The following is a 463,907-nucleotide window of genomic DNA, read 5'->3' as shown; positions in this document are numbered from 1 at the left end:
AAGTTTAAGGCAAGGGTCCTGGTTTCACCTTCCGGCTAAAGTTACATCAAAATATAAAAACAATTTTTCTAATCGGGGTTGCCCCTCGGAAAACACTCGGAGTGTATTTCTGCTATGTACGCAGGCCCGACAAGAAGAGAGGGGGGGGGGGGGGGATTCCCCCGGGCCCGGGGTTTCTCAGGAGGCCCGCGATTTAGAGGTGCTAAGACATTTTTTTCTTAATTCAGGAAAGTCTTTAGTTGTTCCATGTGCAAATTTTAAGCCGAATTTCAAAAGCACGGTATAGTGATAACGATTTTTTGCCTGGGCCTGAGGAGACAATAAAAACATCAAACAAAAATGTATCTTTACATGAATCCGAATTCGTTAAGTTTTCGTGGTGACACTGATGAAGGTTCATCTTCAAAAAGTCTTCCAACAATACCACCAACTCTGTACCAAAGTTCAGATTATTTAAACGACTTCGACATCGTACCGTGAATAATGAGTTTTTGCGATCTGAAGAAGTCAATGAAATAATTCGTCGAGGTCACCAAAAGTGTCCTGTTATTTTTCCACGTGATCATCTTGACGAGGCATTTCCTACCTCGTTGTTAAACAGAATTTTGTCAAATGGAGAGAAAGTGGAGCGTGACTGGTTGATGTGGAGTGCCAGTAGCAATGCTTTTTATTGCCTACCATGTCGTCTGTTAAGCACCAATACTTTAAATCGACCTAAAATTTGTTGTGATATTCGAAATTCCAGGTATGGAAGAAGCTATACGATAAACTGCCATCACACGAAAATACTCAAGATCACATTAAATGTTATATTCAAATCTAATTCAAAAGAAGGCTACAATTGATACACTTATCAATGAACAGCTAATCACTGAAACTCAAAAGTGGAAAGAAGTTTTATATAGAATTTTGGACACTATTTTATTTTTGGGTGAAAGGGGCCTAGCTTCCAAAGGCGAAAATATATATCTTGGTGAACGAAACGATGGACATTTTTTGGGCATCTAAGATCTCATAAGCCATTATGATCCGATACTTAGAGATCATTTGGAGAAAGTTAGGATTTCGCAACAGCAGCACAAACGTTTCTAAGTTCACTATCTTTCCCCATACATTCAGAATGAGTTTAGAGAAATTTGTGCAAAGCACGTGAGGGAAACTATATTATATCAAGGCAAGAAAGCCAAGCATTTTGCTATTTTCGTTGATGCTATGCCGTGATGCTAGTCACGTTGACTACGTTCATTTTGCGCTAACTCCATTTCAATTCGAAAGCAACAAATTTTTGCAATTCAAGAACGGTTTTTATCTTTCGTGAATAGTAACCAAAAAAACTGGTCAGAAAAGCGCTGATCTAATTTGCCATACTCTAGGTAAACATGACATCCTATTAAGAGATTGTCGTGCACAAGGGTACGATAACGACGCCAATATGAAAGGAGCATTCACCGGAGCACTACGTCACATTCACACGGCGATGTTACCGGCATTCTCAAGTACATCAACAAGTTCGAATGTATCTTTCTGTCCTCAATATGGTTCAAAATATTGACTACCATTAACGAAAGAACGTGGTCCTCCAAGCTAGAGACGCCACCATAGATGTTGGGGTCCGACATCTAGATGCCTTATTAGCTGATTTGAAGTTGATCAGGAACCAATGGGAAACAATTTTAAACGAAGGCAAAACAGTTGCTATTCAATTGAACATCTCGCCAAAGTTTCCGGACATTCGAAATAAAAAACCCAAAAGGCGTTTAGAAGATAATTTAAATGAGATGATTACATATAATTAAGAGTACGATTTTAAAAACAATACATTCCTGGTGATCGTTGATTCGGCAATTACTGGCATTACTGAACGATTTGCAGCTATGAGAAATTTGAACGAGACGTTTTCCTTTTTGTCGCAATTTGAAAAATACAATTTGAAAAATACATGTCGGACATTCCTCAAAGCTTAGAATGCGAAATAATTCACTTAAAACACATTTACGAAGCAAATTTTGATAAATGTCTGTCACCATTGGAATTGTTCAAAGTCTGTATACAATTTTCCCCAACATTTGTGTCACTTTACGTATCTTTTGCACTATACCTGTCACTGTAGCTAGTGCAGAATGTTCCTTCAGCGCCCTTTCAAGAATCAAAAACTTTCATAGATCGTGTTCATCTAAAGGGCGAGTTTTAGGACTTGCCATGCTTTGTGTTGAATCCGTTTTGGCAAGACAGTTAAATTTTGATATTATTATAAAACAAGTAAAGAAGGTTCAGTTCGGGTGTAACCGAACATTACATACTCAGTTGAGAGCTATGGTGACAACATAAGGGAAAATAACTATGTAGGAAAATGAACCGAGGATAATCCTGGAATGTGTTTGTATGACATGTGTATCAAATGAAAGGTATTAAAGAGTATTTTATGAGGTAGTCAGCCATAGTTCTATAGGTGGACGCCATTTAGGGATATCGCCATAACGGTGGATCAAGGTTGACTCTAGAATTTGTTTGTACGATATGGGTATCAAATGAAAGGTGTTAATGAGTATTTTAAAAGGGAGTGATCCTTAGTTCCATAGGTGGACGCCGTTTCGAGATATCGTCATAAAGGTGGACCAGGGGTGACTCTAGAATGCGTTTGTACAATATGGGTATCAAACGAAAGGTGTTAATGAGTATTTTAAAAGGGCGTGGGGCTTAGTTCTATAGGTGGACGCCTTTTCGAGATATCGCCATAAAGGTGGACCAGTGGTGACTGTAGAATTTGTTTGTACGATATGGGTATCAAATTAAAGGTATTAATGAGGGTTTTAAAAGGGAGTGGTGGTATTTGTATTGGTGGTCGCCTTTTCGAGATATCGGCATAAAGGTGGACAAGGGGTGACTCTAGAATGCGTTTGTACAATATGGGTATCAAACGAAAGGTGTTAATGAGTATTTTAAAAGGGCGTGGGGCTTAGTTCTATAGGTGGACGCCTTTTCGAGATATCGCCATAAAGGTGGACCAGGGGTGACTCTAGAATGCGTTCGTACAATATGGGTATCAATCGAAAGGTGTTAATGAGTATTTCAAAAGGGCGTGGGGCTTAGTTCTATAGGTGGACGCCTTTTCGAGATATCGCCATAAAGGTGGACTAGGGATGACTCTAGGATGTTTTTGTACGATATGGGTATCAAATTAAAGGTATTAATGAGGCTTTTAAAATGGAGTGGTGGTAGTTGTATATGTGAAGGCGTTTTCCAGATCGACCAAAATGATGACCAGGGTGACCCAGAACATCATCCGTTGGATACCGCTAATTTATTTATATATATATAATACCACGAACAGTATTCCTGCCAAGATTTTAAGGGTTTTCTATTTCGCCCTGCAGAACTTTTTCATTTCATTCTACTTAATATGGTAGGTGTCACACCCATTTTACAAAGTTGTTTTCTAAAGTTATATTTTGCGCCAATAAACCAATCCAAACGTGGTACGTTTCATCCCTTTTTTCGTATTTGGTATAGAATTATGGCATAATTTCGTTTTTGGTAATTTTCGATATCGAAAAAGTGGGCGTGGTCATAGTCGGATTTCGGCCATTTTTATACCAATACAAAGTTAGTTCAGATAAGTACGTGAACTGATTTTAGTAAAGATATATCGATTTTTGCTCAAGTTATCGTGTTAACGGCCGAGCAGAAGGACAGCCGGTCGACTGTGTATAAAAACTGGGCGTGGCTTCGACCGATTTCGCCCTTTTTCACACAAATAAGTTATTGTCCCAGAATCTAAGCCCCTACCAAATTTCACAAGGATTGGAAAATTTTTGTTCGACTTATGGCATTAAAAGTATCCTAGACAAATTAAATGAAAAAGGGCAGAGCCACGCCCATTTTGAAATTTTCTTTTATTTTTGCACTTTGTTGCACCATATCATTACTGGAGTTGAATGTTGACATAATTTACTTATATAATACTGTAAAGATATTAATTTTTTTGTTAAAATTTGACTTAAAAAAAATTTTTTTTTAAAAGTGGGCGTGGTCGTTCTCCGATTTCGCTAATTTTTATTAAGCATACATATAGTAATAGGAGTAACGTTCCTGCCAAATTTCATCATGATATCTTCAACGACTGCCAAATTACAGCTTGCAAAATTTTAAATTACCTTCTTTTAAAAGTGGGCGTTGCCACGCCCAAAATTTTACTAACTTTCCATTCTGCGTCATCAGTTTAACTCACCTACCATGTTTCATCGCTTTATTCGTCTTTGGTAATGAGTTATCGCACTTTTTCGGTTTTTCGAAATTTTCGATATCGAAAAAGTGGGCGTGGTTATAGTCCGATATTGTTCATTTTAAATAGCGATCTGAGATGAGTGCTCAGGAACCTACATACCAAATTTCATCAAGATACCTCAAAATTTACTGAAGTTATCGTGTTAACGGACAGACGGACGGACGGACGGACATGGCTCAATCAAATTTTTTTTCGATCCTGATGATTTTGATATATGGAAGTCTATATCTATCTCGATTCCTTTATACCTGTACAACCAACCGTTATCCAATCAAAGTTAATATACTCTGTGAGCTCTGCTCAAATGAGTATACAAAAATTGGAGCGAAAAAAGCAAGAAAAGCCACACTTTGGTATCCGAACCTTCTATATTGAATAATTAAAATTTATAATCATCATTAAATTTATCAAAAATGTATTAAAATGTTACCAAATAATTGTTTTAAACAATATGTGGCTCTTAAAAGAGAATTTTATTTCTACGTTACAATAAAGTAGTATAAATAGTAAATATTCTTTGTTAATTTTATTTTCAGCTCTTAGTCCAAAAATAATTTAGTTGATGTGGCAAAAATTTGGTTTGATGTAATCCATCTATAAAGATTCATGAATGAGACGTCATTAATTAAAATTAATCAAATGAATTAGTGTATTTTTTATAGGGGCCCGTAAATTGTTTAGTCCCGGCCCGGATTTTCTCTCTACGGCCCTGTGTGTCGCTACAGCTACTCATCACCTAGCTGTGGGGCAGATATTTTCTTAAGAAGAAGTTCATGCCTCATTTAATTTAGCAAAATTTGAATGTATTCCTCACATTTCTACTGGGAAAGAAAATGCATTTACTGATTGTTTATGCCCATATTTGAACTTAATAAACTTTGCTTCAGAGTTATGACTTTTTATGAAAGACGGTCCATTTAAAGTTTTTTTTTAATTAATCATTAAGCAGAATCGCGCGAAAGCCAACTCTCGCGAAAGTTAATCGCTCGGCTTAAAAAATAGTATTTCGGAAAAGTTAATGTTTCAGTTAAATACCTTTGGGGCATTTTGGCTAATCTTTTTCGAGGTGGTGCTCTATTTCATTTTAAGTCTAATACAAATATTTTTTGGTTCTAGCTGAGTTATCAAGCCGTCAACTAAGCTATCCAGCAAGATTAATTTTATAAATAACAACTGCAATACGAATGCTAGATGTATAAAATACAGAGTTATCGTAATGGTAGCTGATTATCACACATGTGAAGCAACCTTAAGAACATTACTGAAAATACAATACGCAACAATCGACAATCTGGCAACCATCGTATTTACATTCCCTATTTTGGTTTTTCTTGCCTCCTTTACTTCAGCTATTACTCATGTTTTGTTTTGCTTTACTATAAAATTTGTATGTGACAATGAAATGAAATAAATGAGATTAGAACACTGCATTTTTGAACGTCAACGGGTGTGTATTATTTTGGAGGCGTAATTTGTTCTCTTCCTTGGCAAGTTCTAGCTTGATCAATCATCCAACATTTTTGGTGCCGAAACCCGGGAATTACTACTGTTCCCATATCTACAAGGAAAAGCAGACACACAAACAAATAAGGTTATGCATTTTTTACAATCCGTGCCTTTTAACATGTTATTTTCTTCTCTCTCTCAGTGTTTTACGTGTAATGTTGGAGTTGGTTGACCTGGGGATGGACTCTGGCTCTGCGCCACGTTTTGCATTGCGCTATGATTATTAATTTGCAGGTTCCTGCACTTAAATAGGATCTTAACTCCCTTCTGTTGCGACAGGGTTAGAAATTATGACGCATATCGAGAATCAAAAGTTGTGGGCACCAAATGCCCATACCTTGAACGTTACGTTGGCGCAGAGCTGGAAGTGAATCCCTCGAGGTGAGGATTTGGCTGGGTCTCAAGGACCGACATGGCCAAACGGGGCTGCTGATGATAGGTTCCTTGTACAGGTTCGGTTGATGTTCCCATTTGACTGGCTATTGTAAACTCATTGCGCTAACGTGTCCGTGTGGCGACGTGGTGGCGTCGAATAAGATACATCACTCACACGATTCATATAATCAGCCGTGTGGCGATGTGGTGGCGTCAAATAAGATACATCACTCACACGAATCATAATCAGCCGTGTGGCGACGTGGTGGCGTCGAATGAGATACATCACTCACACGACTCACATAACCAGCCTTGTGGTGTCGTCGCATAAGATACACCACTCACCCGACCTATATGACTATCATAGCGCTGACGCTTCAGTGGGGTGACTTGCTACCGTCAAATGAGGTGCATCACTCCTGCAATGACTATGAGTACCAGCCAGTGGCGTGGTTTTTCGGTGACGTCGCACGAGATACACCGGTCTCCCATTTTATGTTATGACCAAAGAGTAATGATGCGCACTGTGACGCGACGGTACAGTTCAATGAGGTTAGCTGTGGCACCTAGCAAATACATTCCTTGCATGGTCATTGGCCCGGATCTCTTACTGTCCGCAAACACGCGCTCTATGGCACTCTATGATCTTATCTTGTAGATATTATCATTCGGCAGCGTGCGAACGGGTGCCTCGTCCTGCGTCCTTCCATGAGCAGATAGGCGGCACTATGTTCCACGGCCATGGAAATCTCTTCCTTTGAATTGTAGCAATATTTAAGCATGTACAGTAGATGAATTCACAGTAACTGTAGTTTATATTGCAGGATTGTACGGTGTCAAGGGACGGCAAATCTCAGCATTTTTTCTTTATGCGAAAGCAATCGAAGCAATATCCAACTACACCGGCCATAATTTCAGTCATATCATATTATCAGACGGACAATATAACATTACGAAATGGCAGATTCATATGCGGAATTGGTGAAGGGTAGGAAACTTGCATCCAAGCTTATCAAACGACTACAATCTAAGTGCCAGGCGGCTGAGGCTGGGGCCTGGAACGAAGCAGTCGTCAACATGCAAAAATCAGCTCTTGAGAGGCACTGGACCTCATTCCAAACCAAGCAGCTGTCCATCGCTGAACTCGTCAGAATCGGTGAGAGTGCGCGTGACCGAAATGAGTCAGTGGCCATTAAAGTGCCGAATTTGTACCATGAAACTAAACAACGCTTGGCTGCGCTCATGGTTTAGCTAACCCTAATCATAATCGCCCATTGCCCAAAATATCGGAAATTAAACTGGGTAAATTTGATGGAGACTATACTAAGTGGGTTTCCTGGAGGGCGCAATTCCTAAACAAGGTGCTTGAAACGGAGCTGCCTCCAGGCTCTAAGATTGACCTTTTACAATCTGCGTTAGAAGGTGAGGCGCGCAAATGTGCAGGCGAAGCTGATCATCGTGACGTGCATGATCTGGACAGAATTTGGAAGAAATTGGGAGAAACATACAATATAAGATAGTTACTGCGCATGTTAATCAGCTGATCGATATTCCCACTATGGAGTACGGGCAAGCGAATAAGTTGCGTTCGATCATCGATACAGTCAAGCAGGAATGTAGATCGCTTAACCGATTCGACTGCAACACAGACTCCTGGAGTCCATTCTTGGCCGTGTACATACTGCGCAAGTTAAATAACTCTATTAGGGCTGCGTGGGAAATGGACAGGAATCCCACTGCTCCCCCATCGCTAACAGAGCTATTGCCATTTTTAGAAAGGCGCATTTTCGCAATGCGCAATTTAAGGGAAATAAGCATGACCATGGCGGCCACCGTGGTGTGATGGTAGCGTGCTCCGCCTACCACACCGTATGCCCTGGGTTCGCACCCCGGGCAAAGCAACATCAAAATTTTAGAAATAAGGTTTTTAAATTAGAAGAAAATTTTTCTAAGCGGGGTCGCCCCTCGGCAGTGTTTGGCAAGCGCCCCGGGTGTATTTCTGCCATGAAAAGCTCTCAGTGAAAACTCATCTGCCTTGCAGATGCCGTTCGGAGTCGGCATAAAACATGTAGGTCCCGTCCGGCCAATTTGTAGGGAAAATCAAGAGGAGCACGACGCAAATTGGAAGAGAAGCTCGGCCTTAGATCTCCTCGGAGGTTATCGCGCCTTACATTTATTTTTTATTTTATAAGCATGACCATGCAGGGGCTCAGGAGAATCAGGAATCAGGCGATCCACGAGGTAAGAGACATAGAGAGAGAGGGGTGATCATAACACCAAGCGGCCAAGGCCCACCAACGAGTCTGCGGGTGGCAAGGCAGTTGCAAATCCACTACCGAACGGTAAGACTGCAAATGTCTGTTCAAATTGTAATGGAATTGCGAGAAACTGGCCATAATGGAGTACAATGACCGGCTAAAGTGGATCAAAGAGCTAAATGTTTGTGGGTCTTGCCTGTCAGGTCAGCATCCTACCCATAGCTGTGATTATGCAAAGGCTTGTGATTATGCAAAGCACAACCGGATGAATTGTCCCAAGTATCCGGTGATGAGTGTTAACCATACAAATCGTTCCTTAGGTCATAGGTCCAGCAAAGGGAGAAACCAACGACGATCACTTCGTACACCGCGCTGCCACAGTTACGTCGGGAAATGAGCAGACAGCTAGTGAGGCGATCGAATCATCAGATGAGGGACTACCAATCATCGGAACGGTCTTGTGCCGTCTTCATCAAGACAATGGGACATTAACCGGAAATATTCGTATCTTGTGCGATAGCGGATCACAGGTTAACTTCATTACGCAGGAATGTGTGCAGAAATGGAATCTTGTGCGGAAACCATGTAAGATATCAGTAGCGGGAATAGGCGATACGGAACCTATACGATCATATGGGTATATCGATTGTCTCCTATGCCACAGAGATAATTTGACAGCTGCGGAAACAGTGCGTTTTGTTATTGTCAAAACAATATCCGGTACAAACCCGCAAGCAGCATTTAGATGCCAGCTCAAGAACCAGTTGCACCAGGATGAGCTTGCTGATCCAAAATTTATTCAGCCCGCTCATATTGAAGGTCTCATCGGCATCTCGACTTGGGCTGCTGTGATACGCGAAGGCATCATCCGTGCAGGCACAGCTATGAACCGTTTTATTGTGCAAGACTCCATGCTGGGCTGGGTCATTGCTGGTCATGCGGGAAACACTAGTCTGTTACGGCATCTGACATTTCATGTTGCTGAGTCGAACGATACTTTAGATATGCAAATGGAACGATTCTAGGTAGTCAATGACAAGGATGATCAAGTACCTCTGTCATTGGAGGAACAGCGTACGGAAGACATTGTCACTTCAACACACTCTAGGGATGAGAACGGACGATACATCGTAACCATACCACTAAGGGAAGATACAATTAAGCTTGGGCGCTCAAGAGAAACGGCGTTCAAAAGATTTGTTGGGTTGGAGAATAGACTTAAGAGGAATCCGGACATGGCAGCCGCATACAAGGATTTTATGCTTGACTATATTAAAGAGGACCATATGGTAACGGCTCCTCCCGCTCCAGAGGATCCAAGCCTATCATACTCTATACCTTACCACATCATATCCAAAAAGAAGTTTCAGGTGGTTTTTGATGCGTCCTGCAAAACGTCATCAGGAATATCGTTTAACGAACAGCAGTTGCCTGGAGGCAAGCTTCAGGCCGATCTGTATCAAACCCTTTTATTGTTTCGTACGTACAGATTTGCATTAACAGCCGACATCGTTAAGAGGTTACGGCAAGTCAAGATACACACTGACCATTGGAATTTCCAGCGGATTTTCTTTCGCCCTGAAATCGACCAGCCTATCGGTGAATACTTTATCACTCGGGTAATTTGGGGTTTCACATCATCGTGATTTAATGCGGTCAGAGCACTACAGCAATGCGCGGTTGACGAATCCGAGAAATTTCCTATTGCCTCGAAGGCCACGCTACAAAACTTTTATGTGGACGATTTCCTGGGCGGTGCAGAGTCTGTTGAGGAGTTGAAAATCTTGCACGAGCAGATGACAGGCATGCTGAAGGCGGGCGGTTTTCGGCTCTCAAAGTGAGCAACCAACAACATGAAATTTGCTGAGACCCTCACAGGTGACGAACCAGTCGAAGTTCAACTCCAAGGCGGCTCAGGAATTTTGGGCATGATTTGGGAGCCGATATCAGACAATATGTATATCAAGGTGTATGAGTATCCGGTGGATAGCACCAGGCCACTTACCAACCGACAAATCATCAGCAATATTGACCAGGTATACGAGCCAACCGGACTGTATACCCCGGTTATAGTTGGTGGGAAAATTATCATACAGGAGATCTGGAAACTGAACCTGGGCTGGGATGATGTGGTACCGAACACCATCATGGAGCTGTGGTCATCGTTTCAGAAGAGCGTGATTGGGTTGGCTAACATCCCTGTGCATAGATGGACGTCATTCTCTAAAACATCAACGATGCAGCTCCACATATTTTCGGACGCATCGAAGTTGGCATATGGAGCTTGTGCTTACCTCCGATCAACGCAGCCAGATGGGACAGTAATGGTACGTCTGATCACGTCTCGAAATAAAGTCGCCCCAATTAAGGCGCAGACCATCCCTCGACTGGAGTTAATGGCTGCAGTAATGAGCACAAATTTAGGCAAACTTGTCACAAAGGCGTTTATGTTAAGAGAGATTGACACATTCTATTGGTGCGACTCCAGCATTGTGCTCTACTGGCTAGGAAAGAATCCTCAAGCGCTCAAACCATTTGTGGCACACCGAGTTGCAGCCATCCTAGCCTCTTCCTCCATCAACGAGTGGCGGCACGTGCCGGGGGACCAGAATACTGCTGACCTATTATCCCAACTAAGGTGTTCGACGACATGGTGGAACGGACCATTGTGGCTTCAAGGGGAGCTTGATTCCTGGCCATCTCGCACGCAATGCAGCCTCTCCGCTGACGATATAACAACTGACGGAACTGAGTCCAAGGTAATAACTCTTTGTGCTTCTACTGATAGGGGCTTTGTACCTTCACAGACAAATCCAGACATCGGGGGCAGTCCACCCCTAATCCAGAGATGTTCTTCGTTAAATAAGCTACTTCGGACAACAGCCTTCGTGTTTCGCTTCATCGATGGCGCAAGGAATAAGAGCCGTAATGTTGCTGAACATCATGCACATTTTCAAGAAGTAACACCGGTGTCGCCCACGGAGCGCGATCGGGCGGCGAAGTATTGGGCACGCCAGGCACAGACAGAGTTCTTTTCGGGGGAAGGCCCTTCAGGAGAAGAATGGAGTTCCTCCTAATTCAAAGTTGTTGCAACTCTGTCCATTTGTAGATCCGGACGGCGTAATACGAGTTTGAGGACGACTGGGTAAATCAAATCTGCCTGCAGAAACCAAGCACCCAATTATAATCCATGCGGCATCAGCATTCGCAAAGCTCATCATGTGGGATGCTCATAATCGGGCCATGCACGGGGGCACACAATTGACAATCTCCATCATTAGACAGAAGTTTTGTATTCGGAATCTTAGGGCTGCTGTGAAAAAGTTGATCAGAAGCTGCGTCATATATGCACGATTCAGAAAGGATATTGTTCAGCAATTGATGGGTCTGCTGCCGGCCTCCAGAACGGAGCTAACATTTCGCTGCCGTAGGAGTTGACTTTGCAGGACCCTTCGAGGTTCGAAAAGCTCCAGCTGCATCAATGAACCTGCGACTAGCCGCCTCAAGGACTTACAAACCCCCTACGACAATCAAATGCTGGGTGGTGGTTTTCGTGTGCATGACCACACGAGCGGTACACTTGGACCTTTCACATGGTCTTTCCGTTGAAGCATTTCTCGAGGTGTTTACCAGATTTGTTAGTCGACGTGGGCATTGTTCTAAGCTCCGCAGTGATAATGGAACTAACTTTGTTGGATCAAACAATGAACTACAAAGGATTCGTCAAGAATGGAAGAATAAGATGCCCATAGCGGAACTGGCCAATCTCGGGACAACCTGGCAATTTAATTCTCCCGCTGCACCTCATCAAGGTGGGTTATGGGAGGCTTGTGTAAAATCAATGAAGTACCACCTCCGAAGGGTGATGGGTACGCCGAATACTGTCAGCAAATCAGCTATAAACAATCCTTACGCAAATTGAATGCTGTTTAAACTCGCGGCCATTGTCACCCCTGAACGCCGATCATAACGACCTGGAGATTTTGACGCCCGGCCATTTTCTGATTGGTAGACCCTTGATGCATCATCCTCCAGCAGAAGATCTTATAAAATGCAATGATAACCGTCTCACCTTATGGGGTCAACAGCAGAAACCAACCCAAGCGTTTTGGCATCGCTGGAAGAACGACTACCTTATATCGCTGCAAAAGCGCACAAAATGGTACCGTCCTCGTGAGAATATCAAGCCTGGTGACATGGTAGTGGTCTTAGAGGAAAATCGTCCCCCCGCTATTTGGCCAGTAGGGCGAGTCGAGCACGTTTATCCTGGCATGGATGGATTGGTAAGAAATGTAAGCGTCAGAACCTCCACAGGTATTAAAGACCGTCCGATCCAGAAACTTTGTGTACTACCAGTCGAACACCAGTAAGTTATCGGGCCCCCCCTGATCCGGGAGGGGTTTTTTCGTCTGCCTCTTCTAGGAAGGTTTTTCCCTCTCTCCCGTGCGCGAATGTGGGTTCAGCTTTGCGAGCCTTTTCAATTGTTGGAGGGGGGAGGATGTATAAAATACAGAATTATCGTAATGCTAGCTGATTATCACACATGTGAAGCAACCTTAAAAACGTTACTGAAAATACAATACGAGACAATCGACAATCTGGCAACCATCGTATTTACATTCTCTATTTTGGTGTTTCTTGCCTCCTTTACTTCAGCTATTACTCATGTTTTGTTTTGCTTTACTATAAAATTTGTATGTGACAATGAAATGAAATAAATGATATTAGAACACTGCATTTTTGAACGTCAACGGCTGTGTATTATTTTGGAGGCGTAATTTGTTCTCTGCGGCCACCGTGGTGTGATGGTAGCGTGCTCCGCCTATCACACCGTATGCCCTGGGTTCAACTCCCGGGCAAAGCAACATCAAAATTTTAGAAATAAGGTTTTTCAATTAGAAGAAAATTTTTCTAAGCGGGGTCGCTCCTCGGCAGTGTCTGGCAAGCGCACCGAGTGTATTTCTGCCATGAAAAGCTCTCAGCGAAAACTCATCTGCCTTGCAGATGCCGTTCGGATTCGGCATAAAACATGTAGGTCCCGTCCGGCCAATTTGTAGGGAAAAATCAAGAGGAGCACGACGCAAATTGGAAGAGAAGCTCGGCCTTAGATCTCTTCGGAGGTTATCGCGCCTTACATTTATTTATTTTTTTTTTTAATTTGTTCTCTTCCTTGGCAAGTTCTAGCTTGATCAATCATCCAACACTAGAGCTGATTTAAAAAAGAGTAGTATTTAACCAGACCGGTCTATTGGCATTTATTTCGACTTGCTTTATCGGTATCTGCACTATTTAAAAAGCTTTGCTAAATGACTTTGACCAAGACCAACCGTTCCGTAAGGTTTGAAAAGGACCTCTCCGATCCATATAAAACCAAACGAGGTTTCAGACAATACGACTAAAGTAATTTTTCTAACATGATGCGGAAGATGATAAATCTAGCAGTAGATTTAAAACCCGATGGCACAAGCTATCTGATGATATCCCTGATAATCCATATAAGCCATTGAAAAGTAAATTCTTCTCTCGAAAAAAAAAAATCACACCCTTTCAACACGGTCGCTCTTTGTGTTGAATCCGTTTTGGCAAGACAGTTAAATTTTGATATTATTATAAAAAAATGTGGAGAGAAAAAAGAAAGAAAAGCCACACTTTGATATCCGAACCTTCTGTATTGAATAATTAAAATTTATAATCATTATATTTATCAGAAAAATACTAAAATGTTACCAAATAACTAGAAAAGCTTATTTGAAGCAATATGTGGCTGTTAAAAGAGAATTTTATTTCTACGTTACAATAAAATAGTATAAATAGTAAATATTCTATGTTAATTTTATTGTCAGCTCTTAGTCCAAAAATAATTTAGTTGATGTGGCAAAAATTTTTTTTGATGTAATCCATCAATAATGATTCATGAATGAGACGTCATTAATTCAAATTAATCAAATGTATTAGTGGATTTTTTATAGGGGGCCGTAAATTGTTTAGTCCCGGGCCCGGATTTTCTCTCTACGGCCCTGCATGTATCACATTTTGTGTGGTGGTAAGTCTAAAACACCCTTCGGAAAGAAAGTTATCAAAAATCAGTGCGTATGTCGAGAGACACATGACTTGCACTTTGTTAGAATAAAACTGATTAGGCTACAAAACTTACGAAAAAATTCAGAGAACTCAAAATTAAAAGTTCGAAATTTTCTCGAATTTTCGAAGTTTCCAAAACATTTTTAAAATTGGCCTGCATAGTCTCATTTACAAAATTCATAGACGTTTTTTTCTTAAAATACCGGATATAAAAAAGTGTGAATTGTTATATAGCTAGGGTGATGAAGAAACCGACACCGCATACCCCTGATAACGGAATATGCGCTACGTCACTGGACTATGACGAGATGAGAATTGAAATTTCCCGCCTTAAGTGTAACAAGGCGCCGAGTAATTATGGACTACCCGCCAAGCTATTCAAAGACGTATCCCGCGAACGGTAATTACCACGGAATAGTCTGCATTATATCGCGTATAAGTCTCTATCTACCATGTTGTGTAAAAAACCGATGCTCAAAATCAAAAACCTTCTTCGACTTTGTCAGTACGGCTTCATAATTTTAAATTTATTATGCAACATATCGCATGTTTTATTGTACAGATGCATATCAAAAGTTTCATATTTCGAAATTTAATGATACCGCTCAATAGCCGTTTAGTGAGATTATGATCACATATACAGAATACTTAGGGGGCAAAAATTGACCGCCATAGATGTCATTGATTGTCTTTTTTTAGAAATGTAGAATCGATTTTTTTTAAATCGTTCGATTCTTTAGGCATCGAAATTTTCATCACTATCTACTTTACGGGCGCTTGAAGAAATACATATTCTGTAATTTTTGTTTTTATAAATTTAGGTTTATTGTGTTGGTGGCTTCGGGAGAAAGGAGAAAGATGAAGATATTTCTTCGCACTTCTGGCAAGCAATATATTGAGCATGTGTTTATCTATTTTGTGGTATGATATTGTGTTCAGTACGAAATGAAAACTAATGCATGGAAATGTCTTCATCAACAGTTCCTGTAGGATCCTTTTTTGAACCTAATAACAAGAACATAAGGAAGTCTCAGTCTGTAGATGAGCGAAAAAAAGCTGGATTGTGCTTTCATTAGAATGATTGCCACAGATATGCATCCCTTTAGGATTGTCGAAGATAACGGATTCAGATATTTTACACAATATTGGATCCTCGGTACGTTTTGCCTTCACGAGTAACATTAAGAAACACACTTTTAACAATACATATATAAAATCAATAGTTTTTATGACATAGCAGCAAACACGAAAACAGAAGTGGCAATTTTTATGAAATTTCGTCAATTAAATTCCTTATTTCTTTTTATTTTCAATAAGCTAAGAAAATACTTCCATAAAGTTTTTAACTGAAACTACGAAAACCATGACACAATTTGCCGTATGTTGTCAATTGAAAGTTCCGTATACCTCATTGATTAAAAATCTGCAAAATGTATACTTACTTCCTTTTTATATGATGCTGAGCATAGATCGTTTCTAATGCCGTAAACGAAGCAAGAACATTATACATATTGTAATAATAAGTATTAAAGAAGAAAGTGTATTGGTTAATGTTCCCAAGGTTGGTTTGCCTACATTTTGAAAAAAAAAAGATTTAAAAAACGCAAAGAGTATGACATTTCGGTAAAGACTATACTAATTATCTCACTCCGATGAAAGGATCAAGTGAAGACCCATGTGGCATTCCTTGATGCTTCTAATTTTGTCGGCAGGCAACGAAACGAGATAGAAACTGTCCAGCTTTATTTATCGGGAAAAATCGTGTAAATGGTTAAGTACGTAAGCAAGTACACTGTTGCAAAGAATAAGCAAAATTTAAATAAAGTTTGTTTGGCTCGATTTAATCGACTAAATCGATTTTTTCCTAGAATCGAATCGAAAAAATCTATTCTTAAAAAAATCGAATCGAATCCAGCCAGCTCTAAATGAAACTATATGAAAAAATAAATCTTAAAATTATTTAGAGAGTCTTTGGTCTAGATCAAAATCTGTATACGAAATAGTTTCAAACAAATGGCATCATATATAAGATTTTGTAGAATGAATCGCTCCATGTCCCGCTTCTCCGAAAAAGTATTAAAAATTATCATCGACATACAAAATTCTAATCAAATCGCATCCACAAGCCATACTCGTGTATGTGAGAATATCAAGGTTCGTAGATATAATGCATAGGTCGAAAACCTTTCATATGAACCTAATGAATTAAAAACTCAAATAAATAAATCAATAAAAAAAATTTTTAACAGTTTTTTGAGTTTTCGTGCAAGATTTGATTAATCTACTCTCTTTGGTTCTAGCCCAAATGGAGAAAGGAAAAATGGGAAAGGAAATGTATATACACACCGACACACATATATATACAACAAAACAATTTCGTTGCCTACCTTTAGGCGCACACGTTCTTAAGCTTAGAGCTTTCAGCTTCTGTTCTGACTGATCTTCCAGTTCCGGTTTGTGTTCTGGCTAACTTCCGCAAGGTGGCGCATAAGAAAAAGCTTAGTGGTGTATAAGAAAAATCTTAGAGCTTTTTACCTTTAGCAGAGCTTTGCCGTAAACATGACAGCATATAAATTATATATATATATATATTAGGGCGCGTTGATTTAAAATCGCTCATTGAAAATCGCTCTGTGAAAATCGTATTCTAGGGATCAAAATAAGAAACTTTGCCGAAGGAACCATACCTCTAAAACGAATTCTGATGTCCCCCCCCCCCCCCTTTGGGTCGAACTTTTGGGTAGGGGCAATTTCAATTCTTCCTGCTGTGTCTTGTGGTGGCTTAAAAAAAACAACACAAGCAATTTTACGATCTGCAATTGTGTCACAGTGATACCTTCATTTTTTAAAACGGTTGAATAAAAAACCCACACAACTATGTTTACGACATGCAAATGCATCACAGTGATGCCTTGGTTTTAAAAGGGGGTTGTAAAAACGCTAATTTCTAATAATTTTTTTTAATTTCTTTTCTATTACTAAGTTAAATTCATTTTTACATATGTTCTGACTAAAAAATTTCTAAAGAGAAAAATAAACTCCAAAAAGAAAAACATAGGCATTTTAAAGTGGAATTTTTCAAAATTTGCCCCTACGATCCAAAGGGGGGGCATCAGAATTCGTTTTAGAGGTATGGTTTTTTCGGCAAAGTTTCTTGTTTTGATCCCTAGAATATGATTCATAGAGCAATGGGCGATTTTTTTGCCTCTCCACAAATCGACCCGGCCTAATATATATATACCAACAAACCGCAAAATACATACCGACACAGACATACCCATCCATATACATACATTTAGATAAGGGCTACTTGTCTCAATGTATATAAGTTGGACATCTTTTGAGTAAAAAAAAAAATGAGGATCGTTAAATGGGGGGCCCTACATTTTTAAAGGGCCGCAAATTTTTAAATGTCCCCTCATATTTCTAGGGCCGCAAATTTTTAAATGTCTCCTCATATTTCTAATGAGTCCTAGAGTTCACCCCAGCCGTTTTAAAGAGTCCCAAAGATTTCTAATCGAGCGACTGCTCCCAAATCCCCCCACCACCCCACACCAATATGTATCGGTTTATTGTACAGAGTTGACACTTGTTTCAATTGAATCGCTATTAAATTATTAGAAAGTTTGCTTAGACTATGGAAATTTGGTTTTGCTATTAAGACCCTAGTACCTAGTTTTTTCCTATCTCTTCCCCCAATACAAGTATTTTCCCAATCTTGTACTAATAATGAAGGAATTTATTGGTTTGAAAGCAAAAATGTATTCTATTCACATCGATCAAGAAGAAAAAGATATTAAGAAATTAAGGGTGTTAAACAATGTGTTACTATCAAACTTTCAGCAAATGATTTTAAAAGATGTTTATTCGAAAAGAAATTGTACTTTGACTCAATGTATATTTTTAGATCAAGATCTCATGAATTGTATACACAAGAAATAAATAAAGTAACGCTAATTTTTTAGATGATAAGAGATTTGTAAAAAATAGTGGAATTAATACCTACGCTTGGGAAATGTTTGTACAAGAGAAAAAATCAAAATATGCTGATAAGAAACCTTAACTGTTCAACATTGCATATGTATATATATATGCATGTGATAATTTCACAAAACCGCAAATAAATATGAAGACTAAACATTTTGTTTATCTTCTTATTAGTTTGTAAGTTTGTGTACCTGCATTTAAACGCATACGTTCTAGCTGATCTATAAGAAAAAGCTTCGAATTGTTTGTTTTGTATTCTGACTGCAAGAAAAAAAGAGCTTAGAAGTTCATCAGTGCAGCAGAATATCGAGCTCAGATTTTAAAGGGGGGGGGGGGGGGCGGTAGGGGGCTCCAAATTGTTAAAGGGTCCATATTTCTAAAGTATATAAGTGTGGGCAAAATATAAAAATTCTATTTTATACCCAACTATGCTTCACCTGTCTGTGCTTAACGTATAAAAAGCCTACCATTACAAAGATATTTCTTTATTAATTTTCATAATGTTTGCGACAGTAGATGTTCAAGGCTTTATTGTAAAGGAAATAGCTGTGGTCCTCAACATTAAAGAATTCCATTGTTTCCACATAAAAGCTCCATTTGAATTTTTGGATCTGAGGGATAATCAACGACAAGCTAATTGGTTAATATTACACCACCATAATTTATTATGGTCCTATGGAAGCGATAGTTTTAAATCTGTAAAAAACTATTTGATGTCAACATTAAAGAACACAAAAGTTTATGTTAAGGGGCAAGAAAAAGTGTATGGATAGCAGAGTTCCTCCAAAAGCCGGTGTTTAACATTGAAGAGGAGAGTACAGGATGTGATAGAATGAATCTCTTTAGATTATATAGTTTACACCCAGATGTTGTGCGTTGTCAATATAATTTCCATACTGATTGTAATGTGAAAATCAACCAACGACAAATTCGTTGTATTTTAAAATCAGCATATATTTTGTTCAAATACATATCGGCTAGTAATTAAAATTTATAATGAAATAAAATAGAATTAGAAATCTTAATTTTAATGTTTTTTTATTTTAAAAGGGTGAGAATAAGAAGAAGAAGAAGAAAAGTAAGTATATAAATACATTGTTTTTCAATATCAACCTCATTTTAAATTGACGTAAACAAAGGGATATATCACAATGAAGTTTAAATTTTATATCTCATTATCATTATTATTATTTATTTTCAAATCTACCTACGGAGCACAATTTCGGGAAAACCTAGATAGTAATGCGCTTGCGATAAACCAAAACTCGAAAAGTATTCAATTTAATTTAACATTACCCAATAGTAATGATATTTTATCAATCAATATTTCATTATTATTACTAAAACAAAGTGAACCTCTTTTAACTAATGACAAAGAAGAAATTGAAGTGTTGTGAACGATACCATTATTTTCACCATCCACAACAATCGCACCATCGTCTAAAGATGATTTTTCAACGGCAGGGAAACCTATGAGAACTTTTACTATAGATGAAGCTATAGAGGCATTTCGTAGAGAGCTCATTGAAAAGGAATCTGATATTGGAGGAATCATTGAGGCAAAACAAGCATTTTATCGACATTTTAAATTGGAATATGATAATTTTGATCTACCAATTCGTTGTACTTATGATAGTAGATACGTGGAAAAAATGTTGAGTATCAAGTGCTTTGAATATCGTGAAATTGAAACTGAACGAATTCTTAGTAATGGTGATATTGAAAATATTATAGCCCAGGATACTTCATTTAAAAGACCACATATAGAAATAATTGATGTGAAAAACTATAGACAAACATATAACATGATCATTGTATAATGTGACTCAGACGTGTATAGATAAAAATAAAAAAACTGATATGAAATTAGCTAATTTAATAAAATTTTTACTTATTTACCTGTTTCACTTAAGTTATGGAACAATTTATCCATATAATCAATTTATGAATCAAGAACAAAATATAAACAGCTTTAGACATTTTGAAAATAGTAAACAGACTAGTTTTGAATACAATATTCCAAACACTTCATTACGTTTATAAATAAATGTAACAATTCAATTGTTAGATCAGAGTTTTCCTGAGCTCAACCCCTCATTATTAAAAAAAACATCAACAACAACAACAACGCAGAGCCCTGGGGGATATTTTATACCAACGATCCGCGATCAAAGGAGTGAGTCACAAGGTGTGAAAAAAAGTGAATACACCATTCTAGAGGCTATTGACAATTTTAAAGAATTATTAGTTGAAAAGGAAAAGAGAATAGGGGGCATTCTTGAAAGCCCAGAGGTTTTTTATAGATTTTTCAATTTAGTTTACGATAATTGTGAAATACGAATTATATGCTCTTATTACAGCAATTATATACAGCGTACTTAAAATATCTATTGCTTTGAATTTCCGGAAGACAATGCGGAGACATTACATTTACAAGAAGATTTATATGAGCATACTTCGTACGATATAAATCCAACAATAATTCATGTTGATCGTTATTATCAAACATTGCATATGAAGTATTTAAGAATTTATGAGCTTAACACCGGCTTATAATAATAGAATTTCAATTATTATGTTTTCTAAGAAAAACTGAAAAGAAAGAAACATTTACTGGCATATTGCGATGCACCCATTTCGAAAACCGCCAACGTAATCATCATCAGGCAATTTTGTAATGTTATCAAAGATTTCACCGGGATTTGAACCGTGAATCACATGGTGAAACTGCAGTAGCCTTTAACCACTAGGCCATCCTGCTGGTATTTGTTTTCATGCTGAATTCAGTTTTTCTCATTTCTACACTAACAACACAATTGAGACATTTTGTCTCTATATTGATTTGTGTGCCATGTAGATTTGTTTTTGTAAAGTTCTTCTTCGTTGCGAATGAGAAGCTTTGTAAACTCGGGCTCAGTTGTACATATTTATGTATGTTTGTTTAATGGTGTGTTCAGTTTATACTTATATTTAAGAATTCATGAGCTTAACACCGGCTTATAATAATTGAATTTCAATTATTATGTTTTCTAAGAGAAACTGAAAAGAAAGAAACAATTACTGGCATATTGCGATGGACCCATCTCGAAAACCGCCAACGTAATTATCATCAGGCAATTTTGTAATGTTATGAAAGGTTTCACCGGGATTCGAACCGTGAAGCACATGGTGAAACTGCAGTAGCCTTTAACCACTAGGCCATCTTGCTGGTATTTGTTTTCGTGCTTAATTGAGTTTTTCTCATTTCTACACTAACAACACAATTGAGACATTTTTTCTTAATTTGTGTGCCATGTAGATTTGTTTTTGTAAAGATCTTCGTTGCAAATGAGAAGCTTTGTAAACTCGGGCTCAGTTGTACATATTTATGTATGTTTGTTTAATGGTGTGTTCAGTTTATACTTATATTTAAGAATTCATGAGCTTAACACCGGCTTATAATAATTGAATTTCAATTATTATGTTTTCTAAGAGAAACTGAAAAGAAAGAAACATTTACTGGCATATTGCGATGGACCCATTTCGAAAACCGCCAACGTAATCATCATCAGGCAATTTTGTAATGTTATCAAAGGTTCCACCGGGATTCGAAACGTGAATCACATGGTGAAACTGCATTAGCCTTTAACCACTAGGCCATCCTGCTGGTATTTGTTTTCATGCTTAATTCAGTTTTTCTCATTTCTACACTAACAACACAATTGAGACATTTTGTCTCTATATTGATTTGTGTGCCATGTAGATTTGTTTTTGTAAAGTTCTTCTTCGTTGCGAATGAGAAGCTTTGTAAACTTGGGCTCAGTTGTACATATTTATGTATGTTTGTTTAATGGTGTGTTCAGTTTATACTTATATTTAAGAATTCATGAGCTCAACACCGGCTTATAATAATTAAATTTCAATTATTATGTTTTCTAAGAGAAACTGAAAAGAAAGAAACAATTACTGGCATATTGCGATGGACCCATTTCGAAAACCGCCAACGTAATCATGATCAGGCAATTTTGTAATGTTACGAAAGGTTTCACCGGGATTCGAACCGTGAATCACATGGTGAAACTGCAGTAGCCTTTAACCACTAGCCCATCTTGCTGGTATTTGTTTTCATGCTTAACTCAGTTTTTCTCATTTCTACACTAACAACACAATTGAGACATTTTGTATCTATATTGATTTGTGTGCCATGTAGATTTGTTTTTGTAAAGTTATTCTGAGAAGCTTTGTAAACTCGGGCTCAGTTGTACATATTTATGTATGTTTGTTTAATGGTGTGTTCAGTTTATACTTATATTTAAGAATTCATGAGCTTAACACCGGCTTATAATAATTGAATTTCAATTTTATGTTTTTAAGAGAAACTGAAAAGAAAGAAACATTTACTGGCATATTGCGATTGACCCATTTCGAAAACCGCCAACGTAATCATCATCAGGCAATTTTGTAATGTTATCAAAGGTTTAACCGGGATTCGAACCGTGAATCACATGGTGAAATTGCAGTAGCCTTTAACCACAACCGATCAGCTCCGATCAGTATCAGTCCCTCGATTTCTTACTGCGTTTACAAAGTTCAAACGCACACACACATGCACATATTTACGGTTTTGAACGGATGCGCCTAAATGTAGGCAACGAAATTGTTTTGTTGTTTTACGGTGTCATACGTATGCACCTAAATGATATAGATCGATCAGAACACAAAACGAAAGAATGGATGCGCCTAAGTGTAGGCAACGAAATTGTTCTGCTGTATATATTTGTGTCTGTGTGTATATACTTAATCAACTTGTGGATTAATATACACATAAAAACCTACCATCTGCAAAAACAAAATCGATTCATAATTAGAAGAGATCTTCACAACAAATATGTACAAGGAAATTAAAAAAAAAAAAAATAAATGTAAGGCGCAATAACCTCCGAAGAGATCTAAGGCCGAGCTTCTCTTCCAATTTGCGTCGTGCTCCTCTTGATTTTCCCTACAAATTGGCCGGACGGGACCTACATGTTTTATGCCGACTCCGAACGGCATCTGCAAGGCAGATGAGTTTTCACTGAGAGCTTTTCATGGCAGAAATACACCCGGAGCGCTTGCCAAACACTGCCGAGGGGCGACCCCGCTTAGAAAAATTTTCTTATAATTGAAAAACATTATTTCTAAAATTTTGATGTTGCTTTGCCCGGGAGTTGAACCCAGGGCATACGGTGTGATAGGCGGAGCACGCTACCATCACACCACGGTGGCCGCAGTACAAGGAAATTACCGGTAACATTATTAAAGGTTACAGTGACCTTGTTAGCAAACCCCGAGACAAGTTTAATATATAACAGTTCAAAATAAGTAAAATTGATATAAGACAAGATTCTTATCAGATACACAACTGATAGGTAACAGATTTAGCAGATTCTTATGAGATACACAGCTGATAGATTTCTTCGATCGCTTGTTTAAAATCATGTCAAATAATCATATGACTGTGTTAGCAAATCTCGATAAGATCACGAAAGTATTAAGAAAAACTAAAAAGAATATTTTGATAGTTTTGGAAATGTACAGCCACCGATTGAACTGATTAATTATCTGAAGTCACCGATACATTACAATTATGAGCAGAACGAAAAATACAACACAGTAATATGTGATCAATTATGTTTAAAATTTTTATTTAAAAAAAATAAATTATATAAAATATAAATTGTTTATTATTTTTTCCTTAAATGTATTACAGTAAAGTACTACTATAAGATTTCGAAATGACCATAAGCATAAGTATCAATATGATTTTCTCGCACAATTCGCTTATCATCCATATTGCTTGGAGCTACTTTATATATATTTTGTGTAAGTGTTCATAATTTTGTAGGCATCCTCCTCTAGGTGTGAGCAATTGCAAGTGTCTGGGCCATCTGTGCTATTAGAATTAGACCAAACACAGTTTTCATAGTGTTCACCGAAATGATTTTTTATTTTACTTAATTTATCTCTATACTCAATTTTTGAATGAATTTCGTCTTTTCTCTGCTCTTCAGGTAAAATATGTTTAAATTGTTTCAGAAAATTAAATATGTATACTGCTGCTGACGACGACGACGACGATGACATGTTTGTGATTACTGAACCTTCATATGCAATGTTTGATAATAACGATCAACATGAATTATTGTTGGATTTATATCGTACGAAGTGTGCTCATATAATGCTTCTCGTTTGTGTAATGTCTCCGTATTGTCTTCCGGAAATTCAAAGCATTCTCTTTTCCTTTTCAACTAATAATTCTTTAAAATTGTCAATAGCCTCTAGAATGGTGTATTCACTTTTTTTCACACCATGTGACTCACTCCTTTGATCGCGGATCGTTGGTATAAAAGATCCCCCAGGGCTCTGCGTTGTTGTTGCTGTTGTTTTTAATAATGAGGGGTTGAGCTCAGGAAAACTCTGATCTAACAATTGAATTGTTACATTTATTTATAAACGTAATGAAGTGTTTGGAATATTGTATTCAAAACTAGTCTGTTTACTATTTTCAAAATGTCTAAAGCTGTTTATATTTTGTTCTTGATTCATAAATTGATTATATGGATAAATTGTTCCATAACTTAAGTGAAACAGGTAAATAAGTAAAAATTTTATTAAATTAGCTAATTTCATATCAGTTTTTTTATTTTTATCTATACACGTCTGAGTCACATTATACAATGATCTTGTTATATGTTTGTCTATAGTTTTTCACATCAATTATTTCTATATGTGGTCTTTTAAATGAAGTATCCTGGGCTATAATATTTTCAATATCACCATTACTAAGAATTCGTTCAGTTTCAATTTCACGATATTCAAAGCACTTGATACTCAACATTTTTTCCACGTATCTACTATCATAAGAACAACGAATCGGTTGATCAAAATTATCATATTCCAATTTAAAATGTCGATAAAATGCTTGTTTTGCCTCAATGATTCCTCCAATATCAGATTCCTTTTCAATGAGCTCTCTACGAAATGTCTCTATAGCTTTATCTATAGTAAAAGTTCTCATAGACTTCCTTTCCGTTGAGAAATCATCTTTAGACGATGGTGCGATTGTTGTGGGTGGTGAAAATAATGGTATCGTTGACAGCACTTCAATTTCTTCTTCGTCATTAGTTAAAAGAGACTCACTTTGTTTTAGTAATAATAATGAAATATTTATTGATAAAATATCATTACTATTGGGCAATGTTAAATTAAATTAAATACTTTTCCAGTTTTGGTTTATCGCAAGCGCATTACTGTCTAGGTTTTCCCAAAATTGTGCTCCGTAGGTAGATTTGAAAATAAATAATAATAATGATAATGAGATATAAAATTTAAACTTCATTGTGATATATCCCTTTGTTTACGTCAATTTAAAATGAGGTTGATATTGAAAAACAATGTATTTATATACTTACTTTTCTTCTTCTTCTTATTCTCACCGTTTTAAAATAAAAAAAACACTAAAGTTAAGATTTCTAATTCTATTTTATTTTATTATAAATTTAAATTACTAGCCGATATGTATTTGAACAAAATATATGCTGATTTTAAAGCACAACGAATTTGTCGTTGGTTGATTTTTTTCACATTACAATCAGAATGGAAATCATCTCTCACATCTGGGTGTAATCTTAAGAGATTCATTCCATCACATCCTGTACTCTCCTCTTCAATGTTAAACACCGGATTTTGGAGGAACTCTGCTATCCATACACTTTTTCTTGCCCCTTAACATAAACTTTTATGTTCTTCAATGTTGACATCAAATAGTTTTTTACAGATTTAAAACTATCGCTTCCATAGGACCATAATAAATTATGGTGGTGTAATATTAACCAATTAGCTTGTCGTTGATTATCCTTACTCAGATCCAAACATTCAAATGGAGCTTTTATGTGGAAACAATGGAATTCTTTAATGTTGAGGACCACAGCTATTTCCTTTACAATAAAGCCTTGAACATCTACTGTCGCAAACATTATGAAAATTAATAAAGAAATATCTTTGTAATGGTAGGCTTTTTATACGTTAAGCACAGACAGGTGAATCATAGTTGGGTATAAAATAGAATTTATATATTTTGCCCACACTTATATACTTTAGAAATATGGACCCTTTAACAATTTGGAGCCCCCTACCGCCCCCCCCCCCCCCCCCCCCATTTAAAATCTGAGCTCGATATCTTCTAAGATATGAACTTCTAAGCTCTTTTTTTCTTGCAGTCAGAATACAAAACAAACAATTCGAAGCTTTTTCTTATAGACCAGCTAGAACGTATGCGTCTAAATGCAGGTACACAAACTTACAAACTAATAAGAAGATAAACAAAATGTTTAGTCTTCTTATTTATTTGCGGTTTTGTGAAATTCTCACATGCATATATATATTCATATGCAATGTTGAACAGTTAAGGTTTCTTATCAGCATATTTTGATTTTTTCTCTTGTACAAACATTTCCCAAGCGTAGGTATTAATTCCATTATTTTTTACAAATCTCTTATCATCTAAAAACTTAACGTTGCTTTATTTATTTCTTGTGTATACAATTCATGAGATTTTGATCTAAAAATATACATTGAGTCAAAGTACAATTTCTTTTCGAATAAACATCTTTTAAAATCATTTGCTGAAAGTTTGCTAGTAACACATTGTTTAACACCCTTAATTTTATTATTTATAAGCTTTTATTTAGTTTCACTTTTGTTGTCTGTAATGGAATTTTGCAAGTTAAATTTGATACACTTCCCGGTGTCCGATTGAGCTGAAATTTTGCACACATGTATAACTCCGATGACAATGCAATATTACTTTGTTAGAATTCGATAAATTAATCGATAACACAGTTATCGGTAAAGATTTGTATTTACTTTGGAATAACAGCCTAAGTCCCATACAAACCCGTCGGTACCTATCCGTGGATTGTGATATTTGGACGTGGTGAATCACGCGTGTCACGCGTGGTGAATCTCAACGCTTGCGAAAAGCGGAGACACAACCCTCTGTTGTATTTCTGTGTATAACCAACATAGCTGAATGTTTAACTCTGTAATCTTTTCTGTAATTTATTTTGCTTTTGGAAAAATTACCTATTTGAAAAAAGCTGGCTAAAAAATATTGGCATAACAGCTCAAGTTAAATCAAGAATGGAAAAACTTGGAAATTTTGAGCAGATGTGGCAATTTCGCGTGTCCGTTGAACGAAATATTGACAATATATTGATCATCGCTAGGAAATTAGCGACATTCCATCAACTTAGCAGCACTTTAGCAATACTAGTGTTATTATTTGGCCGCTCAAACACACCCATATTAATTGTGCATTAAATTTAAAATATACAACTCAAAAATGACTCCGGTTGTTATGTCCGCAGCATTTATTTGGTGCAAATACAACATAATAATTTACACGGCCAAAGCCATAATAATTTGCACGGGTCATCAATTCTTTCTCTGATTCAAAAGCTGAACTACCAGCGCTACCGCCATCAGCTCAGTGTCATCATTGCCAGTAGCGCCAATAACACCAAACTCGTGCCTGACACACAAAAGTCGTTTCACTCAATAGCGCAAGTGTTTTCCAAAAGGATTTTTGTTAAAATGAAAGTGTGTGTGGAATTGTGCGATGCGATTTTTCGAGATTTTAATTAACGATTTTGTCGCTTGCCTTATCGATTGTAATATTCACTAACTTACTTTTAACGAAATAAATAACATTTAAATTTCGTTTTAATAGTAGAAAGGTGAAAGGTGGCAGCATAGCTTAACGTAACCTAAAAAATGCGAAAAGCGTAAAAGGAATGCCAAAAATAAATAAATTCCGTATACTAACTGCTTTTAAAAGTATTGTTGTGCAAGTTTTTACCTATTTTAACAAAAAGTAAGTACATAAATGCGGTATTAATTAATTGACCATCAAGTTGAGAAATAATATCATGAGCCAAGTCTGGGGTTAGCCGGTACAGCTTTCGAAACTCCGTTGCATTCACGTGGAATAGGTTATCTACTTCTCTAAGAAGGTGTCTAACCACTGGCGATGGACTTAGTAATTCTTCATCTTGGGATAAAACGTAGGTACGCCAAGTACTCAAGTGCCATTTGATATATAAATAAAGCAACTTTTCGTGTTGGAAAAAATTTAATTAAATTTCCGAATTTTCTTTTTTAGCTAAAATTGCCAGAAATGTTAATTTCGTGATTTTTAACGCAGCCAATTTACTTAAGAATGTACTACGCACTCACTACTAAGTAGCGCCAAAAATTCGATTGGAGTCATTTCTTCAATGAGCTACCATTGAGCTGGCACCGCATTGGCGCTGGCGCCATGCAATTTACATCACTAAAATTGCACGAATGTCCAGGCTCATGACTTTGTTAATCCAGATGGTGAAAACGAAGACTCAAAGGAATGCAACCTTGCAAACAACAGCCGCCATTTTCAAAGTGTAAAAATTCTGTGATACAACGAACGCTAACGCCGTTAGGCTGTTATCGGTAAGTGTTGCATACTTTTCTGCGCACTTGATTTTGTTTTACAGATTTTTGGCGATGGAATTTTAGCTAAGCGAAAGTAGTTTATTTTAAAACAGATTTAACCTACAGATGAGAGATCTGCAATAAGTAGTTGTAAACTGAACGCGGCATAGGCAAAGTTAAGTTATTTAACACTGTTTGACATAATTTTATATGTGCTCTCTGTCAAAAATGCTTCAACTAACTTAGTCACATTTTATTTCGATTATGAATATGCCCCAATATATTCGGATTATGATATAATAAAATTAAAGAAAAAAATAAAATTAAAGGAAAAAAACTTTTTTAAAAATAAGCTTTTATTATTGGCTAATAAAATTAACTATAAAGTAAGTTGATGCATTAAAAGAAATGGATAGAATGAGAAACGTTACAAATAACTAAGTAAAGATTACGTAACTAATTTAAACAATATTTTACCCTACTAAAAATTTAAAAAAATTCCTATTTAAATTAAATTTAAGAAAAAGGCTTTTCTAAGAACAAGCTTCTATTACTTGTTAATAAAACGAACTAAAAAGTAAAAAATAAAATTAAAGAAAAAAAAAACTTTTTTAAAAATAAGCTTTTATTATTGGTTAATAAAATTAACTAAAAAGTAAACAATAAATTGACTCTAAAGAAATATAACACTTTATAAGTTCATTGTAAGCTTTAACGATAATTAGGCTTTTCGTCTGCGACAAAAGAATTCTATATTGTAAATAATTATATATTTTTAACATTAAAACTTTACACCTAAATTATTAAACCTTACAGTTTATATCACAGTCCTAATTGTTCTAATAAAAGCGTGTTACATTGCGATAGCAAGAAAAAGAGATCTTAAATGTTCTTAATTATACCATCAAAATTCAACACGTTTTTTATTAGAACTGTGATATAAACTGTAAGGTTTAATAATTTAGGTGTCAAGTTTTAATGTTAAAAATATATAATTATGTACAATATAGAATTCTTTTGTCGCAGACGAAAAAGCCTAATTATCGTTAAAGCTTACAATGAACTTATAAAGTGGATTGGCTAATAAAATTAACTAAAAAGTAAGGTGATGCATTAAAAGAAATGGATAGATTGAGAAACGTTACAAATAACTAAGTAAAGATTACGTAACTAATTTAAACAATATTTTACCCTACTAAAAATTTAAAAAAATTCCTATTTAAATTAAATTTAAGAAAAAGGCTTTTCTGAGAACAAGCTTCTATTACTTGTTAATAAAACGAACTAAAAAGTAAAAAATAAAATTAAAGAAAAAAAAACTTTTTTAAAAATAAGCTTTTATTATTGGTTAATAAAATTAACTAAAAAGTAAACAATAAATTGACTCTAAAGAAATATAAAACTTTATAAGTTCATTGTAAGCTTTAACGATAATTAGGCTTTTTCGTCTGCGACAAAAGAATTCTATATTGTAAATAATTATATATTTTTAACATTAAAACTTTACACCTAAATTATTAAACCTTACAGTTTATATCACAGTCCTAATTGTTCTAATAAAAGCGTGTTACATTGCGATAGCAAGAAAAGGAGATCCTAAATGTTCTTAATTATACCATCAAAATTCAACACGTTTTTTATTAGAACAATTAGAACTGTGATATAAACTGTAAGGTTTAATAATTTAGGTGTAAAGTTTTAATGTTAAAAATATATAATTATGTACAATATAGAATTCTTTTGTCGCAGACGAAAAAGCCTAATTATCGTTAAAGCTTACAATGAACTTATAAAGTGTTATATTTCTTTAGAGTCAATTTATTGTTTACTTTTTAGTTAATTTTATTAACCAATAATAAAAGCTTATTTTTAAAAAAGTTTTTTTTCTTTAATTTTATTTTAAATTTGACTTAAAAAATTTTTTTTTTTAAAAGTGGGCGTGGTCGTTCTCCGATTTTGCTAATTTTTATTAAGCATACATATAGTAATAAGAGTAACGTTCCTGCCAAATTTCATCATGATATCTTCAACGACTGCCAAATTACAGCTTGCAAATTACCTTCTTTTAAAAGTGAGCGGTGCCACGCCCATTGCCAAAAATTTTACTAGTTTTCTATTCTGCGTCATAAGTTCAACTCAACTACCAAGTTTCATCGGTAATGAATAATCGCACTTTTTCGATTTTTCGAAATTTTTGAAAGTGGGTGTGGTTATAGTCCGATATCGTTCATTTTAAATAGCGATCTGAGATGAGTGCCCAGGAACCTACATACCAAATTTCATCAAGATACCTCAAAATTTACTCAAGTTATCGTGTTAACGGACGGACGGACAAGGCTTAATCAAATTTTTTTTCGATACTGATGATTTTGATGTATGGAAGTCTATATCTATCTCGATTCCTTTATACCTGTACAACCAACCGTTTTCCAATCAAAGTTAATATACTCTGCGAGCTCTGCTCAACTCAGTATAAAAACACCCATACTTACAACTTGTGAAATAATTTATGATAATTTACGACTTGCCGTTCTACACATTATTCAAATTATTTTCGCCTTTTCTTGCTACCGTATTCGAAACATGTAAATATATGTGTATGTACCATACTTACATTTTTTTGTTAACCGATTTTACTCATAGCTCTAGGTTTTATGTGAATTTTTGTATTTATCACCTTATCTCCTGCCACTAATAATTGATTTTATGGATATTACAATTTTATTTTAGTATTTTGTAAAATATTAAGTAATAAATTTGAGTTTTTAATATTGCAAGCTGTCTCTATAAAAAACATACATATATGGTTTTCACTGGCACTGTAAGAGTCAGTTGCAGCTGGAACTAGATAAGAGAAGTGCTAAAGTAAAACAGTAAAGATAAGCTGTTTTTTATAAGGACGATCTTCTCGATTTTATAAACCGTTGTAATTGTTGTTGTTTTAACAGCAACAAAAGCTCAACGAAGGCTTAGGAGACTGTTGCTGACTTGGGCAGTCCATTCGTACTAGCACCTTTTTGACACCCGGACTTTAGATTTGCCACCAAAAAAATTTACTTATCAATACTCTCTCGTCTGCCTCCCTTTATCCATACTCTTCACGTCCATCCTCTAAAACCATATACATACATATATGATTTTTTCGAACAGATCGGTTTAAGGTATATTTCATGGAAAAAATCGCTAAAGTAAATCTAGGCAAAATCTATCCACGTATCATTTTTCGAATAGGTCGACCGATGGTTCAGTTCCCGAAAAAATAATCCTATTCTGTGGCCAAAATAACGTACAAAATTTCAGGCGAACCGATTATTAGATTCGGAGTCCAGGATTATACATAAAAAAAATAAAATATGGAGCCTAGTATGTTGACTGACCTAAACTTGAAAATAAATAAATAAATAAAAAATAAATGTAAAGCGCGATAACCTCCGAAGAGATCCAAGGCCGAGCTTCTCTTCCAATTTGCGTCGTGCTCCTCTTCATTTTCCCTACAAATTGGCCGGACGGGACCTACATGTTTTATGCCGACTCCGAAAGGCATCTGCATCTGAGTTTTCACTGAGAGCTTTTCATGGCAGAAATACACTCGGAGCGCTTGCCAAACACTGCCGAGGGGCGACCCCGCTTAGAAAAATTTTCTTCTATTTGAAAAACTTTATTTCTAAAATTTTGATGTTGCTTTGTCCGGGGTGCGAACCCAGGGCTGTAATAGACCGCATAGATAAACTCCGACTCGTGCGTACTGAGTTCGCCAAGAACATACAAAACGCTTTTGAGAAATCAGCTCAACGCTACAACCTCCGAAGCAGAGTAAAACCATTTAGTGTAGGTGAAAATGTATATCGGCGCAATTTCGTTCTGAGCGACAAAGCGAATAAGTTTAACGCCAAGCTAGCACCCGTTTTTGTTAAAGCTACAGTTCTCGCCACAAAAGGAAACTCCATGTATCAATTGCAAGACATACATGGTAAGATAGGGTGGTACCACGGAAAAGATATTAAGGAGTGCAAGGGTTAAAATACAATTTACCGTCCGATAATGTCCTATAAAACAACTAAAAAAGGACAAATGTATATAAATATCGATCTCCATCCCTATTTAATTATCTCTGTTTCGCATCACGCGACCTTTTTGACTTGTTTTTCCGTGCCTATAAAAGCTTCGGATTGAGACATAGTGGGGTCTTTTGCTGGATAAAGTTTACCTTAAATGTATATTCGCGCGATGAAACTAATACCGGCCAAAAAGGTAAAAAAATCGTGCAGAATTAAATTCCGCAAGTAAAGCGGAAAGTTAAATGTGCGCTAACCCTCCCTAGAGGAACAATAATTCGGGTTTTCGGAAATTTAAACGCGCAAAACGGTCATCTAAATAAAACAATAAAAGTTTAAAAGTGAATCAATGTCCGGATTGGGACTTGTAATGACACGGATTGGGGCTACATCATCATCAACTTCACAATGGAAAACTTGCAGGCTTGGTTGCAGTCACAAAATTTGGAGTAATAAAATAGTTGTATAAGTGTATTGTTCATATGTAATAGTGAACTATCCAAGTTTGTGAACTGTATAATAAAAAATATGAATTGCACGATTCAAATCTCGGTTGAAGACTGTCTAGACAAGCCAAATTTTATTAGTTTCTTTCTCCTTGTTTACATAGTTGTATTTAACAGGGTTGTATTTATTATGCACATTTACAGGATTATAATTTTATGTAGTACCTAAAGCTTAGGTATAAAAATGGATACAAACTAGTGAATTAAATAGAACAATTACAGACCATCAAATTTTGTGAATACTTCGTATATCGATAGACAAAGGACGCAAACATACCGCCCCTCTTGAAAGTATCCACTTTCAACAGTCCATAAAGAACGGGCATAACTTAACGATGGGACGTTTAAATATTCCCCTTGATGTTTTGACTGAAACAACTCTTACAAGTTCATCTTTGCCTGGATATGATTCTACAACTTTACCTATACTCCATTTGCTTGGTGGCAATGTATCATCTTTGAGGAGTACAATGTCACCACATTGGATATTTTTGAGTTTTTGGCTCCATTTTGGGCGTTGTTGTAATTGACTTATATATTCTAACGACCATTTTTTCCAAAATTGTTGAACTAATTTTTGTAAATACTGCCAACGGTTTAAACTATTTACCTTGGATTGAGTGTAATCAGTTTCTGGGATAGTTGGCATTGATCTAAGAATTAAAAAATGTCCTGGTGTAAGGGGATCTGGATCACCTTCGAATTTTGTGCAGAGTGGCCGTGAATTCAAACAACACTCTATTTGGCATACGACCGTGCACGTCTCTTCGAATGTTGTATTAGCATCTTCGAGAACTCTCTTCAAATGGTATTTTATACTTTTGACCCCTGCTTCCCACATTCATCCAAAGTGAGGACCAGTTGGGGGAATGAAATGCCACTGAATTTCTTGTTCTGCCATACTCTTAACAATTTTCTCCTGATTATGCCTTTCATGTAAAAAATGCCACAATTCCTTCAATTTTTGATTACAGCCTACAAAATTGGTACCGTTATCTGAGTATATGTTCGACGGTTTTCCTCGTCTAGCCACAAATCTACGAAGGGTTGCCAGAAACAATGCAGTTGATAGTTCTGATACCAACTCTAAATGTACTGCCTTTGTCACTAAACAAACAAATATTGCTATCCAACATTTGTAAGTTTTACTTCCCCTACCCTTCCACGACTTTACGTGTATAGGTCCTGCAAAATCTATGCCTGTATTTGCGAAAGCTAATGCTGGTTCCACCGGATATCGAGGTAAGCTACTCATCTGCTGAGAAAATGGTTTATTTCTGAAGCGCATACATGTGGTACACTTGTATATACATTGCTTGATTATTCGGACCACTCCTGGAATCCAGTACCTTAATCCGAGTACATATTGCAATTGTCGATTACCTGCATGTAAATATTTCTTATGATGATATCTCACTAATATGTGTGTCAACGAACTATCCTTGTTAAGAATTATCGGGTGTTTTTGATCAAACTTTATAACTGCGTTCTCAACCCTTCCACCTACTCGCAACAATTGCTTTTGATCGATAAATGGTGTTAATGCAGATAGACTGCGTTTTACAGGCAGAGATTTTCCAGCTAATAACATCTGAATTTCTGAATGGAACGAATCCTTCTGAGCCTGCCTAACTAAGACATCATGAGCATTATCCAGCTCGTGCACACTTAAAAAGCCTGTTGCTCTGGCTACTTTATTTGTTCTACAGTTTGTTATGAATCTTAACATGTATGCTGCCACTGACAATAACTTGAAAAACGTCCAAATAAATCATCTGTTGGATTTTCAACGACATGGCATATGACCATATGTTGCCTTTCTTCTAGATGCATTCCCTCTGGTGGCTCTGGTGCCACTTCTTCCCACTGATGACGTGTTCTCAGTATGTTAGGTCCGTGCCACCAAAGCTCGTCATTTATTAAGTTACAAGCGGTAATATCTCTTGGTGATAAATCTGCAGGATTATTATGTGAAGAAATATGTAGCCAGCTTTCTCGTGGTAATATATTCAAAATGTATGAAGTTCGGTTAGCAATGAATGTTTTCCATCGACGTGGATAATCGCTTAGCCAAGCTAAGACAATAGTTGAATCAGAATACCCGAATATGGGAACCTGATCAACGTCAAGTGCTTCCTTTACTTTTACAACCAGTTTGGTCATGAGCTGTGTAGCGCATAACTCAAGTCCTGGCAATGTTATTTGTTTAATAGGTGCTACCCGGCTTTTGGAGGCAATAAGATTTGTTGAAACTAACCCATCTAAATGGCGAACCTTAATATAAACTGCGGCAGCATACGCTACCTCTGACGCATCTGCAAAGCAATGAAGTTCTAACAACTCACCGTTTGTAAATCTAATCCATCTTGGAATTCTCATTTTTGAAATGTCATTGATGGCACTCCTCAACTCGTACCATCGTGTGACCACATCATTAAGCAACGGCTCATCCCAATCAATGCCCCTCAACCATAACTGCTGCATTAAAAGTTTCAAAGAAATAACCACTGGTGCTAACCATCCTAATGGATCAAATACTTTCGAAATATCTGATAAAACTGTTCGTTTGGTAATTTGCGGTTGTACTTCGTTTAGAGTTACCTTATATTTGAAGGAATCACACGTTGTGTCCCATAACAATCCTAAAGTTTTGACTGTCTGCGTATCATCGATAATCGTTTCCGCTGACATTTCTGTATCATTTGCATCGATCGTGGACATAAATTCTGATGAGTTCGAACACCACTTGCGTAAATGGATGCCTGCTTGAGTAAGTAAATCACATACCTCGATTTTTAACTGCACAGCCGACTCTACATCTTCGAAGCACCACATGAAATCATCTACATAAAACCCGTCTAGAATTGCTTTACTTGCTCTGGGAAATAAGGCCGAATTTTCAATTCCTATTTGCTTGAGTGTCCATGTTGCTAAAAAGGGTGCACATGCAGTGCCGTACGTGACTGTTTTTAGCTCATATGCCTTTACTTCATCTTCACTGGTTTCCCTCCATAAAACTCGTTGATAGCTTCTGTCGCTCTTGTTGACCAAAATCTGTCTGTACATTTTTTCTATATCACCTGTCAACCCTACCTTAAACTTGCGAAATTGAATCAATAAGGAAAATAAATCTTTTTGAACCGTAGGTCCTATGAGTAGTTGATCATTTAGTGACTTCCCATTTGATGACTTACAAGATGCATCAAAGACTACTCTGAGTTTTGTAGTTGTACTTTTTGGTTTCAACACGGCGTCATGTGGGAGATAATACTCGACCTGTGCCCTTTTATCTACCACTTCCTTCATATCATCATTTTGTACTCTTGCATAAATTGTTTATAGCTATGTGCTAATATTTCATCTTTATTAAATCTCCTTTCCATTAAGCATAATCGATTCCATGCTGCTAACCTTGAATCGCCAAATTCTAACTTTTCTTCCCTGAGAGGCAGCCTAACTACATATCTACCATCTTTTGCGCGTGTAACATACTTTATATAATGATCTTCTGCTTGTTGTTCCTCAACTGTCAGAACCTGTGTCAGTGGCTGTATTTCTTCGACTTCCCAAAACCTTTGTAATTGATTAGTTGCATCAAGGGATGCAGTACCCACAAAAATATGAAATGATTGACTCGACTCTATTTTGCCAAGTATCACCCAACCAAATATTGTTTCAACCGCTGAAGGTGAACCACTTGGATGAACTAGTTTTTCCGACAGTACACATGCTGTAAACACATCCGCACCTAAAATTATGTCTATACCGTTTGGTGTGTCATAATTGTTATCGGCGAGTTCGAGATGGCGAAAATAGTTTAGTTTCTTATTTTGTACTTCTTTTCCTGGTTAATTTTGAGTCAAATTTGAGAGACACAGTGCGCTAGTCTCAATATTGTGATTCCCATTTGCAAAACTTATGCTTAGTTTTACTTCACCCTTACAACGGCTATTAACCTCTCTACCTATACCATGAATCGTTGTATTATTGAATCTTCTCTTCAACCCCAACCGCTGCATGCAAGCTTCTCGTATGAGCGACACCTGTGCTCCTGAATCAAGTAACGCTCGACAAGTTTGATAATGACCATTGATATCTAATACCCTTATGATGGCCCTAGGTAGAAGTGCTATATATTCGTTTTGTACATTTGATAAATTTATTGATACTGACTCCGTTTGTCTTTGCGGATAATTGCTTTCATTCGACTTATCTTGTATTGCATGCAATAATGAATTATGTTTCTTGTTGCAAACTTTACACAACGATGATGTGCAATTAACGGCTCGGTGATTGTCCTTGAGACAATTAAAGCATAGCCCCACATCACGCACTACATGAATCCTCTCTCCTCCTCTAAATTGGTCGCACTGATATATTGAATGATTTTCTGCGCATACTGGACATTGTTTTACTTGATAAACGTATATTTTCGATGCCTGCGGCTGGCAATTAAACTAGCTTAGAGGGGTTAACGATTTAACTGAACCTTTATTTGACTGTATATTTTCTAATTCGGTAACACGTTGCTCTAAAAATGTCATTAAATGTACAAACTTACTTTCCTTTTCTGTGCTTCTGCTCCTATACCACAGCATTGATGTTTCAGAATCTAATTTTTTTTCAAACAAAAACAACAAAAGTGTGTCCCACTGATCTACTGCTTCACCTAATTCTTTTAACGCATTGATACTCTCGTTAGAATCATTGTACAGACGCCTAATCTCATTCAATGTTGGTGCTTTAATTGGTTGCTGATCAAGTAACAAACCTACATACGCTTTCTTCACCTTATCACCCTCATTATATTTTTTATATAGCAACCCCCATGCTACCGAGTAATTCTCATTTGTGGGCTTGAAATGCCTCACTATTGATAATGCCTCCCCTTTCAACTTTGTCAACAAATACTCGAACTTTTCTATGTTTGCTAAACTTGATTTGGTATGAACCATTACCTCAAACATATCGCGAAAGTGTACCCAGTTTAGATACGTTCCATCAAATTCTGGAATTTGTATACGGGGAAGCCGGACTTCTTGTTGGCTGGTGTTTGTATGCAACGTCGGCGAGGGTGCATTTGTGTCACCGTATGGAGACGCCAACCGCTCAACCAAAGTATTCTGATGATCAATCAGTGTTTGAATTGCACTGGATACACTAGCGACCTGCTCCGTTTGATTTTGATTGTCTATTACTGTGCTATCAAGCTGCTCTTCACGTGTTCGAGCCAACCAGCCTGCCTTAATTGCAAAATACTTATTTTCGATGTCACTACGATAGTTTTCCTCTACATCCATGTTCTCTGAACTTGCAAGAGTGTCTATACTGCCTTGTAGATTCTCATATTCCCGAAATATTGACTCCAACTTCTCTACTCTTACCTTAATCTCGTCAACGGAATTATTAGCATTTTGACAAAAGGAAAATATACGCGTGATTGACCCCCTTATGGTTTGACGTTTTTGTTTCAATTCATCCATTGTCTATAGATAACTCGTAGCCTTTTTGTTTATTTAAATTCTAGTCCCTTTTAGTGCTTGACTTATTATTGTTTATATTTATTGTCGTATAATTTCATATACGCTATACTACACTTTGTCACTCTTATGCCACAGATACATATATAGTGTTTGACAAAGAAAATGGTTCAAATACTTAGAAACATACATACATGTTGCGATTCTAACTTGAAATGTACTGATGTCCCAAATCAATGTAATGAATGATACTACACCCTCAATATGTTTTTTTCTCTTAACTCTCAATGTTAAGATTACAGACTTTTGTGCGTTACTTTTTCAATTTAAAAATGCTTCTGTTTACTTCTGATTATTGCATATGTTATATTACTCAACTCAACTGTTAACGCTGTCTCATGGAAGGTTTATGTTATGCTTTTGTTTCAAATGTAGTTTCTGTGATAGCTTACAGACAGGTGTTCGTTACGTTTTTGATTTGCAATGCTTACCTTGAACTTCAACTCTACTGAATATGTTATTGTCTGAATACGACTGTTAAATATGTTTATGTACTATGAATATTATGTGCTATAATAATTAATTGAAGTTTTTCTTTTCGGTACAATGTTTTATGCTGCTAATTGAATAACGTATTTTGAACTACATCCAAGAAATGCTTATTGTATACTACTTACATACATGAATGTTATAATTTAACCAATTCTGATTTGAAATGTACTGATGTACCGAATATGTTATGCTTCTCTCTCAACTGTTGTCTCTCTGTTTTCAATTTTGAAATGTTGCTATTGGCTCCTGACTCTACTGACTGTGTTATGTTACTTAACTCAACTGTTAACTATGTTTCATGAACTATATGTTATGCTTCTATCTCAAAATGTTGTCTCTCTGACTCTCAATGTTAAGTTTAAAGACTTTTGTGCGTTCCGTTTTCAATTTTTAAATGTTTCTATTGATTCCTGACTCTACTGAATATGTTATGTTACTCAACTCAGCTGTTAACTATGTTTCATGAAATATTTATGTTATGCTTCTGTCTCAAATATCGTTTCTCTGAATGCTTTATAGCTATACGTACGTTACGTTTTTGATTTGAAGTGTTTACATCGAATCTTAACTCTAGCGACTGTTATGTACCGAACCTATTTATGTTAAGTTCTGAATACGACTGTCAAAATATGTATTTCTTTTCTTTTTGGTACAATATTCTAAATTCCTCATGCAATGACATTTAAATTAATTTCCAGAATTACTTATTGTATACTACTTACATACATTAATGTTATAACTCAACAAGCCTCTGTATGATAAGACGACCCTTTGTGTATGTATGTATCATCCGTTCATTGCTGGGGTACTCTGCTGGCATGTTCCGACTTGTTCATTGATGCTGCTTCCTCTTTACGTGACGACTAGGCCTTTATTTAGAACAACAACTTATTGAATTATATCCACTGCTGCAGTTGGTATTTCAAATTTTTCGAGGCACGTAAATCTTTATGCACTATCCACTTTCGCTTCACGTGTATGTACCTATGTATGTCCCTGCATAACATATATGCTCGCTTTATATATATATATATGTATGTGTCATGTACGATTGTACGAACACCTTTCTGTTTATGCACGTTTAATTTCGCTTCAACGCTGTTTCTGCCGCAAATTTGCTTTTTTATTTCAAGTTATATGTATTTACCACCAATATGTAGATATGTATATTAAATCACTTAGATAGGACTGTACATATGTACATGCATTTTTATGCACTCAATATATTATTCATATGCACGTATAATCTTGCTTAAACAATGTATTTTCTGCAAAATTTCTTGCAAATTACACTCGATGCTTTGAATATGTTTGTAAATTTACTGCACTAAATTGTTGTACAATAATTGGCACTGATTTTGCTGAATTTTCGACGACATTCGGCTCGATGGACCAAATTTTATGAACTATCAAAGTTTGTGGACTGGATAATAAACAAGTAAGGAAGGTTAATTTCGGGTGTAACCGAACATTACATACTCAGTTGAGAGCTATGGAGACAGAATAAGGGAAAATCACCATGTAGGAAATGAACCTAGGGTAACCCTGGAATGTGTTTGTATGACATGTGTATCAAATGAAAGGTATTAAAGAGTATTTTAAGAGGGAGTGGGCCATAGTTCTATAGGTGGCCGCCATTTAGGGATATCGCCATAAAGGTGGAACAGGGTTGACTCTAGAATTTGTTTGTACGATATGGGTATCAAATGAAAGGTGTTAATGAGTATTTTAAAAGGGAGTGGGCCTTAGTTCTTTAGGTGGATGCCTTTTCGAGATATCGCCATAAATGTGGACCAGGGGTGACCCTAGAATTTGTTTGTACGATATGGGTATCAAATGAAAGGGGTTAATGAACATTTGAAAAGGGAGTGGGCCTTAGTTCTTTAGGTGGATGCCTTTTCGAGATATCGCCATAAAGGTGGACCAGGGGTGACTCTAGAATGCGTTTGTACAATATGGGTATCAAACGAAAGGTGTTAATGAGTATTTCAAAAGGGCGTGGGGTTTAGTTCTACAGGTGGACGCCTTTTCGAGATGGCGTCATAAAGGTGGACCAGGGCTGACTCTAGAATGTGTTTGTACGATATGGGTATACAATTAAAGGTATTAATGAAGGTTTTAAAAGGGAGTGGTGGTAGTTGTATAGGTGGTCGCCTTTTCGAGATATCGCCATAAAGGTGGACCAGGGGTGACTCTAGAATGCGTTTGTACAATATGGGTATCAAACGAAAGGTGTTAATGAGTATTTTAAAAGGGCGTGGGGCTTAGTTCTATAGATGGACGCCTTTTCGAGATATCGCCATAAAGGTGGACCAGGGGTGACTCTAGAATGTGTTTGTACGATATGGGTATCAAATTAAAGGTATTAATGAGTATTTTAAAAGGGAGTGGACCTTAGTCCTATAGGTGGTCGCCTTTTCGAAATATCGCCATAAAGATGGACCAGGGGTGACTCTAGAATATGTTTGTACAATATGGGTATTAAATGAAAGGTGTTAATGAGTATTTTGAAAGGGCGTGGGGCTTAGTTCTATAGGTGGACGCCTTTTCGAGATATCGCCATAAAGGTGGACCAGGGGTGACTCTAGAATGTGTTTGTACGATATGGGTATCAAATTAAAGGTATTAATGAGGCTTTTAAAAAAAAGTAGTGGTAGTTGTATATGTGAAGGCGTTTTCCAGATATCGACCAAAATGTGGACCAGGGTGGCCCAGAACATCATCTGTTGGATACCGCTAATTTATTTATATATATAATACCACGAACAGTATTCCTGCCAAGATTTCAAGGGTTTTTTATTTCGCCCTGCAGAACTTTTTCATTTTATTCTACTTAATATGGTAGGTCACACCCATTTTACAAAGTTTTTTTCTAAAGTTATATTTTGCGTCAACAAACTAATCCAAATACCACGTTCCATCCCTTTTTTCGTATTTGGTATAGAATTATAGCACTTTTTCGTTTTTCGTAATTTTCGATATCGAAAAAGTGGGCGTGGTCATAGTCCGATTTCGGCCATTTTTTATACCACTACAAAGTGAGTTCAGATAAGTACGTGAACTGAGTTTAGTAAAGATATATCGATTTTTGCTCAAGTTATCGTGTTAACGGCCCAGCGGAAGGACAGACGGCCGACTGTGTATAAAAACTGGGCGTGGCTTCAACCGATTTTGCCCTTTTTCACAGAAATAAGTTATCGTCCCAGAATCTCATCCCCTATCAAATTTGAAAAGGATTGGTAAATTTTTGTTCGACTTATGGCATTAAAAGTATCCTAGACAAATTAAATGAAAAAAGGGGGAGGCACGCCCATTTTGAAATTTTCTTTTATTTTTGCATTTTGTTTCACCATATCATTACTGGAGTTGAATGTTGACATAATTTACTTATATACTGTAAAGATATAAAATTTTTTGTTAAAATTTGACTTTAAAAAAAGTTTTTTTTAAAAGTGGGCGTGGTCGTTCCCCGATTTTGCTAATTTTTATTAAGCATACATATAGTAATAGGAGTAACGTTCCTGCCAAATTTCATCATGATATCTTCAACGACTGCCAAATTACAGCTTGTAAAACTTTTAAATTACCTTCTTTTAAAAGTGGGCGGTGCCACGCCCATTGTCCAAAATTTCACTAATTTTCTATTCTGCGTCATAAGTTCAACTCACCTACCAAGTTTCGTCGCTTTATTCGTCTTTGGTAATGAATTATCGCACTTTTTCGGTTTTTCGAAATTTTCGATATCGAAAAAGTGGGCGTGGTTATAGTCCGATATTGTTCATTTTAAATAGCGATCTGAGTGCTCAGGAACCTACATATCAAATTTCATCAAGATACCTCAAAATTTACTCAAGTTATCGTGTTAACGCATAGACGGACGGACGGACGGAAGGACGGACGGACATGGCTCAATAAAATTTTTTTTCGATCCTGATGATTTTGATATATGGAAGTCTATATCTATCTCGATTCTTTTATACCTGTACAACCAACCGTTATCCAATCAAAGTTAATATACTCTGTGAGCTCTGCTCAACTGAGTATAAAAATATGAATTGCACGATTCAATTGTCGGTTGAAGACCATAGTGTACAAGTACAAGTGTGTTGACTTATCTGTCAAGCATTCTGACAGGAACTCGCTGGATTCCGAATGACAGCGAATTCAAAATGGATACCATTACCGAGTGCGCCGAATGATTGAAAAATTGAAAAAGTCGATACGATTGGTAGTCAAAAATGTTATCGTTGAGACCAAAAATGCGACTCTAGACCTGAGATTTCCATCAGGTGAGCGAGGCTGTTTGTAGTTTTGACGTTTATCACTTAGTGAACACACTTGTATAGGTACACTATGTTGAAGACTGTCTAGACAAGCCAAATTTTATTAGTTTCATTCTCCTTGCTTACATAGTTGCATTTTACAGGGTTGTATTTATTATGCACATTTACAGGATTATAATTTTATGTAGTATCTAAAGCTTAGGTATAAAAATGGATACAAATTAGTGAATTAAATAGAACAATTACAGACCATCAAATTTTGTGAATACTTCGTATATCGATAGACAACGGACGCAAATATGGATTATATTTAAACTTTTGAAAAAAAAAATAAATCTTTTTGTTAAAAAAAAGGCATATACGTAAGTAAATGCAGTAAAGAGTCGTGAGAAATCGAGAAATTCTAAGTTCCTCTTAACTTCCAGTGCACACTTAGTTTTGTCGCGAAAGGAACGGAGTAAAGTCAAAGTAGTCTGAAAATTATATAGTTGTCTAGATGAAAATCAAGAAAAAAGAAAATTAGAAAAATTGAAGAAAACCAAGTTTCACAATATAGAACGTCCGAAAAAAAAGAAAACACGAAAAAAGCAAATATTAACATAAGAAAAAAATTTTTAAATTAAATATTTCAAATAAAAGTAAAAATATTCGAATATGTATACTAACATCTGTAAAATAACTTAAAGACACAAGTATATACATACTAAATATGAAAGAGAGAGAAAAATATAGTGTAGGTGACATAATTTTATTAAATTAAATATGTGCGAAAGTTTTCAATGAATTAATTTCCTTTGAATTTAACAAAGAAAATTATAATTTTTTGAGTTTCTTGGTTCATGATAATTAAAGTAAAATCAGAATAATAATATAGGTTAAATTTGTTTAAGTTATTGGAGAGAGAGTTTGCAATGTCTTATTGGCTTTCCAATAAGAACCAGAAAACAAAAATCTGATTGCAACTCGAAGCAATCACAATATTGAATTCTAATTAGAATATTTACATATGTGCTAAAGTACCATTTTACAGCAAAGCAGAAGTATCGTAGAAGGCCTTCATCGAGTTCCTGCAACATCAATGCACGTAAGTTTATAATAAAATTTTTATATTTGGGACATCTCATTAACATCTGAGAAGTTATGGTTGGGTGGGTTAAGAGCGGTAAGTAATTGGTAGAAGAACCGCTAGGCAAAAGATAAAGTGTTGTGTCGCTTTCTAAAAAGGTTAATCAACGATCATATTGAGTGATGAGGTAAGAAATTCCTTAACCCTTACGTGTGCGTAATTTTTTTCTTGTTAGGCCTTGGGTTTGTCGTAACTGGTGGTTTGGTCGGTCGTTTGGTCAACGAACCCACATAAGTGGCTGAATCTCCGGGACAGCTAGACGCACACGGGCAGACGCCGATCATCTTCTTCGTGCCACCAGGTAAACTTGGTACAACTGCGAAACAATTGTCAACCCAGAGTAAGTATGCTTGTCAAAGGTTACATAACAGAAAATGGCGCCCAACAGTGTGGGGCCCCAGCGTAGAAGAAAGTCAAAAATAATTTTTAACTTTAATTAGGGGTTTCACAAACCATTATCCTATACGAATTTTATTTCTCTTCATTCATTTTTATACTCAGTTGAGCAGAGCTCACAGAGTATATTAACTTTGATTGGATAACGGTTGGTTGTACAGGTATAAAGGAATCGAGATAGATATAGACTTCCATATATCAAAATCATCAGTACCGAAAAAAATGTGATTGAGCCATGTCCGTCCGTCCGTCCGTCCGTTAACACGATAACTTGAGTAAACTTTGAGGTATCTTGACGAAATTTGGTATGTAGGTTCCTCGGCACTCATCTCAGATCGCTATTTAAAATGAACGATATCGGACTATAACCACGCCCACTTTTTCGATATCGAAAATTTCGAAGAATAGAAAAAGTGCGATAATTTATTACCAAAGACGGATAAAGCGATGAAACTTATTAGGTGGGTTGAACTTATGACGCAGAATAGAAAATAAGTAAAATTTTGGACAATGGGCGTGGCACCGACCACTTTTAAAAGAAGGTAATTTAGAAGTTTTGCAAGCTGTAATTTGGCAGTCGTTGAAGATATCATGATGAAATTTGGCAGGAACGTTACTTGTATTACTGTATGTATGCTTTATAAAAATTAGCAAAATCGGAGAACGACCACGCCCACTTTAAAAAAAAAATTTTTTTTAAGTTAAATTTTTACATAAAATTTAATATCTTTACAGTATATAAGTAAATTATGTCAACATTCAACTCCAGTAATGATATGGTGCAACAAAATACAAAAACAAAAGAAAATTTCAAAATGGGTGTGGCTCCGCCCTTTTTCATTTGATTTGTCTAGGATACATTTAATGCCATAGGTCGAACAACTATTTACCAATCCTTGTGAAATTTGGTAGGCGCTTAGATTCTAGGACGATAACTGTTTTCTGTGAAAAAGGGCGAAATCGGTTGAAGCCACTCCCAGTTTTTATACACAGTAAATCGTCTGTCCTTCCGCTCGGCCGTTAACACGATAACTTGAGCAAAAATCGATATATCTTTACTAAACTCAGTTCACATAATTATCTGAACACACTTTGTATTGGTATAAAAAATTGCCGAAATCCGACTATGACTACGCCCACCTTTTTGATTTCGAAAATTACGAAAAATGAAAAAAATGCCATAATTCTATACCAAATACGAAAAAAGGGATGAAACATGGTAATTTCATTGGTTTATTGACGCAAAATATAACTTTAGAAAAAACTTTGTAAAATGGGTGTCACACCTACCATATTAAGTAGAAGAAAATGAAAAAGTTCTGCAGGGCGAAATCAAAAGCCCTTTGAATCTTGGCAGGAATACTGTTCGTGGTATTACATATATAAATAAATTAGCGGTACCCGACAGATGATGTTGTGGGTCCACATTTTTGTCGAAATCTCGAAAACGCTTTCACATATACAACTACCACCACTCCCTTTTAAAATTGTTATTAATACCTTTAATTTGACACCCATATTGTACAAACACATTATAGAGTCACCACTGGTCCACCTTTATAACGATATCCCGAAAAGGCGTCCACCTATAGAACTAAGGCCCACTCCCTTTTAAAATATTCATTAACACCTTTCATTTGATACTTATATCGTACAAACAAATTCTAGAGTCACCCCTGGTCCACCTTTATATCGATATTTCGAAAAGGCGTCCACCCATAGAACTAAGGCCCACTCCCTTTTAAAATACTCATTAACACCTTTCGTTTGATACCCATGTTGTATAAACGCATTTTAGAGTCATCCCTGGTCCACCTCTATAGCGATATCTCGAAAAGGCGTCCACATATAGAACTAAGGCCCACTCCCTTTTAAAATACTCATTAACACCTTTCATTTGATACCCATATCGTACAAACAATTTCTAGAGTCACCCCTGGTCCACCTTTAAATCGATATTTCGAAAAGGCGTCCACCCATAGAACTAAGGCCCACTCCCTTTTAAAATACTCATTAACACCTTTCGTTTGATACCCATATTGTATAAACGCATTTTAGAGTCATCACTGGTCCACCTCTATGGTGATATCTCGAAAAGGCGTCCACCTATAGAACTAAGGCCCACTCCCTTTTAAAATACTCATTAACACCTTTCATTTGATACCCATATCGTACAAACAAATTCTAGAGTCACTCCTGGTCCAACTTTATATCGATATTTCGAAAAGGCGTCCACCCATAGAACTAAGGCCCACTCCCTTTTAAAATACTCATTAACACCTTTCATTTGATACCCATATCGTACAAACAAATTCTAGAGTCACCCCTGGTCCACCTTTATGGCAATATCTCGAAAAGGCGTCCACCCATAGAACTAAGGCCCACTCCCTTTTAAAATACTCATTAACACCTTTCATTTGATACCCATATCGTACAAACAATTTCTAGAGTCACCCCTGGTCCACCTTTATGGCGATATCTCGAAAAGGCGTCCACCCATAGAACTAAGGCCCACTCCCTTTTAAAACACTCATTAACACCTTTCGTTTGACACCCATATTGTACAAACGCATTCTAGAGTCACCCCTGGTCCACCTTTATAACGATATCCCGAAAAGGCGTCCACCTATAGAGCTAAGGCCCACTCCCTTTTAAAATAGTCATTAACAGCTTTCAGTTGATACCCATATCGTACAAACAACACATTCCAGGGTTACCAGAGGTTCATTTCCTACATGGTGATTTTCCCTTATGTTGTCTCCATAGCTCTCAACTGAGTATGTAATGTTCGGTTACACCCGAACTTAGCCTTCCTTACTTGTTATTTTTGTAGTACCGGTTTCATAGCCATTGGTATTTGGAATTTAGTTTGAAACGATGAGATAAATTCACGTCGTACTAACCATACCAGTAGCTTTGACCACATAATTGCAAATAAAACTGACGTATATTTCGTTATTTCTTTTTATACTAAGTTGAGCAGAGCTCACAGAGTATATTAAGTTTGATTGGATAACGGTTGGTTGTACATATATAAAGGAATCGAGATAGATATAGACTTCCATATATCAAAATCATCAGTACCGAAAAAAAATGTGATTGAGCCATGTCCGTCCGTCCGTCCGTCCGTCCGTTAACACGATAACTTGAGTAAATTTTGAGGTATCTTGATGAAATTTGGTATGTAGGTTCCTGAGCACTCATCTCAGATCGCTATTTAAAATGAACGATATCGGACTATAACCAGGCCCACTTTTTCGATATCGAAAATTTCGAAAAACCGAAAAAGTGCGATAATTCATTACAAAAGACAGATAAAGCGACGAAACTTGGTAGATGAGTTGAACTTATAACGCAGAATATAAAATTAGTAAAATTTTGGACAATGGGCGTGGCATCGCCCACTTTTAAAATAAGGTAATTTAAAACTTTTGCAAGCTGTAATTTGGCAGTCGTTGAAGATATCATGATGAAATTTGGCAGGAACGTTACTCCTATTACTATATGTACGCTTAATAAAAATTAGCAAAATCGGAGAAGGACCACGCCCACTTTTAAAAAAAAATTTTTTTAAAGTAAAAATTTAACAAAAAATTTAATATCGTTACAGTATATAAGTAAATTATATCAACATTCAACTCCAGTAATGATATGACGCAACAAAATACAAAAATAAAAGAAAATTTCAAAATGGGCGTGGCTACGCCCTTTTTCATTTAATTTGTCTAGGATACTTTTAACGCCATAAGTCGAACAAAAATTAACAAATCCTTTTGAAATTTGGTAGGGGCATAGATTTTATGACGTTAACTGTTTTCTATGAAAATGGGCGAAATCGGTTGATGCCACGCCCAGTTTTTATACACAGTCGTCCGTCTGTCCTTCCGCATGGCCGTTAACACGATAACTTGAGCAAAAATCGACATATCTTTAATGAACTTAGTTCACGTGCTTACTTGAACTCACTTTATCTTGGTATGAAAAATGAACGAAATCCGACTATGACCACGCCCACTTTTTCGATATCGAAAATTACGAAAAATGAAAAAAATGCCATAATTCTATACCAAATACGAAAAAAGGGATGAAACATGGTAATTTCATTGGTTTATTGACGCAAAATATAACTTTAGAAAAAACTTTATAAAATGGTTGTGACACCTACCATATTAAGTAGAAGAAAATGAAAAAGTTCTATAGGGCGAAATAAAAAACCCTTAAAATGTTGGCAGGTATTACATATATAAATAAATTAGCGGTATCCAACAGATGATGTTCTGGGTCACCCTGGTCCACATTTTGGTCGATATCTGGAAAACGCCTTCACATATACAACTACCACCACTCCCTTTTAAAACTCTCATTAATACCTTTAATTTGATACCCATATCGTACAAACTCAATCTAGAGCCACCCCTGGTCCACCTTTATGGCGATATCTCGAAAAGGCGTCCACCTATAGAACGAAGGCCCACTCCCTTTTAAAAATACTCATTAACTCCTTTCGTTTGATACCCATATTGCACAAACGAATTCTTGAGTAACCCCTGGCGATATCTCGAAACGGCGTCCACCTATAGAACTAAGGATTACTCCCTTTTAAAATACTCATTAACACCTTTCTTTTGACTCCCTTTTAAAATACTCAATAGCACCTTTTTTTTTGATACCCATATTGTACAAACAAATTCTAGGCTCACCCCTGGTCCACCTTTATGGAGATATCTCGAAACGGTGTCCACCTATGGAACTAAGGATTACTCCCTTTTAAAATACTCATTAACACCTTTCATTTGATTCCCATATCGTACAAACAAATTCTAGAGTCAACCCTGATCCACCTTTATGGCGATATCCCTAAATGGCGTCCACCTATAGAACTATAGCCCACTCCCTCATAAAATACTCTTTAATGCCTTTCATTTGATACACATGTCATACAAACACATTCCAGGGTTTCCCTCGGTTCATTTTCCTACATGGTTATTTTCCCTTATGTTGTCACCATAGCTTTCAACTGAGTATGTAGTGTTCGGTTACACCCGAACTTAACCTTCCTTACTTGTTTCATCTTGGATTTATTTTGAATTTGGCTATATGCGTATTTTAAATACCATTTGAATGTAGAATCTCGTTATTGTATGTTTAAAGGATCAAGATTTAGTTCCATCAAATTTTTGTTGCAAGTTGGAATGCGTGTGTTGCACGTACCGCAACAACAAAAATTCTCACACCACATGAAATTGAAAAAGCACACAAATGTCTTTGGCCGTATAACAACAAAACGAACAACAATAATTGAAAAGTAAGACCATATTTGATTTGAGTTTGCTTTAACAATATTTTTTTTTAATTTTTTTTCTGTATTTTGAATAAATACACACTCATATAAATTTTTAATATCTTTACATATATACATATATATATATATATATATATATATATATATATATATATATATACCTTTTTGAAATTTGTTTAATATACGCACAATGCCGGTACGTCGCAGTGATGAGTATGCATCCCCGCCACTAACCCCAAGCCGGTTGTGCACAATTTGCCGCGAAAACTTCACCTTGACTTCTGATGCTGTGCGTACTGCATGCAATCACAAATTCCATCGGTCTTGTCTTTTGAATTGGCTAAGGAACAATACAACTTGTCCTCAGTGTAGAGCACAATGCAATCCCAATAACTTTCGACCAAATCTATACCCTCTTTGTTCACAAGCTAGATCGATAAGTAGTCCCACTGTTCAAGAGCGACAGTCTACCTCACAGGCCGCACAACAGCAGCAGCAACCGGCAGAAACTAGTGTTGAAATACAAGCTGAAGCACAAGCAGCCGCAGAAAATTTGGGTCTTCAACAATCCCAACAGTCCCAACAATCACCAGCAAGAGCCATGGAACAAAACAACAGCAACAACATATCCGTTACGCCACCGGAAGACACTAGAATCCGAAATATTGTCAGCGCCGTTATCTCCGTGCGACAAACTAATTTATTACAAGATTTCGAAACCCGATTTGCTCAATTAGAGCAGCGGTTAGATCAATCCGTTAATAATATTGTCTCTAGATTGAAAAACTTAAACTTGCAACCTCCACAAAATAATGATTGACCACCAAATTTGATGGCTCCAATCGTCTATCGGTAGAAAATTTTATTAATAGAGTCGAGTCACAGGTGGTCGATACCCTCGGAGGAAATTTCACTTTGTTCTGCGAACATGTCCAAAGCGTGTTTACGAAGGAGGCCAAAGATTGGTACTGGCGTTACAGACGCTCAGTAGATCGTGTTGTTTGGCCTAATCTTTGTCAAGCTCTCCGTACCGATTTTGCCGCACACCGTAGTGATAGGGATATTAAAGAGGCAATACGTATGCGCAAGCAAAATATGTCCGAAACCTTTGATTAATACCGCAATGCTATTTTTAAAATCGCAGAAAACTTGAGCATTCCTATCCCAGAGGCAGAAATTGTAGAAATACTACAGAGAGGGTTAAGACCTCGCTTGAGGCAACAACTTTTATATGTTTCCATTCCTTCGGTAGCTAAATTGCGCGAGTTATGCACTAAACACGAAAGCTTACTTCAAGAAATCGCTAGACAGTCGTCTTCAAGTAATACTGCTTTGTCCACCCCTTATCGAAATACGTCTGGTCGTAAACAAGTTAACGAAGTTGACATTGTAGACGAAATAGAAGAAGATAGCGTCGAAGACGCTATTGAAGTTGACGAGGTGACACGGCGTAGGAGCAACAATCAGCTGATGTGCTGGAATTGCCGCAAAGAAGGGCATCGTTACTTCGACTGCTTGGCAGAGCGAACGATATTTTGCTATGGTTGTGGTAGTGTAGGCGTGTACAAACCTACGTGTGCAAAGTGTAAGTGGGGAAACTTGCAAGCGAGCGAGGACTCGAAAACGGTTCCTCGCCAGAAGTAATTAAGCCCAATATTGAAACTAAGAATTTTTATAAACCAGAATTAAGACATTAAGTAACGTACCAAGACCCTTTAAAATTTTACCATGAAAAACGAAAAGAAATTTTTAATAATATCGAAAAGGGCGCACCACCTAAATCACGTTCGGCAATACGGGAAAGTAAATTTTGGAGAAAAGTTAAAGCAGGTAGAAAAGGGCTAACCAATTTAATATGTTCTTTGCAAAAGCATTCGTCAGACCTTCGACCATATGCCGAAATAAAGATTATTAACGAAACTCATCTAGCTTTGCTCGATAGTGGAGCGCAAGTTTCTTGTGTGGGCAGCAACTTGGCTGAAAAGATCTGCGCGGATAAAAATATTAAAACCAGCCATTGTTCATCGATACGAACTGCTGATGGCCATGACCAATTTGTATTTGGTACCTTTTTATTTGACATTACCTATAAAGGCAAAACATCAAAACTACTTTTTTATATAGTCCCTAGCTTGAAGCAAAATTTGATTTTGGGCGTAGATTTCCGGATCGCATTCCAAATAGCTCCCCATCTGATAAGCCAAATCGATTGTGTAAGCACCGATAATAATAATACTGATGTTTTAAATAATATGCACACCCTGACAACTGAGCACCAAAAACGTTTACAAATTAAAAACGATTTATTTACGTCATATGCTAGGGAAGGTCTTGACAAAACCAATCTTATTGAGCACGTAATTGAGTTAGAGCCAAATGTCCGTCCGTTGAAACAACGATATTTTCCTATTTCTCCTGCCATCGAAAAGTTAGTTCACAGGGAAATAGATGAAATGCTGGAGTTGGGAATAATTGAGGAGTCACCCAACAGTTCCGTGTTTTAGTCCGCAAAGGTGAAAAAGTTCGTCTATGTTTAGATTCACGTAAAGTAAACAGCGTAACTATTAAAGATGCTTACCCTTTACCCCACATAGATGGGATACTCAGTCGCTTACCAAAAGCTGAGTTTATATCTTCGCTCGATTTAAGGCGAGCATTTTGGCAAATTCTATTATCGGAAAAATGCAGAGATTTGACTTGTTTTACGGTACCAAACCGTCCTTTGTATAGATACCGCGTAATGCCTTTTGGCTTATGCAATGCCCCTCAGGCCCTATGTAGATTAATGGATCGCGTGAATCCATCGAATTTAAGAGAGAGTGTATTCGTATATCTTGACGATTTACTCATCGTATCAGAAAGTTTTGATGCTCACATGAAGACGATGTCGGAAGTTGCATATCATTTAAGAAATGCAGGCTTAACAATCAATATTGAGAAAAGCAAATTTTGTCTGCGAGAAGTGAAGTACCTAGGGTATATTGTAGGGAATGGTACACTCCGTACTGACCCGGATTAGATATCTGCGGTTACACAATATCCTCAACCAACCACTATCAAGCAATTACGCCGATTTCTTGGCATGGCTGGTTGGTATAGACGATTTGTACCGAACTTCGCTGCAGTTACTGCACCAATAACAAATTTGCTGAAAAAGGCGAAAGTTTTTAAATGGACTGAAGATGCCCAAACCGCATTTGAGTTGCTCAAAACCTTCTTATCGTCAGCACCAATACTGGCTAATGCTAACTATAGTAAACCTTTTCTTATTCAATGTGACGCTAGCAAACTAGGTGTAGGAGCTGTTTTGGCCCAAGTTAATGACGACGGTGTAGAAGTTCCCGTCGCGTATTTTTCGCAAACACTAAATCGCACACAAAACAATTACAGCGTAACTGAGTGCCTAGCAGCTATTCTTAGCTTGAAAAAATTCCGTGCTTACGTCGAAGGCCAAGATTTTACGATAGTGACAGACCATGCCAGTTTGCAGTGGCTAATGAAGCAAAACGATTTAAGTAATAGATTAGCACGCTGGTCACTCAAACTAAATGGTTATCGGTTTAAAATTGAGCACCGACGTGGTTCTCAGAATATCGTTCCCGATGCGTTGTCGAGACAAAACTTTGATGAGCTAGGAGAAATTTCTGTCTGTCCAGTAGTCAATTTAGATTCGGAAGCTTTCAACTCCGACGAGTACAATAAATTAAAACAGAAAATTCAAGAAGCTCAGAGTAGTTTACCAGATCTGCAGGTCAAAGCCGATAAAGTGTATAAGCGAACAGAATACGCGAATGGAAATGAAGAAAGAGAAGTTTTATGTTGGAAACTGTGGATTCCAAAGGAACTAGTCCAGGACACTATCGAAAAGGCCCATTGTCCTCCAAACAAATGCCATGGTGGTATGGCAAAAACGTTAGAACGCTTTCGCTTAAATTTCTACTGGCCATCGATGGTAAATGATGTTAAAAGTTTCATTTCTCGCTGTGATATCTGCCAGCAGAGTAAATCTACAAATATAATTCTTCGTCCACCTATGAAAGCAAACTTAAATTCTGTATGTCCATGCCAAAGGTTATACGTAGATCTTTTAGGTCATTATCCGCGCTCTAAGCAGGGTAATATTGGCATTTTTATAGTTCTCGACCATTTGAAGAAATTTCCATTTATCGAAGCTGTCAAAAAGTTTACTGCCACTCCAATTTGCGACTTTTTAGAAAAACAAATTTTCCCAATTTTTGGTGCACCTGAATGCATTGTCTCTGACAACGGCAGTCAGTTCAAGTCTGTCCAATTTAAAAATTGTTTATCTTCCAGGGGTATTAAACATTCGTTTACGGCCCTATATAGTCCCCAAGCTAACGCGAGCGAAAGGGTCAATCGCCCCGTTATCGCTGGTATCAGGTCATATCTCCAATCTGATCAAACCAATTGGGACAAAAATCTTAAAATGATAGCTGAAGCACTTCGGTCTTCATTCCACCAAACTATTTTCTGCACGCCATACTATGCTATGTTCGGTCAGCAGATGGTAAGTCATGCAGATGATTATATTCTGCTGCGTACGCTCGAGTCTTTGGGAGGGGATGTTGTAATAGACCGCATAGACAAACTCCGACTCGTGCGTACTGAGTTGGCCAAGAATATACAAAACGCTTTTGAGAAATCAGCTCAACGCTACAATTTCCGAAGCAGAGTAAAACCATTTAGTGTAGGTGAAAATGTATATCGGCGCAATTACGTTCTGAGCGACAAAGCGAATAAGTTTAACGCCAAGCTAGCACCCGTTTTTGTTAAAGTTACAGTTCTCGCCACAAAAGGAAACTCCATGTATCAATTGCAAGACATACATGGTAAGATAGGGTGGTACCACGGAAAAGATATTAAGGAATGCAAGGGTTAAAATACAATTTACCGTCAGATAATGTCCTATAAAACAACTAAAAAAGGACAAATGTATATAAATATCGATCTCCATCCCTATTTAATTATCTCTGTTTCGCATCACGCCACCTTTTTGACTTGTTTCTCCGTGCCTATAAAAGCTTCGGATTGAGACATAGCGGTGTCTTTTGCTGGATAAAGTTTACGTTAAATGTATATTCGCGCGATGAAACTAATACCGCCCAAAAAGGTAAACAAATCGTGCAGAATTAAATTCCGCAAGTAAAGCGGAAAGTTAAATGTGCGCTAACCCTCCCTAGAGGAACAATAATTCGGGTTTTCGGAAACTCAAACGCGCAAAACGGTCATCTAAATAAAACCATAAAAGTTTAAAAGTGAATCAATGTCCGGATTGGGACTTGTAATGACACGGATTGGGGCTACATGATCATCAACTTCACCATGGAAAACTTGCAGGCTTGGTTGCAGTGACAAAATTTGGAGTGATAAAATAGGTGTATAAGTGTATTATATTTAAACCTTTGAAAAAAAAAATAAATATTTTTGTTACAAAAAAAAAAGGCATATACATAAGTAAATGCAGTCAAGAGTCGTGAGAAATCGAGAAATTCCAAGTTCCTCGTAACTTCCAGTGCACACTTAGTTTTGTCGCGAAAGGAACGGAGTAAAGTCAAAGTAGTCTGAAAATTATATAGTTGTCTAGATGAAAATCAAGAAAAAGAAAATTAGAAAAATTGAAGAAAACCAAGTTTCAGAATATAGAACGTCCGAAAAAAAAGAAAACACGAAAAAAGCAATTATTAACATAAGAAAACAAGTAAGGAAGGCTAAGTTCGGGTGTAACCGAACATTACATACTCAGTTGAGAGCTATGGAGACAAAATAAGAGAAAATCACCATGTAGGAAAATGAACCTCGTGTAACCCTGGAATGTGTTTGTATGACATGCGTATCAAATGGCAGGTATTAAAGAGTATTTTAAGAGGGAGTGGGCCAAAGTTCTATAGGTGGACACCTTTTCGAGATATCGCCATAAAGGTGGACCAGGGCTGACTCTAGAATTTGTTTGTACGATATGGGTATCAAATGAAATGTGTTAATGAGTATTTTAAAACGGAGTGGGCCTTAGTTCTATAGGTGGACGCCTTTTCGGGATATCGTTATAAAGGTGGACCAGGGGTGACTCTAGTGCGTTTGTACAATAAGGGTATCAAACGAAAGGTGTTAATGAGTGTTTTAAAAGGGAGTGGGCCTTAGTTCTATGGGTTGACGCCTTTTCGAGATATTGCCATAAAGGTGGACCAGGGGTGACTCTAGAATTTGTTTGTACGATGTGGGTATCAAATGAAAGGTGTTAATGAGTATTTTAAAAGGGAGTGGGCCTTAGTTCTATAGGTGAACGCCTTTTCGGGATATGGTTATAAAGGTGGACCAGGGGTGACTCTAGAATTAGTTTGTACGATATGGGTACCAAATAAAAGGTGTTAATGAGTATTTTAAAAGAGAGTGGGCCTTAGTTCTATGGGTGGACGCCTTTTCGAGATATCGCCATAAAGGTGGACCAGGGATGACTCTAGAATGCGTTTGTACAATATGGGTATCAAAGGAAAGGTGTTAATGAGTATTTTAAAAGGGAGTGGGCCTTAGTTCTATGCGTGGACGCCTTTTCGAGATATCGCCATAAAGGTGGACCAGGGGTGACTCTAGAAATTGTTTGTACGATATGGGCATCAAATGAAAGGTGTTAATGAGTATTTTAAAAGGGAGTGGGCCTTAGTTCTATGGGTGAACGCCTTTTCGAGATATTGCCATAAAGGTGGACCAGGGGTGACTCTAGAATTTGTTTGTACGATATGGGTATCAAATTAAAGGTATTAATGAGTATTTTAAAAGGGAGTGGGCCTTAGTTTTATAGGTGGACGCCTTTTCGAAATATCGCCATAAAGGTGGACCAGGAGTGACTCTAGAATTTGTTTGTACGATATGGGTATCAAATGAAAAGTGTTAATGAGTATTTTAAAAGGGAGTGCGCCGTAGTTCTATGGTTGGACGCCTTTTCGAGATATCGCCATAAACGTGGACCAGGGGTGACTCTAGAATGCGTTTGTACAATATGGGTATCAAACGAAAGGTATTAATGAGTATTTTAAAAGGGAGTGGGCCTTAGTTCTATGGGTGGACGCCTTTTCGAGAAATCGCCATAAAGGTGGACCAGAGGTGACTATAGAATTTGTTTGTGCGATATGGGTATCAAATGAAAAGTGTTAGTGAGTATTTTAAAAGGGAGTGGGCCTTAGTTCTATAGGTGGACGCCTTTTCGGAATATCGTTATAAGGGTGGACCAGGGTTGACTCTAGAATGCGTTTGTACATTATGGGTATCAAACGAAAGGTGATAATGAGTATTTTCAAAGGGTGTGGGCCTTAGTTCTATAGGTGGACGCCTTTTCGATATATCGCCATAAAGGTGGAGCAGGGGTGACTCTATAATGTGTTTGTACAATATGAGTGTCAAATTAAAGGTATTAATAAGAATTTTAAAAGGGAGTGGTGGTAGTTGTATATGTGAAGGCGTTTTCCAGATATTGACCAAAATGTGGACCAGGGTGACCCAGAAAATCATCTGTCGGGTACCGCTAATTTATTTATATATGTAATACCACGAACATTATTCCTGCCATGATTCCAAGGGCTTTTGATTTCGCCCTGCAGAACTTTTTCATATTCTTTTACTTAATATGGTAGGTGTCACAACTATTTTACAAAGTTTTTTTCTAAAGTTATATTTTGTGTCAATAAACCAATACAATTACCATGTTTAACCCTTTTTTCGTATTTGGTATAGAATTATGGCACTTTTTTCATTTTTCGTAATTTTCGATATCGAAAAAGTGGGCGTGGCCATAGTCAGATTTCGGCCATTTTTTATACCAATAGAATGTGAGTTCAGATAATTATGTGAACTGAGTTTAGTAAAGATATATCGATTTTTGCTCAAGTTATCGTGTTAATGGCCGAGCGGAAGGACAAACGGTAGACTGTGTATAAAAACTGGGCGTGGCTTCAACGACTTCGCCCTTTTGCACAGAAAATAGTTATCGTCCTAGGATCTAAGCCGCTACCAAATTTCACAAGGATTGGTCAATTTTTGTTCGACTTATGGCAATAAATGTATCCTAGACAAATCAAATGAAAAAGGGCGGAGCCATGCCCATTTTGAAATTTTCTTTTATTTTTGTATTTTGTTGCACCATATCATTACTGGAGTTGAATGTTAACATAATTTACTTATATACTGTAAAGATATTAAATTTTTTGTAAAAATTTCACTTAAAAAAAAATAAATTTTTTAAAAGTGGTCGTGGTCGTTCTCCGATTTTGCTAATTTTTGTTAAGCATATATATAGTAATAGGAGTAACGTTGCTGCCAAATTTCATCATGATATCTTCAACGACTGCCAAATTACAGCTTGCAAAACTTCTAAATTACCTTCTTTTAAAAGTGGGCGGTGCCACGCCCATTGTCCAAAATTTTATTTATTTTCTATTCTGCGTCATAAGTTCAACCCACCTACCAAGTTTCATCGCTTTATCCGTCTTTGGTAATGAATTATCGTACTTTTTCGATTTTTCGAAATTTTCGATATCGAAAAAGTGGGCGTGGTTATAGTCCGATATCGTTCATTTTAAATAGCGATCTGAGATGAGCACCCAGGAATCTACATACCAAATTTCGTCAAGATATCTCAAAATTTACTCAAGTTATCGTGTTAACGGACAGACGGACGGACGGACGGACGGACATGGCTTAATCAAATTTTTTTTCGATCCTGATGATTTTGATATATGTCTATATCTATCTCGATTCCTTTATACCTGTACAACCAACCGTTATCCAATCAAAGTTAATATACTCTGTGGGCTCTGCTCAACTGAGTATAAAAATGTAAAAATTAAATCTTTCGAATAAAAGTAAAAATATTCGAATATGTATACTAACATCTGTAAAATAACTTAAAGACACAAGTACATACATACTAAATATGAAAGAGAGAGAAAAATATAGTGTAGGTGACATAATTTTATTAACTTAAATGTGTGTGAAAGTTTTCAATGAATTTCCTTTGAATTTAACAAAGAAAATTATAATATTTTTGAGTTTCATGGTTCATGATAATTAAAGTAAAATCAGAATAATAATATAGGTAAATTAATTAAATGTTCAAGTTAGAAAAGGAGAGAGTGATATTTTTTTAAGTGATTGCAGAGAGAGTTTCCAATGTCTTATTGGCGTTCCAATAAGAACCAGAAAACAAAATCGGATTGCAACTCGAAGCAATCACAATATCGAATTCTAATTAGAATATTTACATATGTCATAAAGTACCATTTTACAGCAAAGCAGAAGCATCGTAGAAGGCCTTCATCGAGTTCCTGCAACATCAATGCACGTAAGTTTATAATAAAATTTTTATATTTTCATACCATTTGGTTTTTTTGTCTTGCATATGTACATATATTTTTTTATTTAACTACCGTGTTAATGATCATTAAGTATGATCAGTGAATCGTGGGAGAAGCGAGAGAATCGACGAAACGAGTTGGTATTAGAAATGTCTTTAGATTCTTTGAGATTAATATTTACTAATACTGAATTCGTAACATAAATTCAAAACCGCGGAAATTTCAATCAAATACCTTATATTTGATTTAATATGATTCGTTTCTCTGTCTTAATAATATTTCACCTTTTTAAATATCACGCACTCTTTAGTAAGTTTGTAAGATTCCTTTTTGCATATAGTTCCGATTTCATGCCGTTCCTATAGGTGTTCGGACTTAAGCCTAATAGTAAAGATTGTTACTTTTTTTTTGCTTTAGTACTAAATTTAGTATGAAATTAAATTCTGATCTTTTTCTTTTTAGTTGATTAGTCTTATTATTAAATAAAACATGAATTGTTAAGTTTGTAATAATGGTATGAAATTCGTTATTGTTGTTGCTTTACTTTGGGACATCTCATTAACATCTGAGAAGTCATGGTTGGGTGGGTTAAGAGCGGTAAGTAATTGGTAGAAGAACCGCTAGGCAAAAGACAAAGTGTTGTGTCGCTTTCTAAAAAGTTTAATCAACGATCATATTGAGTGATGAGGTAAGAAATTCCTTAACCCTTACGTATGCGTAAATTTTTTCTTGTTAGGCCTTGGGTTTCTCGTAACTGGTGGTTTGGACGGTCGTTTGGTCAACGTACCCACATAAGTGGATGAAGCTCCGGGACAGCTAGACGCACACGGGCAGACGCCGATCATCTTCTTCGTGCCACCAGGTAAACTTGGTACAACTGCGAAACAATTGTCAACCCAGAGTAAGTATGCTTGTCAAAGGTTACATAACAGGGCATACGGTGTGGTAGGCGGAGCACGCTACCATCACACCACGGTGGCCGCCACATTTTGAAAACATCTCGACCAAAAAGATGCTTTGTTCATTTGCACCAGGCTGTATTGTAGGCGTACAATGGGGACTGAGGGTACGCCTAGAATGTGTTTGCGCGATACGGGTACCATACGGACAGTGAGAGAAAGGAGTTTTATTACAATGTGGTTTTCATAACCATATTTGAAACGGTTTTGGAAATATCGAGGAAAGTAGAAAACAACGCAATTATAAAATACACGACTATATGAATGATTCCAAAAATAGGCCTGAAGCACTCACTGTCCAAAAATTATTCCGAAACAATTTTGAAATAGCTTTGAAGTTTTCCCGAAATTTTACCTAAAATAATTCCGGAGTCTCATGAAATTGTTCCGAATTGGTATCGAAATATTCTCGAAATAATTCTGAAGGGATCTTGTAACTGTCCGGAAAAATTCTTGAAACTATCCTGAAGTTGTCCCGGAATGGTACAAGAAATAATCCGGAAGCGATCTCGAAACTGTTCGAAATTGGTTCCGATATATTCCCGAAATGACACTGAAGTCATCCCGAAATGTTCACGAAACGGTGCCGAAGTGCCCCAAGAATATACGATACAGTTCCATCCTCTTGAACATTTTATCAAAATTCATCAATCCATTTCGCATGGACAAAAGTGGCACTAAGGTCTATATTAGTTAATAGGTACGCGCAGAATGGAGAGGAAGGTAGAGTAGAAGAGGAATAGGTTCACAAAAAGCGATATGTAGGCCATTGGGCGAAGAAAAGCTTGCAAAAAACGTACGTATAGTGTAGAATCACCATCTACCAGACTCAACAGTTTAACAATTAAACATCATCAGGTGCAGGTCGACCAGCAGTAATTGAAACGCGATCGATTGTCCTGCCGTTCGTTTGATTGTGTGACATACCGGCACCAACGCAATTCAAAATTTTAGTTTCAAAGCATTCCATGATTATTTTATGCGTTATTCTACCGAAATCGATTTAGTTGTTGTTGTGAGTCAGCTAGAGCCAAAGTGATGCCGCTGGGAGCCATAGGGAGCGAAAAGAAAAACCATTGCTATAAAACATGGAAAGAGATCAAGAAGGCAACGTTTTATGGGCAAGATATTTCTCGTAGATCTGACTGATATAGCTGAGGTTAATACACGACGCTTAGTTAGCTTCATAAACTCAACGAAGTTGTTTGATTAGGAGAGTAGGAACAAATCCTTGTGGGCCTATAAAGGCCTAGGTATGTCGCTCCGATGCGGACGACAGCCACTTAAACCTAACCTGACCTATCCTCTTATGAACGACCTATCACTTAAAATGAATACGCCCTTAGCTTCCTCCGCCCCAGTAGAGCGTTTATTTTCCTTAGCAGGCCTTGTTTATAGTCCTAGAAGGCAATCAATGACGGCCTTTTCGCTTGAAAAGCTAGTACTAATGAAGGCAAACACAAACTACTTTAATATTGTTAGGTGTTGTACAATTTAGAATTATTTAATATATTGTTTTACTTCTTGTTGCTGTCTAATATGAATTTTAATCATATTCAATAAAAATTGTATAACAGATGTTGTACATTTTGATTTTCCATTTATAAAATCAAACTGACATATTTTATCAGAAAAAGTACTTTCATGTACTTGCAAGTATTTCGTAAGTATATCTACTTGTACTTTCGGATTCGAAGTACAAGTACCGAATACTTATACTTTGTACGTAGATTTGAAGTGCTTGAGTACATGTACTTATTTGGTACTAGTACAAGTATATACTCAGTACTTAACAGGTCTGGTATTCGCCACACTTCAGACGCACGTAGAGAATTTATTAAACACATCCTTAATGATTGCCCCAAGACGGTGCTTCGGGGCTTGAGTATGACGTTCAGTTTTTGAAAATCTATAAACCAATCATTAACAATAAAATCCATTTGCTTCGAAACAACAAAACATACATCAATAATTTTGTTTTTTTTTTTTAAATGATAATTTTATTAGACAACAATACCGCAACGACAAGATCCTTCGTAATTAGGAGCTGTTTTTGCACGACCATAATAAATTAGCGAATTGATTTGAAAAATATAAATGCAAAAGAAAAAACGAAATGGTGCAAAACCAAATTATATAATACAAAATCAAGTTCATTCTAATCAACTCAATACACAGTCTGTCAGTGGCCCAAACGCGAGCCGGTAGCGCAACTGACCCCACAACAGTTCATACCGCCTGCGTCATTCAGTACTCCATACTTTTCATAGATGCATAAAACTTACAAAGTAAGCAATCAACACTGTGACCGTCAAGTCAGCGAAAAAGGTGACGACTTGAACTTCAACCGCTACAATAAATGTCAATTGTTGCCTATGTTTCTCACTTGGGATGTATTTTTTCCTATTTTTTCTGGCAACTGCAATTGCGGCCATTGATGGCAACCGTAATTGCCACTATTTGTGGCAAACCGTCAGTCAATCGCACGCTATATCGAACAAGCAAAGCTCCCAATCACATGCCGTTTGTAATATCATGCTTCCCGCTGAGGTGATTATAATTTGATTTAATCTTTACGCGTATTGTTGTTGCCACATGCTGTAAATTAGCTGCTACTTACGGGCCGATTCTGAGCGTTACCGGTAAAATAGTCTCCAGAACATTATGTAACCGAAAATCGTTTCCAGTTCTTTTATTCGCGATTCTGGCCAAAGTGGTAACGCTGTCATCATCGAAAAACTCACCAATGTCTGTGGTGAAATTTAAAAGTTGGTTTTCTTCGCTTTATCCATGGCGGAACGATACAAAGTGGCAGCATGCGACAGCTGAATATAAACTTTTTTATTTGATTTGATACATCAACTTCCGGCGCAGTTCGATTTTGACATTCGTCCATCGAATTTTCAAAAACAAAGTACATGGAATTTTTATTTATGTTTGTAGGTATGTCACCATGCAGCCACCTTGTATGGTTCCGCCATGGCTTTACCGAAAATGTGTCACTCGTAGATACGAGGTTAACAAATAAACGAAACGATGTGTATATATGTACATACATGCATAAGATTTTACATAGTTATATTGTAATTTATTCTGTGAAAGTACATTATGTAAACAAATATATAATATATAGCAAGAAACAATACTATTTTACTATTACCTTTACTTATTTGCGCTTACAATTCTTTATTTTTCAGTTTTGCCTTTTTCTAAACAACAGCTGTTGTTTGGTTATTTCGATGTAACCACCTACTTTTGTGGGTAAAAAATTATCCGGCTACTTTCGCGGATAGAATACCAAAAGTGTGTAAAAGTTTCCACATGATTTCGTTACCGTGGTAAAGAATGTTGTTACCACACTAGAATCGGGGCGTTACTGCCGCATTCTAATTGCATATTCGTGGCAATTCGTTTAAACAGCAACAAAAACAAAGCATAGGAACTATCCGCACCTCATTAAAATACTAAAAAAAACTTTTGTTGGCTGTCACGTTTGAATTGATGTAAATTAGCATAAAATAACTTTTTTTTAATATGCAAAAACATTAAGAAAATAATGGGAAAATAGACGTACTTTAGCACCTATTATTGATTAATTGTTGGGAGACTAATATACTTTAGCAATGTTGACCTCAACTAACTTCTTATTTTGCTAATATGAGTCATGCGCGTGCACAAAATATGGTGTTGAGGAATATCGGAATTAGTAAAGCAAGAGTTGAACTGGCCGGTCCGTGAGAACGTCTCATAGACCGGATGAGTCCATAGTGTTAGTAGAAGTTTGCTCAAAGACCAACCTGAATGCCCATATCAAAAACCAGGACATATGTGATAAAATAGCTCCATCCTCTAGCTACTTCTAGATCCCATAGCTGTGTCACTCCTAATAGCTGGAGGCTTATCTGGCGAGTGCAGGACACGAGCAGAGTACGTTCTTGATCGTTTCCTCGTGCTAACCGCACTTTCTACATCTGCTTTTACTGACTATTGTACAAATTGACGCGTCCGCAGTTTAATTTATTTCATCCAGTGTTTCTATTACTTTGGTCACAGCTATTACTTCCGCCTGGGGTTTTCGGGTAATCTTTAGGAAGTTTACTCAAATATAACAACAGTTCTTTAGTAATCTAAACAATTGTGTATTCCCCCCACATTCCTCCTATTTCACTTCATCACTTCCCTCCATTTTACCATTTCTTCGTCTTTTCAAAATCCTTTCTCTTCGTATTGGCTGCCCTTTTCTCTCTCGCTCTCTACCTCCTGCCGCTTCCCACCTCTATTCCCTTTTTTCCAACAATCGCCCTCCCTTTCCCTTTGCCCTAATCTCTCCTTTTCGATTTCTCCTCGACTCCTTAATCTTTTTTCTTGTTTTTTAGTGTTGCTCTTCTTCTTGCTCGCTGTCTTCCTCTTACTTCCTTTCGTTTTCTTAAACCCAACCTCTTTTTGCCTACCATCCTTACCCTTATTTTGTTCTCATCGTTCTCTTACTCCGGATACAAAGAATCATCTCCCTCACTATTTAGGTTGGCATAGGTTAGGTGTTAGCTACCAGGGCAGCTCACTTGGACGGGATGAATGTCCCATTTGATACCACACAAAATAACGGCGACGTAGCTATAGCTACTGAGAAAATCCTTGCTTTGCAATGATATACATAGTTCCAAATAAGACCGATCCCAACCTTGGATAAATCCCCCGGAGGTAGACCGAAATACTTTCGTCTAGTTCTGGCCTAAGCTGGGCAATCAAGTATTAAGTGAATCGATGATTCAACCTCATCATCCGCCAAAAAGCTTCAGCAGGATAAGGTTTCCAGGATATTGAGATGTTGGACGGTGCACTGTCAAAACCCCCATAACCATTGATAGATGAGCCTTACCGAACCCAATCGTTTCGCCAGACTTCCTGCCTTCCACTTCCGATCTGAAGTAATGATGAAAAGTATGAAATTCACAATGTAAGTACACACGCAAGTATATCGGTTACCTGGTGCCCAGTATTGTTCATACTTTTCAAACATAAAACCGTCCGTTAGTTGCCATAATTTCGTTCAGATCTTTCAGATTCACCCAGCTTCTCCCTTTAACGCCTTTCCGCTTTATGTAACTAGGCGCTTTTCTTATCTTCTATCTTGAGCCCTTTCGCAACTTAGCCCCTTAAGCAGAGTTCGTCCTTACTTGGCCGGGTACCTTCTTATTACCATATTTAAAGCTGGTGTGACATCATTGAGTTTGGATTTTCTAACTGAAAGTTCCTTCCTACCCTCACTATCGTTAAAATCACATGCTCGATTTTGTGGTTATGGGCATGGCGATGAATGGTACCTCGTTTAATAGAATTGGAATTTTTGAACAAGTGGTAAACCAGTTTAAGAAAAATTTCGAATAATTGAACACCCTACCGCGAGCTCAATATAAATTCCTTGCAATGATTCTCTCACATCAATTATTCATACATATATGGATCCAATACGGTCAATAAACTCGTAAATGTCAGTATAAGCCTAATAGATATATAAATCATAACGTTTTATATACATACCTACATACTTGTCTCAATTACAGCTACAATTTGAACGCAATCAATTTAAATCGGTTTTAAGCAATTTGTGGAACAAAATTGTTAATTATGATTTTTTAATGTCGATAACAACTCATAAACTCACCAAAAACCTAATGCATATAACACAAAATAAACATACAGACATACATACAAAAAAGGTACCACTCCAATGGCTTTTTAATGTGAAGGGCAAGAGAGGAATGCTATTCAAATTGAATAACGAGCAGTTTATTTCGAAACGTGACTTAAATTAAATTGCATAAGATAATCTTTCTCTGATGTCATAAGATAAAATTTCAAAAATTCTCTTAATTTGCTTTTACCCTGCAAGCATTTGATATTTGGATGTTTTGATTTGGATTCCTCAAAAATAGCGTACATAAAAGCAGAGTTCTTCGCTTTATGTTTTAATTGACGTTAGTCATTTTCTACTGGTCACTGGTATGGCGTTTTCATAACTTAGCAGGTGCTTTAAGGGCGAATTAATGGTGACTTATAACCATAAAGCCATAACCAGATAAAACAGCTGATCGAACCTACCTTATGGAAATTAGTGTAATCGATTAATGGTGCCATACAATAACGCTAACTCGATTACATTGATTTCCTTATGGTAGGTGTGATCAGCTGTTTTATCTGGTTATGGCTTTATGGTTATAAGTCACCATTAATTCGCCCTTTACAAACCCATATTGAAGAACTTAATCCAGTTGCTTTAGTAAGTAGTCCAACGATTATGTTTGAACAGGTGTTCGCACATTTAAAAACTAAAACCTAAAGTACACCAAAAGCTAAAGTTTAAGAATATAATAACATAACTTGAAAACAAAATACGGAATTTTCTTTTTCCAGAAGCGTTTTGGTTGTGAATCATAAACTTCAAGGAAAAAGGCTTAAGAATACATCCCAAAAGAAACTTTGCTTAGGCATTTTTGCCATGCAGGCGGAATGTGCAGAATAGCATGAAATGCTGTGGTCGGGGTAGCTTTTAGGGCTCCCGTTATCCAATCATTAATATTGTGGGCTAGACAATTGCAGCAAAGACCCAATGAAAAAGAGTGGGCGATAGGACCTACGTGCATACAGTATAGCGGATGCTTTCTTCGAGTATACACCACAATTTACTTTCGAGTATAATTCCCCAGTTATATTGTGCTGTAATTTTCTTGTAGAGCAATCCCTCTCAACTAAGACCTAGTGCAATTCGGGATCTTATCTTTCGTAGTAAATAATACTAGATTTCTTTTCCGCACTGTCGCACCGCTTAAACAATTGGTTGATGACCAGTGTCTGCTGCATTCGTGATAGTAATCCACACCCTGCGGTGTTTCACTGTTAACAGATTCTGTGGCCACGCATATACTTCATTGCGACGTAGTCTTTCTGCAGCGTAACATAGAACCGATCCAGCTTGTTAAGGCCTTGATTGATCGTTTCGAGACATTATTGAAAGCCCCGGCAATTCCAGAAAACACATAGGGTATATTCTTGTTGTACCGGGGTTCGGAGCAGAAAGTGTTTCTCCTGAAGTTTGAATATAGTCAAAATAAAGTGCATGCACAACTTTTATTAATGTTGCACTTACCAAATATGTGACTATTTTTTTAAAAAGCCATTTTACTCGTATCTTTTGCTGCAATTGTTTCACCTGTCACCTGCAACATAGCTTGGAATATCCCATTAAATATTGGTATTTTTCACCCGTCCTGGTACAGCTCGCTCCGTATTGGGAGTCTAGACCCAATTACACAACTCTTCCGCATCATCTCCTAATGGGAAGTGTGTGTTAAGAAGAACCTCAAGCGACCTCTTCACTACTAACTGATTATTCCCCGTTGTCATTTTTTTATCAGTCCCTGGACTGTATCTCCCATGAAACCCTCTTCGGTCTCTTTATTTCACGTATATAGATCGTGAACAGATCTTTATATTCGTCCAACCACTTCTCGCTTTCCGCAATTTTTGCCTCCTTAAAAATCGTTTTAACCTGCCCTCCAAGAAGACTCAACGCTTTACTCCATCATGGTGGTTTCGATTTTTTGTTGAATCTTCTTCTACTATTACCGCTCTCTTATACCCAGTTGTCAGCGCATTTGATAAAAAGTTGTTACACCCCCAAGCTCCTCTACGGTGGTAAACTCTATAGACTTTCCTGTTACACATTTCTGTAATTTGAACATTCCATTGTTCTAGGTTCCTTTCTCTACCCTCTTTAGAGGGACGCTGAAGCTGATATATGCATGATCTGAGAAAGATGGCCTGTGTAGGATCCTCCATTCATACCTTCAAACACATTTCTTGAAGTTGGCCCCATACACTGTGATGCGCATTCGCAACCACACCCATGACAAGCCGTCCCCTACATGTATCCTGATCCACCAGCCATTTTAGCTCTTTTGGTGCATCTTTCACGTTACGGGCCATGTACATAGTAAAGTTCAAATCATTTGAGCGACGACATTACGTCAAAATGTACTAAATATATGAAGCCCTCAAAGTTTAAGCTAATTTAATTAGTTAAGCGTGTGTTTGTTAATGATGTGTGTTTGTTAGTTATAAACTTTGATATGTCATTTGATCTTGTTTACTTGTTTAAGCACTCCCTCCTTAAACGTGCTGTTTCCGCCACTATTCAAATCTGATACGCAGTTTAAAAAAATCCTGAACGTTTTATGAATAACAAGCAGATTCCGAAGCCCTAACTTTAGTTTACTTATATAATTGGGGGAAACTTTCAAGAAGATTTTATCTGTTACTCCACTTTTTCCTCTACTTCTTTCTCACCCTCTCCCGCTTAACACGAATCCTACAGATTTGTGAAAACAGCATATATTTTCCTCAAAACATAAAAAGGGGAGCGATTTTTCACCATAGACATTTTTTCCTCAATTTGGTGTACGAATTTTTGGATAATAAAAAATTCTCATATATATATAAAACAGCTTTCCATCATAAGAAATGTTCTTGCTTTGAGGAAGAAATTCCTTTGGAGAAAAGTCACTCCCATTTTGGAATACATTTTTTTGAGCCTAGATCAAAATCTGTATACGAAATAGTTTCAAACAAATGGCATCATATATAAGATTTTGTAGAATGAATCGTTCCATGTCCCGCTTCTCCGAAAAAGTATTAAAAATTATCATCGACATACAAAATTCTAATCAAATCGCATCCACAAACCATACTCGTGTATGTGAGAATATCAAGGTTCGTAGATATAATGCATAGGTCGAAAACCTTTCATATGAACCTAATGAATTAAAAACTCAAATAAATAATTCAATAAAAAAAAAAATTTAACAGTTTTTTGAGTTTTCGTGCAAGATTTGTTTCAGTGCGGATCACTAAGGCGTTTGTTTGACGTTTTAGCGCGTCTGCTTTAATTTCGATTAACCTTGTTTCTTTATGATTTTAATGTATGCTAGACAATTGGCAAAATTTAAATTAAAACATAAATTATAATTGCATTCAAAACGTTGCTGGTAAAATTTTTTTATTTTGTTCATTGGTTTCTTTCATAACCCCCATTCTCGATATTGAAGCATTTTGGGAAGCTCTTAAGTAAGCGACTTTTGATTATATAATCATCAATAATGTGGCGCTTGTTCTACATATTTATTAAAACATCAACTAACTACTTGTACCATTAACCATAATAAACCATCATTAAAAATTAGAAAGTGAGGGCTTCCTACGAAGAGTAGTAGTATTAGTCACATGGCATCACTAATTAAATAAAAAAAACTGATTACAAAATTTTTAATATCTCACTTGAAGCTCCTACATATCTTCTACATTGTCGCTGTTTTATCTATTGTACATACCTTCTTTCGATTGAAAAAAAGAAAATAAAATAAACAAACCAAAACAATATTTGCGCTCTTTAGTAAATTCATGTCAACCTCTCAGCATGCAGTTGATGTAAACGTAGGGGCTCGGTAAGATTACGTTTTATTTAACTAGAGTATCTTTCTTTAGATATCTAAGCTCCTTTATCTCATGCCATCGTTCTTATTTATGCGTACCTATCGACATTGATATTTTATACTCAACTGCGCTTCACAGAGTAAATTGATTACCTTCCCCTAAAGGTAGAATGTATTGGCACTCACTCTACTTGGCCCCATGTTTCTTTCTTCTAAGTAGGCGTCTTCTTCTTAGCGTCACCGAAGCTCTTTCAAATAAAACGAGTTGCTGAGTCCTTCGCAGCGTAGCCACAAAGGCAGCATCCTTTTTTTCCAAGGCAGTACGAGATTGCTCTTCATATCATTTCTTTCTCCGGTCTCGCTGGAAGCGTGTGGTGTCCGCAGCCGCGGTAGATAGTTAGTGTAAAATTTGCTCCCACTGCTCCCTTGCATCGGCAGGTCGAAGATTTCTCTCATTGAGCAGATGTTAGAAAAAAAAATACTTGACGCGGTATAGGCAGAGGAGATTAAGGCCGAGCTTATCTTTCAGTTAGCGTCGTGGTCCGTTTAAGTTTTCCTACAATCCCATAAATTGACGGGATAGGACCTACATGTTTCACGCCGACTTCAAACAGTAGACACAAGGCGGCTGAATTTTTACTTACAAGCTTTTTTTAACCGAAATACGTCCAAAGTGTTTGCTAAGCCCCTGCCGAGGGGCGACCACGCTTGAAAAAATCGAAAAATCGTGTGCAGCTTCTCGACGGACAATTTTATTTGGGTAGCTGCGTGTACTCTTCACTGCACAGAGACGGATATATGGACTACGTAGAGTGCGCACATTCAGGAAACTGGTGCTATGCTTGGTTTGAAGCCAAGAAACCTTAACCCAGTGGGAGATGTTGTATTGTGAAGGCAGAATTTTCAGCTGCAGAACCTGCGTTGAAGTCGCCAAACATGGAATTTATGTAATGCTGCAGGAAGTCGTGCCACGGATGTAGTCATCATAGGAGTCCTTATAGTTATCAACGACGGCATCTGTTGTTGCGTGTGTGCAAATAAACGTTATATTAAAAATTCCCTCTTTATGATTAACGCTTATTATCAGTCCATCGGTTCCTCCTCCTAAAAGAGTCTGGACGTTTGAGGTTTATGCTCTTAGACGTGATCCTTTATATCATAGTCTGCTTAAGGTTTTACGTGCTCATCATCAGAGGATTTGCTACGAAGTTTTTGCATTGGTAGGATCTGGATTTTAGTCGCCTCTCAATACAGTGCATATATTCTAAGCCCACTTGCCCGCAGGGACAACTACTACCAATACGAAAATAACAACAAAATTATTAAAACATTACTGCCAATTTGCTGTCAAAATTCAGAACTTAGCATATAACTTTTCTAGATGGCATAGATTTCGTTTTCTTTACAATGATTGTAATATTGTGTGGTTTTCTAGTTTAGCGATTTTTGAATATGTCAATCACGTGAATCAGGTGTGCCCTTTCGCGCTCAGCACAATCATAGCCACAGCCCTAAGCGCCACAACCCTAACGCCAACTCCACCTGCAATAGTGTGACGACATTAAACATTTTACAGTTAATGCCACTCCCACCCAAAAAAAAGCGATCACATATTTGCTTTATACTTCAGTTCAAAACTCGACTAGCAAGCAAGCACACTTGTCGCCTACGATCGGCTTAACACAACGGGTATTATAGAACTAATTAAAACGTTAGAACCAAAATAGTAAAGAAAGTGTTTAGTGTGAAATGTTTCACCTTATTTGCTATTTAATTTTGCGCCAAGCATAAATAAGCAATTTTCTAAGCTTAATTTACAATCTCGCCAGTGTTATTGTTTTTGTCTTTAAATAGAAAATTATTGCAAACAATTAAAAAAAATTAATTTTTATAAATATTTTTTGTTTTTATTATTTGCTCACTTGTATTTTATTTTTCTAGCACTTCTGTAATTATTATTGTTAATTTTTTTTTTTTTTTTGTAATTGTTGTCGAGTGGTGCTCATTGTCAAAAGCGCGTCTGATACTTACCGAGTAAGTTTGAATAGCTCGAAAATAGCGGAAAAGGCTCATCGCATAATTTTTAATAACGTGCAAATAAAGTCATTACTAATGCGATCAGCGTAAATAAATACAACAATTGTATTACCGTGTGTAGTTTTTACAACAAATGTTATCGATTAATTAATTTCAATATTATTTTTTAACAAATCACTTAACGTGCGGTGCGAATCGTTAGTTTTTTTTTTTTTTCGTAGGCAAACAATTTGTAAAGTGTTGAGTTGTAAAGTTTGCTTTAAGTGATCTCAGCTAAGTGATCGTTCATATTAAATTTAGTTGCATGGCGTCCCCAAAACCACAGGTTTCTCCCGAAGACACTTCAACTCAAGTGCAAGTCTCATACGAACAACGTGAAAGAAAAGTTTTTCACGAAAATACAGAAATGACGTATTCAGCGGACAGCATATCAACGGGTAATTTTCGATTTTATTTTTTATTTTATAAGATAGTAATAAAATAAATAATTATATAATCAAAAGCAGAAGTACAGTGCATTTCAAGATAACTAGCAGCAAGTTGAGAACATTGAGAGAACTATTCATACTAGTGAATTTAATTTTTTTTTTTTAAGTGCAAAGTTTTTCTATCTTTTTTCACTATTACCAGTAAAAGTTTGTAATTTTCTGCAAATGTGGATCACGAATCCTAGTGGGCGATCTTTCTCGAAAGAGGCAGATAATTTACCTGCAATCAATTTTTTTTGAAATAATTGTATATAAAACGATGCATGCAACAGTGTTACCCAATTCAATACCAACGGCCTTGTACATGCAAGTCCACTAAATTCCACGAGACTAGAGATATACGCCGCAAGTAAACGCCGTTTTTCCACCCCGCCGCCGAATGACAAAAATATCGGCGCGGCGGCGTTATATTGTACTTTTTTAAGACTGTCTAGGCCATTTATTGTTCATTTCGAAAATTGGTCCGATACGGTCGAAAGAGGCATCAGGGGATGCGCATCACTGCCAGTTATAAAAATCCAATTGCGAAATTTAACACTTTCTAACCGTTCAAAAGAAAAGCAAGCGCTTTCAATGCCAGGTTAACACGGGCTTTGTTGCATCACCAAATTCACCAAGTTATTAAAATTATATAAAAAATTTAAATGCTCACTTCGAATAATTTTTTCAAAAAATTAGTAAAGAACAATGAATTTAAATAAAATAACCCAAGTCGAACATGTTTTCAAAGTTGTTAAAAAAGCAAGTTATCCGAAAAAGGTGCCGAAATTCTATATCCCGATTGGCTGTTATTCTTTCAGCGAAATCAGTGATGCAAAATCCTTTAGTAGGCTTCAGGCGTCTAAGAACCCCTTTGAAATGATTCTCACCTCATACTTAAGTTGAAGATATATGCACGTGTGACAAGGGTTTGAAAAATCACTTTATTTGCTTAACTATAAAATAAGGTCTGAAATGTTAATTTCGATTTCCACACTTCATCATTCAACACCCAAGTCTCCCGGTTTCACATTTCATAAAGTTGGCGGCCCTACCCCAACTAATTCCTTGGAGGGAATCACATTGATTATACGCTATCAACCGTGTTTAAATATCACCTACACGTTACGGCTCCTGTTACAAATATGTATACGTAAGCACATATTTTAACCAGGTTAGGCCTTGCCCTTCGTAAGAACACTCAAAGTGGTAAAGCAAAAGCTTTCCCAACACATTTTTAAAATTTTATCCACGGTCTTCACCCATGAGTAACGCAGGGATATACACTAAGATTGCTTATGATTTTGAGGCGGCATAATTGGCCGATTAGTTACTCCCTAATGTTTCAAGGTGTTTTTTTGGTGTAGAATCGGCGTCAAAAATATCCGTCAGAAAGTCTTCGGAGCTACACCTAGAGCTTCTAGTGACGTCGACGAAGATATGAGTCTAAAGTCGCAGTCTTAGAAACAGTCGTAAGTCTTAGAAAGTGTAAGCGCCCTTTTGCGCGATCAACAATAAGCCAGCATTGATGCTAATCGTTAAAACTGTGCCACGAGAGTCATGACTATCTAATATCTAATCTAATCTAATCTAATCTAATATATATTATAAATGGGAAAGTTTGGATGTTAAGATGTTTGGATGTTTGGATGTTTAGATGTTTGGATGTTTGGATGTTTGGATGTTTGGATGTTTGTCCAGACGTTTGTCTTTGTGACTCAATAACGCAAGAACGGCTGGACCGATTTGGATGAAATTTTGCACACATATAGCCAATAGTCTAGAAGGATCTACTAGCTATATATTTTTCAAAAGGGGCGTGGTCCCCGCCCCCTAGGAACAGTTATAATTTAATTATTATATTTTTTCGTCTTTGCGACTGAATCACGCCAGAATGGCTACACGGATTTTGATGAAATTTGGGACACAGACAGTAGTCTACTAGCGAAATTTTTTTCGAACATGGAAAGAGGGGTGGGGGTCCCACGACCCTTCGAGAAATTATTTTTCATAATTTTTACACATTATAACTTTACGTATACTGGCCTTCACCAATATCACAGACTCAAGGGGTCAAATAAGTCGAGGGCTTACAAAGTAAGCAGTGACACCCTCCGCCCGCCCCCCTTTATCTCCCCCTCTGGTGTAAAATCCATAAATTGTTATAACTCAATCTAAATTTTCTCCTAAATCAATAGTTTTTGGTATCTGGTACATACAGAACGAGATCTAGACAATTTTGGAGGAACGATCAGTGGTCCTCTCCTCTACTCCCGCCATCCGCCCTCCATTAATTGTTTTTATTAGCACGCTTTTATTAGCTTTACCTGTATGTTTCTATCTAACTTTTTATTCGCTCCAATGCGCCTGCTGCCTTATTAACATGGTTTTATAATTAGCTTCACCTTATTTGTAATCCCGTAAGGGTCATATCGAGACCCTTCCGGGATCATTTCTGGATGGTTTTCGGGATCGGTCCGGGATTACGCCGGGGTAATTTCGGGACTTTTTCGGGACTATTTCGGGATCATTTTGGGACCCTTCCGGGATCATTTCTGTATAGTTTACGGGATCCGTCCGGGATCCCGTCGGGGTTATTTTGGAACATTTTCGGGACTATTTCGGAATCATTTCGGGACTATTTCGCGATCATTTGGGGACCCTTCCGGCATCATTTCTGGATGGTTTTCGGGATCCGTGCGGGATCTCGTCGGGGTCATATGGGCACTTTTTCGGGATCATTTGAGGGCTCTTCCGGCATCATTTCTGGATGGTTTTCGGGATCCGTCCGGGATATCGTCGGGTTCATTTGGGGACTTTTTCGGGATCATTTGGGGGCTCTTCAGGCATCATTTCTGGATGGTTTTCGGGATCCGTCCGGGATCTCGTCGGGGTCATTTGGGGACTTTTTCGGGATCATTTTGGGGCTCATCCGGCATCATTTCTGGATGGTTTTCGGGATCCGTCCGGGATCCCGTCGGGGTCATTTCGGGACTTTTTCGCGACTAATACGGGATCATTTGGGAACCCTTTCGGCATCATTTCTGGATGGTTTTCGGGATCCGTCCGGGATCCCGTCGGGGTCATTTCGGGACTTTTTCGCGACTAATACGGGATAATTTGGGAACCCTTTCGGCATCATTTCTGGATGGTTTTCGGGATCCGTCCGGGATCCCATTAGGGTAATTTCGGGACTATTAGGGGATCATTTGGGAACCTTTCCGGCATCATTTCTGCATAATTTTCGGGATCCGTCCGGGATGCCGACGAGGTCATTTCGGGACTATTTCGGGATCATTTGGGATACCTACCGGCATCATTTCTGGATGGTTTTTGGGATTCGTCCGGGATCCCGTCGCGGTCCTTTCGGGACTTTTTTTCGACTAATACGGGATCATTTGCGGACCCTTTCGGCATCATTTCTGGATAGTTGTCGGGATCCCGTCACAGTCATTTCGGGACTATTAGGGGGTCATTTGAGGACCTTTCCGGCATCATTTCTGTATTGTTTTCGGAATCCTTTAGGGATCCCCTCAGGGTCATTTTGGGACTTTTTCGGGGCTAATACGGGATCATTTGGGGATCCTCTAGGGGTCGTTTCGTGACTTTTTCTGTTTTATTTCGGGATCATTTGGGGACCCTTCCGGCATAATTTCTTGATGGTTTGCCGGATCCATCAGGGTCATTTCGGGACCATTTTGGGATCATTTTGGGACCCTTCCGAGATCATTTCTGGATCCGTCCGGGATGCCGTAGGAGCCATTTCGGGATTTTTTGTTACTTTTCCGGGATAGTTTTTGGACCCTTCCGGGATCATTTCTGGATCTGTGCGGGATCCCATCTGGGTTATTTCCGGACTATTTCGGGATCATTTTGGGATCCTTCCGGAATCATTTCTGTATGGTTTTCGCGATCCGTCGTTGATTCCCTCGGAGCCATTTCGAAACCTTTTCTGGAGTATGTCGGGGTCATTTGGAGACTTTTTCGGGATCATTTGGGGCTCTTCCGGCATCATTTCTGGATGGTTTTCGGGATCCGTGCGGGATCTCGTCGGGGTCATTTGGGGACTTTTTCGGGATCATTTGGGGGCTCTTCCGGCATCATTTCTGGATGGTTTTCGGGATCCGTCCGGGATATCGTCGGGGTCATTTGGGGACTTTTTCGTGATCATTTGGGGGCTCTTCCGGCATCATTTCTGGATGGTTTTCGGGATCCGTCCGGGATCCCATCAGGGTAATTTCGGGACTATTAGGGGATCATTTGTGGACCTTTCCGGCATCATTTCTGGATAAATTTCGGTATCCGTCCGGGATGCCGACGAGGTCATTTCGGGATTATTTCGGGATCATTTGGGATACCTACCGGCATCATTTCTGGATGGTTTTTGGGATTCGTCCGGGATCCCGTCGGGGTAATTTCGGGACTTTTTCTCGACTAATATGGGATCATTTGCGGACCCTTTCGGCATAATTTCTGGATAGTTGTCGGGATCCGTTCGGGATTCCGTCACGGTCATTTCGGAACTATTAGGGGATCATTTGAGGACCTTTCCGGCATCATTTCTGGATAGTTTTTGGAATCCTTTCGGGATCTCGTCAGGGTCATTTCGGGGCTTTTTCGGGATCATTTAAGGATGGCTTTCAGGATTCGTCCGGGAACCCGTCAGGGTAATTTCTGGACTTTTCCGAGACTATTTCGGGATCATTTTGGGACCTTCCCAAGATCATTTCTGGATGGATTTCGGGATTTGTCCGGAATGCCCTCAGGGTCATTTTGGGACTATTAGGTGAGCATTTGAGGACCGTTCCGGCATCACTTCTGGATGGTTTTCGGTATCCGTTCAGATTCCCGTCGGAATAATTGCGGGACTTTTTCGGGATCATTGGGGTCCCTTCCGACATCATTTCTGGATGGTTTTTGGGATTCGTCCGGCATCCCGTCGGGGTCATTTCGGGACTTTTTCTCGACTAATACGGGATCATTTGCGGGCCCTTTCGGTATCATTTCTGGATAGTTGTCGGGATTCGTTCAGGATCCCATCAGGGTCTTTTTGGAACTATTGGCAGATCATTTGAGGATCTTTCCGGCATCATTTCTGGTTAGTTTTCGGGATCCTTTCCGGGTCCCATCAGGGTCATTTCGGGACTTTTTCGGCATCATTTAAGATTGGTTTTCAGGATTCGTCCGGGTTCCGTCAGGGTAATTTCTGGACTTTTCCCAGACTATTTCGGGATAATTTTGGGACCCTCCCAAGATCATTTCTGGATGGATTTCGGGATCTGTCCGGGATGCCGTCAGGGTCATTTTGGGACTATTAGGTGATCATTTGAGGACCTTTTCGGCATCACTTCTGGATGGTTTTCGGTACCCGCTCAGGATCCCGTCGGAATTATTGCGGGACCTTTTCGGGATCATTTGGTGTCCCTTCCGGCATCATTTCTGTATGGTTTTTGGGATTCGTCCGGCATCCCGTAGGGTTCATTTCGGGACTTTTTCTCGACTGATACGGGATCATTTGCGGGCCCTTTCGGCATCATTTCTAGATAGTTGTCGGGATCCGTTCGGGATCCCGTCAGGGTCTTTTCGGAACTACTAGGTGATCATTTGAGGACATTTCCGGCATCATTTCTGGATAGTTTTCGGGATCCTTTCGGGTTCCAGTCAGGGTCATTTCGGGACTTTTTCGGGATCTTTTAGAGATGGCTTTCAGGATTCGTTCGGGAACCCGTTAGGGTAATTTCTGAACTTTTCCGAGACTATTTCGGGATAATTTTGGGACCTTCCCAAGATCATTTCTGGATGGATTTTGGGATCAGTCCGGGATGCCGTCAGGGTCATTTTGCTATTAGGTGATCATTTGAGGACCCTTCCGGCATCACTTCTGGATGGTTTTCGGTATCCGATCAGGATCCCCTCGGAATCATTGCGGAACTTTTTCGGGATCATTTGGGGTCCCTCCCAAGATCATTTCTGGATGGATTTCGGGATCTGTCCGGGATCCCGTCAGGGTCATTTAGGGGTGCGTTCGAGATCCCGTCAGGGTCATTTCGGGACTTCTTCGGGACTATATCGGGATCATTTCTGGATGGTTTATGGGATCCGTCCATGACCCCTTAAGGGTCATTTCGGGACTATTAGGTGATCATTTGAGGACCTTTCCGGCATCACTTCTGGATAATTTTCGGTATCCGTTCGTGATCCCGTCGGAATCAATGCGGGACTTTTACGGAATCATTTGGGATTCCTTCCGGCATCATTTCTGGATGGTTTTCGGGATTTGTCCGGGATCCCGTCGGGGTTATTTCGGGACCTTTTCGGGGCTAATACGGGATCATTTGGGGATCCTCTAGGGGTCGTTTCGTGACTTTTTCTGTATTATTTCGGGATCATTTTGGGACCCTTTCGGCATAATTTCTTGATGGTTTGCCGGATCCATCAGGGTCATTTCGGGACCATTTTGGGATCATTTGGGGACCCTTCCGAGATCATTTCTGGTTCCGTCCGGGATGCCGTAGGAGCCATTTCGGGATTTTTTGTTACTTTTCCGGGATAGTTTTTGCACCCTTCCGGATCATTTCTGGATCAGTGCGGGATCCCATCTGGGTCAATTCCGGACTATTTCGGGTTCATTTTGGAATCCTTCCGGGAATCATTTCTGTATGGTTTTCGCGATCCATTGTGGATCCCCTCGGAGCCATTTCGGAACTTTTTCTGGAGTTAGTCGGGATAATTTAGGCACCCTTCCTGTATATTTTCTGGATGGTTTTTGAGATCCGCCCGGGAGCCCGTCGGGGTCATTTCGGAACCTTTTCGGGATCATTTTGGAACACCTTCAGGGATCATTTCTGTGTGGTTCTCTGGATACGTCTAGAATCGTGTCGCTCTCATTTCGGGTTTTTTTGGGACTATTCGGGGAACTTTTGGAGACCCTTTCGGGGCATTTCTGGATGGTTTTCGGGAACCGTCCGCGATAGCGTTGGCGTCATTTCGTAGCTTTTTCCGGATAATTTCGGGATCATTTGGGATCCTATCTGGTTATCAGCTCATTTAGTCCTTTTTTTACTCAATTACAAAAATAAAATGCATTAGACAGAAAACAAAATTTTAAACAGATAATAAGCAGGCTAACGCGAATAGCCCATATATTTAATATTTTTCTTGCGGACGGGGCCGCGGGTAAAGGCTAGTATCTAATCTAATATATATTATAAATGGGAAAGTTTGGATGTTTGGATGTTTGGATGTTTGTCCAGACGTTTGTCTTTGTGACTCAATAACGCAAGAACGGCTGGACCGATTTGGATGAAATTTTGCACACATATAGCCAATAGTCTAGAAGGATCTACTAGCTATATATTTTTCAAAAGGGGCGTGGTCCCCGCCCCCTAGGAACAGTTATAATTTAATTATTATATTTTTTCGTCTTTGCGACTGAATCACGCCAGAATGGCTACACGGATTTTGATGAAATTTGGGACACAGACTGTAGTCTACTAGCGAAACTTTTTTCGAACATGGCAAGAGGGGAGGAGGTCCCACGACCCCTTCGAGAAATTATTTTTCATAATTTGTACACATTATAACTTTACGTATACTGGCCTTCACCAATATCACACACTCAAGGGGTCAAATAAGTCGAGGGCTTACAAAGTAAGCAGTGACACCCTCCGCCCACCCCCCTTTATCTCCCCCTCTGGTGTAAAATCCATAAATTGTTATAACTCAATATAAATTTTCTCCTAAATCAATAGTTTTTGTTATCTGGCACATACAGATCGAGATCTAGACAATTTTGGAGGAACGATCAGTGGTCCTCTCCTCTACTCCCGCCATCCACCCTCCATCAATTGTTTTTATTAGCACGCTTTTATTAGCTTTACCTGTATGTTTCTATGTAACTTTTTATTCGCTCCAATGCGCCTGCTGCCTTATTAACATGGTTTTATAATTAGCTTCACCTTATTTGTAATCCCGTAAGGGTCATATCGAGACCCTCCGGGATCATTTCTGGATGGTTTTCGGGATCGGTCCGGGATTACGCCGGGGTAATTTCGGGACTTTTTCGGGACTATTTCGGGATCATTTTGGGACCCTTCCGGGATCATTTCTGTATAGTTTACGGGATCCGTCCGGGATCCCGTCGGGGTTATTTTGGAACTATTCCGGAATCATTTCGGGACTATTTCGCGATCATTTGGGGACCCTTCCGGCATCATTTCTGGATGGTTTTCGGGATCCGTGCGGGATCTCGTCGGGGTCATATGGGGACTTTTTCGGGATCATTTGGGGGGCTCTTCCGGCATCATTTCTGGATGGGTTTCGGGATCCGTCCGGGATATCGCCGGGGTCATTTGGGGACTTTTTCGGGATCATTTGGGGGCTCTTCCGACATCATTTCTGGATGGTTTTCGGGATCCGTCCGGGATCTCGTCGGGGTCATTTGGGGACTTTTTCGGGATCATTTTGGGGCTCATCCGGCATCATTTCTGGATGGTTTTCGGGATCCGTCCGGGATCCCGTCGGGGTCAATTCGGGACTTTTTCGCGACTAATACGGGATCATTTGGGAACCCTTTCGGCATCATTTCTGGATGGTTTTCGGGATCCGTCCGGGATCCCGTCGGGGTCATTTCGGGACTTTTTCGCGACTAATACGGGATCATTTGGGAACCCTTTCGGCATCATTTCTGGATGGTTTTCGGGATCCGTCCGGGATCCCATTAGGGTCATTTCGGGACTATTAAGGGATCATTTGGGAACCTTTCCGGCATCATTTCTGGATAATTTTCGGGATCCGTCCGGGATGCCGACGAGGTCATTTCGGGACTATTTCGGGATCATTTGGAATACCTACCGGCATCATTTCTGGATGGTTTTTGGGATTCGTCCGGGATCCCGTCGTGGTCCTTTCGGGACTTTTTTTCGACTAATACGGGATAATTTGCGGACCCTTTGGGCATCATTTCTGGATAGTTGTCGGGATCCTGTCACGGTCATTTCGGGACTATTAGGGGATCATTTGAGGACCTTTCCGGCATCATTTCTGTATTGTTTTCGGAATCCTTTCGGGATCCCGCCAGGGTCATTTTGGGACTTTTTCGGGGCTAATACGGGATCATTTGGGGATCCTCTAGGGGTCGTTTCGTAACTTTTTCTGTTTTATTTCGGGATCATTTGGGGACCCTTCCGGCATAATTTCTTGATGGTTTGCCGGATCCATCAGGGTCATTTCGGGACCATTTTCGGATCATTTGGGGACCCTTCCGAGATCATTTCTGGATCCGTCCGGAATGCCGTAGGAGCCATTTCGGGATTTTTTGTTACTTTTCCAGGATAGTTTTTGGACCCTTCCGGGATCATTTCTGGATCTGTGCGGGATCCCATCTGGGTCATTTCCGGACTATTTCGGGATCATTTTGGGATCCTTCCGGAATCATTTCTGTATGGTTTTCGTGATCCGTCGTTGATTCCCTCGGAGCCATTTCGGAACCTTTTCTGGAGTATGTCGGGGTCATTTGGGGACTTTTTCGGGATCATTTGGGGCTCTTCCGGCATCATTTCTGGATGGTTTTCGGGATCCGTGCGGGATCTCGTCGGGGTCATTTGGGGACTTTTTCGGGATCATTTGGGGGCTCTTCCGGCATCATTTCTGGATGGTTTTCGGGATCCGTCCGGGATATCGTCGGGGTCATTTGGGGATTTTTTCGGGATCATTTGGGGGCTCTTCCGGCATCATTTCTGGATGGTTTTCGGGATCCGTCCGGGATCCCATCAGGGTAATTTCGGGACTATTAGGGGATCATTTGTGGACCCTTCCGGCATCATTTCTGGATAATTTTCGGTATCCGTCCGGGATGCCGACGAGGTCATTTCGGGATTATTTCGGGATCATTTGGGATACCTACCGGCATCAATTCTGGATAGTTTTTGGAATCCTTTCGGGATCCCGTCAGGGTCATTTCGGGGCTTTTTCGGGATCATTTAAGGATGGCTTTCAGGATTCGTCCGGGAACCCGTCAGGGTAATTTCTGGACTTTTCCGAGACTATTTCGGGATCATTTTGGGACCTTCCCAAAATCATTTCTGGATGGATTTCGGGATTTGTCCGGGATGCCCTCAGGGTCATTTTGGGACTATTAGGTGAGCATTTCAGGACCGTTCCGGCATCACTTCTGGATGGTTTTCGGTATCTGTTCAGATTCCCGTCGGAATAATTGCGGGACTTTTTCGGGATCATTGGGGTCCCTTCCGACATCATTTCTGGATGGTTTTTGGGATTCGTTCGGCATCCCGTCGGGGTCATTTCGGGACTTTTTCTCGACTAATACGGGATTATTTGCGGGCCCTTTCGGTATCATTTCTGGATAGTTGTCGGGATCCGTTCGGGATCCCGTCAGGGTCTTTTCGGAACTATTGGGTGATCATTTGGGGACATTTCCGGCATCATTTCTGGATAGTTTTCGGGATCCTTTCGGGGTCCAGTCGGGGTCATTTCGGGACTTTTTCGGGATCATTTAGAGATGGCTTTCAGGATTCGTTCGGGAACCCGTCAGGGTAATTTCTGAACTTTTCCGAGGCTATTTCGGGATAATTTTGGAACCTTCCCAAGATCATTTCTGGATGGATTTTGGGATCAGTCCGGGATGCCGTCAGGGTCATTTTGGTATTAGGTGATCATTTGAGGACCTTGCCGGCATCACTTCTGGATGGTTTTCGGTATCCGATCAGGATCCCCTCGGAATCATTGCGGGACTTTTTCGGGATCATTTGGGGTCCCTCCCAAGATCATTTCTGGATGGATTTCGGGATCTGTCCGGGATCCCGTCAGGGCCATTTAGGGGTGCGTTCGAGATCCCGTCAGGGTCATTTCGGGACTTCTTCGGGACTATATCGGGATCATTTCTGGATGGTTTTTGGGATCCGTCCATGACCCCTTAAGGGTCATTTCGGGACTATTAGGTGATCATTTAAGGACCTTTCCGGCATCACTTCCGGATGATTTTCGGTATCCGTTCGGGATCCCGTCGGAATCAATGCGGGACTTTTACGGAATCATTTGGGATTCCTTCCGGCATCATTTCTGGATGGTTTTCGGGATTTGTCCGGGATCCCGTCGGGGTTATTTCGGGACCTTTTCGGGCTAATAAGGGATCATTTGGGGATCCTCTAGGGGTCGTTTCGTGACTTTTTCTGTATTATTTCGGGATCATTTTGGGACCCTTTCGGCATAATTTCTTGATGGTTTGCCGGATCCATCAGGGTCATTTCGGGACCATTTTGGGATCATTTGGGGAGCCTTCCGAGATCATTTCTGGATCCGTCCGGGATGCCGTAGGAGCCATTTCGGGATTTTTTGTTACTTTTACGGGATAGTTTTTGCACCCTTCCGGGATCATTTCTGGATCTGTGCGGGATCCCATCTGGGTCAATTCCGGACTATTTCGGGATCATTTTGGAATCCTTCCGGAATCATTTCTGTATGGTTTTCGCGATCCATCGTGGATCCCCTCGGAGCCATTTCGGAACTTTTTCTGGAGTTAGTCGGGATAATTTAGGGACCCTTCCTGGATATTTTCTGGATAGTTTTTGAGATCCGCCCGGGAGCCCGTCAGGGTCATTTCGGAACCTTTTCGGGAACACGTTCAAGGATCATTCCTGTGTGGTTCTCTGGATACGTCTAGAATCGTGTCGCTCTCATTTCGGGTTTTTTGGGACTATTCGGGGAACTTTTGGAGACCCTTTCGGGGCATTTCTGGATGGTTTTCGGGATCCGTCCGCGATAGCGTTGGGGTCATTTCGTAGCTTTTTCTGAATAATTTCGGGATCATTTGGGATCCTATCAGGTTATCAGCTCATTTAGTTCTTTTTTTTACTCAATTACAAAAATAAAATGCATTAGACAGAAAACAAAATTTTAAACAGATAATAAGCAGGCTAACGCGAATAGCCCATATATTTAAAATTTTCCTTGCGGACGGGGCCGCGGGTAAAGGCTAGTTTGTAGATAATTGATAGCAACCATAAGACGCCTTTGTGTGTGGCCAGCATGGAGCCACAAATGATTTAAAGAAATCGTGCCGACAACGAGTACTAGAGTCAACAAAAGTGTGACCATATTAAGTATTTCTCCCTCTCTTCGCAAAGAGCACCTCCTGGAATTTTTTGAACGACCCGTGAAATTTTGAGGCAAAAACCCCGGATCTTTTCGAACGACCGAAACGTCGATTTCATTAAATACATATAAGCAAAACCTTTCCAAATACTTTTTTTTTTAATTTTCGTATTACAAGCCTCCCAGATGCTCATACGCAACTTTAGGATATTGCTGCAGATGGCCAAACATACGATTGACGTCAGCAGTATGTTTCCGTATTCATTAGTTGTGGACGGCGCGCCGACAATACACTACTCTGCAAAAAATGAAAACTATATTGGCGCATATCGACTTTTTTCACATTGCACTTTTTTGAGCTGATCGTTTTTAGACGTATGTGTGCGATATATTCCGTATTATTATAGTTTGTTGCTGTTTTGGGTTTTATGATCATCATTGATAGGTCAACCAAAAGTTCCGATGTGTACATACCCTGCGAGCAGGGACCCATTTTAATGGTTTTTTTTTTTGAGCCGAAAAGTGCTGGTGGAAAAATTTTCTTAGATGAAAGTATATGGGATCCCGGGGTTACCCATAGCATTCTCATAACGAGTCATGCATGCCTGTTACGTGGCTGGCTTGTTGGGGTGGTGAGGAGCGGCGGCAAGCAGGTATGCTTGCGGGCCCAGGCTAGCTCGTCGTCTTGGGCGGGGTATTGCACCACCGACCTCACCCGCAGCCACATGAACAAAAAAGGGTTCATACCTGCATGTGTTTAGGAAGGAGATAAAAGGCTGAAAAAGATAGAAATAAACGTGAGGGGCAGAGTTAAGAGGGGAAAAAGATGGAGGCCTGTCCGGTCAGGTGGAGTCTACCCTCCCTCTGCAGTGCAACTTGCACTGCACCGTGGGCACTGTGCTGACTCCTATCTACTTACAGTGCCCCCAAGCCTGACACTAGTCTGTCCCCTGTCAATTGGTCATTTTTCTCTACCACTCACCTTCACCTTACCTTGCCACGCACAAGCGCAGCACCAACACCAAGATTTGACTTAGCCCTGCATTATTGAAACTATTAAAATTTCATCCAAACATACTTCTTAAGATTTATTTACAAACATTTTTTTTTTTTTTTGCTTCCAAATTACTAACTAATACCCTACTACCAGTTCAATAATTTCAACAAAACTTTAAAATCAAAATGTACTACAAAATAATTTGCCAAGACTTCCAAAAGGCTAACTAGTATCAATTTGTAAAGCTTCTATTTACTCAAAGTAAAAAAAAAATGCTCAAATATAATACTGAATCTTATTACTAGCTAACTTTATAAATTCAAGGGAATACAGGAAGAAGTAGATGAATTTCAGATTCCATACAATACAAGATACTTATGGCTAATAGACAAGGTGTCCGAAAAATTAAACTTTTAGGGCCACCCTAATGCCATATTATTACTAGGACCTAATTCTAAACCCTAAAATTACAAATTCAAATAAAATAAAATAAGAGGGCGAATAAGTAAAAAAATCCAAGTACCCTAATCTCTGACCTACCGCAACCGCTCAAGTAAACATATGATCAAATATGTACAATGCAAAAGTAGGTCATCAAGGCAAAAGAATTCATATGTTTATGAAAACAAAAGGTATGTATGTAAGTGCAAATGTACGTTTGTGACGTTTTTCATGCATGTACATATGTTCGATGCAGTCTGTTTTTTTTTTCTTTCTGATTTGCTAATTCCTGTTCTATTTTTGCAAGAGCAGGAATCTGTGCTAACACATGTACATACAACTAAACAGGTGTATTAGGAAAAATATTATGCTCAATTTTCTCTCACCCATATACTCGTACTCCAACGGCGCCGGTGTAGTTGAGTGGATGTGCTGAATTCGCTGAAATAGCAGAGTCGAAAACATACATGCTGACTCCTGTTTACCTTACAGTGCCCCCAGGTGCAGTGCAAGTTGCACTGCAGAGGGAGGGTAGACTCCACCTGACAGGACAGGCCTCCAGCTTTTTCTGTCCCTTATGCTTTCCCCTTCTAACTTTGCCCCTCACGTCTATTTCTATCTTTTTCAGCTTTTTCTCTCCTTTCTTTACACATGCAGGTATGAACCCTCTTTTTGTTCATGTGGCTGCGGGTGAGGTCGGTGGTGCAATACCCCGCCCAAGACGACGAGCTAGCCTGGGCCCGCAAGCATACCTGCTTGCCGCCGCTCCTCACCACCCCAACAAGCCAGCCACGTAACATGTCTTATATTTTGCTGACCTTTAAAAAAAAAATCTGCAGATAAAAGTGAATTCCTCTAAATGTGTATATTTGAAACCTTGTAGTATATGTTCATTTGAAAGTTTTTGTTACTAATACCAGAAATTTGTCATAGAAAAACTAAAACCAACCCTCATAGTACTATATTCATACTTTGCCATAGTAAATTTGCACCTGTTTTTTTTCTGTTAAAGTTTGATCCAATTGAGATATTGTCTTGAAATTTGTTACACCGCTTTCTGCTGAGATGAATTCTGTATGAAAAAAAAAATTGGTATCATTTGAATGAGCAGCTCTATACATATAGGGCCGGACTGTTATTCTGTCCTTAAAAACCAAAAGTCCGGATTTGACTTTTTTTTTACTTATAAAATAAAAGTCCCGGTTTTATAATTTCTTTCTAACTAAAGAGATTCAAGTCCGGAAATAATTTTTTCTGAAGTACCTTTATTATAAAAGAAATAACAGTTTAGCTCCCTGCATGCGGATACTGTGAAGAATTGTGAGCCGGCTAGTTTGGGTAATGCCCAAGTTTTTGATTATAAAGTTCAAGGGACGCAAATATTTAGTGTCTTTTCAAATATATCATTATCAATATAAATATATATTGATAACCTAGGGAAGGTATTTACCGACTCATTGTAGATTAGGCTTAGAGACTCCTTGTGCATAGCTTGATCAAAAGGCTGAGTTAGTAGGTGCCGGATCTCATCGTAGTGGTTACAGAGATGTTTCATTTTCCCTCGTGGAGTCGGGGCTAGATCAAGCAATTGTTTGCTGGGATGCCACTGTTTGTGACAATTCGGCAAAAACTCTCCATTCAGCATTTCATTATGCTCTTTTATGTTGAAACTTTCTAGTGCACTATTAATCTACACCCCTATGATCATACCAACCTTAAAGCTCTCAATCTGTGGTTTATTGGAGCAGAGTCTCTATCATTGGTGTAGGATATCGGATTGAGAAGTTATTTGATAACCCATTCTGCTCTTTTTCTCTTGAGGAGAATGAGACGGCTTAGAATTTTTCTTGCACCTTCCCCGTCTTCGCTCGGATCAAGTATGAAGCTTTGAGGCTACATATATTAGGAGGCGAATATCTGAGCTATTTCACAACCAAAAATCTGTTTTCATTCATTCGTAAGCCAGTTAAACTCGAAATAAATATTGCAAATGCATTTTTTTACTAGACTGGTGTTTCACTATTGGAATGTAATTCGATAATAGTATAAAACAAGTAAGAAAGTCTAATTTCGGGTGAAATCGAACATTACATACTCAGCTGTACACTTGAAATGCTGTTGTTGTTTGTTTTGTGTGCTTAATTGTGTTACAAGTCTGCGCAATAATACATATACATTGGGTTCTATTCTGAACTAATTTTTCTTCGAGTTATGGCTCCCAAACATAGAAAATAGCTTAGTCATAAAAGGGGCGGTGCCACGCCCATTTTTTAAAATTTGAAGTTTTTCCTATTTATTGTAACAAATCCACTTGGAAAATGAAATACCATTGATATAAAGCTCTTTTTGCAAAGATATATCTTATTTTATTCGTCCACTGCCCTTTTAAAATCTTTTATACAAAAGTGGGCGTGGTCCTTAACCGATTTCGTTAATTTTCAAAGCATTCCTTATAGTAAAGGCAACCTCTCTGCAGAATTTTGTTACGATAGGTTTAACGATTTTTGATTTATGATTAATAATATTTGTAAAATTGATTTTATTCCACACGTCAAATTTCAACATTCTACGTCTATTATTTACTAAATAATCAGGTTTTTTGTGTTTTCCAAAATGTTATATATATAAAAAGTGGGAGTGGTTATCATCCGATTTCGCTCATTTTCAACGCCAATCTATTCTGGGTCTAGATAAGCTCGTGTACCAAATTTGGTGAAGATATCTCAATATTTACTCAAGTTATCATGTTAACGGACAGACGGACGGACATGGCTCAATCAAATTTTTTTCCGATACTGATTTTGATGTATGGAAGTCTATATCTATCTCCTTTATACCTGTACAACCAACCGTTATCCAATCAAAGTTATAATACCCAGTTTACAAGTACAGCTGGGTATAAAAAAACATATTAGGTAGAAAAACTGCCTAATACCGAATAACGAGTTAATATGCTAGATGTGACTCCGGCATAGATTTTCGTTAATTTTATAAAAAGGTTGTAAGTAATATTATTCCAAAAAGTTTCAGAATTTTGACTTCAAGTATTTAGAAACTTTTTCAAGTTTCACAAAAGTTAATGTTCTACATGTTTCGAAATAATTTTTGGCAATTTTAAGTCCGAATGTTGTCTTAGTTTTTGAGTTACTTTATTTTTTGAATGAAACAAAACCTGCAACACCTCTTCGACAAAATTTGACAAGACTTGAAACTTGTACTTTGCTAGACTATAATTGGCTTTACTTTATAAGTTTCTAAAAATTTTAAGCAAAAATTTCAAAAATTTCATGAAGGCCTTCATGTTTTTTAAACGGTTTTATTTAGCTTGTCTTGACAGGCCGGCCGCACGGCCGTTGTGAACGAATTTTGTAATTAAAATTTAACTAACTTCCCGATAAGCTACAAGCTTGAAACTTGGAATAAAGTTCAGAACCCGATGACAATGCAATAATAAGAAAAAACTCCGATAGGTGACGCATGGATCGAAATATTTCAAAAAATCGTATTTGTGGTCCGACTTCGTTCATATTTGGAACACATAATACATACATACATGAATAGAAAACGGCCTGTGGAAGAAATCGCTCCTAGGTGGCGCAAGGATCGAGATATTAAAAAAATCGTATTTGTGGTCCGATTTGGGCCATATTTGGAACACATAATACATACATGAATAGAAAGCGACCTATGATGTCCGATTTTGCTCGTATTTGGAACAAATATTACATACAGTCCGGTAGAAGTGACATCAAACTATTTTTGAGTTCGAGGAGGGACAAGCATACTTGGCGCAGAGTCGAATAAAGTCTTTAGAAGGATTATGTATTGAGGACTTAGATTGTAACAAATTGTCAGGAAAGAGTCCTTGTAATAATGAGTCACTAAATGAACTAAATAGAATGAGAAATAATAGGCAATTAAATAAAGACTATAAAGTTGAAAATAAAACAAGTAAGGAAGGCTAGGGGTGGACTAGGGGTGACTCTAGAATGTGTTTGTACGATATGGGTATCAATTTAAAAGTATTAATGAGGGTTTTAAAAGGGAGTAGCCCTTAGTTGTATATGTGAAGGCGTTTTCGAGATATCGACCAAAATGTGCACCAGGGTGACACAGAACATCTTCTGTCCGGTACCGCTAATTTATTTATATATGTCATAACACGAACAGTATTCCTGCCAAGATTTTAAGGGTTTTTTATTTCGCCCTGCAGAACTTTTTCATTTTCTTCTACTTAATATGGTAGATGTCACACCCATTTTACAAAGTTATATTTTGCATCAATAAATCAATCCAATTACCCCGTTTCATCTCTTTTTTCATATTTGGTACAGAATTATGTAATTTTTTTAATTTTTCGTAATTTTCGATATAGGAAAAGTGGGCGTGGTCATAGTCGGATTTTGGCCATATTTTATACCAAGATAAAGTGACTTCAGATAAGTACGTGAACTAAGTTTAGTTAAGATGTATCGTTTTTTGCGCAAGTTATCGTGTTAACGGCCGAGCGCAAGGACAGACGGTCGATTGTGTATAAAAACAGGGCGTGGCTTCAACCGATTTCGCCCATTTTCACAGAAAACAATTATCGTCATAGAATCTATGCCCCTACCAAATTTCACAAATATTGGTAAATTTTTGTTCGACTTATGGCATTAAAAGTATTCTAGACGAATTAAATGAAAAAGGGCGGAGTTACGCCCATTTTGAAATTACCTTTTATCTTTGTATTTTTTTGCACCATATCATTACTGGAGTCGAATGTTGACATAATTTACTTTTATACTGTAAAGATCTTAAATTGTTTGTTAAAATTTGACTTAAAAAAAAAAAATTTTTTTTTAAGTGGGCGTGTTCGTCATCCGATTTCGTTAATTTTTATGATTTTTAATAATCGGGGATTGCCCATATTGCTTTTTTTAAATGTATGAAAACATTTATTTGAAGCAATTTTTTAATTTTATAATTTATTTAATAATTTGGGAAAAATTTAAACAACGTGACATCAGGACGGACAAGGCGACAGCTGTTTCGATTATACCTTGTAAATCTCTTCAAAGCCTTTTCTCCCGGGAGTGGGAGTCGAACTCGCACCCCTACGATAGTTGAAATGGTTGTAAACGCATTCAGCTACGTCATGCCTGTTGTGAAGTCTTTCCCAATTGCCTTCTTTTTGCATATTTTAATCTTTTACACATTGCATACTTCGTATGCAATTATGTGTTAAAGCTATGCTTGGTACGGCGGTTTTCAAAGAAACTTTGGTTTTGTTGCTTTTTTTCGTTCTATTTATAGAACTACAACGAATTAACCAATTTTGTCTGTTTTTATGATTTTTAATAATCGGGGATTGCCCATATTGCTTTTTTTAAATGTATGAAAACATTTATTTGAAGCAATTTTTTAATTTTATAATTTATTTAATAATTTGGGAAAAATTTAAACAACGTGACATCAGGACGGACAAGGCGACAGCTGTTTCGATTATACCTTGTAAATCTCTTCAAAGCCTTTTCTCCCGGGAGTGGGAGTCGAACTCGCACCCCTACGATAGTTGAAATGGTTGTAAACGCATTCAGCTACGTCATGCCTGTTGTGAAGTCTTTCCCAATTGCCTTCTTTTTGCATATTTTAATCTTTTACACATTGCATACTTCGTATGCAATTATGTGTTAAAGCTATGCTTGGTACGGCGGTTTTCAAAGAAACTTTGGTTTTGTTGCTGTTTTTCGTTCTATTTATAGAACTACAACGAATTAACCAATTTTGTCTGTTTGTAAGATTTTTAATAATCGGGGATTGCCCATATTGCTTTTTTTAAATGTATGAAAACATTTATTTGAAGCAATTTTTTAATTTTATAATTTATTTAATAATTTGGGAAAAATTTAAACAACGTGACATCAGGACGGACAAGGCGACAGCTGTTTCGATTATACCTTGTAAATCTCTTCAAAGCCTTTTCTCCCGGGAAAGGGAGTCGAACTCGCACCCCTACGATAGTTGAAATGGTTGTAAACGCATTCAGCTACGTCATGCCTGTTGTGAAGTCTTTCCCAATTGCCTTCTTTTTGCATATTTTAATCTTTTACACATTGCATACTTCGTATGCAATTATGTGTTAAAGCTATGCTTGGTACGGCGGTTTTCAAAGAAACTTTGGTTTTGTTGCTGTTTTTCGTTCTATTTATAGAACTACAACGAATTAACCAATTTTGTCTGTTTGTATGATTTTTAATAATCGGGGATTGCCCATATTGCTTTTTTTAAATGTATGAAAACATTTATTTGAAGCAATTTTTTAATTTTATAATTTATTTAATAATTTGGGAAAAATTTAAACAACGTGACATCAGGACGGACAAGGCGACAGCTGTTTCGATTATACCTTGTAAATCTCTTCAAAGCCTTTTCTCCCGGGAGTGGGAGTCGAACTCGCACCCCTACGATAGTTGAAATGGTTGTAAACGCATTCAGCTACGTCATGCCTGTTGTGAAGTCTTTCCCAATTGCCTTCTTTTTGCATATTTTAATCTTTTACACATTGCATACTTCGTATGCAATTATGTGTTAAAGCTATGCTTGGTACGGCGGTTTTCAAAGAAACTTTGGTTTTGTTGCTGTTTTTCGTTCTATTTATAGAACTACAACGAATTAACCAATTTTGTCTGTTTGTATGATTTTTAATAATCGGGGATTGCCCATATTGCTTTTTTTAAATGTATGAAAACATTTATTTGAAGCAATTTTTTAATTTTATAATTTATTTAATAATTTGGGAAAAATTTAAACAACGTGACATCAGGACGGACAAGGCGACAGCTGTTTCGATTATACCTTGTAAATCTCTTCAAAGCCTTTTCTCCCGGGAAAGGGAGTCGAACTCGCACCCCTACGATAGTTGAAATGGTTGTAAACGCATTCAGCTACGTCATGCCTGTTGTGAAGTCTTTCCCAATTGCCTTCTTTTTGCATATTTTAATCTTTTACACATTGCATACTTCGTATGCAATTATGTGTTAAAGCTATGCTTGGTACGGCGGTTTTCAAAGAAACTTTGGTTTTGTTGCTGTTTTTCGTTCTATTTATAGAACTACAACGAATTAACCAATTTTGTCTGTTTGTATGATTTTTAATAATCGGGGATTGCCCATATTGCTTTTTTTAAATGTATGAAAACATTTATTTGAAGCAATTTTTTAATTTTATAATTTATTTAATAATTTGGGAAAAATTTAAACAACGTGACATCAGGACGGACAAGGCGACAGCTGTTTCGATTATACCTTGTAAATCTCTTCAAAGCCTTTTCTCCCGGGAGTGGGAGTCGAACTCGCACCCCTACGATAGTTTATTATTAAATAAATTATAAAATTAAAAAATTGCTTCAAATAAATGTTTTTGTTCGGCCTGGGTGCGTCTGGAACCGGCAGTGGGTAGGCGCACACGGGTCGATCTTGGAGTGGATGGTTCGCTCAAAAGAAATAAATAAAAACACAGGAGGAATTCCTCGTTATAAAATAATACTTTAATTTAGAGTGATGCAATATAAGATATACAGTGTTGATACAATATTACCTTGGCGCTTTAAGTGACGATGGTGATCCTTGAGATGTGTGCTGGTTGGCGGTCGATCGAAAAAGAGACCGGTTATCCCGTTGAGGACAACCGCTAAGCCGCGAAAAAGTCCTCTGGTATTAAGGAGGGGAAAAAAAGCCACACACACAACAGCCCCCACATATACGTGCATGGGTGCTGACAACCCGCACACACACGTGCATGCGTATGAAACGCATGCATGTGCATGCATGCACACAAATGCGGCGTGAGTGTGGGTGGCTGGAAATATTATTAAAACGTTAGGGAGGGGCGCCGTCAATCAGATAAAAGTTAGGCATTGGGCCTAAACATGCCGCCCCCCTTGCGGTACGCAACATCACAGTCCGTCAAGGATCACCGACCGTGAAGAAGAGAAAAAAAATAAAAAACTTATAATTAATTATATCTAACTTAACATAATGCCGGACAGTCCGCCGGCTTGGCGGCACGCAAAATGGTGGGAGCTTGGTTGCTGCTGCCTCGGTCATTCACCAATTTTCCCGTTATGGTGTAAGGCGTGAGCCAGGTTTGCCTAGAGCTAGGGATTGCGAAAAGAAGTAAGAAGATATACGTGTTCATATTTCTTGCCGTTTATTACCAATTCATTGGAAATTCTATGCTTGTGAATTTTGTATGAAGAAAATTCAAAAAAAAAGAACTTATTGTAATGATACAAGATTTTAAACGCACACCTCCATTGTGAATTCAATAAAAAATAAAAAAAGTGTAAAAATTCATGGATTTCGGTCGTTACCGAACATTTTCATGTTAGGCCTTGGTTGTGCCCGAGAGTACCCAACCGAAGATGGTACTCTGAGCCAGCAAAGGGCCAAACGTGGTGGGCAGAATCCCTGGTAGCATTATTTCGGCATATACGTCTGTCCCTAGTACGAGGCGGATCGGGGCAGATGAATAAAACTGTAGATCCGCCAGACGGAGATGTGCGTACGGGGATGCGATGGCGCTGTCGACGCTGGTCGTGGGGGCCATTCGCCGAAAATTGGACACGACCGCCGCATGGGTTGCAATTCGTTTATTTTGGCCGTGTCTTCCTCGTATGCGTAGTAGGCATCCTGCTTGTCCGCCAATGGTGCTGGTAGGGAGTTGGAGCTCCCGGGCTAGCTCATCTGCGATAACGGTGGTGGGGGAGCATCCGTCAATCAAGGCACGGACGAGGTGTAGCCGCCCCCCAGCTTCTATCTTCACGACCGCGGTGGGTGTGATCGCTACCGTTGGTATCATGGTGGCGGTGGCTGCTGAATGCTGGGCTACAAGCCCTGACCGGAAGGCGGACACGGTGGTGAGCTGCAGCGTGTTGCCTCCGTGGCTGCGATCTTGTGGCTGATGTCGTTGATGCAGGCGAAGAGGCCTTGTCTCCGCTCTGCGGTCGCGCGGATGTCGTCTCCGTTGGGGGTTCCTGGGTTGCCGGCGAAGAGACCGGGTCTCCGCTCGGCCGTTATATGTATGGCGCTGTGCTGTCGCTGTCCCTTGTTGGAGCCGCTTCCTCTCGTGCTGCAGAAGTGGTCGAAATGATTTGGCTGTAGATGGTATGGTCGGGCGAAGAGACCGCGTCTCCGCTCCGGTTCGGCTGGCATCTCGGTTTTGGTGTGGACGAAGAGGTCCAGTCTCCGTTCCAGCGTCCGACGCATATAACGATATGGAGTCGTCTATCCGCTCTCGGGGTGAATCTAGCTCCTCTTCCACTTGGACGCTCCATGGCTTGGAGCGGGCTTCTTGTAATAGCTGCTCCTCTTCGTCGATCGAGGCGATGTGCAGCATCGTGTGGTGCTTCTCGCCGCACCGTTTGCATCGCCCTTGGCTCGGGCACGCGTTAGAGCGGTGATCAGGTGCCAGACAATTTCCGCAGTAGCTTTCGCGAATGGTTACGTAGAGGCGCTCTTCTGGTCTTTTCGCCCGAAAGGCTGGGCACAAGCGGATAGGGTGTCGCTCAAGACACACTCGGCATTCCGACGAATAACGCGCTGCGTTCGTGGCAGCATTACGTTTTAAAGCGGCAAAACGACCCATTTTTCTGAAAGGAGTGAAATAGGTTTCAATGGGTCGGGTCATTGTCAAAGTGCAGGGGCGAGTGGTCCCTAATTGTATTGTTGAGATTTGGGATATTTTAGTAGCGCTTGCGTAGGGGGCAAACATCTGTAGCAGTATAAAAATATTTGTATTTGGCGCACATCATGTGCATGGCCTCTTTCAACCCACGTTATGTGCCTGGGTCTTTAGTGCCTTACTTTGTTTATTTTGTGTCACCCGGCAGCGTTTTAGTTGGCCACGTGCACACTAGTGCTGCAGAAAATGAGCATTTACGATTTTCGGTTCACACATTCTGGTGCCGAACCGGGTAGAAAGTGTATAGCGTGGGTTCTTTTGAGTCGCTGTTATTTGTGTTGTTGGTGCTAAAACCCAACAACTTCCCTGCCCGCCACAAAAAAAATGTTTGGACAGCAAAATTGTATGCGATGTAAAGAAAAAAATAAAAAAATGTTCGTTTTGGATGAGGAGAATCATTTGTAGAATGTGTCATTTTTCTCTTTTTGTATTACCTTTCGGTAATTTATGAGAGTTGTTTATTCAATTTTTTCCCAAGTACGCTTCTAGTCCGGTTTAATTGATGGCCTTTAGCAAATGGCACGGTTCCCGAAGGGTATTTGGCTCCGGTACCGATTTTTCGAAAACGGGTTCTTCGGTACCCGTTTGCATCATTTTATGCATCCCTAATATAATGTAGATTTAAAACTCGGCATGTATGTACATACGTTGGTATAAGTATATGGGCAGTCAGTGCCCATACTTTACCGCATTGGTAGTTTGACATACCTTTTTGGCCCATTTTTCATTTTCTACTACTACCGCTACCAAAACCTAGATTCTACCAATATTTCAGTATTTTCGCACTGAAAACGTATACTGTATACTGCGATAATTTTAAAGTATTGAATTGCAGAGCCCACCCAACTACCATTAGGGGGCGATACTGATCAAATCAATAAATTTTGAAAAAATTTGTGAAGAACTTAAACAGGAAATAAATTTTTGAGTGGAGAAATATAATGACTGAGTACGCGAATATTTTCTGCGCTATTTTTCTCAGTTTTTTTTTTTTTGTTTTTTTTTGTGAATAATTTGAAGGAAAATAAAAAGTTTTACGTAAACGATAGCAAGCTGACCTTGGTTATTTGGCGGCAGTAATTTTGGTACCTTGGAAAATGGTTGTGGTAGGTAGACGTTTTGGGATGTGATTTATTTGTGATTTGTTGGTTTTACGATAAATTGGGAATTTTTTGGTACCAATATAAACCGTAGTTATCGTTTTCACGAAACTTCTACTACCATTTTCAGTGCCCCAACATTTTGCCTTTACAAAAGTCCATGCACTGGTAGATATTTACCAGCCGCAAAGACAAAAAAAATTGTGCACATTCATACACACCCGTGTATAGAATGTAAATTTCTCAGAATTGAAACAAACGGGACTAATCGAAAGAATTTTTCCGTTGTTTCATTATTTTTACTACGGCGCGTGGCCGTAGTACAATCGCTTGCTAATTTTTTAATTGAGTAGACGTGTTCCTGCTGTGGTGTAAATTTATCTCGCTTTCCGATCACACCAGTGTGATATTTGCGATATCTTTCAAGGTAAAACCTTTTGACAAGAGATTTCTTCGTTTATTTAATCACAGATCCGAAATTTGAAGATGCCTGAGCTACCGTGTTGGGTTGCTCCAAGTCGATACGCTGTAAAAATGGGCCAAAAACATGGCATAAGAAAACCAATTGTGGTTCAGTGCGTGCGCAAGGTTTCAGCTTCTCAGCGATATATTTTGTCATTGACGCTAACTTAAAGCCACCCATGTGATGGAAAATAGAATGCCCTACAGCCAATATTAGCGCATAAGTTTTGTCAATCATTGATTCGCATACAGTCTTAAAATTGAATAATTCGAAAGCCGAAAAACGGTAAGTCCATTTAATCATTTTGGGCGCATTTAGCGCTTCTTGTGTAAGATTTATTGGGGCTTTCCAAGCGGCCATCAAATGTGGTACCAACGGATAATCGATCCTAAATGGTGCAGCTAACGAATATTGCTGATACTTCTGATTTTCATATTGCGACATTCCACTCAGATTACCAATGCAAATATCTGCCAACCAAACTGCATTTACAATCGGTATATTCCACTCTTTGGCAGCGGTGTATTTATCACCTTCGGGTTTTTTTTACAAATCAAAAACTGTATTATGCTTCGATAAGTATGATGTGTATATGGCACCACATTCTTCTACCATTTGCTGTATGCGAAAGCTTTCTTCACCTTCAAATCCATGTGTTGAAATTATGTGTTTATCTAGAGGCTTCTGATATCCAAATTGACTGGGAAACGGTAGATGAAGTGCTTGCCATGGCGGCAGTAATTGTTTCTTAAAGCAAATATCACTCAACCAATATGCTGTTATGCAACGTTTGGAGTCGCGCAATGCTTGCATCACCACCCCATGACGTTGCGTACGACAGAGCACATGTGTAACGCGTTGACAATAAACGCGTTCAATATCACCACCAAATTGCCGTATCGTCTCCATCCAAATTGGCAATTCATTTGCATCGGTTTCATCATACTCCACAATATAAATGTACAGCCAACAAGGAAAAGGTCAGGTGGTAATTTTAAATTCGGATTGTGTCCGTAGAATTGCGGACGCGGTGGCAGCGGCATATTGGGGCGGCCTTGTATGAATCCAGCCTGTGTCATGACACCTTGAGGCGATTGTGTAGATTGAGGCTGGGGAACTTGTGCCACCGCAATTTGCCGCCGATCAGAGAGTTTATTTTATAGTAATTACATGGGTGAGATAGGATAACAAGTCTGCGTCATTACAGAACATTCGTCGCAAAACTTGGATATACCTGTTTATATATGTATATGTATGTATGATGGGATTTTACTTGTGCGTTAATCTAGCAATTTTAATGTTAATCGCACTGACTGTTTTATTTTAATTTTATATTCAAAATAATATTATTCGGTTAAATTAATTTCATAATGAATTCAGTAATTAAGGATATATTAAAGATATAGTATATGTCTGTATTTATACATATTTGACACCTCCTTCAAATTTCTCAATTGCTCGCTAAATAAATTTTTATGCATCTGAAGATGTGTGTATCATTCGTTATGCCAATTATAAGCACTTAGTTCTTTTTAATAAATTTTGTTGCTATACATTGCAATATTTATGATAAATGGAACGACATGCTGCCTTCATTCGCGGCAACTTTAAGCTTTTCTCGCATCACTTCCTGACTTGAATAATCAGGCAATTTTAAATAATTTACACATGTCATCACTGATGGTAAATATTCGTTTGGATTTTGATTACCATCAAGTGTTTTGCGCACAATTGTTAGCTGTGGTGTTAAAGACTTAAAACCTCCAGTCGGTAGTCGGGGTGAGCCGGTCACAAATTGTAAAAAAAGACGCTGCTCGTCACGATTATATGAAGAGAGGATATCATATAGATATTGTATCGCCTGGGAATCTTGGGTAAACCCATGGTCAGTACGGCAACAGTCTTGAAGCATTTTAACGTCCCATCGTTGGTAGTTGCAAGCACCAGAACCACAAAAAACATTTTCCAACTCTTCAGGATAAAACATACGCAGACGTTGTGTCGGGAAAACCGAGTCAAATCCTTCTCGTAGCGCCTCAAATTGTTTCTGCACGCCTTCAACAAGGAACCACTACGTCACCAATGAGATGTACTGATGTAGATTGTGAATTGTTACTGGCGTATCACGACCACCACGGCATAGTTCTATATTTGCATAGCCTGGTAAAACGAAATCCAATCCAAGATCAGCTATGGGGCATCCATCCAAATCCAGCGATTCAATCTTTTCAGTCTTTTCCATTGCATCAAGTTTCGATTCGTTTAATATTTGATCGCGTTCAAGTACCACGTCCTGTAATCTTACCAATGTACTTTGCACTTCGGGTGCGACACGTGCCAAATCGGCTAAACCAACTGAATATTCTTCATTCAATAGCCAGCGGTAGAACGGTATTGAGAATGGTAGATCCAACATTCGACTATCCATAACAGCCTTAGCCATAAATTTTCCAAGGAATTTGAATTTTGCTTTGGCTTTTGATACTTGCGGCAATTTGGATGACTTGCCCAATGGCATGGGAAAGAGTCCGTGTGGAGTATTTACATATGCCATGGATGTGCTGGTCGTTATTGTCGCCACAGATGATACAATATCGCTAATTTCAGGTGGTGATCTATCACCTCTTTCGCGTGGCAGCTGTTGTGATAGTTGGGACTGATTTTGCTGGGTCTCGTGTTCCATTATCATGTTTAAAGCACTATCATTAGGAGATGAAGTGATACCCACTTGATCCATATTTAATTGGCGCTGCTGATATTGCAGCTGTTGCTGATGATTGTGATGCAATATCATACCAGACTGTGGGGCATTACCAGCGACTACAACTTGATGTTGTATTATTTGCTGGGGATGCTGTTGTTGTTGAAGCGACTGTTCTGGTACTGGGGTGCCACCTGCTGCTACGACCATCGTCTGTTGCTGTTGTTGTATTTGTATTGCCCCACCATTGCTGTTACCCAAGCGACTATTCAACATGTTGGCCAGTGCAGTTTTTGTTTTCATATTCATTTGCTGTTGTTGAGTTTGTTGCAATACGCCCTGTTGTTGTGGATTATTGATTTGCTGCTGTGGCAGCTGTTGCTGCTGTTGTGGTGTTGGTTTGTCACCTTCAACAGAACCTTCTTTACCATCTTTAATTACTTTCGGCTTGTCTAAGTCAAGCAAAGTTTTGGCTGCAGATGGCTGTTGCGTCTTTTGGGGATTCAACGATTGCAAACCAGATGGTGTATCTGATAATATATGAAAATGTGAAGTGGGAGGTGGACCCATTGGTGTTGGACGTAATTCTGCATCGATTTGGTAATTTATAAGACCCCATTGTTCCAGGAATGCATGTACACGCATTATAGCGCATACATCACCAGCTAGGTTTCTGCGACAGGCGGTGCTGGTTAAGTATTCAGTTGGATTTAATCTGTAAGTATCAATCATAAAATTACGATAAGCCATATAAATTTCAGGAGGTTTTGATTTATTTTTGCCATTAAAAAATTCCGACATGGCACGTTTTTCAATAATATGGATAGAGTTGTAGTCAAACCAAGCCGAATATGAGGGTACAATAATGTGATGGGTTTGCTCGGTAACATTGTCTTCCATATCCTCTTGGGCAGAGGAAGAGAACTCTTGAGTATTACTGTTGTCACTAGTTTTACCAGTTTGTGAATTTTCACCATCGCCAGTGGAAAGCGCCGGAGCCGCGCTACCGCCTGTCATTTCATCATCTAAATCTGTCATAGTGCCACTTTTAATGGGTATCATATCATTGTCAGCACGTGATTTTCCTCCTGGTGCTGGACTAGCAGTTGACTGCATGGGCGCTGATTTTACAACCTCTTGAACATTCGGTTCTGCTGGTGGATCATCCATGTCACGTGTCAAATCTTCATCGTCATCTTCGTTACGCAATTTTTTATGCAATACGGCTGGCGAACGCTTACGTTTGCCAGGTTTCGAAGTGTTTGGTGATGGTGAACGACGTCGCTTTTGTTTACCTGTCGTAGTACCACTTACACCAGAAGAAACGCGTTTCTTTTCATCCGTTCCAAATGACATCATATCATCAACAGACATACGATGTTTATGTGTTTTCTTTTTGCCCATTTCATCGACTTCGTAATCCTCTTCGACCATCCATTCATTATATTGCTCCAAATCCAAAACCCAAGATGCCGAAACAAGCCAACGTTCTCCAGTTGAGTCTGGATTTTCGGGGACGAATTCGGGTAAATCAAAAGTATTTACTGCCCAAGAGTCGTATGATTCAGGAAAATAATACCAATGCAACATTACATGATTTCCGCGCTTAAAAACTGGTCGTGCATATTCATCTGGATGAGGATCAACCACCGGATATATAATGTGAGTAGCTTCATCCTCATCGAATACGATTTCTACACGTCTGGTAATTAGTATATCACGTAATCGTTGTGCTAAATCTTTGCTTACTTCTGGTCTGATGTAAATATAATGTATACGATAAAGATTTGCCTCAACCAACGCTTGTTCAATGTCAATCACCAATTGGATATTTGGATCTTTACGTGGTGGATTTTTACCAACGGAAAAATCAAATTTTTTTTCGCGTTGCTCGGCACGAAATCTAAACATTGTGCTGAAGATGATACATAGGCCACCGCCAGGCTTGAAATCCATAAATAAACGCATCGGGATTCGCGTTGCCGGCGGCTCCTGAGCATTTTTGCCCAACTTAGCCTCCACATATTGCAAAAATTGTATTAATAATTGTGCCAACGATTCTTTGGTTAAGTGCATCTGCGTTCTGTGGCAGACCCTGAGTCTGCGTTAGGGTTCTGGTGTCCTCGCTCGGGGTGAGTGAGTGAAATGGGGTTTGGTTGTGAAAATTAAAAATAAGTGTTTTGTGGCAGATGGGGATCTGCATTAGGGTGGTTGATTGGCCTCGGTGGGCGAGCGCTGGGTTTTGAAATTTTGAAAATTTTAAAAGGATTATGGGCCGAGTGCCTTTGCTTTCTGTGGCAGACCGAGGGTCTGCGTAAAGGCTTTTCTGGTATACTCGTTCTGGAATAACGAGTAAGTGGGATGGTTTTTTTTTTTTAAATGAAAAAATAGAATTTTTTTTTTTTTTTTTTTTTGAACGGAGGGATGTGGAGGAACGGGGGGGATTGTTAAGCGAAGCTTTTGGTCCTCGCACAATCTATCTCCGTGGGAAGAAGGATCAGTTTGACCAAAGGTCGTCTGACTTGACCCTTCTCGGTTATGAGGTCGACTACACGTACTCGGTTATCTTCGCCGGGGTGTACGTTGACGACTCTGCCTAACCTCCATTCGTTGGGAGATAAGTTGTCCTCTTTGATGACAACTAGATCATCCACTTTAAGATTTTGCTTTGACTGTTTCCACTTCACTCGTTTTTGAAGTTCGGAAAGGTATTCAGTTTTCCAACGAAGGCAGAAGGTTTGATGGAGGGCCTTGAGCTTCTGCCATCTGTTTATTATGGAGGCCGGGCTTTCGTTCACATCCGGTTCTGGCGGCGCCAGAAGATGGCTGCCCGTTAGGAAATGTCCTGGGGTTAGTGGTTCCAGGTCCGTTGGGTCATTCGACCCCGGACTGAGAGGGCGCGAGTTGAGGCACGCCTCAATCCGGCACAAAAGTGTTTGGAACTCCTCCATAGTATATTTGTGGGGAGAAGCGATCTTTTTGAAGTGGCTTTTGAAGCTCTTCACTCCCGCTTCCCACAAGCCGCCCATATGTGGAGCGCCAGCGGGAATAAAATGCCAAGTTAATGCTTGATGGCTATACTTGGAGACTGTTTTGTCTCGGCTTTCTGCCAGGAAGGCTTTGAATTCCGATCGTAGAGATCTGGAAGCTCCGACAAAGTTCGTACCATTGTCGGAGTAGATGTTCTTCGGACATCCTCTTCTCGCGATAAAACGCGAAAAGGCCGCGAGGAAGCCTGGGGTACTAAGGTCACTAGTGGCTTCTAAATGGATGGCCTTAGTGGAAAAGCAGACAAAAAGGCATACGTAGCCTTTTGACAGTCGACATCCCCTACCGCGGTAGCTTTTGATGTCGAAAGGCCCTACAAAGTCTACCCCGGTATTGGTGAACGCGCGGGTAAAAGTAGTCCGTTCGCAGGGAAGGGTCCCCATAAGTTGGGACTGTACCTGCTTTCGGTGAATAATGCAGGTTTTGCACTTGTGGATGATGGCTCTGATCATTGTCTTGACATTCGGTATCCAGTATTGGGTTCGGATAAGACGGAGCATGAGCTGGTTCTCGCCATGAAGGGAGTCATGATGAGCCATCATAACTGTAAGGCGAGACAGCCTACAATTGTACGGCAAGATGATCGGATGACGCTCATTGTATGACATGTCCTTTGAAGCCCCTAGCCGCCCCCCTGTTCTAATAATATCATCTTTGTCGATATATGGGTTGAGTGACAGTATTTCACTCTTTCGATCGATAGGTTCCCTATTTTTCAATTTTAAATATTCTGTCCCGTAAAATTGTTTCTGGCAGACTCGTATTAATGCTTGAGTCGTTGCCTTAATCTCATCGGCTGAGATTATGCACGACCTTTCGTGGAACATTGCTTTAGTTTTTGGGTGAGTTCGTTTATAAAATCTCCTAACATAGGAAAGAACCTTTAAAGCCCTGGGTAAATTTGAAAAACGGTCGAGAATATCTACATGATCTACCCTTGTCGTGGCATATGTTTGTGCCCTCTTCTCCTCAACGGACGTTTTGTATTCGGTCTCTTGTGCTGGCCAGTGGGAATTGTCTTCTTGCAGCCAAGAAGGTCCCTGCCACCACAACGAATTGTTGGTCAACTCTGATGCAAGTAGTCCTCTGCTTCCTAGATCCGCTGGATTAGATTCCGAGTCCACGTGAAGCCAGTCCTTGCTACCGACCATATCGATGATCTTAGTGATTCGGTGTGCGACGAAGGTTGACCAGGAACAGGGCGGCTTTCTTATCCATGCGAGTACGATGGTTGAGTCCGTCCAGAGGTGAACTTTTACGGGTCCCAAATGAATATTTCGGAATATTGATTCCATCATTTCTGCGAGAAGCACGGCGCCGCAGAGTTCTAAACGTGGTAGCGAGATGGTTTTCACGGGAGCTACTCTGGTTTTTGCTAAGAGTAAGTGAATGAAAAACTGATCGTCTCTTTTTACGCGCATGTATACCGCTGCCGCATATGCTTTCTCGGAAGCGTCACAGAAGCCGTGGATTTCTATGTCGTCTTCCGGTGAAAAATTTACCCACCGCGGTATCCTAATGTTATCTATTTCGCTATAGTGTTGGGTGAAATTTTCCCACCGTTCTAAGGTAGTTGGGGAGACAGGTTCATCCCACCCGGTGCCCTCTAACCAGATGTTCTGCATTAGTATTTTTGCTACTATGACCATTGGTGCAAGCCAGCCTAAAGGGTCGAAAAGTTTGGCTATAGCGGATAGGATTGCGCGTTTGGTGATGATCTCGCCATTCCTTAAAACTCCTGCGGTGAAGTAAAACATGTCTGAATGCGCGTTCCATCGTATTCCGAGTGCCTTCACCGAGCTAGCCTCTTCGAACGCTAGGAAGTCCTCGCTGAGTAGATCCGTTTTGGGGATGTCCTGAAGGATTTCCTCACAATTTGATGTCCACTTGCGCAATGGAAAGCCAGCTGAGTGTAATGCATCGCGAATCTCGTTTCTTGCTTTGATAGTTGACGCTATTGTATGCCCTCCCGATAAAACGTCGTCGACATACATACTTTCGCGTAGTATACCCGATGCTATTGGGTGGGTATTTTCTACATCATCAGCCAATTGTAGAAGTGACCGTATCGCGAGGTAGGGGGCGCAGTTTACACCAAAGGTGACAGTCTTTAGTTCGTAAAGACTGATGGGTTCGTTGGGGGATGTTCGATGGACAATCCGTTGAAATTTGGTGTGATTTTCGTTTACCCAAATTTGCCTATACATCTTTTCGATGTCGCTATTAAAGACGAAGCGATACAGTCGCCAACGTAAAATTAAAATAGGCAAGTCTGCTTGGAGCACTGGACCTGGGTGGAGTATGTCGTTTAGACTAATTCCATTTGCCGTCGGACTTGACGCGTTGAAGACGACGCGCACCTTGGTAGTGGTACTTTCCGCCTTTACAACGGCGTGGTGGGGCAGGAAATAATTATCCGAATCGTCGGATGGTATATTATTCTTAATTTTTCTCATATGTCCAAGTGTTTCGTATTCTGACAACACCCGAACATACTCTTTTCCTAAATCTTGGTTTTTCAGTAATCGCCCCTCATTTCTGAAGAATTGTGAACATGCACGCTTTAGGGACGGTCCTAATTTAATATTCTCAGGGTAATCCTGCCTGAATGGTAGCGAAACTGTATATCTTCCACTTTCATCACGTTTTGTTGTGTCCTTAAATAACTGTTCACAATACCTTTCTTCTTCATTCAGCATTTTGTTTTTGGGAACATTTTCTACCTCCCAGAAAGCTTTTAATTGGTTGTCCAACGCAACCTCGTTGTAGAATGACATGATGCTCTTCGTTGGACTCGGTGCTTCGATGCGACCGGTTAGTATCCAACCGAACACTGTCTCTTGGGCCAAAAGTGTATTTAGTACATTCTTTTTCAGACCGCTCAGTATAATTTGGGGATATATGTCTCCTCCAAGTATGAGGTCTACGTCTTCGTTGATGTAGAACCTTTTATCTGCCAAAACCAAGTCTGGGAATGCCTGCATAGTCATGGCGTTGATATGGCAGGATGGAAGATTCCCAGTGAGTTTGGCTAGGACTAGAACGGGTGTAGTCAGGCTGAAGCAGGCATCCACTGGTGAACGTAATTCAATTTTGGATGCCTCTTTCACCTGAGCTGACACCGCATTTGTGATGCCTGAAACTTGGGCATGCATTTTTCTCGCTGGCAAATTGATTCTGCGTTTCAGTCTTTCAGTTATAAAGGAACATTCAGACCCTGAATCAATTAATGCCCGTGCGGAGAAGTCGGTACCATTATGGCGAATGTGTACGCGAGCAGTTCCTAATAGCACACCTGTGCTGGAATTCGTATGACAGGATGTCACATTTTTGTTCCCGTTTGAACCTGGTTTTTCTGATTCCTGTCTCGCTAATGCCTGTCTAGAAGTAGAGGGCCTATTATCGTAGGAGTGTTGGGGCGGGTTGTAGGTGGTGTTTTTCTGTAGGGTATCCGCATGCAGGAGCGTGTGGTGACGAGAGTGGCATTTGGAACAGTTGTAGGAACTGGTGCACTTCGTCACGGTGTGTCCTGGGGATAAGCAATTCAGGCAGCCACTTGTGGATTTTATAAATTTAATCCTTTCTATTGGGGTTAAGTCGCAGAAGCGTGAACAGTTGCGTAATCTGTGTTCAGGGGATTTACACATTTTACAAATTGATTTTATTGTTTGCTTGGATACTTTCGTTTGAAAAGCACCAAGTCTTTTCGTAGGGGTTTCCGTTGATTGTCGCGACGCGTTTGGTTTTTGCACTTTCGCAGGGGCATGCCCTGTAAAACCAGACACTGTTTCAAGTGTCTGAAACCGATTAGACAGGAATTTATCCATATCCTCCCACTTGGATATGTCCATTTTATGGTCTATACTTTGCTCCCAAAGAGCCAGCGTGCTCTCTGGTAACTTGGTTGAGCATAGATAGGTCAGGATTGCGTCCCAATTGGAAGTGTCAATTTTGTGGCATTTGAGGGACGAAATACAATTATTTATATCATTTTGCAGCTTTTTTATTGAACTGCCACACTCACTTTCTACCTTTTTTAAGTTAAATAAAATTTGTAGTTGTGTGTTAACTAAGATACGTTTGTTTTCGTATCTTTCACACAAGTTTTTCCAGGCCATCTCGAAACCTTCATTTGTGAGAGGGCATTTTTTTACGATATCTTTTGCTTCGCCCTGCGTTTTGTTGTTGAGATGGAATAACTTTTCCACCCCTTTCAAACTAGAATTGTTTATATATATTGCCGTGAAAAGGTCGCGAAAAGTTGGCCAAGACAGATAATCCCCTTTAAAAACTTCCGTATCGCAAGCAGGGAGGCGAATTTTATGCCCATGAGGTTCTTGCTCAGGGTTGACGTTCTTTTCATCCTTCTTATATTTTTCTGCCTCAGCAGATATAGACGCTGAACATCGCACGTAGATTGCGTATGCTGCCTTTTGCTTCTTTCTGATCGCCATAACGTCATCCGCTGACACCTCATCAGATCCCAATAGCGAATCAAACGCAGACTTTACCTTCTTCCACAAGAGCCGCAACTCTTCCTGCTGTATTGCAAGGGTGTGTTTGCTATGGTCGCTCTCCGGAATAAGGCTGTAATCTTTATCAAACTCTGCGATTGATTCTGCTAAACGGATGTAGGTTTCCATTGTTTTATTTACGTTTATTAACGAGAAAATTTCCGATTAGATCCGGCTCGAAGGACCAATGTTCGGCCTGGGTGCGTCTGGAACCGGCAGTGGGTAGGCGCACACGGGTCGATCTTGGAGTGGATGGTTCGCTCAAAAGAAATAAATAAAAACACAGGAGGAATTCCTCGTTATAAAATAATACTTTAATTTAGAGTGATGCAATATAAGATATACAGTGTTGATACAATATTACCTTGGCGCTTTAAGTGACGATGGTGATCCTTGAGATGTGTGCTGGTTGGCGGTCGATCGAAAAAGAGACCGGTTATCCCGTTGAGGACAACCGCTAAGCCGCGAAAAAGTCCTCTGGTATTAAGGAGGGGAAAAAAAGCCACACACACAACAGCCCCCACATATACGTGCATGGGTGCTGACAACCCGCACACACACGTGCATGCGTATGAAACGCATGCATGTGCATGCATGCACACAAATGCGGCGTGAGTGTGGGTGGCTGGAAATATTATTAAAACGTTAGGGAGGGGCGCCGTCAATCAGATAAAAGTTAGGCATTGGGCCTAAACAGTTTTCATACATTTAAAAAAAGCAATATGGGCAATCCCCGATTATTAAAAATCATACAAACAGACAAAATTGGTTAATTCGTTGTAGTTCTATAAATAGAACGAAAAACTGCAACAAAACCAAAGTTTCTTTGAAAACCGCCGTTCCAAGCATAGCTTTAACACATAATTGCATACGAAGTATGCAATGTGTAAAAGATTAAAATATGCAAAAAGAAGGCAATTGGGAAAGACTTCACAACAGGCATGACGTAGCTGAATGCGTTTACAACCATTTCAACTATCGTAGGGGTGCGAGTTCGACTCCCTTTCCCGGGAGAAAAGGCTTTGAAGAGATTTACAAGGTATAATCGAAACAGCTGTCGCCTTGTCCGTCCTGATGTCACGTTGTTTAAATTTTTCCCAAATTATTAAATAAATTATAAAATTAAAAAATTGCTTCAAATAAATGTTTTCATACATTTAAAAAAAGCAATATGGGCAATCCCCGATTATTAAAAATCATACAAACAGACAAAATTGGTTAATTCGTTGTAGTTCTATAAATAGAACGAAAAACAGCAACAAAACCAAAGTTTCTTTGAAAACCGCCGTACCAAGCATAGCTTTAACACATAATTGCATACGAAGTATGCAATGTGTAAAAGATTAAAATATGCAAAAAGAAGGCAATTGGGAAAGACTTCACAACAGGCATGACGTAGCTGAATGCGTTTACAACCATTTCAACTATCGTAGGGGTGCGAGTTCGACTCCCACTCCCGGGAGAAAAGGCTTTGAAGAGATTTACAAGGTATAATCGAAACAGCTGTCGCCTTGTCCGTCCTGATGTCACGTTGTTTAAATTTTTCCCAAATTATTAAATAAATCGTTAATTTTTATTTAGCACACATATAGTAATAGGAGTAACGTGCCTACCAAATTTCATCATGATATCTTCAACGACTGCCAAATTACAGCTTGCAAAACTTTTAAATTACCTTCTTTTAAAAGTGTGCGGTGCCACGCCCATTGTCCCAAATATTTCTAATTTTCTATTTTGCGTCATAAGGTCAACGCACCTACCAAGTTTCATCGGGTTATCCGTCTTTGGTAATGAATTATCGCACTTTTTCGGTTTTTCGAAATTTTCGATATCGAAAAAGTGGGCGTGGTTGTATTCCGATTTCGTTCATTTTAATAGCGATCTGAGATGAGCGCCCAGGAACATACGTACCAAATTTTATCAAGATACCTCAAAATTTACGCAAGTTATCGTGTTTACAGACGGACGGACATGGCTAAATGAATTTCTTTTTTCACCCAGATCATTTTGATATATAGAAGTCTATGTATATCTATCTCGATTAGTTTATGCCATTACGGATTACCGCTATGCGAAGAAAGTTAATATGCTCTGTGAGCTCTGCTCAGCTGAGTATAACAATACTTACATGAAGTAATAATAATACTAAAAGCTAGAAAATAATTAGGTAGGTCCTAGGTACTAGTCATCGCACTCCTCATCAATATAGGGCGTTGATTAGACAATTAAATAAAAGCGTTGGACGCGTAAAATTTATATTGATAGTCATAAGTAAGACCAACTGAACCTTAATCAGGTTATGCTACGCCTCACACATCGTGACAATGCAATAAAAGGAAGAACAAAATCCGTTAGGTTGCGCATTGATCGAAATTATTAGATAAAAATTTTTGCTTTTAAGTAACTTCTCGATGAGCTAGAGACTTGAAATTTCAAACTTAATTCATAGATCGATGACAGCCGGTGACACGATACAAAAAGGTTCGCTAGGGGGCGCACGGGATGAGATATTTAGAAAAATCGGAGGGAATTTCGGGATTGATTTTTATGTAAGTTCTCATTGAGCTACATCTGTAAAACTTCACAGATAGGATAAGACGTCGAGAAAATGTAAGAAAAGGAGAAAAAAGTGCGTTTGATGGCGCACGGAATCGAATTATTTAGATAAGAATTTGTAACTTTGGAGTTTTGAGATCGACTTTTAAGTAACTTCTCATTGAGCTACAAACATGAAACTTCACAGCTAGGTTAAGACGCCGTGACGAAGGAAAAAACAGAGAAAATAAAAATAAAATAAAAAAATTTTAAGCACTTCCTTTATATAAATGGACAAAAATCAGCGAAAAATGTCTCCTTATATAAAGACATATTCTTGCCAAACTTTGATTTTTAAATTTAAAAAAAAATTGCAAAAATATTTATGAGAAGTAAAAATATAAATGTGGAGCGCAATTGATTGACTAATAATATCTCCTTTCCTACCAACTTTTCAATCCAAGTAATGTGCGCTCCATTTTTATATTTTTACTACTCATAAATATTTTTGCTATTTCTATGTCAAAATTTAAAAATCAAAATTTAGCAAGAATATGTGTTTATATAAGGAGAAATTTTTCGCTGATTTTTGTCCATTTATATAAAGGAAGTGCTTAAAATTTTTTTATTTTATTTTTATTTTTCATCAAGAACACTTGATTGCATATTTCTTATAATATTTACATGTACGAGTTAGCTCAGTGAATACGAATGTAGTGTTGAGCGCCTCGACTGAAAATCCATTGCCGTGGCAGTGAAAAAATTTAATTTTTAATTTTTCTGACACAATTTTTTAAACTTTTAGGAAAACTATTCCCATAAATAAGGAAAAAAGTTTTAGTTTTTAAGAAAAATAATTTCTATGGCGAGATATCATTAGCTATTTTTCTAGTTTTAAGGAATTTTTTTTAGTGTAGAAAAAAGGCTGTAAACTTTACATAATGCCTTTGAATAATATTGGCTCCAATAAATTTCTACGATTAAAATTTACTCATTAGCTAACCAATTTTTAATTGAAAATTTTATTCAAAGAAAAGACAAGGTTTTAAATTTGTCGTTTACTTCAAACATCTAAAATTTTGTAATCCGAATTCAATTTTCTCTTATTTTTCTTTTTGCACTTTACTGCTTTAGCTTTGAACGGCAGTATAGAATATGTATGTATGTAATCGAGCTTCTGCTTCAGAACATAATTATGATACCTTTCATGAAAATGAAATGGTAAATTAACTTCGTCGCGAATTTCAAAATTGTAAGTCCTTAAAGGAAAATAGATAGACCCACCAATAAGTATACCGCAATGATCAGGATGAAGAGCTAAGTTGATTTAGCCATGTCCGTCTGTCCGTCTGTCTGTTTGTATGCAAAGCACTCCCTCCTTTTTTGAGATATTTTGATAAAATTTGGTGAGCGGGTATATTTAGGTGCCCGATTAGACATCTCTCTAATACTATATGTAGTATAGCATATGGAAAAGAGGATTTTTGTCATATCTTTCTCAATTTATCAGATTGAAGCTTCAAACTTCACCATATGCTTTCGTATATTTCACATATTATCGTCTGAACAAATGGATGCGATCGGTCGTATATATGTGGCAACCCTTTCACATATTGGAAATTATTTTATGTATATAATTACCACTGACGACGTGATACGAAACATTCATTCTCTCTCAATTCGTTTCCAGGAATGGGTCTTGAATATTTGGTGGTAGATATGTACATAAGTGAAAAAATATGAAATAATATATTTCGATCGCGTTGCTTTGCTTTGTTGCTCTGGCACCGCCATAAGATAACAATGAACGGATATTCCCGTTCTTGGCTTTGATGGCGCGGCAGCGGCGGCGTCCGGCGCGTTACTATATTTTCTACTCATTTAAGACTGTTTAAACCATTTATTGTTCATGTCGAAAATTGGTCGGATATGGTCGAAAGTGGTATCAACGGATGCGCAGCACTGCCAGCTATAAGAAACTAATTGCGAAATTTAACTCTTTCCAACTGTTCAAAAGTTATTTAAAAAACAGGCGCTTTCGATGTCAACTTAACACCACTGATGACCTGATACGAAACATTCATTCTCTCTCAATTCGTTTCCAGAAATGGGTCTTGAAGTTCACTCGATTGTAAACAATGGTTCATTCGATTGTAAACAAAAGTACATTCGTTTCCAAGAATGGGTCTTGAACATCAGATGGCTATGGAGTTGCCTAAAATACGCCAAAAAAACACTCCAAGAAATCCGTTCGGTTTCATTATTTTCAAATAAATCAGCAAGTAAGCTGATAAAAACTTATTAAAATTTATAAAAAAGGCGCTTTGTAGAAATATTTTGTGGTAGATAAGAGAAAAATATGAAATAATATATTTTTATTGCGTTGCTTTGCTTTGTAGCTCTGGCACCGCCATAAGATAATGTCAAAGTCAGATGGCAAGCCTGGAAAATAAAGAGATGAGAGAGAGCGAAATCACGACGACAGCTAAGAGGTGAGACGAAGAGCAGCTAGTCAGTTGGTAGATAAACGACCATCACGACAAACGTACTTAATTTTGTTATATTAAATAATTCAACTTTGTATTGTACTTTTTCTAAATTCTTTTATTAAATTAAATTCCATATTACATATTAAACAATTGTCGGTCTTTAAACATTTCTTAACAATAACAACGAACGGATAGCCCCTTTTTTCACTTTGATGTGACCAAAACGTTTATGTACATACATATGTATATCCACATATAATAAAAAACGCAAAAAATTTATAAGAAATTACGAAATTAGATCACTTGGTGAAGTATCTGCGTTGTCGCCCGCAAAAAGCTATTAATTAAACATGTTGCGTTAACCTATACGTATACCTACAATTTATCTCAGCTCTCAAAAATGGGATGTCGCAACGCTCCACAAAAACATGGCCTTTATGCACCCATTTACATCAATGCGAAGACTAGGAATCTGACTTTTTTACCAATCGAAAGTTGCTACTAAAACCCGTTTCGTGTGCAGCCCTTCGATGAAAGGTGTTGTCACTGATAAATTTTCCACGGGTGAAAAAGAGTTATTTTTTTCCAAAGAGGGAGAAGTTTCATATCAGGTCATCAGTGATAATTGCGGCCACTGAGCGGGAGCAGAAATCATAATGTACAATTTATGTATGTAAATGTGTTATAACCAAGCAACGACCAGTGCTTATGCCTATATCATACTTGCTTTTTTCCTGTATTTTAAGCTTCAAATACTGAGGAAACTTTACCGATACGTCTCATTACAACAACAATTTTCCAATGTACCAGTATTTTTCTGCCACAAAATAACCGGCTTTGGCATGTTATCGTTTACTTAAAACTTTTTTTATTTTCGTTCAAAATTATTCATAAAAATCTGATGAAAATATCGCAGGAAAATATTTGCGAGCTCATTTACTACATTTCTTTCATAAACAAATTTATTTCTTGTTTGAATTTGTGCACAAATTTTTCAAAATAAAAACCGAATTTTCAACAAAAAAAAATTGTCAGAAAAAAACAAAAGAAAAATTTAGTTCCATATGGGTGTTGTTAAATACATGGAACAAAATCACTTTCTACAAAGTAAAATTTTTTTTTAAATCTTATTAATTTAATTGGAGGCTGAAATGAAGTCCGTCCGATACAATACTCTTTTAAAATATTTGATTGGAAATGCATGCAATTTTTAATCCATTACGCTTGGCGGTTTTTATACCGTTCATTATAGAGAACTACCTTTCTGCGGCTGCACTACTGTGAGGTAATATTGCTAAGGAGCACATTTATACACTCAAATTTTCTTTTAGAAGATTCTTTTCAGTTCCCAATTTTATCCATTCTTTACGAATATCGTCGGAAAATATCTTTTCTCTTATTTCCTTATCATATAACATTAATGATCGCCATTCGTTGTTAAGAATTTCCATGGAAGTCTTGTGAAATGGAAAAGCTTTAAGTAAGGGAACAATCATTGTCATTTGACTAAAAGGTGTAACTTTTCGTCTTCGAAATTGAATCGTTTCTTAATTTCCTTACAAAGCAAATGTTGGTAGAAGCATTAGAAAATGAAAATGGGCTAAAAAGTTGGTATATCTACCCATAAAGTGGTAAAGTCCATGCACTGGCAATGATAGAAATTATACGATTTTATTTACCGCTATGTCGCTCAGTGACAGTTTTTGCATTGCTACTGAAATGTATTGGAATACCAATGTTAGCAATAAATAAATTGAGTTTTGGCTCTGGATCATTCGCTAGATTGGTGACCACGAGTTAAGTTGTACACATTCACAACTCCGTGTTAAAAGTTAAATAAAATCGTTATATAAAATTTTATAAGTATCGGCGATCATTTTGCGCGTTTCAATAATAGTTAAATAAAATCGTTATCGTCACACATAATGGCGAACGAGAACGAGTCTCCTGTCACATCTGCTCCACCACAAACACCAACATCTTGACACATTTCTGGAAGTACTATCGTGCGCACACCTCCATTTTCATCGGAGCACCCAGCATTGTGGTTCGCACAACTAGAATCCCAATTTCGAATCCGATCTATAACTAACGAAGATGACCAATTTCATCATGCGGTTTCGCTTATTGACACACACTCGGCAACAGAGGTTGAAGACATCATTGTTCGTCCACCACCGTGCCATACACAACTTTACAACAAAATCTCATCGAACGTTTAAGAAAGTCCAAAGACGCCAAGCTACTCCAACTTTTGAATGGTGAAGAAATCGGAGATCGCACTCCCTCGCAATTTCTACGCCATTTGCGTAGCCTGTGTCCGGACGTTGCCGACAACATGCTTAAAGCAATGTGGCAGTCACAGCTCCCCACTCAAACGCGCGCATGTCTGGCAGCGCAGCGCAACGCCTCATTGGAAGATCTCAGCCGACTAGCTGACAAAATAAATGAGGTGATGCCGAATGTCAACCACACTATTGCTAACATATCCGAAGAACAATCATTGCGGACAGAAATCGACGAATTACGTAAACAGATCGAACCACTAAGTGTCCGAAGACCACGCAGCAACATGCGGCAAAATACATATTTTAACAACAAACGTGATTCATCGCGTAGCTGTATGCGCTGCGTAGTCGTCGGAATCTGCAGATACCACAAAAGTTTGGAAACGAAGCACAGCGCTGCATACCAAGATGTAAGTATTCGGGAAACGCTAAGGGGAGTCATTAGAGGCGGTAAAAGACTCTCCGGCATAGATGAATGGATTTGCAACTCTTTGTTTCGAGAGAGCGTTTGTCAAAATGTACATTTTTTATAACATTTGTCAATGATGCCACTCCAAACAAAAATGAATAGATCTGAATATAGGTATTTTTGACATACATTTCGGCGATTATAGTTTCAATCATTTAATAAAATTATAGTCGTAAAATATTCATTTCTTTAAAATTATTTTACAAAAATACGACTAGTTAGGGTCAAATATAAACAAATCTAAGTAAAATTCACATTTTGATTAAATTAATTAGTCAAATATTGTAACGCATTTAACTCACAGTGAAAACCATATATTCTTTTGAAATTTCAGTAAATCTGACCTATGATATAATAGTTAACATCACTTAATGGATAGGGCTTATCCTACATGTCTGACGTTCCAGGTTCTATGATCAAAATGGACTGGTTGCATTGGGACTTCATATTTACAAAACCTGTTTTTAGTGATAACTTTTGAATGGGAAATAATATTTACCCTCCGCCTTCGAACTAATAATATTTACACTAAAACAAGTATTTTTATTTTTCCCATAATTTTTGAGCGCATTTCTACAGTTGTAGGTCAAACTAAAGTTCACCGAAATTTTCTACCCGTTTTTCATTTTACCTGGCACATTTTTTGCTCTGGCAGCCGCTTCAGCTAGCGCGGGGGATTTATCTGTCATTGTTGCCAGCTCAAATTTGAGATAAATCCCTCACGAGAGCGCAAAAAATGAGAGAGTTGCGTATCAAGTCATCTTTGCTCTCCGGCCATAAAATCGCGCCGCCTTTTTATCCTAGATCGTACCTCCGCGACACAATCTCTCATATGTCGTCTTCCAGTGAGTTTTACAGCTCCGGCTCTTGCTCAATTCTCACGGGAATGCTCTGGATCATTGAGAGATTGAGAAGCAGATGTCGTGAAATTTTCACATTTCATTTATTTTTGAAAGAGTACGTTTATTAAAGGCAGCGTTGCCAAACTAAAAAGAAGTAATTAACAAATTATCTGGCTACATGCTCACGCTCGATTTTGGTTTTCGCCACTATTTCATCTGGCGTTATATTATCGCTGACGTTTCAAAGCCCATTATCGGGGCCAATTTCATTAGGCATTTCGGCATAGTAGTTGACTTGAAACATAGTCGAATTAGTGACGAAAAATCGGGAATCATTTCCACTGGTCAAATGAAGTGCGCCCCGCAGAGCACTTCTCTTAAAGCGATTTGTGGCGAATCACCATACCTGTCACTCCTACAATAATCCCCTTCTATAACCAAGCCAGACGAAGCTTTTAAATTAGCGAAGCATAATACATCATATCAGGATACAAATGGTCCTCCGGTGTCGAGCAAAGCGCGACGACTCGCGCCGCATAAGCCAAAGATTGCTAATGAAGGGTTCGCCAAGATGGCGCAAATATGTATCGCGCGTCCCTCAGACAGCCCTTGGTCCTCACCACTGCACTTAGCCCCAAAAAAGTCGGGAGAGTCACGACCTTGCGGAGACTATCGTCGTCTCAACGACTGCGCAATCCCCGATCGATATCCCGTAAGATATCTCGAGGACTTCGCAGCCAATCTGTGTGATACAAAATTTTTTCCACTATAGAATTAGTGCAAGCATTTAACCAAATACCTGTCGCTAGCGATGACATTAAGAAAACAGCTATAATCACTACGTTTGTATTATACGAATTTCCTTTTATGACAATTGGCCTAAGAAACGCTGCTCAAACTTTCCAGCTTTTCATTGGCGAAGTCACTCGTGATCTTCCATTCGTGTTTGCGTACATCGACGACCTTTTAATCGCTTCAGTAGACGAACTTTAGCACTTTGAGCACTTAAAGTGCTATTTCAACGTCTTCAAGATTACGGTTTGGTAATTAACACCTCAAAGTCAGTATTCGGTGCAAACGAAGTAAAGTTTCTCGGTCACTATATAACAAGTCGGGGAATTAAGCCATTGCCTGAAAAAGTCAGCGCAATAAGGGACCTTTCGCCACAGGTAACGGTTAAGAAACTTCGAGGTTATATCGGTATGGTAAATTTTTACCGAAAAATTATAAAGAACGCCGCTGAGCTTCTTGATCCACTTAATAAATTACTTTCCGGTTCGAAGTACACACCAAATCCAATGGACAAAAGAGCTCGTAGATGCCTTCGAACGTTCCAAGCAAGCCTTAGCGACGTGCGCTGAACTAGCTCACCCTAATATGGAAGCAGATTTAGCCATTTTCACAGACGCGTCCAACTTCCCAATAGGGTCAGTTTTACAGAAGCGTATTAATAATTGTTGCAGCCTCTTGCATTTTTTAGTCGAATGCTGCCCGAATCCATATGCAAGCTTTCCACCTACGATAGAGAGCCTCACGCGATATACGAAGCAGTGAAGTATTTTAGACATATGTTTGAAGGTAGGCATATTACCATCTACACGGACCACAAGCCACTTCAGTATGTCTCCAAACGGCGACCAGAACGTGCGTCGCCCTGACAGTTTCGAAGAATAGAGTTTACAACAGAAATAAAACACGTAAGTGGACAAGGTAACAATGTGGCAGATGCCGTCTTACGCGTTGATGGCATTTCAACACCAGTTACGCCTCAGCAACTAGCAGCAGCTCAAGTCAGAAATAATTGTGCGCGCCTTATTTTACCAATGGATTGCGAGGTATGGAGTTCCTCTTCGAATCACCTCAGATCGTGGAGGCCAATTTGAATCAGCTTAGTTCAAACAACTTGCTCAGTTTTTCGGAATCCATCACCTCAGGACCGCACCCTACCACCCACAAGCCAATGGGCTCGTTGAGCGCTTGCACAGGCAGATTCTTGGTATGATTCGCTTCCAGTAGTTCTCATGGAACTAAGAGCCTCATGGAAATATGATATTTCAGCAACGCTGGCCGAATTAGTGCATGGTGAATCAATTAGAATTCCAGGAGAACTTCTGAAAACTGGGAGAAATCAATCAATACATGGTTTACTTCGTAATTTACAACAACATTTTCGTAATTTAACCCCGACGGAAATGTCGCACCACGGCAAGAGGTCAATTTTTCGTTTCAGAGAGCTAAATACCTGCACACATGTTCTGGTACGTCAAGGACAAATAGGTCCATCATTAAGCCCACCATATAACGGCCCTTATCGTGTCTTATCACGGCACGATAAACATTTTTATATTGAAGTGCAAGGGCAGCGAACCCCAGTCTCAATGGACTTAAGCCCGTATTTGAGGTATCGAAGCCAGACACATCAAGAAAAAAAGTTCAACCCACGAAACGTGTGCATTTCGCTGAAAATGCATAATTTTTCAAAATAATGATATCTTATTTCCTAAGCATGAATTGTAATTTTTAGACTTAAAGAAAGGGAGACATTTGGCAACCTTTTCACTTATTGGAAATGATTTTATGTATATAATTACGGCTACTGAGCGGGAGCAGAAATCATATATCCCCCACAACCGATTGTTCAGATAAGAAACTTTTCGTAATTACTGCCCCATTTTAACAGCTAGAGGCTTCAAATTTCACCGAATGCTCTATAATTCATTGTTGTCTGAAAAAGCGTAGTGATCGGTGGTACTTACTTACTTGTTATACCTTTCATGAACGTGAATTGGTATATTAACTTTGGTCCGATATTTGTAACGTTGAGAAATATAGAATATAGACTCACCATTAAGTATACCGAATTGATCAGGGCGGCGAACTGAGTTGATATAGCCATGTCCGTCTGTCCGTCCGTCCGTGTGTCTGTTTGAACGGAAACTAGTCCCTCAAATTTTGAGATATCTTAATGAAATTTGGCACAAGGATGTATTTTTGTATTATATTAGACATTTGTCGGATCCGGTAGGAACGGACTACTATAACATATATCTCCCATACAACCCATCGTTCAGATAAGACGATTTTGGTCATTCCTGCCGCAATTTAGAAAGTACAAACGTGAAACTCGGTGATATATATTTTAGTATATCATAGAAGATTTTCTGAAAAAATCACTTTGATCGGAGCTATATATAGTATATATCCCATACAACCGATCGTTCAGATAGAGATTTTTGGCATTTTCTCCCTTAATTTCCAATACAAAAACGTTAACCGTGGTGATATTTATTCTAATATATCGTAGAAGATTTCATGAAAAAATAATTTCGATCGGAGCTATATATAATATATATCCCATACAACCGATCGTTCAGATAGAAAGGTTTTTAGCCATTTCTCCCTTAATTTCCAATATAAAAACGTTAAACTTGGTGATATTTATTCTAATATATCATAGAAGATTTCCTGAAAAAATCACTTTGATCGGAGCTATATGTATATAGTATATACCTATCCCATACAACCGATCGTTCAGATAGAAAGATTTTTGGGCATTTCTCCCTTAGTTTTCAAAATAAAAACGTGGAACTTGGTGATATATATTCTAATATATCATAGAAGATTTCCTGTAAAAATCATTTCGATCGGAGCTATATATAATGTATATCCCATACAACCGATCGTTCAGATAAGGGGGTTGTTTGCCACTTTTTATTTTATATTTATCTTAAAAGTCGTTTAGGTATGTACATCTCTTCACTATATATTTCTTATCTTATACATCCGATTATTTGGATATTACGAACGCGATAAGATTATTGTTCAGCCCCATTCATGAAAGGTATGAAGTCTTCGGCACAGCCGAAGACAGTCCCGTCCTTACTTGTTTTTAATTGCTTCCTGTGTTGAAATGCTAAGCTTTGTGGTTCAATTTAAGAACCCATTGCTATTTAAAAATAATTGTAAAATATAAAAAAACATCTATCTATCTATCTATAAATCTTATAAAATAAAGTCGCTAAATGCCATGTATGCACATAACTTCACACAGAATGCTCCGATTTTAAAACGGTTTTTTGCATTTGAAAGCTTAGCTACGTGATATGGTACAGTTAATATAATTTGAAGATATATATTATAGGGGCGTGGCAAATTGCCAAAATGTAGCAAAAAATCATAAAAATTTTGTTTACACAGCTATAACTCTTAAACGGATGGATGGATTTAAAAAATTCTACTTTTCAGTAAAACTTTGAAATATTTACCTTCGATCTGCATCAAAAAAAAAAACTTGATTCCTTTCTTATATCAGCCAAATTGTTTAAACAAAAGTAACATTTTTATCAAAAAAGCGTATGTGTGTTTGTTAGTTGTGTACTGTCCGCGCTAATTGCTTTTGAGTGAGGCTTGAAGCGACACATACATACGTACATATATAGCATTCGCTGCGTTATTTAACTTCGGGCGTAGGTTTATAGGTATGTATTAGAGGTTTACGCCGATTACTTTATCGGCGGCGGCGGCGTAGACTTGGTAAAATATCGGCGGCGGCGTCGAAATTTTATGGTACTCAAAAAAAAAAAATTATGGTACTCAAATTTATATCCAGCAAATTTCTCCCAAAGGCTTAGATTTAACACTTCCTGAATTTAAAGATTAAAATGAATATATTTATTGTATAATGACGTTTTTAGTCAGATACATCTTGTAAGAACAGCTATTTTATGTCTATATTTTAGGCCACTAAAAATATACTTCCAGTATTCATATAAAAAATACCTATTTGAAATTTTCTTTGCAAGATTCATAGTTATTGTGAATAAAAATAATTTTGTTTACGTTGTGCGGACTGAGCTGTGACCGTTTATTTGTAACAGTAAGGCCAGCAAAAAAAAACCCGCTCACTGGGTGTACTCGTTGCCGGAATACACAAAACTTTTTGTGGCAACTTAGATAATAGTGGCATTGCAGCAGCCTTTTCCCTCCAGAAATTTAAAACATTTTGGTTTGATGACAAACTCAACAGCAAGTGGCATTCTGCTGATAAATTCTTATTTTTTGAATTTGTGGAATACCTCTGTACAAGCTTCAATATTTTAGAGGAAGGTGGAGAAATATCTTTATCATTATTACCTTCGGTATTTTTTGAGTCACCAATAAGGGATTTATACATTTTAATTAAAAAATTTACTTTCGTAATATTTCTGTCGTTGCAGTAGTCCGTGACACAATCCAGTGTGCTGAAGCGCGGATCCAGCAGCGCTGCGCACACTAATATATCATTTATTGGAAATCTATAGTCTAGTTTGCTTCTTATATTATTTTTAATTTTTTTAATTAAATGCAACTGTGAAGTTTGCATTATTCTCATCCAAATCAATGTCGACGTTCTCAGATAATATTGTTCTCAGAATAATTAATGCAAGAGAAATAGATGGATATGAGTCGCCAGACAAAATGTTCACAGTATCTATGAATTTTTGTAAAAAGTCCTTCAACTTGTACATAAGCTTTGCTTCAGCTTCTAGTAAAATCAAGTCAGTTTTATTACAGTTTTTCAGCAATTTATTTATTGCGGCTCTTTGAGACCCAAGACTATCAAGCATTGACAGAACGCTGTGCCATCTTGTTGCGACCACGTTTTTTAGAGTGAAATTTCTTTTGCCCATCAAACTACCATGTAAGTCATTAGGGTTGTTGATGTGCTTATACGTTTCTAACGGAACATCGTCTAGTGGACCAAATCCGTCATCGTAGTCGACCCAACACAAGTCTTCGGAAGCAAGGAGTTCCTCCAAGTTGTCAATATTTGCTAAAATTTCGTTTTGTATTGTATCAGCTTGGCATCTTAAAACATCTGTTTTAAAACGAAGGGCCCTTGCAATACTTTTGCACTTCGCAATTAAGTTGCTTACTTCAGGGACGGAATTATAGCCATCTATAGTAAGCAAATTATGTAGCCCATGCCCAAGGCAGAAATGGTTGTTGATGCACCCTAAATCAATGGCTTTTTTAATGTTACTACCTTGATCAGTGACAACAAAATTGGTTCCCAGCTTTAATTTGAAAAAATCTGTTACATGTTCAAGTTCTTTTAAAATGTTATTGCCAGTGTGAGACTGAAATGTATTTTGTTTCCAAGGTGAGATTTTCCAACAGGAAATTTTTGTCGAGATAATGAAAAGTAAATGTAATATAATTTCTTCTTCGAAAATTATCAGCCCACAAATCAAATGTTAGAGCAAAATGTTCCTGGCCAGAGATTTTTTGTCGAACTGTGTTTAAAACGCATTCATAAACATCATCTAACGCTGTTGTTGAAATGGTTTTGAAATGTGGTATATCACCATCAGCTAATACAACTTTGTATTTTTTTAGGAAGTCTTTTATTCCATTATTGGAAATTGTATGGAACGGTACTAAATCTCGTGCCATCCACAATGCCAATAGCCATTTGGAATTCGTTGAAGATTTTTTAAGACATTTTTTAAAAAAGTTTGATATGTTAGAACTACTTTCAGCATCGAAATCACGAATATTGTTTTCATTTTTTAAGTGCCTCGTTAGATTCCCTCTAGAAACGTTTTTGCTATATGACTGGATCTTGGAACTAAAATATTTGTTACTTGTGAAATAGAAAAAGTACTAGGCTCAAAACTTACCATGAAAAAATTATGGATGAATCCTCATTTTTCTGTTTTGTTAGACAAAGGTTGCAAAAAACTTTTTTTTTTTCAATAGTTTTTCCAACATAAGCCTCTTCTAACGTGCCGAAAAATTGCCAAACACCGCTTTTATTTGTAGTTTGCAATTTGTAGTTTGATTATGTAATCCTTCACTGCCTTTTCCCTCTGTAAGTTACAGGCCGATAAAGCAGAACGAAAATGCATAAAATTTAAGAACAAATTAGTTAGCTTTTATGCATTTTCACATAATAAACGCTTTCTTACATAACATATTTTTATTATAAGTCTTCATTAATTAAAGATGTTGGTACATCAAACAAAAGCTACTTGCACTATCTACTAATAATAAAATGGGTAATTCTATACGACAGCATGACACTGCTAATACGCGTCCAAAAATATCGAAAGAGGTGTCGAAAGACGCGTATTAATCTCGAGAACAATAATCCGAAACCGGAAAATAAAAATTGTATCTCTGTCCGGAGATATTTGCAGTTGAAGTTGGCGATTTTCATGTGGTACCCACAAAAAAAAATGTGAACGCAGGACTTCACCGTGGCGGTAGCCACGGTTATACCACACACCCGGACTTGGCATGACGTAGCCCAGGGTTATTTTTTATAAGCGCGGCCGAAGACCGCCAACGCAAAAAAGATGTTCTGCTCAAAAATACTATGGATCTCCCGGTTTGGGAGGGACCCGCGGGTCTTTTTTCGGTTTTTCGTTAATATCTTTTGAACGAGTTAAAATTTTTATTTTCCGGTTTCGGATTATTAATACTGAATTCAAGGCGCGTCGTTTGACACCTCTCTCGATATTTTTGGACGCGTATTAGCAGCTACCGCCACGGTGATGTCCTTCTGCGTTCACAATTTTTTTTGTGGGTACATTTGCAACAATCACATGAAAATCGCCAACTTCAACTGCAAATATCTCCGGACAGAGATAACATTTTTCTTTTCCGCCTTCGGATTATTCTTCTCGAGATTAATACGCGTATTTTGATACCTCACTCGAAACTCTTGGCCCAACTTTAGAGTGGGGCTCCTAAACTGCACTACTACCATATCTCCGGACAGAGATACAATTTTTCTTTTTCGCCTTCGGATTATTGTTCTCGAGATTAATACGCGTCTTTTGACACTTCTCTCGATATTTTTAACGCGTATTAGCAGTCGACCCCTCAACAAGTCTCTTACCGAAAACTTTCTTTTATTATTATATTAAATTATATTTGTAGGGATGTGATAGCTCTCAGATAATCGATAAATCTCACTGAAATCTATGCCCCTATTACGGTATACAACTCAACTCTCATTGGGTTCAAATTTCGCAATTTGGTATTACAGATGATTACAACTCACCTGTCAAAAAAAAAAAATGTCGGTTGAGTTGTCTATTCTAACAACTTTTTGTGGCATTACCGTTTACTTCCTTGTGTTGGTGTAGTTGTCAAAGGCATCAAAATCTGACAACTGATTTCTGATTGTCTCAGAAAATTTTGAAGTTGTTTGGAAAGAATATTATAAAAAATGGAAAGCGGGTTTTTAGGCCTTTTAAAGTTAATTTAAACAAATTTTATAATCAGCAGTTCTGTGCACATTTATAGTAAAAACAAAGTTTCAACGAAAGATTGCATTGAAAATCTTATTGACCTTATGGAGCAACATCCCGAAGTCGGACGAGGCCAGCCGCAGTACGGATGCAGCAAAAATAGGTGAAATTATGCGAACGTGAGTCCCATCGATACAACCAACTACTCCTGGGGATCCTGTTTTAGAGGAAAACGCGATTTTTGAACCGCTTTGCTACTCTGCAGTCATTTGGGTTTTAATCCACTTCGCACAAATATGCTCCTCAATAATATCTAATACATCTTTAATAACTTTAGATGTTGTAGGTTGTGCCAGTCCAACACTAAAATCATTTCCACAGAATTTTTGATAGCTGCCGTCAGCAAGGAATCGGAGTGTAGTGCATAACGCGATTGCAGAAATGGCCATTCATTTCGTTTAGTAAGGAGCAAAATGATTCCTTACTTAACCGAAAATAACTACATTAGAAGCTCATCAATTGCCACTTAAACGTTTTCTTACTTGGTACTTGGTAATTCCAAGGGATTGCAGTGATCACGTAAATTTTTTCGTAATCGCAACCTGTCACCAACATTTTCGTCACAAAAAAATTCTATGCTAATATCCATTTTGCTATTAATAAAAAATCACTTGCAAATGCTTACATTTCAGCCACAAATTGATCAGCTTTTCATTTATCTGTCAAATCATCACTTTTTCAGGTTGACAACATCAATTCAACTTCAACTGAAATAAGTTGAAATTCGTAATACCAAACAGGAGTTGAGTTGTCTTAAAGTTGGGTTGTTTTAGTTACAATAGGGGCATTATATGACTGTTCTTTAGTAAGTGGATGCCGCCAGATATTCAACGTAAAGGCGCCCTTTAAATGTAAGGGCTCCTTTACATTACTGGAATTTGTAGAGGCTGCTTTTCGACGCTGAGCCATCCAACAGGTGTAACCCCATCAATGGCGTTGTAATTTTGGTTGGTGTCAAAATATCGACCATAATGTATAATAGCACGGGGTGCCTGAACTATGTTTTTTTATATTTTGTAAAAGGTATTTATGGAAGGGAAATTAAATGCGAATTCATCAAAAGTTTAAATTTGCTTCGACTTTTATTTCGCTTGGAAGTTGAATCATTCATGATGGATTTATATTGAATCCTTTGCCTCAACAGATGTGTTAAATGTATTGTTTAGACCCGGTCTGGCTGTTTGTGGAATATGAAGCGTTGAAGCGCGCTTATCTGTCAAAGTCGCCGCAATACTTTACGACCGGTTGGCCTGCAATTCTACAAGAACAACAACCGGTTGGCCTGCTACAATACGTCTAAAAATGTCGAAAATGTGCACTGTGACCTTTATATGCATAATGCGAAGTCGGGAAATTGAAGTTTCGCTTCTGTCAAGAATTGACACCCATTGGTTAAACGGTAAAAATTTGATTCGTGTACTAGAGATCATATTTTCAAAAACCGATTGAAAGTTTTGATGGGCTTGTTGTAAATTTTTGCTGTGTTTTAGCAGGCGACTTCTGTTGTAAAATATTATCAAGTTTAGAAAAAATTTAGATAATAAAACTAAACACTTTTCACGCTTTCTTTCGAGAAAAAGGATTTTATTTAATTGATAATTCCAATATATAGAAAATTAAAGTCTTCAACTTAACAAACAAAGGCCCGAACACATTTGCATTTTGCTTTGTTTTGGCGCTTACGCTGCGTATACAGCAGTCTTTGACAACACACGTCTTAAGCTGGAGACATTGGTGCTCTATCGGTAACCGTATCGGTGACCTTATAACAGCTGATTCGACCAACCTTATGAGAATCAATGCAATCGATTATTGGTGCCGCTAAGGTCGTAACCGTATCGTAGCCAACCAATTTGGTTTTGGTTTACCGTCGTAACGATAAACAGCTGATTACGTTAGGGATACGGATACAGCGATACGACATACGGCACCAATGACTCCGGCTTTAAGCTGCAGACATTTGTGCTTTATCGGTAACCTTATACCAACTGATTCGACCAACCTTATAGGAATCAATGCTTTCGGTTATTGGTGCCTCCAAGGTCGTAACCGTATCGTAGCCAACCAATTGATTTTTGGTTTACCATCGTAACGATAAACAGCTGATTACGTTAGGGATACGACTACAGAGATACCATATACGGCACCAATGACTCCCGCTTTAATTGCTATAAGCAACACACAAAAATTAAAAAAACTTACAGTTTGTCCTGCGATGTCATTCAAAATTTCAAATTTCTGGAAGCCATGAAAAATTTTATAATTTTTACCTCCATCTGCTTTATTCTAAAAAATATTTTAATTTGCATATCATGTTTATTTTCGCCAATTAACGATAATTACAGAAACGCAAAAGTCAAATATAAATGGGCCCTATCTGAAGTGAGCTTTTGGTGTAAATTCTAGGTCCATATTTTAGGTAATTTTTTCAAAACAAAAATCTTGCTTAATACACTTTATTAAAATATTCCCGACATTTAGCAATTGTCTCGAACTTGATAATTACCCAAAACCCAGCGGAAAGAACAGAGGAAAATGCTTCGGGCAACATTGGTTTGCTTGTGGTTCAAAAAGAACACGCCTGATTTTTGTAAACAAGGCGCCAAAATTGATGTCTAAAAGCCAAAAGTTTCTGTTTTTTGCCAAATTCATCTAATTTATGTGAGAAAATAGCTACATCCGAATAAAAACTACCGCGGTTTCCTCCACTTCAATTCGTTATTTGGTGGTACAAAGAAGTTGGTGAACTAGGAAAATGGCTGCATTCATGGTTTGCGAAAAGTAAAGTATTCAGATTCATTTTGATTTATTCACTGTCCAGCGGTATATATACATACATAAATAAGTTTCTAAAATATTTGAAATCGGTGCTTACTCTTTCATACATACTAACTTGTGTATTTATGTAAAAACGTCTAGTTGAATAGTTCGTTCAAAAAAGAAAACTGATGTTATTTACATAGTAACTATCGGAACAAATTGCTAATACATTATTTATAACTGGTCAAGGTAAAAGTCTAGTTGAGGGGTCGACTGCTAATACGCTACCAAAAATATTGAGAGAGGTGTCAAAAGACGCGTATTAATATCGAGAACAATAATCCGAAGGCGGAAAAGAAAAATTGTATCTCTGTCCGGAGATATTTGCAGTGGAAGTTGGCGATTTTCATGTGGGTTTTGTTGTGTTGTACCCACAAAAAAAATTGTGCATCACCGTGGCCGAAGGCCGCCAACGCAGAAAGATGTTCTGCGCAAAAATACTATGGATTTCACCCCCCGGTTTCGGAGGGACCCGTGGGTCTTTTTTCGGGTTTTCGTTAATATCTTTTGAACGAGTCTCGATGCTTTTAGCATTAGCGTATTAGCAGTGTCATGCTGTCGTAAAAAATTACCAATATTTGGTAGAGAAACCCTCCCAGATGACAAAATCAAATGCTTCACCTTCCGGATGCTTCTAGTTCTTGTAAAATGAAATTTTATTTATTTGGTAATGTCTAGAACAGCGGTTTACTCCTATCTCTTGACAGAGTTGAAGTTTTTCTTTTCCAACTTCGGATTGTTGTTGACGAGTTCAAGACGCGCACCCCTCCCGATATTTTCGGACGCGATTTTGCAGTCGACCGCTGTTGTATACTTTTACCTTACCTTTAACAATTTACTTAAGTACTATAATAAAAAATGTAAGAAAGTGACAAGAAATTGTTCACTTATTTTTCCACTAAATTCCACTTAAAAGAGATCTTATATTTTATATTTTTATTCAAACCTCTGGGGTTTGAAATGCATACCTAATATATGTTGTTTTTAGCAAAATAACTTTAAGCGGATCTAAAAAAATTTATTTTGGTATTAGTATACTTAATGCTGATAGCAAAACGAGTCATTTGATACCCATTTTTATAACATCGAACCCATTTTCGATGTAGATAATCAGCATTATATAGCCTAAAATAAGTACAAAATATAGTACCGCGCCGACGCACTGATATTTTTGACATTCGGCGGCGGCGTGCGAAAAAGGACCAAAATCGGCGGCGGCGGCGGCGTTTATCGGCGGCGTATATCTCTAGTATGTATGGATGTACATCACTACATAGTATAAAACAAAGTCGCTTTTTCTGTCCCTATGTCCCTTTGAATACTTAAACCTTTAAAAATACGCAACGGATTTTGATGCGCTTTGTTTAACCCTAGAATATCATACTTCGTCGAAACGACGACGCATGTTTTTGTTTTTGGTTTTTCTCCTTAAATTATATGTTTTTGTGTAGATTTTTTGTATAGATAATATTAAAAAGCTAAACTGTTTTTGTCTTATTTCATTAAAATACATTAAAAATAATTTATTAATACAAATTTAAACATCTTTTTTAAACAGACATCCTTTGTACCCTTTTAAATATTACCGTAATCAATTCGACGAAGTATGATGTTTACGTATTTAAAATAAGTATGATATTCTAGGCTTAATAGATAAAGAGTGATTGAAGAGGAAGTAACGGATGAACATATTTGGCTGAAAATTGGTGGAGGGGTAGCTTAGAACCAGGAGACAGACATAGGCTAATTTTTATCCCGTTCTGGATAGGGTCTTGAGATCAAAACGTGGACCATTACCCAGGGATATGTTTGTACAATATGGGTATCGAATGTAAGCTGTTTATGAGTACTTTGATACGGGGTATTTTTCGTACCCGCGGGTAACTAGAGATTTAAGCGAAAACGTGGACGCGGGTACCCCTAGAATGTGTTTATACAATATGGATAACGAATGAAAGATGTTGATGAGTGCTTTAGTACAGGGTAGTTTTCATACCTATTTCAATTAATTCAATTAATTCAATTTATTTATTTATAAGACTCGTTGGTTGAGCGTAAGACTAATGTCTTTTAAGCCCATCATCATTAATTAATTTACAATAGTTTCATATATAATTAATAATAATAATATCTAATAACAATAATAATTACTGTATATGCATATCATAAAAAATTGCATCAATTTAAATCATAATTAACAACTTATAACAAATATTTTAGGTTTAGAAAGATTTATTCCTTAAAATATGAAAAACAGAAATTAAAGTCATAAGAATGAAAAAGTAAAAGAAAATAGGAAGAAATATTTAGATATTTAAAAACTTAAACACTTCCAATTTAAAGCGCCTGGGATTTGTTATCGATTTAATTTTGTTTGGTAAAGAGTTCCAGAGTTTGACAACACTGACAAAAAACGTTCGTGATGAAGTATTATAATGATGTTTTGGTACGATGAGGTTTCGTGTTCTAATCGAATGCGCAAAAGCCAACTTTTCAAAAAGGTACTTTGGATTTCTCTTATTAATGAGTTTATGCATATATATAAGATTACGGTACTTCAAGTAGCAAGTCAGATTGCAGTCGAGTATCTTGTAACTAAATTGTGAGATGTGGTCATACTTACGCCTACAAAACACATACCTTGCACAGCTGTTTATGGCCATTGCAAGTTTTCGCTCAGACGGGCTATCTAGGTGCCCGTAGATGAGTTCGCCATAAGAAATGAGTGGAACTATAAAGGTTTTCACCAAACGTAATTTTGTGTCCTGCGGGACGAAGTTAGCTGTGTACCACAGCTTTCTTAGAATGAAATAAATTCTAGATATGATTTGGTTTATATAATCGGAGCACCCAAGGTATGAATTAACTTTGTAACCAAGGCTAGTTACAACTGACTCGAAATTTATAGACGAGTCCTCTAAAATTATTGGGGGAAAGAATTCCTCACAATTCGACTTGTGTGAAATACATATGGCTTTGGTTTTTTTTGCGTTAAGACTCAAATTATTACATTTGGCCCAAATAGAGATTGATTGCAAATCATCATTGATTCTAGCTATCAAATCTTCACATAGTCCTGTTGGACGGGATAGATATACTTGTGCATCATCCGCATACAGTTGTATGGACACATTTTTACAGCAGTAGACCACATCATTAATAAAAACACTGAACAAAATCGGGCCCAAAATGGATCCCTGAGGTACCCCCGAATGCAATCTTCTTAGCTCAGAAGCCATATTTTTAGTCACAACCTTTTGCCAACGATTACTAAGGTAGTTTTTGAGCAGATTTACCGCGCTTTCAGAAAACCCAAAATACTTTTCAAGCTTGTGCAAAAGTATTGTATGGTCAACTTTGTCAAAAGCCTTGAAGAAGTCCAATAGAGTTAAAACAGTTAAATCACCTTTATCGAAGGACGGTCTAATATCATCAATTACTTTAAGCATAGCAGTTGCACAGCTGTGACCCTTTTTATATCCTGACTGGTTTTCGGCAAGAAGATTATTGTTGTATAGATAATTAACTATTTGCGTGACCATTAGCCTTTCCAAAACCTTTGACAAAGAAGGAAGTATGCTAATTGGCCGAAAATCTGATGGAATGGCACCCGAACGATTTTTATACTCAGTTGAGCAGAGCTCACAGAGTATATTAAGTTTGATTGGATAACGGTTGGTTGTACATATATAAAGGAATCGAGATAGATATAGACTTCCATATATCAAAATAATCAGGATCGAAAAAAAATTTGATTGAGCCATGTCCGTCCGTCCGTCCGTCCGTCCGTTAACACGATAACTTGAGTAAATTTTGAGGTATCTTGATGAAATTTGGTATGTAGGTTCCTGAGCACTCATCTCAGATCGCTATTTAAAATGAACGATATCGGACTATAACCACGCCCACTTTTTCGATATCGAAAATTTCGAAAAACCGAAAAAGTGCGATAATTCATTACAAAAGACCGATAAAGCGACGAAACTTGGTAGATGAGTTGAACTTATGACGCGAAATAGAAAATTAGTAAAATTTTGGACAATGGGCGTGGCACCGCCCACTTTTAAAAGAAGGTAATTTAAAACTTTTGCAAGCTGTAATTTGGCAGTCGTTGAAGATATCATGATGAAATTTAGCAGGAACGTTACTCTTATTACCGTATGTACGCTTAATAAAAATTAGCAAAATCGGAGAAGGACCACGCCCACTTTTAAAAAAAAATTTTTTTCAAAGTAAAATTTTAACAAAAAATTTAATATCTTTACAGTATATAAGTAAATTATGGCAAGATTCAACTCCAGTAATGATATGGTGCAACAAAATACAAAAATAAAAGAAAATTTAAAAATGGGCGTGGCTCCGCCCTTTTTCATTTAATTTGTCTAGGATACTTTTAACGCCATAAGTCGAACAAAAATTAACCAACCCTTTTGAAATTTGGTAGGGGCATAGATTTTATGGCGTTAACTGTTTTCTGTGAAAATGGGCGAAATCGGTTGATGTCACGCCCAGTTTTTATACACAGTCGTCCGTCTGTCCTTCCGCATGGCCGTTAACACGATAACTTGAGCAAAAATCGATATATCTTTACTAAACTCAGTTCACGTACTTATCTGAACTCACTTTATCTTGGTATGAAAAATGAACGAAATCCGACTATGACCACGCCCACTTTTTCGATATCGAAAATTACGAAAAATGAAAAAAATGCCATAATTCTATACCAAATACGAAAAAAGGGATGAAATATGTTAAGGTAATTGGATTGTTTTATTGACGCGAAATATAACTTTAGAAAAAACTTTATAAAATGGTTGTGACACCTACCATATTAAGTAGAAGAAAATGAAAAAGTTCTGCAGGCGAAATAAAAAACCCTTAAAATCTTGGCAGGTATTACATATATAAATAAATTATTGGTATCCAACAGATGACGTTCTGGGTCACCCTGGTCCACAATTTGGTCGATATTTGGAAAACGCCTTCACATATACAACTACCACCACTCCCTTTTAAAACTCTCATTAATACCTTTAATTTGATACCCATATCGTACAAACTCATTCTAGAGTCACCCCTGGTCCACCTTTATGGCGATATTTCGAAAAGGCGAAGACCTATAGAATAAGGCCCACTCCCTTTTAAAAATACTCATTAACACCTTTCATTTGATACCCATATCGTACAAACAAAATCTAGAGTCACCCCTGGTCCAGAAAGGCCCACTCCCTCTTAAAATACTCATTAACTCCTTTCGTTTGATACCCATATTGCACAAACGAATTCTAGAGTCACCCCTGGCCCACCTTTATGGCGATATCTCGAAACGGCGTCCACCTATTGAACTAAGGATTACTCCCTTTTAAAATACTCATTAACACCTTTCATTTGATACCCATATCGTACAAACGCATTCTAGAGTCACACCTGGTCCATCTTTATGGCGATATCTCGAAAAGGCGTCCACCTATAGAACTAAGGCTCACTCCCTCTTAAAATACTCATTAACTCCTTTCGTTTGATACCCATATTGCACAAACGAATTCTAGAGTCACCCCTGGTCCACCTTTATGGCGATATCTCGAAAAGGGGTCCACCTATAGAACTAAGCCCCACGCCCTTTTAAAATAATCATTAACACCTTTCATTTGATACCCATATCGTACAAACGCATTCTAGAGTCAACCCTGATCCACCTTTATGGCTATATCCCTAAATGGCGTCCACCTATAGAACTATGGCCCACTCCCTCATAAAATACTCTTTAATGCCTTTCATTTGATACACATGTCATACAAACACATTCCAGGGTTTCCCTCGGTTCATTTTCCTACATGGTTATTTTCCCTTATGTTGTCACCATAACTCTCAACTGAGTATGTAATGTTCGGTTACACCCGAACTTAACCTTCCTTACTTGTTAGAGATTGGATTAACTTTAGCTATTTTCCAGGAGTCCGGAAACGTCGAGGTAGTGATGGAAAAATTCAAAATGTGTGTCAGGGTTGAAAGTATGAATGGAATTATCAGCTTTATACATTTTAAGCTTACGTTGTCCTCTCCAATGGCATTCGATTTAATTGAAAAAATACTTTTTAGAATATCATACTCAGTCACGGTTGAGAAGTTAAATGTTTTTTCTGTTGCAAGTAGTAAGCTTTCATTCAGTTTAAAATCTCTGCTGCTTTGGATAATGTTAGATTCTAAGAAGTAATCATTCATAGAGTTGGCGTCTAAATTGCATTCTATACTAGTTTTACTCCCAATTCCAACAGACTTTAGATGGTTCCACAATACTTTGCCAGATAAGTTTACATCTAACTTGGTACGGTAGTGCTGCCTTTTAGAGTTTTTCGTGGTCATATTAGCTTTGTTACGGGCAACGCGGTATGCTCCCCAGTTTTCGCGCGTTGGTGTACGTTTCCAACGTATGTATAGCTGGTTTCTCATTTTTGTACTTTGTAATACCACTCTTGTAAACCATGGAGGTATTTTATTGGAGACTTTGGCCATTCTTACAGAGATATATTTATCATAAAGATAATTTAAGCATGAAGTGAAAAAGTCTAGTTTTTGGTTTATATCTGGAAAGAACCAAGCTGTGTTCCAATCAAGGATGCCAGCCTCATATCTTAATGCATCAATATCAACAGATTTAAAATCCCTGTAATAAAATTGTTTGTGTACATCAGTATTAAACTGTAAATCATACGCTAAAAACATCATATCGTGATCTGATACTCCTGGAATGGAAAACTGATCACAATGAAGTACGTTTGAACGATCAGACACACATATAATGTCAAGCAGACTTGATTTACAATTATGACCAAAGTGGGTGGGAAATTTATTTATTACCTCCAAACCAGCAGAAATCAGCCTATCTGTTAAATCAATGGAACTGCTATCACTATTGAGAAGATCAATATTGAAATCCCCACATAACAAGACATGCTCATATTTGGCAGCTAACTCAGCAACTTCATAGAAAAAGCGACTAATGTCAAATCTTCTACTAGGATTGTAAACACATACGATCAAACACTTCCTGCAACCGTCTCCAATTTCTACCAACTCAACCGGATCATCACAACTTGATTTAAATATAATTTTTCGATTAATCCCGGATTTGCAGTAGATGCCGATTCCACCACCTTTCGCCCCCGTTTGCCTATCATTTCTTAATAGTTTATAGTCACGCGGTACACAAGTATTATCACATACGGACTCACTAAACCATGTTTCCGTTATGCATACTATATCAATATCAAGGCCCTGCAAAATATAATTAATGTAATCAACTTTTTGATTATTAAAGCTTCTAGCATTAAAGTAGCATAATTGCAACCCGGTATACTTCCTACTAACAAGCTTCAAGAGAAAATTTAAACATCTTTTGTCAGCAGTAAAACTCGTATCTGCGTTAAACGTGCTGAGATCCAAACTCGGCGCAATTAATTTGGAAGTTTACAGTGGCAGTAATTGAGTAATAGAGAAAAATACACAATATAAAAACAAAAGAAGAAATATATAGGGAAAAATGAAGAGAATATAATAAATATGTCAACATTTTTTGTCTTGATTTTTATGTAATGTGACTTGGCTGGCTGACAAGTGCATCAACGCTCTCTTTGCTGTCCATAAAAACTGCCTCTTTTCCGTGATGTACTCTCACATAGACTCTACCTCTAATGCTAAATGCCGACGAAATGAGTTTTTGACGTTTCAGTTGAGTTGCGTAATGCATTAGAGCTCTATTTGCTTTTGTCAAACTTTTATTGGTGACTAGGGTCTCGAGATTGAGGCCAAAACGTGGACCCGGGTACCCCTAGAAAGTGTTTATACAATATGGATAACAAATGAAAGCTGTGGATGAGTGATTTAGTACAGGGTAGTTTTCAGACCTATTTGTGAAGGGTCTCGATATATAGGCCAAAACGTGCATCAGGGTAACTAACACTAGGCTGTGTTTTTACATTATGGGTATCAAATTGAAGCTGTTGATGAGTGCTTTAGTGAGTCATTTTTATACCGCTGGGTGACTAAGGTCTCAAGATATGGGCAAAACCTGGACCCGGATACCCCTAGAATGTGTGTGTAATATGGATATCAAATGAAAGTTGTTGCTGAGAGCTTTAAAGTAATTTTCATTGTGATATTCGATTTAGTTGCATTAACCTGGCAAAACTGATAAATGTGCATGCGAATCCGAAATAAAGACATGAATTAATAATACCCACATAACTATTTACATACGTCCTATTCGATTTGCCTGGCAATAAGGGATGAAGAAGAATGGGAAAAACTTTAGAGAAGAAAAAAAAGGGAAGGAGAAGGAGACTGAGAAAGAGATAGAGTGAGAAGAAAATAGAGATAGATGAAGCGAAAAGAGGGATGGAGGAGTGAATAAAAGGATTAAGAAAAAGTTAGACGAAAAAAGCTTATTAAAATGTATGGAGATAGACCAAATTTATAACAGAACAACGTCTGACGGGTCTGCTAGTAGTTATATAAAATATGTTTGCTAAAATGTTCTTATCTAGCATATTATAACAGAAGCTATAAATGGATTATATAAATCAATTTGATGTATGACTATTATTCGGCTTTAAAACAGTCATTATTTGATTAGAGTATGACTCATAAAAGTTAAATAATAAAATATATCAAATAGGCTACCTCATAAAGTATGCCAAAAAAAGCTATGAAATATATACATAATGCTTAGAGCTTTTGAAGCAAATTTCTTATTAATCTTAGCCTGAATTCTGCTAGTGTTGGATTAATAGAATTTGTTTGACGACCGTCCTCTTGGCATTAACTAAAAGATTTCAAGGACATAGCTTCAAAGCTGTCCCGAGATCTGGCAAAACTGCGTCCCCTATTAGCTGCAGCCTTGACTTCGCGAACTCAGGACACGGGCACAGAACGTGCTCAACCGTTTCTTACCAATGGTGCTCACGGATCATTTTACTATTTGTCAAAACCCTGCTGATCCATCCCGACATTGTAGCAATGACATTGTAGCGTGCTTTGCATACAGAGTATATTAACTTTGATTGGATAACGGTTCGTTGTACAGGTATAAAGGAATCGAGATAGATATAGACTTCCATATATCATAATCATCAGTATCGAAAAAAAAAAAATTTATTGAGCCATGTCCAGACGTCTGCCTGTCCGTTAACACGATAATTGAGTAAATATTGAGATATCTTCACCAAATTTGGTACACGAGCTTATCTGGACCCAGGATAGATTGGTATTGAAAATGAGCGAAATCGGATGATAACCACGCCCACTTTTTATAATTATAAAATTTTGGAAAACACAAAAAACCTGGTTATTTAGTAAATAATACACCTAGAATGTTGAAATTTGACGTGTGGACTGATACTGAGACTCTGGATAAATATTTGAAAAAAATTTTAAAATGGGCGTGGCATCGCTCACTTGTGATAAAATCAATTATACAAATATTATTAATCATAAATCAAAAATCGTTAAACATGTGGTAACAAAATTCGGAAGAGAGGTTGCCTTTACTATAAGGAATGCTTTAAAGAAAAATTAACGAAACGGTTAAGGACCACGCCCACTTTTATATAAAAGATTTTTAAAAGGGTCGTGGACGAATAAAATAAGCTATATCTTTGCAAAAAGGAGCTTTATATCAATGGTATTTCATTTCCCAAGTGGATTTATAACAACAAATAGGAAAAACTTAAAATTTAAAAAAATGGGCGTGGCACTGCCTCTTTTATAACTAAGCAATTTTCTATGTTTCGAGAGCCATAACTCGAAGAAAAATTAACGGATCGTAATAAAATTGGGTACACAAGTTTTCCCTATAGCACGAAATATTACTAGAAAAAATGGACGAGATGGGTTAAAGACCTCGGCAACTTAGATATAAAACAAATTTAAAAGGGTCTTATACTAAAATAATAAGCTATAACTTAGCAAAAAATAGTTTTGAATCAATGATATTTCATTTATCAAGTTTTATTGTAAGAGAAAATTGTGAGACATTTTATTTTAAACGGGCGGTGCCACGTGTTATGTATAAAAGTATTTTATCTGAAATGAAATGTGCAATTGAAGTTTACGCTGAGTATACAATGTTCGGTTACACCCGAACTTAGACACCTTTACTTGTGATTATTTTTTTCACTCATACAAACTTTTATTGCATAGTCTGTTTGTGAATTTGTTTTGACGCCAAGAAGAGACTATAAAAATTAATTCATTCATTTGAGCTCCAAATATTTAATGAAGAAGTACATATTTATGTAATATATTAATTTGATTTCTTTTTCTCATTTCTCTCCAATAACAGATATTCCTAAAATCATCGGAGTCAGTGACATCACAGAAAATAAAAGAATATGGCGTGCATTGATTGGCGAATTTTTGGGTACATTCTTCTTGGTCGCCATTGGTGTGGGCAGTTGTACCGGCTTTGGAACGTATAGCCCCTCGGTGCTGCAAATTGCTTTCTGCTTCGGATTGGTTGTGGCTACTATGGCATTGGTAAGTAAATAGGCGTTATAAATTAAATTAATTCAATTTCTGATTATAAAAATTTGTTTACTGAAATATTTCAGAAAGTTTTCTAGGCATTTTTCAGTTAAATTAGATTTAAATTGATCTTTTGGCTCTTTTGACCCATTTTTAAACTCCATAAAACAAGCAAGTGACAGACAACGTCCCTTATTAATTAATATCAAAAATGTAATGATCGAAACACTGTACAAGGCAGCGTTGAAGTAAACTTTCATTTCCGCTATAACTTAATAAAGTAATTTTTAATCTAAGTTGTTAATAAATTAAGAGCTTGTCAAAAATTTCAAAATCAAATTACAACTCTAGAGAAATCGTCAGTATTTGTTAGTCAACAAACCACTGTTAACTTTCTTTTTATTAATCGGTGTTACAAAAGCCTAAAAAATGGAAAATCTTTATATGAACTTAGTGTGCCACTTTTTATACTTCTTTTACAGACTTAAAGCAGTCAAGGAATGGAAGGAACTAAACTTTTTCTACTAAAAAGGCCTAATAGACATCTTAGCTGAAAAAAAGCTATTATATTTGATTTCCATTTGCTTGGCGTAAATATAGCAGTAAATAAGCAACTCATTATTATGAACTAGATGACATAAGTTAGCTGTATTCAGCTAAAACTTCTAAAAATCTTGATACTTTCAAAACTCTGAACTCTTCTAGTATTTGACGCACGTTTATATCACATACAAAATCAAGGTGCATTCCTCTGCCTTTATGTTAGAACATTTTCATATTTGTCCACAAATTTCAGCATGAAATTTGGGAATCTCACTATCGAATTTTTAGTAACTTCTGGTGAGCCAGAGACGTGAAACTTTGAACATAGTTTAGATTTCTATTAAGATGAAATACCAACAAATAAATTCTACAAGAAGAGGGCTGATATTGAGATATTTCTGTCGACTTTTAAGTAACTCCTCATTGAGCTAGAAACTAAAAAAAATCAGCCAGTTAAAAAACTCATACGAGAGTTGCTATCTTGGGATGGGGTTTCAAGTAGAGACTTGAAATCTGAAATGTGTTTCAAAGGTCAGTGGCAGCTTAACAAATGAGACAAAAAGTTTCGCTAGGTGTCGCACTGATCTAGATGTTTAAAAAACTATACTGACCGTATGGAATCTTGAGATCAATTTTGTGGTCATACGCGATAATCGGATAAGCCCTATCTTTCAAAATTAAAATCAATCACATTATCTCCGTGTTTAAGGATTCGTTTTCTGCTGCGTATTGATCAATTTACTACATAAGGAAAGTGCTTAAAAACTGTTTACCTCCTTTTTAATATATAATATATAGTTTTATTGTTTTTTTTTTAAGACGAAAAAGCCTGGTTGGGTTACAGATCCAAAAAGTAAACAGATTCCAAAGAAGTAAGTGGTTGAAAAAAGTAATCGGTTACAAAAAAGTAAGCGGTTCACAAAGAGTAATCGGTTTCAAAAGAGTAAAAGCAATTGAAAGGTTGAAAAGTCAAAAATGCAAAATGTGAATCGAAACACTCTCGAAATGCTTGATATTAAGATTACTCGATTTGTACAAAACTTATTGTAGGATTTGTTCAAAAATTTCAGCAAGCCTTTTTGCTTTCGATAAAAAAATATTTAGCTTGGTTTAACCGATAATATCTGAGTGAAAATATAAAAGTCAACGATTTCAAAATGAGATCTGCTTTGGTGTTTTCATTTTCGATTACATTTTATATTCCGAACTAGTGATGTCGTACGATGATGATGATGCGAGGTCGAATGGGAGAAACTTGATTTTTTTCTGAGAGTGTCTACTTATGCGTTATCCCATTACAGAACCACTACAAAACTGCCAAAGTCTAAACGCTTTCACAACTGGGTATAAAACTAACTATTGTTTATGGCTTGCAATAATACAATTTTATTGCATAATACATATATAAATTGTTGTAATACCTTTTATTAACTTGCTTTTCAATTAAGTCTAATACATTTATGGGTTTATAGAAAAACAAAATTTAATTACTTTCGAAACATACGCAATTTTTTGCAATAAAATTTCTGTGAATGTTTTTAAACGCATTCAATTAAAATTGAGAAATCAGAAGTTGCAAAAAATGTGCCATTAAATAGATAAATTTCAAAATACAGACAAGATTGAAGTAGCTTCAAACAAATCAATCACACAGAATTTCATTCATACTGGAACTACAGAACAGTGATTACGTCGAATATTTATCACGATTTAAAAAATGTAATCGCTATAAAAGTGATAATAAATGTTCAAGTATGAGATAGAAAATAAATAAAATGAAAATGATAGAATGATCAAAAAAATATAACTGTTTACAACTAAGCAAGTGGTCAGTTTGGAGCTAAGTTTTTTATCTAAACTGCGTGGTTCAACTATATGGTTGGCTCATCTGTACAAAAACAAAATATGTTAGTTCAGATTGTCAAAATCTGCGTGTTGGTGTTGGTGCGAATGGTATGGAATGGAATGATAAAACTTAGCAATTTTTGTATGTTGTAAGAAAATGTTGCCAATGTGTTGGTTTCATTTTGAGTTTGCCACCTCCTTTTGACAATCCCATCGACCACGCAATAAAACAAATAAAATCAGCTGATGAGATGAGCCAACCATATAATTGAGCCATGTCTAAACTGTTTGGGAACAAAATCTTCGAAGCTTTTTTTTCTCTGAAGTGTTATTATTTTTACTTCGTGCACAACAACATATATACACAAACATATGGAATGCCTATGGGCAATCCCCTCTCCCCAACCATTGCCGATATAATAATGGATGACGCGCTTTCACACACTTTTATTGAATTACAAAAACAACACAATATACAAATAAAGTTCCTAGTCAAATATGTAGATGATATTTTCGCCATCATCCCAAGAAAAGACAAAAATACAATATTAGATGTTTTAAATAAATACCATAATCGACTAAAGTTTACGATCGAAAAAGAAGAAAACAACAACATCCCCTTTCTAGACACACGTATACACAGGCTCAATAATAAACTAATATTGGATTGGTTTTCGAAACCAACCTCTTCTGGGCACCTCATAAACTTTATATCTTCACAGCCTTTCAAATACAAAATAAATACGGCGAAGAACTTTATAGACAAAATATTATCTATCAGCCATCAAAGTTTTCATGACGCAAATATTAGGAAAATTAAATTGACGCTTAAAAAGAATAATTATCCGGACCACATCATAACAAATTTAATAAATCAGAAACAAATGGAAATAGAAAATATAACCCAAAAAACACAGTCTTCAGATACAAATAACCAGACAAAGCGATACTTCAGTGTTACTTACATTCCTAGGCTCACAGAAAATTTCACACATGACTTGACAAAAACATCAAACACAAACACTACACTAAAAAAACAAAAAAAAAAATTGTTTATAGTTTTATTCGTCTGGGCCTGAAGAATACCGCCTGTCGCTCGAAAGTTCTGCCACTTAGAAATCTGGTGAACTTAATTACACGCGATTCGACTTCCAGTGCCTTTCAACGACCGCTGGTGGGATATTGTTGAAGGGTTCTTCGTTGTCAAGCAAGGCGCATAGCACAACTTCTTTGTTCTGAAGTGTACCCGTTTCTATAGTCCTGGTCTTACAATGGGCGTAATGATAATGCGACTGATGTCACAGCATTTGAAAATTGTTGCAGAGACAAAATATTTTTAGCACCATGGACGTTATAATCTTTGATTGTATTTTCTTAAATTTTCTACAAACTTTTCAAGTGTAATTATAAGTTTTGATATGGAGCTCCTTAAAAAAAATATAACAAATATGTAAAATCAAATGAAATTTACATATAATTGTGGTGAAATTACTTGAAATTGAATTGAAAATTTGCTTTTTCCACACCACCCGGGAGATACGCCGTTGGCGCGCTACCGAAGTTAGTTTTGGGTGCTCGGTTCCCCAGTAGGCCTACATCACCAATATAAACTACATATACATATATCGCCCATTTACTTCAATTGCGTCATAATTCAAAAAACTCGAATTTTTAGTTAATAACGAAGAAATGTGCTAAAGGAATTTAACCTATTTCACACCACCGGTTAGGTATGCAATCGGCGCTTTACTATTACATATGCATTTATAATTAATTAAATAAAATTATAATTAATTAAATTAATTAAATTAATTATAAATACATATATAATATGTAAACGAAAACGAAAATTTCGAATAGAATAGAGGATACCTTCATAAAAAATAAAATTAAAATATAAAAAATAAAGACCTATGCTTTTACGTGTAAGTAAAATTTGTCCAAAAAAATAGGCCGGCTAAGTTATCACTTCTCTTTAAAGTTTTTTTGTGCGCTAAAAATTATTTTAGAACAATTTTTTAAGGATTTGGGTACAGACCAATATAGGTAATTGGCAACAATGGGAAACAATATTTTATTTCAACAGAAAATGAGCGAAGCAGTAGTTCTGTGTGTTAATGAGTATTTTAAAAGGGAATGGGCCTTAGTTCTATAGGTGGACGCCCTTTTCGAGATATCGCCATAAAGGTGGACCAGGGTTGACTCTAGAATATGTTTGTACGATATGGGTATCAAATGAAAGGTGTTAATGAGTATTTTAAAAGGGAGTGATCCTTAGTTCCATAGGTGGACGCCGTTTCCAGATATCGCCATAAAGGTGGACCAGGGGTGACTCTATAATGTGTTTGTACGATATGGGAATCAAATGAAAGGTGTTAATGAACATTTTAAAAGCGAGTGGGCCTTCGGTGTATAGGTGAACGCCTTTTCGAGATATCGCCATAAAGGTGGAACAGGGGTGACTCTAGAATGTGTTTGTACGATATGGGCATCAAATGAAAGGTGTTAATGAGTATTTTAAAAGGGAACGGGCTTTAGTTCTATAGGTGAACGCCTTTTCGAGATATCGCCATAAAGGTGGACCAGGGCTGACTCTAGAATTTGTTTGTACGATATATGTATTAAAATGAAAGTTGTTAATGATTATTTTAAAAATGTGTGTGCCGTAGTTGTATATGTGAAGGCGTTTTCGAGATATCGCCATAAAGGTGGACCAAGGGTGACTCTAGAATGTTTGTACGATATGGGTATCAAACGAAAGGTGTTACTGAGCATTTTAAGAGGGAGTGGGCCTTAGGTCTATAGGTGGACGCCTTTTCGAGATATCGCCATTAAGGTGGGCCAGGGGTGACTCTAGAATGTGTTTGTGCGTTATGGGTATCAAATTAAAGGTATTAATGAAGGTTTTAAAAGCGAGTGGCCCTTAGATGTATATGTGAAGGAGTTTTCGCGATATCGACCAAAATGTGGACCAGGGTGATCCAGAAAATCATCTGTCGGGCACTTCTAATTTATTTATATATGCAATACCACGAACAGTATTCTTGCCAAGATTCCAAGGGCTGTTGATTTCGCCCTGCTGAACTTTTTCATTTTCTTCTACTTACGAGATATCGCCATAAAGGTGGACCAAGGGTGACTCTAGAATGTTTGTACGATATGGGTATCAAACGAAAGGTGTTACTGAGCATTTTAAGAGGGAGTGGGCCTTAGGTCTATAGGTGGACGCCTTTTCGAGATATCGCCATTAAGGTGGGCCAGGGGTGACTCTAGAATGTGTTTGTGCGTTATGGGTATCAAATTAAAGGTATTAATGAAGGTTTTAAAAGCGAGTGGCCCTTAGATGTATATGTGAAGGAGTTTTCGCGATATCGACCAAAATGTGGACCAGGGTGATCCAGAAAATCATCTGTCGGGCACTGCTAATTTATTTATATATGCAATACCACGAACAGTATTCCTGCCAAGATTCCAAGGGCTGTTGATTTCGCCCTGCTGAACTTTTTCATTTTCTTCTACTTAATATGGTAGGTGTCACACCCATTTTACAAAGTTTTTTTTTAAGTTATATTTTGCGTCAATAAAACAATCAAATTACCATGTTTCATCCTTTTTTTCGTATTTGGTATAGAATTATGACATTTTTTTAATTTTTCGTAATATTCGATATCGAAAAACTGGGTGTGGTTATAGTCGGATTTGGGCCATTTTTTATACCAAGATAAAGTGAGTTCAGGTAAGTACGTGGACTAAGTTTAGTAAAGATATATCGGTTTTTGCTCAAGTTATCGTGTTAACGGCCGAGCGGAAGGACAGACGGTGGACTGTGTTTAAAAAATGAGCGTGGCTTGAACCGAGTTCGCCCATTTTCACAGAAAACAGTTACCGTCATAGAATCTATTCCCCTACCAAATTTCAGAAGGATTGGTAAATTTTTGTTCGACTTATGGCATTAAAAGTATTCTAGACAAACTAAATGAAAATGGGCGGAGCCACGCCTATTTTGAAATTTTCTTTTATTTTTGTATTTTGTTGCACCACATCAATACTGGAGTTGAATGTTGACATAATTTACTTATATACAGTAAAGGTATTAAATTTTTTGTAAAAATTTGACTTTAAAAAAAAAATTTTTAAAAAGTGGGCGTGTTCTTCAACATATTTTGCTCATTTTTATTTAGCACATATATAGTAATATTAGTAACGTTCCTGCCAAACTTCATCATGATATCTTAAACGACTGCCAAATTACAGCTCGCAACACTTTTAAATTGCCTTCTTTTAAAAGTGGGCGGTGCCACGCCCATTGTTCAAAAGCTTACTAATTTTCTATTCTGCGTCATAAGGTAAACCAACCTACCAAGTTTCATCGCTTTATCCGTCTTTGACAATGCATTATCGCATTTTTTCGGTTTTTCGAAATTTTCGATATCGAAAAAGTGGGCGTGGTTGCAGTCCGATTTCGTTCATTTTAAATAGCGATCTGAGATGAGGAACCAGGAACCCACATACCAAATTCCATCAAGATACCTCAAAATTTACTCAAGTTATCGTGTTTACGGACGGACGGACGGACGGACGGACGGACATGGCTAAATGAATTTCTTTTTTCGCCCAGATCATTTTGATATATAGAAGTTTATATCTATCTCGATTAGTTTATGCCGTTACGGATTGTCGTTATGCGTAAAGAGTTAATATACTCTGTGAGCTCTGCTCAGCTGAGTATAAAAATAGTAGCATGATATCATATCATACCAGACTAATAGCACTTATTTAGAGGGAATAGCATTTATGCAGAGTGTAAAATATTCTTACTTTGTTGTTGTACTTTCAGTATTACTTTGCTGACTTTAGCTGGGTTTGCCACACAATTAAGTCACTTATCACAATTAGTGCATGCCAATTTATGAAGCAATAATAGGGTCACTCAACAGACACAGAAGGCGCTTATATAGTGTTAACAGCTCTTTAATGAAGATATCATTACATATTGCATGAACTGTTTTTAAGATAACATGAGTTATACAAATATATTACTGTTATTTATTATCAGTGCGTTGTTTCATGAAGGACTTAAAAAGTGTTGAAGGTCGTATTTTATATTGCGTGGCTATGTGGGATTAGCAAGTGCAGCTGGTCACTCAGTTTACTTCAATTATTCGAAAATTTATCTTGAAAGTTTTTTAATACATACTATAATTACAATAATTCTATACTCGTTAAAAATGAACCTCAAGAGGGGCATCTTTCCCCGGGCGCTACTCACAGGGGGCGCCAAATGGTCCGCAAAGCAGAGCCTCTTGGATAATTTGCATTTTTATTATAACTGATTTCTGGAAAAAGTTTTCTATACTAAAAATTGCATGCATATATCCGGAACACTTGCGACAGGTTGTGGAATAATTGAAAGCATATATCTTTTTTCTCACGTTCAACGTTACGATGGGAATTATTAAAAAATGCTTCAACAAAAACTGGTTATAGACCGGTCAAACGTGAATCGATGGAGCGCCAGAATACAAGCGGTTAGCGTTATCGTCAATGGGCTAGAGAATGTAGTAGAACACTTAGAACAACTAGCAGAGGCCACTAAAACCACAAGTAACACCAGAAGCGAGGCTACTATTCTGTTGCAAAATATACTAAATTTGAGTTTCATAACATTAATTTCTGGTATGAAATCTTAAGAGGATTGATCGTGTCGAAAATTTTCTATAAAAAATCTATAGTTTTTGATAATAGATCGATAGCTTTCCGACAACAACTTGGTAACACACAAATAACAAATTGATAACTTTTACCGACAGCAAATTGATAAGTTTTTGGTGTATGGTCGATAACTTTTCGACAATATATTGACAATGTTTCGCATAAAAATCGATAAATTTCCGATTACAAACCGATAAAAAATCGGTAAAATGGGGACAACAAACCGATAGCAGCCGATGACCAATCAACGACGAAAAATTTTCGATAAAAAATCCAAAACACGCCAGTAAAAAATTGGTAATACATCACCAACAAGTCGATAACTTTTCGATAAAAAACGATAGATTGTTGATAATATATCGATGACTTTCGATAAATGACTGGCAACTTTCAGAGAATATATCGATATCGTTTTGATAATATATCGATAATTTTTCATTTCCTCTGTGATAAAAACCTTAGCAAACATAGTCTATCACACATCGAGAACTAAACGAAACTTTTCCGTTCCTTGCTTTTAACTATTCCCACATTACGTTACGTTACAGTTCAATGACCACACTTAAGCTTACATTCTTTACTTTCCCCTATAGTATACTAATCCCACTAATTACGCCTGCATTAACATTCTACATACATATATATCCCTTATGACGTAGCACTTTCAAATACTGCGCTTACGCTTACATTCAGGACTCCCCTATAACGTACGCGATAAGAGGAGTAACGATAATCTTTGTCTCCAATTTGTGTTGGATTACTTATTATATTTCCTCCAACAAGACGGACAATAATCACCTGCCGAAAGGCAAACCATATTTTCAAAATTATTCTCATGTGTTTTGATATGAGGCTGCGCAATGGAGCTTTTTCGACACAGTTAATATAAAGCCATCGCCATGGCCGGTATCAACTCAGTGATATATCGACAAAAAATGTTGTCAAACGCGTGTGAATCGAAATATTTCAAAAAATCGTATTTGTGGTCCGATTTGGCTCATATTTGGAACACATTATATACAGTGCGGTAGAAGTTACATCAAAATTCTTTGGAGTTCGAGGAGGGACAAGCATAGGTGGCGCTGAGTCGAGTAAAGTGTTTAGAAGGATTATGAATTGAGGAGTTAGATTGTAACAATTTGTCAGGAAAGAGTCCTAGACGAGGCTCTGGCGACCTCAAGCTCCTCAAGGAACTTGGGGGTGGGGAGGGAGGGAATGGCCTGAAAGTTTAATGTGGCCATATAAATCGTTCCCGATATGGTCGGCCTAGCACCTTAATAGTGCTGTGGTACCGGAGCGTACCGGATCTGTATTCGGCAAAGGACCATCACATCGATAACACTCCCCAAAGCCTTCGGGGAGCAACCTTATCGCTACAACAACAACAACAAGTCCTTGTAATAATGAGACGCTAAATGAAATAAATAAAATGAGAAATAATAAGCAATTAAACAAAGACTAAAAACTGGAAAATAACATAAATCAAACAAAATTTTGAAGTTAAACGGCTTTATTGAAAAGAATACTTACATGAAGTAATAATAATACTAAAAGCTAGATAATAATTAGGTACGTCCTAATGGAACAAGCTTTCATTATGGCAACAATTTTATTTGTTTACATATTTGATTTTAATCAAGTGCAATGCTCGTGTCATGAATATTAGGAATGCGATTAGTTTTCGAGACACTTTTGAAAATTAAGTTGGAACAGATAGAAATAGTATTATTAACTTATAATAAAACCAATAATAGGTAACAGTTTGTTTTGGGGTTATTAATGTCAAGTCGTACAAACTCTATTCTGGACATTACATTCTATTACAAATGGTATGTTCTTAAAGACGAAATATGAACCTAAACGGCAGTGGATCGCAGCACAAATCACGGCTTTATTAATTTATATTTTAGCAGCTTATTGGTGTGATTACTATTTATTCGGGTGGGGTGATATAAGGTCAAAAGTCAAAAGGTCAACTGGCGTTATGACCCCTTCACATGGAAATAAGATCACTTTATGACTACTTCGAATTATCATCAGCTCAATTGACTTTATGACCTTCTTTAATTTGACTTTATTGTCATTTAAGAAATTTCCGTTTGATCTTATCGCCATTTCAGGAAAAAGTTCACAACCATATACAATAGTTTAAAGTCTTTAAAGTACGTCCGAGACAAAAGCAAACATTTTCCGCAGGATGGTTTAGACGCTTAATTGAATAAAAAAAATAAATGTAAGGCGCGATAACCTCCGAAGAGATCTAAGGCCGAGCTTCTCTTCCAATTTGCGTCGTGCTCCTCTTGATTTTTCCCTACAAATTGGCCGGACGGGACCTACATGTTTTATGCCGACTCCGAACGGCGTCTGCAAGGCAGATGAGTTTTCACTGAGAGCTTTTCATGGCAGAAATACAATCGGAGCGCTTGCCAGACACTGCCGAAGGGCGACCCCGCTTAGAAAAATTTTCTTCTAATTGAAAAATCTTATTTCTAAAATTTTGATGTTGCTTTGCCCGGGAGTTGAACCCAGGGCATACGGTGTGATAGGCGGAGCACGCTACCATCACACCATGGTGGCCGCTTAATTGAATATGTTCTTCTTATTTCGAAAGAATCCTTATAAGACCAGCTTTCAAACCGATTTTGTACCGTATTGAAAATAGAACTTCTATCTAAACTTTCATTTAAATGGGTTCTTCTTATTTTAAAGAAATCCCATTTTTTTCTAAAATGAAACCGGAATATAGAAAAAGAAGCGACTTAGTTTTTAAAAAACAAGCGTACATTAAAAATCATAAATCGCGCATTTTCGTACTCCAAATTTTCTTTAAACTTTTAGTTGAATAAGTTCTTCCTATCTCAGCGAGGACTTCATTGAGCCATTTTTTATACGATTGTTGACTAGAATGGCACCATAATAGAGGAAAAGGAGCACCGTACCCAAACATTTTAAAACAAAATTTCTCTTTTCATTCGACTTTATTTACTTAGCTAAAACAATAAAACGTAACTATTATTCAACAGTTGTTAACATTTTAATACGTGGTAGTACGAAACAAAAAATACTTGACTTTATTACCATTTCGGTAAAGCAGGATGGTCATAATGTCAATATCGTTGACTTTGACCATTCAGTGCAATCATAAGGTCAATTGACGGTATGACCATTGACCGTATAGAACTACACACATAGAGTGCGGTAAAGTTAATCAGTCGTACAAGTCGGTCTCTGTGTATGACTCGCTTACCAAATATTGCTGCACGAACAAATTCAGAGTTATAAAGATAGCTACAAAAACAGGGAGCTGAAATTCATAAATAGTCCCGAAATATAATAGTCCCGATATAACCCTCAAAATATTTCTGAAGCAACCCGGAGACAATTTGGAAATAGTCCCCAAAAAAAGCTCTAAATAGTCACAAACTGACAAGAAAAGTATTCCCGCAGTAAATTTTAAACAATTTCGAAGTTATTCCTTTACCAATTCCGCAAAACGAGTGGTACCGAAATAGTTCCATTATAATCCCCAAAACACCTTCGAAATGCATCTTAAATTATTTTGAAAACCATCGCAGTTGTACTGAAACAGGTCCGAACTCATCCTTAAAAGACTTTCGAGGTTATTATGATTTCTAAAACAAATTTCGACACTATTCTGAAATAACCGAAAAGTATTCTAAAATTTTCCAAAGGTCATCTTTCCATAGTTCAGAAATGGTCTCAAAATTATCTAGCATCAGTGCCGAAATAATCCCGAAAAAGTTTTGAAATGATCCCAAATACAATCCCGAAATGGTTCGAAATATTCCCAAACAAAATCCCAAATACATCCTAATAACAAAAATTACATAACTGTTCCAAAGAGCCTCAAAATGATTCCAAACACAATACGGAAAGGATCCCCATGAAATAATGACGAAATAACATCGGAAATAACCCCAAAATGGCTGTTGAAACGATCTCGAAAACAATCCTAAATCTTTTAATTCTAGTTATTCACAGCAGCAATGACGGCCATGTTGTGGCATCGTAAGATAAAAACTATTCTAAAAACGGTGTTGAGAATTTCCTACTTCGAGGGGGTAGAAGATGGCACAACGCCGAAACCGGATGAAGAACAAGTCGTTCTGACATACACTAATTATTCCCTCTGTCGGAAGATCAACAAAACAAATCGAAAATTAGATCGGTTCCCGCCTGAAACTTCCTTCCAATGCAGCATCTAAAAAACAGTACAGGCCCCTTTCAGTACCTAGGTATAATTTATTATCAAGCCCGTATAAGGAATAGCCTGGAATAATCCAGACAAATCCCATAACCCCATACGGTACAATACAGAATTACCTGTATAATAATAATCTAACCAGGCCCTCTACACAATTTCCATTCTAGAGCCTGTCTAGATCTAGGCAGAGTTATCTATCATATGGCATACCTAGCAAGGGCTCAGTTTATGCATAGATTTAAAAAAAAAAATTCCAACCAGTAATCTTGCGTTTCTCAAAGTTTATGATACGTCCAAAAATATTTATAAAAACTTTATCTTACAATAAAAAGTTCATGTTGCTGTTGTTGTTGTAGCGATAAGGACACTCCCCGAAGACCCTGGGGAGTGTTATCGATGTTGATGGTCCTTTGCCGGATGCAGATCCGGTACGTTCCGGTACCAAGCCCGACCATCTCGGGAACGATTTGTTATGACTTCATGCGACCTTCTTGGCCATACCGCCCTCCCACCCCCTAGATCCATGAGGAGTTCGGGGTCGCCAGAGCCTCGGCTGTTAATGAAACAGGATTCGCCACGGATAGGTGATGTTGACAATTGGGTTTGGAGAAGCTATATATTGCGCTGGCAACCTGCAAAGGGTTGCGCTACACAACCCACCCGCACTCAGTACAAAGTTAAGCACCATGAAATTTATCGGAAGTCCAGCCTATTAGATTAGTGGCAAATGAAGCGAACTTTCCCAAATTTAGTTTTTGGGCCAACATTGCGGTCAGCAACAACCGAGACTAAAAATTTAAAAAAAATAGGCTTATCACTGCCTCCTTTGAATACTTACTTTTTTCACAACATTTCGAAAGATGTACAGACCAATTCTAAATATTCTCGCAGAATTTTGTTCTCGCGGATTTTTTTATTCCCGCGGAAAAATTCCTCCAATTCTTTTCTCCTAGGGAGAAGAATAATTGGGGAATAGGAATTTCGAATTTTCGAAGTCAGCTGTTTTATCAATTGAAATTTCGTGGGGCATTTCTTATTTTGTTTAAAAAATTGAAAAGTTTATTGTTGCGAATTTGTTTGAAATTAAGAAATAAGGTATAAACAATGCACATTATTGCATTTCATGTGGTATTCACTGAAATGAGTAATGAATTGGTCCCACAGCAACATCAAGAGAGGAGCATAAGAAGAAGACGGGATAACATAAATCCGCCGGAGTTGCCTTCTTTCATTCTGCAAAGCAATTTTCTGGCGGCCAAGTCGAGTTGAGTTCGCCTTTCGCCATATGTCAAAATCTAATTCAGCCTTCTTAAAAAATCCTTGCACAGTTTCTGGATGGCTGCAATTAATATACGAAGAGCTCTTCCGTTTCTTATTGATATACTTTTCGACTTAAAATAAAGAATATTGTGGTTGTTGTTGTTGTATTAACAGTGAGAATATTGTGGTAGAATGTACATACATATTTTAGCACACATTTGTATAAATAAGTGTTCTTTCTTAAAAGAACCAATTTCCTTTAACTATTTTAATGCATTCCCTTTAATTTAACTAGTGAAAAAACTCCTATGAAATGGCAGAGAAATCTCCCTCTCCCTACACATTCATAATACCTACTTTTCTCCCATAACCGGTTTCCGCTTTTTCGAACATTGTTGAGAATAGGAGGAAAGGGAGGGGAGAAGTGAAAAAACTCACAAGGAATTTTTATTTAGAATACGAGGAATGGGAGAAGGGAAAAAACTCGCACGGAATTTTCGTTTAGAATTGGGCTGGTAACTTCGTTAATAATATACCCATCGAAAACAGATTTGGTTGTGAACCCATTTGGTCCGTTTATGGCAGTTCATGATCGCCGTTGCTATAGTTAAAGTTTCTAACACAGCATATTCTCATTAAAAAAAAAGTTGTTATTTTAACAATTTCTTTTTTTTTATGCCCACATTAAGTGCATTAATCCATGAACGACAAAGTAAAAGTCAAAGTCAGCAGCTAATGACAAACAGACAAGTGCATTGAGTTGAATGAGCATTGAATTTGACGTACATAGTGTGATTGTTGCTGTTAAGAGCAAGCAACTAATTTTGATGCTGACAAGTAAACCACTTTAGTGACCACAGCAGTTTGTCTGCTGCGTAAATAAATAAGTGCATTTGCTTCAACCGGCCAGTCAACGAAAATCAATGGCAAGACATCGATCGTCGTTCGTCACTATCATTTTAACGATCTTAATCAGATAAACCAAAATTATGAGTTACGGTTGTGGCAACGATGTTTGGCATTGATTTTAGTGATTTGCGATTGGTCGGTAGCGATTACCGATTGTTGTATTTGTGTTGGAGGCACTACTGAAATGGGTTTGGAACGATATGATAAGGGCAACGACAACTCTCGCTTTGGTTATAGGCAGTGTTCGGACCGAAAATTTTTTATAACTGGTAAGAAAAAAGTGAGTGATTTCGACGTATGCATACGTCGATTTTAGTTGCATCTATTGGTTGCATTTTAGGCGTAAAAAACAGCAAATATCGGATTTTGAGATAAGAAGCTGGAAAATTAAATGGGCCTTTATTTTGTAAAGCTAGCCTTAAAAGTCATAAAAAATCGGGAGTGAATAGCTCAAGAAATTAAATTGTTCGCAAATATTTCGCTTACTCAGTACAAAGTTATACACCATGAAATTTATCGCAAGTCCAGCCTATATGTACTATATTTTCGTGGACTCAACCATTTCTGAGTTACACCATGGAAGGCGCGAGCAGTTGTTCAAACTTTGAATCTCTTTGATTAGTGACAAATGTAGCGAACTTTCCCAAATTTAGTTTTTGGCTAACATTGGGGTCGGCCACAACCGAGATTAAATTTTTTAAAAAATAGGGGTATCACTGCCCCTTTGAAGACTTAGTTTTTCCACTACATTTCGAAAGATGTAACTTCGGTAATAATATACCCATCGAAAAAAGATTTGGTTGTTTATGGCAGGCGTTAGTATTATTATCAGTAATGCAATGCCTTAGGCGATCCCTTTGATATTGTTTCGAGACTAGTCGTGGCCCGTTTGCTGGGTTATCTGCTCTAACAATTGGTGGCACTTCGAAGCTAGTGTACGGTTAATGCGAGAGGAAACCAACTAAATTTTTTGAGGGTTGATTATTGCTAAAGATCACGATTTCATTTCCAAAAAGCTGAAGTCTTAAAAACTAACTGAATTTCTAAAAGTTCTTATTGAAATAGAAGGGTAGTTTCGATTCTTTTGATAATATCCCCAGTTACCCCTACATGCAGTCAGTAAGTTGACAATACATCCTGTGAAAAGGTAGTAACCTTCAACATCTTCCAGTTCTCACTGATTTATGATATAGAGCTTTCGGATAAGGTCACCGAGCTACAGAGACCTATATTTCTGTGATAAAAACTATAATCACTGAACGTTTCAGAGGGTCATATTGCATCCGTTCACGTAAAAAGGACTTCCGTGAACGCAGGCATGAAAAGAAAAATTTTCATTTTCCAATAATGGCAAAAGTGGGCAAATATTCCTTCTCCGGTTATTTTATCACAGCAACTGAAAGATCACAGTAAAACACAGCGACAGGAAGATCACAGTAATTCGCAGTTACAGCTTCAAAGAAATCGCCGTAACTGGATAACTGTGACAGTATCCGCATATCATTCGTAATCATGCTAACAAACACAATCACAGCTCTCATCACGGAACAATTCGCAGCAATTATATCAACATATGACCCTGTGATTTATGCTGTGACTAAATAGCAGGATATGTCCAAATAAAATGTTATTCCAACGCTCAATTAGCTACGAACGTGAATGTTTGTAAAGCCAATTATGTAGCAGTTCACTGGGACATCTAGAAATAGATAGCGACACAAAACAAGAATTCATGGAATCATATTGTTTATTTTGATGTGATTTGGCCTTTGATTGCGATTATTGGAGAGCGTGATTATGCGATAAGTTTAATCGTATTGCTCTACTTTGACTCCTTAGCCACAGTCACGGATAAAAAGTGCCAATTCGAACACTGACAGATGGGACGGAAAACCCGTCCAACAATGTGGATAACTTTTCTACCCAATTTAAGACAACGTATGTTAATCTTTCTATAATTGGGCGTGCCATATCATCTAATGGGAAATTAATAAAAGGTTTGTATTATCACTAAAGCTAAAAATTTAATGACCCAAATGTAGTATAATCTCAAATTAAAGAAAAAATGTGGTGTATCTAAAATTTAGATTCTAAATAAATCTAGTGGTGGAAATCCGAGCACTGATTATACATAGCTGCCAACAATGTGTAACGCATGCACACTAAAAGCCCCGTCACATAAGCAGTTTGTCATATAGATGCGTCCATGAATATGGATAACTTTTCTACCCAATTTTAGACAAAGTATGTTAATCTTTCTATAATTTGGCGTGCCGTGTCATCTTATGGGAAATTAATAAAAGGTTTGTATTATCACTAAAGTCAAATATTTAATGACCCAAAATTAGTATAATCTCTAATTTAAGAAAAATGTGGTTTATCTAAAATTTAGATTATAAATAAATCTAGTGGTGGAAATCCGAGCACTGATTATACATAGCTGCCAACAATGTGTGACGCATGCACACTAAAAGCCCCGTCACATAAGCAGTATGTCACTTCGTTTTGTGACGTCGTCGCGTCAAGTTCGGTTTTCCCCACAACTCAACCAGGTGTTATTAAGAGACTCTACTCACGCGGTTTGAGAATAAAATGGCGGATAGTGCGGGAGTCGAAATGACAAAAATTTAATTAAAAATACTTACGAATTGTGCGCGTTATCAGTTCTTCGTAAAAATATGCAAATTGTGCAAAGAAAGATTCATTTGCTATCGGGAAAAAATCCTAAAAAACATTAAAATAAAAATATGGACTTTGTGCAAAAATATACATATAATTGCTATCGGGCATAATCAGATTTAACATTAATATGCTAATAAATTTAGGCAACACATAAACAAATTTAAAAGAAATAAAAGCATATAAATAAATCTTTCGTTTTACACATTTATATAACTTTTATGATACCATCATCAAAGTGCAATAAACGGAACATGTAACGGGATAGAGAATACCGTATATAAAAATTACAAAAATACATATAACTGCACCGAGGACAAATAACGGGATAGAAAATATCCTCATATTTTAATGTACAGTCATGTAAACATGACTAGAGTGAATATAATTTCTATAAAATTTAACATTAAATACGAAGGAAATCCTTTTACAAAAATAAAAAAATAGAAAAATAATTACCATAATTTAATGGATAATTAACAACTAAAGACAAATTGAATATAACCTGGCGTGGTGCCATGAAAAAACCAAACCAAATTGAAAATAAATTGAAAATAACCGGGCGTGGGACATTTTAAATACCATTTTACAAAGCACGGATAGTTGAAATTGGAATAGACATACACATGGAAAAAATATTAAATATATGAAATGGGAAAATAAGACACCACATGGCAATATCGGGAGGACTTTAGGGCTTCAATTATTAAAAATCTACATAAATAAACATGTTACCACAACTTGCACTAGCTGGATGATTTAGCACAACAATTTGTCACATTAATATTTCTATAACAATTGGAGCATGTTGGGGGTACCACTTGGCATGTTTGTTATTGTAGGAAATGAACATTAGAAATTTACGTAAATAAAACAAATCATCACATTTGGAACTAATTGGATTAATTAACACATATGGTGGCATGACATACGGAGCTACAGGACTTGACTAAAATTAAATCTATTTCAACATAATTTTTGGATACATGAGTACATGAGTAACCACAAATAAGAGATGCTATAGACATTGAAATCATGGAGACATACACATGGATTATTCACATGGTGAAAACGTAAAGCAAACACAGTAATACTGACACAAAAATATAATTCAGGAGGAATTACAAATCTTGAAAAAACACATGGCAATACGCCATATATTAAAACCTAACATTTACAAGAAAACATCTTTGTATCTTTGTGCTACGGGTTTTTACTTTGTGACATGTGTTAGTTGCTTAGGCACGTCTAAATGTCGCAAGTATATTACCCTTATACGTTTGTTAACCTGGCGATTTAAGAGGCAAATTAAGGGTCCTCTTGCCATCTTTTGGAATTGAAAGATTCAATTCCTATAACCAAAAAAAAAAAAAAAAATAAGCAGTTTGTCATATGGATGCGCTTAACTCAATCTTATGCATTATGAGAAGATTGCACGTATTTTTATGGAGAACGGTCGATTGAGTGACACTGGCGCCATCTGACATAAAAAAGCAGCCAACTTGCAACTTTTGTTGCAAGAAAAGCATAAGACGAAGAATTTTACATTTGTTTTGGCTAAGGGTGCTGGCACACTTTGCAAGTGAAATTATTTTTCCCACTCGTTGGTAGCTTTTCTGCAAAACAACAAATGAATACGGCACAAAAAATGTTAGCAAATATTTTTGTTGTATAGGGACAATGTTTATAACAGTGCTTCAAGAAATTTTGTATGTAAATGGGGAAGGCGAAATAAACTTCAATTGCTAAATTTGAAGTTCCTTCATTTTTATAAACGCAATATCTTGGTTGATTGTGGCGATGTTATTGGAATGCATAAGCTTGTGTTAAACGCGTCTATATGAAACAATTCATTGTGCCGCAACCTTAAAGTTTATGTGCATTAATGTGTGCGTATGCGTGCGAAATCGAATGAGCGCGTAATTATTTGTTTACACGGCATTTTGTGGCATTTAAAAATTCGTTTAAATGTGTTAAATGCTGTCGATTGCCACTGTCGTACAGCCTTTTTAATCCGCATGCGCCAAACCGGCCATTAACAGCATAAATAGCTTGGACAACATATTAGGGGGACTCATGTAACCGTATAAATGCCTTATAAAGTGTGTAAACGTATAAATTTATCTAGTGCGTAAACGAGCTGTCAAATTTTGTATGAAAAATCATTTACACAGTTTGTATAAATTTACGCGCACATTTCATTGTGTAAACGCGGTAAACTCAAAGGAATGCAACCTTGCAGACATTACAGCAGGCATTTTCATCAGAAATATCCAACGTCAGCATGTAAATGCGTTTTAGTTTTGATTTTTCACTTAATCTTGGCAATTTTTAATCTGTATAACATCAAAAAAATTTTGTTCGGCAATAATACAGCTGATAAACAATCAAGTTTATCAAGAGTATTACTAGGTGCGTTCATATAACAGCGTGTGTAAATGGATATAATTTTACACCTTATAAGTTTATATGCTTTCATGATTCCCCCTATTATATACATATATGTTGTTACAAATGAACTGGCGCAGTTGCGCTATTGCATTGAACATTTCATTGCATGCAACAATTTGTGGCGTTCGCTTGTCTAATAACATTTTCTGCTTCAACTCCTCTTGGTGCAAAAATGTAACCCCCTGCATATGATGAATATATTTACTTATTTTATGAAATTTTATTATCCAAAATGTGTACCGTGAAATGATTCGATGCATATTATTTATTAACTGCATTTATGACTACTGAATTCGCTGACCGTATGACTACATAAATGAATGTTCGACTATTTGTTGGTAATTTAATCATTTAGGCCATTCACGCGACTGCTGTCGTATACGCAGCGCCGTTTAACATGTTCCGAATTGGTTGTTGCGTTATGTGGTTTGGTATTTTATTTTATTTTTTTGTTCGTTGAACGGATGTGGACAACATTTTTTTAATATTTATTTCTCTATTTTAGTTAAACATGATTTTTCGTTTCAAATTTTTATTACATATTAGATTGATTGCGTAAGTTTTTTTTTTAATGAACGCACTTATGTTTTGTATACAAAAAAATGTTGCAGAATTTCATGATTGTAAAAAGAACTTTTGATTACTTGCATAATTAAAATTTTCATTTAATTTGTTTTAGTGTTTATTTTTTTCTTGTGCATACTGCAATCGATTTTAGTAAAAATTCTGTGCGGTTTTATAATTCGATGTAACCGAAGCTAGCACGAGCTTATATTAAATGTACGTATGTAGTAACGATTTCATAAGCTTTTAATGAAGTAGCTAAGATAAGATTTTGTGTTCCGAAAGACCCAAAAAATTTGCTTCTAGTAAAGCAGCATTTTCTGAAGGCTCTTTCTGCCAAATAATTAGTTTTCAGTAGATTACAGTTGGCTAGTCCCGCTTCTCGGAGGAACAACGTGATCTGTATCTTCTCAGTCTCAGCACTTTTCACCTGTGACTGTAACTGACCAGTGATAAAAGTGAAATTGATTTAAAGCGCAGGTCACAATCATGCTTCTCTATAATCGCGGTCACAGCTCTCCTCACTGCAGTACAATCACCTGCTATAATATTGTGGCGAATATTAGCATTTCTAACATAACTATGCTGTTAGTAAATAAACACAACAACAGTAAGCCATTTACAAACATGCATAGAAGCAGGGGTGGGCATGAGCTTAGCACCTGCTAAGCGACCATATACGTATACAACCAGCCAAAGAAAAATGACTACTTCGTCACAATTAACGACCAAACACATTTAATTTGATTTCGACGTCCGTACAGTAAAGAAGTGTCACACGCACTGTTACCACACTGAACGGTCGAAAAATACGCACATATGAATTGAAAATTTTTCAAGTTGGGTTGAGGTCAATTTTGTTAAAAACAGCAAACTAATGAAGACAATGCTTGATTTGTGTAAACATATTGAAACAGTTTTGAAAATAAAGGAGTGGCCCCACTAAAGCTCCCTCTCTTTCAGCCGCGTATGAAGATTTAACACCGGGTTATGTACCGCGTATCGAAAAGAAAAACTACGAGAAATGTATTTAATTAAATTAAAACTAAATTTGAAATATTTATTCTGAGCAGATATTCCAAGTGCTCGTCAGTGAGTTTGCTTCTGTTCGAGATAAAATTTCAGCTAAAGCAAAGCTAACCACGAAAGCTTTAAATTTTGCTTGATAAAAATTTTCTTAAATTTCATTAATTTTTAAAGTTTCCAAAAAAGCAAACTTACATTCGAAGAACTTTATCATTTTTTTCACAGGGGTAAGAGTATTTACGCTCCTGTGGAGTGAAATAAAATGTCGACTTAAGCTTTGCATGCAAATTTAATTTATATTTTTTCCGCAAATTAATACTAGATTCAAACAGAAAAATAAATTGAGGCAATTTCGATTTAATACCAGGTTCAAACACACACCAAATTGGAAATTTATACTATTTGGGCAACTTATTACGCAATTTGGCATATAATAAATTGTAATAATAAATTGCCAATTTAAAAAAATTGCGCACTAAATTGTTTCAAACTGCAAATGCAACATTGTAAAGTGTGTTTATTGAGTATATTAAAAGTCAGTTCCGCGTGGCTGAACTATATGGCAATTTGTTATTACAATTTATTATATGATAAATGGCGTAATAAATTGCCCAAATGGTATAAATTGCCAATTTGGTGTGTGTTTGTACATAGTATAAGTCATGTGGCATATTGGCACTATTAAAAACAAAAGACAAGATTATTTCACATACACATATGTAGTCAGCAGATAAGTGCGAAAAAGAAAGAGAAACAATCACACATAAAGTTATCATCAGCTTAGAGCAGAAGCTGTTAAAAATAAATAAATGTAAGGCGCGATAACCTTCGAAGAGATCTAAGGCCGAGCTTCTCTTCCAATTTGCGTCGTGCTCCTCTTGATTTTTCCCTACAAATTGGCCGGACGGGACCTACATGTTTTATGCCGACTCCGAACGGCATCTGCAAGGCAGATGAGTTTTCACTGAGAGCTTTTCATGGCAGAAATACAATCGGAGCGCTTGCCAGACACTGCCGAGAAGCTGTTACTCACACATATACATGTATATAGCCAAATAACCAAGTATGAGATACAACTGTTCCTGAAGGCATGTTCGTGAAATGTCTAGATCTTAGAAGAAATAGGTGAGCGAGGCTAAATAAGAATATAAAAGCAGCTCGGTGCAAGCGAGACTAAATCAGTTTGATTTAAACACGCTATTGGTGAAGTACGCGATAATTGTAATTGTGAAGTACTACTCCCAAAGTAGTCTAAATAAAGAACGTTTTGCTATACTAAATATTTGAGTTATTTATTCGACAGTTGAGAGATTCGAACGTTAACCGAAGCTGCAAAATAGTCAGGAATTTCCCGAAATTCGTTACAATATGAATCACTGAATCCGTGATTTATGCTGCTATCTACCGGTATATATCGCTGTAAACTGCTACATAAGTAGCTACGCAAATGCCTTCGCTCACAAGTTACTGTGACATCTAGCAATAGATTGCAGCACAAATGACGAGTTCATTGATTAATATTGTTGTACCAGAGAGGATAGATATAATGAGGGACGTCAGTTCATACATTTGGCGAAATTTATTTGTAATGTCCCATTTGACGGGTAATTTTAAATTGCTTCTACACATTTTCCTGAGGCATTTTTGATTGTTTTAAAGAGTCGTATTAATTAAGCAATTCATCCTCTTTCCAACAATCACAATATATATTAATATAAACTTCTTAAAAATGTGTAGAACGCAATTTTCTAATACCCGCCAATCAGGTACATTACAAAAAAAATTTAAATGACGTCTCTTATTCTATCTGTCCTCTCTGGTTGTACCCAAGCTACTCCTTAGTCGCAGCTAAACAACAGACTTACTGTTTCGTAATAATGCAGCTAATATGTAAGTCTTGTGACGAGTGCAAGAATTTGTTTTGTAATTTTCAGTAAGCTTGATTGCAAACAGGATACATCCACCCTGGGAAAAGTTATTTTTAAATAATTTTAATAGTTATAACTTTAAATATATTACCCTATCAGCTAGGGAATCTTTTTTTATATCTGTCAAATTCTGAGCTTTTTTGTGCTGGCGCAATAATCAAAAACATATGGTATCAGCGGCACACAAAGAATACAGTAATTTTAGAAAAGTATATTACAACCTTTTCGGAATTATTTCAGGGCCTTTTCGAGAAAATTTCCGAATTAGTTGCAGGAACACAACAGAATTGTTTCCGAACCATTTCGGAGTTAACTCTGGATCAGTTGCAGATTGTTTTCAGGACAATGTCGGAACTATTTCGTAATCGTCTCGAAACCATTTTGGGTTCATTTCTTCAGGACTACTTCCAGATTGTATTCGCGATCTTTTCTAGACTATTTCAAAGCAATTTGTAAATGTTTTCGGGAACTTGTCGGAATAATTTTCGGAATATTTCGATACTAATCTGGCTCCATTTCTATATTTGTTCAGACCGGGACCATTTCGAGAGGATTTCAAAACAGTTTCCTTTTCAGGAAACTTGGGTTCAGTTTTTCAGAACTATTTTGGGATCATGTTCAGGATCTGAACTATTTCAGAGCTGTTTTCTAATTGTTTCGGGGTAATTTCGGAACAATTTTGATGGTATCTCGAAATTTCTTTTGGATCATATCGAGATTGTGCTTTGGATAATTGCGATACTTTGCATGGACTAATTTCGGAACTATTCTTAGGATAATTTCTTGTGTGGCTCGTAATTATTGTAGGACTGTAATTTTAGACCATTTCACGACTGCTTCAAAATCATTTGGGACTATTTCGGTATAATTTTCAGTATTATATCCGTGCTTGTGGGGGAATCATTTTCGAATGATGTCAGAATCATTTTTTGACTTTGTCGTCATTTTTTGGAGCAGTTTACGGATAATTTTTAGAACTATTGCGAAACTATTTACGGAACCACTTCGGGACTGTTATTAGGATTATATAGCGTTTATTTATGGATTGTTGTTTCCCCTTGGAAACAGTTTTTTAAATCGTTATAACTCTGAGTATGTTCGACCTAAATACCCCAATGATCCAGTAATATCGAGTTTAGTCAAGAACTTTATTGGGTTATTATCATTATTTTGGATAAGCTTTTTTGAAATACTGTTAAAAAAGGCTTAGAATTACATGGTATGAAAATGTATGTAAGTCGGGTGAGGAGGCACTGTGACAGCACGCATATACCCACACATATGGCAGCGCAAACGTAAAACACTCAAGGCGAATAAAGAGCGCGCAGCCTGAGTAAAGTAGCTCGGAGAAAAACTAATAGCGAGCGGACAAGTCAGTCGTAATCAGACGTCGATCAAAGCAGCCGTCGTTACTATAATTATTCGCTGTACCAACCTACTTTAATTGTAATCCACTTTAAACCATAACTTTAATTGTACTTATTTTTGAATACTCAACTTTGAATTGAATAATAAACGTTATTAATTGCATAACTTTACATTTGGGGGCTCAACCTGCCGAACCTTAATACAAATTGAATCAAACTTATGTAAGTTGCAGCCGAATTGAAGAACAATAGGCAAGCAGTGCAATAAAGTGAAGTTGACAAAACAGTACTTCTACAGTTGCAGTGCAGTCGCAAAAAAAAAAAGGTCGTTGATCGGTAAAAAAAAAAAATTCCGTTCAACGCATATGACTCGTGCTAGTCGCCAAAGCGCAGGCAATTCAAAAAACACCACCAAAGTCAAAAAGCAGACAAAGCAGGTAGAGGAAGTGAGACGGCGTTACAACACACGCTCAACAAAGCAGGCAACGAGGTGGAGAGAATACGCTCAGGCAGCTTCCAAGAAAGTCATGGCCGAAGCAGAGCAGCAGAAAGCAGTAAAAGAAGCAGCGGCAATGGCAGAACAAAACAAAACAGTGGAATGTAAGAATAATGAATTGCTACAACAGCTGGTGCAATTGCTTACATTGAAAATCCAAGCAGACGAAACAAAGCAGGCCGAAACCAAAATTACGGCAGAAAGTTTTGGCAAAATTATACCCGAATTTGATGGAGGAAATATGCCAGTGAAACACTGGGTTACTAACTTTGAATTAAACGCAGCTGCATACGGTTTGAACAATGTACAGAAGTACGTGCAAGCAAGGGCGAAAATGACGAAAACTGCGAAACTTTTTCTTGAATCGGTAGCTGTTTACAAATATGGTGCAATGCGCACAATGTTGGAAGACGAATTTGACAAGTCAAAAATGTGTAGTGCTGATGTTCACGCAGAGCTACGAGAACGGAAAAAACAAAAGAATGAGAGTTTCCACAATATGTGCTGCATATGAAGAAATTGGCTACACGTAGTAATATAGACACGCAGTCGGTGATTCGGTATATAGTTGGTGGACTGCAATTAAAAGACGAATTTAAATACAACCTTTGGAGCTGTAAGTCATATAAGGAATTGCAAGTTCAATACGAAGTTTACGAGAAAATAGTTTTGCGGAAAAAAAGCAACAAAGAGCATAAAGGGCAAGTACACGTAAACGAGAAGCGTTCGCACATTTCAAGCGAAAAGAAAACACATTGCTTTAACTGTGGCGCTACGGATCATATGCGGAAAAATTGCCAAGCAGAAACAAAGTGTTTTCGTTGCAATAAAAGTGGGCATATGTCGAAAGACTTTCCAACTGTAGCTGCTGCTGTAAACCTGGTTCATAATTCGAAACGCTGTAAAAACATAAAGATTAACAACGTCGAAGTAAGCGGGTTAGTAGACACGGGCGCAGATATAACTATTATGAAAAAAAGTACATTCGACAAAGTTGGTGGAGGTGTGCTGAAAACATATGTATATGCAACAGCTTCGCGGCCTCGGTACTAAATCTACAAAACCAATTGGGTGTTTCGTTGCTGAAGTTGGTGTTGACGACTTACTGACGCAGCAAAAATTCATTGTAGTATCCGACAAAGACGTTATGTATGATGCGCTACTGGATTACGATTTTATTTCGAAGTTCAACTTGGCGGCGACGGCAGATGGATATAAGTTTTCTCCGCTAAACGTGGGGGAAACTTATGAGGATCTTAATCAGATAAGTATTTATAATGTAACCGACCCAAATTCTCATGTTGATGTTCCTCCGCAGTACGAAGCCGAAATTCGCTCCTTGATTGCCAACTACAAGCCAGTCGATTATGTTGAGGAATGTCCAGTTGTATTGAAGATCATTCCGGATGGTAACGTTGTCCCGTTCAGGCACGCTCCAAGTCGCATACCATTCCACGAAGTTGAAGCAGTCAACAAGCAAATTGATGAGTGGCTTAGAGCTGGAATCATAAGACAGTCAACGTCCAACTTCGCCAGCCGCATGGTTATCGTGAAGAAAAAGGACGAAACAGCTGATGATTGTCTTCGTAAAACAAAGCTGGTTTTTGCAACGGCAGCAGAACACGGTTTGAAAATCAAATGGCCAAAATGCCGTTTTATGCAGGCATCTGTAAGTTTCCTGGGCCACTTTGTTAAAGATGGATGCGTGTGGCCAGGCAAAGAGAAAACGGATGCGGTTAACAAGTTTGCAATCCCAAAAAATGTTAAGGCCGTGCAGTCGTTTTTTGGCCTAACGGGATTTTTTCGAAAGTTCATTAAGGGATACTCACACATCGCCAGACCATTAACAAATCTACTACGTAAAGATTCTGTGTTTGCTATCGGTCCAGCTGAAGTCGAAGCTGTACAAACGCTGAAAAATTGTTTGACTAAAGAGCCAGTACTAAGGTTGTACAACAGAAATGCAAAGACTGAGGTACATACAGATGCGTCGAAGGATGGGTTCGGTGCAACACTATTGCAATGGTATAGCGGCCAGCTATACCCAGTGTACTTCTGGAGCAAAAAGTCGACGGGGGCAGAGGCGCGACAGCACAGTTATGTTTTGGAAGCGAAGGCGGTATACCTCGCTTTTAAAAAGTTTCGTCACTACCTGTTGGGCATTAATTTTAAGCTGGTGACTGATTGCGCGGCGTTCAAACAAACGTTAAGTAAAAAGGATGTACCCCGAGAAGTTGCTTCGTGGGTGGTTTATTTACAAGACTTCGACTTTAGTGTAGAACACCGAGCAGGCGAAAGGTTAAAGCATGTTGATTGCCTCAGTCGATACCCACAGCAGGTTATGATAATAGCGTCGGAGTTGGCGGCTCGTATTAAAAAAGCACAGCAAGAGGATACAATGACTAAAGCAATCGCAGATCTACTGGATAGCCGACCATACGGAGCTTTTAAAATAAAAGGTGGGCTATTATATAAAAATATTGAGGGTAACGATCTTTTGGTGGTTCCAAAGCAGATGGAAAAAGAAATTATTGTCGATGCTCATAATGTTGGTCACTTTGCGGTGCAAAAAACTATGCATGCTATACAACAAAATTATTGGATACCACACCTGGAACAAAAAGTTACGCAGGTAATCAACAATTGTGTGAAATGTATCATTTATAATAAGAAGTTGGGTAAAAAAGAGGGTTATCTGCACGTAATTGATAAAGGTGACCAACCATTGCATACGTTGCATATTGACCATCTGGGAACAATGGACGCTAGGTAGGTAGGTTGAACTGGCCGGTCCATGAGGACCTCACATAGACTGATTGAGTCCGTAGTGTTACCAGAAGTTTGTTTTAACGACCAAACTGAAAAACCCTATCAAAAACCAGGACCTATGTTATAAAATAACTCCGTCCTCTTGGCAAATACTAGAAGCTTCCTAGGACTTAAGCCACTTGCTGATTCTAGATCTGACAGCTGTATCACTCCTAATAGCTGGAGTCTTAGCCTGGCAAGTGCAGGGCACGAGCACAGAACGTGCTCGATCGTTTCCTCCTCCAACCCGCACTTCCTACACCTGCTATCACTGACCAAGCCTAATTTAAAGGCATGTGACGCCAGAAGGCAGTGTCCAGTCAGAATACCCGTCATGAGTCTACAGTCCTCTCTTTTTAATGATAGAAGCAACTGTGTTAGTCTAAGGTTGTAAGACCTACACATAATCTTCGACACTTTACAGCCCCGCGCTTGAACCCACGCCTTCTCTGCTTGGTCGATCATGTGCACCTCTCGCCTTCGCTTAATCTCGCCCAATCTAATTGGGACGTCTACGGAGCAAGCTTCAAGGGATGCGCCCTTTTTAGCTAATTCGTCCGCTTTTTCATTCCCATCTATTTCCATATGCCCTGGGACCCAATATAGATGTATGCTTCTCCCTGTCCCGATTCTCTCCAGAGACTGCTTACACTCTAACACGCATTTAGATGCTGTGCTATGCGAGATTATTGCCTTAATTGCTGCTTGACTGTCAATATAGAAGTTAACACGGTTGCAGCTTAAGCTATTCTCTTCCAGGGTTTCTACTGCTTTGGTTACGGCTAATATTTCCGCTTGGAAAACGCTACAGTAATCCGGCAGCCTGTAGGATCTGCTTAATTCCGGATCAGCGCAGTATACCGCAGACCCTACTCCTTCCACTATTTTGGAACCATCGGTGTACACATGTATCGCCTCGTCCGCCATTTGCGCACCCTTGCGCCAACCGTCCACCTCTATTGTGGCCTTAAGATCTCCCTCAAAGTGCAGGTAGGGAATCATGTAGTCTGTTCGTCTTGTGACTGAGGACGCTATACTACTATGGCCATATGGTCGGCGCTCAAGCTGCCCCGAAGCACCGAGCCTGGTTGCGGTCGTTAATGCTTTGTTCTTTGCTACCAGGTCTACAGGTGGAATGTGCAGAATGGCATACAGTGCAGCCGTCGGGGTTGTTTTCAGGGCTCCCGTAATGCAAAGCATCGATAGTCTGCATACCCCCTCTAATTTTTTGAGGTATGTTGTTTTTTGTGTGGCTTTCCACCAAACAAGAACTCCATAGTATAGAATAGGGCTTACAATCGCTGTAAAAACCCAATGAGAAAGAGAGGGCGATAGGCCCCACGTACACCCCAGCATTCTTTTACATGCATAGAGTGCCGTTGAGGCCTTCTTGACCCTCTCCTCCACGTTGAGCTTCCATGACAGCTTACTGTCTAGGATGATTCCTAGATATTTTGTGCAAGGTTTCTCCTGTAAGGTCACCGCTCCTAACTTAGGCCTGGTCCAATTTGGGACCTTGTACCTCTTTGTAAACAAGACCATATCCGTCTTCTCCGCATTGACTTTCAGCCCGACATTAGATGCCCAGGTATGAATATCCCGAAGCGCCCGATCCATCAAAGAACTAATCGTTGGAAGGCATTTTCCACTTATGACAATTGCAACGTCATCTGCGTAAGCCGTAAGTTTTACGGGTCCCTCATCGAATTGCCTGAGCAGTTGGTTGATGACCAGTGTCCACAGCAGAGGTGATAACACCCCTCCCTGCGGCGTGCCCCTGTCCACTGATTTCGTGGCCTCGTACAATCCCCATTGTGATGTAATCTTTCTGCAATTTAACATGCAGCCGATCCATCTGATTAAGGCAGGATGTACTTTAATGTAATTAAGACCATCCATAATCGCCCATTTTGCAACATTATTGAAAGCCCCGGCAATGTCCAAGAATACTCCTAGAGCATACTCCTTATATTCCAGGGATTTCTCTATGCTTATTACCACCCTATGCAATGCGGTGTCTACCGACTTGCCTTTGGTGTACGCATGCTGTGTTGTGGAGAGCAGCTTTCCATCCACGTTGGACTTTATGTACACATCTATCAGCCTCTCAAAAGTTTTGAGCAGAAATGATGTTAAGCTAATGGGTCTATAGTCTTTGGGATACACGTGACCGATCTTCCCCGCCTTTGGTAGAAAAGCTACACGAGCAGTTCTCCAAGAGTGCGGAACATGATTCAGTCTTATGCACCCATCGAATATTATTTTAAGCCATTCCACGACCGCCCTGCTTGAGAATTGTAGCATGGCCGGGAATATACCATCTGGGCCCGGCGATTTAAACTTAGAAAACGTCTTCACTGCCCACTCGATCTTGGTATCGGTCACCAAGCCCGGCACCACTAGCTCCGTGATCGAAGTGTGAGTGATGTCTGCTGGTTCTTCTAAACCGTCTCCCGATGGGAAATGTGTATCGAGAAGCACCTCAAGGGATTCCTCACTATCACGTGACCATTCCCCGTTCTCTTTCTTTATTAGTCCCTGGACTATGTTTCCCTTTGCTAGGACTTTTTTCAACCGTGCTGTTTCACTGGAGCACTCTATGTCCGTACAGAAACTTTTCCATGAGTTTCTCTTCGCCCTGGTAATTTCACGCTTGTAGATCCTCAGTAGATCCCTGTACTCGTCCCGACACGCTTCGCTTTCCGCGGTCTTTGCGAGTTTAAACATTTCTTTTACCTGTCTTCTTAGAAGACTCAGCTCATTGCTCCACAATGGCGGCTTTGCTTTTCCTCTGAATCTTCTTAGAGGGCAAGCTTTGTTATACGCAGTCATAAGCGTCCTTGTTAGGAATTCATTCGACTCCTCCAGTTCCTCTACATTAGCAACCTCTTTGGGTTGTCCCAGTTTCGTTTCTACATGTTTCTGGAATTTAGTCCAATTCGTTGCCCTAGGGTTTCTAAAGGTTCCTCCCTTCTCTACCCTCTTTAGTGGGATGCTGAAGCTTATATACGCATGGTCGGAGAAGGATGGTCTATCGAGAACCATCCAATCATACCTTGATATATCACGCTCGGAGCTCAATGTAATATCCAGAACATTGCTGGATGTTGGACCAATGTATGTAGGAACATTTCCCCTGTTGGCTATCTGCAAATTGGTTTGCAGGATGTAACAAAATAGAGATTCGCCTCTCTCGTTCGTATCTGCTCCTCCCCACGCATTGTGGTGCGCATTTGCATCTGCGCCTATGACCAACCGCCCTTTGCGCCCTTCCTCCTGTACTAGCCTTTTGCACTCCATCGGTGGAACCTCCGCAGCATGGGCCATGTAGCAGGACGCCAGGATAAATGCCTGCTTATTCTTTTGCTCAACGGCCACCGCTACGAGATCCTCGGTGGTGTAATTAGGCAGCATATATGAATGCAGCTGTTTCCTTACCATTACTACAGCTCGCACCCGTCCTTCCGTTTGTGCGTAGTAAACGCCAAACCCGCGCGCGCTAAGTCCAGAAACCTTTCCTCCCGATGAGAGCCACGGCTCCTGGATCAGCGCCACGTCAAACGAACCCTCCTCAAGGGTTAGGAGGAGTTCGCTCGACGCCACTTTACTGTGTTGGAGGTTTATCTGTAGGACTCGCAGCACCATTGGGCTGTTTGTCCCCCTCCAGCACCTTCGTCTTGACGTCGTCGTCCTCCTCTTGCCCTTTTGGTTTAGAGTATTGGAGGCCCCCTTCAGCCCCTCGTGAATGTTGTGCCGTGTGTTCCTCTGTGCGAGTCACAGCACCATTTAGCGGTTGGTCCTCTTCTAGCACGTTCGTGGTGACGTCGGGGACCTCCACCTGTCTTTTTTCCCTTAGGCTTCTGAGGTCCTTTTCGACTTCGCCCACTTCCAGCGTGTTAGGATTTTTATCCTCGGGACTTCTTTTCCTGAGTCGCATGTAAATTTTGCCAGTGCCAAAGGACATTTTGCCAAGCTGCGTGTACAAAATATCCTCCGCCTGCTTGTTTATTTGGAAGATGTAGAACTGACCATCCTCGGTAGGCCGAGATACAGTAAGTACCTTCCAATCCTGTGTCGGTATGTTCGGATTCTGATTCTGCAGAAGTCGCAGTGTATCCTCCGACTTCATCACGCATGGTATCCATACCTTAACTTTTGGTACCGTGGGGATTTGCGCTTTATCCACCACCTCAAACCGCGCGTTCGTGCCTTGCCTTTGGAGGTTTGGAACGACTTCCTCCAGCCACCGCAAGCTCGCGATGTTGTCGCACGCTATCATCTTCACACCATTATACCATCCCCCCGAATCAAAGGTTGGAAGGGGCTTACTTGGTTGTTCCCGCATCATCTTAAGCATTAAGCTAATAAGCTCCCTTTCCACAGATCTCCACCTTTCAGTAGTCATTTGTCCGAACGGACTGCTACGATCAACCAGCGCCACAGTCAGTGACTGCTTTGCCAAATCACTCATCTTCTCGGGAAAAGCAGGAGTCTTAGTGTTATCTCCCTTTAGAACCTCCGAGAACACCGGAGTCTTCGCGTTAACTCCCTTTAGCGCCTCCGAGAAAGCCGGAGTCTTAGCGTTATCTCCCTTTGGCTTATCTCCTACTTCCGTAGTTGGAACTTCCCTCTGACTGGCAGCTTTCGAGGTAGTTGCTACCTCGCTATTGGAACCCATCTGTCTTACAGCTTTGGGCCTACTTGTCTTGTCTATGCGACTGCCCTGCCTCGCGGCTCTAGGACTGGGTCCTTTCTGCCTCTTGAAAGCAGGCTTGTCGCCTTCTGCCGAACGTTGCCTCTTCATTCTGCCGTTCGACGCTTCTTCCTCCTCGTACCGGTTGCAGAACCGAGGGTTTCTCGCAGCAAACCTTTTGAACTGCCTTCGACCTACTTCTACCGCTTCATGGGCCCATTCCAAGCGCTCGATCTCCACTTCTGTTGGGTCGACCACTGCTCCCAAGCGTTGTACAATTCTTAGTGCTGCACGGTACTGCGAGAGAGCTCTTTTACTTCCTCTGCTCCGTACCCTTCTCCACTCTTCTACTCCGTTTTCATTTGTGTGCTTCTCCAACACGGAGTTCATTGAATCAGCACTACTCTCGCTCCCCGAGTCCGACGCATCGCTTAATTCGTATTTGTCGTCCTTGGATTGCGACTCAGTCCTCCTCTTTACATCCTCCTTATTACATTCAGGTAATGAGTTGTTCATCTTGGTCGTACGACCACCTGCCCGACAAGGCGGGCTCAGCGGTCCAGTATTATATACGGGGAAAGAACCGTCCGCCACAGCAGCGCCCCTTACTGCGGTAAGGCCATAAATACTTCCCGAGATGGCCCGGTATCGGGAAGGCTCCGTTCGAATACAGCCGAATTTATCCCCTGGCTGCAAATCGTCCAATAGGCACGGTCCGCATAACACCCTGGATTAGGGGGTTGGCAGTTCTTGGTCACCGACATCCCGCCGCCCTCCTATGAGGCGAAACGGCGTAGATGTCAGTCCTAAACAGCTCCGCCTCATAGTCGGGCGCTATGGAGTTCGGCTAAGCCCTCACACCAACGACAAGGTGCCTACCATAGTGAGGGGGACGCTACCTCAAAGCAGTATAAATATATCTTGGTAATCGTCGACGCGTTTACCAAATTTGTGTGGCTGTACCCCACAAAGAGCACAGGTTGCGAAGAAGCGGTTCAGAAGCTGGAGTCATGGTCTGCGATTTTGGGAACCCCGCACGCATAGTTACCGATAGAGGTGCTGCGTTCACGGCACATATGTTTTCCGAGCACGTAAAGGAGAGGGGTATTGATCACATCTGGAGCACTACCGGGGTCCCACGTGGAAACGGACAGATCGAAAGAGTGAATCGAACGGTTATGTCGATTATTGCAAAGCTCTCAGCAGAAGAACCTGCAAAATGGTTCAAGTTAGTTCCAAAAGTACAGCAAGCTATTAACTCACATACTCATGCGTCTACAAAGCGGCCGCCGTTTGAACTTATGGTTGGTGTCAAAATGAACCACACATGCAGTGATCAGACACAACTTTTACTCGAGCAGGAGCTATATGATGCATACGACGAAGGGCAGCACAATTTGCGGCAAGAGGCGAGGCACGAAATCGAGCGCGCTCAGAAGCAATACAAAAAGCAGTTTGATAGCAAACGAAAGAAGGAATACGGGTACAAGATCGGCGATTTAGTAGCAATACGACGCACGCAGTTTGTAGCCGGACGAAAGCTGGCTAGCGAATACCTCGGCCCGTACGAAATCACACAAGTTAAACGAAATGGCCGATTCAACGTTAGAAAGGCGGCAGATGTAGAGGGGCCCTGTAATACGTCCACGAGTTGCGATAATATGAAACTTTGGAAGTATACAGTCAACAACGAAGAGCTTTTGTCATCTGAGGCAGATGACTAATCAGGATGGCCGAATGTAAGTCGGGTGAGGAGGCACTGTAACAGCACGCATATACCAACACATATGGCAGCGCAAACGTAAAACACTCAAGGCGAATAAAGAGCGCGCAGCCTGAGTAAAGTAGCTCGGAGAAAAACTAATAGCGAGCGGACAAGTCAGTCGTAATCAGCCGTCGACCAAAGCAGCCGTCGTTACTATAATTATTCGCTGTACCAACCTACTTTAATTGTAATCCACTTTAAACCATAACTTTAATTGTACTTATTTTTGAATACTCAACTTTGAATTGAATAATAAACGTTATTAATTGCATAACTTTACATTTATTGTCCTTCAAAGTAACATAATCAAAGAATTTAACATCAGTGAGTCATATCCAAAGCAAATCGCAAAACTTTGAAACCTCAGTAAATAATTTGCGTTAAACGATTTAAAAATACTATTTTACAAGCGGGACTAAAGCATTTGAAATAAGTAAAATACGCATTGCTAAGTAAATTAAGCACCTATTATTAATTATGCATATCTGAACATATGTGTGTATGTATGTGCATATATTACATACAATAACCATTGTGCTACTGGCTAAAATAATGTGCGATTCAACGCGTTGACGAACCATTGAATCAGAACGCCAAAAGCCCGTTTAAGCTGTATAATAAAATGCAGGCCTAACAGCTGCGGGTATACAGTAAGACATTGATACTGAATGATACTATTACACACAAACAAACATATTTATTTAGTGCTTTATTTTGTGTTTTTATATAAACTTGCCATAGACCTACAATTTATCGTATCAACAATCATTAGCGCAACCAAAACCGTGCCAAATATGTTATGCCATAGTCATGGTTAGTGCGGTCATTTGGCCAGCAGCAGCAGTAACAACAATGTGTACGGAGTGTGCAAGAACATTGACAATCGCAACACCCCTGCAAAAATCGCGAGTACTCCATGCATGCATGTATGGAGTACTCGCTATGGACCAACCGAGTACTCCAAAATTAACCACAATTCATACAAAAAATATGGTCCAATTAACATTGCGATGTCCTAGGACTGGACCATATACTCCAGCTTCGCATTACATCAGAGTAATCCATGGAGTACCCACAGTCGAATAAACATCGTGTAGTGATTACAATCGTTAAAAACGAGCAATGATCGGCTTACAATGTGTTCGTGTAGAAACAGGAGTTGGTCCATTGCTGCATTACAGTGGAGTATAATGGTAAGTACTCCAGTGGACCACATGATCCAACGATTTTTGCAGGGACCAAGCTGTCTGCGACAAACACTTAAAGGCTTACAACAATAAAACAAGAAGAAATACATACGCATTTACATTCACACACACTTCGAATCGTTTATTATACTCAGCTGTACTTTTAAACTGGGCATTCAAATTTAAAACTAAAACTAGCCCTGCAAAAATCGCGAGTACTGCATGCATGCATGTATGGAGTACTCGCTATGGACCAAGCGAGTGCTTCAAAATTAACCACAATTCATACAAAAAATATGGTCCAATTAACATTGCGATGTCCTAGGACCGGACCATATACTCCAGCTCCGCATTACATCAGAGTAATCCATGGAGTACCCACAGTCCAATAAACATCGTGTATTTGTTGTTGTTGTTGTAGAAACATCGTGTGTTGTGAGTAGAAACATCGTGTAGTGATTACAATCGTTAAAAACGAGCAATGATCGGCTTACAACATGTTCGTGTAGAAACATGAGTTGGTCCATTGCTGCATTACAGTGGAGTAGAATGGTAAGTACTCCAGTGGACCACATGGTCCAACGATTTTTGCAGGGAGATAGATGTCGAATGAGCACGTCCGTCCATCCGTCTGTCCGTTAACACAGACAACTTGAGCGAAATAGAAATATTTCGAACAAATTTAATGCATGATGTATTTTGGAACCAGAATATATTTATATTGACGATATTCAAAATCGGATGATAAGTGCGCTCCAAAATTTCGGAAATGGAACAAAATCATTATCTAAATACTGATACAGTGATGGAACGTTATTTGGGAATTTGAGCACAGATCGCTTTTAGGACTTTTTTTAATCCTCTATTGAATTTACCAAGTTTGGAAAATGCGTCAATATTCGGATTTTTTCAACATATTGACTCTAGAGCAAAACGCAGTAATGGATTTGAAGAGTATTATAGTACTTTTAGGTACAAAAACGATCTTAAAAAGAATTTTTTTGACATAGCCCCAAATATATTTAAGAATCGTGTTTCTTTGAACTTTTAGGTCCCAATATCGTAAAAATTAGTTTGATAAAACTGGTAAAATTGATTTCAACCAGACTTTGCATTGTTATACTTATGCGTTTGTAACACTGTTTGGATAAAACAGCTGATTTTATGGTCAACGAAAAATTTTATTTGAAAATGCGGTATCCAAATCCCGTATCGTGTTATTCGATCCGTGATCGAATTAAATTTTTTAACTCGCAAAAGCACTGTACAGGTACTTGGGATTAAGGTGATACGTGAAATAGTGGCTCAAAATGCTTATTAGATCTATAATGTGTTATAAGTTTTACGAAAAGCTTAACAGATTCATATTTATCGTTTGACTGAAATTATTTTCCGATATGTATACGATTCAGGCCCAGATCACAAGAAAAGGCTCAAGTAAGTTTTTTTATTTTACACTTGTTAGCCAAACCTAAAGTGCTTTTGTTTCAAAACTTGTATTTTCCCTTTTTACAATACATTTTCCTTAAAAAATTTCTTCCGAGATCTGTGCTGCAACGATAAATTTAAAACTGTGAGTATTTCTTAGGTCCGAACTTTCAGTACAAGTTCAACTCAGTTTGTCGTCAAACTAGGCTTAAACTTATTCTACAGTTTCTCAGTCTACTTAAACTGAAGTATAAGCTGAGCTTAAGCGACCGATCTGGCAGGGTTGAATTATACTTAACCTATCAGTTATTTGCGTTCGTTCACAATGGCGTCGAATATACCCAATAAGTATTTGGGCTTGAGTACCATTACAGCTCATGTTGATAACTAAGCATACTTCTAAAATCTCAAGATTTTTTCCGAAACAGTGCCTCAACTTGAGAATAATAAAGTAAAATAAAATAAAAATAAATACTGTTACTTAAGTATAAAAGAAATCAGTTCCCAACTTGTACTCAAATGTGGTTCCCTAATTGTACTCAAATGTAAAATTCCAATACCACCGCTACCAATCAGGTGTAGCATTGCTATTATACATTTATAAATAAAAATAAAAACTAGGCGCGATAACATTCGAAGATATTTTAGGCCGAGCTTCTCTTCCAATCTGCGTCTTGCCACTTTAATTTTTTCCTAAGACTCCTAACGGCATCTGCAAGGCAGATGACTTTGCACTAAGAAGCTTTTCACGGCAGAAGTACACTCGGAGTATTTGCCAAATCACTGTCAAGGGCGACCAAGCTTAGAAAACTTTCTTCTAATTCTGAGTATATATTGTTCCGTTTAACCCAAGCTTAGACTTCCTTGCGTGTTGTTTTACTACATACATATTAAGCTGGCAATTTTTATGCATTTTCAATCAAAACACTTTCAATCTCACACAGTCATAACAACAACAACATATTGTTGCAGATCCGTTTTAACAGCAATTTAAATATTTTTTTTGTACATGTTGTTGCATTTTTGCGCATGCGTAACGTTCTTGCGTTTGTGTTTTGTTTTGTATTTGTCTCATTCATGTGCGTAATGGCCTTGAATGCTTAAGTTGAGGCCAAGAACCAACTCGTATTTTATTTATGTAGTTAAGGCATAAAAGTCAAAAATCATGTGACTTTGTGATTGTTTAGTGCTTAGCGCGCACAGCATGACATGTTCAGATCACATCTTCACATTGTTTATGATTATGGGCAAATGTGATTTTTTTGTTTTTAAGCTATTGCATAGATTTTATCGCGGGCTTGGCGACTATATCAAAAAAACCGTAACGGATATTTGTCAAAAAAGGTTCGAAAAAGGTTCGGTGTTAGCAACAGGCCAAATACATAAAATTGGATCTCTATCATAAAGTTAAAGTTAAAGTTAAAGTTAAATCTGAAGTTAAAGTTAAGTCATTTATTCAATAAAAGTAAAAAATTTGTTTTCTTATCGGTCACCACGCTTAAAAAGTGTAACTTGAATTAATATCAAAGACAAAACTTGAATTAATATCAAAGAATACAAAATGTTGCATAAATATTATAATTGCATAAGTTGATAATATGCAATAGCTTTACCGCGGCAGTCCCCGAGTGCCACACGGCCTTTTTTTTTTAAATGTTATATTGTGGTGTTCAATTGAAATGGTTAGGCTCATACGCGCCCATTTATATGTGATGTTGTTGGTTTCTTTGTATTTACAATTCTATTCTAATTTTTGTATGGAATTTTGTAGACAACATTCGCTGCACACTCGAACATTAGACTTACATAAATGAGCCAGTGAAGTTGAAATGATGTCGAACATTTTCAAAGTTGCATTGTAATTATGATAATAAAACAGATACAAGTTTACAAATCTCTTACTAGGTGGATCAATAGTACATTAAAATCAATAAAAAAGTATTTCAACAGAGTGCATTTGATTATTATAGTATTAGTGTGCAATTTTGAAATGTGAAACATTAATTACTAAAGCTGTCCATGATGGTACTGTGCCTTCCAAGATACTTTTGAAATATTATCGCATAATATTTTAGTTCTTAAAGAATGTCTACTGGCTCGCAACAACACTTCAGAATGATTTGTAGTGTTTTAAGTCAAAAACTTTTGACTTTACCAAATACCAAATACAATACAGCATCATCTGTGGCGATACATTTACATCTTTACCTATTTGTATTGTTGTAAAGGTAATGAAATTAAACATCATTAGAAAACGTTTTAAAAGGGGCGAATTCCGACATGCCTCTAAGAACAGTTACATTTCAATAATTTTTCAGCAGTCATAAGTCTAAGTATATTGACGTTGACCAGGAAAGTTTATAAGATAAATTTATGGTCTGAGCAACTTTTAAAAGCAGGCGTTGCAACTTACCCTTCACACATGGCGCAATGATACAAGGTGGCAGCATGGTGACATACCTACAAACATAAATAAAAGTTCCATGTAGTTTAGTTTTTGTAAATTCGATGGACAAATGTCAAAATCGTTCTACGCCGGAAGTTGATGTATCAAATCAAATAAAAACAAGTAAGGAAGGTTAAGTTCGGGTGTAACCGAACATTACATACTCAGTTGAGAGGTGGAGACAAAGTAACGGAAAATCACCATGTTGTAAAAAGAACCTAGGGTAACCCAGGAATGTGTTTGTATGACATGTATATCAAATGGAAGGTATTAAAGAGTATGTTTTGAGGGAGTGGGCCATATTTCTATAGGTGGACGCCATTTAGGAATATCGCCATAAAGGTGGACCAGGGCTGATTCTAGAATTTGTTTGTACGATATCGGTATCAAATGAAAGATGTTAATGAGAAACTTAAATGGCGTGGGCTTAGTTCTATAGGTGGACGCTTTTTCGAGATATCGCCATAAAGTTGGATCTGGGTTGACTCTAGAATTTGTTTGTACGATATGGGTATCAAATGAAAGGTTTTAATGAGTATTTTAAAATGGAGTGGGCCTTAGTTCTATAGGTGGTCGCCTTTTCAAGATATCGCCATAAAGGTGGACCAGGGGTGACCCTAGAATTTGTTTGTACGATATGGGCATCAAATGAAAGGGGTTAATGAGTATTTTAAAATGGAGTGGGCCTTAGTTCTATAGGTGGTCGCCTTTTCGAGATATCGCCATAAAGGTGGACCAGGGGTGACTCTAGAATGCGTTTGTACAATATGGGTATCAAACGAAAGGTGTTAATGAGTATTTTAAAAGGGAGTCGGCCTTAGTTCTATAGGTGGTCGCCTTTTCGAGATATCGCCATAAAGGCGGACCAGGGGTGACTCTAGAATATGTTTGTACGATATGGGTATCAAATGAAAGGTGTTAATGAGTATTTTAAAAGGGCTCGTGGCTTAATTCTATAGGTGGACGCCTTTTCGAGATATCGCCATAAAGGTGGGCCAGGGGTGACTCTAGAATGTGTGTACGATATGGGTATCAAATTAAAGGTATTAATGAGGGTTTTAATAGGGAGTGGTGGTAGTTGTATATGTGAAGGCGTTTTCCAGATATCGACCAAAATGTGGGCCAGGGTGACCCAGAACATCATCTGTTGGATATCGCTAATTTATTTATATATGTAACACCACGAACAGTATTCCTGCCAAGATTTCAAGGGTTTTTTATTTCGCTCTGCAGAACTTTTTCATTTTCTTCTACTTAATATGGTAGGTGTCACACCCATTTTACAAAGTTTTTTTCTAAAGTTATATTTTGCGTCAATAAACCAATCCAATTACCATGTTTCATCCATTTTTTCGTATTTGGTATAGAATTATGGCATTTTTTTCATTTTTCGTAATTTTCGATATCGAAAAAGTGGGCGTGGTCATAGTTTGATTTCGGCCATTTTTATACCAATACGAAGTGAGTTCAGGTAAGTACGTGAACTGAGTTTAGTAAAGATATATCGATTTTTGCTCAAGTTATCGTGTTAACGGCCGAGCGGAAGGACGGACGGTCGACTGTGTACAGTTTGCAGAAATTTTAAATTACCTTCTTTTAAAAGTGGGCGGTGCCACACCCATTGTCCAAAATTTTACTAATTTTCTATTCTGCGTCATAAGTTCAACTCACCTACCAAATTTCATCGCTTTATCCATCTTTGGTAATGAATTATCGCACTTTTTCGGTTTTTCGAAATTTTCGATATCGAAAAAGTGGGCGTGGTTATAGTCCGATATCGTTCATTTTAAATAGCGATCTGAGATGAGTGCTCAGGAACCTACGTACCAAATTTCATCAAGATACCTCAAAATTTACTCAAGTTATCGTGTTAACGGACGGACGGACGGACATGGCTCAATCAAATTTTTTTTCGATCCTGATGATTTTGATATCTATCTCGATTCCTTTATACCTGTACAATAGGCCAGGTCGATTTTTGGGGAGGCAAAAAAATCGCCCATTGCTCTGTGAAAATCATATTCTAGGGATCAAAATAAGAAACTTTGCCGAAGGAACCGTACCTCTAAAACGAATTCTGATGTCCCCCCTTTGGGTCGTAGGGGCAAATTTTGAAAAATCCCACTTTGAATGCCTATGTTTTTTCTTTTTGGAGTTTTAGTCAGAACATATGTAAATGAAAAATGAATTTAACTTAGTAATAGAAAAGAAATTGAAAAAAATTATTTGAAATTAGCGTTTTTACAAAAATTCCTTGTGTTGTTTTCTTCAAGCCATCACAAGACACAGCAGGTAGAATTGAAATTGCGCCTACCCAAAAGTTCGACCCATAGGGGGGGACATCAGAATTCATTTTAGAGGTATCGTTCCTTCGGCAAAGTTTCTTACTTTGATCCCTAGAATACGATTTTCACAGAGCAATGAGCGATTTTTAAATCGATTCGCCCTACTGTACAACCAACCTTTATCCAATCAAAGTTAATATACTCTGTGAGCTCTGCTCAACTGAGTATAAAAAGTTTATAATCAGCTGTCAGTTATTTATTTTTATGTACATAAATATTTTGATAGATTTTATATATGGGTCATATGGAGCGAAGTCTAAGCAATTTTGGAAAACTGTGCGGAAGGATTACGTCAGAATCATTTCAGAACAATTTCAAGATTGTTTAAAAGATCCTACCGGGGCTACTTCGTTGTCGTTTTGGGATAACCTTGAGACTATCTCTATGTCGTTTTGGGATAATTTCGGATGATTCTGCAGCTATCACCAGATCATATCTGAGCTATTTCGGAGTATTTTCGAGTATTTTTATACTCAGTTGAGCAGAGCTCACAGAGTATATTAAGTTTGATTGGATAAAGGTTGGTTGTACATATATAAAGGAATCGAGATAGATATAGACTTCCATATATCAAAATAATCAGGATCGAAAAAAAATTTGATTGAGCCATGTCCGTCCGTCCGTCCGCCCGTTAACACGATAACTTGAGTAAATTTTGAGGTATCTTGATGAAATTTGGTATGTAGGTTCCTGAGCACTCATCTCAGATCGCTATTTAAAATGAACGATATCGGACTATAACCACGCCCACTTTTTCGATATCGAAAATTTCGAAAAACCGAAAAAGTGCCGTAATTCATTACAAAAGACAGATAAAGCGACGAAACTTGGTATATGAGTTGAACTTATGACGCAGAATAGAAAATTAGTAAGATTTTGGACAATAGGCGTGGCACCGCCCACTTTTACAAGAAGGTAATTTAAAAGTTTTGCAAGCTGTAATTTGGCAGTCGTTGAAGATATCATGATGAAATTTGGTAGGAACGTTACTACTATTACTATATATGTGCTAAATAAAAAATAGCAAAATTGGATGAAGAACACGCCCACTTTTTAAAAAAAAATTTTTTTAAATTCAAATTTTAACAAAAAATTTAATATCTTTACTGTATATAAGTAAATTAAGTCAAAATTCAACTCCAGTAATGATATGATGCAACAAAATATAAAAATAAAAGAAAATTTCAAAATGAGCGTGGCTCCGCCCATTTTCATTTAGTTTGTCTAGAATACTTTTATTGCCATAAGTCGAACAAAAATTTACCAATCCTTCTCAAATTTGGTAGGAGCATAGATTCTATTACGGTAACTGTTCTCTGTGAAAATGGGCGAAATCGGTGGAAGCCACGCCCAGTTTTTATACACAGTCCACCGTCTGTCCTTCCGCTCGGCCGTTAACACAATAACTTGAGCAAAAACCGATATATCTTTACTAAACTTAGCCCACGTACTTATCTGGACTCACTTTATCTTGGTATAAAAAATGGCCGAAATCCAACCATAACCACGCCCACTTTATCGATATCGAAAATTACGAAAAATGAAAAAAATGCCATAATTCTATACCAAATACGAAAAAAGGGGTGAAACATGGTAACTGGATTGGTTTATTGACGCAAAATATAACTCTGGAAAAAACTTTGTAAAATGGGTGTGACACCTACCATATTAAGTAGAAGAAAATGAAAAAGTTCTACAAGGCGAAATCAACAGCCCTTGGAATCTTGGCAGGAATACTGTTAGTGGTATTGCATATATAAATAAATTAGCAGTACCCGACAGATGATTTTCTGGATCACCTGGTCCACATTTTGGTCGATATCGCGAGAACGCCTTCACATATACATCTAAGGGCCACTCGCTTTTAAAACCCTCATTAATACCTTTAATTTGATATCCATATCGTACAAACACATACTAGAGTCACCCCTGTCCCACCCTAATGGCGATATCTCGAAAAGGCGTCCACCTATAGACCTAATGCCCACTCCCTCTTAAAATGCTCAGTAACACCTTTCGTTTGATACCCATATCGTACAAACATTCTAGAGTCACCCCTGGCCCACCCTAATGGCGATATCTCGAAAAGGCGTGCACCTATAGACCTAATGTCCACTCCCTCTTAAAATGCTCAGTAACACCTTTCGTTTGATACCCATATCGTACAAACATTCTAGAGTCACCCCTGGCCCAACCTAATGGCGATATCTCGAAAAGGCGTCCACCTATAGACCTAATGCCCACTCCCTCTTAAAATGCTCAGTAACACCTTTCGTTTGATACCCATATCGTACAAACATTCTAGAGTCACACCTGGCCCACCCTAATGGCGATATCTCGAAAAGGCGTCCACCTATAGACCTAATTCCCACTCCCTCTTAAAATGCTCAGTAACACCTTTCGTTTGATACCCATATCGTACAAACATTCTAGAGTCACCCTTGGTCCACCTTTATGGCGATATCTCGAAAAGGCGTCCACCTATAGAACTAAGGATTACTCCCTTTTAAAATACTCCTTACCACCTTTCATTTGATACCCATATCGTACAAACACATTCTAGAGTCACCCTGGCCCACCCTAATGGCGATATCTCGAAAAGGCGTCCACCTATAGACCTAATGCCCACTCCCTCTTAAAATGCTCAGTAACACTTTTCGTTTGATACCCATATCGTACAAACATTCTAGAGTCACCCTTGGTCCACCTTTATGGCGATATCTCGAAAATGCGTCCACCTATAGAACTAAGGATTACTCCCTTTTAAAATACTCATTATCACCTTTCATTTGATACCCATATCGTACAAACACATTCTAGAGTCACCCCTGGCCCACCCTAATGGCGATATCTTGAAAAGGCGTCCACCTATAGACCTAATGCCCACTCCCTCTTAAAATGCTCAGTAACACCTTTCGTTTGATACCCATATCGTACAAACATTCTAGAGTCACCCCTGGCCCACCCTAATGGCGATATCTCGAAAAGGCGTCCACCTATAGACCTAATGCCCACTCCCTCTTAAAATGCTCAGTAACACCTTTCGTTTGATGCCCATATCGTACAAACACATTCTAGAGTCACCCCTGGCCCACCCTAATGACGATATCTCGAAAAGGCGTCCACCTATAGACCTCATGCCCACTCCCTCTTAAAATGCTCAGTAACACCTTTCGTTTGATACCCATATCGTACAAACATTCTAGAGTCACCCTTGGTCCACCTTTATGGCGATATCTCGAAAAGGCGTCCACCTATAGAACTAAGGATTACTCCCTTTTAAAATACTCATTACCATCTTTCAGTTGATACCCATATCATACAAACACATTCTAGAGTCACCCCTGGCCCGCCCTAATGGCGACATTTCGAAAAGGCGTCCACCTATAGACCTAATGCCCACTCCCTCTTAAAATGTTCAGTAACACTTTTCGTTTGATACCCATATCGTACAAACATTCTAGAGTCACCCCTGGCCCACCCTAATGGCGATATCTCGAAAAGGCGTCCACCTATAGACCTAATGCCCACTCCCTCTTAAAATGCTCAGTAAGACCTTTCATTTGATTCCCATATCGTACAAACACATTCTAGAGACACCCCTGGTCCATCTTTATGGCGATATCTCGAAACGGCGTCCACCTATGGAACTAAGGATCACTCCTTTTCAAAATACTCATTAACAGCTTTCATTTGATACCCATATCGTACAAACATATTCTAGAGTCACCCCTGGTCCACCTTTATGGCGATTTCTCGAAAAGGCGTTCACCTATACAACTAAAGCCCATTCCCTTTTAAAGTACTCATTACCGCCTTTCATTTGATACCCATATCGTACAAACACATTCTAGAGTCACCCCTGGTCCACCTTAATGGGGACATCGCGAAAAGGCGTCCACCGATAGACCTAAGGCCCACTCCCTCTTAAAATGCTCAGTAACACCTTTCATTTGATACCCATATCGTACAAACAAATTTTAGAGTCAGCCCTGGTCCACCTTTATGGCGATATCCTTAAATGGCGTCCATCCGTAGAACTATGGCCTACTCTCTCTTAAAATACTCTTTAATACCTTCCATTTGATACACATGTCATACATGTCATTCCAGGGTTACCCCAGGTTCATTTTCCTTATTTTGTCTCCATAGCTCTCAACTGAGTATGTAATGTTTGGTTACACCCGAACTTAGCCTTCCTTACTTGTTATAGTTCATATTGGTACGCTTTCCAGGTCCTATTGGAAACGTTTTCAAAATCATTTCCTGACTATTTCAAAACACTTTTGGGACTAGATTGATATCATTCCAGAAAATTTATACACTTTTTTGACATCCTTTCTTAATTATCTGCCTCTAATTTCAGGACAATTTCCGAATTATTTCGACTGTTTTCGTGATCAGTTCGTTACTATTTCGGGACCTTCTCAGAATTGTGTTCGGGATCATTTCGGGACTATTTCGGATAAGTTTTGTGACTTTCGTAATTGTTCGGTATAATTTCAGTCCGTACTTGGAATTGTGTTCGGGATAATTTAGGGAATATTTCAGGACTTTTACGTTTGTGTTCGGGATCATTTCATACTTTTTCAAGATTTTTTGGGGCTATCTGCGTATAGTTTCGGTAGTACTACGAGACTGTTTTCGGGATTATCACAAATTGGTGTTCGAAATCATTTAGAAGTTCGGAACTGCTGGTCGATTGCTTCCGATATCATTACGGGTCCATTTTGGAATTGTTTTAGGTATAATTAAGAATATATTTCAGGACTTTTACGGATTTGTGTTCGGGGCTATCTCTGAAGTATTCTAGAAATCCTTTCGGAATGTTTTACTCGAACGAGGCGTTTTGTGGATTTCGGGACTGTTTCTAAACCATCCCTGGAGCATTGCGGCATGATTTTAAAAAGCATATCGGGACTAACTCGAAGTCAGTTTTAGATCTTTTCGAGGCCAATTCGTCATAATTGCGGTGTTACTCTCGGGATGAGTTCGGAGCTATTTAGGGATCATTTCAGATTTTTTATTGGTGTCATTTTTGGACCCACTTCGAATAAATAGGCATTGTTAGCAGGACGTTTTAAAACGTTTGGGATTGGTTTCAGGATCATTTCGGAGGTACTTAGGGATCAATAATTTCAAATAGTACTTCAACAAGAAGTGTCCTATAATGCATTGGAGGAACTTCACTTAGGCTCGACCATATATCTATAATGGGTTCTTGGTCATAAAGGAATAGAGGGTAACGAAAAGGTCGATGTGTTAGCAAAGGAAGAGGCAGCACCCGATGAATCGACGATAGACTTCCCCATCCACTTGGGGGAATTCAAAAGGAGGCAGAAGTTGCATATGGTCCATCGCAGGAAAGTCGTGGAGAGGAGCGCATGACTACTAAATTTCTAAGATCATGTGCAAATCCTACGACGTTGTACTCACAAAATTTTTCATAGGCATACTAACTGGACATATCTTTCCTCTCAGATAGTTGCCAATGGAATGATTGTAACATTCAATATCAAGCACCCCACGCTTTTTACAGTGAATTAAATTATTCTGTTAATAACTTAAATTTTATTATAATTTTATTTTGAGGTGATTAACTATAAATGATTGTTTGACCTTCTACTACTGTTATATAAACTCTTTTTAATTGAAAATTATTTTCTATTTTTTAGTTCGGTTAGCTATAAAAGCGTGTTTTTTTTAGTTTTTTTAAACTATTATTTATTTTTAATTTTTTAGTTCAAGTAATTTTAAAAGTTTTAGCCGAGAGTGATGAAACCTCGAAACGCCAGCGGTCCATGGATGAATCCAACCCCACGGCACCGAAAAGGGCCAAGACGCAGGGGGCTGGACGTGGTCTTTCGCCGAAATTGCCAAGGGTTGGCAGATCATTGGCATTATAGACGAGAGCAGCGAAGATGGCAGGATCCCGAAACAACAGTGGAAGTGGGTTGAGGCCGCGCTCGCTACTGTGGCCCTTAAGATTAAGAAAGACAACCCTGGTCCACCGCCATCTTACACCGATGCAGGGTAGTTCCTGAGCAAGGTCAAGCTAATTGCCTGTGATGACGCCAGGTCGGTAAACCTCTATAGGGCCGCCGTCACGCTGATAGGGGTGGTATATCCGGGCGCGCGCCTCAAGGTTGTGGAGGCGCGTGATATCCCCTCACGACCAAGGGCTAGCGCCTGGGTTCCAGTGACGCCAACGAACTCAGCTGACATCCTGGAGCTGCTCCAGGATTACAACCCGCCACAGGTTTGGAAGTCAACCCGGATAAAACCGAGCTTGTCCTCTTCACGAGGAGGTACAAAGTACCAAATCTTACACCGCCCAGAATTGGGGGTACGTTCTTAGCGTTTAGCGATCAAGTCAAGTATTTGGGAGTCATTCTGGATAGGAAGCTATTATGGAGTGCCCATATAGTGGAGCGATCCAAGAAGGCAGCAGCAGAGCTGTTCACCTGCAAGAGGGCAATTGGCACCTCCTGGGGATTCTCCCCTAAGGTGACCTACTGGATTTACACAGCCATTGTGCGCCCGATCCTTCTTTATGGGTCCTTGCTCTGGTGGCCTGCACTAGCTAAACGTACCTATCTTAAAATGCCTCAAAAGTTGCAACGGAGTTCGGAGCTCTGCATTACCGGGGCTCTCGGCTCCACTCCAGATTCCGTTACATACATACATGTACACATAGATACATAGATAGATACAGGCCAAGCTAATAAAAGCGTGTTAAAAAGGGCTCCAGTATGCTCTTTCGTAGATGTGCCATGCATCCACTTCTATCATTAATAAAGGAATGCGTTTTTCGCATTATGTGCAGAGTTTCAAATCTATGGCCATTTGGGGTGGTCACAAGTTCAACTGACCATATGTCCGTTAACCTCATGTCACCCCACCATCACATTATTACATTGTCATCGAGCATTGATACGTGTGCAAAGTTTCAATCAGACTTATGGCCATTCAAAGTGGTAATAGGGCCAATTGACCTTTTGGCCGTTGACCTTATGTCACCACGCCATCGCATTAACCCAGCAAACACAGTTTCTAACGTTAGAGAAATATTGTAATTTTACATTAGAATTTTACATGTATTTCGATTCGAAAACTAGGTTAGAGAACAAGGTTAGAATTCGACTGTGAAACGATTCGAATAACTCTAGAAATGCGATGTTATGATCATTGTCACAGTTAGCGATTATTTGAACGACATAATCACTCATCCTTAGTGTTATACAAACAAAATAAAAATAGTGAAAAAATGTGTGGAAATAATATAAGCTGCGAAATAATTTTTTTTCTTTATAATAACAATCACTACTAAGTGAAAAAAAGTTAAAAAACGAAAGCGAGCAGATTATTGAAGTGGCTATTTGAATGGCATGAAGAAAACGCTTCCTCATCCGTACCTCAAACCAACGCTGAGCTCAATCTTTAAGTACGGTTTTAATTTAGTATAATAGAAAAAGTCTTTAAAATATGTTCATTCTTAATACATAAGCTTGTAACCAAATAAAAGTACTTGATATAATGAAACAATGAAAATTGCGCTGATTTTAAATAATTGAACTTAATTGCGCATCACTTCAAAATTCTCATTAGAAACTCATTAGAAATTGACGTTAGAATTCGACTAGAATTCTAACCCTTTTCTCGATATCGAGACCGAAGTCCCCTTTTTGTCGAGAATGCTTTAATTCGCGACAGTTTGGCAAATCGTCCTAGAACCTTCTACCTTAGAGAAATACTTTAGAATTCGATTCGCCTTCTAATCGTTTTCTAACCTAAATGTTTGTTGGGAATGCATTGTCATCGAGCCTTGATACATGTGCAAAGTTTTAATCAAACTTATGGCCATTCAAATTGGTAATAAGGCCAATTGACCTTATGGCCGTTTACCTTATGTCACCACACCATCACAATAATGCATTGTCATCGAGCCTGGATACGTGTGCAAAGTTTCAATCAAACTTATGGCCATTCAAATTTGTAATAAGGCCAATTGACCTTATGGCCGTTGACCTTATGTCACCACACCATCACAATAATGCATTGTCATCGAGCCCTGATACGTCCGCAAAGTTTCAATCAAACTTGTGGCCATTCAAAGTGGTAATAAGGCCAATTGACCTTATGGCCGTCGACCTTATGTCACCGCACCATCACATCAATGCATTGCCATCGGTCCTTGATACGTATGAAAAGTTTAAAATTAATCAGACTTCGAGAAACCGGTGAAAATTAGCTCAAAGATTCCGTTACATAGATACAGGCCAAACTAATAAAAGCATGTTAAAAAAGGGCTCCAGTATGCTCTTTCGTAGACGTGCCATGCATCCACTTCTATCATTAATAAAGGAATGCGTTTTTCGCATTATGTGCAAGGTTTCAAATCTATGGCCATTTGGGTTCAATTTACCTTATGTCCGTTTACCTCATGTCACCCCACCATCACATTATTGCATTGTCATCGACCCTTGATATGTTTGCAAAGTTTCAATCAAACATATGACCATTCAAAGTGGTAATAAGGCCAATTGACCTTATGACCGTTGACCTTATGTCACCCCACCATCACATTAATGCATTGTCATTGACCCTTGATACGTTTGCAAAGTTTCATTCAAACTTATGGCCATTCAAAGTGGTAATAAGGCCAATTTACCTTATGGCCGTTGACCTTATGTCACCACACCATCACACTAATGCATTGTCATCTAGCCTTGATATGTGTGAACAGTTTCAATCAAACTTATGGTCATTCAAAGTGGTAATAAGGCCAATTGACCTTATGGCCGTTGACCTTATGTCACCACACCATCACATTAATGCATTGTCATCGGTCCTTGATACGTATGCATAGTTTCAAATTAATCAGACTTCTAGAAACTTGTGAAAATTAAGCTCAAATATTCCGTTACATACAGGCCAAGCTAATAAAAGCGTGTTAAAAAAGCAGGTTCTCTCCTCGGCAGTGTTCGGCAAACACTTCGAGTATATTTCTGCCACAAAAAGTTTCTCAGCGAAAATTAGTCTGCTTGCAGATGGCGTTCGGAGTCGGCATAAAACATGTATGTAGGTTCCATCCCGCCAATTTGTAGAAAAAATTTAAAATTATTTTTTTTTACAAATCGTTGATATAAATGAGCCCTTGAGTGCCCACAAAACTTGGCTTAAAGCGTGCTATGAACGCTTGGTCAGAAGAATCTTGCAACTTCTGTAACTAAGAAGTTGGCAAGTACAGTTCACTAGTATTCACTCGAGCCAAGATATCCCCGTGATAGTTTTCGAGGATGTCGTTATTTCCAGCTGGTGACCCTTCGTGGCGATCGCGAGTCAAGGTTAAGCCTTCAAAATCAGATTTTCCACCTGTTAAAGCAGTCTTAAACATTCTTGATATCGTCTTCATCAGGTCGGATGCTTAAATTATTATCCCATTCAACTTTTAGTTTTGTTGGCTAATCAAATACAAACTTTGAGAGCATTTATGTTAGGGTACGTACTATTTCAAAACCAAACAGCATTACGTAAGGTCACAAAATAAAATTATTTTGCAAATGAATGGAATTAAGCCGTAAACAAAGTCATAAAGACCAATTACTGCACATGCTGTCATTATCTTCAATCATCACTTATCAAATAAATTTCTCTGTTAACTCAAATATTCTCATTTAAGCGATGATCTGCATTTTTTCAAATTTTTGCAAAATAATCACTTTCAATTTCAACAAGACAGAATCGTTAAACGTTTGAAGTTAAAAGTCATTGCAATTTATTTAGGCGAGTACTTACAGATTATAAGAGTGAATATGTAAATATTTATGTATGCATATGCGTATGGGATGCCTGAATGCGCAAAAAAAACATACTTTTTACTCACACGTGTAATTATTTTTAAACCGAATTTTGTAAAACATGGACTAAACTTCTAAGAAGAAATATCTGCCAACTGTTCTATATTTATCTAGGATTTGAGGCTCATACAGGTTGCTGTGAATATTCATATTAAAGTATTGTACTATTTACAGCAGCAAAAGTTATTTCTCACCGCACTTAATACGATTAAAATTCACTATAGGCAAACCCCACATATGCTATTTGCATATCACTTGTAACTGTCAGCTTTTTATTTAAATTTCTGACAAATTTTGCCATTTAAACGATGAACTCAAAACAAGCAAATAATGGCACGCATGTGAAATGACTTTCAATCATATATGTAATACTTCTATATCACTACTACTGAACTGTGCAGCCTGTCAAACATTACAGTACAGATATACAACGAGAGAAGGAGACAAAATCTCAAGGCTGTCGTTAAATTTTTGTAAAAAAGGGACTTAAATATATGATGTATATTGGAACGATTTTCCCTCATCCCTTGTCAAATTTGGTTTTGAGACAAACCGGTTTCGGCGTTGTGCCATCAAAGTTGCTATAAAAAATGCAACAAATATAGTAGATTCTAACATGGCACATAGATTGGTCCAAATGAACCCTTCGGCTCCTCCACTGGTTGCGCTACCAAAAATCCACAAGCCGGACACGCCAATGAGGCCCATCATTAATTTCAAATCGGCACCATGTTACAAACTGTCCAAATATTTAAAAACGATATTGATAGATACTCTGGAGCTAAGGAACGAATATGCTATAGCTAACACAACAGAACTAATAGAGAGACTCGAGACCGTAGAGCTAACAAGAAGCAGCAAATTGGTATCTTTTGACATAAAAGATTTATACCCATCTATACCACTATCGGAGACTTTGGACATAGTTAGCTCAACAATAGTTCATAACACAAAAAACAAAGTGAAAAGTATGCAAATCACAAATACGCTAAGAACCACTTTACGTCAAAACTATTTTAAATTCAACAATAAAATATATAGACAAACAAACGGTCTTGGAATGGGAAGCCCCACATCAGCAATTCTTATGGAAGTGTTCATGCAAAATCTGGAAGAAAAGTACATACAGGAGCTGAAGTCCAAATTAGGCGTGTCATTTTATGCTAGATACGTGGATGACATAATATGCGTTTTAACTACTAATAACGAAGAGCTCGTACTGGAGTACCTCAACAAACAGCACGGCAATATAAAATTTACAATGGAAACCGAAAAAGACGGAGGAATCAACTATCTAGACCTCACGATAAATATTGATAAAGAAGCCAAAAGATTTAACTATGACATATATAGAAAGTCAACGGCCACCGACACAATAATACACAATACCTCAAATCACCCTCAACATCATAAAAATGCAGCATTAAGGCACTTGGTACATAGACTTGAAAGAACACCTCTTACACAAGAGGCATATAAGAAAGAACTTGAGGTCATATATAATATCGCTGCAAACAACGGATATAAAAAAGCACTAGTAGATAAGCTCAGAAGGACAAATGGAGAACCAAAAAGAAATAATGAAAAGGAAAATAATAGCTGGACGACTATGACATATACTGGAAAAGCAACATATAAATTGGCAAACTTCTTTAAAAAATACAACATTAACACAGCATTCAAAACATCGAACAATCTAGGGCGAAAACTAAGAACTAACATTAACTCAGAGGATCCGTTTAGCAGCCACGGCGTATACAAGCTTACCTGCGGATGCCAGCATGGTTACATAGGACAAACAGGACGGCAAATAAGAATGAGGTTCAGAGAACATATTAGAGATTACAACAAAAAAATACGGAATTCAAACATTATACCCGAGTCTAACTTCGCGAATCACATGGTCGAGAATGAATGTTCCCCAGCAAACATCAATAAAACAGTTAGGGTTCTTCACATACAAGAAAAGGGCCGACGTCTCAACGTACTCGAAAACATGGAAATCTACAAACAGAAAACATTCGACGGCAGAATAATAAACGAACAGATAAACACAATTTCTGACACAATATTCGAGCCTTTAAAACTTGTTTACAGGAAACGGCTTAATAACACAGGTACATCAGACAAACACACAACAACAAATAAACACAAAACAATTAACACACCAAAACAAAAAACCGACAAAGAAGGTCAAACGACTAAAATCACAGATTTCTACCTACCCCAGTCAGCCACACAAATCGATTAGTAAAACCACCCTCGGTTCTGAACAAACACACAGCACATACACATAACTAAATATACACAAGCATCAATTTGACAATACCTGCTCATATACCTACGAACTATAAATACAGGACAAATGACAACAACAGATCAGAACGAAAATCGACACTGATGATGGCACAACGCCGAAACCGGTTTGTCTCAAAACCAAATTTGACAAGGGATGACGGAAAATCGTTCCAATATACATCATTTATCCACCCAGTCGGAAAATCAACCAAACAAGATAAGTCATTTAAATATATGTATATTTCAATGAGCCGTCTTGCCTCTATCAATATTGTACATTAGGCTTTTTCGATATCCAAATGAAAAAGTAAGCTTTTGTTTTCCATTAGTATTATAAAATTTTCAAATCATATTGCAATTTAAAGACGCACGCGCAGGGATTCGAGGAATATATCCCTTCATTGCGAGATGCTAATGGCACCCTTCTGGTTCAATCTGGCTGGAAAACAGGATTTGTTGGTATGATCGTTGCTTTAAGAAATATTTTTCCACTATTTGAGAAGTTAAAAATTTTGGCATGACATACTTTTTAACTTATAAGCTTTCACAAGACTTCCTGGAAATCTTTTTTGGTGCAGTTAGGGCAAGAGGGGGTTTAAACAACAATCCCAACGAAGTTCAATTTAAAAGTGCATATAGACGTCTCTTAGTAAGGCCCGAGTTAAGTGCGACTGAAAGTGGGAATTGTACCTTCGACGGCGAATCCATTTTAGAGGCATCATCAGCGTCTACTAGTAGCCTTAAAAAAATAGCGAGGTAATAGATTTCGAATTAGCAAATGTTTATGTTAATACGATGTGGGGATTGTATATGTGGACAATGTTGTTCGTTATATTGCTGGCTATGCTGCTTGGAAGGTACAAACGAAAATAAAATGTTCCACATGTTAAGGGCAATTGATAGGTGAAGAAATGCCTTTACTTTCAGCGCACAAAAATAAAGGTCCGTTTGTCGCACCATCTGTGGACGTATGTAATATTTGTATAGTGTCAGAGAAAGGTTTAAGACAAGTTCTCAAGGCACGCCCAATTGGAAATGCAAAATTAAGTTTAATAAATAAAAAATTCTCCAATAGTATCATGGACGATCACACAGCCATCGAGAATTTATTCAGCAATGACACCTTTAATAATCACCGGATACAGCTGTGTAATAAGTTTTTATTTGGATATTCGTTTGTTTTTTGAAACGAAAAAAAGCACGGACGAAAAAGAGTATGTTAGAAAAAAATTTACAAAATTGATACTATTTCATCACCAATAGCAGGGCTGGCTGCTCATATTTTGTTTACTTCATCAAAAATTTACTTCATTAAAAAACTCAAAATAAGTAAAATTTTGAAAACGTTTATATATCGCTTATTCAAGCTAATTCACTTTAAATTATTTTTAAAAATATTTAAAGAAATGCTCGTTGGGATGTATGTATAAGTATATTTTTATACATGTATATTTAAATTTTTTTCATCTCAAAAAAATGAATTATTCGCCTTGTTTTTTTTTTACTATGTAATTAATATACTATGTATGGCTGCAGCCATGTTTAAATAATAAATACATCAAGCTTTGTATTCTATTTGTTGGCCTTTTCGTTGTTTAATCGACTAAACTGAGATTTTATAACAATTAGTATGCAGAAGTTGGGTAAAGGGGATAGTTACCCGTTGTAACCCCTTTAATACTTTTTTTACACACGCTACTACAATTCACTAACACTAACAAAGCCCGCGCATGCGCAGAACATACATTTGGACAGTTTCAGCAAATAATCATTGACAGAAAATTTGCACCTTAGGAAGATAGGAAGGAAGTATTATACATATGGGGTATTCCATCCCATTTCGACCAATTTTGAACCCGACCACTTTAGAATTGGCTGAAAGTTTTTCTTCTTTTTCTAGCTTACGAAAGACTTTTTTCAGAATTTTTTCAAACTTTTTCATCCAACTCAAAAAAAGTTATGAATTTAAAAAAAAAACACCGTTTTTTTTTCAAACTGCTTTCAAAAATAAAAATTTTTTTTATCAATTTTATTTATATAACAAAAAAATGTAAGAAAATAATTTTTAAGTATTCTTTTCTTTATATATTATGGTAATCTATGTGTATACCGGCCTAATCCAGTTGCTGGACAACGAAAGCGAGTCATTTTAATCGTAGATTACCATAATATATAAAGAAAAGAATACTTAAAAATCATTTTCTTACATTTTTTTGTTATATAAATAAAATTGATAAAAAAAATTTTTATTTTTGAAAATTTTTTTTTTTCAATTAAATAAAAAAAAAATATAAAAAAAAAATCGGCCTACTCCGAGATTAGTGGTGATGATTGCAGAGTTGATTGAAGTTTTTTATGAGAAAAAAAAAAATGGCGAAATTCGAAAAATCTCGAAAAACTGAAAAACTAAAAAAACAAAAACTTAACATTTTTTTTGTATTTTTTCCGAAAAGTACATTTAAAAACAAATTTAAAAAAAAAAGATCCCAAACTGTAAATTTTTGAAAAAGGTGAAACGGTGTTTTTTTTTAAATTCATAACTTTTTTTGAGTTGGATGAAAAAATTTGAAAAAATTCTGAAAAAGGTCTTTCGTAAGCTAGAAAAAGAAGAAAAACTGTCAGCCACTTCTAAAGGGGTCGGGTTCAAAATTGGTCGAAATGGGATGGAATACCCCATATGCTTTCAATAAATTTTCACAAACTTTATTCCCACCTTGTATGTGACTCATTCCATGCTAAATCGATCCATTCCGTTTGGAAGAACTTGTTTTTCGTCAAACGTCTAGTCAAATTAGGATTTTTGATAAACTAATTGCGATGTTTGGCCTTCATCAGTTTAATTTTTCCGTTTTGTACTGAAATTAGGGTGGCATTTTTAACTTCTATGTCCTATACATTCTGACCCTTTTCCATTTAACTTTTCAGTTGCAATCATATTTTTTCGCCTCAAATCATTGGCGGAACTGACATGGAACTAACCATATGTGAATAGCTATCTGCTATGGTTTTAAAAGCATTTACAGATATCAGAGGTGTGTACCGAAGGTATAAATTTAATGTTATCAAAATTACAGCGCATGCGCACGCACCTAAATCACAATTTAGCAATGCAAATTCACCACAATTGTATTTAAGAACTATTATGTACAATCTTTTAACTTTTGAAACTTGGCACATTAGCGTGCAGTTAATTTCGAAATTTCGTGCACAAAGCAAAACACTGCCGACAAATCTTATCATAGTTTTAGTTTTTTCAATATGTGAAAATTAAACAATCGATTCATGGTCTATTGTACATACATATATATGTACATACTTGGACATCCCGTTGACCGCCAACGAACCTGGTTTTATTAACTAAGAGGTATAATGTACCCAAGCTAGAAGGGTTCAGGAGAGGCGAAGTGCTGCAAAGTGTCGAAAATAATGTTCAGATCTCACGACATCAGATTAACAAAGTAATCTTATGTAATAAGTGGTGATCTTGGGCTCATGATGGGCTTACTTACTGGACACTGCCTCCTGGCGTCACATGTTTATAAGTCAGTACTCGTCAGCGATATCAGGAAGAGCGGGCTGCTGGTGGAAATGATTAACCACGTTCGGTGTTCATACCTTGCAGGTTAAGACTCCAGATATTAGGTGCCTCTCACAGCTATCATATCTAAAAGCTACAAGTCGCATTTGTCTTAGAAAGCTTTTAGTATTTGAATTAACTTTTATAGCGCTTTTCAGGGTGAGGTCCTTATGGACCGGTCACCTAATTTTTTATCAAATACGTTATTACATTGAGTATTACTTAGCTTCATATTTAAAATCCGTGTGTAACATATTTCAATCCTTTTCTTCTCATTTTAGGGTCTCGGGCACATCAGCGGTTGTCACATCAATCCTGCCGTCACAATTGGCTTTCTGGTTGTTGGTGAAATGAGCATTTTGAAGAGTTTGTTCTACATCATCGTACAATTAGTTGGAGCCATAGCGGGAGCAGCAGTTATAAATGTAAATTTGAATAAGCTAAAAAGGAACAAGTAAGGAAGGTTAAGTTCGGGTGTAACCGAACATTACATACTCAGTTGAGAGCTATGGTGACAACATAAGGGAAAATAACCATGTAGGAAAATGAACCGAGGGAAACCCTGGAATGTGTTTGTATGACATGTGTATCAAACGAAAGGCATTAAAGAGTATTTTATGAGGGAGTGGGCCATAGTTCTATAGGTGGACGCCATTTAGGGATATAGCCATAAAGGTGATCAGGGTTGACTCTAGAATGCGTTTGTACGATATGGGTATCAAATTAAAGGTGTTAATGAGTATTTTAAAAGGGAGTAATCCTTAGTCCCATAGGTGGACGCCGTTTCGAGATATCGCCATAAAGGTGGACCAGGGGTGACCTTAGAATTTGTTTGTACAATATGGGCATCAAACGAAAGGTGTTAATGAGTATTTTATAAGGGAGTGGGCCTTAATTCTATAGGTGGACGCCGTTTCGAAATATCGCCATAAAGGTGGACCAGGGGTGACTCTAGAATGTGTTTTTACGATATGGGTATCAAATTAGAGGTATTAATGAGGGTTTTAAAAGGGAGTGGTGGTTGTTGTATAGTTGGTCGCCTTTTCGAAATATCGCCATAAAGGTGGACCAGGTGTGACTCTAGAATTTGTTTGTGCGATATGGGTATCAAATGAAAGGTGTTAATGAGTATTTTTAAAAGGGAGTGGGCCTTCGTTCTATAGGTGTTCGCCTTTTCGAGATATCGCCATAAAGGTGGACCAGGGGTGACTTTAGAATATGTATGTACGATATGGGTATCAAAAGAAAGGTGTTAATGAGAATTTTAAAAGGGAGTGGGCCTTAGTTCTATAGGCGGACGCCTTTTCGAGGTATCGCAATAAAGGTGGACCAGGGGTGACTCTAGACTTTGTTAGTGCGATATGGGTATCAAATGAAAGGTGTTAATGAGTATTTTTAAAAGGGAGTGGGCCTTCGTTCTATAGGTGTTCGCCTTTTCGAGATATCGCCATAAAGGTGGACCAGGGGTGACTTTAGAATATGTATGTACGATATGGGTATCAAACGAAAGGATTTAATGAGTATTTTAAAAGGGAGTGGGCCTTAGTTCTATAGGTGGACACCTTTTCGATATATCGCCATAAAGGTGAACCAAGGGTGACTCTATAATGAGTTTGTACGATATGGGTATCAAATTAAAGGTATTAATGAGAGTTTTAAAAGGGAGTGGTGGTAGTTGTATATGTGAAGGCGTTTTCCAGATATCGACCAAAATGTGGACCAGGGTGACCCAGAACATCATCTGTTGGATGCCGCTAATTTATTTATATATGTAATACCTGCCCAGATTTTAAGGGTTTTTTATTTCGCCCTGCAGAACTTTTTCATTTTCTTCTACTTAATATGGTAGGTGTCACAACCATTTTATAAAGTTTTTCTAAAGTTATATTTCGCTTTAATAAAACAATCCAATTACCTTACCATGTTTCATCCCTTTTTTCGTATTTTGTATATAATTATGGCATTTTTTTTTCATTTTTCGTAATTTTCGATATCGAAAAAGTGGGTGTGGTCATAATCGGATTTCTTTCATTTTTCATACCAAGATAAAGTGAGTTCAAGTAAGCACGTGAACTAAGTTCATTAAAGATATGTCGATTTTTGCTCAAGTTATCGTGTTAACGGCCATGCGGAAGGACAGACGGACGACTGTGTATAAAAACTGGGCGTGACATCAACCGATTTCGCCCATTTTCACAGAAAAGAGTTAACGTCATAAAGTCTATGCCCCTACCAAATTTCGAAAGGATTGGTTAATTTTTGTTCGACTTATGGCGTTAAAAGTATCCTAGACAAATTAAATGAAAAAGGGCGGAGCCACGCCCATTTTGAAATTTTCTTTTATTTTTGTATTTTGTTGCACTATATCATTACTGGAGTTGAATGTTGACATAATTTACTAATATACTGTAAAGATATTAAATTTTTTGTTAAAATTTTACTTTAAAAAATTTTTTTTTTTAAAAGTGGGTGTGGTCCTTCTCCGATTATGCTAATTTTTATTAAGCGTACATATAGTAATAGGAGTAACGTTCCTGCCAAATTTCATCATGATATCTTCAACGACTGCCAAATTACAGCTTGCAAAATTTTTAAATTACCTTCTTTTAAAAGTGGGCGGCGCCACGCCCGTTGTCCAAAATTTTACTAATTTTCTATTCTGCGTCATAAGTTCAACTCATCTACCAAGTTTCATCGCTTTATCTCTCTTTTGTAATGAATTATCGCAATTTTTCGATTTTTCGAAATTTTCGATATCGAAAAAGTGGGCGTGGTTATAGTCCGATATCGTTCATTTTAAATAGCGATCTGAGATGGGTGCTCAGGAACCTACATACCAAATTTCATCAAGATACCTCAAAATTTACTCAAGTTATCGTGTTAACGGACGGACGGACGGACATGGCTCAATCAAATTTTTTTTCGATCCTGATTATTTTGATATATGGAAGTCTATATCTATCTCGATTCCTTTATATATGTACAACCAACCGTTATCCAATCAAACTTAATATACTCTGTGAGCTCTGCTCAACTAAGTATAAAAATAATTCATAACTTCCAAAAAATATATACATATATATTTCTATAGGCCGCCGTAACCGCTGACGTTGCTGGTAAGGACTTGGGTGTTTCTGGTTCTGCTTTTGGACTCAGCGCTGGAAATATTGTGCTCATCGAAGCTGTAATTATGTTCATATTGGTGTTTGTTGTTAAAGCCGTTTCCGACCCTGGCCGTATGGATATCAAAGGTTCAGCGCCACTTGCTATTGGACTCTCGACTGTTGCTGGCAATTTGTGCGCTGTGAGTGGCTATTGCTTTTTTAAATTAATTAGAAAAACAATGTTTAAACTTTTTTGTATTATATATTAGATAAAATTAACTGGCTCTAGCATGAATCCAGCTCGTTCTTTCGGCCCTGCTGTTATACAAAATATCTGGACGGATCATTGGGCTTATTGGATTGGACCAATTGCTGGTGGTATTGTTGCCGCAATTATTTATCGACTTGTCTTTAAGGTACGCAAAGGCGATGATGAAGATCATTCTTATGATTTCTAAACAAATGCAACGTATGCATGTTTGAAAAAGTTTAAAAGCAACAACAACAAATTTTGTAAAAGTCAACTTGCGCACGCCGCATAGAAACTTAAATTTAGCACTGGCGTTTTAGCTAAAGTTTGTATGCGCGTATTGAGAGAAATTTGTTTTTATTTTGTGTTTATACTTGCATGCATTATACCTTTTATATCTTAAAGTATGTATGTGGAATTTTAAAACGAGCTGAGTAATACTATGTTCAAACAGAAAAATAAATTGAGGCAATTTCGATTTAAATTGAGTGGTGTTCATACAACTTTATTTAGCTTATACAATAGTAATTTGATAGCTGGTTGGCTCATCTCTACAGTAACAACATATCTTTATTAAGACTGTCAAAATGTGCGTGATGATATTAGGTGAATGGAATGGACTGAAAACACAACACTTTGAAATTTTTGTGCATTGTAAGAAAATGTGTTCAATGTTTTGGTTTCATTTTGAGTTTGCCATCTTCTTTTGACAATCCCTACTCCAGTGAAATGAAAGACATAAAATCAGCTGATGAGATGCGCCAACAATATAGTTCAGCCATGCGTAATTGACGTTTAAATATACTCAATAAACACACTTTACAATGTTGCATTTGCAGTTTGAAACAATTTATTACGCAATTTTTTTTAAATTGGCAATTTATTATTACAATTTATTATATGACAAATTGCGTAATAAATTGCCCAAATGGTATAAATTGCCAATTTGGTGTGTATTTGAACCTAGTATAAGCTTGATGCTATACATTAAATTGCTTACGCACATACAGTACATTGACAGTGTAATTACATTGACAGTGTAATAGAATCAAATATTTTTTACGTTTAAGCTCTTCAAGAAAATTTTCTGATTTCTTATATCCACCTGCAGTTGTACACGTTGCAACATTAATCGAATAACGGTGGATTGTTCAGTTGTATAAAGAAATTGATATAAATCTCAATAAAATTTCTATAAAGTGGGCGTGGCACCGCTAAAATTCAATCTTAATGGTGATATGGTAATGGTACAAATTTCTTCGAATTAAAAATGGCCGCTGGTAATAAAAATTCGGTGACAGCGGCAACGGTTTTATGGGAAAATAAGCGAAATTACCACAAAGCCACGCTCACTTTTTATACCCAAACGTCATTTTGTCCGTCCATCCGTTCGGTAACGCTATAACTTCAATAAGAATGGATAAATTTTCACCTAACTTTGTAAACGTTCTATCTGCCTTGTGAGTGTAATATCACCCTATCTCAGCCGCTGTTTTGAAAAAACCTTATGGAAGAAATTTCTTTAACACCTCGCTGATTTGCTGCATTGTCGTCATAACTCAAAAAACATAATTTTCCAGGAGAGCCATTCAAATATTTTAACTGCCATATGTTGCGCATATAAAGGCATATGTTCATTTTTATAACACGTGCTAAATTTTTATACTAATCACGAAGATTTTTTTATACAACATAGATCATAATATTGGGTACGTTTATATGTTATTAACTCAAAAGTCATGTTTTTGAGTTATGACGACGTTGCAGCAAATGAGCGACCTCATTTCAGAAATGGTTTGAAGAACGCATTATCCAGAGATGGGACAATAATGAGAACAATTCAAATGTATGCAAGTTTTAAACCGAAGGTCGTTTTTGAAAGAAATCCTGTGATAGGGTTTTTAAAAAAATGTGCATCTGTTGGCCACTCGGCAGTCGATATTATCGTTGGTATTGAAAATATTCCATAGCAGTCCATAACCACGGTCATTTTCTCGATATCGAAAATTTCGAAAAATGAAAAAACTGGAAAATTTCAATAACAAATACTTATCAAGTTGCGAAATTTGACGATTGGATTGATTTAATGACGCTAAATGCAAGTTTATAAAAATGCAACGGCACACTTTTAATAAAAGAAAAATTTGCGAAACTTAAATTTACGACAGCGACCTACTTTTTAAAAACAAATTTTTTAGTAGTTCAATTTCGAATAATTGACTAATTGTTTGCATTCGAGTAGTGCCACATTCCACTATTCGACGTTCTTTTTTTGTATAATGACTTCTGCGATTCTTGAAGATGTTGTGGAGTTGTTGTTATCCATCCGCAGCTCACATATTTTGCACTTTGCCTCTTTGCCGTCCTCTCTGAGTTGGGAAAAAGAGAAATAGTTCTAGCTCAATCTCAAAAACTCTGCAATTTCTTTAGGGTATATAACTACATTATACTAAAATTCCAGCTCAACAGAGATATTGAAGGGTTCGGATCCAACGAAATAATACCAACAAAGGAAATTAGATCTACACTAGCTTAGAACTATCGAAAAAGTACAAATAAACCAACTAGTTCTAAACTAGAGATATTAATGTAGTTCGGAACACACAAAAGATAATGCAGCGAGGACAGTTTCCATAGCCTAGAACAACGCCATATTAAATTTGCCAGTGGAAATGATGTAAAAGAGATATAGGGCGGACTAGTAGTGGTTCCGAATGCACTAGGAGCGCACCAGTTTTATACCAGATATTTTTCCTACAGGGTCCATGTATGATACTCTCAAAACAACCAACAGTTTCTGAACAGTTGAATTACTGCAGCTGGGTATATAATATACGCTTGCACCCCAACTTATACCGATTTCACACAGAAACTAAATCTAATCATAATTTTTTTTTAATGAAATATTTTAATTTTCCTTTTCACACATGGCCATTTGCTTCATTAAGCGAACACCTGCCAGGTGCCCCAAAAAATATTAATCTTTTAGACAAAATTGTTAATATGAATACCAGCCGTTTCCTCCGTTAGTACTATTACTATGCATGCATGAAAAATTTACTAATTATTTTATTAACAATCTGTGTGAAATTGTTATAAGACTTTTTATATATTAAATTCAATCTTTTAGTTAGTTTGAGAGAAAGTGAACGAAAGATATTTCAACAAAAACGAAAAGTAATTGCGTTACTTCGGAAAATCATACCTGACTCTATTTCACTGTCAATTACTGTACATACATACTTATTTTCAATACACGTGAAAATGTTACGTTTATGCAAATTTTAGTATTATTTTATGTATGCGTATGTTGATTTCTAATTATAATTATCCAAATAAGCATCACATTTACAATTCATATGCCAAATAATCATTTCATCTGCATAGTTAGTATAAGTCCACTTTTAGATGTGAATAATAAAAAAAAAATTCTTAAGTGGTCTCATACAACTTTTAAAATAAAGCGTCTCGATTTTAATTCATTAAGTTCTTTCTTAATCCTCATCTCATTCTCGACTCCATTCATTCACTCCCGCCATCCAATGCCACAAAATATGGAAATGCCCTTAAATACCAATTTCTTGAAAATTTTGAATTATTATTTTTTTTTTGCACATTTTGTATTGTTTAGCCTTTTATCTGTACCTAAATTTTAATTTCTCTAAACTTGAAAAATATTTAAAAAATTTTATAAAAAGCCTTTTTTTTTGGATTTTGTGCATGTGAATAAATTTACTATTATTAAAATTGACCGGAATAACCCTAATACTTAAACAGAGGAATATATTCCAGAAAATTATTTACGTAGACAAGACTATTAAGGTACAGACAGTTCATATGACAATTATGTGACACAAACACAAAATCCATGGATCTTATATTAAAAAAGTTAGTACTGATTTTTTGTAATTTTCAAAATTTAATCGAATTTTTTCAAAACGGCTCGGTAGAAAAAGCTTAAATTTTGGATTCTGACTTAATTTGGTCCATAAAATAAGAATCCACGAGAAAATCGGTTGTGCTTTGACCCTTCAATTAAACTTGCTTCAGGCACACCGTGACTGATGAAGGTTCATCTTCAAAAAGTCTTCCAAAAATACCACCAACTCTGTATCAAAGTTCAGATTATTTAAACGACTTCGACATCGTACCGTGAATAATGAGTTTTTGCGATCTGAAGAAGTCAATGAAATAATTCGTCGAGGTCACCAAAAGTGTCCTGTTATTTTTCCATGTGATCATCTTGACGAGGCATTTCCTACCTCATTGTTAAACAGAATCTTGCCAAATGGAGAGAAAGTGGAGCGTGCTTTTTATTGCCTACCATGTCGTCTTTTAAGCACCAATACTTTAAATCGACCTAAAATTTGTTGTGAGGATATTCGAAATTCCAGGTATGGAAGAAGCTATATGATAAACTGCCATCACACGAAATCACACTAAATGTTATATTCAATGGCGATCTTTACAAAATCTAATTCAAAAGAAGGCTACAATTGATACACTTATCAATGAACAGCTAATCACTGAAACTTAAAAGTGGAAAGAAATTTTATATAGAATTTTGGACACTATTTTATTTTTGGGTGAAAGAGGCCTAGCTTCCAAAGGCGAAAATATATATCTTGGTGAACGAAACGATGGACATTTTTTGGGCATCTAAGATCTCATAAGCCATTATGATCCGATCATTTGGAGAAAGTTAGGATTTCGCAACAGCAGCACAAACGTTTCCAAGTTCACTATCTTTCCCCATACATTCAGAATGAGTTTATAGAAATTTGTGCAAAGCACGTGAGGGAAACTATATTAGATCAAGCCAAGAAAGCCAAGCATTTTGCTATTTTATATATATGTTTATTAAGTCTATGAACGAAAAGAATCTTACAGACTAGATACAAATGAATAGAAAATTATAAAAACTATATAGTCAAACTTATATATTAATTACCGTGTAAATAATAAAAAAGAAAAAAAGATAACAATGAGATGAATAAATAATAAAAATAAATTACAGCCACAAATCCAGAGAAGACTTGAACGTACTTCTCGACAAAGAGAAATCAAGAAGGAAACTCCCTGAGAGTCTATTAAATACGGTAAGTGCGCGGAAAATCGGGTCAAACATGCAATAGTTAGCTCTACCGACACGCAAGTAAAGGGCAAGAAAGTACGAAGACACCTATTAGGTACATTAAAATTAACTTTAGCTAGAAGAGCTGAACAATTCAAAGAGCCAGTGATGAGATCATAAACAAACATTAGTAGATGCGCAGCTCTCCGGATTTCAAGAGACTGGAGATTGATAAGCATGCATCGCGAGTAATAGGATGGGGTTGGATCGTCAAAGTTAATAGAAATTAAGCAAAATCTAATGAATTTTCTTTGAACCCTCTCTATTCTGGCAGAGTGGCCACTATAGATGGGATTCCAGACAACTGAGGCGTATTCTAATTTTGAGCGAACTAAAGAGATAAAAAGTGCCTTCCTGGTATAGGGATCCTTGAAGTCTTTTGCATATCTGCGAAGGAAGGCAAGGTTTCTGTAAGCCTTCGGAAGGACATAACAGATATGACTAATGAAGGAGAAAGAGGTGTCAAAGACAACACCTAGATCAATAACTTCTCTGACAGAAGCCAGTGGAACACCTGAAATACCGTAGGGCGTGGTATGCAGGGTAGACGACTTGGAAAAAGACATTTGAAAGCACTTTTTGACATTTAAGTAGAGACTATTGGCATTACACCAAGCAACAAGATTATTTAGATCATTTTGTAGGAGCACTGCATCTGGCGGGCCATTAATTCTACGAAAAATCTTAAGATCGTCTGCATATAAAAGGAAATCAGACGAATTAAAGCAGGAACCAATGTCATTAATAAAGAGCACAAATAAAAGAGGACCAAGAATGCTACCCTGAGGTACCCCGGATGTTGCCAAGAAGGGTTGGGACTTACAGTCTTCAATTTCGACGCACAAGGACCTATTCGACAAATAAGATTTTAACCATGATAGGAAAACAGAGTGAAATCCAATGGATTCCAGTTTAAATAATAAGATTTTATGCGATACTTTATCGAAAGCCTTCGTGAATTCAGTGTATACAGTATCTACCTGGCAACCGTCCTGAAATGCAGAGATACAGAAATCAGAAAACGACACTAGGTTCGTAACAGTCGAGCGACCGGCCACAAACCCATGTTGGCACGGCTCAATGACGCTTTTGATGACAAAAGTTAGCTTCTCTTTTATAATTTTCTCAAAAAGCTTCGAGCAAACTGTTAGTTTGGCGATAGGCCTATAATTAGAGACGTCATTTTTATTGCCAGCTTTAAAGATTGGACAAATGGAACTTTTTTTCCACCTATCGATAAAAGTTCCGGAAGACAGGGATAAATTGAATATATGCCGAAGAGGTATGCACAAAGATAAACTACAGAACTTCAGGACAAAGGCACAGAGGCCGTCACTGTCACATTTTAACGAGGGTTTAAGGGAGGACATAGCATTGCTGACGTCATCGCCGGAGATCACGAGGGAGCCAAAATCTAGACGATCATAGAGCCCGGATCGCGAATAAGAGTCATTCAGACCTACAGTAGCATCATCAAAGTTTGATTTAAAGAAATCAGCAAACAGCTCAACTGTTTCTGGTAGGGACTGGGAGCGTACACCATTAAAGCTCATGCAGATCGGTATATTCGTCGAACCACGTTTGGATCGGATAAAGTTCCAAAAGGCTTTGGGATTTTCTTTAAGCTCATTTTCGAGCCTACCCATATAGCGATTGTAAAGGAATTTGTCAAGGACATTAAATTGACGCACACTGGTAGTGAACTGTTCTCTGAGAAGGATATTATCTGAATCTGCCTTGAATAAGTTATTGAGTTTGTTACGCTTATTTTTCAACCTCTTAAGAGTTTTATTATACCATGGTAATTTATGAAGCCTGGGCCCAAAACGAGGCACAATACTTTGAAATGTTTCAGTCAAATTCGATAAGAAAATATCATAACAAACACTGACGTCATTAGAGGGAAATATGTTTTCCCAGTTAATTTCAAATAATACATTGTTCAGCTCGCGGAAATCAGTAGATCGAAAGTTGAAAGGGGAATTATCTAAACCAGGTGATGTAGGGATAGCATCCAAGTTATGTAGATGAATAGCTATTGGTATATGATGCCTATCAGATAGACATACAGGAAAAGTACTGTCAGAGAGTTGATATATTAAATTCTCGTCGACGAATATAAGATCAAGTAACCTCGAGAGAGTATTAAATAAATTATTGATTTGAATCAAATTACAACTTAAGGTATTATCTATGAGGCTAATTTCATTAGAACGCGTGACATTGGTAGGTGTCAAAATTCCATTATATTGAAAATCTGACCAGACAATATCTGGTAGATTGAAGTCTCCAAGTATACAGAAGTTGGCATCAGTATGAGTTTCGCATAAATTAACGATGTTCTCCACATGACCATTATATAAGCAATCATCACTATTGGGCGGTATATACGAGCAACAAATGAAAGTAGAGCCAGACGAACTGGAAACACAGACACACAGCTGATCGAGCAGTGTATCCTGATTATGTAGTTGAAACTTTAATGAATGCAGGCTTCTGTTAACTGCAATTAGGACACCACCACCTTTCCTTTGACCGGTGTTCGCGAAGTCTCTGTCTTTACGGAAAGTTAGGAATAACTTAGGGTCAAAGTACTCATCATCAAAGAAGTCTTCGTTGAGCCACGTTTCAACGATGACGTATACGTCGTAGTCCAAACGAGACGTAGCTAAAAGAAAGTCTTTAGATTTGGTGCGCATGCCGCCAACATTTTGAAAGTAGACTCTCAGAGATGCACCCGAGACGAAGTTTGGGATGTCATAAGTGTTGCAATACATATCACTAGGTAACCCTACGACACAATTTGGTTTCCTCCGTTTTTTGGAAAAAAACGAAAAGGCTTTACAGTGACGTTAGAGGGCCACAAAGCAGCGTCGAATAGCTTGTTATAATCAGCTGATAGCTATGCCTTGATGCTAGTAACGTTGACTACGTTCATTTTGCGCTAACTCCATTGCAATTCGAAAGCAACAAATTTTACAATTCAAGAACGGTTTTTGGCTTTCGTGAATTGTAAAAAAAAAAATGGTCAGAAAATCGCTGATCTAATTTGCCATACTCTAGGTAAACATGAAATCCCATTAAAAGATTGTCGTGCACAAGGGTACGATAACGGCGCCAATATGAAAGGAGCTTACAACGGAGCACTACGTCACATTCTCAACAAAAACTTTAATGCTGATTACTCGCCTTGTGCAACCCATTTTCTCAATTTATGTGGTGTTGATGCTGCTGAATGTTGTGCGGCTGAAATTACTTTCTTCGGAGTTGTACAAAAATGTTTTACTATTTTCAACAGCACTCCACAAAGATGGGACATCCTCAAAAAAAATGTTCAGAGCTCTCTTCATAGTCTTTCAGCCAAAAGCCAAATTTGACTGCGCAAGCATGCGGAGATGTTACCGGCATTCTCTAGTACATCAACAAGTTCGAGTGTATCTTTCTGTTCTCAATTTGGTTCAAAATACTGACTATCATTAATGAAAGAAACGTGGTCCTTCAAGCTGGAGACGCCACCATAGATGTTGAGGTCCGACATCTAGATGCCTTATTAGCTGATTTGAAGTTGATCAGGAACCAATGGGAAACAATTTTAAACGAATGCAAAACAGTTGCAATTCAATTGAACATCTCGCCAAAGTTTCCGGACATTCGAAAGAGAAAACCCAAGAGACGTTCTGAAGATAATTTAAATGAGATGATTACGTATGATTAAGAGTCTGATTTTAAAAAAAATAAATCCCTGGTGATCGTTGATTCGGTAATTACTGGCATTACTGAACGATTTCCAGCTATGAGAAATTTGAGCTAGACGTTTTCCTTTATGTGGCAATTTGAAGACATGGATGAAACTACGGTTCGGGCGGGCGTAGCAAAATTTGTCGAAAAATTCAAGTCGGACATTTCTCAAAGCTTAGAATGTGAAATAATTCACTTGAAACACATTTACGAAGCAAATTTTGATAAAGGTCTGTCACCATTGGAATTGCTATATGCCATCTATGTTCAAAATCTGTATACAATTTTCCCCAACATTTGTGTTGCTTTACGTATCTTTTGCACTATACCTGTCACTGTAGCTAATGCAGAATGTTCCTTCAGCGCCCTGTCAAGAACCAAAAACTTTCATAGATCGTGTTCATCTAAAGGGCGAGTTTTAACACTTGCCATGCTTTGTGTTGAATTCGTTTTGGCAAGACAGTTAAATTTTGATATTATTATAAAAATTTTGCAGCGAAAAAAGCAAGTAAATCTACTCTACTATAATCATCATTAAATTTATCAGAAAGGTACTAAAATGTTAACAAATAACTAGAAAACAATAATAATAAATTTGAAAAAATATGTGGCTGTTAAAAGAGAATTTTACTTCTACGTTACAATAAAATAGTATAAATAGTAAATATTCTGTGTTAATTTTATTGTCAGCCCTTAGTCCAAAAATCATTTAGTTGATGTGGCAAACATTTTTTTTGATGTAATCCATCAATAATGATTAATGGCTGAGACGTCTTTAATTCAAATTAATCAAATGTATTAGTGGATTTTTATAGGGGGCCCGTAAATTGTTTAGTCCCGGGCCCGGATTTTCTCTCTACGGCCCTGCATGTAGGTACCGTGCGCCAGTTTGTAGGGAAAATTAAAAGGAGCACGACGGTGACTGGAAGAAAAAGCTCGGATTCGGAGATAAATAGCGCTAAGTATTTTCGTTTTATTTATAAAAAAGAAATGTTTCACATTTTGTGTGGTGGTAAGTCTAAAACACCCTTCGGAAAGAAAGTTATCAAAAATCAGTGCGTATGTCGAGAGACACATGACTTGCACTTTGTTAGAATAAAACTGATTAGGCTACAAAACATACGAAAAAATTCAGAGAACTCAAAATTAAAAGTTCGAAATTTTCTCAAATTTTCGAAATTTTCAAAACATTTTTAAAATTGGCCTGCATAGTCTCATTTACAAAATTCATAGACGTTTTTTTTCTTAAAATACCGGATATAAAAAAAGAATGAATTGTTATGTAGCTAGGGTGATGAAGAAACCGACACCGCAAACCCCTGATAACGGAATATGCGCTACGTCACTGGACTATGACGAGATGAGAATAACAATTTCCCGCCTTAAGTGTAACAAGCCGCCAAGTAATTATGGACTACCCGCCAAGCTATTCAAAGACGTAGGCGTAGTAGTAGATTTAGTAATAAGCACGCTCCAAATCCTGTTCAATCCACAAGAAAGGTGATCCCGCGAACGGTAATTACCACGGAATATTCTGCGTTATATCGCGTATAAGTCTCTATCTACCATGTTGTGTAAAAAACAGAAGCTCAAAGTCAAAAACCTGCTTCGACTTTGTCAGTACGGTTTCATACTTTTAAATTTATTATGCAACATTTCGCATGTTTTATTGTACAGATGCAAATCAAAAGTTTCATATTTCGAAATTTAATGATACCGCTCAATAGCCGTTTAGTGAGATTATGATCACATATACAGAATACTTAGGGAGCAAAAATTGACCGCCATAGCTGTCATTGAAAGTCATTTTTATAATGAAACTAGAGCTGGATTTCGATTTGATTCTTAATCGATTTAATCGATTCTTTAGGCATCGAAGTTTTCATCACTATCTACTTTACGGCCGCTTGAGGAAATACATATTCTGTAATTTTTGTTTTTATAAATTTAGCTTTATTGTGTTGGTGGCTTCGAGAGAAAGGAGAAAGATGAAGACATTTCTTCGCCCTTCTGGCAAGCAATATATTGAACATGTGTTTATCTATTTTGTGGTATGATATTGTGTTCAGTACGAAATGAAAACTAATGGATGGAAATGTCTTCATCAACAGTTCCTGTAGGATCCTTTTTTGAACCTAATAACAAGAACATAAGGAAGTCTCAGTCTGTAGATGAGCGAAAAAACAACTGGATTGTGCTTTCATTAGAATGATTGCCACAGATATACATCCCTTTAGGATTGTCGAAGATAACGGATTCAGATCTTTTACACAATATTGGATCCTCGGTGCATTTTGCCTTCACGAGTAACATTAAGAAACACACTTTTAACAAATACATATATAAAATCAATACTTTTTATGACATAGCAGTAAACACGAAAACAGAAGTGGCAATTTTTATTAAATTTCGTCAATTAAATTCCTTATTCCTTTTTATTTTCAATAAGCTAAACAAATACTTCCATAAAGTTTTTAACTGAAACTACGCAAACCATGACACAAATTGCCGTATGTTGTCAATTGAAAGTTCTGTATAACTCATTGATTAAAAAGCTGCAAAACGTATACTTACTTCCTTTGTATATGATGCTGAACATAGATCGATTCTAATGCCGTAAACGAAGCAAGAACATTATACATATTGTAATAATAAGTATTAAAGAAGAAAGTGTATTGGTTAATGTGCCCAAGGTTGGTTTGCCTACATTTTGAAAAAAAAAAAAGATTAAAAAAAACGCAAAGAGTATGACATTTCGGTAAAGACTATACTAATTATCTCACTCCGATGAAAGGATCAAGTGAAAACCCATGTGGCATTCCTTGATGCTTCCAATTTTGTCGGCAGGCAACGAAACGAGATAGAAACTATCCAGCTTTATTTATCGGGAAAAATCGTGTAAATGGTTAAGTACGTAAGCAAGTACACTGTTACAAAGAATAAGCAAAATTTAAATAAACTTTGTTTGGCTCGATTTAATCGATTAAATCGATTTTTTCCTAGAATCGAATCGAAAAAATCTATTCTTAAAAAAATCGAATCGAATCCAGCCAGCTCTAAATGAAACTATATGAAAAAATAAAACTTAATTTGCCTTTTCCGGAAAAATGAAAATTTTGGAATACTTCTACTAACAACAAAACGAGCGATATCTTCTCAGTTCCTCTAATAGTGGTGAAGATGTACTAAAGAGACACGCACCATCCTTTTGCCGACTTCAAAGCAGCTTATGAAAGCTAGAGTTTGAAACCACTCTTACGGATATAATAAATTCGAAACTGTGAAGGTCTTCTTTAATCTGCAAAAAAAAAAAAACAATTAACAGCGGAAACTATAACTCTTGCCAACAAGTGCTACTTTGGATTGTAGATAAACAAAAATTGCGTTCTATAAGTCTCTCGTTATAACTGTCCTTATGTACATATGGACGTGTGTTTCGGAAGTGTCGATATCGATTTTGTCGCGAGAAAATGGGATACACATACTGCGTACTAATTTTGCAAGCAATGTATGTAAAATTTAAACAACATAAGGTCGCTCAACAGTTTTATTATTTGCACTCGTTTATCACAAAGTTAATAAAATCAAGTAAGCTGAAAATCATATTTATGATCACAAAATCAAATTAAAATTTATTGCGAACAAATTTATACAGTCCCTCCTTGTTTTGTTTGTTATCCGAATCGCTTGAACATCGTCGGTAAACTCGCTTTCGACCAGGCAAACAGAATTTCATAGTAACCAACGTCGCAGACCAGTTTGAGCAGCACTGATTGCATACAAACAGTTTAATAAGCATATAAGCATATGTAGCGTTGGTTGTGTGTGTGCTTTTGCTTTCCTCTGATAAGCACGTTGCCAGATCCGGTACTTTAGTACCACCAAAAGTGGTAATTTTTTCATCGATATAAAATTGTGTGCTAAATAGCGCTGTGAAAAAATCTATTTGAAAACTTCGATATTGACTATACTCGCTGCCTGTAAGGGTGTAAATATATTTCTCATATATCTGGGTTTGCTTTGATTTCCATCAATACTCCATTAATTTTCTAGACATAGCCAAAAGAATTTCATTATGGAATTGAATTTTTGTATGTATATTCGACTGGGTCTATTTATTAACCGATATCGCGCCATCGATTTTTCGATAGGATTTGGGCTCAGAAAAAAGGTCCACTACGCATACCCAAAAAAATAATTTTCGAGCCTGCGAAAAAAAAATGGCGAAAGGTAAATTTTTCGACAAAAACACTCCCCAGAACCCAAAAAATACTTTTTCAAAAAACTGTTATAAAAAGGTCATTGTCGTTTTTTGAAAAAAAAAAATATTTTTTGGGTTTTGGGGAGTGTTTTGATCGAAAAACAGTATTTTGGCAAGCCTATATTTTTTTTTTCAGTGCGTAACCTTTAGGCTTGGCGACCATATAGCGTAGCATGCAATCGGCCGGCCAATTGCTTTGCAAGCAGTAATGAGAGTTTATTTGTCTTTACCCCAAGTGTTGCCGGCAAGAGATTTGAGGATTTTCTTACGGCTCTGGTTTTTCGGTACAATTGCGGTTGAAAGCTCTCCAAAATGTAGATCCTGATCGAACCTCACACCCAAGATTTTAGGGTGTAAAGCAGTCGGTAGCGTGATGCCGATGTCGGGATCAAATAGATTATATTGAACTGAGTGGTGAGTGATAAACGCGAGACCGCCTCCATTTCCGCTCTCGCGATCTTTTCTGTGGACGTTATGTCCAGAGCAGGTCTGCAGAGCAGATCTTGCTATATGTTTGGTCCCTTGGATCGCTGAAATGCGGATGTTATGCCGCTTCATGAAATCAACTATCGGCGTGATCTTCCCAGTTAACCCATTACAGTTTAACTGCAGAATTCTGAAGTGCAACGTGGGAGACGTCGTCACTCTGGGTGTAAGTGATAGGTGAGTTAAGGGAGACCAGGACGCAATTGCTGTTGTGGCCCTGGGACTGGACGTCCCTGGGAAAGCATTTGGGTAGCCGGTGTAGTTGGGTTTGTGGCCTGGCAGCATGGCCACGATGAAACCCGTCGGGTGTTGCCGTCGATGAGACCAGAACATCTAGGAAATTGGCACCGTCCAAGGCTGGAGATGCATTGGCCAGATGTCGCAAACATATATATTCTGTGCTGGCAAATGGTGCAAAAGGTGGTAGGGACTAAGAGTCTGTTTTCCTGACCTACGCGAATGCTAGTGTCGGGGGGAGAAGAAAATGGGGCGGGGGCTGATGCTCAGCATTGCTACCGTCTCTACTACGGAGATTGTAGTTATGAGCAGGAGCGGTCGTATGAGCTGGTGGCTCCGTGGGGCGTGAGCTGCAGCGGGTACTTGTTGTGGCTTCCTGAGCAGTACAAGGTAGTGGGGAGCGCTAAGGTGCAGACTACGGGACGCCCTTGGGCGTGAACAGCAAGGAGCCACAAAAGATTTATAAAAATTACGAGGACGTCGGGTTTTGAAGTCTAGCCCACAACATCCTGTCCGATGCAACCCTCCCTTGCACGTGGCACACTGACAAGAGTGTGACCGTCCTAAAAAGATTCTTTTTCGGCAAACGCAACAAAACCATTTCTCTGAACAGTGGTCAGGTACAGGTCCCGGATTGGGTTCGATACCCTCCCGGAGCAGGAGACTATGGCGCATTCCAGCTGCAAGCATCTGCTGGGAGGATGACAATTTGTGCGAGGGACGCAACAAATTAAATGGGGTTAAACTGAAATGACAGCCCTTGGTCGGGATAAATCCCGAGTCGATCCCGTTCATAGAACCGGCTGCCTTGGGAAGCCAGATGGCTTGTAACTATTTTTACATTGAAATCAAAGCACTTTCGCCAGCGATTAAAAAAAATTATAAGCAAGTAAGTACATAACCGTTTTTCAGAGTAGGTACTTCTAGTACTGTGAGAACATAGCTGTTTTCGATCACTTCTAAACTAAAAGAGATATAACAAGTAAGGAAGGCTAAGTTCGGGTGTAACCGAACATTACATACTCAGCTGAGAGCTTTAGCGAAATGAACCTAGGGTAACCCTGGAATGTGTTTGTACGACATGGGTTTCAAATGGAAGGTATTAAGGAGTATTTTAAAAGGGAGTGCGCCATAGTTCTATAGGTGGACGCTATTTCGAGATATCGCCATAAAGGTGGATCAGGGGTGACTCTAGAATTTGTTTGTACGATATGGGTATCAAATTAAAGGTATTAATGAGTATTTTAAAAGGGATTGGCCCTTAGTTGTATATGTGAAGGCGTTTTCGAGATATCGACCAAAATGTGGATCAGGGTGACCCAGAACATCATCTGTCGGGTATCGCTAATTTATATATATATGTCATACCACGAACACTATTCCTGCCAAGATTCCAAGGGCTTTTGATTTCGTCCTGCAGAACTTTTTCGTTTGCTTCTACTTAATATGGTAGGTGTCACACCCATTTTACAAAGTTTTTTCTAAAGTTATATTTTGCGTCAAAAACCAACCCATTTACCTTGTTTCATTTCTTTTTTCATATTTGGTACAGAATTATGTAATTTTTTTCAATTTTTTGTAATTTTCGATATAGAAAAAGTGGGTGTGGTCATAGTCGGATTTCGGCTATTTTTTTACCAAGATAAAGTGAGTTCAGATAAGTACGAGGTAAATGGTTTTTTAGTTGCAAAAAAAGAACGCCGATAAAACTATTTTCAATAAGGAAATCTACTTTGGTCCTTTTAAAGAACCCATGAAAGATGTAAACTTTACATTCCACACTGTCTGAGAATCTCTTTTTCAAGTTTTTGGTATGTACCGACTCCAAACGATATCTGGCAAATGAATTTTTCATGTCACTTTCGGGGCTGGCCGAACAACTGCCGATAAGTGACCCCCAGTTAAATGAAGTTTTGAAATAGCTTATTATGAATATGAATGAAGTCAAATGGTGTCTTATATTAAGTTCAAGCAATTTTATTTGTGCAATACAACTTACAATTACGTTTTACTATAGTACAACAATCCTTATTCCTTCGTTATAATAAAAGCTTATGTAAGCCTGATTTTGGGTGGGCTATATATAAGCCTTATATAAGAGGTCCTAATTCAGCAATTAGTTAGCCTTATTTTTGTTGGTCTATAAGCCTTATAGTAAAGTTTTTATATTCTACCTTATGGCTTATAATAATTCCATACGTAAGTTTTATTTTATATGAGCTATAAACCTTACACTCAACCGTATGTTTCAAATAAATATTATGCCTGTTGACATAAGGTTGTTGTTGATGTTGCCTTTATAAAGTTACTACGCCTCGATTTCTACCATAATGCCAACATTATCTGTTCCTTGGCCCCTGAAATTGTTTTAATCTAGCCCAAATTCATTCAATGTTCTTAAAATTGAATCTACATAAAACTGTTTATCTAGATTGTCTAAAATTTTGAAAAAAAGCTAAAAAGAGCTAACAAATTTCTAAAAAAAAGAGCTGAAAAAGCTTAAAGCTAAATCGCATCTTTTCAAGCTAAACGGAGAAAAAAAGCTAAATCTAGCTTGAACAAGTAAGGAAGGCTAAGTTCGGGTGTAACCGAACATTACATACTCAGCTGAGAGCTTTGGAGACAAAATAAGGGTAAATTACCACGAGATATCGCCATAAAGGTGGACAAGGGGTGACTCCAGAATTTGTTTGTACGATATGGGTATCAAATGAAAGGTATCAATGAGGGTTTTAAAAGGGAGTGGTGGTAGTTATATATGTGAAGGCGTTTTCGAGATATGGACCAAAATGTGAACCAGGGTACCACTAATTTTTTCATATATGTAATACCACGAACAGTATTCCTGCCAAGATTCCTAGGTCTTTTAATTTCGCCCTGCAGAACTGTTTCATTTTCTTTTCTTCTACTTAATATGGTAGGTGTCACACCCATTTGACAAAGTTTTTTTTCTAAAGTTATATTTCGTCCGTTAACACGATAACTTGAGTAAATTTGGAGGTATCTTGATGAAATTTGGTACGTAGGTTCCCGAGCACTCATCTCAGATCTCTGTTTAAAACAAGTAAGGAAGGCTAAGTTCGGGTGTAACCGAACATAACATACTCAGTTGAGAGCTATGGAGACAAAATAAGGAAAATCAATCTGGGGTAACCCTGGAATGTGGTTGTATAACATGTGTATCAAATGAAAGGTATTAAAGAGTATTTTAAGAGAGAATAGGCCATAGTTCTATGGATGAACGCCATTTAGGGATATCGCCATAAAGGTAGACCAGGGCTGACTCTAGAATTTGTTTGTACGATATGGGTATCAAATGAAAGGTGTTACTGAGCATTTTAAGAGGGAGTGGGCCTTAGGTCTATCGGTGGACGCCTTTTCGAGATGTCCCCATTAAGGTGGACCAGGGGTGATTCTATAATGTGTTTGTACGATATGGGTATCAAATGAAAGCTGTTAATGAGTATTTTGAAAAGGAGTGATCCTTAGTTCCATAGGTGGACGCCGTTTCGAGATATCGCCATAAAGGTGGACCAGGGGTGTCTCTAGAATGTGTTTGTACGATATGGGAATCAAATGAAAGGTGTTACTGAGCATTTTAAGAGGGAGTGGGCATTAGGTCTATAGGTGGACGCCTTTTCGAGATATCGCCATTAGGGTGGGCCAGGGGTGACTCTAGAATGTTTGTACGGTATGGGTATCAAACGAAAGGTGTTACTGAGCATTTTAAGAGGGAGTGGGCATGAGGTCTATAGGTGGACGCCTTTTCGAGATATCGTCATTAGGGTGGGCCAGGGGTGACTCTAGAATGTGTTTGTACGATATGTGCATCAAACGAAAGGTGTTACTGAGCATTTTAAGAGGGAGTGGGCATTAGGTCTATAGGTGGACGCCTTTTCGAGATATCGCCATTAGGGTGGGACAGGGGTGACTCTAGAATGTTTGTACGGTATGGGTATCAAACGAAAGGTGTTACTGAGCATTTTAAGAGGGAGTGGGCATGAGGTCTATAGGTGGACGCCTTTTCGAGATATCGCCATTAGGGTGGGCCAGGGGTGACTCTAGAATGTTTGTACGGTATGGGTATCAAACGAAAGGTGTTACTGAGCATTTTAAGAGGGAGTGGGCATGAGGTCTATAGGTGGACGCCTTTTCGAGATATCGTCATTAGGGTGGGCCAGGGGTGACTCTAGAATGTGTTTGTACGATATGTGCATCAAACGAAAGGTGTTACTGAGCCTTTTAAGAGGGAGTGGGCATTAGGTCTATAGGTGGACGCCCTTTCGAGATATCGCCATTAGGGTGGGCCAGGGGTGACTCTAGAATGTTTGTACGATATGGGTATCAAACGAAAGGTGTTACTGAGCATTTTAAGAGGGAGTGGGCATTAGGTCTATAGGTGGACGCCTTTTCGAGATATCGCCATTAGGGTGGGCCAGGGTGACTCTAGAATGTGTTTGTACGATATGGGTATCAAATGAAAGGTGGTAATGAGTATTTTAAAAGGGAGTAATTCTTAGTTCTATAGGTGGACGCCTTTTCGAGATATCGCCATAAAGCTGGACCAAGGGTGACTCTAGAATGTTTGTACGGTATGGGTATCAAACGAAAGGTGTTACTGAGCATTTTAAGAGGGAGTGGGCATTAGGTCTATAGGTGGACGCCTTTTCGAGATATCGCCATTAGGGTGGGCCAGGGTGACTCTAGAATGTGTTTGTACGATATGGGTATCAAATGAAAGGTGGTAGTGAGTATTTTAAAAGGGAGTAATCCCTAGTTCTATAGGTGGATGCCTTTTCGAGATATCGCCATTAGGGTGGGCCAGGTGTGACTCTAGAATGTTTGTACGATATGGGTATCAAACGAAAGGTGTTACTGAGCATTTTAAGAGGGAGTGGGCATTAGGTCTATAGGTGGACGCCTTTTCGAGATATCGCCATTAGGGTGGGACAGGGGTGACTCTAGAATGTTTGTACGATATGGGTATCAAACGAAAGGTGTTACTGAGCATTTTAAGAGGGAGTGTACATTAGGTTTATAGGTGGACGCCTTTTCGAGATATCGCCATTAGGGTGGGCCAGGGGTGACTCTAGAATGTTTGTACGATATGGGTATCAAACGAAAGGTGTTACTGAGCATTTTAAGAGGGAGTGGACATTAGGTCTATAGGTGGACGCCTTTTCGAGATATCGCCATTAGGGTGGGCCAGGGTGACTCTAGAATGTGTTTGTACGATATGGGTATCAAATGAAAGGTGGTAATGAGTATTTTAAAAGGGAGTAATCCTTAGTTCTATAGGTGGACGCCTTTTCGAAATATCGCCATTAGGGTGGGCCAGGTGTGACTCTAGAATGTTTGTACGATATGGGTATCAAACGAAAGCTGTTACTGAGCATTTTAAGAGGGAGTGGGCATTAGGTCTATAGGTGGACGCCTTTTCGAGATATTGCCATTAGGGTGGGCCAGGGGTGACTCTAGAATGTTTGTACGATATGGGTATCAAACGAAAGGTGTTACTGAGCATTTTAAGAGGGAGTGGACACTAGGTCTATAGGTGGACGCATTTTCGAGATATCGCCATTAGGGTGGGCCAGGGGTTACTCTAGAATGTTTGTACGATATGGGTATCAAACGAAAGGTGTTACTGAGCATTTTAAGAGAGAGGGGGCATTAGTTCTATAGGTGGACGCCTTTTCGAGATATCGCCATTAGGGTGGGACAGGGGTGACTCTGGTATGTTTTTGTACGATATGGATATCAAATTAAAGGTATTAATGAGGGTTTTAAAAGCGAGTGGCCCTTAGATGTATATGTGAAGGCGTTCTCGTGATATCCACCAAAATGTGGACCAGGTGATCCAGAAAATCATCTGTCGGGTACTGCTAATTTATTTATATATGCAATACCACTAACATTATTCCTGCCAAGATTCCAAGGGCTGATGATTTCGCCTTGCAGAACTTTTTCATTTTCTTCTACTTAATATGGTAGGTGTCACACCCATTTTACAAAGATTTTTCCAAAGTTATATTTTGCGTCAACAAACCAATCCAGTTACCATGTTTCATCCCTTTTTTCGTATTTGGTATATAATTATGGCATTTTTTTCATTTTTCGTAATTTTCGATATCGATAAAGTGGGCGTGGTTATGGTCAGATTTCGCCCATTTTTTATACCAAGAAAAAGTGAGCTCAGGTAAGTACGTGGGCTAAGTTTAGTAAAGATATATCAGATTTTGCTCAAGTTATTGTGTTAATGGCCGAGCGGAAGGACAGACGGTGGACTGTGTATAAAAACTGGGCGTGGCTTCCACCGATTTCGCCCATTTTCACAGAGAACAGTTACCGTCATAGAATCTATGCTCCCACCAAATTTGAGAAGGATTGGTAAATTTTTGTTCGACTTATGGCAATAAAAGTATTCTAGACAAACTAAATGAAAATGGGCGGAGCCACGCCCATTTTGAAATTTTCTTTTATTTTTGTATTTTGTTGCATCATATCATTACTGGAGTTGAATTTTGACTTAATTTACTTATATACAGTAAAGATATTAAATTTTTTGTTAAAATTTGAATTTAAAAAAATTTTTTTTTAAAAAGTGGGCGTGTTCTTAATCCAATTTTGCTAATTTTTATTTAGCACATATAGAGTAATAGTAGTAACGTTCCTGCCAAATTTCATCATGATATCTTCAACGACTGCCAAATTACAGCTTGCAAAACTTTTAAATTACCTTCTTGTAAAAGTGGGCGGGGCCACGCCCATTGTCCAAAATCTTACTAATTTTCTATTCTACGTCATAACGTCAACCCATCTACCAACTTTCGTCGCTTTATCTGTCTTTTGTAATGAGTTATCGCACTTTTTCGGTTTTTCGAAATTTTCGATATCGAAAAAGTGGGCGTGGTTATAGTCCGATATCGTTCATTTTAAATAGCGATCTGAGATGAGTGCTCAGGAACCTACATACCAAATTTCATCAAGATACCTCAAAATTTACTCAAGTTATCGTGTTAACGGACGGACGGACGGACGGACGGACGGACGGACGGACATGGCTCAATCAAATTTTTTTTCGATCCTGATTATTTTGATATATGGAAGTCTATATCTATCTCGATTCCTTTATATATGTACAACCAACCGTTATCCAATCAAACTTAATATACTCTGTGAGCTCTGCTCAACTGAGTGTAATGAACGGTATCGGACTATAACCACGCCCACTTTCTCGATACCGAAAAAGTGCAATACTTCATTACCAAAGACAGATAAAGCGATGAAACTTGGTAGGTGAGTTTAGCTTATGACGAAGAATAGAAAATTAGTAAAATTTTGGACAATGGGCGTGGCACCGCCCACTTTTAAAAGAAGGTAATTTAAAATTTTGCAGCTATAATTTGGCAGTCGTTGAAGATATCACGACGAAATTTGGCTGGAACGTTACTCCTATTAATATATATACGCCTGATAAAAATTAGCAAAATCAGAGAAGGACCACGCCCACTTTACTTTATTTTTTTTTAAAGAAAAATATTAACAAAAAATTTTATATCTTTACAATATATAAGTAAATTATGTCAACATTCAACTCCAGTAATGATGTGGTGCAACAAAATACAAAAATAAAAGAAAATTTCAAAATGGGCGTGGCTCCGCCCTTTTTCATTTAGTTTGTCTAGGATACTTTTAATGCCATAAGTCGAACAAAAATTTACCAATCCTTTTGAAATTTGGTAGTGGCATAGATTTTATGACGTTAACTGGTTTCTGTGAAAATGGGCGAAATCGGTTGAAGCCACGCCCAGTTTTTATACACAGTCGTCCGTCTGTCCTTCCGCATGGCCGTTAACACGATAACTTGAGCAAAAATTGACATATCTTTACTGAACTTAGTTCACGTACTTATCTGAACTCACTTTATCTTGGTATAAAAAATGAACGAAATCCGACTATTACCACGCCCACTTCTTCGATATCGAAAATTACGAAAAATGAAAAAAATGCCATAATTCTATACCAAATACGAAAAAAGGGATGAAACATGGTAATTGGATTGGTTTATTGACGCGAAATACAACTTTAGAAAAAACTTTGTAAAATGGATGTGACACCTACCATATTAAGTAGAAGAAAATGAAAAAGTTCTGCAGGGCGAAATAAAAAACCCTTGAAATCTTGGCAGGTATTACATATATAAATAAATTAGCGGTATCCAACAGATAATGTTCTGGGTCACCCTGGTCCACATTTTGGTCGATATCTGGAAAACGACTTCACATATACAACTACCAACACTCCCTTTTAAAACTCTCATTAATACCTTTAATTTGATACCAATATCGTACAAACACATTCTAGAGTCACCCCTGGTCCACCTTTATGGCGATATCTCGAAAAGGCGTCTACTTATAGAAATAAGCCCCACGCCCTTTTAAAATACTCATTAACACCTTTCATTTGATACCCATATCGTACAAACATATTCTAGAGTCACCCCTGGTCCACCGTTATGGCGATATCTCGAAAAGGCGACCACCTATAGAACAAAAGCCCACTCCCTTTTAAAAATACTCATTACCACCTTTCATTTGATACCCATATTGTACAAACGTATTCTAGAGTCACCCCCGGTCCACCTTTATGGCGATATCTCGAAAAGGCGTCCACCTCTAGGAATAAGCCCCACGCCCTTTTAAAATACTCATTAACACCTTTCATTTGATACCCATATCGTACAAACACATTCTAGAGTCACCCCTGGTCCACCTTTATGGCGATATTTCGAAACGGCGTCCACCAATAGAGCTACGGCCCACTCCCTTTTAAAATACTCTTTAATACCTTCCATTTGATACCCATGTCATACAAACACATTCCAGGGTTACCCTAGATTCATTTTCCTAAATGGTGATTTTCCTTTATTTTGTCTCCAAAGCTCTCAGCTGAGTATGTAATGTTCGCTTACACCCGAACTTAGCCTTCCGTTCGTATTTGGTATAGAATTATAGCATTTTTTTCATTTTTCGTAATTTTCGATATCGAAAAAGTGGGCGCGGTCATAGCCGAATTTCGGTCATCTTTTATACTTTCGCGCGATTCTGCTTAATGATTAATTAAAAAAAAATTTAAATGGACCGTCTTTCATAAAAAGTCATAACTCTGAAGCAAAGTTTATCAAGTTCAAATATGGGCATAAACAATCAGTAAATGCATTTTCTTTCCCAGTCCAGTAGGAATGTGAGGAATACATTGAAATTTTGCTAAATTAAATGAGGCATGAACTTCTTCTTAAAAAAATATCTGCCCCACAGGTAGGTGATGAGTAGCTGTAGCGACACACAGGACCGCAGAGAGAAAATCCGAAATTAACGCAGAATATTTACTATTTATACTATTTTATTGTAACGTAGAAATAAAATTCTCTTTTAAGAGCCACATATTGTTTAAAACAATTATTTGGTAACATTTTAACACATTTTTGATAAATTTAATGATGGTTATAAATTTTAATTATTCAATATAGAAGGTTCGGATATCAAAGTGTGGCTTTTCTTGCTTTTTCGCTCCATTTTTTTTTATAATAATATCAAAATTTAACTGTCTTGCCAAAGCGGATTCAACACAAAGCATGGCAAGTCCTAAAACTCGTCCTTTAGATGAACACGATCTATGAAAGTTTTTAATTCTTGAAAGGGCGCTGAAGGAACATTCTGCACTAGCTATAGTGACAGGTATAATGCAAAAGATACGTAAAGCAACACAATTGTTGGGGAAAATTGTATACAGATTTTGAACATAGGTGGCATTTTACAATTCCAATGATGACAGACATTTATCAAAATTTGCTTCGTAAATGTGTTTTAAGTGAATTATTTCGCATTCTAAGCTTTGAGAAATGTCCGACATGTGTTTTTCAAATTGTATTCTTCAAATTGCGACAAAAAGGAAAACGTCTCGTTCAAATTTCTCATAGCTGCAAATCGTTCAGTAATGCCAGTAATTACCGAATCAACGAGCACCAGGAATGTATTGTTTTTAAAATCAGACTCTTAATCATACGTAATCATCTCATTTAAATTATCTTCAGAACGTCTTTTGGGGTTTCTCTTTCGAATGTCCGGAAACTTTGGCGAGATGTTCAATTGAATTGCAACTGTTTTGCATTCGTTTAAAATTGTTTCCCATTGGTTCCTGATCAACTTCAAATCAGCTAATAAGGCATCTAGATGTCGGACCTCAACATCTATGGTGGCGTCTCCAGCTTGAAGGACCACGTTTCTTTCATTAATGGTAGTCAGTATTTTGAACCAAATTGAGAACAAAAAGATACACTCGAACTTGTTGATGTACTTGAGAATGCCGGTAACATCGCCGTATGCTTGCGCAGTCAAATTTGGCTTTTGTCTGAAAGACTATGAAGAGAGATCGGTACATTTTTTTGAAGATGTTCCTTTGTTGTGAAGTGCTGCTGAAAATAGTAAAACATTTTGGTACAACTCCGAACACAAAGTAATTGCAGCCGTACAACATTCTGCAGCATCAACACCACATAAATTGAGACGGTGGGTTGCACAAGGCGAGTAATCAGCAATCGAGTTTTTGTCGAGAATGTGATGTAGTGCTCCGTTGTAAGCTCCTTTCATATTGGCGCCGTTATCGTACCCTTGTGCACGACAATCTCTTAATAGGATGTCATGTTTACCTAGAGTATGGCAAATTAGATTAGCGATTTTCTGACCAGTTTTTTGGTTACTATTCACGAAAGCTAAAAACCGTTCTTGAATTGTAAAATTTGTGGTTTCGAATTGAAATGGAGTTAGCGCAAAATGAACGTAGTCAACGTGACTACCATCAAGGCATAGCATCAACGAAAATAGCGAAATGCTTGGCTTTTTTGTATTGATCTAATATAGTTTCCCTCACGTGCTTTGCACAAATTTCTACAAACTCATTCTGAATGTATGGAGAAAGATAGTGAACTTGGAAACGGTTGTGCTGCTGTTGCGAAATCTTAACGTTCGCCAAATGATCTCTAAGTATCGGATCATAATGGCTTATGAGATCTTAGATGCCCAAAAAATGTCCATTGTTTAGTTCACCAAGATATATACCTTCGCCTTTGAAAGCTAGACCCCTTTCACCCAAAAATAAAATAGTGTCCAAAATTCTATATACAATTTCTTTCCACTTTTGAGTTTCAGTGATTAGCTGTTCGTTGATAAGTGTATCAATTGTAGACTCCTTTTGAATATAACATTAATGTGATCTTGAGTATTTTCGTGTGATGGCAGTTTATCATATAGCGTTTTCCATACCTGGAATTTAGAATATCCGCACAACAAGTTTTAGGTCGATTTAAAGTATTGGTGCTTAAAAGACGACATGGTAGGCAATAAAAAGCATTTTTACTGGCACTCCACACCAACCAGTCACGCTCCACTTTATCTCCATTTGGCAAGATTCTGTTTAACAACGAAGTAGGAAATGCCTCGTCATGACAATCACGTGGAAAAATAACAGGACACTTTTGATGACCATGACGAATTATTTCGTTAACTTCTTCAGATCCCAAAAACTCATTATTCACGATGCCGATATCGAAGTCGTTTAAATAATCTGGACTTTGATACAGAGTTGGTGGTACTGTTGGAAGACTTTTTGAAGATGAACCTTCATCAGTGACGCCACGAAAACTTTACGATTTCGGATTCATGAAACACATTATATATTATCTCCTCAGGCCCAGGAAAAAAATCATTATCAATATTCGTTGCTTTTAAAATTCGGATTAAAATTTGCACATGGAACAACTAAAGACTCTCTTGGAACTAGATAAGAGAAGTGCTAAAGTAAAACAGTAAAGATAAGCTGTTTTTTATAAGGACGATCTTCTCGATTTTATAAACCTTTGTAATTGTTGTTGTTTTAACAGCAACAAAAGCTCAACGAAGGCTTAGGAGACTGTTGCTGACTTGTGCAGTCCATTCGTACTAGCACCTTTTGGACACCCGGACTTTAGATTTGCCACCAAAAAAATTAACTTATCAATAGTCTCTCGTCTGCCTCCGTTTATCCATACTCTTCACGTCCTTCCTCTAAAACCAAATACATACATATATGATTTTTTCGAACAGATCGGTTTAAGGTATATTTCATGGAAAAAGCGCTCAAGTAAATCTAGGCAAAAGCTATACACTAGGGCGTGTCGATTTAAAAATCGCTCATTGCTCTGTGAAAATCGTATTCAAGGGATCAAAATAAGAAATTTTGCCGAAGCCATACCTCTAAAACGAATTCTGAAGGGGGGGGGGGGGGGGGGGGGGGGGGGGACACTTTGGGTCGAACTTTTGGGTAGGGCAATTTCAATTCTACCTGCTGTGTCTTGTGGTGGCTTAAAAAAAACAACACAGGCAATTTTACGATCTGCAATTGTGTCACAGTGATACCTTCATTTATTAAAACGGCTGAATAAAAAACCCACACAACTATGTTTACGACATGCAAATGCATCACAGTGATGCCTTGGTTTTAAAAGCGGGTTGTAAAAACGCTAATTTCTAATATTTTTTTTTTAATTTCTTTTCTATTACTAAGTTAAATTCATTTTTTCATTTACATATGTTCTGAATAAATAAATTTCTAAAGAGAAAAATAAACTCCAAAAAGAAAAAACATAGGCATTTCAAAGTGGAATTTTTCAAAATTTGCCCCTACGACCCAAAGAGGGGGACATCATAATTCGTTTTAGAGGTATGGTTCCTCCGGCAAAGTTTCTTATTTTGATCCCTAGAATATGATTTTCGCAGAGCAATGGGCGATTTTTTTACCTCCCCACAAATCGACCCGGCCTACTATCCACGTATCATTTTTCGAATAGATCGACCGATGGTTCAGTTCCCGAAAAAAGAATCCTATTCTGTGACCAAGATAACGTACAAAATTTCAGGCGAACCGATTGTTAGATTCGGATTCCATGATTATATATAAAAAAAATAAAAGATGGAACCTAGTATGTTGACTGACCTAAACTTGAAAATAAAAAAATAAATAAAAAATAAATGTAAGGCGCGATAACCTCCGAAGAGATCTAAGGCCGAGCTTCTCTTCCAATTTGCGTCGTGCTCCTCTTGATTTTCCCTACAAATTGGCCGGACGGGACCTACATGTTTTATGCCGACTCCGAACGGCATCTGCAAGACAGATGAGTTTTCACTGAGAGCTTTTCATGGCAGAAATACACTCGGAGCGCTTGCGAAACACTGCCGAGGAGCGACCCCGCTTAGAAAAATTTTCTTCTAATTGAAAAACTTTATTTCTAAAATTTTAATGTTGCTTTGCCCGGGGTGCGAACCCAGGGCATACGGTGTGGTAGGCGGAGCACGCTACCATCACACCACGGTGGCCGCCACATCTTGAAAACATCTCGACCAAAATAGATGCTTTGTTCATTTGCAACAGCCTGTATTGTAGGCGTACAATGGGGACTGAGGGTACGCCTAGAATGTGTTTGCACGATACGGGTACCAAACGGACAGTGAGAGAAAGGAGTTTTATTACAATGTGGTTTTCATAACCTGTAATGGTCGCTATCAAAATTAATGTCAAACATTTTCATCGCCTACAGTTCGCGACAAAAACTTGTCGCAGGCGATAAAATGAAATTCTAGTTCGTCTAATGGATGGCGCTGCTGTTGGTATTTGATCTAACTTATATCGCACTGAACGTACTATAAACCACAGCTAACTTCAATAGAGACTTTCCAAAAGAAAAAAATATATATATTGAGCGGCAATTTCCGAAGCTATAAAAAGGCTGACCACATGACAGTTACACTTTTTTGGACAACCTCCAAGTCATCGCCGAGTACCAGACTCGATTTCCGCCCAATTCGGACTTTAAAGTCCAACTTACGAATTCCCAGGTATGTATACATGGAAGTTAAATAGAAAAGTGCCAGGTTGTTGCATTTACTTATGCACATTGTTACAGTGCCATAGAAATTCCATCGGAGGGAAGAACCACACCCGACACCAAAATCTTACATCCACGACAGGTGTGGGTGTGGATATATTTTTATTGCGAGTGGAAAAGTCAGAACACTAAGCAGCCTATAACGGGGCAGCAACAGCCTTTTGCTTTTGTTCTGTATATCTGTACCAATGTACAGGCACAACTGCACATAGGTGTTGTACTTTACCCATCCAGGCCTTTGCCATCCAACAATGTGCAAAACCAATCACATCTCAGTAGTCAGAGGCAAGCGGACGGGATAGGCGGTACCAGCCAAAATTCGAGCTAAACAAGAGTAGGGTTGATCCAGGAAAGAAATTCCCAACGAAATAACCAAAATAAATTTAGTGAAAAATAAGTGGAAAAAGTCAGGAAAAGAGTTGAGAAGTAAAAGCGATAGAGTGCGGAAAGTTTGAACGAAATATATATAGCCAAAAAGATTTGGTGCAACAAAAAGAGTTAAAATAATAACTACTGGACATTAGAAAACAAAGAGTTGTTACAAAAAGAGAGAAAAAAAAAGAAAGAAATAAGTCGAGGATTAGTTAATTTAAAAGCGTGAATTAAATGTGAAGTGTATTATTCAATGTATACTCGTAATAAGTTAAAAACATCCGAAGATGTTGAGTAGCTAAAAGAAAACTAAACACTTCTACAAGCTAGTGCATTATAAATAATCAATGTAAAAGTCATTGCCAATCATATTGTGTTCGTTGTTGTTGCAAATACCAACCCCACCGCTTAGAAAAGCACACGCAAAAATCTCAATTAAATCAAAATCAGATTTAATCAAGTAAATGTTCGTATACTTCGCTGCGGACAATCAAAGAAGATATACCTATATAGATAGAAAACTACGTTTTCTAAAGAACTGTTAAGTTAGGATAATTTTTATGTAACGAAAGAAAACGAAATTTGCTGATAAGTACAACCAGCTGATTCAAGCTCCTACCTACCGCAACATCGCATAACAACTACAACGATGGAAGGCCTTTCAACGCTGCAGCTGAACGCGAATTTATAAGCACGTAAGTTATATATTTTCTATCTAATTCTTTCGTTACCATTTGTATTCAGCCGATCCATATCGCCATAAATATGTACGTATGCCGGCAACCATTTTCTTTGCCTAAAGTTAATTTTCCATAGTGTTTGAAATTTTATATTTTCAGTAATGCTGATTGGCATTTTCATAAATCGTGTATTTTCGCTATAAGCTCACTCGCACTCGTTCAGAATAGGTAGTTGGTGTCCATACCTACATACCTACATAATTACAAACGTACATTTGTCGATTTGGTGACAGCTAAACATTTACATAAAATCCGTGAAAACATTAATTGAAAAAAACCAACCGAAAGGATAAAATTCCACATAGAGTTAATAATTGTCGAAGAGACATCGACAGTTGCATTCGATTTTTTTTGTGCCTTTGATCTCATTGATCGATTTGGACTTGCATTTGCTTTTTTATTCATAAATCTCTCTGAGTTGGAAACCCAAATCAATAGAGATATAAGAGTTTAAACATTAACATTTTTATTAGCCCCTTGTAAAGTCAATAAGTACGTAGGCGAGAATTTGTTGTTATTAAGAACCAATTCATATAGTTTGAAGTTTATTGATGTTGAAATTACGAGGGTTACTCGTCAAAGAAGTTGGTTTAGCTACCATTAGAATTAGAAATTGTTTAGTAAAACCCAAATATGAATTTATAAAGTTTTCAAGAAAACAAACTATCATGTGTTAAGTCTTTCTTCTAATTCCTGGTAGGCATGGCAACATAAAAAGTTAAGAGAAATTAATGTGGGTATCTTCCAATGCAAGTTTAGATTGAAGATCATGGTAGGGTAGGGTGCAGAACGCAAGAGTCGAATGTCACCATAGACCTTGCGCCCTAATACACACTCGTAAGGGGAAGTTTCAAATATTCTTAAATATATTTTTTTATGTTACTTCATCAAGACTTGATATTTTTTTTTTTTTAATTCGAGGAGGTTTCTCCCTTTTTCGTTTCTGCCCGGAGTTCTATAAATTAAAGTTTGTGTAATTGAGGTTGAGTATCGGCAAAAACCTACCCCACGCCGAAGGAGCTAAGGCACGAGAGAGCTCCATCCGCCGAGACCCCTTCAACCTTTTGTAGTCGAGAATGCTAGGAGTCTAGTTCAGTTTTTTTTGACACTAGCTTGCATTCACCTACATTCAACTAAATGCTCCTGTGATCTCACCTTGCCACATCCCGTTGTGCCATGTCACATCGGTACATAACCACGTTACCTCACTTATATCTTTGGCTTCCCATTAAGGAGCCAGCGAGCAGAAGGATCACATTGCATTCGAATTATCATTACAAACCATATTTAAAACGGTTTTGGAAATATCGAGGAAAGTCGAAAACAACGTAATTATAAAATGCACGACTATATGAATGATTCCAAAAATAGGCCTGAAGTGTACCCAAAAGGATGCCCTCACTGTCCAAAAATTATTCCGAAACAATTTTGAAATGGCTCTGAAGTTTTCCCGAAATTTTACCTAAAATAATTCCGAAGTGGTCATGAACTCGTTCCGAATTGGTACCGAAATATTCTCGAAATAATTCTGAAGGGATCTTGTAGCTGTGCGGAAAAACTCTTGAAACTATCCTGAAGTTGTCCCGGAATGGTACAAGAAATAATCCGGAAGCGATCTCGAAACTGTTCGAAATTGGTTCCGATATATTCCCGAAATGACACTGAAGTCATCCCGAAATGTTCACGAAACGGTGCCGAAGTGCCCCAAGAATATACGATACAGTTCCATCCTCTTTAACATTTTATCAAAGTTCATCAATTCATTTCGCATGGACAAAAGTGGCACTAAGGTCTATATTAGTTAATAGGTACGCGCAGAATGGAGAGGAAGGTAGAGTAGAAGAGGAATACGTTCACAAAAAGCGATATGTAGGCCATTGGGCGAAGAAAAGCTTGCAAAAAACGTACGTATAGTGTAGAATCACCATCTACCAGACTCAACAGTTTAACAATTAAACATCATCAGGTGCAGGTCGACCAGCAGTAATTGAAACGCGATCGATTGTCCTGCCGTTCGTTTGATTGTGTGACATACCGGCACCAACGCAATTCAAAATTTTATTTTCAAAGCATTCCATGATTATTTTATGCGTTATACTACCGAAATCGATTTAGTCGTTGTTGTAAGTCAGCTAGAGCCAAAGTGATACCGCTGGGAACCATAGGGAGCCAAAAGAAGAACCATTGCTATAAAACATGGAAAGAGATCAACATCGACTTCAGACGCCCGTAGAGAATTTATTAAACACATCCTTAATGATTGCTCCAAGACGGTGCTTCGGGGCTTGAGTATGACGTTCAGTTTTTGAAAATCTATAAACCAATATTTAGGCATAAACTTGGTAAACCGATTGGCATCAGGCAATCATTAACAATAAAATCCATTTGCTTCGAAACAACAAAACATACATCAATAATTTTTTTTTTTAAATGATAATTTTATTAGACAACAATACCGCAACGACAAGAGCCTTCGTAATTAGGAGCTTTTTTTGCACGACCATAACAAATTAGCGAATTGATTTGAAAAATATAAATGCAAAAAAAAACCAAATGGTGCAAAACCAAATTATATAATACAAAATTAAGTTCATTGTAATCAACTCAATACACAGTCTGTCTGTGGCCCAAACGCGAGCCGGTAGCGCAACTGACACTACAGCAGTTCATACCCCCTGCGCCATTTAGTACTCCATACTTTTCATAGTTGCATACAAACTTACAAAATAAGCAATCAACACTGTGACCGTCAAGTAAGCGAAAAAGGTGACGACTTGAACTTCAACCGCTACAATAAATGTCAATTGTTGCATATGTTTTTCACTTGGGATGTATTTTTTCCTATTTTGTCTGGCAACTGCCGCTATTTGTGGCAAACCGTCAGTCAATCGCACGCTATATCGAACAAGCAAAGCTCCCAATCACATGCCGTTTGTAATATCATGCTTCCCGCTGAGGTGATAAATAATTTGATTTAATCTTTACGCGTATTGTTGTTGCCACATGCTATAAATTAGCTGCTACTTACTGCCGCATTCTAATTGCATATTCGTGGCAATTCGTTTAAACAGCAACAAAAACAAAGCATAGGAACTATCCGCACCTCATTAAAATACTAAAAAAAACTTTTGTTGGCTGTCAAGTTTGAATTGATGTAAATTAGCATAAAATAACTTTTTTTTTAATATGCAAAAACATTAAGAAAATAATGGAAAAATAGACGTACTTTAGCACCTATTATTGATTAATTGGTGGGAGACTAATATACTTTAGCAATGCTGACCTTAACTTACTTCTCATTTTGCTAATATGAGTCATGCGCGTGCACAAAATATCGTGTTGAGGAATGTCGGAATTTGTAAAGCAAGAATTGAACTGTCCGGTCCGTGAGAACCTCTCATAGATCAAATGAGACCATAGTGTTAATGGAACGACCAAGCTGGATGCCCTTATCAAAAACCAGGACATATGTAATAAAATAGCGCCATCCTCTTGACAAATAAAAGAGGCCTTCTAGGACATTGATACTTACTGCTTATAGATCCGATAGCTGTGCCACTTCTAATACCTGGAGGCTTACCTGGCGAGCGCAGGACACGTTTCCTCCTGCTAACCGCACTTCTTGCATCTGCTTTTACTGACTAATTTGAAAGTTGAGTGTTTCTATTACTTTGGTCACAGCTTCTACTTCCGCCTGGGGTTTTCAGGCAATCTCTGGAAGTTTAGTCAAATATAAAAACAGTTCCTTAGTAATATAAACAATTGTGTATTCCCCTCCCCTTCCTCTCACTTTCACTTCATCACTTCCCTCCATTTCACCATTTCTTCATCTTTTCAAAGTTCTTTCTCTTCGTTTTGGCTTATCGTCTTTTTCTTTCTCGCTTTCTGACTTCCTGCCGCCGCTTCCCACTTCTATTCCCTTTTTCCAACAATCGTCCTCACTTTCACTATTCTCTTCCTTTTAGATTTCTCCTCAACTCCTTAATCGTTTTTCATGCTTTTTAGTGTTGCTCTTCTTCTTGCTCGCTGTCTTCCTCTCACTTCCTTTCGTTTTCTTAAACCCAACCTCTTTTTGCTACCATCCTTACCCTTACTTTGTTCTCATCGTTCTCTTACTCCGGATACAAAGAATCATCTCCCTCACTATTTAGGTTGGCATAGGTTAGGTGTTTGCTACCAGGGCAGCTCACTTGGACGGGATGAAGGTCCCATGTGATACCACACAAAATAACGGTGACCTAGCTATAGCTACTGAGAAAATCCTTGCTTTTCAATGATATACATAGTTCCAAATAAGACCGATCCCAACCTAGGATAAATCCCCCGGAGGTAGACCGAAATACTTTCGTCTAGTTCTGGAAAAAGCTGGGCAATCAAGTATTAAGTGAATCGATGATTCAACCTCATCATCCGCCAAACAGCTTCAGCAGGATAAGGTTTCCAAGATATAGAGATGTTGGACGGTGCCCTGTCAAAACCCCCATAACCATTGATAGATGAGCCTTAGCGAACCCAATCGTTTCGCCAGACTTCCTGCCTTCCAATTCCGATCTGAAGTAATGATGAAAAGTATGAAATTCACAATGTAAGTACGCACGCAAGTATATCGGTTACCTGGTGGCCAGTATTGTTCATACCTTTCAAACTTAAAACCGTCCGTTAGTTGCCATAATTTCGTTCAGATCTTTCAGATTCACCCAGCTTCTCCCTTTAACGCCTTTCCGCTTTATGTAACTAGACGCTTTTCTTATCTTCTCTCTTGAGCCCTTTCGCAACTTAACCCCTTAAGCAGAGTTCATCCTTACTTGGCCGAGTACCTTCTTATTACCATATTTAAAGCTGGTGTGACATCATTGAGTTTGAATTTTCTAACTGAAAGTTCCTTCCTACCCTCACTGTCGCTAAAATCACATGCTCGATTTTATGGTTACAGGCATGGCGATGAACGGTACCTCGTTTAATAGAATTGGAATTTTTGAACAAGTCGTAAACCAGTTTAAGAAAAATTTCGAATAATTGAACACCCTACCGCGAGCTCAATATAAATTCCTTGCAACGATTCTCTCACATCAATTATTCATACATATATGGATCCAATACGGTCAATAAACTCGTAAATGTCAGTATAAGCCTAATAGATATATAAATCATAACGTTTTATATACATACCTACATACTTGTCTCAATTACAGCTACAATTTGAACGCAATCAATTTAAATCGGTTTTAAGCAGTTTGTGGAACAAAATTGTTAATTATGATTTTTTGATGTCGATAACAACTCATAAACTCACCAAAAACCTAATACATATAACACAAAATAAACATACAGACATACATACAAAGGTACAACGCCAATCGCTTTTTAATGTGAAGGGCAAGAGATGAATGCTATTTAAATTAAATCACGAGCAGTTTATTGTGAAACGTGACTTAAATTAAATTGCATAAGATAATCTTTCTCTGTCGTCATAAGATAAAATTTCAAAAATTCTCTTAATTTGCTTTTACCCTGCAAGTATTTGATATTTGGATGTTTTGATTTGGATTCCTTAAAAATAGCGTACATCAAAGCATAGTTCTTCGCTTTATGTTTTAATTGACGTTAGTCAAGTCATTTTCTACTGGTCACTGGTATGTCGTTTTCATAACTTAGCAGGTGCTTTAAGGGCGAATTAATGGTGACTTATAACCATAAAGCCATAACCAGATAAAACAGCTGATCGAACCTACCTTATGGAAATCAGTGTAATCGATTAATGGTGCCATACAATAACGCTAACTCGATTACATTGATTTCCTTATGGTAGGTGTGATCAGCTGTTTTATCTGGTTATGGCTTTATGGTTATAAGACACCATTAATTCGCCCTTTACAAACCCATATTGAAGAACTTAATCCAGTTGCTTTAGTAAGTAGTCCAACGATTATGTTTGAACAGGTGTTCGCACATTTAAAAACTAAAACCTAAAGTACACCAAGAGCTAAAGTTTAAGAATATAATAACATAACTTGAAAACAAAATACGGAATTTTCTTTTTCCAGAAGCATTTTGGTTGTGGGTCATAAACTTCAAGGAAAAAGGCTTAAGAATACATCCCAAAAGAAACTTTGCTTAGGCATTTTTGCCATGCAGGCGGAATGTGCAGAATAGAATGAAATGCTGTGGTCGGGGTAGCTTTTAGGGCTCCCGTTATCCAATCATTAATATTGTGGGCTAGACAATTGCAGCAAAGACCCAATGAAAAAGAGTGGGCGATAGGACCTACGTGCATACAGTATAGCGGATGCTTTCTTCGAGTATACACCACAATTTACTTCGAGTATAATTCCCCAGATATATTGTGCTGTAATTTTCTTGCAGAGCAATCCCTCTCAACTAAGACCTAGTGCGATTCGGGATCTTATCTTTCGTAGTAAATAATAGTAGATTTTTTTCCGCACTGTCGCACCGCTTAAACAATTGGTTGATGACCAGTGTCTGCTGCATTCGTGATAGTAATCCACACCCTGCGGTGTTTCACTGTTAACAGATTCTGTGGTCTCGCATAGACTTCATTGCGACGTAGTCTTTCTGCAGCGTAACATAGAACCGATCAAGCTTGTTAAGGCCTTGATTGATCGTTTCGAGACATTATTGAAAGCCCCGGCAATTCCAGAAAACTCATAGGGTATATTCTTGGAGTACCGGTGTTCGGAGCAGAAAGTGTTTCTCCTGAAGTTTGAATATAATCAAAATAAAGTGCATGCACAACTTTTATTAATGTTGCACTTACCAAATATGTGACTATTTTTTTAAAAAGCCATTTTACTCGTATCTTTTGCTGTAATTGTTTCACCTGTCACGTGCAACATAGCTTGGAATATCCTATTAAATTTTGGTATTTTTCACCAGTCCTGGTACAGCTCGCTCCGTATTGGGAGTGTAGACCCAATTACACAACTCTTCCGCATCATCTCCTAATGGGAAGTGTGTGCTAAGTAGAACCTCAAGGGACCCTTCATTACTAACTGATTATTCCCCGTTGTCCTTTTTTTATCAGTCCCTGGTGTGTATCTCCCATGAAACCCTCTTCGGTCTCTTTATTTCATTTATCTTTATATTCGTCCCACCACTTCTCGCTTTCCGCAATTTTTGCGTCCTTAAAAATCGTTTTTACCTGCCCTCCAAGAAGACAACGCTTTACTCCATCATGGTGGTTTCGATTTTTCGTTGAATCTTCTTCCACTATTACCGCTCTCCTATATCCAGTTGTCAGCGCATTTGATAAAAAGTTTTTGCACCCCCCAAGCTCCTCTACGGTGGTAACCTCTATAGACTTTCCTGCTACACATTCCTGTAACTTGTACATTCTGTTGTTCTAGGTTCCCTTCTCTACCCTTTTTAGATGGACCGAAGCTGATATATGCATGATTTGAGAAAGATGGCCTGTGTAGGATCTTCCATTCATACCTTCAAGCACATTTCTTGACGTTGGCCCCATACACTGTGATGCGCATTCGCAACCACACCCATGACAAGCCGTCCCCTACATGTATCCTGATCCACCAGCCATTTGAGCCCTTTTGGTGCATCTTTCACGTTACGGGCCATGTACATAGTAAAGTTCAAATCATTTCATCGACGCCATTACGTCAAAATGTACTAAATATATGAAGCCCTCAAAGTTTAGGCTAATTTAATTAGTTTTGGGGGAAACTTTCAAGAAGATTTTATCTGTTACTCCACTTTTTCCTCTACTTCTTTCTCACCCTCTCCCGCTTTACACGAATCCCACAGATTTGTGAAAACAGCATATATTTTCCCCAAAACATAAAAAGGGGAGCGAATTTTCACCATAGACATTTTTTCCTCAAGTTGGTGTACGAATTTTTGGATAATAAATAATTCTCATATATATATAAAACAGGTTTCCATCATAAGAAATGTTCTTGCTTTGAGGAAGAAATTCCTTTGGAGAAAAGTCACTCCCATTTTGGAATACATTTTTTTGAGTCTAGATCAAAATCTGTATACGAAATAGTTTCAAACAAATGGCATCATATATAAGATTTTGTAGAATGAATCGTTCCATGTCCCGCTTCTCTGAAAAAGTATTAAAAATTATCATCGACATACAAAATTCTTATCAAATCGCATCCACAAACCATACGAGAGAATATCAAGGTTCGTAGATATAATGCATAGGTCGAAAACTTTTCATATGAACCTAATGAATTAAAAACTCAAATAAATAATACAATAAAAAAAATTTAAACAGTTTTTTGAGTTTTCGTGCAAGATTTAATTCTGTGCATCACTAAGGCGTTTGTTTGACGTTTTAGCGCGTCTGCTTTAATTTCGATTGACCTTGTTTCTTTATGATTTTAATGTATGCTAGACAATTGGCAAAATTTAAATTAAAACATAAATTATATTTGCATTCAAAACGTTGCTGGTAAAATTTTTTTATTTTGTTCATTGGTTTCTTTCGTAACCCCCATTCTCGATATTGAAGCATTTTGGGAAGCTCTTAAGTAAGCGACTTTTGATTATATAATCATCAATAATGCGGCGCTTGTTCTACATCTTTATTTAAACAGCTATTTGCACATTCAGTTTTATTTTAAATAAACATCAACTAACTACTTTTATCAATAACCATAATAAATCATAAAAAAATGGAAAGTGAGGGCTTCCTACGAAGAGTGGTAGTATTAATCACATGGGATCACTAATTAAATTTGAAAAAATTATTACAAAATTTTTGATATCTCACTTGAAGCTCCTACATATCATCTAAATTGACGCTGTTTTATCTATTGTATATACCTTCTTCCGATTGAAAAAAAAAACCAAAACAATATTTACGCTCTTAAGTAAATTCATGTCGACCTCTCAGCATCGAGTTAATGTAAACGTAGGTGCTCGATAAGATTACGTTGTATTTAACTAGAGTATCTTTATTTAGATATCTACCTGCCTTTATCTCATGCCATCGTTCTCATTAATGCTTACTTGGATATTTTATACTGAGCTGCGCTGCACATAGTAAATTAATTATCTTCCCCTAAAGGTAGAATGTATTCACACTCATTCCAATTGGTCCTATGTTTCTTTCTTCTAAGTAGGTGTCTTCTTCTTAGCGTCACCGAAGCGCTTCCAAATAAGACGAGTTCCTGTGCCCTTACACAGCGTAGTCCCAAAGACAGCATCCTTTTTTCCAAGGAAGTACGAGATTGCTTTTCATATCAGTTCTTTCTCCGGTCTCACTGGTAGCGTATGGTGTCCGCAGCGGCAGTACATAGTTTGTGTAAAATTTGCTCCTATTGCATGGTCAGGTCAAAGATTTCTCTCATTGAGCAGATGTTAGAAAAAAAGACTAGACGTCTAGGCCGCGGAGATTAAGGCCGAGCTTATCTTTCAATTTGCGCCGTGGTCCTTTTAACTTTTCCGTATGGAATGTGCCATAATTTATATAGCCATTGCTTACAGGTTTGGATTGATCAAAACCGATACATACGAAACAAGGCTGTCGAAAATACCAAAAATAGGAAAAAGATCGGTGGAAGACCTTGCAAGCAACATGTTCTTTCTGTATTAGAACAGTCAATTTTGGATATAACTGCGTCAGTAGCAGCTGCGGAAGATGTAGAAGATGGCAAGCCTTTTGGTTTGAATGCAACGAAATCAACTGGTAAGCAACGTGAAAATAACAGTAGTGATGAAGAGAACAGCTCTAGTGAGGACTCTGAAGTGGAACTTAGTTGCATGGACAATAGCTTGGACGCAAATAGCACCGAAACTGCCGGTGACACGCAAAGGGAAAGTGCTTTGCCTGCACAAAAAACCAGCCAGCAAACTCGCAAAAAAATTAACCCTTCGGAGCTATTAAACATTGAACTAGATGTTCAAAAAGAAATGAATGACAACGTCAGAAAGGGCTTGGAAATCCAGAGTCATCACTATACTGAAATAGAAGGCCACTTAAAGGAATTTAACCAAGGCCTCGAAAACTTTCAAAATATTCAAAACAGTTTCCTAAAGGAAACAAAACGCCACAATTCGGAAATTGAACGGCTCAGAAAAATTGAAGTTGACCGTAAACTCATACTTATAAACAGACAAATCGAGGTTCAAAATTTGAAAATACTAGCTGCAAAGAAAAGCTTAGGCATTAATTAGAATGTTTCGAACGTTTTTGTAAAAAAAAATGAATTTTATGTACTTTATTTTTTCAAATTGGTAAAGCAAGATTAACAATAAAGCCGCTTTTGAGCTAATTCAGATCAGACATTTCTTTGAAGAGTGTCATTCAATTATAAAAACATTTTGCCATAAATTTACATAAGGCAATTATATATTTGCTCAAATACGCTTAGACTCACTGCACGTGTTCAGGAATTTCCGGTTGAGAAGCTCTATTTGAAACAAAAGGTGTGTCATCGCACCGATACTTTAAGCATATATTGTGCAACGCGCAACAGACATTAGTAATTTGAGCTGCTTTCTTAGGCTCCTAGTACACACCTCCATCTATTTTTTAAGACGCCATTGGTCCTTTCCACAATGTTACGTCCACGTGCATGAACCTCATTAAATTTTCTTTCTGTGGAGCCCTCTTCCGCTGATCTGTGGGGTGTTAGCAACCAAGGCTCCAATGGATATCCAGCGTCGCCTATGAACAAAATTTGATTTTGGGACTTATAGATTTCATTAAAATTTTACCTAGCAGCCAAACATTTCTAGTTCCTAGCAATAATCCTGCTCCACTGAAACCCTCAATTTACTTGTATTCCAAATTAATGAGTCATGGCAGGCTCCAGCGTGTGTAGCATCGACGTATCTTATTGCCATTTTGTTATCACATACCTTCAGATAAAATTATTAACATGCGTAAAAGCATACACAAATTTTACCAATCTATCACCAAAACATTCATACTATAGTAACCCTTTCTGTTATAATATAAGTGATTGTTATTCCTAGGACCTATAATTCTAACGTGTGTGCCATCTATGCAGCCAATAATGCCTGGGATATTAAATTGTTGATGAAAATCCAAAGCAATTTCACGCATTTCGTCTTTAGTAGGCCATTTTATCCACTGATTGCAAAGGCACTCCTCAAAAACATTCAATACTTCAGACAAGACGTGGCTAAAACTTGACTGCGATATGCCAACATCCACTTGCCTCCCTACTCCTTTTTGGTATGCTCCTTCACCAAAAAATCTTAGAGCAGCTGAAAGCTTTACGACTGTGTCTATTGCAAAACGTTTACGTGCCACTGGCAGACCACTGTGCAATACATCCAACAAATAATTGTACGCCGGCTTATTTATTCTATACAATTGGTGAAAGCTATGTATAAATAGTTAAAACGCGATTATTTATTTGGTTTACGAGTATAATTATTCGCATGTTTACCTTGCATTGGGTAATTCAAGGGGATTACACTTCTCGCTTAATATCCTCCTGGACACTCGTTCAGCCAATTGCTGACTGGTATTAGTTTCTTCTTCAATTAAACAAAGGCGCAAGTAAGCACTAATCATTACAATTTTAATATTTAACGCAAAAATAAAAACAGCAATTTTTTCTGCAAAAATTAGTAAACAAAACATGAGTGATGTTCACAATAGCATATTCGAAATTCGAATATAAGGATTGATTCACATGAAATTAACGATACGAATTTTTTGTTCATGGGAAATAAAAAATTCATGGGATTGATTTATTCATATGAAGTTTACAATTAGGCTGATTATTCCTTTATTATTCTATTGGAAACATATAATGAAAAAAGTAAGTTTTTTATATTTGAAGGGCTTACAATCAAAAGAATCTAAGTAACATCGACGTTGAATTGAGATAATTAAGGTTAATGTAAATTACTTATTGTAAATTCTGGGTAAATGCATTTGAGATGATTCCTGTCTAAATGAATGCAGGTTAGTCAACTAATTCAAAGGATTTTTAAATTAGAATAGAAGAAAGAAAAAATTTAGACAACTGCCAAAGCTCGTTGTATAGATCCATTTCGGGAACTGCTAAATTCCTTCATCAGCAACGTTTAGGCGCCGCTGATATAACCATTCAGCCATCACAGCGGTTTTTTGTTTGTCTTCATTAATCCTACTTCTATTCTGGTTCGTGCCAATTGATATTCACAACACTGCGACATCTGTTGCAGAATGGATGTGAAAATTGGCCTTGTTTGATGGCAATGCTACCATAGTGTCGTATTTTATTGACACTTTTTTCCCCGTGCTCTGGGATGTATTAACAATTTTTGTTGTTATATCGGCCTACTGATTTTAAGATCGCGGGTTCGAATTGAGCTGAAGGCCTAACAATAATTTTTTATTATTATTCAATTAAGAAAAAATGTATCATAACAATAATAATAATAAAAAATTATTGTTAGGCCTTGAGCTCGATTCGAACCCGCGATCTTAATATCAGTAGGCCGATATAACAACAAACATTGTTAATACATCCCAGAGCACGGGGAAAAAAGTGTCAATAAAATACGACACTATGGTAACATTGCCATCAAACAAGTCCAATTTTCACATCCATTCTGCAACAGATGTCGCAGTGTTGTGAATATCAATTGGCACGAACCAGAATAGAAGTAGGATTAATGAAGACAAACAAAAAACCGCTGTGATGGCTGAATGGTTATAGCAGCGGCGCCTAAACGTTGCCGATGAAGGAATTTAGCAGTTCCCGAAATGGATCTATACAAAGAGCTTTGGCAGTTGTCTAAATTTTTTCTTTCTTCTATTCTAATTTAAAAATTTTTTCAATTAAGAAAAAATGTATCATAACAATAATAATAATAAAAAATTATTGTTAGGCCTTGAGCTCGATTCGAACCCGCGATCTTAAAATCAGTAGGCCGATATAACAACAAAAATTGTTAATACATCCCAGAGCACGGGGAAAAAAGTGTCAATAAAATACGACACTATGGTAGCATTGCCATCAAACAAGTCCAATTTTCACATCCATTCTGCAACAGATGTCGCAGTGTTGTGAATATCAATTGGCACGAACCAGAATAGAAGTAGGATTAATGAAGACAAACAAAAAACCGCTGTGATGGCTGAATGGTTATAGCAGCGGCGCCTAAACGTTGCCGATGAAGGAATTTAGCAGTTCCCGAAATGGATCTATACAAAGAGCTTTGGCAGTTGTCTAAATTTTTTCTTTCTTCTATTCTAATTTAAAAATTTTTTCAATTAAGAAAAAATGTATCATAACAATAATAATAATAAAAAATTATTGTTAGGCCTTGAGCTCGATTCGAACCCGCGATCTTAAAATCAGTAGGCCGATATAACAACAAAAATTGTTAATACATCCCAGAGCACGGGGAAAAAAGTGTCAATAAAATACGACACTATGGTAGCATTGCCATCAAACAAGTCCAATTTTCACATCCATTCTGCAACAGATGTCGCAGTGTTGTGAATATCAATTGGCACGAACCAGAATAGAAGTAGGATTAATGAAGACAAACAAAAAACCGCTGTGATGGCTGAATGGTTATAGCAGCGGCGCCTAAACGTTGCCGATGAAGGAATTTTGCAGTTCCCGAAATGGATCTATACAAAGAGCTTTGGCAGTTGTCTAAATTTTTTCTTTCTTCTATTCTAATTTAAAAATTTTTTCAATTAAGAAAAAATGTATCATAACAATAATAATAATAAAAAATTATTGTTAGGCCTTGAGCTCGATTCGAACCCGCGATCTTAAAATCAGTAGGCCGATATAACAACAAAAATTGTTAATACATCCCAGAGCACGGGGAAAAAAGTGTCAATAAAATACGACACTATGGTAGCATTGCCATCAAACAAGTCCAATTTTCACATCCATTCTGCAACAGATGTCGCAGTGTTGTGAATATCAATTGGCACGAACCAGAATAGAAGTAGGATTAATGAAGACAAACAAAAAACCGCTGTGATGGCTGAATGGTTATAGCAGCGGCGCCTAAACGTTGCCGATGAAGGAATTTAGCAGTTCCCGAAATGGATCTATACAAAGAGCTTTGGCAGTTGTCTAAATTTTTTCTTTCTTCTATTCTAATTTAAAAATTTTTTCAATTAAGAAAAAATGTATCATAACAATAATAATAATAAAAAATTATTGTTAGGCCTTGAGCTCGATTCGAACCCGCGATCTTAAAATCAGTAGGCCGATATAACAACAAAAATTGTTAATACATCCCAGAGCACGGGGAAAAAAGTGTCAATAAAATACGACACTATGGTATCATTGCCATCAAACAAGTCCAATTTTCACATCCATTCTGCAACAGATGTCGCAGTGTTGTGAATATCAATTGGCACGAACCAGAATAGAAGTAGGATTAATGAAGACAAACAAAAAACCGCTGTGATGGCTGAATGGTTATAGCAGCGGCGCCTAAACGTTGCCGATGAAGGAATTTAGCAGTTCCCGAAATGGATCTATACAAAGAGCTTTGGCAGTTGTCTAAATTTTTTCTTTCTTCTATTCTAATTTAAAAATTTTTTCAATTAAGAAAAAATGTATCATAACAATAATAATAATAAAAAATTATTGTTAGGCCTTGAGCTCGATTCGAACCCGTAATTCAAAGGATGTTTACTGCAGATGGAAAATAACTGTAAATTTCCAAAAAGTATTGCAAAAATTTCCAAAAATTATTGCAAACAAATTTCGAACGTTGATTGCTCCGCCAAAAGAACACGTAGAATTTTTTCGAGTATGCAGTCTTGTAGCCCGTTTAATTTTAGTATAACAAAGTGCTAAACTTAAGTTCGTAGGAAATCTCGCTGATTTTTGGGTATTTTTTTTCTGGATCCAAGCGCACTTAGACCCTTTTGGCTCCAAAAATTGTTGCAATAAAATTTCGAACGTTGATTGCTCGGCTAAAATAACATTTAAAATTGTTTCGAGTACGCAGTTTTGTAGCCTGTTTAATTTAAGTATAATAAAGTGCTAAGCTTAAGTTCGTAGAATGTATCGCTGATTTTTGGCAATTTTTTTTTTCTTACGAGGATAAGGACTTTTTTCCATATAAAAAAAATTACGTTAAGAAGTTCCTATGGGGTATAACTCAAGAAAAAAATTGCCAAAAGTTAGGGAAATTTTTTACAAAACTAAGATTAACTTATTTACTGGCTTCAAAACTGCTTACTCAAAGGAGTTCTAAAAATCTTGAGAAAAAAGTTGAAAATTCGGAAAATTTTCGCGAATTTGGCACACATGAGGCACAGTGACATTATATTAAGTATTTAAAGAAAATATACAACGTACAGTTGCAGTTCAGCAAAAATTTCGCTATTTTTAACCCAAATATGCCTAAAGACTTATTAATACATGAAATCTTTAAATTTTTCTTTAATTACGATACTTAAATAGATATTACAGCAAATCCGGAAAGAAGCTTAAAAAAGGATAATTTAAATCGGTTTTATAGGCCGTCCTTTTTTACAGGACACCAAAAATTTTTTGTGGCGATTTTCAGCAACAAAATCGTGTAATTTTCAAAACTTTAATCACTATCATAATATTTTGTTTATAAACCATTATATCTTGTCTAAAGAAGTTCTTGTTCAAATTTGCATTTTTCATCGTGGACGATTTGGGCTGTGAACCACCATGTGTCTAATTATCGTAATCAGATAAAAGAGTGTCGTGGGCTTCATCAAGTTCTGCATTTTCATCATCCTTCTTATTTTGACTTTTTTTGTGAATTTTTGATGTTTGTCTCATGGGGAATATTCGTATGAAAATCGTAATTTTTTGTCTCAGCTATACGATGATGTATTTTCATGAAAGCCTGCTTTTACATTAGTCAAATATTGAACCCAAGTCTGCGGCACAGACGAGAGAGGGGAGAGGCTTCTTCACCTCTTTCAAATCACCGAGACTTCCTACGAACTTAAGTTTACCTCTTTATTATACTAAAATTAAACGGGCTACGAAACTGCTTACTTCAAAAAATTCTGCATGTTCTTTTGGCCGAGCAATTAAATTTTATTGCTTGGAGGAGCACACATAGATCCTTTTGGCTCCAATCATTAATGCAATAAAATTTAGTACGTTTTTGGCCTAGTAAATATATGGCACTAAAATGTCCAAAATGGCTTGGATCGCATTGTCAACAAATAGACACTATATTAAATATACAAATATGGGTATAACTCAATTTTAAAAAAAATGTCACTTAGATCCTTTTGGTTCTGAGCCTTCATTTGTAACTGCATTGGGACATATAATCCCAATAATGTGTTTGTTTGGGATAATAATAACCCAATATTTGTTTTTACCTTTAGATGTGTCCAAGGAAAAAATTGGGTGAGAAGGAAATTGCTGATTATTTTCTACAAGACGATAGTGACGATAGCGACGATATGGCCGATGATTTTAGTGCATCTGAGTCTAGCTATGTACCATCGGATGACGATGACGAAGATGCGGAAGTTCCTTTAGCAAACGCTAAATATGTAAACAAATCAGGTGATGACACTTCTCCTGAATCAGAAATGGATGACGATGACGGTCAAGATATAGGCGATCAACTTAATTCTTTAGAGAACTGTGAAGATCAGTCATTAGGTAATAAATGTAGCTGGACAAAGTTTGACGCCGGCGTCATTTTCGAACCGAAGTATATAATGCCGGTAGAAAAAGGGCATGAAGTTCTTATTGACATTCCTCATTGTGCTTCAGAGTTTGATGTTTTCCGGAAACTCTTTCCAGAAAGTTTATATATACGTATTGCAGAGTGTACAAACCAATGTATTCAAAAATTAAACAGAGAAAAATCTGAAAAGTGCTCTCTTACCGATGAGTACGAAATTATGCTTTTTTTAGAGTCACTTTCGTAATGCACTACAACCACTTACCATCATATTGGAGTAAAAATGAATCGATGGGGAACCATATGTTAAAAAATAGTATTTCTCGCGATCGTTTCACTTTACTGATGGCCAAGATTTTTATGCTAGCTGTTGTTAACTCTCGGATAATATTTACAAAACGTCAACGCCGTAAAATTCCGCTCATTCAATTCATAGTTCCATTAGCCCAGTCAATGATAGCCGGAGGAATAAAGCAAAAAAACTCACAACATGTCAATATGGTGGAAGACTAGCAAAGCGATCACAAACTGAACGTCTAAATATTGGCGATCATCTTCCTATTGAACAACCTTCTCGTCGTCGATGCGTTCATTGCACCTTACAAAATAAGGAAAACAGGACCAAATACGCCTTTTCTGGATGCAATCAACGCTTTATGTTTTAAATGTTTTGCTTCTTTTCGCAAGTGACTTAAATTTTCAGAGGAAACATGAATAAAAAGTGAAATTAATAATTTTTTTTTAAAAGTTGTTATTTAATTTTTTGGCGATTTTGGTATTATTGGGACTTATGCGTCCCACCTATAAATGTTATTGGGATTATATATCCCAGGATAATGGAAAGGATATCAGATTTTTCAGGTATGCCAAACATCTTATATTTTAGCCATATTACAGTATTTGATGAAAACCCCGTCTGATTTCGAAAAAAAACTCAGGGGTGAAAGAGTTAACCCAGTGGGAGCTGTTGTATTGTGAAGGCAGATTTTTCAACTGTAGAACTAGGCGTTAAAGTCGCCAAAGATGGAATTTATGTAATGCTGCAGGCAGTCGTGCCACGGAGGTAGTCATCACAGGAGTACATATAGTTGTCAACGGCATCGTTATATTAAAAATGCCCCTTTTATGATTAACGCTTATTATCAGTCCATCGGTTCCTCCTCCTAAAAGAGTCTGGACGTTTCAGGTATATGCTCTTAGACGTGGTCCTTTAAATCATAGTCCGCCTCGGCAAGCGTGTTTCAAGCTGAGATTTTTGCTATCCAAGAGGCGTGTAAAGCGTTAGTGGATATCAATGGTAACGGTAACAGAGTAGCCATTTTATCCGATAGCAAGACGGCTTTTGGGGCCCCCGGGTCAGAGACGGTATTATCAAACCTGGTTGGGCAGTGTAGGGAGAGCGCCATGATTCTGGCGAGCCGGCAGATCGTTACCCTGATATGGATGCCGGAGCAACGAAACATACAGGGTAATGAGATGGCGGATGAGCTGGCATGGAGCGGCTCTTGATGTCTCAGGAGCGAAGGAGGTCCTTGCATCTCTAAGACTTATCAAGGGTCACATCTCCCAGCACTGGTTGTGTGAGGCCAACAATAGGTGGAATCGGTTGCGGACCTGTAGAGTTTCCAAGAGCAGGTGGCCATTATATAACGAAACATGATCTATAGTTGTCCTTAAGATGAACAGAAGGGATATATTCAGAGTAGTTGTGCTGCTCACGGGGCATTGGATAATTGGGGTACATGCGGGACGGATGGGACTGGAACACAGTACTTCCTGTCGCAGCTGCAATCGTCCGGAGGCGAAGGAAACGGTTGAGCATCTGCTGTGCGAATTCCCAGCACACTGTCGAAGCAGAATAAAGTTTCTTGGAAAACCTTTTTTCGAAAGCCTCCCAGAACTCAAGGATGTTAGGCCGGGAGAGCTTCTCAAATTTATAAACTCCACAGCATAGATATAGGGGGGCGGGTTTCCTTGAGGCGCTTGAAAATGTTTATTAGTTTTCTTACAACACCCTTTCATTGGTTAACTCACGAGTTTGTGGTATCAAAACGGCGCATGAGCGCTAATTGGAGTCAATTGGGACTCGCCACTCCAACCAACCAACCAACCCATAGTCTGGTTAAGGTTTTCCGTGCCCATCATCAGAGGATTTGCTACGAAGATTTTGCATTGGTAGGATCTGGATTTTAGTCGCCTCTCAATACAGGCATTCCTACCGCGCCTATATTCTAAGCCCGCTTGTCCGCAGGAGACATCTACTACCAATACGAAAATAATAACAAAATTATTAAAACATTACTCCCAATTCGCTGTCAAAATTCAGAACTTAGCATATAACTTTTCTAGATGGCATAGATTTCGTTTTCTTTATAATGATTGTAATATTTTGCGGTTTTTTAGACTAGCGACTTTTGAATATGTCAGCAACCGCTACAATAAGTTGAATCAGGTGCGCCCTTTCGCGCTCAGCACCAATCATAGCCACAGCCCTAAGCGCCACAACCCTAACGCCAACAACGTTTTACAGTTAATGCCACCTCCACCCAAAAAAAAGCGATCACACACTTGCTTTATACCTCAGTTCAAAACACGACTAACAAGCACGCACACTTCTCGCCTACGATCGGCTTAACACAACGGTTATTATAGAATTAATTAAAACGTTAGAAAAAAAATAGTAAAGAAAGTGTTGAGTGTGAAATATTTCAGCTTATTTGCTATTTAATTGTGCGCCAAGCATAAATAAACAATTTTCGACGCTTAATTTACAACTCGTCAGTGTTATTTTTTTGTCTTTACATAGAAAATTAATGCAAACAATTAAAAAAAAAACAATTTCTTTAAATATTTTTATTTTTAATATTATTTGCTCACTTGTATTTTATTCTTCTAGCACTTGTGTAACTATTAATGTTAATTTTTTTGTTATTGTTGTCGAGTGGAGCTCATTGTCAAAAGCGCGCCTGATACTTACGGAGTTAGTTTGAATAGCTCGATAATAACGGAAAAAGCTCATCACAATAATTTTTAATAACATGTAAATAAAGTCATTGCTAATGCGATCAGCGTAAATAAATACAACAATTGCATTACCGTGTGTAGTTTTTTACAACAAATATAACACATTGCATTTATTAGTAGAAAAGTCGGTGCATCACTCTCCTCAAAGTGATTCAGTTCACACTTTAACACAGATATCGGTATCGTTAACACGTTAATTAATTTCAATTTTATTTTTTAACAAATCACTTAACGTGCGGTGCGCATCGTTTTTTTTTTTTTGTTCGCAGGCGAAAATTTCATAAAGCGCTGAGTTGTAAATTTTGTTTTAAGTGATCTTAGCTAAGTGACCGTTCATATTGAATTTAGTTGCATGGCGTCCACCACAAGGCCACAGGTTGCTCCCGAAAACACTTCAACTCAAGTGCAAATCTCATACGAACAACGTGAAAGAAAAGTGTTTCAGGAAAATACAGAAATGACGTATTCAGCGGACAGCATATCAACGGGTAATTTTCGATTTTATTTTTTATTTTATAAGATAGTAATAAAATAAATAATTATATAATCAAAAGCAGAAGTACAGTGCATTTCAAGATAACTAGCAGCACGTTGAGAACAATGAGAGAACTATTCATACTAGTGAATTTAATTTATTTTTTCTAAGTGCAAAGTTTTTCTATCTTTTTTCACTATTACCAGTAAAAGTTTGTAATTTTCTGCAAATGTGGATCACGAATCCTAGTGGGCGATCTTTCTCGAAAGGGGCAGATAATTTACCTGCAATCAACCTTTTTTTGAAAAAATCGTATGTAAAACGTAGCATGCAACAGTGTTACCCAATTCAATACCAACGGCCTTGTACATGCAAGTCCACTAAATTCTACGAGACTAGAGATATACGACGCCGGTAAACGCCGTTTTTCCACCTCGCCGCCGAATGTCAAAAATATCGGCGCATTACTATATTTTCTACTTTTTTTAAGACTGTCTAGGCCATTTATTGTTCAAAATTGGTTCGATATGGTCGAAAGGAATATCAAGGGATGCGCATCACTGCCAGTTATAAAAATCAAATTGCGAAATTTAACACTTTCTAACCATTCAAAAGATATTTGAGAAAACAAGCGCTTTCAATGCCAGCTTAACACGGGCTTTGCATCTCCGAATTCACCAAGTTATTAAAACAAAACTCTAAAAGAAAAATTATATAAAAAATTTAATTTATTTAAATAAAATAACCCAAGTCGAACATGTTTTCAAATTGCCCTCAAGTTGTTAGAAAAGCAAGTTATCCGAAAAAGGTGCCGAAATTCTATATCCCGATTGGCTGTTATTCTTTCAGCGAAATCAGGGATGCAAAATCATTTAGTAGGCTTCAGGTGTCTAAGAACCCCTTTGAAATGATTCTCACCTCATACTTAAGTTGAAGATATATGCACGTGTGACAAGGGTTTGAAAAATCACTTTATTTGCTTAACTATAAAATAGGGCCTGAAATGTTAATTTCGATTTCCACACTTCATCATTCAACACCCAAGTCTACCGGTTTGACATTTCATAAAGTTGGCGGCCCTATCCCCAACTAATTCCTTAGAGGGAATCACATTGATTATAGGCTATCAACCGTGTTTAAATATCACCTACACGTTACGGATCCTGTTACAAATATGTATACGTAAGCACATATTTTAACCAGGTTAGGCTTTGTCCTTCGTAAGAACACTCAAAGTGGTAAAGCAAAAGCTTTCCCAACACATTTTTTAAATTTTATCCACGGTCTTCACCCATGAGTAACGCAGGGATATACACTAAGACTGTTTATGATTTTGAGGGCGACTTACTTGGCCGATTAGTTACTCCCTAATGTTTCAAGGTGTTTCTTTGGTGTAGAATCGGCATAAAAAATATCCGTCAGAAAGTCTTCGGAGCTATACCTAGAGATTCTAGTGACGTCGACGAAGATATGAGTTTGAAGTCGCAGTCTTAGAAACAGTCGTAAGTCTTAGAAAGTGTAAGCGCCCTTTGGCGCGATCAACAATAAGCCAGCATTGATGCTAATCGTTAAAACGGTGCCCCCATAAATTCAGAAAATAAAAATTCAGAAACACATTTTTTCAGAAAACATTAGTCAGGACCCTTTTTTTAGGAAGACAAAATTCAGAGGTCAAAACTCAAAAGTCAAATCTCAGAAGTCAAATTGCAGAAGTAAAATTTCAGAAATGAAAATTCAGAAGTTAAATTTCAGAAGGCAAAATTCAGAAGTCAAAATTCAGAAAGTAATCAGACGACAGAAAAAACATTAAATTTTTCTCAAGATTCAGAAACGTTCATTTATTTGGAAGGAATTATGCATGAAGGAAAAGTAGTAAAATCTAAAATTTTAAATTGTGTGCAATAGCAAGCATGTAATCAATTAAATCTTTTCGCGTTTATCTTTTTCAAATGAATTTACAATATAAAAAAAACGAAGTCTTTATATTTTATCTTGCGTTTCCGATATGGCTCGCCTCCAGCTGAAAATTGCTGCAGTTTTGTTTCTGTTATTGCATGTTCGTTTTTATACTCAGTTGAGCAGAGCTCACAGAGTATATTAACTTTGCTTGGATAACGGTTGGTAACCTGTACTATAAAGGAATCGAGATAGATATAGACTTCCATATATCAAAATCATCAGTATCGAAAAAAAATTCGATTGAGCCATGTCCGTCCGTCCGTCCGTCCGTTAACACGATAACTTGAGTAAATTTTGACGTATCTTAATGAAATTTGGTATGTAGGTTCCTGGGCACTCATATCAGATCGCTATTTAAAATGAACGATATCGGACTATAACCACGCCCACTTTTTCGATATCGAAAATTTCGAAAATTGAAGAAGTGCGATAATTCATTACCAAATACGGATAAAACGATGAAACTTTGTAGGTGAGTTGAACTTATGACGCAGAATAGAAAATTAGTAAAATTTTGGACAATGGGAGTGGCACCGCCCACTTTTAAAAGAAGGTAATTTAGAAGCTTTGCAAGCTGTAATTTGGCAGTCGTTGAAGATATCATGATGAAATTTGGCACGAACGGTACTCTTATTACTATATGTATGCTTAATAAAAATTAGCGAAATCGGAGGCCACGTACACTTTTAAAAAATTTTTTTTTAAAGTCAAATTTAAAAAAAAAGTTAATATCCTTACAGTATATAAGTAAATTATGTCAACAACATTCAACTCCAGTAATGATATGGTGCAACAAAATACAAAAATAAAAGAAATTTTCAAAATGGGCGTGGCTCCGCCCTTTTTCATTTAATTTGTCTAGGATTCTTTTAATGCCATATGTCGAACAAAACATTACCAATCCGTGTGAAATTTGGTAGAGGCTTAGATTCTAGGACGATAACTGTTTTCTGTGAAAAAGGGCGAAATCGGTTGAAGTCACGCCCAGTTTTTATACACAGTCGACCGTCTGTCGTTCTGCTCGGCCGTTAACACGATAACTTGAGCAAAAATCGATATATCTATATATATATAACTCAGTTCACGTACTTATCTGAACTCACTTTATATTGGTGTAAAAAATGGCCGAAATCCGACTATGACCACGCCCACTTTTTCGATATCGAAAATTACTAAAAATGAAAAAAATGCCATAATAATATACCAAATACGAAAAAAGGGATGAAACATGGTAATTGGATTGGTCTATTGACGCAAAATATAACTTTAGAAAAAAACTTTGTAAAATGGGTGTGACACCTACCATATTAAGTAGAAGAAAATGAAAAAGTTTTGCAGGGCGAAATCAAAAGCCCTTGTAATCTTGGAAGGATAACTGTTCGTGGTATTACGTATATAAATAAATTAGCGGTACCCGACAGCTGATGTTCTGGGTCACCCTGGTCCACATTTTGGTCGATACCTCGAAAACGCCTTCACATATACAACTACCACCACTCCCTTTTAAAACCCTCATTTATACCTTTAATTTGATACCCATATCGTACAAACACATTATAGAGTCACCCCTGGTCCACCTTTATGGCGATATCTCGAAAAGGCGTCCACCCATAGAACTAAGGCCCACTCCCTTTTAAAATACTTATTAACACCTTTCATTTGATACCCATATCGTACAAACACATTATAGAGTCACCCCTGGTCCACCTTTAGAGCGAAAAGGCGTCCACCTATAGAACTAAGGCCCACTCCCTTTTAAAATACTCATTAACACTTTTCATTTGATACCCATATCGTACAAACAAATTCTAGAGTCACCCCTGGTCCACCTTTATGGCGATATCTCGAAAAGGCGTCCACCCATAGAACTAAGGCCCACTCCCTTTTAAAATACTCATTAACACCTTTCGTTTGATACCCATATTGTACAAACGCATTCTAGAGTCACCCCTGGTCCACGTTTATGACGATATCTCGAAAAGGCGTCCACCCATAGAACTACGGCGCACTCTCTTTTAAAATACTCATTAACACTTTTCATTTGATACCCATATCGTACAAACAAAATCTAGAGTCACTCCTGGTCCACCTTTATGGCGATATCTCGAAAAGGCGTCCAGCTATAGAACTTAGGCCCACTCCCTTTTAAAATACTCATTAACACCTTTCATTTGATACCCATATCGTACAAACAGATTCTAGAGTCACCCCTGATCCACCTTTATGGCGATATCTCGAAAAGGCGTCCTCCTATAGAACTTAGGCCCAATCCCTTTTAAAATACTCATTAACATTTTTCATTTGATACCCATATAGTACAAACAAATTCTAGAGTCAGCCCTGGTCCACCGTTATGGCGATATCCCTAAATGGCGTCCACCTATAGAACTATGGCCCCCTCCCTCTTAAAATACTCTTTAATACCATCCATTTGATACACATGTCATACAAACACATTCCAGGGTTACCCTAGGTTCATTTTACTACGAGGTGATTTTCCCTTATTTTGTCTCCATAGCTGTCAACTGAGTATGTAATGTTCGGTTACACCCGAACTTAGCCTTCCTTACTTGTTTTATTTATGAAATTAAATGAGTTAGCGTGTGTCCCAAACGCACTTCGAATGACGTTGTGCCACCTTTCGATAGAATTATTTGTACGGACTTAACCTAATTTGGTGATATTATACATACTCCATAATTCGATTGGACGTTGCTGTGTTCCAGGCTGAAAAAAATTTCAGAAGTCAAAATTCAGAAATTAATCAAAATTTAATATTTTTTTGCTGTCTGATTACTTTCTGAATTTTGACTTCTGAAATTTGACTTCTGAATTTTGACTTTCCGAAAAAAGGGTTCTGACTAATGTTTTCTGAAAAAATGTGTTTCCGAATTTTTGTTTTCAGAATTTATGGGGGAACCATGCAACGAGAGTCATGACTATTAGTAGATAATTGATAGCAACCATAAGACGCCTTTGTGTGTGACCAGCATGGAGCCACAAATGATTTAAAGAAATCGTGCCGACAACGAGTACTAGAGTTAGCCCAGAACAACAGCTACAAAAGTGTGACCATATTAAGTATTTCTCCCTCTCTTCGCAAAGAGAACCTCCTGCAATTGTTTAAACGTTCCGCTAGATTTTGTGGCAAAAACCCCGGATCTTTTCGAATGACCGAAACGTCGAGATCATTAAATACATATAAGCAAAACCTTTTCAAATATTTTGTTTTTAATTTTCGTATTACAAGCCTCCCAGATGCTCACCCGCAACTTTAAGACATTGTTTCAGATGGCCAAACATACGACTGGCGTCATCAGTATGTTTCCATATTCATTAGTTGTGGACAATGTGTTACTCTGAAGTCCAGCCGCGGCGCGCCGACAAAAGACTATTCTGTAAAAAATTAAAACTATATTGGCGCATATCGAATTTTTTCCACATTGCACGTTTTTGAGCTGATCGTGTTTAGACGTATGTGTGCGATATATTCCGTATTATTATAGTTTGTTGCTTTTTTGGGTTTTATGATCATCATTGATAGGTCAACCAAAATTTCCGATGTGTACATACCCTGCGAGCAGGGACCCATTTTAATAGTTTTTTTTTTTGAGCCGAAAATTCCAGGTCGAAAAATTTCCTTAGGTGAAAGTTTATGGGATCCCGGGGTTACCTATAGCATTTTCATAACGAGCCATGCTTACTTTTTATTTTGCGGACCTTTAAAAAAAAATCTACATATAAAAGTGAATTACTCTAAATGTGTATATTTGAAACCTTGTAGCATATGTTCATTTGAAAGTTTTTGTTACTACATAATACCAGAAATTTGTCATAGAAAAACTAAAGCCAACTCTCATAGTACTGTACTCATACTTTGCCATAGTAAATTTGCACCTGTTTTTTTTATACCTTTCATGAAAATGAAATGGTATATTAATTTCGTCACGAAACCGAAAATTGTAAGTCCTTAAAGGAAAATAGATAGACCCACCATTAAGTATACCGAAATAATCAGGTTGAAGAGCTGAGTTGATTTAGCCATGTCCGTCTGTCCGTCTGTCCGTCTGTCCGTCTGTCTGTTTGTATGCAAACTAGTCCCTCAATTTTTGAGATATCTTGATAAAATTTTGCAATTTTAGCCCCAATTGCGCAAATTTTAGCCCCATTTTAACAGCTAGAAGCTTCAAGTTTCACCGAATACTTACGTATATAGCATATATTGTTGTCTGAAAAAATCATAGAGATCGGTTGTATATATAGTATATATCTCATACAACCGATTGTTCAGATAAGAAACTTTTCGCAATTTCTGCCCCATTTTAACAGCTATAAGCTTCAAATTTCACCAATTGCTTACGTATATAGCATATATTGTTGTCTGAAAAAATCATAGAGATCGGTTGTATATAGAGTATATATCTCATACAACCGATTGTTCAGATAAGAAACTTTTCGCACTTTCTACCCCATTTTAACAGCTATAAGCTTCAAATTTCACCGATTGCTTACGTATATAGCATATATTGTTGTCTGAAAAAATCATAGAGATCGGATGTATATATAGTATATATATATAGCATATATTGTTGTCTGAAAAAATCATAGAGATCGGTTGTATATATAGTATATATCTCATACAACCGATTGTTCAGATAAGAAACTTTTCGCAATTTCTACCCCATTTTAACAGCTATAAGCTTCAAATTTCACAGATTGCTTACGTATATAGTATGTATTCTTGTGTCAAAAAATCATAGAGATCGGTGATATATATAATATATATATGATGGTATATATAGTATATATATATAGTATATATATATTTTTTTACGATTTCGGCCCCATTTTAACAGCTAGAAGCTTCAAATTTCACCAAATGCTTACGTGTATAGCATATACTGATGTCTAAAAAAATCATTGAGATCGGTGGTATATATATTATATACTTCATATAAACTGTCATTTTTGCCCCTTTTTTACGGCTAGAAGCTTCAAAATTTATCAAATTTCATCAAATAGTTACGTCTACGTCATATATTTTTGAAATACGTGATTCGTAGTCATATTTTTTACATACAGACCACAAAAAACGTGAAGCTTTGCATCCTCACACAGATTACCTACCTATTTTTTATTTTATATTTATCTTAAAAATCGTTAAGGTATGTAGATCTGTTCACTATATATTTCTTATCTTATACATCCGATTATTCGGAGATTACGAACGGGATAAGATTATTGTTCAGCCCCATTCATGAAAGGTATGAAGTCTTCGGCACAGCCGAAGACAGTCCCGTTCTTACTTGTTTTCTGTTAAAGTTTGATTGAATTAATGCCCCTATTACCGTTTACAACTCAACTTAGTTGCGTTGTAATTAAAACAACTCAACTTTAAGACAACTCAACTCCTGTTTGGTATTACGAATTACAACTTATTTCAGTTGAAATTGAATTGAGTTGCCAACTTCAGAAAGTGATGATTTGACAGATAAATAAACAGCTGATCAATTTGTGGCAGAAATTTAAGCATTTTCAAATGTGATTTTTTTATTAATATTATATGAAATCTATTTTATAATGACAAAAATGTTGGTGATTGACATTTCGCGAATACGGAAAACATTCGCGTGATCATTCCAATCCCTTGGAACTACCAAGCACCAAGTAAGAAAATGTTTAAGTGACAAACAAATAATGAGTTTCATATGAAGTTATTTTGCAGATTTGAAAGGAAGCATTTTACTCAGTACTAAACAAAATTAAGGACCATTTCCGCATACGCGTTCGTATTTTAAAATTATGCGCCATACTCCGATTCCTTGCTGACGGCAGCTATCAAATATGATGTGGAAATGATTTTGGTGTTGGACTGGTTTTAGATATTATTGAGGAGAATATTTGTGTGAAGTAGATTAAAACCCCAACAGAAAAAACTGTATTTTACTCAAATAGGATTCCCAGGAGTAGTGATAAGTATCAATGGGACTCGCATATTTATTTCACCTATTTTGGCTGCATCCGAACTGCGGCCAGCCTCGTCCAACTAAAGTCAAAAAGTTATTCAATGTAATTCGTTTAAACGTTGTTTTTTCTAGAAATGTGTACAAAATTGTTGATTATTGTTTGATTAAAAAAGGTTTAACTACCGGCTTTAAATGTTTTGCTTTTTTTTGGTAACGTTTTATAAGCCCGTGCACCATCTAACTCTTATCAAAGGTGGTATCAAAAGACGGGTTTCCATCTCCGTTTTTAGGATTCGAGAGCGGAAATTAAAAATTTTATTTCTTTTGAAAGATATTTATAAAGACCCACAAAATGGCCCGAGAGGGTACGAAATATGAGGCCCGTTCCACAGTTTGCACAGAACATCTTTCTGCGTTGGCGGCCTTGGGCCGCGATTCGTAAAAATAACTCTGGTTGGGTCCAACACCTTTCTGCATAGCTGTGTACAAAAAATCTGGCAAAATACAACAACCACATGAAATTAGATTTTATTAGAAATAAAATTTTTAATTTTTGTGGTAATTCTTTACGACAGCATGACACTGCTAATACGTGTCCAAAAATATCGAGAGAGGTATTAAACGATGCGTCTTGGCATCAGTATTAATAATCCGAAGGGATTATCAAAAGATATTAAACAAAAACCGAAAAAAGACAACAACATTACAACAACCACATGAAAATCGCCAACTTCAACTACAAATATCTCCGGACAAGAGATAAAATGTTTCTTTTCCGCTTTCGGATTATTGTTCTCGAGATTAATACGCGTCTCGATATTTTTGGACGCGTATTAGCAGTGCCATGCTGTCGCAAAGAATTACAATTTTTGTTTTTGGATTCTTAAATCGGAGGTCGAAACGTGTCTTTTGATATCAACTTTGAACATCTTTGTTAAAAATTAGGTGGTGAACCGTCTTCTAAAACGTAACATTTTTTCAAAACAACTGCAAAATTGCATGAGACAACTGCTAGTAAGCAGTTGTAAGATTTTGACGTCTTTGACAACTACACCAACACAAGGTTGTAAACGGCAATGCCACAAAAAGTTGTAAGACTAGACAACTCAACCGAAATTTTTTTTGACAGGTTGAGTTGTAATCTGTAATACCAAATTGCGAAATTTCAACTCAACCAGAGTTGAGTTGTAAACGGTAATAGGGGCATAAGATATTGCCTTGTAATTTGTTACACCGCTTTCTGCTGCGATGAATTCTGTATGAAAAAAAATATTGGTATCATTTGAGTGAGCAGCTCTATACATATATATATTACCTATTCATGTATATATAGCGAGCAGACGTGAAAACCTTGTACACATTTTTCGAGCAGGAAAATTGTGGTAAAACATTTTAAAAAATTGGTAAAAAGTTGTGCAAAATAAAGTATTTTGTTCGCGCTTCACAAAATGTAACAAATAATGTAATAATGCGTTGTTGAATTCCTAATATAATAGGAGTTAACTTTGAGAAAAAAGACTCAATAAATTAAGCCTTGCATGTGCTGGTGTTGATAAATATTGTTGTAAAATGTTTGAGGAAAAACCTATGGCACGATTTATGTGTGATGAATGTGTTACATATATTCAGAATGTAGACTTGGTGCTTCAAGAAATGCAAATGAGTGTGAAGAAAAACAATACAATATTAAATGAGTATAAATATGAGTTTGAAGAGGTGATGAAGAAAAGCCAAAATGAAATAAAGGCTTTATTGGAAGCTGTAGAGGGTCGATATACTCAAAGAGTAGCAACTATGGAAAGATCACAAAAGCTTTTTGAAAAAAAAAAATTGGTGAGATAAAAAGCTTATATGAAATGATAGAAGAAGTGAAAAATAAAACTGAAATAATTGGTAAAGACAATGAAAAGGTATGTAACGAAATAAAGAAAATTAGTAGTAATAATAAGGAAAAAGGGCTGTATATGCAGAAGTAATGAAAATTAATAATAAACAAGTAAGGAAGGTTAAGTTCGGGTGTAACCGAACATTACATACTCAGTTCAGAGCTATGGTGACAACATAAGGGAAAATAACCATGTAGGAAAATGAACCGAGGGAAACCCTGGAATGTGTTTGTATGACATGTGTATCAAATGAAAGGCATTAAAGAGTATTTTATGAGGGAGTGGGCCATAGTTCTATAGGTGGACGCCATTTAGGGATATAGCCATAAAGGTGGATCAGGGTTGACCCTAGAATGCGTTTGTACGATATGGGTATCAAAAGAAAGGTGTTAATGAGTATTTTAAAAGGGAGTAATCCTTAGTTCCATAGGTGGACGCCGTTTCGAGATATTGCCATAAAGGTGGACCAGGGGTGACCCTAGAATTTGTTTGTACAATATGGGCATCAAAAGAAAGGTGATAATGAGTATTTTAAAAGGGCGTGGACCTAAGTTCTATAGATGGACGCCTTTTCGAGATATCGCCGTAAAGATGGACCAGGGGTGACTCTAGAATGCGTTTGTACGATATGGGTATCAAATGAAAGGTGTTAATGAGTATTTTAAAAGGGAGTAATCCTTAGTTCCATAGGTGGACGCCGTTTCGAGATATCGCCATAAAGGTGGACCAGGGGTGACCCTAGAATTTGTTTGTACAATATGGGCATCAAACGAAAGGTGTTAATGAGTATTTTAAAAGGGCGTGGACCTAAGTTCTATAGATGGATGCCTTTTCGAGATATCGCCGTAAAGATGGACCAGGGGTGACTCTAGAATGCGTTTGTACGATATGGGTATCAAATGAAAGGTGTTAATGAGTATTTTAAAAGGGAGTAATCCTTAGTTCCATAGGTGGACGCCGTTTCGAGATATCGCCATAAAGGTGGACCAGGGGTTACCCTAGAATTTGTTTGTACAATATGGGCATCAAACGAATGGTGTTAATGAGTATTTTAAAAGGGAGTGGGCCTTAGTTCTATAGGTGGTCGCCTTTTCGAAATATCGCCATAAATGTGGACCAGGGGTGACTCTAGAATGTGTTTGTACGATATGGGTATCAAATTAAAGGTATTAATGCTGGTTTTAAAAGGGAGTGGTGGTTGTTGTATAGGTGGTCGCATTTTCGAGATATCTCCATAAAGGTGGACCAGGGGTGACCCTAGAATTTGTTTGTACAATATGGGCATCAAAAGAAAGGTGATAATGAGTATTTTAAAAGGGAGTATTCCTTAGTTCCATAGGTGGACGCCGTTTCGAGATATCGCCATAAAGGTGGAGCAGGGGTGACCCTAGAATTTGTTTGTACAATATGGGTATCAAAAGAAAGGTGTTAATGAGTATTTTAAAAGGGTGTGGGGCTTAGTTCTATAGGTGGACGCCTTTTCGAGATATCGCCATAAAGGTGGACCAGGGGTGACTCTAGAATGAGTTTGTACGATTTGGGTATCAAATTAAAGGTATTAATGAGAGTTTTAAAAGGGAGTGGTGGTAGTTGTATATGTGAAGGCGTTTTGCAGATATCGACCAAAATGTGGACTAGGGTGACCCAGAACATTATCGGTTGGATACCGCTAATTTATTTATATATGTAATACCTGGCAAGATTTTAAGGGTGTTTTATTTCGCCCTGCAGAACGTTTTCATTTTCTTCTACTTAATATGGTAGGTGTCACAACCATTTTATAAAGTTTTTTCTAAAGTTATATTTCGCGTCAATAAAACAATCCAATTACCTTACCATGTTTCATCCCTTTTTTCGTATTTGGTATAGAATTATGGCATTTTTTTCATTTTTCGCAATTTTCGATATCGAAAAAGTGGGCGTGGTCATAGTCGGATTTCGTTCATTTTTCACACCAAGGTAAAGTGGGTTCAGATAAGTACGTGAACTGAGTTTAGTAAAGATATATCGATTTTTGCTCAAGTTATCGTGTTAACGGCCATGCGGAAGGACAGACGGACGACTGTGTATAAAAACTGGGCTTGGCATCAACCGATTTCGCCCATTTTCACAGAAAACAGTTAGCGCCATAAAATCTATGCCCCTACCAAATTTCAAAAGGATTGGTTAATTTTTGTTCGATTTATGGCATTAAAAGTATCCTAGACAAATTAAATGAAAAAGGGCGGAGCCACGCCCATTTTTAAATTTTCTTTTATTTTTGTATTCTGTTGCACCATATCATTACTGGAGTTGAATCTTGACATAATTTACTTATATACTGTAAAGATATTAAATTTTTTGTTAAAATTTTACTTTAAAAAAATTTTTTTTTTAAAAGTGGGCGTGGTCCTTCTCTGATTTTGCTAATTTTTATTAAGGGAACATGCAGTAATAAGAGTAACGTTCCTGCCAAATTTCATCATGATATCTTCAACGACTGCCAAATTACAGCTTGCAAAAGTTTTAAATTACCTTCTTTAAAAAGTGGGCGGTGCCACGCCCATTGTCCATAATTTTACTAATTTTATATTTTGCGTCATAAGTTCAACTCATCTACCAAGTTTCGTCGCTTTATCGGTCTTTTGTAATGAATTATCGCACTTTTTTGTTTTTTCGAAATTTTCGATATCGAAAAAGTGGGCGTGGTTATAGTCCGATATCGTTCATTTTAAATAGCGATCTGAGATGAGTGCTCAGGAACCTACATACCAAATTTCACAAAGATACCTCAAAATTTACTCAAGTTATCGTGTTAACGGACGGACGGACGGACGGACGGACGGACGGACGGACGGACGGACATGGCTCAATCAAATTTTTTTTCGATCCTGATTATTTTGATATATGGAAGTCTATATCTATCTCGATTCCTTTATATATGTACAACCAACCGTTATCCAATCAAACTTAATATACTCTGTGAGCTCTGCTCAACTGAGTATAAAAAGGTGAAAACAAAAGCAAAGATCCTACAGTGCCTGAATTAAAGAAACGTACTCCTATTATTGTTAAACCGAAAGTAAAACAATCGTGTGAAAAAACCAAGAAAGATCTAAACAATAAAATTAATCCTAAGGAACTAATGATAACAGATATTAAAGCTGGTAATAATGGTATTATGGTGATCGATAGTGTTGATGAAAACGAAAGAGACAAAATAAAATAAGAAATGGACAAAGAAATTAGCAATGAATATGAGATAAAGATACCTCGTGAATATAAACCAAGACTATTTATAACAGGTATGCAATTTGAAAAGAATGGTGATGAATTAACTGAATGTCTACGAAAACAAAATAAATGCTTTGAACAGGGTGAAGTAAAAATTATTAAGCAATATAATGTTAAAGTTAGTCACAAAAATTATTATAATGCAATAGTAGAGGTGGATGTGGAAATATTTACTGAAGCGTTAAAATTAGATAAACTGAATATAGGATGGGAAAGGTGCAAAGTATACGATGGTGTTGATATAACAATGTGTTTTAAATGTAAAGGATACAACCATAAAGCTAGTGAATGCAAAAATGAAGATGTTTGTAGCAAATGCTTGGGTAAACATAAGCCCATGGAGTGCAAGGAACAACCTAAAAACATGTGGCAATGTCTGCTAATGAGAAATTAAATCTAGGGCTTGATACCAATCACCCGTGCAATAGTAGACATTGCCCTGTCTACTTAAAACACTTAAATGTAAAAAAACAAAGGCTAGGATATTAGCAACTAACAATCAGGCCACTGGCTCACCTGGACCATGCTAATGTTATGCAACGTAGAGTATCAAAGTACCAAAAAAATCCACAAAGGACATCAACAATGACTTTAAATGCATCTATTTAAACATTAATAGCCTAGTAGCTAACAAATCAGAGTTGGAAGTGTTGGCGGAAGTTCATAAACCAGGCATCATACTGTGCTCTGAAACATGTACAACCAAAGATATTCTAGACAATGAATTAAAAATAGCAACCTATAAAAGGATAAGATGTGATTCCCATAGCAGGCACACAGGAGGTGTGTTAGTTTATGTACATAGTACAATTGATGTTAAAGTAATCTATAATGATAACATAAATGAAAACGTATGGTGCATTGTAATAAAACTGAAGAAGGTTGATAAAAAGTGGCAGATTGGAGTTCTGTACCACTCGCCGAGCACTAGTGATGCAGCTTTTGTTGAATACCTAAATGAAATTCTAATTGATAAATATGAAAAAAGTAACCATAATGTAGTAGTCGGTGATTTTAATATTAACATGAACTGCATTTCAACATATAGCACTAAATTAAATGAGATATTTGCTGTGATGGGGATGAGCCAAAAAATAGAATTTAATACGCGAATCACAGATACAAGTGAATCGAAAATTGATTTATTATTTTCAAACTCGGATGAAATTCTCTGTAATAATTTGCAGGAATACAAAATATCTGATCATGAAACTATAAAATTTAATATTAAAACGTCCAAAGTATACAAGATGAGACTGACCAAGAAAATCATAGCATGGGACAAGTATAATAGTGATATTTTAATAAGCATCCTTAGATCATTTAACTTCAACTTTACTATAAACTTATCAATTGATGTAAAAGTCGAATTAATTAATAATATAATGATTCAGGCTATGGAAAGTTTAACCAACGAGAAAGAGGTGTATATCAAGTTAATGAATAAATGGTATGACAGAAAATTGGCACAAATGAATAAATATAAATACAATATGTACACGCGTGCGTTACAAACTGGAGAGTTGGATGAATATAAAAATATAAATAGGTCATACAAAAAATTAGTCAAATTAAAAAAAATAAAGTATATGGAGAATAAAATCATTTTGAATGAATATAATGCTAAAAAAATGTGGAAATATCTCAAACAAACGGTTAACCAAACTAAAGATAACGAAGGGATAAAAAAGGTGATACTGGATGGCATACTGGTTGAAAACGAAACCAATCTGGCGAATGGTCTGAATAGATTTTTTGTAAACAGTGTGATTGAAATTAATAATAACATCGAAACCTGTCAAGTAGCACTAGAGGATACACAAGTCCATTCAAAATTAAAGTTTGCTGAAATTACCACCGATGATGTTATTAATATCGTAACAGACTTTAAATATAAAATAGGTGGAAGAAAACTGCTATCCGAAGGTGTACTAAAAGATTGTATATCGTATACCGGATATTTCTATGACCAAATGATCAATAACAGCTTAGAAGATGGTGTGGTACCTGAAATGTGGAAAACGTCAACAATAATAACTGTGGAAAAAGTTAAAAAGACAATGCAACCTGAAGAACTTAGACCCATAAATACCCTGCCAAGTGATGCTAAAATTCTCGAAGTCGTTGTTAAGAATCAGTTAGTGAATCATCTTGAAGTCGTTGTTAAGAATCAGTTAGTGAATCATCTTGAAGTAAATAATATACTAGTCTACCAACAGTCAGGATTTAGGAAAAAACATTACTGTGAGACAGCGCTGAACTTGGTGATATCTGATTGGAAAGAAAAGCTAAACAAAAAAGTAGTGGTTTCAGTTTTCCTTGACCTTAAAAGAGCTTTTGAAATGGTGGATAGAGAAATATTAATAAAAAAATGTAGCGGATTGGCATAACTGATATTGAACTTAAATGGTTCCGCAACTATTTGAAGCAGAGAAAGCAGAAAACAGTTATAAATGCTGTGACGTCGGATGAATTAGAGGTACCCATAGGGTTACCTCAAGGCTCAGTATTGGCACCTATATTATTTCTTATATACATAAATGACATAGTCAATGCTATCGAAAGTTGTGAAATTAGACTTTTTGCGGATGATGCATTAATTATGATAAGTGAAAATAATATTAATACTGCACTTGCCAAAATGCAACATGAACTAAATAACTTGTATAAATGGTTGTGTGGTAATAGACTGAAACTAAACATAAATAAAACTAAATATATGATAATAACAAGCAGGAATATCAATGAGGATGATATAGCCGAGCTAAAAATAAATGATGAAATCATACAAAGAGTTAACAGTATAAAATACTTAGGAATAATAATTGATAATAAACTCAAATTTGAAGATCATATAAATTATACAATTAAAAAAGTTGCTAATAAAATAGGAGTGATGCAGAGAACAACTAAATTCATTCAAAAAAAGTACAAAATAGTCTTATATAAATCAGTTATAGAACCGCACTTCGTGTACTGCCCGTCCATTCTATTCATAACATCGGATAAAGAAGTAGACAAGCTCCAAAAGCTTCAAAATAGATGCATGAGATTTATTCTTCAGAAACCTAGAGACACACGAACGGCTGACATGTTGAAGACTTTAGACTGGTTAAGTGTGAAACAAACGATTTTTTTCCACTCCATGAAATTCATATTTAATATCAAACATGGAAATGTACCTGAGTATTTAAATAAAAATATAGCATTAGTTGAGCAAACTCACAACATAAATACGAGGAGCAAACATAATTTCAAATTGCCGTTTTTTAGAACTGAAATTGATCAACAGAACATTTTCTACAAGGGTCTGAAAAGTTACAATATTCTGCCTATGGATATAAAAAGTTGCAACCAAATAACGGTATTTAAAACAAAATTATATGAATATTGTAAAACCTTAGCTATAAGATAAAAAACTGTAATATTTTCTAATTTACGAATTAGGCTTCTGGCCGTAACAAATCTAATCTAATCTAATCTAGGGCCGGACTGTTATTCTGTCCTTAAAAAATAAAAGTCCGGATTTGACTTTTTTTTCGGACTTATAAAATAAAAGTCCCGGTTTTATAATTTCTTTCTAACTAAACAGATTCAAGTCCGGAAATAATTTTTTCTGAAGTACCTTTATTATAAAAGAAATAACAGTTTAGCTCCCTGCATGCGGGTATTGTGAAGAATTGAGAGCCGGCTAGTTTGGGCAATGCCCAAGTTTTTGATTATAAAGTTCAAGGGACGCAAATATTTAGTGTCTTTTCAAATATATCATTATCAATATATATATATATTGATAACCTAGCGAAGGTATTTACCGACTCATTGGAGATTAGGCTTAGCTTGATCAAAGGGCTGAGTTAGTAGGTGCCGCATCTCATCGTAGTGCTTACAGAGATGTTTCCTTTTCCCTCGTGGAGTCGGGGCTAGATCAAGCAATTGTTTGCTGGCATGCCACGGTTTGTGACAATTCGGCAAAAACCCACCATTCAGCATTTCATTATGCTTTTTTATGTTGAAATTTTTCTTATGCACCATTAATCTACACCCCTATGATATTACCAACCATAAAGCTCTCAATCTGTGGTTTATTGGAGAAGAGTCTCTATCATTAGTGTAGGCAATCAGATTGAGACGTTCTTTGATAACCCAATCTGCTCTTTTTGTTTTGAGGAGAATGAGACGGCTTAGCATTTTTCTTGCACCTTTCCCGCCTTCGCTTGGATTAAGTATGAGGCCTTGAGGCTAGATATATTAGGAGACGAATATCTGAGCTATTTCGCACCCAAAAATCTGTTTTGATTCATTCGTAAGCCAGTTTGATTCGAAATACATATTGCAAATGCATTTTTTTACTAGTCTGGTGTTTCGCTATTGGAATGTAATTCGATAATAGTACAAAACAAGTAAGGAAGTCTAAGTTTGGGTGAAACCGAACATTACTTACCCAGCTGCCCACTTGAAATGCTGTTGTTGTTTCTTTTGTGTGCTTAATTGTGTTACAAGGCTGTGCAATAATACATATACATATGGTTCCATTCTGAACTAATATTTCTTCGAGTTATGGCTTCCGAAACATAGAAAATTGCTTAGTCATAAAAGGGGCGGTGCCATGCCCATTTTTTTAATTTGAAGTTTTTCCTATTTATTAGCCGTGTTTTTTAACACGCGTATATCCGTTTACGCTTAAACTTTATATTGACTGCTAAGAGACAAACTATAAATACACCTCTGAAATTGCTGCGCATAAATTTTGTCCTACTAAATTTCAATACGCATTATACTCAGATGTAACTGAAATATGTGTCTTTGTTTCACCCTGTACACTAATTCTATGTATTATATGTGTGTCCACAATTCATCGCAACTGATTCAGCTATATGTTATACCCTATGGCCATCAGAGCATTGCGTCTCCGCTTTTCGGTACACCCTGTTGCTGTAGCTAGTTGTTTTACCACAGCCGCTAGATGGGTCTCCTAAGCACTATCTAAGCGAAGATAGGCGTTTTTTAACACGCGCAAACGAAACGTATACGCGCGTGTAAAAAACACGGCTATTGTAATAAATCAACTTGGAAAATGAAATGCCATTGATATAAAGCTCTTTTTGCAAACATATAGCCTATTTTATTCGTCCACGACCCTTTTAAAAATCTTTTATATAAAAGTAGGCGTGGTCCTTAACCGATTTCGTTAATTTTTCTTCAAAGCATTCCTTATAGTAAACGCAACCTCCCTGCCGAATTTTGTTACAATAGGTTTATTTATGATTAATAATATTTGTAAAATTGATTTTATCACAAGTGGGCGGGGCCACGACCATTTTAAAAAAATTTTATCAAGAGTCTCAATATCAGTCCACACGTCAAATTTCAACATTCTAGGTGTATTATTTACTAAATAATCAGGTTTTTTGTGTTTTCCAAAATGTTATATATATAAAAAGTGGGCGTGGTTATCATCCGATTACGCTCATTTTCAACGCCAATCTATTCTGGGTCTAGATAAGCTCGTGTACCAAATTTGGTGAAGATATCTTAATATTTACTCAAGTTATCGTGTTAACGGCCAGACGGACGGTCGGACATAGCTCAATCAAATTTTTTTTCGATACTGATGATTTTGATATATGGAAGTCTATATCTACCTCGATTCCTTTATACCTGTACAACGAACCGTTATCCAATCAAAGTTATAATACCCTGTGTACAAGTATAGCTGGGTATAAAAAAACATATTAGGTAGAAAAACTGCCTATTACCGAATAACGAATGAATATGCTAGATGTGATTACGGCATAGATTTTCGTTAATTTTAGAAAAAGGTTGTAAGTAAAGTAAGTAAGTAAAAACTTTTTCAAGTTTCACAAAAGTTAATGTTTTAAATGTTTCGAAATAATGTTTGGCAATTTTAATTCCGAATGTTGTCTTAGTTTTTAGGTTATTTTATTTTTTGAATGAAGCAAAACCTGCAACACCTTTTCGACAAAATATGACAAGACTTGAAACTTGTACTTTGTTAGACTATAATTGGATTTACTTTAATAAGTTTCTAAACATTTTAAGCAAAAATTGCAAAAATTTGATGAAGGCCTTCATGTTTTTTAAACGGTTTTATTTAGCTTGTCTTGACAGGCCGGCCGCGCGGCCGTTGTGAACGAATTTTGTAATTAAAATTTAACTAACTTCCCGATAAGCTACAAACTTGAAACTTGGAATATAGTTCACAACCCGATGACAATGCAATAATAAGAAAAAACTCCGATAGGTGGCGCATGGATCGAAATATTTAAAAAAATTGTATTTGTGGTCCGATTTCGTTCATACTTGGAACACATAATACATACATTAATAGAAAGCGACCTATTGAGAAATATAGCCGCTAGGTGGCGCAAGGATCGAGATATTCAAGAAAATCGTAATTGTGGTCCGATTTGGCTCTTATTTGGAACACATAATACATACATACATGAATAGAAAACGACCTGTGAAAGAAATCGCCGTTAGGTGGCGCAAGTGTCGAGATATTCAAAAAAATCGTATTTGTGGTCCGATTTGGCTCATATTTGGAACACATAATACATACATACATGAATAGAAAACGGCCTGTGAAAGAAATCGCTGCTAGGTGGCGCAAGGATCGAGATATTCAAAATAATCGTATTTGTGGTCCGATTTGGGCCATATTTGGAACACATAATACATACATGAATAGAAAGGGACCTATGATGTCCGCTTTTGCTCGTATTTAGAACAAATATTACATACAGTCCGGTAGAAGTGACATCAAAATATTTTGGAGTTCGAGGAGGGACAAGCATACTTGGCGCAGAGTCGAGGAAAGTCTTTGGAAGGATTATGTATTGAGGACTTAGATTGTAACAAATTGTCAGGAAAGAGTCCTTGTAATAATGAGTCACTAAATGAAATAGAATGAGAAATAATAGACAATTAAATAAAGACTAAAAACTTGAAAATAAAATAATTTAAAAAAATTTTTAGTTAAACGGTTTTATTGAAAACAATACTTACATGAAGTATTAATAATACTAAAAGCTAGAAAACAATTAGGTAGGTCCTAGGTACTAGTCATCACACTCCTCATCAATCTAGGGCGTTGATCAGACAATTAAATAAAAGCGTTGGACGCGTAAAATTTCTATTGATAGTCATAAGTAAGACCAACTGAACCTTTGCCTCACACATCGTGACAATGCAATAAAAGGACAATAACAATGCAAATAAAGGGCGAGTCTCGCCTTCTCGCGAGATTCTCGAATCTCGAAATATTCGTAGGGCTCGCGAGATTCTCGGCATTCAGCTTATTTGCTGAATTGACAGTATTATATATTATGATTTTTTCTCGTATACACGAATCGAGAATTTTGGGACTCGAGAGCTCGAATCTCGCGAGAAACGAGAAGATGTTCGAGACTCGAGAACTCGAGTTCTCGTTGCAATCTCTGGTATCGTTATTCTCGCAAGCATTTCCGAGACAAGTAATAAGCAGAATTCATATATTTATTTATTAAAAAATAGAATGCAACACATAACATTTGATAAATATGCATACATATATGTAAAAAGTTTTTTGTATAGAAAACAGCAATAGGGGTTATTAATTTTAGATTATTAATATGCATGTAATTTTTTTTAAATTTTAGTCAATATATTTTTTGTAGCTGGGCGCCGCCACTTCCATAAATTTTTTTCGGCCCAAATGAATTAGGCAGTTGGTTACGTACTATATGCTTAGCCTCTGCACCGTGTATATGCTCCATTTTTTCACTGGGCATGTGTTCTTTTGCTTTTTTTTTTGTAAGGCCCTGCTCTGGTATTCGATTTGTGGCTAGTGATAATAAAAATATGTATGTATGTACATATTATAATCAAGAGTTCCAACGACACCCTTTCTAGAAAATTTACCCATCTCGGCTAAAATCGCTTGAAATTTTGTGAATACTTTGAAAATGCCGTATAATTCCTGTTGTGCTACTTCCTTTACAGGCAATGGCTACATTGCATAGACAGCAATTGGCCCCAGTATTCGTTTTTTTTGTTGCATACTGCCATACCCAGCTTCTTTCTGCAGGCATTGTAAATATTATTAAATATTAATACTATTGGATTTTTTGCGACCTGTGTTCTTGCAACTATTTGGCGATTCTGCTGGCTCAAGGTCTCTTTAAATAAAACACATAGGTTTTTTCTTTCCGATATATTTCGGTTACACTACGGTAACCGTCCTCAGGGAACTACAAACGTACAAAAAATTTTTTATTAATAAATAAAACCAAAAACTTTACACGTCCTTCCGCCGTGACGTGGAGTTTGGTACTGGTCGTTTGTTTGTTAGTAAATATTTATAGTTGTGAGCGGAATGGTCAATGTCAGTTTTATAGTTCAGTCTAATGTGTTCTGGAGTGTTTACGATATGTAGCATTTCCAATGTAAATCGCTTATTGTAGTGTTACTCTTGTTGTAGAATGCTCGCGCTCTCGAAGCTCGGTATATGGCCGCTAGCTGCACAGTGAGACATTAGTGCAGTTTTTTGATTATTAGACTGTTGGCAATATTTTAAATCTGATTTGTGTTGCGACAATCTGGTTTTTAATTTTGATTTTGTTGTTCCTACGTAAACGATGTTACATGGTTCGTTGTTTTTGCCGCCGCATGGGATTTTATATATGACATTACTTTTTTCGGTTTCGGGTATCTTTGCTTCTGTTTTGTTAAAGAAACACCTTAATGTGTTGTTAGGTTTATGTGCAATTTTAACTCTTTCTCCGTCATAGCAATCAGACTTTGCGAGTCGTTCTGATAACCGCGGTATATATGTTACGGATCTAAAAATAAAGAAATATATCGGAAAGAAAAAAACCTATGTGTTTTATTTAAAGAGACCTTGAGCCAGCAGAATCGCCAAATAGTTATTAAATATTAATATTAAAATATTAAATATTGTACGCGTTGTTTTAAAAAATGGATATGTATGAATTATGCCTCTGAGTTGGAAAATAAAAATGTTATAAAAAAATTTTACACGTACGAGTTGATTGAAATGTCATAGCCAATGCAATAAAGTGAAAAAAAAAATCCCAAGTAAACAAAAAACAGAGTACATATAATACTACTACAGCGGCTAAATTCTATGTCGAGAAGCTCTCGAGCTTAACGAGTATTTCGAGATTCGAGAATCTCGCGAGCTTTACGAGAATTTCGAGATTCGAGAATCTCGTGATCTTTACGAATATTTCGAGATTCGAGAATCTCGCGAGTAGCCGAGATCTCGAGTCTCGAAATTCTCGCTTGTGTTCGAGAAGAAATCGTATGCTCTAATATTTACATGTACGAGTCAGAGTTAGCTCAGTGAATACGAATGAAGTGTTGAGCGCCTCGACTGAAAATCCATTGCCGTAGCAGTGAAAAAATTTAATTTTTTAATTTTTTTGACACAATTTTTTAAACTTTTAAGAAACCTATTCCTATAAATAAGGAAAAAAGTTTTAGTTTTTAAGAAAAATAATTTCTATGGCGAGATATCATTAGCTATTTTTCTAGTTTTGAGGAATTTTTTTTTAGTGTAGAAAAAAGGCTGTAAAATTTACTTAATGCCTTTGAATAATACTGATGCCAATAAATTTCTACGGTTAAAATTTACTCATTAGTTAACCAAATTTCAATTGAAAATTTTATTCAAAGAAAAAACAAGGTTTTAAATTTGTCGTTTATTTCAAACATCTAAAATTTTGTAATCCGAATTCAATTTTCTCTTATTTTACTTCTTGCACTTTACTGCCTTTTACCTATGAACGGCAGTATAGAATATGTATGTAATAGAACGTCTGCTTCAGAACATAATTATGATACCTTTCATGAAAATGAAACGGTAAATTAACTTCGTCACGAATTTCAAAATTGTAAGTCCTTAAAAGAAAATAGATAGACCCACCAATAAGTATACCGCAATGATCAGGATGAAGAGCTAAGTTGATTTAGCCATGTCCGTCTGTCTGTTTGTATGCAAAGTACTCCCTCATTTTTTGAGATATTTTGATGAAATTTGGTGAGCGGGTATATTTAGGTGCCCGATTAGACATTTGTCTAATTCTATATGTACTATAGCATATGGAAAAGAGGATTTTTGTCATATCTTTCTCAATTTATCAGATTGAAGATTCAAGCTTCACGATATGCTTTCGTATATTGCACATATTATCGTCTGAAAAAACGGTTGCGATCGGTCGTATATATGTGGCAAACCTTTCACATATTGGAAATGATTTTATGTATATTATAACCACTGATGATGTGATACGAAACGTTCATTCTCTCTCAATTCGTTTCCAGGAATGGGTCTTGAATATCAGCTGTATGTTCATTCAATTGTAAACAAAAGTTCGTTCGTTTCCAAGGATGGGTCTTGAATATCAGGTGGCTATAGAGTTGCGCAAAACGCGCCAAAACAATTCCAAGAAATCGGTGCGTTTTCATTATTTTCTGCGAGTAAGCAGATAAAAATTTATAAAAAAGGCAAAGTTTTGTAAAAATATTTGGTGGTAGATATGTACATAAGTGAAAAAATATTAAATAATATATTTCGATCGCGTTGCTTTACTTTGTTGCTCTGGCACCGCCATAAGATCATAATGAATGGATTCTTGGCTTTGATGGCGCGGCGGTAGCGGCGTCCGGCGCGTTACTATATTTTCTACTCATTTAAGACTGTTTAGACCATTTATTGTTCATGTCGAAAATTGGTCGGATATGGTCGAAAGTGGTATCAACGGATGCGCAGCACTGCCAGTTATAAGAAACTAACTGCGAAATTTTACTCTTTCCAACTGTTATTAAACTGTTATTTAAAAAAACAAGCGCTTTCGATGTCAACTTAACACGGACTTTGCATCACCCAATTCACCAAGTTATTAAAACAAAACACTAAAAGAAACGTTATAAAAAAGTTAATTGCTCACTTTGTATTCAAATAAAATGAGGAGCCAGGTCCAACATGCGCGAATATATATAAGCGAAATCAGTGATGCAAAATCCTTTAGTAGGTTCTAGGGGCATAAACACTCGTTTGAAATGTTTCTTATTTCATACTTAAGTTGAGGATATATGTACATATGTACGTATGAGAAGGGTTTGAAAAATCACTTGGGCTTACATTCAAACATCTGTTGTTTATTTGCGAAACTATACAATAGCGTCTGGGATGTAAATTTTGATTTTCACACTTCATCCTTCAACACCCAAGTCTCCCGGTTTGACATTTCCTAAAGTTGGCGGCCCTATCCAAAATTAGTCCCTTGGAGTGAATCACATTGTTTATAGCCTACCAACCAGGTTTAAATATAACCTACGCGTTACGGCTCCTTTTCAAAATGTGAATACGTAGGCACATATATTTACCAGGTGGGGCTTTGTCCTTCGTAAGAACACTCAAAGTGGTGAAGCAAAAGCTTTCCCAAGACAGTCGAACTAACGACCGTGTGTGCTACTACCCTAATATAGTGAACAGTCGAACTAGTCTGAAAACTGAGGCTCCGAGGTCATCAATAATGAGCTCTTATATCATAAGGCCGGAAAACAGCAGTTAACCTCTTTCAACTTAAAATCGGTCGACTTTCATTTTAAAATATTGTTTTGATTTAACGAAGACTATTGAAATCAATGTTGTGAACACAAACGTCTGCAAAATTTGGTCTACATTTTAAAAATTTTGTCCAGGGTCCTTGTAAAATTTTAATTATATAGATGCGCCGAGGATTATACCATTTTCACCCATGAGTTACGCAACGACATCCACTTAGATTGCTTATGATTTCGAAGGCGGCATCCTTGGCCGAATAGTCACTATCTAACGTTTCAATTATCGACTTTCGATAATCAGTTATAACACAATTGTGTCAACACAATGTGTTAACACTACAAAGTGTGCCTGTGCTACTGTGTTAACACTCAAAAAATAGTGTCATTACCCACCACTACCAGCGAGTGCTTGGTGAGACCTTTGTGTGTTTTAGGGAGTTAGGGGAGTAAAAAAATACATTGAAAATATCGTACGCTTCGCCTCAAACGATATTCATCGCAAGAAAGTTGCGGAAACACTAAAAAAAAGAAATGAAAATATTCTCTCTCAACCTCGAAAACCAACTCCCAAACTGTGTTGCAATAGTACGAAAACAAAAATATAAATTTTTTGGCGAAAAATACGAAAAACGGAATAACCATATCCTGTAGTCGACTTTATGTTAAGCAGCGCATTATTGACATTCATTTCGCCTTCACAAACATTTAATTATATTGTAACGAATTTTCTGCAAATCCTCTTATTTGCCCTTTTGCTAGGTTCGTATCGCTAAACTGTTGAATAAATAACTCCAATATTGAATAATGGAAAAATGGCCTTCATTAAAATACTTCACAATAAAACTCAAACTGTGCAACGAATAGCTTAATAACCAAACTGATAGCTTAAATGAAACTGACTTTCAAAATAATACTGCTATTGCTCGCTAGATATCGTCTTAGTCGTAACTGCTTGACAACTCAAATCAAACTGAATTCCAGCGCCTCTACATCTGCGGCCTTTTATACTCTCTGGTTTCCTCGTTCGCATCTTCTAGAATCTACTAGCATTGTCCATGAGCTCTCAAACTTATCAGCTGTAACTACAATTGCACAATTTTATACATCTTCTAGGCGCTTCCAGAATCTACTAGTCCAGTAGCTCTCAAACTTCTCAGCTGTAACTACAATTGCACAATTTTATAGTTTTTCTCATTGCATACTTATAGGAGTATCTCAGATATATGCATGTGTTAGTGCATTGACTCTCCGCTGCTCGTATACGTACATGGTACATATATGTAGACGCAGTTATTGTTTCGTTTATGTCAGGCATCGGCAAATTGGAAATGCAGATGTGTTATGCATGCGGCAGTTACCCACCGACGTGTGCCGTACGTACGGACGTTTGTCGTACGAAGCACGTTTGACCGAATTCTCAAGCCCGTAGGAATCAATGTATGCGTCTGTGTACATGTACATAACACATTTGTATGTGTATTGTTTACAACAAAGCACTGTTGCCATTGGCCAGCTTGCATGCATGCTTATAGAAGCATCAACTTTTTCCAATTTAAATTTTATATTGTAAAAGGCCGGAATAAATATTAAATAAGTATAAATAGATTACATATTTATAATCTGCACTTTTACATAATTATTTCGAATTATTTTCACAATTTTTTAAACTTTAATTAGGTGTTTTTGCATAAAAGTGCAAACGGTCAAAAATTAGCGCACAAAAGTTTACTAGGCAACTCTGTCTAGTGAGAGAGCGATCAGCTGACACGTTCTTACGGAAAAAATTAAAATTGTTTTGATTTCTACGTTCCGGGCTACGTACGTACGGGCGTTGCACGTCGGTGAGTTTTCGTTTACATTGCACACTCATAAGATAGGTCGTGTCAGCTGACACGTTTTTGGTACGTACGTTCGTGAGTAACGGCCGCATTAGTAAGAGCGCGATAATCGCGCACATCACTTGATGCATCGGTTTGCTTAGTTCATTAGCTTATTAGCAAGCAACAAGACAAAATTGTTTGTTATTATATTTTTAATGCGCACAATGGGAAGGAAAAGGTTTATACAATTAAATACATTGTATTTTCGCAAAAGGATTGGTCAACATTAAATATTTTTCGCTTGTTGCTTGCTAATAACATTCGTCAACTTTGCGATACGCACACAATCAATGATGACATGATATGAAACTTCTCGCTCTCTGAGAGCGCGTGAAAATGTGCATTTTTATAACATTGACCATAGATGCCATCATCCTCAAAATCAAATTTGGGCATTTCGGAATAACTTTGGGGTATTTTACATGGTAAAGGTTTAATTTATGATTTTCACCGAAAACTTACTCAAGATTGTCAAATGGCATATCAAAAAACTCGAATTTTTTCAGGATCATAAATAAAAAAAAAAGCTTATTTTACCCGTTAAAAATTTTTCCGCGACAACACGTGAAATTTAATTTTTTGATGGCTAAGATAAAATGTACTTATCTCTTTTCGTGCGTTAATATAACAGCTCATTTAATTTTGTTATTTCTTGTACCTTTTTTACAAATTTTTGATCCGCTTATGTAGTTGAATACACTTGAAATGAAAAATAATGAAAACGCACCGATTTTCTTGGATTTTTTTTTGCGCGGTTTACGCAACTATGATCTTCAAGACCCATTCTTGGAAACGAATGAAGTTTGTTTACAATCGAATGAACCAATGTTTACAATTGAATGAACTTTAAGACCCATTCCTGGAAACGAATTGAGAGAGAATGAATGTTTCGTATCATGTCATCATTGCACACAATCGATGTTACTGCGCCAAATGCTGACATGATACGAAACATTCATTCTCTCTCAATTCGTTTCCAGGAATGGGTCTTAAAGTTCATTCAATTGTAAACATTGGTTCATTCGATTGTAAACAAACTTCATTCGTTTCCAAGAATGGGTCTTGAAGATCAGAGTTGCTTAAACCGCGCAAAAAAAATTCCAAGAAAATCGGTGCGTTTTCATTATTTTTCATTTCAAGTGTATTCAACTACATAAGCGGATCAAAAATTTGTAAAAAAGGTACAAGAAATAACAAAATTAAATGAGCTGTTATATTAACGCACGAAAAGAGATAAGTACATTTTATCTTAGACATCAAAAAATTAAATTTCACGTGTTGTCACGGAAAAATTTTTAACGGGTAAAATAAGCTTTTTTTTGTATTTGTGATCCTGAAAAAATTCGAGTTTTTTGATATCCCATTTGACAATCTTGAGTAAGTTTTCGGTGAAAATCATAAATTAAACCTTTACCATGTAAAATACCCCAAAGTTATTCCGAAATGCACAAATTTGATTTTGAGGATGATGGCATCTATGGTCAATGTTATAAAAAATGCACATTTTCACGCGCTCTCAGAGAGCGAGAAGTTTCATATCATGTCATCATTGTCAGTGACTACTAAACTAAAGAGAATAAGGATACGTGTGAATTGAATGTGCACAATTGTGCCACTAAATGCCGACCCCTCATGTAGATACATAATGATTGAATTATTGATGTGCATTCACGTCACTGCTTAGCAGCGGCTTAGAGACGGCAGCACTCCTTAGTTTTGCTAATATTCGTAACAATATGCAAGCCGATTCATTTTGCAATATATACATAAAAGTATTTAAAAAAGTATTTTTAAAGTATTAGCATTAGAGGAAGTAGTAGTAGAAAAAAGTACTAATGCACGTTTCTTATACAATCTTGGTAAAACGAAACCCTTTTCAGATTTGTTGGCAGTGTTGCCGTGAGCCTAGAAAGAAATGTATCATTTACAAATAAAAAAGGTACCAATCGCATAAACAACAACTAATTTTACCAGTTTTATTGTAAACATAACTACTTTCATTTATAAATTTCAAATTATGGAGGAATTTTCAAATTTCTTCAGCTCACATACATATATCGTTAAATCCACACTGCAAAAATTGTTGGAGCATATGTTGCATGTGTATTTAATTTACGGCGACCATTTTTCTAATTTTAAAACTTGCTTTGTTTATGATTTGAATCATAATGGAACTTTTAAAATTACAACTGAAAATTCAGTTCAAGTTGTAAATCACAAAGGCGACATTACATATTTGTGGCCTTTAGTGCGAGCGAAGCCGCCGGTAAAGGCTAGTTTATCCTAAAACGCTTAATATTTGAACATAATAAGAGCGGTGGCAGCTCTATTTTCCACATAGCTTGGTAAATGTTAAATATGTATTAAGCAAGATGAACCGTATTGTTGATGATGCGTATATATATTATAACGGTGTTCAAAAACTGTAATTCGTGCGTAAAATTTTTATTAAATACATGTTTCGTAGTTTATTCACTTTATTGTATTTTGAAAATGTCTTTACTTACTTACATAATTGGCGCTTAACCGTCTAAACGGTTATGGCCGTCCAACAAGGCGCGCCAGTCGCTCCTTTGCTCCGCCAACCAGCGTCAATTGGTCACACCAAGGGATTTTAAATCGTTTTCCACCTGGTCCTTCCAACGGAGTGGGGGCCGCCCTCTACCTCTGCTTCCATAGGCGGGTTCCGGCCGGAGCATCATCTTTCATTCGCATAACATGGCCTAGCCAGCGCAGCCGCTGCGTTTTAATTCGCTGAACTATGTTGATGTCTGCGTATAGCTCGTACAGCCCATCATTAAATCTTCTTCGGTACTCGCCATCGCCAACGCGTAGAGGTCCATAAATCTTTCGAAGAACTTTTCTCTCGAACACTCCCAAAGCCGCTTCATCTGCTGTTGTCATGGTCCACGCTTCTGCCCCATATAGCAGGACGGGTACGATAAGTGACTTGTAGATTATGATTTTCGTTCGCCGAGAGAGGACTTTACTTTTCAATTGCCTACCTAGTCCAAAGTAGCATTTATTAGCAAGATTGATTCTTCGCTGGATTTCAGTGCTGATGTTGTTGCTAGTGTTGATGCTGGTTCCCAAATAAACGAAGTCTTTTACTATTTCGAAATTATGGCTGCCAACAGTAGCGTGGTTGCCAAGGCGCATATGCGCTGACTCTTTGCTCGATGACAGCAGTTACTTCGTTTTGTCCTCATTCACCATCAAACCCATCTTTACCGCTTCTTTTTCCAGTTTGGAGTAAGCAGAACTAACAGCGCGGGTGTTTAGGCCGATGATATCAATGTCATCAGCATATGCCAGTAATTGCACGCTTTTATAGTATATTGTTCCAGTGCGGTTAAGTTCTGCAGCTAGTATAATTTTCTCCAGAATCAAATTAAAGAAATCGGACGATAGGGGGTCACCCTGTTTGAAACCTCGTTTAGTTTCGAACGGCTCGGAGAGGTCCTTCCCAATTCTGACCGAGCTGATGGTGTTGCTCAACGTCATTTGCACAGCCGTATAAGTTTTGCGGGAAAACTAAATTCAGACATAGCGGCATATAGGCAGCTCCTTTTCGTGCTGTCGAAGGCAGCTTTAAAGTCGACGAAGAGGTGATGTGTGTCGATTCTTTTTTCACGGGTTTTTTCCAAGATTTGGCGCATTGTGGAAATCTGGTCGATGGTAGATTTACCAGGTCTGAAGGCGCACTGATAGGGTCCAATCAGCCGGTTCACGGTGGGCTTCAATCTTTCGCACAATACACTTGAAACGACCTTATATGCGATATTGAGAAGGCTGATTCCACGATAGTTGGTGCATTTTGCAGTATCCCCCTTCTTGTGGACTGGGCAAAGAACACTTAGATTCCAACCGTCGAGCATGCACTCTTCCGCCCATATTTTGCTAAGAAGCTGCTGCATGCGCCTTACCAACTCCTCGCCGCCGTACTTGAATAGCTCCGCAGGCAATCCATCAGCGCCCACGGCCTTGTTGGTTTTCAATCTGGTTATTGCTATTCTAACTTCGTCATAATCGGGCGGGGGGGGACATATATTCCATCATCGTCGATTGCGGGATCGGGTTCTTCATCTCTGCGCGCTGAATGAAAATGTCTTTGGAATGTGAAGTAAGTGTAAGTGCTTTAAAAAGAAAGTCAGGCAGTTTTAATAAGGATTGGACTATATAATATATGTGTCAACATAGTGGTGGTGAATCTCAATGTATACTTTGCAAGAACCATGTAGTTTGCAAATTTTTTAATATTAGAAGGTATTATGAAAAATTTCATAGTGAATGTGATAAGTATTCAGACGAAGCACGGTTAGAATTATTTCAGCAACTAACTTCTGAAGAAAACAGTGCTCAAGAGGTGCGGTCATTAATGATCGCGTTTCGAAGCGCAAAGGTTGGCTCAGCTGATAAGTGATCACGGAAACGGACTGTAGCTGCATTTTAAAAAAAAGTTAGAGCTTTACGTCAAATTGGTGATCATTTGTCATCAGTTAGCTGAACGTATCATTTCGAAAGTTTTGTCACTCAACTGACGTTCCAGCGGAGTCAACGGCTTGCCCAACTATTGCGCATCGGAAACGCGTCCAATTACGTGATTTGGAAATTTGTTACTACATATAAACATTATTTGCTACATTTTATTTGCAATAGATTGCTGTTGATGGATTTGGTGCAAGATATGGCTAACAACTGCCAAATGCAGCTCGACCGAAAATTTTCTAGCTTTATATCTGCTTCGTTGGCTCTAGATGAGAGCATAGATATTTCTGATGTTGCGCAGTTAGCAATATTTATTCGGGGAGTAGATATTGATTTCAATATTACCGAAGAATTACTTGATTTTACACCTTTGAAAGGAACTACGACGGGTCAAGACATTTATGATGCGGTTTTAGATTGTGCTGTCAGAAGAGGGTTGGACTGGAGTAAAATATTTAGTGTGGCAACTGATGACGCGCCAGCGATGACGGAATGCAAGCAAGGATTCGTTGGGCGGCTTAAGGCAAAATTTGCTTCCGAATTGAACCGATATTGTATTGCAGTGCATTGTCTTATTCACCAGGAAGCTATATGCGCCAAATCTTTAAGTTTCCAAAATGTTATGGGTACTGCAGTAAAATGTACCAACATAATTCGTTCAAAGGGATTAAACCATCGCCAGTTTAAGGGACTTCTTGAGTCCGCGGGAAGTGAGCAATTGGATATCCCATATTTCACAGAAATCCGTTGGCTGAGTCGGGGAGAAACACTGAAACATTTTTTTGAGTTACGATCACTTATCTCATATTTTATGGTATGTTCCAACAGCTTATATTCTTAGGTTTGAAACTAATTTTATTTTCTTATAAGATTTATAAAAAATATTCATTTAGTGAACTTAATGACCCCGAGTGGATAGCTGACTTAGCTTTCTTAACAGATATTACCGAGCATCTTAATATTTTGAATTTAACTTTGCAAGGTAAAGATAACTTTATAAATGATTTAGGTGACGCAATAAGAGGCTTCAAAACAAAGCTCGAATTATGGGGTGAGCAGCTCGCAGTAAAAAATTTTCACTTCTTTCCACGTCTAAAGGCTGTTTCTCTGAACAATGATATCGATATTAAAAAATACTGCGAAGAAATTCAAAAATTACTGAGGCAGTTTAAAGACCAGTTTGCAGTGCTGGATTACTCTTCATATGTTTGTATCTCCTTTCAGTCAGAATATTGAAACAGATCCGGCAGAACTACAAATGGAATTGATAGAATTGCAGTTCTCCTCCACTCCTTTAAAAAACAAGTTTTTAGAATGCGGAGATGTGATACGGTTCTAAAAAATATTGGAACCGCAGAAATATCCAACGTTGCGAAATTTTACTGCGAATATAGTTTCAATGTTTGGAAGCACTTACACATGTGAAAAATTCTTTTCGAAAATGAATTTGAAAAAAACTAAGTTACGAAATAGGCTTTCCGAAGTAAATTTCGCATCTGTGATGTGCATTGCAGCAGCAAATTCTGTCAACCCAAATATTGACTTAATTGTTGCTCAAAAACGAGGTGAATAAAAAAATGTTAAATAAAATAAATAAATAACAAGTAAGGAAGGTTAAGTTCGGGTGTAACCGAACATTACATACTCAGTTGAGAGCTATGGTGACAACATAAGGGAAAATAACCATGTAGGAAAATGAACCGAGGGAAACCCTGGAATGTGTTTGTATGACATGTGTATCAAATGAAAGTCATTAAAGAGTATTTTATGAGGGAGTGGGCCATAGTTCTATAGGTGGACGCCATTTAGGGATATAGCCATAAAGGTGGATCAGGGTTGACTCTAGAATGTGTTGTTACGATATGGGTATCAAATGAAAGGTGTTAATGAGTATTTTAAAAGGGAGTAATCCTTAGTTCCATAGGTGGACACCGTTTCGAGATATCGCCATAAAGGTGGACCAGGGGTGACCCTAGAATTTGTTTGTACAATATGGGTATCAAAAGAAAGGTGTTAATGAGTATTTTAAAAGGGAGTAATCCTTAGTTCCATAGGTGGACGCCGTTTCGAGATATCGCCACAAAGGTGGACTAGGGGTGACCCTAGAATTGGTCTGTACAATATGGGCATCAAACGAATGGTGTTAATGAGTATTTTAAAAGGGAGTGGGCCTTAGTTCTATAGGTGGACGCCGTTTCGAAATATCGCCATAAAGGTGGACCAGGGGTGACTCTAGAATGTGTTTGAACGATATGGGTATCAAATTAAAGGTATTAATGAAGGTTTTAAAAGTGAGTGGTGGTTGTTGTATAGGTGGTCGCCTTTTCGAGATATCGCCATAAAGGTGGAACAGGGGTGACTCTAGAATGCGTTTGTACGATATGGGTATCAAATGAAAGGTGTTAATGAGTATTTTAAAAGCGAGTAATCCTTAGTTCCATAGGTGGACGCCGTTTCGAGATATCGGCATAAAGTTGGACCAGGGGTGACCCTAGAATTTGTTTGCACAATATGGGTATCAAAAGAAAGGTGTTAATGAGTATTTTAAAACGGACGTTTCGAGACATCGCCATAAAGGTGAACCAGGGGTGACCCTAGAATTTGTTTGTACAATATGGGCATCAAACGAAAGGTGTTAATGAGTATTTTAAAAGGGAGTGGGCCTTAGTTCTATAGGTGGACGCCGTTTCGAAATATCGCCATAAAGGTGGATCAGGGGTGACTCTAGAATGTGTTTGTACGATATGGGTATCAAATTAAAGGTATTAATGAGAGTTTTAAAAGGGAGTGGTGGTAGTTGTATATGTGAAGGAGTTTTCCAAATATCGACCAGAATGTGGACCAGGGCGACCCAGAACATCATCTGTTGGATACCGCTAATTTATTTATATATGTAATACCTGTCAAGATTTTTAGGGTTTTTTATTTCGCCCTGCAGAACTTTTTCATTTTCTTCTACTTAATATGGTAGGTGTCACAACCATTTTATAAAGTTTTTTCTAAAGTTATATTTCGCGTTAATAAACCAATCCAATTACCTCACCATGTTTCATCCCTTTTTTCGTATTTGGTATAGAATTATGGAATTTTTTTTTTCATTTTTCGTAATTTTCGATATCGAAAAAGTGGGCGTGGTCATTGTCGGATTTCGTTCATTTTTCATACCAAGATAAAGTGAGTTCAAGTAAGTACGTGAACTAAGTTCGTTAAAGATATGTCGATTTTTGCTCAAGTTATCGTGTTAACGGCCATGCGGAAGGACAGACGAACGACTGTGTATAAAAACGGGGCGTGGCATCAACCGATTTCGCCCGTTTTCACAGAAAACAGTTAACATCATAAAATCTATGCCCCTACCAAATTTCAAAAGGATTGGTTAATTTTTGTTCGACTTATGACATTAAAAGTATCCTAGGCAAATTAAATGAAAAAGGGCGGAGCCACGCCCATTTTCAAATTTTCTTTTATTTTTGTATTTTGTTGCACCATATCATTACTGGAGTTGAATGTTGACATAATTTACTTATATGCTGTAAAGATATTAAATTTTTTGTTAAAATTTTACTTTAAACAATGTTTTTTTTTAAAAGTGGGCGTGGTCCTTCTCCGATTTTGCTAATTTTTATTAGGCGTACATATAGTAATAGGAGTAACGTCCCTGCCAAATTTCATCATGATATCTTCAACGACTGACAAATTACAGCTTGCAAAATATTAAATTACCTTCTTTTAAAAGTGGGCGGTGCCACGCCCACTGTCCAAAATTTTACTAATTTTCTATACTGCGTCATAAATTCAACCCATTTACCAAGTTTCGTCGCTTTATCTGTATTTGGTAATGAATTATCGCACTTTTTCGGTTTTTCGAAATTTTCGATATCGAAAAGTGGGCGTGGTTATTGTCCGATATCGTTCATTTTAAATAGCGATCTGAGATGAGTGCTCAGGAACCTACATACCAAATTTCATCAAGATACCTCAAAATTTACTCAAGTTATCGTGTTAACGGACGGACGGACGGACGGACATGGCTCAATCAAATTTTTTTTCGATCCTTATTATTTTGATATATGGAAGTCTATATCTATCTCTATTCCTTTATATATGTACAACCAACCATTATCCAATCAAAATTAATATACTCTGAGAGCTCTGCTCAACTGAGTATAAAAATTATGACTTTTTACCCACTGTGCAGTAACAGATGTATAAGGCGAAATACTCTCTCTTTATCAATCTTATGTGTGTTTGTATATTATTCTCTTCGTGTTTTTCGCCCCACATACCTGCACTTGATCGTCCCTCACGCAGCACTTAAATGTGCAAAGCGTGCCCGTATGATCAAAAAGCTCATACGAGCCGTTTTGCCCATCAGTGTAAGACTTACATCAATGCGAAGGCTAAGAAGCCAACTTTTTCACCAGTCGAAAGTCGCTACCAAAACCTGTTTCGTATGCAGCCCTTCCATGAAAGGTGTTGTCACAGATAAATTTTCCACGGGTGAAAAAGAGTTATTTTTTTCTTCGGGTTTGTAATCCTGACATCAATTCGAGTTCTTTGATATCCCAATTGACAATTTTGAGTAAATTTTCGGTGAAAATCATAAATTAAACCTTTGCCATCTAAAATACCCCAAATTTATTCTGAAATACCCTAATTTGATATGATGGCATCTATGGCCAATATTAAAAAAATTCACCTTTTCACGCGCTCTCAGAGAGGGAGAAGTTTCATATCAGGTCATCAGTGATAATTATGGCTACTGAGCGGGAGCAGAAATCATATTGTACAATTTATTATGTAAATGTGTTATAACTAAGCAATGATCAGTGCACGGACCTTTAAAAAGAGAATGTTGGTAGACGAAAAATTAAAATAGCGGTAGAAGTTGGTAGATTTTTTTTTTTTTTTTTCATGAAAACAATAGCTACATTTTATATTTGTACAAAACAATTCATATTTTATTGTAAAACGAATAAAGCACATTTCACGGGCATAAAACTTAAAAAAAAAATGTGTAAAGAAAACAAAAAAATTCATGTAAATTTGTAGATACATAGCTTATGCCTATATCATACTTGCTTTTTTCCTGTATTTTTTTGCTTGAAATACTGAGGAAACTTTACCGATACGTCTCATTACAACAACAGTTTTCCAATGTACCAGTATTTTTCTGCCAAAAAATAACCGACTTTGGCATGTTATCGTTTACTTAAAACTTTTTTATTTTCGTTCAAAATTATTCAAAAAAATCTGATGAAAATATCGCAGGAAAATATTTGCGAGCTCATTTACTATATTTTTTTCATAAACTAATTTATTTCTTGTTTGAATTTGTGCACAAATTTTTCAAAATAAAAACAGAATTTTCAACAAAAAAAATAAAAAATTGTCAGAAAAAAACAAAAGAAAAATTTAGTTCCATATGGGTGTTATTAAATACATGGAACAAAATCACCTACAAAGTAAAATTTTTTATAAAACCTTATTAATTAAATTGGACGCTGAAATGAAGTCCGTCCGATACAATACTCTTTTATTAATATTTGATTGGAAGTGCATGAAATTTTTAATCCATTACGCTTGGCGGTTTTTGTACCGTTCATTATAGAGAACTACCTTTCTGCGGCTGCACTACTGTGAGGTAATATTGATAAGGAGCACATTTATACACTCAAATTTTCTTTTAGAAGATTCTTTTCAGTTCCCAATTTTATTATTTCCTTATCATATAACATTAATGATCGCCATTCGTTGTTAAGAATTTCCATGGAAGTCTTGTGAAATGGAAAAGCTTTAAGTAAGGGAACAATCATTGTCATTTGACTAGAATTAATATTTTTTTCATCAAAATTTTCCAAAAGGTGTAACTTTTCTTCTTCGAAATTGAATCGTTTCTTAATTTCCTTACAAAGGCAAATGTTGGTAGATTTTTGGGCTTTGTTGGGAGAAGTAGTAGAAAATGAAAATGGGCTAAAAAGTTGGTAGATCTACCAATAAAGTGGTAAAGTCCGTGCATTGGCAATGATAGAAATAATACGATTTTATTTACCGCTATGTCGCTCAGTGACAGTTTTTGCATTGCTACTGAAATGTATTGGAATACCAATGTTAGCAATAAATAAACTGAGTTTTGGCTCTGGATCATTCGCTAGATTGGTGACCACGAGTTAAGTTGAACACGTTCACAACTCCGTGTTAAAAGTTAAATAAAATCGTTATATAAAATTTTATAAGTATCGGCGATTGTTTTGCGCGTTTCAATATTAGTTAAATAAAATCGTTATATAAAATTTTATACGTATCGGTGGTTATTTTGCCCGTTTCAATAATAGTGTGACTAATTTAAGACAAAAAGACACACATAATGGCGAACGAGAACGAGTCTCCTGTCACATCTGCTCCACCACAAACACCAACATCTTTACACATTTCTGGAAGTACTATCGTGCGCACACCTCCATTTTCATCGGAGCACCCAGCATTGTGGTTCGCACAACTAGAATCCCAATTTCGGATTCGATCTATAACCAGCGAAAATGACCAATTTCATCATGCGGTTTCGCTTATTGACACACACTCGGCAACAGAGGTTGAAGACATCATTGTTCGTCCACCACCAACCATGCCATATACAACTTTAAAACAAAATCTCATCGAACGTTTAACAAAGTCCAAAGACGCCAAGCTACTCCAACTTTTGAATAGTGAAGAAATCGGAGATCGCACTCCCTCGCAATTTCTACGCCACTTGCGTAGCCTGTGTCCGGACGTTGCCGACAACGTGCTTAAAGCAAGGTGGCAGTCACAGCTCTCCACTCAAACGCGCGCATGTCTGGCAGCACAGCGCAACGCCTCATTGGAAGATCTCAGCCGAATAGCTGACAAAATAAATGAGGTGATGCCGAATGTCAACCACACTATTGCTAACATATCCGAAGAACAATCATTGCGGACAGAAATCGACGAATTGCGTAAACAGATCGAACCACTAAACGTCCGAAAATCACGCAGCAACATGCGACAAAATACATATTTCAACAACAAACGTGATTCATCGCGTAGCTGTACGCGCTGCGTAGTCGTCGGAATCTGCAGATACCACAAAAAGTTTGGAAACGAAGCACAGCGCTGCAGACCAGGATGTAAGTATTCGGGAAACGCTAAGGGGAGTCATTAGAGGCGGTAAAAGACGCTCCGGCATAGATGAATGGATTTGCAACTCTTTGTTTCGAGAGAGCGCGTTCATAATGCACATTTTTTATAACATTTGTCAATGATGCCACTCCAAACAAAAATTAATAGATCTGAATATGGGGATTTTCGACATACATTTCGACGATTATAGTTTCAATCATTTAATAAAATTATAGTTGTAAAATATTCATTTCTTTAAACTTATTTTACAAAAATACGACTAGTTAGGGTCAAATATAAACAAATCTAAGTAAAATTCACATTTTGATTAAATTAATTAGTCAAATATTGTAACGCATTTAACTCACAGTGAAAGCCATATATTCTTTTGAAATTTCAGTAAATCTGACCTATGATATAATAGTTAACATCATTTAATGGATAGGGCTTATGCTACAAGTCTGACGTTCCAGGTTCTATGATCAAAATGGACTGGTTGCATCGGGACTTCATATTTACAAAACCTGTTTTTAGTGATAACTTTTGAATGGGAAATAATATTTATCCTCCGCCTTCGAACTAATAATATTTACACTAAAACAAGTATTTTTATCCTTTTCCCATAATTTTTGAACGCATTTCTACAGTTGTAGGTCAAACTAAAGTTTACCGAAAATTTTGGCCCGTTTTTCATTTTAGCTGGCACATTTTTTGTTCTGGCAGCCGTTTCAGCTGGCGCGAGGGATTTATCTGTGATTGCTGCCAGCTCAAATTTGAGATAAATCCCTCGTGATAGCGCAAAAAATGAGAGAGTTGCGTATCAAGTCATCTTTACTCTCCGGCCATAACTTCGCGCCGTCTTTTTATCGTAGATCGTACCTCCGGGACACAATCCTTCATATGTCGTCTTCCAGTGATGCAAAGCATACGATGTTAGACTCACAAAGTGGCTCATATCTCTGTAGAGAGAAGACTTAAGGCTCATACTGACTGGACACTGACTTCTGACGTCACATGCTTATAAGTTGGGCCTCGTCAGTAACAGCAAGTGTAAGAAGTGTGAGCTGCAGGAAGAAAGGTCGGCTCCAGCTATTATGGGCAGCAGAGTTGCCAGATCTCGAAGCAGCAATTAAGCTGGGTCCTAGAAAAGTTCTAGTATTTGCCAGGAGAAGGGAGTTATTTTATAACATATGTCCGGCACCTGATTGGGGTTCTTCCGTTTGGTCGTCAAACAAATTCTGGTAACACTATGGACACATTCAATCTATGTCAGGTCTTCATTGACCGGCCAGTTCAACCTTAACTATGCCTAATTGAGTCATGTGAATAAAAAATAGGCAAACACTTTTCAGTCAAAATTTCAGGAACTTGACATAACAAACTTACATACATAGCTATACAAAGAAAAATTTTTTTGTTAACTAGTTAAGCCATGGCGGAACCATAAAAAATGGCAGCACGGTGACATACTTACAAACATAAATAAAAGTTCCATGTACTTCGTTTTTGTAAATCGGTGGACTAATATCAAAATCGTACTGCCCCGGAATTTGATCATATTAAAAAGTGCAAATCAGCTGTCACTGTACTGCCACCTTGTATAGTTCCGCCATGAGTTAAAAAAAATGCTTACGTATAGAGCATTCATTGTTGTCTGAAAAAATCGTAGTGAACGATGGTACTTACTTACTTGTTATACCTTTCATGAACATGAAATGGTATATTAACTTTGGTTCGATGTTTGTAACGTTGAGAAATATAGACTATAGACTCACCATTAAGTATACCAAATTGATCAGGGCGACGAACTGAGTTGATATAGCCATGTCCGTCTGTCCGTCCGTTGTCGGATCCGGTAGGAACGGACCACTATAACATATATCTCCCATACAACCGATCGTTCAGATAAGACGATTTTGGTCATTCCTGCCGCAATTTAAAAAGTATAAATGTGAAACTCGGTGATATATATTTTAATATATCATAGAAGATTTTCTGAAAAAATCACTTTGATCGGAGCTATATATAGTATATATCCCATACAACCGATCGTTCAGATAGAAAGATTTTTGGCATTTTCTCCCTTAATATCCAATACAAAAACGTTAAAAGTGGTGATATATATTCTAATATATCATAGAAGATTTCTTGAAAAAATCACTTTGATCGGAGCTATATGTATATAGTATATACCTATCCTATACAACCGATCGTTGAGATAGAAAGATTTTTGACCATTTCTCCCTTAGTTTTCAAAATAAAAACGTGAAACTTGGTGATATATATTCTAATATATCATAGAAGATTTCCTGCAAAAACCTATCGTTTTTTATTTTATATTTATTTTAAAAGTCGTTTAGGTATGTACAGCTCTTCACTATATATTTCTTATCTTATACATCCGATTATTTGGATATTACGAACGCGATAAGATTATTGTTCAGCCCCATTCATGAAAGGTATGAAGTCTTCGGCACAGCCGAAGACAGTCCCCTCCTTACTTGTTTTTAATTGCTTTCTGTGTTGAAATTCTAAGCTTTGCGGTTCAATTTAAGAACCCATCGCTATTTAAAAATAATTGTAAAATATAAAAAAACATAGTTATATAAAATATGTTTGCTAAAATGTTCTTATCTAGCATATAACAGAAGCTATAAATGGATTCTATAAATCAATTTGATTTATGACAATTATTCTGCTAATCTTAAAACAGTCATTATTTGATAAGAGTATGACTCATAAAAGTTAAATCTAATATCTAATATCTAATATATATTATAAATGGCAAAGTTTGGATGTGAAGATGTTTGGATGTTTGGATGTTTAGATGTTTGGATGTTTGGATGTTTGGATGTTTGGATGTTTGGATGTTTGTCCAGACGTTTGTCTTTGTGACTCAATCACGCAAGAACGGCTGGACCGATTTGGATGAAATTTTGCACACATATAGCCAATAGTCTAGAAGGATCTACTGGCTATATATTTTTCAAAAGGGGCGTGGCCTCCGCCCCCTAGGAACAGTTATAATTTAATTATTATATTTTTTCGTCTTTGCGACTAAATCACGCCAGAATGGCTACACGGATTTTGATGAAACTTGGGACACAGACAGTAGTCTACTAGCGAAATTTTGTTCGAACATGGAAAGAGGGGTGGGGTCCCTCGACCCCTTCGAGAAATTATTTTTCAAAAATTTTTACACATTATAACTTTACGTATACTGGCCTTCACCAATATCACAGACTCAAGGGGTCAAATAAGTCGAGGGCTTACAAAGTAAGCAGTGACACCCTCCGCCCGCCCCCTTTATCTCCCCCTCTGGTGTAAAATCTATAAATTGTTATAACTCAATATAAATTTTCTCCTAAATCAATAGTTTTTGATATCTGGTACATACAGAACGAAATCTAGACAATTTTGGAGGAACGATCAGTGGTCCTCTCCTCTACTCCCGCCATCCGCCCTCCATCAATTGTTTTTATTAGCACGCTTTTATTAGCTTTACCTGTATGTTTCTATGTAACTTTTTATTCGCTCCAATGCGCCTGCTGCCTTATTAACATGGTTTTATAATTAGCTTCACCTTATTTGTAATCTCGTAAGGGTCATATCGAGACCCTTCCGGGATGATTTCTGTATGGTTTTCGGGATCGGTCCGGGATTACGCCGGGGTCATTTGGGGACTTTTTCGGGATCATTTGGGGGCTCTTCCGGCATCATTTCTGGATGGTTTTCGGGATCCGTCCAGGATCTCGTCGGGTCATTTGGGGACTTTTTCGGGATCATTTGGGGGCTCTTCCGGCATCATTTCTGGATGGTTTTCGGGATCCGTCCGCGATCTCGCCGGGGTCATTTGGGGACTTTTTCGGGATCATTTGGGGGCTCTTCCGGCACCATTTCTGGATGGTTTTCGGGATCCGTCCGGGATCTCGTCGGGGTCATTTGGGGACTTTTTCGGGATCATTTGGGGGCTCTTCCGGCATCATTTCAGGATGGTTTTCGGGATCCGTCCAGGATCTCGTCGGGTCATTTGGGGACTTTTTCGGGATCATTTGGGGGCTCTTCCGGCATCATTTCTGGATGGTTTTCGGGATCCGTCCGGGATCTCGCCGGGGTCATTTGGGGACTTTTTCGGGATAATTTTGGGGCTCTTCCGGCATCATTTCTGTATTGTTTTCGGGATCCTTCCGGGATCCCGTCGTGGTCATTTCGGGACTTTTTCTCGACTAATACGGGATCATTTGGGGACCCTTTCGACATCATTTCTGGATAGTTTTCGGTATCCGTCCGGGATCCGGACGGGGTCATTTCGGGACTATTTCGGGATCATTTGGGGTACCTACCGGCATAATTTCTGGATGGTTTTCGGGATCCGTCCGGGATCTCGTCGGGGTCATTTGGGGACTTTTTCGGGATCATTTTGGGGCTCATCCGGCATCATTTCTGGATGGTTTTCGGGATCCGTCCGGGATCCCGTCGGGGTCATTTCGGGACTTTTTCGCGACTAATACAGGATCATTTGGGAACCCTTTCGGCATCATTTCTGGATGGTTTTCGGGATACGTCCGGGATCCCGTCGGGGTCATTTCGGGACTTTTTCGCGACTAATACGGGATCATTTGGGAACCCTTTCGGCATCATTTCTGGATGGTTTTCGGGATCCGCCCGGGATCCCATTAGGGTAATTTCGGGACTATTAGGGGATCATTTGGGAACCTTTCCGGCATCATTTCTGGATAATTTTCGGGATCCGTCCGGGATGCCGACGAGGTCATTTCGGGACTATTTCGGGATCATTTGGGATACCTACCGGCATCATTTCTGGATGGTTTTTGGGATTCGTCCGGGATCCCGTCGTGGTCCTTTCGGGACTTTTTTTCGACTAATACGGGATCATTTGCGGACCCTTTCGGCATCATTTCTGGATAGTTGTCGGGATCCCGTCACGGTCATTTCGGGACTATTAGGGGATCATTTGAGGACCTTTCCGGCATCATTTCTGTATTGTTTTCGGAATCCTTTCGGGATCCCGTCAGGGTCATTTTGGGACTTTTTTGGGGCTAATACGGGATCATTTGGGGATCCTCTAGGGGTCATTTCGTGACTTTTTCTGCTTTATTTCGGGATCATTTGGGGACCCTTCCGGCATAATTTCTTGATGGTTTGCCGGATCCATCAGGGTCATTTCGGGACCATTTTGGGATCATTTGGGGACCCTTCCGAGATCATTTCTGGATCCGTCCGGGATGCCGTAGGAGCCATTTCGGGATTTTTTGTTACTTTTCCGGGATAGTTTTTGGACCCTTCCGGGAACATTTCTGGATCTGTGCGGGATCCCATCTGGGTCATTTCCGGACTATTTCGGGATCATTTTGGGATCCTTCCGGAATCATTTCTGTATGGTTTTCGCGATCCGTCGTTGATTCCCTCGGAGCCATTTCGGAACCTTTTCTGGAGTATGTCGGGGTCATTTGGGGACTTTTTCGGGATCATTTGGGGCTCTTCCGGCATCATTTCTGGATAATTTTCGGTATCCGTCCGGGATATCGTCGGGGTCATTTGGGGACTTTTCCGGGATCATTTGGGGGCTCTTCCGGCATCATTTCTGGATAATTTTCGGTATCCGTCCGGGATGCCGACGAGGTCATTTCGGGATCATTTGGGATACCTACCGGCATCATTTCTGGATGGTTTTTGGGATTCGTCCGGGATCCCGTCGGGGTCATTTCGGGGCTTTTTCTCGACTAATACGGGATCATTTTCGGACCCTTTCGGCATAATTTCTGGATAGTTGTCGGGATCCGTTCGGGATCCCGTCACGGTCATTTCAGAACTATTAGGGGATCATTTGAGGACCTTTCCGGCATCATTTCTGGATAGTTTTTGGAATCCTTTCGGGATCCCGTCAGGGTCATTTCGGGGCTTTTTCGGGATCATTTAAGGATGGCTTTCAGGATTCGTCCGGGAACCCGTCAGGGTAATTTCTGGACTTTTCCGATACTATTTCGGGATCATTTTGGGACCTTCCCAAGATCATTTCTGGATGGATTTCGGGATTTGTCCGGGATGCCCTCAGGGTCATTTTGGGACTATTAGGTGAGCATTTGAGGACCGTTCCGGCATCACTTCTGGATGGTTTTCGGTATCCGTTCAGATTCCCGTCGGAATAATTGCGGGACTTTTTCGGGATCATTGGGGTCCCTTCCAAAATCATTTCTGGATGGTTTTTGGGATTCGTCCGGCATCCCGTCGGGGTCATTTCGGGACTTTTTCTCGACTAATACTGGATCATTTGCGGGCCCTTTCGGTATCATTTCTGGATAGTTGTCGGGATTCGTTCGGGATCCCGTCAGGGTCTTTTCGGAACTATTGGGAGATCATTTGAGGACCTTTCCGGCATCATTTCTGGTTAGTTTTCGGGATCCTTTCCGGGTCCCATCAGGGTCATTTCGGGACTTTTTCGGCATCATTTAAGATTGGTTTTCAGGATTCGGCCGGTATCCGTCAGGGTAATTTCTGGACTTTTCCCAGACTATTTCGGGATAATTTTGGGACCCTCCCAAGATCATTTCTGGATGGATTTCGGGATCTGTCCGGGATGCCGTCAGGGTCATTTTGGGACTATTAGGTGATCATTTGAGGACCTTTTCGGCATCACTTCTGGATGGTTTTCGGTATCCGCTCAGGATCCCGTCGGAATTATTGCGGGACTTTTTCGGGATCATTTGGTGTCCCTTCCGGCATCATTTCTGGCTGGTTTTTGGGATTCGTCCGGCATACCGTCGGGTTCATTTCGGGACTTTTTCTCGACTAATACGGGATCATTTGCGGGCCCCTTCGGCATCATTTCTAGATAGTTGTCGAGATCCGTTCGGGATCCCGTCAGGGTCTTTTCGGAACTATTAGGTGATCATTTGAGGAAATTTCCGGCATCATTTCTGGATAGTTTTCGGGATCCTTTCGGGGTCCAGTCAGGGTCATTTCGGGACTTTTTCGGGATCATTTAGAGATGGCTTTCAGAATTCGTCCGGGAACCCGTCAGGGTAATTTCTGAACTTTTCCGAGACTATTTCGGGATACTTTTGGGACCTTCCCAAGATCATTTCTGGATGGATTTTGGGATCAGTCCGAGATGCCGTCAGGGTCATTTTGGTATTAGGTGATCATTTGAGGACCTTTCCGGCATCACTTCTGGATGGTTATCGGTATCCGATCAGGATCCCCTCGGAATCATTGCGGGACTTTTTCGGGATCATTTGGGGTCCCTCCCAAGATCATTTCTGGATGGATTTCGGGATCTATCCGGGATCCCGTCAGGGTCATTTAAGCGTGCGTTCGAGATCCCGTCAGGGTCATTTCGGGACTTCTTCGGGAATATATCGGGATCATTTCTGGATGGTTTATGGGATCCGTCCATGACCCCATAAGGGTCATTTCGGGACTATTAGGTGATCATTTGAGGACCTTTCCGGCATCACTTCTGGATGGTTTTCGGTATCCGTTCGGGATCCCGTCGGAATCAATGCGGGACTTTTACGGAATCATTTGGGATTCCTTCCGGCATCATTTCTGGATGGTTTTCGGGATTTGTCCGGGATCCCGTCGGGGTTATTTCGGGACCTTTTCGGGGCTAATACGGGATCATTTGGGGATCCTCTAGGGGTCTTTTCGTGACTTTTTCTGTATTATTTCGGGTTAATTTTGGGACCCTTTCGGCATAATTTCTTGATGGTTTGCCGGATCCATCAGGGTCATTTCGGGACCATTTTGAGATCATTTGGGGACCCTTCCGAGATCATTTCTGGATCCGTCCGGGATGCCGTATGAGCCATTTCGGGATTTTTTGTTACTTTTCAGGGATAGTTTTTGCACCCTTCCGGGATCATTTCTGTATCTGTGCGGGATCCCATCTGGGTCAATTCCGGACTATTTCGGGATCATTTTGGAATCCTTCCGGAATCATTTCTGTATGGTTTTCGCGATCCATCGTGGATCCCCTCGGAGCCATTTCGGAACTTTTTCTGGAGTTAGTCGGGATAATTTAGGGACCCTTCCTGGATATTTTCTGGATGGTTTCTGAGATCCGTCCGGGAGCCCGTCAGGGTAATTTCGGAACTTTTTCGGGACTATTTCGGGATCAATTTGGTACCCTTCAGGCATCATTTCTGTGTGGTTATCTGGATAAGTCTAGAATCGTGTCTTTGTCATTTCGGGTTTTTTGGGACTACTTCGGGAACTTTTGGAAACACTTCCGGGGCGTTTCTGGATGGTTTTCGGGATCCGTCCGCGATAGCGTCGGGGTCATTTCGTGGCTTTCTCTGGATAATTTCGTTATCATTTTGGGATCCTATCAGGTTATCAGCTCATAAAGTTCTTTTTTTTACTCAATTACAAAAATAAAATGCATTAGACAGAAAAAAAATTTTAAACAGATAACTTTATAAGCAGGCTAACGTGAATAGCCCACATATTTCATTTTCTCCTTGCGGACGGGGCCGCGGGTAAAGGCTAGTATATTATAAATGGCAAAGTTTGGATGTTTGGATGTTTGGATGTTTAGATGTTTGGATGTTTGGATGTTTGGATGTTTGTCCAGACGTTTGTCTTTGTGACTCAATCACGCAAGAACGGCTGGACGGATTTGCATGAAATTTGGCATGCATATAGCCAATAGTCTAGAAGGATCTACTAGCTATATAGTTTTCAAAAGGGGCGTGGTCTCCGCCCCCTAGCAACAGTTATAATTTAATTATTATATTTTTTTGTTTTTGCGACTGAATCACACCAGAACGGCTTCACGGATTTTGATGAAATTTGGGACAGAGATAATAGGCTACTGGCGAAATTTTTTTCGAACATGGAAAGGGGGAAGGGGGTTCCACGACCCCTTCGAATAATTACTTTTTAACAATTTTTACACATTATAACTTTACGTATACTGACCTTCACCAATATTACAAACTCAATGGGTGAAATAAGTCGAGGGCTTACAAAGTGAGCAGTGATACCCCCCCCCCCCCCCTTTATCACCACTCTGGTGTAAAATCTATAAATTGTTATAACTCAATATAAATTTTCTCCTAAATGAATAGTTTTTGGTATCTGGCACATACAGTTTCTAATTAGCTTCTTATTTGTAATCCCGTAAGGATCATATTGAGACCCTTCCGGGATCATCTCCGGATGGTTTTCGGGATCGGTCCGGGATCCCGCCGGGGTAATTTCGGGACTTTTTCGGGACTATTTCGGGATCATTTTGGGACCCTGCCAGGATCATTTCTGTATAGTTTTGGGGATCCGTCCGTGATCCCGTCGGGGTTATTTTGGGACATTTTCGGGACTATTCCGGAATCATTTCGGGAGTATTTCGCGATCATTCGGGGACCCTTCCGGTATCATTTCTGGATGGTTTTCGGGATCGGTCCGGTATCTCGTTGGGGTAATTTGGGGACTTTTTCGGGATCATTTGGGGGCTCTTCCGGCATCATTTCTGGATGGTTTTCGGGATCCGTCCGGGATCTCGTCGGGGTCATTTGGGGACTTTTTCGGGATCATTTGGGGGGCACTTCCGGCATCATTTCTGGATGGTTTTCGGGATCCGTCCGGGATCCCGTCGGGGTCATTTGGGGACTTTTTCGGGATCATTTGGGGGCTCTTCCGGCATCATTTCTGGATAGTTTTCGGAATCCTTTCGGGATCCCGTCAGGGTCATTCCGGGACCTTTTTCGGGATCACTTAAGGATGGCTTTCAGGATTTGTCCGGGAACCCCTCAGGGTTATTTCTGGACTTTTCCTAGACTATTTCGGGATCATTTTGAGACCTTCCTAAGATCATTTCTGGATGGATTTCTGGATTTGTCCGGGATGCCGTCAGGGTAATTTTGGGACTATTAGGTGATCATTTGAGGACCTTTCCGGCATCACTTCTGGATGGTTTTCGGTATCCGTTCAGTATCCCGTAGGAATAATTGCAGGACTTTTTCGGGATCATTTGGGGTCCCTTCCGGCATCATTTCTGGATGGTTTTTGGGATTCGTCCGGCATCCCGTCGGGGTCATTTCGGGACTTTTTCTCGATTAATACGTGATAATTTACGGGCCCTTTCGGTATCATTTCTGGATAGTTGTCGGGATCCGTTCAGGATCCCGTCAGGGTCTTTTCGGAACCTTTCCGGCATCATTTCTGGATAGTTTTCGGAATCCTTTCGGGGTCCCATCAGGGTCATTTCGGGACTTTTTCGGCAACATTTAAGATTGGTTTTCAGGATTCGTCCGGGATCCCGTCAGGGTAATTTCGGTATCATTTTGGGACCTTCCCAAGATCATTTCTGGACGGATTTCGGGATCATTGCGGGACTTTTTCGGGATCATTTGGGGTCCCTCCAAAGATCATTTCTGGATGGATTTCAGGATCCGTCCGGGATCCGGACGGGGTCATTTCGGGACTATTAGGACCTTTCCGGCATCATTTCTGGATAGTTTTCGTGATCCTTTCGGGGTCCCGTTAGGGTAATTTCGGCACTTTTTCGGGATCATTTAAGGATGGCGTTCAGGATTCGTCCGGGAACCCGTCAGGGCAATTTCGGTATCATTTTGGGACCTTCCCAAGATCATTTGTGGACGGATTTCGGGATCAGTCCGGGATGCCGTCAGGGTCATTTTGGGACTATTAGGTGATCATTTGAGGACCTTACCGGCATCACTTCTGTATGGTTTCCGGTATCCGTTCAGGATCCCGTCGGAATCATTGCGGGACTTTTTCGGGATCATTTGGGGTCCCCCCAAAGATCATTTCTGGATGGATTTCGGGATCCGTCCGGGATCCGGACGGGGTCATTTCGGGACTATTAGGACCTTTCCGGCATCATTTCTGGATAGTTTTCGTGATCCTTTCGGGGTCCCGTTAGGGTAATTTCGGCACTTTTTCGGGATCATTTAAGGATGGCGTTCAGGATTCGTCCGGGAACCCGTCAGGGCAATTTCGGTATCATTTTGGGACCTTCCCAAGATCATTTGTGGACGGATTTCGGGATCAGTCCGGGATGCCGTCAGGGTCATTTTGGGACTATTAGGTGATCATTTGAGGACCTTACCGGCATCACTTCTGGATGGTTTCCGGTATCCGTTCAGGATCCCGTCGGAATAATTGCAGGACTTTTTCGGGATCATTTGGGGTCCCTTCCGGCATCATTTCTGGATGGTTTTTGGGATTCGTCCGGCATCCCGACGGGGTCATTTCGGGACTTTTTCTCGACTAATAAGGCATCATTTGCGTGCCCTTACGGCATCATTTCTAGATAGTTGTCGGGATCCGTTCGGGATCCCGTCAGGGTCTTTTCCGAACTATTAGGAGATCATTTGAGGACATTTCCGGCATCATTTCTGGATAGTTTTCGTGATCCTTTCGGGGTCCCGTTAGGGTAATTTCGGGACTTTTTCGGGATCATTTAAGGATGGCGTTCAGGATTCGTCCGGGAACCCGTCAAGGTAATTTCGGTATCATTTTGGGACCTTCCCAAGATCATTTCTGGACGGATTTCGGGATCAGTCCGGGATGCCGTCAGGGTCATTTTGGGACTATTAGGTGATCATTTGAGGACCTTACCGGCATCACTTCTGGATGGTTTCCGGTATCCGTTCAGGATCCCGTCGGAATCATTGCGGGACTTTTTCGGGATCATTTGGGGTCCCTCCAAAGATCATTTCTGGATGGATTTCGGGATCCGTCCGGGATCCGGACGGGGTCATTTCGGGACTATTTCGGGATCATTTGCGGTACCTACCGTCATCATTTCTGGATGGTTTTCGGTATCCGTCCGGGATCTCCTCGGGGTCATTTGGGGACCTTTTCGGAATCATTTGAGGGCTCTCCCGGCATCATTTCTGGATGGTTTTCGGGATCCGTCCGGAATCCCGTCGGGGTCATTTCGGGACTTTATCGCGACTAATACGGGATCATTTGCGGGCCCTTTCGGCATCATTTCTGGATAGTTGTCGGGATCCGTTCGGGATCCCGTCACGGTCATTTCGGGACTATCAGGGGATCATTTGAGGACCTTTCCGGCATCATTTCTGGATAGTTTTCGGAATCCTTTCGGGATCCCGCCAGGGTCATTTCGGGACTTTTTCGAGATCATTTAAGGATGGCTTTCAGGATTCGTCCGGGAACCCGTCAGGGTAATTTCTGAACTTTTCCGAGACTATTTCGGGATCATTTAGGGACCTTCCCAAGATCATTTCTGGATGGGTTTCGGGATTTGTCCGGGATGCAGTCAGGGTAATTTTGGGACTATTAGGTGATCATTTGAAGACCTTTCCGGCATCACTTCTGGATGGTTTTCGGTATCCGTTCAGGATCCCGTCGGACTAATTGCGGGACTTTTTCGGGATAATTTGGGGTCCCTTCCGGCATCATTTCTGGATGGTTTTTGGGATCCGTCCGGCATCACGTCGGGGTCATTTCGGGACCTTTTCTCGACTAATACGGGATCATTTGCGGGCCCTTTCGGCATCATTTCTAGATAGTTGTCGGGATCGGTTCGGCATCCCGTCAGGGTCTTTTCGGAACTATTACGAGATCAATTGAGGGCCTTTCCGGCATCATTTCTGGATAATTTTCGGGATCGTTTCGGGGTCCCGCCAGGGTCATTTCGGGACTTTTTCGGGATCATTTAAGGATGGCTTTCAGGATTCGTCCGGGAACCCGTCAGGGTAATTTCTTGACTTTTCGGGATCATTTTGGGACCTTCCCAAGATCATTTCTGGATGGATTCCGGAATTAGTATGGGATGTCGTCAGGGTCATTTTGGTATTAGGTGATCATTTGAGGACCTTTCCGGCATCACTTCTGAATGGTTTTCGGTATCCGTTCAGGATCCCGTCGGAAACATTGCGGAACTTTTTCGGGATCATTTGGGGTCCTTCCCGAGATAATTTCTGGATAGATTTCGGGATCTGTCCGGGATCCAGTCAGGGTTATTTAGGGATGCGTTCGAGATCCCGTCAGGGTCATTTCGGGACTATATCGGGATCATTTCTGGATGGTTTACGGGATCCGTCCAGGACCTCTTAAGCGTCATTTCGGGACTATTAGGTGATCATTTGAGGACCTTTCCGGCATCACTTCTGGATGATTTTCGGTATCCGTTCCGGATCCCGTAGGAATCAATGCGGGACTTTTTCGGAATCATTTGGGATCACTTCCGGCATCATTTCTGGATGGTTTTCGGGATTTGTCCAGATCCCGTCGGGGTTATTTCGCAACCTTTTCGGGGCTAAAACGGGATCATTTGGGGATCCTCTAGGGGTCGTTTCGTGACTTTTTCTGTTTTATATCGGGATCATTTGGGGACCCTTCCGGCATAATTTCTTGATGGTTTGCCGGATCCATCAGGGTCATTTCGGGACCATTTTGGGTTCATTTGGGGACCCTTCCTAGATCATTTCTGGATCCGTTCGGGATACCGTAGGAGCCATTTCGGGATTTTTTGTTACTTTTCCGGGATAGTTTTTGGACCATTACGGGATCTGTGCGGGATCCCATCTGGGTCATTTCCGGACTATTTCGGGATCATTTTGGGATCCTTCCGGAATCATTTCTGTATGGTTTTCGCGATCCGTCGTGGATCCCCTCGGAGCCATTTCGGAACTTTTTCTGGAGTATGTCGGGATAATTTAGGGACCCTTCCTGGATGGTTTTCGAGATCCGCCCGGGAGCCCGTCAGGGTCATTTCGGAACCTTTTCGGGATCATTTTGGAACACCTTCAGGGATCATTTCTGTGTGGTTCTCTGGATACGTCTAGGATCGTGTCGTTGTCATTTCGGGTTTTTTTGGGACTATTCCGGGAACTTTTGGAGACCCTTTCGGGGCATTTCTGGATGGTTTTCGGGATCCGTCCACGATAGCGTGGGGGTCATTTCGTAGCTTTTTCTGGTTAATTTCAGGATCATTTGGAATTCTGTCAGGTTATCAGCTCATTTAGCTCTTTTTTTTACTCAATTACAAAAATAAAATGCATTAGACAGAAAACAAAATTTTAAACAGATAACTTGATAAGCAGGCTAACGCGAATAGCCCATATATTTAAATTTCTCCTTGCGGACGGGGCCGCGGGTAAAGGCTAGTAATAAAATATATCCAATAGGCTACTTAACAAAGTATGCCAAGAAAAACTATGAAATATATACATACATGCTTAGAGCTTTTGAAGCAAATTTCTTATTAATCTTAGCCTAAATTCTGATAGTGTTGGATTAATAGAATTTTTTTGACGACCGTCCTCTTGGCATAAACTAAAAGATTTCAAGGACTTAGCTTTACAGCTGTCCCGAGATCTGGTAAAACTACATCCTCTATTAGCTGCAGCCTTGACTTCGCGAACTCAGGACACGAGCACAGAACGTGCTCAACCGTTTCTTACCAATGGTGCTCACGGGTCATTTCACTATTTGTCAAAACCCTGCTGATCCATCCCGACATTGTAGCGTGCTTTGCACACAGAGTATATTAACTTTGATTGGATAACGGTTCGTTGTACAGGTATAAAGGAATCGAGATAGATATAGACTTCCATATTTCAACATCATCAGTATCGAAAAAAAAAAATTGATTGAGCCATGTCCGTCCGTCCGTCCGTCTGTCCGCCTGTCCGTTAACACGATAATTGAGTAAATATTGAGATATCTTCACCAAATTTGGTACACGAGCTTATCTGAACCCAGGATAGATTGGTATTGAAAACGAGCGAAATCGAATGATAACCACGCCCACTTTTTATATATATAAAATTTTGGAAAAAACAAAAAACCTAGAATGTTGAAATTTGACGTGTGGACTGATATTGAGATTCTTGATAAAAATTTGAAAAACTTTTTTTAAATGTGCGTGGCACCGCCCACTTGTGATAAAATCAATTTTACAAATATTATTAATCATAAATGAAAAATCGTTAAACATGTCGTAACAAAATTCGGCAGAGAGGTTGCCTTTACTATAAGGAATGCTTTAAAGAAAAATTAACGAAATCGGTTAAGGACCACGCCCACTTTTATATAAAAGATTTTTAAAAGGGTCGTGTACGAATAAAATAAGCTATATCTTTGCAAACAGGAGCTTTATATCAATGGTATTTCATTTCACAAGTGGATTTATAACAATAAATAGGAAAAACTTAAGATAAAAAAATGGGAGTGGCATTGCCCCCTTTATAACTAAGCAATTTTCTATGTTTCTGGAGCCATAACTCGAAGAAAAATGAATGGATCGTAATAAAATTCGGTACACAAATTTTCCCTATAGCACGAAATATTTCTAGAAAAAATGGACGAGATCGCTTAAAGACCACGCCCACTTTTATATAAAAGATTTTTAAAAGGATCGTAGACGAAAATAATAAGCTATATCTTAGCGAAAAAGAGCTTTGTATCAATAGAATTTTACTTTCTAAATTGAATTATAACATTAAATTAGAAAACACTAAAATTTTTGAAAATGGGTGCGGCACCGCCCCTTTTGGGACTAAGCAATTTTCTATGTTTCGAGAGCCATAACTCGAAGAAAAATCAACATATCGTAACGAAATTGTGTACACATATTTTCCTTATAGCAGAAAATATTTCTAGTAAAATTTCGGTTAAAGACCACTGCAACTTAGATATAAAACAAATTTAAAAGGGTAGTAGACTAAAATAATAAGCTATAACTTAGCAAAAAATAGTTTTGAATCAATGATATTCCATTTATCAAGTTTTATTGTAAGAGGAAATGGTGAGACTTTTTTTTTTAAACGGTCGGTGCCACGTGTTATGTATAAAAGTTATTTATCTGAAATGAAATGTACAATTGAAGCACACGCTGAGTATATAATGTTCGGTTACACCCGAACTTAGACACCTTTACTTGTTATTATTTTTTTCACTCATACAAACTTTTATTGCATAGTCTGTTTGTGAATTTGTTTTGACGCCAAGAAGAGACTATAAAAATTAATTCATTCATTTGAGCTTCAAATATTTAATGAAGAAGTGTAACTTTTTATAATTGTCTCCTTATTTGCATATTTATGTTATATATTAATTTGATTTCTTTTTCTCATTTCTCTCCAATAACAGATATTCCTAAAATCATTGGAGTCAGTGACATCACAGAAAATAAAAGAATATGGCGTGCATTGATTGGCGAATTTTTGGGTACATTCTTCTTGGTCGCCATTGGTGTGGGCAGTTGTACCGGCTTTGGAACGTATAGCCCCTCGGTGCCGCAAGTTGCTTTCTGCTTCGGATTGGTTGTGGCTACTATGGCATTGGTAAGTAAATAGGCGTTATAAATTAAATTAATTTAATTTGTGATTATAAAAATGTGTTTACTGAAATATTTCAGAAAGTTTTCTAGGCATTTTGCAGTTAAATTAGATTTAAATTGATCTTTTGCGTTTTTTGATCCATTTTTAAACTCAATAAAACAACCAAGTGACAGACAACGTCCCTTATTAATTAATATCAAAAATGTAATGATCGAAACACTGTACAAGGCAGCGTTGAAGTAAACTTTCATTTCCGCTATAACTTAGTAAAGTAATTTTTAATCTAAGTTGTTAATAAATTAAGAGCTTGTCAAAAATTTCAAAATGAAATTACAACTCTAGAGAAATCTTCAGTATTTGTTAGTCAACAAACCACTGTTAACTTTCTTTTTATTAATCGGTGTTACAAAAGCCTAAAAAATGGAAAATCTTTATATGAACTTAGTGTGCCACTTTTTATACTTCTTTTACAGACTTAAAGCAGTCAAGGAATGGAAGGAACTAAACTTTTTCTACTAAAAAGGCCTAATGGAGATCTTAGCTGAAAAAAAGCTATTATATTTGATTTCCATTTGCTTGGCATAAATATAGCAGTAAATAAGCAACTCATTATTATGAACTAGATGACATAAGTTAGCCGTATTCAGCTAAAACTTCTAAAAATCTTGATACTTTCAAAACTCTGAACTCTTCTAGTATTTGACGCACGTTTATATCATATACAAAATCAAGGCGCATTCCTCTGCCTTTATGTTAGAACATTTTCATATTTGTCCACAAATTTCAGCATGCAATTCGGGAATCTCACTATCGAATTTTTAGTAACTTCTGGTGAGCCAGGGACTTGAAACTTTGAACATAGTTTAGATTTCTATTAAGATGCAATAACAAGAAATAAATTCTACAAGAAGAGGGCTGATATTGAGATATTTCTGTCGACTTTTAAGTAACTCCTCATTGAGATAGAAACTAAAAAAAATTAGCCAGTTATAAAACTCATACGAGAGTTGCAATCTTGGGATGGGCTTTCAAGTAGAGACTTGAAATCTTAAATGTGTTTCAAAGGTCAGTGGCAGCTTAACAAATGAGACAGAAAGTTTCGCTAGGTGTCGCACTGATCTAGATGTTTAAAAAACTGTACTGACCGTATGGAGTCTTGAGATCAATTTTGTGGTCATACGCGATAATCGGCTAAGCCCTATCTTTCAAAATTAAAATCAATCATCATTATCTTCGTGTTTAAGGATTCGCTTTCTGCTGCGTATTGATCAATTTACTACATAGAGAAAGTGCTTAAAAACTGTTTACCTTGTTTTTAATATTTAGTTTTATTGTTTTTTTTTTTAAAGACGAAAATAGTCTGGTTGGGTTACAGATCCAAAAAGTAAACAGATTCCAAAGGAGTAAGTGGTTAAAAAAAGTAATCGGTTTCAAAAAAGTAAGCGGTTCACAAAGAGTAATCGATTGCAAAAAGTAAGCGGTTCACAAAGAGTAATCTGTTTCAAAAAAGTGAAAACAATTGAAAGGTTGAAAAGTCAAAAATGCAAAATGTGAATCGAAGCACCCTCGAAATGCTTGTTTTTAAGATTACTCGATTTGTACAAAACTTATTGTAGGATTTGTTCAAAAATTTCAGCAAGCCTTTTTGCTTTTCATAAAAAAATATTTAGCTTGGTTTAACCGATAATATCTGAGTGAAAATATTAAAGTCAACGGTTTCAAAATCTGCTTTGGTGTTTTCAATTTCGATTACATTTTATATTCCGAAATAGTGAGGTCGTATGATGATGATGATGTGAGGTCGAATGGGAGAAACTTGATTTTTTCTGAGAGTGTCTACTTACGCGTTATCCCATTACAGAACCTCTACAAAACTGTCAAAGTCTGAACGCTTTCACAACTGGGTATAAAACTGACTATTGTTTATGGCTTGCAATAATACAATTTTATTGCATAATACATATATAAATTATTGCAATACCTTTTATTAACTTGTTTTTCAATTAAGTCTAATACATTTATGGGTTGATAGAAAAACAAAATTTAATTACTTTCGAAATATACGCAATTTTTTGCACCAACATTTTTGTGAATGTTTTTAAATACATTCAAGCATTGGCAAGGTCAGATTTGGTGATTAAACTTGAGAAGTCACGCTTTTCAATTGCTCATCTTCATTTAAATCACTGTGAAACATGTTGCAAAATATGTACCATTAAATAGATAAATTTCAAAATACAGACAAGATTGAAGTAGATTCAAACAAATCAATCACACAGAATCAAATTAGGATTTCATTCATACTCGAACTACATAACAGTGATTACGTCGAATTATTATAACGGTTTAATGAATGTTATCACTATAAAAGTGATAATAAATGTTTAAGTATGAGATAGAAAATAAATAAAATGAAAATTATAGATTGATCAAAAAAATATATGTGTTTACAACTAAGCAAGTGGTCAGTTTCGAGTTAGTTTTTTTTATCAAAACTGGCTGGGAACAAAATCTTCGAATTTTTTTTTCTGAAGTGTTAGTATTATTACAAAAACAGAAAATATGACTAGTTGAAAATATAAAGGATAATTCATACTGCAAACTAACTACAAAAGAGTCACAACTTGAAAAAATGTAAATGTTCAGGAGAGAAGAAAAACGGTTTTTGTGAAAACGTCTGTAATGTTATACTGAAATCCAGTTTTACAAAGAAATTGTTGACGAAATTTTGTTGTAATTATTGGTTTTTCGGACAAAATATATAGCAATTTGAATTATGACTATTTGACTGAAATATTTTTATTTTACCTTTGGAACTATATCCAATTATGCCCCTTTTAACTGAAAAAACGCTTTAGTTTTCTTTTAAAGCTTCTCCAGGCTAACTGAACACTACACAAAAGAAAATTCACAAAAAATATAGATTTTATGTCTTTATTGCTTTATGAATATTTTAAATTAAATTTTAATTCAATTCAAAAAAGATAAAATACAAAGCAAAAGTAAAATAGACAATTCATTGTTGAGAAAATACTCTATTAAAAATGTATTTCAAATTTATCTAAGCTAAATATTAATTAAGTTTTTGTAATAGGACTCGTAGAAATTTTTAGGAATTTGCTTTTTATTGACTAATTCTTGCATATGTTTTAGATTTATTTGTGGAAATGGTAGGTTTTGTGAATAAAGTGAGCACAAGCTAAAATTAATAAAGTTAAAATAGGTTAAGATAGCCTCTTTGTAGGATGTTTTGTAGAAAAATGAATCAAAATTTTCGTTATTAAGTTGCAAAACTTGAATATTATGCCATATAACTTTTTCATTGTTTTCATTAGTGGAAAAGTTTTGGCCCCATTCTTTTTGTAGAGATTTGAAATCATAAAAATCCTCATATTGCAATTGCTGAACTTTGTATGGTAAACCAGTCTTTTTAGCAGTTGCAATTAGGCTTGTATATTGTTCTGGTACGTATATAGGATGACTACTTAAATGTCTTTTTATTTGCTTTTCAATTACGCTATGTACATTGTCTCCTTCATTTTGAGAGTGGTCGCGAATAAGGTATTTATGCCTAATACTACGTAGATTGTACTTATGTACGACAAATGTATACATTGAAAGAAGATACTTATTTTTTTGCTGTCCGCAACAGTTATCGGAATGAAAAATTAAATTCAAATTTTGAGCATTTTTTTCTTTTTGAACTAAATTTTCAATATTCAAGAGTACACAGGTTGCAAAATCATTACTTCCTCGTTTTCTTTCTATTTAAGTCCAAAAAAACATTCCACATATTTGACTCTCAAGTCACTAACAGTGAAATTATGGCCACTATTACCGTTTACAACTCAACTCTGGTTGGGTTGAAATTTTGCAATTTGGTATTACAGATTACAACTCAACCTGTCAAAAAAATGTCGGTTGAGTTGGCTAGTCTTAACAACTTTTTGTGGCATTACCGTTTACAACCTTGTGTTGGTGTAGTTGTCAAAAACGTCAAAATCTCACAACTGATTACTTGCAGTTGTCTCATACAACTTTGCAATTGTTTTGAAAAAATGTAACGTTTTAAAAGACGGTTCACCACCTAATTTTTAACAAAAATTTTCAAAGTTGGTATCAAAAGACACGTTTCGCCCTCCCATTTAAGAATCCGAAAACAAAAATTAAAAATTTAATTTCTGTCATATCATTTCGTTTCAAATTTTCATGTGGTTGTATTTTGCCAGATTTTTTATACACAGTAATGCAGAAAGGCGTTGGATCCACCCAGGGTTATTTTTGCAAATCGCGGCCAAAGACCTCCAACACAGAAAGATGTTCTGTGCAAAAAAACTGTGGGTTTTTGTGAATATTTTTCGACAGAAATAAAATGTTTAATTTCCGCTTTCGAATCCTAAAAACGGAGATGGAAACGCGTCTTTTGATACCACCTTTGATAAAAGATAGATGGTGCACGGGCTCATAAAACTTTACCAAAAAAAAAAAATTTAAATTTTAAGCTGGTAATTAAACCTTTTTTAATCAAACTATAATCAACAATTTTGTACACATTTATAGAATAAAACAACGTTTAACCGAAGGATTATACTGAATAACTTTTTGACTTTATGGAGCGACATTCTGAAGTTGGAAGAGGCTGGCCGCAGTTCGGAGGCAGCCAAAATAGGTGAAATTATGCGAACGTGATTCCCATTGATACTAATCACTGCTCCTGGGAATTCTGTTTTAGAGTAAAATACAATTTTTGATGTTTGGGTGTTAATCCACTTCGCTCAAATATGCTCCTCAATGATATCTAAAACCAGTCCAACACCAAAATCATTTCCACAGCATTTTTGATAGCTGCCATCAGCAAGGAATCGGAGTGTGGCGCATAATTTTAAAATAGGGGTAAATCCTTCCCTCGAACGCGTTTGCGGAAATGATCCTTAATTTTGTTTAGTAATGAGCAAAATTCTTCCTTTCGAATCTGCAAAAGAAATTCATTTGGAGCTCATCATTTGTCACTTAAACATTTTCTTACTTGGTGCCTGGTAGTTCCGAGGGATTGGAATGATCACGCGAATGTTTTCCGTATTCGCAACATGTCAATCGCCAATAGTTTCGCCATTATAAAATAGATTTCATATCAGATAATATCTTGTAGTAACAAAATCACTTTTGCAAATGCTTAAATTTCCGCCACATATTTATCAGCTGTTCATTTATCTTTCAAATCATGACTTTCCTAGGTTGGCAATACCAATTCAACTTCTACTGAAATAAGTTTGTAATTCGTAATACCAAACAGGAGTTCAGTTGTCTGAAAGTTGAGCTGTTTTAATTACAAACCAACTAAGTTGAGTTTTATACCGTAATAGGGGCATATAACAATTTTACTCGTGTAGTAAAAAGAAGAGGTGAAGCCTTTTGGCAAAGGTAATACAGCCTGTAAGTCATATACAGATGCATTGTTATTTGCCTTGTCACTATCTTTATACTCAGTTGAGCAGAGCTCACAGAGTATAAGTTTGATTGGATAACGGTTGGTTGTACATATATAAAGGAATCGGGATAGATATAGACTTCCATATATCAAAATAATCAGGATCCAAAAAAAATTTGATTGAGCCATGTCCGTCCGTCCGTCCGTCCGTCCGTCCGTCCGTCCGTCCGTCCGTTAACACGATAACTTGAGTAAATTTTGAGGTATCTTGATGAAATTTGGTATGTAGGTTCCTGAGCACTCATCTCAGATCGCTATTTAAAATGAACGATATCGGAATATAACCACGCCCACTTTTTCGATATCGAAAATTTCGAAAAACCGAAAAAATGCCATAATTCATTGCCAAAGGCGGTTAAAGCGATGAAACTTGGTAGATGGGTTGACGTTATGACGCAGAATAGAAAATTAGTAAGATTTTGGACAATGGGCGTGGCACCGCCCACTTTTACAAGAAGGTAATTTAAAAGTTTTGCAAGCTGTAATTTGGCAGTCGTTGAAGATATCATGATGAAATTTGGCAGGAACGTTACTACTATTACTATATATGTGCTAAATAAAAATTAGGAAAATTGGATGAAGAACACGCCCACTTTTTAAAAAAAATTTTTTTAAATTCAAATTTTAACAAAAAATTTAATATCTTTACTGTATATAAGTAAATTAAGTCAAAATTCAACTCCAGTAATGATATGATGCAACAAAATACAAAAATAAAAGAAAATTTCAAAATGGGCGTGGCTCCGCCCATTTTCATTTAGTGCGTCTAGAATACTTTTAATGCCATAAGTCGAACAACAATTTACCAATCCTTTTGAAATTTGGTAGGAGCATAGATTCTATGACGTTAACTGTTCTCTGTGAAAATGGGCGAAATCGGTGGAAGCCACGCCCAGTTTTTATACACAGTCCACCGTCTGTCCTTCCGCTCGGCCGTTAACACAATAACTTGAGCAAAAACCGATATATCTTTACTAAACTTAGCCCACGTACTTATCTGAACTCACTTTATCTTGGTATAAAAAATGGCCGAAATCCTGGCCCACCCTAATGGCGATATCTCGAAAAGGCGCCCACCTATAGACCTAATGCCCACTTTCTCTTAAAATGCTCAGTAACACCTTTCGTTTGATACCCATATCGTACAAACATTCTAGAGTCACCCCTGGCCTCCCTAATGGCGATATCTCGAAAAGGCGTCCACCTATAGACCTAGTGCCCACTCCCTCTTAAAATGCTCAGTAACACCTTTCGTTTGATACCCATATCGTACAAACATTCTAGAGTCACCCTTGGTCCACCTTTATGGCGATATCTCGAAAAGGCGTCCACCTATAGAACTAAGGATTACTCCCTTTTAAAATACTCATTACCACCTTTCATTTGATAGCCATATCGTACAAACACATTCCAGAGTCACCCCTGGCCCACCCTAATGGCGATATCTCGAAAAGGCGTCCGCCTATGGACCTAATGCCCACTCCCTCTTAAAATGCTCAGTAACACCTTTCGTTTGATACCCCTATCGTACAAACACATTCTAGAGTCACCCCTGGCCCACCCTAATGGCGACATTTCGAAAAGGCGTCCACCTATAGACCTAATGCCCACTCCTTCTTAAAACGCTCAGTAACACCTTTCATTTGATTCCCATATCGTACAACTAGAGACACCCCTGGTCCACCTTTATGGCGATATCTCGAAACGGCGTCCACCTAGGGAACTAAGGATCACTCCTTTTCAAAATACTCATTACCACCTTTCATTTGATACCCATATCGTACAAACATATTCTAGAGTCACCCCTGGTCCACCTTTATGGGGATTTCTCGAAAAGGCGTTCACCTATAGAACTAAAGCCCATTCCCTTTTAAAATACTCAGTATCACCTTTCATTTGATACCCATATCGTACAAACACATTCTAGAGTCAGCCCTGGTCCACCTTTATGGCGTCCATCCATAGAACTATGGCCTACTCTCTCTTAAAATACTCTTTAATACCTTCCATTTGATACACATGTCATACAACCACATTCCAGGGTTACCCTAGGTTCATTTTCCTACATGGTGATTTTCCTTATTTTGTCTCCATAGCTCTCAATTGAGTATGTAATGTTCGGTTACACCCGAACTTAGCCTTCCTTACTTGTTTTATACTCAGTTGAGCAGAGCTCACAGAGTACATTAACTTTGATTGGATAACGGTTGGTTGTACAGGTATAAAGGAATCGAGATAGATATAGACTTCCATATATCAAAATCATCAGGATCGAAATAAAATTTGATTAAGCCATGTCCGTCCGTCCGTCCGTCTGTCCGTTAACACGATAACTTGAGTAAATTTTGAGGTATCTTGATGAAATTTGGTATGTAGGTTCCTGAGCACTCATCTCAGATCGCTATTTAAAATGAATAATATCGGACTATAACCACGCCCACTTTTTCGATATCGAAAATTTCGAAAAACCGAAAAAGTGCGATAATTCATTACCAAAGACGAATAAAGCGATGAATCTTGGTAGGTGAGTTGAACTTGTGGCGCAGAATAGAAAATTAGTAAAATTTTGGACAATGGGCGTGGCACCGCCCACTTTTAAAAGAAGGTAATTTAAAAGTTAGGCAGTAACGTTACTCCTATCACTATATGTATGCTTAATAAAAATAAGCAAAATCGGAGAACGACCACGCCCACTTTTAAAAAAAACTTTTTTTTAAGTAAAATTTTAACAAAAAATTTAATATCTTTACAGTATATAAGTAAATTATGTCAACATTCAACTCCAGTAATGATATGGTGAAACAAAATGCAAAAATAAATTTCAAAATGGGCGTGGCTCCGCCTTTTTTCATTTAATTTCTCTAGGATACTTTTAATGCCATAAGTCGAACAAAAATTTACTAATCCTTGTGAAATTTGATAGGGCCTTAGATTCTGGGAGGATAACTTATTTCTGTGAAAAAGGACGAAATCGGTTGAAGCCACGCCCAGTTTTTATACACAGTCGACCGTCTGTCCTTCCGCTGGGCCGTTAACACGATAACTTGAGCAAAAATCGATATATCTTTACTAAACTCAGTTCACGTACTTATCTGAACTCACTTTGTATTGGTATAAAAAATGGCCGAAATCGGACTATGACCACGCCCAGTTTTTCGATATCGAAAATTACGAAAAAGTGCCATAATTCTATATCAAATACGAAAAAAGGGTTGAAACATGGCATTTGGATTAATTTATTTACGCAAAATGTAACTTTAGAAAAAAACTTTGTAAAATGTAGGTAGAATGAAATGAAAAAGTTCTGCTAGGCGAAATAAAAAACCCTTGAAATCTTGGCAGGAATACTGTTCGTGGTATTATATATATAAATAAATTAGCGGTATCCGACAGATGATGTTCTGGGTCACCCTGGTCCACATTTTGGTCGATATCTGGAAAACGCCTTCACATATACAACTACCCCCACTTCCTTTTAAAACTCTCATTAATACCTTTAATTTGATACCCATATCGTACAAACACATTCTAGAGTCACCCCTGGTCCACCTTTATGGCGATATCTCGAAAAGGCGTCCACCTATAGAACTAAGCCCCACGCCCTTTCAAAATACTCATCATCACCTTTCATTTGATACCCATATCGTACAAACACATTCTAGAGTCACCCCTGGTCCACCTTTATGGCGATATTTCGAAAAGGCGACCACCTATAGGACTAAGGTCCACTCCCTTTTAAAATACTCATTAATACCTTTTGTTTGATACCCATATTGTACAAACGCATTCTAGAGTCACCCTTGTTCCACCTTTATGCCGATATCTCAAAAAGGCGTCCAGCTATAGAACTAAGCCCCACGCCCTTTCAAAATACTCATCAGCACCTTTCATTTGATACCCATATCGTACAAACACATTCTAGAGTCACCCCTGGTCCACCTTTATGGCGATATTTCGAAAAGGCGACCACCTATAGGACTAAGGTCCACTCCCTTTTAAAATACTCATTAATACCTTTTGTTTGATACCCATATTGTACAAACGCATTCTAGAGTCACCCCTGGTCCACCTTTATGCCGATATCTCGAAAAGGCATCCACCTATAGAACTAAGCCCCACTCCCTTTCAAAATACTCATTAACACCTTTCATTTGATACCCATATCGCACAAACATATTCTAGAGTCACCCCTGGTCCACCTTTATGGCGATATTTCGAAAAGGCAACCACCCATAGGATTAAGGTCCACTCCCTTTTAAAATACTCATTAATACCTTTAATTTGATACCCATATCGTACAAACACATTCTAGAGTCACCCCTGGTCTACCTTTATGGCGATATCTCGAAAAGACGTCCACCTATAGAACTAAGCCCCACGCCCTTTTAAAATACTCATTAACACCGTTCGTTTGATACCCATATTGTACAAACGCATTCTAGAGTCACCCCTGGTCCACCTTTATGGCGATATCTCGAAAAGGCATCCACCTATAGAACTAAGGCCCACTCCCTTTTAAAATGTTCATTAACACCTTTCATTTGATACCCATATCGTACAAACAAATTCTAGAGTCACCCCTGGTCCACCTTTATGGCGATATCTCGAAAAGGCATCCACCTATAGAACTAAGGCCCACTCCCTTTTAAAATGTTCATTAACACCTTTCATTTGATACCCATATCGTACAAACAAATTCTAGAGTCACCCCTGGTCCACCTTTATGGCGATATCTCGAAAAGGCATCCACCTATAGAACTAAGGCCCACTCCCTTTTAAAATGTTCATTAACCCCTTGCATTTGATACCCATATTGTACAAACGCATTTAGAGTCACCCCTGGTCCACCTTTATGGCGATATCCCTAAATAGCGGCCACCTATAGAACTATGGCCCACTCCCTCTTAAAATACTCTTTAATACCTTACATTTGATACACATGGCATACAAACACATTCCAGGGTTACTCTCGGTTCATTTTCCTACATGGTTATGTTCCCTTATGTTGCCACCATAGCTGCCAAACTGAGTATGTAATGTTCGGTTACACCCGAACTTAACCTTCCTTACTTGTTCTATTCTGCATATATCCTTCTCTTCTTGATGTGTGGTATATTGTTCACTCAAGCTTATCTTTTCATTTTCATCAGCATTTAGATAAGACTTGAAGAAAGAAATATTAAATTCTGTATTAAATATACTATAAAACATAATTTTACTTCCGAATTCTAAATTTTCCGCCTCACGATTTTCTTTGTAGTCTTGGTACAGGTCTGCAACACTTTTGCTGTTCTCAATGAACTCGCGCGAAGTTTGGGCACGTGAATAGTGAAGAGCTTCTGTACTATGATTTATATGCTTACCACGAGGATCAATCTCAACGAATCCTTCTGCATTTTTTTGTTAATGACGGTGCGTATAACCCTATCATTTATGTCAAGAATGCCTTTGAAAAAAGTCTTACATACTCTGATATGCTCTGAGTTGACATCAAAGAAAAAAGCGTTATTAAGTTTGCGAGTACCGTATCTATATTTGCGCTGTATTGGCTCCATATGACTAGCTAGAAACTCTCTTTGTCTTTGCTAATCAATGCACTTCCAATAACTATGAAATATTTTAAGGCGCTCTGATTCAGAAATATCTCCACTGCATCCCAACCGGCATTTTGCTCCACAGGGAGGCTGCAAACGTTTAGCATTAATAGAGTTCTTTGTTTTTGAAAGTGAGGTATATGGGATCCCAGAGTTTCGCAACAATTTTTGCTCTTTCTGCTTCTTATTATTTTTTGATTCATATTTACAGCGTGATCTCTGTCTAAAATGTTTCTCTTTATTTGCTTCCGAAGAACTACTTTAATTTTCTTCTGATAAACGGATTCCACTCTCAGACTCGCTAAATGCATGTATACTGCCATCAGTCATATAACTTTCATTAGATACGCTAGAATTAGTCTCTTCGTTTAAACATTGCATTGTGCTTGAATAATGCTGAAGGTTTGGACACGTCATTTTCAACAATAAAGTCACAAATAAAAAATTTTAATTTTCAGTCAGTCAATAAAATTAATATCGATATTTATTCAAAATATGAAAGCATAGTTATATCTTTTATCAACAAAGCTAACATTTCATTTTTAAACTAATGAATTTCTAAGAAAACTTACTACTCGTACAATTATTTCATCAAAAAAGGCACGTTTCACAATAATACAAACAAATTTACTTACTCTTTACGAATAAAAAGACACAATTTTAACTAATACACAACAAAGTTAAAACTTTTTTGCAACAAAATAGTCAGAATTTGAAATAATACACTTTATGTGTAAAAAAACTGTTCACTTGTTCTTAAGCACATTGACACAACTAAAAATAGTACTCTTTAGTTGATAGAGCGCAAGCGATGCAATCAACACCAAAACTGGCATAACGGTAATTTTCCAGTTAAAGAAGAAAATAATGACAACGAAATTTAAGGGGCAGTTAGAGATGTGTACTGTGAATTGGTTTATGGAAAAAAACCGATTTTGAAAGATTTTAAGTTGTGACTCTTTTGTAGTTAGTGTGCGATATGTGCATTTGCCCGTGTAACACAGTCCAATAACACGAGAACCTTATTTTGCAACCATGATACTTTCCTACAGATAATTTTTACTAAAGATACATATAGTCCATCACGTATGAGTAATTTTTATACCTTTCATGAAAATGAAATGGTATATTAATTTCGTCACGAAACCGAAAATTGTAAGTCCTAAAAGGAAAATAGATAGACCCACCATTAAGTATACCGAAATAATCAGGTTGAAGAGCTGAGTTGATTTAGCCATGTCCGTCTGTCCGTCTGTCTGTTTGTATGCAAACTAGTCCCTCAATTTTTGAGATATCTTGATAAAATTTGGTGAGCAGGTGTATTTGGGTGTCCGATTAGACATTTGTCGGAACCGACCGGATCGGACCACTATAGCATATATCCTCCATACAACCGATTTTTCAGAAAAAGAGGATTTTTGTAATATCTTACCCAATTTAACAGATTGAAGCTTCAAACTTCACCATATACTTTCGTATATTGCACATATTGTTGCCTGAAAAAATTTATGAGATCGGTAGTATATATAGTATATATCCCCCACAACCGATTGTTCAGATAAGGAACTTTTCGTAATTACTGCCCTATTTTAAGAGCTAGAGGCTTCAAATTTCAGCGAATGCTTACGTATATAGCATATATTGTTGTCTGAAAAAATCATAAAGATCGGTGGTATATATAGTATATATATGGTGGTATATATAGTATATATATATATTATATATATATATAATTTCGCAAATTTTAGCCCCATTTTAACAGCTAGAAGCTTCAAATTTCACCGAATATTTACTTATATAGCATATATTGTTGTCTGAAAAAATTATAGGGATCGGTTGTATATATAGCATATATCTCATACAACCGATTGTTCAGATAAGAAACTTTTCGCAATTTCTACCCCATTTTAACAGCTATAAGCTTCAAATTTCACCGATTGGTTATGTATATAGCATATATTGTTGTCTGAAAAAATCATAGAGATCGGTTGTATATATAGTATATATCTCATACAACCGATTGTTCAGATAAGAAACTTTTCGCAATTTCTACCCCATTTTAACAGCTATAAGCTTCAAATTTCACTGATTGCTTACGTATATAACATATATTGTCGTCTGAAAAAATCATAGAGATCGGTTGTATATATAGTATATATCTCATACAACCGATTGTTCAGATAAGAAACTTTTCGCAATTTCTACCCCATTTTAACAGCTAGAAGCTTCAAATTTCACCGATTGGTTATGTATATAGCATATATTGATGTCTGAAAAAATCGTTGAGATCGGTGGTATACATAGTATATATCTCATACAACCGATTGTTCAGATAAGAAACTTTGCGCAATTTCTGCCCCGTTTTAACAGTTAGAAGCTTCAAATTTGACAAAATGCTTTCGTATATAGCATATATTGTTGTCTGAAAAAATCATAGAGATCGGTGGTATATATATTATATACTTCATATAAACTGTCATATTGGACCCTTTTTTACGGCTAGAAGCTTCAAGATTCATCAAATTTCATCAAATAGTTACGTTTACGTCATATATTTTTGGAATACGTGATTCGAGGCCATAGTTTTTACATGCAGACCACAAAAAACTTGAAACTTTGCATCCTCACACGAATTACCTACCTGTTTTTATACCTTTCATGAAAATGAAATGGTATATTAATTTCGTCACGAAACCGAAAATTGTAAGTCCTTAAAGGAAAATAGATAGACCCACCATTAAGTATACCGAAATAATCAGGTTGAAGAGCTGAGTTGATTTAGCCATGTCCGTCTGTCCGTCTGTCCGTCTGTCCGTCTGTCTGTTTGTATGCAAACTAGTCCCTCAATTTTTGAGATATCTTGATAAAATTTGGTGAGCAGGTGTATTTGGGTGTCCGATTAGACATTTGTCGGAACCGACCGGATCGGACCACTATAGCATATATCCTCCATACAACCGATTTTTCAGAAAAAGAGGATTTTTGTAATATCTTACCCAATTTAACAGATTGAAGCTTCAAACTTCACCATATACTTTCGTATATTGCACATATTGTTGCCTGAAAAAATTTATGAGATCGGTCGTATATATAGTATATATCCCCCACAACCGATTGTTCAGATAAGGAACTTTTCGTAATTACTGCCCTATTTTAAAAGCTAGAGGCTTCAAATTTCAGCGAATGCTTACGTATATAGCATATATTGTTGTCTGAAAAAATCATAAAGATCGGTGGTATATATAGTATATATATGGTGGTATATATAGTATATATATATATTATATATATATATAATTTCGCAAATTTTAGCCCCATTTTAACAGCTAGAAGCTTCAAATTTCACCGAATATTTACTTATATAGCATATATTGTTGTCTGAAAAAATTATAGAGATCGGTTGTATATATAGTATATATCTCATACAACCGATTGTTCAGATAAGAAACTTTTCGCAATTTCTACCCCATTTTAACAGATATAAGCTTCAAATTTCACCGATTGGTTATGTATATAGCATATATTGTTGTCTGAAAAAATCATAGAGATCGGTTGTATATATAGTATATATCTCATACAACCGATTGTTCAGATAAGAAACTTTTCGCAATTTCTACCCCATTTTAACAGCTATAAGCTTCAAATTTCACTGATTGCTTACGTATATAACATATATTGTCGTCTGAAAAAATCATAGAGATCGGTTGTATATATAGTATATATCTCATACAACCGATTGTTTAGATAAGAAACTTTTCGCAATTTCTACCCCATTTTAACAGCTAGAAGCTTCAAATTTCACCAACTGCTTACGTGTATAGCATATTTTGATGTCTGAAAAAATCGTTGAGATCGGTGGTATACATAGTATATATCTCATACAACCGATTGTTCAGATAAGAAACTTTGCGCAATTTCTGCCCCGTTTTAACAGTTAGAAGCTTCAAATTTCACAAAATGCTTTCGTATATAGCATATATTGTTGTCTGAAAAAATCATAGAGATCGGTGGTATGTATATTATATACTTCATATAAACTGTCATATTGGACCCTTTTTTACGGCTAGAAGCTTCAAGATTCATCAAATTTCATCAAATAGTTACGTTTACGTCATATATTTTTGGAATACGTGATTCGTAGCCATAGTTTTTACATGCAGACCACAAAAAACGTGAAGCTTTGCATCCTCACACAGATTACCTACCTATTTTTATACCTTTCATGAAAATGAAATGGTATATTAATTTCGTCACGAAACCGAAAATTGTAAGTCCTTAAAGGAAAATAGATAGACCCACCATTAAGTATACCGAAATAATCAGGTTGAAGAGCTGAGTTGATTTAGCCATGTCCGTCTGTCCGTCTGTCTGTTTGTATGCAAACTAGTCCCTCAATTTTTGAGATATCTTGATAAAATTTGGTGAGCAGGTGTATTTGGGTGTCCGATTAGACATTTGTCGGAACCGACCGGATCGGACCACTATAGCATATATCCTCCATACAACCGATTTTTCAGAAAAAGAGGATTTTTGTAATATCTTACCCAATTTAACAGATTGAAGCTTCAAACTTCACCATATACTTTCGTATATTGCACATATTGTTGCCTGAAAAAATTTATGAGATCGGTCGTATATATAGTATATATCCCCCACAACCGATTGTTCAGATAAGGAACTTTTCGTAATTACTGCCCTATTTTAAGAGCTAGAGGCTTCAAATTTCAGCGAATGCTTACGTATATAGCATATATTGTTGTCTGAAAAAATCATAAAGATCGATGGTATATATAGTATATATATGGTGGTATATATAGTATATATATATATTATATATATATATAATTTCGCAAATTTTAGCCCCATTTTAACAGCTAGAAGCTTCGAATTTCACCGAATATTTACTTATATAGCATATATTGTTGTCTGAAAAAATTATAGAGATCGGTTGTATATATAGTATATATCTCATACAACCGATTGTTCAGATAAGAAACTTTTCGCAATTTCTACCCCATTTTAACAGCTATAAGCTTCAAATTTCACCGATTGGTTATGTATATAGCATATATTGTTGTCTGAAAAAATTATAGAGATCGGTTGTATATGATGAAAAACGATTTGTTTAAACGCAGTGAATGAATTTTTATTGACTGAAAAAATCTTATTAATTTTGTACAAAAGTCATTCAGGAAAAACATTGCTTACTAAGATGTAATTATAGTATTGTAACTCAAGTACGAAAGTGCAAAGTATATAGGTACATTTTTTAACACCCTTCCTCAATACAATAATTATTTTAAATTCAATGATTGTACAAATTGTAAATGTTTTCCTTTTGACATATTTTTTGTGAAAATATCTGCTAACATAGAATCAGTCGAAAGATAGTTCAAACAAACATCGCCTTTCTTTATGATTTCTCTAATGAAATGATATCTGATATCTATGTGCTTGCTACGTGCGTGATGTACTGGATTCTTTGCTAGTTGCTGAGCGCTAAGATTATCATTCAAAATTGTTGTTGGTGTACTTTCTTTGCCACATCCCATTTCTATGATTAATCTCCTCAAATGAATCGCTTCTTTGACTGCTGATGATAGCGCCATATACTCCGCTTCCGTGCTACTAAGAGCTACGCTGTGCTGCTTTTCTGACTTCCATGAAATTGGGCCATTTGCTAAACAAAAAACATAACCCGTATATGACTTGCGATCAGACTGATCACCACCCCAGTCAGCATCCACATAACCTATCAAAGCCTTTCCAGTAGCTTCATAGGTTAACTTTTTGTCGATTGTTGTGGCCAAATATCTCAAAACATGTTTCACTCCTGCCATATGCTCAATATGTGGATTTGTACAACGCTGTGCAAGTTTCGCAACTGAATGCAAAATATCAGGTCTTGTTGTAAGTCCTAGCCACATCAACGCACCCACCGAAGATTGATAAGTCTTTAAATCTACCTTCTTACATGTATCGTTATTACACACAACTTGATATCCAGCGTCAAGCGGTGTCGCTGCAGGTCTACAGCTCTCAATACCATGCTCTTTTAACAGTTCTTTTATATAATACGTCTGGCTTACCATTATATTACCACGCTCACCTTCACGTTGAATGTCCATTCCCAAAAACGAATTTAGAGGACCACCGTCTACGCTTTTGAATCTCTCGGTAATATTTTTTTTTAATATGTAATAAGTCTTTTTTCGTTTGACTTGCGATGATAATGTCATCTACATAAACCAAAATTAGATTCAAATTTTGATTTCCGTGTTGTCGATATAAACACGGCTCATTGTTGCAAGGAATAAAGCCGATCTCACGCAGAGTGGTGTCCAGTTTCGCATTCCACTCCCTTCCTGACTGTTTCAAACCGTATATGGCCTTATTCAGTTTCAACACATTACGAGGATTATCGCCGCAAACAAAACCTTCCGGTTGTTTGATAAAAACAGTATCTCGTAAGTCGCTATTAAGATACGCCGTGGTCACGTCAATTTGATGCATATATAATTTTAGCTCTACAGCGAGAGCAAAAATCAATCGAATTGTTTCAAATATACATACAGGCGCAAATGTTTCATTATAATTTACACCCCATTTTTGAGAACATCCTTTGGCTACCAATCGCGCCTTATATCTTACAATATTCCCGTCCTTATCTCGCTTAATGGTGTAAACCCATTTAGAACCAATTACTGACTCACCTGGTGGCAATTCAACTTGTGTCCATGTTCCATTTTTTTCAAGTGCCGTTAATTCAACTTGCATTGCTTGCTTCCATTCTTCACATTTTGTGCTCGAAATAGCCTCTGCATAGGTCTGTGGAATATCTTCATTTACTGCACTACTCAGAATATTATACTGTTTCTTAGGACGACCTCTATTACCACGAATAAGTCTTGGTCTACCTGGACCAATTTTTGGAGTACCACTACCTTCGTCACTTTCTTCGTCTTCTTCCGCTGTGTCAAAATTTTCTTCTTGGACATTTTCACAATCACTTTCAACACCATCAGAAATACCTTCACCTTGGCTCTCTTCTTTTTGATTCGGACTTTGAAATTCGGCGGTCTCAATATAAAATTGGAAACTGTCATTAGCTGCCTCTTTTTGCATATTCTCATTAAATAGAACATCTCGACTCTCAATTACCTTCTGCGTTTTAGCATTATACAGTCGATACGCTTTAGATACCATGGAATAACCCACCATTAACAAATTCTCACCTTTAGCATCAAATTTTCCCTTACGGACTTTGTTCAAAGCAACAGCCTTTGAGCCAAATATGCGCAAATGACCAACATAAGGTTTTCTTCCGTTCCAAATTTCATACGGGGTTTTGTTACCAATAGCTTTTGATGGACACCTGTTTCTAATATATGCTGCAGTCGCAACTGCTTCCGCCCACAACTTCGAGCTGAGGCCAGCATGAACCAGCATTGAACGCGCCATTTCAACCAATGTGCGATTTGCACGTTCGGCGACACCATTTTGTTGCGGTGTATATGGAACCGACAACTCCCGACAAATACCGTGTTGCTGCAAATAATCTGTAAACTCTCCATTCACATATTCGCGGCCATTATCACTGCGTAACACCTTAATGTTACGTCCAGTTTGTCGTTCCACCTGTTTCTTGAAAACCTTGAACTTGTCAAAAACTTCTGACTTAGCCTTCAAAAAATATACAAATATCTGCCTTGAATTATCATCGATAAAAGTAAGGAAATATCTGGAGCCACCTAGTGAGCTTACATTGATAGGGCCGCATACGTCGCTATGAATCAGCTCCAACAACTCTGTAGCACGACTCTCAGAACTTGAGAATGGCAAAGTATGTATTTTGCTTACCATGCATGTGTCGCAATGAACTTTTTCGCTGCTTTTAATTGATGGCATTCCACGAACCATATCATGCTGAACTAACTGACTTAAACTTTGATAGTTTAAATGACCATATCTGTTATGCCATATTTCTCGCTCACCCGTAATGGTGAACAAACGCTCTGTTTCACTTGAGATCACAAACAAATTTTCTTGTCTCATAGCTTTGAGTATAACCGCATTTGCTGCATTCTTCAGAACTGCATGATCGGACGAAAAAATTGCTATCAAACCATGCTGAACCGCCTTACTCACCGATATGAAATTCGCCTTGAGCTTTGGTGAATAAAGAACATTTTTCAAAACTATCTCTCTTTGCTTGTAAAACAATTTCACTTCGCCTTTGCCCTGAGACTCTATATACGTATCCCCTGCTAGCATTATTTTCTCCTTATGATCTGTTAACTTAGAAAATAGGGTTTTGTTATTGCACATATGAGATGTAGCACCACTATCAAGATACCAGGATGTCTTATCAAGAGCTTTTGTTTCTGCAACACCAACCATAGAAAATGAGGATTGTTCCCCTTTCTTACCTTTCTCACATTTACTCGCATAGTGGCCTTTTTTGCCACACTTAAAGCATTTACCAGTAAATTGGGACTTTTCTTTCGCCGATTTCTGATGTTTCTTTGCTGCATTCCTAGCACCAAACGCCTGCTGACTATTTTCAGCTTGAATATCAGTATGTTGGCCTCTTCTTTCCGCTTCTTCCAAAAGTTTAACCTTAAGCACGTTATACTTAGGAAGTTCATCGCGCGTTTCGATGGCAATTACAAAATTTTCGAACTCCCTTGGTAGACTAGCTAGCAAAATGATCGTTTGAAGCTCTTCTTGTAAGTCAATACCAGTTTCGGACAATTTCCCTGTAACCTCCGCAAAAGAATTCAAATAACTTGACATACCTTCGCCTTCCCGCATACGTAGGTTCAGCAACTTCTTATATAATGCCACCTTTTGTACTGGCCCTCTAGGTTTATACACATTCTGAAGCTGTTCCCACGCCTGTGCCGATGTCTTCGCTTCCTTTAAATGTAGCAACTGATTAGATTTCACGCTTAAAACAATTGTTGCCAATGCTTTCTCGTCCAGCAACTCCCACGCCGTTTTCTCATCAGCCGTCATTGAATCTTCTAATTTGGTCTGTCCATTGACCACTCTCCAAAAACCGCCATGTACCAAAACGCTGCGCATTTGAACGCACCAGGAGTCATAATTCGAGTCATCCAATTTGTCGATCGAATAAAGTGACGAAGCCATTATAAAAATTCGCGATTTTATTTGCAACCGTACATATAGAAAAATTAGCACAATTCAGTTTGCGGGTCTGGGCCCATAACCTGATGAAAAACGATTTGTTTAAACGCAGTGAATGAATTTTTATTGACTGAAAAAATCTTATTAATTTTGTACAAAAGTCATTCAGCAAAAACATTGCTTACTAAGATGTAATTATAGTATTGTAACTCAAGTACGAAAGTGCAAAGTATATAGGTACATTTTTTAACAGTATATATAGTATATATCTCATACAACCGATTGCTCAGATAAGAAACTTTTCGCAATTTCTACCCCATTTTAACAGCTATAAGCTTCAAATTTCACTGATTGCTTACGTATATAACATATATTGTCGTCTGAAAAAATCATAGAGATCGGTTGTATATATAGTATATATCTCATACAACCGATTGTTCAGATAAGAAACTTTTCGCAATTTCTACCCCATTTTAACAGCTAGAAGCTTCAAATTTCACCAACTGCTTACGTGTATAGCATATATTCATGTCTGAAAAAATCGTTGAGATCGGTGGTATACATAGTATATATCTCATACAACCGATTGTTCAGATAAGAAACTTTGCGCAATTTCTGCCCCGTTTTAACAGTTAGAAGCTTCAAATTTCACAAAATGCTTTCGTATATAGCATATATTGTTGTCTGAAAAAATCATAGAGAACGGTTGTATATATAGTATATATCTCATACAACCGATTGTTCAGATAAGAAACTTTTCGCAATTTCTACCCCATTTTAACAGATATAAGCTTCAAATTTCACTGATTGCTTACGTATATAACATATATTGTCGTCTGAAAAAATCATAGAGATCGGTTGTATATATAGTATATATCTCATACAACCGATTGTTCAGATAAGAAACTTTTCGCAATTTCTACCCCATTTTAACAGATATAAGCTTCAAATTTCACCGAATGTTTACTTATATAGCATATATTGTTGTCTGAAAAAATTATAGAGATCGGTTGTATATATAGTATATATCTCATACAACCGATTGTTCAGATAAGAAACTTTTCGCAATTTCTACCCCATTTTAACAGCTATAAGCTTCAAATTTCACCGATTGGTTATGTATATAGCATATATTGTTGTCTGAAAAAATCATAGAGATCGGTTGTATATATAGTATATATCTCATACAACCGATTGTTCAGATAAGAAACTTTTCGCAATTTCTACCCCATTTTAACAGATATAAGCTTCAAATTTCACTGATTGCTTACGTATATAACATATATTGTCGTCTGAAAAAATCATAGAGATCGGTTGTATATATAGTATATATCTCATACAACCGATTGTTCAGATAAGAAACTTTTCGCAATTTCTACCCCATTTTAACAGCTAGAAGCTTCAAATTTCACCAACTGCTTACGTGTATAGCATATATTGATGTCTGAAAAAATCGTTGAGATCGGTGGTATACATAGTATATATCTCATACAACCGATTGTTCAGATAAGAAACTTTGCGCAATTTCTGCCCCGTTTTAACAGTTAGAAGCTTCAAATTTCACAAAATGCTTTCGTATATAGCATATATTGTTGTCTGAAAAAATCATAGAGATCGGTTGTATATATAGTATATATCTCATACAACCGATTGTTCAGATAAGAAACTTTTCGCAATTTCTACCCCATTTTAACAGATATAAGCTTCAAATTTCACTGATTGCTTACGTATATAACATATATTGTCGTCTGAAAAAATCATAGAGATCGGTTGTATATATAGTATATATCTCATACAACCGATTGTTCAGATAAGAAACTTTTCGCAATTTCTACCCCATTTTAACAGATATAAGCTTCAAATTTCACCGAATGTTTACTTATATAGCATATATTGTTGTCTGAAAAAATTATAGAGATCGGTTGTATATATAGTATATATCTCATACAACCGATTGTTCAGATAAGAAACTTTGCGCAATTTCTTCCCCATTTTAACAGTTATAAGCTTCAGATTTCACCGATTGCTTACGTATATAGTATGTATTGTTGTGTCAAAAAATCATGGAGATCGGTGATATATATAATATATATATGATGGTATATATAGTATATATATATAGTATATATATATTTTTTTACGATTTCGGCCCCATTTTAACAGCTAGAAGCTTCAAATTTCACCAACTGCTTACGTGTATAGCATATATTGATGTCTGAAAAAATCATTGAGATCGGTGGTACACATAGTATATATCTCATACAACCGATTGTTCAGATAAGAAACTTTACGCAATTTCTGCCCCGTTTTAACAGTTAGAAGCTTCAAATTTCACAAAATGCTTACGTATATAGCATATATTGTTGTCTGAAAAAATCATAGAGATCGGTCGTATATATATTATATACTTCATATAAACTGTCATTTTGAACCCTTTTTTACGGCTAGAATCTTCAAAATTCATCAAATTTCATCAAATAGTTACGTTTTCGTCATATATTTTTGAAATACGTGATTCGTAGTCATAGTTTTTACACGCAGACCACAAAAAACCTGAAACTTTGCATCCTCACACGAATTACCTACCTGTTTTTATACTTTTCATGAAAATGAAATGGTATATTAATTTCGTCACGAAACCGAAAATTGTAAGTCCTTAAAGGAAAATAGATAGACCCACCATTAAGTATACCGAAATAATCAGGTTGAAGAGCTGAGTTGATTTAGCCATGTCCGTCTGTCCGTCTGTCCGTCTGTCTGTTTGTATGCAAACTAGTCCCTCAATTTTTGAGATATCTTGATAAAATTTGGTGAGCAGGTGTATTTGGGTGTCCGATTAGACATTTGTCGGAACCGACCGGATCGGACCACTATAGCATATATCCTCCATACAACCGATTTTTCAGAAAAAGAGGATTTTTGTAATATCTTACCCAATTTAACAGATTGAAGCTTCAAACTTCACCATATACTTTCGTATATTGCACATATTGTTGCCTGAAAAAATTTATGAGATCGGTGTTATATATAGTATATATCCCCCACAACCGATTGTTCAGATAAGGAACTTTTCGTAATTACTGCCCTATTTTAAGAGCTAGAGGCTTCAAATTTCAGCGAATGCTTACGTATATAGCATATATTGTTGTCTGAAAAAATCATAAAGATCGGTGGTATATATAGTATATATATGGTGGTATATATAGTATATATATATATTATATATATATATATAATTTCGCAAATTTTAGCCCCATTTTAACAGCTAGAAGCTTCAAATTTCACCGAATATTTACTTATATAGCATATATTGTTGTCTGAAAAAATTATAGAGATCGGTTGTATATATAGTATATATCTCATACAACCGATTGTTCAGATAAGAAACTTTTCGCAATTTCTACCCCATTTTAACAGCTATAAGCTTCAAATTTCACCGATTGGTTATGTATATAGCATATATTGTTGTCTGAAAAAATCATAGAGATCGGTTGTATATATAGTATATATCTCATACAACCGATTGCTCAGATAAGAAACTTTTCGCAATTTCTACCCCATTTTAACAGCTATAAGCTTCAAATTTCACTGATTTCTTACGTATATAACATATATTGTCGTCTGAAAAAATCATAGAGATCGGTTGTATATATAGTATATATCTCATACAACCGATTGTTCAGATAAGAAACTTTTCGCAATTTCTACCCCATTTTAACAGCTAGAAGCTTCAAATTTCACCAACTGCTTACGTGTATAGCATATATTCATGTCTGAAAAAATCGTTGAGATCGGTGGTATACATAGTATATATCTCATACAACCGATTGTTCAGATAAGAAACTTTGCGCAATTTCTGCCCCGTTTTAACAGTTAGAAGCTTCAAATTTCACAAAATGCTTTCGTATATAGCATATATTGTTGTCTGAAAAAATCATAGAGATCGGTGGTATATATATTATATACTTCATATAAACTGTCATATTGGACCCTTTTTTACGGCTAGAAGCTTCAAGATTCATCAAATTTCATCAAATAGTTACGTTTACGTCATATATTTTTGGAATACGTGATTCGTAGCCATAGTTTTTACATGCAGACCACAAAAAACGTGAAGCTTTGCATCCTCACACAGATTACCTACCTATTTTTATACCTTTCATGAAAATGAAATGGTATATTAATTTCGTCACGAAACCGAAAATTGTAAGTCCTTAAAGGAAAATAGATAGACCCACCATTAAGTATACCGAAATAATCAGGTTGAAGAGCTGAGTTGATTTAGCCATGTCCGTCTGTCCGTCTGTCCGTCTGTCTGTTTGTATGCAAACTAGTCCCTCAATTTTTGAGATATCTTGATAAAATTTGGTGAGCAGGTGTATTTGGGTGTCCGATTAGACATTTGTCGGAACCGACCGGATCGGACCACTATAGCATATATCCTCCATACAACCGATTTTTCAGAAAAAGAGGATTTTTGTAATATCTTACCCAATTTAACAGATTGAAGCTTCAAACTTCACCATATACTTTCGTATATTGCACATATTGTTGCCTGAAAAAATTTATGAGATAGGTCGTATATATAGTATATATCCCCCACAACCGATTGTTCAGATAAGGAACTTTTCGTAATTACTGCCCTATTTTAAGAGCTAGAGGCTTCAAATTTCAGCGAATGCTTACGTATATAGCATATATTGTTGTCTGAAAAAATCATAAAGATCGGTGGTATATATAGTATATATAAGTTATAACAGCAGTATCCAGCGGTTGACCCATTTACTCACGTTGCTGAGCATGTGACCCCGCTATGTTGCGTGTTGAAGTTTCGCTGACGCAGCACACGCGCAGAATAAGCGGAAGTTAATTGGGACAACGATTGGTGTAGTTGCAGAAATTGTGATTGAACAGCAAATCTAGTTTTAGTTAAGTAAACTATTTTTTATACAATAATTGGTTAGCATAGCATAATTACTTTAACACAAGAACTTAGCTGCTAGGTAAATTACTTTGTTCGAGTTAGTTCAAGTTGGATCGTGCAAGAGCACAGAATAAATTTTATAAAGTTAAAATATTTCTCGTGTTTATTTTAATTCGGTGAACGGACAGTTCACCGCAACTTTAATTTTTTATCGCCTCGCCTGCTGTGAGGCTTAACTGGCGCCCGAGCAGTGCGGTGCAGGGTTCGCGTTCCAAGTGAAATTGTATTTAGTTATGCGTACAAAGGATAAAAAACTCGTGTAGTGAAGATAAGAACCAAAAAATTCTTTTATAAAAAAAAAAAAAAAGATTCAATAATAAAAAAAAAACCCTTGCAGTGAAGATAAGAAACAAAGAATTTTTTTTATTCAAGAAAACAAAAAAGATACAAGAATCAACTAAAAAACCCTTGCAGTGAAGATACGAAACAAAGAAATTTTTTTTTTTTCAAGAAACCAAAACAGATACAAGAATCAACTAAAAATCCTTACAGTGAAAATAAGAACAAGAAAACAAAAAGGAGACAAACATCAGCAAAACTTACCGAGCCCAAATGAAGTGGTGGTTGTAAGTAACAAATCGTAAGCCTCATTGTATATCTTTTCATTCCAGCATGAATCCAGAAAAGATGAAAAACTCCTTAACGGAAATGAATGACGCCGTTAACGCAATTCTCGTCCAACTTAGAAGGTTTGAAGAGCATTAGATGTGTTCATTAGAGGCCTAAATGGTGACCTCCCCACTTGGCGACTAGTGCAAAACCCAAATCGTCGCCCGAGACCTACTCGGCATGCCTCACGTTCATGAACTTCAACCGCAGGAACGCCATATATCGCCAGCCCCGCCCAAATAGGTATTTCAATAACAACTCCCAATAGCCCCTCGGTATTATGTAAACCCAAATATAATGACGCCGGTCAGGTTAGGGCAGCTCCAAATCAACCAAGAGCATTTACAAATTTCTCAGGTATACACCAAGGCCGGGCAGGACCAAACTGCAACTACCCGAACTCCGGTCAAACGAGAAATAGCAATCAGACTACGCAAAATTGGCGTAGCAACTCTACCCCTTCAGGATTTATTAGAACAAACCCTAGTCCTTCCCGCCAAACCAGAATATCTAAAATACCGGTCAAATACAGGACTTTAACAATTTAAAAAGGGGCACACGTTCGGGAAGGTTTTTATTCCAATCAGGCAGGGGGCCAAGCAAACAATAGAAGTTGATTCACTTAATACCAGTGGATGAGGAAGCAGGAGAAGACACTACGATCGAACACGGTCAGGAGCAAGGCGATGGCGATCAACTAAATTTTACGGCAGGGCCTCGTGTCCGGTGTATCATACTTAGAGTATGCCACTCCACATCAGGGAACTCTAGAATTCTTGGTATACATGGGGGATAACAAGAATTACACTAGCGAACGAGCTGCACAAAATTCCACAGCGGTGGAAAAACCATTCACAATCATTTCGGCGGGGGGAATATTAAAATACATAGAAAAGTTCGTGGACATTTTTTAACGTTTGTGGGAAAGGACATCCCCACTACATTCTTTAACCTTCCGGGGCTAAAGTCCTTTGATGGAATCCTTGGAGACGATACGCTGACAGAAGTCAGAGCAGTTCTTGAGGGGGAATTGAACATATTGATATTAAAACCAGACACAGTAATATCTCTTAAGCGCAAAACGGCACATGTTAATAGTATCTACACGGACCTCCCTATCGATCCTAACATTTCAGAGCCTGCAAAAGAGTAAATCCGTAGAATCCTTAGCAAGCACGAAGAGATGTTTGGCCAAGTTGATAGGAGCATAAGAGGGCTCACCGCAATGCCACTGAAAATAGCAGATTTTAGAGCGGTATTATTTCCCGAGAATGCGTGCTCAAATTAGGAAATATGTACTGGCTTGTGAAACATGCAAGTTTAGTAAGTACGATAGACACCCTAATAAACCAGAGTTACAGGCTACATCAATCCCATCACAACCTTGCGAGATCCTTCACATATATATTTTTGAAACAACAAATTTTTAAGTTTTATTGACAAATTTTCAAAATTCGCAAAGCTTTTTCAAGTTAGGAACAAAGGAACTCTGCACCTTAAACACAAAATTGTGAAGCTTCTCCACTATTTTACAACTCCAAAAATTTTAGTCAGTGATAATGAACGGGGATTGATTAACCCAATAATACAGAACGTATTAGAATCACTGGGAATTCAGCTTTACCGCACTTCATCTCAGAGAAGTGAGGTAAATGGCCAAATTGAGAGATTCCACTCCACGTTACTAGAAATTTATAGATTCCTGAAGGCGGAAAACTCTGATCTCAGGACTAAAGGACTCGTTAATATAGCAGTAGATCGCTATAATAATTCAGTTCACTCTGTAACGAACAGGAAACCTTCGGATATATTTTTTAATCGCTCAGAAGCTTCTAACTATCAGGAACTCCTTGACAAAAGCAGGAAAATTAATAGATACATAAAAAAAATTATTACAATAGAAACAGATGGCTAAGGTTGAGAGACATAATAGAAGAAGGACCATGTAGAAGCGTTATAACAAAAATGATGTTATATACGTCAAGGATAAGCAAATAAAGGGGAAACAAAAACAAATTTATAAAAGGAAATAGTTGCCAAGGAGAACGAAGTTTCTGTAACCACACTTAGTGGGATAAAAATTATAAAGCACATATAAAAAACGTAAAAAGAAGGGGACAAAATACCCCCACATAATAAAACAAACAAACATAAAAAAACATGAAAAGAAATTATAAAATATCTGGCACCAAGAGGGAGTTTATCTAACAAGAGCGGGCTTGTAAGTGGGACAAATCGTGCCTTAGTAGGCTCGTAGTGCCATCGAATTTGACAAATGGCTACACTACTTCCAAACGGGATTCTGGCGATCTCCCCATAGCTGGTTCGAGAAATGTTAACACCTCTGGTCCAGGAGAAAAGAGAAAAATTTAAGCTTATGCGCCTAATCCGCTAAGCCAATATATGAAATTATAATACTCTGCGTCTAATCCGCAGAAGAAAAAAAAAAACAAAAAAAAAAAAAAAAACAGAAGACAAAAAAAAAAAAAACAAAAAAAAAACAAAAAAACATATTTCCGAATTTCGTTATTACTTGCTACAACCAAAAAAGAAAAGAAAAACCAAAGAAATGTATTTCTGAATTTTGTTATTACTTGCTACAACCAAAAAGAACAAAAAAAAAAAAAAAAAAAAAAACAAACAAGAAAAAAGAAAGAGAAAAAACAAAAAATCACCAAAGAAATGTATTTCTGAATTCCGTTATTAAAACATTGAAATTATTAGATACTACTATATAGCGTAAACACAAAACCAACAAAAAACAATTATACAAGGAACCGAAATGATATGTACAAAAAAAAAAAAAACAAAAAAAAGAAAATAGAATGAAAAAACGTCCCTTTTCTAACAATTTTTTCACTCCCACTAATATCCTAACCTCACAATAACATAAATAACTTCCAACAACCACTAACCTACTAACACCAATAATGTTAGGTATGGTCTTTCCAATTGCAGACTCCCACTGTTGGCGTCGCCCATCAGCGGCCTCCACATTTTCCACTATAAGGCACCAATCGTTAGTATCCAGAGCGGAAATGGGTGGATCATCAGCGGATCCTTCAAACTTATACATGCTATCAACCTCCGGCAGTACGCTACTATTATATCGAAGATAGAAAAACTGGCTTACCAACTACTAAAACGAACTGACGACCAGCTCCTAGCACAAGTCTATATCAACCAAACTCTGCAGCGCCTCGAAGAGCTGACGGGGAACACGAAAAGAATCAGACCCGCCCGATCTATTGACTGGATAGGCTCTGCGTGGAAATGGCTAGCGGGATCACCCGATGCCACTGATTGGGACAATATCCTCCACAGCCAGGGTGAAATCATAGAAAACAATAATCACCAATACAAGGTAAACAAAGATCTATTCACGGCAACTTTAGAAATTTCCAAAAAAATTAATGAAATTGTAAGCCACACCAATTCAGTAATGAAGGAAGCTGAGGCAGAACAATTCGAGCAGAGCGCCCTTCATAATATCGTGCTCGTCCGAGAAGAGGTCAATGAAGTAGTACGGGCATGTCAGCTAGCTAAACGTGGAATTATTAACACTAACCTACTCGACATGGACGAAGTTAATCAGATCCTGTCAGAAATAGAAACACTACCTTACCAAAATATAATTGAGGCAATTGAATACGGAAAACCATCAATATATACAAATGGGACTATGCTCCTATACGTTCTATCAATACCCAAAGTAACAGAGAAGAAGTATAACCTATTAATTACTCGCGCCGGTATCTACGAAGGCAAACAACTGGACCTTCCATTCGATAAAATGCTCGTCAACCAAGAAGAAACGTATGGACTCAAGGAAAACTGCTTGACAATCAGTTCATCTACGGTATGTGAATCAGAGTCCTTGAGCAAATTGGAAGAGAATACCTGCCTACCTCGGTTGCTGAAAGGAGGTGACGCTAGCTGCCAATTCATCAGGCGCAATGGAACGATAATCGAATTGATAAACGATAACACAATTTTTATCTCAAACTACCAAGGTGTAGTGGAAAGTAAAAACGATACTAGTAACATAAATGGCACCTACGTTATCCAGTTAAGTAACGAAACGATAAAAATTGGCAACCAAGTGCTCTCCAGCAACGAAGCAATCACAGCTCAAGCCTTGCCAGCCGTACTAGCAAACGTCAAAAAGCACACTACAAAGATCAATCTGGAGTACGTTCACGATATCACGATGGAAAACGTTAGATATCTAGGGTATGTAAACGGGAAAACTAACTTCTCGTTAGTCACGGAAGCTGCCTCGATATTCGCAATAGCCCTCATCGTCACCATGCTATGGAAATGGTACACTAGGAAGCTAGATATTCCACCAGTTCAAATTCCGATGCAATGGGCAACAAAGACGAAGATCTTCAAGGGCCACTCTGCCCATGAAATCCGTAACCTGGACGACAGCCACCAGTCAAGCCAGTCAGAATCAACATTACGCCAAGTAACCAGATCGACTCTATAAAAGATATATCCACTTCACATTTTTCATGCTTCGATCTGCGGGACGCAGATCTTTAAAGGGGGAGGAGTTATAACAGCAGTATCCAGCGGTTGACCCATTTACTCACGTTGCTGAGCATGTGACCGCGCTATGTTGCGTGTTGAAGTTTCGCTGACGCAGCACACGCGCAGAATAAGCGGAAGTTAATTGGGACAACGATTGGTGTAGTTGCAGAAATTGTGATTGAACAGCAAATCTAGTTTTAGTTAAGTAAACTATTTTTTATACAATAATTGGTTAGCATAGCATAATTACTTTAACACAAGAACTTAGCTGCTAGGTAAATTACTTTGTTCGAGTTAGTTCAAGTTGGATCGTGCAAGAGCACAGAATAAATTTTATAAAGTTAAAATATTTCTCGTGTTTATTTTAATTCGGTGAACGGACAGTTCACCGCAACTTTAATTTTTTATCGCCTCGCCTGCTGTGAGGCTTAACTTATATGGTGGTATATATAGTATATATATATATTATATATATATATAATTTCGCAAATTTTAGCCCCATTTTAACAGCTAGAAGCTTCAAATTTCACCGAATATTTACTTATATAGCATATATTGTTGTCTGAAAAAATTATAGAGATCGGTTGTATATATAGTATATATCTCATACAACCGATTGTTCAGATAAGAAACTTTTCGCAATTTCTACCCCATTTTAACAGCTATAAGCTTCAAATTTCACCGATTGGTTATGTATATAGCATATATTGTTGTCTGAAAAAATCATAGAGATCGGTTGTATATATAGTATATATCTCATACAACCGATTGTTCAGATAAGAAACTTTTCGCAATTTCTACCCCATTTTAACAGCTATAAGCTTCAAATTTCACTGATTGCTTACGTATATAACATATATTGTCGTCTGAAAAAATCATAGAGATCGGTTGTATATATAGTATATATCTCATACAACCGATTGTTCAGATAAGAAACTTTTCGCAATTTCTACCCCATTTTAACAGCTAGAAGCTTCAAATTTCACCAACTGCTTACGTGTATAGCATATATTGATGTCTGAAAAAATCGTTCAGATCGGTGGTATACATAGTATATATCTCATACAACCGATTGTTCAGATAAGAAACTTTGCGCAATTTCTGCCCCGTTTTAACAGTTAGAAGCTTCAAATTTCACAAAATGCTTTCGTATATAGCATATATTGTTGTCTGAAAAAATCATAGAGATCGGTGGTATATATATTATATACTTCATATAAACTGTCATATTGGACCCTTTTTTACGGCTAGAAGCTTCAAGATTCATCAAATTTCATCAAATAGTTACGTTTACGTCATATATTTTTGGAATACGTGATTCGTAGCCATAGTTTTTACATGCAGACCACAAAAAACGTGAAGCTTTGCATCCTCACACAGATTACCTACCTATTTTTATACCTTTCATGAAAATGAAATGGTATATTAATTTCGTCACGAAACCGAAAATTGTAAGTCCTTAAAGGAAAATAGATAGACCCACCATTAAGTATATCGAAATAATCAGGTTGAAGAGCTGAGTTGATTTAGCCATGTCCGTCTGTCCGTCTGTCCGTCTGTCTGTTTGTATGCAAACTAGTCCCTCAATTTTTGAGATATCTTGATAAAATTTGGTGAGCAGGTGTATTTGGGTGTCCGATTAGACATTTGTCGGAACCGACCGGATCGGACCACTATAGCATATATCCTCCATACAACCGATTTTTCAGAAAAAGAGGATTTTTGTAATATCTTACCCAATTTAACAGATTGAAGCTTCAAACTTCACCATATACTTTCGTATATTGCACATATTGTTGCCTGAAAAAATTTATGAGATCGGTGTTATATATAGTATATATCCCCCACAACCGATTGTTCAGATAAGGAACTTTTCGTAATTACTGCCCTATTTTAAGAGCTAGAGGCTTCAAATTTCAGCGAATGCTTACGTATATAGCATATATTGTTGTCTGAAAAAATCATAAAGATCGGTGGTATATATAGTATATATATGGTGGTATATATAGTATATATATATATTATATATATATATAATTTCGCAAATTTTAGCCCCATTTTAACAGCTAGAAGCTTCAAATTTCACCGAATATTTACTTATATAGCATATATTGTTGTCTGAAAAAATTATAGAGATCGGTTGTATATATAGTATATATCTCATACAACCGATTGTTCAGATAAGAAACTTTTCGCAATTTCTACCCCATTTTAACAGCTATAAGCTTCAAATTTCACCGATTGGTTATGTATATAGCATATATTGTTGTCTCAAAAATCATAGAGATCGGTTGTATATATAGTATATATCTCATACAACCGATTGTTCAGATAAGAAACTTTTCGCAATTTCTACCCAATTTTAACAGCTATAAGCTTCAAATTTCACTGATTGCTTACGTATATAACATATATTGTCGTCTGAAAAAATCATAGAGATCGGTTGTATATATAGTATATATCTCATACAACCGATTGTTCAGATAAGAAACTTTTCGCAATTTCTACCCCATTTTAACAGCTAGAAGCTTCAAATTTCACCAACTGCTTACGTGTATAGCATATATTCATGTCTGAAAAAATCGTTGAGATCGGTGGTATACATAGTATATATCTCATACAACCGATTGTTCAGATAAGAAACTTTGCGCAATTTCTGCCCCGTTTTAACAGTTAGAAGCTTCAAATTTCACAAAATGCTTTCGTATATAGCATATATTGTTGTCTGAAAAAATCATAGAGATCGGTGGTATATATATTATATACTTCATATAAACTGTCATATTGGACCCTTTTTTACGGCTAGAAGCTTCAAGATTCATCAAATTTCATCAAATAGTTACGTTTACGTCATATATTTTTGGAATACGTGATTCGTAGCCATAGTTTTTACATGCAGACCACAAAAAACGTGAAGCTTTGCATCCTCACACAGATTACCTCCCTATTTTTTATTTTATATTTATCTTAAAAATCGTTTAGATATGTTCAAATTTGACCAAATGCTTACGTGTATAGCATATATTGTTGTCTGAGAAAATCATAGATACCGGTGGTATATATAGTATATATCCCATACAACCGATTGTTCAGATAAGAAACTTTGCGCAATTTCTTCCCCATTTTAACAGTTATAAGCTTCAAATTTCACCGATTGCTTACGTATATAGTATGTATTGTTGTGTCAAAAAATCATGGAGATCGGTGATATATATAATATATATATGATGGTATATATAGTATATATATATTTTTTTACGATTTCGGCCCCATTTTAACAGCTAGAAGCTTAAAATTTCACCAACTGCTTACGTGTATAGCATATATTGATGTCTGAAAAAATCATTGAGATCGGTGGTACACATAGTATATATCTCATACAACCGATTGTTCAGATAAGAAACTTTACGCAATTTCTGCCCCGTTTTAACAGTTAGAAGCTTCAAATTTCACAAAATGCTTACGTATATAGCATATATTGTTGTCTGAAAAAATCATAGAGATCGGTCGTATATATATTATATACTTCATATAAACTGTCATTTTGACCCCTTTTTTACGGCTAGAATCTTCAAAATTCATCAAATTTCATCAAATAGTTACGTTTTCGTCATATATTTTTGAAATACGTGATTCGTAGTCATAGTTTTTACACGCAGACCACAAAAAACCTGAAACTTTGCATCCTCACACGAATTACCTACCTGTTTTTTATTTTATATTTATCTTAAAAATCGTTAAGGTATGTAGATCTGTTCACTATATATTTCTTATCTTATACATCCGATTATTCGGAGATTACGAACGGGATAAGATTATTGTTCAGCCCCATTCATGAAGGGTATGAAGTCTTCGGCACAGCCGAAGACAGTCCCGTTCTTACTTGTTTATTTTATATTTATCTTAAAAATCGTTAAGGTATGTAGATCTGTTCACTATATATTTCTTATCTTATACATCCGATTATTCGGAGATTACGAACGGGATAAGATTATTGTTCAGCCCCATTCATGAAAGGTATGAAGTCTTCGGCACAGCCGAAGACAGTCCCGTTCTTACTTGTTTTTTCTTGTTAAAGATTAGGGGATTACGAGGGTATTTAGTCAAGTACTGAAGGAGTTAAAACTTTATTGTCTTAGAAAATATTTCACCCTGTATAGAGCTAAGCACTTCCAGCCAACACTTCAGAATTCCACCATTAGTCCTTTGATAGATTTTTGAGTGAACCAAAAATAAACACTTAAGGATTCTGCACACACTGCTGAAGGACACCCTGTGACAAGAAAAACTAAAAGGGCTGGACTATAAGTTTTTTAAAAAGCTTTGTCAGAAAATAAGCACGGTTACCTTGTTGCAAAATTGTTATGATGATTCAAATATTTGCATTCAAGATTCATATACATGACTTAATAACCCTACTCTTCCCCTTCAATTTCCATATTCTCAAAATAAACCAATTTCGGATCTTCAAATAATATTCCAGCCATGTGGTTGGCGAGAGATGGCTCGCTAAGCTTGATATAAGAGCAATAACAATAACTCAAGAATACGGTAGCGTGCACCGCCTACCACACCGAAGGTCCTGGGTTCAAGTCAAGTGCAAAACGGAATTTCAGAAAAAAGTATTTTCAATTAGGAAAAAGTTCTTCTATGCGGGGTCACCCCTTTGGCAAACACTCCGAGTGTATTTCTGCCTTGAAAAGCTTCTCAGTGAAAATTCATCTACCTTGCAGATGACATTCGGAGCCGACATAAAAATATATGTCGGTTCCGTCCTATCAATTTGTAGGTTAGATAAAAAGACAGCACGATGCAAATTGGAAAAGGAGCTCGGCTTTGATCTCTTTGGAGGTAAATAACATCAAGTATTTATTTAGTTTAATAAAAAAGGCAATGCGTATAAGTGCTAGGCGATCAAGAGTGCTTTTCAATTCGCAACTGATCACATTTTTCCATACTCCCGGCCACGTCCATAGCTATGTATCTTCCGGAATCAGCGAGTGTATTTCGAAGAAAGATTTTCGCTATCCTAAAAGTAATTTCTGCGTATTCTTCGAACTCTCGAGTGAGAGACGATAACATCAATCATCATCTGTTAGTTCGACAAAGTGTTTCTCTGATTTCGTCGACGGTGGCTTCGTAACATACTGAGAAACAAGATGACCGATGAGTTGGCACGGCGTAAAGCAACCCTTGATGTTGTAGCAGCGAAGGGGATACTTTCTGAGTCGCATCCCCCAGCACTTACGCTGCATTTTCAGTATTTCCTGGAAAATCCCTTTTGTCACTACTTTAGGATATTAAGCCTGAGGGGCTTATGAAATATCTAAACTATGTTCCTCCTAATATAGTTGGACAAGAGAGATATACAGCCGCAAACAGAAAAATAGTAAGTGAAATTTTTAAAATATTTCGTCGTTTAAACTCGTTTTTATTTCGACTTTCGATATTTTAAGAAAAAACTTCTAAGAATTTTGTAACTAAGAATAAAAAAAGCAATTTTAAAAACATCGAAAAAATTTGGAAATTCGAGAAATTTGTATAAATATTTAGAATTTTTTATTTGGAGTTCTATGTTGTTTTTTTTTTTTTTGAGTATGCAGTTTTTTATACCAATAAATTTTAGTCCAGCAAATTAAAAGTTATAGCTCTCTTAAAATTCGCATTGACTTTTGATAATTTTTTTTATGAAAGGGTATTTCAGATTTACTTCACACAAAAAAAAAGTTTTGAAAATTAATTTACGTTTAAGAAGCCTCTACCTTGTACTTTGTTGGACTACAAATCATTGGGCTACAAAACTGCATACCCAAAAAATTTCAGAGAAATCCAATAAAAAGTTCGAAATTTTGTATGAAATTTAATGAAATTGTCTACTGCTATTTTTCTGTTCGGCGCTGTAGTGAAACGGGCTATCCATCGGGCTGTTAAACATTCTTCAGTATTTTTACATTAATTTTCATTGGTTAGTTCTCGAGTTGTGGTGTCAAAAGTCTCATCATTCTTAATTCAATTCACCAGAGTGCAAAAACAATTTAATACATTGAATTAATAAACAAGTAATGAACTCATATTTAAGCCGAAGCTACATATTTCTGAGACATTGGCATTTACTTTTCAGACTTGTCAAACCAGATAGGCATAAAAGCCAAAATTAAGACAATTAACTTAAAATAAAACAAAACATTACAAACACAAAAAACCTTAAAAAAATATATTAAAAGTGTTGCAAAAATTGCGCATAGAAATCTAAAAACAAACAAGTAAGGAAGGCTAAGTTCGGGTGTAACCGAACATTACATACTCAATTGAGAGCTATGGAGACAAAATAAGGAAAATCACCATGTAGGAAAATGAACCTAGGGTAACCCTGGAATGTGGTTGTATGACATGTGTATCAAATGGAAGGTATTAAAGAGTATTTTAAGAGAGAGTAGGCCATAGTTCTATGGATGGACGCCATAAAGGTGGACCAGGGCTGACTCTAGAATGTGTTTGTACGATATGGGTATCAAATGAAAGGTGATAATGAGTATTTTGAAAAGGAGTGATCCTTAGTTCCCTAGGTGGACGCCGTTTCGAGATATCGCCATAAAGGTGGACCAGGGGTGTCTCTAGTTGTACGATATGGGAATCAAATGAAAGGTGTTACTGAGCGTTTTAAGAGGGAGTGGGCATTAGGTCTATAGGTGGACGCCTTTTCGAAATGTCGCCATTAGGGTGGGCCAGGGGTGACTCTAGAATGTGTTTGTACGATATGGGTATCAAACGAAAGGTGTTACTGAGCATTTTAAGAGGGAGTGGGCATTAGGTCCATAGGCGGACGCCTTTTCGAGATATCGCCATTAGGGTGAGCCAGGGGTGACTCTGGAATGTGTTTGTACGATATGGGTATCAAATGAAAGGTGGTAATGAGTATTTTAAAAGGGAGTAATCCTTAGTTCTATAGGTGGACGCCTTTTCGAGATATCGCCATAAAGGTGGACCAAGGGTGACTCTAGAATGTTTGTACGATATGGGTATCAAACGAAAGGTGTTACTGAGCATTTTAAGAGGGAGTGGGCACTAGGTCTATAGGTGGACGCCTTTTCGAGATATCGCCATTAGGGAGGCCAGGGGTGACTCTAGAATGTTTGTACGATATGGGTATTAAACGAAAGGTGTTACTGAGCATTTTAAGAGAAAGTGGGCATTAGGTCTATAGGTGGGCGCCTTTTCGAGATATCGCCATTAGGGTGGGCCAGGGTGACTCTAGAATGTGTTTGTACGATATGGGTATCAAATGAAAGGTGGTAATGAGTATTTTAAAAGGGAGTAATCCTTAGTTCTATAGGTGGACGCCTTTTCGAGATATCGCCATAAAGGTGGACCAAGGGTGACTCTAGAATGTTTGTACGATATGGGTATCAAACGAAAGGTGTTACTGAGCATTTTAAGAGGGAGTGGGCACTAGGTCTATAGGTGGACGCCTTTTCGAGATATCGCCATTAGGGAGGCCAGGGGTGACTCTAGAATGTTTGTACGATATGGGTATTAAACGAAAGGTGTTACTGAGCATTTTAAGAGAAAGTGGGCACTAGGTCTATAGGTGGACGCCTTTTCGAGATATCGCCATTAGGGAGGCCAGGGGTGACTCTAGAATGTTTGTACGATATGGGTATTAAACGAAAGGTGTTACTGAGCATTTTAAGAGAAAGTGGGCATTAGGTCTATAGGTGGGCGCCTTTTCGAGATATCGCCATTAGGGTGGGCCAGGGGTGACTAGAATGTTTGTACGATATGGGTATCAAAGGAAAGGTGTTACTGAGCATTTTAAGAGGGAGTGGACATTAGGTCTATAGGTGGACACCTTTTCGAGATATCGCCATTAGGGTGGGCCAGGGGTGACTCTAGAATGTTTTTACGATATGGGTATCAAACGAAAGGTGTTACTGAGCATTTTAAGAGGGAGTGGGCATTATGTCTATAGGTGCACGCCTTTTCGAGATATCGCCATTAGGGTGGGCCAGGGTTGACTCTAGAATGTGTTTGTACCATATGGATATCAAATTAAAGGTATTAATGAGGGTTTTAAAAGCGAGCGGCCCTTAGATGTATATGTGAAGGCGTTCTCGCGATATCGACCAAATGTGGATCAGGTGATCCAGAAAATCATCTGTCGGGTACTGCTAATTTATTTATATATTCAATAACACTAACAGTATTCCTGCCAAGATTCCAAGGGCTGTTGATTTCGCCTTGTAGAACTTTTTCATTTTCTTCTACTTAATATGGTAGGTGTCACACCCATTTTACAAAGTTTTTTCCAAAGTTATATTTTGCGTCAATAAACCAATCCAGTTACCATGTTTCATCCATTTTTTCGTATTTGGTATAGAATTATGGCATTTTTTTAATTTTTCGTAATTTTCGATATCGATAAAGTGGGCGTGGTTATGGTCGGATTTCGGCCATTTTTTATACCAAGATAAAGTGAGTTCAGATAAGTACGTGGGCTAAGTTTAGTAAAGATATATCGGTTTTTGCTCAAGTTATTGTGTTAACGGCCGAGCGGAAGGACAGACGGTGGACTGTGTATAAAAACTGGGCGTGGCTTCCACCGATTTCGCCCATTTTCACAGAGAATAGTTAACGTCATAGAATCTATGCTCCTACCAAATTTCAAAAGGATTGGTAAATTGTTGTTTGACTTATGGCATTAAAAGTATTCTAGACGCACTAAATGAAAATGGGCGGAGCCACGCCCATTTTGAAATTTTCTTTTATTTTTGTACTTTGTTGCATCATATCATTACTGGAGTTGAATTTTGACTTAATTTACTTATATACAGTAAAGATATTAAATTTTTTGTTAAAATTTGAATTTAAAAAAAAAATTTTTAAAAAGTGGGCGTGTTCTTCATCCAATTTTCCTAATTTTTATTTAGCACATATATAGTAATAGTAGTAACGTTCCTGCCAAATTTCATCATGATATCTTCAACGACTGCCAAATTACAGCTTGCAAAACTTTTAAATTACCTTCTTGTAAAAGTGGGCGGTGCCACGCCGATTGTCCAAAATCTTACTAATTTTCTATTCTGCTTCATAACGCCAACCCATCTACCAAGTTTCATCGCTTTAACCGCCTTTGGCAATGAATTATCGCATTTTTTCGGTTTTTCGAAATTTTCGATATCGAAAAAGTGGGCGTGGTTATATTCCGATATCGTTCATTTTAAATAGCGATCTGAGATGAGTGCTCAGGAACCTACATACCAAATTTCATCAAGATACCTCAAAATTTACTCAAGTTATCGTGTTAACGGACGGACGGACGGACGGACGGACATGGCTCAATCAAATTTTTTTTGGATCCTGATTATTTTGATATATGGAAGTCTATATCTATCTCGATTCCTTTATATATGTACAACCAACCGTTATCCAATCAAACTTAATATACTCTGTGAGCTCTGCTCAACTGAGTATAACAATGTTGCAAAATACAATAATGCAGTTTATAAAAAAAACAAATAAAACAAGTAAAGAAGGTTAAGTTCGGGTGTAACCGAACATTACATACTCAGTTGAGAGCTATGGTGACAACATAAGGGAAAATAACCATGTAGGAAAATGAACCGAGGGAAACCCTGGAATGTGTTTGTATGACATATCCATCAAATGAAAGGCACTAAAGAGTATTTTATGAGGGAGTGGGCCATAGTTCTATAGGTGGACGCCATTTAGGGATATCGCCATAAAGGTGGATCAGGGTTGACTCTAGAATTTGTTTGCACGATATGGGTATCAAATGAAAGGTGTTAATGAGTATTTTAAAAGGGAGTAATCCTTAGTTCCATAGGTGGACGCCGTTTCGAGATATCTCCATAAAGGTGGACCAGGGGAGAATCTAGAATATGTTTTCACGATATGGGTATAAAATGAAAGGTGTTAATGAGTATTTTAAAGGGGCGTGGGGCTTAGTCCTATAGGTGGACGCCTTTTCGAGATATCGCCATAAAGGTGGACCAGGGGTGACTCTAGAATGTGTTTGTACGATATTAGTATCAAATTAAAGGTATTAATGAGAGTTTTAAAAGGGAGTGGGGGTAGTTGTATATGTGAAGGCGTTTTCCAGATATCGACCAAAATGTGGACCAGGGTGACCCAGAACATCATCTGTTGGATACTGCTAATTTATTTATATATGTAATACCTGACAAGATTTTAAGGGTGTTTTATTTCGCCCTGCAGAACTTTTTCATTTTCTTCTACTTAATATGGTAGCTGTCACAACCATTTTACAAAGTTTTTTCTAAAGTTATATTTCGCGTCAATAAACCAATCCAATTACCATGTTTCATCCCTTTTTTCGTATTTGGTATAGAATTATGGCATTTTTCGTAATTTTCGATATCGAAAAAGTGGGCGTGGTCGTAGTCGGTTTTCGTTAATTTTTTACACCAAAATAAAGTGAGTTGAGGTAAGTACGAGAACTAAGTTCAATAAAGATATGTCGATTTTTGCTCAAGTTATCGTGTTAAGGGCCATGCGGAAGGACAGACGGAAGACTGTGTATAAAAACTGGGCGTTGTTTCAACCGATTTCGCCAATTTTTACAGAAAATCTATCTTCTAAGACGGCCGCTACTCGCATTTGCGCTCCCATTCACAGAAACTAATTTTGTGTTGCTTTGTTATTGATTCAAATTATTTTTGCTTCACTTTTTTATACTCAGTTGAGCAGAGCTCACAGAGTATATTAAGTTTGATTGGATAACGGTTGGTTGTACATATATAAAGGAATCGAGATAGATATAGACTTCCATATATCAAAATAATCAGGATCGAAAAAAATTTGATTGAGCCATGTCCGTCCGTCCGTCCGTCCGTTAACACGATAACTTGAGTAAATTTTGAGGTATCTTGATGAAATTTGGTATGTATGTTCCTGAGCACTCATCTCAGATCGCTATTTAAAATGAACGATATCGGACTATAACCACGCCCACTTTTTCAATATCGAAAATTTCGAAAAACCGAAAAAGTGCGATAATTCATTACAAAAGACAGCTAAAGCGACGAAACTTGGTAGTTGAGTTGAGCTTATGACGCAGAATAGAAAACTAGTAAAATTTTGGACAATGGGCGTGGCACCGCCCACTTTTAGAAGAAGGTAATTTAAAATTTTGCAAGCTGTAATTTGGCAGTTGTTGAAGATATCATGATGACATTTGGCAGGAACGTTACTCGTATTACTATATGTACGCTTAATAAAAATTAGCAAAATCGGAGAAGGAACACGCCCACTTTTAAAAAAAAATTTTTTTTAAAGTAAAATTTTAACAAAAAATGTTATATCTTTACAGTACATAAGTAAATTATGTCAACATTCAACTCCAGTAATGATATGGTGAAACAAAATACAAAAATAAAAGAAAATTTCAAAATGGGCGTGGCTCCGCCCTTTTTCATTTAATTTGTCTAGGATACTTTTAACGCCATAAGTCGAACAAAAATTAACCAATCCTTTTTAAATTTGGTAGGGGTATAGATTTTATGACGTTAACTGTTTTCTGTGAAAATGGGCGAAATCGGTTGATGCCACGCCCAGTTTTTATACACAGTCGTCAGTCTGTCCTTCCGCATGGCCGTTAACAAGATAACTTGAGCAAAAATCGACATATCTTTACTAAACTTAGTCCACGTACTTACTTGAACTCACTTTATCTTGGTAGGAAAAATGAACGAAATCCGACTATGACCATCGATATCGAAAATTACGAAAAATGAAAAAAATGCCATAATTCTATACCAAATACGAAAAAAAGGATGAAACATAGTAAGGTAATTGGATTGTTTTATTGACGCGAAATATAACTTTAGAAACAACTTTATAAAATGGTTGTGACACCTACCATATTAAGTAGAAGAAAATGAAAAAGTTCTGCAGGGCGAAATAAAAAACCCTTAAAATCTTGGCAGGTATTACATATATAAAAAAATTAGCGGTATCCAACAGATGACGTCCTGGGTCACCCTGGTCCACATTTTGGTCGATGTCTGGAAAACGCCTTCACACCACTACCTTTTAAAACTCTCATTAATACCTTTAATTTGATACCCATATCGTACAAACTCATTGGTCCACCTTTATGGCGATATCTCGAAAAGGCGTCCACCTATAGAACTAAGCCCCACGCCCTTTTAAAATACTCATTAACACCTTTCATTTGATACTCATATCGTACAAACATATTCTAAAGTCACCTCTGGTCCACCTTTATGGCGATATCTCGAAAAGGCGGACACCTATAGAACGAAGGCCCACTCCATTTTAAAAATACTCATTATCACCTTTCATTTGATACCCATATCGTACAAACAAAGTCTAGAGTCACCCCTGGTCCACCTTTATTGCGATACCTCGAAAAGGCGTCCACCTATAGAACTAAGGCCCACTCCCTTTTAAAATACTCATTAACTCCTTTCGTTTGATACCCATATTGTACAAACAAATTCTAGGGTCACCCCTGGTCCACGTTTATGGCGATATCTCGAAAATGCGACCACCTATACAACAACCACCACTCCCTTTTAAAACCCTCATTAATACCCTTAATTTGAGACCCATATCGTACAAACGAATTCTAGAGTTACCCCTGGCCCACCTTTATGGCGATATCTCGAAACGGCGTCCACCTATGGAACTAAGGATTACTCCCTTTTAAAATACTCATTAACACCTTTCTTTTGATACCCATATTGTACAAACTATTTCTAGGGTCACCCCTGCTCCACCTTTATGGCGATAGCTCGAAACGGCGTCCACCTATGGAACTAAGTATTACTCCCTTTTAAAATACTCATTAGCACCTTTATTTTGATACCCATATTGTACAAACAAATTCTAGGGTCACCCCTGGTCCACCTTTATGGCGATATCTCGAAAATGCGATCACCTATACAGCAACCACCACTCCCTTTTAAAACCCTCATTAATACTTTTAATTTGAGACCCATATCGTACAAACATATTCTAGAGTCACCCCTGGTCCACCTTTATGGCGATATTTCGAAACGGCGTCCACCTATAGAACTAAGGGCCACTCCCTTTTAAAATGCTCATTAACACCTTTCGTTTGATGCCCATATTGTACAAACAAATTCTAGGGTCACCCCTGGTCCACCTTTATGGCGATATCTCGAAACGGCGTCCACCTATGGAACTATGGATTACTCCCTTTTAAAATACTCATTAACACCTTTCTTTTGATACCCATATTGTACAAATTCTAGGGTCACCCCTGGTCCACCTTTATGGCGATATCTCGAAACGGCGTCCACCTATGGAACTAAGGATTACTCCCTTTTAAAATACCCATTAACACCTTTCATTTGATACCCATATCGTACAAACGCGTTCTAGAGTCACCCCTGGTCCACCTTTATGGCGATATCTCGAAAAGGCGAACACCTATACAACAACCACCACTACCTTTTAAAACCCTCATTAATACCTTTAATTTGATACCCATATCGTACAAACACATCCTAGAGCCACCCCTGGTCCACCTTTATGGCGATATTTCGAAACGGCATCCACCTATAGAACTATGGCCCACGCCCTTTTAAAATACTCATTAGCACCTTTCATTTGGTACCCACTCCTTTTTAAAATACTCATTAACACCTTTCATTTGATATTCTAGAGTCACCCCTGGCCCACCTTTATGGCGATATTTCGAAAAGGCGTCCACCTATAGAACTAAGGCCCACGCCCTTTTAAAATACGCATTAGCACCTTTCATTTGATACCCATATCGTACAAACAAATTCTAGAGTCACCCCTGGTCCACCTTTATGGCGATATTTTGAAAAGGCGTCCACCTATAGAACTAAGGCCCACGCCCTTTTAAAATACTCATTAGCACCTTTCATTTGATACCCACTCCTTTTTAAAATACTCATTAACACCTTTCATTTGATATTCTAGAGTCACCCCTGGCCCACCTTTATGGCGATATTTCGAAAAGGCGTCCACCTATAGAACTAAGGCCCACGCCTTTTTAAAATACGCATTAACACCTTTCATTTGATACCCATATCGTACAAACAAATTCTAGAGTCACCCCTGGTCCACCTTTATGGCGATATTTCGAAAAGGCGTCCACCTATAGAACTAAGGCCCACGCCCTTTTAAAATACTCATTAGCACCTTTCATTTGATACCCACTCCTTTTTAAAATACTCATTAACACCTTTCATTTGATACCCATATCGTACAAACAAATTCTAGAGTCACCCCTGGTCCACGTTTAGGACGCTATCTCGAAAAGGCATCCACCTATAGAACTAAGGCCCACTCCCTTTCAAAATACTCATTAACACCTTTCATTTGATACCCATATAGTACAAACAAATTCTAGAGTCACCCCTGGTCCACGTTTATGGCGATATCTCGAAAAGGCGTCCACACATAGAACTAAGGCCCACTCCTTTTTAAAATACTCATTAACACCTTTCATTTGATACCCATATCGTACAAACAAATTCTAGAGTCACCCCTGGTCCACCTTTATGGCGATATTTCGAAAAGGCGTCCACCTATAGAACTAAGGCCAACGCCTTTTTAAAATACTCATTAACACCTTTCATTTGATACCCATATCGTAAAAACAAATTCTAGAGTCACCCCTGGTCCACGTTTATGGCGATATCTCGAAAAGGCATCGACCTATAGAACTAAGGCCCACGCCCTTTTAAAATACTCATTAACACCTTTCATTTGATACCCATATTGTACAAACGCATTCTAGAGTCACCCCTGGTCCACTGTTATAACGATATTCCGAAAAGGCGTTCACCTATAGAACTAAGGCCCCCTCCCTTTTAAAACACTTATTAACACCTTTCGTTTGATACCCATATTGTACAAACGCATTCTAGAGTCAACCCTGGTTCACTTTTATAACGATATTCCGAAAAGGCGTCCACCTATAGAACTAAGGCCCACGCCCTTTTAAAATACTTATTAGCACCTTTTATTTGATACCCATATAGTACAAACAAATTCGAGAGTCACCCCTGGTCCACGTTTATGCCGATATCTCGAAAAGGCGTCCACATATAGATCCAAGGCCCACGTCCTTTTAAGATACTCATTAACACCTTTCATTTGATACCCATATCGTAAAAACAAATTCTAGAGTCACCCCTGGTCCACGTTTATGGCGATATCTCGAAAAGGCATCCACCTATAGAACTAAGGCTAACGCCATTTTAAAATACTCATTAACCACATTCATTTCATACCCATATCGTAAAAACAAATTCTAGAGTCACCCCTGGTCCACGTTTATGGCGATATCTCGAAAAGGCATCGACCTATAGAACTAAGGCCCACGCCCTTTTAAAATACTCATTAACACCTTTCATTTGATACCCATATCGTACAAACAAATTCTAGAGTCACCCCTGATCCACCTTTATGGCGATATTTCGAAAAGGCGTCCACCTATAGAACCAAGGCCCACTCCTTTTTAAAATACTCATTAACACCTTTCATTTGATACCCATATCGTACAAACAAATTCTAGAGTCACCCCTGGTCCACCTTTATGGCGATATTTCGAAAAGGCGTCCACCTATAGAACTAAGGCCAACGCCTTTTTAAAATACTCATTAACACCTTTCATTTGATACCCATATCGTAAAAACAAATTCTAGAGTCACCCCTGGTCCACGTTTATGGCGATATCTCGAAAAGGCATCGACCTATAGAACTAAGGCCCACGCCCTTTTAAAATACTCATTAACACCTTTCATTTGATACCCATATCGTACAAACAAATTCTAGAGTCACCCTGGTCCACCTTTTTGGCCATATTTCGAAAAGGTGTCCACCTATAGAACCAAGGCCCACTCCTTTTTAAAATACTCATTAACACCTTTCATTTGATACCCATATCGTACAAACAAATTCTAGAGTCACCCCTGGTCCACCTTTATGGCGATATTTCGAAAAGGCGTCCACCTATAGAACCAAGGCCCACTCCTTTTTAAAATACTCATTAACACCTTTCATTTGATACCCATATCGTACAAACAAATTCTAGAGTCACCCCTGATCCACCTTTATGGCGATATTTCGAAAAGGCGTCCACCTATAGAACCAAGGCCCACTCCTTTTTAAAATACTCATTAACACCTTTCATTTGATACCCATATCGTACAAACAAATTCTAGAGTAACCCCTGGTCCACCTTTATGGCGATATCTCGAAAAGGCGTCCACACATAGAACTAAGGCCCACTCCTTTTTAAAATACTCATTAACACCTTTCATTTGATGCCCATATCGTACAAACAAATTCTAGAGTCACCCCTGGTCCATCTTTATGGCGATATCTCGAAACGGCGTCCATCTATAGAACTTAGGCCCACGCCCTTTTAAAATACTCATTAATACCTTTCATTTGATACCCATATCGTACAAAATAAATTCTAGAGTCACCCCTGGTCCACCTTTATGGCGATATCTCGAAAAGGCGTTCACCTATAGAACTTAGGCCCACTCCCTTTTAAAATTATCATTAACACATTTCATTTGATACCCATATCGTACAAACAAATTCTAGAGTCAGGCCTGGTCCACCTTTATGGCGATATCCCTAAATGGCGTCCATCTATAGAACTATGGCCCACTTCCTCTTAAAATACTCTTTAATACCTTCCATTTGATACACATGTCATACAAACACATTCCAGGGTTACCCTAGGTTCTTTTTACAACATGGTGATTTTCCCTTACTTTGTCTCCACAGCTCTCAACTGAGTATGTAATGTTCGGTTACACCCGAACTTAGCCTTCCTTACTTGTTTTTGTTGTTATGCTTTGATTTTTGCGTATAGTTCCTTGCACGCAGCTGTAAGCTATAACATTGAAGATTTTTTGTTTTAACAAAAGTCAACGCATTAATGAATTTGACGCTAAATAACTGCATGAAAACTTCTTATATATAGACGACGGTTATTATTAAAATTAATTAAAAGAACAATTAAAAAAAATTGTTTATAGTTTTATTCGTCTGGGCCTGAAGAATACCGCCTGTCGCGCGAAATTTCTGCCACTTAGAAATCTGGTGAACTTAATTACACACGATTCGACTTCCAGTGCCTTTCAACGACCGCTGGTGGGATATTGTTGAAGGGTTCTTCGTTGCCAGCAAGGCGCACAACACAACTTCTTTGTTCTGAAGTGTACCCATTTCTATAGTCCTGGTCTTACAATGGGCGTGATGATAATGCGACTGATGTCACAGCATTTGAAAATTATTGCAGAGACAAAATATTTTTAACACCTTTAGGATTTAGGTCAATTTAACCATATTCTGAGAACTTAGGATACAGCCCAACCTCATACATATGTATATTGTACATGGCAGCCAGGCACCTTCAAAGATAGCTGATGTTACCCAGGATTTATGCCATACAACCCCTGAGACATGTAGAACTTTAAATGGGTTAATGACCAAGTCGTTCGCTTTCCACAAAAGAGATGAATGTTTTTATTCTAAGGCTGGCATTAGCGGCTTGAAAATCTAGAAAATGAGTGTCAATTAAAAACTTAGTTTCCTTGGCGGTAAATCGCGCCAATTATTTATTTATTTTTGGTCAGGGGTCCCGTCTGGCTTTCCTAGTCTCAGATTCAAAAAACACATAATCCACTTTAAGGGAGAGTACAGTACTCGTATTAACTTTACTGAGGAGCCGTGTACTAGCAGCTCTGACGTTACTAAGTATCTTCTTCCACCACGGTGCTATTTCCCTACCGCCGTGAGTTTTTAGTGGATAAAAGAAATAAAAACTCGATTACATGCTAGAGTGCTTCTGTAAAAGGTCCGAGTTGTGCTTCTGTCAATAATTCCTAGAACTTATAACCATATTATCTCTAGTATGCTCATCTGGAATGCATAAACGATACCAATTGATTGCAGCAAGGGAGTTCAAGTCTTTATCTACTTGACTCCCCAAATCAATGGTGGGGTTTCTCTTGAAATACTTTCTTGGCCAGGACGTCTTCGTATGTATGCATAACATGACATTGGCAGCTATGCCTATGGGCTTTTATTTGCTGCACTATCTTCATATCTGCGTAAAGCTCATACACCTCGTCGTTATACCTCCTTCGATACAAGCCGTCGGAATCATGTACACAACTATAAATCTTGTGGGAAAACTCTTCTCTGGAACCCTCCAACAGCCACCTCATCTTCTCTCTGCACCGTCCATGATTCCATTCGTCCAGAGATTTTGTTTGCGTCAGTAATTTACTAAACCTCCTCGGCCAAGACTATTTCCACTTCCCCCTTGTTCAAGGCAAAGCAAATGATTTTCACAGGTCTGCTTAATATGCCGATGGTTAATCTACATCAACTCAACATCTCACTCAAAAACTAAAAGATCCTCAGGTTTATTTTTATTTCTGAGTTCATATCCATTCAAAATATAATAAATCTTAATAAATTAAATTATTTCATTTAAAGTCAAGTGAATTGTCTACAAAATAAAAAAACTCGAATTTTAATCAAATTATTTTCAATTGCATGCTACATTGAAGATTTATGATTGGTAATTTTCTGATACTAAAGTGCGACGCTAACAACGTTAACATTATACATTTTGTATGTATGTACATATGTAAATGTGTTTGTATATTGAGAATAGCGAACAATAAATTTGAGGTATCAACTATACCAACTTTTCATCATTTAACTAACGCCAAGTCCATTGTTCTTTTTTTTATTTTTTGTTCTTGACGACCTTGTTTCCACTTCATATGGATTGATTACATATCGTTTATTGTCGAACTTAGTTAAAATAATATTCATATAAAGGCACAGGGATATTTACGTTCAAGCGCAAACGATCCTGACACTGCAGTTGGTCGACTAGTATCTAAGAAGATTCATTGGAAACACCTTTTTATCGAATACGATCTTTTGGAATAGATTAAGGTCCCCTTTCACCATCTTTAGTTGAGTTAGAATTTAATTACAGGCTAGCAATCCTTTACTATAGTTTCATTTGCCATTAACATAAATAAAAAGCACATAGCTGTACGTATCTCGAATAGGGACGATTAGTGGTTGCAGATCACTTCATACATATAAAGAATCAAAAATAGTAGCATAATCTTCCGATACCATACCAGACTAATAGCACTTATTTAGAGGGAATAGCATTTATGCAGAGTGCAAAATATTCTTACTTTGTTGTTGTACTTTCAGTATTACTTTGCTGACTTTAACTGGGTTTGCCACACAATTAAATCACTTATCACAATTAGTGCATGCCAATTTATGAAGCAATAATAGGGTCACCCAACAGACACAGAAGGCGCTTGTATAGTGTTAACAGCTCTTTAATGAAGATATCATTAAATATTGCATGAACTGTTTTTAAGATAACATGAGTTATACAAATATATTACTGTTATTTATTATCAGTGCGTTGTTTCATGAAGGACTTAAAAAGTGTTGAAGGTCGTATTTTATATTGCGTGGCTATGTGGGATTAGCAAGTGCAGCTGGTCACTCAGTTTACTTCAATTATTCGAAAATTTATCTTGAAAGTGTTTTAATGCATACTATAATTACAATAATGCTATACTAGTTAAACATGAACCTATTTAGGCTAGGAAATATATTTAGGTATTTGCTCAAATCGCTGTGCTTTCTATGTTGATCGATTTTTGTCTATATGTAAAACTTTAATTGATTTTTTTAACAGCGCGTCCCGTGATTACTTAACTGTAGTTCATGTTTTATCTTTTTAGACTAATCATGCACTTGTAATTAAATCCATATGCAATGCTGGCGCAATAAATGATGATTTACAGCAAACAACACAGTTGTAGTGAGAGTGAAACATCATGAAGTAAAACATCATAGTGCCTATTTAGTGGCATAGTGAAGGGGGGAGCAAGAGGGGCATCTTTCCCCGGGCGCTACTCACAGCGGGCGCCAAATGGTCCGCAAAGCAGAGCCTCTTGGATAATTTGCATTTTTATTATAACTGATCTCTGTAAAAAAGTTTTCTATACTAAAAATTGCATGCATATATCCGGAACACTTGCGACAGATTGTGGAATAATTGAAAGCATATATCTTTTTTCTCACGTTCAACGTTACGATAGGAATTATTAAAAAATGCTTCAACAAAAACTGTCAAACGTGAATCTGAAACACGATGGAGCGCCAGAATACAAGCGGTCAGCGTTATCGTCAATGGGCCAGAGAATGTAGTAGAACATTTAGAACAACTAGCAGAGGCCACTAAAACCACAAGTAACACCAGAAGCGAGGCTACTATTTTGTTGCAAAATATATTAAATTTTAGTTTCATAACATTAGTTAATTTCTGGTATGAAATCTTAAGAGGATTGATCGTGTCGAAAATTTTCTATAAAAAATCTATAGTTTTTGATAATAGATCGATAGCTTTCCGACAACAACTTGGTAACACACAAATAACAAATTGATAACTTTTACCGACAGCAAATCGATAAGTTTTTCATGTATATTCGATAACTTTTCGACAACATATTGAAAATTTTTCGCATAAAAATCGATAAATTTCCGACGATTACAACCTATAACAAATCGTTAAAATGGGGACAACACACCGATAGCAGCCAATGACAAATCAGCGACGACAAATTTTCGATAACAAATCCAAAACACGCCAATAAAAAATTGGTAATACATCACCAACAAGTCGATAACTTTTCGATAAAAAACGATACATTGTTGATAATATATCGATGACTTTCGATAAATGACTGGCAACTTTCCGAGAATATATCGATATCATTTTGATAAAATATCGATAATTTTTCAATTCCTCTGTGATAACAAATCTACAACCTTATCAAACATAGTCTATCACACATCGAGAACTAAACGAAACATTTCCGTCCCTTGCTTTTAACTATTCCTACATTACGTTACGTTACAGTTCAATGACCACACTTAAGCTTAAATTCTTTACTTTCCCCTATAGTATACTAATCCCACTATTTACGCCTGCATTAACATTCTACATACATATGTATATATCCCTTATGACGTAGCACTTTCAAAGACTGCGCTTACGCTTACATTCAGGACTCCCCTATAACGTACGCGATAAGAGGAATAACGATAATCTTTGTCTCCAATTTGTGTTGGATTACTTGTTATATTTCCTCCAACAAGACGGACAATAATCACCTGCCGAAAGGCAAACCATATTTTCAAAATTATTCTCATGTGTTTTGATATGAGGCTGCGCAATGGAGCTTATTCGACACAGTTAATATAAAGCCATGGCCGGTATCAACAAAAAATGTTGTCAATTGCGTGTGAATCGAAATATTTCAAAAAAAAAAATGAAGTTAAACGGTTTTATTGAAAAGAATACTTACACGAAGTAATAATAATACTAAAAGCTAGATAATAATTAGGTACGTCCTAGGTACTAGTCATCACTATCCTCATCAATCTAGGGCATGGATTAGACAAATAAATAAAAGCGTTGGGCGCGTGAACTTTCTAAAAATGTGAGGCATAGCGTAAGATTCAGTTGGTCTTACTTATGTATACATACATATGAAAATATGATAGACTATCAATAGAAATTTGACGCGACCCACGCTTTTATTTATTTGTTTGATCCACGCCCTAGATTGATGGGAAGTGTCGTGACTAGTACCTAGACCTATCTAATAATTTTCTAGCTTTTAGTATTATTATTACTTAATGTAGGTATTCTTTGCAATAAAACCGTTTAACTAAACAATTTTTTTTTTATTATTTTATATGTAACCTGCTCCTGTGCTCGAAGCTGTGACCTTTTGTATTGGAGGCAAGCACAGCATATATTATACTGCAACCGGGCGCCACTACGCTAAAGCCCATATACATATTGTAACGAATTTAGTGCAATTCCTCTTATTTGCAACCTTCTGCTAACGTTCGAATCACTAAACTGTTGAATAAATAACTTCACTATTCAATAATGCACAATGGCCTTTATTAGACTACTTTCAATATAACACTACTATTGCTCGCCAGATAGCACCTTAAATCAAACAGATTGTCGTGCCTCTACTGTTGCTGCCTTTTATACTGTCTGGTTTCCTCGTTGCATATTTCTAGGCTTTTATATTTCCTAGTTAGTTAGCAGCTATACAATTACTCAGCTGTAACTACAGATGCATGATTTTATAGCTTACTTATCTTGTTTGGTTGATTTTCCGACAGGGTGGATAAATGATGTATATTGGAACGATTTTCCGTCATCCCTTGTCAAATTTGGTTTTGAGACAAACCGGTTTCGGCGTTTTGCCATCATCAGTGTCGATTTTCGTTCTGATCTGTTGTTGTCGTTTGTCCTGTATTTATAGTTACCTACCCCAGTCAGCCACACAAATCGATTAGTAAACCACCCTCGGTTCTGAATGAACACACAGCACATACACATAACTAAATATACACAAGCATCAATTTGACAATACCTGCTCATATACCTACGAACTATAAATACAGGACAAACGACAACAACAGATCAGAACGAAAATCGACACTGATGATGGCACAACGCCGAAACCGGTTTGTCTCAAAACCAAATTTGACAAGGGATGACGGAAAATATTATAGCTTCTCTTAAACCTCATGCACTTGTATGTGTGAGCGACACTTGCACACCCATTACATACTTTCGGGAGTATCTCAGATTTATGCATGTGGTTGTGCGTTGCTTCTCCACTGCGTGTACGTACATATGTGTAGACATAATGATTGAATTATTGATGTGCATACATGTCACTGCTTAGCATCGGCTTAGAGATGATAGTATCCCTTAGTGCTGCTAATATTCGTTACAATATGTATGTATTTGGTTGTCACATTTATTACATCACGAGTGCTTATTCCCTTCATACAGCATCAATTATTTGATGTTTGGCAATATGCTTTGTAAATATGCGGAAAAGTCGCAATATCGTAAATTTATTTATTGTTTCACTATAATTATAGCAATTGTTAATTCAATTGCAGTTATTTGGTTGGTCAGATTAAAGATTAATGCATTGCGCATTGCGTTGTTTCATACAACAAATAAATGGGCTAAGACACACTTCGCAATTGTAAAATACTACAGCGCATATAAATGATGGAATTGATTGACTGACATATTGTAAGGGAATAGAAATGTTTTTGACATACAATTTCCATATTGGGTGTTTTTGTTGTTGCTGATTTGCACTATAAAAACGCATTACACATTCAGATGCGCTATAAGCGGGAAGCAAAGTTTATGACGACAAAAAATATTTTATTTGCATAAATAAATGACCGCAAAACATGCATCTATTTACATAGGTATTTATACAGAATTGTAAATTAAAAAATTGCATGCAACACTCAAATAATTAATTATTAAGTTTATAGGCATTTCAATTAAAATACGTTTATTTCAATTAAGGCGCATCTTTGGACATTCGCCAATTCAGTAGCAAAATCTCACACTCACAAGATTTGTCATTTGTTATGTGTCTAACATTTAAATCTTATATATTCACTACTTTTGTTATTGCATTTGTTAGTGAAAATTTATAATTATTATTTAGGTATGCAGGTAAAAGCTGTCAGCCAGGGAAACCCCCACAATTTGCAAACGTAATAAGAAACTGGATGTGCCAATTATACAAGTCAACAATAAATAATGATTTTTTTTAATAACAGTCTAACTTTCAACAATGGAACAAGCTTTCATTATGGCAACAATTTTATTTGTTTACATATTTGATTTTAATCAAGTGCAATGCTCGTCTAATGAATCTTAGGAATGCGATTAGTTTTCGAGACACTTTAGAAAATTAAGTTGGAACGAAGAGAAATAGTATTATTAACTTATAATAAAACCAATAATAGTTAACAGTTTGTTTTGGGGTTAATAATGTCAAGTCGCGCAAACTCTATTCTGGACATTACATTCTATTACAAATGGTATGTTCTTAAAGACAAATCACGGATTTATTAATTTATATTTTAGCAGCTTATTGGTGTGATTCTTATTTATTCGGGTGGGGTAATATAAGGCCAAAAGCCAAAAGGTCAACTGGCGTTATGACCCCTTCATACGGAAATAAGATCACTTTATGACTACTTCGAATTATCATCAGCTCAATTGACTTTATGACCTTCTTTAATTTGACTTTATTGTCATTTAAGAAATTTCCGTTTGATCTTATCACCATTTCAGGAAAAAGTTCACAGCCATATACAATAGTTTAAAGTCCTTAAAGTGCGTCCGAGACAAAAGCAAACATTTTCCGCAGGATGGTTTAGACGCTTAATTGAATATGTTCTTCTTATTTCGAAAGAATCCTTATAAGACCAACTTTCAAACCAATTTTGTACCGTATTGAAAATAGAACTTCTATCTAAACTTTCATTTAAATAGGTTCTTCTTATTTTAAAGAAATCCCATTTTTCTCTAAAATGAAACCGGAATATAGAAAAAGAAGCGACGTATATGGCATATATTGTTTTCTGAAAAAATCATAGAGATCGGTTGTATATATAGTATATATCTCATACAACCGATTGTTCAGATAAGAAACTTTGCGCAATTTCTGCCCCATTTTAATAGCTAGAAGCTTCAAATTTCACCAAATGCTTACGTGTATAGGATATATTGTTGTGTCAAAAAATCATAGAGATCGGTGATATATATACTGTATATACCATCATATATATACTATATATATATATAGTATATATATTTTTTTTTTTTGCGATTTCGGCCCCATTTTAACAGCTAGAAGCTTCAAATTTCACCATATAATTTCGTATATTGCACATATTGTTGCCTGAAAAAAATTAGTGAGATCGGTCGTATATATAGTATATATCCCCCACAACCGAATGTTCAGATAAGAAACTTTTCGTAATTGCTGCCCTATTTTAAGAGCTAGAGGCTTCAAATTTCAACGAATGCTTACGCGTATAGCATATATTGTTGCCTGAAAAAAATTAGTGAGATCGGTCGTACATATATATAGTATATATCCCCCACAACCGATTGTTCAGATAAGAAACTTTTCGTAATTGCTGCCCTATTTTAAGAGCTAGAGGCTTCAAATTTCAACGAATGCTTACGTGTATAGGATATATTGATGTCTGAAAAAATCATTGAGATCGGTGGTATACATGGTATATATCTCATACAACAGTTTGTTCAGATAAGAAACTTTGCGCAATTTCTGCCCCATTTTAACAGCTAGAAGCTTCAAATTTCACCAAATGCTTACGTGTATAGTATATATTGTTATCTGGAAAAATCATTGAGATCGGTGGTATATATAGTATATATCTCATACAACCGATTGTTCAGATAAGAAACTTTGCGCAATTTCTGCCTCATTTTAACAGCTAGAAGCTTCAAATTTCACCAAATGCTTACGTATATAGCATATATTTTTGTCTGAAAAAATCATAGAGATCGGTGATATATATATTATATACTTCATATAAACTGTCATTTTTACCCCTTTTTTACGGCTAGAATCTTCAAAATTCATTAAATTTCATCAAATAGTTACGTTTACGTCATATATTTTTGAAATACGTGATACGTAGTCATAGTTTTTACATTCAGACCACAAAAAACGTGAAGCTTTGCATCCTCACACAAAGTACCTTCATATTTTTTATTTTATATTTATCTTAAAAATCGTTTAGGTATGTAGATCTGTTCACTATATATTTCTTATCTTATACATCCGATTATTCGGAGATTACGAATGGGATAAGATTATTGTTCAGCCCCATTCATGAAAGGTATGAAGTCTTCGGCACAGCCGAAGACAGTCCCATCCTTCCTCTATGCCACTTATTTCATCTTTCAGAGCTTCCTGAGTTTAATTCAATTTCTGTAAAAAATGCGAGATGCACTCGGTAAAAATATTCACAGTAGACAATTTTTGGCATAAAAAATTTAAAACCATACCGTGTGTCCTCAGTATGCCGTACGTGCAAAATGCACGTAACTCGCACGTATGATACCTCAACCTTGCACGTAATGACTTAGTTCGAACGGAGGGGGGCTTTAGCCCCATATCCCCCCCCCCCCCCCCCCCCCCCCCGCTGTTGTTAACATTTTAATACGTGGTAGTACGAAACAAAAAATACTTGCCTTTATTACCATTTCGGTAAAGCAGGATGGTCATAATGTCAATATCGTTGACTTTGACCATTCAGTGCAATCATAAGGTCAATTGACGGTATGACCATTGACCGTATAGAACTACACACATAGAGTCTACAAGTCGGTCTCTGTGTATGACTCGCTTACCAAATATTGCTGCACGAACAAATTCAGAGTTATAAAGATAGCTAGAAAAACAGGGAGCTGAAATTCATAAATAGTCCCGATATAACCCTCAAAATATTTCTGAAGCAACCCGGAGACAATTTGGAAATAGTCCCCAAAAAAAGCTCTAAATAGTCACACTCTCACAAGAAAAGTATTCTCGCAGTAAATTTTAAACAATTCCGAAGTTATTCCTTTACCAATTCCGCAAAACGAGTGGTACCGAAATAGTTCCATGATGATCCCCAAAACACCTTCGAAATGCATCTTAAATTATCTTGAAAACCATCGCAGTTGTACTGAAACAAGTCCGAACTCATCCTTAAAAGACTTTCGAGGTTATTATGATTTCTAAAACAAATTTCGACACTATTCTGAAATAACCGAAAAGTATTCTAAAATTGTCCCAAGGTCATCTTTACATAGTTCAGAAATGGTCTCAAAATTATCTAGCATCAGTCCCGAAATAATCCCGAAAAAGTTTTGAAATGATCCCAAATACAATCCCGAAATGGTTCGAAATATTCCCAAACAAATTCCCAAATACATCCTAATGACAAAAATTACATAACTGTTCCAAAGAGCCTCCAAATGATTCCAAACACAATACGGAAAGGATCCCCATGAAATAATGACGAAATAACATCGGAAATAATCCCAAAATGGCCGTTGAAACGATCTCGAAAACAATCCTAAATATTTTAATTCTAGTTATTCACAGCAGCAATGACGGCCATGTTGTGGCATCGTAAGATAAAAACTATTCTAAAAACGGTGTTAAAAATTTTCTACTTCGAAGGGGTAGAAGATGGCACAACGCCGAAACCGGATGACGAACAAGTCGTTCTGACAAACAATTCGAAAATTAGATAGGTTCCCGCCTGAAACTTCCTTCCAATGCAGCATCTAAAAACAGTACAGGCCCCTTTCAGTACCAAAGTATAACTTATTATCAAGCCCGTATAAGGAATAGGCTGGAATAATCCAGTCAAATCCCATAACCCCATATGTACAATTGTGGTGTGTCGCAAACTCGGCAACGGAGTGGAGGCACCACAATTGCGTTTAGGTTAAATTTAAATGAAAAGAAAAGAAAGGCGAGAGATATTTCTCGTTATAATAATGATTTTATTTGAAGTGAAAATTAAAATTAGTACAATAATTTACCTTTTGTAATAAAATGTGGCGGGGCTCCTCGGACAGTGTTAGCTCTGGTGCGCTCAACGATCGCTGGAAAAGTAGACGGTTGCCTTGTCGAGGACAACCGTTGAACCGCGGAAAAAGTCTCCGGTTTTAAGGGGAAGCTTCCCCACATAGTTGTACCGGCATGCATGTATATGTGTACGGACAACATAACCCTACCTATGTACACATATACATGCATGTGGGCGAACCAGTGGTCGATAAAGTGGTGCTATTAGGGTGGCGCGGGTTGATATGAATTTAGGCTTCGGACCTTAACATGCTGGCCCCCTTGCGATACGCAACAGCTCAGACTCCGCCCGAGCGGCCCCAACCACGACTTATCTTACGACTATACTATAAGCTAAGTGGTGCGCGCCGAATGGCGCGACGGCATCCTCCTTGCCTTCGCCGTTACCTGTAGCTAGGACGAGATAAAGGAATGGTAAAGTAAAAAAAAAAACACGCATCATATATTTCTTGCCAGTTACTACAGAAATCCATTTATTGTGTGAAAAGGAAAGGTGTTATTCACATATATAAACTTAAAACTGCGTAACGTAAAGACGTGTTAGATTGGGTGGGTCCCCGAGAGCACCCTTCCAAAGATAGTGCTTTGGGCTAGCCAAACGACGGCGGTAACGTGCCTGGTGTAATTATTTCAGCGTAAACGTCGCCGCCCAGAACGAGGCGGATTGGTGTTGACGCGTAAAATTGTGGATCCGCCAGACGAATGTGTTCGTAAGGAGCTGCGACGCTGGGGTCGACGCTATAGGTTGGGCTGACGCGCCTAAACTCATGGACGCAGACTGCGTGAGTCGTTACCGTCTTGCTCTGTCCATATTTGCCCCTAAATCTGATAAAACAGCCGGTTTCGCCGGCGGCGTTGGTTGTCGGCAGTGCTAACTCTCGCGTCAGCCTGCGGTCGATCGTTGTGCGGGGGGAACATCAATGAGTGCACGGATGAGATGTAAACGCCCTCCGGCTTCCACCTTCATGACCGCAGTCGGCGCCAAAGTAGCCATTGGGCGAAGGGTTGGGCCGGCTATAGTGCGGGCCGGAATGACTCCGTTCCGGAAGGAACTGTTGTGTGGTAGCTGGCGCGGCCGAGTGGCCAGTCTACCGTCTCGGTTTTCTTCGTGGAGGTTTCGTACAGCGTGTAGCTGGCGCGGCCGAGGGGCCAGTCTACGCTCGCGCTTCTCTCGGTTTGTTCGTGTGTGTCGCTTCGTAGGTGGGCGGAAAGGCCGTGATTCCGCTCCACTCTTCTCTCGTCGCTCGTGGGCTAGTAGGGGTCGTAACGGCCGTGGGTCCGATCCCCTACTGTTTGATTGGGCTATATGGGTGCCCGCTCCACTCCCGGATGGTAAGAGTTGCTCGTCGGTAAAGGCCGACTCGGAAGCGTGGAGAGACAACGCCTCATCCATCGTCCCGTCGTCCACCTCTTGCATAGTGGGCATCCGCTCATACCCTTCTTCCTCTTCTTCCATGACCAGCTGGTTCCAGCTCTTCGGCGGCTCTGGCTCAGACGACAAGTCCTCCATCGACAGGTGCAGCGTGGTATGATGGTTGCTACCACATCTTCGGCACCTGCCCTGACTCGTGCAGTCTCGGGCGCGATGTACCACTGAAAGGCAATTTTGGCAGTACTTGGCCTTTAAAATTTCGCGCAGTCGTTGCAGCGGGGACTTCGCGCGGTATATCGGGCATGACCTGATGGGATGTTTCGCATCGCATAAATGGCACGGCTTTGGGTAACGAGCGGCCTGGCGCTCGGTCCTCTTTCGTAGCGAAGCGTAACGAGTCATTCTATATAGAGAAGATGGAAAAAAATAAAGGAAACTCGTTGAGTTGTTATGACTGTGTCACGCTTTCGGTGGCGAGTAAGCCCTAGTTTATTAAATTGCATATTGCGTGTGGGTAGGGTGAAACTTGGTAGCTGCTTAAGAAGATATTCGCGCATGTTATGTGCATGGTCTCTTTCAATGCGCATTATGTGTCTTGGGCTTTAGTGCCTTATTTAGTTTATTTTTGTGTCATCCGGTAGCGTTTCAGCTAGAGGCATACTAGTGTTGCAGAAAAATGGACATTAAAGTTGCTTGGTACTCACATTTTGGTACCGAACCGGGTAGAGAGTGTTTAATGTGGGATCTTTCGAGTCGTTGTTATTTGTGTTGTTGGTGCTAAAAACCAACAACTTTCCTGCCCGCCACAAAAAAAATGTTTGGGCCGCAAAATTCTATGCTAGATAAAGAAAAATAAAAAATCTTCGTTTTGGACGAGGAGAAAAATTTGTCGAATGAACCACTCTTTTGCATTGCCCTTCGATTATTTGTTCAACTTTTCCCCAAGTACGCTGGTAGTCCTATTTTATTGATGGTCTTTATTAAAAGGCACGGTTCCCGAAGTGTATTTGGCTCCGGCACCGATTTGCCAGAAACGGGTTTTTGGGTACCCGTTTGCATCTTTTTATGCATCCCTAATATAATGTACATTTAAAACTCGGCATATACATGTGCATACGTTGGTATAAGTACCTGGACAGTCAGTGCACGGACTTTACTGTGTTGGTAGAGTGACCAACCGTTTTGACCCATTTTTCATTTTCTACTACTTTTACGACTTCTGCCACCAAAACTTAGATTCTACCAAGATTTCGGTATTTTCGCACTGAAAACGTATACTGCGACCATTTTAAAGTATTGAATTGCCGAGCCCTCCCAACTAACTTTAGGAGGTGATACTGACCAAATCAGTCAGTTTTGAAAAATTTGTGAAGAACTTAAACAGGAAATGAATTTTTTGATTAGAGAAATATAGTATCTGAGCACGCGAGTATTTTCTGCGCTATTTTTTCTGTTTTTTTTTTTTTTTTTTTGGAATAGTTTGAACGACAATAAAAAGTTTTACGTAAACGATGACATGCCGACATCGGTTATTTTGCGGCAGTACTTTTGATACACTGGAAAATTGTTGTGGTAGTTAGACGTTGTGGCAAACGTCTAGTGAGTGTTTATAGCTCGAAATACAGAAAAAAGGGCAAGTGTCATAAGCTATGTGTCTACACATTTACATGGATTTTTTTTGCAAAATTTTTTTGTTGAGAGTTTTATTTCCATAAAATGTGCTTTATTATGAATTTTGTTTGTACAAATATAAACGGTAATTTTGTTTTCCGGACCAAAATCTACCAACTACTACTATTTCCTTTCTTTCCGTCTACCAACATTTTGCCTTTTAAAAAAAGTCCGTGCACTGGTAGATATACCAGACCAAAACAAGTGAACATTCATACGCACAAATGTACATCTCTCTGAACTGAAGCAAACGGTAAATGGATCGTTCTATTCATGGCGCCGTTTGCTTCATTCTTTTCACTGATGACATTCTTTTCGTTTTACGCGTGGTGGAGTACGCTGGCTGCAAGAACTGAATTCGTCGTACTCGTGGACTTTAAAAACGGCAAAGAAGGAAAAATTTCTTCTTTTTTTTTTATTAATACAAATATAATTGCGGTGCGCTACGCTATACACAATTTAAATAAGGAAGGATTGACGCTTAACTTCAGCTTGGAAAATCGCTTCTAAACATCTTTATGAGGTATTTGAGTTTGTTTTGAGGGATTGTATTATTCCCACAATCACAATATATATTAATATAAGCTCAAAAATTTATAGAATTTTTACAATACCCACTAGAATGAATTTCGTAAAAAGTACAATCTGTTGGTTCCCATTGAAATATGTACATACATTTATTTGGTTCAGTGTTTGCAATGCTACCTATTATACGAGCAATGTATTCCTGTTACTTCTCATACACAAAAGTGTGATGGAACTTCAAAAATAATATTTCCTGTTGAGTGTCGAAAATTTGGGGTTTCGATTCCTGGTTCGCCCTCGACGGTAATAGTACGCGATTTACCACTTGAACGGCAGGCAATTGTGGAATTTACATCTACACGCAGTTCACGCTGGCAGATATCAGAATAGTTTTTACATATCACTCCAACTAATTCGCCGATGCGGTCCTCTTTTAACTGCGATATTTCGCCTTGTAATGCAAATACCAAATCATTATTCGCAGGTGAGTGAAATATTATAAGTTCATCACGTCCAGGACTTATGTGATCGATGTTACGACTTTAATCGATATGGAGCGATTCACGTTTTTAAATTGAATTTGTGTTTGGCGTCATCCAGTTTATAGATTGCTGCATCCGTTACGATAAAAGCACGATCGGATGACTTATTATGTTTATTATATTTCTTTGCAAAAGCTGAAGATAAAATCGCATTATATGCTTCGCTATTTCTTAGGTTCTTTGCGTTAGTTGTATAAGACTGATAGCCTGAATTTTCGTGTGAGCTAGCCAAATAGTCACCAATCCATTTACGTGGTTGACCCCAATGAGAACGACGGCCTTTTATGGCAGTTGCAGCCGTGATTTGTAAGCGTAGTTGCGGCCATTCAGATCGTGGGTACTTTCGAAGTATCATATAAGCCCGTCAATTATTAAATATTCGTCCTAATTGAGGCTCTGTTTTCCGTGCAGCCAATGGTGGACGCGGCCACTGAATGTTTCTTCCATAATCTCTCATACTTTTGCGTTACGAAAGCGTTGAGCGAGCTCAAGGACAAGGGAGAGTAATGTGTGTTTTATAAGCTTTAATGATGGCAAGTGCTGAAATCTTTTTTTTTTTTACAACTGCGACGAGCAGTCCACCCACGTACCTGCTTTTGTAATAATGTAACAATATGAGGAATAATTTCGTTACGTTGTTGTTCCAACGTGAACAATGTTTTAGGTGACATCAGTAATTGTTGCATTCATTGTATTAATTGCAACTAATTCTGGGAAATCGGGCTTATTGGCATTCTTCTCGGTTTTATTAACTTTAGCTATAGGATTCGTCGATGAGGTATGGGATGATGCAGTGCTATTAGCGTTCGATACTGAGCAGCTTGCAATTTCCGGATTGTTTGCCTGCTGTTGTTGTGATTGTGGTTCCGAAGCGCTTGTCGAGGAAACATTTAAGGCTACACTTCCATTTGCGGTTGTGTTGCTGGTACTGTCTTTGTTGACTGCCGCATCAATATTGGGCCAACGATCAACAGCTGCTGAGGCGGCCATATGTGCAGATCCATGAGATCCACTGCGTGTTGAACTTTTTGGTGTGTCAGGTGTTGTTGTGGTGGATGAGGCGGGTTTGTGTCGTTATTGTTGACTTTAGTGCGTGTGCCGCCTGAGGACGAGGCGAATATATGGATTTTGCCATCTGCTGTATGTTCTCTACTATGTAGCTCTGATGCTTTGGCATTTGTTGGCACTGAAGCGGTTAGCTGTGACGATGATTTTCGTGAACGTAGGAGTTTGTCTATTTTGCCGCAAATGTCCTGTAGTGCTTGAGGTTTGGGTTTAATTTCCACTTTTATAACTGGCATTTGCACTGCAGTAAATTTTGTATCGATCGACGACGGAAATTCGGTTTCACCAACATCCTCACCACCAGCTTTTAGTGTAGCGGGAAATGATGTGTGCTCCGGAAGTATGCCTGACGGCTCATCATCATCGATGAATGTAAATTTTCTAGTATGTTCCAGCTGAATTTTTGTCAAGAATATGCCTTGATCTGCTTGACCCACACAAATAATACCGTTGTTGGCAGTCACTTGCAGCAACTTGGGTGGAAAATGAGTTTTAGGGAATTTGATTTTGTAGACGACCGGTGCATCAATTTGTATTTGACCACGCGATAATTATTCAATTTCACCAAGATAATTCGTCGTAGGTTTGCCGCGCATGGAGAGCGTAACTTTAATTTGTAGTGCTACGCTAGGATTCGGATGTCGTATGGATAGCAAACCGAACCAGTCAGTGCCGTCGAAACGATACTGAAACACCTTCGGACAAGGACTTATGGGTATGCCTTGTGTAAAAATACGATTAATATGCTGCAATATAATAATCATTGCGGTGGTGATGTGAAAGTGCATTGCGAAAAAATTGTGATGAATTTATTTATTATATCTATTTTTAAGCAAATTAAAATAAGAAAAGTGCATTCTGAAAGTTGTTGTTGTAATTGGAATCATAATTGTTATGATAATCCAGGCGTCTGCCATCGCCGTTTTTATTGTTATGGCTGCTGTTATTGTCATGGTTATGGTTAAATCCATGCGCATTATGGTCAGTCACAATGGTCGGTCACCGCGCCCCAGAATTTCGGTGTCTGACTGGGTACGGACTTCTGGCGAGACATGGTTTTAAATTAGGCCTGCTCAATGATAGCAGATATAGTATTCCCCGGGTTGCAGGAGAGAACGACCGATCAAGTTTGGTTGTCGTGCCGGACTAAGACTCCAGCGAGACTCTAGATCTAAAAGCGGCCAGTAGCACAAGTCCTACAAAGCTGCTAGTCTTTACCCCAAGGGCGGAGTTATTGTTTAGCATAGGTCCCGGTTTCTGATAAGGCCACCCAGTTTGGTTGCTGAGCAAAGTTCTACTAACACTATGAGCCCATTCCCGTCATAGGCGAGATGTGTGGGAAAATGTTGTCGTGATCATGGCGGGTATAAGGCACATATGCGCCGACACACCGGTGAACGGCCCGCAAAATGTGATGTTTGCGGCAAATCGTTTTTATAGTTTCCACGATTTGAATGTACATGCGGTAACACATCGGCCTGAAAGACCGTTCGCACACGATCAATGTGGGTCAACGTTTCAGCGTACAAAGTCATTGCGTATACATAACGTTACGTTCTAAGAATCGTAAACATGAATGTAAAGTCGGTGGTATAGCCTTTGCGCAAACGGGGGGTTTGAATGCCCATATGCGAAGTCATGATGCAGCATTGAGTCGTTGTATTATGGGTACTAATAGTACAATACCAATACCGATTACAGAAAATATGGGTAGTAGCATTAATATGGGAATACCAAGTTCACTCCTCGGTAATTCAGTTAATGTTGTTAATACAGTCGAAACCATAAAATCAGTTAATTCTATTACTGGGAATTTGCTAGAAGTAACTGTGCTGGCTTCTGTCACTAATTAGATTTATTGATAATTTGTATCACATTATGTGTTTTATGTACGGATATACGTACTACACAGGCAATATGTATTACGCATGCATATTCGTGTTTGTGTGCGCGTGATTCGGTCTAATTTTAAAATTTATCTTTTAATGTTAGTTTAAGCTCATCAATATGAAATACCTTGCTCACACCTTAGACCTCAATAATGTGTGTTGAAAATATAAGAAACACAATCCCACGCACTCAAACAAACAAGAAACAAACACAATTTAAAAAGGTTTTAATGTTCATGATCAAGGCGAATTTAATACCAATGCAAGTAGATTCGCCTTGCTAATGCTTTCAATTATGTTCTTGTTGAGTGTTAATGCAAGAGTTTGGATTATTTTTAACGTATTTCTTTTATTCCTTCTCAATTCTGTTGTAAACCTTTTTTGTTGATTTATTCATGAATTTAGTAACTACGCCATGATCTATTAGTGTGGTTGAGTCTAGGCGTTATGGAAAGTGCGGACCCCAAATAATCATGCACTTTCGTAAACCTATGAACATACGAAACCTAAAACAATTCAAATTCATCGTGCGACGTCAAAACTCGACTAGTGGATCATTCCACTTACAGTTGTCCTATGTAACGAACTGTACCCATTGAGCATGTGAACTTATTCCTTCCGTATGTTCGGAACCTTCACCTTCACTTAAAGATTTGGGGGAATCTGTTGATCTTTGGGATATTATGTATATACTTATTTGAATATATTCGGCGCTCGTGAGGTAGTCTCAAATGAACCTTTCTGGTCAATACTTCATCAATTGATAAAGAGTTAGGTGGGTCTGATCATTCTTTCAGAAATTGTTAGAATTTTATTCAAAATGCACTATCTCAAATTTGTTGCCAAACCTCCCAATATGAACATAAGTGCAATGCATTTGGTCGTAAGAAAAGGTTAATGAAAAGCATTCCGAGATGAAGCGCTCTTCAATCGAACTCTAATCTGGGGCGGCTTTGTGACAAATCTTGACTCGGGAAATTTTGACAAATTCCTGTTGGCCTCGTGCCGTTGGCCGAGTGCATTCAAGTTCTGTGGCAGACAACGGATCTGCGTAAGGGTTCTGATGTCATCGCTCGGGGTGAGCGAGTGACTTGGGGTTTGATGTTGAATATTAAACATAAGTATTGTGTGGCAGATGGGGGATCTGCGTGAGATCTTTTCTGGTATCCTCGTTATGGGAGAACGAGTAAGTGGGATGGTTTCTAGTGTCCTCGCTCTGGGTGAGCGAGTGAATTTGGGTTTGCTTTGTAAGCTTAAGGGTATAATGGGCTGAGTTCCTTTAGGTTCTGTGGCAGATAGAGGATCTGCGTAAGGTTAGGGTTGATTTTTTGAAACGAGGGATGGGGAGTAAAGGAGGGATTGTTAAGAGGAGCCTGTGGTCCTCTCACAATCGATCTCCGTAGGGAGAAGGATCAGTTTGACCAAAGGTCGTCTGACTTGACCCTTCTCGGTTATGAGGTCGACTACACGTACTCAGTTATCTTTGCCGGGGTGTACGTTGACGACTCTACCTAACCTCCATTCGTTGGGAGATAAGTTGTCCTCTTTAAGGACGAAAGAACGTGAATTACGGGAGTCCCTGTCGTGAAGACTTACCTCCGGTGTAAAACACAGATCAATGTCCGTTGATCTTCGGCCCAACAAGTTGGTACCAATGCGGTGAGCTGGGGTGTTCAAGTCAACCAGCCTTGGTTTGGCCGAGGAGGACTATCCATCCTCCTCTTCCATTTTCGGGTAATGGCACCCGGTTGCACGGCAACTCCACCGCGAGTTCCGTGCTTGCCTCAGGATCCCTCTTTCATTGATTTTGATATCTCAGTATCTGGTTAACAAGTTAACCAGATTGAGATATTTAGCGGCGCTTGGTTTTGCTTAGATGTTGCTTAAGGGCCGCACTACGTTGACAAACGAAGTGAGCTTGGCATCAAATCATGCGCGCCGTCCTCAACACCAACACCATCACAATTTAAATCAAGGGATGTGACCAACCTTTTCCGCACACAGACCTGTAAGTGCCGAGTGCCCGCCTCAACAATGCCCCTCGACATCGCTTGAGGCCACACTCGTTGACAAACATTGTGTGCCATATCGTCTTCTATTGGCTTCCATTTTCGCTACTAATTTCGCTCCAATTTCCACTCAATTACACAACAATTATGCACCAATTTGCCTCCAAATACACTCCACTCCTTCCAAATACACTCCTACCACAATTAAGGGATGTGGCCAACCTTTTCCGCTCACAGACCTGTAAGTACCGAGTACCTGCCCCAGCAACATCTTTGCATTGCAGTCCGCCACACTGCAGTGATTTGACAACGTCAAACCTTGCCACATATAGGGTGTGGCCAGCCACACAGCGAACGCCTTCTATTCGCTTGCGCAGTCTAAAGCAGCCTCAAAACATCTCAAAAGACGAGATGAGCACCGGCCCACTCGTACAATTATCGATTGCTTTTTGGCTCACGATAGACATGCGCTCTTACACCATCTTTCGTCAACTATTTTTCAGCATTTGCCACAATTTAAGGGATGTGACCAACCTATCATCTGCCCCTCAGGGTCAGCTTCTCAATGAAATTGGGACCGCCGTGGCAAGCATGAGACCGAATTCCCTTGGGTCTAGGGCCCCCAAGGGAAAACAAGTCTACTCAGAGCGTGTGTCATAAGTGAACTCTGTTTGAAACCACAGCCACCGCGATGCTCCCACAAGGGGGCCATCCCAGGACAGGAGGTGAGACCTGAGTACAAAGCATCGTTCGATGCAGTGCACCAGATCACACTGGCATCTCCTGCTCCCGCGGTAGCACTTTTTATAAAGACCTTGCCTAGGGTCTCACAGGGTGATACACTGCGTCCACCCTGCTACCTTTCGAGTAAAACACCTTACTCATGGATTGGGTACCCATGGTATTATGGTCGCCTTTTACGACCGGTATACCTACCGTGGGCATATTCTAACCCCTAACCCACAGGGGGACTCTTTAAGGACAACGAGATATCGCACTTGTATATTTTGTTTGGGGTGTTTCCACTTCACACGCTTTTGAAGTTCGGATAAATATTCGGTTTTCCATCGCCGGCAGAAGGTTTGATGGATATGGGTATCAAATGAAAGGTGTTAATGAGGAGGCGTGGGCCTTAGTTCTATAGGTGGACGCCTTTTCGAAATATCGCCATAAAGATGGACCAGGGGTGACTCTAGAATTTGTTTGTACGATATGGGTATCAAATGAAAGGTGTTAATGAGTATTTTAAAAAGGAGTGGGCCTTAGTTCTATATGTGGACGCCTTTACGAGATATCGCCATAAACGTGGACAGGGGTGACTCTAGAATTTGTTTGTACTATATGGGTATCAAATGAAAGGTGTTAAAGAGTATTTTAAAAGGGCGTGGGCCTTAGTTCTATAGGTGGATGCCTTTTCGAGATATCGCCATAAACGTGGACCAGGGGTGACTCTAGAATTTGTTTTTACGATATGGGTATCAAATGAAAGGTGTTAATGAGTATCTTAAAAGGACGTGGGCCTTGGATCTATATGTGGACGCCTTTTCGAGATATCGGCATAAACGTGGACCAGGGGTGACTCTCGAATTTGTTTGCACTATATGGGTATCAAATGAAAGGTGTTAATGAGTATTTTAAAAGGGCGTGGCCTTAGTTCTATAGGTGGACGCCTTTTCGAGTTATCGCCATAAAGGTGGACCAGGGGTGACTCTAGAATTTTTTTGTACGATATGGATATAAAATAAAGGTGTTAATGAATATTTTAAAAAGGAGTGGGCCTTAGTTCTATATGTGGACGCCTTTTCGAGATATCGCCATAAACGTGGACCAGGGGTGACTCTAGAATGTGTTTGTACGACATAGGTATCAAATTAAAGGTATTAATGAGGGTTTTAAAAGGGAGTGGCCCTTAGTTGTATATGTGAAGGCGTTTTCGAGATATCGAACAAAATGTGGACCAGGGTGATCCAGAACATCATCTGTCGGGTACCTCTAATTTATTTATATATGTAATACCACGAACAGTATTCCTTCCAAGATTCCAAGGGCTTTTGATTTCGCCCTGCAAAACTTTTTCATTTTCTTCTACTTAATATGGTAGGTGTCACACCCATTTTACCAAGTTTTTTTCTAAAGTTATATTTTGCGTCAATAGACCAATACAATTACCATGTTTCATCCCTTTTTTCGTATTTGGTATATAATTATGGCATTTTTTTCATTTTTCGTAATTTTCGATATCGAAAAAGGGGCGTGGTCATAGTCGGATTTCGGCCATTTTTCACACCAATACAAAGTGAGTTCAGATAAGTACGTGAACTGAGTTTAGTAAAGATATATCGATTTTTGCTCAAGTTATCGTGTTAACGGCCGAGCGGAAGGACAGACGGTCGACTGTGTATATAAACTGGGCGTGGCTTCAACCGATTTCGCCCTTTTTCACAAAAAACAGTTATCGTCCTAGAATCTAAGCCTCTACCAAATTTCACAAGGATTGGTAAATTTTTGTTCGACTTATGGCATTAAAAGTACCCTAGACAAATTAAATGAAGAATGGCGGAGCCACATCCATTTTGAAATTTTGTTTTATTTTTGTATTTTGTTGCACCATATCATTACTGGATTTGAATGTTGACATAATTTACTTATATAATGTAAAGATATTAACTTTTCTTTTACAATTTGAATTAAAAAAAAAAAATTTTTAAAAAGTGGGCGTGGTCGTTCTCCGATTTTGCTAATTTTTATTAAGCAGACATATAGTAATAAGAGTAACGTTCCTGCCAAATTTCATCATGATATCTTCAACGACTGCCAAATTACAGCTTGCAAAACTTCTAAATTACCTTCTTTTAAAAGTGGGCGGTGCCACACCCATTGTCCAAAATTTTACTAGTTTTCTATTCTGCGTCATAAGTTCAACTCACCTACCAAGTTTCATCTCTTAATCCATATTTGGTAATGAATTATCGCACTTTTTCGATTTTTCGAAATTTTCGATATCGAAAAAGTGGGCGTGGTTATTGTCCGATATCGTTCATTTTAAATAGCGATCTGAGATTAGTGCCCAGGAACCTACATACCAAATTTCATCAAGATACCTCAAAATTTACTCAAGTTATCGTGTTAACGTACAGACGGACGGACGGACGGACATGGCTCAATCGAATTTTTTTTCGATACTGATGATTTTGATATATGGAAGTCTATATCTATCTCGTTTCCTTTATACCTGTACAACCAACCGTTATCCAATCAAAGTTAATATACTCTGTGAGCTCTGCTCAACTGAGTATAAAAAGGGAGTGGGCCTTAGTTCTATTGGTGGACGTCGTTTCGAAATATCGCCATAAAGGTGGACCAGGGGTGACTCTAGAATGTGTTTGTACGATATGGGTATCAAATTAAAGGTATTAATGAGGGTTTTAAAAGGGAGTGGTGGTAGTTGTATAGGTGGTCGCCTTTTCGAGATATCGCCATAAAGGTGGACCAGGGGTGACTCTAAAATACGGTTGTACAATATGGGTATCAAACGAAAGGTGTTAATGAGTATTTTAAAAGGGAGTGCGCCTTAGTTCTATTGGTGGACGCCGTTTCGAAATATCGCCATAAAGGTGGACCAGGGGTAACTCTAGAATATGTTTGTACGATATGGGTATCAAATGAAAGGTGTTAATGAGTATTTTAAAAGGGCGTGGGGCTTATTTCTATACACTCAGAGAAAAACGCCGTTCTAAAATCCAGCACCACCGGACTCAACTCAAGCTTTTCATGTTCTTGAAAAACGAACGACCTGTTCTTAAAACAACAACCTTGTTCTTGAACTGACACCATTTTCTTGAAAAAAGAACGGCCGGTCTTAAAATATGAACAAATGTTCTATTAATGAGAACGATGTTCTTAAATCAAGCCCAAGAAAGAAAAACGGTACAATTCGTGTGCTCTACAATGTTAAACACACCATTTGGCACCAGATATCAAGCAGTTGTAGTGGCCCAGCGGCTATGATGTTGCGCTTGCGATCGTGTTGCGCGAGTTCGATCACCGCCAAACTCTGAATTTTTTAAAACAATTTTTTTTTTCTATTTTTTTAACTCTTATTTTTCGTTCAGTTCTATTACATATCCACAGGTAATTCTCAAACTTGTTATGAAATGTTTTAAGTATATATGCAGATTACATCTTTAAATAAGAATAATTTCTCAATAAGAGAAATGTATGAGAAAATGCTTATTATGCATTTTTTCTTAAACTTTTGAATTTTAATAACAATTTTTTTGTTGTAAATATTCTTTATTTATGACAAAAATATTATTATTAATAAAAATTAAATAAATATATTTAAAAAAATACTTTCCCTCCCACCAAAGATCAAGCACGAACCGTTCTTAAATTGAGACCGAAAAATGTTAAATCGGCCCCAAATCGTTCTCGAAGCGTGAGAACGAAAAATCCTAAATCAAGCCCAAGTAGTGCTTGAAATGAGCACAGAAGGTTCACACATGAATACCAAAGTGGTCATAAAATACGAACGGTGTGCTTGGAAAACCTGTTCTTAAAACAAGCCCATCGGTCACAAGTTAAGAAAAAACGTACTTAACAGACTTTTGTCAACGAATGTTCTTAATTTGGAACTTGTTTCGTTCGTTTTAGAACGATTTTTTCTCTGAGTGTAGGTGGACGCCTTTTCAAAATATCGCCATAAAGGTGGACCAGGGGTGACTCTAGAATGTGTGTGTACGATATTGGTATCAAATTAAAGGTACTAATGAGAGTCTTAAAAGGAAGTGGTGGTTGTATGTATATGTGAAGTCGTTTTCCAGATATCGAACAAAATGTGGACCAGGGTGACCCAGAACATCATCTGTTGGATACCGCTAATTTATTTATATATGTAATACCTGCCAAGATTTTAAGGGTGTTTTATTTCGCCCTGCAGAACTTTTTCATTTTCTTCTACTTAATATGGTAGGTGTCACAACCATTTTACAAAGTTTTTTCTAAAGTTACATTTCGCGTCAATATACCAATTCAATTAACATGTTTCATCCCTTTTTTCGTATTTGGTATAGAATTATGGCATTTTTTTCATTTTTCGTAATTTTCGATATCGAAAAAGTGGGCGTGGTCATAGTCGGATTTCGTTCATTTTTTATACCAATTTAAAGTGAGTTCAGATAAGTACGTGAACTAAGTTCAGTAAAGATATGTCGATTTTTGCTCAAGTTATCGTGTTAACGGCCATGCGGAAGGACAGACGGACGGCTGTGTATAAAAACTGGGCGTGGCTTCAACCGATTTCGCCCATTTTCACAGAAAACAGTTAGCGTCATAAAATCTATTCCCCTACCAAATTTCAAAAGGATTGGGAAATTTTTGTTCGACTTATGGCATTAATAGTATCCTAGACAAACTAAATGAAAAAGGGCGGAGCCAAGCCCATTTTGAAATTTTCTTTATTTTTTGTATTTTGTTGCACCATATCATTACTAGAGTTGAATGTTGACATAATTTACTCATATACTGTAAAGATATTAAATTTTTTGTTAAAATTTTACTTTAAAAAAAAAAAATTTTTTAAAAGTGGGCGTGGTCGTTCTCCGATTTTGCTAATTTTTATTAAGCAGACATATTGTAGTAAGAGTAACGTTCATGCAATTTCATCATCTCAACTCATCTTCAACGACTGCTAAATTACAGCTCGCAAAACTTCTAAATTACCTTCTTTTAAAAGTGGGCAGTGCCACTCCCATTGTCCAAAATTTTACTAATTTTCTATTCTTCGTCATAAGTTCAACTCACCTACCAAATTTCATCGCTTTATCTGTCTTTGGTAATGAATTATTGCACTTTTTCGGTTTTTCGAAATTTTCGATATCGAAAAAGTGGGCGTGGTTATAGTCCGATATCGTTCATTTTAAATAGCGATCTGAGATGAGTGCTCAGGAACCTACGTACCAAATTTGATCAAGATACCTCAAAATTTACTCAAGTTATCGTGTTAACGGACGGACGGACGGACATGGCTCAATCAAATTTTTTTCGATCCTGATGATTTTGATATATGGAAGTCTATATCTATCTCGATTCCTTTATACCTGTACAACCAACCGTTATCCAATCAAACTTAATATACTCTGTGAGCTCTGCTGAACTGAGTATAAAAATACAATTATCGAAATGCCTAGTAGCAACGAAGTCAGTGACGACGAAACCATTCGCACAATTACACCATGCTAAAATGCCGAAGAAGAGCTTCGACAGCACGTAAAGCAACTGCAATTGGCATTAGCCTCATCGGAGCAGGAAAAGGTCAACCTGCAAAATATAATTAGTCGCCAACAAAATGAAAATGTCCACAATGTCAGTAATGGACAAAGCACGGAAGCTGCATCCGCCAACATATCCGTCGTCAGCATAGTAGCTGACATAACCTCAACAACTGCCTCTTATGCCACTAGCTCGAAAAGCTCAACAATTTATAACACAATCACTTCAACGAATAATGCCGCCAGCGCTTAGTCAACAGCGCCGCCAATGGTATGTATGCAAATCAATATTAAATTTATTCACACGCCGCCCATGCCCTTGCATTTAACACCACTCATGCCAATGCTGGCATATGCCCAAACATTTTTGTCGCCTCATCCGGTAGTGCGGTTCAGTCAACACCGCCTAACACCACATTCGTCAATCCCACTGTCCCATACGTTGCCAATAACTCGAATCCTCCCTCAATAGCCACGCCATCAGTATACGCAGCTGGAACTCCTTACGTTTCCAGTCACGTTTCATCCACAAATCCAATTGTTAATTATAATCAGTTGCCAGCAAGCAGTGCATCCACCCATACGCAAAGTACTCGATTTACCCGAATTCTATGGCTCGCCAGAAGAGTGACCAATGTTTTCAGTAGCCTATAAGGAAACCACTAGGTTATATGCCTACAGAGATTTGGAAAACTTGTTACGTCTACAGAAAGCGCTTAAAACTAAAGCGCGCCAACAAGTTGAATCACTTTTAATACATCCCGCGAATGTAAATACTGTAATAAGCACTTTGGAGCACCACTACGGGCGCCCAGAGTTACTCGTTCATAGCCAGATTGCAAAGGCACGTGCATACCCTACCATCAGTAGCATGAATATATCTGACATTCTGAATTTCAGTACAATGGTTTCAAATTTAACGGCTTTCCTTGAAAGTTCCGGCGCCGCCCCTCTTTTAAACAATCCAATTTTATTGGATGAATTACTGAGCAAGCTACCGTTTAGCAAAAGAGAAGTGTGGACTCGCCACATACTAACTTTGCAGCAACCGTACCTATCTGTAAGAGATTTTGCGAACTGGCTTCAAACAGTTGCGTTGTATGTGTCAATGGCCACTGACATTGTTTACTATATAGTTTGGCAGCTTAAGTAGAGGTTATGTTGCGAATAGAGTGGAAGGCAGTGGACTAGGCAGTCGAATGTCATATAATGAAGGAATGGTGTTCGGAGATTTTCCAAAGTTAAAAAAAAAAAATGATAAAAGCTTTAATATAAATAAAACTATTGCTTTAATAACAAGAAAAACGCCATATATATTCTGTATACATAAATTTGTAAGGATTATCTCACTTTAAAATTTGAATTAAATAATCTAAAGTTTTTTTTTGAAACTGAGTCGAGAACTGTGCGTGTGAATGTGCGAATTTTCACCGATCAGCTGTTAGTTGCGCTACTTGGTAAAATTTACAATGGCCACTGATGTTATGCCAGTGGAACAATCTTCTGCACATGAGGAATCGTTTACCAGAAATAAACTGCAAACAAGGCCAGTACTGTCTATAAACAAAGCTGATAAAAAGTGTTCAATGTGTGAAGAAAACCACAATTTGTTTAAATGTCAAAAGTTTAAAGACGCTGAGTATTCGTATCGATGGAATGTTGTGAAGAAAAACAATTTGTGTTTCTCTTGTTTGCAACCAGGCCATAATTTATATAGCTGCACAAAACGACGACAATGTGGAGTGCAAGGCTGTGATAGATTCCACAACCGATTGTTGCACAAAGAAAATTCTAATAATAATACACATTACAAATAATAAAAGCGAACAAGATAGCAAGCCAGTGGCCACGGTCAGTGAATTTCAAACTTCGCTGCATTCAGTTTATAAATCAGCTGACTCAAAACAAACACTTCTGAAATATTTGCCTGTTAAATTAAAAGGGCCAAAGGGCGAAGTCACTGTAATTGCATTCATCGACGAAGGAGCGAAAATCTCATTGATAGAGGAAAGTATCGCAAACGCCATAGGAGTGAAGGGTAAAACTGACATGCTTCGCCGCAAGTGGATAGGCAATCAAACGACGAGTGAACCATCAAAGCGAGTTTCATTTGAGATTGGCGATATTTTTTCAGAATCCACAAAATACCAAATGAGCGGTGTACAAACAAAAAAAATTGTACTTGCCCGAACCGTCTTTGCCCTTATGCGGCAGTTACTCACCAACGTACGTGGCAAAAACGTGTCAGCTGACACGACCTATCTTATGAGTGTGCAATGTAAACGAAAACTCACCGACGTGCAACGCCCGTACGTACGTAGCCCGGAACGTAGAAATCAAAACAATTTTATGCAAAAATACCTAATTAAAGTTTGAAAAACTGTGAAAATAATTCGAAATAATTATGTAAAAGTGCAGATTATATATATGTAATCTATTTATATTTATTTAATATTAATTCCAGCCTTTTACAACATCAAAAATTAAATTGGAAAAAGTTGATGTTTCCATAAGCATGCATGCAAAATGGGCAACGGCAACAGTGCTTATATGTAAACAATACACACGCAAATATGTTATGTACATGTACACAGACGCACACCTTGATTCGTACGGGCTTAAGGGTTCGGTCAAACGTGTTTCGTACGACCAACATCCGTACGTACGGCACACGTCGGTGGGTAATTGCCGCTTTAGGCGAATTTATACGTAAACAAAAAAAGCTTAGAGATAAATATATTTTTGATTATTGCAATGCAGTTCCACAGTTATTGGTAGGCTTGCCACATACGCATTTAATTCGACCGACTAGCGTTTTAAATATTGATGAAGGTTTTGCGGCACATCAAACCAAATTAGGGTGGACAATTTTTGGATCAAATGAAGAAAGCGCTACTGATGTAATGGTGGGTCATGTAAACATTGAAGCAACAGATTTATATGAATTCAATCAGCAAATCGGCTAGTATTTCGTTGCTGATAATTTCGAAGTGAAATCAGTACCAATAGTCCGATCAGATGCAGCCATCCGAGCAGAAAAATTACTCAGGGATACTACAAAATTTATAAACAATAGATACGAAACTGGCTTACTGTGGCGCAGTGATAATGTTAGCTTTCCGCAAAGCTTTGACACAGCTGTAAAGCGATTACAACAAGTCGAATCAAAAATGAATGCAGATGCTGAATATCGTGATTGGTATATACAAAAAATTGATGATTACGTTTACAAGGGTTATGCAAAAAAGTTATCGGTGGCTGATATTGACAACGTTGATGATCGTACATGGCACTTGCCACACTTTGTAGCAACCAACCCAAACAAAGGAAATAAACGCCGTTTAGTTTTTGATGCTGCCGCAAAGATTAAAGATATGTATGTCGCTAAATAGTGCTTTGTTGAAAGGTCCGTCTTAATACCAACCGAAATCATTGGTAAATATTTTATTTAATATTCGACTACGAAAGGTAGCCGTATGTGGAGATATACGTGAAATGTTTCACATGGTATTGATTCGCGGCGACGATCAAAATTCACAACGTTTTCTATGGAGAGGAGGAAATTCTCTCCAGCCTCCAGATATATATTTAATGAGAGTTATGATATTTGGGTCAATTAGTTCGCCCTGTTCCGCCCAATACATTAAGAATCTAAACGTTGAAAATTTTCGAGACACCTTTCCGAGGGCAGTCGAAACTATCATTCAACGCCACTATGTCGACGACTATATGGATAGCTTCAACGACATTAAGGAAGCTATCGAGGTAACTAAGAAGGTGATAGAAATACACGTATGTGGGGGATTTGAACTGAGAAACGTAATCTCCAACTCTGAAGAGCTTATGCAAGCTGTAGGGGGCAGTTCAGCACCGCTTTCGCAAAGGGAAGTTAGCACCTGTAGGGGGGAAGGTACCACTGAAAAGGTACTGGGTATGCACTGGTGTCCGAAAAGAGACTACTTCTGTTTTAAGCTGTCGTTTGCTAGGGTACCAAAGGCGGTGCTAGATGGTATGCGTAAACCAACAAGGGGGGAAATGCTTAGCGTATTAATGTCAATATTTGACCCTTTCGGTTTGCTTTGTAGCGCTACAGTTTGCGCTAAAGTATTGCTACAACATATATGAAAAATGGTTTGATTGGTACAAAGGTTTGCGAACCATAGAAGACTTAAAGGTGCCACGATGTTATAACCAGGAGTTTTTTAATGACAAGGCAGAAATTCAGCTGCACATTTTTGTTGACGCAAGTGAGCTTACATATTCAACTGTTGCTTGTTGGCGCTTGAGCTACGAAAATGAAACAGATGTCATCTTTATCTCTGGACGGCCAAGGTCTAGCCCACTTAAATCGCTGTCAATACCTCGCCTAGAGTTACAGTCTGCCGTTATAGGCGTTCGGCTGAAGGAAGTCATAATCGCCAGCCACGACGTTACACCTAACATGGTACTATTTTGGACGGATTCCAAGACCGTGATCCAATGGATTAGATCCGACCCTAGATGCTATAAACAGTTCGTCGCTCATCGCGTATCAGAAGTGCTGCAGTCATCCGAGGTGCACCAATGGAGATGGGTGCCAGGGTGTGTCAATCCCGCTGACGATGCAACGCGTCCAAAGAAGTTTGACTCAAATTGTAAATGGATTAATGGTCCTCAATTTTTAAAGTGGGACGCAGATAGTTGGCCTACTGTTCCAAAAGATATTGCTGAGGAAGGTATCAATACCGAGCTGCGTTCTAAAACACTGTATACAATACAGACATACGATCACGTTGTGCCCTTTGCTAAATATACCAACTTGTACACATTTCTCCGAATAATGACGTGGGTGCGATTAGCAATATCGAAATTTCGTTCGCTGGCAAACAAGAAAGATTTGATTGTACATAAATCATTATCGGCGACACAAATAAAGCAAACAGAGTCTTTTATCTACCGCCTAGTTCAAAATACTGAGTTTGCTCACGAAATGCAAATGTTGTCCAGTGGTTCGCCAGTAAGTAAAGGCAGCTCGATTTACAAATTATGTCCGACATTGGATGAAGATGGTGTTGTGCGTTTGGGTGGTCGAATAGATTTCACCGATTGCGTACCCGCATCAACTAGGCGACCAGTGATACTGCCTAAAGGTCATCCGCTGTCTTTCTTGGTAGGCAAACATTACCATGAAATGTTTCATCACCATAATTTCGAGTCTATGGTTGCCGCTATACGATACAAGTATCGCATTCCAAGCGTTCGCCGTCTGTTAAGATCAATTAAAATAAGTTGTCAACTATGCAAAAATTTGGCAGCCGCTCCGCAAACACCATTGATGGGTCAACTCCCCAAGGACAGGCTTACCCCGTTTGTAAGACCATTTTCATTCACAGGCGTGGACTACTTCGGTCCAGTCATGGTACAAAGCATAAGAAGAAGAATTTTACATTTGTTTTGGCTAAGGGTGCTGGCACACTTTGCAAGTAAAATCATTTTTCCCACTCGTTGGTAGCTTTCCTAACATTTTTCGCAATTCAATACTGCAAAATAACAAATGAATACGGCACAAACTATGTTAGCAAATATTTTTGCTGTATAGGGACAATGTTTATAACAGTGCTTCGCGAAATTTAGTATGTAAATGGGCAAGAAGAAATAAACTTAAATTGCCAAGTTTGAAGTAACTTCATTTTTATAAACGCAACATCTTAGTTGATTGTGGCGATGTTACTGGAATGCATAAGCTTGTGTTAAACGCTTCTATATAAAACAAGTAAGGAAGGCTAAGTTCGGGTGGAACCGAACATAACATACTTAGCTGAGAGCTTTGGACACAAAATAAAGGAAAATCACCATTTAGCAAAATGAACCTAGTGTAACCTTGGAATGTGTTTGTATGACATGTGTATCAAGTGAAAGGTGTTAATGATTATTTAAAACGTAGTGGGCCTTAGTTCTATAGGTGGACGCCTTTTCGAGATATCGCAATAAGGGTGGACCAGGGGTGACTCTAGAATGTGTTTGTACGATATGGGTATCAAATTAAACGGATTAATGAGGGTTTTAAAAGGGAACGGTTGTAGTTGTATATGTGAAGGCGTTTCCAGATATCGACCAAAATGTTGACCAGGGCGACCCAGAACATCTTCTGTCGGGTACCGCTAATTTATTTATATATGTCATACCACGAACATACACTGCAGAACTTTTTCATTTTCTTGTACTTACATTTTACAAAGTTTTTTCTAAAGTTATATTTTGCGTCAATAAACCAATCCAATTACCATGTTTCATCTCTTTTTTCATATTTGGTACAGAATTATGGCATTTTTTTCATTTTTCGTAATTTTCGATATTGGAAAAGTGGGCGTGGCATAGTCGGATTTCGGCCATATTTTATACCAAGTCGAATGTTGACATAATTTACTTTTATACTGTAAAGATATTAAATTTTTTGTTAAAATTTGACTTAAAAAAATTTTTTTTTTAAAAGTGGGCGTGTTCGTCATCCGATTTCGCTAATATTTATTTAGCACACATATAGTAATAGGAGTAACTGCCTACCAAATTTCATCATGATATCTTCAACGACTGCTAAATTACAGCTTGCAAAACTTTTAAATTACCTTCTTTTAAAAGTGGGCGGTGCCACGCCCATTGTACACAATTTTTCTAAATTTTCACTTTTGCATCATAAGGTCAACGCACCTACCAAGTTACATCGCTTTATCCATCTTTGGTAATGAATTATCGCACTTTTTCAGTTTTTCGAAATTTTCGATATCGAAAAAGTGGGCGTGGTTGTAGTCCGATTTCGTTCATTTTAAATAGCGATCTGAGATGAGCGCCTAGGAACCTACATACCAAATTTCATCAGATACCTCAAAATTTACTCAAGTTATCGTGTTTACAGACGGACGGACGGACGGACATGGCTAAATGAATTTCTTTTTTCACCCAGATCATTTTGATATATAGAAGTCTATATCTATCTCGATTAGTTTATGCCGTCACGGATTACCGTTATGCGAACAAAGTTAATATACTCTGTGAGCTCTGCTCAGCTGAGTATAAAAATTCATTGTGCCGCAGCCTTAAAATTTATGTGCATTAATGTGTGCGTATGCGTGCGAAATCGAATGAGCGCGTAATTATTTGCTTACACGGCATTTTGTGGCATTTAAAAATTCGTTTAAATGTGTTAATACTGTCGATTGCCACTGTCGTACAGCCTTTTTAATCCGCATGCGCCAAATCGGCCATTAACAACATAAATAGCATGGACAACATATTATATATACACGTATCTGATTAGTTTTAGCCACTACGATCTAGAAGCCTTGCTGAGGACGTTGTTGTAAACCATATCTAATTTTTGTATCTATATCAGCTGTTTCTCTATCGGAACCTTAACTAATTAACGAATTATCAATTGTTTCTCTATCGTAATCCTAACTAATTATCTGAATTATTATGAGCTTATTCTATAATATTATTAAAAACTATACACCCCACACTGAAAAAGAATTTTACTTTGTGAACTGGCATTTAATACTATTTTAAAATTTAATATAAACAAGTAAGGAAGGCTAAGTTCGGGTGTAACCGAACATTACATACTCAGTTGAGAGCTGTGGAGACAAAGTAAGGGAAAATCACCATGTTGTAAAAAGAACCTAGGGTAACCCTGGAATTTGTTTGTATGACATGTGTATCAAATGGAAGGTATTAAAGAGTATTTTAAGAAGAAGTGGGCCATAGTTCTATAGATGGACGCCATTTAGGGATATCGCCATAAAGGTGGACCAGGCCTGACTCTAGAATTTGTTTGTACGATATGGGTATTAAATGAAATGTGTTAATAATAATTTTAAAAGGGAGTGGGCCTAAGTTCTATAGGTGGACGCCTTTCCGAGATATCGCCATAAAGGTGGACCAGGGGTGACTCTAGAATGCGTTTGTACAATATGGGTATCAAATGAAAGGTGTTAATAAGTATTTTAAAAGGGCACGGGCCTTAGTTCAATAGGTGGACGCCTTTTGGAGATATCGCCATAAAGGCAGACCAGGGGTGACTCTAGAATTTGTTTGTACTATATGGGTATCAAATGAAAGGTGTTAATGAGTATTTTGAAAAGGAGTGGGCCTTAGTTCTATAGGTGGACGCCTTTTCGAGACATCGCCATAAAGGTGGACCAGGGGTGACTCTAGAATTTATTTGTACGATATGGGTATCAAATGAAAGGTGTTAATGAGTATTTTAAAAGGGCATGGGCCTTAGTTCTATAGGTGGACGCCTTTTCGAAATATCGCCATAAAGGTGGACCAGGGGTGACTCTAGAATTTGTTTGTACGATATGGGTATCAAATGAAAAGTGTTAATGAGTATTTTAAAAAGGAGTGGGCCTTAGTTCTATATGTGGACGCCTTTTCGAGATATCGCCATAAACGTGGACAGGGGTGACTCTAGAATTTGTTTGTACTATATGGGTATCAAATGAAAGGTGTTAATGAGTATTTTAAAAGGGCGTGGGCCTTAGTTCTATAGGTGGATGCCTTTTCGAGATATCGCCATAAACGTGGACCAGGGGTGACTCTAGAATTTGTTTGTACTATATGGGTATCAAATGAAAGGTGTTAATGAGTATTTTAAAAGGGCGTGGGCCTTAGTTCTATAGGTGGATGCCTTTTCGAGATATCGCCATAAACGTGGACAGGGGTGACTCTAGAATTTGTTTGTACTATATGGGTATCAAATGAAAGGTGTTAATGAGTATTTTGAAAAGGAGTGGGCCTTAGTTCTATAGGTGGACGCCTTTTCGAGACATCGCCATAAAGGTGGACCAGGGGTGACTCTAGAATTTATTTGTACGATATGGGTATCAAATGAAAGGTGTTAATGAGTATTTTAAAAGGGCGTGGGCCTTAGTTCTATAGGTGGATGCCTTTTCGAGATATCGCCATAAACGTGGACCAGGGGTGACTCTAGAATTTGTTTGTACGATATGGGTATCAAATGAAAGGTGTTAATGAGTATTTTAAAAGGGCGTGGGCCTTAGTTCTATAGGTGGACGCCTTTTCGAAATATCGCCATAAAGGTGGACCAGGGGCGACTCTAGAATTTGTTTGTACGATATGGGTATCAAATGAAAGGTGTTAATGAGTATTTTAAAAAGGAGTGGGCCTTAGTTCTATGTGTGGACGCCTTTTCGAGATATCGCCATAAACGTGGACCAGGGGTGACTCTAGAATTTGTTTGTACTATATGGGTCTCAAATGAAAGGTTTTAATGAGTATTTTAAAAGGAAATGGGCCTTAGTTCTATAGGTCGACGCCTTTTCGGAATATCGTTATAAAAGTGGACCAGGGTTGACTCTAGAATGCGTTTGTACAATATGGGTATCAAACGAAAGGTGTTAATAAGTGTTTTAAAAGGGAGTGGGCTTTAGTTCTATAGGTGGACGCCTTTTCGGAATATCGTTATAAAAGTGGACCAGGGATGACTCTAGAATGCGTCTGTACAATATGGGTATCAAATGAAAGGTGTTAATGAGTGTTTTAAAAGGGTGTGGGCCTTAGTTTTATAGGTGGACGCCTTTTCGAAATATCGCCATAAAGGTGGACCAGGGGCGACTCTAGAATTTGTTTGTACGATATGGGTATCAAATGAAAGGTGCTAATGAGTATTTTAAAAAGGAGTGGGCCTTAGTTCTATGTGTGGACGCCTTTTCGAGATATCGCCATAAACGTGGACCAGGGGTGACTCTAGAATTTGTTTGTACTATATGGGTCTCAAATGAAAGGTTTTAATGAGTATTTTAAAAGGAAATGGGCCTTAGTTCTATAGGTCGACGCCTTTTCGGAATATCGTTATAAAAGTGGACCAGGGTTGACTCTAGAATGCGTTTGTACAATATGGGTATCAAACGAAAGGTGTTAATAAGTGTTTTAAAAGGGAGTGGGCTTTAGTTCTATAGGTGGACGCCTTTTCGGAATATCGTTATAAAAGTGGACCAGGGATGACTCTAGAATGCGTCTGTACAATATGGGTATCAAATGAAAGGTGTTAATGAGTGTTTTAAAAGGGTGTGGGCCTTAGTTTTATAGGTGGACGCCTTTTCGAAATATCGCCATAAAGGTGGAACAGGGGCGACTCTAGAATTTGTTTGTACGATATGGGTATCAAATGAAAGGTGTTAATGAGTATTTTAAAACGGAGTGGGCCTTAGTTCTATAGGTGGATGCCTTTTCGAGATATCGCCATAAACGTGGACCAGGGGTGACTCTAGAATTTGTTTGTACGATATGGGTATCAAATGAAAGGCGTTAATGAGTATTTTAAAAAGGAGTGAGCCTTAGTTTTACATGTGGACGCCTTTTCGAGATATCGCCATAAACGTGGACCAGGGGTGACTCTACAATTTGTTTGTACTATATGGGTATCAAATGAAAGGTGTTAATGAGTATTTTAAAAGGGCGTGGGCCTTAGTTCTATAGGTGGACGCCTTTTCGAAATATCGCCATAAAGGTGGACCAGGGGTGACTCTAGAATTTGTTTGTACGATATGGATATAAAATAAAGGTGTTAATGAGTATTTTAAAAAGGAGTGGGCCTTAGTTCTATATGTGGACGCCTTTTCGAGATATCGCCATAAACGTGGACCAGGGGTGACTCTAGAATGTGTTTGTACGATATGGGTATCAAATGAAAGGCGTTAATGAGTATTTTAAAAAGGAGTGGGCCTTAGTTCTACATGTGGACGTCTTTTCGAGATATCGCCATAAACGTGGACCAGGGGTGACTCTACAATTTGTTTGTACTATATGGGTATCAAATTAAAGGTATTAATGAGGGTTTTAAAAGGGAGTGGCCCTTAGTTGTATATGTGAAGGCGTTTTCAAGATATCGACCAAAATGTGGACCAGGGTGATCCAGAACATCATCTGTCGGGTACCTCTAATTTATTTATATATGTAATACCACGAACAGTATTCCTTCCAAGATTCCAAGGGCTTTTGATTTCGCCCTGCAAAACTTTTTCATTTTCTTCTACTTAATATGGTAGGTGTCTCACCCATTTTACCAAGTTTTTTTCTAAAGTTATATTTTACGTCAATAGACCAATAAAATTACCATGTTTCATCCCTTTTTTCGTATTTGGTATATAATTATGTCATTTTTTTCATTTTTCGTAATTTTCGATATCGAAAAAGTGGGCGTGGTCATAGTCGGATTTCGGCCATTTTTTACACCAATACAAAGTGAGTTCAGATAAGTACGTGAACTGAGTTTAGTAAAGATATATCTCTACCAAATTTCACAAGGATTGGTAAATTTTTGTTCGACTTATGGCATTAAAAGTATCCTAGACAAATTAAATGAAAAAGGGCGGAGCCACGTCCATTTTGAAATTTTCTTTTATTTTTGTATTTTGTTGCACCATATCATTACTGGAGTTGAATGTTGACATAATTTACTTATATACTGTAAAGATATTAACTTTTCTTTTAAAATTTGAATTAAAAAAAAAAATTTTTTTAAAAGTGGGCGTGGTCGTTCTCCGATTTTGCTAATTTTTATTAAGCAGACATATAGTAATAAGAGTAATGTTCCTGCCAAATTTCATCATGTTATCTTCAAAGACTGCCAAATTACAGTTTGCAAAACTTCTAAATTACCTTCTTTTAAAAGTGGGCGGTGCCACGCCCATTGTCCAAAATTTTACTAGTTTTCTATTCTGCGTCATAAGTTCAACTCACCTACCAAGTTTCATCTCTTAATCCATATTTGGTAATGAATTATCGCACTTTTTCGATTTTTCGAAATTTTCGATATCGAAAAAGTGGGCGTGGTTATTGTCCGATATCGTTCATTTTAAATAGCGATCTGAGATGAGTGCCCAGGAACCTACATACAAAATTTCATCAAGATACCTCAAAATTTACTCAAGTTATCGTGTTAACGGACAGACGGACGGACGGACGGACATGGCTCAATCGAATTTTTTTTCGATACTGATGATTTTGATATATGGAAGTCTATATCTATATCGTTTCCTTTATACCTGTACAACCAACCGTTATCCAATCAAAGTTAATATACTCTGTGAGCTCTCCTCAACTGAGTATAAAAATGCCATGTACTTTTCTTATGCTATATAGTAATAGAATGTGCTCTTTCAATATTGTAATTTATTTAAAATATGCATTAAGAAAATGTTTAATAAATAAATAAATATATGTTGTTACAAATGAACCGGCAACCGTGGCCAATGCCTTTGCCAATGCTCTGTTAAATCCATACATGGTGAACTGGCGCAGTTGCGCTGTTGCATTGAACATTTCATTGCATGCAACAATTTGTGGCGTTCCCCTGCAAAGTCGCGAGTACTCCATGCATGCATGTATGGAGTACTCGCTATGGACCAAGCGAGTGCTCCAAAATTAACCACAATTCATACAAAAAATATGGTCCAATTAACATTGCGATGTCCTAGGACCGGACCATATACTCCAGCTCCGCATTACATCGGAGTAATCCATGGAGTAACCACAGTCCAATAAACATCGTGTAGTGATAACAATCGTTAAAAACGAGCAATGATCGCCTTACAACATGTTCGTGCAGAAACACGAGTTGGTCCATCGCTGCATTACAGTGGAGTACAATGGTAAGTACTCCAGTGGACCACATGGTCCAACGATTTTTGCAGGGTCGCTTGTCTAATAACATTTTCTGCTTCAACTCCTCTTGGTGCAAAAATTTAACCCCCTTCATATGATGTATATATTTACTTATTTTATGAAATTTTATTATCCAAAATGTGTAATGTGAAATGATTCGATGCATATTATTGATTAACTGCATTTATGACTATTGAATTCGTTGACCGCATGACTACATAAATGAATGTTCGACCAAAGAGGATAACTACCCTGCAAAAATCGCGAGTACTCCATGCATGCATGTATGGAGGACTCGCTATGGACCAACCGAGTGCTCCAAAATTAACCACAATTCATACAAAAAATATGGTCCAATTAACATTGCGATGTCCTAGGACTGGACCATATACTCCAGCTCCGCATTACATCAGAGTAATCCATGGAGTACCCACAGTCCAATAAACATCGTGTAGTGATTACAATCGTTAAATACGAGCAATGATCTGCTTACAATATGTTCGTGTAGAAACATGAGTTGGTCCATTGCTGCATTACAGTGGACTACAAAGGTAAGTACTCCAGTGGACCACATGACCCAACGATTTTTGCAGGGTAAAGCATAAAAAGTCAAAAGTCATGTGATTTTGCGATTTTTTAGTGCTTAGCGCGCACAGCATGACATGTTCAGATCACATCTTCACATTGCTTATGATTATGGGTGAATGTGATTTTTTTTTTTAATGTTATGTTGTGGTGTTCAATTGAATGAATGAGCCAGTGAAGTTGAAATGATGTTGTCGAACAAAGTTGCATTGTAATTATGATAATAAAACACATACAAGTTTACTAATCTCTTACTAGGTGGATCAATAGTAAATTAAATCAATAAAAAAATATTTCAACAGAGTGCATCTGATTATTATAATATTAGTGTGCAATTTTGAACTGTGAAACATTGATTGCTAAAGCTGTCAATGAGGATAGGGTGCCTTCCAAAAGACTTTTGAACTATTATCGCATATTTTAGTTCTTAAAGAATGTATAATGTATAAGAACAGTTACATTTCAATCATTTTTAAACCGTCATAAGTGTAAGCATACGAGTATTAACGTTGACCAAGAAAGTCTATAAGCCAACAAAATTATGATCTGAGCAACTTTTAAAAGCAGGCGTTGTCACTTCCCCTTCACAGTTATTTATTTTTATGTACATAAATATTTTCATAGATTTTATATATGGGTCATATGGAGCGAGGTCTAAGCAATTTTGGAAAAGTGAGCGGAAGCATTATTTCAAAATCATTTCAGAACAATTTCAAGTTCCTACCGGAGCTACTTCGTTGTCGTTTTGGGATAACCTTGGCACTATATGTCGTTTTGGAATAATTTTGGATGATTCTTTAGCTATCACCGGATCATATCTGAGCTATTTCGGAGTAAATTCGAATATTTTTGTAGTTCATATTGGTACGCTTTCCAAATCCTATTGAAACGCTTTTAGAATCATTTCCTTACTGTTTCAAAATACTTTTGGGACTATAATGAGATCATTCCGGAAAATTGATACACTTTTTCGACATCATTTCCGTATTATCTGCTTATAATTTCGGGACAATTTCCGAATTGTTTCGACTGTTTTCGTGATAATTTCGTAACTATTTCGGGGCCTTTTCAGAATTGGGAATATTTCGGAAAAGTTTTCGGACTTTCGTAATTGTTCGGTATAATTTCAGGGCGTATCCGGTTTTGTGTTCGGGATATTTTAGGGGATATTTCAGGAGTTTTACGGATTTGTGTTCGGGATCATTTCATACTTTTTCAAGATCTTTTCGGGGTTATCTGCTTATAGTTTCGGTAGTACAAGACTGTTTCCGGGATCATATCGAAATTGTGTTCGAAATCATTTAGAAGTTTCGGAACTGCTGGTCGATTGCTTTCGATATCATTACGGGTCGATTTTGGAATTGTTTTAGGTATAACTAAGAATATATTTCAGGACTTGTACGGATTTGTGTTCGGGACTATTTCGAAAGTGTTCTAGGAATCCCTTCGGAATGTTTTACTCGAACGAGGCGTTTTATGGATTTCGGGACTGTTTCGAAACCATCTCTGGAGCATTGATTTTGAAAAGAATTGCGGGACTGACTCGAAGTCAGTTTTAGATCTTTTCGAGACCAATTCATCATCATTGCGGTGTTACTCTCGGGATGAGTTCGGAGCTATTTAGGGATCATTTCATATTTGTTATTGGTGTAATTTTTGTACCCACATCGAATCAATAGGCATTGTTGGCAGGACTTTTTAAAACGTTAGGATTGGTTTCAGGATCATTTCGGAGGTACTTAGGGGTCAATTAATTCAAATAGTACTTCATCAAGAAGTGTCCTATAATACATTGGAGGAACCTCACTTGGGCTCGACGACCATATATCTATAATGGGTTCTTGGTCATTAAGGAATAGAGGGTAACGAAAAGGTCGATGTGTTAGCAAAGGAAGAGGTAGCACCCGATGAATCGACGATAGACTTCCCCATCCACTTGGGAGAATTCAAAAGGAGGCAGAAGTTGCATATGATCCATCGCAGGCAAGTCGTGGAGAGAAGCGCATGAATGCTACATTTCTAAGATCATGTGCAAATCCTACGACATTATACTCACACAGTTTTTCATATATCTAAAGAGAACAGACTTAAGGCTCAAAATGGGCATACTAACTGGACACTGCCTTCTAGCGTCACATGTTTATAAGTTAAGCCTCGTTAGGAACAGCAGATGTAGGAAGTGCGAGCTGAAGGAAGAAACGGTTGTGCACATTGTGTGCTCATGTTCTGCGCTTTCGAGATTGAAGCTCCAGCTATAAGAGCGGCAGTGAAGACAGATCTCGAGGCAGCTATTAAGCTAGGTCTTAGAAAACTATTAGTATTTGTCAATAGGACGGAGTTATTCGATAAAATAAGCCTTGGTGTCTAATTGCGGGTTTTCCGTTTGGCCGTCAAACAAATTCTGGTCACACTTTGGATACAGGTAGTGTATGTGAGGTATTTTGTGACCGCCCAGTTCAAACTATCCAAGCCTACTTCGGGATCATTACCCTCCCAGCCGACAAAAGTTGTTTCGAATGATTACGAATCGTCCTGTGCTCAAAGCTCGACAAAAACAACATTAAAATCTTAAGAAAAACGTCTGTTCAATTAAAACAAGCAGGTTCTCTCCTCGGCAGTGTTCGGCAAACACTTCGAGTATATTTCTGCCACAACAAGTTTCTCAGCGAAAATTAGTCTGCTTGCAGATGGCGTTCGGAGTCGGCATAAAACATGTATGTAGGTTCCATTCCGCCAATTTTAGAAAAAATTAAAAATTTTTTTTTTTTACAAATCGTTGATATAAATGAGCCCTTGAATGCCCACAAAACTTGGCTTAAAGCGTGCTATGAACGCTTGGTCAGAAGAATCTTGCAACTTCTGTAACTAAGAAATAATACTCAACCAATGGCTCGTTTCTCTCTACTCAAAGAAATTGCCGAGCTTAAAGCTGAGAACGCGCACATTTTGTTGCTATTAACCTCTCTTATTGATTTTAAAGATCAAATAGAAGAAAAGTACAGACAACTAATTGCTGAAATTCGTTCGCTGAAATCTGCTGTGGCTGATAAAAATGCAAATATTCTTGAGCTTACGTCTGAAATTGAAAAGCTTCGTTCTGTAGGCGTTGATAATGCAAATACTTTGCCGAGTCATAGCACTGATGCTGCTAGTAAGAGTAAGAATAAAAACACTCTTCCTATTTCTTTGTCTACTAGTACCTTGCCTACGATGTCGTGTACAAACCCGGTTATGCATACCCAACACCAAACACCTCAATCGTATAGCGCTGTTGTGGCTAGTGGGGTTGCACAAATCATACCAAGTGTTGCCTCTGATGCTCCAAAATCATTGAATGTTGCTAGTAATACAAGCAAGAAAGCTCTCGCAAATCATAAGCACTGTACGCCAACTTCTGCTCCATCTACTGCTGCAACTAAGAATACGACCGCTGATGCGTCTGTTAAGGGTACTGCGTGTGAGACTTCCATCGATCCCAAGCGGAAAATTGGCTCTAAACACATACGAGTTCTTAAACCACCCTTAGTTATTGGATCAAACAACAACAATGAGCTTAGTGTGGTTACAACACTTAAATTTAATTGGTTACATATATCGTCGTTCTCATCGAGTGTAACGTACACTGATATTATAACATATGTTACAAAGCATGCTAAAATTGATTCAAAGAATTTGAGATGTTTTTCGTTAATTAAGCAAGGTGCCAATGCGGAACATCTATCGAAAGTTAGTTTCAAGCCCGGAGTAGCTGATGAATGCTATCAAAAGGTTTTAAATGCCAACATCTGGCTCACAAATGTTAAAGTACGTCCTTTTAATTTTTTTCAAAAGGTAGTACCGAACAAAAAACCCCGTAGTAGCACAAGTTTGTGGTAATTATGGCAGTCACCTTAATATATACTTTCAAAATGTATCTGGACTAAGAACTAAATATAAATCTATATTTATTTCAAGTACAAATTCTGATTATGACATCTTTGTCTTTGTTGAGATTTGGCTTAATGCAGATTTCAACGATAATGAATTCTTTGATTCAAATTCTTATAATGTATACCGCAAAGACAGGAATGTTATCAAGACTGGACTATCCAGAGGGGGAGGAGTACTAGTAGCGGTTAAAAAATGCTATCAGTCGTCCCTATTTTATCTGGATAATGAAGACTCCTTGCTAGATCAAGTATGCGTTCTAGTGCAAGGCTCATCTAAACTTTTTATTTCCGTTTCTTATATTCCCACTGCTAGTTGTGACATACTTTATAAAGCTCATGTTGATAATGTAATAGCTCTAGCTTCTAAGAATAATGGGTCTGATGACAATTTTTGTGTATTGGGTGATTTTAACCTCCCTTGCGTAACTTGGTCCTTTTTAGATGATAGCCGATCTTTAATTCCCGGTAATATGACCAGCTTTTGCGAAACTTATCTGGTAGATAAATTTTTAAGCATAGGTCTAATTCAAATAAATAATTATTGTAAAAAATTAATGAGATTTTGGATCTTATTTTTATAACTGGTAACATGAATGTCTCATTGGACGAGTGCTCTGAACCTTTGTCTTATGCCAGCCAACATCATGTTCCTCTTGTCTTGAAACTTGACAAAAGTTGTTTCGAATGATTACGAATCGTCCTGTGCTTAAAGCTCGACAAAAACAACATTAAAATCTTAAGAAAAACGTCCAGGGAACAAAGAAGTTTACTAATTTTAATTTTAATACTCATAACTTAAAGCTTTTGAATAATGACCTATGCTCTGTTGACTGGGCTGTGCTTTTCCAGGGGGTTGGGGTATGTCGAATTTTGTCTCTCTGGTGCTCACTTTAGAAGATATAGTTGTAGGAGTGAATAACATAAAACCCTCTATGAAGCCTGATATGGACGGTTCTTCGTCATATCTTTTTAAGAACTGTAGAGCTTTGGCTCTTCCTCTTCAGATGAATATTTCGATAAGGTACTTGATTCCTCTTTTTGGCCCAAGCATTCTGTGGTTCACTTGTTTACGAGAAAGGCGGGGGCCGAACCTGTTTTATTACAGCCAAAAAACGGTATGACGAACACAGTAATAACAACACAAAAGTAATTGCTGATCTGTCCCGTCTTCTCATTAATTACCAAAATGTTCGTGGTTTACGATCAAAACTTGTTCCATTCTTCCTTAATTCTTTCAACTTTTCTGCACAAGTTGTAGCTTTTACGGAGACCTGGCTAAAGCCTGATAATTACAATTCTGAGGTTTTTTCAAATAAATATGCTGTTTATCGGCGTGATCGCATCTCTAGAGCGGGAGGTGTCCTTATTGCTGTTGAATCTAACCTATCGTCTGAGTTGATTTCGCTGGACAATATCTCTCATATCGAATTCATAGCAGTTAGGCTTTCATTCGGTAGCTATAGCGTAATTGTTTGCTGTTCGTATATACCACCTCGTTCGGATATGGATGTTTATGCTAGTCATAGCTCGGCCATCTGTGATTTGCATTCGCAGTTGGGAGATAACGATCGACTTGTTGTTGTTGGTGACTTTAACTTGCCAACAGTTAGTTGGGTTAATATAAGTGATTCAAACTTTTTAACTCCCACTGCTCAACATGAGTTTCTCAATTGCTTGTTAGACTCATCTCTTTTACAGATTAACAATGTTCCAAATAGTGGAAATAAAATGCTGGATTTAGTATTTGTGGATGGCTCGGTGGGTACTGCCCTTACGCGAATACCACCTTTATCCCTTCCAGAAGACCCTCTTCACCCTATGCTAGAGATATCACTTGATATCAGCCTACCCCGTAGGATTCAAGTACAGTCTCGTCCCCGATCTAGATGCTTCTACAAAGCGAATTTCATTATGCTCAATGATCTGTTGGCTTCCCATGATTGGTCGGATCTCTATGCTTGCACTGATATCGATTCGGCTATCTCTATATTTACAGTACGCTTGATGGCTTCTTTGATACCTGCATTCCTTCTCCGTATTCCCCTATGTTCGAATAAGCCCCCTTGGTTTTCAAGGCAACTTATCAGATTTAACAACATTAAATCTAGGCTTTATAAGAGGTTAAAGAAATCTGGAGCATCTGCAGACCTCTCTAAATATCTAATAGCTCGTTCTAAATTTCACCGTCTTAATCAGCTTTGTTATAAAAATTACTTGAGTTGTTGTAAAGCCCAATTTTTTAGAAATCCAAAAAAGTTTTACAGTTTCGTAAATTCAAAGCGGAAAACTTCTGGGTATCCTTCCTCATTAACCTTTGGAGGTAAAAAAGCTTGCACTGATGACGACGTTGCTGAACTATTTTCTGAGTTCTTTAAGTCCACGTATTCATCCAGTGGTTTTCATTCCGGTCAATATCCCTATCACTTAGATAGCTCAAATTACATTAGTAATCCTGCTATTGATGGTAATATTGTTCTTCAGAGTCTTCAATCTGTGAAGCCCACCTTTTCTCCGGGACCGGACGGTGTTCCTAGTTGCGTGCTTAGGTACTGCGCCGAAAACATGTGTGAGCCTATTTTAAAATTATTTGAGCTATCTCTGGGATCTGCGTCATTCTCGGCACTTTGGAAACAGTCTTTTATTATACCCCTGCATAAAAAAGGTAGTAGGTCAAAAGTTGAAAACTACAGGGGTATTGCTAAACTTTCAGTCATTCCTAAAGTCTTTGAACAGATTGTTACCACTCAACTACAATATCAGTGTTCTAGTCTTTTATCTCCATGCCAACACGGTTTCATTCGTCAAAGGTCAACCACTACAAATTTGCTTGTATTCACCTCTATAGTTATGGAAGGATTTTTAGCGAACAAGCAAACGGATGTCATCTACACGGACTTCAGCAAAGCATTTGATACCGTCAACCATGAGTTGCTTATTCATAAGCTTGATTTACTGGGCTTTCCGTTTCACCTATTAATGTGGCTGAAAAGCTATCTTTCTAACCGGACCCAAAAAGTCCTGTTCAAGTGCAATCTGTCGGAATCGTTCGGAGTTTCCTCCGGCGTACCCCAGGGAAGTCATCTAGGCCCTTTGCTCTTTGCCCTTTTCATTAATGACTTGCCACAGACAATATTATATTCCCATACTATAATGTATGCGGATGATGTAAAACTTTGCTACACTTACTGTCCTACCGATTTGAGTTCCTTGGATCTTCTTCAGGCCGACTTGGACTCGTTCCAATGTTGGTGCACAACAAATTTACTAGCTTTAAATTGCTCTAAATGTAAGCATATGACATTTCACCGAGTGAAGCCAGCATTGAAATCTTATGTAATAGATGGTACGCCTTTGGAGCGTATATCTATTGCAAATGATCTAGGTATCCTTTTTGATCCGAAATTGAATTTTAACATGCATATTTCATCTATAGCCAACATAGCGTTGGGTTTACTTGGATTTGTTAAAAGATGGGCTAAAGAGTTCTATGATCCGTACCTCACTAAGGTTCTTTACACATCGCTGGTTCGTCCAATACTCGAGTATTGCTCATGCGTTTGGTCCCCTGTTTCTCAAAAGCATATAAAGCGTCTTGAGTCAGTTCAAAGCAATTTTTGATATTTGCATTGCGCGGCCTTAATTGGGACTCAAGTCTCCACCTTCCTCCATACAGAAGTAGACTTCTTCTTATTAACTTACCCACTCTGGAAAATCGGAGAATATTACTGGGGGTATTGTTCACCCATAAGCTCATTATTGGAGAAATTGATTCCGCGGACCTCCTCAGCCGCTTGTTTTTTGCGGTTCCCCCTAGAGTATCCAGACACTACGTTCCTTTCTATTTACCCCTTTGTCGACGAAACTTTGCTAAAAATAATCCTCTTCTTATCTGGTGCGCGCACTACAACGACTTGTATAGCTGCATCAGTCTTGAATGTACTTTTGCCACTATACGTAATGCAATACTTGCCTACCTAATTTAAGAGATACAAGCTAATTTAATTTGCCGGCATTTTATTCCTTCGATAAAAAACAGGAACTATCTCGCTTAAGGATGGAGGAACATTTATCAACATGTATCATTAAGAAGAAACAAGACAGTACTGTGTTGATTGGAATCTGGTGCATTCCAACAACGTAAAAAATACGCTTTTTCATGAGTCACTGACCGGAATCGTATGCATTCCGGCAGTATAATCTTATGGGTCAGGCATCGAGCTGATTGGAATCCGGTGCATTCCAACAACACAGGTCATGTTACTTTTTTATGCCTTGTGATGGCGTATCCTCATTACACTACTCTTAGCACTGCTGGATTCCCATTACATGCTGATTGGAATCTTGTTGCATTCCAACAGGGAGATTGGAATCCACTGCATTCCGATATCATGCTGAGCGGAATCTGATGCATTCCGCCAGTATAAGATTTCGGCATAAGATCTTATTTCTACTCATATTTCTTATTATTATTATATTTTGAAATTAAATAGTAATGTTCATTAATATTTCTTTGTTTGTAATATAACATTGTTGAAATCTCGATATATCTTAAATTTTATCTTTTGAGTTGTATATTTATATATCTTTTATATTATGCAGTCGACCATAGTTTGTCGTCGACTTTAAATAATAAATAAATAAATAAATAAATAAAATGTAATTGTGATTTTTGGCGACCTCTTAATTAATTACTTATTTTGTTTAAAGCTGGCTTCAGGTCAAATTGAGTAAAACACAATATGTTTAAGTTTTACTACCAATATATTTCGGCTACTCTTCCGATAACCATCTTCAGGGCGTAACTATTGACAAAATCGAAACAAAATAAAATAAAACATTGACAATTGCACATATTAAAAATTATAAAATTGAACAAAATATATGTACATACATTGCATTTATTTACACGTCTGCTCTGTCTGACGTGGAGCTGTGTACTGTCTTGTTGGAAAGTAAATATTTGTAGCTGTGTGCGCAGTTCGCTATATCTGTCTTATAATTGAGCCTAATGTTTGTATCTTTGTCGACGATATGTAACATTTCTAGAGTGAAACGTTTGCTATAATGTTGTTCTTGCTGGAGAATCTTTGTTCCTTCAAAATTTGGTGTATGTGCTCTCATTTTACAGTGCATCATGAGTGCTGTTTTTTGATTCATTACATTATGGCAATGTTTTAAATCCGACTTGTGCTGGGCAAGTCTACCTTTCAATTTTTGTTTGCTTGTTCCTACATAAACACTATGGCAAGGCTCATTGTTTTTACCTTCTTTGCATGGAATTTCATAAACTACGTTACTTTTTTCCATTTCGGGTATTTTAGATTTTGTTTTGTTGAAAAAGTTTTTCAAGGAATTAATAGGTTTGTGTGCTATTTTAATATTTTCTTTATTGTAACAATCTGACGTCGCGAGTCGTTCAGAGAGTTGAGGTACATAAATAACTGATTTGAAAATTACTGGGTTTTCGGATTTTTGCTTTTGGTTTTGATGTTTTGATTTACTTAATAAGCTTTTAATAGTTTTATCGGGGAAATCGTTATTCCTTAGTAATGCAAATATTTCTTTTTCTATTTGGTTGTGGTACATCTCATCTGAACTTTGTAACATCCTTCGAATACAGCCCATTGCTGTATTTCGTATGATCGCCTTTGGGTGTTTAGAAAAAAAGTTGACGATTCGTCCTGATGCCGTCGGTTTATTGTACCACTTTAATTTGAGTACATTTCCATACTTGTTTATCATTGAATCCAGAAAAGGTAATTTTCCGTCTTGTTCTAGTTCTATGGTGAATTGTATACTTTTGTTGAAAGAATTTAGCGCGTTTAAAGTATTTTGTACCTCCTTTTCACTTACTATTGCAAACAAGTCATCGACATACTTTGTAAGCAATCTTGGTTTGCATCCCAATTTTTCTAATGTGTTTTCCAAAAGTTTTTCCATTATTATGTCTGCAATCACTGGCGAAGCAGGTGATCCCATTGGCATGCCTTTTATTTGCGTATATACAGTGTCGTTGTATTTAAAATATCTACTTTCCTGAATACAGAATTTTACTATTTCCATAAATAATTGCTTGGGTATTCAGGAAAGTAGATATTTTAAATACGACACTGTATATACGCAAATAAAAGGCATGCCAATGGGATCACCTGCTTCGCCAGTGATTGCAGACATAATAATGGAAAAACTTTTGGAAAACACATTAGAAAAATTGGGATGCAAACCAAGATTGCTTACAAAGTATGTCGATGACTTGTTTGCAATAGTAAGTGAAAAGGAGGTACAAAACACTTTAAACGCGCTAAATTCTTTCAACAAAAGTATACAATTCACCATAGAACTAGAACAAGATGGAAAATTACCTTTTCTGGATTCAATGATAAACAAGTATGGAAATGTACTCAAATTAAAGTGGTACAATAAACCGACGGCATCAGGACGAATCGTCAACTTTTTTTCTAAACACCCAAAGGCGATGATACGAAATACAGCAATGGGCTGTATTCGAAGGATGTTACAAAGTTCAGATGAGATGTACCACAACCAAATAGAAAAAGAAATATTTGCATTACTAAGGAATAACGAGTTCCCCGATAAAACTATTAAAAGCTTATTAAGTAAATCAAAACATCAAAACCAAAAATCCGAAAACCCAGTAATTTTCAAATCAGTTATTTATGTACCTCAACTCTCTGAACGACTCGCGACGTCAGATTGTTACAATAAAGAAAATATTAAAATAGCACACAAACCTATTAATTCCTTGAAAAACTTTTTCAACATAACAAAATCTAAAATACCCGAAATGGAAAAAAGTAACGTAGTTTATGAAATTCCATGCAAAGAAGGTAAAAACAATGAGCCTTGCCATAGTGTTTATGTAGGAACAAGCAAACAAAAATTGAAAAGTAGACTTGCCCAACACAAGTCGGATTTAAAACATTGCCATAATGTAATGAATCAAAAAACAGCACTCATGATGCACTGTAAAATGAGAGCACATACACCAAATTTTGAAGAAACAAAGATTCTCCAGCAAGAACAACATTATAGCAAACGTTTCACTCTAGAAATATTACATATCGTCGACAAAGATACAAACATTAGGCTTAATTATAAGACAGATATAGCGAACTGCGCGCACAGCTACAAATATTTACTTTCCAACAAGACAGTACACAGCTCCACGTCAGACAGAGCAGACGTGTAAATAAATGCAATGTATTTACATATATTTTGTTCAATTTTATAATTTTTAATATGTGCAATTGTCAATGTTTTATTTTATTTTGTTTCGATTTTGTCAATAGTTACACCCTGAAGACGGTTACCGGAAGAGTAGCCGAAATATATTGGTAGTAAAACTTAAACATATTGTGTTTTACTCAATTTGACCCGAAGCCAGCTTTAAAGAAAATAAGTAAATAAAATGTATTTCTCTGTAAGTCACTTAATTTCCTGCAATCAACATGGCTTCGTGTCTGGCAGATCCTCAGTTTCCAACCTGGCGGTGTTCTCAGATTACTGTGTGTCAGCTTTTAATGATCGGCAGCAAGTGGACACTGTTTATACAGATTTCTCAAAAGCCTTTGACAAGGTTAGTCATTCAATTTTAATAGAAAAGTTAGCCAATGTCGGTTTTCATTCCACCTTCCTATCATGGATTAAATCCTATCTTTCTCTTCGCAAGTGTGTAGTCGTTGTTGATGATTGTGCGTCCGATCCCTTCATTGCCTCCTCAGGGCAGTATCCTAGGTCCCCTCCTTTTTGTTATTTTTATACTCAGTTGAGCAGAGCTCACAGAGTATATTAAGTTTGATTGGATAACGGTTGGTTGTACATATATAAAGGAATCGAGATAGATATAGACTTCCATACATCAAAATAATCAGGATCGAAAAAAAATTTGATTGAGCCATGTCCGTCCGTCCGTCCGTCCGTTAACACGATAACTTGAGTAAATTTTGAGGTATCTTGATGAAATTTGGTGTGTAGGTTCCTGAGCACTCATCTCAGATCGCTATTTAAAATGAACGATATCGGACTATAACCACGCCCACTTTTTCGATATCGAAAATTTCGAAAATTTCGAAAAACCGAAAAAGTGCGATAATTCATTACAAAAGACAGATAAAGCGACGAAACTTGGTAGATGGGTTGAACTTATGACGCAGAATAGAAAGTTAGTAAAATTTTGGAAAATGGGCGTGGCACCGCCCACTTTTAAAAGAAAGTAGTTTAAAACTTTTGCAAGCTGTAATTTGGCAGCCGTTGAAGATATCATGATGAAATTTGGCAGGAACGTTACCCCTATTACTATATGTACGCTTAATAAAAATTAGCGAAATCGGAGAAGGACCACGCCCACTTTTAAAAAAAAATTTTTTTTAAAGTAATATTTTAACAAAAAATGTAATATCTTTACAGTATATAAGTAAATTATGTCAACATTCAACTCAAGTAATGATATGGTGCAACAAAATACAAAAATAAAAGAAAATTTCAAAATGGGCGTGGCTCCGCCCTTTTTCATTTAATTTGTCTAGGATACTTTTAACGCCATAAGTCGAACAGAAATTAACCAATCCTTTTGAAATTTGGTGGGGGCATAGATTTTATGACGTTAACTGTTTTCTGCGAAAATGGGCGAAATCAGTTGATGCCACGCCCAGTTTTTATACACAGTCGTTCGTCTGTCCTTCCGCTCGGCCGTTAACACGATAACTTGAGCAAAAATCAATATATCTACTAAACTCAGTTCACGTACTTATCTGAACACACTTTGTATTGGTATAAAAAATGGCCGAAATCTGACTATGACCACGCCCACTTTTTCGATATCGAAAATTACCAAAAATGAAAAAAATGCCATAATTCTATACCAAATACGAAAAAAAGGATGAAACATGGTAAGGTAATTGGATTGTTTTATTGACGCGAAATATAACTTTAGAAAAAACTTTATAAAATGGTTGTAACACCTACCATATTAAGTAGAAGAAAATGAAAAAGTTCTGCGAGCGAAATAAAAAACCATTAAAATCTTGGCAGATATTACATATATAAATAAATTAGCAGTATCCAACAGAAGATGTTCTGTGTCACCCTGGTCCACATTTTGGTCGATATCTGGAAAACCCCTTCACATATACAACTACCACCACTCCCTTTTAAAACTCTCATTAATACCTTTAATTTTATACCCATATCGTACAAACTCATTCTAGAGTCACCCCTGGTCCACCTTTATGGTGATATCTCGTGAAGGCGTCCACCTATAGAACTAAGCCCCACGCCCTTTTAAAATACTCATTAACACCTTTCATTTGATACCCATGTCGTACAAACATATTCTAAAGTCACCCGGTCCATCTTTATGCCGATATCTCGAAAAGGCGAACACCTATAGAACGAAGGCCCACTCCCTTTTAAAAATACTCATTAGCACCTTTCGTTTGATATCCATATCATACAAACAAAGTCTAGAGTCACCCCTGGTCCACCTTTATTGCGATACCTCGAAAAGGCGTCCACCTATAGAACTGAGGCCCACTCCCTTTTAAAATACTCATTAACTCCTTTCGTTTGATACCCATATTGCACAAACGAATTCTAGAGTCACCCCTGGCCCACCTTTATGGCGATATCTCGAAACGGCGTCCACCTATGGAACTAAAGATTACTCCCTTTTAAAATACTCATTAACACCTTTCTTTTGATACCCATATTGTACAAACAAGTTCTAGGGTCACCCCTGGTCCACCTTTATGGCGATATCTCGAAACGGCGACCACCTATACAACAACCACCACTCCCTTTTAAAACCCTCATTAATACCTTTAATTTGATACCCATATCGTACAAACACATTCTAGAGTCACCCCTGGTCCACCTTTATGGCGATATCTCGAAAAGGCGACCACCTATACAACAACCACCACTCCCTTTTAAAACCCTCATTAATACCTTTAATTTGATACCCATATCGTACAAACACATTCTAGAGTCACCCCTGGTCCACCTTTATGGCGATATTTCGAAACGGCATCCACCTATAGAACTAAGGCCCACTCCTTTTTAAAATACTCACTAACACCATTCGTTTGATGCCCATATTGTACAAACAAATTCTAGGGTCACCCCTGGTCCACCTTTGTGGCAATATCTCGAAACGGCGTCCACCTATGGAACTAAGGATTACTCCCTTTGAAAATACTCATTAACACCTTTCTTTTGATAACCATATTGTACAAACAAATTCTAGGGTCACCCCTGGTCCACCTTTATGGCGATATCTCGAAACGGCGTCCACCTATGGAACTAAGGATTAGTCCCTTTTAAAATACTCATTAACTCCTTTCGTTTGATACCCATATTGCACAAACGCATCCTAGAGTCACCCCTGGTCCACCTTTATGGCGATATCTCGAAAAGGCGACCACCTATACAACAACCACCACTCCCTTTTAAAACCCTCATTAATACCTTTAATTTGATACCCATATCGTACAAACACATTCTAGAGTCACCCCTGGTCCAGCTTTATGGCGATATTTCGAAACGGCATCCACCTATAGAACTAAGGCCCACTCCTTTTTAAAATACTCATTAACTCCTTTCGTTTGATACCCATATTGCACAAACGCATTCTAGAGTCACCCCTGGTCCACCTTTATGGCGATATCTCGAAAAGGCGACCACCTATACAACAACCACCACTCTCTTTTAAAACCCTCATTAATACCTTTAATTTTATACCCATATCGTACAAACTCATTCTAGAGTCACCCCTGGTCCACCTTTATGGCGATATCTCGAAAAGGCGTCCACCTATAGAACTAAGCCCCACGCCCTTTTAAAATACTCATTAACAGCTTTCGTTTGATACCCATATCGTACAAACGCATTCTAGAGTCAACCCTGATCCACCTTTATGGCTATATCCCTAAATGGCGTCCACCTATAGAACTATGGCCCACTCCCTCATAAAATACTCTTTAATGCCTTTCGTTTGATACACATGTCATATAAACACATTCCAGGGTTTCCCTCGGTTCATTTTCCTACATGGTTATTTTCCCTTGTGTTGTCACCATAGCTCTCAACTGAGTATGTAATGTTCGGTTACACCCGAACTTAACCTTCCTTACTTGTTATTAATGATATATCTTCCTGTTTTTTATCCTCTGAGTTCCTTTTGTATGCGGATGATCTGAAAATCTTTTCAAAAATTTCGTGTATTTCTGAAGCCCATAGTCTTCAAAATGATCTGGACAATGTAGCCAGTTGGTGCAGAATAAACCACCTGCAACTCAATATTACTAAATGTTTTCACATAACTTTTTCAAAATCCCGTTCATTAATTCCTACATCATATGATATTAATGGATCTAAACTGGCTACGCAGTCTAAAATACGAGATTTAGGAGTAATTTTTGACTCCAAATTTATGTTTCATGATCATATAAATCATGCAATTGCTAAATCATACGGAATGCTTGCCTTTATACGCCGCTGCAGTACTGATTTTACTGATCCATACACCCTAAAACTTCTTTACACCTCGATGGTTCGTTCCACGTTGGAATACGCTGTGTTTATATGGACACCATTTTACGATTGCCATATAAAGAGGCTAGAACGGGTACAAAAGACCTTCATAAAATTTGCTCTGCGCAGATTAAACTTTGAAGAGCCTATTCCGTCTTATAATGCTAGATGTCTCCTTATTAACCTGAAGACGTTGGATAACAGAAGAATCTTGCTTTCGCTTAGCTTTGTGTTTGACATCATTCAAGGCATAGTAGACGCTCCGACTCTTTTACAACGAATTAACTTCTTAGTTCCACAGAGGAACCTAAGAAGTAATGATTTGTTTTTTTTTTATTGAATGCGTGAGGACTAACTATACATATTATGCTCCTCTCATCAGAACCTTACGAGAGTTTAATTTGTTCTCGAATTCTTTGAATATAAATTTCTCAATTGGAAAATCTAAATTCAAATTACAATTAAATAAATTTTTAACTTAAACAATTATTTTGGAAATATATTTAATTCCTTATGTAGTCTGTAAGAAACATTATATTTCAAAGATTACTATATTTAAATAAATAAATTAATAAATAAAATATATGCATATAGACCAAATTTAGGGCAGAACAACGTCTGCCGGGTCTGCTAGTTCTCTATATCATGTAAAAATCTTTTTTTAATACTTTCTACTTATATATAAGAAATTTTTGATAATTTAGTCTGTAAGATTATTGTAAATCACTCAAGGTTCGAATCGAGCTCAAGGCCAGAACAATAATTTTTTTTCTAATGATAATTATTGTTATTTTTTAATTTTTCTAAATTTGAAAAATTGTATTTTGTTTTTGGAATAGTAAGTAGAAAATTTTTCAGACAACCTGTCGTAGCTGCGCAGATAGATCCATTTCGAAGAGTGCTAAGCCTTCATCATCAGTACGCTTTAGGCATGCTGCGCTAACCATTTAGCTATACAGCGGTGGCAGTCTTAAACATTCTTGATATCGTCTTCAGTAGGTCGGATGCTTAACTTATTATCCCATTCAACTTTTAGTTTTGTTGGCTAATCAAATATAAATTTTTAAAGCATTTATGTTAGGGTACATACTATTTCAAAACCAAAAAGCATTAGGTAAGGTCACAAAATAAAATTATTTTCCAAATGAATGGATTTAAGCCGTAAGTAAAGTCATAAAGAAAAATTACTGCACATGCTGTCATTATCTTCAATCATTACTTATCAAATAAATTCCTCTGTTAACTCAAATATTCTCATTTGAGCGATGATCTGTCTTTTTCAAAGTTTTGCAAAATAATCACTTTCAATTTCAACAAGACAGAATCGTTAAACGTTTGTAGTTAAAAGTCATTGCAATTTATTTAGGCGAGTACTTACAGATTATAAGAGTGAATATGTAAATATTTATGTATGCATATGCGTATGGGATGCCTGAATGCGCAAAAAAAACATACTTTTTACTCACACGTGTAATTATTTTTAAACCGAATTTTGTAAAACATGGACTAAACTTCTAAGAAGAAATATCTGCCAACTGTTCTATATTTATCTAGGATTTGAGGCTCTTACAGGTTGCTGTGAATATTCATACTAAAGTATTGTACTATCTACAGCAGCAAAAGTTATTTCTCACCGCACTTAATACGATTAGAATTCACTATAAGCAAACCCCCATATATTAAACTGTCCACATATGCTATTTGCATATCACTTGTAACTGTCAGCTTTTTATTTAAATTTCTGACAAATTGTGCCATTTAAACGATGAACTCAAAACAAGCAAATAATGGCACGCATGTGCAATGACTTTCAATAAATTTTCACAAACTTTATTCCCCCCTTGTATGTGACTCATTCCATGCTAAATCGATCCATTCCGTTTGCAAGAACTTGTTTTTCGGCACACGTCTAGTCAAATTAGGATTTTTGATAAACTAATTGCGGTGTTTGGCCCTCATCAGTCTAATTTTTCCGTTTTGTACTCAAATTAGGGTGGCATTTTTAACGTTTGTGTCCTATACATTCTGACCCTTTTCTATTTAACTTTTCAGTTGCAATCATATTTTTTCGCCTCAAATCATTGGCCGAACTGACATGGAACTAGCCATATGTGAATAGCTATCTTGTATGGTTTTAAAAGCATTTACAGATATCAGAGGTGTGTACCGCGCATGCGCACGCACCTAAATCACAATTTAGCAATGCATATATGTATCACCACAATTGTATTTAAGAACTATTATGTACAATCTTTTAACTTTTGAAACTTGGCACATTAGGGTGCAGTTAATTTCGTGTACAAAGCAAAACACTGCCGACAAATCTTATCATAGTTTTAGTTTTCTCAATATGTGAAAATTAAACAATCGATTCATGCTCTATTGTATATATATATATATATGTACATACTTGGACATCCGACGTCCGGTTGACCGCCAACGAACCTGGTTTTATTAACTAAGAGGTATAATGTACCCAAGCTAGAAGGGTTAAAGAGGCGAAGTGCTGCAAAGTGTCGAAAATAATGTTCAGATCTCACGACATGAGATTAACAAAGTAATCTTATGTAATAAGTGGGCTCATGATGGGCTTACTTACTGGACACTGCCTCCTGGCGTCACATGTTTATAAGTCAGTACTCGTCAGCGATATCAGGAAGAGCGGGCTGCTGGTGGAAACGATTAAGCACGTTCGGTGTTCATACCTTGCAGGTTAAGACTTCAGATATTAGGTGTCTGTCACAGCTATCATATCTAAAAGCTAAAAGTCGGATTGGTGTTAGAAAGCTTTTAGTATTTGAATCGACTTTTATAGGGCTTTTCAGAGTGAGGTCCTTACGGACCGGTCTGTTTAGCCTAACCTAATTTTTTATCAAATACGTTATTACATTGAGTATTACTTAGCTTCATACATAAAATCCATGCTTAACATATTTCAATCCTTTACTTCTCATTTAAGGGTCTCGGGCACATCAGCGGTTGTCACATCAATCCAGCCGTCACAATTGGCTTTCTGGTTGTTGGTGAAATGAGCATTTTGAAGAGTTTGTTCTACGTCATCGTACAATTAGTTGGAGCCATAGCTGGAGCAGCAGTTATAAATGTAAATTCGAATAAGCTAAAAAGGAAAAATAATTCATAAATTCAAAAAAATTTATGCATATATATTTCTATAGGCCGCCGTAACCGCTGACGTTGCTGGTAAGGACTTGGGTGTTTCTGGTTCTGCTTTTGGACTCAGTGCTGGAAATATTGTGCTCATCGAAGCTGTAATTACGTTCATTTTGGTGTTTGTTGTTAAAGCCGTTTCCGATCCTGGTCGTACGGATATCAAAGGTTCAGCGCCACTTGCTATTGGACTCTCGATTGTTGCTGGCCATTTGTGCGCTGTGAGTGGCAATTGCTTTTTTAAATTAATTAGAAAAACAATGTTTAAACTTTTTTGTATTATATGTATATTAGGTAAAATTAACTGGCTCTAGCATGAATCCAGCTCGTTCTTTCGGCCCTGCTGTTATACAAAATATCTGGACGGATCATTGGGCTTATTGGGTTGGACCAATTGCTGGTGGTATTGTTGCCGCAATTATTTATCGACTTGTCTTTAAGGTGCGCAAAGGCGATGATGAAGACCATTCTTATGATTTCTAAACAAATGCAACGTATGCGTGTTTCAAAAAGTTTAAAAGCAACAACAAAAAATTTGTAAAAGTCCACTTGTTGCACACTTAAATTTAGCACTGGCGTTTTAGCTAAAGTTTGTATGCGCGTATTGAGAGAAATTTGTTTTTATTTTGTATTTATACTTGCATGCATTTTACCTTTTATATCTTAAAGAATGTATGTGGAATTTTAAAACGAGCTGAGTAAGCTTGACGCTATACATTAAATTGCTTACGCACATACAGTACACTGACAGTGTAATAGAATCAAATATTTTATACGTTTAAGCTCTTCAAGAAAATTTTCTGATTTCTTATATCCAACTGCAGTTTACACGTTGCAACGTTAATCGAATAACGGTGGATTGTTCAGTTGTATAAAGAAATTGATATAAATCTCAATAAAATTTTTGTAAAGTGGGCGTGGCACCACCGCTCACATTTAAGAGAAGAAAAGCTCAGAGTTTTGCAAACCGTAAATCAAAAGCCTTTAAATATATCGATTCGAAATTTGGCTGAGCGTAGTTGTTGCTATTCCATTTTCACCGGATGAAAATTATGACATTGGGGCGCCAATTTTCAAAATACACTTTAAAGTTTTACCTTAAACAAATTTGCAATATCTTTATGACATATGACTATTTTATGTGTATTTACTAAAATTCAATCTTAATGGTGTTATGGTATTGGTACAAATATCTTCGAATTAAAAATGGCCTCGGAAACGCCCCTTTTTATTTAATCTGTACAGAATAAATTTTGGATCATGAGTCGTATTAAAATCGATATTATCGTTAGTATTGAAAATATTCCACAGCAGTCCATAACCACGGTCATTTTTTCGATATCGAAAATTTCAAAGAATGAAAAAACTGGAAAAGTTCATTAACAAATACTTATCAAGTGGCGAAATTTGACGACGGGATTGATTTAATGACGCTAAATGCAAGTTTATAAAAATGCAACCGCACACTTTTAATAAAAGAAAAATTTGCGAAACTGAAATTGACGACAGCGACCTACTTTTTAAAAACAAATTTTTTAGGAGTTCAATTTCGAATAATTGACTTATTGTTTGCATTCGAGTAGTGCCACTTTCCACTATTCGATGTTCTTTTTTCGTGATTTTTTAATGACTTCTGCGATTCTTGAAGATATTGTGGAGTTGTTGTTATCCATCCGCAGCTTACACATTTTGCACTTTGCCTCTTTGCCGTCCTCTCTGAGTTGAGAAAAAGGGAAATAGTTCTATCTCAATCTCAAAAAACTCTGCAATTTCTTTAGGGTATATAACTACATTATACTAAAATTCCAGCTCAACAGAGATATTGCAGGGTTCGGATCCAACGAAATAGTACCAACAAAGGAAATTAGATCTACACTTGCTTAGAACTATCGAAAAAGTACCAATAAACCAACTAGTTCTAAAGTAGAGATGTTAATGTAGCTCGGAACTACACAAAAGATAATGCAGCGGGGACAGTTTCCATCGCCTAGAACAACGCCATGTTAAATTAGCCAGTTGAAAGGATGTAAAAGAGATATAGGTAGTGGTTCCGAATACAGTACGAGCGCACCAGTGTTTTACCAGATATTTTCCCTACAGGGTCCATGTATGATACTCTCAAAACAACCAACAGTTTGTAACGTACCAAAATTCTACTTCACAATAACCTACTCACAGCCCTAACATTAAATATATACATACCCTAACACTAAATATATACATACCCTACGTTCGCCTTGCACAGCGAACAACCATCCGCACATAATATGCTATTTAAACATACATACCCTACGATCGCCTTGCACAGCGAACAACCACCCGCACATAGTATGCCAAGTACCAACTGCGAACAATGAAACATACTCAGTACGTGTGGTACTGACTATCTGGCGTGCATTTTTCATTCGCTATCATAACGAGGAGTTATTGATGAGCTGAATTCTTAACCATTTTATACGCTAACTAGTATGAAATGGCAAACGCCACAACTCACTGCATACTTCACCTAGGTAAGTGAGGCTAAGGCCAAACTTCCAATGGTAGGTATCAAAGGGGCCCCAAGGTGAACGGGGAAGACTCCCAGCGAACCCATCGGGCTCATGGATCTCCCCCTCCCCTTCACCTATGGGAAACCAACCTTTGCACAACGTCCCACGGGGTAGAAGGGGATACGCTCCCTTTCTACCTTGAAGGACGGATGGGCACGGGTAGTTGCCCCAAGGCGCGTCCAGGACCGGTCCTGGGCTCCACTTGAGGGACATGCCAGGCCCAATACATATTAATACGGGTGGCATTTGCCGCGGACAGTTCACCCAGGGTTGCCGAGGATCATCCCGCTCCCCCGCTCCCTAGGTGAGGTGCCGAGACATATGCAACGGTGGACCTTGCTGCACTCTTCACGGTCGCTAGGACTCCTGTCCGAGGCTCCCTGAGAGGAGTACTGGGTCTACCCATCAACAAATGGGGGATGGCATGAGGCGCGGACAGTCCACTCAGGGTGGCCGAGGAGCATTTCCCTCCCCCGCCTCCTGATTGGGGTGCCGAGCCGAATGCAACGGTGGACACCACTACCCCGCTCATGGTCGCTAGGACTCTCGTCCGAGGCTCCCTGAGAGGGGTACTGAGTCTACCCAGCACCCATGTATACAAATACATCTAGACGTTGGGTAGTATTAATAGAAACTTTATATATACTTCACCTAGGTGAAACTGCGCCCTCCTTGCCCGCCGCTGTCAAGCATTAACCGTAGGAGCACCACCGTAATCCGCCTAAACCAATCCAAGTGAAACTGCGCCCTCCTTGCAATCATTAGCCGTAGAAAGCACCACCGTAATCCGCCTGAACCAATCCGAGTAAGCTTTCTCTGGGGTAAGATACGATTTGAAGATTCTCACCACCGTTCTCTGAGAACCGCGACCCGTACCGTCATTTTCGAGACCCGCTTCCGTCGCTCCTACGCTATCATCCGTGGCATCTCCCTCTCTATCTCTCTCTCTCTGGGATCAAAGGCTGCCTGCATCGAAAGGCAAAAGCCGCATCGTGTGTGTGTGCGTGTTCGGAACAAAACAACAACTACTTGTGTTATTAATTGGAAAAGGTTAGTGGGACCTTCGCCTGACCCTGGAGCGGCTGAGCTTACCTCATCCTTCGACAAAACCCACCTGACAAGTTTCTGAAAGTAGGTGTAGTGCCGCGCACTTTTAGAGGACGTTTGGTTATAATCTTTCTTTTTACCGATTTCACACAAAAATTAAATCTAATCACAATTTTTTTTTTAATGAAATAGTTTAATTTTCCTTTTCACACATGGCCATTTGCTTCATTAAGCGAACACCTGCCAGGTGCCCCAAAAAATATTAATCTTTTAGACAAAATTGTTAATATGAATACCAGCCGTTTCCTCAGTTACTACTATTACTATGCATGCATGAAAAATTTACTAATTATTTTATTAACAATCTGTGTGAAATTGTTATTAGACTTTTTAAATTTTAAATTCAATCTTTTAGTTAGTTTGAGAGAAAGTGAATGAAAGATATTTCAACAAAAACGAAAAGTTGTTGCGTTACTTCGGAAAATCATACCTGACTCTATTTCACTGTCAATTACTGTACATACATACTTATTTTCAATACACGTAAAAATGTTACGTTTATGCAAATTTTAGTATTATTTTATGTATGCGTATGTTGATTTCTAATTATAATTAGCCAAATAAGCATCATATTTACAATTCATATGCCAAATAATCATTTCATCTGCATAGTTAGTATAAGTCCACTTTTAGATGTGAATAATAAAGAAAAATTCTTAAGTGGTCTCATACAACTTTTAAAATAAAGCGTCTCCTTTTTAATTTATTAAGTTCTTTCTTAATCCTCATCTCATTCTCGACACCATTCATTCACGCCCGCCATCCAATGCCACAAAATATGGAAATGCTCTTAAATGTCAATTTCTTGAAAATATTGAATTATTATTTTTTTTTGCACATTTTGTGTTGTTTAGCTTTTTATCTGTACCTAAATTTTAATTTTCTCTAAGCTTGAAAAATATTTAAAATTTTTTATAAAAAGCCTTTTTTTGGAGTTTAGTCATGTGAATAAATTAAGTTTGCCTCCAGCTTCAAATAACTGTTGCTTGCTTATCACCAATTTTATTGAATTTTATACAAAGTTTTGTAGAAATCATTTATTTTTATTCATACATTTTCATTCATATAATTTGTTTGTAATTTTAGCAAGTAAGCGATGACTAACAACCTAACTAACGATAACAAATGCAACACAGCCGAAAATGAAACAAACAAATCAACAACAATTGTTTGTGCAAGTTTACAAATAAACCAATATTATTTTAATTTAATATATGTATAAGTACATGCATATATATGTATGTATATGAAATAAATGCATTTATATAATTTCTTTTATTTGAATACATTGATTTGAAAGTATATTTATGTGTGTTATTGATTAAATAAATTCCGATAAAAAATAAAACACATGAGCTTAGAAAATATTTATTTCCAAACTACTGAATATACAGCAGTGAACAAAAAATTAACATTGACAAATCTTTCCGTATTTGTTAATTTAAATTCTTCTTGTTTTATTTTCGATATTTTGAGAAAAAATGTCTTTGAATTTTTGTAACAGAAAATTTGCAAACCAATTATGAAAACGTTTCGAAAAAATTCAAATTTTGAGTTCTCGGAATTTTTATGCGTATGCAGTTTTGTAGCCCAATCAATTTAAGTCTAAGTCAAAGGTGCTGGTTTCAACTTCCGGCTAAAGTTACATAAAATTTTAGAAAACAGTTTTTCTAATCAGGGTTGCCCCTCGGAAAACACTCCGAGTGTATTTCTGCCATGAAAAGCTTCTCAGTGAAAATTCATCTGCTTTGCAGATGCCGTTCGAAGTCGGCACAAAACATGTAGGTCCCGTTGCGCCAGTTTGTAGGGAAAATTAAAAGGAGCGCGACGGTAATTGGAAGAAAAACCTCGGATTCGGAGATAAATAACGCCAAGTATTTTCGTTTTATTTATAAAAAAGAAATGTTTCACATTTCATGTGAAGGAAATTCTAAAACACCCTTCGGAAAGAAAGTTATCAAAAATCAGTGCGTATGTCGAGAGACCTATTACTTGCACTTTGTTAGAATAAAACTGACCCACTCAGCATTTAGATAATTAAATTTTGAATTTCCCTTCGTATAAATACAATTTGAATACCTTTCTGACTAAATAATGAGTTATCATACAATTGAACAAAAGAAATAATCAAATATGAATACTTTTGATGATCAAAAACTGAAAAGCGTTTTTCGATCACTTTTTGGAATCATTTTTGAATTCCTTTGATGATTAAATTTTAATATTTCACAAAAACCAACAAAAAGAATAATCAAATATACTTACCTTTGATGCTCAAAAACTGAATATAGTTTTTCAATCACAGTTTGGAATTATATTTGAATCAAATGTATTTACTTTAGGTGATCAAAGATTTTTAATCATTTTTAATTCAGCTTTCTGAATCTTTTATGAATATATTTGTTTACTGAATAATGGGTTTTATACTTGTTAAAATTTTACGTTTCAATGAAAATCTTATTTTTTTTCACATACAAATATTTTTTCAATTATAAAACTCAGAAAAAATATATAAAAGTTTTATTATTTATACAATTATACATATTCTTCAAGGCAAGAAATAATGTAAATGCTGCTCGTGACCGAAGATTTCCCCAACCATTTATCCACCTTCTGCTTCCCAGAAATACAATACAAAGGTTGTGAGCTTTTTGAACCCCAGGTAAGTGAAACTATCTCGACATACCTGGATACGGCTTCAACATCCCGTACCTTATCGTATTTTAAGATATCGACGATTATAGCTGATGTTGGATGTTGTAGTCGCAAGTGTATATCGGTCAAGTTTGTTTGCGAGTTAGCTGTGTTTCGAATAGCTCACTTTCGCATGCTTTCTTCCCCTGATGAAATAAGATTATTATGTAGTATCCTATTTTGAAAGAGATATGAAGAATAAATGCATTATAATGACATTCAAAAATGATTCAAAAATCTCAACCAAAACGACTGAAATATATTCACAAATATGATCAGAAAATGCTGTGAAAAGTAATCAAATATTACTCTAAAACAATTAAAGCTCAATTTCACCATGATATCAAATATGAATAAAAAGCGTTTCGGAATAGGAATCATAAATGATTATTCAAGAATAATCACATTTAAGGTATATTTTTCTCTCGACGATACAGTTATTTTCGAACAGAAAATGCTTTCAAATTTGAACGTTTTTAATCATCTTGGGGTATGATATTTAAATATTTTTTGATCAAAACTTTCAAAAAATGCTGGCCGGGGATTATGATACAAAACATACGAAAAAGTTCAGAGAACTCAAAATTAAAAGTTCGACATTTTCTCGAATTTTCGAAGTTTCCAAAACATTTTTAAAATTGGCCTGCATAGTCTCATTTAAAATACCGGATATAAAAACAGAGTTTAAGTGACGAATTTCGATTCAAATTGACACTGCTATTATTTTGTTCCGTAATACCAAGACCGTTTAAAGTGGTAAGTAAGACTGGAAAAAATAGTCACATTGATTTGAAAATACCACCCTAATATAGTTCTAAGACAGGGACACATTCATTCTAGAATGAAAGTAGCAAACTGTTAACCGAGTGTGTTTAAACTGTGAAGGAATGAATTTTTATATAGCTAGGGTGATGAAGAAACCGACACCGCAAACCCCTAATGACGGAATATGCGCTACGTCACTAGACTATGACGAGATGAGAATAGCAATTTCCCGCCTTAAGTGTAACAAGGCGCCGAGCAATGATGGACTACACGTCAAGCTATTCAAAGACGTAGGCGAAGAGTTAGTAATAAGCACGCTCCAAATCCTGTCCAATCCACAAGAAAGGTTATCCCGTGAACGGTAATTACCACGGAATAGTCTGCGTTATATCGCGTATAAGTCTCTATCTACCATGTTGTGTAAAAAACCGAAGCCCAAAGTCAAAAACCTGCTTCGACTTTGTCAGTACGGCTTCGTACTTTTAAGTTTATTATGAAACATATCGCATGTTTTATTGTACAGATGCAAATCAAAAGTTTCATATTTTGAAATTTAATGACACCGCTCAATAGCCGTTTAGTGAGATTATGATCACGTATACAGAATACTTAGGGGGCAAAAATTGACCGCCATAGATGTCATTGAAAGTCATTTTTATAATGAAACTAGAGCTGGATTTCCAATCGATTCTAATCGATTTAATCGATCTTTTTTTTAGAAATGTAGAATCGATTTTTTTTAAATCGTTCGATTCTTTAGGCATCGAAGTTTTCCTCACTATCTACTTTACGGGCGCTTGAGGAAATACATATTCTGTAATTTTTGCTTTTATAAATTTAGCTTTATTGTGTTGGTGGCTTCGAGAGAAAGGAGAAAGATGAAGATATTTCTTCCCACTTCTGGCAAGCAATATATTGAACATGTGTTTATCTATTTTGTGGTATGATATTCAGTACGAAATGAAAACTAATGGATGGAAATGTCTTCATCAACAGTTCCTGTAGGATCCTTTTGAACCTAATAACAAGAACATAAGGAAGTCTCAGTCTGTAGATGAACGGAAAAACAACTGGATTGTGCTTTCATTAGAATGATTGCCACAGATATACATTCCTTTAGGATTGTCGAAGATAACGGATTATATCTTTTACACAATATTGGATCCTCGGTACGTTTTGCCTTCACGAGTAACATTAAGAAACACATTTTTAACAAATGCATATATAAAATCAATACTTTTTATGACATAGCAGCAAACACGAAAACAGAAGTGGCAATTTTTATGAAATTTCGTCAATTAAATTCCTTATTCCTTTTTATTTTCAATAAGCTAAAAAAATACTTCCATAAAGTTTTTAACTGAAACTACGCAAACCATGACACAAATTGCCGTATGTTGTCAATTGAAAGTTCTGTATAACTCATTGATTAAAAAGCTGCAAAACGTATACTTACTTCCTTTTTATATGATGCTGAGCATAGATCGATTCTAATGCCGTAAACGAAGCAAGAACATTTATACATAATGTAATAATAAGTATTAAAGAAGAAAGTGTATTGGTTAATATTCCCAAGGTTGGTTTCCCTACATTTTGAAAAAAAAAGATTAAAAAAAACGCAAAAAGTATGACATTTCGGTAAAGACTATACTAATTATCTTACTCCGATGAAAGGATCAAGTGAAAACCCATGTGGCATTCCTTGATGCTTCCAATTTTGTCGGCAAGCAACGAAAAGAGAGAGAAACTGTCCAGCTTTATTTATCGGGAAAAATCGTGTAAATGGATAAGTACGTAAGCAAGTACACGGTTACAAAGAATAAACAAAATTTAAATAAACTTTGTTTGGCTCGATTTAATCGATTAAATAGATGTTTTCCTAGAATCGAATCGAAAAAATCTATTCTTAAAAAAATCGAATCGAATCCAGTTCTAAATGAAACTATATGAAACAAGTAAGGAAGGTTAAGTTCGGGTGTAACGGAACATCACATACTCAGTTGAGAGCTATGGTGACAACATAAGGGAAAATAACCATGTAGGAAAATGAACCGAGGGAAAACGTGGAATGTGTTTGTATGACATGTCTATCAAATGAAAGGCACTAAAGAGTATCTTATGAGGGAGTGGGCCATAGTTCTATAGGTGGTCGCCATTTAGGGTTGACTCTAGAATTTGTTTGTACAATATGGGTATCAAAAAAAAGGTGCTAAAGAGTATTTTAAAAGGCAGTGGTGGTAGTTGTATAGGTGGTCGCATTTTCGAGATATCGCCATAAAGGTGGACCAGGGGTGACCCTAGAATTTGTTTGTACAATATGGGTATCAAAAAAAAACGGTGCTAATGAGTATTTTAAAATGGAGTGATCCTTAGTTCCATAGGTGGACGCCGTTTCGAGATATCGCCATAAAGATGGACTAGGGATGACCCTAGAATTTGTTTGTACAATATGGGTATCAAATAATGAGTATTTTAAAAGGGAGTGATCCTTAGTTCCATAGGTGGACGCCGTTTCGAAATATCGCCATAAAGGTGAACCAGGGGTGACTCTAGGATGTGTTTGTACGATATGGGTATTAAATTAAAGGTATTAATGAGGGTTTTAAAATGGAGTGGTGGTAGTTGTATAGGTGGTCGCTTTTTCGAGATATCGCCATAAAGGTGGACCAGGGGTGACTCTAGAATGCGTTTGTACGATATGGGTATTAAATGAAAGGTGTTAATGAGTATTTTAAAAGGGAGTGGGCCTTAGTTCTATAGGTGGACGCTTTTTCGAGATATCGCCATAAAGGTGGACCAGGGGTGACTCTAGAATATGTTTGTACGATATGGGTATCAAATGAAAGGTGTTAATGAGTATTTTAAAAGGGCGTGGGGCTTAGTTCTATAGGTGGACGCCTTTTCGAGATATCGCCATAAAGGTGGACCAGGGGTGACTCTAGAATGTGTTTGTACGATGTTGGTATCAAATTAAAGGTATTAATGATAGTTTTAAAAGGAAGTGGTGGTAGTTGTATATGTGAAGGCGTTTTCCAGATATCGACCAAAATGTGGACCAGGGTGACCCAGAACATCAGCTGTTGGATACCGCTAATTTATTTATATATATAATACCTGCAAAGATTTCAAGGGTTTTTTATTTCGCCCTGCAGAACATTTTCATTTTCTTCTACTTAATATGGTAGGTGTCACAACCATTTTACAAAGTTTTTTCCAAAGTTATATTTCGCGTCAATAAACCAATCCAATTACCATGTTTCATCCCTTTTTCGTATTTGGTATAGAATTATGGCATTTTTTCATTTTTCGGAATTTTCGATATCGAAAAAGTGGGCGTGGTCGTAGTCGGATCTCGTTAATTTTTTACACCAAGATAAAGTGCGTTCAGATAAGTACGTGAACTAAGTTCAGTAAAGATATGTCGATTTTTGCGGTATTTATCGTGTTAGTGGCCATGCGGAAGGACAGACGGACGACCGTGTATAAAAACTGGGCGTGGCTTCAACCGATTTCGCCCATTTTCACAGAAAGCAGTTAACGTCATAAAATCTATGCCCCTATCAAATTTCAAAAGGATTGGAAAATTTTTGTTCGACTTATGGCATTAAAAGTATCCTAGACAAATTAAATGAAAAAGGGCGGAGCCACGCCCATTTTGAAATTTTCTTTTATTTTTGTATTTTGTTGCACCATATCATTACTGGAGTTGAATGTTGACATAATTTACTTATATACTGTAAAGATATTAAATTTTTTGTTAAAATTTTACTTTAAAAACATTTTTTTTTTAAGTGAGCGTGGTCCTTCTCCGATTTTGCTGATTTTTATTAAGCGTACATATAGTAATAGGAGTAACGTTCCTGCACATTTACAGCTTGCAAAAGTTTTAAATTACCTTCTTTTAAAAGTGGGCGGTGCCACGCCCATTGTCCAAAATTTTACTAATTTTCAATTCTGCATCATAAGTTCAACTCACCTAGCAAATTTCATCGCTTTATCTGCCTTTGGTAATGAATTATTGCACTTTTTCGGTTTTTCGAAATATTCGATATCGAAAAAGTGGGAGTGGTTATAGTCCGATATCGTTCATTTTAAATAGCGATCTGAGATTAGTGCCCAGGAACCTACATACCAAATTTCATCAAGATACCTCAAAATTTACTCAAGTTATCGTGTTAACGGACAGTCGGACGGACGGACGGACCGATATTGCTCAATAAAATTTTTTTTCGATACTGATGATTTTGATATATGGAAGCCTATATCTATCTCGATTCCTTTATACCTGTATAACCAACCGTTATCCAATCAAAGTTCATATACTCTGTGAACTCTGCTCAACGGAGTATAACAATTAACAGCGGAAACTATAACTCTTCCCAACAAGTGCTACTTTGGATTGAATAGGTAATTTAATAAGCAAAGTCATTTGTAGATAAACAAAAATTGTGTTCTATAAGTCTCTCGTTATAAATGTCCTTATGTACATACATGTGTTTCGGAAGTATCGAGAGAGGATGGGATGGCTCATAGAGTATTTTAGAGCAAATTTCTTCTTTCTGTGTATCGATGGACCTTTATGAGCTTTATGCAGATACAAGCACTGTGCAACAAATAGAGGCTTCGCTGACTGGGTCATGTTATGAATAAAAAAGACGCTCCCGGCTATGATAGTATACAAATCGGCTCTTGCTTTTGGGAGAGACCTCCGCTAAGGACATGAACACCTTTTTGGTGCCAGTAGCTAATATTGACCATGTTTTAAACCATTATGTTAACCAAAGTCATGAACTGGAATGTCAATGAAGTCCTCGCATATATTGAATGTGTCCACATAAATGAAACCCTTTTGTAATTTTAATGTGTTTAATTAAAATAAATTTGATTTAATTAATTACTGATTATTTTTAATAATAATCCCTTTTTAAAACTTCACTGACAAGTAATCTCCTCAACACGCCGCAAACAGTCATCACCTGAGCAACGCAAATTGTACAGCACGGCAAGAAGAAGAAGAAGCAAAATGTCGGAAAAATCTTCCGGTATCAACAATTCGATGTGAACGCGCAAATTGTTGAAATTCTAAATCGGTAACTCGCATTTTACCAGGCGAGCAGAAGACCACAGCTAGCAGCGCATGGCTTTCATTTTGTTACAGAATGTGACACTAATGAACTACGTGATACATACAATTAGGCGCATTCAACGTTGAACGTATGGTCGTATGGTTTATGTCTTCACTGTTAACTTGTTTAAGTTGACGCATACCGCATACCAATTTTGCAAGCAATGTATGTAAAAATTAAACAACATAAGGTCGCTGAACAGTTTTATTTATTTACACTCGTACACAAGTAATCTGAAAACCAAATTTATGATGACAAAATCAAATTAAAATTTATTGCGAACAAAGTTTAACAGTCCCCTCCTTGTGTTAAAAGTTTGTTTGTTATCCGCGAATCACTTGAACATCGTCGGTAAACTCGCTTTCGACCAGGCAAACAGAATTGTATAGTAACCAACGCCAGTTTGAGCAGCACTGATTGCATGATTGCATACAAGCAGTTTAATAAGCATATAAGCACATGTAGGGTTGGTTGTGTGTGTGCTTTTGCTTTCCTCTGATAAGCACGTTGCCAGATCCGGTACTTTAGTACCACCGAAAGTGGTAATTTTTTCGTCGATATAAAATGGTATGCTAAAAAAAATCTATTTGAAAACTTCGATATTGACTATACTCGCTGTCTGTATGGGTGTAAATATATTTCTCATATATCTGGGTTTGCTTTGATTTCCATCAATACTCCATTAATTTTCTAGACATAGCCAAAAGAATTCCATTATGGAATTGAATTTTTGTATGTACATTAGACTGGGTCAATTTATTAACCGATATCGCCGATAACGTTTTTACAACAGTTTTTTAAAAAAAAAGTTTGAAGTTTGGCGGCTTTTAGGATCCCAATAAAAAAAAAAATCCTCTTTTCGCAATGCAGTATGCCAGAGCTGTGTTTTATAAGAACTCTTGTTTGCTTAAAATCTCTTTTCGCTTAAAGTCCTCATAATTCGGCGACGAAATCAAATTTTTGCTAAAAAGCTTATGGAACATAAATATTTTTATAACTCAAATTATTTTTAATGTTAAATAGTCTAATACATCAAAGTGTTGTAACTAAAATATTAAGTTATATATTTGTGAAGTATAAATGAGTCAAACTTAGAAGCTCTCTGTGGCATTTATGCGGCCTCAGCAGTCAGCCAGAAGCTAGAAAAGGCTCAATAAAAATTGTTAAGGCTAAGAAAAAAAGCTAAAATTTAAGGCAACTTTCTTTGCGTTTTATTAATTTTTTTCATAAAAGACATAACAGAATAAAAAATTTGAATAAATGTTTACTCAAATTTCATAAAAAATAAACAAAATAATTATCAGATTGTCAGTGCGCTCACAAAACAGTTATGTGTTTTTCAGTAACTTTTCAGGAGCTTGCAAAATTTGCAAATGTCGTACTTTTGAAATATTTTATGGAATGTATGTTACTGATATGTGAAGGAAAAAATCATGTTTTTTAACCCATTACGACGTGACAAATATTTGCGCCGTTTCATAGCACATAGCTGCTTTCAAACATGATTCAAATTTGCTTTTGGCGGTAGGGAAATGTATAAAAATGTCTCCCGCATTTCCTCATAATGCTTCCGAAGATGACCCATTAAGCCCCTGGGAGGTGTAGCTTCATCAATCAGATGTCTGTTGGGATGCCCAGGTTTCTGGGTATTCAACAGAAACTGTTTGTTAAGCATTCCATTTCTCTCCCTAATAGGGAGTACTCTCGCCTCATTGTGTACGTGGTGTTCTGGGGACATAAGAAGACTGCCCGTAGCGGTTCTGAAGGCAGTATTTTTGCAGGCCTGTATTTTTTTTTTTCAGTGAGTAACCTTTAGGCTTGGCGACCATATCGGGGACGCGTAGCATGCAATCGGCCGGCCAATTGCTTTGCAAGCAGTAATGAGCGTTTATTTGTCTTTACCCCAAGTGTTGCGGCAAGAGATTTGAGGATTTTCTTACGGCTCTGGATTTTCGGTACAATTGGGGTTGAATGCTCTCCAAAATATAGATCCTGATCGAACGTCGCACCCAAGATTTTAGGGTGTAAGGCAGTCGGTAGCGTGATGCCGATGTCGGGATTAAATAGATTATATTGCACTGAGTGGTGAGTGATAAACGTGAGACCGCCTCCATTTCCGCCCTCGCGATCTTTTCTGTGGACGTTCTGTCCAGAGCAGGTCTGCAGAGCAGATCCTGTAGTGTGTTTGGTCCCTTGGATCGCTTAAATGCGGAGGTTATGCCGCTTCATGAAATCAACTATAGCCGTGATCTTCCCAGTTAACTCATTACAGGTTAGCTGCAGAATTCGGAAGTGCAACGGGGGAGAAGTCGTCACTCTGGGGGTAAGTGATAGGTGACTACGTTTGAGTTGAGGGAGACCAGGACGCAATTGCTGTTGTGGCCCTGGGACTGGACGTCCCTGGGTAAGCATTTGGGGACCCGGTGTAGTTGGGTTTGTGGCCTGGCAGCATGGCGCGATGAAACCCGTCGGGGTTTGCCGTCGCTGAGACCAGAACATCTAGGAAAGTGGCACCGTCCAAGGCTGGAGCTGAATTGGCCAGATGTCGCAAACATATATATTCTGTGCTGGCAAATGGTGCAAAAGGTGGTAGGGACTAAGAGTCTGTTTTCCTGACCTACTCGAATGCTAGTGTCGGGCAGAGGAGGGAGAAGAAAATGGTGCGGGGCTGATGCTCGGCATTGCTACCGACTCTACTACGGAGATTGTGGTTATGAGTAGGAGCGGTCGTATTAGTTGGTGGCTCCGTGGGGCGTGAGCTGCAGCGGGTACTTGTTGTAGCTTGCTTAGCAGTGGGGCTGCTACAAGGTAGTGGGGGCGCTAAGGCGCAGACTACGAGACGCCCTTGGGCGTGAACGCAAGGAACCACAAAAGATTTATAAAAATTACGAGGACGTCGGGTTTTGAAGTCTAGCCCAGAACATCCTCTCCGATGGAACCATCCCTTGCACGTGACACACTGACAAGTGTGTGACCGTCCTAAAAAGATTCTTTTTCAGCAATCGCAGCAAAACCATGTCTCTGAACAGGGGTCAGGTACAGGTCCCGAATTGGGTTCGATACCCTTCCGGAGCAGGAGACTATGGCGCAGTCCAGCTGCAAGGATCTGCTGTGAGGATGACAATTTGTGGGAGGGACGCAACAAATTAAATGGGGTTACACTGAAATGACAGCCCTTGGTCAGGAAAAATCCCGAGTCGCTCCGGTTCATAGAACCGGCTGCCTTGGAAAGCGAGATGGTTTTTAACTATTTTTACATTGAAATCAAAGCACTTTCGCCAGCGATTAAAAAAATTATAAGCAAGTAAGTACATAACCGTTTTTCAGAGTACTTCTAGTACTGTGAGAACAAAGCTGTTTTCGATCACTTCTAAACCAAAAGTGATATAAAAAAAGCGGCATATGCAGGAGTGGTTTTTGATTTACAAAATAAGAACGCCGATAAAACTATTTTCAATAAGGAAATCTACTTTTGGTCCTTTTAAAGAACCCATGAAAGATGTAAACTTTACATTCCACACTGTCTGAGAACCTCTTTTTCAAGTTTTTGGTATGTACCGACTCCAAACGGTATCTGGCAAATGAATTTTTTCATGACACTTTCTGGGCTGGCCGAACAACTGCCGATAAGTGACCCCCAGTTAAATGAAGTTTTGAAATAGCTTATTATGAATATGAATGAAGTCAAATGGTGTCTTATATTAAGTGCAAGCAATTTTATATGTGCAATACAACTTACAATTACGTTTTACTATAGTACAACAATCCTTATTCAACTTCGTTATAATAAAAGCCTGATTTTGGGTGGGCTATATATAAGCCTTATATAAGAGATCCTAATTCAGCAATTAGTTTCTTTAAATAAGGCCTTATGTAAGTAAGCCTTATTTTTGTTGGTCTATAAGCCTTATAATAAAGTTGTTATATTCTACCTTATGGCTTATAATAATTCCTTACGTAAGTTTTATTTTATATGAGCTATAAACCTTACACACAACCGTATCTTTCAAATAAATATTATGTCTGTTGACATAAGGTTGTTGTTGATGTTGCCTTTATAAAGTTACTTCACCTCGATTTCTGCCATAATGCCAACATTATCTGTTCCTTGGCCCCTCAAATTTTTTTTAACTAGCCCAAATTCATTCAATGTTCTACATAAAATAAAATTTTCTAAAATTTTGAAAAAGCTAAAAAGAGCTAACGAGTTTCTAAAAGAAATCTGAAAAAAGCTTAAAGCTAAATCGCAACTTTTCAAGCTAAACGGAGAAAAAAAGGTAAAACTAGCTTGAAAAAAGCTAAAATCGCTACTCCGGGCCTCAGTGTTAACTTAACTTTACCTTCCCGTTGTTTTCTTCCACATTCAGGAATGTTTTTATACGTTTTTTTTAATGTTTTTTTGTAGCTGTGCTGTAAATATGACCTGTGACTTCCTTCCCTTGATTTAAGGACTGTGAGAGGTATTGTGCGGTGTGGAAGATAATTTCCAAGCTCGTCTGACAGAAACCGACAATTTTTATACAATTTAAGAACTCAGGTTATGTTAGGTTAAGAGAGTGTGCGTGGATGTTACCCACACTTCCACTAGGAGAAATTTTTGTCCATTGTGAGTGCCCTCAGTAGGTACAGGGTGGCCGCAAATTCGTTTAGCCCCATTACCTCCTAGTGGTCATCAACGAACCACTTGCTTTCCCTGATGAACCCAAGAAGAAGCGAGACGTCCACCTTCCCAACCTCTGCCAGGCTGTCGAAGAAGCGTGAGCATCGGCAGAGAAAGTGGTAGATCGACTCCTCTTCCTCTTCATCCTTGACAGCTTCTGCAGAGGGAGCTTGTTGGTATTCACCACCGCCGGAGCATTGGTGCGATAGCACAATGACCTGTGATGACACCCGTAAGTACCCTTACCGCAGATTTGTTCATTTTGAGAAGGAAGCTGGTGCCTTTCCTATCCAAGCATGGTCATAAAGACCTTGAGACGTCGCAGTCAACCTTATTGGTCCATAGCAAGTCCGTTGCCCTATTCTCATATTCGTCGATTCTCCCTAGGATATAACTCAGCGGCGGTCGGATGGAGCTGTCCACCTCACTTATGTCCAAGTCGGAACCTTTCCTAGCCATCTCATCCGCGAGTTCATTCCCTTCAATGCCGCTGTGCCCAGGGGCCCAGCAAAGGGAGACATTGAGATGACTTATAGAAGCCAGAAAGGCTATACACCTCCGCAGGATGTCCGATTTTATCATGTTGGACTCTAATTCCCTTAAGGCGACTTGGCTGTCAACAAAGATTGTTACGTCGGTGTTGGAAACCGCACTATCTTGGAGCAGCTTTGCCGCTCTGTCTATAGCAGAGACCTTGGCTTAGAATACACTGCATGCGTCAGGAAGTCGGAATGATTGGCTTAGCTGTAGATGTGTTGAGTACATCCCAGCTCCAGTTCCCTTTTCCATTTAATAACTTTCTTGTCTTGTTTTTGGTGTCATTAATTCCATTCATGCATGGCTGTTTTTTGAATGTGCGATGTAAATAATAAGTGAAGAGTTTGTCTTCCATTAGTTATAACTAATATTTGGTATATTTTCTGTTTCACCAGCGCTCTCTGGCGAACAGATAACATAACACAATTTTTGCTATGACCTAAATACCTGAGGGCTCATTTGCTTTATCATAAAAGCATATTCTAGAATTGGATGAGTGGAATTCGGCAGCAGATGAGCAAAACTTATTACAAAACTATACATTTTTTGTAGATTTTTCTCATGCTAGGAAATAAGTAAAATGGGACCAATCTCAATTTAAAAGATAGAATTTTTTTTTGTAAATTTAGGTGCCCACATTTGGCAACCGTGCTTCAAAGTTATTTGTTGCACATATCGAATCACATATGTACATACATACAGATGAATATGTACATATTCCTATATATAACCGCAGCTATAAAATGAAAGTATCCCTGCAAAATAGAACGCACTATCCAATCATTTTTTGCAGGAATAAACTACCTTTGTTGTTGTTTTAATTCCAATAATTATGTCACACAATATATATTTGCAGTTTTTTTGCCGTTGGCTAACAAGTCAAACCAGCTATCCCTGCTTCGCGAGAACTGATGCCAGTTCAGAGCACCATGCGAGATCAAGTCTCCTCCCCCCGATCCCTACTAACTTTTGGCTGTTTTCCTCTTCCTATGCTTCCAAACACGGAGTTCAACAGAAAGACTTGAGCCGGAGCATTTTATTTCATCATACCTCTTTTGCTGCAAACAATTGGCATGACGTACTGCCCCATAAATATTCCGTAGAGCTTTTCTCTCGAATACTTCAAAGGTCTTCCACGTCTTTCCCTGACACCATTAACGAGCTTTGCATCAGAAAAGTAAGATGAGAATGATATAGACCGGGATTTTTGTTCATCGCAAGAAGGCTTTTCTTTTCGATTGCCTACTCAGTCCAAACTAGCACTTGTTAGCAAGAACTGTTCTCCGTTTGATTTCTTAGCCGACTTTGTTTTCGTTGTTAATGCTGGTTACCATATAGACGAAGTCCTTCACAGTCTGGAATTTATATCCGTCAACAGTGGCAAGATCGCCAAAACTCCCAGCGGGTTTGTTAGTTGTCAACCTCACCTACCCGTGGCGAGTCCTATTTCTTTAGCAAACCAAGGCTCTGGCGACCCCAAGCTCGTCATAGAACTAGGGGTGGGGTGGGATTTCCTAGAAGGTTCAATGTGGTCATATTAAATCCTTTCCAAAATGGTCGTGTTTTACCTTAATGGTGCTTGTTATCAGTACAACAACGAGATTGCCAAAGCGAGAGTGTGCTAATTTTTCTTTTTTATGCTCTAGTGATTTATAACTGCTGCTAAAATTATGTCTTCCAGCATAAGGTTAAAAAAGTCGCACGATAGAGAGTCGCCTTTTCTGAAAGTGAATTTCGAATGCCTCGGAGAGGTATTTTTCTAAAGGCAGCAGCATACAAGCAACTACTTTTTTTTACTTTCAGGTGGTGCTTTGAAGTCGAACAAAGGTGGTGCTTGTCGATTCTATTATTGCGAGTTTTTCACAGAAATCGGCGCATCGTGGAAATTTTGCTGACAGGGGGTTAATAGGTTTGAAGTCACACTGATAAGGTCCAATCAGTCTGTTGGGCTTCAGTCTTTCGCACCATTCGCTGGATAAGACTTTAAGTACGAAATTAAGCAGGCTGCCTGCGCGGTCTCTAAGCACCTTTCTTAAGGCTTTGACTGAGCTCACTTAAATTCAAATCTGGTGGCATGCGCTCGTCCATCCATATTTTGCAAATAGCTTAATGCTCTTTACCAACTCTTCGCCGCGATATCTGAACAGCTGGGCGGTTAGTCCGCCATTATCTGGCCTTGTTATTTTTTAGCCGGGATATTAGCATTCTGACTCTGCTGTACATAGAAGATTGGTGTGACGTCCATTGCGTTGTCAGTGGATAATGATGAGAAGTGTTCTTTCCATAATTTAATCACACTCGGTGCGTTGGTATTTATTTCAGTCGTATTATCAAATCAGTCATTATATAAATAAATGCATGTGTCACAATTTAAAATTGCCCTCCAATGTTTGCTTTTTTCGGCCGGAACATAACACAGACCTCTTAGTAAGACAATTCCGAGAAAATGTTGATAAGCACTTCAAATGTTTAATAATATTTACAAATGTTAAAAAAAAAGAATGTGGGGGTATTGAACGAAGTGGAGAAGTAAGTCTGTTCCTATTGAAGTTATAAAGGAAATGTTTTAGAAATCGTAGATCACCGAAACTCCCTTCAGAGCATTTTACTCAATAAAATACTAAGAATATGGTCGGGGGTGTTAGTCCTTTTCATTTAGAAAGGATACGTATAAGTCATGTGAAATGTTAAGTATAAAACAATTATGTTTTTTATGTATATAGAAAAGGTATTTTTTTAACTATTGCGGGATTCGGGTAGGTGATTTTAAGGTCATCTCAAGAGGCTTTCTCATGACTGCACACGTTAAATGATAATTGGATTAAAAGTAAGTATTTAAGAAATTTTTTCTTTTCTTTCCCAAATATGCAGATATCATTTAATTGTTTCAGTATTGTAACGAGGCTTTTACCTTGAGCCCATTGAGTATATGTCAGCAACAATACCACGATAATTGCATCAATCTCAGCGGATTTATCAGTACATGCGACATTTTTTATCAATAAACGTGACCTGTGGGCTTTCTTATCATGAATTGTTTCGAGGAAAAAAAGATTCCAGGAAAGATTTGGACATCAAAAAAGAAGTAATAAAACAAAGTAAATAATTGAACATAGTACTTACAAAAAATAAAAATAGAACAAGGTTTTGCATTTTTTGAATTCTGGAAAATTTGAAGAGCCTTGAAAAATTTAATTGAATACCATTGAAAAGTTTCAGAACGTTTAGAGAGCTGCAAAGAAGACATTGTTAGATTCGAAAATCAATTTTTTTTAATATACTGTTTTTATATATACATAGCCCTGAAGAGTTTAATATCCCTGCAAAAAATGTTGCGATTGATCCCACAAGAGAGTGGTTTCCGATTGATCTCTTTTGTCTACATTGGGGTATATATATGCCCTAGCCCCTATTGGTTAGAGTTGGGATTAGTCAGTAAGAAATCTATGTAGACAATTTTAAGAAACAAAAAAAAAAAAAAAAAAAACGGCACCGAAATAAATAAAATAAAAAAGATTACAGGTGATGTGATCGAATTATTTAAGAAAAATGCGGAGCCCTATACCGAATCTTATTTACAATCATCGTCGACCAATATCTTTTGGTATGAGTTGGCAGCTAAATAATTTGATACTCAGCTGTGCAGAGCTCACAGAGTATATTAACTTTGCTCGCATAACGGTACCCCGTAACGGCATAAACTCGAGATAGAGATAGATATCGACTGCTATATATCAAAATGATCTGGACGAAAAAAGAAATTCATTTAGCCATGTCCGTCCGTCCGTCCGTCCGTCTGTCTGTCCGTGAACACGATAACTTGAGTAAATTTTGAGGTATCTTGATGAAATTTGGTATGTAGGTTCCTGGGCACTCATCTCAGATCGCTATTTAAAATGAACGAAATCGGACTATAACCACGCCAACTTTTTCGATATCGAAAATTTCGAAAAACCGAAAAAGTGCGATAATTCATTACCAAAGACGGATAAAGCGATGCAACTTGGTAGGTGGTTTACCTTATGACTCAGAATAGAAAATTAGTAAAATGTTGAACAATGGGCGTGGCACCGCCCACTTTTAAAAGAAGGTAACTTAACAGTTTTGCAAGCTGTAATTTGGCAGTTGTTGAGGGTATCATGATTAAATTTCATATTTTATATTTATTTATTTAAGTCTATGATTACAAAAATCTTACAGACTAGATTCCATATGGATATATGTGTAAATATGTATATGTACAGTACTAAACTATTTAGCTTAAAACAGAAAATAAAATATTTTTAAAGCAAGTTCGAGATATGTGTGCTAAATAAAAATTTGCAAAATCGGATGACGAAAACGACCACTTAAAAAAATGTTTAAAAGTCAAATTTTAACAAAAAATTTAATATCTTTACAGTATATATGTAAATTATGCCAACATTCATCTCCAGTAATTATATGGTGCAACGAAATACAAAAATAAAAGAAAATTTCAAAATGGGCGTGGCTCCGCTCTTTTTCATTTTATTTGTCTAGAATACTTTGAATGCCATAAGTCGAAGAAAAATTTACCAATCCTTGTAAAATCTGGTAAGGGCTTCTATGACGATAACTGTTTTCTGTGAAAATGTGCGAAATCGGTTGAAGCCACGCCCAGTTTTCATACACAGTCAACCGTCTGTCCTTCCGCTCGGCCGTTAACACGATAACTTGAGCAAAAATCGATATATCTTTACTAAACTTAGTTCACGTACTTATCTGAACTCACTCTATCTTGGTAATAAAAATGGGCGAAATCCGACAATGACCACGCCCACTTTTTCGATATCGAAAATTTCGAAAAATGAAAAAAATGCCATAATTCTATACCAAATACGAAATAAAACCGTTAAGAAAGGGATGAAACATGGTGATTGGATTGATTTTTTGACGCAAAATATAACTTTAGAAAAAACTTTGTAAAATTGGTGTGACACCTACCATATTAAGTAGAAGAAAATGAAAAAGTTCTGCATGGCGAAATCAAAAGCCCATAGAATCATGGCAGGAATACTGTTCGTAAATAAATTAGCGGTACTCGACAGATGATGTTCACCATGGTCCACATTTTGGACCATTTGATACCCATATCGTACAAACACATTAAGAGTCACCCCTGGTCCACCTTTATGGTGATATCTCGAAAAGGTGTCCTCCTATAAAACTAAGGCCCACTACCTTTTAAAATACTGATTAACACCTTTCATTTGATACTCGTATCGTGCAAACACATTCTAGAGTCACCCCTGGTCCATCGGGAAAAAGCGTCCACCTATAGAACTATTTCCACTCCCTTTTAAAATACTCTTTAATACCTTCCATTTGATACCCATGTTATACAAGCACATTCCAGGATTACCCTAGGTTCATTTTCCTACAAGGTTATTTCCCCTTATTTTGTCTTCAAGCTTTCAGCTGAGTATGTAATGTTGGGTTACACCCGAACTTAGCCTTCCTTACTTGTTTTACTTAGATGTGTTTAACAATCTTTTGGACGTTTTAATCTTGCATATAAAATGTACATATCGACGTACCATGCGAAAAGTAACACTTTTTAATACAAAAAGGGATTAGTTTCCATTCGTTCCCATATTGGTACAAAAGGGATTCGTTTTAACCTTCCCGTTCGAGTAAAAATGGGTACAATTAGTCTCTACCAGGCATGCTTAACCAACGAACCTATATCATTTCGTTACGATAATTAACGTTAATAAACGAAACAAAGTCATTTCGTTTCGTTTATTAACGTTAAGAACGTCAAATTAACGAAATGATTTTGCTTCGTTTTCTGCCACATCAAAACGAAATCAAATCGTTTATGTTGATTCATTAATTTCAAACTATGCTGGCAAAGCTGATTGATGGCGGAGTCATTAAAGGTGAAAGCATTAGCCAAGCTGATTACAACTTTTCTCACGAATTTTGACAGTACGAACATTTCTCAGAGTATTTTTGACATTACCACCAACGAATTACACAAACAAATTACATGGAGTTTGTGTGTGTATGTCCGCTCGCTGTTGCCACCTTACGGCTTCACCATGGCTATAGCATTGCCAGCACAATTCAAACATAAAGTATCACGTTTTTGTTAACGTTTTTAACGTTAACGAAAGCTTTTCGTTTCGGTTAAAAACGAGATAAAATTTATCTTGATAATTTCTTTATCGATAATATTTCCAAGTGTTTCAACGGAAACGGTGGAAATTTTTTGATAAACGATTAGCTTAACGTTAAGGTGTCACTACATTGGACATGCTGAAACAAAAGGGATCAATTCAACGTATACAAAGATATCAAAACTGGCAATAATCACATACTCCTTTGCAACTCATCCCGGATTTATCTTGACCTAATCGCATTTTTTTCAGGAATGATATCTACACGACAACGCACATAGGTAGATTTTAGACATTTAGGCGGCCATAATTGAATTTCTGAAAGTTGCCACAATTACAAAAAAAAAGCACTCCCACAGCATAAGAATAGACAGGGGAACAATAATTCTATCCCTTTCCATCCATCGCATACCTGGCGTTAGCTATCAAGTAATCGGAAGTTAGCTATTTCTGAAACGCGTGTTATGGTTTTTTTAAACTTATTTGAAATCGCATGTTTTAACGTGAATATTTTAACTTTTAAGACAATTGAATTGAGTAATTGTAATGTATTCTGATATTTGAAGTAAATACTAACATATTAATGGTGTTTGTGATTTTTAAAATTTATAAATTGTTAAATACCCCATTTTATTAAGGATGTCACAAAAATGTTTTAATTGCTTTTTTTTATACTCAGTTGAGCAGAGCTCACAGAGTATATTAAGTTTGATTGGATAACGGTTGGTTGTACATATATAAAGGAATCGAGATAGATATAGACTTCCATATATCAAAATAATCAGGATCGAAAAAAAATTTGATTGAGCCATGTCCGTCCGTCCGTCCGTCCGTCCGTTAACACGATAACTTGAGTAAATTTTGAGGTATTTTGATGAAATTTGGTATGTAGCTTCCTGAGCACTCATCTCAGATCGCTATTTAAAATGAACGATATCGGACTATAACCACGCCCCCTTTTTCGATATCGAAAATTTCGAAAAACCGAAAAAGTGCGATAATTCATTACAAAAGACAGATAAAGCGACGAAACTTGGTAGATAAGTTGAACTTATGGCGCAGAATAGAAAATTAGTAAAATTTTGGACAATGGGCGTGGCCCCGCCCACTTTTAAAAGAAGGTAATTTAAAATTTTTGCAAGCTGTAATTTGGCAGTCGTTGAAGATATCATGATGAAATTTGGCAGGAACATTACCCCTATTACTATATGTACGCTTAATAAAAATTAGCAAAATCGGAGAAGGACCACGCCCACTATTAAAAAAAATGTTTATAAAAGGAAAATTTTAACAAAAAATTTAATATCTTTACAGTATATAAGTAAATTATGTCAACATTCAACTCCAGTAATGATGTGGTGCAACAAAATACAAAAATAAAAGAAAATTTCAAAATGGGCGTGGCTCCACTCTTTTTCGTTTAATTTGTCTAGGATACTTTTAACGCCATAAGTCGAACAAAAATTAACCAATCCTTTAGAAATTTGGTAGGGGCATAGATTTTATGACGTTAACTGTTTTCTGTGAAAACGGGCGAAATCGGTTGATGCCACGCCCAGTTTTTATACACAGTCGTCCGTCTGTCCTTCCGCATGGCCGTTAACACGATAATTTGAGCAAAAATCGACATATCTTTAATGAACTTAGTTCACGTGCTTACTTGAACTCACTTTATCTTGGTATAAAAAATGAACGAAATCCGACTATGACCACGCCCACTTTTTCGATATCGAAAATTACGAAAAATGGAAAATATGCCATAATTCTATACCAAATACGAAACAAGGGATGAAACATGGTAAGGTAATTGAATTGTTTTATTGACGCGAAATATAACTTTAGAAAAAACTTTATAAAATGGTTGTGACACCTATCATATTAAGTAGAAGAAAATGAAAAAGTTCTGCAGGGCGAAATAAAAAACCCTTAAAATCTTGGCAGGTATTACATACATAAATAAATTAGCGGTATCCAACAGATAATGTTCTGGGTCACCCTGGTCCACATTTTGGTCGATATCTGGAAAACGCCTTCACATATACAACTACCACCACTCCCTTTTAAAACTCTCATTAATACCTTTAATTTGATACCCATATCGTACAAACTCATTCTAGAGTCACCCCTGGTCCACCTTTATGGCGATATCTCGAAACGGCGTCCACCTATAGAACTAAGCCCTACGCCCTTTTAAAATACTCATTAACACCTTTCTTTTGATACCCATATTGTACAAACAAATTCTAGGGTCACCCCCGCTCCACCTTTATGGCGATATCTCGAAACGGCGTCCACCTATGGAACTAAGGAATACTCCCTTTTAAAATACTCATTAACACCTTTCTTTTGATACCCATATTGTACAAACACATTCTAGGGTCACCCCTGGTCCACCTTTATGGCGATATCTCGAAACGGCGTCCACCTATGGAACTAAGGATTACTCCCTTTTAAAATACTCATTAACACCTTTCATTTGATACCCATATCGTACAAACGCATTCTAGAGTCACCCCTGCTCCACCTTTATGGCGATATCTCGAAAAGGCGACCACCTATACAACAACCACCACTCCCTTTTAAAACCCTCATTAATACCTTTAATTTGATACCCATATCGTACAAACACATTCTAGAGTCACCCCTGGTCCACCTTTGTGGCGATATTTCGAAACGGCGTCCAACTATAGAACTAAGGCCCACTCCCTTTTAAAATACTCATTAACACCTTTCGTTTGATGCCCATATTGTACAAACAAATTCTAGGGTCACCCCTGGTCCACCTTTATGGCGATATCTCGAAACGGCGTCCACCAATGGAACTAAGGATTACTCCCTTTTAAAATACTCATTGACACCTTTCTTTTGATACCCATATTGTACAAACAAATTCTAGGGTCACCTCTGGTCAACTTTTATGGCGATATCTCGAAAAGGCGTCCACCTATGGAACTAAGGATTACTCCCTTTTAAAATACTCATTAACACCTTTCATTTGATACCCATATCGTATAAACGCATTCTAGAGTCAACCCTGATCCACCTTTATGGCTATATCCCTAAATGGCGTCCACCTATAGAACTATGGCCCACTCCCTCATAAAATACTCTTTAATGCCTTTCATTTGATAAGCATGTCATACAAACACATGTCAGGGTTTCCCTCGGTTCATTTTCCTACATGGTTATTTTCCCTTATGTTGTCACCATAGCTCTCAACTGAGTATGTAATGTTCGGTTACACCCGAACTTAAACTTCCTTACTTGTTTTTTTTTTGGTGTTCAAAACCAGTTTTGATATGTTTCCAAGTCCGTCCAAGTGAAAATTAGTTTTGAACATGGTACTTGGTACAAGTAGCTTGCCAACTGCATTAAATTTAGCTGCAGATACTTGCAGATAGGGGGTTAGATAGATGTTGCTCTACAACATGAAAAATAGCCTCACTGCGCAGGTGTTTTTTAGTGTTACACAGTGTAATATCTATTCTAATATAACCGATTAGTTACACAAATTATTATAATTTTTTATAAAACCAATTAAAACATTACCCTAGGTCATGATTCAATTACTAGAGGTTTGTTCTCCAATGATGACAGATCTTTGACACTCCCAAATTAAAAAATCTGGACGGGTTGCTTTTACGAAGTAAGGAAAACGGGGAATAATTCAATCCCCTTCAATGAAAATTGTAGTAGAAAAGTATCTTTGGTAGTATATTAGTAGTGATAATAAATTTGTAAATGCCATAAGTTTTTGGGGAAATAATTCATTTTCTATTAAATATTTCGTGAATTGATAAAGTTATGTTGGTTTGTTCATTCTTTCAGAAATTGTTTTAAGAATGGCGTACGTCAGGATTTTATTTAAAAATGGATTGTCTCAAATGAGCATAAGTTCAATGCATTTTGTCATAAGAAGGAGTTAATGAAAAGCATTCTGAGATGAAGCGTTCTTCAATCTAACTCTAATATAGGGGGGTTTTGTGACAAATCCTGAATTGGGAAATTTTTGAAATATATTCTGAGATAGCACGATTTTGAACAGGCAGCCGATATGGGGTGATACTCTACTCATCAGCCGCAATGAACTCACAAAAACAAAAATAAAAGAAAATGGCATATTGGCTTAGAACTTTATATTCCTACCTTGACTTTGACAGAATAGTTAAGCTTTTGGGCGGCTCTTCTACACAGTTCGTATTCACCTTTTTATTCTAAAATTTCGGAAAGCTCTTTTCCATTCAGTATTAAGTGGAAGCGTTTCGGATAAACCGTTAATTTAGAATATTCGGAATACGTTTATTTGATACTATCTCACGAGGTTCGAATATTCCAAATAAGTATATACATAATATTCCATATGTAAAACGATTCCACAAATTCTTAAATGGAGACGTATTTTCCGTACATACGGAATGAATAAGTTAACGTGCTCAATTACTAATGACACTTTTACCCGAATCGGTTTACTAGTCGAGTTTTTGACGTTGAACGATGAACTTTTATTTGGTTTAGGTTTCGTATGTTAATAGGTTTCCGAAAGTGCACGATTCCTTGGTGTCCGTACTTTTCATAAAACCTATGGTCACCCACACTATAGATCACGGCATAGTTAATAAATTCATCAGAAAATTAAAAAAATGTTCTAAAGAATTATGCAGTTCAGTACTTATCGGGTATTTGTAAACTGATTGCTTCCTATTTCTACTACTAATATTTTTCGAAAATTCGCAAAGAAACAACACAGTTAATGAATGTCAATTCGATTCGGGAGCAAAATGGCTGCAATTGTCAAAAAATGTGTCTGTCGAGCAAACCTCTTGTGATTGAATCATGGACCCTAGGTAAAGACAGAACTAAGTTATTACACTTCTTGCTGTACAACAAGAAATATAGCCTCACTGCTCAGAAAGTTTTTAGTGTTACACAGTGTAATATCTATTTTTTAATATAACCGATTAATTACACAAATTATTATATTTTTTCATTTACTAAACAGTTTTAAGAAGATATAAAATATTTTTGGCCGCTCAAAAATTGAAAATCTACCTATGTGCAACGTTCATTCCTAGTTCACTGTCATTCGTCGTTCGGCATCGAACTTCATTTAAGAAATTGTTTCTTTTATTTCGCAAATATCTAGATATCATTTAATTGTTTCAGTATCGTAACGAGGCTTTTAACTTCATCCCATTGAGTACAAATCAAAACAAAAAAACCATGATAATTGCATCAATCTCAGCGGATTTCTCAGTACATCTTTATCAATAACCTTGACCATTTGTTATCAATAAACTTGACCTGTGGACTTTCTTATCCTGAATTGTTTCGAGGAAAAAAAGATTCCAGGAAAGATTTGGACATCAAAAAATAAGTAAATAAATGAACATAGTACTTACAAAAAAACAAAACAGCCTTAAACAATTGAATTGAATACTCGTGAAAGTTTCAAAACGTTTAGAGAGCTGCAAAGAAAACCTTATTAGATTCGAAAGTCAATTTTTTGTGAAACGCGTATAAATATATGTATATATGTACATAGCCCTGAAGAGCTTAATACCCTGCAAAAAATCGTGCTATTGATCCCTCAAGAGAGTGGTATTGATCTCTTTTGTCTACATTGGGATATATAGGATGCCCTAGTCCCTATTGGTTAGTGTTGGAATTAGTCAGTTTGAAATCTATGTAGCCCATTTTAAGAAACAAACGAAAAACGGCAACGAAATGAATAACATAAAAAAGATTACAGGTGATATAATCGAATTATTTAAGAAAAAATGCGGACCCATATGCCGAATCTTAATTGCATCTAAATTACCATTATCGTCGACCCAATCTTTTGGTATGACTTGGCCACTAAATAATGTTTTTACTTAAAAGCGTTTAGCAATATTTTGTAAGTTTTAATCATTCGTTTAAAATATACATATCGACGTACCATACGAAAAGTAACACATTTTAATACCAAAAGGGATTAGTCTTCATTCGTTCCCATATGGGTACAAAGGGGATTGGTCCTAACGTTCCCATTCGAGTGTAAATGGGTACAATTAGACTCTACATTGGACATGCTGAAACAAAAGGGAACAATTCAACGCATACAAAGAGATCAAAACTGGCAATAGTCGCATACTCCTTTACAACTCTTCCCGGATTTGTCCTGGACTAATCGCATTTTTTCAGGAATGATATCAACACGGCAATGTTCATTCCTAGTTCACTGCCATTCGTCGTTCGGCATCGAACTTCATCACAATCTAAATACACTTTTGGGGGTGAGTCACGTCATTCGGATATAATTGAACACCATTTCTGGTCTATAAAAATTTCATATATAAAAATAGTTTCTTATTTTAAACATATGGTGATGGTCATTGTGATGGATTAAAATGAAAATATAAATCTTAGAGACTGCACTGGAAAAAATTAAGAATAATATCGTCCTTAATTGAAGATATAGTGTGTAGGAGTTTTCCTATAACTTGGTAGAAGGGAACCTACATGCAGATGAGTTTTCACTAACGCCTTTATTCTTAGCTGGTAACAACATTATTCTAACCGATTACAAAAATTACAAACAACTTTTCGTATTCTGATTGCGGATAATTACGTTATCAGTAAAATAAATGGTAACATCTTGCTTTGCCCTGGATTTGAACACAGAATCTTCAGTGTGGTCGGCGAGGCACGCTACAACCACACCAATGGCGGCCGCGGTGAAAGAGCGGGATTTTGTTTCTTTGAAGGCAGAATTTACTTTTCAATTGCTTATATGGAAATCAATGATATCAATATCATCAGATAGATTGTGCCATCGGGTTTTAAATCTAGTCATATTGTCTGAAACCTCATTTGGTTTAATATGGATCGGAGAGGTCCTTTTCAAACTTTACGGAACGGTTGGTCTCGGTCAAGGTCATTTAGCAGAGCCTTTTAAATAGTGCAGATACCGTTACAGCAAGTCGAAGTAAATGCCAATAGACCGTTCTGGTTAAATACTACCCTTTTTTAAATCAGCTCTAGCGTTCGAACTGCAGTTGCTATTTATAAAATTAATCTTGCTGGACAGCTTAGTTGACGGTTTGATAACTCAGCTAGAACCGAAATATATTTGTATTAGACTTAAAATGAAATAGAGTACCACCTCGAAAAAGTTTAGCCAAAATGCCCCGAAAGTATTTAACTGAAACATTAACTTTTCCGAAATACTATTTTTTAAGCCGAGCGAATAACTTTCGCGAGTTGGCTTTAGCGCGATTGTGCTTAATGATTAATTTAAAAAAAAAACTTTAAATGGACCGTCTTTCATAAAAAGTCATAACTCTAAAGCAAAGTTTATTTAGTTCAAATATGGGCATAAACAATCAGTAAATGTATTTCCTTTCCCAGTAGGAATGTGAGGAATACATTGAAATTTTGCTACATTAAATGAGGCATGAAATTCTTCTCAAGAAAATATCTGCTAGGTAGGTGATGAGTTGTTGTAGCGACAAATTACAATTCTGTTGCTTTGGTATTTTCTTTAAATCATATCTTCTTTTTTATAGAAAAATATAATGTAATCAATTTTCCCACTAGGTTTTCGCATATACATACTAAGTAAACTTGTGTACGTTTCTGTATTTACGCTGGATTACCAACTGTTTAATCCGAGTAAATATACATTAAGTTGTGGGGATTACTCATAAATTTTGCACATTTCGCATAACATCAATTGTTAAGATCCTATATATGTAGAATTCACCCAGAAAATCGTATCACACGACGAGGTGAAGCGCAGCAAAGCGCTTTGTAGTTGAGTCGAGGACGTAAAGCAACGTCACCAACAAGTGTTAGAAGTTCAAAAGCCGATCGACCGTTTAAATAGAGTACAAACATATGTAATTACTTAATAGACTAAATGTGTGGGTACTTGCGAATTCACACATATCTACCCAGCAATCCATTCACTATCAAATAATCCATATAAGCACCAAGCACAACTGGGTAGCAAAGTGACTTCTTTGACATAGGTGCTAAGCAGTCGGACATGAAAGCAAACATGCTTTCAATAGTATTCAAATGCCTGAGAGATCTGTACATAAGGGGTGGGTTTGTATATACTAAACGCATGTCTACAGAGCCCACTATCCATTCGATTGTCTAACTGAGCTGGAATCTTGACCCTTCAGAAATCCCTTTTTTTTGTAATCAAGTGATATGAACCTTGCAGACTAGTTATTAACCTAATAAAAATATAACTATGAATTATTCTTTTCAACAGAAGGTACTTGTTTTTGGGCGGGGATGAAAAAATCGCAATGTTATATTTTGTCCATATGTCCAGGCTCTGGATTCGCTAAGTGTGAGTTTTGAAATGTATACTTTCCTTTCATATATTTTGAATGAGAAAAACATGTGCCTTTCAAAAAAAAAAAACATTTATGGCCGAAACGACTAGGGCAATCTCGTCTGCGTATTCGACTAAGAATGTGTCATCGGGCATTTCAAGATTGAAAAATTCATTTCCTTTTTCTGCTCGTCATGTGACTGTAATGTGCTTCTGGTCATTTAAAGTTTGATACATGAGTTTGCTAAGTAGGTAGCATGTGGTTTGAAATGTTAGCTCTAAGACGGCCAGCAAGCCTAATCATCACGAGATGCTGAAGCGTTTCTCACATCTAAAGTTGCAAAGAAGACAACTCGCTTGATTTTGATATAACTTTACTGATAGGTCATGTATTATGACCGGTATGCTGATGGCGAGTTTCTATTCCCCCTACTAATGGCAATCAACACTAGCTGTTGGTTTTTCTAATTTGTTCAATAGATAAGAAACATCTGTTGGGCTTTCTAAGCGCGGTCTACAGCTCTAACTAGGACTGAATTTGTAGGATAATTCCGAAGCCTTTTCAGTATGAAGTTAATTACTTGCTATAAGTTTGTGATTTTTGACTTAAATCTGGAATATATTTAAAAAATGTCAAATACTTTTGACCATGCTTTAATAAAACTGAGGTTTCTAAAATATAATTGGAATATCTGGAATATCTGCTTTTGTGACTAGTCTAATTTTTCACTTTAGAACTTCATACTACTATCTACTACATACGAAAGTTGTTGATATTTCAAGGCATTTTGTTAAGGAAACCGCGAGTTATCAGTTTTAGTTCGCTGCTTTGATCGTGGAATTTGCACTAAAATGCAGGCGGTTATTTAATAATAAATAAATGTATTAGCGAACTTGTATGATGTACTGCTGCTCGATTATATGAATGAAAACGATCATCTTTCGTTGTTTCGCATTCCACTCAGCCATGTCAACTTTGCCACCCAAAGAAACAACGAGGAGCTTAAATATACAATATGACAGCTGGCTTGTGAGCCAGTAGAAAAGAAATTGTGCTAGTGAGAAGACGCTTCTAAAACAAACGGAAGCAAACAATAAATTTAATAAAAAAAAAATAAAATAGTGTTGCAATATAAAAACGATTAAAAAGCGAATGTTTCACTTGGCAATAAAATGGTAATTTAAGTGCAACAATTTATTTAGATTATCTTAATTAATTAGTATTTCGAATTTCTTCTTTAAAAGGCAATTGTTCGTTTAATATTTATTGGTCTTACACTTTTGAGTATTGTTTTGGCACAAGATTTTGAACCGAATACTTTAGAACCTGAACCAGCAACAACATTAGTCACTGAGGCAATAACAAATGTCCAAACCACAACAGAGGCGTCCACAGTGTTCACTGAACCCATAACAGAAGCGCCAACAACAACAGAAAGTCTTCCTGTGCAAACTGAACCCATAACAGAAGCGCCAACAACAACAGAAAGTATTCCTGTGCAAACTGAAGCCATAACAGGGCTTCAAACAACAACAGAAAGGATGCTTGTGCCTACTGAGGCAATAACAGATGTTCCAAATACAACGACAACAGAAAATCCTACAACGATATCGACAACTACAGGTAAGCTCATAACAACGACTACGACTACAGAAGAGCCAACAACAACAACAAATACTACCAGTACAACAACCACTGAGGAGCCCACAACTACAAGTACAACTGAAAAGCCTAGTACCACTACTACGCCAACAGAAAAGCTTGAAACAACAACAACAGAAAAACCTACAACAACAACAACAACAGAAAGGCCTACAAGAACAACAAAAGAGTCAACTACAACTACCACCACCACCACAACAGCAACAACAACTACAACAACGGAGAAGCCTACTACAACCACAACTACAATTGAAAAGCCTACCACTACCACAACCACAACAGAAAAGCCTACTACAACGACAAAAACTACAACAGAGGTGCCACCAACAACCACAACAAGAAAATCAACAACTCCGTTTACAACTACTACGACTACCACAGTAAGACCGACTACAACAACAACCAGGAGACCTACGACAGCTTTTACAATAACTACTCCTACTACTACTATTGCAACAAGGTCAACAACAACAAGAACAACGCCTAGAACCACACCTGCCATTAGAACAACTACAACAACTGCCAAACCTATAATAATTACAACAAAACCACAAACGTCATCCTTTCCAACATTTCCAGCTATTAATCCCACTAAACCACCATATATATCTACAAAACATCCTGGCTATCCACCATATACTCCAGCCATCCCATGGAATCCATATGTGCCGGTGAAGCCTCAAAAACCGTCAAAACCTGCCTACTCGCCAAACTCGAATCAGAATCGGTGCTATTATAAATCTCAGCGTGGTGCATCTTATTTACAATGGTTTTGTGGAAGTAAGTATATAAGTACATCTTTTTATGTATGTGTGTTTGTTAGTATGTCTGTGTGCGTTTGATGTATATGTTTTCATTGACAATGCAGAAGTATTGGTATGTATTTGCGGCAATTGTTAGTCTGCCTTGATCGTCTGCCTGTGGTAGACTTGAATTTGACTTTGTAATCAAAAACTGCTGCCAAGGTTTTTTCAATAATTTTAATTCTATATTATTTTAAACTCGGTCAGAGTCAATAAGGCGTTTTATAATGTTGTTTGTTGGCATCACATAGCCACCATATCGGCCCAACCGACAAAAGGGCAGCATCAGCATGACGCTTTGATTTTTCTTTTTTTTTTTGATAGCGGGAGATTGTAAAGCGTCCTGATCTGGAATTGCTCAGCTACAGAAAAAAAATCATTTACTGAGGAGGATACTCAAAAAATCTTTAAAATCGTAATCATAGCTGGAAATATTTTATATTAAGTCGCTCTGTTTAGCAAACATCAAATTAAGCTTTGATCAAACATACTTTTTCCTTATTTCGAAAAAATGTCAAGGTCTTTGGAAGTATGTACGGCTTACAGTAAATATGTTAATAAATTTTAAAAGAACAGATTTATTCTATAACATAAGTTCTGGCACCTGACTGGGTTCTTACGTTTGGTCGTCAAACAAATTCTGATAACAATATCGACAAATTCAGGATATGTGAGGTCTTATTGACCGGCCTCTTTCAACCTTATCTAAACTTCATAGCATGACTCATAATCGTAAATAAATTTTTCCTTGCCTTCATTGAAATTTGATTTTTCACACGAATGTTTCTTCCCTTAAATACTATAGCGGCCGCCGTGGTATGATGGTATCGTGCCTTCTACCACACCGAATATCCTGGGTTCACCCCCGGGCAAAGCAACATCAATATTTTAGAACCAAGTTTTTTCAATTAGAAGAAAATTTTTCTAACGTGGTCGCCCTCGGCAATGTTTGGCAAGCACTCCGAGTGTACCTCTGCCATGAAAAGCTCTCAGTGAAAACTCATCTGCCTTGCAGATGGCATTCGGAGTCGGCATAAAACAAGTAGGTCCCGTCCTGCCAATTTGTAAGAAAAATTTAAAGGAGCACGATGCAAATTGGAAGAGAGGCTCGGCCTAAAATAGGTTCGAAGGTTATACTATGTACAAACACACACCAAATTGGCAATTTATATCATTTGGGCAATTTATTACGCAACTTATCATATAATAAATTGTAATAATATATTGCCAATTTAAAAAAAATTTCGTAATAAATTGTTTCAAACTGCAAATGCAACCTTTTCAAGTGTGTTTATTATGCCGGGTCGATTTGTGGGGAGGCAAAAAAATCGCCCATTGCTCTGTGAAAATCATATTCTAGGGATCAAAATAAGAAACTTTGCCGAAGGAATCATACCTCTAAAATGAATGCTGATGTCCCCCCTTTGGGTCGTAGGGGTAAATTTTGAAAAATCCCACTTTGAAATGCCTATGTTTTTTATACTCAGTTGAGCAGAGCTCACAGAGTATATTAAGTTTGATTGGATAACGGTTGGTTGTACATATATAAAGGAATCGAGATAGATATAAACTTCCATATATCAAAATAATCAGGATCGAAAAAAAATTTGATTGAGCCATGTCCGTCCGTCCGTCCGTCCGTCCGTTAACACGATAACTTGAGTAAATTTTGAGGTATTTTGATGAAATTTGGTGTGTACGTTCCTGAGCACTCATCTCAGATCGCTATTTAAAATGAACGATATCGGACTATAACCACGCCCACTTTTTCGATATCGAAAATTTCGAAAAACCGAAAAAGTGCGATAATTCATTACAAAAGACCGATAAAGCGACGAAACTTGGTAGATGAGTTGAACTTATGACGCAAAATAGAAAATTAGTAAAATTTTGGACAATGGGCGTGGCACCGCCCACTTTTAAAAGAAGGTAATTTAAAATTTTGCAAGCTGTAATTTGGCAGTCGTTGAAGATATCATGATGAAATTTGGCAGGAACGTTACTCTTATTACTGTATGTACGCTTAATAAAAATTAGCAAAATCGGAGAAGGATCACGCCCACTTTAAAAAAAAAAATTAAAAAAAATAAAAAAAAATAAAAGAAAATTTAAAAATGGGCTTGGCTCCGCCCTTTTTCATTTAATTTGTCTAGGATACTTTTAATGCCATAAGTCGAACAAAAATTAACCAATCCTTTTGAAATTTGGTAGGGGCATAGATTTTATGGCGTTAGCTGTTTTCTGTGAAAAAGGGCAAAATCGGTTGATGCCACGCCCAGTTTTTATACACAGTCGTCCGTCTGTCCTTCCGCATGGCCGTTAACACGATAACTTGAGCAAAAATCGATATATCTTTACTAAACTCAGTTCACGTACTTATCTGAACCCACTTTATCTTGATATGAAAAATGAACGAAATCCGACTATGACCACGCCCACTTTTTCGATATCGAAAATTGCGAAAAATGAAAAAAATGCCATAATTCTATACCAAATACGAAAAAAAGGGATGAAACATGGTAAGGTAATTGGATTGTTTTATTGACGCGAAATATAACTTTAGAAAAAACTTTATAAAATGGTTGTGACACCTACCATATTAAGTAGAAGAAAATGAAAAAGTTCTGCAGGGCGAAATAAAAAACCCTTAAAATCTTAGCAGGTATTACATATATAAATAAATTAGCGGTATCCAACAGATGATGTTCTGGGTCACCCTGGTCCACATTTTGGTCGATATCTGGAAAACGCCTTCACATATACAACTACCACCACTCCCTTTTAAAACTCTCATTAATACCTTTAATTTGATACCCATATCGTACAAACTCATTCTAGAGTCACCCCTGGTCCACCTTTATGGCGATATTTCGAAAAGGCGAACACCTATAGAACGAAGGCCCACTCCCTTTTAAAAATACTCATTAACACCTTTCATTTGATACCCATATCGTACAAACAAAGTCTAAAGTCACCCCTGGTCCAGAAAGGCCCACTCCCTCTTAAAATACTCATTAACTCATTTCGTTTGATACCCATATTGCACAAACGAATTCTAGAGTCACCCCTGGCCTACCTTTATGGCGATATCTCGAAACGGCGTCCACCTATGGAACTAAGGATTACTCCCTTTTAAAATACTCATTAACACCTTTCATTTGATACCCATATCGTACAAACAAAGTCTAGAGTCACCCCTGGTCCATCCTTATGGCGATATCTCGAAAAGGCGTCCACCTATAGAACTAAGGCCCACTCCCTCTTAAAATACTCATTAACTCCTTTCGTTTGATACCCATATTGCACAAACGAGTTCTAGAGTCACCCCTGGTCCACCTTTATGACGATATCTCGAAAAGGGGTCCACCTATAGAACTAAGCCCCACGCCCTTTTAAAATAATCATTAACACCTTTCATTTGATACCCATATCATACAAACAAATTCTAAAGTCACCCCTGGTCCACCTTTATGGCGATATCTCGAAAAGGCGAACACCTATAAAACGAAGGCCCACTCCCTTTTAAAAATACTCATTAACACCTTTCGTTTGATACCCATATTGCACAAACGAATTCTAGAGTCACCCCTGGCCCACCTTTATGGCGATATCTCGAAACGGCGTCCACCTATAGAACTAAGGCCCACTCCCTTTTAATATACTCATTAACACCTTTAGTTTGATGCCCATATTGTGCAAACAAATTCTAGGGTCACCCCTGGTCCACCTTTATGGCTATATCTCGAAACGGCGTCCACCTATGGAACTAAGGATTACTCCCTTTTAAAATGCTCATTAACACCTTTCATTTGATACCCATATCGTACAAACGCATTCTAGAGTCACCCCTGGTCCATCTTTACGGCGATATCTCGAAAAGGCGTCCATCTATAGAACTTAGGTCCACGCCCTTTTAAAATACTTATTAATACCTTTCATTTGATACCCATATCGTACAAACGCATTCTAGAGTCAACCCTGATCCACCTTTATGGCTATATCCCTAAATGGCGTCCACCTATAGAACTATGGCGCACTCCCTCATAAAATACTCTTTAATGCCTTTCATTTGATACACATGTTATACAAACACATTCCAGGGTTTCCCTCGGTTCATTTTCCTACATGGTTATTTTCCCTTATGTTGTCACCATAGCTCTCAACTGAGTATGTAATGTTCGGTTACACCCGAACTTAACCTTCCTTACTTGTTCTTTTTGGAGTTTATTTTATCTTTAGAAATTTATTTAGTCAGAACATATGTAAATGAAAAATTAACTTAGTAATAGAAAAGAAATTAAAAAAAAAACAAGTAAGGAAGGCTAAGTTCGGGTGTGACCGAACATTACATTCTCAGTTGAGAGCTATGGAGACAAAATAAGGAAAATCACCATGTAGGAAAATGAACCTAGGGTAACCCTGGAATGGGGTTGTATGACATGTGTATCAAATGGAAGGTATTAAAGAGTATTTTAAGAGAGAGTAGGCCATAGATCTATGGATGGACGCCATTTAGGGATGTCGCCATAAAGGTGGACCAGGGCTGACTCAAGAATTTGTTTGTACGATATGGGTATCAAATGAAAGGTGTTACTGAGCATTTTAAGAGGGAGCGGGCCTTAGGTCTATCGGTGGACGCCTTTTCGAGATATCGCCGTTAAGGTGGGCCAGGGGTGACTCTAGAATGTGTTTGTACGATATGGGTATCAAATGAAAGGTGGTAATGAGTATTTTAAAAGAGAATGGGCTTTAGTTCTATAGGTGAACGCCTTTTCGCGAAATCGCCATAAAGGTGGACCAGGGGTGACTCTAGAATATGTTTGTACGATATGGGTATCAAATGAAAGGTGTTAATGAGTATTTTCAAAGGGAGTGATCCTTAGTTCCATAGGTGGACACCGTTTCGAGATATCGCCATAAAGGTGAACCAGGGGCGACTCTAGAATGTGTTTGTACGATATGGGAATCGAACGAAAGGTGTTACTGAGCGCTTTAAGAGGGAGTGGGCATTAGGTCTATAGGTGGACGCCTTTTCGAGATGTCGCCATTAGGGTGGGACAAGCGATACTCTAGAATGTTTGTACGATATGGGTATCAAACGAAAGGTGTTACTGAGCATTTTAAAAGGGAGTTGGCATTAGGTCTATAGGAGGACGCCTTTTCGAAATATCGCCATTAGGGTGGGCCAGGGGTGACTCTAGAATGTGTTTGTACGATATGGGTATCAAACGAAAGGTGTTACTGAGCACTTTAAGAGGGAGTGGGCATTAGGTCTATAGGTGGACGCCTTTTTGAGATATCGCCATTAGGGTGGGCCAGGGGTGACTCTAGAATGTTTGTAAGATATGGGTATCAAACGAAGGGTGTTACTGAGCATTTTAAGAGGGAGTGGGCATTAGGTCTATAGGTGGACGCCTTTAGAGATATCGCCATTAAGGTGGGCCAGGGGTGACTCTAGAATGTGTTTGTACGATATCGGTATCAAACGAAAGGTGTTACTGAGCGCTTTAAGAGGGAGTGGGCATTAGGTCTATAGGTGGACGCCTTTTCGAGATATCGCCATTAGGGTGGGCCAGGGGTGACTCTAGAATGTGTTTGTACGATATGGGTATCAAACGAAAGGTGTTACTGAGCACTTTAAGAGGGAGTGGGCATTAGGTCTATAGGTGGACGCCTTTTCGAAATATCGCCATTAGGGTGGGCCAGGGGTGACTCTAGAATGTTTGTAAGATATGGGTATCAAACGAAGGGTGTTACTGAGCATTTTAAGAGGGAGTGGGCATTAGGTCTATAAGTGGACGCCTTTTCGAGATATCGCCATTAGGGTGGGCCAGGGGTGACTCTAGAATGTGTTTGTACGATATGGGTATCAAATGAAAGGTGTTAATGAGTATTTTCAAAGGGAGTGATCCTTAGTTCTATAGGTGGAAGGAAGCCTTTTCGAGATATCGCTATAAAGGTGGACCAAGGGTGACTCTAGAATGTTTGTACGATATGGGTATCAAACGAAAGGTGTTACTGAGCATTTTAAGAGGGGTGGGCATTAGGTCTATAAGTGGACGCCTTTTCGAGATATCGCCATTATGGTGGGCCAGGGGTGACTCTAGAATGTGGTTGTACGACATGGGTATCAAACGAAAGGTGTTACTGAGCACTTTAAGAGGGAGTGGGCATTAGGTCTATAGGTGGACGCCTTTTCGAGATATCACCATTAGGGTGGGCCAGGGGTGACTCTAGAATGTGTGTACGATATGGGTATCAAACGAAGGGTGTTACTGAGCATTTTAAGAGGGAGTGGGCATTAGGTCTATAAGTGGACACCTTTTCGAGATATCGCCATTAGGGTGGGACAGGGTGACTCTAGAATGTGTTTGTACGATATGGGTATCAAATGAAAGGTGGTAATGAGTATTTTAAAAGGGTGTAATCCTTTTCGATTGCCTTTTCGAGATATCGCCATAAAGGTGGACCAAGGGTGACTCTAGAATCTTTGTACGATATGGGTATCAAACGAAAGGTGTTACTGAGCATTTTAAGAGGGAGTGGGCATTAGGTCTATAGGTGGACGCCTTTTTGAGATATCGCCATTAGGGTGGGCCAGGGGTGACTCTAGAATGTTTGTACGATATGGGTATCAAACGAAAGGTGTTACTGAGCATTTTAGGAGGGAGTGGGCATTAGGTCTATAGGTGGACGCCTTTTCGAGATATCGCCATTAGGGTGGGCCAGGGGTGACTCTAGAATGTTTGTACGATATGGGTATCAAACGAAAGGTGTTACTGAGCATTTTAAGAGGGAGTGGCCATTAGGTCTATAGGTGGACGCCTTTTTGAGATATCGCCATTAGGGTGGGCCAGGGTGACTCTAGAATGTGTTTGTACGATATGGGTATCAAATGAAAGGTGGTAATGAGTATTTTAAAAGGGAGTAATCCTTTTCGATTGCCTTTTCGAGATATCGCCATAAAGGTGGACCAAGGGTGACTCTAGAATGTTTGTACGATATGGGTATCAAACGAAAGGTGTTACTGAGCATTTTAAGAGGGAGTGGGCATTAGGTCTATAGGTGGACGCCTTTTTTAGATATCGCCATTAGGGTGGGCCAGGGCTGACTCTAGAATGTTTGTACGATATGGGTAAATAACGAAAGGAGTTACTGAGCATTTTAAGAGGGAGTGGGCATTAGGTCTATAGGTGGACGCCTTTTCAAGATATCGCCATTTGGGTGGGCCAGGGGTGACTCTAGAATGTGTTTGTACGATATGGATATCAAATTAAAGGTATTAATGAGGGTTTTAAAAGCGAGTGGCCCTTAGATGTATATGTGAAGGCGTTTTCGCGATATCGGCCAAAATGTGGACCAGGTGATCCAGAAAATCATCTGTCGGTTACTGATAATTTATTTATATATGCAATACCACTAACAGTATTCCTGCCAAGATTCCAAACGCTGTTGATTTCGCCTTGTAGAACTTTTTCATTTTCTTCTACTTAATATGGTAGGTGTCACACCCATTTTACAAAGTTTTTTCCAAAGTTATATTTTGCGTCAATAAAGCAATCCAATTACCATGTTTCATCCCTTTTTTCGTATTTGGTATAGAATTATGGCATTTTTTTCATTTTTCGTAATTTTCGATATCGATAAAGTGGGCGTGGTTATGGTCGGATTTCGGCCATTTTTTATACCAAGATAAACTGAGTTCAGTTAAGTACGTGCGCTAAGGTTAGTAAAGATATATCGGTTTTTGCTCAAGTTATTGTGTTAAGGGCCGAGCGGAAGGACAGGCGGTGGACTGTGTTTAAAAACTGGGCGTGTCTTCCACCGATTTCGCCCATTTTCCCAGAAAACAGTTACCGTCATAGTGTCTATGCCTCTACCAAATTTAAGAAGGATTGGCAAATTTTTGTTCGACTTATGGCATTAAAAGTATTCTAGACAAACTAAATGAAAATGGGCGGAGCCACTCCCATTTTTAAATTTTCTTTTATTTTTGTATTTTGTTGCATCATATCATTACTCGAGTTGAATTCTGACTTAATATACTTATATACAGTAAAGATATTAAATTTTTTGTTAAAATTTGAATTAAAAAATTTTTTTTTTTAAAAAGTGGGCGTGCTCTTCATCCAATTTTGCTAATTTTTATTTAGCACATATATAGTAATAGTAGTAACGTTCCTGCCAAATTTCATCATGATATCTTCAACGATTGCCAAATTACAGCTTGCAAAACTTTTAAATTACCTTCTTGTAAAAGTGGGCGGTGCCACGGCCATTGTCCAAAATCTTACCAATTTTCTATTCTACGTCATAACATCAAACAACGTACGAAGTTTCATCGCTTTATCCGCCTTTGGCAATGAATTATCGCATTTTTTCGGTTTTTCGAAATTTTCGATATCGAAAAAATGGGCGTGGTTATAGTCCGATATCGTTCATTTTAAATAGCGATCTGAGATGAGTGCCCAGGAATATACATACCAAATTTCATCAAGATACCTCAAAATTTACTCAAGTTATCGTGTTAACGGACGGACGGACGGACGGACATGGCTCAATCAAATTTTTTTTCGATCCTGATTATTTTGATATATGGAAGTCTATATCTATCTCGATTCCTTTATATATGTACAACCAACCGTTATCCAATCAAACTTAATATACTCTGTGAGCTCTGCTCAACTGAGTATAAACAAGTAGGGAAGGCTAAGTTCGGGTGCAACCGAACATTACATACTCAGTTGAGAGCTATGGAGACAAAATAAGGAAAATCACCATGTAGGAAAATGAACCTAGGGAACCCTGGAATATGGTTGTATGACATGTGTATCAAATGGAAGGTATTAAAGAGTATTTTAAGAGAGAGTAGGCCATAGTTCTACGGATGGACGCCATTTAGGGATATCGCCATAAAGGTGGACCAGGGCTGACTCTAGAATTTGTTTGTACGATATGGGTATCAAACGAAAAGTGTTACTGAGCATTTTAAGAGGGAGTGGGCAATAGGTCTATAGGTGGACGCCTTTTCGAAATGTCGCCATTAGGGTGGGCCAGGGGTGACTCTAGAATGTGTTTGTATGATACGGGTATCAAATGAAAGATGGTAATGAGTATTTTAAAAGGGAGTAATCCTTAGTTCTATAGGTGGACGCCTTTTCGAGATATCGCCATAAAGGTGGACCAAGGGTGACTCTAGAATGTTTGTACGATATGGGTATCAAACGAAAGGTGTTACTGAGCATTTTAAGAGGGAGTGGGCATTAGGTCTATAAGTGGACGCCTTTTCGAGATATCGTCATTAGGGAGGGCCAGGGGTGACTCTAGAATGTGTTTGTACGATATGGGTATCAAACGAAAGGGGTTACTGAGCATTTTAAGAGGGAGTGGGCATTAGGTCTATTGGTGGACGTCTTTTCGAGATATCGCCATTAGTGTGGGCCAGGGGTGACTCTATAATGTTTGTACGATATGGGTATCAAACGAAAGGTGTTACTGAGCATTTTAAGAGTGAGTGGGCATTAGGTCTATAGGTGGACGCCTTTAGGCGGATATCGCCATTAAGGTGGGCCAGGGGTGACTCTAGAATGTGTTTGTACGATATGGGTATCAAATGAAAGGTGGTAATGAGTATTTTAAAAGGGAGTAATCCTTAGTTCTATATGTGGACGCCTTTTCGAGATATCGCCATAAAGGTGGACCAAGGGTGACTCTAGAATGTTTGTACGATATGGGTATCAAACAAAAGGTGTTACTGAGCATTTTAAGAGGGAGTGGACATTAGGTCTATAGCTGGACGCCTTTTCGAGATATCGCCATTAGGGTGGGCCAGAGGTGACTCTAGAATGTTTGTACGATATGGGTATCAAACGAAAGGTGTTACTGAGCATTTTAAGAGGGAGTGGACATTAGGTCTATAGGTGGACGCCTTTTCGAGATATCGCCATTAGGGTGGGCCAGAGGTGACTCTAGAATGTTTGTACGATATGGGTATCAAACGAAAGGTGTTACTGAGCATTTTAAGAGGGAGTGGGCATTAGGTCTATAGGTGGACGCCTTTTCGAGATATCACCATTAGGGTGGGCCGGGTAACTCTAGAATGTGTTTGTACGATATGGATATCAAATTAAAGGTATTAATGAGGGTTTTAAAAGCGAGTGGCCCTTAGATGTATATATGAAGGTGTTCTCGCGATATCGACCAAAATGTGGACCAGGTGATCCAGAAAATCATCTGTCGGGTTCTGCTAATTTATTTATATATGCAATACCACTAACAGTATTCCTGCCAAGATTCCAAGGGCTGTTGATTTCGCCTTGTAGAACTTTTTCCTTTTCTTCTACTTAATATGGTAGGTGTCACACCCATTTTACAAAGTTTTTTCCAAAGTTATATTTTGCGTCAATAAATCAATCCAGTTACCATGTTTCATCCCTTTTTTCGTATTTGGTATAGAATTATGGCATTTTTTTCATTTTTCGTAATTTTCGATATCGATAAAGTGGACGTGGTTATGGTCGGATTTCGGCCATTTTTTATACCAAGATAAAGTGAGTTCAGATAAGTAGGTAGGCTAAGTTTAGTAAAGATATATCGTTGTTTGCTCAAGTTATTGTGTTAACGGCCGAGCGGAAGGACAGACGGTGGACTGTGTATAAAAACTGGGCGTGGCTTCCACCGATTTCGCCCATTTTCACGAAGATCAGTTACCGTCATAGAGTCTATGTCCCTACCAAATTTGAGAAGGATTGGTAAATTTTTGTTCGACCTATGGCATTAAAAGTATTCTAGACAAACTAAATGAAACTGGGCGGAGCCACGCCCATTTTGAAATTGTCTTTTATTTTTGTATTTTGTTGCATCATATCATTACAGGAGTTGAATTTTGACTTAATTTACTTATATACAGTAAAGATATTAAATTTTTTGTTAAAATTTGAATTTAAAAAAAAAATTTTTAAAAAGTGGGCGTGTTCTTCATCCAATTTTGCTAATTTTTATTTAGCACATATATAGTAATAGTAGTAGCGTTCCTGCTAAATTTCATCATGATATCTTCAACGACTGCCAAATTACAGCTTGCAAAACTTTTAAATTACCTTCTTGTAAAAGTGGGCGGTGCCACGCCCATTGTCCAAAATCTTACTAATTTTCTATTCTGTGTCATAACGTTAACCCATTTGGCAAGTTTCATCGCTTTAACCGCCTTTGGCAATGAATTATCGCATTTTTACGGTTTTTCGAAATTTTCGATATCGAAAAAGTGGGCGTGGTTATAGTCCGATATCGTTCATTTTAAATAGCGATCTGAGATGAGTGCCCAGGAATCTACATACCAAATTTCATCAAGATACCTCAGAATTTACTCCAGTTATCGTGTTAACGGACGGACGGACGGACGGACGGACATGGCTCAATCAAATTTTTTTTCGATCCTGATTATTTTGATATATGGAAGTCTATATCTATCTCGATTCCTTTATATATGTACAACCAACCGTTATCCAATCAAACTTAATATACTCTGTGAGCTCTGCTCAACTGAGTATAAAAATATTAGAAAGCCAAGGCATCACTGTGATGCATTTGCATGTCGTAAACATAGTTGTGTGGGTTTTTTATTCTACCGTTTTAAAAAATGAAGGTATCACTGTGACACAATTGCAGATCGTAAAATCGCTTGTGTTGTTTTTTTAAGCCACCACAAGACACAGCAGGTAGAATTGAAATTGCCCCTACCCAAAAGTTCGACCCAAAGGGGGGACATCAGAATTCATTTTAGAGGTATGGTTCCTTCGGCAGAATTTCTTATTTTGATCCCTAGAATACGATTTTCACAGAGCAACGAGCGATTTTTAAATCGACCCGCCCTAGTGTTTATTGTGTGGATTTATACGTCAGTTACGTATGGCTCAACTATATGTTTGGCTCATCTCATCAGCTGATTTCATTTTTTTCATTTCACTGGAGTACGGATTGTCAAAAGAAGATGGCAAACTTAAAATGAAACTAAAGCATTGAACACATTTTCTTACAACACACAAAAATTTCAAAGTTTTATGTTTTCATTCCATTCGCCTAATACCAACAAGCGCATTTTGACAGTCTAAACAAAAGTACGATGTTGCTGTAGAGATGAGCCAACCAGCTATCAAATTACTATTGTGTATGCTAAATTGGGTTGTATGAACACCACTCAATTTAAATCTAAATTGCCTCAATTATTTGGAGCCTTGAAAATGAAAAAAATGCATAAAACATCAAAAAAATTGTTGAAATTTTGCAGGCTCAAAAATTAATTTTTTGGGTATGCGAAGTGGAACTTTTTTTTCTGAGCCCAAATCTATCGAAAAATCCATGGCGCGATATAGGTTAATAACTCGACCCAGTCTAATGCAGATGGTCGTTAGGCAAATTAAACCCCCGTCGCTACGCCCCTGCTCTGGACCATAGAATGCTGCTATAGCACCCTGCTTTGCTAGGTAATCCGCATGTTCATTACCTTCATGTCCTTGATGTCCGGGAACCCATCCTAACAAAACCTTGTTTTTGAGTTCCAGTTCATTAATGATTTCAGTGCAGTCATCCACTAGCTTAGATGTAGCTGTGTAGGATTGCAAAAGTTATAGTATACGTGATAGATAATTTATGTAATAATGAATTATTTACAGATTGTATAATATTGACTCATTTTATATTATTACTAACATTCTCAATATCAAAATATTATACTTAATTGATTTTTATTAATAACTTTGTTATGTTTCCTCTTTTTTATTTCACACACCATAGAATGGCAATATGTTTACCCAGTGCATTGTTACCGTTGTTGCCTCTTGACCGACACCAGCTATGCCGGTTGCTGTGAAGTGCAACGCTCCTATTGCACACAATCGCATAAACAAAATTATAATGCCTATAGCAATTATTGGTCATATGTGTATTAAATCGCCAGCACGTGTTCATCAATGAAATATTTTTGTATATTTTGTAGTTAATTTGTGACCGCAATGTGAATCAAATAGCATAAGTCCACGTGGATCTGGTATATACTTAAAACTAGCGTGTCAAGTTTTTTCAATTTTTATTGTTGTAATGTATTATGAAATTGATGTACATACATATATGAATGTAATGATATTAAGTGCAATTTTTATTATTTAATTTCTTCCTTTTTTTAATTTTGCTTGCCAATTTGTATATAATAATAAATATCAGATGTCTATTACGTTTTACATATCATAAAGAAACCATTAAAAATTCCATTTCATACAAATTACTTTCGTTAAAATTCCATAAATAATTAATTGCAACGTAATGACTAATTCAAATTATAGAAATTTCCAAAGTGTAGAAAACAATCTTTTGTATGCTGTTGACATTGACAAAAATCGGGAAAGGGTGGTGCCAACACCTCATACATAATCTTGAGTAGGTCAATGAATTTATTCAACGCTATCGAGTAATCGCCAGCATCGTAAAGACGCTTGGCTGTGCGTGTCATTAATTCGGTATCCTAATTAAATAATAAAACAATAAGAAAATTATTGAATGAAAAACAATTAAAAAAGGCATTCACGCTCACCTGCATCACTTTGAGGCCTTTCAAAATATTCGTGCACTCGCCGCATGTCACACATTTGATCATGAAATCATTGCACGTTGCTGGTACCTCAATAATTGCTTTACACTGCTTTGGACCATCACAACGAAAACGTATAATATCGGTTGGCATCTTATCGAAAGTGGGCCAATTCTCTAGGCATGGATCGCAAGTGCAATCGAACCAATAGAGCTCTTTTAATTGCGCTTGACGTTTTTCCCGCTCCTCCTGCGTATAAATGGGGCCATAGTTCTCAGCGATCTGTAGACCAGCTTCAATGGGTCGTATGGTGTTGACGTGTATAGTTGTACCGCGATAATATCTAGGGAAATAATTTTCAAGTTAGTTTTAGCATGCTCGTGTTGAAGCGTTGTACAGTGGGCCCAAATTTAAAATTATTACCACTACAGCTGAGCCTAATTTTGAAATTTTTGTTCGTTTACATGTTTTTTTTTCTTTTGTAAGGGAAGTAAAAGTGAGAAATGCTGAAGGTAATTTATTCTCCTAATCCTGTTAATAAATTTTTTAAAATTAAAACTAGTGTAAACCAATCGGATTATCAAAAAAAAACAAAAAACAAAAGAAAAAAATACTATAATGCAATAAAAAAAAATCTTAGGAAAAATTTTATTATAACAATATGTGTCACAACTGTAACTTGCACTTTATTGTACACGTCTATGTAAAACTGAACACTTAAAAGTATAAAAAAACGATAGTAAAAAAATCATTTTTAATTTTTTTAAAAAGGTTTCTTGTGTTTTTTTAGTCCTCCAATTGTTCTTAATAGATTTTTATTTTAAAAATTTAATGTTTGCTTTACAAAAAAAGAAATAGGAAAAAAATCGGGCTTCTAAACCTCAAAACGTTTCATTAAAAAGATCTTATGAAATCTGATGAAAAGCTAAAACTGTATACCCAAAATTATTAAAGGCAAAGGCCGAAAAAGATGGTACAATTTTTCTTGGGTTTTTTTTTTTCGTTCCTCTCTGGTTTTTATGTCAGAACCAGGAGAGTGAATTAACTTCTCCAAATTTGCTTTGCTTCGCACTTCTCAAAAACAAAATGTGAAGAAAAAATCATGATTCTAAATCTCAAAAGTTTTCACATTATTGTACACACTACAAATTTAAAATTTTTGTTGCGTTGTTTTTTTTTATACTCAGCTGAGCAGAGCTCACAGAGTATATTAACTTTGTTCGCATAACGGTAATCCGGAACGGCATAAACGAATCGAGATAGATATAGACTTCTATATATCAAAATGATCTGGGTGAAAAAAGAAATTCATTTAGGCATGTCCGTCCGTCTGTAAACACGATAAATTGAGTACATTTTGAGGTATCTTGATGAAATTTGGTATGTAGGTTTCTGGACGCTCATCTCAGATCGCTGTTTAAAATGAACGAAATCGGACTACAACCACGCCCACTTTGTCGAAAATGTCGAAAAACCGAAAAAGTGCGATAATTCATTACCAATGACGGACAAAGCGCTGAAACTTGGTAGGTGCGTTGACCTTATGACGCAAAATAGAAAACTGGAAAAATTTTGGACAATGGGCGTGGCACCGCCCACTTTTAAAAGAAGGTAATTTAAAAGTTTTGCAAGCTGTAGTTTGGCAGTCCTTGAAGATATCATGATGAAATTTGGTAGGCACGTTACACCTATTACTATATGTGTGCTAAATAAAAATTAGCGAAATCGGATGACGAACACGCACACTTTTAAAAAAAAAAATTTTAAAGTAAAATTTTAACAAAAAAATTTAATATCTTTACAATATATAAGTAAGTTATGTCAACATTCAACTCCAGTATGACGATAACTGTTTTCTGTGAAAATAGGCGAAAGCGGTTGAAGCCACGCCCAGTTTTTATACACAGTCGACCGTCTGTCCTTCCGCTCGGCCGTTAACACGATAACTTGCGCAAAAAACGATATATCTTAACTAAACTTAGTTCACGTACTTATCTGAAGTCACTTTATTTTGGTATAAAATATGGCCGCAATCCGACTATGACCACGCCCACTTTTCCGATATCGAAAATTACGAAAAATGCCATAATTCTGTACCAAATATGAAAAAAGATATGAAACATTGTAATTGGATTGGTTTATTGACGCAAAATATAACTTTAGAAAAAACTTTGTAAAATGGGTTTGACACCTACCATATTAAGTAGGAGAAAATGAAAAAGTTCTGCAGGGCGAAATCAAAAGCCCTTGGAATCTTGGCAGGAATACTGTTCGTGGTATGACATATATAAATAAATTAGCGGTACCCGACAGAAGATGTTCTGGGTCACCCTGGTCCACATTTTTATCGATATCTCGAAAACGCCTTCACATATACAACTAGGGGCTACTCCCTTTTAAAACCCTCATTAAAACTTTTAATTTGATACCCATATCGTACAAACACATTCTAGAGTCACCCCTGGGCCACCCTTATTGCGATATCTCGAAAAGGCGTCCACCTATAGAACTAAGGCCCACTACGTTTTAAATAATCATTAACACCTTTCATTTGATACACATGTCATACAAACACATTCTAGGGTTACCCTAGGCTCATTTTGCTAAAGGGTGATTTTCCCTTATTTTGTCTCCAAAGCTCTCAGCTGTGTATGTAATGTTCGGTTACACCCGAACTTAGCCTTCCTTACTTGGTTTTTGTTTGTTTTTGCTCTGGAATACTCCTACAATTGTTTCAAGGTAGTTTCCATTTTGAGTCAACTACGTTCAAAAATTGGAGTTGTTCGGCCTACGTACAAAAAATATGTAAAAATAAAAAAATAGGCTTCCAAATCTTTAAAAGTTTTTTAAAAAGCTTGTGTCCTATTGGACGAAAAATGTGACTACCTACCCAAAATTATAAAAAAAACAAAAGAGAAAAATTTTAAATAGTTTTTTATAAAATACTAGAAGACCAGACGTCCTGCCCTAAATGTGGCCTATCTGCATACATGTTAATAAGCTTTTTCCCTCTGACTCTGCCCCCCCCCCCCACTCTTCACTTTTTCCTAATCCTTTTATTCACTTCTCCCTCCGTCTTTTTCGCTTCATCTATCTCCATCTTCGTCTCATTCTATTTCTTTCTCACTCTCCTTCTCTCTTCTCTCAAGGGTGGTATGTATTTTATTCCAGTCCCAGTCCTGCTCCGAGTCTCAGTCCCAGTCCCACTCCGAGTCTCAGTCCCAGCCCTAGTCCTAATCCCAGTCCCAGTCCGTCTCTGGATAATATATTACTCTGTACTAAGGCACTCATCAACAGCTTTCATTTGATGTCCATATTATATAAACACTGTCTAGGCATTCACTGGCCCACGTTTTGGCCTATATCTCGAGACCCTAGTCACCCTCTACTAAAGCACTCATCAACAGCTTTCATTTGTTATTCATATTCTATAAACACCTTCTAGGGGTACTCGGGTCCACGTTTCGGCCTATATCTCGAGACCCTGTACGTCGATCGCAACCAACCTACGTAGTAACCACCGCGTGAGGTTTACACAACTTGTGTGAAAGTTTGAACAAAATCGAAACACGCATTTCTTCAAACACCGGCGACTAACTAACACACATTTTAGCCTTTCTTTTTATATATGGGGTATTCCATCCCATTTCGACCAATTTTGAACCCGCCCCCTTTAGAATTGGCTGAAAGTTTTTCTTCTTTTTCTAGCTTACGAAAGGCGTTTTTCAGAATTTTTTCAAATTTTTTCATCCAACTCAAAAAAAGTTATGCATTTAAAAAAAAAAACACCTTTTTTATTTTCAAAATGCTATAGCGTTTTCAAAAATTGACCGTTTGGGATCTTTTTTCCTTAAATTTGTTTTTAAATGTACTTCTCGGAAAAAATACAAATAAAATTTTAAAGTTTTTTTTTTCAATTAAAAAAAAAAAAAAAATCGGCCTACTCCGGGATTAGTGGGGATGATTGCAGAATTGATTGAAGTTTTTTATGAGAAAAAAAAAGAAAAATGGCGAAATTCGAAAAATCTCGAAAAACTGAAAAATTACAAAAAAAACTTTAAAAATTTTTTGTATTTTTTCCGAAAAGTACATTTAAAAAAAATTAAAAAAAAAAGATCCCAAACGGTCAATTTTTAAAAAAGTTATAGCATTTTGAAAACAAAAACGGTCTTTTTTTAAATTCATAACTTTTTTTGAGTTGGATGAAAAAACTTGAAAAATTTCTGAAAAACGTCTTTCGTAAGCTAGAAAAAGAAGAAAAACTTTCAGCCAATTCTAAACGGGTCGGGTTCAAAATTGGTCGAAATGGGGTGGAATACCCCATATATAGATTTTTATTTTTCACACTTCACTATAATATTAAAACGAAATGCAGATTTTCGTTGCTTTTGAAATTCGGCTTAAAAATTGCACGTGGAACAACTAAAGACTCTCCTGAATTAAAAAAATGTCATAGTACCTCTAAATCGCGGGTCCCTCAGAAACCCCGGGCCCAGAGCTAACCTTGTGGTTTTTTTTTTTTATTCTGGAATAACCGTACAGTTGTTTTCAACTACATTTTATTACGAAAATTAATAGATCACGAGATTGAATTAACTCCAATATGTTTTTTTTAGTATACAGAATCAAGTATAGAAAAAAAACAGCAAAACGAAAGAAAAAAAAAAAATGGAAATATTTGTACTGAATGTTTCGGGCAGCCAAAAAGCGGTCTTTTAAATCTCAAAATATCTCATTTTAAGAAAAAATCGCAATTTGGACAAACTTTATGTCGCTACCCACCTCACCACACCTGGATCACACGAATGATTGAATAGTGCCAAAGTTGGATAAAGTCCACCTCCAATAAATACCGTCTTCTCATTACCATCCGCCTTTTTGGCATGCAATTCAGCCACTTCATGTGTATTAAATTGTATAAGTTGTAAATTACGCAAGATTATCCCACCAATAGTAAGCAAATCTTCGTCTTTGGGTGTAGCACCAAAGTACTCAGCTTCTACTAGACATTTAACTAAAAAGCGCGCCATAAGTGTGTGCTGAAAGAAATTCGATGGTGCACGTGTTTTCTCGTGACGTTCCAAGTGTGCAACGCGTCTGTAATTATCTTTGGGCAGCCTGTAGAAAGCAATGTAGGTAAGGAATTTAATGTATATGGTTTTGAGACGACCCGGTTTCGGCGTTGTGCCATCTTCAGTGCCATTTTTTATTCTAATCGGTCCTAAAATGGTTACACAGTGCATGGTACAACACCGAATCCGGGCTGTCACCAAGCCTTCCTCCTTTAAATATATAAGTGATTAGTATTTCGCCGTATACTCTCATCAAACAATGGTCCGTTGGTATCCCAATGAATGGAACTTAGGAGAGACAATTAATAAACCTAGTTTGGTTTTCATTTATGCGGGCGAAGTTTTTCTGTAGGTTCCGCCATATAGTCTGGGACTAATATCACTGCTGTCATGATGATGGTTGTGGGCCTCTAAGATAGTATTCATCGAGAGGCCTGGGCTTGAACGGAGCCTTCCCTATACCAGGTCGCCACGGAAAATAACGGTGGCCTTAGGACCTGTATAATTAACTCAAACCCGTTAAACGACGACTAAAATATGAGGAGAGATAGAAAAGCATAATAAGCCGGAAGAAAACTAAATAACTATACATGATGATTCGGACCTGCATAGTGAGGGAGGCATCTAGTCAGTGTCAACTCGAACAAGCAAATAGTGTTGCGAAAAGAAGGAGACAGAGAGGCGACGGGAGCTCGCACATCAAGATTTATGGAGAGTATAAATAATGACGAGTATTTGATAGGAACGAGCAATCCTCAATTCCGCAACTAGATAAAGAACGAAGAAGAAATGTGCTGAACGCCAAAAGATTGCTTTTAAGAGGCGGACGTTTATATCTCAAATTCTGCAAGACAAAGCGAATGGTGAAATCGGAATATCAATCTACCATGTGCCCCGAAACTGCAAAGCAGACAGATGAAGAAAGTGTTGGTAGCATGTCAAGGGAATATGAAGTGGTTGATAAGCTTAATGGAGATAATACAGCGGCTTCAGATAACTCGGAGATATAGCACGAGACGTGCTCAGGATTATTTTAGCTCCGGCCAGGTATCAAAATCAGCTGAACCGCCTTTCTATAAATTAAAATCACTTACTTGAGAATTTCATCGATGGGTAGTTCCACGTCTATATATTCTTTAATTTTTAAAAAGTCATCCAAAGGTTTACTTGCAACAATGCGCAAAGCCATATGACAATTAATTGATGCTCCCGAACGCCAAATTGTAGGCAGTAAACCGCACTCGTATTTGTGATAGGCATTGCTGGCTTTCTCGAGGCATTCCTCAGAACAGTAAAGTACATCAGCGCATTTGGGACATGCTACTGGTATAGCAGTTCTAAAATTATTTAAGTTGAATTAATTTAATGCACACTACGAGTTTCTGAAAACAGTTATGTACATAATTTTTACCTTATAAAACAATTATCGCAATGCGTTTTCGAAAACTTCTCCAGCAACACGGCAACAAATGGCTTTTCCACAAGTATTTCCTCTCCAACCGCTATATCGGAAGCAGCGCGCGCGAATCTACCTTCTGAAGTATTCTGATCTATGCGCACTGCATCGTTGAGAAACTCCTTTTCATCGGGTATTGCCATTGTCAATTTGGCTGCAGCCAATTTCTTTTGCCTTTCTACCTGTTTAGCTGTATGCGGATCTTGTTCCAACAATTTGATCATTGTTCGTGCATCTAAGATCAATTTACTACGCCTATCAGTCGGCAGGACGGCGTCATCCAAAGCCGTAATGCATTTTCTATAATTGAGGGGAAGCTTTTATTTATAAAAAATATCCAGCACAGACAACAAGCACTCACTTGAAACAAGCTATGGTGTTGGGATAATCTTTCTTAACCATATGACAACGCGCCTGACGTTCGTACAATTTATAAATTAGATCTTTTGGATAACCCAAATCTATAGAGCGCTTAACATCTATGAGGGTTTCATCATATTTTTCCATATGATAGAGCGTAGCTGAGCGATTGGCTAAGATAATAGCGCGTTCATTTACTAAAAACAAAAGAGCGAAAAATAAACACTGCTTAATATTATCCAGATATTTGTATGTAACTCACCCTTTTCCTCTGGCAAAGCCATGTAACTCCTCGTATAAAAGAGCATGGCTTCAAACCAATTTTTAGCTTTAAATGCCTGATTACCCTTTTCCTTGAGCTGTGCTGCCGTTTCTGCATTTTTACCCAAATACTCCCTCTTCACATGCAAATCGCCATCACGTTCCTTGACACCGGGAAATGTCTCAACAAAGGCCAAACGTTCGCAGTCATTGCGACATGCAGCGATTTTTGCGATTTCCACATCAAAAGCATACACTTGTGAACTTTTCAGGTTAAGATAATAATCGGGGAAAAAGCCGGTTTTCTCCACTAAAGACATTTTGTTAAAACTTTAAATATGAGTTTGGCTAGATATAGCGAACAAAATTCACTTATTTTATAAAAAAAAATGTTATGGACAAGTGTTTTTGCACAATTTTGTTTCAAGAAAATGAACTTTTCGTTAAGAAAATAGCAGCCGTACTGAAAATGTGGAAAAATAGTCCATAACGTGCTCTTTCGGTATCTGCAGAATAAAGATATTTATAGATATCTTTGAGAGCATCGAGTCTATTTCGAAGGGAACATCATACGTATGCGGGAACACTCTTATTGAGCGTTTCAAAATTAAACTGTGAGTGTGAATGTGATTTTGTTTACAAACACAACTTACTACATGAAATAAATAATAGTTTTAAAAAACACGCTTTTATAGCAAGCCGAACTAAAAAATAGAAAATAATTTTCAATTAAAAAGAGTTTATATAACTGTAGTAGAAGGTCAAACAATCATTTATAGTTTATCATCTCAAAATAAAATTATAATAAAATTTAAGTTATTAACAGAATAATTTAATTCACAGTAAAAAGCGTGGGGTGCTTGATATTGAATGTTACAATCATTCTAGGAAAGATATGAAATGTAGTCAAATGC

The 463,907-nt window shown here is 37.5% G+C and overlaps 7 protein-coding genes and 1 long non-coding RNA gene across 20 annotated transcripts; 6 read left to right on the top strand and 2 right to left on the bottom strand.

Moving 5' to 3' along the window:
* The first annotated feature begins 72,099 nt into the window (after positions 1-72,099).
* On the top strand, positions 72,100-199,608 carry LOC137244796 (aquaporin-like). 8 transcript variants are annotated; one of them, XM_067774318.1, is made up of 7 exons: positions 72,153-72,203; positions 72,434-72,526; positions 72,830-72,966; positions 138,177-138,370; positions 196,052-196,195; positions 198,862-199,074; positions 199,144-199,608. In XM_067774318.1, exons 3-7 carry the CDS (start codon positions 72,834-72,836, stop codon positions 199,330-199,332), a joined length of 873 nt encoding a protein of 290 aa, XP_067630419.1. In that variant the 5' UTR covers positions 72,153-72,203; positions 72,434-72,526; positions 72,830-72,833; the 3' UTR covers positions 199,333-199,608. The 8 variants fall into 8 exon arrangements, with proteins under 8 accessions (XP_067630417.1, XP_067630421.1, XP_067630418.1 ...); XM_067774316.1 differs by lacking the exon at positions 72,434-72,526 and having other exon boundaries at positions 72,100-72,181; XM_067774320.1 differs by lacking the exon at positions 72,434-72,526 and having other exon boundaries at positions 72,121-72,181; positions 72,855-72,966.
* Positions 99,381-102,637, bottom strand: LOC137243559 (uncharacterized). Its single transcript, XM_067771369.1, is given in 1 exon segment — positions 99,381-102,637. A coding segment is annotated over 1 exon segment (3,213 nt). The 5' UTR covers positions 102,609-102,637; the 3' UTR covers positions 99,381-99,395.
* Positions 199,609-227,157: 27,549 nt separating the features above from the next.
* On the top strand, positions 227,158-245,399 carry LOC137246857 (uncharacterized). Of its 2 annotated transcripts, none has more exons than XR_010951726.1 (2): positions 227,158-228,025; positions 244,389-245,399. XR_010951726.1 is itself a non-coding variant. In XM_067777872.1 (2 exons), exons 1-2 carry the CDS (start codon positions 239,794-239,796, stop codon positions 244,941-244,943), a joined length of 618 nt encoding a protein of 205 aa, XP_067633973.1. In that variant the 5' UTR covers positions 239,631-239,793; the 3' UTR covers positions 244,944-245,399. The 2 variants fall into 2 exon arrangements, 1 of the variants encoding a protein (XP_067633973.1); XM_067777872.1 differs by lacking the exon at positions 227,158-228,025 and adding an exon at positions 239,631-239,856.
* Positions 245,400-247,295: 1,896 nt separating this feature from the next.
* On the top strand, positions 247,296-412,907 carry LOC137244792 (aquaporin-like). Of its 5 annotated transcripts, none has more exons than XM_067774306.1 (6): positions 247,296-247,338; positions 248,069-248,208; positions 302,484-302,677; positions 407,678-407,821; positions 407,895-408,107; positions 408,181-412,907. In XM_067774306.1, exons 2-6 carry the CDS (start codon positions 248,073-248,075, stop codon positions 408,367-408,369), a joined length of 876 nt encoding a protein of 291 aa, XP_067630407.1. In that variant the 5' UTR covers positions 247,296-247,338; positions 248,069-248,072; the 3' UTR covers positions 408,370-412,907. The 5 variants fall into 5 exon arrangements, with proteins under 5 accessions (XP_067630407.1, XP_067630408.1, XP_067630406.1 ...); XM_067774307.1 differs by having other exon boundaries at positions 247,303-247,376; XM_067774305.1 differs by lacking the exon at positions 247,296-247,338 and adding an exon at positions 247,344-247,361.
* Positions 255,495-256,307, top strand: LOC137246856 (uncharacterized). The gene is made up of 2 exons (XR_010951725.1): positions 255,495-255,821; positions 255,880-256,307. It is a non-coding gene; the product is annotated as an uncharacterized lncRNA (long non-coding RNA).
* Positions 327,338-333,741, top strand: LOC137244793 (uncharacterized). The gene is made up of 2 exons (XM_067774308.1): positions 327,338-331,863; positions 331,926-333,741. The coding sequence occupies exon 2, from the start codon at positions 331,942-331,944 to the stop codon at positions 332,989-332,991; it is 1,050 nt and encodes a 349-aa protein (XP_067630409.1). The 5' UTR covers positions 327,338-331,863; positions 331,926-331,941; the 3' UTR covers positions 332,992-333,741.
* A 27,786-nt stretch (positions 412,908-440,693) lies between the features above and the next one.
* Positions 440,694-455,209, top strand: LOC137246073 (uncharacterized). The gene is made up of 3 exons (XM_067777171.1): positions 440,694-440,972; positions 441,042-442,239; positions 455,055-455,209. The coding sequence occupies exons 1-3, from the start codon at positions 440,970-440,972 to the stop codon at positions 455,207-455,209; spliced, it is 1,356 nt and encodes a 451-aa protein (XP_067633272.1). The 5' UTR covers positions 440,694-440,969.
* Positions 455,210-455,390: 181 nt separating this feature from the next.
* On the bottom strand, positions 455,391-463,470 carry Smyd4-3 (SET and MYND domain containing, class 4, member 3). The gene is made up of 7 exons (XM_067774302.1): positions 462,995-463,470; positions 462,734-462,929; positions 462,328-462,672; positions 462,011-462,253; positions 460,627-460,962; positions 455,848-456,187; positions 455,391-455,778 (listed from the first exon to the last, which is right to left on the bottom strand). The coding sequence occupies exons 1-7, from the start codon at positions 463,311-463,313 to the stop codon at positions 455,584-455,586; spliced, it is 1,974 nt and encodes a 657-aa protein (XP_067630403.1). The 5' UTR covers positions 463,314-463,470; the 3' UTR covers positions 455,391-455,583.
* Between the last annotated feature and the right edge of the window lie 437 nt (positions 463,471-463,907).

Source organism: Eurosta solidaginis, chromosome 3 (assembly GCF_040869045.1).
Source record: "Eurosta solidaginis isolate ZX-2024a chromosome 3, ASM4086904v1, whole genome shotgun sequence".
Lineage (NCBI taxonomy): Eukaryota > Metazoa > Arthropoda > Insecta > Diptera > Tephritidae > Eurosta > Eurosta solidaginis.
Note: the sequence above shows the minus strand (reverse complement) of the source record. Positions and strands in the feature narration are given on the sequence as shown.

Coding starts and splice junctions, on each gene's coding strand:
- LOC137244792 (XM_067774303.1), top strand. CDS start 285,604: ATGGCGAACGAGAACGAGTCTCCTGTCACATCTGCTCCACCACAAACA. Junction 286,382..302,483: donor ACAGCGCTGCAGACCAGGAT/GTAAGTATTCGG, acceptor CTCCAATAACAG/ATATTCCTAAAATCATTGGA. Junction 408,108..408,180: donor TTGCTGGCCATTTGTGCGCT/GTGAGTGGCAAT, acceptor TATGTATATTAG/GTAAAATTAACTGGCTCTAG.
- Smyd4-3 (XM_067774302.1), bottom strand. CDS start 463,313: ATGTCTTTAGTGGAGAAAACCGGCTTTTTCCCCGATTATTATCTTAAC. Junction 462,254..462,327: donor TGCGATAATTGTTTTATAAG/GTAAAAATTATG, acceptor AAATAATTTTAG/AACTGCTATACCAGTAGCAT. Junction 460,963..462,010: donor CCCATCGATGAAATTCTCAA/GTAAGTGATTTT, acceptor TGCTTTCTACAG/GCTGCCCAAAGATAATTACA.
- LOC137246857 (XM_067777872.1), top strand. CDS start 239,794: ATGAAGTTTACAATTAGGCTGATTATTCCTTTATTATTCTATTGGAAA. Junction 239,857..244,388: donor GGAAACATATAATGAAAAAA/GTAAGTTTTTTA, acceptor TTTTACCTTTAG/ATGTGTCCAAGGAAAAAATT.
- LOC137244793 (XM_067774308.1), top strand. CDS start 331,942: ATGAAGGAAGCTGAGGCAGAACAATTCGAGCAGAGCGCCCTTCATAAT.
- LOC137246073 (XM_067777171.1), top strand. Junction 442,240..455,054: donor TTTACAATGGTTTTGTGGAA/GTAAGTATATAA, acceptor CACACACCATAG/AATGGCAATATGTTTACCCA.
- LOC137244796 (XM_067774316.1), top strand. CDS start 72,834: ATGGCGTCCCCAAAACCACAGGTTTCTCCCGAAGACACTTCAACTCAA. Junction 72,967..138,176: donor AGCGGACAGCATATCAACGG/GTAATTTTCGAT, acceptor CTCCAATAACAG/ATATTCCTAAAATCATCGGA. Junction 138,371..196,051: donor TTGTGGCTACTATGGCATTG/GTAAGTAAATAG, acceptor TTCTCATTTTAG/GGTCTCGGGCACATCAGCGG.